Genomic DNA, 576716 nt, shown 5'->3' with positions numbered 1-576716 from the left:
AGAATGGTAGCATAGGATAAATCCATCTAGATGCTTTCCCCTAAAATAGTTTCTCATTTTCAAGATAAAAGAATTTCCCAATCTACATGAGCATCAATATCCACTATGTTAATGCCCAAGACTATGTCAAGATGTGTAACCAAGTGAACTTGAAGGTCCTTGATCATGCCACAAACAATGACTTATCGAGACTCCATGGCATATGTGTACCTCTAAAGTATGGATGGCCTTAATCCCAATTTGTTCATCACCTCAACTGTCATTAAAATCATCGAAGCACTAGATTCGAACATAAAATGGTGTAATATCTAATCTATCACTATTAATGAGATGAATAATGATTGATGTTTTGGATTTTTGACCCCATCTATATTAATATTTTGAAAAATGATGGGAGCATCTTCATTATTGTCAATTCGACTGTCGTATTGTCAATTGCTTCAAATTCCAATGCTTGGCTCAATTGTTTCTTGATTGGAGGGATCTTCGCCAGTTTTTTCATTGGTATTGGAACCTTCAGCTCATTAATCATACTCATTATATTAACCTTTACATCATAAGACGGATTTAATGGAAAATTTCCTTAATTCGTTACCATAGTGGGCCTTGTTTGTTCAACATTCTTTGTTGGAGAAGCTAGAGTGTTTTAAAATCAACTAGTAAAGTATTTCCTTTTCTTCAGTGAAAAGTTATTCCCTTTAATTTTTTTTCTACATTTGATTGTTCTCTTCTTGTGAAGGCATTTTTCCATTTAACTTCATTCCAAGCTCCAAGTCAAATGAATTGACCTATTTTTATGGCTCGTCCATTCTTTCGAATACCAAATTGTAAGCATCTAAGTAACCTTCATTGCTTTCATTATTTGGTTGTTTTCCTCAATTAAGGAATGTGCATGTTCTCTCATCATGAAAAGTTCAAAAGCCTATAAAAATAAGGATTTTGACACTCCACCATATTACTTGGTTCAAGTGTTGTAGGAGGCTTTACTTTAGAAGTGGGCCTCTATACCTATTGCTTGGTCAAAAATTATTTTGTTGTTGGCTCATCTTTAATTGCACTAACTAATTTTGAATTGTATTTGTCACTACTTGCATTTATTCCATTTTATTAAGGATAATCATGAAAGGATCTAAAGGAAGAATTGGAGGAGGATACATTGGCTTCATATCACTCTTGAACCTAGCAAGGGCTAACATGTCTAGTTTGTCTAATTACACCCAACTTTCATCTAACTTCCAATCTTCACTTTAGCTTATGTCAAATTGTTGGGTTTGGCTTCATCGAGGAGATGAAAGTGTCCTTGGAACACATTCATATAATAAATGATGGTGGCATCTATTGGCTTGAAAGTATTAGGGATTTCATGCACAATCTTAACAAACATGTTATTAAATTTCTCAATAGTTTCATTTTCATTTCTTCTTATATCAGATAAGGAACCTAATAGTAATCACACATCTCTCTTTGTTGTCCATTTATTTAGAAAATTATCTCAACAATCATTAAATGTACTTATGTTATTACCAAGCAAACTCAAAAACCATTTACTAACCTCTTTTCTTAATGACAAAACAACTCATTTATATATAAAATCAAGATGACAAACTCTAAATGTTACCATGTGCTCAACAAATGCATCCCCATTGTCTTGGGATGTAATTATATGATCAACCAAGACAGTGGGCATATTTTCCAATGATCTAAGAAGAATGTGTGACTGGCCAACAATGTTAGTAAAATCAAATAGTTTCAAAATATCCTGCAACCATGAGGCACCCATTTGAGAAAAATCTATATCAACAAGTAACCTTATAATATTATGTACATATTAACAACTTAATTGTTCACTTACTTCCATTTCCTTTTCTTATATTTCTTCTATAGAAAAGTTCAAGCTCAAGAACAATAAGAAGTTAACCATGGGATTTTATTCTTTTAAAATACCTCTTTGTTGTTTCCTTTTATGGAGTCTTCATATGAGACAATCAAAATTAGTAATAACAAAGAATATCACTAAGGTAAAATAAAAAAGAAATCATGATACAATGTTATTGAAATGTCAAGCTAATTGACCTTGTCCTCACAACAATGCAAAAAAAATGTTACCGCCCAAATTAGTAGCATCAATAAGGTTTCAATCAAGATGTTGAATGGTACACATAAGAGATGTACCCATTATCAACTCACTACACTCTTCCCACACTTTAGGCCAACTCCTAGAAGCCACAACGAGTATCCCAATGATGTATCTAATAAGAAACCTCAACACACATGGTACGTACATAAAGAGCGTCGGAGGGATTTTCGTGGGGCAGACTAGAGGCGAGAGGCTGAATATCTATCTCCAAGAAGAGGTATTACTGTCGTGTAACAATTTCTGTTTGGTGAGCCAGTTTGGCACCCTAGTTGTACTCAATAAATATGAATAATAATAAAACCTTTAGAATTGTTGCACTGGTTTTACCACATTGGGTTTTTCCGGGGACGTGTTGTCCAAAAATAACAGTGTCCCTTGTGTGTTTGTCTCAATATTTTTTAGTTGCTGATCCGTATATGAGTTAAGGTTGCATTTGTGTTTATTTCGATATTTATATGTATAAATAACTTGTTAATGGAGTAAACAAGTAGGATAAATAAAATCAGATAATGCAATAGGGATTTCTGATGTGTCAGACTTATAAATTTCAATAGATGATACAACACTTCTTGCATGACAAGTTTGTCAGTGGCATAGCTTAGTAAAACATGTGGAGGCTTCTCTCTGCCAGACACTCTAGTGAAGGTGCCAATTGGTGAGGCATACCAATCTGCGATCTGTGTTAGCGCCTCCATTGCTTCTCGTGACATGCAAGGTGGATCTTCTCCAAATATAAGCTTGTAAAGCGGGATGATGAATTTTTCAATTAGTCATGCCATTACTCCTCGATAACTGCACTTCGAAAAAAACTTGCAATAAATGTGCATGACAGTTTCTCATAGTGTACATGTCCATTTCATGCTAGGGAACTTCCATTGTGCGGAGATTTCATCCAGTAAGTATGCAGACAGATAGAACCTTTCTCACTCACCCTTGGGAGGATTCTGAGCCTGTGCTACATGGGTCTTCAATTTTCGAGCCAACAGATCTGACCAATTGAACGACTTCCCACCGTTCACCACTTGGTCTAATAAGATTGTCCACCCTTCAAGAAAGGTTTACGTGCTCTCTTGACCATGGATTATGCAAGTGAAGATAACCAAGACTTGGTAAGCCTTCCTGAGGGACTTTGTCTTGTACACATGGGTGCGTTTATGCTGAAACTTCGATGGCTCTCTCACCCAGCCTTTGACAATGTTTCTTGTGTTCATATAGTTGTGTGTGGCATAAAAGAGTGAGTCCATACATTCTACTGGCTTGGGAAAGTGATAAATTTGTTGAAAGTCTTATGCCTAGAAGGTCGAAAGATTTTCCCATTGGCACTGCTCAATTTCATGGTCTTCTCATCGATGGGTGATACAAACCACCTGATGACATCTGCACACAGGAAATTTGGATACCTGAATGCAACCTTGTATAGCCCTGACTGTCAGATGTTGAGATGAAGTTTTTGGTCCTTTAAGTCTGCCTCAAAGTCCTTTGCAAAAGCATCTTTAATCTGCTGCCATGTTAGTGATGATAAATTTTCTATAAATAGTTGAGTATCCACATACACTGGCAAATCAACTAATGTTTGCTAAATTATTTGCCCAGTACTACTCTCGTTGGTTTCCTTTGAAGAAAATCTCTTGGTTGTCATGGTAATAGTGACTGCTGGAGAGGTGTTCAACAACTGTTGTACCTGTGAGATAGAGAGGACACTCATGGCAAGAAAATGTCAGTTTTAAACAAATCTACTTACAAGACAAGGTCAAGCAATAAATCAGGCATCAAATGGGGAAGATTGTGCATTTCTCACTAGAAAGAGGGACTGGCTGCCTGTGGTAACTACACACTACATAGTCCCAACAACCAAGATGGAAGCTTGGGGCTTGAAACTGTGTAATGTGTAGTTCAGTCTAGGAGAGATTGCGCATTAAGTAGTCTCAGTGGCCAAGAAGACAGGTTGGATCCTGGAGCTGCGCAATGCGCAATTGGAGCCAGCTTGGACTGCACACCGCACAATTCCAGAGGCCAAACTTGTGGCTTGAGCCTCAAGATTGCATAGTGCCAGTAGGCCAAAGTGAAAATCGGCCAAGGGAAACCCAAATTTGTCCTAGGGAAGTGTGGAAAACGAGCATATCTGAGAGATAGGGTGAAGCTGAATATAGATCTTACTAAGTGAAAGTAAATGCATGTGAATCAAGTGCAAAAATCAATCAAATGGAAGGAAAACAAAGTAAGTGAGGAGAGTCACAGCAACGACCACCATTGGTGCAAAAACAAGAAAATTAATGTGACACTTGGGAAAGGAAATCTAAAACTTAAAACAACACTTCGACAAGTTAAAACAAGTCAAAAAACCAACAATCATGAATAGAAACAAGTGAAACAACACTCACACAAGCCAATACTCGAACAATGTAAACTTTGAAATGGGAACTGATATTATTACCAGTTTTGTAGAGATAGCAAAAAAGTGACTCGATTTTGAAAAGGGGTGATGCAGAACACATCTTTTTTAGAGCTGTTGAAAAATAATACTGAGAGGGGGGGTGAATTAGTATTATTAAGTTAAATTATTTTTCAATTTATACAAATATTTGTATACGCTACTTCAGTTAATGAAAACAACGTGTATACACAACTCTGATTAATGAAACTCGTGTATAACTTCCAGACTTATAATTTAATTTATTCTTCAGATGTTGATCATTAATCTGTGTGTCAGAACCATATAACAGTAAGTAGGAACAGAAAAGTAGAGCAAACAGTCACACAAAGGAACACAAGATATATGGTGGAAACCCAATGTGGGTGAAAACCACCTGCTGCAATATGTCTCTATCTTCTTTCATTTAGAAACTTATTTTTACAATGATTCTGTACTGGTGCAGTCTTATACCAGCACGCAGGCTTCAACCTGCAGAAGGCTACAACCTTCTCTCATTCTCCAGCTTCTCCTAGAAGGGAGCTACAACGCCCTTAGCTCTTGTACTAGCTGAGGTACTAGTATGTAGGTGTTGACCTACAAAAGGCTTCAACCTTCTCTCTTTTCTTCCAGGGACCACGTTTCATAAATTTTCAGGTTGGATCCATGAATATCAATCAAACATCAAATAGATCTGCAACAACCAATCTTCTTTGCACAAATACTGAATCAACCAATAACTTCTCAGAATGCTATAACCAGAAAACAGTACCAGTAACCAGACACCAATTCTAAACCCAGAACACTGCAGCAATAAACATAGCTAAAAAATATTTCAAAAGACATATGCTACTTCACCAATATAAACCTATGGACATACGTAGATATGCCAAAACCAACCAGCGTATACGCAGTCTTCACTTACTTAACCTGTGTGTATATGCGCCTCTGCTATGTCGAACCTGCGTACAGATCTATAAAAGATAATTTATTCTTTTACTTAATCAGACATCAGTTATACCCAGATTATCAAATTTATAGACCTAATCATATGCCAAATATAATAGATCAAAATCACACAATGCTACTATTATTCAAGCCTTGAGATCTCGACCCATCAATAGATCTTAACCATCGTGTAATGCTTAGGTTCCTCCTTGATTCAGATCCAGATCCAGCTATATTGCACCAACCAATCACCAGTATTCCAAATCTTGCTCCTCTTAAGATATTCAATACATCAGTCAATACCTTTGCCAAAAGATCTCCTCCCCTTTTTATAGTCTAGGCCTTACTCAAACCATGGTCCAAAACCATAGAGATCCAATAATAGGGACCCAATACGTGGGTTCAATATTTGGAATGCAATATCAAGGACCAAAATCATAGGTTTAATTATGACAGACTAAATACCATGGACCAACCATAAGATTTCCCCCATGTGCGTGCTTTTATTTGCATGAAAGTGCGTGCATACGTATACGCGCATTCTGATCGGTACAACCGCATGCATACACGACTTTGTTACGAGGAACCTGCGTATACCTCATTTTATTTCATTCTGAGAGCCTGAACTGTGATCTTCCATTTGAGTGAGTTTCCATCAAGGACAACACTTATGTCATAGAGCCAAACCTTTTCCAATCCTGTGTCATAATGCCAGCAATCTCCCCCTTTGGACTTGATGGCAACCCCAAGTCACTCAAAAACATTCTCCCCCTTTGACATCAAGGGAAAAGGGTTATTTTCCCCTTGAATACATGTTGAATCCTCTGCTTTGTTGTGTTGTCCAAGCTCCCCCTGACTGTAGGCAAGGTCTGCAAGAATATGATCTACACAAGAAACATGACTTTATACATTATAAAAGACCTTCCTATCACCAAAGACTCATACATACATCCATCTCCCAACCAAGTGGGGATATACCAGGAATGACTCATCCACCCAACCAAGTGGGGATTCATCAGAAGTTTATACGTGACAAATAAGTACATTACATCATTCTTCCCGGGCATAGTGGGGAAACCAAAATAGGTCGTTACATGACCTTGATAAAAGAAATATAAGACATAGAGACAAAATATTTATAGCAAGACTTTGATATTCATCAACAACAAACATCAATAGCATTAGTCAATCATTATTCAGACCAGCACCTATGTTCTCCTTCTGCACCTGTTCCACCTGAAATCAAACCAACAGTGAATTTGAACCAAGATCTTCTAAGATAATGCCAACAATGCATTATTAGAAGAATATATGCTCCCCCTGAATCTGTGCCATATGGTCTCTGTCAAACCCATATCAGACTCTTTTCATCCTGAGCCTGGCCCCACTGCTTTTCTTTAAACCAACATATACGCGACTGTACCTTAATAAACTAGTGTATGTATGCGGATCCTCCTCATTCAACTTGTATACAACCACTTTTCTTTGAAACAGACAAGATTCACCAGCAAGATGATGCGTCAATTACCCCCAACTTCTGTTTGAGGTATTCAAATGTCTCCCTAGGTAGTGGTTTGGTGAGGATATCAGCAACTTGTTCCTTAGAGGGAACATACTCCAATTTGACCTTTTGTTCAAGCACTTGTTCCCGGAGAAAATGATACTTGATCGGTATGTTCTTAGTCTTTGAATGCATGACAGGATTCTTTGAAATACTGATTGCACTTGTATTATCACAAAAAATGGAGATTGGTGGAGTACAAGTGATTTGAAGGTCTTGCAATGTTTGTATCATCCAAAGGAGTTGTGTGCAGCAAGATGCAGCAGCTACATATTCTGCTTCAGCTGTAGATAATGCAATAGAACTTTGTTTCTTGCTTAACCAAGATACTAATCTAGGACCCATGAAGAATGCACCACCACTAGTGCTTTTTCTGTCATCCACGCTTCCTGCCCAATCCGCATCTATATATGCATGAAGTGTGAGATCTGTACCTCTAGGATACCATAAGCCATAGTTTTGAGTTCCTTGAAGATACTTGAAAATTCTCTTAATTGCCTAAAGATGAGTTTCCTTTGGATTTGCCTGAAACCTTCCAACTATTCCTACGGCATGCATAATGTCTAGTTGGGTACCTATTAGATAGAGCAGACTACTAATCATGGATCTATAGGTTGGTTGATGTACTGCTGCTGATTCATCATTTGCGTTGAGGCTGCATCTTGTCACCATAGAGGTACATACTGGTTTCGAATCCTCCATCCCATATTTCTTCAAGATCTGCTTGAGATACTTGGTTTGTGATAAAAAAAAATGTTGTCTTTATTTTGTTGGACTTGTAAACCAAGAAAATATGTGAGCTCACCAAGCATGGACATTTCAAACTCTTTCTGCATCATCAAGGCAAAATTTTGACTCATGTCTCTTCTTCATTACTACCAAAGATGATATCATCAACATACACAACAAGTATTAGCAACTTATCATTGTCAATTTTTATATATAGATTGCTATTAGTTGATCCTTTTATAAAACCTTGTTGATGGAGGTACTTATCCAACCGATAGTACCAAGCTCTTGGAGCCTATTTAAGGCCATAGAGAGCCTTTTTGAGTCTGCATACAAGCTTTGGATCATTTCCAAGAATAAACCCATCTGATTGTTCAATATATACTTCTTCATCCAAGTCTCCATTCAGGAAGGCAGACTTTACGTCCATTTGAAATACTTTGAACTTCTAAAAGCTAGAAAGAGCAAGGAACATTCTTATGGCCTCAAGTCTAGCAACTGGTGCAAAATTTTCTTCGAAGTCTATCCCTTCTTGTTGAGCATACCCTTTGCAAACAAGTTTGGCCTTGTTTCTAATCACATCTCCATTTTCATTCAGCTTATTTTTAAATATCCATTTTGTTCCTATGACATTCTTATCTTTTGGTCTAGGAACCAATTCCCAAGTATTATTCTTTTCAATCTGCTCAAGTTCTTCCTCCATGGCCTTGAACCAGCATTCATCTTTGCATGCCTCTCTTACATTTTTTGGTTCAGTGGAGGAGAGCAATGCTAGATAGCTTGAAGCTTCTGAAATGGTTCTTCTTGTCTGTACACCTGCCTCTTTCTGCCCCAAAATTTGAGATTCTGGATGATTCTTCTGAACGTACCTGGATGGAGTCTTTTCTTCTATCCTTATTTGTTCTTCTAGTGCCTCATGGGTTTCTTCTTCATCATGAATTTGATTAGATGGATAGTCTTCATCATCTTCGAAATCTTTAGATTTTACCTGTCTAGGAGTGTTTCCTTCTTCATCAACCACTACATCAATACTTTCAACAATTTTTCCAAGTCTTTTATTGTAACACTTGTATGCTTTGTTGTGGGGAGAGTAACCAAGGAGAATGCCTTCATCTGCTCTAGGTTCAAACTTGCCAAGATTTTCATCAGTCTTCTTGATGTAGCATTTGCTCCCAAAAATTTTGAAGTATTTTACCGTGGGAGTCTTACCATACCATAGTTCGTGAGGAGTCTGAGTTCTGTTTACTCGGACGTTTTTCTTGTTGAGAATAGTAACTACAGAAAATGTGGCTTCACCCCAGAAAGTTGTGGGAGTTCCAGACTCATCAAGCATAGCACGAGCCATTTGTTGAACCATTATGTTCATCCTTTCCACTACTCCATTTTTCTGAGGAGTCCTTGCAGTAGAGAATTCCCTTCTTATTCCATGTTCTTCACAAAAATCAAAAAACTCATTCAAGGTAAATTCCCCTCCTCGATCAGACCTGAGGCATTTGATTTTTAGATCTGATTCATTTTCCACCAAGGCTTTGAATGATTTGAATTTTTCGAAAGCTTCATCTTTATGCTTCATAAGTCCTATCCAACACATCCTGGAAAAGTCGTCAATTAACAATATAAAGTATTCTTCTCCTCAAGGTGACTTTTTCCTAGATGGACCACATACATCAGTATGAACAAGTTCAAGTGGCCCGCTAGCTAATCCTTCCTTCTTAGGGAAATTAGTTCTAGTTTTCTTACCAAATTGACATGATTTGCATATTGTATTGTCTAGAATTCTGATGCCAGGTAGATCACGAACCGCCTAATATTTGCATGCTTTCCTTATCTATGAGAAGCTTAGATGCCCCAATCTTCTGTGCCATAGCCAGTGTTCATCATTCTTGCTTAGATAGCATTGTTGTTGTCCTCCCTTGAGTATATATAAATTATTTGGAGTTCTTATGCCTTTGATCACTGTTTCTCCTATATCAAGCTCATGAACAATGCATCCATTTGATCGAAATATTACTTCATTTCCTTGATCACGCATTTGACTGACACTTAATAAATTATTCTTTAAGCCATCACCATACATAACATTTCCAGCCTTGACCTTTTCTTTCAAAATAATAGAACCTTTACCTTTTATGAGTGCAAGGGTGTCATTTCCAAATGAAACTTTCTTTTCCTTTTCTAAGGCACTATATGACTGAAGTTTATCTTTATCACCTGTCATATGTTTTGAGCATCCACTATCGATGTACCACTGATTTTCCTGTCCTTCTGCATATAAGGCTATCCCACATATTTCTGGTTGCGATTCTTTCTTTTTCCATGTTTTGGGACTCAATGAAACTTGCTCCTTCTGAGTTGTTTTCCGAAACCTACTCCTGCATTCAAAATCTTCATGACCGAAGTTGTTACAAATAGAACATTCTACTTCATTCTCAAGAGCAGAAAAGTTATTGTAGGTATTTTTCATGATCACAGTCGTACTCCTTTGTTTGTGAGATTCTCTAGTCATGATTGTCTTGTAGGCAACACATTGAGTTGCTTTGTGACCAAAGTTATGACAAGAGAAACATTGGCCATTGAAGAAGCTCCTGCGATTATCAAATCTACCAACCAAATGATTGTAGTTTCTATTGATATCCATTCTTGAGGCAAATTGAGAATGATTTACCTATGGTTGGTTGTAGCTTCTATTCATCCTTGAAGTAGATTGCCCCCGATTTACCTGGTAGTCTTTGTTCATTCTTGAGGTAAATTGTCTCTGATTTACCTAGTGATCTTCATTGGGCCTTTGTTGTCGATTGTCAACCTGCTCACTTCTCCTTGCAGCTTCAAGATAACTTTTAGAGGTAGATGGCATCTGTGCTTGAGATGTTTCTTTGGTATACCCAAGACCTGTCTTGATTAGAGGAGAATGCTGCACTTTGATAATCTCATCTAAAGTTTTAGATCCTTTAGCAAATCTAAGATTAAGAGCTTTCGTTTTCTCAATGTCCTTTCTAAGTCCCACAATTTCACATTCTAACTTTTCATTGTGTTTCTCCATTTCAGCAAGTTGGGATGTCAGAGTATCTATAATCATATTTTTCTCTTCTAAGCAAATTTTGAGTTTAGAAATTTCTTCATAAAGACTTTCTTCATCTATAGCATCCAAGAAATCATCATCTTCAAAAGCCATCAAAAGTCTATAATCATTACCTTGTTCATCTTCATCGCTATTTAAAAGTCCATCATTGTCTTCATGTGTGTAATAGCTCTTCTTACTTACATTCTGTCTTCTGTTCCATCTAACTGGTTCCTTACCTTTGTCAAGCTTATCTTTATAAGGACACTTGGCAGCATAGTGGCCGACTCTTCCACAAGCAAAACATTTGAAAGGAAGCTTACCTCTGAATCTTCCAGAACCCCATTGAAGATTCTTCACAAAGTTTGACTCTTCCTCTTCTTCTGACATATGTCCTGAGTCATAGTAATCTCCTTTTCTTGAGGCCTTGAATGCAGCTTCTCTCCTGTTTGATGGTCCACCTTTTCTCATTTCGTAAGCAGTTAGGATTCCGTGCAGGTGTGACATGGTAAGGCTCTGCAGATTTTGCTTCTCTTCTATGGCAGAAACTTTTGAATCAAACTTAGGAGATAAAGATCTTAGAACCTTTTCAACCAGAACAACTTCTTTTATTTCTTTAGCCAAGTTTTTCATACAATTAACAATCTCATCTATATGAAGGAAATAGTTAGCAAGGCTTTCATCATTGTACATTCTGAGATTTTCATATTGAATTCTGAGAGTTTGAAGTTTTGCTTGTTTTACTTGATCAACTCCTTCATAGCTCAGAACGATCTTGTCCCATATTTCTTTTGTGGTTTTGAGCTGCATAACCTTGACGAACTCTGATTGAGATAGACTCCCTAAAAGGGTATTGACAACCTTTGCATTTGTTTCATACTGCTTCTTACTAGCCGTATCTGTAGGAGTTGCTAACGGAAATGTGTATCCTGTTTCCACAATATCCCAGACTTTTGTACCAAGGGATTGGAGATAGGCAATGATTCTTACTTTCCATTAGATGAAATTGCTCCCATCAAAAATTGGTGGCCTGATTGATGCTTCCTTTTCGTAGTTGCTCATGATGATAGATCTTCCTTCAAGCGATCAAGCTTCTCCTGAAGGACCTGCTCTGATACCAATTGTTGAAAAATAATACTAAGAGGGGGGGTGAATCAGCATTATTAAGTTAAATTCTTTTTCAATTTATACAAATATTTGTATGCGCTACTTCAGTTAATGAAAACAACGTGTATACGCAACTCTGACTAATGAAACTCGCGTATAACTTCCAGACTTATAATTTAATTTATTCTTCAGATGTTGATCATTAATCTGTGTGTCAAAACCATATAACAGTAAGCAGGAATAGAAAAGTAGAGCAGACAGTCACACAAAGGAACACAAGATATAAGGTGGAAACCCAATGTGGATGAAAACCACCTGCTGCAATAAGTCTCTATCTTCTTTTTACAATGATTCTGTACTGGTGCAGTCTTATACCAGCACGCAGGTTTCAACCTGCAAAAGGCTACAACCTTCTCTCGTTCTCCAGCTTCTCCTAGAAGGGAGCTACAACCCCCTTAGCTCTTGTACTAGTTGAGGTACTAGTATGTAGGTGCTGACCTACAGAAGGCTTCAACCTTCTCTCTTTTCTTCCAGGGACCACGTTTCATAAATTTTCAAACTGGATCCATGAATATCAATCAAACATCAAATAGATCTGTAACAACCCATCTTCTTTGCACAAATACTGAATCAACCAATAACTTCTCAGAATGTTGTAACCAGAAAACAGTACCAGTAACCAGACACCAATTCTAAACCCAGAACACTGCAGCAATAAACAGAGGCAACTAAAACATATTTCAAGAGACGCACACTACTTCACCAATATAAACCTGCGGACATACGCAGATATGCCAAAACCAACCAGTGTATACGTAGTCTTCACTTTCTTAACCTGCGTGTATACGCGCCTCTGCTATGTCGAAACTACGTACAGATCTATAAAAGGTAATTTATTCTTTTACTTAATCAGACATCAGTTATCCTCAGATTATCAGATTTATAGACCTAATCATATGCCAAATATAATAGATCAAAATCACACAATGATACTATTATTCAAGCCTTGAGATCTCGACCCATCAATAGATCTTAACCATTGTGTAATGCTCAGGTTCCTCCTTGATTCAGATCCAAATCCAGTTGTATTGCACCAACCAATCACCAGTATTCCAGATCTTGCTCCTCTTAAGATATTCAATACATCAGTTGATACCTTTGCCAAAAGATCTCCAACCCTTTTTATAGTCTAGGCCTTACTCAAACCATGGTCCAAAACCATAGAGATCCAATACTAGGGACCCAATACCTGGGTTCAATACTTGGAATGCAATATCATGGAGCAAAACCATAGGTTTAATTATGACGGACTAAATACCATGGACCAACCATAAGATTTTCCACATGTACGTGCTTTTATTTGCATGAAAGTGCATGCATACGTATACGCGCCTTCTGATTGGTACACCCGCGTGCATACACAACTTTGTTACGAGGAACCTGCATATACCTCATTTTCTCTCATTCTGAGAACCTGAACTGTGATCTTCCATTTGAGTGAGTTGCCATCAAGGACAACACTTATGTCATAGAGCCAAACCTGTTCCAATCCTATGTCATAATGCCAACAAGAGCATAGTTTTTGGCACTTTAAATTTTTTTATGTACATTGCATTTTAGAATGGTAGTGATTTTCATGCTAATTTTAAAAAGTAGTAATTCTACATCAGGCCATTTTTTTAAAAGACCTATTCTTTGACTTTAAATTTTCTAATGTATGAAATGTAAATAATTACTTTCTAAATTTAATAATTTTTGAAGTGGTCTTCTTCTTCATTTTTTTATTTTTTTTGATATAGTGAGGTTTTTATTGTTTTGCATATTTAAAGAAGAAGGTTGATATTTTTAATTTTCGATATTCTATATATTTATACATCGTTAATTAATATTTCAATCCAAATGAAATAATTTTCTCTAAAAAACAATAATTTTTAACAATTTAAAAAAAATAACCATTTTTAACATAAATATAACTAAAAAACTACACGTTTTGATAATTTTTTGTAATTTTTTGCTAGAGATGACATGTCAAAATCACAATTTTTATAGGAAAATTTTAACTAAAAATGGTTAAATAATAGTTGTTTTTAGAATTTCATGTCAAAAAATAATAATAATCACTGTTTTGTTTTCAAAAAATAATTATTAACATAAAAATGAATGTGAAAATCACATAATACAAATATTGAACACATAACAACCTTAATTGAGTGCTTATTCTTTTTATAAAATGTCAAAGTCAAAACATTACAAGTATAACTAATTAATAATTTCCAAAAATGATCTTGATTTCCAAGCATAACTTAAATTTAATCAACAATGTCACGTAATCCAAACCCTTCGTCTCATCATTATCTTCTTCCTCAATATTTTCTGCTTCATTTTGCTCATTTTCCTCCTCTAATGGATCTTTGATGTCTGTGATTTTCCTAATGTATGTCTTTCCAATCATTCTGTGTAATGGTGGTTGGGGTTCCTTTTCCTTTTTCGCCACACGTGATTCACTAAAGTCCCCTTTCTTCAACCCAATTTCTTTCATTGCATTTGGAAGAAATTGAAGAGCATTAATTCTTTGCTAAATAAAATTGCACTGTATTGGATCTTTTTCAATGGCAATGCAATTTCTTCCTTTTTGAAGGCAACATGCTAGTGTTGTACCTAATTATCAAGCACAAAATAAATAATGAATTAAATTAGTACAATGACATATAAATTAATAAATAACATATTGAAATTCAATTCCATATAATAAAACTTAACTGAGCCAGAAAATAAATCCAAAACCCAATCTCTTTCATTTGACTACCGCAAAGACATGGCTCATTCAAGCTCCTAAATAACGTTGGGTTACATTGTTTAAGTGCTCAAACATCTCGATCGAATGCTTAAAAAGGGCTCAATCGAGCAATCATTTTTTCCACCCAAACGTGCCATCTCTTGCCAAAAAGTGTAACCCAGCTCCACGCTATCACCCTTACAGATTATGAATTTCTGACAATCTATATCCTAATTATTATTATTATCCAATTTTAAGGTCATAGCCAAGCCAGACACCAAATTGGTGTATGAGACCCCCTTGTTTGTGGAACAAGAGACCCACCTCCAAGCAACGATTTGATTATTATGTCTACGAAGACATACCTGCTCTAACCCCTTTTGGTTTTTGAACCTATGACCTCTTAGGAGGAAACACATGCTCTTAACCATTAGGCCTATTCATGCTCTAAGAAAGTGGATTTGATTAGCTAAAGATAGTAATCTAGAAACTCACAATTATAACTCATGATCACAATATATAACACACACATAACACATCTGTAAGGTTACAAATTACGATAATATGTTTGAGAATACAAGCATAATTATTTCATTTTATGCATCTCCAATGGGAATGTAATTATGAACTAGAACATTCATGCATGTTTTTTTTTCCCATTAATACATTCATACAAGTTAGTAAATTGGCGGCGACAAAAAAGTTGGATAAAGGACTTTGATTAACTATTATGTAGTCAAAGAAATCATTTTTGGTTAAATCATGATAATTCATTATTTAAAATATAATCTTTAACTATATATAGATTCAACACTTAAAAAAATTCTTAAAACTTTTTAACTAAAAATTTAAAACCTTTTAACTAAAAATTCACAATTGAAATTTGTGATTTTAACAAATTCCTACCAACTTATAAATAAATTCAACCAACAAAATATACTTAAAAAACTCTAAACCATATAACACTAACACAACACAGGAGATAATATGGATAGAAGTTGCTGCAGTGATGTGACCAACGGTGTGTACTATGTAACTGTCACTTGGAAGTTACAAACTTATAAACCATAAAGCCAAATAGTTTGGTTATATAATTAGGTTTTTTGTTTGTAAGTTTTGTTTTTGTGTGTTCTTTTTTAATTAACCCCAAGAAAATAAAGATAAAGATTAAAAAGGTAAAGAAGACCATGAAAAAAAGAGTGTAGCTTTTAAAAGGGTAAGTTTTTTTTACTTTAAGTACGTTAGATCACTTCGAGAAGCGAATTTTGTCCAAAAAAATGAATATAATTACATTTTGGAAAAAAAAAAATATGGTAGATCAAAACAGTTACAATTACATTTTTGAAACGTAAAGAAAGAATAGAAATTGATTACCTCAATTTGACTTGGATTATGATGAAGGAGTTGGCTACAAATTTATAATATTTTTTTGGGAAAGGCTAGTTGGGCATTAGGATGTTTTTTTAAGTAAATGTAAAACCAAAAACTAAATTGTTTTTTAGTCATTTAATTATTTATAAGTGGATTTGGTTAAACATAAATGTTGTTATTCATAAATGGAGTCAGTTATTAGTAAGTGAGAAATTTTCTGCGGAGAATGTAAGAAGTTTGTAAGAAGTGGGCACATGGGGCGATTCTGAGAATCGTCCTAGCCCCGCCACCCTGCAAAAGCATGCAAGTTATGTGATTTGATGTTGCGAGATTAATCATTGTAATCACATAAATTGCATGCTTTTTCAGGGTGGCGGGACGAGGGCGATTATCAGAATCGCCCCATGTGACCACTTCTTACACTCTCCAGAATATTTTAATGCAAACTTCTTACACGCAGAAAATTTGTCACTTACTAATAACTAACTCCATTTATGGATAACAACATTTATGTTTAACCAACTCCACTTATAAATAATTAAATGACTAAAAAACAATTTTTTTTTGGTTTTACATTTACATGAAAACACATCATAATGCCCAACAATTATATTATATATATATATATATATATATATATATATATATATATATATATATATACTTTTACAGTGTTTGGAGAAACATATGAAGAGATGCAATGCGTAAATATATAAAAGGACAAAGCAAACAACATTGTGACATTTGTTTCATATTATTATTATGCAAATTCCCAAAAAAAATGAAAACCAATTAAATTAGTGAAATTTAAAGGGTAAGATTTTTTTTACTTTTTAAAAATAATATATATATCTTTCCTATTAAAAGTAAATGTTGGAAAATTTGAAATCAAGTAAATTGTTATTTATTTTAATTTCACTAATTTAATTGGTTTTCATTTTTTTTTGGAATTTTCATAATAATAATATGAAACAAATGTCCCATGTTGTTTGCTTTTTCCTTTTATATATTTACACATTGTATCTCTTCATATGTTTCTCCAAAGACTGTAAAGTACAAAAATACATCTAATATATATATATATATATATATATAGATATAATGTTTTAATGAATAAAACTATTGAGCATTAGGATGTGTTTTAATGTAAATGTAAAACCAAAAAATAAATTGTTTTTTAGTCATTTAATTATTTATAAGTGTTGTTGGTTAAACATAAATGTTGTTATCTATAAATGGAGTCAGTTATTAGTAAGTGAGAAATTTTCTGCGTGTAAGAAGTTTGCATTAAAATATTCTGGAGAGTGTAAGAAGTGGGCACATGGGGCGATTCTGAGAATCGCCCTCGCCCCGCCACCCCGCAAAAGCATGCAAGTTATGTGATTACAATGATTAATCTCACAGCATCAAATCACATAACTTGCATGCTTTTGCGGGGTGGCGGGGCTAGGGCGATTCTCAAAATCGCCCCATGTGCCCACTTCTTACAAACTTCTTACATTCTCCACAGAAAATTTCTCACTTACTAATAACTGACTCCATTTATGGATAACAACATTTATGTTTAACCAACTCCACTTATAAATAATTAAATGACTAAAAAACAATTTATTTTTTGGTTTTACATTTACATGAAAACACATCCTAATGCCCAACTAGCCTTTCCCAAAAAAATATTATAAATATGTAGCCAACTCCTTCATCGTAATCCAAGTCAAATTGAGGTAATCAATTTCTATTCTTTCTTTACATTTCAAAGATGTAATTGTAACTGTTCTGATCTACCATATTTTTTTTTCTATTTCCAAAATGTAATTGTATTCATTTTTTTGGACAAAATTAGTTTCTTGAAGTGATCTAACATACTTAAAGTAAAAAAAATCTTACCCTTTTAAAAGCTACACTTTTTTTTCCTGGTCTTCTTTACCTTTTTAATATTTATCTTTATTTTCTTGGGGTTAATTAAAAAAGAACACACAAAAACAAAACTTACAAACAAAAAACCTAGTTATATAACCAAACTATTTGGCTTTATGGTTTATAAGTTTGTAACTTCCAAGTGACAGTTACATAGTACACACCCCTAGTCACATCACTGCAACAACTTGTATCCGTGTTATCTCATGTGTTGTGTTAGTGTTATATGGTTTAGAGTTTTTTAAGTATATTTTGTTGGTTGAATTTATTTATAAGTTGGTAGGAATTTGTTAAAATCACAAATTTCAATTGTGAATTTTTAGTTAAAAGGTTTTAAATTTTTAGTTAAAATGTTTTAAGGATTTTTTAAATGTTGAATCTATATATAGTTAAAGATTATATTTTAAATAATGAATGATCATGATTTAACCAAAAATGATTTCTTTGACTACATAATAGTTAACCAAAGTCCTTTATCCAACTTTTTGTTTCCGCCAATTTACTAACTTGCATGAACATCTTAATGGAAAAAAAACATGCATGAATGTTCTAGTTCATAATTACATTCCCATTGGAGATGCATAAAAGGAAATAGTTATGCTTGTATTCTCAAACATATTATCATAATTTGTAATCTTACAGGTGTGTTACATATGTGTTATATATTGTGATCGTGAGTTATAATTGTGAGTTTCAAGATTACTATCTTTAGCTAATCAAATCGACTTTCTTAGAGCATGAATAGGCCTAATGGTTAAGAGCAAGTGTTTCCTCCTAAGAGGTCACACGATCAGAAACCAAAAGGGGTTCGAATAGGTATTCCTTCGTAGACATAATGATCAAATCATTGCGTGGAGGTGGGTCTCTTGTCACACAAACATGGGGGTCTCATACACCAATTTGGTGTCTGGCTTGGCTATGACGATAGAGATTCTAAAAAGGTTGTTACCAGAAGGAACAGTGTTGAGATGGGAGTCTGTTGAAACGAGTCGTAGATCTAGAAGAATTTTGAAACCTCAAATGGTGGGCATGCATGTGGACTCAAATGGGGCACTAGTTGATGAAAGAGAAGAATATGGAACACCTTCATCTGCATCCAGGCATTCATCTGAAGATGTGAATTATGATGGTGTGCAAGAAAATATGAGTGATTTTGAATAGTTGTCTAAGACAATTTATATAAGTGATGTTTGCATCATATCTTGAAATAAAATTTTTGATTTCCATATGGTGTTAAATCAGAAGTTATGAGTCATTTTTATATTGTTTGATTCTATGTCTGAATTATGATAATTTTTATTGTTTAGAATATCTACAATGCAACATTAAATTAGATATATAACGTATGTTTCATTCAATATACAAATAATGACATTTTGATTCATTTAGTCATGTAATTTGTTCATAATGTCATGGTTTTTTAATTTTATCGTTGAAAAAATTTCAATTTCTTTTGTATCTAGCATGTTATGGTTGAAAATATGTTGAATTTATACTTAGGAAAGAAAAATGTTATTCTACCAAAAATATTAGTATGTTTTTTTCCTCATAAAAAACTGTTTTTTTGCACATAAAAAATCAGTTTTACTAGCATTTTTTTTAAATGTTGAAAATTGACCCTAAAAGAAACTCGTCGTTCTAGTATCAACACTTTTTCATTTTCAAAGTTTTTTTTGCACGAAAATTTCATTTCACTGCCATTTTTAAAACATGTTCAAAATTGACCCTAAAAAAAAACCATCGTTCCAGTATACACACTTTTCGTTTTTAGCACTATTTTTTATGTTTTTTCAAGGTTTTTGGCGAGAATTCTCGTTTTGAGTTTATAGTTCCCATTTCAAAGTTTACATTGTTAGAGTTAAAAAATGATAAAACAAGGGCAAAAGATGACAAAAGAAAAAGTCACCAAGAAAAGCGAAGATGATTGCACCAAAGGTTCCTTGATCTCCTCATGAATTCTAGAGCTCCAAAATCAAGTGTGAAAATGAGCTCTATAAGCATCAATTAAATAGATTTAGACAATTTAGGGTTTATGACGCACATGCCTAAAATCAAGGAAAAAGCAATACTTGGCGGAAGTTTCTAAAATAACGCAAATGCCTCCTTCGGGATACTAAAAGTAGATCCTTATTTTTTAGGGATTCTTTTTTGTTTTTTTTTTTTTTTGGGAAACTTGCCATGCACACTACCGAAAAATATTGCACAGTTCTATGGAATTGGAGAACTTTCCGACTCAGTGCACTGCGCAGTTTTTGAGCTCAATTAGGGTTGCACAATTTTTGGTCTTAGTGTTAGGTTGCCTCCCATGACTACATAGTTTCTGAGCTCAAGGCTCAATGGAAGTCAAGCTACACAATTTCCATCATCAAGCTTGTTTTTCCTCAAGGATTGCGTAATTTTTGGAGGCAAGCCCAAAACTTTTGTCAGACCAAGTTGGGAGATCAAGTGACTTAAAAGAATTAGCTAGGTAAACAAACACAAGCTAAATGAAAAGATAAGTCTCAATCGAAGCATGAATACTTGGATCAATGCAAGATGAACTATTGTGGTTAAGAAAGGAGGCTCCAAAATCGAAGTGTAGGAAACATTTTGGAGGGTCATTGTAGCTGCTACAACACTGACGACACACTAGTAGAACTCCAATTCTCTGTATGGATCTTGTCTCATGTAAAATAGGTTTAACTCTTCCAGAAGTATTGTTCAATTCTTTGATTATCATAGCTTCTTTACTTAGCTTGAGTTAAAGATATAATCCCTACCATTCTCTTCAACGACACACATACCAAGTCAAGTCAAATTGAGTTATTTCGATTAGGGCTAAGGAGTATATAGATGCACACGTAAAATAGATTGTTAGAGTCATAATCTCTGGTGTTTCTCTGTTACCAGCAGGCCTAGACAGTACCATAATGGAGTCACTTCAGGAACACAAACATTGCTCTGCTGCCAGTGAGCCTGGACATTACCCTGGTAGAGTTACTTGCTTCACCTCTCTACACAAGAATTTTTCTCTTCTTTCACCCTTTATTTCATTTTTAATTTTTTTCATTTTTACTTGTCCAAATAATTGTGCATAAGAACTTATTTATTTCATGGGGCAAAAGAGGGATCCCGACTTATTGAGAAAAGAAAAGGTTGTCCCTTCAAATAAGGATATTTATATATACCTCTAACATACTTTTTAAGGTTTCCCCCTCTCCTTACTCTACTCAACTTAGTTGACAATGATTAGCCGAAAATGGAAGAGCAATTAGATTAGGTAGTACTAGTTAAAAGTGCAAGCATCTTGATTTCACTATGACACTCTCTGAAAGGAACATATTTTCCATCAGAGTATCATCGATTAGAAGAAATGAAAGATTCACATAAAGAGAGAGAATGGATAGATAACCAAACGTTGATAGCAGTACAACTTCCTTTTGGATTTCACCAAGCTCACTTAGAAGCCAAACACAGTCTCATGCAAAAGCTAACCTACAACTAAAAAGAAAACAAACTAAAGGAAAGGCATGAAGCAAATAAAATAAAGAAAAGTGAAGCAAATTAAAGAAACAACAAAGAAAAACAACACTACTCCTACTCCTAACCTAAACAAAGCATAGGCCAAACTTAAATAAAGTGATACTTCCAATGCAACCATTAACGCATTGGCTCGCCTATGTAGGCGAGGGAATGCATGTCAAGAAAGATACACAAGCATACCAACAAACAAGAAAGTTAAGCCAATACAAACCAGCACATTTGAAGTCTGAATGCACCTGCAAAAAAGTAAAAATTATAAGTGCATGAAAGAAACTATGCAGATGTACCATGATGTCCAAACACATTGTGAGTCAAAGATAAGTAGGCACAAACTTTTGAACTTGAAAAACAAGAAAACATGAAGAAGGAGGAAAATTTCCATTTTGCAAGAGTGCTTGCTACGTATGACTCCTCCAAAGACTGAGCAATAGGATCATGTGATACAGATGGAGGACGTGAAAATTGTAAACTAGATTGATTTTAAATGTGTACAACAGAGTGATGAGGAGCCTAAAAAGATTCAACACATTTTTTATCAGAAGTGTAACTGACCTCAATGCTATGAGAACCTGACATAACCATCAGCTCAAGCTGAAGTGCCTCGATAGCTTGGGGAGGTTCCAATTCATCAAAAGATGGATTATCGAAGATCAGTGGCTTAAAAAGATCGACAGTGGAAAAATCAGAATCATGATCAAATGAATCAATGAAAATACCCCGATAACTATGATCAGAAAGTTCAAGATCACAAACAAAGGCATCCTCATGATCTGATGAATCGTAATGAGTGGATGATAGACAACGAGAAATTTCACCCTCTATGTTCCTAGAAAGATAAGATGAGAGATTGGGAGGATCAGGTAGAAAATATTTTTCCTCTCCACATTCAAATGAAAAACTAGCATTCCACGTGTTCTGAGAATGATCGAAAGTACTAACATCAAAAATTGAATTTTCATAAGATTGAACAGGAATGACAAAATTGTTGAAAATGTTGGGATAATGCGGAAGAGTTGTGAACAGAAGGAGGTCATCCTTCACCGCAGAGTCTTGTTCAGACTCCCACACATACTCATCGAAAATGATATCGCAGGTTGGTTGTTCAACACCAACTCCATCCAAAAATTTATCCTCGTTAACATCAAAAGGGAGATCTGAAACAGGTGAACACAACACATCACAATCTAGAGGATCAGGGGGACCAAAGGATGGAGGACGAGGAGATATGTTGTGGGGAAAAATGCCTATGCAGGACGATCCTATCCACCTAAGGTGTGACAGTACCTTAGCAACAAACAAGGACAACTATTCTGGTTTCTTCCTTTATGAAATGTGAAAGAAGAGAGATAAACAGACTTACCGGTGTCTTCCGTTTGTCCCTCGATCCGGTCTCTCTTCTCTTTGGGAGTTCACAGCTACTTGCCTTCTCACTCGCCCAGCTTCAACAGGTTCAAGCAAGATCACAAGAGAACAGCTACTTGCCTTCTTGCTTGTCCAGCTTCAATGGGTTCCTGCAAGATCACAAGAGAACAACTACTTGCGACAAGAGAAGAACACTACACAAAGACAGATATTCACATTCATAACTAGTTTAGGATTAGAAATAAACCAAATACACTAATGCAATCATACATCAAAGACACATCAGTATATAGGAGAAACCAAGATAGCTTTATTGATGAATAACAAGGTTCAGGAAGAGATACAACCCAGAAGGCTCCAATCCAGCATCTCCTTCCCAGCAAATGGAATTCCTATCTTCACCCCCTTCAAAGCATTAAGCACCCAATGATTCCAATCTCAAACCAACAGCAATTCTTTGCAATAACAAAATTCCAGCCTCTAGATCTCATGGAGGAGAGATCCATATATAGATGTTTGGAGAGAGGATGAGTCAGCTTGAGATCTGACTAGTGTCCTCTCCCTCTGTCAGTTCTTGATTCCACTTGGAGGTTCTTGCTTCCACTTGGAGATTTGGAACCTCTTACTCATCACCAGTTGAATTCCCTGAGGCAAGTGTCATTTTGGAAGCTTCCTGGGTTGTGACACCTTGAGAAATGAGCTTGCCACATGTCCACTCTCGTTCAGCGCAGGTAGCCAGTGTTGGCCTTGACATTTAGCGCAAACAGCTAGTGTAGCCACTGAAATGATCCTGAATTGACTTGTTTTTGAGCAGTTTCTGGTGGAGAACTTCTGTGAATTGCTGTGGTTCGTTAGCCTTGTTCCTCTAGGGGTAGGAACAACATGTTTAGGGACTTTGGATCCCTTAGATTATGGAAATTTCATGCTCAATGCTGTAAGGCACAAAAATGTCTATAACAGTTGCCCCCTAAAGTATGAGGCCGTTTATCGGGTGAAATGCTTTATCAGGGGGATCCGAAGTTCATCCAATGCTGGGAGGAGACCTGTAATAAGATACAATACAATACATTATTTTTCATACGGCTTTCATGATCTAGCTGAGGCAGGCATTCCCATGCTCAGCTTTATAAATTCATTTTTCTGTACATAGAACAGACAATCGTCTGATGGTAGACTGATAATTTTGATGAAATTATCATCTTTTGAGTAGGATGATTATCTGCTGCAATGATGTACATGTCAATGTCTTTATTTTTCCTGAATATATATTGCAGTCCGGATGGATGAAACTAGATCTGGGGTCTTCAAACTCGTTCGATCTTCACTTTAAGTACAAGTCGATCCATGTGAGAAATGTTCTGAAGTCGAACATGGAAAGACATCGCTTGATTACTGGTCAATGATGTAAACCGTTAACAAGCGCGAGAGGAATCACCGATAATGATAATGACCCTCAAGGTACTGCAGTACAATTCACGTGGTGTGAATAAAGGACTTGGCATCGAACACCACGCAAAATCTTTCGGTCGAAGGTCATTGATGTATACCTGTCGCCGGAAGTGAGAAACTTGCCATTGAGGCATGCAAGCTTCAAAGTACTGAAGGGGTTGTTCCTAGATCAACTTCTTGGATAATGAGCTGATGTCGACAAGAAGCGATCCGTCAAAGGAGGGCCTTAATGAATCCCACATCAGTGACACGAAACGGAGCTAATGATTTTAATGGAGGTGAAAACGATCTGTGACATATGATTCAGGGTGGCGGTCATGAAATGATGAAGGATAATGTATGGCAGTGGATGGGACACGGTTGAATTTTCTGAACGACTTCTCTTGAACATATGGCGACACTGATGCGATGGATTGGTAGCATTACCCCAAATATGGATGGTATGGCGAGACCATGGATGTGACCGGTGAATGAAACAACCCAACCCGATTGTGGTACGGAGGAAAAGTGTCATGTTCAAGAGCGACTTGCTACCATCAAAGTTTTCTTGAGTTTCTCCCAATTTTTCCCCAGTCATTGCTGACCAGTACCTCTTTATTTTTGTCAAGCTTGAGGAGGATAACATATGCTTGTTCTATAACCTGCCCTTCGGGCAAGCCCATCGCTATGTTTTAACGAGCCTAGCGATAGTGAAACTCGTTCTCGTCTAAAGACAAGTTTGTCGCTATTTAATGATTTTAACGAGTCTAATGACAAGGATAACTCGGTACTTTTCATTTTTAGAGAGTCTGAAAAGGTACATAAAGTTAACTCCAAAAGTCCTTTTTCGTCATCTAATCCCTTAAGTCCGAAAAAGTATAAAACAATACAGAAGAGATGAGTTTTTGATAGTTTTAACGAGCCGAACAAAACAAGCGCTCGATCTTTTTGTGCAATAATCCCTCAGGTCCAAAAAGATTAAAATCTAGAGGAGGGATAGCTCTTCCTGTCCCTTTAACGAGCTGGAAGGCCAAGGACTCGGCAATCTTTTCATATTTTACGAGTCAGTTGAAAAGAGCTTAAAGAAGACTCGTCTTTTGAGGAACGAGTGATAAACAGGATTAGCAGCTGATTCCAGGTACAGGTTAGAATTTTCCAATCACGGCAGTGTCACAAGGATGGCTAGGTGAAATCACTCTTCGCAGCTGTTCCTCAAAATGGGTAAACAATCATATGGAGGTGAACGATCAGCCAAATGAAAAGTGGAGGTGACGGTGCAAACACAACCAAGGCTTTAATGGCTGATGATATTACATTCACTGTGGTTATTTACCGGGATAGTTCATTTTTTAACGAGCTTAAACACGGGTGGAAACATTTGCTCAATCTTATGTTTATTTTTTAACGAGCATGAACTATGCGCTAAAACTGCTCGGATCTTGCGTTTATTTTTTAACGAGCATGAACTGTGTACTAAAACTGCTCGATATTATATGGTCAAATTTTTTATTTTTACCATGACTAGCTTTGCCCTTTTCAAAGATAGTACTGTATCCTCAATTGCTGCATCAAACTAGTTAGAAATGAATAACATTTGCTTGAAAATGAGATTAGAATCCTAATATTTTGCTTTGAACTACGTAAAAAGCCATTAAAAGGTGTTTTTACCTCTCATTTTACCATTTCATTTGAACTTGGTTTGTTGGAGCTTTGGAGGTGCTTCTTCCCCCTTGATTTTCATCAGCTGATTCCGGGAGATTCTGCGGACGATTTTCGGCGCCGTCTGGACCAGGTAGGAGCTAAACCCTAGCTCCTTCTTTTCATGGTTTCCTTTTTCATTCTGTGCCTGTTTTCCTGTTCCCCTGAGCCCCTGGGGTTTTGCTAGGGCGCTCTGCCATCAGCGCAGGTAGTCCATTCGAAACCTGCGTTGAATGTCAAGCTACATGAAGGCAGTTTGACCTTCAACGCAGGTGGAACACTATCCAGTTGCGTTGGGCATAGAAAAACAGTTCTGTTGCACAGTTTCCGATGAAAATTTTTCCAGTTTCTCATCAAATCCAGGATCTTACTCTTTCTCTTGTTTGTTTTGCAGGGACTTTTGAGCAAAATGACCCTTACATGGCGAGAACAAGAACATGAAGAAGAGGACATGATTGCCCTCCATGACCCTGTCACGGTGAACGCGCTGCGGAACTGTGGCCTGCTGAAGTTCTTCCATATCTCTAGCATGAGAGCACAGATCTCCTTACTGTAGTATATGCTTGATGCTTGGGATCCTATCAACCAAGTATTTCAGATCAGGAGCAAATCCATCCCTTTGACCGTGGTAGACATTTACTTCTTGACTGGTTTGTCGAGGCGAGGTGCCCCCATATCTTTGTCAGGTTCGGCCCGAGGGAATGACTCCGTGAGAGATTATGTCCGTCAGTATTGCAGGGAAGGATCCCAGCCGAGTAGAGACGACAAGGTTGTTATTCGTGAGATTACTGACAGGTCTCTCAGGTCCATTCTGTATACTATCGGTAGGATGGCCGGTAGTGCATCTCTTCATGTTGCCAACAGATCCTATGTGCAGCACGCCTTGGAGTGTCTCCAACCGAAAATATTCAACTGGTGTGATGCAGTACTTCTTCAGATGAAAAGTCAGTTGAACAAGGTAAAGGATGGGAAGCTGAAGAACTTTGGATATGGTTCTATTCTGACTGCCTTTGCCTTGGAGAAAATACCACTGATGCAGCCTCAGTATATCGCACTCGACTTGCCTTCTCCTACCGAGCCACGCATGCAGAGATGGGTTGATCACATGTCTAGGCATGCTGGTCAATCTCAGATTTCTTTCACTGATACCTTCTTTAGGTGGTTCGAGCGTCAGGAGATGGTCTATTCCGAGTATCCATATGTTGGTATGGATTTCCGAGGTGATCCGGAATTGGTACTGCCGGATGGCGAACAGTGGGGCGCTATTGGTAAAATCTTCGACCATATTACTGTTTACTGTTCTTATTTATAATGTCCTTGTGCTTTATTGTATCAAGACTTTAATCAAACTCATGTGTGCATGCAGATGTTGGTCCTGTTCGTCCAGCAGTTCGCCCGAGAGCGCCAGTCGCTGCCCCAGCAGGGGAGACTGCTGGGAGGGTTATTCTTCGTGACCTTGATGTGGCCGAGACCCTTACAGTTGTGCAGGAGCAGGTTGAGAGCCTTACTCTCGGCATTCCCGATGTGAGGATTGACGAGTTACCTTTGCAGTTGCAGCAGCATACTACTGGTGTGCCTAGACGATGGACTCGTCCCTTGCGCATGATTGCACAGGCCGTGACGTGCTATCATGAGCATCACTAGACTAGGGTGCCCCCTAGCATTTTTGAGTTTTTGGGTCATGCGACCGATTTTGTCTTGGTTACAGAACATTATGTATGAACGATAAACAACTTATATATATATTTTGATTTTCGGGGTTTATTCTGGTTGAGTTATATGATCCATATGTACAACATTGATGATGTGTCTCTTTTTATAAATGTCACGAATGTCTATCTAAAACATAGTTTGCTAATGAGTCGGTTAATGTGTTTAAGTTTCTGGAAATATGCTGGTATTGAATTAAATCAAATTGTCTTTCCAAAATCTTAACCCTTAGGAACATGCAATAAATGGCTGGATTGCGAACGGAATATATACCATTAAGTTGTAGTATTACGAGTTGTGAGTCTAGCCTGACGATTAGTCGGCGTATACCATGGGTGATGGCATCAGAGAGTAGTTCTATCAACGCGCTATACTCAGCGATGTTATTCGTTGATTGCCCGATACATACTCCTCTAAAACTTACTAACTCGCCGCTTGGATCAAAAATGGCCCAGGCTGCGGAGGATAAGTTCCGCGAACTACGACTCGCTCTGTCGGCATATCCAACACATGTCTCCAGAGGGTTTGACATCTGCAATAAATGTAAAAAGGTGGATTACTCAACCAAAACAAACACTTTAGCGAAAACAAAATACAACAAAACATACAGGTTACTATTTAAGCATAGTAACGCTTGAAGTACAACCCATTACGGGGTTGCGCCAGTGGAATTCCATCATAATCCATTAACTCGTAGGCTCCTTTTGCTAACACTCGTTTAACAATATAGGGGCCCATCCATAAAGAATTAAATTTACCTGCTCCCAATTTATCGGATTCTTGGTCATAGAGCAAGACCAAGTCACCTTCTGAGAAGACACGAGGTTTGACATTTTTGTCGAACTGCGCCTTGACTCGTTTCTTATGGGCTTCGTTAGCCAAAGCGGCGTCACGATGGGTTTCATCCAATTAGATTAATTCCAAGAAATGAGCCTCTTCTTCCGAAGTTCCGGGGAGGAGATCAATTGCGAGTTTAAGAGACGAAATTTCACACTAGATTGGCAAGACTGCTTCCAGGCCATACACCAGTTGGAAAGGTGTGAACCCGGTCGCATTCCTTACCGATGTTCGGTAAGCCCACAAGGCTGAGTACAGGATTAGGTGCCACCTTCTTTTGTGAACCCCGATCATCCTTTGCAACATACGCTTCAGGACCTTGTTGATTGCTTCAACTTGTCCGTTGGCTTGCGGATAATACGGGGTAGAGCTGTCGTGAGATAGCCCTAGCTTGGAAGCTAATTCAACCATTATGTGATTGCGAAAATGTGACCCATGATCTGTAACTATAGCCTGTGGTACGCCGAACCTGGCGACTACATGATTGAAAAAGAAAAGGGCAGCTGTTTCACCAGTGTTATCTAATGTAGGCATCGCCTCGGCCCATTTGGTAAAATAGTCAACGACGACTATAATATACCCATGCCCCCCGATCGAGGTGGGGTTACATGTCATGAAATCGATGCCCCATTTGGCGAAAGGCCCAACAACAACTATTGGCTGTAAAGGTGTGGGTGGTCTTCTGGTTTTGCTATCAAAAATTTGACAAGCATGGCAACTTCTGACTGCGGTTATGCAATCTTTGAACGTGGTTGGCCAGAAGTATCCTGCTCGTAAGATTTTTTGTGTTGTAGCATATCCAGATTGATGCCCCCCACACGCGCCTGAATGACACTCATTCAGGGCTTTTTCGGCCTCTTCATGGGTGAGGCACCTCCTCAGAATTGTATCGATACCACGACGGTAAAGTGTATCACCGACGATCATGTAGTCTTTCGCTTGGTATCGTATACGTTTCTGTTCTGAGTGAGAGGTGTCAGGCCTGAATTTTTGGGTTTGGAGATAAATTATTATATCTCCATACCACTCATTACTTGTAGATATCAGAAACAAACTTTCGTCCACGATTGACTCTTCTGATGTTTCATCGTTGGACGACGATGGGAGATCGCACAATAATTTTGCGAAAACTAAAGCTTTCTTTGATTTGGATTTGACAAATTCCAGATCAAACTCTTGAAGGATCGCTATCCATTTTGAATACTTGCCCCCCAGCAACTGTCGCGACAATATATAAGTCATGGGGTTGCAATCTGATAGAATGGTAGTTTTCCGAAAGAGGACATAATGTCGAAATCTTTGTATCGCTTGAACAGCAGCGAGTGCTAGCTTTTCAACATAAAAATATTTGCTTTCTGTATCATTCAAGTTTTTACTTAAATAATATATAGGATGTTCAATTCCATCGACTTCTTGAACTAAAACCATCGCAATGGTCGTATCTGCTGCAACCAGATACAGGTTAAAATCTCTTTGATAGTCCGGGGCATACATTAATGATGCTTTTACTAGAGAATCTTTCAGATCATCAAAGGAAGCTTGCGCCACCTGATACCAGACAAAAGGTACATCCTTTTTCAAAAGACGAGTATAACCTTTAGCAAGTTCTACGTAATTTGGAATGAACCTCCTCAGAAAGTTTGCTTTCCCTTGGAGTTTCTGAATCTGAAGCAAATTTGAAGGTGGAGGCAAATTAATGATTGCCTAAACCTTGCAAGGGTCGAGACGAATCCCATCCTTAGAGACTACAAATCCAAGTAAACGACCAGAACCGACGCAAAACACACATTTGTGTGGATTGAGTCTTATCTTGTAGTGTCGGCAACGTAGAAATATCGCTCTTAAATGCTGCGGATGATCAGTCCGCTTTCGCGAATGAGCCGGAAGGTCGTCGAGATAAGGTTGAACAATGTTCTTGATGTCATGGAAGTCATAATTCATTGCCCTCTGAAACGTCGCCCCTGCGTTCTTTAAACCAAAGGGTAATTTTCGATAAGCGAATGTGCCCCACGGACAGATGAATGCAGTCTTTGACTGGTCCTGTGGGCGGATATTTATTTGATTATACCCAGAAAATCCATCCATAAATGAAACGATTTCACATCCGGTGCATTCATCAATTATCTGGTCGATGAAGGGTGTAGGGTAGTTGTCCTTTGGACAAGCTTGGTTTACATCCCTATAATCGACACACACTCTAATTGTCCCTTGTTTCTTCATAACAGGGACAATATTCGATACCCAATCGGTTAGAGGAACCGGGTAGATGAAACCAGCATGGAGGAGCTTTTCAACTTCTACCTTAATGGCAGCAACTTTCTTGGGGTGCACCTGCCGAAGCCGTTGTCTTACCGGTTTGACATCATGATACATTTTAATTTCATGTTCAACGATACTCGAGTCAATGCCTGGCATTTCATCATATGAACAAGCAAAGACATCTCTGAATTCGCGAAAAAGAGCGTTATATATTTCCAGTTCTGAAGCAGAACAACCTTTGCCGACATAAATATTCTCTACAACATTTGTTTTAGTCGAGATATTTATGGCTATAGTCTCTTCAATATTGGATAAGTTTCGCTCGGAATCCACCGTGTTTACAGTGTTTGATAGGAATTCAAAAACTAAAGGGTGATAAAGGTCACGTTGAGTATCTTCTTCATATTCTGGAAGAAGGGAACGATGGTGGCAATCACTCCATGGTGCCCCCTCAGTCAACATTGATTGTAGGATTCCTTCGTCAGTCCCATGTACTTTTGACCAAGGATCTAATGGGGTACCATATTCTCTAGACCTATCTACCCAAACGCTTGATGAGCGTTGATTTGGGTTCGCCTCCCATGCTCGAAACATTGATTGCTACAATATTTCTATAGGGCTTGGGAGCAGAACCATTGCATGATCCATGTCGATATCGTCTTCTGAGATGTTCGTGGAAGATATCATGTTGCAGGCTCTCACCAACGCTACTTCTCCTATATAGATTGGAGGTGGAAGTGCGAAAGTTCCCATTAATGTGGGGTCTTTCAGTAGGCCTACTCCGATGTCTTGAAGCGAATGGTTGCTTCCATGGATCATGGGAATGCTTCCCGTAACTTGTGAACCATTAGGGAGGAAGTCTTGTTGGTCGAAGATCATAATCCCTCCTTGAAAAGGGAATGCGATCTTCCTAAAATAAGTCGACACCACAACTGCCATGGCATATATCCACGGTCTTCCCAGTAGGATGTTGTAGTCAAGATTCCCATCGATGACTTCAACATCTATTTCTACTGTTTTTCCCCCCAGTTCAATCTTCAAGTTATTTAGGATACCGCACGGGGTATAGGTCCTTCCGTCGAATGCTTTCAATGTCATCGAAGATCGCGACAAGGTTGGAGACCCTAAAGTTTTCCAGCAACTCATCGACATAATACATGTAGATGCCCCCTCATCAATGATTGTTCGGTGAACAGTTTTGTTGAGGGCTTTCACTTGAATAAGGAAAGCTAGTTGAGCTGGTAACTGAGGATCGTATCCTTTGTGGTCGAAGGATACAAGATTGGAATCCTTAGGATCAACCCCACCAATAGCCGATAACAAAGCCTGCCTCTGGGATGGACAATTTTGTAGTACTTCAAGAGTCGACATAGCGGATGGCGATTGGGCCAAATCTTCCACTATGTTATAATGTTGCGCCGCTCTGGCGCGAGGATTAAACGTCGACTTGTGTACTACTCCCTTTGGCGGTTTTATTGTTAATTCAGGAATGATGGGCGGTACAACTTCTGTCAAAGTTGTTGTCGAACTACTTGGTTGATCTTTACCTTTGTCATTCGACAGCTGCGGATTCCCGTAATCTTTGTTCCTTGTCGAAATCAAAGCATCATGAAACCGACAACATGAGCACTTGCGACGGGGAAGCATTTCCACTATCAACCAGATTTTGACCTGGATTTGGAAACGAATCAGTTAACACAGCTGAGGTTTGCGAACTCTTAAAGAATCTTTTTATCTCAGCTTTGTACGGACATTCCCCTATCCGATGATCCTCATCACATATCTAACATGGATATTTCCTATTTCCAGGAGGGTTTGAAGAAGTTTTTCCAGGAGATGACTCACCCTGTTTCTTCTTCTTCCCTTTGTTTTGCTTCTTCTTGCTCCCTGGTTGTTTGGTTTCTTTGCCCTTATCTACTGATATGGCATTTACTTCCGAAGCAAGAATTTCTTCTTTTGCATTTTGATCCGAATTCTTACGGGCTTTCTTAGAAGAAGCCTTTGTCGATTTCGCGTTTGTCGTGCCAATCACACCATCGCCGGCATGAGAGTCACTATTTGATTTAGGAGGAGGAGGAATTGAGAATTCCGGTCTAGGGGCGTCAGGTATTTTGTCGTAGAGCGTGCCAGACTGAGTATAGACTAAGTCTAGATATTGTGCATGAGCAATAACTTGCTCCTCCGTTACGACTCCCCCCTTGGCCACATCTTTCGTTATAGCAGGAAGTAACGACTTTATAAACCATTCAGCTAACAGCTGATCGGGAACGTATGTTTTCACCATCCTACAGCGACGACGCCACTCATGTATATGATCGGATATATGAGTGGTCGTTGTCTGCTTGAAGTTGGTTAATATTTTTGTTCCCGTTTCATACCTTATCAGTAATTGAAAATGGGTTAAGAAAGTGGTGGCTAGGGAGCTGAAATTGTCGAACGAGGCTCTAGGTAATTCAATATACCATTTAGCCACTGGACCCATTAACGTCCTCTGAAAAAGGCGAAGCCTTATCGAATCATCGTTCAGGGTGTTTGATGAACACCACAGATGAAAAGTCATCACGTGATTCGATGGGTCTTCACCTGGATTTCCATTAAATTTAGGAATGTCTGATGGAAGTTTGTGAGGAATCACTGGCCACCATGGGGTGTAAGCAATCGGATCGTTTGTTAACCAGTGTAAATCGGGTAACTCTAAAGTTGCCACGAAGGGTAACTGTTGATTCAGGTTAGGTGAAGCATACCCAGGGTACGATGGAATCGCCTGAGCAGTGGGCCTTTGCATACCAGCATAATGCAATTGATGTTGGTATGACTGATACGGTTGGTGGACTTGACCACTGTAAAGCGGTTGGTTTTGACCGTTTTGAATATACGGTTGTCCACTGTTCGCAAAGATCTGCTTCTCAGAACCTTGGTACACTTGCTGGAATTGTGGTTGTTGGTATTGCACCAGCCACGGTTGTGAAGCCATGTTCTGCTGTGCTATACTAACCGTTGGACCAAGGTGTGGGGTAATTGTACCCGTTTGGACCTGTGTCACCCCACCAGTAGGCGATTGTGGTTGAGTCATAGGGTCAAGGGGCTGTTGCATTACAACCTGAGAAATCTGAGGCTGACATACAACAGGCATCGCTTGAACTTGTGACACTGTTACAATAGCTGGTGTGGTCGGGATGTTCGACATAGGTACACACTGTTGCATAGAATATACAACCCTTGGTTGTTGAGGTAGCATAGGTACCCAACCACTTGATGTAATTCCAGTATAACCTGAATACTGTTGTGAACTCCCGTATGGATACCCTCCCAGAGGGGGTAATGAAAGGGCATACTGCCCCCCATACGGTAGCAATCCGGAACTCAAGGGGATTGTTTGTCCTTGGGGACTGGATTTCCCAAATTGACCTCCAAATGGATCAATATGGCGAGTTTCAACATAAGAGTTGTCGGATATTATTCCGGAGGAACAAACTGGAACGGACCACACTGTCGAAATAGTCCCTTGGTGGACTCCTAGCGGTTGCGAGCTAGTCAAGACAGATGGTATGCCGGCAAACATTGTCGGAGTGACGGCAGGGGCTTCTGCTGTCACTGTGTCATTCGACACAGTCCTAGATGTTTACGGTTGTTCAGACATTTTGAGTCTATCCAAGAGATTGCCTAGCGATTCTACAGGAACTTCCACTTGTGGTAGACTAACTTCTGATGAAGGAAATAGAGTGACCCCGACTCCAAAATGTGTTGGAGTACTTGCTTGCGGATCCTCTACAATTTCCTCTATCGCAATCAAACCAGGTGGAAGAGGAAGACTGTCAAGTCCGTAAAATATTTCTGGTGCCGAAGAAGGGGTTGAATCGATAGCGACAGTTGTTTGAGGAGCAAGACTCTCCGAACCGGTCACAGATGGGACTGGTTCAGTAAGGCAAGTATTTGCCCCCAGACTAGGATCAGTGTTACTGTCCCTCTGTGGCTGTTGAACTTCTTCTATAGAGGCAGGGTTTCCAGAAATGTTTGGAGTAACCGGAATCTCAGATGTTGTTGGAACACTTGTTCTAACTTTGATAGGAGATTTTGAACCGGTTAAACGAGTTCGCTTTGTCCGTACTGTTTTCGATTCCGGAGACAAAGACGGTTGACTCGTAAGCCTCCGTGAACGACGGGGTTTCAATTGACTTTCTTCCACGATTGCGGATTACTCGATCAACCAAAATACCAAAGGGGAAACTGTTTCCGAATTAAATGAATTTTTTAGACTCTTTTAGACACAACTTGCTTTTTCACTTTTAAAGAGTCGAGAAAAAGCTAAAGATGATTCTAGTCTCCTTCGATGTTTTAACGAGCCCGAAGTGACAAATGCTCGGATGGACTTTTTCCGTTATAGAGTCTGAAAAAGGCCAAAAGGAACTGCTCTGGAGTTCTAGGCAGAGGGTGTGCTAAACTTTTCGCAAAACCGCAGAATACTTTTTAGGGTACGGGCGGTCGATCTTCCTGAATGCTGTGTTCAGTGCATTGCGATCAGTAGGGCGGCCGACACGGCTTCCTAAGGATAAAGGTTTTATGCCTATAGGGGTCTCCCAATATATACGCGACGGTACGTGGGAGCACAATCCGTACTGGCACTATCGTCCCTCAGGAGGAATCACCCACCATCCACGAGATCGACAGTCACCAGGCTTAACGACGCCGGAACACGTCTCTAGCCTAGACCTCTATGTTGTGCGTTATGTTGCAAATCGTTGTTAAGTTCATTCAATTTATTTTAGGTTGATCTTTTTAGAAGTTTGCCTTTCAAGGTTCACCACGAGATGTATGATACAATTCCTAAATGCAGTCTAAAGATGATAAGCAAGCTTTATATCTTTTCAACTTTGAAAATCCTAGCTACTAAGGGAAAAGAAAGACACCATCTTTTCTCAAAGAGCAATCAGCACACTCTAATGCACTTTTCCTAAATCAATCATGCAAACTATCAAGATGAAAATGCACAATGCAGGTGTTTGTTTTCCGCTTTCTTAGTATTGATGCCTACACAGAAAGCTTTTTGTACAACTTCGAATTTTCTTTTAAATGACAAATACAAAGAAGTTTACTTTTTTGAAATCAGAGAGGGTAGAAGAGATTACAACACTTAACGATTTTCGAAATGAATACTTGTTCCGACACTTAAAAGAGACAAACTCAAACCAATAAGCAAGAGTAAATGTATAATCAATCTGCAAACAACCAATGAACTCTCTTTTAAGATCACAATCAACAGATCTGAATCAAGAGCTACAGGAAGACTATTTCACTCATGCAAAGGAAAACTGTAAATGATGCCACAAACACATAAAAACACTCACAGTCTTTTTGTACAAAAGGAGGCGGAATCTAAGCAGAGAAAAGGAGTTATCATACTGGTACCTATGCTGGTTACAGGCTACAAAAATCAGAGATCAAAACAAGGCAAAACAGAGCAGAGAACCCCAGCTGCACAAGGGCAAACTGGTTCAGCGCAACCTCAACACAGGGGTTTTGACATTCAGCGCAGGTAGCCTTCACGGGACCTGTGTTGAAATGCAGAATCCCTTCACTGGGTCTGCGCTGAAGGAGAAACTCTCGTTTCCCACAGGTTCTGGGTCACAGATTGCTATTTAATTCACTGTTTCAGGCCAAATAAAAGCAACAAGCAAGGTGCAATCAAAGGGATGCTTTGAGGGGGTACTAAGATCTATCACAAAGGATCATCAAATTATTTGTGAGTCCATTGTTCAGATCATAGACAAGTCCAGTGATTGGATCAAAGCAGCAACTGTCTACTTTGCATCCGGGAATAGCAGATGTAGTTCGATTGTTGCTGTCAAGTCTATGAAACAAACAATGATAGAAACACAAATAGAATGACTAAACAAATCTCCCCAGTATGGTCGCCAATTTGTTGTGGGGAAAAATGCCTATGCAGGACAATCCTATCCACCTAAGGTGTGACAGTGCCTTAGCAACAAACAAGGACAGCTATTCTGGTTTCTTCCTTTATGAAATGTGAAAGAAGAGAGATAAATAGACTTACCGGTGTCTTCCGTTTGTCCCTCGATCCGGTCTCTCTTCTCTTTGGGAGTTCACAGCTACTTGCCTTCTCACTCGCCCAGCTTCAACAGGTTCAAGCAAGATCACAAGAGAACAGCTACTTGCCTTCTTGCTTGTCCAGCTTCAACGGGTTCCTGCAAGATCACAAGAGAACAGCTACTTGCGACAAGAGAAGAACACTACACAAAGACAGATATTCACATTCATAACTAGTTTAGGATTAGAAATAAACCAAATACACTAATGCAATCATACATCAAAGACACATTAGTATATAGGAGAAACCAAGATAGCTTTATTGATGAATAACAAGGTTCAGGAAGAGATACAACCCAGAAGGCTCCAATCCAGCATCTCCTTCCCAGCAAATGGAATTCCTATCTTCACCCCCTTCAAAGCATTAAGCACCCAATGATTCCAATCTCAAACCAACAACAATTCTTTGCAATAACAAAATTCCAGCCTCTAGATCTCATGGAGGAGAGATCCATATATAGATGTTTGGAGAGAGGATGAGTCAGCTTGAGATCTGACTAGTGTCCTCTCCCTCTGTCAGTTCTTGATTCCACTTGGAGGTTCTTGCTTCCACTTGGAGATTTGGAACCTCTTACTCATCACCAGTCGAATTCCCTAAGGCAAGTGTCATTTTGGAAGCTTCCTGGGTTGTGACACCTTGAGAAATGAGCTTGCCACATGTCCACTCTCGTTCAGCGCAGGTAGCCAGTGTTCCTTTTGACATTCAACGCAGGTAGCCAGTGTTGGCCTTGACATTCAGCGCAAACAACTAGTGTAGCCACTGAAATGATCCTGAATTGACTTGTTTTTGAGTAGTTTCTGGTGGAGAACTTCTGTGAATTGCTGTGGTTCGTTAGCCTTGTTCCTCTAGGGGAAGGAACAACATGTTTAGGGACTTTGGATCCCTTAGATTATGGACATTTCATGCTCAATGCTGTAAGGCACAAAAATGTCTATAACAAGATAGCACTTCATCACAACCATCGGAGTCACAGTCCAAATATGCGCTGAAATTCTAAGTGGAGTAGGAGAAGAGGTTGGTAGATCAACAGGTGAATTCTCAATTCCTCCCACCTTAACATGCGGAACTCAAGTCATTTGATGAGAAGGAGACGAAGGATCACTTGGAACAACAACCTTGTCTATCGCAGATTTAGAAGCTCTAACACTGAGGTATGTTGGGAGAGGTTCAAAAGATTCTAACTCGTGTGCTTTTTCTAAAATAACATAGTTACCGATCAAACGAGAAAGTGAACTGGTACCCATTTTTTTTAGGTAGCAAAAAATCACCCGATTTTGAAAAGTGGTGATACAAGAATAAACTCCTCCTTTTTTTAACATATTTTTGGCACTTTAAATTTTCTTATGTATCAAGTATGAACATTTTTTTTTTTGATGTTAGTGATTTTCATGCCAATTTTGAAAAGTGTTGATACAACATCAACCCCTTTTTTTAGAGGGTTGATTTTTGACACTTTAATTTTTTATTTTTTTATTTTATTTTATTTTTTTTATGTAGCAAGTATAAACACCTTTTTTAAATGTTAGTGATTTTCACATTGATTTTGAAAGGGTTGATGCAACATCAACCCTTTTTGTTTAGAGGGCTTAGTTTTTACACTTTAAATTTGTATTGTATTAAATGTGCATAATTTTTTAAATGTTTGTGATTTTCATGTTCGTAATAAAACAACAATTTTTTTTTATAAAATATGACCAAAAAACGCAAATAATAAAAAAATATATTAAAAAAAAACTAAAAATACACCCATAAAAATGTAAAAATTAAACAAAATTCAATTGTAAAAATAAAAAATAAATAAAAATATTAAAAACAAATAAGAAAAAGGAAAATACTTCAAAAAAGCATAAATTTAAAGAAAACAACTGAATATTAATAATAATAAAAAATACATCCATAACTATTTTTTTAAGTTACAAAAAGATATACAACCACATAATGATTAAAAAAAAAAACTGAACAAAATGAATAAATAAATATTTAAATTGAAAATAATAATAATAATAATTATTATTATATTAAAAAAAGTTCATAAAATTATAAAATTAAAATAATAATAAAAAATATTAAAAAAAATGAAAAAAAAAATTGAAAAATTAAAAATACAGAAAATTAAAAATAAAATTAAAAGAATAAAAATATTTAAATTAGAATGCAGGAAAAAAACAAATCAAAACATATATATATATATATATATATATATATATATATATATATATAACAAAAACATTAAAAAAAATTAAACAAAAAAAGATTAAAAAAAAGGATAAAATAAATAAATAAATAATTCTAGCCACTCTCGGGGAGGGTTGGCTGCGGGCATAGGTGGGGACTCAGCTGCATGTAGCCTGCCTCCTTTCCCGCACCTACAACCAACCCTGCTTGGGAGGTGACCAACAGATTCCCAGAATCAGCCAGCCACCCTCCGAGCGGGGGTTGGCTATGGGCACGGGTGGGTAGGTGGCTGCGTGCGACCTGCCTCCTCGCCTACTCCAGCCACCAACCCCGCCGGGGGTGAAGGAAATTGTTTATTTATTTATTTGTCTATTAATTTATTTATTTTTAATTTTTTAGTTATTTATTTTGTTAGATCTGAGACTTTTGTGATCCATGACGTTGATATCAGTCTTTTAGATTAATCACATTGCTAAGATTTATTGTTTTATTGTTTTATTTTTATTTTTTTAATGTTTTTTTTTAATTGTTTTTTATTTTAATTTTTAATTGTATTGTTTTGTTATTTTTTTTCTTTTCTAATTGTTATTTTTTTAATTTTGTTTTTTCAATTCAATTTAATTTTTTAGTTATGTATTTTTTTATTTATTTAAAAAAATGTTTTTTTTTTTCTAAATTTAAAAAAATAATTTTTATTTTAAAAAATGTTTTTTATTTAAAAAATGTTTTTTTATTTAAAAAAAAAATGTTTTTTATTTAAAAATAATATTTTTTATTTTAAAAAAATGTTTTTTATTTTAAAAAAAATTGTTTTTATTTTTATTTTGTTAATTTAATTTTTTTTGTTAAATTATGTTTATTTTTGTTTTTTAAATTTATTTTATGATATTTTTATTTTTTTTTCTTTCGTCTAATATTTTATATTTATAAGTTAATTTTATGTTATTTTTTACATTTTTTTAGGGTTTTTTTGTCCTTTTTTTATAGTTGGATTTTTTTTTCATGTTTTAAAGTTTTTTTTATGCTTTATTTCTTGTTATTATTTAAAATATATATATTTTATTGTTTTTTTTTTCCGATTTGAATTTTTGGTGTTTTTGTATTATTTTTTGTGTTTTTTTTTACTATTCTTAATTTTTTATAATATTAAAAAACAAAAACAAAATCTTTTGTCTTATTTTTTGTGTTTTTTTCAATATTTGAATTTTTGTTTTCTTTTTTTATTATTTTTGTGTTTTTTTTATTGTTTTCATTTCAATATTTAAATTTTTCTTTTTTTTTAATTATTTTTTTGTGTTTTTTTCATTGTTTTTTCCTTTTATCAATATTAAAAATATATATATTTTGTATTCTTTTGTGTCTTTTTTTTGTTTTTATTTTTTTCAATATCCAAATTTTTGTTTTCTTTTGTATATTTCATTTTTATTTCTTTATACATTTTTTATTTTTTTTTGGTTTTTATTTTCATTTTTTTCTAGAGGGTCTATGTTGATGCTCGTCTAACAACCTGATCCTATTATGGGCTATTTGATAGTTGATTTTAAAATTTTCGTTATAATGAATCGAGTCTGCCCCCACAATGTAACAATTTCATGGTTCATCTTTAATTTTTCGTTACAACAGGCAAGTTCACCTACACCGTGTGTCAATTTGATGGTTGATTTATAATTTTTTGTTACAATGTATCGAGTTGACTTAGCCTAAGATTTTAAAATCGCTATATATTTTGCATTTAAAAAATAAATTACTCTTGAGTGTTGATTTTTTAAGCTTTTTGTCATAAAAAGTTTTCATAATGTCATGCTTGAAATATTTTGAAAACTTGAGATTTTTTTGTAGTCATAATCTTTGGTTTTAATTGGATGGTTGAAAAATTGTCAAGATTTTAATGTTTTTCTAAGTCATGATATTTTATCTTTAATGCTATGGTCAAAAACAATTACAATTTCAAGGTTTTTTAGAGTCAAGATATTTTATCTTTAACAACATGGATGGAAATAGTTGGAACTATCAGGATTTGAGACATGATATTTTATATGTAACATCATGTCTGAGAATTGTTGGAATTTTATAGTTTTTGAAAGTTCGGATATTTTCTCTTTAACTCCATTGCTAAAAAATTTCCAAATTGTAACTTGATTTTGTTTTAATTCCAAAATAAATAATTTTTTTACAAGGGTGTTTTTTTCATCCATTTTTCAAAAAAAAATGGTTTTTACTTCCATTTAAAAAAAATTGTTGAAAATTTACCCTTAAAAGAAACATCGTTCTGGAATAAACAATTTTCATTTTTGGGTTGTTTTTCATGTTTTTTGCGGTTTTTGAGCTCGACTACCCATTTTGAGGTAATAGTTCTCGTTTCATCTATAACTATGTTAAATGTGAACAAGATATAGAAATCTATGTGCCAAGAAAGTCCAATCAAATTCATCTTTAGGAAATTCAAAGCAGTAATGAATGAAATGATCGTGAAAATCTTGAATGGATTCATCATATGTTTTTTGTAAATTCAAAATTCCTTATTAAGAGCTTTACAATCATAGAAATTGAAAGCATGACATGACTATGGAAAGTTGTTCGAAAGAGTGAATGGAGTCATTAGACAATGTGTTACACCATTCTCGCACGTGCCATTTGAATGTGAGAATGAATAACCTACAACCAACATCCTCATAGTGGATGTTGTGCTTTGTGCAGAAATCAAGAAACTGTGCAGTGTGTTCAAATAACATTGATTCACCCTCACCTTTGAATTTTAGATTGTACAAGTCATCAATAATTCTTGCCGGCACTCTCAGATTTGTGTGTTTAGAAAAACATGTTGGGGTTATGATTGTGGAAGAAGTCATTAATTGAGTGTAGAAATTCAAAACAAACTTCAAGGGGTCAGCTTGTCATCTGGACCTCCTAGCACCAGAAATGTTGACAGTGCTGGACCCGCCAACATTCAGGGGATCTCCTGATATGAAGTCCCAACTAGACCTCACACTGTCTGGAGTAGGAGCCCTAGTAGTGGATGGTAATGTTATGCCTTGACTGTTGAAATGCTAAGAGAAAAGTATGATAACTTTGGGTGAGAGCAAGTGTGTGACCCTGCAGAGAGTCAAGTGTGATGCATGACAGTTCCAACACAGAAAGGGAAAAGAAAGTGCGCCCCTTGGAAGCTTGTAATAGTACACATCTTTAAAGGGACACACTAGCGAAATGACATCACAAGCTAAGATGTGCAATAGTCCTCAAATTAATACAACAACACGCATTCAAAAAGATTCATAAAAATGCAAACGAAATAGTTCATAAGCATAAGCATAAGTTAAATAACATACATTGCAAATACAACAAGAATAGTCCTACTATTTTCACAACATATGCATAAAATCATGTTGGCTCTGATTTTATTATTATAAGTGAAAGTTTCATTCATACATACACCATTGACGACTACTAGCCCTGATAATGAAACATTGCAGTCAAGAACACCTGCTCCTCCAAACAAGTATACTCGCTCTATGCTACAAAGAAACCAAGGCTCTTCACAATACTACCAATCTCTTCCTAAGCCTAAGCCTAGCCAAAAGCTTAGCTCTCAAAATCTCGTTACAATAGTTATGAGGTTCTATTTATAACAAGGGGTGCATGACTCTTCAACTCCCCTTTGTGACCTTTGGACTACCCGCATAACTCTTCAACTTCTTTGAAAAATGACACATTACATTACATGATGACTCTTCATATTCCAATATTAGCACTTGGAATTTCACTTACAACATAATTACAAATAATATTACATTTTACACTTGTACCCATATAAGACAAAATAGGGTAGAGATAACTTAAAAACCTAACAAGACACAACACTATGATGCTTGAGTTTGGGAGAAGTCTAGCTCAAAAAACTCCACTTGTTACTTCTCGGTCACATATTGGTGTCAAGCTTGATACTGTGTGATGATATCCCAAACTACATAATGGTGTCTAGTTGGAAGTAGACTCTAGCCTCCATGTCATTTGGGTACACTATCTTGGAACCTATGTCCAATTCATTCTAAAGCATGAGCAACATTGTTCTAACTTGGACAGGACCGCCAATGAAATTTTGCGTGTTTTATATGTTCAACACCAAGTCTTCCTTGGTGGCATTCTGTCTCAGCTGCTCCAAGTACTCTTTGATCTCCTACGGGAGTTGGTTCTTGGATTTGGCTTTAGTGAGGGAACCAACTGATTAGATCTAGTGTGTTCTCACCAACACATCCAAACTACTTAACAATTGTACATATGAGGCATGAATGTTGCCAATGAATGAGGCAAGATACTTGTTGTTGTGAATCAACATTCGAACCTTCGCTTTCTCCAGCTCTACTTGTGGCTTCATTTTCTTCATTAAGTCAAGAAATGCCCCTATGTATCGCATAGTCCACTCTTACACATAGGCAATGGCAATTTGTATGTTGGATTTCAGAGATCTGTGGTTTGTGCTTTTTGAATTTTTGACCGGAGAATCCACAGTAATAGAATTTTTACACCAACGTTTCGAATCCCAAATGGGATCCATCATCAGGGTTGAGAGAAAGATGATAAAAGAAGAGCCAGATGGAAGAAATAAATACTCATGAGGGAATGAATATTAAAGGAACAACACAGGCCGGCCAAAAAGATTTATAATGAAACCTAAATTTAATTTTAATTTTATAAATTAATATCATTTATTTAATTATCTATAAAACAAAATCTTTAAATAACCTAAAATCTATATTAATATTAATATCTAAAAAACTAATATATATATTAATATTAATATCATAAATCTTTATATAACCTAAAATCAATATTAATATTAATAACTAAAAAACTAATATATATATTAATATTAATATCATAAATCCTAATATCTATATAACATTAATATTTATATAACCTAAGTCTATATAACTTAATATTTATGAAACTTGATCACTATATAACTTAATATTTATATAACCTAAAAAACTTTTTATAACTTAATATAAATAATAGAATTAATATTCATAAAACCTAATATCTATATCAATATCTAAAAAACTAATATATATATAATATTAATATCATAAATCATTATATAACCTAAAATCTATATTAATATTAAAATCTAAAAAAAAATCTAGTATATATATTAATATTAATATCATAGATCCTAATATCTATATAACATTAAAATTTTTATAACCTAATTACTATATAACTTAATATTTATAAAACATGATCACTATATAACTTAATATTTATAAAACCTAAAATCTATATAACTTAATATATATAGTAGAATTAATATCAATAAAACCTAATATCTATATCAAAATCTAAATAAATTAATATTAATATAACCTAAAAAAAAAAATTTAGGTTATATTAATATTAACAAACTCTTTGCTCTGCTGTTGTAATCCATACAAATGAACAACTCCTTTATGTACGGTGACAAAACCCTCATAGAGCTTCCGCATGGTATCTCCAAGTGTTGATACTTCAACGAGTATCACTACTCTCATCTCCTCCAAGTAAACCTGTGAAGAAACTACAATCTGCACTGTTGAGCGGGGTTGTTCTGCCTATTTCCTGGTAGCCTACAAGTTCTGTCCCAATTGCTCATTCTCGGTCATCAAATACTGGATGTTTGATCTTGTTTCTCCTACATAGGCCAAGTTGGCTTCGACAATGGCATTTGGATGCTTCCCAGTGTTTGACATTATCACCCTTTCTCTAACAAATGTAGGTGATGTGTGACCATCCAAAAAGTGCTTTATCTGTGCTTGTACAATCCTCCTTTGGAACTCATCGAATGATAGATTGTACACATCCATTATCAGATGATCGTCAAGGGGAACAACACCCCCTTACTCGCTCGGGCTTGGCTCTGCTGCTGGAGGTAGTGGAGGTTGAGGGATGACCTATGGTGCACTCGGCATCAAATCAACATATTCATTGTGCAGCTCCTGTTCCATCTCCATGTCTATGACTTCAACCAATAGCTCAATTTGTTGAGAAAGCTTCCAATCGTGTATTTGTTCACCTTCCTCCTCATCTACTGGTTGGTCATGTTCCTTCTCTTCAGCCTATATTGGCATTGTTTCCTCTGTCATTGCGCCTTGTCTCTATTCTTCTTCCTACTTTTGCTTCTCTTCTCATTCTCTCCTCCTCAACTCTTGTTCTTCCTTCAACTTTTTCTTTGTCTCCTGCAACTTTAGTTCAACTTCCTACAACCTCTACTTTTCTCTCTTCCTCCGCAATGCTCTCTGTATCCTCTAATTCCTCTTTGCTTTTGTTGCCAAAGATGTTTTCATGAAAATAGAATTTTCTTTCATTTTGCAGCTTTGTTCTCCTTTTGGACAGTCAACAATATTTCTTTTTCCTTTGCCTTGCATGGGATTTTTTCCTTCTACTATTGTTGCTTCCTGAGTTGCTACCGTCTATGGAGCAGCCTATGAATTCCCTACTAAGATGACCGACTCATGGAGTCTGGAGGCATTATAACTGTGCCTCCATAAATCTTCCTTTAGCCAATGGAATTCCCTAGCAATCCACATAAAGTAAACTCTCACACAAGGTCCTTACAAATACTGCGGGAATCATATAGATTGAAGTCCTGAGTGTCGAATTCAAATCTCACTGTCCCCTTTGCCTCGACAATCGTGACTTTTAATTTCTTTATCTCGTATAATCAAATCTGCAGAGGAAGGGTGGGCCATGGTTTATCCGAACTTAAATAGGAATGAAACAACTTACAAATACCATCATAAACACAGTGATGTAGCAGAAAAACACTTTATTTCATTAATAGAAAAATATTGAACTATGCTTACAAACAGAATGGAAATAAGATAGCTCGGGCGATGGTAGCTTATCTATGAGAAGAGATGTGGCAGCTACATGCCTTTGAACTGTGTTACAATGAGGCCCAAGGGCCTATTTATTATTGGAAAATATGAAAACACCCTAAACAACCAAAACCCTAACCCCAGGAAATGTAACACCAAGAGTTTGTGGGCCCTGTTAGGTCAGTTGGGCAGTCAACTTCCTGGGGTTGTAACTTGGTCATATTATCTTTGTTTGCCGCGTACGACACCTTGTTGGAAAGGTCTCACCGAGTAGTTCAGATTTCACCATAGTCCCTTGCCTCTACCTACCAGCTTACCGTGGACCTCAAAAAAATGTCGTCTAGGTGTCAAAACTGCTCTGGAAGTTCAAGACCCGAAAAACTACTAAAATTAGTAAATTTTGAAATGAACAAAGAAACAGATGAAACTGACTAGGGGGTCCAGGTGGAATAAGAGAGTGGCCACCAATATCCACCTGGATCATTCCTCCCCCCTTAGGAAGCAATGGTCCCCATTACGTGCAAAGCCTCCATGAAGTGAGGAAATTTCTGTTGAACTTGATCCCTGGTTAACCACTTGCCCTGGTGAAGGATTTGGCCTACTTTGACAACTCAATATAACTATATCCTCTATTGGCAAGTGTTCTTGATCTGTGTGTCCATGATCTGATCAGTTGTGGCCTCTTCCATGCAGTCCGGGTTGAGCTCTGTTGGTGTGATTTGTTTTGCAATGTCAGATGTGTCCAACAATGGTGGAAAGTATGGTCGAAGGTGATATACATTGAACACTAGGTGCATGCCAAGGAACAATGGGATGTCGAGCTTGAAGACATTGTCAACGACGACCTTCGTGATGGTGTATGATCCATATCGAAGTGGGCATAGCTTGCATTGGGGTCCAGCAAGGCGCTCCTTCTACAAATGTAGCCAAATGTTTTCGCCCAGTTGGAACTTGTGCGACACTTGATGTTGATTATGGTGTTGCTTGTACTTAGCTTTGGCTCTGTCTAATATATCATCGACATGTTGGAAGATGTGTTGAATGCACTCAATGAAGTTGTCAGCCCTTTCAGCTTCAAACTGAACATGAGATGAATCTACCTGAGTGGCCGTAAATGGTATGACCACATCAATGGGGCATAATGGCTAAAATCCCAGCCCTACCTCAAAGGGGCTATGGCTTGTTGAGTTGTCGAGAGCTCTGTTGTAGCTGTGTTGGACATAATGGAGACTTTCATCCCACATGCGTGGATGCTTCGAGTTGTACATGCACAAAATGTGTACAATCTTCATATTGACAACCTTTGTTTGGCCATTAGTTTGGGGATGGAAAGTTGTGGACTTAGTAAGTTTTGTATCTAGCATCGAGCATAGACTTGACCAAAATGCACTCAAGAATCCGTTTTCCCAATCTGAGACAATGGAATGGGGAATCCCAAAGTGTACCCACACTCTCTCAAAGAAGAGCTTAGCAGTGGCCTCTGTTGTGATACTCTTCTTGCAGGCCACCATGATGGCCATCTTAGAGAATCTGTCGATGACCACGAAAACACAATATTTGTCGTGCTTAGTAGAAGGAAGGCCCGACATGTAATCCATGGAGATAGATTCCCAAGGCCGGCTAAGAGTAGGTAGAGGAGTATACAGGCCTTGCTTCTTGATGGTTTGTTTGGCAATGGCATAGGTGGTGCAGGATCTAATGTACTTCCCAACATCCTGACGAAGTGTCGACCAATAAAAATACTTCTGCAATACTGCCATTGTTTTCTCTACTCAGAAATGTCCAGCGACTTGAGTGTAATGCGCCTCCCAAATCATCTTCGCATGCTCACTTGAAGGAACACATATGTGTCCCAACTGGCATAACAATACATCCTGGCGGTGAAAATTTGGAACTTGCTTCCTGTTGTCGCACAGAATGTATAAGCACCACGATAATGACTCAGATTAGGCGCTGCCACCCTGATCCCCAATATCTCCATTTAAGTTGTCTCTCTACAACAGGCTAAGGGGGGTAGACCCTATGGAAAAATGGAATGAAGAAGAACTAGTTGGAAACTAACTAGTACGGAAGACACAGTCAGGTGATCAAGTACTTGATTAAGATTTAGCAATACTTATAGGATTTTATTAGATTTTAAATGATTGATACCAGTGCCTTATGGAGTCAACAATCTTGCTAGGGAAATTAAGACCAAGTAATTGATTAACAACTGCTGCTTAGATGAATGACTATCTTATATGAAATGCAGATCCTAAAGCTAATGTGGGATGCAATAATATTGGTTAATTTTAGTTAAATGCCTACTTAAATGTGAATCCTTCGATCCTTTCTGTGTTGAGCCTGATTTTGTAGTAATTGGCAGAGAGAAAATAAGGTGAAGCACACTAAGGTGTGATTAACGATACCTCTCCTGAAAATATAACATACCCGGTGCCTCCGGCGTTATAGAAAGTTGTGTCTCTGATGGCTGCAAGGTCTCGTTTTAAGTATTATTAAAGGCAAGCTTCTCAAGAAAAGATGAATGGATACCTATCTCTCTATTGACCAATCTTATGCTTGGAAGTAAATTTTATTTATGCAAAGCTATCCTAGATGCAAATGCACTAGATGATGGGATGAAGCTAGATTCGAGGATTAAAAACACTTGTGTCGCAAAAGCCCTCAATTACCAAAATTAAATGTTCGCTTTATGGATGAAGACTTAAAGATAAACTCCTAAAAATATTATGATTAAACCACAAGCTTATTTCAAATATTTCTGACACACTTATAGCTCAAAGAGAACAAAAAATTCTTTGCAATTTGGTATCAATGTCAACAAATGTTCAAAAAAAAAAAATGTGGCTTAGGAAATAAAGATATGCAATCTATTACAATTCCATGACAGAGCACTTTAACAATTACATGAAAATATTCGCAATATATCTAACATGTAACACACATCAAATAATTCAAGCAATGACGATCAGTTTCAATAGATGCAAAATATGTAGCAATTAAATTTCTAAAGATCCAAATACTTTAAAAAACCATGAAATTTAAATGTTAATCAATTCATAATCCTAGAATTAAAATGATTTATGCCTAGTGACCCAAATCTAAGAAAATTTATCACCTTTCTATAGTCAATCCTTAGATGAAAAATTTAAGTATGTTTAACTATAGAGAAATGAAAAATGTTAATAGCACAATATATCTATATATATATATATATATATATATATATATATATATATATATATATATATATATATAGGTTTTTTAGCGATTTTGTTATGATTTTTTAGTTTTAGAGTTTTTTATTTAAAAAAATAAAAAAATGCGAAATCAAAATCATAAAAATTGAAACAATGTAATAAAATCAAATCAAATAAAAGAGAAATAAAATAAAAATCAAAACCAAAATCAAACTTTTTTTCTTTTTTAAATAAAACATAAAAGAACTTAAACAAATTCCGACAAAGGAAAGATTAAAAATATTAAACTAATTGTTAGTCACTCATACACAATACTCAGAAAAATTCGAAAGAATAAAGTCGAAACCAATCCTAACACATCATATGAAATCAAAGTCATTTTTTTTGTTTGTGTTTGCAGGTTCGAACTTGACGGCGGCAGCAAATAGGAGTAAGAATGTGAAGGATAGGAAGAAGAGGTTGGGAGAGTTGAGCGTTGGATGGATAGCAATGTGAGTGCAAAAGTTCGATCCATCTTTTCAGGTCGATGGTGTAAGGGATAAGGAGAACAGCGAGGGGAGAGCACGCGGGAGGAAGACGTAGGAGGGAAGGATGGATTTGAGGAATAACGCCGCGAAATAAAGTTGTGTTTGAGGGAATTGTAGCTCCGGATGGGTGGATGATAATGCACACTAGAGGAAAAGAAAAACACAGCGGATCAGAAAGCGTTTGAGGGATGAGGCAACAGAAGTATGGAAGGAGCTGGAAAGGAATGCATGGAGTAGAAAGGATCCATGGGTTGAAGAGAGCAGTGGATAAGGGAGGCTACAGTAGCATATGGAAGAGAGATAGAACAATTTCGGACAATAAGGGAGAGGAATAAACCCAAGGCAGAAAAACCCAAAAAAAAAAATCGAAAAAAATTGTTGGAAAAACCCAAGGTAGCAAACAAATCTGAAAACCTCAATAAGCAGAGAAACTATATCCCAAACTCAAGATAAACCTAGAAAAATGAATTTCACACTTATGCTTCAGATTTATCAATGAAACCCTCGTAAAATTATTTCCAGATTAAAAAAAAAATTAAAACCCTTGGACTGCAAAAATAATGCCCCTGCAAAATTTGGTTTTGAGGCCAAATCTTACCCTCCAGGACTTAGATCTAGCTTCAAATCAAAATTGAATTTCAAATCTACAACCTGTACCTTAAAACAAAGACACTCAAAACCCAAATATACAAAAATAAATGAAACCCTATAAAAAAAGTCATAAAACCCAAAAAAAAAATTACAGATCTATGTAAAGGAATGACAGATCTATCAGATCTGAGGAGTGTGAATCCAACTCCACTCCCAGATCTGATAATGTAAGGCTCTCAATAGCCAGATTTTTCAACTTTGCACATAAAATAATTAAAATTTTAAAGGAGGTGCTTAGCTCAAAACCCTTCATGCATCACCAATAAAAATCTTATGATAAGTCTGGGATATAATTAAGTTGGGCTCTTCAGAAAACATAGATCGGGAGTTGGCTGGTCCAACTGAAAACTTCCCCTAACGCTCGAGGATCTAAAAAATCAATACTTTCCTACAAAACTCACTTCATCCATCAAAATAGCGTGAAAACAATAATAAAATTCAGAGAAATAGAGATACCTGCTATTACATTCAAAATTTAAATTATTATTTAAACCCCAACGACTGGGTAAGATACCTGTACTCAAATCACTCTTCAGAAGCTATCATTAATGGCTAAAAAAAATTATGCATGAAAAATGATACATCTTATAGTATTTCCATGAAGAGTAACACTAGAGAAGATTAACCCCAAAGTATTTCTTTATTATTCAAAAAAAAAAAAACACAAGATATTTTCGCTTAGCAAACGACTTAAAAATCGGATTGATCAACTGACAAATTGATGAGCCCCAATTTTTGGTACAATTTGGGCTCATATTGGCCTACTTACCTTGTTCAACCATTCATCTTTTATCACTTATGCATTCATTTCTTAGTATATTCGTGTTGTTTGTAGAAAGAAGGGCAGGCATTATATCTATGTGGCTAATACATGATGATTTTAGGTTTTTGGCATTAAAGAGAGCAAAAGACCACGCAAAAGGAGGCAAGGAGACAACAAAGGTGACATTGCGGTTCATAGGGAGGTTGTCCACGGTCTTGGTGACCTTCCTCGTGATTTTCACCTTAACTCCGAGCTCCAACAGCTCTCCCCACCGAGCTTAAAGGCAGCCAACACGTTCTACAGGATCAGCAGTTTTACAGCAGTTTGACTTTCAGTTGGACAGCCAAGCTCCACGAATGGAGGAAGCCAGCTTGATCTTCATTTTGTATAAATATGAAGGCCGTAGCCTTTGTTAGGAGCTTTTTGAACTTTTGGACTGATATTGTAATTTCTGAGCACAGCTCGGTGTTTGTTCTTGTAAGCCAGTTTTGGCATGACATTAGACTTATGATTATGAATAAAGGCAAGCAAATTTGGATCTAATTCTGAGCTTTTAAGGGAGCTATAGGTCTCAGGTTAGGGCCCAACCTGAGAGAAATAGATCTCCTCTTCTTGTAGTGTTATTTGCCTTTCTTTCCAGCACTTTGTTTCCTTGTTTGATGTGCATTGCAAGAACACAGTCTGCTGATTTGATTTCTTTAATGAGAGTGAGTAGGATTAGCTTATGGTTAAATTACTTTCAGTTTCTTAGATTAGGATAGGAGGTTTGTAATTCACTGGAGCTCCAAGAAAAGGTTGTTAGTGCCTCCACTGCCATCTCTATTTAGGGATTGGGGTGCAGTCTATACCAACCACCAAAAAAACGCAGTCTTTTTCCACTTTTATGCAAGCTGCAACACAGTCGTTTTAATCGTGGATCCTTCCATGCATTTTGCTCTTGAGCCATACTTCTTCATTACAATTCCATGCACGCCTTTTCTTCATGATTTACATTGCTGTTCATTGGTTTAATAGCACAGGTAGCACAGGTTAATGGATTCTCGTTTTTGGTGCAAGACATAAGTAATTTTTTTTATTTACACTGCTCAATATCATTCCACTTCCTTCTTCTTCTTCTTAACCACACCTAAATCCACCTACTCGACCTTTGTTCAGCTCGTTCACCTTCCAACTCTTCCATTGCCCACATAGCTCCATCTTTTTGACCTTTCGTTGTTTCCATCCTTCTATTCACCAATCAACTCCGTGCACTCCCTCTCCATCTCATTTCTCTGCCCCTGAGTCATCACAAGCTCCATCTCCACCTTACCTATCCACCCATACCACTCCATCACCTCACCATCACCCAAAATTCCCACGGTAGAACATCCTGTAGAAGTTAGCAGATTTCCTGTAGAATTCCTTAGTTTCCTGTAGGATCCCCTGCAGACATCCTGTAGAAGCCTGCAAACTTGGTTGCCGAGCACCTGAATGTTGTAGACTTCTGTGGACCAATGCTAGGGACCCTCTGGGACCTCTTCTAGCCCTCCTGACCTTTCCCAAGCTTTCTCTCCCTTCGCACCACCTCTGCACAGCCAAACCCTAATAAGAAGCAAATTCATAATCACTCCATCTACTTAAGCAAAAATACAAAAACAATGTTCTTTTTCATGGAAGTAGTTTGAGTTCATGCATTTCACATCATTAGAAGTAATGGCATCATTTTTAGACATTTGCACTCTCACCATTGCACCATAGAGGTTAAACTAGTCATATTAGGGTTTACTAGGGTTTTCATGCTTTGGTTGGCTTTCAGTTCATTTTTGCAAAGTAGATCAATTTCCCTTGAGATAGCCTTCATCCATCATTTAGAAAGCTTCTTCTGAGAGCATATAGAAGTTGGCTTGAGCCCTAGCAGACTTGTGCCAGCTGACCAAGTGACAGCTCCGACAAGAGCTAGTACTTGTGCATACAGCACCGTCGCTTCCAAGTTTGTACGAACTACCGGGTTGATAAAATTAGAGATAGGAAGCCCCAGGAGTTGTAGCATTATTGCTACAATACTGGGGCCCACCATCTTTTTGGCGCCGTTGCCGGGGAAGCATCAAAGTATTAGGAATTGTTGCTTTTCTTCTATTTTTTTACTCTTGCCTTCTGCTAAGTAGTTTATTTCATTTCCATTTTGCAAAAGTAGCATAGACATTTCCTGCTTTCATAGATTAGCATTTCCTGCTTTCATAGATTAGCATTTCCTGCTTTCATAGATTAGCATTTCATTTCTGCAAGCGTAGACTAGTGTTTCAATTCTGCAAGCGTAGACTAGCATTTCCATTCCTGCAATTTCATTTGAGCAAAGTAGATTAGTTCTTTCCTGCTTTCAGTTTAATTCTGCATCTTTATAGATTAGTTGTAGATCAATCTGTTTCAGTTTTGCAGGTACCAAGGAAAAAAGCAAAAACAATCAAAAAGGAAAGTCTTTTCCATTTCATGCCTCGTAGGAACCGAGATAAATCAGGCAAATTCCTACCCAACACCCCCACCACATCACTGAGTCACCCTTCTCTCTTCTTTGGTGACAGTGATCCAGAAGAACCTATAGGTGAACATCCCGAGATATACGAAGATCCTATAGTAGAAGAAGAGTTAGAGACCACTCCATCTGAAGCTATGGCTGACAATAGAAGAGAAGATGAGAGAATAGAAGGTGCCTTCCCCATCCAAGAGACCAATGGAGAGATGAAAATGAAGAACATTAGCCCCTCCGCCTTACCTCACTTCCATGGACTGACTACTGAAGATCCCGATACCTTCCTGTTTGAGTTTGTTGTCCTTTTTAGAACCTATGACTATACTGAAGATGAGCAAAAGCTGAAACTCTTCCCTTCAACTCTTAAGGATGCAGCATTACGCTGGTTCATGGGCTTACCTGGGAATAGTATCACAACTTGGGCTCAGATGCAGCAAGTTTTCAATACCAAGTACAGGGATTACTGTAGGTCTAAGGAAACCAAGGGAGAAATCTTTCGGATGACCATGGGAAATGATGAGTCCTTAGAGGATTATGAGGAGAGGTTCCAACTTAGCTATAAGCGGGCCAGGTGCACACTTGACCCTGAATCCCTCAAGTTGGTCCTGCTCCGGGGAGTCCCTGAAGACCTCTTAGATACCCTTCACATGTTAGCTGGGGGGGACATTTACCAACTGCCTTATGAGGACATCAAGACTGTGTTTAGAAACCACTCCAGGGCAGCTCGGAAACGAGGTAGAGGAAACTTCCTCTCAACTAGTGTCCCTTTCTCCAAACATGAGCTTGCAAATCAATTAGAAGATCTCAAGAGTGAGGTGAGACAGACCATTGCCATGCAGCTGGACACATTCAGGATCCAGCAGAAGAAAGAAGAAGCTGAGAGAGCCTTGGCTGTCTTCTGCCCTAGGTGCACAAGGAGACACCCTAAGAACGAATGCCCATTGCATTCGGTTGAAGTATGTTTTGTTTGTGAGGAGGACCATCCCACAAATCAGTGTCCAACCTTACCTGGGTTTAAAGCCATGTACCAAGGGACAGAAGCTCCCACTGAACCTCTCTATTACCTCAACCAAAGGAGGCCACAAGGATCTAGACCTTATCAGCAGGGAATGCAAGGGGCACCTCAAGCTTATTACAGCCCCAACCAATCGACTCCTATGCCTTCCTGGGGTCCCCCTGCTCATCCTTCCTGGTCCATGCCTCCTCCATGGTCTTATCCACCTCAGTACCCTACTCAACCTACTTCTCATTCATATCATTCACATGCCCAGCCACAGCCTTAGTGGAATGCACCTCAGTCGGGGTGGAGGCCCCAGTACAATACTCCTCCCGCCATTTTGCCTCCACCACCAGTTCAACGTCAGCCATTACCTCCTGCTCCTCCAAGGCAACCTCAAATTCCTACTCAACCGAACCCAAACCCCAACAATAGACAGGCCCAACAGGTATACACTGGGGAAACCTTATGCCCTACCTATGCTGTGGAGATCTAGGAGATCAATCTTCGATCTGGAAAGACTCTACCAGATCGCCAACCTCCTCCCCCAGAGGATGAAGAAGATAAACAGGAAAGTGAACCAAAGGCTATTCCACCCTTTCCTGAGAGACTGACAGCCACCACACAACCCAACCCAGAGGAGGATGAGCTTCTGGGTGAGCTCAAGCAGTTGTGTGTAAAAATACCACTTCTCCAAGCCATCAAGGATGTGCCAATATACAACAAACTGGTTAAGGAAAAGTGTTTCAAACACCCAGGCAGGTGGAAGAAAGATGCTTCAACCATCAATGTCATAGGACAACTGTCTGACCTTATGTTAGGACAAGTCATCTGCCCAAAGTACCTAGATCCTGGAAGTCCTGTAGTAGATTTCCACATCAATGGCACCATCATACCTCACACTTTGATTGATCTGGGGGCTGCCATTAATGTGATGACCAGGGACACCATGCTTAAACTCAATCTGCAGGGTTCCTTGAGGAAGACCTCGACAGTACTGCAATTAGCAAATCGCTCCACTGTGACTCCCGAAGGGATTGTGGAGGATGTCTTGGTCTCTATCGACTCTTGGGAATACCCTGCAGATTTCTTGGTTCTGCAACCCAAGGCAAAGCTTACTAGATATCCTTTCATTTTGGGAAGGCCTTGGTTAGCCACTGCAGATGCTTACATAAGTTGCCGCGCAGGAAATATGACCATCAAAAATGGTCCTATGTCCAAACAGCTAGTCATATACCCTCCTGCCCAACCCTCCTTAGAGCATGACTTACCACTCTGGTTAGAGGAAGGAGAGGAAGACGAGGTGTACTCAACACCTCTGTGCACCTTAGATACCACTAGAAGAGACCCCCCAACCGAGGATGACTTGATCGAAACCTTGATCCAGAATCCACCTTCCAGTGCTCTATCCTTAGAGAAATTGGTGGAGGATGCCCAAGCTGGCGCCTTAGTGGATCTCTGTACAACCAACCCTGTCACTCCCAGAGTCAAGAATGTGGAGTTCGGCCCTGAGAGAACGTTGAAGATCAGCTCCTCCCTATCTCCTTCCCAGGAAAAGGAGCTGTGTAGCCTGTTGGCCAGTCACCTAGATGCTTTTGCTTGGAGCTATAAGGAGATGAAAGGAGTCCATCCTTCGGTCTGTACCCATCACATATACATCAAAGAGGATTGTAAGCCGGTTAGGAAACCCCAGAGGAGAATGAATCCAGCTCTTAAGGACATTGTCAAGGAAGAATTGCAAAAACTGTTAGATGCCGGATTCATCTACCCCATCTTAGATAGTGAATGGGTGTCTCCTCTGGTGTTGGTTCCCAAGAAAAATGGGAAATGGAGAATCTGTGTGGACTACCGAGAACTGAACAAAGCTACCAAGAAATACCATTTCCCTCTACCTTTCATAGACCAAGTGTTGGATGGACTGGCAGGAAAGAAGTTCTTCTCTTTCCTGGATGGGTTTAGCGGGTACAACCAAATCCAAATCAGCCCGGAAGACCAAGATAAGACCACCTTCACTTGTCCTTGGGGCACCTTTGCCTACCGAGTCCTTCCCTTTGGGCTATGCAATGCTCCTGCTACCTTCCAGAGAGCTGTCTTAAGCATCTTCTCGGAGCTGTTCCATGATGCAGTGGAGATCTATATGGATGACTTCACTCCTTATGGGGCCAACTTTCAGGAAGCATTGTCCAATCTGGGAAAAGTCCTAACCAAATGCATTGAGATGAACTTGTCCCTTATTCCTGAAAAATGTGAATTCCTAATGACTGAAGCGACCGTGCTAGGCCATACCATTTCTTGCCAAGGGTTGCAGGTGGATCCTAACAAAATTGCTCTCATCAAGAAGGTTCCACCTCCTCAAAAGGTAAGGGATGTTCGGAGTTTCTTGGGATTAGCAGGATACTACCGGAGATTCATTAAACATTTCAGCAAGCTAGCCTCGCCATTGTTTGGCCTGTTGGCAAAAGATGTGGAGTTTAAATGGACTGACGATTGTCAGAGGGCTTTAAATGAATTGAAGGACAAGTTGGTGTCAGCCCCAATCCTGAGAGGTCCAAACTGGGCCCTACCTTTCCACATCCACACTGATGCCTCGAACAAAGCCATAGGTGCAGCTTTAGGACAAGTTGAGCAAAAACTTCCATATGCCATTTACTTTGTTAGCAAAAACTTGTCCAAAGCTGAGCTGAATTACACTGTAACCGAGAAAGAATTCTTGGCTGTGGTCCATGCACTGAACAAGTTCCGACATTATATTACTGGCTATCAAACCTTTGTACATACAAACCATGCTGCAATTAGATATTTAATGAATAAACCAGATGTGAATGCTCGTATTATTAGATGGTTACTTTTATTGCAGCAGTTTGATTTGACCATTGTTGACAAACCAGGTAGAGAAAATGTTGTTGCTGACTTTTTATCTAGATTGGATTTGTCTGCAGATGAGGATGGAACGGTGGATGACCAGATGCCCGATGAACATCTGTTTGCTATTTCAGTACTCTCTCCATGGTTTGCTGATATAGCAAACTACCTTGTTTCATCATAGTTCCCTCTGCACCTATCTTCAAGAGAGAAGAGCAGAATCATCAGAAAAAGTGCCTCATTTACTTGGATCGGGGGCAATCTGTTCAAGCTTGGCCCCGATCAGATCTTAAGGCGTTGTGTAAGGGAGGAGGAAGTCTTTGATATCCTCCTCACTTGTCATGATGGGCCTTGTGGAGGACATTTTACAGCAAAGAGAACTTCCTTCAAAATCCTGCAGGTAGGCTACTATTGGCCCACACTTCATCAAGATGTCAGAAGATATGTCTGCCAGTGTGACCAATGTCAAAGAATGGGGAAACCGACCCAAAGGGATGAGATGCCTCTCCAACCTCAGGTGACTCTTGAGCCATTTGAGAAGTGGGGTATGGACTTTGTGGGCCCAATCAACCCTCCTTCGAGGCAAAGGTCTTACATCATTGTGTGCACTGACTACCTGACAAAGTGGGCAGAGACCAAAGCAATCAAAGCAGCAACAGAAGAAAAGGTGGCCGAGTTCATAAGAGAAAACATCTTCTATAAGTTTGGCTATCCAAGAGAGCTGGTCACTGATCAAGGGAGCCAGTTCACCTCCAACCTGGTTGAAGATCTACTAGCTCATCACAAGATCAAGCATAGGACTTTCACCCCCTATCACCCTCAAGCAAATGGGCAGTGGAAGTCACCAATAGAGCATTAGAGGGGATCTTGACTAAGGTGGTGAGCAGCAGCAGAAAGGACTGGGCAGATCGCCTGGTTGAAGCCACATGGGCTTACAACACCACTTGGAAGACCACCACCAGCTTCACACCTTATGAGCTGGTCTATGGGAAGAAAGCTTTGCTGTCCATTGAGTTTGAATACAACACTTTGAGGATGGCAGCTCAGCTGGACCTAGATCTCAACCATGCACAACAAGAAAGGTTATTGCAGCTGAATGGACTGGATGAGCACCGAATGCAGGCCCTCCTTCACTCAGAAGTGGTTCAACTTCAGAGAAAGGTGTGGCATGACCAACATCTCCATGACAAGCAATTTCAGCCGGGAGATTGGGCTTTGTTGTATGACTCCAGATACAAAGATTTCAAGGGAAAGCTAAGAACCAGATGGCTAGGGCCATATTCAGTGGAAAAATGTCATGACAATGGATCTGTCCTTATTCGGACCATTGATGAGGAAGCCATCCCCATGCTTGTCAATGGGCATCGATTGAAGATCTACAGGAAGCCTCCCTCAAGACAAGAGTTTATCAAAACTATGGAGAGGGCAGTCTTGGTCATAGAGAAGGGTTCTGCCTCTGCTTTGGGCATACCCTGAAGAATCTAAAAAAAATAATAATAATAATAAAGAAATCATAAAGATCCTTGGGTGAAAACCTTTCTGAGGTGCCCAAGGCAGGTGGTAGGGGTGAAAACCTCATTGAGGCGCCCCTATTGTCTTTTCAAAAAAAAAAAAAAAGATCGGAAAAAGATCCTTGAGTGAAAACCTCTTTGGGGCGCTTAAGGCAGATGGCAAGGGTGAAAACCTCAATGAGGTGCCCCTGTTATCTTTCAAAAAAAAAAAGAGAAAAAATAAATAAAAAAAAAAGAAGGAAAAAAAACACAAGAAAAAACAAGGTCAGCAGATTCATTTTGTAAAATTGCATGCAGGTGTTCTATGGAGGAGAGGAAGCCTCTCAATTCAAAGCCAAGGGTCCTCATCATGCAGTCAGGACACCTCACCAGCACCTCCTCCAAGAATACTCATTTTCTCTAAGGTATGTGCAATTTTATTGCAGCTTGAGTCTTCTACAGGAAGACGCAGATTTTCTACAGGAAAATGCAGAGTTTCTACAAGAAGATGCAGATTTTCTACAGGAAGGTGCAGACTCTCTACAAGAACGCAACCTTTCTACAGGAAGCTTTGTATTTCTACAGGAAACTTCCTGTAGAAGCTCAGAACGGGCCAGAATTCATTTCATGAGGAGATCTAACGGCTAAGGATCGGTTTGGACGCATGCAAGCCACTGTTGTCACCCTTGCACATTGCTGTTATCTTGTTCCACCATCCTTGTCGACATGCAACAAAGTTACCTGCACCAGCAAAGCAGATCGATGAGTCTCGAGAAAAATCAAACTGTAAATGGAAAAAAACGCTAGAGATCTCCCACCATGTGCATCCCAGTCATCCAGAAGCTCCGAGAGCGTGATCGTGAGGCCATCCATCGTCGTGCAGCATGCACCCAAGGAGGAAGAACTGTTCCAAGACATCCCGCGGGAGTCCTGTAACAGTTAAGCCTGCTAGAGTGGATACCATTCACAACGCAGGCCATATGCAATGAAACGTGGGCACATGCAACTAAAGCATCCCATCCATCGTCGGCAGCTCGTGAACATGGACCTCCGGGCCTGTGTAAGTTCGCCAGCAGCAGGTAAATCGACTCATCAGCGTCCAAAAGACCGAAACATCGTGTGCAGCCACGCAGGTAAGTGTCTCAACCCTTCCTTCCATCAGATTGCATGAATGTTACTTTGATTGATTGTTAAGTGTAAAGGTGAATGGGTTGAGCGGCCGTATGGCCATTTGGCCGGCCACGTCGGCCAGTGGCCGGCCAGTTAATGGTCTAGTGGATGTGTGGGTGGCGGCCATGACAAAAAGAATAGCAGCACGCACATGAGAGCAATCCCGTCGAAAAAACGAGTTTAACCGAAGAGGCGGTGGCAGATCTGCGGGAATTGATGCGGCAGCAAGTGAACGCGCAGTTGAATGGTGGGATGACGTCACCCAACGGTCCGGCGGGGACAGCTCACCCCCGTGCCACGGATTCCGCCGAATTCAAAATCTAATCGGCTAGATTGCACTCATGCATTTATCAACCACCGTTTTGAACTCGAGCGGCTATCCTGATCCTTCTGCAGTGTGATACGCCAAGCCTTTGGTTATCAGAACGATCGAGAAGCACACCCAAGGCGCAGAACGACTGCAGTCTCTCCCGAAAATCGTGCGCTCTGTTGGGCCTCCAAATTAACCTTAATTTTCACTCCATTTTCACCTTTTATCCTCATTTTGTCATCTCATTTCACCATATTATCATTACATCACCCTATATTTCCATTACCATATGAGTTTATATTCTCATTTTCCAAAGTTATTAATTTCATGTATTTAGAGTGAATTTATGATTAAAAGTTAGAGAAATAACATGTATTTGCTTATCCCTAAAAGTGGCTTGAGTTTGATGACAAAATGAGGGGCGATTTAGTTGTCCGCTAAATCAATGTCATTTAATTTATCAATCCGAGGAATCTTAAACTTAGAAGCAAACCAATATATATGGGACCTTAGATGAAACCGTTGTAAGAAGTTTGTTTAGAATGGAAATGCATATTACAAATCTAAACTATCAGATCTATTCTATGAAAGCATAAAAATAATGTTTGATCAATGGAATTATTCTACTTTAGAAGATAGAGAAGAGTCTCTTGTTCAAGAGTCCTGGTTGTCCTTCTACCATCTTTCTATAATAACATTGCCAAACACCTAAGAAAGCAGGAAAGAAAGCATGTAAATGAAAGCAAGTAAATATTGTTTTCAGTTCAGTTCTTAATGGAGAAGAGTCTCCTAACTTAGGAGGACTTGATTTCTCTAGATACTGAAAGGGAATCAATATTCATGTAAATGTAATCTAGGAAAGCATAAGAGAAAGTAAATCTTATTTCAATTTAATCTAGCTCATGAAGAAGGGACTCCTAACTTAGGAGTTCCTGGTTTTCCTTCTCACATCAAAACTAGCTATTGAAAGGAGATCAACCTTCACACAACAAAACATGGCCACAACATGAATTCATACTAAAATTATCTACAAGTATTTACAAGAAAGAAATAAGATGAACATCATAACTAAGATTAGTATATTCACAACATTACTTTATAACAAAGTGTACTTATCTCAGTATGGGGATCCTTCCATTCCTCAATGAGCACACATGAACAATTGTCACACCTTAAGAATCAAACAACACTCATAACTCATGATTTGGAGAAAATGGTATTATTCATGTTGAATGAACATAAATCTAATGCTAATGAATAACTGATAATTGTTTTCTCTCCCTCTTCCTCCTTCATTACATGATTTGGAGGATGCTCCTCTTATTTATACATGAATTAGGGATATCTACTCAATAAATGTAGATCCCTTAAATATCTACTAGACCCACACTTGTCTCAACTTATCCCTAAATACTAGATACAAATCCCATGACACATCAAAATCTTCATGATCTTTCTCCTTGGAATATGGTCCACCTCTTGAGTTGAAATTCGAATTTGATCTTGGGAGGCCACATAAGGGTGCCTTGGAAGCTTCCAAATGATCTACACTTGTCATCAAACTCAAGCCACTTTTAGGGATAAGCAAATACATGTTATTTCTCTAACTTTTAATCATAAATTCACTCTAAATACATGAAATTAATAACTTTGGAAAATGAGAATATAAACTCATATGGTAATGGAAATATAGGGTGATGTAATGATAATATGGTGAAATGAGATGACAAAATGAGGATAAAAGGTGAAAATGGAGTGAAAACTAAGGTTAATTTGGAGGCCCAACACAGTGCACGATTTTCGGAAGAGACTGCAGTCGGTCTGCGCCTTGGGTGTGCTTTTCGATCGTTCTGATAACCAAAGGCTTGGCGTATCACACTGCAGAAGGATCAGGATAGCCGCTCGAGTTCAAAACGGTGGTTGATAAATGCATGAGTGCAATCTAGCCGATTAGATTTTGAATTCGGTGGAATCCGTGGCACGGGGGTGAGCTGTCCCCGCCGGACCGTTGGGTGACGTCATCCCACCATTCAACTGCGCGTTCACTTGCTGCCGCATCAATTCCCGCAGATCTGCCGCCGCCTCTTCGGTTAAACTCATTTTTTCGACAGGATTGCTCTCACGTGCGTGCTGCTATTCTTTTTGTCATGGCTGCCACCCACACATCCACTAGACCATTAACTGGCCGACGTGGCCAGCCAAATGGCCATACGGCCGCTCAACCCATTCACCTTTACACTTAGAAATCAATCAAAGTAACATTCATGCAATCTGATGGAAGGAAGGGTTGAGACACTTACCTGCATGGCTGCACACGATGTTTCGGTCTTTTGGACGCTGATGAGTCGATTTACCTGCTGCTGGCGAACTTACACAGGCCCGGAGGTCCATGTTCACGAGCTGCCGACGATGGATGGGATGTTTTAGTTGCATGTGCCCACGTTTCATTGCATATGGCCTGCGCTGTGAATGGTATCCACTCTAGCAGGCTTAACTGTTACAGGACTACCGCGGGATGTCTTGGAACAGTTTTTCCTCCTTGGGTGCATGCTGCACGACGATGGATAGCCTCATGATCACGCTCTCGGAGCTTCTGGATGACTGGGATACACATGGTGGGAGATCTCTAGCGTTTTTTTCCATTTACAATTTGATTTTTCTCGAGACTCATCGATCTGCTTTGCTGGTGCAGGTAACTTTGTTGCATGTCGACAAGGATGGTGGAACAAGATAACAGCAATGTGCAAGGGTGACAACAGTGGCTTGCATGCGTCCAAACCGATCCTTAGCCGTTAGATCTCCTCAAGAAATGAATTCTGGCCCGTTCTGAGCTTCTACAGGAAGTTTCCTGTAAAAATACAGAGCTTCCTGTAGAAAGGTTGCGTTCCTGTAGAGAGTCTGCACCTTCCTGTAGAAAATCTGCATCTTCTTGTAGAAACTCTGCATTTTCCTATAGAAAATCTGCGTCTTCCTGTAGAAGACTCAAGCTGCAATAAAATTGCACATACCTTGGAGAAAATGAGTATTCTTGGAGGAGGTGCTGGTGAGGTGTCCTGACTGCATGATGAGGACCCTTGGCTTTGAAATGAGAGGCTTCCTCTCCTCCATAGAACACCTGCATGCAATTTTACAAAATGAATCTGCTGACCTTGTTTTTTCTTGTGTTTTTTTTCCTTCTTTTTTTTTCTTTTTTTTTTCTCTTTTTTTTTTTTGAAAGATAACAGGGGTGCCTCATTGAGGTTTTCACCCTTGCCATCTGCCTTAAGCACCCCAAAGAGGTTTTCACTCAAGGATCTTTTTCCAATCTTTTTTTTTTTTTTTGAAAAGACAATAGGGGCGCCTCAATGAGGTTTTCACCCCTACCACCTGCCTTGGGCGCCTCAGAAAGGTTTTCACCCAAGGATCTTTATGATTTCTTTATTATTTTTTTTATTTTTTTTAGATTCTTCAGGGTATGCCCAAAGCAGAGGCAGAACCCTTCTCTATGACCAACACTACCTTCTCCATAGTTTTGATGAACTCTTGTCTTGAGGGAGGCTTCCTGTAGATCTTCAATCAATGCCCATTGACAAGCATGGGGATGGCTTCCTCATCAATGGTCCGAATAAGGACAGATCCATTGTCATGACATTTTTCCACTGAATATGGCCCTAGCCATCTGGTTCTCAGCTTTCCCTTGAAATCTTTGTATCTGGAGTCATACAACAAAGCCCAATCTCCCGGCTGAAATTGCTTGTCATGGAGATGTTGGTCATGCCACACCTTTCTCTGAAGTTGAACCACTTCTGAGTGAAGGAGGGCCTGCATTCGGTGCTCATCCAGTCCATTCAGCTGCAATAAATTTGATCTTGGGAGGCCACATAAGGGTGCCTTGGAAGCTTCCAAATGATCTACACTTGTCATCAAACTCAAGCCACTTTTAGGGATAAGCAAATACATGTTATTTCTCTAACTTTTAATCATAAATTCACTCTAAATACATGAAATTAATAACTTTGGAAAATGAGAATATAAACTCATATGGTAATGGAAATATAGGGTGATGTAATGATAATATGGTGAAATGAGATGACAAAATGAGGATAAAAGGTGAAAATGGAGTGAAAATTAAGGTTAATTTGGAGGCCCAACATACTCCCCAACTTAAGTTATTGCATGTCCTCATGCAATCTATTGCATTGATCATGATTTGATCTTTTGAATTGTCTTGCTTTTACATGAACTCTGGCTGATGTCGATTTTTTAACTTCACATATTTTCCTTTTTAACAACTTTGTTCCTTTTTGCAAAGTCTTCTCTCTTAAAAACATTTGCTTGCAACATATTATTTTGGTTGGTTCTTGTGTGACAACCAAAATTTGTTTAGTATTGGTTCTTGTGTAACAATACTTTCATTGTTTTGTGTTGCATTAAAAGACTTTGAAAACTTTTAATCGATTGCAACATATTATTTTGGTTGGTTCTTGTATAACAACCAAAATTTGCTTAGTATTGGTTCTTGTGTAACAATACTTTCATTGTTTTTGTGTTGCATCAAAAGACTTTGAAAAAATTTAATCAACCTTTCTTTCTTTGATCATTATTTGCAAAACATGTAACATTTGAATCATAATGCAATAGTGGTTGGCTGGAAAAGTATGTTGGTTAGGATGATATGTGTAGAAAGGATATATATGACATATGGAAGGTGATCATGGAATATGGATGTGAATATGAACATGGTGAAACATTTTCCAAAAATTATAATTTTAGTATTAAAGGAATTGTATGATAAAAAGCTAGGAAAGAACATACCTTTACTTACCTGAGTGGACAAACTGTGTATATGTAGAAATGTGTAGCTCCTGTTGTTGAATCATGGAATGAAGAATACAAGAATGTGATCTGTGTCTTGGTTGCATATATGATGGATGAAGTCGAGAATGTAGATCCCTTATTACTGCTACTGAAACTGTTCCAAAGTAATCTGCTCCTGAGTCATATAGTCTTCATCTCGTCCCATATCGTGGCACAATTCTTTCCATGTGAATGAATGTCTCGATGTCGAACATGGAAAGAATTCATTGGATTACCGACCATTGATGAATGTCGTTAACCAATGCGAGGCAAACTCACCATTAATGTCAATGAGTGCCAAGGTACCCAAGTACATCTTGCGAAGTGCGAATGAATGAGCTGATGTCGAGCCACTTGCAAGATCCAACAAACAAGGGACATTAATGTATTCCCATTGTTCGTTAGCGATAAGACTTGCCATTAGGGCATGCAAGCCTCAAGGTACTAATAGTGACTCTAGTCTTTATCCCAGATAAGGTGTTGAGGTCGATGGGTCAAGACTTGTTGAAAGGTGGGCCTTAAGGAATCCCACATCAGTCAACGCGAGTTCGTACAAATGATTGGTAGGACTATAGATACAAGATGTTATTTTATGGCAAGGAAAGCAAGGCAACATAGAGATATGGATGGTTTATTCATGAGGGAAAAAGATGAACTGAATGGAGGTAAAAATGTATGCGACTCAGAAAAGTAGACATGTAGGAAGTCATGATGGATAAGGCAATGGATGACTTAACATGGATGAATGATGAGGCTTTGAAGGAGAAGTGTGGGAAACAGATCATGACAACAAAACATTTCTCTGTAGCCACAAATGTCGTGTGGGAAACAGATCATGACAACAAAACATTTCTCTGTAGCCACAAATGTCACGACATTTGTAATTAACTCCTTCAAGCTTCAATAATGAATGTGATTTCGAGAAATCACATCTTCATGGACTTGGATCATTGCGCACCTGTCAAAGCTTGGTTCAAATCTTGCATGAAAATTGTTAGAGCTTTTTGAAGAACATAAAATACAAGTATAAATGCTAGCAACAAAATAAAATGAAATGAATTTTTTACCTGTTGCCTTTGTGCGCTAGTTCCTAACTCCAACAAGACAAGTTAGCGTAAAATGTTTCCAGTTGTTATGATATGTCCATTTTCAATTTTTTATTTTTTATTTTTGAATTTTTTATTTTTTTTTAATTGGTTTTTTTTTTGTGTTTTTGAATTTTTTTTTTAAATATTTTTTTAATGGCTTTGATTTTTTTTTTTTTTTTTTTTTTAAATTAAAAATTTCTTTGGACTTACAACACCACTTGGAAGACCACCACCGGCTTCACACCTTATGAGCTGGTCTATGGGAAGAAAGCTTTGTTGTCCATTGAGTTTGAATACAACACTTTGAGGATGGCAGCTCAGCTGGACCTAGATCTCAGCTATGCACAACAAGAAAGGTTATTGCAGCTGAATGGACTGGATGAGCACCGAATGTAGGCCCTCCTTCACTCAGAAGTGGTTCAACTTCAGAGAAAGGTGTGGCATGACCAGCATCTCCATGACAAGCAATTTCAGCCGGGAGATTGGGCTTTGTTGTATGACTCCAGATACAAAGATTTCAAGGGAAAGCTGAGAACCAGATGGCTAGGGCCATATTCAGTGGAAAAATGTCATGACAATGGATCTGTCCTTATTCGGACCATTGTTGAGGAAGCCATCCCCATGCTTGTCAATGGGCATCGATTGAAGATCTACAGGAAGTCTCCCTCAAGACAAGAGTTCATCAAAACTATGGAGAAGGCAGTGTTGGTCATAGAGAAGGGTTCTGCCTCTGCTTTGGGCATACCCTGAAGAATCTAAAAAAAATAAAAAAAATAATAAATAAATCATAAAGATCCTTGGGTGAAAACCTTTCTGAGGCGCCCAAGGCAGGTGGTAGGGGTGAAAACCTCATTGAGGCGCCCCTATTGTCTTTTCAAAAAAAAAAAAAAAGATTGGAAAAAGATCCTTGAGTGAAAACCTCTTTGGGGCGCTTAAGGCAGATGGCAAGGGTGAAAACTTCAATGAGGTGCCCCTGTTATCTTTCAAAAAAAAAAAAGAGAAAAAAAAAAGAAAAAAAAAGAAGGAAAAAAAACACAAGAAAAAACAAGGTCAGCAGATTCATTTTGTAAAATTGCATGCAGGTGTTCTATGGAGGAGAGGAAGCCTCTCAATTCAAAGCCAAGGGTCCTCATCATGCAGTCAGGACACCTCACCAGCACCTCCTCCAAGAATACTCATTTTCTCTAAGGTATGTGCAATTTTATTGTAGCTTGAGTCTTCTACAGGAAGACGCAGATTTTCTACAGGAAAATGCAGAGTTTCTACAAGAAGATGCAGATTTTCTACAGGAAGGTGCAGACTCTCTACAGGAATGCAACCTTTCTACAGGAAGCTCTGTATTTCTACAGGAAACTTCCTGTAGAAGCTCAGAACGGGCCAGAATTCATTTCATGAGGAGATCTAACGGCTAAGGATCGGTTTGGACGCATGCAAGCCACTGTTGTCACCCTTGCACATTGCTGTTATCTTGTTCCACCATCCTTGTCGACATGCAACAAAGTTACCTGCACCAGCAAAGCAGATCGATGAGTCTCGAGAAAAATCAAATTGTAAATGGGAAAAAACGCTAGAGATCTCCCACCATGTGCATCCCAGTCATCCAGAAGCTCCGAGAGCGTGATCGTGAGGCCATCCATTGTCGTGCAGCATGCACCCAAGGAGGAAGAACTGTTCCAAGACATCCCGCGGGAGTCCTGTAACAGTTAAGCCTGCTAGAGTGGATACCATTCACAACGCAGGCCATATGTAATGAAACGTGGGCACATTCAACTAAAGCATCCCATCCATCGTCGGCAGCTCGTGAACATGGACCTCCGGGCCTGTGTAAGTTCGCTAGCAGCAGGTAAATCGACTCATCAGCGTCCAAAAGACCGAAACATCGTGTGTAGCCACGCAGGTAAGTGTCTCAACCCTTCCTTCCATCAGATTGCATGAATGTTACTTTGATTGATTGCTAAGTGTAAAGGTGAATGGGTTGAGCGGCCGTATGGCCATTTGGCCGGCCACGTCGGCCAGTTAATGGTCTAGTGGATGTGTGGGTGGCGGCCATGACAAAAAGAATAGCAGCACGCACGTGAGAGCAATCCCGTCGAAAAAACGAGTTTAACCGAAGAGGCGGCGGCAGATCTACGGGAATTGATGCGGCAGCAAGTGAACGCGCAGTTGAATGGTGGGATGACATCACCCAACGGTCCGGCGGGGACAGCTCACCCCCGTGCCACGGATTCCGCCGAATTCAAAATCTAATCAGCTAGATTGCACTCATGCATTTATCAACCACCGTTTTGAACTCGAGCGGCTATCCTAATCCTTCTGTAGTGTGATACGCCAAGCCTTTGGTTATCAGAACGATCGAGAAGCACACCCAAGGCGCAGACCGACTGCAGTCTCTCCCGAAAATCGTGCGCTGTGTTGGGCCTCCAAATTAACCTTAATTTTCACTCCATTTTCACCTTTTATCCTCATTTTTTCATCTCATTTCACCATATTATCATTACATCACCCTATATTTCCATTACCATATGAGTTTATATTCTCATTTTCCAAAGTTATTAATTTCATGTATTTAGAGTGAATTTATGATTAAAAGTTAGAGAAATAACATGTATTTGCTTATCCCTAAAAGTGGCTTGAGTTTGATGACAAGTGTAGATCATTTAGAAGCTTCCAAGGCACCCTTATGTGGCCTCCCAAGATCAAATTCGAATTTCAACTCAAGAGGTGGACCATATTCCAAGGAGAAAGATCATGAAGATTTTGATGTGTCATGGGATTTGTATCTAGTATTTAGGGATAAGTTGAGACAAGTGTGGGTCTAGTAGATATTTAAGGGATCTACATTTATTGAGTAGATATCCCTAATTCATGTATAAATAAGAGGAGCATCCTCCAAATCATGTAATGAAGGAGGAGGGAGAGAAAACAATTATCAGTTATTCATTAGCATTAGATTTATGTTCATTCAACATGAATAATACCATTTTCTCCAAATCATGAGTTATGAGTGTTGTTTGATTCTTAAGGTGTGACAATTGTTCATGTGTGCTCATTGAGGAATGGAAGGATCCCCATACTGAGATAAGTACACTTTGTTGTAAAGTAATGTTGTGAATATACTAATCTTAATTATGATGTTCATCTTATTTCTTTCTTGTAAATACTTGTAGATAATTTTAGTATGAATTCATGTTGTGGCCATGTTTTGTTGTGTGAAGGTTGATCTCCTTTCAATAGCTAGTTTTGATGTGAGAAGGAAAACCAGGAACTCCTAAGTTAGGAGTCCCTTCTTCATGAGCTAGATTAAATTGAAATAAGATTTACTTTCTCTTATGCTTTCCTAGATTACATTTACATGAATATTGATTCCCTTTCAGTATCTAGAGAAATCAAGTCCTCCTAAGTTAGGAGACTCTTCTCCATTAAGAACTGAACTGAAAACAATATTTACTTGCTTTCATTTACATGCTTTATTTCCTGCTTTCTTAGGTGTTTGGCAATGTTATTATAGAAAGATGGTAGAAGGACAACCAGGACTCTTGAACAAGAGACTCTTCTCTATCTTCTAAATTAGAATAATTCCATTGATCAAACATTATTTTTATGCTTTCATAGAATAGATCTGATAGTTTAGATTTGTAATATGCATTTCCATTCTAAACAAACTTCTTACAACGGTTTCATCTAAGGTCCCATATATATTGGTTTGCTTCTAAGTTTACGATTCCTCGGATTGATAAATTAAATGACAGTGATTTAGCGGACAACTAAATCGCCCAACACGCTGCATTCTACAGGAACGCTGTCATTCTACAGGAACGCTGTCATCCTACAGGAACGCAGTTTCTACAGGAAAGCAGGTGCCTCACGTAAAAAGGTGGCCAATTAAAAAGGTAACCCTGAACTCTTCATGCACTGGTTATTAAAGGTGGCAGGATTGTCGTCCACAGTCTGGTCATAGAAAAACGGTGAAATTGTTGTCTGTTGTGCCTATACTGTCATTCTACAGGATGTCGAGTAATTAAACTGTGTTAAGTTCCTCAGGGATAAGTTTTGTGGATTATGTGCATGACATTCTACACTCTGTCTCAGTAAACCAAATTTCCTCCACAATCACCACCCCTGGTTAAGGAGGCTGTTTTATCATGCCGGGTGGGTTTATTAGACGAGAACCCACTGATTCAACCAAGTTGAGGGAAAACCAGGAAGTGGTGGAGCTCTTCACACGGGTTCAATGGATATCTTTTTGTGACAAATTGCAGGGTTACGATGATGAAGTGGCAGAAGAATTTTTGCAGGCTCTGAAGCCGAAATCCAAGACACTGGCCACAGTGAACTTCAGGGGTCTAAGCCTCAAGCTCACCCCGCAATATATCAGTCGAATTACTGAACTTCCGATGGGTTTACCATGGGATAAGGAAGAATGGAAGTTGAGCCAGCAGGCCAAGAAAGAATTCTTTCCACCTGAGGAGGAATTCTCGGAGGACAAAAATGGGGTGCGAAGAACCAGCTTGCTGCCACCATGGAATGAAGTCAGCCTGCAAATCATGAAGTATATAACCTGTGAAGGTCGTTTTAGCATCGTGTACGCATATCACTTTCGGTTGCTCACTGAATTGAGGCACCGGATTGATCTTCCTGTAGAACAGAAACTGAGCATTCCTTATTTCCTGCTACAGTCCCTAATTGAGTGTGCCACAAAGTTAAAAGAAGGCATACCAGATCAGGTAGCCCACCATGGGTTGATCAAACTTCTTGTGGAGGATGCGCTTCATTCATATAAGGTTCCCCTCTCATGGGAATCATTCAGGAATTTGACAAGAGATGGAGACATAAAAATGTTGATTGAAGAAACGGGTTCCTCCAGCAGTGAGGAAAAAGAAGCAGTGGCCGAGGGAAAGAAAGAAAAAGGCCAGAAGACCCCGACCACAGTGCAGAAGAAAGAACAAAAGAAGAAGCATGAGGAAAAGTGTTATAGACATTTTTGTGCCTTACAGCATGAAGCATGAAATGTCAATAATCTGAGGGATCCAAAGTCCCTAAACATGTTGTTCCTACCCCTAGAGGAACAAGGTCAGCAAACCACAGCACTGAAAATCAGTTCTCCACCTGAAAACACTCAAAAACAGGCTAATTCTGGATCATGTCAGCTGCTCCACTGAGCATCTGCGCTGAATGTCAACTTCTCCACTCTGTACCTGCGCTGAATGTCAAATCTAATGAAGGCTACCTACGCTGGGCGAGATTGGCCAAGTGGCACAGTCATTCTGCAAGGTGTCAAATGCCCAGGAAGCTTCCAAAATGACACTTGGATCAGGGAATTCGCCTTGTGATGAGTAAGAGGATCTAGATCTCCAAGTGGAAGCAAGAAACTCCAAGTGGACTCAAGAACTGAAGTATAACTGAAGTGGGAGAGGACACTAGTCAGCTTCATGCCAAGCTCAAGCTGACTCATCCTTTCTCCAAAACTCCTATATATAGAGCTCTCTCATGAGGTCTAGGGAGGCTGGAATCTGGTGAATGTAAGGAGGTGCTGTTGGTTTGTGCATAGAACTATTGGGTGATTGCTTTGAAGGAGGTGAAGAGGAGATTTCTTTCTGCTGGGAGGTGTTGCTGGATTGGGCCTCTTATGGTTGTAACACTCTCAGAACTTTACTTCTTCCATTAATAAAGCATTTGAGGTTCTTCTATATGCATGTGTCTCTGTGGCGTATTGATGCTTGTATATTTGATTTATTCTAATCCTTGAATCAATTATGGATGTATGCTTCTTGTAGTTTCCCTTTCTTGTGCTTTTGCAGGATCTTTGTGTAGCTGGGCCAGTGAAAGAGCAAGGAGCTGGGAGCAAGCAGCAAGGAGAGAAGATTGGATCAAACATTAGCGGAAGACAACGGTTAGTGGATCTCTTTCTCCCCTCTCTTACATCTCATAAAGAAGTAATCTTGAATAGCTTTGCATTCGGTTGTTGCTGAGGTACTATCACCCTTAGAGTGGGATAGGGTCATTCCGTATTGGATACTTTTCCCAACAACAAGTTGGCGACTCCGCTGGGGATCGTATCTTGTTGGTTGTTTGTGTTTTTGCTATTCATTTCATAAACAAAGGGAGTACCGAATCGAACTGTATTTGAATCTTTCAAATGCAAAATAGAGGGCAGCTACTCTAGCTCAGTTTCTGGGCAAGTTTATGATTTGAAGAGCTGATCCACAAGGACTCTAATAAGCTCTTAGTGATAGCTTTTCATCCTCCTTGTCATCCCTTAGTGTGTCCTTGACTGATAGCTTCTGATTTGGCCAAAAACTATGAATTTTTGAGCAATCTGTGACCCGGAAACCAAGAGAAACGAAAGTTTCGTTCTTCAGTGCAGGTTGTGTGAAGGCTGTCTGCATTTCAGCGCAGTTCCCGAAGGGGCTACCTGCGCTGAAGGTCAAACTGCCTGTGTTCCACCTGCGCTGGACCGGTCTTGCCTTGAGCTACTGGGGTTTCCTGCTGTTTCTTGCCCTGTTTTCACTCTTGTTTTTGCTGCCTGTTACCAGTAAATGTGCCTATCTGAAACCAACTTTCCTTGCCACTATTCCGCCTCGGTTGTATAAAGAAACTGTGTTTGTTCTTTGTGTATTTCTTGTATCATTTACAGTTTCCCATAACGAAAGTGAACTAGTCTTGCTGTGACCTCTTAGATCTAGACCTGTGATTAAGTGTCGTTTTGATCCTAAGAGTTAGTTTATTTGCTGTTCATAGCTGATTGAGCTTTTGCTTTCGTCATATGGTTTGAGTTTATATATTTCTAGTGTCGAAACAAGTAAATCTTAAGGTGTCTTTTGATTTTGGACAAGCTTGTTTGCTCCCACTTGAAATTGAATTCGAAATTATACAACAGCTTTCTTTTTGTGTCGCACAAACATTAAAGAAAGAGAAAAGAAATACCTGCATTGTGCATGTGCATTATGACAGCTTGCATGTTGATTTAGGAAAAATGCATTACTGTGTGCTCTATGATCTGTGTGAAAAGATGTTATCTTTCTTTTCCCTCAGTAGTTAAGATTTTCAAAGTTGAAAGATTGAAAAGCTTGCTTATCATCTTAGACTGCATTTAGGAGTGTTATCATACATCTCGTGGTGATCCATAAAGGCAAACTGCTAAACAAGATCAACCTTAAAATAAATTGAATTTACATAACAACGCATTGAAACATAACGCAAACACATAGAGGTCTAAGCTAGAGACGTGTTCCAACATCGTTAAACGTGATATCTTAGCGTTGAGTGGTTGGGTGATTCCTCCACGGTGAAGCGATAAGTATCAATACGGACTTGTGCTCCCACGTACCGTCGCGTATATATTGGGAGACCCCTATAGGAACAAAGCCTTTATCCATAGGAAGCCGTGTCGGCCGCCCTACTGATCGCAATGCAGTGAACACAGCATTCACAAAGATCGACCACTCGTACCGTAAAACGTATTCTGTGGTTTTGCGAAAAGTTTGGCACACCCTCTGCCTAGAACTCCAGAGCAGTTTCTTTTGGCCTTTTTCAAACTCTATAACTGAAAAAGTCCATCCGAGCATTTGTCACTTCGGGCTCGTTAAAACATCGAAGGAGACTAGAGTCATCTTTAGCTTTTTCTCGACTCTTAAAAAGTGAAAAAGCAAGTTGTGTCTAAAGCGTCGTTATAAAATTTATTTTAAACAGAACATAATCACCTCCCATTCCCGCGTTGATCTTAGGTTGAGAACATGGAATGCCCCAACCAAGGAATTCCACATGATGGAAATCCTAGTTCATTCTCCTCTTGGGGAGAAGTTGGTGCGCCCCACATGGCCACATTGTCGCTTCTAGGACTGACGATTGGCCTGCCTATTTGGCTATTCTCAACTAATGTAGTTCAGACCACCATGGTTCCTGAACAGTCGAGTCAACAGTTATATGAGTCTAGAGCTACCCACCAGCCTTCTACTTCCTATAACTCTTCCTCTAATCCTTCATCTTCGCAAGGTAGAGCTGGCAAAAGCCAAGCTCCCATGGAGAAGAAGGAGAGGAAGAAGAAGGAGAAGAAGAAGAAGGAGCCTAAGGCGCCTAGGGGCAAGCAAAAGACATCTGACAAAAATCCACACACAGCACAGACCGGGCCTAAATCGCCATGTGTCATATGTAGAGGAGACCACTTCCATAGAGATTGTACTTGTATTCCCCGGATACTAAGGGACTGGTCACCTCGTTTGCACAATTCGGGAGCATCAACCTCTGATAGCCATGTTGAATGCTTACCGTCAACCAGCGAAAGTGAAGGTTCAAGACAAAGAGGGGGAATAAGATCCCCCTGCAAACTGTGTAAAGGTGGTCACGCCATCCACCGTTGTCCCTTCTTAGACGAAGCGAAGAGAGTTTTGGAAGACCGTCCGGTTTCACCGTTGAGACTTCCTCCTGGATACAAAAAACTCGTGCTAAGTCCTTCGTTGGTTGAAAATACAGCCGGCCCGCTCAAGTGGTCAGCTGAAGCGTCAATCATTGAAAATGAACCTACTGAATCCAGACCAGACGAAAGTCTAAAGGTCGATACGGCAGTTGACCCGGTTCTTCCTTCAGAGGTTTCATCCTCAAATGACACCGTCACTGAAGATTCATCTTCAAATGACACCCTCACTGAAGAGAATAAGGATGACACCATCCAGATTCTTTTCATCAACACAGACTCTGATGAGCATCAGGGCAATGCGCCCATTCCTTTATCGCAGGAAGGAACATCGTCAGGGTCATACCCGGCCGTGTATTCGGTCCCACCACCAAGCAACCTGGTTGTGTCCTTTGATTGGAACCAACTAGGCAGACCCCGGTTACCAGCCAGTATACCATTCAGAATCATAGTCCAAATTTATAGAATGGTAATGGCTGGAACTATCATTGATGAAGGGGCATCTGTGAGTATCCTTTCCTCTATTGCTTGGAAAGCACTGGGTTCCCCGGCGCTTTTGCCTGAGATGAGAAATCTCTCAGGTTTTGATAAAGGAACCAGTCGACCGTTAGGGATCCTCCCCAATGTGCCTGTTACATTGAAAGGGAAGACCGTTCAAATGAACGTGATGGTTGTTCAAGGACCCTTGGATTATAACCTACTCCTTGGACGAGACTATATATATTGCATGGGAGCTATAGTCTCCTCACTCTTTAGAGTAATGTGTTTTCCACACGAAGGAAGAATGGTCAAGCTCGTAGACCAACTTTCATTTCCAGGATCACGCATCGCAAATAGTCAAATACCAACCCTCAATGGTCTATTCACCCAAGAAATGTATCCCCCCCCAGTCCTCCTTCCCGATGAGTGCGAGTGATTCGGAAAGATGGGACTGGAACCCAGGGGGCATGCATCCTGGTCTGCTTCGGGCAGAGGAAACCTTGGGTATAAAGTAGAATTTCCGCGAAGTAATATGACTAGTCCGTACCCCGTCCGTGGAAGGAAGAGGGGTTGTTCTAGAACAGGATTCTTTTGATAAGGTTACTTGTTTGACAAAGGTCATTCACCATTGTCTACTTCGGTATACAGTGCCGAGGAAGTGTTTTCATTTGATGGTGTTAACAAGACAATCTTTGGGTAACCAGGAAGAGGCAAGCCTCACCCTTTAAAACAAATGTTTTATCGGATAAGTAGGGGCAGCCTTGAAATTGTACTTTATACCTGGGGGCATGCAAACCTTTTGGAGTGCAAGCTAGGAGCGGTTATTTATCTGTTTTTGGGATTAGCCGTTTCCGAACTTGCATAAAGAAAGGATGAGAGGGAGCATAGCTTATGTGAGGTGCAAGCTCTATAAAAATTGGAATCTTGCAGGAGACATTTCTTATCTTATGACTGGTATATCGAGCAGTTTTACCACGGAATCTATGCTCGTTAAAAAATAGAAAAGCGAGAACCGAGCAGTTTTATACATAGTTCATGCTCGTTAAAAAATAAACATAAGATCGAGCAGTTTTACCGTGGAATTTATGCTCATTAAAAAATAGAAAATCGTGAGCAAGAGTTTCCTCCAGAGTTTAAGCTCATTAAAAAATGAACCTATTCCGGTAAATAACCATTGTGATCGTAAATTTATTAGCCATAAAAAGCCTTGGTCGTGTTTGCACTTGCCACCTCCATTCCATTTGGCCGATCATTCACCCCCATATGATTGTTTACCCATTTTGAGGAACAGCTGCAAAGAGTGATTTCATTTGGCCATCCTTGTGACACTGCCGTGATTGGAAAATTCCAACCTGTACCTGGAATCTGCTGCTATCCCTGTTTATCACTCATTCCTCAAAAGACGAGTCTTCTTTGAGCTCTTTTCTCCTGACTCGTAAAATATGAAAAGTTTGCCGAGTTTTGGCCTTCTAGCTCGTTAAAAGGACCGGAAGAGCTATCCCTCCTCTAGATTTCAATCGTTTTGGACCTGAGGGATTATTACACAAAAAGGTCGAGCGCTTGTTTTATTCGGCTCGTTAAAGTAATCGAAAACTCATCCCTTCTGTATTGTTTTATACTTTTTCGGACTTAAGGGATTAGATGACGAAAAAGGAATTTTGGAGTTAACTTTCTGTACCTTTTCAGACTCTCTAAAAATGAAAAGGACCGAGTTTTCCTTGTCGTTAGACTCGTTAAAATGATTAAATAGCGACAAACTTGTCTTTAGACGAGAACGATGGGCTTGCCCGAAGGGCAGGTTATAGAACAAGCATATGTTATCCTCCTCAAGCTTGACAAAAATAAAGAGGTACTGGTCAGAAATGACTGGGGAAAAATTGGGAGAACCTCAAAGCTTTAATGGTAGCAAGTCGCTCTTGAACATGACACTTTGTCCTCCGTATCACATCGGGTTGGGTTGTTTCATTCACCGGTCTCATCACCATGGTCCTCGCCAAACCATCCACATTTGGGGTAATGCTACCGATCCATCACATCAGTGTCGTTATATGTTCAAGAGATGTGTTCAGAAAGAGTCAACCGTGTCCCATCCACTGCCATACATTATCCTTCATCCACCCATGATCGCCACCCTAAATCATATCTCACAGATTGTTTTCACCTCCACTAAAATCATTAGCTCCATTCCGTGTCATTGATGTGGGATTTATTAAGGCCCTCCTTTGACGGATCGCTTCTTGTCGACTTCAGCTCATTATCCAAGAAGTTGATCTAGGAACAAACCCCCCAGTACTTTGAAGCTTGCATGCCTCAATGGCAAGTTTCTCACTTCCGGCGACAGGTATACATTAATGACCTTCGACCAGAAGATTTTGCGTGGTGTTCGACGCCGAGTCCTTTATTCACACCACGTGAATTGTACTGCAGTACCTTGAGGGTCATTGTCATTATTGGTGATTCCTCTCGCGCTTGTTAACGGTGTACATTATTGACCGGTAATCAAGCGATGTCTTTCCATGTTCGACTTCAGCGCAATTCTCACATGGATCGACTTGTACTTAGAGTGAAGATCAAACGAGTTTGAAGACCCCGGATCTAGTTTCATCCATCTGAGCTGCGATATATATTCAGGATATAAAGACATTTGATATGTACATCATTGCAGCAGATGATCATCCTACTCAAAGGATGATAATTTCAGCAGAGAATTATCAGTCTACCATCAGACGATCGTCTGTTCTATGTACCAAAATGAATTTATAAAGCTGAGCATGGGAATGCCCGCCTCAGCTAGATCATGAAAGCAGAATGAAAAATAATGTATTGTATTGTATTTTATTACAGGGCACCTCTCAGCGATTGAATGAACTTCGGATCCTCCTAATAAAGCATTTCACCCGATAAACGACCTCATACTTTAGGGGGCAACTGTTATAGACATTTTTGTGCCTTACAGCATGAAGCATGAAATGTCAATAATCTGAGGGATCCAAAGTCCCTAAACATGTTGTTCCTACCCCTAGAGGAACAAGGTCAGCAAACCACAGCACTGAAAATCAGTTCTCCACCTGAAAACACTCAAAAACAGGCTAATTCTGGATCATGTCAGCTGCTCCACTGAGCATCTGCGCTGAATGTCAACTGCTCCACTCTGTACCTGCGCTGAATGTCAAATCTAATGAAGGCTACCTGTGCTGGGCGAGATTGGCCAAGTGGCACAGTCATTCTGCAAGGTGTCAAATGCCCAGGAAGCTTCCAAAATGACACTTGGATCAGGGAATTCGCCTTGTTATGAGTAAGAGGATCTAGATCTCCAAGTGGAAGCAAGAAACTCCAAGTGGACTCAAGAACTGAAGTATAACTGAAGTGGGAGAGGACACTAGTCAGCTTCATGCCAAGCTCAAGCTGACTCATCCTTTCTCCAAAACTCCTATATATAGAGCTCTCTCATGAGGTCTAGGGAGGCTGGAATCTGGTGAATGTAAGGAGGTGTTGTTGGTTTGTGCATAGAACTATTGGGTGATTGCTTTGAAGGAGGTGAAGAGGAGATTTCTTTCTGCTGGGAGGTGTTGCTGGATTGGGCCTCTTATGGTTGTAACACTCTCAGAACTTTACTTCTTCCATTAATAAAGCATTTGAGGTTCTTCTATATGCATGTGTCTCTGTGGCGTATTGATGCTTATATATTTGATTTATTCTAATCCTTGAATCAATTATGGATGTATGCTTCTTGTAGTTTCCCTTTCTTGTGCTTTTGCAGGATCTTTGTGTAGCTGGGCCAGTGAAAGAGCAAGGAGCTGGGAGCAAGCAGCAAGGAGAGAAGATTGGATCAAACATTAGTGGAAGACAACGGTTAGTGGATCTCTTTCTCCCCTCTCTTACATCTCATAAAGAAGTAATCTTGAATAGCTTTGCATTCGGTTGTTGCTGAGGTACTATCACCCTTAGAGTGGGATAGGGTCATTCCGTATTGGATACTTTTCCCAACAACAAAAAGGATGACAAAGAAAAAGGTGGCACACCCATCTTGTCAGCAAGAGAAAAGAGGTTGAAGAGCAGAACGGACAAAGCTGAGGTGGTCCACATCAGCCCAAGTACCTCATCAGCACCTACAACCAAACCAAAAAGCAAAACCCATGCAGCAAAGCAAGCAAAGGTGGTGACACCCGTGTCTACAGGAAAGCAGAAACAGGCTTCTACAGGAAGCCCGAAAACAGAGACAGGGGCTTCTACAGGAAGCCCGAAATTGGAAAAAGGGGCTTCTACAGGAAGCCCGAAATTGGCAAAAGGGGCTTCTACAGGAAGCCCGAAAATCATTGAAAAAGAGGCTTCTACAGGAAGCCCGAAAATTACCAAAACAGGGGCTTCTACAGGAAGCCCGAGAGTGGCTAAAACAGGGTCTTCTACAGGAAGCCCAAAATTGGTAAAGAAAGGGTCTTCTACAGAAGGCCCGGAAGTGGGTAAAGCAGGGTCTTCTACAAGAAGCCCGAAATCAGAAAAGAAGGGGCCCTCTACAAGGAGCCCTGAGAAAGAAAAACGCAAGAAAGAGAAGGCTGGCATTCTCGAAAAGGAGGCAGCAGCTGCGCTGGCCGCCCTCAGTACACCTCCAAAGCCGAAGGAGAAGAGAGAGAGGGAGATCCCTCTACCTTTTGAAGCCAGGAGAAGTAAGAGAATAAACACGGGCAAGCCGCAGCCTCCACCCAGCAGCCAAACCATTTTAGGGGGTGTCCCTACTTCACCCAGTGAAAGATCCCCCTCTAAAACATCGGCCACCCCCGAGAGGGGAAGCCCAAAAATAACTTCCTGGACACGAAGGTGTTATAGACATTTTTGTGCCTTACAGCATAGAGCATGAAATGTCAATAATCTGAGGGATCCAAAGTCCCTAAACAAGTTGTTCTTACCCTTAGAGGAACAAGGTCAGCAAACCACAGCACTGCAAAACAGTTCTCCACTGAAAAACACTCAAAAACAGGTCAGTTTTGGATCATTGTAGCTGCTCCACTAGGCATCTGCGCTGCATAGCAGGTACAACAAAGGCTACCTGCGTTGCATAGCAAGTAGAACAAAGGCTACCTACGTTGGGTGTACTTGGACATGTGGAGGAATCTTTTTCTCAAAGTGCCAGTGCCCAGGAAGCTTCTAAAAAGACACTTGATGATAAGATTCGCCTAATGATGAGTTAAGAGCTTCTAAAACTCCAAGTGGAAGACAGAAACTCCGAGTGAAGAACTGAAGAACAACTGGAGTTGAAGAGGACAACAAGTCACACATCAAGCTGACTTATCTTCACTCCAAAACCCTATATAAGGATCTCATCCCATGGGATCTGGGAGGCGGGAATTTAGTGCAAAGAATTGCTGTTGGTTTACAATTGTGAGCATTGGGTGATTGCCTGAGGGAGGTGAAGAAGAGATTTCTCTCCGTCGGGAAGGTGATGCTGGATTGGACCTCTCATGGTTGTATCACCGCCTGAACCTTACTTCCATATATTAATAAAGCATTTGAGGTTCTTCTATTCGCATGTGTTTCAATGATGTATTGTCTTACTCGCGTATTTGATTTATGCTAATCCTTGAATCAGCTATGACTGCATGCCTCTTGTAGTTTCCTTTCTTTGTCTCGTTTGCAGGATCTCGTGTAGCTGGGCCCATGCAAAGACTTGGATCTGGGAGCAAGCGGTAAACAAAGGAGATTGGATCGACCATTTGCGCAAGACATCGGTAAGTGGATCTCTCCCTTTTATCTCTTGCATGTCATAAAGAAGAAACTTTAGATAGCTTTGCTTTCAGCTGTTGCTAAGGAACTGTCACCCTTAGAGTGGGTTAGGGTCATTCCGAGTTGGATACTTTCCCCCATAACAGACTGGCGACTCCGCTGGGGAGCGTGTCTTTTTGGTAGCTTGTGTTTCTTGCTATTCATTTCTTAAACAAAAGAGTACCGAATCGAACTGCATTCGAGTCCTTCGAATGCAAAGTAGAGGGGCAGCTACTCTAGCCCAGTGCTGGGCATGTTTATGATTTGAAGAGCTGATCCACAAGGACTCTTTTTAGCTCTTTGTGATAGTGTTCATCTTCCTTTAATCATCCTCTAGTGTATACTTGACTGATAGCCTCTGATTTGGCCCAAAACCGTTGATTTTTGAGCAAATTGTGACCCAGAATTTGAGAGAGACGAGAGTTGTCTCATCAGTGCAGCTGCAACAAAGGCTACCTGCACTGCATCGCAGGTCCCGAAGGGGCTACCTGCGCTGCATCGCAGATTGACAGTGCAGCACCTGCGCTGATCCAGTTTTGCCTTGTGCAACTGGGATTCCCCACTGTCTGTTGCCCAGTTTTCAGTATTGTTTTTGCAGCCTGTTGTCAACCTGTATACCCAGCTGAAACCACTTCTCTTTGCCTTCATCCCGCCTCAGTTGTATGAAGAAACCGTGGTTGTTCTTATTGTATTTCTTGCTGTCATTCACAGTTTCCCATAGCGAAAGTGAACTAGTCTTGCTATGACCTCTTGAATCTAGACCTGTGAGAAAGTGTCGTTGTCATTCTAAGAGTTAGTTTATTGCTGTTCATAGCTGCTTGAGCATTTGCTTTCGTTATATGGTTCGAATTTCAGTATTTCTTGTGTTGAAACGAGTGAATCTTAAGGTGTTCTTTTGATTGTTGGACAAACACTTGTTGCGTTCGCTTGAAATTGAATTCGAAATTATACAACAGCTTTCTTTCTGTAATACATCAACATTAAGGAAGAAGAAAAGAAATACTTGCATTGTGCATGTGCATTTTGACAGTTTGCATGTCGATTTAGGAAAAGTGCATCAGTGTGTGCTCTATGATCTGTTTGAAAAGATGATGTCTTTCTTTTCCTTCAGTAGTTAAGGTTTTCATAAGTTGAAAGAATTGAAAAAGCTTGCTTATCATTCTTAGACTGCATTTAGGAGTTGTATCATACATCACGTGGTGATCCATAAAGGCAAACTGCTAAGCAAGATCAACCTAAAAAGAACTGAATTTATCTAACAACGCTTTGAAACATAACGAAACACAGTAGAGGTCTAGGTAGAGACGTGAACCGGCGTCGTTAAACATAGTGACTGTCGATCTCTACGAAGGTGGGTGATTCCTCCTGAGGGACGATAGCACTAATACGGACTTGCGCCCCCGCGTACCGTCGGGTATATTGGGGGACCCCTATAGGAACAAAGCCTTTATCCATAGGAAGCCGTGTCGGCCGCCCTACTGATCGCGATGCAGTGAACACAGCATTCACGAAGATCGACCACTCGTACCGTAAAACGTATTCTGTGGTTTCGCGAAAGGTTTGGCACACCCTTGCCTAGAACTCCAGAGTAGTTTCTTTTGGCCTTTTTCAAACTCTATAACTGAAAAAGTCCATCCGAGCATTTGTCACTTCGGGCTCGTTAATACATCGAAGGAGACTAGAGTCATCTTTAGCTTTTTCTCGACTCTTAAAAAGTGAAAAAGCAAGTTGTGTCTAAAGCGTCGTCATATAAAATTCATCTTAAACGGAACATAATCACCCCTATTCCTGCGTTGATCTTCGAAGTTAGTCTTTTGGCATCGTAAGTTCTTGTAGAATCGCTAAGAAATCTTTTGGATAGACTAGATATGTCTGAACAACCGTCGACATCTAGGACTGTGTCGTCTGACACAGCAGCAGCAGAACCTCCTGCTACTACTCCAACGATGTTCGCTGGTATACCATCTGTCCCGGAAAATTGTCAACAACAAGCCGGAGTCCAATCAGGGACGACAATATGGTTAGTTCCTATTTCTTCATCCGGATTATCATCTGGTACTTCTTATGTTGAAACTCAACAAATTGATCCAATGTGTCTTCAAGGGCCAATTTGCCCTTTAAGTACTGGATTTCCACCATGTGGAGGGCAGTATGCTCTTTCATTGTTCCCTCCTAGAGAACAACCATATGAGAGTTTACAACAAGGATCAGGTCAAACTGGAATTACATCCAGCGGTTGGGTACCATTACTGCCTCAACGATCAGGAGTTGCATATTCAGTGCGACCAGTACACCCTGTGTCGAATATTACCCCCACACCTGCTATGGCGAATGCGTCACAAGTACAAGCGCTACCTATTGTAATACAGCAACCTCTTGTCTCAGCGGCTCAATCACAACCTCAGGGTAGTGCCTCCTTATCTGGAGCGACTCAGGCTCAAACAAGTACTGTGACTCCTCATCTTGGTCAATCATCCAGTATTGGTCAACAGCAAATGGTCCAACAACCACAGCTGGTTCAATCTCAACAACCTCCATTCCAGCAATCATATCAAGGACCTGAGCAACAGGTCTTTGTAAGTAATGGGCAACCATGCTATAATGGTTATGCCCATCAACCTTGTCAAAGTTGTCAGCATTATGCTGGTCTGCAAAGACCCATTGCTCAGGCAATACCATCTTATCCCGGATATGCTTTGCCTAACCTAAACCAACAGTTGCCCTTTATAGCAACTCTAGAATTACCAGATCTAAACCGGCTGACTAATGATCCAATTTCTTATGCCTCTTGGTGGCCAGCGATTCCGCATAAACTTCCATCGGACATTCCTAAATTCAATGGAAATCCAGGTGAAGATCCGTCGAATCATGTGATGACATTCCACCTATGGTGTTCATCAAACACCCTGAATGATGATTCGATAAGACTTCGCCTCTTCCAGAGGACATTGACAGGTCCAGCGGCTAAATGGTACATTGAATTGCCAAGAGCCTCTTTCGACAATTTCAGCTCCTTAGCCACGACTTTCTTAACCCATTTTCAATTACCGATAAGGTATGAAACAGGAACAGAACTCCTTACCAACTTCAAACAGACAACAGCCACTCACATATCTGATCATATACATGAGTGGCGACGTCATCGTAGGATGGTGAAAACTTACGTTCCCGATCAGATGTTAGCTGAATGGTTTATAAAGTCGTTACTTCCGGTTATAACGGAAGATGTGGCCAAGGGAGGAGTCGTAACAGAGGAGCAAGTCATTGCTCGTGCTCAATACTTAGACTTAGTATATACTCAGTCGGGCACGCTCTACGACAAAATACCTGACGCCCCTAGACCTGAATTTTCAATTCCTCCCCCTCCTGAATCGAATACTAACTCTCACGCCAGTAATGGCGTGACTGGCAAACGCAAAATTTCTAGTCAAAATGCAAATGAGGAACTTCTTGCCTCAGAAGTAAATGCCATGTCGACCGACAAGGGCAAACAACTGAAGCAACCAGGGGGCAAGAAGATAAAGAAAAGGAAAGGGAGACCCCCGACAGGGTGTCATATATGCGATGAGGATCATTAGACGAAAGATTGTCCACATATACCTGAAGTTAAGAAACTCTTCAAGAGTTCAAAAACCCCAGCAGTATTGACTGATCCGTTCCCTAATCCAAGCCAAAATCTGGTTGCCAATCAAAATGCTTCCCCATCCCAAGTGCTTATGTTGTCCACCTCAAAGCAGCAGAATAATGCTTTGACAAGGAATAAAGATCACAGGAATCCAAAGCAATTGAACAACAAGGCAAATAAACAACCTAGTAGTTCAACAACAACTTTGACCAAAGTTGTGCCACCCATCGTTCCTAAACCAATGATAAAGTCGCCAAAGGGAGTAGTACACAAATCGACATTTAATCCTCGTGAAAAAATAACACAGGATTACAATATAATAGAGGACCTGACCCAATCGTCGTCCGCTATGTCGACACTTGAGGGAGCGCAAAATTGCACCTCCCAAGAGCAAGCTTTATTATCAGCCATAGGTGGGATTGGCCCAATGGATTCCAATCTTGTGGCCATTGATCATAAAGGATATGACCCTAAGTTACCAGCTCAACTAGCTTTCCTTGTTCAAGTGAAAGCCCTCAACAAGACTGTTCATCGAACAATTATTGATGAGGGGGCATCTACATGTCTTATGTCGATGAGTTGCTGGAAAAATTTAGGCTCACCACCCTTTTCGAAATCGTCAACGACATTAAAATCATTTGATGGACGATCATACACTCCATACGGGATTTTAACTAACTTGCAAGTTGAACTAGGGGGAAAAACAGTAGAAGTTGATGTGGAAGTAATCGATGGAAACCTCGATTACAACATCCTACTGGGAAGGCCTTGGATATATGCCATGGCTGCAGTTGTGTCGACCTACTTCAGGAGGATTGTATTTCCTTTTCAAGGAAAAATTACAATCGTCGACCAACAAACATTTCTCCCCAACGGTTCTCAAGTTACGGGAAGCAGCACAATGATCCATGAAAGTAATAATCGCTCCAAAATATTGGAGTAGGTCTCCTAAAAGACCCTGCCTTAATGGGTACTTTTGCCCTACCGCCGGCAGGTAATCTGGCGGAAGTAGCCACAGTGGAAACCTACAATATGAAATCTTCTATATCTAACGGATTCAGAAGATTCCTAAACATTTTGTCAGCATGGATCATCGCCCTAATGGAAATACTGTAAATACAGTGGGCCCCGAGGACGGTTCTTATCTCGTGTCAACCTCGTTAAAAAATGAAACAAGGAGTCATGAGGATAGTTCTTTTTACTATGTCAACCTCATTAAAAAATGAAACAAATCCCCTTTTCAAAATTCAAAGGTAAACCTTCATTCCAACCACCAAGTTGAATGCAATGAAGCTTGGGGGGCACCCTCCTTTGACATGCGTTATTATGATGCTGGGGGCATGCAAAAGAACGAGCAGTTTTGGCAAAGTTCATGCTCATTAAAAAATAAACGCAAGAACCGAGCAGTTTTAGCGCATAGTTCATGCTCGTTAAAAAATAAACATAAGATTGAGCAGTGTTTTGGCGCATTCAAGCTCTTTAAAAAAAATGAACCCAGTACCGGTAAATAAACATCTGAGACCGTAAATTCATCAGCCATAAAAGCCTTGGTCGTGTTTGTGCACCGTCACCTCCACTTTTCATTTGGCCGATCATTCACATCCACTTGATTGTTTACCTATTTTGAGGAACAGCTGCGAAGAGTGATTCCACCTAGCCATCCTTGTAATACTGCCGTGATTGGAAAATTCCAACTTGTACCTGGAATCTGCTGCTATCCCTGTTTATCACTCGTTCCTCAAAAGACGAGTCTTCTTTGAGCTCTTTTCACTGACTCGTAAAATATGAAAAGTTTGCCGAGTTTTGGCCTTCCAGCTCGTTAAAAGGACCGGAAGAGCTATCCCTCCTCTAGATTTTAATCTTTTTGGACCTGAGGGATTATTGCACAAAAAGATCGAGCGCTTGTCTAGTTCGGCTCGATAAAGATATCAAACATTCATCCCTTTTGTATTGTTTTATACTTTTTCGGACTTAAGGGATTAGATGACGAAAAATGACCCCTTGGAGTCTACTTTATGTACACTTTTCAGACTCTCTAAAAATGAAAAGGACCGAGTTGTCTTTGTCGCTGGGCTCGTTAAAAATATTAGATAGCGACAAACTTGTCCTTAGACAAGAGCGAGTTTCCCTATCGCTAGGCTCATTAAAAACATAGCGATGGGCTTGCCCGAAGGGCAGGTTATAGATCAAGCATATGTTATCCTCCTCAAGCTTGTCAAAAAATAAAGAGGTACTGGTCAGAAATGACTGGGGAAAAATTGGGAAGAACCTCAAAGCTTAATGGTAGCAAGTCGCTCTTGAACATGACACTTTTGCCTCCGTAAATATTGGGTTGGGTTATTATCATTCACTGGTCCCTTCACCATGGTCTCGCCATACCATCCATACATGGGGTAATGCTACCGATCCATCACATCAGTGTCGTTATATGTTCAAGAGATGTCATTCAGAATGTGTCAACCGGGTCCCATCCACTACCATACATCATCTTTCATCCTTCCATGACCGCCACCCTGAATCATATTTCACAAATTGTTTTCACCAATCATCACTAGCTCCGTTCCGTGTCACTGATGTGGGATTCATTAGGGCCCTCCTTTGACGGATCACTTCTTGTCGACATCAGCTCATTATCCAAGAAGTTGATCTAGGAACACCCCCTCAGTACTTTGAAGCTTGCATGCCTCAATGGAAAGTTTCTCACTCCCGGCGATAGGTATACATTAATGACCTTCGACCAGGAGACTTTGCGTGGTGTTCGACGTCAGATCCTATATTCACACCACGTGAATTGTGCTGCAGTACCTTGAGGGTCATCATCATTATCGGTGATTCCTCTCGTGCTTGTTAACAGTTTACATTATTGACTGGTAATCAAGCGATGTCTTTCCATGTTCGACTTCAAGAAATTCTCACATGGATCGACTTGTACTAATGTGAAGATCGGACAAGTTTGAAGACCCCGGATCTAGTTTCATCCATCCGGGCTGCGATATATATTCAGGAGATAAAGACATAGACATGTGCAGCAGATGATCATCCTACTAAAAGGATGATAATTAAAAGCAGAGAATTATCCGTCTATTATCAGACGATCGTCTGTTTATGTACAGCAGATGTATTTATAAAGCTGAGCATGGGAAATGCCCGCCTCAGCTAGATCATGAAAAGAAAGTATGAAAAGATAATGTATTGTATTGTATTTTGTTACAGGTCACCTCCCGGCGATTGAATGAACTTCGGATCCTCCTAATAAAGCATTTCACCCGATAAACGACCTCATACTTTAGGGGGCAACTGTTATAGACATTTTTGTGCCTTACAGCATAGAGCATGAAATGTCAATAATCTGAGGGATCCAAAGTCCCTAAACAAGTTGTTCTTACCCTTAGAGGAACAAGGTCAGCAAACCACAGCACTGTAAAACAGTTCTCCACTGAAAAACACTCAAAAACAGGTCAGTTTTGGATCATTGCAGCTGCTCCACTAGGCATCTGCGCTGCATAGCAGGTACAACAAAGGCTACCTGCGTTGCATAGCAAGTAGAACAAAGGCTACCTGCGTTGGGCATACTTGGACATGTGGAGGAATCTTTTTCTCAAAGTGCCAGTGCCCAGGATGCTTCTAAAAAGACACTTGATGATAAGATTCGCCTAATGATGAGTTAAGAGCTTCTAAAACTCCAAGTGGAAGACAGAAACTCCGAGTGAAGAACTGAAGAACAACTGGAGTTGAAGAGGACAACAAGTCACACATCAAGCTGACTTATCTTCACTCCAAAACCCTATATAAGGATCTCATCCCATGGGATCTGGGAGGCGGGAATTTAGTGCAAAGAATTGCTGTTGGTTTACAGTTGTGAGCATTGGGTGATTGCTTGAGGGAGGTGAAGAAGAGATTTCTCTCCGTCGGGAAGGTGATGCTGGATTGGACCTCTCATGGTTGTATCACCGCCTGAACCTTACTTCCATATATTAATAAAGCATTTGAGGTTCTTCTATTCGCATGTGTTTCAATGACGTATTGTCTTACTCGCGTATTTGATTTATGCTAATCCTTGAATCAGTTATGAATGCATGCCTCTTGTAGTTTCCTTTCTTTGTCTCGTTTGCAGGATCTCGTGTAGCTGGGCCCGTGCAAAGACTTGGATCTGGGAGCAAGCGGTAAACAAAGGAGATTGGATCGACCATTTGCGCAAGACATCGGTAAGTGGATCTCTCCCTTTTATCTCTTGCATGTCATAAAGAAGAAACTTTAGATAACTTTTCTTTCAGCTGTTGCTAAGGAACTGTCACCCTTAGAGTGGGTTAGGGTCATTCCGAGTTGGATACTTTCCCCCACAACAGAAGGATAGGCCAATCGGATTCCGAAGCCCGGCTCAAGGAAACAGGAAAGGGGGAGGAGGCACCACCCTCGTCACCGCCAGGGGCAGAAGAGGCACGACCACCAAGAACAGGAAAGGAAGAGCATGCTCCGGGCCCTAGTTCTCGGCCAAGGACAAGGACCTGGAGCAAAGTTGCTCAAGGATGAGCAAATATTTTAGTTGGGGGGTGATGATGAGCCCCAATTTTTGGTACAATTTGGGCTCATATTGGCCTACTTACCTTGTTCAACCATTCATATTTTATCACTTATGCATTCATTTCTTAGTATATTCGTGTTGTTTGTAGGAAGAAGGGCAGGCATTATATCTATGTGGCTAATAAATGATGATTTCAGGTTTTTGGCATTAAAGAGAGCAAAAGACCACGCAAAAGGAGACAAGGAGACAGCAAAGGTGACATTGCAGGTTCATAGGGAGGTTGTCCACGGTCTTGGTGACCTTCCTCGTGATTTTCACCTTAACTCCGAGCTCCAACAGCTCTCCCCACCGAGCTTAAAGGCAGCCAACACGTTCTACAGGATCAGCAGTTTTACAGCAGTTTGACTTTCAGTTGGACAGCCAAGCTCCACGAATGGAGGAAGCCAGCTTGATCTTCATTTTGTATAAATATGAAGGCCGTAGCCTTTGTTAGGAGCTTTTTGAACTTTTGCACTGATATTGTAATTTCTGAGCACAGCTCGGTGTTTGTTCTTGTAAGCCAGTTTTGGCATGACATTAGACTTCTGATTATGAATAAAGGCAAGCAGATTTGGATCTAATTCTGAGCTTTTAAGGGAGCTATAGCTCTCAGGTTAGGGCCCAACCTGAGAGCAATAGATCTCCTCTTCTTGTAGTGTTATTTGCCTTTCTTTCCAACACTTTTTTTCCTTGTTTGATGTGCATTGCAAGAACACAGTCTGCTGATTTGATTTCTTTAATGAGAGTGAGTAGGATTAGCTTATGGTTAAATTACTTTCAGTTGCTTAGATTAGGATAAGAGGTTTGTAATTCACTGGAGCTCCAAGAAAAGGTTGTTAGTGCCTCCACTGCCATCTCTGTTTAGGGATTGGGGTGCAGTCTATACCAACCACCAAAAAAACGCAGTCTTTTTCCACTTTTATGCAAGCTGCAACACAGTCGTTTTAATCGTGGATCCTTCCATGCATTTTTCTCTTGAGCCATACTTCTTCATTACAATTCCATGCACGACTTTTCTTCATGATTTACATTGCTGTTCATTGGTTTAATAGCACAGGTTAATGGATTCTCGTTTTTGGTGCAAGACATAAGTAATTTGTTTTATTTACACTGCTCAATATCATTCCACTTCCTTCTTCTTCTTCTTAACCACACCTAAATCCACCTACTCGACCTCTGTTCAGCTCGTTCACCTTCCAACTCTTCCATTGCCCACGTAGCTCCATCTTTTTGACCTTTCGTTGTTTCCATCCTTCTATTCACCAACCAACTCCGTGCACTCCCTCTCCATCTCATTTCTCTGCCCCTAAGTCATCACAAGCTCCATCTCCACCTTACCTATCCACCCATACCACTCCATCACCTCACCATCACCCAAAACTCCCACGGTAGAACATCCTGTAGAAGTTAGCAGATTTCCTGTAGAATTCCTTAGTTTCCTATAGGATCCCCTGCAGACATCCTGTAGAAGCCTGCAAACTTGGTTGCCGAGCACCTGAATGTTGTAGACTTCTGTGGACCGATGCTAGGGACCTCTCCTAGCCCTCCTGACCTTTCCCAAGATTTCTCTCCCTTCACACCACCTCTGCACAGCCAAACCCTAATAAGAAGCAAATTCATAATCACTCCATCCACTTAAGCAAAAATACAAAAACAATGTTCTTTTTCATGGAAGTAGTTTGAGTTCATGCATTTCACATCATTAGAAGTAATGGCATCATTTTTAGACATTTGCACTCTCACCATTGCACCATAGAGATTAAACTAGTCAGATTAGGGTTTACTAGGGTTTCCATGCTTTGGTTGGATTTCAGTTCATTTTTGCAAAGTAGATCAATTTCCCTTGAGATAGCCTTCGTCCATCATTTAGAAAGATTCTTCTGAGAGCATATAGAAGTTGGCTTGAGCCCTAGCAGACTTGTGCCAACTGACCAAGTGACAGCTGCGACAAGAGCTAGTACTTGTGCATACAGCACCGTCACTTCCAAGTTTGTACGAACTACCGGGTTGATAAAATTAGAGATAGGAAGCCCCAGGAGTTGTAGCATTATTGCTACAATAATGGGGCCCACCACAAATCACCTCCTATTTAAAGATAAATCTTCCAACGACTAGTTTGAGTGATCCTCATCAAATCAATCTCGATCATTGAGGAGAATTAAAATTTCTTTTAATCTCATCCATCGAAATATTAAGTTCTTGAGGAAATTTGATTTTTTCAATTAAATGCATTTTAATTAACTCAAAAATAAAAATTTTGAGTTAATTTCCTCAAAAATTTGACTTTGACTTAACTCCCAGGGACCAAAGGCTTAGAATTTAGCAAAATAATTAATTTACCTTAGTCTCGGGACCTTTTAAAATTTGAATTTTAAGAACTGATGAATTTTGCCTTTGGAGAATTTAAATTTACCTAGGACCAACGAATTTTGCCTTTGGAGAATTTAAATTTATCTAGGACCTAGAATTAATTAAATTTCTGGCTTGGGATTTTAATTAATTTTTTGCAAGGAAATTTAATTAATTAACTTATGAGGAGAAAAAATATTTTTCCAACCCTCGAAACACTTTACATCATAATTTTCATATCTTTTAGATCATAAGGGGGAAAACCCATCTGTAATAGACCCTCAAAGACTACCCATTTCTACGACACAAATATAATCTAGCAAACCAAGTAATTTGTAATAAAATAATCTAACCAAATAGTTAGGATTATTCCCAAATCACTTTTACATAGACTCAATCTATAACACTAAGACACGCCTAAGAACCAATGACAAAATAATTATGGCTTTGGGGTAAGACTGAAGGAAAAAATTTCCGACAGTCCGTGAATAGATCGGTGAGACAAAAAACCTCCCAAAATGTAAGTCGTCACCAGAAAAGTGGGTTTACCTAGGCAATTACATACATGACACGGATCTACTGAGATTATTTACATCATATACATGCAAAATGGGTTTACATTATAACATGATAATCAGACTGATGATGATAGATGAACGGCACAGACACATCGATCAGGCACTATCCTTTTTGTGAAAAAATGGGGTGTACTGCTATGGGTCACTGACACGTAGTGGTTAACATTTGGCTCTACTTGGGAACATGTTGTTGCACCAGAGGAATGTGAGAATCCAAAATTTGAATCCATGCAACACAAAATATAACATAAGTAGCATCCATTAAAAAATCATCATATAACATTAAGCACATGAAAGATATAAGCTCTTCATTTATTAACTATCTAGTAACATGAAAAGTAAATCTAATCCTAAAACATAGATGAAATGATGAAATGACAAGGTGTACGGTTATACATAGAATACAAAGGATGCCCAGTGACATCAGATGTCATCTTTGAAGAATAGATTGAGCATTTGGCCATTTGCAAGTAAGTCAAGTGGTTCACCATCCAATCTGCTCAAGTGGAATGAATTTGGCCCAATAATGGCTCGAATAATGTATGGTCCCAGCCACAAACTGTCAAATTTCTTATGTTTTCCTGGATTTTGATTCTTACGATCCCAAAGGAGTACCATATCTCCAACCTGCAAAGATCTAGATCGAGACGATTTATCAAAGCTTTTCTTAATGTTAGATTGACTTTTACACATATTATCAAAAGTTGTCCTATGAGTTTCATCCAACTCCACAATCTGATCAATTCTATTTTGAGCAACATCTTTATTAGTAGAAAAATGTTAAAGGAGTTGATAAGCTGGCAATTTCATTTGCATAGGTAAAATTACATCCAAGCCATAAACTAATTCAAAGGGACTTTTATTAGTAGCTTTCTTTTTAGTAATCCTATCTACCCATAAAGCATACTTGATTTTACTGTCTCAAGATCACTTACTATCTCCTACTATCTTCTTGATAATGGTTATGAAATTTTTATTACTTGATTCAGAAAGTCCATTACCCTGAGGATAGTAATTAGATGAATGAGATAAGACAATGCCATACTCGAAGAAAAAAAAAAAAGATGAAAATTTTGAAGAACTAACAGCTTTGGCATTATTAGTAGTGATCTTAGCAGGGACACCAAATCTAGTAATGATATTATTTTCAATGAAATCCATAATAACTTTTTGAGTGGAATTCTTAGCAGGGATGGCTTCGACCCATTTAGTGAAATAATCAGTAGTAGTCAAAATCCATGAGTAGCCATTGCTAGAATTTTCATGAAACCTCCCAATGAAGTCTAAACCCCAATGCTGAAAAGGTGCCTCCACAACCACAGGTTGTAAGGGCAGGGAAGCAAGCTTCTGTTTCCCAGTGAATAGTTGGCAGGCTTGACAACTTCTAACAAAATTATGCACATCAGAAGAAATCGAAGGCCAACAATAACCAGCTCTCAGAATTTTGTGGGCAGTAATTTTAGCAACTTAATGACCACCACAAAATCCCAAATGAAACTCATAAATTAACTTCTTGGACTCAATTTCATTAATACACCTAAGTACTATGCCCTCAGGATTTCTCCATCCAAGGTCATCCTTCATGAGGCAATACTTAGTGGCTTTTAATCAAAGAGCCCTTCTCTTATGAGCGACTAAATGGTTAGGACATGTAAAATTTAACAAGTAATAAATAATGTCCTTGTACCACTCATGCTCTCCTAATATTTGCAGCTCAGGTGAAGATGAATCATTAAGACAAATCAAATCAAGAGTTTTCTCATTACCTTCGGTCATCATTTCAGCCAAGCCTTGACCTTTGACTAACTTGGTGGGTCTAATCTCTAAATCATATTCTTGTATTTTAGTAACCCACCTAGCTCAAGTCCCTAAGCAATCAGTTTGAGTTAATATATCTTTAACCACAGAATGTGGGACAAAAGCAATGATTTTGGAATAGCCCACAAAAGTTCTAAATGCTTAAGAGATTTGACTAAGGCATAGGCTTGCTTTTCTATGGTAGTGTAATTTAATTTAGAATTTTGAAGCGCCCTACTCATGAAAGAAACAGGTTGCTCGTGACCATCCTTATTTTTCTGCAATAGGACACCAACAATGGTATCTTCAGAAGCGAAAGAGAAAATAATGAAATCCTTTGAGTAATCATGACTAACTAAAATAGGAGCTTTTGCAATAGCACCTTTGATTTCCTAAAAATCATTTTTTTCCATCTTCTTTCCATAAAAAATATGTATCCTTTTTCAAAAGACTTTGAATAGGGTTAATTACTTCTATGTAATTTGGAATAAATATTCTAAGAAAATTTGTTTTTCCAAGAAAAGACAAAAGAGATTTAAGATTATGGGGGAGAGGAATCTTTTGTATTTTCTCAACTCTTTCAGGATCAATCTTGATTCTATCTTTAGAAATGATGTGACCAAGTAATTTCCCTTTACTTACTCCAAAAACAAACTTAGTCGGATTTAAGGAAATCCCATACTCTCTACATTTATCAAAAACTTGCCTAAGATGACTTATATGACTAATACCATCCTTAGAAAAAACAGTAAGATCATCCTGATAAATTTTGATAATCTTCCAAATTAAACCCTTGAAGGCATAATCCATAGCACTTTGAAACGTAGCCCTAGCATTGGTTAACCCAAATGGCATTCAAATATATTCGAAAATACCCCATGGTGTGTTGAATGTAGTTTTGTGACCATCCTCCTTAACCCATACTTGATTATATCCAGAAAAACCATCTAGCAATGACATCATTCCAGAACCAGTTACTCTTTGCAACATAGTCTCCATGTTTGGCAAAGGGTAATTTATCTTTCTTACATTCTAGATTAAAGTTTCAAAAATCGACACAAAGTCTAATTCTACCATTCTTTTTTCTAACAATCACCAAGTTGGAGCACCATGTTGAATGCCTTGTTTGAGCAATAATTCCTATTGCAAGATCTTTGAAAGCTCCTTTTGTACCAAAGGGGCTAACTTAGGATTTATTTTCCTAAGCTTTTGACAAAAGGGTTTGGCATTTTCATATTTCAAGGGGATAGTATGCTCCATGACATCTTCCCTTTAACCTTTTAATTCATCATAAGAAAATGCTAAAACATCCCGATATTCCCGAAGAAATTAATTAACTTTTTCATTTCTTCATCATTAGTACCCTTACCAATTTTGATAATATTGGGATCACAAGAGGTACCAATGTTTACCTCGATGAATTCGCTTGGATCCATTTTATTTTCTTCTTTCATCTTTGTGGAATCATGCTAATCAAAGTGTTGTTCTAAAGAAACAACATTCCTAGGAGTGGGATTTATAATATCTTCATAATCATTAGATCCATCCTCCTTAGAATCTATTCGAAAATTTTCAAACTCATCCAACTTATCAAGAAAATGAATCACTTGTTTGTCATCATCAAAAACTTGCCAATGCTCTGAGTTATCTGGAATAGAAGGCCTAAATATAACTTCCATTTTTATATTATCCTTGATCAACCCATCACATAACTACAAAGTAGAAGAAGCTATGGCAAGCTCATCTACAAAATTATTCTGTTTTCTTGGGATGGCTTCAAGGTCAAGGGCATCAAAGTATTCCATAGTATCCCATACAACAATTCGATAATTCCTTAACCTTTGATTTTTACATGTAAATTTATTTTTTATTTTCCTGATAACTAAGTTAGAATCCCCCTTGATGCTAAGCAAATTAACTCTTAAATCCTTTGCCAACTCAAGACCCAACAATAAAGCTTCGTATTTAGCAACGTTGTTGGTTGGTTCAAATTCCAATCGATAGGAAAACTTGAAAATATGACCAAGGGGAGATTTTAATACTATTCTTGCACCTTTACCATGCGTAGACGATGCACCATCAAAATACATGTACCAAACTTTATCCTTGAGATCCCCAATCTTTTTATCAACCTTATCATCGGGAAGAACTATGGAATTAGACAGAATAAGCATAATTCCCAATGTCAGATTGCTCTTTAATTATCTCATTATCAGGTCTCTTAGGATCTTCAACATGAAATCTTCTCTCAGGCTCTCTATTAAGTCTTACAAACCCATCACCTCTAGGAGAAGAAATCATAGCATATGACCAATTCATTTGAATACTCCCTCCTAGATCAGAGATCCATTTTCTAGATAAAAGCATACCCTAAGAATCAGGCACATTAATAACAACAATGTCCATAACAATCATAATGTCAGGGTAAACCAATAAATGAACTTGTAAATCCTTGATTAACCCATGAACTTCAATCTTCTTAGAATCCATGGCACATATATTGTAGTAAGGCCTAGAAACTCTTAATTAAGTTGTTCCATGACCCTCTTGGTCATGAAACAAGCTGATGCACCAGAATCTAGCATACAATTATTTAATTTATATCTACTAACCATCAAAGTAATAAAGAATGGCTGATGATCCTTGTTATCTAAATCCAAACTTTCCAAATATATAGGATCATCCTGATAATCAGCTTCAGGTGCCTTCTGTTAAGAAACATTCACTTGAGGAGCTTCAATAGCTTTTAGTAACTTAGCCCTTTGGGAAGGAATCTTCGCAATCTGGGGAACAGGAACCCCGATTTTTACATTACTAAACCAACTTTCCAAATCAATATCTAATCCAGAGTTTGAACCCGGGTTAAAACTTCGAGGAGGAATTTGATTCCCACTTTGATATTTGTCCCTTCTTTGATAAGTTAAACCCTTACCTTTAGAAATTTCCATGACTTGCTCTGGAGAAGGACTTCCACCAAATAATTTAACCATCATATCATTTTCATGCTCAAAATTATTTACACTAAAATTTGATGTGGAAGGCCTAACATCTTGACTGTTTTCCTTAACTTCCATCCAAGCTTCCATAGACAAAGAAAACTCTTTACCCACTACATTTATTTTATTACTTTCCCCAAACATTCCATTATCCAAAATCTTTTTAACCATGGGGCAAGTAGCCTCCTCATGAAGAGCATCACAAGCCTGACAATAAGGTGGAGCTTCATCAACCAACTTAGTAGATTCAAGCAAATTAGGTGGTCTCTGCTTACTAGATTGACCTTTCTTCTGCCAATTATTATTTTGATTATTATTATTATTATTATTCTGACCCCTAGGTTGATGCATTTGAGCTCGTTCCATTTGAATCAACCTACTATGTAATGCAATTATCTCCTTAGCATGATCAGCAATCATCCTAGCTTGATTTAACTCCATATTTTCTAACTTCTTAAGAAATTTTTGTGTGGATTCTTCTTCAAATTCCTTTTCTTTTCCTTTAGGTTCTTTTATTTTAACAAAATATCTATCAGACCCAGGAACTTTATATTTTACATAATCCTTCTTATCTTTTTCCAACTCTTCAGCTGTGATTTGACAAGCCTTATAATCCCCAGGGTTAGACCTTCTCAGTTCATAAGAAATGTCAGGATTGAAAGCATCGAGATAGTGTTCAAGAAGAATTTTCTCAGTTGGTTTGTATCAGTAGATATTTCTTTAAGCATACTATTAAACCTTATATTAAATTCTTCATGTGTCTCATTTTCCTTCTTTTTAATGACATTAATGGCTTTTGCTAGAAATCGATCTTCTTTCTTATCACCAAATTTCTCTTTAAAAGCATTAAGGAGGGAATCATATGAATCAATGCTATGATCAGGCCTATCCCTAAACCAATCCATAGCATCCTGCTCAAGGGTTAAGATTAATCATTTCATTTGCACATCCTCATAATTTTTAGCCAGAGCAAATTTATCCCACCAATTTGAGAAGCATATAAATGATTTTTAACAGTGATCACATTATTTACTTGGAAGGCTGGTAGCTTGTCTAGACCATCATTATGAAGGTTATGGGGATAACCCTAGATGTTAGTAAAGTTAAGAGTCTAATAGATATCCATGATTTCTGGAACGAGAGGATTCAAAAAGAGTGAATGGATATTAGAGAGAGCTTCCTGGTCGAGATTCTCAAGGAGTGTACGAGAAGAGAGCTTGTGTAATCTAGCTCTGAGAACCCTTTCAGGATCCGGAGCAGGATTAGCCAAGCTACTTGGATTCCTCCTAGTACATGCCCATGTAGAAGATGATGGAAGCAGAGTTGCCACCCATACAGAAATCTAACTTAGACACAGAAGATGATATGATGAAAATGAGATGAAAATAAATGAGTGAAGATGAAAAGATTAGATGATTAAAAGAATGTCGTGAGGACCAATGACAGGAAATAATTTATCCCCGACAACGGTGCCAAAATTGTTGTCGCACAGAATGTCTAGGCACCACGACAATGGCTCAGATCGGGGGCTGTCAACCTGATCCCCAATCTCTCCGTTTAAGTTTTCTCCCTACAACAAGCTAAGGGGGGTAGACCCTATGGGAAAATGGAATGAAGAAGAACTAGTTGGGAACCAACCAATACGAGAGACACAATGAAGCAATCAAGTACTTGATTAAGATTTAGCAAGACTTATAGGATTTGATTAGATTTTAAATGATTGATACTAATGCCTTATAGAATCAACGATATTGCTAGGGAAATTAAGACCAAGTAATCGATTAACAATTGCTTCTTAAATGAATGACTATCCTATATGAAATGCAGATCCTAAAGCTAATGTGTGATTCAAGAATCTTGGTTAATTTTAGTTAAATGCCTACTTAAATGTGAATCCTTCAATCCTTTCTGTGTTGAGCCTGATTTCGTAGTAATTGGTAGACAAAAAATAAGGTGAAACACACTAAGGTGTGATTAACAATACCTCTCCTGAAAATCTAACATACCCGATACCTCCGGCACTGCAAAGAGCTGTGGCTCTAATGACTACTAGGTCACTGTTTTAAGTATTATTAAGGCAAGCTTCTCAAGCAAAGGTGGATGGATACCTATCTCTCTATCGACCAAACTTATGCTTGGAAGTAAATTTTATTTATGCAAATCTATCCTATATGCAAATGCACCAGATGATGGGATGAAGCTAGACTTGAGGATTAGAAACACTTGTGTTGCAAAAGCTCTCAATTACCAAAATGAAACGTTCTCTTTATGGATGAAGAATTAAAGATAAACTCCTGAAAATATTACAATCAAACAACAAGCTTATTTCAAATCTTTCTGATACACTTATAGCTCAAAGAGAACAAGAACTTCTTTGCAATTTAATATCAATGTCAATAGATTTTAAAAAAATAAAAATAAATAAATAAATACTTGCCTTAGGAAACAAAGATATGTAATCTATTACAATTCAACGACAGAGCATTTTAACAATTACTTGAAAATATTCGCAATATATCTAACATGTAACACACATAAAATAATTCAAGCAATGACGATCAATTTCAATAGATGAAAAATATTTTAGCAATTAAATTTCTAAAGATCCAAAAACTTTAACAAACCATGAAATTTAAATTGATACAAAGGTTCGATGCGTCTTTGCAGGTAGATGGTGTAAGGGAGAAGGAGAACAGCGAGGGGAGAGCACGCGGGAGGAAGACGTAGGAGGTAAGGATGGATTTGAGGAATAACACAACGAAAGAAAGTTGCATTTGAGGTAACTATAGATGCGAATGGGTGGAGGAGAATGCACGTTGGAGGAAAAGAAAAATGTAGTGGATCAGGTAACATTTTATGGATGAGGCAACAGAAGTATGGAAGGAGCTGGAAAGGAATGCGTGGAGAAGAAAGGATCTGTGGGTTGAAGAGAGTAGTGGATAAGGGAGGCTACAACAACGTATGGCAGAGAAATAGAACAATTTCGGGCAGCAAGGGAGAGGAATAAACCCAAGGCAACAAAACCCCAAAAAAAAAGAAAAATTCTTGTTGGAAAAACCCTAAGCAGCAAACAAATATGAAAACCTCAAGAAGCAGAGAAACTATAGCCCAAACTCCAGATAAACCCAGAAAAACGAATTTCACACTTATGATTCAGATTTATCAATAAAACTCTCGTAAAATTATTTCCAGATTAAAAAAAAATAAAATCCTTGCACTGCAAAAATAATGCCCCTGTAAAATTTGGTTTTGAGGCCAAATCTTACCCTCCATGGCCTAGATCTTTTCAAATCAAATTTGACTTTCAAATCTGCAACCTGTAACTGAAAACAAAAACACCCAGAACCCGGATATACAAAAGGAAATGAAACCCGAGAAACCCAAGTCAGAAAACCCAAACAACTTTACAGATCTATGCACAGGAATGGCAGATCTATCTGCTCTAAGGAATGTGAGTCCAACTCTGCTCCTAGATCTGATAATCTAAGCCTCTCAACAGCTAGATTTTTCAACTTCGCACATAGAGAAATAAAAAATAAAAATAAAAAAAAAAAAAAAAAAAAAAAAATTTTAAAGAAGGTGCTTAGCTCAAAACCCTTCATGCATCACCAATAAAAATATTGTGATAAGCCCGAGATCAAATTAATTTGGCTCTTCAGAAAACATGGATCGAGAGTTGGCTTGTTCAACTAAAACTTCCTCTAATGCCCAATGATCTAAAAGTTAAGACTTTCTTGCAAAACTCAATTCAACCATCAAAATAGAGCGAGAAAACAATAATAAAATTCAGATAAATAGAGATATCTGCTATTACATTCAAAATTTAAATTATAATATAAACCCCATCAACTGGACAAGATACCTGTACTCAAATCACTCTTTAGAAGCTATCATCAATGGCTAAAAAAAATTATGCATGAAAAACGACACATCTTACAGTATTTCCAGGAAGAGTAACACTGGCAAAGATTAACCCCAAAGTCTTTCTTTATTATTCAAAAAAAAGATTACACGAGAGATTTTCGCTTAGCACACGACTCAAATATCAGATGGATCAACTGACAAATGACCTCCTATTTAAAGATAAATCTTCCAACAGCTAGTTTGAGTGATCCTTGTCAAAGCAATCTCAATTGTTGATGAGGATTAGAATTTCTTTTAATCTCATCCGTCGAAATATTAAATTCTTGAGGAAATTCAAAATTTTCAATTAAATGCATTTTAATTAACCTGAAAATAAAAATTTATGAGTTCATTTCCTCAAAAAATTGACTTTCACTTAACCCCTAGGGACCAAAGGCCTAAAATTTAGCAAAATAATTAATTTGTCTTAGTCCCGAAACCTTTTAAAATTTGAATTTTAAGGACTGATGAATTTTGTCTTTGGAGAATTTAAATTTACCTAGGACCTAGAATTAATTATATTTATGGCTTAGGATTTTAATTAATTTTTTGCCATAAAATTTAATTAATTAACCTATGAGGAGATAAATTATTTTTCCAACCCCCAAGACATTTTACATCATAATTTTCATATGTTTTATATCATAAGGGAGAAAACCCACTTGTAATAGACCCTCACAGACTACCCATTTCTGCGACACAAATATAATCCAGCAAACCAAGCAATTTATAATAAAATAACCTAACCAAATAGTTAGGATTATTCTCAAATCACTTTTACATAGACTCGATCTATAACACTAGGACTCGCCTAAGATCCCAGTGACAAAATACATTCTAGATTTGGGGTAAGACTGAAGGAAAACTCTGCCGACCATTTGAGAAGGGATTGGTGAGACAAAAAAACTCCCAGAATGTAGGTCGTCACCAGAAAAGTAGGTTTACCTAGGCAATTACATACATGAAACGAATCTGTTGAGGTTATTTACATCATATACATGCAGAATGGGTTTACATTATAACATGATAATCGAGCTGATGATGATAGTTGAATGACATGGACACATCGATCAGGAGCTATCCTTTTTGCGAAAAAATTGGGTCTACTTCTATGGGTCATTGAAACGTAGTGGTCAACACTTCCCTTCCAGGAGTGTCTGGTATATGTTGTTGAATTCTGAATCATTCTTGTAAATATGCGGCCACCCCGATGTCTCGTGCCCGCAGGAGTTGAGCACAGTGATCAGCGCAATGACCGGTGGTCAGCTGAGGCAATCAATGACGTTATTGGTGTTGCCCTTCTTATACTTAATGTTCAAATGGAATTGTTGCAGATAGGTGGACCATTTTTTATGGTGATGGTTCTACAACTTCCCTTGTGTCGGTATGAACTGTAGAGGTTGGTGATCTGTGTGGATGACCGTTTCCTTCCCCAGAATGTAATGCTTCCATTGACGGAAAGTATGCACAACAGAATACATTTCTTTGTCGTATGTGGGGTACTTTCAGACTGTCTGAAAGTGTCTAATTGTTGTAAGCCATTGGATGCCCATGTTGAGTAAGAACTACACGAATAGCATAGTCGGAGGCATCTGTCTCAATCTCAAATGGTTGTTGCAGGTCTGGTAATGTGAGCAATGGTGTAGAACAGAGGCAATTCTTCAACTCACAGAACGTCTTTTTGTTGGTTTTCCAAAGCAAACTTTTCTTTCGCTCTGCACTTGGTGACTTGCCTTAAAAGCCAAGTGATATGAGAGAATTCCAGCACGAACCTACGGTAGAAATTGGAAAAACCCAAAAGTTGCAGAGCTCTATTAGAGTGGTTGGGGCTGGCCAATCGCGAATGACTTGTATCTTAGATGGGTCCACATGTACACCCCACTCATCAATGATCTATCCCAGATATTGAACCTAGGTCAGGCCAAAGATGCATTTCTCCAACTTAGCACATAGCTTGTGGTGTCGCAGGATTTGAAGGACCTGTTGAATATGGTGGAGGTGCTCCTCCCAACTCTAGTTGAAGATCAAGATGTCATATAAATACACGACCACGAATGCATTGGTGAAGGGCTGCAAGATGTCATCCATCAATCTCATGAAGGTTGTCGAGGCATTCATCAATCCGAACAGCATGACCAATCGTTCAAAAAGGCCCTCCTTGGATTTGAAGGCAATCTTCCACACATCAAAGGGTTCGATAGGCACTTAGTGATAACCTAACTTCAACTCAATCTTTTTGAAATATTTGGTGCCTTTGAGCTAGTCCAAAAGGTCATCAATCCGCGGGATTGGGTACCTATTCTAGACAGTGATCTCATTCACAGCTCGATAGTCAATACAGAGCCTCCAAGTCCCATCTTGCTTGTGTACCAATACAATTGATCTCCCAAAATGTGATGAGTTTGGCCTGATGTTCCCTTTATACAATAGCTCCTGAATTTTCCTCTTGATCTCATCATTCTCCATAATAGAGCGTCGATAGATCGATTCATTGGGCTACTACACGACCAGGGTTAGATTGATGGAGTGATTAACCTGATAGTGCAAAGGTACCCCTGTGGGTGAGGCGAAAATATCCCTGTATTCCTCCATGGCCTTACCCATTTGTTGTTGTTGTGCAGAGGAGCCCTGCCTAGAAGTCGTGGCGCAGTGATTAAAGAGATGGCGGTTGGTGGGGCTACCTCTGATATCCTGTACAACTTATTAGCCAAAGTAATAATCACAGAGCAAGGTCTAAACTCATATACATCATGTTGCTTCCACAAGTATCGTTTTCTTAAAAATACATCAAAAACTTCAAGAGGAGAAACGTCACATAGTACCTCATCTTTGAAGGGCTTTATGTTTTAGGGAAGATGAAATTGATGGTTGTTGCGAAGATATCATCCTTGGTGAAGCCACCCAATGGTGTACGATTGTGGATGTGTTGTAGTCTTTAGGCCCAACCGCTTCATAATGTCTGCTGAAATGAGGTTCTTTTGGCTCTCGCTATCAACAATGAACTGTGGCAGAGAATCCTTCACCCACATCTATGAGTGGAAGAGGTGTTCCCCCTCCTCTAGATCTTCAAGCTCAATCTTATGGATCTTAGTGGTGGCCACAGTGGCACTGGGCTCCACATCAATGATCTACATCCCTTTTCAGTTCCCTTATCGGGTTTTGATTTAGAGTTGGAACCTACGTCTGATTCGGAAGCCTTTAGCTCGGCCACTAATGACTGCTTGGCTCGACACTCACTTGTATTGTGAGTGGAGCTCTTATGGAACTCACACTATTTTCCCATGTCCTTTTTCGTCTTCGTGGTGTCTTTCTTTGCTTGCGGCTTCAACAGGTTGTCCTGGGTACCCCAACCTTGGCTTGGTCCTTTGTTTTGTGGTTTGGGGACGTCTTTTCTTTTCTTTGAATGTGTAGATCGAAATTCACGCTTCTTCTATTTAAACTTATGCTTAATCTTGACAACGTTCCAATACGTCGTGTCGAGCGAGGAAATGTCTAGGAACTCCATCTTGCCTTGGATGCACTTGTATGGACAGTCGCGGTACATGAGCACCAAATCTCACTTAGTATCCTTGATACCCAACTTCATGCAAAGGGTATGGAAAATATTTGTGAACTTTGGCACATATTGGTCCCTTCCCTACTGTAGGGTGGTCCACTTTATGAATTTGTTTTCATAGCTTCCGACAAGGTAATATTGTTCCTCGATGTCATCTCAGAAAATATTCCAAGTGGATGCGGCTGAAAACAACGAGGGTTCACTTTCATATTTTTGTTCGCAGTAGGTTTCCCACCATTCCTTAATGTGTGGGGAAAGTTTGAGAAGTGCAAAAGTAATATTTTCCCGATTGGAAAAGTCATTAACTAAAAAAGATCCTTCCAATATATTTAACCATTTATCTACAGCATCTGCATCTATTAGGACTTTGAATATGGGAATATCGAAGTTAACTTGTACCTTAAAAGGAGTAGCGCCTCTATCAGATGCATCACCTGTGGGTAGTCGTCAAAGGATCTAGGAAAAGTTATCCATCATCGCGCTCCTCTGTTGCTCGAGGGCTTCCTCGAGCAACATTTAGAAAGGATCTCCTACAGCCTCATATTTTCTTTCTTCTGCCATGAGAGGTCATCAGGTTTTGTGAGGTTGATTTTGCAATGGTTCAACCAAATCAAGCCCTACCTCCTTATACCCCGACCTCATTGGAGACATGCAAAGAAAAACAAAGAAAAAACAGACCGCTCTGATACCACTGATATGAACTTAAACAGGAATGGAACAACTTAGAGATATAGTCATAAACACAGAGATGCAACAAAAAAACACTTCATTTCATTAATAGAAAAATATTGAACTATGCTTACAAATAGAATGGAAATAAGATATCTCAGGTGATGGTAGCTTATCTCTAAGAAGAGATGTGGTGGCTACATGCCTCTGAACTGTGTTACAATGAGGCTTAAGGGCATATTTGTTATTGGAAAACATGAGAAAACCCTAAACAACCAAAACCCTAACCCCAGGAGATGTAACACCAAGAGTTTGTGGGCCCCGTTGGGGTCAGTTGGGCAACCAACTTCTTGGGGTTGTAACTTGGTCATATTACCTTTGTTTGGCACGTCCGATACCTTGTTGGAAAGGTCTCGTTATTATCTTTGTTTGGCACATACGATACCTTTTTGGAAAGGTCTCGTTGTGTACTACAGGTTTTGCCACATGCCCCTACCGATGGCTATGGGTCTACCTCAAACCCCAAAAAAAGCCATTTAGGGGGTCAAAACTACTTCAGTAGTTCAAGACCCGAAAAACTGCTAAAAATAGTAAATGCTTAAATGAACAAGGAAACAGATGAAACTGACTGGGTGGTCTAGGTGGAATAGGTGGTGGCCACTAATATCCACCTGGATCAATGGTGATTTATTCTTCTTGTGCAACACTTCTGATAACCCTGTGGTGAGATGATACAACACTTCTTGCATGACAAGTTTTTCATTGGTATACCTTGGTAAAACATGTAGACGCTTCTCTTCATCGAACAATCTAATGAAGTTGTCACCTAGTGGGGCATACTGATTTGCAATCTCTGTTATTGCCTCCATTACTTCTCGTGACATGCAAGGTGGATCTTCTTCAAAGATAAGCTTGTAAAGCTGGATGATGAAGTAGCCAATTAGTTGTGATATTAATACTCGATAACTGCACTCCAAAAGAAACTTGCAATAGATGTGCACAACAATTTCTCGTGATGTCCATGTCCATTGCATGCCAAGAAACCAATGTGCGCAGATTTCATCCAGTAAGTATGCAGACATGTAGAATCTTGCTTGCTCACCCTCGCGTGGATTCCAATTTTGTGCCACATGGGCCTTCACTTGTCGAGCCAATAGATCTGACCAGTTGAACGGCTTCCCATTGCTCACCACTTGGTCCAATAAGACTACCTGCCCTTCAGGAAAGGTTTTCGTGCTCTCTTGACCATGGATTTTGCAAGCGAAGATAACCAAGAGTTGGTAAGCCTTCCTAAGGGACTTTGTCTTGTACACATGGGTGGGTGTATGTTGATACTTTGATGGCTCGTTCACCCAACCTGTTAGTGTTAGTGAATTTTTCCTTCCACCAGTGATTAAATGTTCTCTTTCAGAATGTCCATTAGGATTTAAGGTCAAGTTTTTGTCATTTCACTAGGTCTTTCATTAAAAATTTTGGTCACTGGTTAGTGTGTCTAGGGTTATTTCCACTCCTTCAAGATTTCCATGTCCAACCACTGCCATCACTTAGTTGGATGTGCCAGCATTGAACAAATCATCATCATCTCAGCCACGTCACCATGGTCTTCGTTCAGCTCAGTGTCTCCATTAGGTCATTAGGGTTTCAAAGTCATTAAAGCTCTCATTTCATGCATAAAATACGGCAAACGAGGAGTGGTAATAAGAAATTCTCTCTAATAAATTTGATATCAAGTGTAATTTTATGTTTTCATATGTAATAACTACTTCAAAGTTCCAAGATCCAAAGGTTGTAGTTCAGAGTTCCAAAGTGACCCAATGTCTCCAAAAAGCCATAAAGTTACCAAGTTTCAAATGTCAAAGGTCATAAAGTGTCAAGGGTCCAAATTTAAGTTTAAAAGGGTAAGATTATTTGTTGTTTAACTCATTTTCACTTTCAAAGTTCCAAGCATCTCTCAGTTATTATTGTGTAGGAAGAAAACTTTGTGAAAATTGAGGGTTTTGATGTATTCTAAGAGAAATGCGGCCCTTTTGAGTAAAATGTGACCCTTCTGAAGTGAAATACCACCCTTCTGAGTGGAGCGCGACCTTTCTGTGGAAGAGTGCGACCCTTCTGAGTGGAGCACGACCTTTCTATGGAAGAAGTGCGACCTTTATGTGGCAAAAGTGCGACCCTTTTAAAAGAAGTGCGACCTTTCTGAGCAAGAGCGACCCACAATGCTACTCTTTGGGAAATTCACATTATCGGGATTTCTTCTTGTTTTTAAGGGGATTTTCGATTTCTTCCAACTTCAAAGATCATTCAAGGACTCTTAAAGCTTCTGCCAACAGTGAGTGACCATCTATACCATCATTTCAAAGAATTTTCTCAATGTGAGTTGATTGTTTCTCAAGGTTTTCTCCAGCAAATTTTTGGTGAATGAAACCTAACTTCTATTGATTTATCAATGTCGCCTATCATCCATGAAACCCTAAATTTAAAATCTCCTATCATTCCACCACTCATTTGCCATTGATTTCATCAAACCCTAGCCTTCCACTATGTTTTCACCTTTGAGAAAAATCCCACTTCAATTTTATCAACATCATCTGGCTAGTGTCTTACCCTTCAACAAATTTAATGGAGAGTGAACTAGAGAGAAAAGAAAGTGCACAAGGGAGGGCATCATTCAAGGTTTGAGCCATCCAACCTGAGAGAAATCAATGCTTCCCCATTTGCCCAAAAATGTTTCAGAAATGTTGGTTGTATGAAGTTTTGTGCGCAGGTCACAAAGTTTGGTTCTCATGTCCCTTTGAAAAGCACCTTTGCCCAAAATTTCAACATAGATAAAGTTGTCATAGCAGGGATTGAGTTCAGTGTCTCAGCAGGTATTATTTCTTCAGCCACAGGTATTCCAAATCATCGTGGCAGTTGGTTCAAATCCATGGAATTGTCCCTTGGTGATTATAAGACGTTCCTAAAACCTAATGTCAGAGAGACTTTTGAACATGTTTTTACTTTTAGACATCTGCTTAACAAGTATGCCCCTCTAATGAAGCTTATTATGAAGTATTTTACATGTGAAGGTAGATTCTCCAGATTATACAGGTATCATATTAGGTTACTTATGCACTTCACCTCTATCAGAACACTTAATTTGCGCAACTTTATGTCTAAGAGTGTGGTGAAGATGACTGAAAAATTCACACGGGGGGATAGCGTCATATCACAAGTTTGCTTCAACATAACTTGATAAAGATTGTGGTTATGCATCAGCTCTCAGTCAAGCAAATCACTTGGGAAACCTTTTTGGATAAATTAAAAATCGCTCCTGTCATTAGCCCCATTGTTTCTCCTAGCAAAACAACACCATCAGGGTCAAGGCTCACAAGGTCAATGAAGCATGGTTCAACAAGCAAACAGGCAAAAGTTTCAGAGGCACCTAGACCTAAGGTAACCAAGACATATCAAAGAGGAAACAGGCTTGTGTTTTCTCCACAGATTGTGGAAGGGATCAAGCCTTCTACATCAGCACAACAGGGATCACATTTGCAAGATGAGGAGGTTATCCATCATGACATACACATAGTGGAATTGGAGTCCCAAGATGATCATCAAACCCTGAAACTAGTTATCAAAGAGAAGGATTCTCATATCATGGAGCTTTTGGACAATGTGGCAAGAGCCAAATTCGTAATTTCCTTCCTTGAGCAATAAAATGAGCAGTTGAAGGCAAAACAATTGCTTTTAGAAAAAGATTTGTTTAAAACTAGTATGCAAGAGTCCAAAGGTAAAGCAGTGTTGTGGCATGATGAGCATGATGAACAAGAAAAGTAGGTTGGAAGGAAGAGGCCTAGGACAAAGGGTCTCAAAGAAAAATTGCAAAAGGAAAAAGGCAAAAACCTACTAAATGAGGGTTTGAGTCTTGAAGACAGAGTTGCTATGGAAATCAATGAGGACAAACAATATTGGCTAGGCAAAGTCAATGGCCATATTGAGAAGATTCTTGACAAAGCTAACAGGGACAATCAGATGTTGAGGTACATGGCCCATCACTATCAAACAAGGAACCAGATTGTACAAATCAGAATCAAGAAAATGAAAGCAAAATTGAAAGAGGTCCAAGACAAGCAAATGGAATCAAGGAAAGGGGTAAAAGGATAAAATTGGTGACTAAAACATCCAAGAATGTTTAGCTTATCATCCATAATAGCAATGAACAATTTTTGAAATTTTTGGACCAATTTGGATTTTTTTTTTTAATTTTGCAAGAAAAGGCACACAGAAGCACTGCGCTGAGGCGCGAAACTTTTCCCTGGACATACAAATGAGGTCTTTTCTACATGGATGGATGAATTATGATGAGTAAATGGAAAATCTAATCCTAGTTTTGCATCAAAGATTCCCATTTTGATCAGAAACTCAAAAAACCTCACCTTTTTCATGTCTCTGCCACTAAATTTGAACTGGTGTGGCACTTCTGAGTAAGGTTGGCAGAATGAGTTTTTGGAGGTCTTCCCATGGGTCATTTTCCCAAATTCAAGATGTTATGGAAACTAGATAGAAAAAGCTAGTTTACCGTTATTTTAGATTGAAATTTTGACTTCAAGAAGATACCTAAAATTGGCTTCAAACAGGCGTGACCCTTCTTCAAAAATTCCCTGTTTTGGTGCATGTTGGTGCGACCCTTTTGTTGACTGCCGCAACCCTTTTGGTTCTGGCACGACCCATCTAGTCTGGTAACTTATTGAGTACTAAATGATGGAAAACTCGAGATATTATGATTTATTAATGTTACTTTAGGTTTCTTAGTTGGTTTTTTCCTCACTTTATGAGGAAAATTGTAATTAATGAGGAGATATTCTCTCCTAAACTTTAGCCTAAATTGTGGAAATTGTCTCAACTATCCCAGTTTTAGGTGAGGACTCATCAAATACAGTTATGATGAGCCTTGAATAGAATTTTCAACTTGATGAGATGTCATATATTGCATTTTCCTATATAAGATAGAAGCGAATCATTTTCCAGGGGTTGGACATTTGAGGAGAGAACCATTGTAGCCTGTATTTGACATTTTTGGAAATCGAAAGACAGAGTTTACAGCTATTGTAGTGGGATTCTTGTGGTATGTGCTTTAACAATGTTTTTCCTTCTTATCATAAGTTTGAATATATTGTATCTTTCATTTCCATTTCCATGTTTCATGTGCTTGTTTCGTAAGATAATAAATTGAATTCATTAATGTAATGCTCTGTTTTGGAGAAGCTTTCACATTATTGTTCATTTTTATTCTGATATAAACGAATTCATGAGATTCATGCTCGTTTAGAATCCCTACCTATCTCCCATACACACAGCAACAACCCTAAATTGCTAAAGTGTGTGCCTACCTTGCCCCATTACATCTCTGCAAATCTGATTCTCAAAGCCTAGACCTAGCTCCCTCTGACCTAGCTACCTATTTTTTCTCCCTTATCCAGCAAAAAAACCCTAAATTTTCCAAAACCTACCCGAGCTTAGCTATGTAGCCTAAAATCCTTTATCATGCAGTCATCTCTTGGCTGGATTCCATAGGGAGAGCCCTCTCTGGTTTAGTAGGGCTAGCTACCAAACTGAAAGCTTAGTCTGTGGTTACCTCCATCAATTTCCTTATCAGCTTGGGACATTGTGGGGGATGAAATTTTGGCGTCGTTATCGGGGAAACAATTGTCATATCATTCCTAGGGTTAGTTCCATTAGTTCTTTCAAGACTGGTTCTGGGTGACAAATTCCAGTATCCAAAGGAAGGTTGATTTAAGTAATCTCATCAAGTTCAAGGTGTAAAAACTTTGGCTCCCAAAAGATACACGAGGTCAAATCCTGACCCAAATCCACCTACTATTGTCGATGATCCAGAGAAGTTACTTAAAAAACCCAAAACTCCCATTCCTAAAAGTGAACCTGGAAAACTAGTAAAACCTACATCTCTACATGATCAAGTACTGCATGTTGAATATATTTGTTTTGATATTCAGTTCGAGCAATCTTTGTTTCGATCTAAATCTGACTCTTCCCTTTTGGAAGTGGTTTTTGACCCTATTAGGCTTGATTCCTACATTCCTTCTTCTAAATCACTCTTTTCCAAAACTGACCACGAGCTGTGGTTAAATTTTGATAAACTTCAAAGCTTAGCAGACCAACTTCAAATCACTACTAACAAAGCTTACATTCAATATTAGCTTGAAAACCTGGCTACTATTTCATCTTCTACTTCGTCTCCAAGCACATCAGCTATATCGTCTGTCATTGTCAGTTTACCACTATCTCCGCTAGTGTCATCATCTTCATCAACCCAGCCTATTGTAATACCTACACAACCCATCGTAGTACATCTTCTTCCTCCATTATTCATGGCACGGTTTGCTCCTTTACTATTACCTGGTCAACTTCTTGCCCTACCTCAAAACTATGGTCAAAGACTCCCTCTGTTTGATGGAACATCAGAGATTACTGCTCAACAACATGTTGAAAAACTAATAGATTTTATTAACCTTGAAGAGTTTGATGAGGAGGAAGCAAAGATGAGAATCATAGCTCTAAGTTTTTCAGGAGATGTGAAGAAAAGGTTTCATAGTTTGGCAGCCAATTCCATCCATAATTCCCAGCTGTTGATAGAGTTATTCTTGGCCTGGTGGCAGGAGAAGAAAAATCCATTACAGATTTTGGCTAAGTACAATTCTATGTAAAGAAATCCAAACGAGCCAGTGCAGGAGTTTACAACACGGTTCAATCTGGTTTATAATTCCATTCCTAATGACATCAAACCTCCCCTTGGTTTAGCCTCCTCCACTATCCTGATGCCTTCGATCCAGACATGGCATATCAGCTTAAGGAGAGAGATCCGACAACTTTGGAAGAAATGTAGTGCGATGTTGTAAGTGTAGAAGCCAATTTGCTTATCAAAGAGTCCAAAATCAAATCGGAGAAACCTGAGAAGAAAGTCACCATTAAGGAGGAGTCATCTTCTTCTTCCTAGGTAAACCTTGACACTCTTATTAAAACAATGGAAAAGATGATGGACAGAATGAATATTGTTGATAGACAAGCAGAGCCTTCGATAAGGAATCCGAACTATAGGGGCCAACAATAATCACAGTTCCGAAATAAGCAGAAAGAATAGAAAAATCAGGATCCTCAAGGACAGATCAAAACACCATTTCAGCAAAACTACACACAAGGCCCAGAAGATGATGAAGAAGAAATTGTCGAGGCTAATCATTTCTTTGAAGAAGATGAATCACTTACCTTTTTTACTGAGGAAGATCAGTTTTCTCAGGAATTAATAACACCAAGTGATCAACAGCTTGTCCTTGCCAATGATGATTCATGGGCAATGCAAACTGGAGAGTATCAAAGGGGATATCATAATGCCCTCAATCATTTGCAGAAACAATACAACTTGAGGAGAAGAAATGTCCTTGTCACATTACATCAGAAAAGGAAGAATGTTCAAAAAGATACATCGGATAAAGAAGCAGCTCTTGCAGATCAAAATAGAGAAAAAGAAATTGTCATTCTGAGTTGGGATAAAAATAATGAAGCTTCTACCAGCAATGTGAGGAAGGACAAGGAGGTTCAAACTGAAAGTCAGAAAAAGGAATCTCAAGCCAAAGGACAGCCTAAAAGGAAAGACACTGCAGCAAAAGAGGTAGACAAACAATCCAATCTGTTTATCTTAGAGAATGAAATTGCCAAATTGAAGGTTTCAATTCCTCTAACTAAACTAGTTCATAATGAAAAGTACAAATTCCAGATTGCTAAGATGTTGAAAGTAGATCAAATGTCAGATACTGTCAATGTTGCCGATGATGAGCCTGCAATTTTATTTGGTCCAGCTATAGAGGGAAGTCTTGAGGATAATGAAGTTCCTCCTTTCTATCTTAGTTTGAAACTCCATGAGTTTATACTCCATAATGCCATGTTAGATTCTGGTGCCTCACATAACCTGATGCCAAAAGCTATTATGGACAAACTAGGATTAGATATTACTCGACCTTACCATGATTTGTATTCCTTTGATTCGGGGAGAGTCAAATTCCTTGGCCTTATCAAAGATCTAGTAGTGTCCCTCGACCAAATCCCAGCCAAAAATGTATTGATGGATGTAGTGGTCACTGATATACCTCCACAGTTTGGCATGTTTCTTTCACGATCTTGGGGGGAAAAGCTGAAAGGAACCTTGCAACTTGATTTTTCATATGCTACTATATTGATATTTAGACAACTCAGAAAACTATCCCAGGAGAAGAAGATGAAATTCATGATTAGTAGCAAAGAAAGACAAAATAATCACCCTATCCATGTTGTACATACCGATCTAGAGTCTTTCATTTTGTATAGTGATTTGAATTCAGTTGATGATGATAGTCAAATGTTCATATTTCAGAAGTTTCAGATGTCATAGGTAGTGTACAGGAAGATTTAATTGCAGAAAAAGAGGAAAATGATACTAAAAGTTTGCAGCCGGAAATTTCATCCGAAGAGATTGTTGAATCAGTGGTGAAAACTCGGATTTTTGAGAGAGTAAGTCATCCTTTAGAAAATCAGAAAAATCAGTCATCTAAAAATTTGGTTTCCTGATGAGGAAGAAGGTCTTTGGACCATGGAGTTTGATGGTGCATTGGGGAAGGAAGGCGTTGGAATCGACATGTGGATTCATCGCCCCTTGCATCAAAATGTAAGATTAAGTTCTTATAAATTGGCTTTTGATTGCTCAAATATGAGGCGAAGTACGAAGCACTGATTGTTGCCCTTAAAATTTTGAAAAAAATGGGAGCAAAGAGAATTTCAGTTTATGGCAACTCCGAGTTAATAATTAAACCGGTAAAAGGGGAGTACCAGGTCAAGCATCCAAGGATGCGAGCTTATAGAAATGTTGTCCTTGACATTCTTAAGACTTTTTTCAGATTATACTTTATTTTTTATCCCTAGAACTCAAAATATGATGGCTGATTCTCTTGCTACTACAAGTATGGTTAGAATTCCTACTCATTCAGGTAAAAAGTATTCAATTCATGTCAAACACCGCCCAGCTACCCCTGACAATCTGATATATTGGCAAGTGTTTTGGGACGACAAACAGATCAATAACTTTTTGCAGATGGAGGATGAATTTCTAAATTCCCATATTGATGATACATGTGATGAAGATGATCAGGAAATTGAAGCAACAGAGGTTGAAATTTCGGAGTTGAAAGACAATAACATTCCACGAGGTCTTGTACCTTTGGAAGAGTTATTTGACCATAATGATGTTGCTAGAAATCCCACCATGGTCCCTACAAAAACAAGTGTTGAGGCTGTAAACTTTGGCACGGCGGATAAGCCCGAGATGGTCAAATTATCAAACTCTCTCTCCTAAGATAAAGAGTAAGCATATTGCTTTGTTGACAAAATTTTCTAATGTATTTGCTTGGGACTATTCAAATTTGAAGGAGTATGATAAAAACATCATTCAACACACTATACCGATCAAACCTGATCAAAAGCCATTTCACCAGAAGCTGAGGAGGATTAATCCTAAGTTGTTGCAATCCATCGAAAATGAGGTAAATAGGCTTTACAAATCTGGTATTATAGTACCTATTCGATTTTCTAAATGGATGTTGAATCTCGTGTTGGTGAGAAAGAAGACCGAGGAGATTCACCTTTGTAGCAATTTCCGAAATCTGAACAAAGTGTCCTTAAAGGACAACTATCCCCTGCCAAAGATGGACCACATCCTGCAAAGGGTAGTTGGATCTTCCAAAATGTTATTGCTTGATGGATATTCAGGCTACAATCAGATTTTAGTGCACAAGGATGATCAGTTGAAAATATCCTTCACAACACCATGGGGTACATTTATGTACGCCAAAATGTCGTTTGGATTAGAGAATGCAGGAGAAAATTTCCAACGAGCTATGGACATTGCTTTCGCCAACGAAAAGAATGTTTTTCTAGTCATTTACTTAGATATTCTCACATTTTTTTCTAGATCTGATGACAAACATTTACATCATCTAAGAATTGTCTTTTAGAAATGCAGAAAATTTTGTATTTTGTTGAATCCTAAAAAGAGTATTTTCACCATGGAGGAAGGTAAGATGCTGGGCCACATCATTTCCAAGGATGGCATCTGGATTGACCTTGCAAGAGTTGAAGCTATTCAGCAGTTAGATTTTTCAAGGAACAAAAAAGAAATTCAGCCATTCAATGGGAAAATTAACTTTCTAGGGAGATTCATCCCCAACCTCACTAAGCATTTGAGAGAGATGACAGACATGCTGAAAAAAGACAGCGAGGTAAGATGGTTTGAAAATGCCAAAAAGTCTTTCAATGCAGTCAAATTTTCATTATATATTGCTCCTACTTTAATCATTCCCAACTATACTTTATATTTTATCATATTTTCATTCGCCTCAGAACATACTTTAGCGGCAGTCTTGATGCAGAAGAAGGATCAGAAAAATGAACTACCCATAGAATTTTTCAGTCGGACAATAAGGGATGCAACACTAAAATACAACATTATTGAGAAGTACGCTTTGGCTTGGGTAAAAGCGCTTAAAGACTTCTGAGTACATATTTAGCATTCTCACACTATATGGTGGTCTCGTTGCAGGTGTAAGGGATAATCGTTCAAATACAAAAACGATTTCCTCAAGCGCAGGTGGAAGTTGTTCTTCAATTTCCTTTTCAGTTTCAGTCAGCTGCCTCCAAAATTAGATATTCTACTAAACCAACATAATTGCTAAAATTACCCGAAAACTAGCAGAACTTCACTTACCCCGGAACTAAAAGGAAAACAACACTCTTGTCCATAAACTTCTCGCATCCGCCTTTCTCCGAACCTTTATCACTTTAATTCTCCACCGTCGATCCTCTTTCTTCAATCTGACGGTTGACACTATCCCCGCTCGCAAACTAGCCGGGTGATCCTCCACCATTGATCAAGCCTGGTTGACCCCAAGGTTGACTCTTAATATTGCAGGGAATTCTTTTCAATGTTTATCAAGCCAAGAGCACGCGAGAAAAGCAATTTCTTCGTGCTAAGTGTCAACTTCTAAATGGAATCGCGTGACTATCCCAAAATACCGCTTACCTCCTTGAGCCCATGCGAAAACAGCTTTCGACTATGAAGACTGCTTTACTCCTTTGTTTAACTCTGGCGCTTGTTTGCAAGCGACTATCTTACGTAGATCTAACGGTTTTTTCAATTGGACGGTTCTAGGCTTCTTCGGGTTCCCTCGTGAATTTATCAAACTTTTCTCCTTCCGCTACGATTTTAGCGCTTCCGCTAGGTTTAGCTCTTCTGTATGGAATTCGAAGCTTAGCTAACTAAAGCTCTGTGGTTCGAAACACATTCGATTTAACTTAATACACAGTGAATGAGGAATTAAACGTGATAACACCAGATCATACAGAACTCTAATTTTACAGACCAAACTAGAATTCAACAATACACAGAGATATTTCGAAGGAATTCAACCTCTGGGATTTAACCATTCATGCATAGGATACACAAAGATATAGAGATATTTCAATTCTTTTACAATCTAATTCTCCATAGCCAAATCCAGCCAAATCCTCTTACAATAGTTCAAAGCTTACATAAATACTTTACATCCAACAATCCAATCCTCAATCAATGGATTGAATCTATCTAGTCCTAGATAAATACCTGAACTGTATGATATTCTCTTCAAGAATCTCAACTAAGTCTGAACTACTTGGATTAATTACAAAATCAATCAAATACCTATATTCTAGCTCAAATCCTATCTAGAAAACTTTGTAAATTGACAGCTAAACGATCACACTTCTTTGCTTGTAAACTTTTTTTTGGATTTTTGGAATAAAATGAAGCCTTTTGTCTTCAAGCCTCATGCTTCTGCATCAGACTCCTGACGATAAAATTCTTCATGGGCTCGTATCCATGAGCTCTTCTACAGAACTGTCCAACTTCTGTAGCATGGTATCTGTCACCCAAGTAGCATCAGCGATTGGTTGATCTTTGCACTTGACCAAGTACTAAAAATACCCCTATCCCCTTGTCCTTTTTAACACTCTCTTATCCAATATCTTCTCTGGTTGCAATGCCTTTGTTGTAAGTAACTGTTTTACCCAATCCACCTCTTGTTCCTCCTTGTCTTCTATTGTGTCATCTGCCTGTCCCTTTTCATACCTATACAAATCAGCAACATTGAAAATTGGAGATATTCCAATACTAGGGGGTAATTCAATTTCATATGCATTTGCGGAAAATTTCCTTAAGGCTGTGCATGGTCCAATCTTCATGAATTTTAACTTGTTATACTCCATTTTTGGAAATTTGTCCTTCCTTAGGTGTGCCAAAACCAAATCTCCAACTTCAAATTTTACTTTTCTCTTCTTCAAATCTTCTTTGTTCTTGTACTTTGTGTTGTTATCCTGTAAGTGTTATTTTACCTGTTCATGTACTGCTTGAATCTCTGAAGCAAAATCTTCTCCTTGAGCACTCCTCATTTCAGCTTTACCCAAATCTCTCAATTCAGACACTCCTCTTGGGTGCATTCCATAAACTATATGAAATGGACTCTGCCATGTACTCCTATTAGGAAAATCATTATAATCATATTCAGCATGTGCCAATACTTGATCCCGCTGTTTTGGATGTTCACCTGCAAGACTTCTTAGAAGATTATCTAAGCTTATGTTTACAACTTCAGTATACCCATCAGTCTGAGGATGATAAGCAAAACTGAAACTCAATTTAGTACCAAGTTTCTTCCACAAGGTCCTCCAGAAATGACCAACAAATCTGGTATCTCTGTCTGAAACAATGCTCTTAGGTAACCCATGTAACTTTACAATTTCCTTAAAAAACAAGTTAGCAACATGAGTAGCATCACTGGTTTTATAACATGGAATAAAATGTGCCATTTTTTAAAATCTGTCAACTACTATATAAATTGAATCATTGCCTCTCTGAGTTTTTGGTAAACCCAAAACAAAGTTCATACTTACCATATCCCAAGGTCTGTCTGGAATAGGTAATGGAACGTACAAACCTATGTTTTGGCTCTTCCCTTTGCATACTGACAAAATTTACAATTCTTCACATGATTTTCTACTTCAGATCTCATCTTCGGCTAGAAATAAAACCAGTTCAACTGCTCATAAGTCTTGTCTGCACCAAAATGTCCTCCAAGTCCACCACTATGTTTCTCCTTGATCAAATTTTCTCTCATAAAACAATTTGGTATGCACAACTAATTTCTTTTAAACAACAGTCCTTCTTGCAAGAAATAATCCAGCCACTTATTTCTATCTAACCAAACAGGATTTCTACAAGCTTCAAGTGCCTCTTTAAAATCTAAATCTTTCTCATATAATTCCTTAAGAAAATCAAAACCCAACACTTGAATTTGACTTTATTGAACTAAAATGTTTTTTTCTACTTAAGACATTTGCTACTTTGTTTGATTGACTAGTTATATGTTTCAACATAAAATTAAAACTTTGAAGACATTCTACTCACTTTGCATGCTTCTGGTTAAGCTTTGGTTGTTGCATAATGTACTGCAATGCATGGTTATCTGAATAAAGTATGAACTCCTTAGGCATCAAGTAATGTCTCCACTTTTTCAAAGACTGCACCACTGCATAAAACTCCTTGTCATAAGACGAATATTTCTTCTTTGACCCATTCAGTTTTTCACTAAAATAAGCTACAGGTCTGTCCTCTTGACTTAAAACAGCTCCAATGGCTTCTCCACTGGCATCACACTTCACTTGAAAAGGTTTATTAAAATCAAGAAAAATCAAAATAGGTTTCTCAGTAATCTTCCTCTTCAACAGCTAGAAGTTCTTTTCTGCTTCAGTAGTCTATTTAGATGGTTGTCTATCCTTCTTTATAGTGTCAATAATAGAAGCATTGATCTTACTAAAATTCCTTATGAATTTTCTATAAAAACTAGCAAGACTGTGAAAACGTATTACCTCAAAGACACTTTTTGGTGAAGGCCACTCCATGATTGCCTTGATCTTCTTTGGATCCATCTTTAACCCATCAGCAGAAACAACAAAACCCAAATATACCAACTCTTCCTTCACGAATGAACATCTCTTTAAATTTAACAGTAACTTCTCTTGTTCTAGCCTCTATAAGACATAATTCAGATGTCTCACATGTTCCTCCTTAGATCCGTTGTAAACTAATATATCATCCAGATATACTATTACAAATTTACCAATAAATTCTTTCAAAACTTCATTCATGAGCCTCATAAATGTACTAGGAGCATTTGATAACCCAAAAGGCATTACCATCCATTCATACAATCCTTCATTTGTCTTAAAAGTAGTTTTCCACTCATCCCCTTCTCTAATTCTGATTTGATGATAACCACTTTTTAAATCTAACTTTGTAAAATATTTTGCTCCACTCAAACAATCCATCAAATCTTCAATTCTAGGTAAAGGAAATTTGTACCTGATTGTTATCTTATTGATTTCTCTTGAATCAATGCACATTCTCCAGCTTCCATCTTTCCTTGGGCTCAACACTGTTGACATTGCACAAGGACTCAAACTCTCTTTAATTAGTCCCTTATCTAACAGTTCCTAAACCTATTTCCTGATTTCTTCATTCTCTGTGGGAGTCATCCTATAAGATGCTTTATTGGGTAGACTTGCTCCTAGAATCAAATCTATATGATCACTGATTTTTCTAATGGTTGGTAAGTCATCAGGAAAATCATCTACAATGATATCACAATAACTGTCCAACATCTCTTGAATTTCAATTGGCAAATCAGAAATTTTTGTGGAAGTAATTATTACCTTGGGTTTGCAAATCAATGCAAAATTTACCTCATCCTCTTCAATCTGCTGCAAGTACTCCTTTCCACTCAACAATAGGGTCTTTGGATCAGGTTTCCTTGATGCATCCTCTTCTTCCATAGGCAGCAATGTATGATTGACACCATCTTTACTAAATTTGTATGTGTTCCTCTTTCCATCATGCATAGCTCCTCTATCATACTACCAAGGTCTTCCCAACAATATGTGACACACATCCATAGGCATCACATCACACAAAATTTTGTCTTTGTATTTGCCCAACTGCAACTCCACTTCACACTACTCATTCACTATCAACTGATATCCCTTTTGAAGCCATGACACCTTGTAAGGTGTTGGTTGTTTCTTTGTCTTCAATTTCAACTTCTCCACCACTTCTGTGGAGACCAAATTATCTGTACTACCACTATTAATTATCATCTAACAACATTTCCCTTGAACCTTGCACACAGTCTTAAACAAGGTCTTTCTCTACGCTCATTCAACAATTTCCTTAGCTGGCTTTAACAAAAATTTGTTACCTACCAAATATTCCCCATTCTCTGGTACATTTTCTTCTTCTATTACCTTTGTTGCTTCCTCTTCAGTCTTAGCAACAATTGCATTCCTCTTATTTATTCCTATGTTTTATGGGCAGTCATAGGCTCTATGTCCCAGCTTACTACATCTGACTTCTTTTCCTCTGCCTATACCTCCTCTTCCTTTGGAAAAACTCCCTTTGCCACTTGCATCACCTCTTGCGGGTGCACGCTGACTTGAGTTGCCGCTAGCTCCATCTCTAGGTGTTGTAGACCTTCCTCTACCACTTTGACTTCCCCTTCCTCGGAAAGTACCTCTATTTCTGGCAAATTGCTTCCTCATGCGTTTTTTTTAGCCTTCAACACCATCTAATAAGCCTCGTCTACTATTTTAGGAGACAATACACTTATCTCATCTTGAATCTCTCTTTTTGAGACCATTTACATATCTTGCAACCTTCTCACCCATATCTTCGATTTGTCCTACTCATATGCTCACTTCATAGAATTCCTTTGTGTATTCCTTTACTATCATAGACCTCTGTCTAAGATTCTACATATGTCTAATTAATGTCTACTAATAATCACTTGGCAAAAACTTACCTTTCAACTTTGCCACCATCCTGTTCCAATTTTTAATTGGTTGTTTACCAAGTCTTCATCTTTTTGCCTGCACTCTATCCCACCAAAGTGTTGCATGTCCTTTCAATTTTGTGACAACAAACTTCACTTTCTTTCCTTCTTCTGTTTTTTCATAATCAAAGTATTTCTCCATGTCATTAATCCAGTCTATCAATTCCTCAGGGCTTAAACTTCCTATATAAATTGAAACTTCAAGTCTGGGTTTAGATGTGGATCTCAATACTGACTTAAACAATCTCATTTTACGAGTTACATCTACAGGGGTCTCTTCTTCTGCAGCTCCAACTTCAGGCTCACTGACATCTCCAACATATGCATCTCTTCCTATTTCTATTACTTTTAATCTAGCTTGCATATGTTGCATAGCTTCCAACACTTCAGCATTTGTAATTGGTCTTCCTCTCCTTCGACCACCACCTCTTCCTCCAACTCTGAAAGCCATGTTGGATTTCTTTTTCTGATCCTTGAGATCATGTTCAGTGTCAGTAGGCTTCTCTGATACCACTAATGGTGGTCTAGTTGCAGGTGTAAGGGATAATCGTTCAAATCCAGAAACGATTTCCTCAAGCACAAGTGGAAGTTCTTCTTCAATTTCCTTTTCAGTTTCAGTCATCCGCCTCCAAACTTAGATATTCTACTAAAACAACAGAATTGCTAAAATTACCCGAAAATTAGCAGAACTTCACTTACCCCAGAATCGAAAGGAAAACAACATTGTTGTTCATAAACTTCTCGCATCTGCCTTTCTCCCAACCTTTATCGCGTTAATTTTCCACCATCGATCCTCTTTCTTCAATTCGACAGTTGGCGCTTTCCCTGCTCGCAAACTAGCCGAGTGATCCTCCACTGTTGATCTAGCTCGCTTGATCCAACAGTTGATGCTTAATATCGCGTGGAATTCTTGCTGATGTTTATCAAGCCGAGAGCACGCGAGAAAAACAGTTTCTTTGTGCTACATTTTGGTTGCTAAATGGAATCGCGTGACTATCCCAAAATACCGCTTACCTCTTTGAGCTCGCGCGAAAATAGTTTTCGACTATGAAGATCGCTTTACTCTGTTTAACTTTAGCACTTGTTTGCACGCAACTACCATAGATCTAATGGTTATGTCGATCGGACGGTTCTAGGCTTCTTCGGGTTCCCTCACGAATTTATCAGACTTTTCTCCTTCCACTATGATTTTAGCACTTCCACCAGGTTTAGCTCTTCTCTATGGAATTCAAAGCTTAGCTAACTAAAGCTCTGTGGTTCAAAACACATTCGATTTAACTTAATACACACTGAATGATGAATTAAACGCGATAACACGAGATCATACAGAACTCTACTTTTACAAACCAAACTGGAATTCAACAATACACAAAGATATTTCGAAGGAATTCAACCTCCGGGATTTAACCATTCATGCGCAGGATACACGGAGATACAAAGATATTTCAATTCTTTTATAGTCTAATTTTCCATAGCCAAATCCAGCCAAATCCTCTTAAAATAGTTCAAAACTTACATAAATACTTTACATCCAACAATCTGATCCTCAATCAATGGATCAAATCTATCTAATCCTAGATAAATACTTAAATTGCATGATATTCTCCTCAAGAATCCCAACTAAGTATGAACTACTTGGATTAATTACAAAATCATTCAAATACCTATATTCTAGCTCAAATCCTATCTAGAAAACTTTGTAAATTGATAACTAAAGGATCCCACTTGAAGCAGAGAATTTTAAGATACTCAGGATTTTATATATATATATATATATATATATATTATTAATAAGAAGATGAATATAGATGATGATATTACAATTGCGGATGCCTGGCTTATATACCGCCATGGACACCCTTTGGGAAAGGGCATGATCTTATGATCGTGCCCTTTCGTCTAATTAAAATTAAAATTAAATAATAAACCTAAGTTAACTAATTTTTTACATAACATTGCCTTCCTCTCAAAAGAATGCTTTGTCCTCAAAGCATAAGTAACGACGGATGTTGTTGAAGAATGATTCATTCTCCCAGAAAGCGTCTTCTTCGGGTAAGTCCTTCCACTTGATCAGATATTCTAAGATGATCAAGGTCGCACACTCTAAAAGGTCTTGGATTAATCTCTCAAGTTCTGTTTTTTGGTGATGTGGATATCGGTATGGCTTGATGTTGATAGGGTCTGACCCTGCCTTGACTTCTATTGTATGCTCAATTTCCCTATTAGGTGGCATCTTAAGAGGTAGGTCTTGAAATACTTTTTCATGTTTCCTAATTAGATCTTGTATCTCTGGTGACTCCTCACTGGTCATATTTGCAGATAACATTTCTAATTGGTGACATTGTACTACATAAGTAGGTGCTCCATTTCGACTCAGCTTCATCATCTGAGATGATGATGTAACTTGACTTTCTGGTGCTTGGAATCCGTGTAGCTTGTACTTCTGACCTCCCCATTTGAATTTTATAAATTGTACTTGATGGTTGGCGGCATAAGTACCTAAAGTTCGTAACCATTGGATACCTAAGACTACATCTACTCCTCCTAACGGTACTGTGAAAAATGGAGACTCTAGATTAAAGTCTTGAATCTGCAAATTGACCTTATGGCATTTCCCTACCTTTTCAATCTTCTTACCATTAGCTACCATCACTTTCATGTTTGGTAAGGGAAATGAAAAGATATTGAGTCTCTTTGCCACGGTTGCATCTAAAAAATTGTGTGTGCTTCCAGAGTCGACGAGAACCACTACGTTGTTCTTCTTTATGTGTCCTTTTAACTTTAAAGTCTGAGGTTGTGATATACCTGTCATCGCTGATAATGATACTTGTGGAATACATCCATCATCTAGTTTTGGTGAGAATTCTAGGGCATCTTCAGTGTCTTCTATGTCATAATCTTCACTGTTTGAATCATTGGTTGCTTCACAATTATATAGGTTCTTTGGTTCTTTTCCTTTAGCACATCTATGTTTGGGGTCCCACTTCTCACCACAGCATTTACATTTACCCTCTTTTATCCTTTGCATTTCCACATTAGATTTTTCATCTTCACGACGATGTGGTGGAACATATCTTGTATTATTTGAGTCCACATACTGGGGTATCCTTCGTCTTGCATAAGCTTTTTCCGCTGTTGACCAAAATATTGGTTCGGATTTCTTTTCGGCTATTTTTTCTTTTCGTCTTGCTACTTCTATAGATGTAATGTCATGCATCTCAAGTTCAGCTTGTAAATGGGTTTTGAGTCTCGAGATGTATGACTGAATTAGACGAGACTCTGATAACCTAGATACTCGTGTTACTAAGGTCTCCCATTCTTGAGTGTATTCGTCCACACTTCCTTTTTGTCGCAACTTGATGAGTTTTGAAAAGAACTCTTCTTCTATTACACCTTGGAATCTTTTGAAGAATGCATCTTTAAATTTTCTCCAACTAATGACGTGTGGTGTCTTTTTCCACCACATATACTAGTTATATGCTTCTCCTTCCATTTTCATGGATGCATGCTTGAGCTTTTCGTCATCGTCATTGATGTCATATATCTCAAGGTATTCTTCTGCTTTATTTATCCATGCAACATTGTTTTTTTCGTTTCCATCGAATTTAGGCATCTCGACTTTTGCCCTTCGCTGGTATGTTGCTACTGGTTGAGCGAAAAAAGGGTGTTGATTGGTAAAGTTATCCCACAGTTGCTTGTTTGTAAAGGCCGTGTTACTCGCTTCTTGGTGGGGTGTCGCTGATTTTTTTGAGGATTCAACTTTGTCATGAGAGTCTATGGACTTAGTTGAATCTGACGAGATGTGTTCTTGATTCTCTTCACCTTCTTTTAGTAGTTGTTCAGGTGTACAATTCGACCTTTTACACAGAGTTTTCAACATTGTTAAGACCTCTCTGATCCCTACTTCTGTCTGGACATGGTAATTTTCCATCTTTATTTCTATTCGATTTGTCGTATCGTGAAGATTTTTGATTTCATCAGCTTGCTCCCCAAGCTTGATCTAGAATTCATTTAATCTTTTATTGACCTCATCGTGGTTGCTATTTATCTTATGCTCTGCATCCAATAAATTTTTTTGAAAATCCGCCATTGTCATTGTCGACATTGAGCGGGTTTGCGGGGGCGTGTATTTATTTGCCAGCTAAAATATTTTTCCTCTTTTTTTATTTTTATTTTTTTTATTAGCTAAAATAAATTTTATACATATAAATTTTAATTAATTAAAATAAATTTAATTAATTAAATTAACATATATATATATATATATATATATATATATATATATATATAAATAAATAACTTTTTAATTAATTAAAATAATTTTTATTAATTAAATTAACTTTATATATATATATAAAACTTATAACTAAGTATTATATATAACATATATATATATAATTATATTATATATATATATATATATATATATATATATATATTTGATGGTATATATAAAAAAACGTTATATATTTGACGTTATAAATATATTGTATTCTATTTATTGTGGACCGTCACGTTAATTGAAAGTTTGATTTTTTTTTGTGACGGATTACCGCAGACGTGATCGGACGGCAGTAAAAACTGGACAACGGCAATTACAGGTACGGCGGAATGAACCGAGGGTTTGACCTATCACAAAAACACCTTCGAGCAGATACACGGTTACACCGTCGACTCACCGCAGATGTTATTCCACGTAGCCGGTACGTCTGGACAGCAGCAGGTTGTCGTATTGTGGCTGCTACACGATGAGCAGATGAGTGGGTGCTGGATGACTGGAGTGCCCAGACACGGCCGTGAAGCGGCAAGCCCACCGGAGCCGGGAGGCGGCACTTAATACGATGCAGGGAAAGAGGTTTGGGCAGCGGATACTAGGTTCTGTCCAGCGTCTTGCCAGAGAACCGAACAGGCTCTGATACCAGATGAAGCAGAGAATTTTAAAATACTCAAGATTATATATATATATATATATATATATATATTTTATTAATAAGAAGATGAATACAGATGATGATATTACAATTGCGGATGCCTGGCTTATATACCGCCATGGACACCCTTTGGGAAAGGGCATGATCTTATGATCGTGCCCTTCGTCTAATTAAAATTAAAATTAAATAATAAACCTAAGTTAACTAATTTTTTACATAACACCACTCCATTGGCTGTAAACTTTTTTTTGGATTTTTGGAATAAAATGAAGCCTTTTGTCTTCAAGCCTCATGCTCCTGCATCACTATAGCTTATGTTCCAATAGCAGTAGTAAAGGAAATCCTTACGCAAATTGATCCAGAAGGTTGGAGAGGAAAATGGATAGTAGCAATGTTAGAATATGATCTAGAAATAAAGCCAACAAAACTCATAAAGGGGCAGGGTTTGGCCAAACTCATGGCTGAATCTAATTTGCATGTGTTAGATATCAATTTGATCGCTGCCCTTTCCGAAGAAGAAAAACAAGATTCATAGGTATAGGTGTCAGATATGTTCACTTCATTTCCATGGTACTCCGACATGGTTTATGTATTGCAGCATTTAAATCCTCTGCCGAAAGTGCCCAAAGGTAAAAGTAGATCATTAAAACGGAAAGCTTCAAAATATTGTGTTCTTGACGGTGTTTTGTTTTGGAAAGATCCGAGTGGTGTATTGTTGAACAGTGTAGTTGAAAATGAAGCTAAGGGTGTGATGATTGATTTCCACAAAGGAGATTGTAGTGGCCACCTCTTTTGGAAAACCACAGCCAACAAAATCTTGAGGGTTGGGTTTTATTGGCCTACTCTTTTTGCAGATGTGTACAAAACAATAATGCTCTGCCATGAGTGTTAGATTTTTGAATGGAAAAGAAAACTTTTTCCATTGCCTTTGCAACCAATATCGGTCTCAGCTCCATTTCAGCAGTGGGGTTTTGATTTTGTTGGAGAAATACATCCTTCGTTGTCTGCACAACACAAGTGGATCCTTATAGCCACAGTGGATCCTGACAGCCACAGACTACTTAGCGAAATGGATTGAAGAAATTCTAACCAAGCAAGCTACTGATTTTGTTGTCATTCAGTTTATTGAAACTAATATGTTGTCTAGATTTGGCTGCCTGCAAAAAATAATAATTGATAATGTTGTTTCTTTCAAGTCCAAGAAGATGGTGGAGTTTTGTGACAGGTACCATATTACGTTGGGGCATTATACCACTTATTACCTGCAAGGGAATGGGCTGGCCGAATCCTCTAACAAATCTCTGATCAACATCATTAAGAAAGTTCTGGAGGTCAATAAAAAGAACTGGCACAAAAATCTCATTAATGCTTTACGAGCGAAGACAGTCAGTACAAAAAAATCCATAGGCATGTCTCCTTTTCAATTGGTGTACGGGGTTGATACTATTTTTCCTTCATCCCTTGTTGTTCCCGTCATGAAACTTCTACAGGAAGTGAGCAGCGAACCGAATGATGTGCAGCAGAGGATAAGTCAAATGATCCATTTACAGCAAACTAGGGAAGAAGTATTTCAAAATACTTCCAAGCTTCAGGAAAGGATTAAAAAGATTTATGACCGCAAGACCAAAGAAGACAACTTCAACATGGGTGATGTGGTTCTTCGTTGGGATGCACAGAACAAAGAGAAGGGAAAACACAACAAGTTTGAAAACCTATGGAAGGGACCGTATAGAATCTCAGCCTTCATGGGGGAGAATGCTTATGTGTTGGAAGAAATGAATGGCCAAAGTTATTCGGGAGGAGCAATCACTGATAAGCTTCTCAAGCACTACATCATCTGAAGAAATTTTTGGAAATTTTCATGATCATTGTATATATCAGTTTACATTTCATGTCAGAGTCTGCAATGGCTATCTTAGGAGTTTGAAGCCTGAGGAGAAGGCCATAAGACTTCTTGGTCAATTGTTGGTTTAAAGTTTCTATTTGCTTTGTTTATTGTTCGTAAAAGTTAGTTAGTTAGTTTTCAGATTCAAGTTAGTTTTTGCATCTTGACTCCATGCCCAACGAATAAGGCTACTAAGTCTACGGTGTTCTTGACACCTCCTATGGAGCTCCCATCCCCAGTTGGAGCCGATGTTAGTATCAATCAGTTTTTCCTTCCACCAGTGATCAAATGTTCTCTTTCAGAATGTCCATTAGGGTTTAAGATCAAGTTTTTGTCATTTCACTAGGTCTTTCATTCAAAAACTTTGGTCACTGGTTAGTGTGTCTAGGGTTATTTCCACTCCTTCAAGATTACCATGTTTGGTCACTACCATCACCCAATTGGATGTGTCAACATTGAACAAATCATCATCATCATCATCTCAGCCACGTCACCATGGTCTTCATTCAGCTCAGTGTCTCCATTAGGTCATTAGGGTTTCGAAGTCACTAAAACTCTCATTTCATGCACAAAATCCGACAAAGGAGGAGTGGTAATAAGAAAGTCTCTTTAATAAACTTGATATAAAGTGTAATTTTATGTTTTCATATGTAATAACTACTTCAAAGTTCCAAGTTCCAAAGGCTGCAGTTCAGAGTTCCAAAGAGACCCAATGTCTCCAGAAAGAAATAAAGTTAACAAGTTTCAAATATCTAAGGTCATAAAGTGTTAAGGGTCCAAATTTAAGCTTAAAAGGGTAAGACGAATTGTTGTTTAAACAATTTGAACTTTCAAAATTCCAAGTATCTCTCAATTATTATCGTGCAGGGAGAAAATTTTGTGGAAATTGAGGGTTTCACTATATTCTAAGAGAAATGAGACCCTTTTGAGTAAAATGCAACCCTTCTGAAGTGAAATGCGACCCTTCTGAGTGGAGCGCGACCCTTTTGAAAGAAATGTGACCCTTCTGAGTGGAGCACGACCTTTCTATGGAAGAAGCGCAACCTTTATGTGGTAGAAGTGCGACCCTTTTAAAAGAAGTGCAACCTTTCTGAGCAAGAGCGACCCACAACACTACTCTTTGGGAAATTCACATTATAGTGATTTCTTCTTGTTTTTAAGGGGATTTTCGGTTTCTTTCAACTTCCGAAGATCATTCAAGGACTCTTAAAGCTTCTGCAAACAGTAAGTGACCATCTACACCATCATTTCAAAGATTTTTCTCAATGTGAGTTGATTGTTTCTCAAAGTTTTCTCTAGCAGATTTTTGGTAAACAAAACCTAGCTTTCACTGATTTACCATTGTCATCTATCATCCATGAAACCCTAAATCTAAAATCTCCTATCATTCCACCACTTATTTTCCATTGATTTCATCAAACCCTAGCCTTCCACTACGTTTTCACCTTTGAGAAAACTCCCACTTCAGTTTTATCAACATCATCTGGCTAGTGTCTTGCCCTTCAACAAATTTAATGGAGAGTGAACCAGAGAGTGAAAAGAAACTGCACAAGGGAGAACATCATTCAAGGTTTGAGCCATCCAACCTGAGAGAAATCAACGCTTCCCCATTTTCCCAAAAATGTTTCAGAAATGTTGGTTGTATGAAGTTTTGTGAGCAGGTAAAAGAGTTTGGTTCTCATGTCCCTTTGAAAGCATCTTTGCCCAGAATTTCAACATAGATAAAGTTTTCATAGCAAGTATTGAGTTCAGTGTCTCAGCAAGTATTATTTCTTCAGCCATAGGTATTCCAAATCATGGTGGCACTTGGTTCAAAGCCATGGAATTGTCCCTTGATGATTATAAGATGTTCCTAAAACCTAATGTCAAAAAGACTTTTGAACATGTTTTTACTTTTAGACATTTGCTTAACAAGTATGCCCCTCTAATGAAGCTTATTATGAAGTATTTTACATGTGAAGGCAGATTCTCCAGATTATACAAGTATCATGTTAGGTTACTTATGCACTTCACCTCTACAAGAACACTTAATTTGTGCAATTTTCTATCTAGGAGTGTGGTGAAGATGACTGAAAAAATCCACATGAGGGGATAGCGCCATATCACAAATTTGCTTCACCATAGCGTGATCAAGATTGTGGTTATGCATCAGCGCTCAGTCAAGCAAATCACTTGGGAAACCTTTTCGGATAAATTAAAAATTTCTCCTGTCATTAGCCCCACTGTTTCTCCTAGCAAAACAACACCATCAGGGTCAAGGCTCACACGATCAATGAAGCATGGTTCAACAAGCAAACTGACAAAAGTTTCATAGGCACCTAGACCTAAGGTAACCAAGACATATCAAAGAGGGAACATGTTTGTGTTTGCTCCATAGATTGTGGAAGGGGCCAAGCCTTCTACATCAGCACAACAAGGATCATATTTGCCGGATGATGAGGCTATCCATCATGACATACACATAGTGGACCTGGAGTCCCAAGATGATCATCAAACACTGAAACTAGTTATCAGAGAGAATGATTCTCAAATAGTGGAGCTTCTGGACAATGTGGCAAGAGCCAAATTCGTCATTTCCTTCTTTGAGCAAGAAAATGAGCAATTGAAGGCAAAGCAGCTGCTTTTAGAAAAAGATTTGTTTAAAACTAGTATGCAAGAGTCCAAAGGTAAAGCAATGTTGGGACATGCTGAGCATGATGAACAAGAAATGTGGATTGGAAGGAAAGGCCTAGGACAAAGGGTCTCAGAGGAAAATTGCATAAGGAAAAAGACCAAAACCTACTAAATGAGGGTTTGAGTCTTGAAGACAAAATTGCTATGGAAATCAATGAGGACAGCCAATATTGGCTAGGCAAAGTCAATGGCCATCTGGAGAAGCTTCTTGACAAAGCTAACAGGGATAATCAGATGTTGAGGCACATGGCCCATCACTATCAAACAAGGAACCAGATTGCACAAATCAGAATCAAGAAATTGAAAGCAAAACTGAAAGAGGTCTAGGACAAGCAAAGGGAATCAAGCAAAAGGGGTAAAAGGATAAAATTGGTGACTAAAACATCCAAGAATGTTTAGCCTATCATCCATAATAGCTAAGGAACAAATTTGGAAATTTTTGGAGCAATGTGGAATTTTTTTGAAATTTTGCAGGAAAAGGCACATAGAAGAGTCACGCTGAGGCATGAACCTTTTTCTCTAGACATCCAAATGAAGTTTCTTCTACATGGATGGATGAATTATGATGAGTGCATGCCAAATCTAATCCTAGTTTTGCATGAAAGATTCTCTTTTTGATCAAAAACTCAAAAAACCTCACCTTTTTCATGTCTCTGCCACTAAATCTAGACTGGCGCGGCGCTTTTGAGTAAGGTTGGGAGAATGAGTTTTTGGAGGCCTTCCCATGGGTCATTTTCCAAAATTCACGATGTTCTGAAAACTAGATAGAAAAAACTAGTTTACCATTCTTTCATATTACAATTTTGACTTCGGGAAGATACCTAAAAATGGCTTCAAACAAGCGCGACCCTTCTGCAAAAATTTCTTCTTTTGGTGCATGCAAGTGTGACCTTTTTGCTGATTGGCGCGACCCTTTTGGTTTTGGCGCAACCCATCTAGTCTGGTAACTTCTTGAGTACTGAATGATGGCAAATTCGAGATATTGTAATTTATTAATGTTACTTTAGGTTTCTTAATTGGTTTTTGCCTCACTTTATGAGGAAAATTGTAATTAATGAGGAGATATGCTCTCCTAAACTTTAGCCTAAATTGTGGAAACTATCGCAACTACCCTAGTTTTAGATGAGGACTCATCAAAGCTAGTTATGATGAGCCTCCAATAGAATTTTTGACCTGATGAGATGTCATATGTTGTATTTTCCTATATAATATAGAAGGGAATCATTTTCCAGGGGTTGGACATTTGAGGAGAGAACCATTGTAGCCTTTATTTGACATTTTTGGAAATCAAAAGACAGAGTTTGCAACTATTGTAGTGGGATTCTTGTGGTATGTGTTTTACCATTGTTTTTCCTTCTATGATCATAAGTTTGAATGTATTATATCTTTCATTTCCATGTCCATGTTTCATGTGCTGGTTTCCTAAGATAATAAATAGAATTCATTCATGTAATGCTTTGTTTTGGAGAAGCTTTCACATTATTGTTCATTTTTCCTTTAATATAAACGCATTCATGAGATTCATGCTCATTTAGAAACCCTACCTATCTCCCATATACACAATGACAACTCTAAAGTGCTAAAGTGTGTGCCTACCTTGCCCCATTACATCTCTGCAAATCTGATTCTCAAAGCCTAGACCTAGCTCCCTCTGACCTAGCTACCTGGTTTTTCTCCCTTATCCAGCAACAAAACCCTAAATTTTCCAAAACCTACCTGAGCTTAGCTATCTAGCCTAAAATATTTATCATCCAGTCATCTCTTGGTTATGATTCCATAGAGAGAGCCCTCTTTGGTTTGGTAGGGCTAGCTACCAAACTGAAAGCTTGGTTTGTGGTTACCTCCATCGGTTTCCTCATTAGCCTGAGACATTGTGGGGGATAACACAACCTTTGACAATGTTTCTTGTGTTCACATAGTTGTGGATGGCATAGAAGAGTGAGTCCATGTGTTATATTGGCTCAGGCAAGTGATACATTTCCTGAAAGTATTTTATCTGAAAGGTGGCAAGCTTCTACTCGCTAGCACTACTCAATGTCATGGCCTTCTGATCAATGTGTGAGACAACCCACCTGATGACTTTTGCACATGGAAAAGTTGGATGCTTGCATGCAACCTTGTATAGACCTAACTGTTGGATGTTCCGATGAACCTGTCAGTCCTTTGCAAAAGCATCTTTAATCTACTGGCATGTCAGTGATGATCACTTTTCTATAAACCGTTGAGTATCTGCATACACTAGCAAGTCAATTGATGTTGGCTCAACTGCTTCCCCAGTACTGCTCTCAGTGGTTTCCTTTGAAACAACTCTCTTAGGTGCCTTGGGAACAATGATAGATGGAGATGTGCTTAACAATTGTTGTACATGTGTGACAGAAAGGACATTCATGGGAAGCAAATGTCAATCTTAAGAAAATCTACTTATAAGGAAAATTCAAGCAGCAAATCGAGCATCATATAGGGAGGATTGCACAATTCTCACTGGCAAGCATGATTGGCTACCTGTGGTAACCGCACATGCGCAGTTCTAGTAGCCAAGGTGGAAGCTTGGGGCTTGAAACTGCATAATGTGCAGTTCAACATGGGCAGAGACATGTGAGAGATTGCACATTGTGCAGTCTTAGTGGCCAAGAAGACAGGCTGGCTCCTGCAACTACGAAATGCGCAGTTGGAGCCAGCTTGGACTGCGCACTATGCAATTCCAAAGGCCAAGCTTGTGGCTTGAGCCTCGGGATTGCACAGTTCCAGCTAGGCAAAGTTAAAATCGAAAGGGAAACCTAGATATGTCCAAGGGAAGTGTGGAAAACAAGCATAACTAAGAGATAGTGTGAAGTTCAGTGTAGAACTAACTAAGTGAAAGTAAATGCATGTGAATCAAGTGCAACAATTAATCAAATGAAAGGAAAACAAAGTAAGTGAGAAGAGTTGTCGCAACGACCATTGGTGCAAAAACAAGAAAACTAATGCAACACTTGGGAAAAGCAATCTAAAACTTAAAACAACACTTCTACAAGTCAAAACACCAACAACCATGAGGAGAAACAAGTGAAACAACACTCGCACAAGCGAAACAACAAAAGGCGACAGAAAACACAAGACAACAAAAACAAAACTCACTCGGAAAAAAGACGACGATCGCACCGAAGGTTCCTTGATCTCCTCGAGAATGCTAGAGCTCCAAGGTTGAGTATGCAAATGAGCTCTAAAAGCATCGATTAAATAGATTTGGACAATTTAGGGTTTATGACACATGCATAAAATCAAGGAAAAAGCGGCACTTGGCAAAAGTTTCTAAAATAGTGCAAGAGCTTCCTTTGGGATACTAAAAATAGATCCCTATTTTCTAGGGACATTTTTTTCTTTTTTGCCTTTTTTTTTTTCAAGGAAACTTTCCATGCACACTCTTGAGAAAGACTGTGCAGTTCTGGGGAACTAGGCAACTTTTCGGCTCAGTGCGTTGCGCAGCGTATGAGCTCAGTGAGGGTTGCACAATTTCTAGGCTCAATGTTGGACTTCCTCCCATGGTTGCTTAGTTTCTAAGCTCAACGCTCATTGGCAATCATGACTGCGCAATTCACATCATCAAGGTTGCTTGCCCTCAAGGATTGCACAGTTTTTGGAGGCAACCTAGAACTATTGTGAGACCAAGTTGGAGAATCAAATTGTGACTTGGAAGAATCAGCTAAGTAAACAAACACAAGCAAAATGAAAAGACAAGTCTCAGTCGAAGCATGAATACCTGGATCAGTGTGAGATGAGTTGTTGTGTTTAAGAAGGGAGGCTTCAAAATCGAAGCATAGGCAAAAATTGGAGGGTGGTTGTAGCCGCTACAACACAACAATACGAATTTCACCCAATCACTTAAATAACAATGAAAACTATTATTTCTTATTTACCACTTAACAATAGGCCTGAAATAGGACAAACTTCTTGTTGTCTTACAATTCTAGAACTAACAAATGAATAAAAATGCAGAAAATTCCAGATTTAGATTAAGTTGAAAGCCACCTGAAAGCGTGAAAGCACACTAGGACCTAATGGACATTGGGTGCTATAGGCAAGAGAGTAAAACCTGAGTAAAATAATAGCCTAACAATAAAAAACAACAAGCAAGATAAGATGTAATAGTCCATCATAGCTCTACTTGCAAAAATAAGGGCCAATCCGCATAGGGTTTTTGCCCAAAAATTCTTTGAATTGATAAGAAACAATTTACAGCAATTTAGGAGATTAAATTCACTTCTAAATAAGTAAAATATGCAATATAAATACTTTAAAAATCAATCAAGAGATACGGTAAATTAGATCACCTTTTTCCTTCAAACCTGCACTTTGGGGTTTCACCAAACATTAGAATAACTTGCTGTAAGTAATTTCCTGGATTGCTGAAAACCTTTAATCAACATCCTCAAGAACACATTAGTAATAACTTTAAAACACAAATAAGAGGGTTGTTTTCCCCTTAGGGTCTCCAGATGAAAACTTTAAGTACAAACCCTTGGGCATCTAGGATTGAAATGCAAATTGAAGCATGAACTTAGACAATGAAATATATTTTGGATTTTTCTCTTTTATGATTTTTTATATTTTTATTTTTATATAACAATAAAGAAAAAGTTTAAACTTTTGAATAATTTAGTTGGTTTTTGGGATTAGGGCTTAAGTGCCTTATCTCTACTAGGGCAATTTGAGTCAAGATGAATGTCCCTCTTAAGATTAGTTAGTCAATGCTTGTGGATTAGGGCAACAAATAAGAACCTAGATGCAAAATAGTATATTGTCTAATAAAGAAGTTATGAAACCAAAGCCCTACTAGAAAGGCCAATACAATACAAATATATCATCATATAAACACACTTTGGTCTTAATATGGCATTGACACCCAGTGAAAAAATGTAGGGTACACTAAAGAGCATCAAAGGTGTAACAAGTTGCATTTATGGTAATTTCTATAGTGTGTATATATTTTCTAAGGTGTCATTTGGAGATTATATTTTGTAGGGATCATGAATGGAAAAGGTAATAATAGAATCACCAAGGAGCACCATGCTCTATTGGAGGAGATCATAGTGGTAAGGTAATATTATCACTATAGTCTTTGGTCATGTAGCTTTAAGATCACAACATTACACACTCCACATCAATTTATTAGGAATGTCCATCGACAATCTAGGGTTAGGGACAATCGTGTTGTTGCTTTGAGTTGTGGATCTAGGTAGGCTCCCTTCTTCATAGCCTTGTAAAAGTTAATCACCAAACCTAAGGGTACAAAAACAATGATTCACATCACTTGATTGTTTGTCAACCATAAGTCAATTGTTGAATTAGTAAAGGAGTGTCACATGCATCATATAGTTGCTTACAACCCTTGATTTTCTCTCTTGAGATTGCTTAAATAGCTCCATAGCTCAAATAGATAAAGCACTAGACTCCCTTTAACTCATCACACCTAACCCATTTACCCTCTTTCATTATTTGTTTTATTGCTACTAGGTTCTCCTTACTTCCACTCATTACTACATGAAGTTAGCCTAGTAACCAATAGTGAAACCCAACTGGACTAGGAACTTTTTCCTTAGTCTAAAATACATTGGAGTGTTGGTGAGATGACAATGGCCAACACAAAGTGCCTTATTTTGGGGACTTTAAATTAAAGTTGTTGGTTTGTGTGATAACCACTAGAAAATACAAGTCATCTAAAAAAAATATAGAAGGTAAATGATAACTTATTATTATCACATTTGGCAGCTAAGAAGATTATTAGAGCAATGCATAATCACAAAAATAGTTGTTAAAAGAATCAGCTTTAGCATCGGCGGAGGCCCATTACTTCAATCATTACAAACAACAAGAAGCCATGGTACTAAAAGGTTTCCTTCATGTTGCTTCATGACTTCATGAAGTAGCGGAACAAACACATTCTTAAAGGCTTGTGACATTCTTTGGTCTTCATTGAGGCATGGAAAGCGCTACAATTAAGCACAGGCGATGGTACCACAGTAATCAGACATACAAAATCAATGTCCAAAAATATATATAACAAAGCATACATACCTACAGTGTTGGACATGATATATTTTTTGTTTTACTCGCGTTACAGACCATTTTCAAGTAGCCATACTATTACGAATAAAATCCTTTTGGAAGAAAATATTCATGATTGGTGGGTACCACGACTGCTTTCAACGACTTTAAGAGCCACTACTGCAAGTTGTACATAAATGCAGTATTACATGTTGGTGATTATTATCAATATTTACCATACTGTGCCAGCAACACATGCACATGCTTACTTAATACAGGACAACATCTGAGTAGATTTTCTACCATTTTAGGACAGATGTTGAGCAGCTATGGATTAGAAAAGGTCAAGGCATCCTTTACAGCTAATAATTGAAGGGAAAAAAAAACTACAAACTAATACATCAGCAACCAGCTACGTCACATAGGCCTTCCTGGTGCAAATCTACGCTGCAGGTCCTTTAATACGCGAGTCACTTGAGATAGCCGAGGATCATTTTCAGGGATATCCCTTTCCTGCAATGATGCAATATACATAATATCAGAATACCGATTACAAAATGTACCAATCCTATCTTTCAATAGGCAATGCAAATTAGGGTTACCTTTAAGCCTTTATAATATGCTTCCACAGCACTTAATGTCGGAACAAATCCACGAGACTGCAATATGTCCCATATGTAATTTGCTGTTGTAAATCCTCCAAACTGCACATTAAAATAATTTCTTCTAAACTCTCATAAAACATGCAGGAATCCCTACATTATAAGATCTAACTGTTGTATTGAGGCTTTTGTGATCCATATCAAGTTTATGAGAGATTTTTCGGCGTAAATCACATGATAATTCATATGTCAACGCGTTTCGAACCAACCAGTGTGGTTCATCGTCAGGACAAGTTGAATGAAAAGATCAGGCATAGCAAGTTAAATAGATAGAGCAGACCTCCAATGGCTATATTCAGGTAACCGCTAAACTAACAATGGCTAATCAAATGAAATATCATGTGATTTACACCGAAAAATCTCTCATAAAGATTTAACTGAACAGTCATGTTAAAAATGCTCATGACCATGTAGTAGAACTTAGAAGGATGATATGTGGAACCACATTTATATTTATAATGATACGTTAGAAATTCAATAGCTTACTCACAAGAGCAAGCTTTCCACTTACAGTTTCCCCTGATGCAGCTGTTAGGAGTTCACTCCCTATTCTCCCAATGGGGAACCACCCCCTTGCAGTCATTTTTTGCTGCCATATATCATACACTAGTTATGTACAAAATGATATTCAAATTAGGAATTTTAGCATTATAGTAATTTTCTGTTTTTTTTTTTTTTTACCAATGTATCTTGTGCTGTCTCCATTCCATCGGGAGTGTATCCAATCATAGCTCCCTGTACCAGTGTCTGCAATACACAAAGTAGCAAAAATTTAAAGATTGGCCTCAATAATCTGAGAACAGAAACCTGTTAGTTGCTTGATTGGAAACAGTATCATTTTCTAAAGACGCACGTGTGAATTCACTTTAGAAAGGAGTCTCTGTTACTTCAGCGACAGAGACAATAAAATCATCAGCATCAACCAAATAATTTCTATTCGTAGAATATGCTAGCTATTGTAAACGGCAGAAGGCACGACTATTCTAGACTATGATGTAACATAGAGAACATAAATCATGATATGGAAAATTAGCTGTCACTGCAAAGAGGTGCTGACAGTCACATTCTATGTTACTTGCAACTGCCAAGGAAGTCATAAGAAGCCCAATAAAAGTTAAAAGTTGAGAATCATTTAATGTACACGATAATTCCATTGACATTGACGGTTGGAAATACCGAGAGGGGTTGAATTGGTATTTCTTTCAATTGTTATATTATGCTAGTAAATATTTTTATCACAAGTTAAAACAGAACACAAGAAGTAGAACAAAAGATAATTTTATTAATGAGAATAGTAAGGACTCCCACTCTGTGTTCCTAAAGAAGACGCATACTGAGCAGTATCTTCATGCTGATTCCCATCATTTCCCTACTCAGAAGTTGGGTGTTCTTAACACCCTCGCTACTCGTGCCCTTAGGATCTCTTATTGTGAGAGCTTTGATAAGGAGAGATCTCATCTCCTTAATGTCTTTGTGGAGAATGGATATAGTAGGCGCCTAGGTCAGAAGGCTTTCTGTAAAGCCTCTAAAAATGCGTTAATTAAGAAAGAGCCAAAAGAGCGCCGTCTAGGTGTCCATCTTCCCTATGTCCAAGGAACCACGGACAAGATTGCTCGGATCCTTAAAAGGTATGATATTCCCTCAACCTTTAGGCCCTTCAACACCATTCGCAATTCCCTCCGATCGGTGAAGGATCTTGTTAACCCTAAGGACATGAAGGGTGTCTACTTGATCCCTTGTTCATGTGGGACCCCCTATATTGGGGAAACAGGACGCTCCATCCATCAAAGGATCTGCGAACATGCGGCCGACCTAAGACATGGGAGATCCAAGTCATCAGCATTGGCAGAGCATGTGGAAAAGACCAAGCATCAGGTGTGTATTGAGGAGGCCAAGGGTGTTGCCAAAGTTGCTCAGTTCCATCATCGTAAATTTAGGGAAGCTATTGAGATTGAAAAGAGGCCGAGCAATCTCAATAGAGATGATGGCTAGAAAATCAGTAGGCGCTGGATTCCAGCGCTCTCTTCTTAGTCGGTTTTTCTGCCTCCTCCTTGTTTTTGAACTCTTATTTTATATATATATATATATATATAATTTTTATTTATTTTTTTTTTTTTTTTCAAGACTAATTTCAATTAATATATATAATATATTACTAATATTATTAATATAATAATATCAAGACTATATTATTAATATATAATAATAAATAATTTAATTTAATTAAATAAATTACCTTTTCTAACTAACCATTTAAATTATTTTATTTATTTATATATTTTTAACCCTTACTTTATGATTTTAATTTATATATATATATATATATATATATGAGAGATTATTAGTAAATAAATTAATAAATTACTTTTGTTCTCGTCCCTAACAACCTATTATTATAATTTTAATTAATATATATATATATATATAAAACAATAATTATTAAACAATTTAAATAAATAAGTAAATTATCTTTTTAAACTAACCACTAAAAGTATTTTATTTATTATTTTTTAATCCTAACTTTTATCTTAATAACCTAATATTATAACTTTAATATATATATATATATATATATATATATATATATATATATATATATATATATATATAAAACTAACCATTAAAAATATTTTATGTATTAATATTAAAAATAATAATAATATTAAATTAATGAAGAATAATTTGACCTGGGTCCTAAGGTCAAAATTAGTCGTTGGTCGATTTAGCCGTTGGAGTCTCTGCTCAGACTATTTAACATGCTAAGCTAGATCTGTTTCTTCAACTTGTCCTGACAATGAACCACACTTGTTGGTTCGAAACGCGTCGACAAATTCCTGTCTACATGTAATTTACGCCGAAGTTATTCTTTCGACTCCAATCCTCTTACAAAAATTCAGGCTCCAACCTGTACAACAAAATCTCTAACTTCTTCAAGGCTCCAACCTTGAATGAGGACTTCAATCCTCACAACAAATCCAAGCACCAACTTTGTCAAAATGAGGACTCCAATCCTCTCAACAAATCTCAGCACCAACTTGGTAAAAAATGAGGACTCCAATCCTCCTAGGCTCCAACCTTTCCAAATACTTCAAATAAACTTCATCAAGATGTATTCAAAAAAAGGCTTTCCAAAGTCAGTTCCAAATACACTTCAATGCTGCTCAATAAGGTCTTCAAAATCTTCTTCAAGGCTGCTTCAAGTAGTCTCCAAGATATTCCAAGGGGTTCTTCAAAGTCTGGTCCAAATCTGTTCAAAAAAATCTGCTCCAAAGAATGGCATTAATAATGCTTCAAAAGTCCTCAAGAATGCTCAAGAGGGATGCTCCAAATTCTGCTGCAAAGGGCATTAGGCTTACTCTAACAAGCTGGTCTGAAGTCTGCTTCAAGATAGTTCTCTGAGGTTATTCCAAAAGCTGTTCGATAGTTTTCTCCAAGACACTCCTCAAAGCTTACTTCAATGAGCCCTCAAGTCTGTTTCAAGAAAACTCCAAGTCTGTCTCAAAAGCAATGCCAGTATAGAATCAAATTTGCTTCTTAAAGTTCTGTTTAGAAGGGCTGAGTCATATCACAAATGAAGACCAAATTGCATAGACCGAAATCTTCCAGTCTGAACTTGCTCCTTTCCATAGTCCGAATTTACATAGAAGGTTGAGTTCTGGGATGCTTTTAATCAATGAATGAAATTGAATTGATTTACAATGAGCAGTGAAGCTCAATAAATAATACAACTGATCCAGGTGGATGTTGGTGGCCACCCACCTATCCCATTTGGACCCCCACAACTGTCTCTTTCAGCTTTTTCAGTTTCCTAAATTGTAGCACAGTTTACTATTTTTAGCAGTTTTTCCGGGTCCTGAACTTCCGGAGCCGTTTTGAGGCCCTAAACGACGTTTTTTTGGGAATCTGGGGCAACATGAGTCCATGGACCGATGTTGCCTCCCAAAGTGGTAGTACTCGGATAGATCTTTCTAACGAGCTATCGTACACGTCAAACGGAGATCATATGCCAAAGTTACGACCCCAGGAAATTGGTGTACCAATTTACCCAAATGGGGCCCACAATTTGGCGTTTCATCTTCTAGGGTTAGGTTTCGGGATGTGAAGGGTTTTCCATTGTTTCTCAACAATAAATAGGCCTTCGAGCCTCATTGTAACACAGTTCGGAACAGTTCAGAGGCATGTAGCCGCACATCTCTTCTCAGAGATAAGCTACCATCGCCCTAGCTGGTTTATTTCCATTTCTGGTTGTAAGCATATTTCAGTATTTTCCATTAATGAAATGAAACATTATTTCCGCTACATCTCTGTGTTTATGGTTATTGCATCTCTGTATTTATGGTTATCTTTGTAATCTATTGCGTTCCTGTCTAAATCCGGATCAGTGGTATCAGAGCAGTCTGCTTTTTCTCTGTTTTTCTTTGCATGTCCCCAACGAGGTCGGGATATAAGGAGTTAGGGCTTGAACTGGTCGAACCTTTGCAAGACCAGCCTCGCAAATCCCGACGGCCTCCCATGGCGGATGAGAAGAAAGACGAGGGGGCAGGAGATCCTATCAAAATCTTGCTCGAAGAAGCGCTCGAGCGGCAAAGGAACGCGATGATGGATAGCTTTGCGCAGATCCTTCAGCGGCTACCCAGAGGCGACGCATCGGCTTCCAACAGCAACTCTGGAAACGCCACACCGTTTAAGGTACAAGTTAATTTTGAAATACCCATCTTCGAGGGTCAAATAGACGCAGATGCCGTAGATAAATGGTTAAATCTGCTAGATGGGTATTTTTCTGTTCACGAATTTTCAAGTCGGGAAAAGATTGTTTTTGCTCTTCTCAAAGCAGCCCCCCACGTCAAGGACTGGTGGGAAACCTACTGCAAGCAGAAGGATGAAAGTACAGGCTCACTATTTTCAGCCGCACCCACTTGGAATGACTTCCGGGATGCCATCAAAGAGCAGTACTACCCTGTCGGAAGCTATGAGGACAAATACATCAAATGGACCACATTGCGGCAGGGACGAGACCAAGATGTGCCGGAGTTCACAAACATTTTTCATACCCTTCACACACAGTTGGGTATCAAAGATTCTGAGCTGCATCTAGTACTCAAATACCGTGGCTGCCTGCACAGATACATCCAGGAAGAGATGGTGTTCTTGAACATTCCCTCACTCGGCACAGCATACCGATACGCTGTCAAAATCGAGCAAAAGTTCAAACAGAAGAAGCGAGACTTTGGATCTGCAAATCCGAAGCCCAAAGGACAAAGCCAAGGCGGGGTGACCCAAGACAACCCGTCGAAGCCGCAAGAAAATAACAACACCATGAAGCCGAAGAAGGACACAGGGAAGTGGTGTGAGTTCCACAAGAGTCCCACTCATAACACAAGTGAGTGTCGGACCAAGCAGTCGCTGGTGGCTGAGTTGAAGGCTTCCGAATCAAATGCATGTTCTGATCCTGAGCCAGAACCCGACAAGGGGAATGGCAAAGGGAAGCAGATCATTGATGCGGATCCCAGCGCCACTGTTGCCACTGCCAAGATCCAGAAAGATGAGCCCGAAAATCCAGAGGAAGGGGAGCGTCTTTTCCACTCACAGATGTGGGTGAAGGGTTCGCCGCTACAATTCATTGTCGACAGTGGCAGCCAAAAGAACCTTGTTTCAGCAGAGGTCGTGAAGCGGTTGGGCCTACCGACTACACCGCACCCGCAGCCGTACAGTATCGGGTGGCTTCATGAAGGACGAGATCTCAAAGTTCGCCAACAGTGCCACCTTCCCTACAGCATCAAACCCTTCACAGACGAGGTATTGTGTGATGTTACACCTCTGGATGTTTGTGATGTATTATTAGGCCAGCCATACTTGTGGAGGCGACATGCTGTGTATGAGTCAAGGCCTCGTGCTGTCATTATTTCTTTGAATAATTCATTATACAGGATACCAGAGGTAGCCCCACCTACCGCCCCATCTTTGATCACTACCAAGAAAGGCAGCAAACTCATATCACAGACCAGGAAATTCATCTGTCTGGTTCACTCCCAAAATAAGGGGAAGATCGTTGCTACATCCATGACCCCTGCAAAGGGTTCCTCCATGCAGCAGCAGCAGCAAAGGGATATGGTCATGACGGAACACAGGAACAACTTCTCCTCACCCACAAGGGTACCACACAAGTTTCAGGTGGGCAACAAAGTTTGGTTACATCTACAGAAAGAACGCCTTACAAGAGCCCATCAGAAGCTTCGACCACTCCGACATGGTCCTTACACCAGTACCAAGGCTACGGGAAACAATGCTTTGAAGCACAGCATTCCTCCATTCCTCCGCTTGCACCGAGTGCTCAATGTGGACCATCGCCAACCATGCTTCCCACCATCACTGGACACATCAGAGATTGCAGGACAAGTTCAGCAGATGGAGGAACTCAACGCAATGGGGACCATTGCTTCCTAAGGGGGGAGGAATGATCCAGGTGGATGTTGGTGGCCACCCACCTATCCCATTTGGACCCCCACAACTGTCTCTTTCAGCTTTTTCAGTTTCCTAAATTGTAGCACAGTTTACTATTTTTAGCAGTTTTTCCGGGTCTTGAACTTCCGGAGCCGTTTTGAGGCCCTAAACGACGTTTTTTGGGGAATCTGGGGCAACATGGGTCCATGGACCGATGTTGCCTCCCAAAGTGGTAGTACTCGGATAGATCTTTCTAACGAGCTATCGTACACGTCAAACGGAGATCATATGCCAAAGTTACGACCCCAGGGAATTGGTGTACCAATTTACCCAAATGGGGCCCACAATTTGGCGTTTCATCTTCTAGGGTTAGGTTTCGGGATGTGAAGGGTTTTCCATTGTTTCTCAACAATAAATAGGCCTTCGAGCCTCATTGTAACACAGTTCGGAACAGTTCAGAGACATGTAGCCGCACATCTCTTCTCAGAGATAAGCTACCATCGCCCTAGCTGGTTTATTTCCATTTCTGGTTGTAAGCATATTTCAGTATTTTCCATTAATGAAATGAAACATTATTTCCACTACATCTCTGTGTTTATGGTTATTGCATCTCTGTATTTATGGTTATCTCTGTAATCTATTGCGTTCCTGTCTAAATCCGGATCAACAACTGTATTTACAGAAATAACAAGTTTCTACCAAGAAAATAAAAACAGCAAGTATCTACTAAAGTCTAAGAAACTGCTAATTAAGATCACAGATGAGCATTAAACACTAAAATAGCATTATTCTAATACCCTCCCTTAATGCTCAAACTATTTACAACACCTATAGACCCTCTGAATTTTACAAACTTATCAGGACCAAGAGGCTTGGTGAAGATCTCTGTTGCCTGCTCTGTTGTGGGAACATACAGCAACTGAATGGATCCGTCTTCAACAAGCTGTTAAATGTAGTGACAATGGGTTTCCACATGCTTTGTTTGTTCATGGAAGATTGGATTTGTGGCGAGTTTGAGCACTCCCTGATTATCACAGATCAAAGGAGTAGGACCTGAGTGGGAAACATGCATATCCGCAAGCATACATCGAAGCCAAACTGCCTCACAAGATGCCTTAACTGCTCCCCGATACTCTGCTTCTATTGAGGAGAGAGCCACTGCCTGTTGCTTCTTACTAGTCCATGTGACAGCGCCAGATCCCAGACTAAACACATGCCCAGCTGTAGATTTACGGTCATCAACCGAACCGGCCCAGTCTGAATCTGTGTAACCACTGAGTGTAGGATCTGAACTCTGAGTGTACAGAATTCCATAATCAAGAGCACCACTCACATAATGCAACACACACTTTGCTGCTATCCAATGATCAGCCTTAGGCGCTGACATGAAGCATAAAATGTAGCTCACTGCAAAACTGATATTAGGTCTAGTGGCAGTAAGGTAGATAAGGCTGCCCACTAATTGCCTGAATAAAGTTTCATCCACAAGTGGTGAGGATCACTGAGCTGAAAGTTTGAGCCCTGGTTCCATAGGAGTCGTGGCAAGTTTACAATCTTGCATTCTGAACCTGTCCACATGATTTCTGGCATACTTGGACTGAGAGAGAAAAATGTTGTTCTTAGTCTGCCAGACTTCAACCCCCAAACAGTAATGAAGAAGTCCCAAATCTATCATATCAAAAGTGTTGCACAAATCCTGTTTGATCCCATGGATCAAATGTGTTGAACTGCTAGTAATGATAAGATCATCCACATAGACAACCACAAACAGAGTATCATCACCAGTATGTTTGATATACAGGTTTGCATCAGATGGACTCCGCTGAAAGCCATGATCTGTTAGGTACTTATCAATTTTCATGTACCAAGCTCGAGGGGCTTATTTCAAACCATAGAGTGCTTTGACTAATCTACAGACTTTCTGTTCTTGACCAGCAACCTTGAATCCTGGAGGCTGTGTCATGTAGACTTCTTCCTGTAGGTCACCATTCAAGAAAGTACTCTTTACATCCATCTGATGGACTTTCCAATTGAACTAAGCTACTAAGGCAAGGACAAGCCGTATGGTACTCATCTTGGCTGCAGGAGTAAAGGTCTCCTCATAGTCTATGCCTTCCTTCTGTGAGAACCCTCGAGCAACAAGGCGAGCCTTATACTTGTCTAGGGTTCCGTTAGCTTTGTATTTTACTTTATACACCCATTTGCAGCTAATGGGCTTCTTCCCTGCAAGAAGAACAGAAAGGGTCCAAGTGTGATTCTTCTAAAGACTCTGGAATTTAGCTTCCATAGCCTGTTCCCACTCAGGTGTACCCTTAGCCTCTGAATAGGTTTGAGGCTCAAAAACATTGTGTAAGTTAGCCATAAGAGAAAAAATTACTGTAGGCTACTGTTTGCTCTTATTTCTAGAAGTTCTACCTTCAAGGAGCTCATTATCCCAGAGATCACCAACAGTTTTAGCCCATCATTTAGGTCGGAGAGTAGAAGAACCAATATCTGGAGTAGGTGGAGGAGGCTTAGGAACAATAGGAGCAGCAGGAGGAGGATTATTTTCCGGAGGGAACTCAGGTAGTGCATCATCAAACACTGATGCTGCATCATCCCTCCCATCAGGTGGACCTAACGGAAGAACACTGGGATGCTGATCCTCAGAACACTGCTCAGAAGGAGGGGACTGAAAGAACCCTTTGTCTTCATCAAATACTACGTCTTGACTGAAGATAAGATGATCAGTGTCTAAATCTATCAGCCTATAGGCCTTGTGGTGATCACTGTACGTTGTCATCATGAGTTTCTAGCTTTTGGAATCCAACTTAGAGCGCTTAGCAGCTGGAATCCAAACATATGCAACCGAGCCAAACACTTTGAGGTGACTGATCTTAGGCTTATGCCCAGACCAAACCTCTTCTGGAGTCTTCCCCTTAATAGCCTGAGTAGGTGATCGGTTAAGAAGATACACAGCAGTAAACACTGCTTCAACCCAAAATTTGTTCGAAACACTCCTGTGTTGTAACATGGAACGAGCCATTTCCACAACCATATGGTTGCGACGTTCGACAACACTATTTTGTTGAAGAGTGTAGGGTGTAGTTAACTGGCGTTTGATGCCATGGGTATCACAGAAGTTAGAGAAAGCAGAAGAACAAAATTCCCCCCCGTTATCTGTCCTAAGAGTTGTGATATTACAGCCAGACTCTTTTTCAACTAAAGACTTAAACTTCTGAAAGATACTAAATACATCAGATTTATGTTTTAGAAATTACACTCACATCTTTCTACTGAAATCATCTACAATAAGAAAAAAATATTTGAAACCAGTAACTGAAGATGTATTCATAGGACCACAAATATCAGCATGAATTAAATGGAGTACCTTAGATGCGCGCCAAGATTCTCCATCCTTGAATGAAGACTGATGTTGCTTGCCAGCTTGACAGGCGCCACACACTCCCAACTGTTGAGTCTGAATATCAGGTAACCTTGACACAAGTCCCTCCCGAGATAGCTGAGAGAGATACTGAATGTATAGATGCCCATATCTCTGATGCCACAGAGTGTTGATATGAGAAACATGAGCTGCTAGAGCCACTTCTGGAGAATCACCAGTGTCAAGAAGCCTGTATAGACCATGATCCTTTAGGTCAACAGCAACCGTAAGACGAGTTTCCCTATCAATAATGGAACACTTGTGTGCACTGAACACTACATAAAGCTGAGGAGAGTTCCTCATAATGTGGCTGACAGACAACAGATTAATTTCCATACCAGGAACATACTACACATTCAGGAAGATGAGTTTGCGCCCATCAGACTGGATCTGAACTGTACCTCTACCAACCACTGTGTACTCTTCACCTCCGCCAAATACCATGGAATCACTAGAAGATGAGAAGTCAGTAAACTAGTCACGCCTGTGAGAGAAATGACATGATGCACCAGAGTCAATGTACCAGGCAAAAGACAGGGCATGATCTAAGGACCTCTTAGCCATAAAGGTGTAAAAGGCAGATTCCTTCTGCTTGGAATGTTCTGCAACATTCACTTGCTGATGAGACCCTCCCTACTTCTTCTATTCAGAAGCGATTCTCTGTCGGCAATCTTTCTTCATGTGGCCGAACTTGTCACAATAATTACACTGAACATTTTTCTTCTTCGCAGGATCAGAAGGCTGAGAAGAACCTTTCTGCTGAAAGGACTGAGAAGACGGATATTTGGCAGCAAAAGCATTTTCTGAAGAGGCTGATGAAGCACCACTACCAAACTGTTGTTTCGAAAGATCTTGTTGCAGGAGTTTGGTGCATAACTCCGGAAACTTCAGATCAACATTAGTGGAAGTAATGTTGAGTGTTTCTATGAAGTGCTCATAAGGTTTTGGTAGACTTTTCAGAGTGATGACTACCATATCTTCTTCCTCCATGGTCCGACCAATGGCTTCGAGTTGATCTCGAATGTCTTTAATCTTGTTATGATGTTCCTATAACGACATATGTTCGTCCATCATGATGGAGAACAACTGATACTTTAGAAAGAAAGCTCTGCTCTTGTCGGATGTCTCGTACAATTCCTCCAACTGTTGTCAGATTTCGGTAGCTGTCTTGCCGAAAGGAATCTGTGGTAACTAATCATCAGTCGCAGAGAGTTTGAAAAGCATAACAGCCTCTCGATTTTGATCATCAAACTTATCTTGATCTAAACCAGGTGTACCAGGACTGAGCTCTTTGCCCAAAACAAGCTGGTCAAGATGCCTATATTAAAAAATGGTCAACATTCTCTGTTTCCAAGTGTTATAATTGGTGCCAGTAAAGCGCTGACTGCCTTCCAACATCAGGATGGTTAGCGAGGCCATCTGCACATTTTCCAAGACACAAGAAACAACAAAAGAGTTTGGCACGGATTTCAATGCAGATACCGGCTGATCCGAACAAAATCTGATTGGTGCTAGACAAGAAAAGACCCTTAGAGACACACTCTCACACAAAAGAAACCAAACAATACACCGAAATAACCACAAGCTTCCCACGGAACAGAACCCTCATACCCAGAAGCGAGACAGCCTTGGGACACGTACAACAAGTCAACCTTTCTGACCTGGAATAATAGATGGGACAGAGACCTGCCCCAAAGCCATTGAAGGAGGTTGACTCCGAATAACGATGCAGTAACCTAGCAATTTCTCGCCAGTTCCTTTCGCACTGCTCTGCTTAACACCGAGACCAGGAACAAAGCTCTTGCCCAAAAAAACACAGCGGACTAGAACTCACCCAAACGCCAGAAGCATGGAACTAAAAAAAATTGGCAGGTGAACTGATGTTGCAGGCAGCACTACAAAGGTCATACAAACTGTGTGTTGTGGTTGTACAGGCTGCAGATTGGTCACACGTGCACCAGCATAAAATTACATGCAGCATGTGCCACAGGAAAGGGTGCTACAGGCTGCAGAATCTTTTAGCATGGAACTAAAAAAAAACACCCCCGAGCACCAAATTAGGTCACGGAAATACCTCGTCCGTGAGCTTTTCTTGTGGCAGCTTCGGGTGTTCGAGAATAAATGTGTGGATTACGAGCAAGTGAGTTTCGTTTCGTTCATGGGGTGAGACCAGACTTCCTTCTATCCGCTTTGTTTGCTCGTCACAATTTTCAATAATCCCTCGGCGTTCCCTGATGTTGACAGTAGCTTTTTGTGAGTCTGCGGGGCTTATGGCATCTGCTCCAATTGTCAGTGCAGTTGCGTCGCCGCCTTTTTCAGTTCTGATTCGGCTTCCACCCGCTGCTTCTTGTCACAGGAACACTACAGAGAAAATCTGAGATCGATTTGGATCCCAAATAAAATTCCGAAGACTGATCCAACCAACAGATTACGTAAATCCTCAGCTTGAAGACAACAAAGAAAATGTCGCTCGTAGCAAACGAAGAATTTCAGCACATTCTCCTTGTTCTCAACATCAATGTTGATGGACGTTACAAGATAATGTTTGCATTGACATCCATTAAGGGTATCGGTCGTCGTTTCACTAATCTCGTCTGAGGGAAAGCAGACGTCGATATGAACAAAAGAGCCGAAAAACCTGATGACAATAGTGAGCAGTTCAAGATTCCAGACAGACACAAGGATAACCAGATCCGGAGCACCAGAAACCCACTTAAGAATGGCGTGGAAGGGTTTCCATACGATCTGGGAACTGAGAATTCGCAAAAGTCTTAGATCAAAACCCTTTTATAAACAAATCCAAAGATCACAGAGATCATCGCTGGAAAGAATTAAAACCAAAAAACTGCGGCTTAGAAATTGTGACGCCCAGTTAAAAAAAAAATCAGACTCCTAGAGAGCAATTTCGAAATGAAGCACGAAATTTTTCAAACAATGAAAAGTTATTTCGAAAAAAATACCAAAGCTCTGATACCATAATCAATGAAAGAAATTGAATTGAGTTACAATGAGTAGTGAAGCTCAATAAATAGTACAACTGTATTTACAGAAACAACAAGTTTCTACTAAGAAAATAGAAACAGCAAGTTTCTACTAAGAAAATAGAAACAACAAGTTTCTAATAAGAAACTGCTAATTAAGATCACAGATGAGCATTAAACACTAAAATAACATTATTCTAATAGCTTTAATGCAGGGCTGAGATCTGTTCTAAGAGGGCTGAGGTCTGTTCTTGCCACAAAGGTAGGCTGACATCAAAACTTAAGGCCAAGATCTTCGCTAGAAAGAAAGACTGAATATGTAGCTCCAAGAATTCTCATAGAAACAGATCAAACAATCGTCAAGAATCCTTTAATCATGCACAGAAATGATCTACAAGTATTGCTCCTTCTAAAGCACACAATTTTAGCTATTTACAGCCATGATAAAATATTTTATTAATAATTGAATATATGATGATTACATTTTGTGAGAGGCTCTGGCTATATACCACCTTAGGTGTCTCTTGGTGAACGGACATGATCTTTGATCATGCCCTTTGCCTAATAAACTATAACTAACTAATTTTTTACATAACATTGCCTTTTCCTCAAAAGAATGCTTTGTCCTCAAACCATAAGTAACGACGGATGTTGCCGACGAAACGCTTCAGTCTCCCAAGACGCTGCTTCTTCTAGTAAGTTCTTCCACTTGATCAAGTATTCCTTGATTGTACGAGATCGAAGCTTCCTTTCTCTAGTAGATAAGATACCTTCTAGTTCTAGAATGACCCACCCTTCATCATCTAGGGATGGAAGCGTTGTTTGCACTGATTGATGGTCGCCCAGTGCCCTTTTAAGGCAGGAGACATGGAAGACGTTGTGAACACGACTTTTCTCTAGAAGGCTTAAACTATATGCAACTTGACTGATCTTTTTATTGATTTAATATGGTCCATAAAACTTCGGTGCCAATTTATTTTTTCCTTTTTGTTTCAAGGACAATTGTTTGTATGGCTGGAGCTTGACAAATACCCATTCTTCGACTCCAAATTCTCTTTCGGTTCTATTTCGGTCTGCTTGTTGCTTCATACGGTTCCTTACATTATTCAAGTTTTCTTTTAGGGTTTGAACGATTTTTTGGGTTTCTTCTAGTTGGTTTTTAACAGCGGGTAGATTTGTCTGGACGGTAGCTAGATCCTTCCATTTTGGGGGTTCATATCCATACAAAGCTTGGAATGGCGTCATTTTTGCTAACGTGTGATAAGTAGAATCATACCACCACTCAGCGAGATGCAACCATTGAGCCCACTTATTTTGTTTTTCTGTAGCGTTGCAACGTAGGTAGGCTTCCAAACATTTATTGACAACCTCTGTTTGTCCCTCTGTTTGAGGGTGATAAGCAGAACTCATATTTAGGTAGGTTCCTATGTGGTTGAACAATTCCTTACAGAAATTACCCTTGAATTTGGCATCTCTATCACTCACAATGACCTTCGGAAAACCATGTAATTTATATATATTTTTGCAAAATATCTCAGCGATTTCTTTAGCTGAGTATGATTTCTTTATTGCCATAAAGTGAGCATATTTGGTCAACCTGTCGACCACTATGAAAATCTTGTCCTTGCCTTCATATACAAGTAATCCCTCAATAAAGTCCATTGATATTTCTTCCCATTTCTGACTCGGAATGTTTAAGGGGTGAAGTAATCCAAGTGTCATAATATTTTCACTTTTTTTTATTTGACATGTGTCACATTCTACTACATACCTCTAAATATCGCAACTCATTCCCTTCCAAAAAAATGATTGACGTGCATTGTAGTAAGTTTTAAAGAATCCTACGTGTCCGGCTGACAATGAATCATGTGATTCCTTGAGTATCTTGGATTTAAACTTGGAGTTTGCATTCAGATAGATTCTTCCTTTGTACTAGAGAATATCATTCTTCCATTCAAATTTTAAGTTGCCTAGAAGGTTATTTATTATCGCAATTATTTCTGGATCCTTAGCATACTCACTTCAAATCTCATTAAGCCATTCAGGAACAACAACCGAGACTGCAAGTAATGTTGGTTCTTCGTCCTTCCTAGATAGGGAATCTGCTACTACATTGTCTTTTCCCCTTTTCTGTAGTATATCCATGTCAAAGGCGGCAATTTTTTCAATCCATTTTTGTTGTTCTTTGGAAAGTGTTTTTTGTTGAAGGAGGTGCTGGAGACTGTTATGGTTTGTTCGAATGGAGAACTTCCCAAAACATATTGTCTCCACTTAGCCACTGTGTGCATAATAGCGAGCATTTCCTTCTTGTATGTGGACTTGAGACGTTTTCTTTTATTGAGCTTCTTGCTTTCAAAAGCTATTGGATGTCCTCCTTGCATTAACACTGCACCTATACTGAATCTGAAAGCATCACATTCGTTGATAAATGGTTTAGATAAATCTGGAGTTGCCAATACCGAGGCATTAGACATATCTTCCTTCAGTTCTTCAAAACACCTTCCTGCGTCCTCATCCCATTGAAATGAATTCTTCTTTAAAAGGTTTGTCAGAGGTGCAGTTATATGTGCATAGTTTTTAATAAATCTTCAGTAATATCCAGTCAATCCTAAGAACCCTCTTAGCTTGGATACATTAATCGGTTTGCTCCATTCCTTTATAGATTTGATTTTATTAGGGTCCAATTATACGCCTTCATGGGATATAATGTGTCCGAGATATTCTACTTCTTTCTTTCCAAATGTGCATTTGGATTTTTTTACGTACAACTGATGCTCTTTTAGTAGTGTAAGAACTTTATCCAGATGTTGTAAGTGCTCCTTCCAAGTTTTATTGTAAATTAAAATATCATCAAAGAACACTAATACAAACTTCCTAAGATATGGATGAAACAATTCGTTCATAGTGGCTTGGAATGTTGCTGATGCATTGGTTAACCCAAATGGCATTACTTTAAATTCATAGTGACCTTCGTGTGTTCGAAATGTCGTTTTTGGTATATCTTCCAACCTGATTCTGATTTGGTAATACCTTGACCTTAAGTCCAATTTTGAGAAGTATTTTGCGCCATGTAGCTCATCCAACATTTCGTCGATAAAGGGGATTGGGAATTTGTTTTTAATCGTTATTTTGTTTAATCCTCTATAGTCAATGCATAGCCTGAATGAACCATCCTTCTTCCTTACCAATACCACTGGAGCAGCATATGGACTTTTACTTTTCGAGATGATCCCACACTTTAAAAGGTATTGCATTAGTCTCTCAATTTCCATCTTTTGGTGATGTGGATATCGATACAGCTTGATGTTGACGGGGTCTGACCCTGCTTTGACTTCTATTGTATGCTCAATTTCCCTATTAGGAGGCATTTTCATAGGCAGGTCTTGAAATACCTTTTCATGCTTCTGAATTAGATCTTGTACCTCTGGTGACTCTTCACTGATCATATTTGCAGATAACATTTCTAATTGGTGACATTGTACTACATAAGCGGGTGCTCCTTTTCGAATCATCTTCATCATCTGAGATGACGATACAATTTGATTCTCTGGTGCTTGGAATCTGTGTAATTTGTACCCCTACCCTCCCCCGTTAAATCTTATGAACTGTACTTGATGTTGGCAGCATAAGTGCCTAGAGTTCGTAGCCATGGGATGCCTACGACCACATCTACTCCACCTAATGGTATAGTGAAGAACGGAGATTCTAAATTAAAGTCTTGAATCTGCAATTTGACCTTATGGCATTTCCCTACCTTTTCAATCTTCTTACCGTCAGCTACCATCACCTTCATGTTTGGTAAGGGAAATGAGAAAATGTGAAGTCTCTTTGCCACAGTTGCATCTAAAAAATTGTGGGTGCTCCAGAGTCTATGAGAAACACTACGTTGTTCCTCTATATATGCCCTTTCAATTTTAGAGTCTGAGGTTGTGATATACCTATCATAGCTAATAGTGACACTTGTGGAATACTTCCGTCATCTAATTCTGGAGAAAATTTGGGGCATCTTTTGTTTCTTCTATGTCTCAATCCTCACTATTTGAATCATTAGTTGCTTCACAGTTATATAGGTTCTTTGATTCTTTTCCTTTAGCACACCTATGTTTAGTGTCCCACTTCTCGCCACAGTGTTTGCATTTGCCTTATTTTATCCTTTGTATTTCCACATTAGATTTTTCACCTTCACGACGATGTGGTGGAACATATCTTGTATTATTTGAATCCACAGACTGGGGCATTATTCATCTCGAATATACTTTTTCCGTTTTTTACCACAGTATCTGTTCAAATTTCTTTTCAACAGTTTTTGCTTTTCGTCTTGCTACTTCTATTGACGTAATGTCATGAAGCTCAAGTTCTACTTGTAGATGAGTTTTAAGTCCGAAGATGTATGATTGAATTAGACGAGATTCTGATAACCCAGGTACTCGTGTTACTAAGGTCTCCCATTCTCGAGTGTACTCATCCACACTTCCTTTTTGTCAAAATTTGATGTGTTGAAAATAACTCTCCTTCCCTTACACCTTGGAATCTTTTAAAGAATGCATCTTTAAATTTTCTCCAACTCATGGCGATTGTCATCTTCTTCCACCACATATACCAATTATATGCTTCCCATTCCATTTTCATGCAAGCGTGCCTAATCTTTTCGTCATCATTCTCGATGTCGTAAATCTCAAAGTATTCTTCTGCTTTATTCAACCACGCAACATTGCATTTTTCATTCCCATCGAATTTAGGCATCTCGACTTTTGCCTGTTGCTGATATGTTGCTAACGGTGGAGCAAAAAGAGGGTGTTGACTGGTGAATGTATCCCAAAGTTGCTTATTTGAAAAAGCCGCATTACTATTTCCTTGATGGCATGTGGCTGATTTTTTTTGGAGATTCTGCTTTTTCGTGAGAATCTGCTGACTTTGTTGAATCTGATGAATTGTGCTCTTGATTACCTCCATCATCTTGGAATAGTTGTTCAGGTGTAATCTTTGTCCTTCCACACATGGTGTTCAGCAATGCTAATGTCTGATTATGATTCATTTCGGATTGGATCTGGTTCTACCGAAGCTGTAGTTCTATCCGATTTGTCATATCTTGAAGCTTCTTGATATCATCGGAATGCTCGATAAATTTACTCTCAAGATCGACTAATTTTTTGTTCAAATCATCGGAGTGGCTGGTAATCCTATTCTCCAAGTCAATCAATTTTTACTGAAATCGGCCATTGACATCGAAGACATTGAACGAGTTTGTGGGGGTGTATATTTGTCCGCCAGCTTAAATATATATATATATATATATATCTATATATATATATCTATTTTAAATAATTAAATTAATTTAATTAAATTATATAACATATAGTTTTTTTAATTATATAATATATAGTTTTAAACTATATAACATGTATATATATAAATAAATTATATATCGTATATAATATATGTTATGATATATTAACTCCCGTGGTTTATTTTAAATAATATGCCGTGCAAAAAAAAGACACAGCTAAGGAAACAACCTTAGCATGTAATGACGACACGGCTCAACAACGTGAGGGAAGTCAATGGAAGGGTGGCGGGAAGAGTGGACAAACGGCAACAGTGTGAGGGAATTGGCGGCAGTGGTAGTGAGACGTCAGACAAAGAAAATGGCAGCAGTGGTGGTGAGACGGTGGAGAACAATCAGATGGCAGAGAAGACGAGGCACAATACCAGATAAGCAGGGATTTGATGCATGTCTTCTGTAGTCAGCGGTGTGGAGGGCAGCATAGCATGGGACGGCAACGAAGGCAGTGACCTTACTTGCTTTGATACTAGATGAAGCACACAATTTTAGCTATTGACATCCATGATAAAATATTTTATTAATAATAGAATATATGATGATTACATTTTGTGAGAGGCTCTGGCTATATACTGCCTTAGGTGCCTCTTGGTGAACAAGCATGATCTTTGATCATGCCCTTTGCCTAATAAACTATAACTAACTAATTTTTTACATAACACTTTCAAAACAACTCCTAGGTTCATGAGATATGAACCTTTTCACTTCTCTAGGTTTGAATTCCTCTTCTTGTCTTCACCACGCTAATTTGGCTAAATTGGGAAGAGCATGGCCTTAATTTATACTAATTCAAACATACATTGAACCAATATGTCTATTGGGGAGAAGGCCAACTTGTTCTTAAGTATGCCGACTAGACAAAGGTAAAAAACAAATGGTATTTAATTTTAAAAAAAAATTATCCTCAATGGAGAGGAGTTGGGAGGCATATTATAGCTCTTTAAAAAAGGCTTAGAGTGCTCTTTAAGTCTTTGACATTCTTATCTTCATCAAGCCATGCTTTGACATCAATAACAAATTATTCTTTCAACAATTTCCCCTTGCTATTGATGGCAAGAATTTCCTCATATGCTACTCCCCCTGTCATGATGTTGCTCTCCCTATCATATTCTCCCCCTTTGTTAGAAAATCAGAAAGGTAGAAGAATTTTCTCATCTTGATAATTACTTGTGATATATTTAAATTCTTATTAGCTTCTTTTATTTCTTCTTTTACCTTTTTATCATCAAGCAACTATCACAACCCAAAGCATGAAAATCAAAACAAGTGACTTAGTAGGAAAAACCTAAAAAAATTATTCTTTTCTTTAAGAACCAAATCAAATGAGACAGCCAAGACCACTAGACCAACAACAAGACCTCCTCCATCCACCAAGTCAGCTTTCCAACCATTCTTCCTTCATCAAGACAAATATGCACTAGTCAACAAGCCTTTGACCATCCAAAGTCAACTTAAATCTCCTCCAAGCAATGTCTTAGCCTTCCTTCTTATCTCTGCAACTACGATCTGTACCTTCGTCCCTGCCATCTGTTCCTATGCTTCAAATTTTCTCGCACTGAGTCAAAATAATAGGTTCTTCAAGACTTGATAAGATAGCTTTCTTTTCCTTGAGTTTTTCCTTCTCTTTATTAGTCTTTCTCGCACTTCTTTTTCCACATGAGTTGCAGATCGAATTCCTTAATTGGATTGTATCACAATAGATCGAAGTCACCATATATTTATAGTCTCCAAGAGGGACAAAATTCCTTCATGAGGCCAATTTTGATAGATGAAGAAGCTTACTTGCTAGAGGGACAAAAATAATTTTTGACACAAAAGTATTTTTGTTTCCTTACATAAAGAACTGAGAAAGGATCTAATACATGATGACATGGACTAACTTATGAGACAAACATAAAAGCACTCAATGGGTGCTTTGACCTATAACAAAATAAATAAAACATGAAACCCATGCTTATAAATAATTTTTCTTTATAATAATTTATTTTCTTCTCTTTATAAGAATTACATTATGTCAAGAGCTAAATAGCAATTATGAACACAGATACTAGTTACACTTTCAACACCCTTTGACATCAATAGCAAAGGGATGCTCTAATGGGATGCAAGAGAGATGACTCTCATCTTTCGACAAAGCGATTCAAATGCTTCTCGAGGTAGGAGTTTTGTGAAGACATCTGCAACCTGTTCCTTAGTGTTGACATATTCCATTTTGATGTTCTTCTCTACAACTTTTTTCTCGGGGAAAGTGGTACTTGATTGGAATATGTTTTGTCCTTGAATGCTTGATGGGATATTGTTATGAATAAATATATAGGAAATAATGTAAATGATAATAATTAATAATGATTAGTTAATTAGTAATTAGGTTGAAGAGTCATGTCTAAATAAGACATGACTCTCCATGAAGAGGCACCTACATAGTATATAAGCAGAACTCTCGCTTTCATTTGTATCATCATCTTATTCACACATTTAATATATAATATTTGTATCCTCATGGATATCTTTATATTCCAAGTCTTCTGGAGTAATTAATCTGAAGAAGGAACTTTGTTCGCTTCATTTGGTATCAAAGCAATCAATCCTTTGGCCGTTCAACTGCTGCTCAGAGCCATGTTCTCTGATCAAGGTCCTTGTCCATACAAATCGTCAACTTTGTTGTCGTCGTGGCTGAAGCATTTGTTATAACAAGCTTGGAGTTTATCCATCATTGATTTCGTTAGAGGTCTTTGGCCATCATATATATATATATATATATATATATATATATATATATAAAAAGAAAAATAAATAAATAAAATATATATATATATATATTTAAGAAAAAGAGTCAAAAAAATATATATATTATATATAATAAAAACAAATAAATAAATAAATAATATATATATATATATATAAAGAGTAATAGCGTTAAAAAATAAAAAAATGAGGTTGCTCCAGTGAAAAATCAAATTCAACATCATTCAACTGAAAAGATATTAAGTGAGACATTTCTAGATCATGGGCTTTGTTAGCACGCAACAACGAATGGGAGCAAGTATTCCGCCTAGACGTGAGTAGACACTATAGACCACAATGCATTACCACAAAGGTTACAGAAACCCACTTGGAAATTGCCGCCAGGGTTACAAGGCGGTGTCTGTTGTCATTATAATATTTGGTTAACATGATCATCATTGTATTCACTTAAACCGAGAGTAAGGGTTGCTTCAAGGAAGGACATGACAGAAAATTGGGACACGATTGTCCAAACATTACGTCTCATCAATTATTTGCTTGGATAAAATAATTATTAAAAAGTTACCAAAGTTATTATAAAAATTACATAAATCAACTAGATCGAAGACACCGTTAGTTAAAAATAAGAGTCGTAGGGGAAACGCCACAGATTGAGAATTTGAAAGAGACCTTGTTGTGTCATTTGTTTTGGTCGAGGAAAGCCTGTTGTTCGTTGAAAAAGAAAAAAATCCATTGTCTTCCTAAACCATAACTGCCTCGTTTGTTGTAATAAAGAGGGTCACCAAGCCTAGTGCCATATGACACAATTAATTCTGAACAACAATCATTAAACGTCACTAATTCTCTATATAGTTGCATCTGTACGCCCTTGATATTAATCCACACAATTAAACATTTAAATTTAGATTCAACGTATTATATTTAAGTCAATCGGGGAAAAGGTAAAGGAATATTTGAAGTATTGTGATGCATAATGCTTGGAAATCGGCATTAATTAAAAAAAATAGTGTCAAGTTTAAGTGATCAAGTCATGACCATTGCAAAATATCTACAAAGGGCAATGTTTGAGGAAGAATAAAACTAAAGTTAAAACTCATTAAAATAGGGAGTGAATATTTTGTTCACGTGGCGAAATAGTCTAAAAGGCAATTTGACATACACTTTATAAGCTTAAAAGTATAAATTTGAGTTAGTCAAATTAAAAAAGATGTCGAGCATTAAACATTAAAAGTAAAAGTGGTACAAACTCTTAGGTAATTTTTTTTGTGAAAAAAAATATAAAAAATATAAAAACAAAAAGTCATTGAAGCAAAAGAAGTGAATAAAAATAAATAAATAATTCGATTCAAGACGAGAGAGGCATTATTATAAAACCCTAAAAGTAAGGCAATTGGACCCAACTAGTGAAGAGAAAAAAAATGGAGCCTAATAAGGGAATGAAGGCTAGAAGATTATTAGAAACCTTACCCAACTACGCTAAAGCGCTATTAAACACTAAGAAAACTCTCACAGGAAAAGATGTTATTATTTCTATCTCTCCCGCAGAAGATAAAAATTATATAACACCTAAAATCACAAACCAATTAGTGATCCTGGAGTCAAATATAACCAAAAAATTAGACTTTTTTGGCAATAAAAAATATGACATAGCCAATTAACAGTTAAACATTGAAGATTTTGCATTTGTATCACAATTCTCAGTTCAAACCCTATGGAACAAACAAGGTGACATTATTTTGGGATCACCCTGGATGGAAACGGTAGGATTCGTCATCTTAAATACAAAGAAAAAGTTTTTAACATTTTCTTACAAGAAGAAGAAAATAACACTCCAAGATGTTACACTGAAGCCAAATTCAGTAACGCCAGAAGATATATCAGATATTTCAAAAGTAATTTCTTAAGAAAGTAAAAAAGTATTACAAAATATGCAAAATGAAATTGACAAAATCACAGCTGATAGAAATGAAGAAGTCTTGCGACTTAAGGATCATAGTGAAAAATTGTTAACACAAATTTAAAAGCTTGAAAAGGACAAAAAGTCATTAACAGAGAAATTAAAGCAGCTTACTTAAGAAGTATCGAAGTCTCCAGACGTAACAGTCTAGGTTGAAGATAAAGGAACTAATACCAAACCAGTCAATAGCAGAACTCAAGAAGAGGATCAATCAGTTGAAGGAAAAACACACTCACATGTTACAATCCAGATGATAAAAATTCCAAACGAAGATTGTTAGGTCCCTATATTACTAGTGTAACCCATTATTGTTATTAGTACAACCCCCTTATTATATTCTTGTGTCCATGTAGTCCCAGTATTGTTATTATTGTGCCCCATAGAAGCCCACTATTGTTATTATTGTGCCTTTACATTATTATTGTTATGTTGGCTCTGATTATATTATGACCCCTTAGACTCCTATATATAGAAAGGAGGTCTTGTCAATTGTATCATCCAAGAATTGTTCATTTGTGTAATGTAAAGGAGGTTGCCCCCTCGAAGAGGCTTATTTCTAAGGCATTTATCTATCTTTCCTATCTTTTTGTGAGCTGGTTTCATAACATTTGGTATTAGAGCTTTCGATTCTAGGGTTTTGCTACTCCAAACAGGTCATCGTGGAATTTTCGCTATAACTTTTTTGCTATGAAGTTTCAGAAGCTAAAAAAAAACCATTTGAGAAGAAACCGGTCTAAACCTTGGGTTCGAATTTCAGATCTTTTCCCGCTATATTTTCGCAGTGTTCCACACCCCCCCCCCCAAGGGTCTAGTTTCCTCACTCCCCCGTGCTCCGGGGACTTGGGGACGAGTAGGGGACGTTTCCCCACGCTCCCAAAAATGAGGAAACTCAGGGGGGCGTGCCAGGGAGTCGTTTCCCTTTCCTGAGGGGGGGCGTTTCCGAAAAGGGGGACGTGGGGGGGCGAGGGGGGACGAGGGGGGACGTGGCACACGTTTATGCAAAAAATGATTTTAATTAACTTAACGTTGAAACTAATCTTTAACTAACAGTTAATTAATGCGTAGGGTTTTGGAATTTAGCTGTTTCATGTTATAAAAACGGCAGCGTGAACACAGAACAGCACACTCCCAACCTTCGCTGAGCGCTCCACTCACAGCCTTCGATTTCACTGTTCAAATTCCAGAACTCCTCCCTCCCTCCCGTCGAGCATCCTACGAGCAGCAGCTCTCGTCGAGCATCGTGTGAGCAGCACCTCCCTTCAAGCATCGTGCGAGCAGCGCTGCATGCGAGAAGTGGACTGCTACAGCGTAACAGGTAAGTAACAGTTCATTTCATGAGCATTTGTGACTACGTAACTGTGTTTAGAGTGCATCTACAGAATGCGTTTGGATATGTTTGTGTATATGAATTGTTGTTCATTGAAGACGTGTTCACTGTTTCCAAACCCAAATTCTTTTTGTAGTTTATTTTACAAAAGTTTATTGCTTAAAATGTGTTATTCTGATTCTGAACTAAAGGTAACTATGCCATGCTGGAAACATTTGGAAGCTTTTAATTGAGAGACAATCTGGGTTACTATTAAGCTTGCTGCTCAGTTTATTGTTCTCATTTTCTCTTAGGCTTGCCCTTCAAAATGAGTTTTTAACATATGCAAGCAATCAGTGGTATTTTAGGAAACCGGTTCCATCCTTTGACATCCACATGAGTAATTTACTGTAGATCACATCTCAACATTTACTCATCTTTCATTTTGCATTAACCTTCTATGCACTATGCCTACCAGAACATTAGAAAGAAACTCATAATTCCTTATGTTGCACACCAGACATAACATGTACAAAGCTTTTCCCTTGGCAGTTGCAACATAAATCTTAGAGGTATGCATGGCTATCTACTAACTGTTTGTAGAAAGTTATTGGAGAAATATTTACCGCAACCTACCTGAAATTTGTTAACTGAATTTAAGTATTTATATGTCAAGAACTGATCTGTGGGTTACGTGATCCTCCTTTCTGAAAGAAAATTCATAAAGGCCAATAAGGGGATCATGCTGAAGCTTTTGGAGCCTAATCTGAGCATTCAATTGTCAAGAATTTGGCATCTATACCTGGCACATCTCAGGCACATCTCTGTAGCATTTTGGACAATTATCTTATGTGAAAATATTTGCAGCCTCCCTGACTAGTAAAGCCTATTTAAAGGAGGTTGAAGGTCTGGATATTTTGGGCATATCACTTACATCTTTAGGATCTGATCTTCAATACAAAACTGTGCAAGAGGAAGTTTGTAATGGTCGAGGTCTTTTAGAATCTAAACCAGTGTTGCACACATCGCGATAAAATCGCGATAAAATCGGAAAATCGCGATTTTTTAAATTTGCCGATTCAAAGCGCGATTTTTATCGAAAAAATCGCCCATTTTTTTTATAGCGATTTTTATCGAAAAAATCGCGATTTTTTCGATAAAATCGCGATTTTTTCGGTTAAAATCGCGGGGGGCGCGGGCAGCGGGGTTTTATATGGAAAAAACGATTTTTTTTTTATTCATTCAGCAGTCCGCCGCGGAGGAGAAGGAGAAGAAGGGAGGGAGAGGGTTGCCGTCGGTTGTGGGAGCGAATCGAAGCGATTTTAGGAGGAATCCAAGCCAAGATCGCCAATTTGTCCATAAACCAGGTATGTAGATTAATTTTTTTTTGTTTTGGTTCAATAAAAACTTTGTTTTTCATTGTTTTTAAAGAATTTTTGGAAATTTTTCATTGATTTGGGATGGGTTATTTGTTATGACTATGAGAACCAATTTTTGATTTTTATTTTCTCATTTTCTTTAAACATTGTTTATTTTTTTTTATTTTTCATTGTTTTTTGGCATTTGGTTGGGTGACTTGGGTTTAGAAATTGGGATTTTGGAAATAATTAGCTTGTAATTTTGCAAATGCTAAATTGTAATTTGTATTTACTATTATCATTTATGTAATCCTAAATTCCTATTTCCTAATCCTTATTTTTCCATAGGTTTGCAAATTCAAAATTCAAAAACAAACATGCCAAGGAAATTGGATCCTTTCTGGGAATATGGTGACCCTAAAACTCCGAATGATAGACAAAACTTGTATTGCAAGTTGTGTGGAAAGGAAATATTCGGGGGGGTGTACAGGTTGAAGTTCCACCTTGCACAAATCCCTGGACGTGATGTGGGGCCCTGTCTAAAGACAAATGCTGAAATTATCCAAAAAGCCATGAGAGCATTGGGAGAATTAGAGCACACTAGAGACGCCAAAGAAGAACTCAAAAGGCAACTAAAAAGGTCAGTTGAAGGAAGTGGGCCAAGTGGCACAGGTTCTACTGCAGCGTCAGTCAATCCGTTTGCTGCATCATCATATTTTGTTCCTCGAACCACACCTGGTTCACAACCAACTATCGGTTCAATGATGAAAAGAACTGAAAAAGAAAAAGCTGACAAGTTGATGACAAAATTTCTCCTCTGGAGTGATATTCCTTTCAGCATTATAAGGAATAATCCATTTTTCCAACCTACTCTTGATGCTGTTGCCAGTGTTGGCCCGGGGTACAAACTCCCTTCTCTTCATGATTTCAGAGGCCGGCTTCTTCAAGATGAAAAGCGTGACTGCACCCAAAGATTGGAGGATTTTAGGGCATCATGGGCACAAACAGGATGCACTGTTATGTCAGATGGTTGGACTGACCAAAAGGGGAGAACCCTTATAAACTTCTTGGTTAGTTGTCCCTTGGGGACTATGTTTATCAAATCTGTTGATGCAACTCATCAAATCAAAGATGCAAAAAATTTATGTGATTTCCTGGATGTGTTTATTTTGGAGGTGGGTGCAGAAAATGTTGTCCAAGTCATAACGGACAACGCTGCAAATTATGTTGCTGCTGGTAGAATGCTTATGGACAGGCATCCTACTTTATTTTGGACACCTTGTGCTGCCCATTGTATTGATTTGATGTTAGAGGACATAGGGAAAATTCCCTTTGTCAAAGAGGCTGTTGACTCATCAAAAACCATCACAAAATTTATTTACAATCACACATCTGTGCTTAGCTTGATGAGAAAATGCACCAACAACAAAGAGTTGGTGCGCCCCGCCATTACACGGTTTGCGACGAGTTTCATATCTCTTCAATCCCTCTTGAATTCTATGTGGGATTTGAAGAGAATGTTTGTTTCAGAGGAGTGGCGTTCTTCGCCAATGAGCCGCAAACCAGAAGGAGAGGCCGTCTGCAGACTTGTTTCATACCAAGAAGACTTCTGGGCGGGAGTGCAGGAGGTGTGCGCTGTCACTGAACCTTTGGTAAAGGTTCTTCGGTTGGTAGATGGTGAGAAGCCCGCAATGGGCTATTTGTATGAAGCCATGGACAGGGCCAAAGAAGCCATTCGGTCCTACTATGATGACAAGGGAGATGATGGGTTCCAGAGACAACTCCTTCTATGGAAGGTCATTGATGAGCGATGGAACAACACACTCCATCGTCCCATTCATGCTGCTGGGCTTTTCCTGAACCCTGCATTTTCTTATGCATGTGGGTTTAATTTTGATGTTGAGGTCGTGGAAGGATTATTAACCTGTGTCCAGAAGATGGTGAGATCTTCAGAAGAACGTATGGAGATCTCTAGACAAATTGAGCAATATAAGTTGTCAGGTGGCTTATTTGGCTTTGATATGGCTGTCATTGATAGGACGGTTAAAATGCCAGGTATTTTTTAGTTTGTAGTATGTACTTTGTAACTTTGTTTCAAATTTCATTGTTTCTTCAAATTCCATTTTTTTCTTATGTTTATTTAAAATTTTATTTGTAATTTTGTTGTAGACGCATGGTGGAAGATGTATGGTGGCAGAGTACCCCTTTTGCAAAATCTTGCCATACGCATCCTCAGCCAAACATGCAGCTCCTCGGGATGTGAGCGCAATTGGAGTGTATTTGAAAAAATACACAACAAGAAGCGCAATAGGTTAACACTTAAACATTTAAAATATTGCAAATTTCCAAATAAATTTTTGAATTCATTAAAGTTTTAAACAATATTTTTTTTATAATATTAATTATTAATTATTAATTTATTATTTCATGAACTTTGTACAGGTTGGAGTCCCATAGACTTAATGACATGGTCTATGTCTACTACAATCTTCGATTGTGGGTGAAACAACTAGAGAAGACACCTGATACGGAAGCCATCTCATTGGATGGGATTGACACCACTGCTGAATGGAGGGTTGAGACCGAGAGGCCTCTCATGGATCCCACTGAGGATTGGTTAGTGCAGGATGAGGGGGAGGAGGAGGGGGAGGAGGAGGAGGAGGAGGAGCAGGAGCAGGAGCAGGAGCAGGAGCAGGAGGAGGAGGAGTTGGAGGAGCAGGAGGAGGAGGTGACACCGCCTACCCGGGCTACCCGGGCTACCACTACCACCAGTAGAGGACGTGGTCTCCGTCCACCTCAGCCTCCTATAGCTGCTACTACTAGTTCTTCAGCTTCTAGAGCACGTCAGACTCCACTGCCATTTCCACCACCACAGGCACCAGCTTCTACATCTAGAGGGAAAGAGAAAGTTGTGCCATTTTCTCGCAAGAGGGGCAGAGGAAATCAATAGGATTAGACTTTCATTTTATTGTATATGACATTATGACATGATGAGATACATTATCATATTTTTTGTTGATATTTTGAGGCTGAGTTGGACTTGGGACTCAGGACTTACTATTCAGGACATGATTCAATGTTATGTGTGATTTTAGCGCTAGAAATGATATTAAACATCTTATATATTAGTTTTTTTATCATATTTATGTGTCAATGTATTTATTTTATGTTGTAGATGGTTTAGATATTAAAAAAATTGAAAAAAATTGAAAAAAAATGAATATTTTTGTGCCAAACGATTTTTTCCCGCTTTTTTCCGATTTTTTCCCGATTTTAACGATTTTTTCCGCTTTTTTCCCGGCGCCGATTAAATCCCGATCGCGATGTGTGCAACACTGATCTATACATCTGAATTCACTTGCTATCAATAGAACTGGTCATGATTCTCGGTCTCCCTTTTAGAGAAAAATAGTGGCATCTTCAGAGATCTGGAGCAAAGTTTGTAACTAATTCAGGGCACGTTAACAGAGATTTATGTGCAGACTACAGAACAATTGAGCATAGGTTTAAATTATATCCTTTTCTTTCCTAAACGCAGAAGGTATTAGACTATTAGTTGAGTGACTAGAAACAGTTTTAACTTTTCATTGTTCAGTATGTAGCCTTAATGCCACCGAAAATTAGAGTGATCCACCAATAATACGAAACTTAAGCCCTGATTTGGTGCTTCAGTAGAGAACAGAGAAATTCACTTCTTATTTTTGGAATTCGAGCTAACAAAAATTGAGCCCTAACTTCAGAGTTCAACGTCGAAAGCTTGGGACAGACCTTCCTTCATCGTTCAAATGCTATTTTGGTAGACCTATAATCAACCAAACAACAAGAATGAAGCCCTAACCCTTCAAAAATTCCTTCATTTTGCTTCTGTAGGGTGATCAAACAATTCAAATGATAATTCGTTAATATCTTCACATCTTTTTATATTTTCATCAAGATACATCACATCTCAATTTATATTCTAATTTCTAAGTAGGAGCAAAGGATTTTTTTTCATTTCTTTTTTTATCATTATGTTTTGAGTGTTCACTGTTCACTGTGTTTTAAAAAAAAATTGAAACTGTTTTTGTAAAAAAAAAAAATTGAAACAGTTTTTGTTTATAATTTTTTACTGTATTAAAATTTAATTTCTATTTTAATTTTTTTCTTGTAAATTAAAAAAAAATCAGTGTTCAAAACTTGAAAACTTCAATGTGTGTGGCATGTGTTGTAGCTATAATGTTTCTAAATTTTTTTTATTTTCATTTCAGGTTGCAACCTACAGGCTGCAACTTACATTTTGACTTGTCATTCAACTTACAACTTACAAAGTTACAACTATGAGTCAGAGTCAAACTTCTTCTGGGAACAGTGAGAACAGTGACAGTAGCTACCACTGTAGTGAGCCACATGATGCACAAGAAGAAGTTGAAAGCGGTCACAGGGGGGCAAGATACCAGAATAGGCATGGTGTAGATTCTGGAGGCCCACCAAGAGAGATGTAAAGATTTGCAAAGGGGACATTTAATCCTCTAAAACCACTTTTAATCTATGCAACTAGACTGCCGAAAAAGAATCCAAAAGTTGGTGGTGGCTCACGTGATTGGGTCTGCAATATTTGTGGGCATCACTTTGTTAGCAGTTATACCAGGGTGAAGCAACACATTTTGGCTATTACAGGCAGAGTTGCGGGGGAGCGCCCCCCCCTCCATCCCCCTCGAACCCGCTCCCAATCCGCGCTGCGGGCGGGAGCGGGTCGGGAGCGCGCTCCCGATAAAAAATTTGCACTCCCTACCAAAACAGGGAGCGACCTCAAGGGTGTTGCTCCCAAAACGAAAATTAAAGCCCGGGAGCAATTGCTCCCGAGCTTTTAATTTTCGCTTCGGGGGTGACGCGCACGCCGCCGGGAGCGAACAGCGCGAAAAAAGTCGTGGACGCCACAAAAAATTAATTTTAATTTTTTTTTTTGTTTTAAAAGGGCTTGGGGGGCATTTTTTATTTCATTATGACTTGAATGAGTTGAGGAGAGCCAAGAAGATTGTGCAAAGGAGCGAGGAGAAGCGAGGAGCGAGCACTGAGGAGCAAGGAGCAAGCTTGCAAAGAGGTAAGTAACTTAGTAACTTAGTAGTTTAAACATTAGTTACTTAGTAATTTAGTAATTTAGTTTAGTTTAGTTAGTAATTTAGTAAATATATAACTTATTTAGTAAATGAATCTTGAATCTAAATAAATTAAATTAATTAATCTAAATAAATTAAATTAATTTTCTCATTCCCATTCCCATTAAATTTTGCAGATTCAAAAGCCTACAAATATCAAACATCATGGACTTGGTTATATTTCTTGGCATTTCCTTCTTCTTGGTCTCTTTTCTGGTTATTATGGTGTTGGAGAGTAGGAAACGGAGGGGCCAAAATGAAGAGGGGGATGAAGAAGCTAGAGAAAGTGGATTTGATGAAAACCCCGATGAGGAGCTGGAGGAGGGTGAACATGACTCAAAAAATTAAACAAGACCAAACCGCATTGTAGAAATATGTTAACAGGCCTGAAGCAGGGAGAGGGGGTGGAACCACTAAATTTCATTGCCCCCATTGCAACAATAATTGCACAGGTTCATACGCCCGTGCCAGAAAACACCTCTGCGGGAAAAGGCCATGGGATGCAGATAAACAAATAGGAATCAAAACTTGTGTAGCTGTGTCAACAGCAGATAGAGCAAAATACATAAGGGAAGAGGAGGAAGCCCAATACAAATCTAAAAAATCAAGGGGTTTCTTTAAACCAAGCTCACAATGACCAGCATAAAGAACTCCTTCAACATCCTCCCAAAGCAGTGGATATGGAGGCATAGGGTCACCAGCTTTAAGGCGTAGAACCATATCAGATTTCCTTGATGAGGGGTGTAGGAATGATGTGGATTCAAAAGTTTACAAGTTTCTCTATGCATGTGGGATACCATTCAATGTTCTTCGCTCACCTTATTGGCACGAAATGGTTTCTGCCATAAATGATGCCCCTAAAGGATACAAGAGCCCTGGGTATGACAAGGCAAGAACTGTTGGACTTGATCATGAAAAAGCAAAAATATCACATTCTTTGAATAGAATGACAAGTTTTTGGACTGAACATGGGGTGCCCATTGTATCTGATTGATGGAAAAATGTAAAAGGCAAGCCATTGATAAGTGTTATTGATGTGTTTATTAGTGGTGCCATTTTTCTAAATGCATATGATTACTCAGACAAGTTAAAGACCGCCATCAACATTGCAAAAGCATTACTTGAAACAATTGACCATATTGGGCCGTACAATGTCATCCAAGTCATCACTGATAATGCTCCTAATTGTAAGGCAGCGGGAGCAATTATTGAGGATAAATACCCCAACATATTTTGGTCTGGGTGTTTGGTTCACACATTGAACCTTTTGATGCATGATGTTGTTCAGAACAAAAATGAACAATACAAATGGATTGGTGATTTGTACAAGAAAGGCAAACAAACGATAAAATTACTTACAAATCATAGCAATACCCATGGCCTTTTCCGCAGTCACTCAAGATTGGAGTTGTTGAAGATTGCGAAGACTAGATTTGATAGCTATTACCTCACCTTCAAATGCCTTTTGAAGGTAAGAGAGTCATTAGCTAGCATGGTATCAAGTCCACACTGGCAGCTATTAAAGGAAAGGGCTACAAATGCCGCTGACAGGCGAGGTTTTGAACTAGTGGAGGAAGTCGCTCTTGATGGTATGCTTTGGTCAAGTGTGAGGCAAGTATTGGATTTCACCAAGCCCATTTATCACATGATTCGGTTTGCAGATACAGATAAACCAGTGATTGGCGAGGTGTATGAGCAGATGGATACCATGTTGGGGCAAATAAAAGATATTGTTCATAACAAAGATCCCGACTTGTACAAACTAATTCACGATTGTGTGTGTGTATGGTGGAATAAACTTAATATTCCACTACATTGCTTGGTGTATGTCCTTATGCCAAAATACTACTCTACATCTTGGTTGGGCCAACTTGCACCAGGGGGTGGGATTAGGACCAAACCCCATTTAGATGTAGAGGTAACTAGAGGATATTTGGATGCATTAGAAAAGTTGATACCTGACAGGGAGGAATGTGCAGCTGTGCGCCATGAAATAGGCAGATACTTTAGTGGCACTGGTTTGTTTGATACCTTCCATGCAATGGAAGACAGAGACAGATTTGATTCTCTCACATGGTGGGAAACATATGGCGGCCAAGGACTTTTGCCAAAATTGGCAAAAAAAGTTCTATCACAGGTTGTAAATACTTCTTCTGCAGGGAGGTGTTGGAGCACCTACAGCTTCATACATAATGTGAAAAGAAACAGACTCAATGAAAACCGGGCAGAAAGCTTGGTTTATGTGCTCTACAACTTCAGGTTGTTGAGTCATTACTATGATCAGGGTTATGAGGATCCCACATATAAAATTTGGGACAACCACCCAGAGGATGACAATTTGGAGGATGGCACTATACATCTTGAAGAACTGGAAGAGGAACTTATAAGGGATGAAGATGAAGCATCTGTAGCAGCCATGCCACCTCCACCATCTAGTAGCAGTGCTCAAGTTCCGAGTCTTGTTCCTTTGTTGTCGCCACCTCCATCTACACCCTCATGTGGACGGCATGTGCCTTCTAGTTTTGGTCGTCGGTCTGTGCAGGAGATTCCTAGAATACCACCACGACCTGCTCATACAGGAGACTCTTGTGGCAAGGGCCACATGTAGATTTACAGTTTACTTGTCTTTTCTAGTTTCTATTAGTTTTCATAACTGTTGAGTCTTGAGTCCTTGACTCTTGACTCTTTCATATCATAATGATATTTTTTGTAAACAATATATCACTGTGACAATGAAAGTTTGAAGTTTGAATTTGGCAATTATAGCTCATTGGTAATGATTGTGAATTATGAATATGATGCTTCATGAAAGACTAAAGTTGTTTCATTTCACTTCATTATTCATAATTCATTTTATAACATTTCATTTCATGTTAACAGTTAGAACTTAGAAATATCTAAGATATTATTTCTTGTAATGGTTAAACTTAGCTTACAAGTACAACTTTGGTGATCAATGATGATAACTGTTATATATTGAATTTTCAATTTTGAAAGCTTGAAGTTGAAACTTTAAGATTGAATTTGATGAATCATGATTTACAAGACTCAATATGTTGCAGTTGTAATATGTATGTTACTAACTTGTGGACATGGTTGATGAAGATTATAACTTGTAGATGATTGATGTGATATGGTTCAATGATCAATCTATGTTTTTTTATGTTTTTTTATATATAATTCATCATTCTACATGTTTTTGTTGACATATATGTATCAAAAATAAAAAAATAAAAAAAAAAGATATATATTTTTAAAAAATCACTCTGGGATTCGCTCCCAAACCAGGAGCTTCTGAAAATGTCGCTCCCGCTCCCGTTTTCGCTCCCACTACCCGCTTTCGCTCCCGCTCCCAAGTAACACTAATTACAAGTAAAGGAGTGAATATGTGTCCCCCAAAGAACCTGGATTCAGCTCAAAGAGAGCAACTTTGGAGGCTAGAAAGGGCAGCGACTAGAAAAGGATTGTTCTCTAGTAGACATGTTGATCCATCCACAAATATTCCTCCATCCAGTGCTTCATCAAAAAAGACAAAGGTTTCCACTGGTGCATCTTGTTCTTCTGCAGTGGGTGGTACTGGTACAGTGTTTGGGATGTACAACATTCTAGATCGAGATGACACAGATGATGCAATTGGTAAATTTCTTTTTGCCAACGGGATTCCCTTCCATGTTGTTCGTTCTCCTTATTACAAGGAAATGGTCCAAGCAATTACAAAAATAGGACCTTCATATGTACCACCCGGAGAACATAAACTACGAACAACAATTTTGGATAGACAAGTGTCCAAAATTAATGTGCAAAAAGAGAAAATGAGACAAACATGGTTGAGGTTTGGTTGCTCTATTGTTATGGATGGATGGACTGACATCCAAAAACGCCCACTAATCAACATCATAGTGACATCTTCAGAAGGTCCATTCTTTCTTAAAGCTGTTGACTGTTCTGGAAAGCACAAGGATGCATCTTTCCAATTTGAGATTCTTCGAGAAGCTATAGAGAATGTTGGGCCTGATAGTGTGGTGCAGGTTGTGATAGATGCAGCAGCAGTTTGTAGATCAGTTGGGTTATTGATTCAGAACAAGTATCAACAAATTTTTTGGACTCCTTGTTGTATGCATGCACTCAATAATGCACTGAAGGACATTGGCAAGATTCAGTGGATATCAGACTTGGTGTCAGTGGCAAGAGATGTGCAGATGTTTATCTGCAACCACCACACCCTCCTTGGCTATGTACAGGGCTCACACGAGGAAGGAATTCCTCAAGCCCATTGATACTATATATGTTAGCTATTTTCTCTTATTGGAGAGGATGATAGAGGTACACGCGCCTCTACAATCCTTGGTTGTGAGTTCAGAGTGGGGAAGGTGGTCAGAATCAAAGACAGAAACTGGGAAGAAGGTCAGGCTTCAGGTGTTGGACAATGATTGGTGGGCAGATTGTTCTTATTTGGTGTCATTCTTGGGCCCTATTGTGGAGGTCATTCGTTACACTGATTCAGATGCTCCTAGTCTTGGAGAAATCTATGAGACTTTTGATAGCATGTTGGGTCGTGTGAAGGTAGCCATTCAGCAGAGGGAGCCCTCATTAGAGTTCTATACTTCCCAGATTCGACCCATCATTCAGCGTAGGTGGGATCGCATGAACACACCTTTGCACATGGCAGCATATGCATTAAACCCAAAATGGTATGTTGAGAGACCTGGGAGGGTGCCTCCTATTGATGATCCAGAGGTAAAGAAAGGCTTCCTAGATGCAATTGCAAAGATGTACAGTGAGGAGGAGGGGTCAAAATTTCGAAGACAGTTTGTTCAGTTTGCATCTCTTAGTGGCCCCTTCAACACACGTGGTGCTCGGGCAGATCGCATAGATCTAGCCCAAGATGACCCGATTGGTTGGTGGAGGATGCATGGGGATGGTGCTCCAGAGCTCAAAGATCTAGCCATGCGTTTGTTGTCTCAGATTGCTAGTTCTTCTGCAGCAAAGGTCCACATATAGCTTCATCCACTCTATCAAGAGGAACAAGCTTACCTCTAGAAGAGCGGAGAAGTTAGTTGTTATGCACAGTGCCCTACGTCTTGAGCATAGGAAGACACCTGAGTATTTGAAGGGACCAGCAACACGATGGGATGTTGATCCAAAGGATGATGCACAGGTAGATATGGAGGAGAGACTTGATGAGAGATAGATGGGGTTGGTTGGTGTGCCACTTAGCATGTTTGAGAATGCTAATGATTCAGATTCAGATGGTGATATGGTTGATCCTGATTTATTCATGCAGCAGCTAGATGCAGAGACTAGCGGGGCATTACCTTGAGGCTTGAGCATTACCTTGGGGCATTACCTTGAGGCATATTTTGCATTATGCTCGTTTATCTTTTGATATGTTGATGTTCTTATCGTTTGTGCTATCAGTTATTCAGATTCTCACTCTATAAAATTTTGACTCTTGATGTATCAAACTTGACTTTAATCTTTTATAATTCTATAAAATTTGGACTCTTGATGTATGATGTATCAGACTTTACTTTTATAATTTTATGTCAATATTGAATATTCACTGTTCAATATTCAATGTTCATAGTAGGAAGTGGAACATCAATATGGTTTAAACTTTAAACTTTAATCATAATGTATGATTATAAAATAGAATTTTAAATTTATTATTTTATATGATATTAGAAATTTAGATAATGATATTCATATCAATGATCATGCTTTCCAGCTTTTCAATTCAAACCAAATTGTCATAGTGGACTAAATTAATAAATTATATTTTATATTTATAAGTTTTTAAGACCCTAACGCTCCCCCACGTTTCCTAAAAAATGGTGGGGAGCTTTTGCATCGACCGCTCCCGCGCCCCCTCGCTCCCTTGTCCCGGAACCTTGGTGGAACATTGTATTTTCGGAGATATGATCTGAGGAAGTTAGGGTTTTTTCAAGCTTCATAATTTCATCTCAAACAGGTCATCGTGGAATTTTAGCTATAATTTTGTTTCTACGAAGGTTCAGACTCTACAATTAAAACCCATTTGAGCTGAAATCGTGGTGAAGCTCTAGTCTGAATTTCAAATCTTGTCTCGCTATATTGCCAGAGATATAATCTGAGGAAGTTAGGGTTTTTGCAAACTCCCGAATTACATTCTAAACAGGGGACTTAGGGAAAAGTGTCATAACTTTCTCTCTGAGCATCAGATTGAAATTTCGTAAGAAGCTACAGAAGTAGGACGGACTGTACTTTTCTGTGTACCGGTTTCAGGTCCGAATGTCGAAATAGTGACACGTGGCACATCGTACAAGTTCACTCTACTGAAACATTATATAATCAGGTCATCTTAGGAGATTGGGCATAACTCTTTCTTGGAGAATCAAATTTTGATCAAACTTGCGGGGTTAGAAAGAGGACTCAGAGGACTGCTGCAGGCGAAAATTTCAGAACTTGGAGATCTGAAAATACAGAGTTACAGTTGTTTCAAGATCGAGCTCCTAAAATGAAGAAAAGGCGATATAAGGAAATTTGATGGAAAGGATCCAGTAAATTGGATACTACAGATAGAGCAATATTTTGATCTACATGAAGTGCAACTGTTACGAAAGGTACGTATTGCATCTTCATATTTAGAACTAGATCAATTTTTATGGTATAAAGAGCTTTTTTTTCGTAAACCACTTGTTACGTGGTCAATTTTCACCGAGGAAATGATAGCACATTATGAGGATACAAAGAGAAACACCTTCTTTAGCCAATTGATAAATCTCAAACAAAAGTGTTCAATGGAAGAGCACATTGAGGATTTTCAAAAATTGTATATAAGGGAAAATGATATTCCAGAGAAGCAGAGGATTGATGTCTGCATAGGGACTTTAAAAGATAATATTCAACATGAGGTTCGTCTTTGAGAACCTGATTCATTGGAGAATGCACAGGTTGGCAAGAAAAGTGGAAAGAAAAATTATGGCAACAAGGAAGTCTACTCCTCACAACTATAAAGATGGAAGTGTTGTTTCTCCTAGCCTTCCAGAACCTACAAGATTGACACCACAACAATTGGAAGAAAAACGAGAAAAAAGGTTTTGGTACAATTGTGATAACAAATATATTAAAGGTCATAAGTGTGCTGAGAAGAAATTATTTTACATTGATTGTGAAGAGAAGGAAGAAAATGATCAAAAAACATCAAAAGAAGAGGATATACACCAGGAATCAACCCCAGAGAAAGAAGAAATGAATTCGACCATATCTTGTAAAGCATTGGCAAGAATTACCACTCCTCAAACTCACAAGATAGAAGGAAATATCAAGAAGAAAAAGGTTCAAGAAGTGAAAGATCACATCGAGAAAGAAGAAATGAATCCGACCATATCTTGTAATGCATTGGCCAGAATTACCACTCCTCAAACTATCAAGATAGAAGGACATATCAAGAAGAAAAATGTTCAAGAAGTGAAAGATCACATCAAGCATCAAGAAATGAATCCAACCATATCTTGTAATGCATTGGAAGAAATTATGACTCAAACTCTCAAGATAGAAGGACTTATCAAGAAGAAAAAGATTCAAGCAGTGAAAAATCACATCGAGCATCAACAACAAGTTCTCCAACTTTTAAATGATAACACCACTTTGGTGTAGAATCGAATGAAACAACAAGCAGATCAACATCACAGTGAAAGAAGTTTTGATGTAGGCGATTGGGTATTTTTACGGCTACATCTCGAGCAAGCTATTTATGAGAAGGAAATGTTGGCAATACTAAATGCACTTAAGAAATGGCAACCTTACCTAATGGGAAGACACTTAAAGGTAAAAATGGATCATGATCGTCTTAAATACTTTTTAGAACAAAGATTATCTTTAGAAGAACAGAAAAAATGGGTCACAAATATGTTGGTTTATGAATTTGAAATCATCTACAAAAAATGGAAGAAAAATGTTGTTGCAGATGCACTTTCAAGAAAGGATGAGGATGTGAAAGCATGGCTTTGTGTTATTTCTATTATCCAACCAAATTGGATAAACGAAGCAAGGGATGAATGGAAGAATGACGAAGAAGTGTGGCCACTCATTCAAAAGTTGCAGAAGATCCCAGTTTAAATAATATTGCCAGAACTTGACGAGGAAGGAAAAATCGTATTGGAGCGTGGAGCAGTCACAGAAACAAGAACCCAAGAGCTACGAAATCGATCAATTTCAGAGTATCTTATCAAGTGGAAGAACTTATCCGCTGAAAATTCCACATGGGAAGACAAGAATTTTATACAGAAGCATCAAGAACTACTCAAGCGTTGAGGACAACACTTTTTTAAGGAGAGGAGCATGTTAGGTCCCTATACTACTAATGTAACCCATTATTGTTATTAGTACAACCCCCTTATTATATTGTTGTGCCCATGTAGTCCCAGTATTGTAATTATTGTACCCCATAGAAGCCCAATATTGTTATTATTGTGCCCTTACATTATTACTGTTATGTCGGCTTTGATTATATTATGACCCTTTAGACTCCTATATATAGAAAGGAGGTCTTGTCAATTGTATCATCCAAGAATTGTTCATTTGTGTAATGTAAAGGAAATTGCCCCCTCGAAGAGGCTTATTTCTAAGGCATTTATCCATCTTTTCTATCTTTTTGTGAGTCGGTTTCACAACAAAGATTATGTACCTAAGTAAATAATCGTAGTACTAGAAGGAAATCAAAAAATTTCCACGCACCTAATAAGGGAAAGTCAAACCAAAAAAATTCCCTATCGACATCCGAATCATGAGAGTAGACAACTCAGCCAAGCTACGTATTGAGACCATTCAGAACGAAAACAACAAACTGATGTTTCAAAGAATATTGATGTAACCTCAATCTAGTCCTATGATGACGATTCGTTACAAAATTCCAGTAATCAGAATATTCCATAGAAGATTAATCTAGGATGGTCTGATCCCTTTTCAGTGCGATAGTTTTGTTTATCACTTAGAGGATCATATTGTCTTGCTTCGACGAAGATGACAATTCCGAGACAAGAAGACATCCGAAACAGAAAAAAGAGATCAAACCTTTCATTAGTAAGCTTTGAGGGCAAAGCTTTTTGAGGAGGAAGGCAATGTTATGAATAAATATTTAGGAAATAATGTAAATGATAATAGTTAATAATGATTAGTTAATTAGTAATTAGGTGGAAGGGTCATGTCTAAATGAGACATGACTCTCCATGAAGAGGCACCTGCATAGTATATAAGCAAACCTCTCGCTCTCATTTGTATCATCATCTTATTCACACATTTAATATATAATATTTGTATCCTCATGGATATCTTTATATTCCAAGTCTTTTGGTGTTGTCAAAGTAGATGGTGATGGGCTTATTAGTTTCTATTTTGACATCCTCCAATGCTTCTTTCATCCATAGGATTTGTGTACAAAAATTTTGTTGCTGGTATATAATCGGCTTCAGTTGTGGAGAGAGATATAGATGATTGTTTCTTGCTTAGCCAAGATACAAGATAGTCTCCTAAGAACAATCCATTTCCACTAGTGGTCTTTCTATCATCAATGCTCATTGCTTCCTTCCCAATCTACATCAATATATGTTGTCAAAGTAAGATTTGTGCTCCTAGAGTACCATAGTCCAAAGTCAAGAGTCCCCTTCAGATATCTGAATATTCTTTTCACAGCTTGCATGTGTGCTTCCTTAGGGACTAATTGAGTTGATTTTTAAGTGCAATAGAGAAAAGCACTAATTTCCGAGACACTAATAACTACTTCAAATGATATAGATCTTCTTTTAGCAATTCCAGTTTATCATTAAGCAATTACACTTCGGAAATTCAACCATAAAACCAACGTTGTGAACATCGTGATTTCTGTTGAAATACTAAGAGGGGGGCTAATCATTATTTCTCTTTTCTTTTCAATTGGTTTGTTCATTTAGCATTCAGAGTATTAATGACAGAATATAAACAAACATCACATGAACCTGTGCTCAAGATTTGGCTTTGTGTATGAATGTACATACAACAATTTACCAGGTAGGCCCAGAAGGAACTACAATATTCCCCAAGGTTTTTCTAGCAAGCTAGAAGGAAGCAAAGATCCTTGAAATTTGGGCTCCTGTACCAGGGATAATGGGGCAGGGATCAATTCACCCACATGTTTCTCCCTCTAAATAAGGTGAAAATGATGTCTTGGGTGAAACCCAAGCTCCCACAAGAAAAACTAAGCCTTTTTATTAGATTGTTACAAAGATGAGAAACCTTCCAAAGGATCTCAACTAAAACTTCAAGAGGAGTCTTTGACAACATATGAGGTTTTTCAAGTACTAGATTTTTTTCTTGAAAGTCAAAATTAGAAAGTAAGGTAAGTACAATAAGAATGCTCTCAATATTGAAGATGTTAGGTGTCTCTTGGTATTCAAAAGATTATCCTCCAATGGGGAATGAAATTTTGCAAGAGAGATGAGCTACTCTTTTATGCCCATGACTTCGCTAAATGGGAAATCCTCCTCAAATACCCACAGCCTCCTAGGAGATGAACTTTGAAGGTTTGAGAGGTCCTACAAGAAAATGGTTAGAGTTTGAGTGATCTTTTTTCAATGCTCTTGTCACCACCACTCCAACTACGAGGTGCAAAATCAGGAAGAAATTAGTGTAGACAGAACATGTAAAACAAATAAATATCATACAAATAATCTACAAGAAATCAGTCCAAGTGATTGGAGTGAACTCCATCACTTGCTTTAGTTTAGAAAATGCTCTGAAGTAGCTAATATAAAATCAATGAAGCACTATTTGAAAAGATTTAAAATATGAAATGTTTGCTTGTATACAAGCTATGTCCAAATGAATCCCTACAAGAACACTTCTCGATAAGATGAACTATAAAAATCCAAATAACAAATGAGAGTTCTTTTGGAGATGTTTCAAGAGTGGGCTGATCTCCCAAAGACTTCCCCTCACGCTTGATCCAACAAAAATAATTCTTCTACAATACTCTGATCACACATTAGTCCATATAGATTTAGAGAAGCAAATAATGAATTAAAACTTCTAGAAATTTATTTGAAAATAAAATAGAACTTCCAACATCTAGAGTCTACTTCCAAATCAAATGTTAATGCAAGATAGCTTTGCATTAGCAAGTCTACAAGAGTATATGGAAAATGAAATAACTCAAAGCATAAATAGAAGAAATTATACCAATAGCTCACACTGCACCATGCTCCAAAAGAAGAACACCCATGAATAGACCCCCAAAGTCTTTTTATTGCAAATCTTGAAAAGTGTACAAAGTAGTAGCGCTTCTGCGAACACAATAGCTAGTAAACAAATGATACCAAATAAGAGCTTAAAGCTCTACTATATAGAGAGATGGGAGCAAATCCCAATGTAGCATCCAAGTGACAAATGGCCATGGTGAAGATCCCAAAAAATCAAATTCTACGTGGAGAAATGAAGTAGCCACCAATGCAAATCTAATTCCATATGTGGCACATGGATATCCTCAAGCAAAATTGAATCCTCCAAGTGTGAAAATGAGCAAATCCAAGTGTGAACCAATCAAGGAGCTAACTCAAGGAAAATTCCAAGACCAAACCATGTGATGACACCTCATGTAGATGTTTCCAATGAGCCTAATGGAATCTCCTTGGGAAATGTGTGGTCCCTCATTGAGCCAAATTCGATATGGAGATGATGTGCCAAGTGTGAAGAAGAGGAAACATAAGTGGAGACAAACTCTCAAGCATATCTCAATTAGTATCCTCCAAATATCTCACATGTTTATTAACTCCTCAAATAAATTGATTTTCCAAGTCACCATCTCCTACATTAATGCCATGAAATTCAATTTCCATGAGTGGGTCATGTATTTATGATGCAAGGTGCCAAATCATTTTCCACTTGCCCTTTGACTCATTCCTTTGACTTGAGATAATTTCGATGTCATTTTGTCACATGAAGCTATTTATTTCTCTTTATTAAATTTATTTCTGGTTTAATTTATTGCCAAATTTCCCACTAAACTTAGGAAACGTGGGCTTTGAAGATGTAAGACACATTTTTTACCCCTCAAAGTGTGTCATAGTTGAAAGTTGAGGGCAAGAGATGTAATTTTGAACACACAAACCCCATACTTCTCTAGACATCACTTATTAGATATTACATTCAGATTTTATCCAAATTTCCACCCTGTGCGAAATTTTAAAAATTAGAAAAAAAAAAAAAAAAAAAAAAAAAAAAAAAAAAAAAAAAAAAAAACCTAGGCCTAACCAAATTCCACGAAATTTTACGAGTGGTCTAGTATGGTAATATATAATGACTCTAGACACTAGGACTCACCCAAGGTCTCGCCTTCAAGTCGTACTCCGGATTTGGGGTTATGCCTGGAGGAAAAAACTCAATTAATTATTAAGTCTTTGTAAGGAGATAATAATTAACCAAGGGAAAAAAACCTCCCACAGTAAACTCACTTGATGACAAGGTCTCAAGTTACCAAGGCTTATTACATGATTAAAACTCATCATAATCTGAGTACAATAAAATAATATGAGAAGAAGTAGAGCTGGAAAACTCTGGTGATATGATGATCTCTGATGGTACAAGCAACCTTTGGTACATCCTTGACCATGGAGTCTTCAAAAAATCTTCTGGTGCCACTCTAGTGGTCAACACTACCAAAACTTGAGGATCACCAGGGGAGACACGAAGGTAGAATTTTATCTAAACAGAATCCAAAAATAACTCCTCCCTAAAATTTCGCACCAAGCCCTAGAAACCCTCCTTATCGTTAAAGGGATGGGATTTAGATCAGCCTCAAAAGAAAGTTTCCAAGCAGTGAATTTGTCGGATAGAGGCTTCCGGTGAGCAAATCAACAATTTCGTTGAGTAGATTTGGGTGCGTTTGGTTTGCAGCAGTAGATCAGCGTCAAGTGAAAGAGAAAACCACACTAAAGAGGAATTTCCAGATCTTAGAGGGTTTCAAGATCCAATTTCCAAGAGGAGATCCAAGATTTCCAATTGCAGAAGGCCATAACAGTTTTGTCAGTCAATCAGTGTTAGCTTCAGGAGCAACAGATCGTGGGTCAAATTCTGGAAAAGGACTTCTAGAAGGTTGAGCGAGTTGCCCAGTCAAAGTAGCAAGTAGTGCGAGTACCAAAGAAGGGTATTCAGAGGCAAGCGGTAGCAGATTTGTGCATTTCTTGAAGAAGTGTGAGTAGCAGAAGCAGGGCCGCAAGGAGATTCCAGTTTATTTCCCAGTTTTGAGTTTTCGTAGGAATGGCCACAGCAGATCTCAGAGATGAAGATAGACTTGGCAGAGCCTCAATTTTTGGCGTTTGGAAGGCCATAAAACAATTTATGTTAGATTACCATGGTCTAAAGGATTTTATGACTAATGTCATAGCAAAACTAGCAGATCCACAATAGTTGGCTAGCTCCAGATAAGAGATGCCCAAGACAAAAAGGATGCTCTTGGATGGAGTCTAGGATCATTGCATCCTGCATATTGCAAAGAAGGAAAAAGCAAAGGGCGTGTGGGATGCCATTGTGAAGCTATATCAGGATCCATCAGAGAATTGTAAAATGATTCTCAAGGAGAAGATGAGGACCATAAATATGTTTAAGGGTGAAGGCGTGACTCCTTATCTCAGTAGAATTCGGGATGTCCATGATGAGCTAGCAACAATAGGTGAGACACCAGAGGACAGTGAACTTGCGCAAATAACACTAAATGGGTTTACTGGAGAGTGGGAAGCATTCATTCAGGGAATCACTAGACGAGACAAAATGCCTAATTGGGAATGCCTATAGAGTGATTTCACACAAGAGGAGTTAAGGCTCAGTCTTGTCCAAGGTACTACCAACAAAAATACCAAAGGATTGAAGGTTGAGAAAGATGAGGAGAACATAGCCCTTGCATCTAAAGGTAAGGCAAAGAAAGGTCCTAGTTGTCGACAAGGCTCAAAGGGAGGTGAGAAGAAGAAGAAGGATTTGTCGAAGATCAAATGCTTCAGGTGCGGTGAGTTTAGTCACTACATCACACAATGTCCCAAGAAGAAGGACAAGAAGGGGGAAAATCAAACAACAGCTTCGGAAGAGTTTGCATTGAAAGCAGCTATACCTCCAGATAGATGAGGAGCGTGATAAATTCAAAGTTCTAGTTCGGGCAGGGTCCATGGAAGAGCAGCAATAGTTGCAATCTAAGAAACCAAATTCGTCCTCCCCCCCCCCTCGTGTCACGAATTCAATGTGTCAGACACGATTCCCGAGGGACACGCGTCTACTTCGTGGCTTGAGTGTGTCCGAACACGTGGGATTCGCGTTTCCAACCATCTCCCGATTTCAAGACACGTGGCCCTCTAGAAAAGTGTGTCGCGAGCCTTCTTAAGCCTAATTTGGGTCACTTTCTCCTGATTCTTGTGTATCTCTTGTTGTGGGTGTGTGGGAGCGAGTACCAAAGGGTTTAGGGGCGTTTTGGAGGTGATTCAAGCAACTGGTAGGTACATTTTGTTTCCATTTTTTTCCATTTTTGCTACAGCAGTTTGCCTAACAATTTTGTTTACATGCTAGTGCATTTTTTCTTTATTTTTTTTACAGCATTCATGGCCTAATCAAGTGCAGCAGGGAAGAGGCAAAAGAAGGGGAAGAATGTCCCCATTGGTGATGCCCCTCCTATTCCAATTTCATTAGGGTTTGCAAGTGTTCCCTATGTTGGAAGTGGGGCTGCAACCATAGTTTTAAAACTCCGACTGCGACTCCGACTCAGCCGAGGATCGACTCCGACTCTGACTCCGAAACGGTAATGACTCGGCCGGCTCGATTTCAATGACTTGGTCGTTGTAAAAAATATATTAAATATTTATTTATTTTATTAAAAAACGTAATTTTAAAGATTTTCATTCATGTTTCCAAACACACAGCATTATAATATAGACGGAAGACAACATATGATCAAAGTAGGCTCATGAGCCAATCCATTATAGCCAATCCATTATATCAAAATGGTACCCAATGGCAATACATAGTCAACTGTCATACATGATCAAAGACTTAAAACAAAAAACACATAACCAAGGAGGCTAGAAATGGCCTCTACAACAAAAGTAAACTGTGACCAGACTCCAGTACTAGTACTACAGCTACTGGCTAGTAGCTACTGCCAGAGGAGCCAAGATCATGTCGATCAATCACTGGATCATCATCAGAGTCAGACAGGGGGCCCCATGGCTCCTCATCATCATCATCTTCTCCAACTGCAGTTGTATAAGTGGTACCACTAGCAGGCTGTGCAACTGCAGCAGATGCAAGCTGAGATAGAGTATATATACGGCTGCGCTTCTGTCGTGGCTGAGCAGAGGAAGCACCTACAACTGGAGTCCTTGCTGGCTGTGAGACTGAGGCTGGTGGATTGGGATCTGCGTTCAACTGAACAGCATGTTCAAGTTCAACTGATGTCTCGATATCTAAATCTAAATCAAGATCCTCATCAGGATCAAACTCTGCTAGACGACTCTCCACTACCCAATCTGATGTTGGATCAATGTCTTCCAACACAATGGGATCTGAATCAGGTCTTTTGTTCAGCATATGGTTTCGTCTGAGCCAGAGGTTGTATTGGACATAAACTAGATCATTTAACCATTTTTGATCCAAAGGGTTTCTCTTCTTTGTGTTACTTGGGAGCAGGAGCGAAAACGGGAGCGAGAGCGACATTTTTAGAAGCTCCTGCTTTGGGAGCGAATCCCAGAGGAGTTCGACAACCAATGTCACTAACATCAAGGTACATAGAGGGATTGGTGCTCTTGATTAAATACGAGTTCCATACCCTAATACATGACAAAATTCAATGGAAACATTGCAATCCTCCAATCCTGAAATCCTGAAAAACTGATAAGTCTGCTGGATTTTGAAAGAAATCTAAAATTCTACTTTCTCCATATGAAATCCAATGAGGCCGAAACCACTCTCAAACATCCTGAGTCATTTCATGGTAATGTTAAAAATTTAAGTAAAAGACTGAAAATGAAGATTAAGGAGAATGTCACTTTTACTTTAAGAATTTAACATTACCATGAAATTTGAATAGCATATCAATAGTAGAGAGCATTTGAGTGTGTTAAATAGGGTTTGGAGGGGGAATGGACCCCAAATAACATTTAGCTAATTCATAAAACACCTTGAATTCCAAACCAATCAGCAAACCCCTTAAAATTTCATTAAAATAATGTTAAATCGTTGTTTTAGTGGGTTACGGGCCACTGTTTGTGACTCAGCCGAGTCAGTACGGGAAACAGCCAAGTTGGCCGAGTCAGCCATGATTCGGCCGAGTCATTCAATGACTCAGCCGAGTCATGGCTGACTCGGCCAACCGAGCCGTTTTTTGTACCGAGTCACTCCGAAGGGCAATGGAACGGACCAACTCGGCCGTTTCCGTTTCGAAACGGCCGTTTTTTAAAACTATGGCTGCAACCATAGCTTTAAATGTTGAGGGAAGAATAAAATTAGAAAGGCAGTAAGCTCAAGAAAGTAAATATCCCTTATGGAAGAATGTCATAATAGATGACTTCATGAGAAAACTGCAATTTCTTGTCTTTCCCCTATTGGATCATTGATGAATGTGTCACGGTTGTATTTGTAATATGTATGCATAATGTTACAACAACAAATTTACAATGTAGAATCTAGATCTATGTATGAATTTGTATCGTGAATGAGAATTTGTTTAATATTAAATCATTAAAATATCTATCTAGTATTAATTATATATGTATATATATATATAACGTGTCCTTTATGTCCTATTTCGAGGGATCTATGTGCCCCGTGTCGGACAATCGAATTTGCGTGTCTCATGTCCCCTTGTCAGGTGATTAGGTTGCAACATACTCTTCATATGGATCATTACCTTTGCTACAGGGGCCAATAGTTTTCAGTAGCAGGAGGATCAGTGTCAATAGGTGCAGTAAGATCTTGAGAGACAGTGCAGAGCTAGTTGTAGTCAGTTACTTGAGGGGTGCAGAAACGGATAAGTGAAGATAGTTATTCATTAGACAGTGCAGAGAATAGTTGTAGTAGTTGCACAGTAGCAGCAGCATGAGATCAGTATAAGTGCAGGCAGGGTTTGCAGCACTGCAGAGAGGCATAGAATAGTGTCAGCAGCAACTCAGATGCGAGGTGGTTCAACTACAGGGTTAGTAGATGAATCAAAGTATGCGCAGTGTTGATGGACAGTGAGAGCTAGTTGTATCACAATTGTCAGACAACAACAATGTGAGGTGGTCCAGTGACAGACTTCAAGATATTCATTAGCTTGATGAGTATATTAGTGGAGTGGAGAAGGTAGAACACCTTCCTCACTAGAAGGGAGTGTTAGTTTTTGGTAGCATTGGACAGGTGTTATAATCTCGACTTGTGTCAGAGAGGCTAAAAAACACAAGATCTCCAAAACCTAGAAAAGGTTATGGGAGAAAACACCTACAGACCACTCATTTAAGTTAATTGATCACTAATTAAAAAATGTCTAACTTAGGAAAATTGATTAATTAACAGCGATTAAGTGAGAGGGATTGAGAAAGCTCTACAGACTCACACGGAGCGAGTCTAAGATGATCTAAGCCATTGTAACGATTTAATCATGGTTGTTGAAGCTCCAGCGAGAGATTATAAGAGCAACTCGATGGGAAGGAGTGTGATACATCGAGACACAGAGGGAGCGAGTTCCTTGGCAGATTGAGCTATCCAGTTACAATGATTCAGCAGGAACATGAGTTTGAGCCAGAGAAGGAGAGCATCAATGATTGAGGGAGCAGCAACAGAGATTTCAAGTGGAGTTTCTAATGTTGGTAAGTCAACAGAAGGGAGGTCGTTAGTCCTCAGAGAGGCTTCGAAAAGACTTCGGAGGGCCAGTTCGACTCAGCCAGAGAGGAAGTCGATTCAGTTGTTGGTGGTCGAGATTTTCATTAGAAAGGCCAAGTGAGTCATTTCCTCGAGCAGAGTTAGGTACAGAAACAGATTCCAGGTAGTTCTAGAGGCAGTGTGCGTAAGCAATGCGTAGAGGCTACACAAGGGTATTTCGTGTAGCCCAAGCTGTGCCAGATTTGGAACTGAATCAGTTGCGAAGTGAGACAATTTGTCTCACAACTATTTTGGCCAGATTGTTTGTTAAGGATAGGCAGTTGGGCATCCAAATTATTGTACTTAGATTTTTACTTGATCTGATAATGAGATCTAAAACAACTAATAAGGTATTACAGACTTGTGTGCATGGATTTGTCTATGTTATTTTATGCAATGGATCGATAAGATTGCGAAATACACAGACAATGAGGCAGTAAACAAAAACATAATAGGCAACACATAACACAGCAAATTTAATGAGTTCACCCAATACTCCTGGGCTACATCTCCTGGTCCAACCTTCAGTGGTGGCGTCTCTATTATGTCTTCCAACAGAGTTTTTACAATAGTATGAGCTCAATTTGAGACTCAATACACAACAGATAAAACAATAAGAGTTTGCTTGAACCTCTCAAGCTTTCTCTGAGTACACAGACTCTCTGAATCACTCTATGTCTTTGTCTTAGCTCTGTCTCAGCATTACTTCTATTTTCTATGGCTTTAAAGCCAAAACTGCGCTGCCTGTTCATTTCAGCTTCTCGGCTTTCAGTCTCCTTGTCCTCTGTCCGCTCAGACCCCTTTCTAAGCATTAGCAATCATTGCTAAACGCTTCTAAGGATGGTGGCCACATTTACTGTAACAGAATGGTTATCGGACCTCTAAAATCCTTTGGAATGCCCAAAAACAATCGTTTTTTGTTTTACACAGAGAAACGCAGCAACACTGTGAAATTCTGCCAAAACACTGCTTATTTCAAACTTCAAAAGTCCTTAAATCTGGTCTATTCCTCTATCGGGTTCATCCTCATTGTTGTTGCAAGTCGCTTCAGCCTTGCTCGTGTATTTTCAAAAATATGTTAAAATCGTGAAAATAACGTAAAAATGGCTTTCCTCCAGACTTGAAACAATATACATTTCCCTTCATGAACCCTTTCGGGTTCGGGTCTTATTACAACGGCGTTGTTTCTTTGTATTTCGTTAAATAATGAATATGTTAAAATAAATTAAAAAACGCCTTTCGGCAGATCTCAAAATCTATGCAATAATGTTTATATCGCCATCGGATCCGATTCATCGAATTACATATATGTATGTGTATGGGCCCCGTTCCATAATATTTCTCCGATTGCGATATCACGATGCGATTAATCGCAATCGCATATCACTCATGCCTTCGGCCATTGTAAGCGCTCTGTTGTGATTACCGATTGCGATGTAACATGGGCCGTCGATCTCCGTGCTTGATCGACGATCCTCGTTGACTCTGCTAATCGCCATCGCTACACATATATGTTAAGCGCCAATATCCGTTGTTTGCCTATGCCAATTGCGATTGCCGATCCGATCATCAAATTTGGGCCATTGATCGGCCAGATCTGACGGCTACTGTGCATTCATTGTTCACGCCTCTAATACTCTGTTTTTTCACGTTTTTCTCTTGTTTTTGCCTCCCGATAGTGTTTTTCCGCCATTTTGAAAGGTTTTCTCATGTGATTTTTTTTGGTCTTTTAAACGATTTTAAGAGTTTTCAAGACTTAGAGAGTGTTCTTAGATCCATTTGGATCACGCCTTCCCACTGAAAAAGGCTTTTGGACCACCAAAAGTTGGTTTTCAAGCATTGCTCAAGTGAGGATACAGTTGCCTCACTTTCCTGTAGCTCATTGAGATATTCAGGCAACGGATCATCAATGGAAGGCAATTGACTTTTCTCTTCGAGATCTTCAATTAATGAAGGTTCAAACAGTCTTATGTTTTCTGCATTTACCACTGAATAGATGTGCATGTAAGTTAGCAAATCAAGGCGGAAAGCATTCTCACCAGTTTTCTCAAGTACCTTAAAAGGCCCATACCTTATTGGCTTCAGCTTTTTTCCTTCACCTTGCATTCTATCCTTGCTGATATACAGCCAAACTTGATCACCAACTTGGAAGCTGTGCTCCACCCGATGTTTATCATGCCTTGCCTTGTACTTGGCTTGGCTCTTTTCTAGTTGTTCATGCACCGCCTAGTGAATTTCTTGGATTTGTTCAATGAACCCGGTTGCTTTGTCCACATCATTGTGTCTAGCAACTACTACGTCTTTTTCAAAGACAAAATCCAAGGGAGACCTTGGTATAAAACCAAAACAGGTCTCAACAGATCTTTGTGTAGAAGAATGTTTAGCACGGTTGTAAGCATGTTGCACATAACATAAATGTTCATCCCAAAGATTGGGATGCTTGCTGCAATAACCCCTGAGCAACTGGATCATTGTCTTGTTGACTACTTTTGTTTGGCCATTTGTTTGTGGATGAAAGGTTGTGCTCTTTTTCAATCTAATGTCCATTAATTCCCACAGACTTGAGTCTTGACAAAAACTTCCCAACAATTCGGGAATCTCGATCAGATACTATGGAAGTGGGTAACCCAAAATGCACCCAAACATGCTGAAAGAACAACTTCATTGTTTTTTCAGCTGTAATCTGCTTGTTACAAGGTATTAAAATACACATTTTGCTGAACTAGTCCACAATAACATACAAATAGTCATGACCTTTTCTAGATTTTGGCAATCCCCCAACAAAATCCATGGAAACACTTTCCCAAAGACGAGAAAGAACTGGAAGTGGAGTGTACAAGCCTAGTTTTCTATTGTTGGGCTTGCTTTTAGCACACATGGTACACCCTCTTACATATCTAGAAACTGTTTCATGCATTTATGGCCAATAGCAGTATCTTTGCAGTTGTGCAACTGTTTTACCTACCCCAAAATGACCTAATATCAGAGAAGTATGTGCTTCCCTAATTATGTTGACTCTTTCAGTTTGTGGAATGCATAGCTTTCCCAAATGATACAAGAGTTGGTCCTTAACATAGTAGTCTAATTCTTCTACCTTTTTGCCATTACTTAAAGCTGCATATACATATTTAAAGTCTATATCTTGAACATATTGTTCAATGTAGCTTTCATGCATTACTGGGTTATGCTTAAGTATAGTAGATGCATTTACGATTGGTCTGGACAACATATCTGCAACTTTATTGTGTATGCCCTTTTTATATCTGATGACTAAATGAAACTGTTGTAGGAAACCCATCCACCTATAGTGTCTTGATTGTTGCAATTTAGTTTGTGAGTGCAAGAACTGAAGTGGCTGATGGTCAGTATGTATAATTGTTTCTTTGCCCATTAAGTAATGTTTCCACTTCTTCACACTATGGACTAATGCATACAATTCTTTATCATATGAAGGATAATTAACTACTGCAGAATTAAAAGTCTCAGAATGGTAGCATATGGGTTTACCATGTTGCATCAACACTGCTCCCATGGCATAGTCACTGCCACTGGCATCTGTTTCGATCTCAAATAGTTGTTAAAGATTTAGCAATGCTAGTACTGGTGTTGTACTAATTTTTCCTTTCAAGGTGTCAAAGGCTTTCTTCTGTTTGCCTCCCCACTGAAATACCTTGTTCAATCCTGTCAAAGCATGTAAGGGAGCTACAATTAAGGAAAAGTTATCAGTAAACTTTCTCCAATATTGTGCTACCCCTAGGAAGCTTTTAACTTCTGTAGCAGACTTGGGTTTAGGACAGTTTACAATGACTGCAACCTTAGAGGGATCTATCTTCAATTCACCACCCCCTACAATATGACCCAAATAATTCAAAGATGTTTTACCAAATTCACATTTTGATAACTTAACATAGAGATTTTCTTTCTTCAAAACATCTAGAGTCTGCTTTACATGCTTCAAATATTCTTCCCATGTTTTACTGAAAACAAGAATGTCATCCAAATATACAATTACAAAATCATCAATAAAAGCCCTGAGTACATCATTCATAACTCTCATGAAAGTGGCAGGAGCATTAGTCAAGCCAAAAGGCATAACTAGCCATTCATACAACCCTTGCATTGTTTTGAAAGTAGTCTTCCATGCATCTTGTTTTGCTACTCTGACCTGATGGTAACCACTACGCAAGTCCAACTTGGAAAAGTAAACAGCTTCTTTCAACTGATCCAATAGATCATCAATGCGAGGAAGGGGATAACGATTCTTGATCGTTATTTGATTCAGTGCTCGGTAATCAATGCACATCCTCCACTAACCATCTTTCTTCCTCACCAACACGATTGGAGATTCGCATGGTGATGTGTTTGGTCTTATGAACCATTTCTCAAGCAGCTTTTGTACCTGCTTCTTGATTTCTGCATTCTCTAAAGCGGATAACCTGCACATTCCGATGTTAGGCAATGTAGCATCTTGCTGCAAATGAATATCATGTACAATTTCCCTTTTGGGTGGCAGACCTTTAGGTTCTTGAAATAGGATATCATATTCTGAAACAACTTTTTCTAAATAAGCTTGTTGTTTAGCATCATAGCCTTCAAATACATTGGTTTTATCAAGTTTCTTTTCCTTTACAACCATCAGTAAGAATTGCTTGCATGAATTTATAATTCTTTTCATCTGCCCTGAGTTTATGAGAGTATAATTATTCTTGAGTTTATGAGCTCTTACAATATATTCGATTCCATCTTTATAGAGTTGATACTTATTTTCAGCTCTATAGAAAATGGCTTTTCTATCATACAAGTAAGGACTTCCTAAAACAATTCCGCATATATCCAAGGGAACGATATCTAACTCAACCTCATCTACAAATGCTGACCCAAAAGAAAACCTAAGTTTACATTGTCTAGTCACTTGTAACTTTGCTTTATCACATACCCAGCCTAATGGATATGGTTTCTTGTGAGGTGTGGTTAGTAGTCCCAATTTCTTTACAATTGCTTTAGAAATTAAGTTTACTTGTGAGCCACTATCAAATAAAGTATCAATCTTTTGATGCTTGGAAATAACTCTAATATGAAAAAGCTCATGTCTTTTCCTCTCATTTTCTTCACTATCAATATTTTGTGCAGAATTACTAGTAGATGCTTCAAAATTTTTACCTTTTATACCTGTGGTTGCGATTGTTGTTTCATCACCTGAGTCTGACCCCAAATCTTTCTGTATAGTAGCAGCAGTCTTCTTCTTCTTGCCATCAAACTTCTTGGGTTTCAGCTCCGGATGCAAAGACCAGCAATGTTCATCATCATGTCCATCCTTCTTGCAATTAGTGCATGAAGGTTTGGTCTTTTGTATAGCATTTTCCTTCCTCTCTTTCCATTTCTGTTTCCTCTTTTCCTTGTTCTTGCTTGCAGTGGGTTTTGATGATCCCCCAATCTCTGGGTTTACATTCTTGCCTCTAGCCTCTAGATGGGTAGCCTGAACAGATACCTCATCTATGCTAGTAGGGTTAAACATGAGAATGGTGTGCCTCAAATACCTATGTAGACCACCTATATACTTCAACAAAGTTTCCGGTGAGTCTAAAGAAATGCCTAGAATCAAAGCTCTTTTTCTAAATTCTTGGGTGTAGCTTTGTACACTTTCCCCTTTTAATTGGCGAAGAGTTTGCCAACTCATCAGATCTTGTTGCATATAAGCTAGTGGATAGAATTGTTTTTTAATTGCAGAAACAAATTCACTCCAAATAGAAAGAATTTTACCATGCTTCTTCAAGTCAACTTGGGTCTTGCCTTCCCACCATACCAAGGCAGTTCCTCCAAGGCGTAGGCTGGCCAGCTGAATTTTCCTCCTGTCTGAATCAATGCTCTGCACCCCGCAATACACATCAATCTGTCTAATCCATTTATCTAGCTTCTCTACATTTAATTCTCCATCATATATTGGCAAATCAAATTTAACATCTAATTTAATCAAAGATGTTTTCTTCTTTTTATTTTCAGGGCTATCAGGAGGTGTGGATAGAGGAGCCTCTTTTCCTTTCCCTTTGCCTTCAAAATGGCCATCTAGAAGAGATTCTTCTGTTCCTTTGTCTTGCTTGGAGGTTGAAGAATCTTCACTTCGACCTTTCTTAAATTCTCGATACATTTCTTCTACCATGGATCTCATGGTCATGAAACTATCCATGAACTGAGAGTCTGATTCCAAGGGATTTTCTTCTGCCATTTTCCTCCTAGGATAGACTCTACCAATTTCTGGGTTAGTTTCAACCAGTTCTCCTTCTCCTACTTTGAGCTTTGACCTAGTTATCATTCACCAATCCAGCACAAGCTTGTCTAACCTTAGTAAACCTAAAGCTCTGATACCACTTGATTTGATAATGAGATCTAAGACAATTAATAAGGTATTACAGACTTACGTGCATGGATTTGTCTATGTTATTTTATGCAATGGATCGATAAGATTGCGAAATACACAGACAATGAGGCAGTAAACAAAAACATAATAGGCAACACATAACACAACAAATTTAATGAGGATTTCACCCAATACTCCTGGGCTACATCTCCTGGTCCAGCCATCAGTGGTGGCCTCTCTATTATGTCTTCAAGCAGAGTTTTTACAATAGTATGAGCTCAATTTAAGACTCAATACACAACAGATAAAACAATAAGAATTTGCTTGAACCTCTCAAGCTTTCTCTGAGTACACAGACTCTTTGAATCACTCTATGTCTCTGTCTTAGCTCTGTCTCGGCACTGCCCAATCCTAAGGTACTCTGCTGTGTACGTTAGGATTGGGCAGTGCCGAGACAGAGCTAAGACACCCTCATCTATTGCACTAGCTTTCCCTTTGGGGTTTTTTGGGGACGTTAATCCAAAAGTAGTGGTGTCGATTTTATTGTGTGTGTGCATCTATTTTCTTGGTTCCAACATTTTATTTAGCTTCTGAATAATTTATTTGTGAAGAATTGCAGTGTGATTTGTTCGCTATTAATTGGAAAATTAATAAACTACTAACCAGTTAGAAGAGTAAATTCCGATTATTGCAATTTGAGGAAATTTCACAATTCATACATTCTGAAGAAAATGAACTATTTTGTTGGCTTTGGTATACATCTCGTTGAATGAGCGTTGTTACCTGCTTTTATGATCATTGTTATCGTGTGAACTACTTTGCAATTTAATTAAGGACTCTTCATATCCTTGTGTGTGTCTTTATTAGGATAGTACTATTACTCTCCTTCCAAAGACTCACTTTCTCTCTTCCCGTCTGCGAAAGTACCTTGTATACATTGTAATTGTATGCTTCACAGTGTCTACTTGCTTGTTTCAAAGGTTGCTGGCATACTCTCTTATGTTGTTTATTGCAGTGAAGGAAAACCTTTAAGTTATGGTGGTCGGGCCTATTATCTGGCTGAGGCTCCTATCGCAAACGGTGTGATGTCTAGTTGGGACTTCATACCGAGGAGACCCCCTACTGTTGGTGGCATCCAACATCGTCAACACATACCAAGCTCTTGGAGCTTGTTTTAATCCATACAAGGCCTTCTTCAATTTGCAAACAAAGTCTTTATTTTCTGACAAGTCAAACCCTTCTGGTTGTTCCATGTATACTTCTTCTTTCAAATCTCCATTTAGAAAGGTTGACTTCACATCCATCTGATAGACTTTGAAGCCTTTTGAACAAGCAAATGCTAAAAACATCCTTATAGCCTCTAATTTGGCAATAGGAGCAAAAGTCTCTTCAAAGTCAATTCCTTCAATTTGAGTGTATCCCTTGCACACCAATCTTGCCTTGTTTCTGATGACTTGTCCATCTTCATTCATTTTGTTCTTATACACCCACTTGGTTCCTATGACATTCTTATCCTTTGGACGAGGTACTAGTTCCCATGTTCCATTCTTTTCAATTTGGTTCATCTCTTCTTCCATTGCCTTTATCCAATGTGGATCCTTACTTGAGTGAAATCCTTTGGTTCAACTAGGGATAGTAAGGCGATATCACTCATTTTTGGTGTGTTTGTCATCTTTCTTCGAGTTTGTATTCCTCTATCCACATCTCCAATGATTTGGTCTTTTGGATGATGTTTTTGTACAAACTTTAATATTGTCTTTGATGGTGTTTGAGATGGTTCCTCCTTTTGATTTTTCAGCTCCTTCTCTTCTTTTGTAACACCTTCCTCTAGATCAAAGATAGCGTCTTCTTCATCGTGTTGAACAACTTCTTTTTCAGGAAGAGCCTCATTTATCTTTACATCAATGCTTTCAACTATCTTCTACAAATGATTGTTATAGAATTTGTAAGCCTTGCTTCTTAAAGAGTACCCAAGAAAAACTCCTTCATCAACACGAGCATCAAACTTACCTAGTTAATTGTCATTAATCCTCATAAAGCATTTGTTTCCAATATTCTGAAGTGTTTTACTGAAGCAGGCCTTCCTTTCCATAGTTCATATGGAGTTTCGTCACTATTTATGCGCGTTGTGCCCCATTCATGATGTACTACTGCTCCAACTGCCTCCCACCGAAATTTATCCTGTAAGTCAACTTCCAATAACATTGTTATTGCAGTCTCTTGCACAGATCTATTCTTTCTTTCTACCACTCCATTTTGTTGTGGAGTCCTAGCAACAAAAAGTTGCCTCTTGATTCCATGTTTTTCACAGAATTCGTTGAATTCTCCTAAGGTAAATTCGCCACCAAAATTTGTTCTTAAAACAATCTAGTTCTTCTAACTTATATCTTATGAAAAACACCCACATCCTTCTAGTATAATCATCGATAAATAATAAAAAATAACTTTCTGCTTGTAGAGTTGGAGTTCTAGTTGGACCGCGCAAATCTGCATGAATGATTTCTAGAGGCATCAATGTCGAACATTCCCATGATTTAAAGCTTCTCCTTGTTTGCTTTCCATGTTGACATGTTACACAAATAGCATTTGTTGGTTTTGAGATTCTAGGGATATCTCTTATTGCTTAATCTTCACCAAGTTATCAAAGCTTAGATGTCCCAAACATCTCTGCCATAGCCAGCATTCATTTGATTGACTCATGTAACAATTTTCTTCTTTCATTGAGGATGTATACATTATCTTCTATTCTTACTCCTCTTACTACTAGTTTCCTTGTAGATGATCTCCTTATCTCAATGTCCCTGGAACGAAAGATGAGATCATGTCCTTGATTGCATATTTGGCTGACACTTAGAAGATTATGCTTGATCCCTTCAACATATAGTGCATTTTGTGCCTTCCCCTTGTGATTGATGAGTCTCACTATGCCTTTTCCAGCAATTTTAGCAGATCCATTATCTCCAAAGCTCACATTTCCATCATTTTCCTTGCTTAATGAGATGAAATGTTTCTAGTCACCTACCATGTGCCTAGAACATCCACTATCCACATACCATATATTATGCTTTTACTAAGCATACAAGGCTAGGCCACACTTCTCAGAGCTAGATTCGGCAGTCTTCTTTCTCCATATTGTTTCTGAAGTGTAAAACTTCCGGATAACAGAAATATATATAAAAATACTTTATTAATAAATGAATAAACAGATGATGATTGATTACAATGGGGTTCCTGGCTTATATACCGCCACGGACACCCTTTGGGAAAGGGCATGATCTTATGATCGTGCCCTTTCATCTAACTAAACCTAAAATTAAACAATAACCTAAAATAAACTATTTTTTTACATAACATTGCCTTCCTCTCGAAAGAATGCTTTGTCCTCAAAGCATAACTAACGACGGATGTTGTTGAAGAATGATTCATTCTCCCAAAAAGCGTCTTCTTCGGGTAAGTCCTTCCACTTGATCAGATATTCTAAGATGATCAAGGTCGCACATTTTAAAAGGTCTTGGATTAATCTCTCAAGTTTCGTTTTTTGGTGATGTGGATATCGGTATGGCTTGATGTTAACAGGGTCTGGTCTTGCCTTGACTTCTATTGTATGCTCAATTTCCCTATTAGGCGGCATCTTCATAGGTAGGTCTTGAAATACTTTTTCATGCTTCCGAATCAAATCTTGTATCTCCGGTGATTCTTCTCTGGTCATATTTGCAGATAGCATTTCTAATTGATGACATTGTACTACATAAGTAGGTGCTTTTTTTCGACTCAGCTTCATCATCTGGGATGATGATGTAACTTGATTTTCTGGTGGTTGGAATCCGTGTAGCTTGTACTTCTGACCTCCCCATTTGAATTTTATAAATTGTACTTGATGGTTGGCGGCATAAGTACCCAAAGTTCATAGCCATTGGATACCTAAGACTACATCTACTCCTCCTAACGGTACTGTGAAAAACGGAGACTCTAAACTGAAGTCTTGAATTTGCAATTTAACCTTATGGCATTTTCCCACCTTTTCAATCTTTTTACCGTTACCTATCATCACTTTCATGTTTGGTAAGGGAAATGAAAATATATTGAGTCTCTTTGCCACGATTGCATCTAAAAAATTGTGTGTGCTTCCAGAGTCGACGAGAACCACTACGTTGTTCTTCTTTATGTGTCCTTTTAACTTTAAAGTCTGAGGTTGTGATATACCTGTCATAGCTGATAATGATACTTGTGGAATACTTCCATCATCTACTTCTGGTGAAAATTCTGGAGCGTCTTCTATGTCTTCTATGTCATAATCTTCACTGTTTGAATCATTGGTTGCTTCACAATTATATAGGTTCTTTGGTTCTTTTCCTTTAACACATCTATGTTTGGGGTCCCACTTCTCACCACAGCGTTTACATTTACCCTCTTTTATCCTTTGCATTTCCACATTAGATTTTTCATCTTCACGACGATGTGGTGGAACATATCTTGTATTATTTGAGTCCACATACTGGGGTATCCTTCGTCTTGCATAAGCTTTTTCCGCTGTTGACCAAAATATTGGTTCGGATTTCTTTTCGGCTGTTTTTGCTTTTCGTCTTGCTTCTTCTATAGATGTAATATCATGCATCTCAAGTTCTTCTTGTAAATGGGTTTTGAGTCCCGAGATGTATGACTGAATTAGACGACATTCTGATAACCCAGGTACTCGTGTTACTAAGGTCTCCCATTCTTGAGTGTATTCATCGACACTTCCTTTTTGTCGTAGTTTGATGAGTTTTGAAAAGAACTCTTCTTCCTTTACACCTTGGAATCTTTTGAAGAATGCATCTTTAAATTTCCTCCAGCTAATGACATGTGTTGTCTTTTTCCACCACATATACCAGTTATATGCTTCTCCCTCCATTTTAATGGATGCATGTCTGAGCTTTTCGTCATCGTCAGTGATGTCATATATCTCAAAGTATTCTTCTGCTTTATTTATCCATGCAACATTGTTTTTTTCGTTTCCATCGAATTTAGGCATCTCGACTTTTGCCCTTCGCTGGTATGTTGCCACTGGTTGAGCGAAAAAAGGGTGTTGATTGGTAAAGTTATCCCAGAGTTGCTTGTTTGTAAAGACTGTGTTACTTGCTTCTTGGTGGGGTGTCGCTGATTTTTTTGGGGATTCAACCTTGTCATGAGAGTCTGTGGACTTAGTTGAATCCGACAAGACGTGTTCTTGATTCTCTTCACCTTCTTTCAGTAGTTGTTCGGGCGTACAATTCGACCTTTTACACAGAACTTTTAGCATTATTAAGACCTCTTTGAAGTTTACTTCTGTTTGGACATGTTGACTTTCCATTTTTATCTCTATTCGATTTGTCGTATCTTCAAGATTTTTGATTTTGTCTGCTTGCTCCCCAAGCTTGCTCTCGACTTCATTTAATCTTTTACTGACCTCGTCGTGGTTGTTATTTATCTTTTGCTCTGCATCCAACAACCTTTTTTGGAAATCCGCCATTGTCATTGTCGACATTGAGCGAGTTTGCGGGGGCGTATATTTATTTGCCAGCTAAAATATTTTTCCTCCCTCCTTTTTATTTTAGCTAAAATAAATTTTAACTAATTAAAATAAATTTAATTAATTAAATTAAATTTTATATATATATAACTTTTAAAATTAATTTAATTAATTAAATTAACTTTTTATATATATAAAACTTTTAATTAATTAAAATAAATTTAATTAATTAAATTATATATAATATAATTATATATATATGTGTTATATATATTATATATAAATAAATAAATAAATTTAATTAATTAAATTATATATAATATATAATATAATTATATATATGTTATATATATTATATATATTATATATAAATAAACGTTATATATACACGTTATATATATTTTATATCATATATATTTCACGTTATATATATACAAATAAATGTTATACGCAGTGTATATATTGATAGTTCCGTTGACCGTCACGTTTGCTGGTGGGGGGTCACCTCCGTTGACCATTCAAAGGAGAAAACAAACTTTTCTCAACCGTATATCACCGCAGAGATTACACGGCACTGTGGACGTTTGCACAGGAATTCCAAGTCCAAACTTGACCGAACCGTATATCACCGCAGAGATTACCGGGCACTGTGGACGTTTGCACAGGAATTCGGTGGCGTGAGTTCGGCCTGCTACAGTAATCGGTGATCCTAACGAAAACGATTGTGGCTGCTGTGGAATGCGGTGTGGACAGGGGACGCAAATGGCAGCGGAACAAGGCAGTGAGGAGTATATGAAGCAAATTCAGATGAAGGAAATAATGACAGGACCGTGTATGAGGAGTTGTGTAGCAGGAGAAGCGCTCCGAGAATCAACTCGCTCTGATACCAATGAAGTGTAAAACTTCCGGATAACAGAAATATATATAAAAATACTTTATTAATAAATGAATAGACAGATGATGATTGATTACAATGGGGTTCCTGGCTTATATACCGCCACGGACACCCTTTGGGAAAGGGCATGATCTTATGATCGTGCCCTTTCATCTAACTAAACCTAAAATTAAACAATAACCTAAAATAAACTAATTTTTTACATAACAGTTTCATTTAGCTTTAATGGGAAATTGTGCTTCATGTCCTGAAGTGTTGCATTTACTACATTACTATACTTTAAAAGAGGGGAAAAAGAATTATAAGTCTTGACTTCATTTTTCCTCTTGATATCAACAATATTGTTTTGATGATTAGCCCTATATGCCTTGCAATGTTTTTCCTGATGACCAAAATTTTTGCAATAGAAGTAGTTGTCGAGAAAAATAGTTTGATACCTATTGGTGTAGTCTTGCCTTGATGGGATATTCCTTTCGCGGAGGGACTGCTTCTCATTTCTTGAATGAACTTTGTTTTCTGAATAACTATTAAGATGATGTCTTTTAAGTTTTAACAACATCAACAATACTTTTGGACTTTTCTTCATGATGACCATTGGTGCCTCTTTGAGAATTGGAGGACTCTCATGTATAGCCAAGTCCAGATTTATCGCGTGGTGGCCATTGGAAGCTAAGTATGTTGTCCAAGTTTTGGGATCTCTTCAAATTTTTGTTGGCCTTGTCCAACTCTCTTTTTAAAGACACCACTTCTGCCTCCAATTTTCCACAAATCTCTTCATTTTCCTTAAGTTTATTTCTCAACACCTTTTCTATTCTTTTGGCTTCTTCCTTCTCGCATTTGAGGGAGATAACTTCCTGAGATAGCTTTCCATTCCTTTTCCTGAGTCTATCATTTTCTTCTAAGGCACTGATCAAGAGTTCATCCATGCTTCTTCTTCTTCTTCTGGTTTTTATGTTTCATCAAGGACGGGAGCAATTCTGATTCAAAAAATCCTTCTTCCAGCTGTTACGTTGATCTTGAACAAGTTGGCTCTGAAACCAATTGTTGGAAACACTGACAGGGAGCCGAATCAGTATTTCTTTCAATTATTATATTATGCCAGTTAAGATTTTTATCACAAGAAAAACCAGAACACAAGAAGTAGAACAAAAGATGTCTTAAAAAAAGGCTTTCCAAAGTCGGTTTCAAATACACTTTCAATGCTGCTCAATAATGTCTTGAAGATCTTCTTCAAGGCTGCTACAAATGATCTCCAAGATATTCCAAGGGGTTCCTCAAAGTCTGGTTCAAATCTGCTCCAAACAAGGCTTTAATAATGCTACAAAGTTGCTTCAAAAGTCTTCAAGAATGCTCAAGAGGGCTGCTCCAAATTCTGCTAGAAAGAGCATCAGGATTACTCCAATACGTTGGTCTAAAGTCTGCTTGAAGATGGTTCTCCAAGGTTATTCCAAAAGCTGCTCAATAGTTTGCTCCAAGGAGCTCCTCAAAGACTACTTCAAGGAGCCCTCAAGTCTGTTTCAAGAAAATGCTAAGTCTGCCTCAAAAGCAATGCCAGTATATAATCAAATTTGCTTCTTGAAGTTCTGGTCAGAAGGGCTGAGTCATATCACAGATGAGGGCCGAATTGCATAGACCAAAATCTTCCACAGTCCGAACCTGCTCCTTTCCACTCTCCAGATTTACACAGAAGGCGTAGTTCTGGGATGCTTTAGCGCAGGGCCGAGGTCCGTGCTTGCCACAGAGGTAGGCTGACATCAAAACTTAAGGCCGAGATCTTGGCTAGAAAGAATGGCGGAATCTGTAGCTCCAAGAGTTCTCCAAGAAACAGATCAAGCAATCCTCAGAAGTCCTTTAACCATGCACAGAAATGATCTACAAGTATTGCTCTTTCTAAACAGCTCCTAGGTTCATAAGATATGAACCTTTTTACTTCTCCTCTAGGTCCGAATTCCTCTTATTGTCTTCACCAAGCTGATCTGGCCAAATTGGGAAGAGCATAGCCTTAATTTATAGTATCTACTAACTCAATCATACACTGAACCAACATGTCCGTTGGGAGAGAGCCCACTTGTTCTTGAGTAGGCCAACTTGACGGAGGTCAAAAGCAGGTGGTTTTTAACTTTAAAAAATAATTTCTCATCAATGGGGAGGAGTTAGAAGGCATGCTATAGCTCATTGGAAAGGGCTTAAAGTACTCTTTAAGTCTATGACATTCTTATCTTCATCAAGCCATCCTTTGACATCAATAACAAATTGTTCTTTAAACACTGACAACATCACTCTTGCCACAGATCACATCACTACAGTTTTAACAAGTGCTGGGTAAAGAATGAGAAGACACTTTGTAGGATATCCGATGGATATTGGCAATAACATTCTATCTTATGCAAGGATAATACCTGACTACATAACCTATTGAACGATGACATTTGTGACTGATGAAAGAGCCTGAATTCTGAGAAATGAAGGGACTTTGCAATGACTGGCACCCTATGGTGCTTTGATTTGATTTTAAAAAGCAGATTGTAAAAATCTCCAACTGCCAAGAAGGAAGAAGGTGCCAGATTATTTTCAATCATGCTGTCTGTATTGAGTAAAATTGGTCCCATGTCAATAGTAATACCATCTAGTTAGTTGCATTGGGTTTGGGATTGAATCAATCTTGGAAGTAGAAATTTTGAATAAACATCAGAAACCAATAAACAAATCTCGATCAGAAAGAAATATCAGTACAACAAGATCTCCCCTAATGTCTTTCCACCAAAGTAACATCTATTATTTTGCTACAAACTGTAGTTTGATTTGATGCATTCCGAAAGGGAGAAAAAAGAGATTGGTTAGCCTCTGTTCCTTGCTTCTGAATGTTCTTTGCTTCACCCTGGACAACTAAATATATGGTAAATCAGATCTTGAAGGCGATATGATCTTGTTTGCAGCAAAGACATGATTAATTTATAACAAGAATTTTGGAATTGATAACTTCTATGTTGGCATCAGTGTCATCCCTCTTGGCACTCACAGCACAAACTAAGCAAGAAAATGTCAAATATGAACATGTAATGGCGCTTTCATACACAAAGACATGCCAACACTTTGTCTCTTCCATTAGGCCCAAAATACAACAGATATTCTCATCACCTGATCCTGAAAAGAGTTAAGGCAGTTCATAGAGACAGTTTTATGTTGGCGTCAGTGTCAGCCCTCTTGGCACTCACAACACAAACTAAGCAAGAAAAGGTCAAATATGAACATGTAATGGCGTTTTCATAGAAAAGGACATGCCAATACTTTGTCTCTTCCATTAGGCCCAAAATACAACAGATATTCTCCTCACCTGATCCTGAAAAGAGTTAAGGCAGTTCATGGAGACAGATAGCACTGTACCCGCATAATCTCAAGCTCTGAGTAGTGTTTATTTAGTTGATTTATAGAAGCAGGTTTCACATAAAAGGTGCGCTACAGAACTGGACAAGATTGGGTTGACTCACAGTATAGAATTCCAATGCAAGAGGCTTCCCAGAGCTGATGTAGTCATCAAATATCTGTTTAGCTCCTTTAATATCCCTGCAACGTAGGTAACACCTGCTCACAAAGAAGCAATTCAGAAAAAGCAAATAAAGATAAAATGAATCACATGATAGCATTGCAGTAACAAGTCCAATTGCATTCAACTCCCACAAAATTCTTTTGCATGTACAAAGGATTGGCTTAAGCAGCAGCTGGAAATAATACTGGCAGAAGTATTCACAAAAAAATAGCATTGTCATAAATACGGAATGCTGAAAAGAAAAATGTTGTAAATTGTATGAATAGGTTACAGTCTGTTCTGCTTGAGGTAATTGGGTTGCACAGTTTTTATCAATGTTGTAACTTTGGCTTGCCCGTGGTTGTGAAGCAAGTTCAAAATTTACACATCCAAAATATATATATATATATATATATATATTGTGTCAACCAAATAGACCAATAAAGTCTATTTGGATACCATATCTTGTAATGTGTATTTAGTCCTGGGATAAAGTGATAAAGTGAAGTTGTAGAGTTAAAATTATCATGCCATGTTATAATGTTAGGACACATGCTTATTAAAGATAAAACATCCAATCCAAATAGCGGAGGGGAATGAAATCTATATAGGATAAATATAATATACCATAATATGAATAATATGAATAATGATTTACAAGACCTTTTATGACACTATAAATTCAATTCACTAGTCACGAGATTGAAAAGTTATGATCTTTGGTCATTAGTTATTATTACTTTTACTATTTTCATTATTATTATTACATCTGTACAGAATGTATATCTATGTGCATCATATGTCATCCCACATAAAAATTGCTTTGTCCTCGAAGCATAGTTAAAAGAAGGGTACAATTGTCCCAGCTTCAACTTCTTCACTGATGGCATCCTGATTAAGGAAACAAGAAGGTAAGATATTCGAAGTTTTGAATGAAATTGCAACATTGGAAAGGGATCAATCCATCCTATGTTGATTCTTCTTCAGCATTGAATTGTACGACGATAGAATAGGGCTTCTTCGACTGCAGCTTTTAGTATGCCTTAGGAAACAAGTTGAATTGATGGTGACAGGTCACAATTTTTAGACGATTCTATCGAATCCCTTCATCAAAAGGGGTTCTTTAGTAGAAGCTTAATGCTCCAAAGATGTCCAGACTCCAGTGTACTTCTTTGGCTTGCTTTTATTAATAAGGTATTAACTTGGTAAATGTTACAGAAAAGGAACAAACAGTGTCTAAGCATATACATGCTTTGTGGAAAAGACACTGAAACAACTGTTTGTCATTTTATCAGTGTTGCGAACATCTCGTTAACATCCCGATTTATCTCAAAATCACAATTTTTTGGCCTAACCGATGTTTGCCGATTTTTACTGATATTTTGATGGTATCTTGATTTTGCCGATTTTTACCGATGTTTTCCCGATTTTTACAATTTTTTGGATTTCCAGACCCTTGTCGATTTTATCCCTTTGCCAATGTTCGCAACATTGCATTTTATTCATTGCTCAATTTCCAAAAATTTCTGGAAGTTAAAAGGATTAAAAGTGTGGAAAATGACTAGCAAGCCAATCCAGTTGAAGAATGCTAGCAACTCCTGTTTCAGAAAAGGGAATTAAAATATTATGGATCCATGCTTGTGATGTGGGGCATTTCACTGGCCCAAAACTCTATTATGTTTTCGCGAAGCTTCATTCCATCATTTCAGGTTATGCTGAGATTTGTACTTTGGCTTAGAAGTGTATCACGCAAGAATCAAGATACAAAGATCATTTCTAGACAACTCACTGAGGTTGCAATAGACATGACTATGGTCTGGGGTTTCTTTGATTGGGCTTTTCAAAGCTGACAAAATTTTAGTGCTGTTGGAGTCCTGTGCTTCTCAGATGAGCATTATACTCAAATTTAAAGCAGGTCTAATCATTGGATCAAATAACTCTACTTAGTGCATGGTTTTAAAGTTGTTGAAATGTGCCTCGGACAACAATATGTCAAGCATTCTTATATTTGGAGGTTCTGCATTTGTAATTAGCTAGATGAATGGCACATCACAATTGCATAACATAATGCTTTAGGCCATTGGGAGATAGTTTAAAGAAAGTCTTAAGCGTTGGATCAAAAAACTCTACTAAGTGCAGGTTTTTAAGGTAGTTGCTGACATGTGCCTCGGACAACAATATATCAAGCATCTGATATTTGGTGAAGCGAACAAACTTCCAAAGTTCCTTCTTCAGATTAATTACTCCAAAAGACTTGGAATATACATATTAAAGATAACCATGAGGATACAAATATTATATATTAAATGTGTGAATAAGAATGACACAATGAGAGTGAAAGGCTTGCTTATATACCAAGCAGGTGTCTCTTCATCGTGAGTCATGTATCATTTAGACATGACTCTTCAACCTAATTACTAATTAACTAATAATTATTTATGGTTATTATCATTTACATTATTTTACATTATTTCCTATATATTTATTCATAACATTGCCTTCCTCCTCAAAAATCTTTGTCCTCAAAGCTTGTCGATGAAAAAGGCTTGATCTCTTTTTCAGTTTCAAATGTCTTTTCATCTTTGAACAGTAATCTTCGTTGATACAAGTTGATATGATCTTCTAAGTGACAAACAAAATTGTCGCACTGAGAAGGGATCAAACCATCCTAGATTAATCTTTTGTGGAATATTTTGATCACTGGAATTTTGAAACGACTTGTCATCATAGGACTAGATTGAGGTTAGATCACTATTCTTTGGAACATCAGTTTGTTGTTTCTGTTCTGAATCGTCCCACTACGTTGCTTGGTTGAGTTGTCTACTCTCATGATTCAGATGTCGATAGGGAACTTTTTGGGTTTGACTTTCCCTTATTAGGTGTGAGGAATTTTTTTGATTTTCTTCTTGTGAGGATGTTGTTGAGTTCGTTACCAAACCTTCACTTGGGATGTTCATCGTCTAAACTACAATATCTAAGTGTGTATTTTCTTCAACTTGCTTGTCTTCTTCTTGAGTTGTGACATTCACTAGATTGGCACCTACTCCCTTATCTTCAACTTGGACTACTACGAGGGGAGACTTTGATACTTCTTGAGCAAGTTGTTCTAACTTGTCTGTTAATGACTTTTTGTCATTTTTAAGCTTCTTGATTTGTGTTAATAATTTTTCACTATGGTTTTTTAACCAAGAGACTTCTTCACTTTTGTCAATGGTGATTTTGTCAACTTCCTTATGCATTTTTTATATCATTTTTTTACTTTCTTGAAGAATTACTTTTTATATTTCTTGTGTGTCTTCTGGCGTCACTAAATCTGGCTTCAAAGTAACTTCTTGTAGTGTTATTTTTTTCTTTTTGTGGGAAAAGGTAAAAAACTTCTTTTTCAAATTTAGAATAAAGGACCCTAGAGTTTCCATCCAAGGGTGAGCCCAAAACAATGTGACTACCAGCAAAAAATAAAGTTTTCACGGTGAATTGCGAGGTAAAGTATAATCCCCAATACTTAAACGTAGATTGTTTATGTCGTATTGTTTGTTACTTGTGCCAACAATTTTTTTTCGATTATAGTCGATTCAGCGATTACTAGTTGGTTAGCACATTTAGTACTAACATAATTACTATCTTCAGATTAATTATTCCAGAAGACTTGGAACATAAAGATATCCATGAGGATACAAATATTATATATTAAATGTCTGAATAAGAATGATACAATGAGAGTGAAAGGCTTGCTTATATACCAAGTAGGTGTCTCTTCATGGAGAGTCATGTCTCATTTAGACATGACTCTTCAACCTAATTACTAATTAACTAATAGTTACTTATTGTTATTATCATTTACATTATTTTACATTATTTCCTATATATTTATTTATAACATTTGGAGATTCTGCATTGATAATTAACTAGATGAATGGAACATCATAATTGCATAACATATTTTTTTGGCCATTGGGAGATAGTTTAAAAGAGATTAGTTCACAACTTGTGTCTATCCAATTTACTCATGTCTATAGAAAATTAAATGTAGTGGCACATTTTCTGTCAAAAGGAGGACAAAGATTGGTGGAAGGCCATATGGTTTTTAAGGAGATCCGATATCGAGTAACAAAAGATTTTGTCCAACTTTTCTGACTCTCTTTTATATTACTTAGGTGCATTTTTTTGTCTCTTTCTCCTGTATTACATAATACATTACCAGCCTAGATCCACTTTAACTATGGATCTACCAAGCGCAGAGAGGGATCAAATCTCTTTTTACTCTAAAAGAGGTTTGCATCTCAAGAGATTTGATCTCTCTCGGTGCTTGGTAAAACTGGAGTTAAGATGGATCTAGGCTGGTTTAATTTCCCCCTTTAAATATGCTATATTTCACATGAATACCATGCATCAATACCATGGGTTCTCATAAATCTGGAGCTCAAAAACCACCGGTAACTTGACCAAGTCAACTTTACTTTAACTAGCCAACAAAAATAATAAAAATAATAAAATAATAATACGTAGAATTTTTATTTTTATTATTTTAGTTTAAAGTTATTTTTTTTAATATAAGGTTATTTTTACTTTTATTTTATTTTGACCAAGTCAAAATGTTTATAGGACATTACATTACATTTCTACCATATTCAGCTAGAGAAAGCCTCTCGACATAATAAGAAATGGGGTAGCTCCTAAAGCCCCCCCCCCCCCCTCCCCATATTTTCTAATTGTAATATCTTGGGACAGGAGTGAAGAGAGAGGAATTACATTTCCCTTAAAACTTATTTAACTTTTTGGGACTGTTAAGCCAGACCCAAACTTGATCAATTCCATTAATGTGAATTAGCTTTATACAATGAAGTGAACCTTCGTTTCATTTTCAAAGGGTCACTCCATCTTTTCCTTATCCTATTTTATGTATTTACAATTATATTTACAAGACAAAAATCCACAAGCATGATGTCCCACATTGCTCCCTTAAGCCGAAGGGGTGTTTGTAATCCCAATCATCATTCTGAATTTTCAAACTTTTCTCTTCTGAGTACTTTGGTGAAAATGTTTGCAATTTTCTCATTAGTCAAACAATCTCTTAAATGAATAATCTTGGCCTCTATATGATATTGAATCAAATGATACTTTGCGTTTATGTGTTTGGTTCAATTATGGAATCTAGGATCCTTGGCCAACTTAATTGCAAAACTATTGTCAATGAGAGTAGAATTCACTTGTTTTGCCTACATATCTTCAGGTATTTTCTTGAGCCACACAATCCCCTTTCTTGCTTCTGTAGCTGCCACATATTATGCCTTTGTCATGGAATCAGCTAGAACTAACTATTCTCATGACCTCCAAGAGACAATTGCTGATCCAAGACTCGTGAGATTAAGTCTAAGTTAGAATATCCAATCAAACTGAATACATCCACTTGTGAAGATTTGAGTCCAAATTCTTGACTTCCTTTCAAGTAATTCAAAACTCTTTTTTGCAGCAGACCAATGTCCTTCACAATGCTTTTGCATAAATTTATAAAAAACTTCCAACAACAAATGAAATATTTGGTTTGATAGCAGTGAAGTAGATTAGAAATCCCACAAGCTGTCAGTACTTGGTTGCATCCTCAAATGCATTCCCTTATTTTGATGTGAGCTTCAAGTTTTGTTTCATTAGAGTAGATAGAGGGTTGCATTCAGCCATGCCAAACCTATTCTACAATTCTCCAATGTACTTATTTTGGGAGAGGAATATATAAATTGGATCTTGAGTCACTTCAATGCCCAAGTAGTAGTGAAGTTGTCCCAACTCTGCCATCTCAAAGCCCTTAATCAACTCTTTCTTTATGGATGCAATATACTTTTCATTGTTCTTTGTTATCAAAAAATCATCTACATATCATAATTTTAAAAACTGGGAACGAGCTTTGAACTTGGCCACCTATCTAACTAGGATTTGAACCAGAACTGGACAAAATGAATCAAACTTGAAAGAAATACATAAAATAATTTATTTTAGTGAAAAAATATTTTTAAAATTTCAAATTATGATTCCAAAGCATATGAAACAAAATATGCAAGTTTGCTCATTTATATACCATGTAAGGGTGAACATCTCAGAATTGCACTAAGTGCAATATATAACATGTTGACATAGCAACAACCACCCCTTAAAAAAATCAAATTTTAGCCTCCCCCCTCCCCCCTTTTTCTAAATTTTAAATTCTTATTAGCTAAGTATAAATTTCACCCACTTTCATTTGTTTCCAAGATCCTTGAATTATAAATATTAAAAAACTTAGATATATAATAAAGCCTCAAAAAATTTGATAAAATCCTAAAATTTGAAGAATACTTTCATTTTCCAATACCATATTGGACCCTCCTCCAAAGGCTTATTTTATCTTTAGCCTGATATCCACATTCTTTGCTTCAATTCCTTACCTCAATTCTTATATTTCATTTAACCCTTATCACTCGTGTGCATCCCTCCTAGCACAAATGTCGAGCACTCCCCATATCTGAATCTCGTTCATGGGTTGTTCTTCAAACGACTTGTTGATTTTCCAACCCACTCACCGAAGATTTGTATCCATCAATTGACAAGCACCTAAATGGAAGTTCATGTTAGTTTTTCCCCATCATCACTTATCGGGTACAAGGGATCTTAATCTATGGTTTAGTTCTCCCGATACACCGAGAGTAAGTTATTCCGATATCCTTTACATGCTTTTGTATATTATCAGGTACCAGTGATTTTTCTTGATACACTAAAAGTTCTGATTTCCCGGTTCCCCAATCCAATATGAAACATCACCCGCCAATTCAAATCACCACATCGACATCCTACAACTAACCAAACCTTACCACATGGCACTTTGATGATGGACCTCAAACATGTGTCACTTACTTTTACACATCAATAGGTCAAATGTTAACTTTCCACCTACCACGTGTTTTCCTACAGGAAATGCCACATCACCAACGATGGCATCACACTGAGGTAACTTGAGCATCAACATCCCGGGCATCGAGTCATCGAGTTATTCTTTAGCAAAAAACACGAATACATCGCCCAAGATCCCAATATCTAATATCACTAATCTCAACATAATCACAATTAGTTAATCGTTACACCCACGTTAAAATGTGTTTAATAATGATTCAGAAGGTATTAATGCAATTCTTCATACAATTCAAATATCAAGCCTAGTTTTTAATGACCATTCAAATGCATATCATGATTTTGAAGTATATTAGAGTTTACAACAAGAATGCCAGTGGTTTCTCACTTAGGTATTAACAGAAGCTTTAGTGTCATTTATGACACTCTAATTTTCACCTCGACCTCCATTCCTCCAACGATTTTTCACAATCTAAACTAGTCTCCTGCCATCCCCAACGCTATCCAACCTCAATTATCAATCTCTTAGCCACTTAAGCTTAGCCTCCTCCAATCAATACTCCTGTAATTGCTACATGGCCAAGTAAGATATACCACTACAAAAATTATTTATTGCAATTATGTATGATGACTTTTAAAATTATAGCTAATAACAAACCCTTGTTGTGGGTATCAAAATGTCTCCTAAGCAGCACAATAGCCTCCCAACTTGGTCAACCCTCCCAATGATCAAGATGAAAATCCAAATTCAACTCTCTTCTTAGACACCTCATACAAAATCGGACGCAGCAGTGGAAGTTACACTGAAATGTTCAATTATATTGAGCACAGAGACTTCTCATATGAATTGTTGGAGTATTCAAACGGTTTTGTTGATGCCAAAAGATCAACTCTCCACAAAGCAGTTGCAAGATCGACACTCATCGAATATACTAATATGGTATGTTGGTCTCTATCACATGTACATATAAAGTCTCATACCATCCTCAATCAAAAGAGGTAAATGGTAGGCTCTTTCTGCTCGAAAGAACTAGAAAAAATGTATGGGTTGCCCAAACCAAAATTGAATTTTGGTAGACTTTGTTAGAGCTTTCACAAGCCAAGAGAATATCAAAGACAACCTACAAACTGTTGTCCTAATTAAAGATTCATGAATTGGCGAGGATGGATTTAAAACCAGAGGAGAAGAATGTTATGTTTGGGTAAAGAGTTTATGCCAGAAAGACTAACACAACAACCTCAACCAATACCTATGTAGATAGATTCTCCTCTCGTGACTCAAAAATTAGGTGAAACATCAGCTCATGTGGAGGTTGTACTAGAAGAACAGAGTCATCCTTATCAATAGCAACTCTCACAGGTCCCTAGCCAATCAATCTTATCCATACAATCTAAGCTAGTGAGGGGAGAATAAATTCAATCTAAGGAACTTTCCATATAGAAAAAGCAAGTATAAGACTTGCAAATGCAAGTGATTGAAAATATTTCCTAGCCTCAAGAAGCACAAGTTATATAACCTCAACATGAGCCTGAGATATTGCCAGAAATTTAGTTTCAACCACCTATAGAGTCACAATTAGAAGCCATTACTCCTATCTCCAAGAAACTTCAAAAGGATGAACACAAAGAAATTGTAGGGCAACTAACACAAGTTGCAATCCGTAAAACTCCATTAACAGTTCACCTAGGTATAACTCCATTCACAATTATCCATGTGGATGATCTTCAACCTATTGAATATGAAGAATTTCCCTTAAGTAAGTATTTCTTTAGCAACAACAAAAGGTTATTGTCAAAGGAAGAGAAAAGAAGAGAAATGTGGGTCAAATTGAAGAGTCCCTTGTCAAATAGGAAATTATATGGAATGCCTCCACGCTCAATAATGAAGACTTTGCAGATGAGGTTGCAAACTCCATTAGCACATTTGCACATGCAATGCAAATAAATGATCAGTCAAGAATCTAAGAGAGACTATCAAACAACAAAAAGAAAAAATCGATAATCTTGAGGCCTCTCTTCAACATAAGAAATCTAGAAGTGAGAAGGAGAATCAATCACCAATAGACCATTTAAACATCAACATCAAGAACAACTACAAACTCTTCACGAGCAGTTCAAGGAAGAACATACCCAATTACAAGTATAAACCAAGACTGCAATTGAGGAAATGAAAATATTATTAAACAATTGTCTTCTAAAATGAAATCTACAAGCCAGTAGTTCAATTCAAATATGCTCTAGAAAAAGGCGGTGAAGCTTAATCAACTACTGGGGAAAGCTTAGGAAGAATTCTATCAACAATTGTGCCAATTTCAAGAATTTCATAAAATCCTCACTCAATTTTCAAAGGATGTTGATTCTAAATTCATTGAGATGATGCAATCACAACATAATTTCAAGAGAGTAAAGAGTTTGCAAGTTAAATATCCATTAACCCATATTACCCACTACCAATCAGTGACCTGATAGCCACTAGTGTAGCCAATATTGTGTCAATTGATCTCTACTCCCTGAGCCAATCATGTGTCCACTTGCCCATTTGTCTAGAGTGTATTTTTGAAGGTGGGCCATCCAATCCTAATGGTATGTCTTTCATTGTGCAATTGGGTGCTTATGCTTGTTTTACCTTGGGCACACTTGGGTATGGATTATTGGGTGACTTGGAAGAAGGAAGGGTTTTGATCGTAGTCTTGTTCCCTCACCTTAAATGGGGGATTAATCCTCAACCCTAATCCCATGGGATCTCCCCTACATAAGGCTTCATGATGGGCACTACTTGGGAAACCCCGATTTTGGTAGCACAGTCCCATTTTCCCATTCCACACTTTTCACTCTCCTCTACATATTACATGCTCTATTTCATCATCTTCCCTCTCTGGGTCCACAAGACTCTGGTACTCCCCCTACCCTTGTCCACATGTTTGTGTCAGGCCTGGAACATTGCCTCGGAGGTTGATGCAACTAAAAAAAAGACCAAAACATACCATGGCGACATACAAAAGGAAATAATACCACAAAATGCAAAAGATGGTAGAGACAGTAAAAGATTAGCACATAGGCAAAATCCAAACATAAGCTCCACCCCTTATCATTATGGTCGTCACCCTAGTTCTTAGGACCCCCTTGAGTGCCCCATGGATCATTAAGGACCCCATGCATGTCAGACCCCTAGTGGGTGATGAACTGCGCCACCTTATAGGGGTAATCACTGTTGAAACATGTAACTAGGTTCAGTCTTCATAATGACATGTAATTGTGACTTTTGTAATTCCTTCACACAAGTGGAGAGAGGTAGCCCAAAAACAATCAAATATCTCATCCTTTCCTTCTTCCTTTGCCCTTCCTTTTCTTCGCACCTTTCTCTCTCTTGTAATCGAACTTTTGCGAGTGTCCAAAGTGAGGTCGGAGCAATGATGCACGAATCGGGGACGTTTTTTGAAAGCGGGGACGCCGAAGCGTCGTTTTCCAAAAATCTAGGAAGCGAAGCGTCTGGGGAAGCGTCTGCTATATATATATATATATATATATATATATATATATATATATATATCTATATATATATATTGCATTTATACTCAAAACAAACATCCCAAATACCAAATTAGTTGTAGAAGACATGAAAACATGCATATTTTTGCATAAATCAGGATAGATATCACATCCATTGTACATTAATGATTAATTATTCGAGCATCAACCATTTAGATGCATCAACCATCTAGAATCTAGATTCTTCTCCTCTTGTCTAGCCTTTGCCTCTACCTCGATTGTCTAAGGATATTAGTCAACATTGCCCAATTTTGATCAAACTACCTAATTCAAGACTTAAAATATGGTAGAAAAAGCTTAACATGCTTGATCGATGATTTTGACTTGATTGAAAGGTAATTTTTTGCTAAGGGCGTGCCGCGTGACAAAGGAGTTCAACAATTAACAGCACCAACACTAGGGTACATATAGGGCGTGGTGCTCTTGATTAAATGCTAATCGCATACCTTCATACTTGATATAATCTAATGAAATTCCACAATCCCATTGATCCTGAATTCCAGAAAACTGTTAAGTCTGCTAAATTTTGAATAGGATATGAAATTCTATTTTCTCCATATGAAGTCCAATGAGACTGGAACCACTCTCAAACATCATGAGTCATTTCATGGTAATGTTAAAAATTTAAGTAAAAGGATGAAAATGAAAAATAAAGGAGAATGTCACTTTTACTTTAAGAATTTAACATTACCATGAGGGAGCATCTGCTATATTTATATTTTTTTATATTTTTTTTTGCCTTCATTCCTCACCCTAACCCAAGGTGGACCCACCCCAACAAGCAAACTCACCTAAAATAAGTAAAATAAATAAAAATAAAAAAATAAAAATAAAATAAAAAAATAAAAAAAATAAAAAAATAAAAAATTGAAAAAAAATAAACCGATTTTCTAAACGCTTTCCGGAAGCGTACGCTTCGTCCTCTGAAGCACCACGCTTCGTACTGCCGAAGCACCGTACGAAGCGTGCTTCGAAGATTCGGGATCGCGCTTCCCAGCCACGCTTCGGAAAATTCCAGGAAGCGGCAAAATCAGGTGGAAACGCACTTCCGCCGAAGCTTCCTAGACGCTTCCGCACGGGATGCGCTTCCGAGCTTGGAACGGGGGGGGGGGGGGGTGCTTCATGCAACATTGGGTCGAAGTCTCTCTTATATATAGGCTTTCTGCTAGGTCGAATTACACCCTTTAGGCCAACCTATCCACTTGAGTAGGCCGACTTGATCTTTGCATCATGACGAGGACTTGGAGGGTCTTTTGACTCGAATAATTTTCTTCACAGTATGTACCATGCCCAATACGGGTCCTTCATACATGCCAATGACTCAATTGACTTGTAGACTAAACAACAAGCCCTAGAAGCACTCAATGGGAGCTTGACCTATAAAATAAATTTCTCTTAAGCATAAAACCCATGCCTCAAGGACAACAATAATAAATTTATTTTTCTCTTTACATTAAATACATAAAATCATGATTACATATGTCATCATGAAGACCGAACCTAGTTACATATTTCAACACTCTCTCTTAACTAGGGAGGTATTCATAATCCATACAAGGTACTTGGACATTCTCAATTTGAAGAATTCTCCGAAGAAGAATCGGATTGGTGAGCCATCTGTTTAGCATCATATCAACCAACATTGTCGCATAGCAAGGCCTTGACTAACAACTCTATCTCTCCACAAGATCAAAGCACAATGTTGGCGAGACCAATGAATGATAAACACCATCATCATTGTCTCTCAAGGCACATACCCCATCTGGGTGTTCACAGGGTATGTACTTCCAAGACTATTCTTATCTTGGGCTCCCAATCCTCAAAGAATATTGGTCGTTTTCAACTACTCTTGTCTTGAATGCCCTACCGCATCCTCAAAGAGTATCGGATGCCAGATGCTTACCCAATCCTCCATTCTTTCTTCACAATATGAAGACAAGAATGATGTGTCTATCTCTCCCTCTTAACTAGGGAAGATATACCCATTCCTATAAAGGAATGTACCCAAGTTCCCTCTTATCCAGGGACTTGTCCAAGCTCCCTCTTGACTAGGGACTTGTTTTCAACAACTCACATGTTCTTAGGTGGAGATCATGGTACCATCAGCTTCTTGAAGAGTTCCTCCTTTCGATGTCATGAATTTCATTGTTATCATTATGGAGCCTTCATCTTTTGGGACTCCTTTGTAGGGCATCGGCCATCCATCACTTTCCTTCAGAAATCATGTCAGTCATGTCATCCTTTTCTTCATTGTAAAGTGATCTTCTAATCCGTATCTGGCCTTTCTTCATACATCCACCTCTTTCAAGTCTTGTTTCCTTTAGGATCTTCCATCCAACCACATGAGTGCTAGTTGTAGGTGACATCTACAACTTTCCTTTGGTAGCCATGCATCAACCCTTCTAGATGTTATTCAAAAATAAACATTAAATCATAGTTACCTTTTCTGATGGCCTTTCATCATGACATCTGCTTCTTGCAACATCAACATCCTACATACATATTGACACATCTCCATAATATTCAATGTCAAGGGTCTCCTTCCTTTCCAAACTTCATCAGAGTCTTCGTTTTCATGGAGATGTCTTGATCAATTCTTCTAGCTATCAGATGTTCATTTCCTTTTTCATAGTTGCTTCTTTTATGATCTCTTCTTTCTTTCTTCACATATTGCTTCCGAGGAACTTCTGTTCAAAGTTCCTTCGTCTTTGTCAACTACCTCATATTCCATATGAGGACATATTATGTTGATTTCATCATGTCAATATGCGAACCATCCCTTCATGCATCTTTTGAAAGGGAGAGATCTCTTTTCTTTGATCATGCTTATGAGGTAGAGCATTTATCCATCCTATCAACAACTATATGATAACATGTCTTAATTTATCAAATATATACATACCTATTTTCTCCTTTTGGTTATCTAGACTTCCTTCAGCGGTTTCCTTTCTTTGATTGAGAGTACTTCAATCATCTTGACATGTTACACTCTTCTGTCACCATACCATCATCGCTTTTAAATCATGAATCCCATACATGATTTTATTCTGTTAGGTCCCTATAATACTAGTAATTCCCCCATTACTATTGTCATTGTAGCCCTTATTGTTATTATCGTGCCCCCATTGTCCCCATATTGTTATTAGTGAGCCCCATAGAAACCCACTATTGTTATTGTTGTGCCCTTATATTATTACTGTTATGTCGGCTTTGATTATATTGTGACCCCTTAGACTCCTATATATAGAAAGGAGGTTTAGTCATTTGTATCATTCAAGAATTGTTCATTTGTGTAATGTAAAAGAGGTTGCCCCCTCAAAGAGGTAGATTTTGAAGGCGTTCATCTATCTTTTCTTCTATTTTGTGAGCTAGTTGCATAACATTTGGTATCAAAGCTTTGGATTCTAGGGTTTCGCTGCTCCAAACATGTCATCGTGACATTTTCACTATCACTTTTTTTATGCGACGTTTCAAACGCTACAAAAAAAAACCTATTTGAGCCGAAACCGCTCTGAACCTCGGGTCCAAATTTTAGATATCTTCTCGCTATACTTTCGAGGACATGATCCAAGGAAGTTAGGGTTTTTGCAGGATCCCGAATTATATCTCAAACGGGTGATCTGGGGAAAATCGTCATAACTTTTGTTCTGAGCATCAGATTGAAATTTCGTTAGAAGTTTCAAAAAGATGATGGATTGTACTTTTTGTATATCAGTTTCAGGTACTAAGGTCGAAACAGTGACATGTGGCACTTTGTACAAGTTTGCTTTATTGAACCAGTATATAATCAAGACACCATGGGAGATTTGGCATAACTCTTCCTTGGAGAATCCAATCTTGATCAGACTTGTAGGGTTTGAAAGAGGACTCAGAGGGTTACTGTAGGATGCAATTTCAGATCTTGGAGATTCGCAATTACAGAGATATAGCAAATTCCATATCGAGCTCTTACAAAGTGAAAAAAGGTGTGTAGTTTTTTTTAAATTTTGCATAAGATTGATTTGAAAAATTAGTTTGAAGGAATTCAAAAGGCATAGTGAAGCATTATTAGCATTAATTTATGCCCCGAAGAAAGAAAATGGAAACACCTAGTAAGCAACCTAGAAGTTCTAGCATGACTCATGAACAAGAGGAAGAAATGCAACATGATATATCAAAATTATGAGACCAAGTGCAACAAAATTCACTCACAAAAAGTAATAGAAGCTAAGATGGATGGTTTAAGGAAAGGCGTAGAAAATAAAATGGATAGTTTAAAAAAAGGCATGGAAGCTAAGATGAATGTCGTGGAAGCTAAGATGGATGGTTTGGAAGCTAAGATGGAAGGCAAAATGGACGATTTGAAAACAGATGTGACAAAGTTGCTACAAAAAATGTTTACGAACAGAGAAAAGGTAGTAAAGGAAACTCATGATGAGAACAAAATAAATGTTAATCATGATTTCATAGACTCTAACGTTGGATTGAAGACCCACCATATTCCAAAGATTGATATGAGGAAGTTTGATGGCAAGGATCCCGGAACATGGATACTACAAATGGAGCAATTTTTCGATCTTTATAATGTGCAAAACACACAAAAGGCACGTATTGCAATTTGATATTTGGAACCAAATCAGTTTGTATGGTATCAATGGCTTTGCTCTCGCAAACAAATTGTCACTTGGGCAATTTTTACGGAAGAAATGATCGCACAATATGAAGATACAAAAAGCAACACCTTTTTTTAGCCAATTGATAAATCTCAAACAAAAGGGTTCAATGATGGAGCACATTAAGGACTTCCAAAAATTGAACATAAGGGTAAAAGATATTCCAGAGGAGCATAGGATTGATGTGCTCATAGGGACTTTAAAGGATAACATCCAACATGAGGTTCGCCTTTAGGAACTTGATCCATTGGAGAAGGCATTCAGGTTAGCAAGAAAAATGGAAAGCAATATTATGGCAACTAGGAAGCCTACCACTCACAACTATAAGGATGAAAGTGTTGTTTCCCCTAGCTTTCCATAGCCTACAAGGTTGACACCACAACAATTGGAAGAAAAAAAAAGCAAAAGGGATTTGTTAAAGTTGTGATAGCAAATACACTAAAGGTCATAAGTGTGCTGAGAAGAAATTATTCTACATAGATTGTGAAGAGGAGGAAGAAAGGGAACAAGAAACGTTAAAAGAAGAGGATATACACCAGGAACAAACCCTAGAAAATGAAGAAATGAATCCGACCGTATCTTGTAATGCATGGGCTGGAATTACAACTCAAACTATCAAGATAGATGGACATATCAAGAGAAAAAGGTAATAGTGTTGCTTGATTCGGGGAGTACCCATAATTTTATTCATTGTAAGAGAGCCAAGGAATTGAATTTCTTCCTATATCCATCACCAGAGTGTCAAGTGATGGTTGCAAGTGGAGGAACCATAAATTGCTCTCGCAAGTGCCATAATATCAAGCTATTCATAGGAGAATATGTATTGAATAGCCCAATGCTTCCATTCCAATGGGTGGTGTTGATGTTGTACTAGGAATCCAATGTCTACAATGCTTGGGTACAATAGCTTTTAATTTTCAAGAACTTTTCATGAAATTTGTGCGGAAGGAAAGGAAGTTGAATTAAGGGGTATTACAGGGAAACCGGGAAAGACAATAAGCTCTAACGCTATGACAAAGCTTCTAAAGAAGGAACAACGAGGCATAATTGCACAATTATGTTCGCTAGAGGTTCCCACATTGAAATCATCTATTTCTCCAGATCTCCAAAAAGTCTTGGACAATCATTCCAAGGTATTTGAGACTCCCAAAGGCCTCCCACCTATTCGTGATCATGATCATACTATTCATTTGATTCCAAGAAGTGTTCCTCCAAACATCAGGTCGTACAGATATCCCTATGCCCAAAAGAGTGAAATTGAACATATCGTTGCAGAAATGCTAAAGGCTGATATAATTCAACATAGTCAAAGTTCTTTCTCTGCTCCAGTTGTATTGGTGCACAAGAAGGATGGACCAATACCATGGTGCATGTGTCCGGATTATAGGGAGCTCAACAAGCTCACTATTAAAGATAAATTTCTCATTCCTATCATTGATGAATTATTAGATGAATTGCATGGATCAATTTACTTCACCAAGTTGGATCTTCATTCAAGATATCATCAAATCAGAATGAAGACTAAAGACATTCCGAAAAGAGCATCTAGAACTCATGAGGGTCATTATCAATTTTTGGTCATGCCTTTTGGCCTTACTAATGCACCTTCTACGTTTCAAGGTTTGATGAATTCCATTTTCAAACCCTTCCTTAGAAAATTTGTATTAGTATTTTTTTATGATATACTAATCTACAACAAGTCTTGGAAGGATCATGTTCAACATGTTGACAGGGTGCTCAAACTATTGGAGGAGAAGCAATTATATGCAAAAAACTCCAAATGTTTCTTTGGAGTACAAGAGGTGGAATACCTGGGTCATATTGTATCTCATGAAAGTGTTAAGGTAGAACCTAGCAAAATTAAATCCATTAAGGAATAGAAATCCCCACTTCCATAAAGCATCTGCGAGGATTTCTCGAGTTGATAGGGTATTATTGCAAGTTTGTTAAGAATTATGGGAGAATAGCAGCACCTCTAACAACATTACTGAAGAAAGATGCATTTTAATGGACTCTAGAAGCAACAAAGGCCTTCGAACATCTTAAATAGGGAATGTGCCAAGCACCGGTCATAGCTACGCTGGACTTCACAAAAACCTTTATTGTGGAGTGTGATGCTTCAGGAAATGGAATTGGTGTTGTTTTAATGTAAAAGAATGTTGAATGAATTAATTCGGAATGAGCAAACAACTCAATGATAATACAGAGATATTTACAATAATAGAAACATCAGGTTTCTATGTAGAATATGGAAACACTCAGTTTCATCTAAGAAACTGCTAAAAGAATACAAATAGCAACAGCTAAAAGGAATGAGCATTAAATACTAAATAGGAATATTCTAATACCCTCCCTTAATGCTCAATCTATTTACAACACCAATAGATCCTCTGAATTTTACAAATTTATCTGGACCAAGAGGCTTGGTGAAAATGTCGGCGGGCTGCTCTGTTGTGGAAACATATTGCAACTGAACTGAGCTGTCTTCAACAAGTTGGCGAATGTAGTGGCAATGAGTTTCCACATGCTTTGTTCGTTCATGAAAGACTGGATTCTTGGCAAGTTTGAGCACTCCCTGATTATCACAAAACAAAGAAGTAGGCCCTGTCTGGGAAACATGCATATCTGCAAGCATACGTCGAAGCCAAACTGCCTCACAGGATGCCTTAACTGCTCCCCGATACTCTGCTTCTGTTGAGGAGAGAGCCACTGCCTGTTGCTTCTTACTAGTCCAAGTAACAGCACCGGATCCTAGATTAAACACATACCTAGCTGTAGATTTACGGTCATCAACCGAACCGGCCCAGTCAGAATCAGTGTAACCACAGAGTATAGGTTTGGAACTTCGAGTGTATAGGAGACCATAATCAGAAGTGCCATGCACCTATCGTAGCACACGCTTTGCTGCTTGCCAATGATTAGCTTTAGGAGCTGACATGAAGCGGGAAATGTAGCTTACTGCAAAACTGATGTCAGGTCTGGTAGCAGTAAGGTAGATGAGACTGCCCACTAATTGCCTGAATAAAGTTTCATCCACAAGGGGAGAGGATGACTGTGCTGAAAGTTTGAGCCCTGGTTCCATAGGAGTCGTGGCCGGTTTGCAATCCTGCATTCTGAACCTGTCCACAAGATTTTTGGCATACTTGGACTGAGAGAGAAAGATCTGATTTTCAGTCTGCCAAACTTCAACCCCCAGACAGTAATGAAGAAGTCCCAAGTCAGTCATCTCAAAAGTGCTGCATAAATCTTGTTTGATCCCATGGATCAAATGTGCAGAGCTGCCAGTAATGATAAGGTCATCCACATAGACAACCACAAACAAGATATCATCACCAGTATACTTGATATACAGGTTTGCATCAGATGGACTCCGCTGAAAACCCTGATCTGTCAGGTACTGATCAATTTTCATGTACCAAGCCCGAGGAGCTTGTTTCAATCCATAGATTGCTTTAGCTAACCGACACACTTTCTGTTCTTGACCAGCAACCTTGAATCCTGGAGGCTGCGTCATGTAGACTTCTTCTTGGAGATCACCATTTAGGAAAGCACTCTTTACATCCATCTGATGAACTTTCCAATTGAACTGAGCTGCTAGGGCAAGCATAAGCCTTATGGTACTCATCTTGGCTGTAGGAGCAAAAGTCTCCTCATAGTCAATGCCTTCCTTCTGTGAGAACCCTCGAGCCACAAGACGAGCTTTATACTTGTCTATGGTTCCATCAGCTTTGTATTTCACTTTATACACCCATTTGCAACCTATGGGTTTTTTTTCTGCAGGAAGATCAGAAAGTGTCCATGTGTGATTCTTCTAAAGGCTCTGGAATTCGGCTTCCATAGCCTGTTCCCACTCAGATGTACCCTTAGCCTCTGAATAGGTTTGAGGCTCAAAAGTACTGTGTAGGTTAGCCATAAGAGCAAAATTGACTGTAGACTGTTGTCTGTTCTTATGTCTAGAAGTTCTACCTTCAAGGAGCTCATCATCCCGGAGATCACCAATGGTTTTAGCCCACCATTTAGGCCGAAGAGTAGAAGAAGCAATATCAGGAGTAGAGGAACCAATATCAGGAGGAGGTGGAGAAGACTCAAGAGCAATAGGGGCCGCAAGAGGAGGGTTATTTTCTGGAGGAAGCTCAGATAGAGTATTATCGCTACATCATCCCTCCCATCAGGTGGACCGACCGGAAGAAGAACACTGTGAGGTTGATCCTCAGAACACTGCTCAGAAGAAGAAGACTGAAAGAATCCTCTGTCTTCATCAAATACTACATCCCGACTGAAGCTAAGACGACCAGTGGCTATATCTATCAGCCTATAGGCCTTGTGATGATCACTGTACCCTGTCATCATGAGTTTCTGGCTTTTGGAATCCAACTTAGAGCGCTTAGCAGCTGGAATCCAAACATATGCAACTGAGCCAAATACTTTGAGATGACTGATCTTAGGCTTACGGCTAGACCAAACCTCTTCAGGGGTCTTCCCTGTAACAGCCTGAGTGGGTGATCTGTTAAGAAGATAAACAACAGTAAATACTGCTTCAGCCCAGAATTTGTTTGGAACACTCCTGTGTTGTAGCATGGAACGAGCCATTTCAACAACCGTGCGATTGCAACGCTCGACAACACTGTTTTGCTGAGGAGTGTAAGGAGTGGTTAATTGACGTTTGATGCCATGAATATCACAGAAGTTGGCAAACGCTGAAGAACAAAATTCCCCCCATTGTCGGTCCTAAGGGTCATGATGTTACAGCCAGATTCTTTTTCCACTAAGGTTTTAAACTTCTGAAAGGTACTAAGAGCATCAGATTTATTTTTTAAAAAATATACCCACATCTTTCTACTGAAATCATCTACAATAAGTAAAAAATATTTGCAAGCAGTGATAGAAGTTGTATTCATAGGACCGCAAATATCAGCATGAAGTAACTGAAGTACCTTAGATGCGTGCCAAGATTCTCCATGTTTGAATGAAGACCGATGTTGCTTTCCCGCTTGACAGGCGCTGCATACCCCCAACTGCTGAGTCTGAATATCAGGTAATCCAGACACAAGTCCCTCCCGAGAGAGCTGAGAGAGATACTGCATATTGAGATGCCCATATCGCTGATGCCATAGAGTGCTGATAGGAGAGATACGTGCTGCTAGAGCCACTTCTGGAGAGTCACCGGTGTCAAGTAGCCTGTATAGACCATGGTCCTCTAGGCCAACAGCAACTGTTAAACTAGTCTCCCTGTCAATAATGGAGCACTTGTGGGCACTGAACACTACATCAAGTTGAGGAGAATTCCTCATAATCTCGCTGACAGATAGCAGATTAATTTCCATACCAGGAACATAGTATACATTCAGAAATATAAGTGTGCGCCCACCAGACTGAATTTGAACTGTACCTCTACCAGCTATTGTGTACTTTTCACCTCCGCCAAATACCACGGAATCACTGGAAGGTGAGAAGTCAATAAACCAGTCACGCCTGTGAGAGAAATGACGTGATGCGCCAGAATCAATGTACCATGCAGAGGAAGGAACAGGATCTGAAGACCTTTTAGCCATAAAGGCGTAAAAGGCAGACTCTGTCTGCTCGGAATGTTCTGCAACATTTGTTGTCTGATGTGGCCCTCCCTGTTTCCTCTGTTCAGAAGCAATCCTCTGTCGGCAATCTTTCTTCATGTGACCGAACCTGTGACAGTAATTACACTGCACACTTTTCTTCCTAGCAGGATCAAAAGGCTGAGAGGAGCCTTTCTGCTGAAAAGACTGAGAGGACTGATATTTTGCAGAAAATGCATTTTCCGAGGACACTGATGAAGCACTACTACCAAACTGCTGTTTCCACTGATCCTGCTACAGAAGTTTGGTACATAAATCTGGAAACTTCAGATCAACATTTGTGGTGGTAATGTTGAGTGTTTCTATGAAGTGTTCATAAGATTTCGGTAGACTTTTCAAAGTAATGACTACCATATCTTCTTCCTCCATGGTCCGACCAATGGCTTCGAGCTGATCTCGAATGTCTTTAATTTTGTTGAGATGTTCCTGTAAAGACATATGTTTGTCCATCATGATGGAGAACAACTGATTTTTGAGAAAAAAGGCTCTGCTTTTGTCAGATGTCTCGTGCAGTTCTTTCAACTGTTGCCAGATTTCGACAGCTGTCTTGCCAGAAGGAATCTGAGGTAACTGATCATCAGCGACAGAGAGCTTGAGAAGCATAACAGCCTCTCGATTTCGATCATCAAATTTATCTTGATCGGTACCGGCTGTACCGGGACGAAGCTCTTTGCCCAAAATGAGCTGATCAAGACGCCTGTATTCAAAAATGGTCAACATTCTTTGTTTCCAAATGTTATAGTTGTTGCCATTAAAGCGTTGATTTCCTTCTAACATCAGATTGGTGAGCGTGGCCATTTTCCAAAAGACAATACAGAAGTCAAAAAAAAAAAAATATATATATATATATATATATATATCTCCACAGTCTAGAAAAGGTAGCAATAGAGCAGGTTCCACTGCTGTAGCTGTACCCTTATACTGCTGTAGCAATAGAGTAGGTTTCACTGACTATACAGTCCTAAATTTTCAAAAAAAACGCTGTCTCAGGCTGAATTTTTTTTTTTTCACACTCTGTTCTAGAAAAGAATATGTGCAAGTGTCAACACCATGCTTCAGATCTATATCAGTCCACAGATATGTCGGCTTCAGCTATTATAAGTCGGCACATTTCTCAACACATACATATAAAGCTTGGACTGATACGTAGACTGAAAAATACGTAGTCTGAAAATACGTACACTGGGTTCTGGTCCCACCGCTTCCGCTGCCAAAATACGTGAGCAAAAAAAATATCGGGCGTGCCAAAATACGTGAGCCGTCGTTTTTTAAAAAAACCAGATGCCGTCAAAGTTTCACGTTGAGCAAAAAATTACCGGGCTTTAATTTCAAGGCGATTTCAAGAATTGCAAGATTGCATGTATCCGTAGATTGCATGTATCAGTGGATAGAGCTTCCGTTTCCTAAGCAGAAAGTCGTAGGTTCAGAAAAAAATAGTGCAGATACGATTCAAGGAGGGCAGGATTCTGCGCATTCTGTTCGGCTTCAACGTTTGTCATGCACTGATTTTGGTCGCGTCGGGAATTGAGTACCCCAGCGCTGAATGTAGTCGGGTTCCTATATTAGAAATTACACACAAAACTGCCTTCGCTCTGTTCGGGAGCTCAAGAACGAGCTTAGGAGACTCGCCAATTTGATTGCGGAGGAGGAAGATGATTTCTGTGAGATTGAGGTCTTCGATCGCCTTTCCAGCACCGTCAGCGCTCTCAGGCGCCTCAAATTTGATCTCGAAGAGAAGAATTCGAAGAAATCATCGAAGCCGAAGAGGCCTTTGTCGGAGATGGCGTGTATGACGAGAAATCACAAATCGACTTTACCCAGATGAAAAAGCACAGCAGAATTGCTAACTTGTAAACCCAATGCCGAAACAGTCCATAGAGGAATCGGAGACGAGATGAGTGCAAATTGGCCAGCCAGAAAACGAATCCCGCTCCTACGAAACGGTCACCGCCACAAGATTAATTCCTCAAAAAAATGATAAAGCAGGAGAAGAATCCATTTCTGTATCGAGATGGACGACTGTAAGATTTTATCACAGTGAGCAAAGCCGAGGCTAAGACTCAGTGAAGGCTACCTGGCTTACAGAGGGCTCGACCTTAGAAAGGACTCAAGAGATTAGGATGCAGAGAGAATAATTGTTCAAGAAATCTCTTAACCTCGCTCTGATACCATAAAAGAATGTTGAATGAATTAATTCGGAATGAGCAAACAGATCAATGATAATACAAAGATATTTACAATAATAGAAACATCAGGTTTCTATGTAGAATATGGAAACACTCAGTTTCATCTAAGAAACTGCTAAAAGAATACAAATAGCAACAGCTAAAAGGAATGAGCATTAAATACTAAATAGGAATAATCTAATAAAATGCAAGATGAAAGACCCATTGCTTTCGAAAGTGGTCCAATCAAAGGAAAGTATTTACACAAAGCTATTTATGAGAAGGAAATGTTGGCAATACTACATGCACTTAAGAAATGGCGACCCTACCTAATGGGAAGACACTTCGAGGTAAAAACGGATCATGATAGCCTTAAATACTTTTTAGAACAAAGATTATCCTCTGAAGAGCAGCAAAAATGGGTCACAAAGATGTTGGGTTATGACTTTGAAATCATCTACAAAAAAGGAAAGCAAAATGTGGCAGATGCACTCTTAAGAAAGGATGAGGATGTGGAAGCATTGTTGTGCGCCATTTCTATTATCCAACCAGATTGGCTAAACGAAGCAAGGGATGGATGGCAGAATGACGAAGAAGTGTGGGCACTCATTCAAAATTTACAACAAGATCTCAGTACATCTAATACATTTAGCTGGAAAAATGATTCATTATGGTACAAAGATCGCTTATACCTATGTAAGAATTCCCAACCAAAACAAAAGATTCCTATGGATTTGCACACTTCTCCCTTAGGAGGGCACTCAAGATTTTTAAAAACTTACCACAGGGTTAAGAAGGAATTTTTTGGGTGGCCTTAAATTGGATATTCAAAAGTTTGTGGTGGAATGTTTGGTTTGCCAACAAAATAAAGTTGAAACAATTAAGACCTCAGGTCTATTACAACCTTTATCCATTCCAAGCCAACATTGGGAGAAGGTTTCAATGGATTTTATCACAGGTTTACCCGAGTCCGAAAAAAAGAGTGTCATCATGGTGGTAGTTGAAAGACTTACCAAGTATGCACACTTTTGTGCATTATCGCATCCATTTAAAGTCAATACAATTTCTACTACATTTATGGAAACAATTCAAAAGCGACATGCAAACCCAAAGATTATTGTAAGCGACAGAGATCCCATTTTCACTGGAAATTTTTGGACTGAATTATTTTCTTGTCTCGGTACTCAATTAGCTCATAGCTCATCTTATCATCCTCAATCTGATGGGCAAACTAAGATAGTAAACAAATGTTTGGAAGGATATCTTCACAATGGGTCAAATGGTTGCCTCTGGTTGAATGGTGGTATAACACTTCCTTCCATATTGCAGCAAAAATGACCCCACTTATGGCATTTTATTGATATCATCCACCATCCATCACATCATATTTAAGATAAAATTCTAAGGTTCAAGCAATGGAACATCACATCGAGCATTAACAACAAGTTCTCCAACTCTTAAAGGATAACCTCACGTTGGCGCAGAATAGAATGAAACAACTGTTGGCATTATGATTCAGGTGTTGTCCTTGATGGCAAACTCATTCAGGTGGTAAATCAAGAAGGACGCAGGAAATATGTTCAGCAAGTGCGTCCCCGCAGGTATACCATACAGAACCCGCGTCCAGGGACGCAGGCCAGCCGTTCAGGAGGTGCGTCCGCCCAGTGCACACATTTCAAGGCAGAGAAAAGCACGTGGGGGTTTCTTGTGTGGTATCTAGCCGACGGTTTTTGTGTTTCTATGGTGTCGGCTCGTGGTATTGTTCCACGCTTTGGGGAGAAGCTTGCCTATATAAAGCAAAGGAGTTCATTTGGATTAAGCATCATCTTGGTTGAATATCTCTTGGTGAGATCTAGTCCAAATCTATAAGGGCGAATCTTCTAATGGACTACGATCTATATGGCGCATGATCAGATCTGTGGATCTGAGTGTTTGGGTTGGTTCTGAAGTCCTCTTATCTTCTATATCTGAAGGGACGCAGATTCAGTGAAGGGAAAGTGCGCCGGGACGCAGTACAGTAAAGGCTCAGGTGCGTCTCTGAGGCAAAGGGCGCGGCGCGACTGTGGTATTGGGTGCGTCTCTGAAGCGAAAGACGCGGCGCGATAGTGTTTCTGTGTGCGTCGGTCGCAAAAAAGCAAAGAGGAACAGTGCGTCTGCACGCAGAACAGCATAAGGTACACTGCGTCCAGTCGCAGGCCACAGAAAGAAAATATGCGTCCCTGTCTTAAGATGATCTGTTGACTGTATATTTCTGTTCATAAGGTGTTCTAGGTTGTTTCTGTAATTACTGATCTGATATCTGTCGTAGACTGTATCTGTTGTATACTTGTTGATCATTTGATTCTTCATAAGAAGTAGGGGGTTGTAGCTCCCTCCCAGGAGAGTCTGGAAAACGAGAGAGAGTTGTAGCTCTCTGCAGGTTGCAGCCTGCGTGCTGGTAAAGGACTGCACCAGTACAAAATCATTGTAAAAAGAATTTCTTGAAAGAAGATAGAGACATATTGCAGCAGGTGGTTTTTCTCCCGCATTGGGTTTCCACCTTACATCTTGTGTTCTTTGGTGTGACTGTCTATTTTCTTTATTCATGCTCATTGTTTTATGGTACTGATATACAAGAATATTTCTAAAGAATCAAATAAGGAAGATTTGGTAAATTGCTAGATAATACTGATTCACCCCCCCTCTCAGTATTATTTCCAACAATTGGTATCAGAGCAGGTCCTTCTGAAAAGCTTGATCGCTTGAAGGTAGATCGTTCATCATGAGCAACTACGAGAGAGAAGCATCAATCAGGCCACCCGTCTTCGATGGGACAAACTTCAATTATTGGAAGGTAAGAGTTACTGCATATCTTCAATCTCTTGGTACAGAAGTTTGGAACATTGTAGAATCAGGCTATGCCTTTCCTTCAGCTACTCCTACAGATCCAGCTGAGAAAAAGCAGTATGAAACAAATGCAAAAGCAGTCAGTACTCTATTAGGAAGTATATCCCAAACAGAGTTCATGAAGGTCATGCACTTCAAATCAGCAAAAGAGATATGGGACAAAATGATCACTAGCTATGAAGGAGATGAACAGGTAAAAGAAGCTAAACTTCAAACTCTCAGGATTCAATATGAGACTCTCAAGATGTATAATGATGAAAGTGTGGCTAATTATTTTCTTCGGGTAGATGAGATTGTTAATTGTATGAAAAATTTGGGTGAAGAAATAAAAGAGACTATAGTAGTTCAAAAGATTCTAAGATCTTTATCCCCCAAGTTTGAATCTAAAGTATCTGCAGTAGAGGAAAAGGAAAATCTCCGTGTTCTCACTATGTCTCAGCTACATGGAATTCTAACTGCTTATGAAATGAGAAAGGGAGGTCCATCAGACAGAAGGGAAGCTGCTTTTAAAGCATCAGGCAAAGAAGATCACTATGAAGCAAGTCATGTTCCAGAAGAAGAGGAAGAAGAATCAAATTTTGTCAGAAATCTTCAAAGGGGTTCTGGAAGGTTCAGAGGTAAGCTACCTTTCAAATGCTTTTCTTGTGGAAGAGTAGGTCATTATGCTGCAAAATGCTCTTATAAGGATAAAGGAAAGGAACCAGTTAGATGGAACAAGAAACAGAGTGCAAATAAGAAAAGCTACTACACCCACGAAGATAGTGATGGCTTATCAAACAGTGATGAAGATGAACAAGGTAACAAATACAGATTGTTAATGGCATTTGAAGATGATGATTATGAGGATGCTGTAGATGTAGATAACCTTTATGATGAAATTACTAGACTCAAGAGATGTATAGAAGAAAAGAACATGATTATTGATACTCTACAATTTCAAATTGATGAAAAGGAAAAACATCTTGAAAAATTAGAAGGTGAAATTGTTGGTCTTAGAAAAGAAATTGAGAAAACAAAAACTATCAATCTCAAGTTTGTCAAAGGATCTGAAACTTTGAATGAGATTATCAGTGTGCAGCGGTCTCCACTAAATAAGACAGGTCTGGGCTATAATGGAGAAACTTCTCAAGCATCCACTTCAAAAAGCTATCTTGATGCAGCAAGAAGAAATGAGCAAGAGCACAAGGAAGATCATCAGGTAAAGCAGGGACAAACGTCAAACAGAAACTATCAGGGGCAATCCAGCTTAAGGGTGAACAAAAGCCACAACCAGCCACAGGTAAAATCTTCCCAATTTGGTTCAAGAATAGATGAAAATAGAAATTACAATCAGTTGGCTGGTAGATTCAATAATCGCAGAAGCTTCTTCAATGGACAATGCTTTTCTTGCCATAACTTTGGTCACAAAGCAGCTCAATGTGTTGCGTATAAAACAATCATGACTAGGGAAGCTCAAAAACAAAGAAGTATGACAGGGATTACAAAAAGGACCTATAACAACTTTTCAGCTCTTGAAAATGAAGTTGAATGCTCTATTTGCAATAATTTTGGACATGAAGACTTTGAATGCAGAAGCAGGTTTCCGGAAAGAAAGGTACAAGAACAAAAAAAAGAACAAGCCTCAGGCACCAAAACATGGAAAATAAAGGAACCTCAAACAGAAAGATGTGGGATAGCATTCTATGCAGAAGGACAAGAAAATCTATGGTACATTGACAGTGGATGTTCAAAGCATATGACAGGTGATAAAGAAAAACTTGAATCTTATTCTAATTTAGAAAAGGGAAAGAAAGTCTCTTTTGGAAATGATACTCCTGCAACTATAAAAGGAAAAGGTATTGCTCCTTTAAAAGAAGATGTTAAGGCTGGAAATGTTTTGTTTGTTGATGGACTAAAGCATAATCTTCTAAGTGTAAGCCAAATGTGTGATCAAAGAACCGAGGTTATATTCAGATCAAATGGATGTCTTGTTCGTGATCTTGATACAGGTAAAACAGTTCTCAAAGGAAAAAGAACTCCAAATAATCTATACATATTTGATGAAGGACAACAACAATGCTATCTAAGCAAGGATGAAGAGCACTGGTTATGGCATCGAAGGTTGGGACATCTAAGCTTCTCACAAATAAGGAAAGCTTGCAAATATCAGGCAGTTCGCGATCTTCCAGATATCAAAATTCCTGACAACACCATATGCAGATCATGTCAGTTTGGAAAACAAACCAGAACTAACTTTCCAGAGAAAGAAGGATCAGCCAGCATGCCTCTTGAGCTAGTACATACAGATGTATGTGGACCATTCAGAAAAAGAACACCTAGAGGAGAGGAATACTTGATATTATTTATTGACGATTTCTCCAGGTTTGTTTGGTTAGGACTTATGAAGCACAAAGATGAAGCCTTCGAAAAATTCAAATCCTTCAAAGCTTTGGTTGAAAATGAATCAGGTCACAAAATTAAGTGCCTCAGATCCGACAGAGGTGGAGAATTTACTTCAAATGAATTTTTCGATTTCTGTGATGAACATGGGATAAGGAGAGAATTTTCTACAGCTAGAACTCCTCAGCAAAATGGAGTAGTGGAAAGAATGAACAGAACAATTCAGCAAATGGCTCGTGCTATGCTTGATGAATCAGGAACTCCGGAAACCTTCTGGGGTGAAGCTGCACATGCGGCAGTTATTATTCTCAACAAGACAAATGTCCGAGTGAACAGCACTCAAACTCCTCATGAGCTCTGGAGTGGTAAAACTCCTTCGGTAAAGCACTTCAAAATCTTTGGGAGCAAATGCTATATCAAGAATACTGAGGAGCAGCTTGGCAAACTTGATCCTAGAGCAGATGAAGGAATTCTTCTTGGCTACTCTCCACATAGCAAAGCATACAAATGCTACAATAAAAGACTTGGCAGAATTGTTGACAGCATTGATGTAGTGGTTGATGAGAAAGGATACATTCCTAGGCAAATACATCGTGAAGACATTGAAGAAGATGAAAGCTACCCTCAAAGACAGAATGATGAAGAAGAAGAACCGCAAGAACAATCTCAAGACGAACCTCACGAAGAAGCAGAAGAAAGAACAAGAATAGAAGAAAAGACTCCATCCAGATATGTTCAAAAGAACCATCCAGAATCTCAGATCATGGGACAAAAAGAAGCAGGTATACAAACTAGAAGAACAGTTGCAGAAGCTTCAAGTTATTTGGCATTACTCTCCTCTACTGAACCACAAAATGTGAAAGAGGCTTGCAAAGATGAATGTTGGGTGAAAGCAATGGATGAAGAACTTGAGCAAATCGAAAAGAACAACACTTGGGAGCTGGTTCCTAGACCAAAGGATAAGAATGTTATCGGAACAAAATGGGTTTTCAAAAATAAATTGAATGAAAATGGAGAAGTAATTAGAAACAAAGCCAGACTTGTTTGTAAAGGGTATGCACAGCAAGAAGGAATAGACTTTGAAGAAACTTTTGCTCCTGTTGCAAGACTTGAGGCCATTCGAATGTTTCTTGCTCTCTCAAGTTGTCAGAACTTCAAAGTATTTCAAATGGATGTGAAATCAGCCTTTCTGAATGGAGACTTGGATGAAGAAGTGTACATTGAACAGCCAGATGGTTTCATTCTTGGAAACGATCCAAATCTTGTATGCCGATTAAAAAAGGCTCTCTATGGTCTCAAACAAGCTCCAAGGGCTTGGTACTACCGGTTGGACAAATATCTTCATCAACAAGGTTTTTCAAAAGGTTCAGCAGATAGCAATCTTTATATAAAAGTTGAAAATGACAAATTACTAATACTTGTTGTGTATGTAGATGACATTATTTTTGGCAGTAATGAAGAAGCTATGAGTCAAAGCTTTGCCTCGGTCATGCAGAAAGAATTTGAGATGTCCTTGCTAGGAGAACTGACATACTTCCTTGGTTTGCAAATCCAACAAAAGAAAGGAGGAATCCTTTTATCTCAAACCAAATATCTCAAGCAGATTTTGAAGAAATATGGCATGGAAGATGCAAAACCAGTATGTACACCCATGGTCACAGGATGTAGTCTCAGTGCAAATGATGAATCTGCAGCAGTACATCAACCAACCTACAGATCTATGATTGGAAGTCTACTATATTTGACAGGTACCCGACCAGACATCATGCATGCAGTTGGAATAGTTGGAAGATTTCAGGCAAATCCAAAGGAGACTCATCTTCAAGCAGTGAAGAGAATCTTCAAATATCTTCAAGGGACTCAAAATTATGGCCTATGGTATCCTAGAGATACAGATCTCACTCTTCATGCTTATACAGATGCAGATTGGGCCGGAAGCGTGGATGACAGGAAAAGCACAAGTGGTGGTGCATTCTTTATGGGTTCCAGACTGGTATCTTGGTTCAGCAAGAAACAGAGTTCAATTGCCTTGTCTACAGCTGAAGCGGAATATGTTGCTGCCGCATCTTGTTGCACCCAACTTCTTTGGATGATGCAGACTTTGCAGGATTATCAAATCACTTGTACACCTCCTATTCCTATCTTATGTGACAACACAAGTGCAATCAGCATCTCAAAGAATCCGGTTATGCATTCAAAAACCAAGCACATACCAATCAAGTACCATTTTCTCCGGGAACAAGTACTTGAACAGAAGGTCAAGTTGGAGTATGTTCCTTCTAAGGAACAAGTTGCTGATATTTTCACCAAACCGTTGCCCAGGGACACTTTTGAATACCTCAGGCAAAAGCTGGGGGTTGTTGATGCATCATCTCACTGTTGATCATCTTCCTATTGATGGTATAGGCTCAGGGGGAGCACATAATGCATTGTTGGCATTATGGAGAAGGAGATCTTGGAAATAGCTGCAATATGTCTCTGTCTCCTTCATGATGGATTTCTGGTTACAGATCTGGAGAAGCATGAGCATAGGGGGAGCATACCCTTTGCCCTTGATGTCAAAGGGGGAGAATGATGACGCTGAAGATTATGTGGTTGCCATCAAGTCCAAAGGGGGAGTTTGTTGGCATTATGATTCAGGTGTTGTCCTTGATGGCAAACTCATTCAGGTGGTAAATCAAGAAGGACGCAGGAAATATGTTCAGCAAGTGCGTCCCCGCAGGTATACCATACAGAACCCGCGTCCAGGGACGCAGGCCAGCCGTTCAGGAGGTGCGTCCGCCCAGTGCACACATTTCAAGGCAGAGAAAAGCACGTGGGGGTTTCTTGTGTGGTATCTAGCCGACGGTTTTTGTGTTTCTATGGTGTCGGCTCGTGGTATTGTTCCACGCTTTGGGGAGAAGCTTGCCTATATAAAGCAAAGGAGTTCATTTGGATTAAGCATCATCTTGGTTGAATATCTCTTGGTGAGATCTAGTCCAAATCTATAAGGGCGAATCTTCTAATGGACTACGATCTATATGGCGCATGATCAGATCTGTGGATCTGAGTGTTTGGGTTGGTTCTGAAGTCCTCTTATCTTCTATATCTGAAGGGACGCAGATTCAGTGAAGGGAAAGTGCGCCGGGACGCAGTACAGTAAAGGCTCAGGTGCGTCTCTGAGGCAAAGGGCGCGGCGCGACTGTGGTATTGGGTGCGTCTCTGAAGCGAAAGACGCGGCGCGATAGTGTTTCTGTGTGCGTCGGTCGCAGAAAAGCAAAGAGGAACAGTGCGTCTGCACGCAGAACAGCATAAGGTACACTGCGTCCAGTCGCAGGCCACAGAAAGAAAATATGCGTCCCTGTCTTAAGATGATCTGTTGACTGTATATTTCTGTTCATAAGGTGTTCTGGGTTGTTTCTGTAATTACTGATCTGATATCTGTCGTAGACTGTATCTGTTGTATACTTGTTGATCATTTGATTCTTCATAAGAAGTAGGGGGTTGTAGCTCCCTCCCAGGAGAGTCTGGAAAACGAGAGAGAGTTGTAGCTCTCTGCAGGTTGCAGCCTGCGTGCTGGTAAAGGACTGCACCAGTACAAAATCATTGTAAAAAGAATTTCTTGAAAGAAGATAGAGACATATTGCAGCAGGTGGTTTTTCTCCCGCATTGGGTTTCCACCTTACATCTTGTGTTCTTTGGTGTGACTGTCTATTTTCTTTATTCATGCTCATTGTTTTATGGTACTGATATACAAGAATATTTCTAAAGAATCAAATAAGGAAGATTTGGTAAATTGCTAGATAATACTGATTCACCCCCCCTCTCAGTATTATTTCCAACAACAACAAGCATATCAACATCGCAGCGAAAGAAGTTTTGATATAGGTGGCTGGGTATTCCTATAGCTACAACCATATAAACAAATGTCCCTCAAGCAAGCTAAAAAGGATAATAAATTATCACCAAAGTATTATGGTCCGCACATGTTGATTTGGGGTAGCATCGGATGTGCTCTAGCCACAAAAATTGGTGGAGAGGCTAAAGCACATGAGATCTCCAACACCCAGAAATGGTTTGAGTAGATTCTAAATAGTTTGGGAGGTATTAAAATAATTAATATTTTTAATGGAGTCCCTAAGTCTAAACTTAGGGAAAATAAAATATTAATGTGAATTAATATAAAACTGAGTTAGAATGGTCCAAAAGTCATGGATCAAGCCAGATCTAATCTTAACCATTGATTAGGGACTTAATCTCGGCCATTGAATTGTCAACGAGAGAAGTATAAGAGGAGACTTGAGGGTCACTTGGAGAACACTGCAAGTTGATCCAGATTTCGATTTTCTGGGGCAGGGTTTGCTGAGGAAGTCGAAAGAGTGATCAGAGTTGCAACTGAGGGGCAGTGAATATAGAAGCAAAGAGGCAGAGATAGTACCAGGAGGATCAGCACAGAAGTCGAGAGAGAGAAATGCAGAGCCAGCCAGGGCTCACGCAGAGGCAACCATGAGTTGCGCAGTGCCTCAGAGAGCCAACGTGGGTGACACAGAGGCTCTAACGGCTGACGCAGTGCCTCCAGAGGCTGATGTAGGGCGAGCTAGGGTGACGTTGGGCAGATGCTGGGCCAAAAAGGGTTGACGTAGTCCCTAGAGGATGACGTTGGGGTTTTCGTGGGGTAGATTGGAGTTGGGAGTTGTCGGAGTGTTTATCCGGGGTTTCAGCCAGAACATTTGTCTCCGACTGAGGGGTACTACTGCCGAGATTATTCTCTGTTGCGTGAGCCGGTTTTGGGACCCAGGTTGTAGTCTGAAACTGCTTAATAATTAAAACCCTCAGATAGTTGCATTGGTTTTCCCGCATTGGTTTTTTTCGGGGAAATTGGTCCAAAAACAACGGTGTCACTTGTGTTCTTGTTTTGTTTCCTTCAGTTGATGATCTGTAATGTGTTGAGCATGTACTTGTATTTATTTCCAATATTTACATGGTAAAAAACTTGTTAATTAACAGAACAAGTAGGCAAGAATAAATCAGTAAATTCCAACATGGTATCAGAGGGAGGTTGCAGATCACAAGAGAACTGAGGACATCAGCCGAGCAGAGCAGCAGCGGCAGAAAACCGCTGTCCCGAGTGATAGAAGCTATTCCTAGCAGAGAAGCAGCAAGGAAGGGTTGACGCAATGCCTGCATCATCAAGTTTGAGCCGGGAAGAGGATCATCACAGTGGCAAAGGGGAGCAAACTCGACCTATGCAGTGCTCGATCATCTTTCTTAGTCAGGAAGGATTGACGCCCATGGCCAGGAGGTGCGGATTTTGCTGGTGCTGGGATTGCGCAGAGCTTAGAAGCTCTAATCTTCAGTTTGTTGGAGCTTAGGAGGTTGTGGGTAAGTTGTAGAGTGAAGCTGGTGGGGTATTGTAGTTAGAACAGTACTTAACAGGGCAAGACCAAGGAGGAGGGAGTTGTAAAAGAGGATTTCTAGCCAAGAACTCTGGATCAGTGGTGCAGCTGCACTAACAATCAAGATGGGGGCATCTCGACATTGGCAGAAGGGTTTCCAGGAGGGAAATCGAGGCTCAGAGGGAGTCACACCAAGAACTTCGACGAGGGGAGTAGAGGAGCAGTGAGATGGCAGTGAACAGGGTAAGAGACCAGGACAGACTAGACAGAGACTCAAACTTCGTAGTCTGGAAGGCCATAATCTTATTCATTCTAGACAGGAACCGTCTCAAGCAATTCGCCTTGACGACAATAGGGTCCCAGTTGACCCGGTTGATAACGATAGGTATGAGGATGCAATGGCGAGGGCCAAGAACATCATCCTTGACGGGGTCAAGGACCATGTAGTACCACATATTGCCAAGAAGAATACAGCAAATGAGACGTGGGAGACCCTAACAAAGTTGTATCAACATACTTTCGTGCAGAGGAAGATGCTACTAGAAAATCAATTGTGGTCATCCCAAATGCAGAAGGGAGAACAAATCGACACCTTCCTCGATCGATTGAAGGACATCGGAGATCAGCTGACTTCCATAGGGGCCACGTCGGATCAAGAATTGATGGTGAGAACAGCCCTGAATGCAGTCTCTGAAGACTGGGAGGTGTTTGTCCAGAGCATACTAGGCAGGGCAGCCCTTCCAGATTGGGAGGAAATGTGAGCAGCTCTTCGCCAAGAAGACATCAGGAGGCTGACCAAGGCAGGAAGCAGTAGCAAGGGGGTCAGAATCAAGAAGAAGGAGGTGGATGCTGCCCTAGCATCTGAGAGAAAGTAGGAGAAATGGAAGAAGAAGGACCTCTCCAAGGTCAAATGCTTCCACTGTGGGGAACTAGGTCACTATGCGAGCCAGTGTCCGAGGAAGAAGAGCAAGGGAGAGGCTTCCGAGACCAAGGTTATGCCAGCAAGGGTGGAGAAGGAATTGGAGACGGATGATGACTGTACCATGAGTGCTCACATCCCACTTGAGCGGAAGTGGGGAGACATCAAGTTGTAGTCAGACGGACTACAAGCAATGAGGGGCATGATCCTTGAGGTACCCAATCTCTTGGATTATACCTTGCTACGGGAGCCCCGAAGAGTAGTAGTAGGATTGGCGGATGTTAGTAGAGACAGATGCGGATGGAGTGACAGAGGGAGCTACAGTGCAAGATTCCCAGGACAACGCGAGGCTAGCAGGCTACAACAGTGCAAGAGGCACGAGAGTGTTGCGCTAGTGTAGGATGGCACAAAAAGGTGTGCAACGATGCAAGATGCACAGAGTTGTTGCAACAGCTCAGAGGTCTGAGAGGGAGCACTTGTCAGTGACAGAGGGAGCTTCAGCATCAGGAGTGTTTCTAGCCTGACGGAGATGTCAGAGTTGGGAGATCAGTTACTTACTTCTCAGTAATTGAGTTGCAGTGCAGCAGTTAGCAGTGGCAGTGCTATGGGCAGAATTATGCAGCATGATGAGAGGGGTTACAATGCAGATGCATCAGTGGCAATGGCAAGGCGATGGGCAGTGGCAGGGCAATGGGCAGCAGCACAGATGCAGAGGAAGTTGCCATACAGATGCAGCAGTGGCAGTGGCAGGGCCATGGGTAGCAGTACATGATGCAGCAGTGCAGAGGATGTTGGGCAGCAGGCCTAGAATCAGCACAGGGACCAATGTCTGATGATCAGGGTGATGCTCAGTGTGGAGTATTACTAGAACATAGTCCTCGCTAAAAGGGAGTGTTGATTTGGGGTAGCATCGGATGTGCTCTAGCCACAAAAATTGGTGGAGAGGCTAAAGCACATGAGATCTCCAATACCCATAAACGGTTTCGACAAATGGAGCTACAGTGCAGGATTCCCAGGACAGCACGAAGCTAGCAGGCTGCAACAATGCGAGAGGCACGAGAGTGTTGCACCAATGCAGGATGGCACAGAAAGGTGTGCAACGATGCAAGATGCACAGAGTTGTTGCACCAGCGCTGAGGTCAGAGAGGGAGGACTTGTCAGTGAAAGAGGGAGCTTCAGCATCAAGAGTGTTTCTAGCCTGACGAAGATGTCAGAGTTGGGAGAGCAGTTACTTACTTCTCAGTAACTGAGTTGCAGTGCAGTAGTTAGCAGTGGCAGTGCTATGGGCAGCACGATGCAGCATGATGAGAGGGGTTGTAGTGCAGATGCAGCGATGGCAGTGGCAAGGCGATGGGCAGTAGCACGGATGCAGAGGAAGTTGCCATACAGATGCGAGAGATATTAAAATAATTAATATTTTTAATGGAGTCTAAACTTACGGAAAATAAAATATTAATGTGAATTAATATAAAACTTAGTTAGAATGGTCCAAAAGTCATGGATCAAGCAAGATCTAATCTTATTTGTTGATTAGGGACTTAATCTCGGTTGTTGAATTATCAACAAGAAAAGTATAACAGGAGGCTTGAGGGTCACTTGGAGAACACACCGAGTTGATCAAGATTTCGATTTCTTGGGGCAGGGTTTGCTGAGGAAGTCGAAAGAGTGATCAGAGTTGCAGCTGAGGTGCAGTGAATATAGAAGCAAAGAGGCAGAGATAGTACCAAGAGGATCAGCGCAGAAGTCGAGAGAGAGGGACGCAGAGCTAGCCAGGGCTCATGCAGAGGCAGCTAGGAGTTGTGCAATGCCTCAGAGAGCCAATGTGGGTGACACAGAGGCTCTAAGGGCTGACGCAGTGCCTCCAGAGGCTGACGCAGGGCGAGCTAGGGTGACACTGGGTAGACACTGGGCCAGAAAGGGCTGACGCAGTCCCTAGAGGCTAACGTTGGGGTTTTTGTGGGGCAGATTGGAGCTGGGAGTTGTCGGAGTGTTTATCCGGGGTTTTAGCCAGAACATCTATCTCCAATTGAGAGGTACTACTGTCGAGATAATTCTCTGTTGGGTGAGCCAGTTTTGGCACCCAGATTGGATTCTAAAACTGCTTAATAATTAAAACCCTCAGATAGCTGCACCAGTTTTCCCGCATTGGGTTTTTCCAGGGACATTGGTCCAAAACAACAATGTCACTTGTGTGCTTGTTTTGTTTCCTTCAATTGATGATCTGTAATGTGTTGAGCATGTACTTGTATTTATTTCTAATATTTACATGGTAAATAACTTGTTAATTAACAGAACAAGTAGGCGGGAATAAATCAGTAAAGTACATGAAGTGTTTTTGACAGTTAGGCTTAAAAATTCCAACAGTACAAGGTGCTGCAAAAGATTGGTACTATGGCATACAAATTGGAGCTTCCTGCAGCTTCCCGAGTGCACCCAGTTTTCCATGTTTCATGTTTAAAGAAGGTTATAGGTGACAAGCTCCCAGTTCAAAAAATATTGCCAAAACTTGACGAGGAAGGAAAAATCATATTGGAACCTGAAGCAGCCACAGAAACAAGAACTAGACAGCTACGAAATCGATCAATTTCAGAGTATCTCATCAAGTGGAAGAACTTATCCGCTGAAGATTCCACATGGGAGGATGATAATTTTATATAGAAGCATCCAGAACTACTCAAGCGTTGAGGACAACGCTTTTCTGAAGGAGAGGGGCATGTTAGGTCCCTACAATACTAGTGATTCCCCATTACTATTGTCATTGTAGCCCTTATTGTTATTATTGTGCCCCTATTGTACCCATATTGTTATTAGCGTGCCCCATAGAAACCCACTATTGTTATTGTTGTGCCCTTATGTTATTACTGTTATGTCGACTTTGATTATATTGTGACCCCTTAGACTCCTATATATAGAAAGGAGGTTTAGTCATTTGTATCATCCAAGAATTGTTCATTTGTGTAATGTAAAGGAGGTTGCCCCCTCGAAGAGGCTGATTTTGAAGGCATTCATCTATCTTTTCTTCTATTTTGTGAGTTGGTTGCATAACAAATTCTTAGCGAGTCTCTTGGTTTTCTCGAAAGAGGTGAACCTTCTAATGAAGATTCCAACGGAGGATCTTGATTATCCTCATCTTGCAAATGCTCCTTCCTAATTATGATGATGTATGATGAACTATATGCTAGATGACTTTCTTCTATCCACAAGTAGTACTTATGCTTTCAATGAGGTTATCAAGAGCACCTTCCTCCCTATGATGACTTGCTATAGACTACTACTTCATCTATCTTTCAAGCTTATTATAATGATGTCATGGAATCTTGCTTCAATGGTATACTATAGTGATATCATACCCTAAAATGATGCATCCTATCATTCTTATAATGTTTCCTACCATGATAGCTATATTTTACAAAAACTGAAAAGAACTGGGTGGAGGAGATTATCTCAATCATAGTAGAGATATTTTACTTCCTCCTTTTCTTTCTTCTTTTCAACTTCTTCCACTTCTTCGGTGACATAGGCTTCTTCACTTCCTCTTTTGTTGTTGTCCTTCTTGAGTTTAGGACAATTTCTCCTGTAGTTCCCATATTCATGACAGCCCATAGCATTGGATTTTCAACATATCCTTCTTGCAACAAATGCTTGAACTTGGTCATTTGATCCTACATCACTTTTTGCCTTCAGCCTAGTTTCTTCAATCTTACATAATGACCAAAGTTCATTGAATGGGGTAGGTTCCTTCTTTCCATAGAGACTTGATGTAAAGTTGCCCCATTCCTATGGTAGTGCATTGAGCACTATGGTGATCATTTCTTTATCAGACATTATTTCTCCCAACTCTTGTAGTTGGTCTCTTATTTCTAATACCCTCATAAAGTGGCTATTCCATCTTCCTTTGAGATTTTCATTTTGTATAGCTCGTTCTCAAGGATATTACTTCTCCAGCGGTACTAATGAAGAACAATTCTTCTATTTGCTCATATATTTCTTTTGTGTCTCCAATTTTGATACATATGGTATGAGGGGTTCCTTGATAGATTCTATAAGAATCCTTTGAGCCCTTACTTCCCATTTCATATATTTTGCTAAGGCTTGAGATTCAGTTTTAGTGATTGAACCCTTAACATGATCAACGACTTCATTTTCTATGAGGATCAAATCCATCCTCTTCTTCTATACAAGAAGGTTTGATGACCCAACCAATTTGTTGCTTTCTTGGCAAAATGAATTCATTTTGATAGCAAATTCAGCCATAAATATAAGAGTACTTACTTGACAAGTGAAGATGCTTCTTGATGACAATATCTTCAACTTGATGCCTTCTTTATTTTGATGATGATGTCAATAGAAGTTGTCTTCTTTAATGAAGATGTCTTCCTTCAAAAGTGATCCTTAAAGAGAAGGAGATCAGCTTGATTCCTTGATGATGATTACAACACTCCTTCTTGCTCTCCTTGGACTTCAAGATGCTTCAATGAGTAGTCCTTTAAGTGGAGGTAGGATCTTGTAGATCTTTTCTTTGTCACGATGATGTGAACTTCTCAAGAATGGTTGAAGTGAATAATTCTTACTTGGATGAGCTAGGGTTTTGAGGCGTTCTTTCTTTGAGATGTGATGATCCTTGAGATGAGTGGTCCTTCTTGAAGATTAATGCTCTTGAGGATTTTCTTGTGCTTCGAATTTGAGTGTCCTTCTTTGAGTTAACCTTCTTTTCCTTGTAACCTCGCTTTGAAACCATGTTGAGAAATCTAGGGGCAGCTAGATGAGGAGATTTCTCTTCACTTGATAACTGCTTGTGATATATTTTTACTTAACTTGATTTGATTCTTCTTTCACTTGTTTATTATTAGTGTTCTTTTCATCAAATAGCCACCAAACCATAGTAATACAAGAGGACACACAATATAGGCGATCAACCAGGGCCAAAACCTTTCCAATGATATGCTTGACCTAATTAAGGAGGGGAAAGGGATCAAGGAATGGATTTTCAATGAAAGGCAATGCAAGGATCCCAGTGAGGTTTCTAGCCTAAGGGAAACCAAGGGCAAGAATTGGTCTATGAGATAGGGCTTGTGATATCTCAAGATGCCACTGTCGGAATCTCATGAAATTTGGAGGACTTCTTGAGGACACGTCAGCGCAGTCGTGGACCAAAAATTAAAGTATTTGGAAGGCTAGATCATGAGATAATTGATGCCCTAGGTGACCTAGAGAAGAGGAAAGGGGAGAAGGTGATCATATTTGGGTGGACCAGTGCTTGATCCTTTGGGGAGATTGGAGTTAGGTAGAATTATGACTATCAACCTTTGAATTTTCTAGGTCAACAAGGCCACAAAGACAACTTCGCTTGGCACTAGGGCAGCAACAAAAGCAACTTCAAAGACCTTATACTTTGTTTTGCAATGTAAATCGCTTCTCAAGATGAATTTCAATAATGAAACATCCCTAGGAACATTCATTCATTATACATGGCCCATACATGAAGCAATCACTATCCAGAAACAAAATTTCCACAACTTCGCATAAGAGATGCAACAAATAAGCCTAGTATAGCAAAATCCTAGAAAAAATGTATGTGACAAAATTAGAAAGAAAGAATAGCATTAAAATGTACTTACATAAGTGTTTTAAAATTTGGACAGACCAAATCGGATTCGGCCGAGCTGACCGAGCCGAACCCCTGGCCAGGCCGGCTCAGTAGAAAAACCGGTTTGGTGGTCGGTTTGTTACCGAACAGGCCGAGCCGTCCAAACTGAGCAAGCCGAGCCAGACCCTTGGCTAGTTTGTTAAGATGTAGCGGTTGGTGGATGGAGAAATATTGGCTATGCGCTTCATTTATGAGGCTATGGATCAAGCAAAGGAGCAAATAAAGGCAACATACAAGGATAGAGTGGCTAAGTATGGGCCCATTTGGGAAATCATTGATCAAAGATGGAACAATTAACTCCATCGCCTTATACATGCAGCTGGGTTTTTTTTTAACCCAAGGTATCATTATAAAGCTCAGGAGGCAGAAGATTCACTGGGGAGGTTAGCAGTGGCCAGTAATACTAGTGCCTAGTGATGTTTTACAGTTTACTTTTGTTGGAGAGGCCATTTAGAACCTCCTTGGTTATGTGTTTTTGTTAAAATTGGCAACTAGGGCCAAACTCCATGTGGGTCATCTTATTTATGGCAACTGATATTTTTCTTAGATCCCTCTCATCGAGAGATGTAGGATTAATCTAAATATCATCTGATTCTGATAAGTATTCATGGAGATATGAATTTATTTGTGTTATGGGACAATTCGTCAAAGTCGGCCAGCAGCCAAATAACTCCCACATGTGCTCAACGTCTTAGTATAAAAGGAGGTGGCTTAGTAGTCATTTGGACACACACTTCTCTCTTGATTTCTCTCCACTTGTTTTGGGTTTTAGTGGTAAGACAAATCTAAGAGGAGGAAGCCCTAGACGCAGGCCTAGAAGGAGACCCTATACGCAGCAAAATAAGGATGCTCTAACCGTTGTTATAATGAAGCCTAGCGGTAGTCCAAGCAAGGAGATCTAGCACGGTGAAGGAGACCTAACAGCTAACCCTAACGCAGTCTTATCATGCCCTAGCCGCAGGTCATATCATGCCCTAGCTAAACACATTCATGCCCTAATCTATACGTTGTTTTGGAAGGGTTTGAGACAACCCTTAGACACAGCAAAAGGGATGCCCTAGCTGCAGTAAAGAGGCTTCTATACTTAGCCTAAGGAGGCTCCTATACGCTTCCCTTACCTAATCCTATACGTTGCCCATACCTGCTCCTATACGTTGCCCATACCTACTCCTATATCTATACGCAACAAGGCAGCCCTAATGCAAACTTGAGGAGGCCTTAAAGGAGCCCTAGCCACAGATCTAGTAGACCTAGCCGCAGCAAGAGAAGAGACTTGCTGTAGCAGAAGAGACCCTATGACAGTGTGAAGAATGAATGTGTTTGGGTGTTGACATGTGCTGTTAGTTAGGCATTTGGATGCCACATCTGTGTTAAGGAGATAGGAAAAAGCGTTGGGCTTGAAACTACCTCAAAGGGTCAGCATGGAGGGCAGTGTCTCTGTGGAGGAAAACAGTGGTCATTAAGAGCAATGCTGGGCCAGTTTTGATGGGCTGTTAGGGACTGTGCTTAGTACCTTAACCAGTGCCAGAATTGTAGCGGTACAACAGTTCAAGTGTTGACATTTCTATAGATTAAATGTTGCATCTTTAATGATGATTGTACATCTAGGATATTTTTTCTACGAGGGATGCTATGTGCTAGGCCGCAAGCCATAGCACCATAGCGAGGACTACTAAGGGCAGTCAAGGGTGTGCAGCACAAGGAGATGCAGCATGATGGACACAATAGGGTACAGTTTGAAGATGCAACACATGGAGGTGCAACATGTTGAAGTGGAGCAGCAGTATGATATGTGCAGCATGATGATGAAGAGCAGCATGTTGGGTACAGCATGATGAGGTACAGCCCAACAGTGGTGCAGCTTGGTGCAGCTCAGTGATGATGGACATGGTATGATGGTGCAGCACTATGATAAGTATAGCAAGGTGATGGAATCACCTAAGTCCATATTAGTTACCTCATGAGACTTATTCTTAGAGAAGATCTATGCTCTTATCTTGTCAAGTCAAAGTGTTGACTTCTATTGTATATGGACTCTCTCTCTCTCTCTCTGTTGAACTATTAAAGAAACATATAAGAAGAATTGATCAAGGGTTTCCCAACAATGGGGTTTGTCCCTGGCAAGCACCACATCTTGAGTCCTCTTGTCTTGGCTTGTCTTCCGCGATTTATGTTTATGTTCCATCTGCAATTTACTATTATGGATTTAAGAGATCTGTGGTTTGTATCTTTTGAATCAGAGACCGGAGAATCCACAGTATGAACATTTTTACACCAACGTTTCAAATCCCAAGTGGGATCCATCATCAGGGTTGAAGAATGATAATAAAAGAAGAGTAGATAAGGGAAATAAATACTAATGAGGAAGGATTTTTCAAGGAGGAACACACTGTCGGCTAGACTCTTTTAATTTTTATTTTATAAAATTTTATTTAATCTAATAAACTGCTTATATTTATTTTTCTTAATATTATTAAAAAAAATTATTTAAGAGAAAGAAACTTAGTTCATAACCTAATAATAAAACTAGGGACAAAAAGAAATAAAATAATAAATTAAACTAATTTAATATATTTAAATCATATTAATAATTATAAATAATTAATATTTATAATTAATTAATATAATAATTCATAAATTAATTAATATAAAATTAGTCATTATAAAATAATTAATTAACTATTATTATAATAATAATTAATTAATTATAATAATTAATATATTAATTAATATAATGATTATTATATAAATTAAAATTAATATATATAAAAATTTTATTAATTAATAAAATTAATTAATATTAAATTAATCATTATAATTTTTTTATTTTTTTTATTTTTTATTTTTTTTTTATAAAAAATTTCTCTTCATTATAAATTTTTTTTTATTTAATATAAAATTAATTAATTAATTATATAAAATTAATCATTATATAAAAATTAATCATTATACAAAATTAATTAATATAAAATTAATCATTATAAAATAATTAATTAACTGTTATTATAATAATAATTAGTTATTATAATAATAATTAATTAATATAATAATTAATATATTAATTAATATAATGATTATTATAAACTAAATTAATATATATAAAACATATTAATATTAATAATTAATATTTATAGAATTTATATAATAATTAATATAATATAATAATTATTATATAAATTAAATTAATATATATAACTCATGTTAATATTAATAATCATAAATAATTAATATTTATAGTAATTAATATAATAATTAATATATTAAATAATAGCTATATATATAAATCAATATATTATAGTATATTAATGATATAAAACTGGACCAAAAAATGGAAAAGGAGAGGGGAGATAACTTACCTGAGGGGTGCATTACCTGGGGACGGGATGGCGACTTTTAATTTTCTTGATCAAGGGAAGCCAGCTTCCGCTAATTTCCATACCATTGTCTCTGTTCAGATTCTGAGGATGCTTAATAATTTCAAGTGCTTCTCTGATCTTTCGTCTTTGATGCTGCTCTTCTCTAGTGATAATTGATGCGTCTTCCAGGCAGATATGGTGCTTAGTCTTCAAGGAGTGTTCTGCCAATGCTGAGGTACGAGATCTTCCATTCCTAATATCAGCGCCATGTTCTTTGAGCCTTGTCTGGAGGGAGCGACCTGTTTCACCTATGTAGCTTTTTCCACAAGAACAGTCTATTTTATAGACTCCTTTAAGCTGAAGATTGTCAATATCATCTTTAACAGACTTCAAACCTTGTCTGATAGTACCAGAAGCTGAGAAATGAGTGATAATGTTTTTCTTTCTTAGGATTTTAGCGATTTTATCTGTAACACCATGGATATAAGGTAGAAAAATCTTACTACATTGAGGTTGGTCTTGCGCCTTATGCTCATGAGATGACAACCTTCTTTCAGCTTTCTCTATGGATTTTTTAATCTCATGCTCTTTGTAGCCTATATTCTTAAAAGTTAAAACCAGATGCCTCTTTTCTTCATTTAGATGATCTGAGTCGGAAATTCGAAGGGCTCTAATGGCAAGGGTGTTTAGAACCCCAAACTTAGTTTAATTTATTATTTTATTTCTTTTTGTCCCTAGTTTTATTATTAGGTTATGAACTAAGTTTCTTTCTCTTAAATAAAAAATTTTAATAATATTAAAATAAATATAAGCAGTTTATTAGATTAAATAAAATTTTATAAAATAAAAATTAAAAGAGTCTAGCCGATAGTGTGTTCCTCCTTGAAAAATCCTTCCTCATTAGTATTTATTTCCCTTATCTACTCTTCTTTTATTATCATTCTTCAACCCTAATGATGGATCCCACTTGGGATTTGAAACGTTGGTGTAAAAATGTTCATACAGTGGATTCTTCGGTCTCTGATTCAAAAAATTTACTATTATGCTGATGTGATTGCTAATTTGGAAAAGGTATTGAGCTAACAGTGAAAATTGAAATAGATTGCTCTAAGCATTGAACATACCTAAAATTAACATGGTAGCAAAGTTGAGGTGAAGACAAAGCCCAAGCAAGAGTGAAAGAGAAATCACCTAAGACAGTTGGGAAAGGACAGAAAGATCAATGGATTCCTCATCCCTCTTCAAATTCACCAAGGGTGAAGATGAATCAAAGAATATTATCCGAGTGGTGCAGCGGAACCATCTGATGGCATTCCTAAAGATCACTTCAATGGGAAGTTCGGATCTAAGGGTGGAAGGAAAGGCAGATGGCTTGCTTACAATAAGTTGGGCCATTATGCGGAGTGTTCAAATGGTTGGGACACATCACTTGATGATAACAATCATTCCAGGGACATCTTCAATGATCGGAGGAATGACAGGTAATGTAGGACATCAAGGGAATGGTTGACTCTTCAAAGAAAGCAAGGAACCCCAGGTATGAAGAATCAAATGTCGTTATATTGGCCCTTTCCTCCAGACTATTTGGGAATCTATAGTGCTTCAAGGCACTTCATCGAATAGAAGGGTGCTCTCTCAAATTTGGTAGAGATGGAAACAATCTTGGGATCATACTTGGAGTCAATGCCACCTATCCCGGAAAGGGTGTAGGGAATGTTACCCCTCAATTGAGTGAGGGTAACTCGATTCGTTTAAAAGAATCTCTTTATGTACCTGATCGCAAGAAGAACCTAGTGTCCATTTCGGCAATGGAAGCCAAAGGCTTCAAGGTGGCATTCATCGATGGTGAAAATGAAATTTTCAAAGATGCTTTTACTCATAGGTTCAGGGTTGGCAATTTGTATCAAGTTGCAGGGAGTCCATTGGGGACCATATCAGTTGACACATCGCACCTATAGCACCGGAGGTCTGCTTATTATGGGGCCCTACCCGACTGAGTCAGATGGTGACAAGGATGCCTAAATTCAAGAAGAGCATGAAGGTACATGTCCGAGATGTACCGACGGAAAATCTTACAAGGGGACCATTCTCCTCATGTATCAGGTCCACAGGATTGGAACAACCCGAGGGGTTTGAGATTCATGACCGGGAATCTCATGTATGCAAGTGGAAGAAAGCCCTCTATGGCTTGAAGCAAAACACCCCGAGCTTGATATGAGAGGATTCATAGCTGTCTAATGAAGCTGAGATACACTAGGAGTGAAGTCGATTCAAACCATTGCTTGACGGTTGTGGATAGACCTCTCATACTAGCACCTTATGAGGACGACATCATTCTGATAGGTGCAGACCCTCTCATTTGCAAAAGTAAGAGGGAGACGGATTCTGGATTTGGAATGGTGAACTACAAGCTCGTGACTACCTCAATGGATCTTAACTTTCACAAGTTATGTGGTAGGGATGATGGACCTAATTTGGGAAATGCATCTGAGTTTCATAAACTCATTCTAGCATTGATGTTCTTGGTGAACTCTCGTCCGGATATATGTTTTGTAGTTAGCATGTTGAGCTCATATATGGTTGAGCCTCATTGGATTAGTGCTAAGAATCTTCTGAGATATCTTCGGGGCACAATCTCTCATGGATTGAGATACACTGCCGGAAATGTAAAGCTGCATGATTATTCGAACATTGACTCAACAGGCAGGGTGGAGGATCGCAAGAGCACTTTAGAGTGTTGGTTCTCTTTGGGTTCTGCTTCGATATCCTGGATGAGCAAGAAGCAGAAGTCAGTTGCTTTAAGCACCGCTGAGACCGAATACATAGCTACAAGTATGACCTCGTGTGAAGCTGCCTAGTTGAGGAAGCTCTTCAGTGAGTTGTTTGACACATGATGGATACCACCGTGATCTTTTGTGACAACCAGAGGGGGATTCAATTGTTGAGGAATCTCGTGTTTATGATCGCTCCAAGCATATAGACATCAGGTACCACTTTATCTAGGATATGGTACATCAATGAGAAAGAAGGCTCCATCGCATTGGGACTGATGTGCAGGTCGCCGACATTCTATCGAAGCCCCAAGGAATGGTCAAATTTGTGACTTTCCGAGAACAACTAGGAGTTGTGGAGAGACTCTCTCTTAAGTGTCTTGTATGATATGGACATTGAGCTCTGGGAGCTCCAAGGGGATTGGGGGTACATCATGGAGCGATGAGCAACCATAGGTTAAGCGGTTCAGCCTTCCCCTAGTGGTTTGCTATGTAGGTAGGATGAGTGGTTCATCCTTCTCCTGCCAAGACACAACCATAGGGTGAGTATTTCAGCCTTCCCCTAGTGATTTGTGGTGTACAAGGTGAGTGGTTCAGCCTTCCCCTGGGATACCCCTTGCGACATGTAGGCAGGATGAGTGGCTTATCTTTCTCTTGTTGAGACATCCTACCCATGCAGTCTGGGACTCATGGGAAGTACCTCTCATCTGGCCAATGAGCATAGGGACCATAGTAGTACCAATGGACACATCGTGTTATTACCGTACCCCCTATGCTACGATGATATTGATCTGGGATCAATCAAACTAACTTAGGGTCAGTATGAGTGGTTTGAGACACTCTCTTTTGATATTGATCTGGGATCAATCAAGCTGACTTCGGGTCAGTATGAGTGGTTTGAGACACTCTCTTGTGATATTGATCTAGGATAATGAAACTGACTTCGGGTCAGTAAGAGTGATATAACTCACTCTCTTTTGGAACTGACCTGGGATCAGTAAGAGTGGTATGACACACTCTCTTCATATGGCACTGAATTCGGGTCAGTAGAGAATGGTATGAGACATTCTTGATCAATTATTCTTCTTCATAGCTCAGCTCAGCAGAGCAGAGCAAAGCAAAGTAGAGAAGTGCAGGGCACTGATGGAAAATATAGTACAATCCGACAAATGGATCAACGGATGGAGTTTTCCCTAATTGAGAGGGAGTGTTAAAATTGGCAACTAAGGCCAAACTCCATGTGGGTCATCTTATTTATCGCAGCTGATATTTTTCTTGGATCCCTCTCATCGAGAGATGTAGGATTGATCTAAAGATCATCCGATTCCAATAAGTATTCATGGAGATATGAATTTATTTGTGTTATGGGACAATTCATCAAGGTCGGCCAGCAACCAAATAACCCCCACGTGTGCTCAACGTTTTAGTATAAAAGAAGGTGGCTTGATAGTCATTTGGACACACACTTCTCTCTTGATTTCTCTCCACTTGTTTTGGGTTTTAGTGGTAAGAGAAATCTAAGAGGAGGAAGCCCTAAACACAGGCCTAAAAGGAGACCCTATAAGCAACAAAAGAAGGATGCCCTAGCCGTTGTTATAATGAAGCCTAGTTGTAGTCCAAGCGGGGAGATCTAGCACAGTGAATGAGACCTAACAGCGAACCCTAACACAGTCCTATCATGCCCTAGCCACAAATCATATCATGCCCTAGCTAAACGTAGTCATGCCCTAATCTATATGTTGTTTTGGAAGGGTGTGCAACAACCCTTAGACGCAATAAAAGGGATGCCCTGGCCACAGTAAAGAGGCTTCTATTCTCAGCTTAAGGAGGCTCCTATACGCTGCCCTTACCTGCTCCTGTACGTTGCCCATACCTACTCCTATACGTTGCCCATACCTGCTCCTATACCTATACGCAGCAAGGCAACCCTAATGCATACTTGAGGAGGCCTTAAAGGAGCCCTAGCCATAGATCTAGTAGACCTAGCCGCAGCAAGAGAAGAGCCCTAGCCACAGTAGAAGGGACCCTATGACAACGTGAAGAATGAATGTGTTTGGGTGTTGACATGTGCTGTTAGTTAGGCATTTGGATGCCGCAGCTGTGTTAAGGAGATAGGTAAAAGTTGTGGGCTTGAAACTACCTCAAAGGGTCAAGAGCAATTCAGGCCTTGAGAGAACCCTACTCCACATTATGGCTAGGCCATATCACACTCTAAGGGTTGGCTTGTAACCCAATTTTACTTTATTTATACTCAAAATTAAACTTGTTTTACGGGCTTTTAGTGGATTATTAGAGGTGACAAACTTCATATAAAAAGTGTTGAAATGTGTAACTAGGTTCAGTCTTCATAATGATATATCTAATTGTGATTTTATGTATTTAATGAAAAGAGGAAAATAAATTTATTATTTGTGTTCTTGAGGCATGGGTTTCCTGCTCAAGGGAAATTTAATTTTAGGTCAGCACCCATTGAGTGCTTCTAGGTTTGTCATATAGTCAATTGAGTCATTGTCATGTATTGAAGGCCCATTTGGGCATCTTACATAGTGTAAAGAAAATTATTGAGTCAAAATAGAGTCAAAAGACCCTCCAAGACCTCGTCATGGCACAAAGATCAAGTCAGCCTACGTGAAGGGACAAATCGGCTCAAGATAGCAATTCGTACCACTCACAAGCCTATAAATAAGAGGTAATTCGACCTCATTTGGACACTCACTCAAGCAAGTTCAATCTCCACAAGATAGAAGATGGAAAAGGGCGAAGAAGGAGAAGAAGAAGAAGAAGAAGAAGAAGTTGTGGGCCTCTACCTACCTCTCTTTTGTTAAGGTTTCTACAGTTACTGGGCAAGACAAAACTTTGAAGCTGCATCGAAGTTGTGAACTTGCATCAAAGTTGTGAAGTTGCATTAAAGGTGGGAAGTTGCAGCAAAGCTATGAAGCTGCCTCTAGGTCGAAGCTGTGAAGCTGCATTGAAGTTGTTGAAGCTGCATCAAGATCAAAGTTACAAAAATTGTTGTTGGAGTCGAAGTTGTTGGCAAAGTTGTTGGAAGGTCGAAGTTTGTTGCTAGAAGCCATCCAAGAAGGAAAAAATTGACTTGGTCTTGGAGGGTCTTGGTTAAGGGTTACAGGGCTTGGAATTCATGAATTGAAATTCTATAAGATGAGAAGAATTCTGATGGGTTTTCCTCTTAGTTGGAGAGGTTTTGGCCCTAGCTGATTACTTGCATCTTGTGTCCTATTGTCTCACTGTTCTTTATCATTTGGTAGTTGTTTGATGATAGAGAACTCTAATAATAATAAAGGAAAGAAGAAGCTAATCAAGTAAAGTAAAAATACATCACACACAGTTATCAAAGTAAGAGAAATTGCCAAATCTAGTTGCCCTAAGAGAAATTGCCAAATCTAGTTGCCCTAGATTTCTCAACAAAAAGAGGATCACCTCTTTCCATTTTTCATCATCCCATTTGTGGATTTTCGCCTTTCTACAAGAGACTTGACTTGCTTGTCGTACTTCGCTACTTGTGGACATGTGATCTTATGTGGATTTTAGCTACTGGACACCAGTTGTTGTTGTGGAAACGTTATTTTGGGATTGATAGAAGGTATGTTCTTGGATATATTGTGAGTATTTTGTTGAATATCTTTGATGGTTTTGCATGTAATGGAATATTTCTAGCGTTTCTATATTGTTGGAAAATGCAATATGGCAGTTATTAATTTAGATTTTCCTTAACTTTAATAATTGCTTGTGAACTTTATTTATCTTTTTGTTTTTTTAATTAGATCTTCTTCATCAAACAATTATCAAGAACAAAAACAGTAAAGGCACTGGACAAAAATTAGGCCCCAAGCTAGAGAGAAACCCCGCCATGGGGAAAACCCGACAAATCTCTTCTCTTCTTATAGAATATGCTTCAAATGAGACAATCAAGACCCAAACCCTAGACCAAGTCCTCCTCCAAGTACCAAGTCAGCGCTCCAAGAAGTCCTTCGAAATCGATCAGATCGACAAGGCTCAATCTTGCTCCAACGAGCTTCTAGCGTCAACTTCGTCCCCAGCTTCAACCCTCCAACATTGACTTGCAACTTCAACCTACAACTTTGGCCTCGTAGCTACTACAAAAACCCTAATTCAGCTCTTCAAGAGATCCTCCTTTGAGCAAGACAGATCCTGACAAGGTCAACAAGGTCAAAACAGAGTATTTTCTCTTCCAGCAACTTCATATTGCAACTTGATCTCTTGCAATTTGGACCTACGGTTTCAGCCTTCCTTGGAGATGCAAAAACCCTAATTTTTTGCACATGTGAGAGAGATACGGCCCAAAAACAAACTTTTCTTCTTCTGTTTGGATTCTCCTTTCCTTCTAGACCTTTGCACTGCTTTTCTGCCTCTTCTAGCTTTAGATCAAACTTCTTCTTGAGAGATCAAACTTGTGAGTGAGTGAATGCCAAATGAGGTTGAACCTGCCTCTTTATATAGCCTTTCCAAGGGGTCGAATTCCCTTCTTTAGGATGACTTGTAGCTGACAACGCTGACTTGAACTTTGGAGGTTTCCAGGACCTTCTAAACTCAAAATAAATACTTTTACAAGTTACATCTTGCCCAAAATGGTCTTATAAATAGGATGTTGAATCTCTTGACTCATGACAATATATCCTATGACCTAACAAACCCTACAAGCATGAAGAACATGCTTTTACCTAGAAGACCATCAATAATGAGCATGAAACCCATGCTTTATAATAACAAATTTGTATTTTATTCTTTTGTTTGTTACATAAGATACATATTGAAATGAGTACAACAACAATTACGAAGACTGAAACTAGTTACCTTTCCAACATATTTTCTTGTCAATGCATACATTTATATGAAATTCTTGGAAATTATTGCATGCTTAATCTTTATTTTTGAACTCACTAGAAAACCTCCTACAGAGCCCTTTTCTAGTGAATTTCTCCATCCATAAAATGATAGCTAAGATTAGGAAGTGAAAACTAGGCTTTCCCCCTTAGTCCCTTCAAAGATTTGATGTTTCCATGGTTAAAGTTTCTAAGACTCCATCACCCACACTGGGAAAAGGTACTAGTATCCCTCTTGATGATCAAAACCCATAAACAAATATCTATTACCTATATTTTTTTTCTTTTCAGCCCTTCAAGGCAAGCCACTAGGGCTAGGGCAAGGGCCGAATTAAACTAGGGCTTGCCCTAAGTCAACGTTGGAGCTAATTTAGCTGATTTTCACCTTTCTTGACCTTGCTAACTCAAAATCTAGTGTCTCCCTTGGTGGAAATTGCCTAATTAGGGCTGACATCATCAACCCTAGGTAATTTAGGTCTTTTGATACCCTAGTTCAGCCTAAAGGCTTCAACTTAGGGTTATTTGAAGGTATGCCTCTCCATTTGTTGATCATATCTTTCAATCCAAACCTTTTCTATATGCTTGTAGGCCTAGATGTACCATTGTTGAATTACATCTTGAAAAGCTAGCCTCCAAGTGCTATTCCTAGGCTTCTTCATAGGTATGTTGTTCCTTCATACAAAGAATCGTGCCTGGTTCCAAGTGAGAAGTACCTTGATCAAGCCTCTTAAACATCACCTCGATTCTATCAATGTAAAATACCTTTAAGTAATCTATATTGGGAAGCCTCCCATGTGGTGAAATTCCACTAAAGAGTGGGAAGGGGAGTGCTAAGCTAATAGTGGCACCCACCTAATTGTTGCATTAGTGTCTAGCCCTTGCCTTGTGAGTCCTCTCAGAAGACCTGATAGATTTTGAGGCAATAGGGACCTTTAAAAGGTGGATGCACATTAATAGCAAAAGAAAGTGTGTCAGATAACCTCCAAAGTGAAATGGTTCCTGGAGGAAATAAAAGTAACAACCTCCTCAACAACCTTTTTCCCAAAATAGCTATAAGTGGTTTTTGTTGATAATGTTCACATAGATGTCAAATGATCATGTTAAGGTCATTAATTGCAATTGAACGTGTTAATAATAATTGCAATTGAATGCCATTGTTACAAGGTTGATTGGAGCAAAGGCTAAAAGTGATGTGAAGTGTAAAGGCTACAATAATTAAAGTGAAGGTTGAACACTCTTAAACATATATGTTGATTGGTTATTTTAATGAAAAAATGGGACATGACACATTGAGACACAAGTTGGAAAAGCATATTTTCATTAAACAGAAAAATGTATGGTACAAGCTTGGAAAATATGGTTAAAACTTAATACAAATATGATTCGTCTCTTGTAATAATTATTGTTGAGTTGTTTTATTTCAGCCCTATTTTATATTACAAATTCTATTTTTCAAATCTGAAAATGAAGAAACAGGTTTATGAACAGTTTTAGAAGACCAAGAGACAATGTCTCATTTCATATTCCTGAAGAGAATACAAACAGCCAATAAGACTTGCTTATAAAATATACATTGTTGAATGGAAATAGGACTTTTGATGTTAAGCAGTTTGTATGAGAGCAGCAGAAGAGGAACAGAATTGAAGAGGAGAAGTTGAGAAGATGTGCAGTAGACTTGATAGCAGAAATTTATATCAGGTATTGTGATTGAGAAATTGCAGTCTCTTTTCAAGTTGTAGCTTGACAAATAACAGGTTGTAGCCTCTTGTGGGTTGTAACCCACAAAAATTTTTGGGAGTTGGAGCTTCCTTTGAGGTAGGAGCCAATTGTAGGTTGGAGCCTACAAAAATCTGATGTAATGAGGAAGTAGGAGCTTGCCTTCACATCACTTTCAGCCAAAAAATTATGGTTTTCTCTCTTATGGGTTTCCACTTATATCAGGTGTCTTCATGTGTTGTTTCTTGAGTATTGTGTGAATGCTCTTGAATTCTGAATAAGTATATCTGCAAATGTCTCTCTCTAGTAACTGCAAAGGAAATCATTAATAATTGAGTATATACATAAATCATGAGCTGCATAAGAAGAAATTTAAGTTGAAAAAAAAAATAATAAGTTTTAAAATTATTGATTCACCCCCCCTCAGTAATTTCCAAACATAAATATCAATTGGTATCAGAGCCTAGTTCCTTCAGTAGCAGTCTAACAACTGGAAGGAGGTCCTAAGTCTAAAGAAGAGGCTACAAAAGGCACAAACTAAATTAAACATGAATATTCAACAGATAAAAGGTTCTGAAACACTGGATGTGATATTAAATAATCAGAGGTGTCCACTCATAAAGATTGGGTTCGGCTATGAAGGAGAATCTAGTGAATCCAACGTAGAGGATAAAAGGACAATCATTTTTGTAAAAGTTGTCAGGAGAGACAGTGATAGTTCACATCAATCTAAGAACAAAAATTGGAACAACACTTCAACATCAAATGAACAACGACAAAGAAATATTGCCACAAAAGTATAGAAGACAAAAGGAATGGACAATCAAACAACAAACTATCAGAGACCATACTTCTTCATGAGATGGAATTATTAAATGTCAAGATAGTTATATCCTCAAACGACATCCACAACCAAGTACAAATAAATTTTCTATGGATATTGTTATGGATGTAAAAATTTTGGACATAAAACCATAAATTGTAGAGCTTATGTCAGAAGAATTGATTTGGGAAATTCTAAGAGAAGTAAGGATAACAATGGATTCACAAACATTAAAACAAACATGAATCTAGACAAAAATGCATTTGCTCCTCTCCTTGATATTACTGAATGTTTCTATTGTCACAACTTTGGGCACAAGTCACATGAATGTCATCTTAACGACAATAGATTATCATCTCAGGATATTAAAAAACAAATGGATCTATACAATGGAGAAAGAAGAAGGAATAAAAGAAACCTGATAAGTGTGACCTAGTTCTCTATGCTCAAGATCAAAACAATAAACGGTACGTGGAAAGTGGTTGCTCTTGACATATGACAGGAGACAAAAGCAAGCTTGTATCCCTAGATGAAAATAAAACTGGAAATGTGACATTCGGCAATGATGAAAAAGGAAGAATCAGAGCAAAGAGTACAGTTTGTCTGAATAATGGAAGACGAAAGGCTCATGATGTATTGTTTGTCGATGGTCTAAAACATAATTTGTTGAGTGTAAGTCAGATGTGTGACAAAGGTTGTGATTTTCTCTTCAAAGCTCAAGACTATGAAATCAAGTCAACAACTACTGGGAAGATTATGGCTAAAGGAGTTCGAACAAAGAATAATGTATATATCTTGAAGGAAGAGAGTGAAGAATGCTAAATCAGCAAACGAGATGAATCGTGGCTATGTCATAGGATATTAGGGCATCTCAATTTTGATCACATCATCAAGCATAGTAAGAAGATCTACCAATAATAAAGGAGCCTCAAAACACTATCTGCAAATCATGTCAAATGGGCAAACAAGCACGAACATCATTCAAAGTCAAAGATAAACTATCAAGTAGTAAGCCTCTGTAGCTAGTTCATATGGATTTGTGTGGGCCTTCCAAAACAGAAGCACCAGGAGGAGAAAAGTATTGTATATTGATAATTGATGACTATTCGAGATTGACATGGGTGGAATTTCTCAAAAATAATTCAAAAGCATTTGAGAAGTTCAAAATATTCAAGGTATTGGTAGAAAACCAAACAGGGTGCAAGATAAAGTCCATAAGGTCAGACAGAGGAGGTGAATTTACTTCAGATGAGTTTGCAGACCTATGTGTTAAACTTGGCGTAAAACAACAATATACTATTGCAGACACAACTCAACAAAATGGAGTTGCAGAGAGACAAAATAGATCTAGTCAGCAAATGGCCAGAGCCATGATGTAAGAAAGAAACATTCCTCAAACCTATTTGGCAGAATCAGTACATACAACAGTACATATTCTCAATAAGGCACATCTCAGACCAAAATGTGATAAGACACCTTATGAATTGTGGCACGGTAAGTCAACTTCAATCAAACATTTTAAAGTATTTGGGAGTAAATTTTATATCAAAAATAATGATGAAAAGCTAGGAAAGTTTGAATTCAATCAGAAGAGGGAATATTTTTGGGATATTCATCAAATAGTAAGGGATACAGATGTTATAATAAAAGACTGCTTAAGATTGTCGAATGCATAGATGTAAAGTTTGATGAAGAGCTACCTAATAAGAATAAGAGCACAGCTTTTATCAATCCTCCAAATCATCATCATCATGACAGTAAAGAAAATGAAGTATAAGATGAAGAATTAGAAAATACATTCATTCAAAAGGTCCTTCAAGACACACACAAAAGAATCATCCTGAAAGTCAAATCATTGGAGATAAAAGTGGAGTGTAAACAAGGAGGCAACTTGCAGAAAAATCATACCAAAATCATATTGTTGTGTTGACATAGATTGAACCAAAGAACTATGATGAAGCAAGTAAAGACAAAAATTGGATAGATGTTATGAACGAGGAGTTACACCAAATCGAAAAGTATAAGACTTGGGATCTAAGACCAAGACCAATTGAAAAGAATGTCATTGGCACAAAATGGGTATTCAAAGACGATGAATGAACAGGGTCAAATTGTTAGAAACAAATCCAGACTAGTGTGCAAGGGGTACTCACAAGTAGAAGGTCTCGACTATGAAGAAACCTTTGTGGCAGTTGCGAGATTGGAGGCAATTAGGATGTTTTTGGATTTTTCTTATTACAAAGATTTCAAAGTATACCAAATGGTCGTAAAGTCTTCTTTTCTAAATGAGAACTTGAGGAAAAGGTCTATATGGAACAACCTGAAGGGTTTTTATTATCTAGATAAGCCTAACTACGTTTGCAGGTTAAAGAAGGCATTGTATGGTCTTAAACAAGCACCATGGGCATGGTACTCTAGACTGGACAAGTACCTTCAAAAACAGGGTTTCAAGAGAGGAGGAGTTGATAGTAATCTGTACATAAAGGTTGATGGAGATGAATTACTAATTGTGGTTGTGTATGTGGATGATATTATGTTTGGCAACAATAAAGATCATCTAGTAAAGTGGTTCACTAAAGAGATTAAGTCTGAATTCAAGATGTCAATGATTGGAGAACTTATCTTCTATCTAGGGCTAAGTTGCAAGAAACGCAAGTACAGGGTCCGTTTCCGTACGGAAACGAAACGGAAACGCGTTTCCGCGTACCGTATGGCCTGGAAACGCGTTTCCGGCCGTATGGGCCCCGTTTCCTCCAAAAAATCACTTGTTTTTTAAATTTTTTTTTTTTCTAATTAGTTTGTAAATTTTTTTAGGGTTTCTAAGCTGTTCTAGAAACCATTTCTAAAGTTATAAAAGAGCAGTGCCTCTCATTCTCTCATCACACTATTCAGCAAGGAGTTTCTCTTGGAGATTGGCAGTTGTTTCAGTAGCTGGTGTTTTGAGCAGTGAGCAAAGTAGATTTCAGCAGCGGGAGAAAGAGATTTCAGCAGCAAGAGAAGGAGATTTCAGCAGGAGATTTCTGTAGCAGCAGATTTGGCTCAGCTACAGCCATATTTCTCTTCTCTTTTCTGGCATTTCCGGGTAGTTTCAACCACAGAAAATTAATTTGGGTAAGCCACATTCATTTTGTTAGTTTTTTCTTACTATTTCTTCAATTTTTCTAGGGTTTATGCAGCTAAATTGCTGAAAAACGTTTTTTATTTATAGATTTGTTTTTTATTTATTTTTGCAGCAGATTTGGCTCAGCTACAGCCATATTTCTCCTCTTTTCTGGCATTTTAGGGTAGATTCAGCCACAGAAAATTAATTTGGGTAAGCCACATTCATTTCTTAGTTTTTTTCTTACTATTTCTTTAATTTTTCTAGGGTTTATACAGCCAAAAATATGAAAAACGTTTTTATTATTTACACTGTTGCAGATTTGTTTTTTTAATTTATTTTTGCAGCAATGGCTTCCAGCCAAAGTGCAGCTGCAACTTCAAACCCTAGGGCCAACCCAAGGGCTGAATATTATCCTCTTTGGAGGCATGTGACGAAGCTTCAAAAATGTGGAGGTGGTGGCTCATGGGAATGGCGATGCACTCTTTGCAATAATACGTACAAGGGCTCCTACCCAAGAGTGAAGGCGCATCTATTGCATGGAGGAGGACAGGGGATTCTGGGTTGCACAAAAACATCAGATCCGTTGGTAAGGAGGGCATATCAAAGAGAGCAAGATGAGGCGGATGGTACTAAGAGAAGGCATGATGAGCATACTCAGGCTACATCTAACATTGAGCCAAGGATTGTAGCTGAAGCAAGAAAGAGGAGAGCTGGTCACACTCAAGAACATGAACAAGCAGCACCCAAACATACCAGAGGCTTAGGGCCATCCCCATCAGTTCAGGATAGCAGAATTGCTAGATTGGTGAATGTGCAAGCAAGAGAAGAAGATGATTCCAGAGTGGCCAGGTGCATTTATGCATGTGGTATCCCATTCAATGTTGTTCGCTCTCCTTACTGGCAAGATATGATAAGGGCAGTTAACAAAGCTCCTCAAGGGTACAAGGGGCCCAACTATGAGAAAGTCAGAACCCAGCTTCTCAAAAATGAGAAGGAACTTGTGGAGGACGTTTTAGCTCCAATTCGTTCTTCCTGGAGTAGCTCTGGGGTTACCATAGTCTCAGATGATTGGACAGATATGAGGCGCAGACCATTCATAAATATCATTGCCACTTCCCCCAAAGGAGCAATGTTTATCAAGGCAGAAGACTGCTCAGGAGAGGTGAAAGATGCACAGTTCATTGCTGATGTTATTATAAAAGCTATTGAACAAATAGGGCCTAACAGGGTGGTGCAAGTTATCACGGATAATGCACCAGTTTGCAAAGCTGCAGGTTTAATTATTGAGGGGAGGTATGACCACATCTTTTGGACACCATGCATTGTCCATAATCTGAATCTGATCTTAGAGGAGATCGACAACAAAGTTTCCTGGATAAAGGAAGTCACAGGGGAAGCAAGGGAGATTATCAAATTCATCACCAACCACCACCAGTCTCAGGCCATATTTCGAGAGTACTCCAAATTGGAGTTGTTAAAAGTTGTTGAGACAAGATATGCCTCAAACTTCGTGATGTTGCGCCGCCTTGTTGAGGTTAAGCATGCATTAGTTTCTATGGTGGTGAGTCAACTTTGGGTTGAGTGGAGACAAGCAGATTCAGAGCGGGGATCTATGGTGCGTAGATTGTGCCTTGATGAGGATTGGTGGAGCAAGGTAGATTTCTTGCTAAAGTTCACAACCCCTGCATTTGAGCTTCTCCGGAGTGCTGACACTGACCAACCTTTCTTGGGAGAGGTATATGATGGCATGGATTCCATGGTTGAGAAAACTATGGAAATCATTTCGCAGGAGTCTCCACAACTTCTGTTTGTTGATGATCATTTTGCTGGTTTGATCAAGAAAATTATTGTTGACAGGTGGAACAATTTCAATACACCATTGCACACTTTAGCACATGCTTTGAACCCCAAATTTTATGATGAGGAGCTTATTGCTAAAAGCAATGGGAAGAGGAAGGCACCCCATAAGGATAGAGAGGTGGCTACTGGGGTGAAAAAAGCACTAATGAGAATGTTTCCTTCTCATCTACATAGGGAGGTAAAGGAGGAATTTGCCAGTTTTGTTGCAGGAATAGATGATTATGCAGATATATCAGCTTTGGAGGAGAGAAGCACCATGAATCCAGTTAGGTGGTGGATTTGTCATGGAGCAAATGGTGTACATTTGCAAAGCCTTGCCATTCGTATTCTTTCACAAGTGGCAAGCTCTTCATCAGCAGAAAGGAATTGGAGCACTTATGGTTTTATTCATTCTGTGAAGCGCAATAGGTTGGGCTCACAGAAAGCAGAGGATCTTGTTTATGTGTACTCCAACCTTCGCCTTGCATCTCGTAGGGGTCCAGAATACAACAGTGGTCCTTCTAAAGAATGGGATGTGGATGCAGAAAATCCTGATTTGGATCTCTCTCTTGCTGCCCTAAATATTGAGGACGATTCTGGAAGTGGAATTGGTGCATCATCTTCTTCAGCACCACCATCCACTGTTGAGCATTCTGCTGCTTCTATTTTTGATGAGGATTGTTATGATGAGGATTAGTCTTTTGTGACTTGTCTCTATAGTTCTTGCAGCCTTATAGTCTTTATTGTACTTGCAGCGTCATATACTAATATAAATAAAGGCTGATTTTGGATTTTCCAGTTCCTATATTTTTATTTTCATTATGTGATGACTCATGAGTAAATGTGATGTAAATTTAATCTTAATGTTACAGTTAAAATGTTTAAGTAAATGTATCATTAATGCTTTATGATTGCACATATATATATTAATAATTTTTAAATGTTTTTAATATATCTATATATATATATATATATATATATATATATATATATATATATATATATATATTCGTGTTTCCCCGTTTCCAAAATTTGGGGAGGTCGCGTTTCGTTTCGCTTCCCCGTTTCGTTTCACTTTCGCGTTTCCCCGTTTCGTGCAACTTAGATCTAGGGCTACAAATCCTACAAAAGTCTGGAGGTATATTCATTTCTCAAGAGAAATACCTAAGAGATATGTTGAAAATGTTCCAAAAGGAAGACTGCAAACATGTCTCAACCCCCATGGCAACTGGATGCAAGCTATGTGCAATGATGAATCACCTGATGTGGATCGAAATCTTTACAGATCTATGATAGGAAGTCTGCTATACCTAACAGCTTCTAGACCAGATATAATGCTGGTAGTGGGATTAGTGGCAAGATATCAATCAGCACCTAAGCAAAGCCATCTATTAGCAACAAAGAAGACATTCAGATATTTGAAAGAGACTACAGATTATGGACTATCATAGCCAAAAGGTAAGAACTTCACATTGATAGCATACACAGACGCAGATTGGGCCAGTTGTGTGGATTGTTAGCACTCCGTAAATTTCCCTAGGGTGAGGAGAGAAATTCGAGAGGTAACCAGAAAAGCACTTGTAAGCTAGAATCTAGCCCTTCTAGCTTTAGAGAGGGCTCTCTCTGTCAAGATGTTCAGCTACTCTGATGTTAGGCTAGGTATAATGCTCAATAGGGTATGATTTTCAAAGGTTTGATGGTAAGAAAGGAGACAGATCCATTGGGCATGGAGTCATGTCAAATTTATTATTTGTCCAGTGATAGGATGAAAAAAGAGGAGTCTTCTACAAAGGCAAGGTAGGCAGTCTTGGTGATGGAATTAATTCGTTGTAGGAGGGTGAGTGTGAGAAAATATGGAAACAACACAAAGAGTATCGAACTATAGATAAATTTTGAATGTTGTTTTAAGAAGAAAACATATATCACTTGGTAAAACTAAGTCAAAGCACCCTTTAGATGAATTTTGAGCTAAACTTCTAGTTCATCCAAGCATGAAGACATACATTCAAGAGATGAAAATAACATAAGACAAACTTACAACATGAAAGAAGCACAACACCATCAAGATTTGACACAGGAATCCCTGCAAATCACCTTTTGTCTTTCATTCACTAGCGAAAATTTCAAAAAAGATATCACATACACAAGTCCCTTTCTCTCCAATCTGACCAACCTTTTGCTTCATTGCAATTACATCATAAAATAGACTCAAATGAATATGTTTCCACCTCCACAAACCAAATTCCATAATTTTTCCCAGAAAGAAAATTGTTCGCTAAGCTAAGCAGCGAATCTAGAATTGTTTACTAAAAACCATGAAGCAGTTTTGACCAATGTCACATGGTTCGGGTTCGAGTTCTGGTTCGACAATGATTGGGTTCGGTTTGAGTACAAATTTTTTGATGAGGTTCGCTATTAGGTTCGTCTATATATATAAACATATATTAATTTAAAATGAATTATAGGATAAAATAGTAACAAATCAACATCAATAAACATAAAATATGCTATCACAAACTTGGAAATTACAAGGCTAAAATACAAGCTTGAGTTGTGACATGAAGTTATGAGTTTTGATCTATGGACTTGGTCATTGGCTATGAGGTTCGATGAGGTTCGTCGAACCTCAAAACATTTTTGAGGTTCGCCAAAATTCGAACCTCAAGGTTAAAGTTCGACGAACCTTGTGACATAGGTTTTGACTAGTATTAATTACATGAAAGTTTTAGACATAATAGATTAAATCCTCCACAAAGATGAGCCTTGAATCCCAAAAATGTTGGATGGCACTTGGCATAACTGAAATTTTTATCAAGAAAATTGAAATGAAACTTGATTTGACTGTCTGATTGTGCAACAAGTCTGTCTGGAAACACAGTGCCTGGCGATCTGCAACCTCTTAAATTTCCAGAAATGTAGAAATGCAGCGCTTGATGGTTGTGATGCCTCTAATCTTCTCCTGAGTTGATTGATGCCTCCAACACATGTAAACAAGCCTGCATATAGATACTTTCCCCTTTGGAATTATTTACTTATTATACAACTCAAACTTCAACAAACTCTTATGTGATTGAAAACACAACGATCGCACAATTAGGTATCTAGCACTCTTTCGATGTTATTTCTCAGCCCGTGCACGTAATTTTGAACTATTAAAAAGCAAGAAACTGAAACAAACTTGAATTTGCGCCTGTGAGAGAGATTCGATCATTGGGTTAGGAGAAATGCAGCACTATGTGAAAACGCAGCGCCATCCTTTTCATAGTTTGAGTGGTCAGTGATGTTTTTATACAAGCTTCACACTTGGATGATGATGTTGACACTACAATGATCATATCACATACCTCCTTCAAGCCTTTCTTCATAAAAAATACCAAACATTCATCTCCACACCCAAAAACGCAGTAGAGAAGGACAGTGACTGATATTTTTTTAATATCTCCTAAACATTAAGCTGGATTGAGTTGTTTTTTTGACAATAGGTTGATATCATCATAACCCTTCTTTACAAAAAATTTGATCCAAATCCAACTCACGGATTTCGAGAAAATGCAAAAATGGTTGTAGATGACGGTGGCTTGTTTCTCAAAAACCGTGAAGCATTTTGACCTGAAATTAAGTGGGCATATTCATTTCACCCCCATGCATCTACTGAAATAATTTCATGGAAAACGAGTACATGGTGTAAGAGATATGGTGAAAATATGGTGATTATGTGAAAGCGTAGTTCTCCAAGCTTATACTATCTTCGACCATCATCTGACATGCTAAGGGTACTGGGATGGCATGGAATGACCCATTCAACGTTTTAAACTTGTGAGAATGCTCCTAGGCCAAATGCAAACCTTCAAACCCCAAACCTTCTTCTTGGAGCAAAAGCGCGGCGCCTCCCCTGCCTCCTTTGTGCAGCGAACAAGAATGACCACACATCGAGCTTCTGATGAGAATGATAAAGAGCTGAGAGATCTTGGATGAAGGTAATCATGCAAATAACCTCCCACGATGATCAAGAGTGGAGTTGATGGCGATAATCACGATTTTGAATTTGGAAAACAAAAGCACAACACTTTGGCAAAAACGCAGCTCATGTACTCCTGACCATTGTACCCTTGCTGATGTCATGACCAATCATGATTTGACACACGAACTGACACAAAACACCTATAATTATGTACCCAAGATGACAAAGCATGGCATCACAATCTTTCTCATAACTACCTTCATGCAACTTGACCACTATACCTATTTAACTTGACCCCTTATGATTACCCTTTTAATGATGATCCCTCATGACATTACACTTTGAATTATGACAAATAGACCCCTCTAGACCATATCACTCATGAAACCAAGACTGATATTTACAAAAATGACCTCAAATGAATAGTAAGACAGAAATGACTAAGATTCCTATAATATAGGACCCTAACATGGATGACAGAAAAAGTACAACTGGTGGTGCATTCTACTTAAGAGAGTCTCTCATTGCATGGTTAAGCAAGAAACAGTCATCAGTTCCTCTATCTCCAACAGAAGATGAATACATAGTAGTCGTCTCTTGTTGCACACAAGTGTTGTGGATGAAACAAACACTACAGGATATGAAGGTAAATTTCAGTGAACCTATATCTATCAAGTGCGACAATACAAGTGCAACAAGCATTTCGAAAAATCCTGCACTGCATTTAAAGACCAAACGTATTCCCATAAAGTACCACTTCCTCATAAAACAAGTAGTTGAGTAAGATTCCTATAATATAGGACCCTAAAATGGATAACAGAAAAAGTACAACTGGTGGTGTATTCTACTTAGGAGAGTCTCTCGTTGCATGGTTAAGCAAGAAATAGTCATCAGTTTATCTGTCTACAACAGAAGTTGAATACATAGTAGTTGTCACTTGTTGCACACAAGTGTTGTGGATGAAACAAACACTACAGGATATGAAGGTCAATTTTAGTGAACCTATATCTCTCAAGTGCAACAATACAAGTGCAATAAGCATTTCGAAAAATCCCACGCTGCATTTAAAGACCAAACATATTCCTATAAAGTGCCACTTCCTCATATAACAAGTAGTTGAGTAAACAATGAAGATGGAGTACATACCCACAAAAGAAAAAATAGAAGATATATTTACAAAGCCTCTTGCTAGAATGCCTTTTGAATATCTAAGAAACAAATTAGGGATAACTCCTGCAAATTCTTCTCGTTAATATGACTTCAAAAGAAGAATCAAAATCATTATAGAAATATGGGATTGAGTGCACTATCTAAGGGGGAGATTGTTGGGTCCCTATAATACTAATGATTACCCCATTACTATTATAGTTATACGCCTTATTTATATTGTTGTGCCCCTATTACCCCCTTATTGTTATTTCTGTGCCCCATAGAATCCCTCTATTGTTATTTTTGTGGCTTTATATTATTATTGTTAGGTCGGTTGGATTATATTGTGACTCCTTAGACTCTTATATATAGAAAAGAGGTTTTGTCATTTGAATCACCCAAGAATTGTTCATTTATGTAATGTAAAGGAGGTTGCCCCCTCGAAGAGGCTGAATTCTAAGGCGTTGATCTATCTTTTCTATCTTTTCTTGAGCTGGTTTCATAACATTTGGTATCAGAGCTTTGGATTCTAGGGTTTCGTTGCTCCAAACAGGTCATCGTAGCATTTTCGCTATAACTTTTTTTCTGTGACGTTTCAGAAGTCGCAAAAAAAACCCATTTGAGAAGAAACCACGCTGAACCTTGGGTCCGAATTTCAGAGCTTTTCGCGCGATATTTTCGGAGATATGATCTGAAGAAGTTGATCTTTTTGCAGACTCCTGAATTACATTCAAAACAGGTGACCTGGGGAAAATTGTCATAACTTTCACTCTGGGAATCAGATTGAAATTTCGTAAGAAGGTACAGAAAGAGGACGGACTGCAGTTTCTTGTATATCTTTTTCAGAATCAAATATCGAAAATTGTACACGTGGCACTTCATACAACTTCGCTCTTCTGGAAAGGCCTATAATCAGGTCATCTTGGGAGATTATGCATAACTCTTTCTTGGAGAATCCAATTTGGATCAGACTGGTGGCATTGGAAAGAGGACACAGAGAGCTACTACAGGTCACAAATTCAGAACTAGATGATTGGAAAGTACAGAGATACATCAGAGGCAATATCGAGCTCCTACAAAGTGAAAAAAGATGTGTAGATTTTTTTAAATTTTTGCTTAAGCTTGGTTTGAAAATTTATTTCGAAGAAATTCAAAGGGCATAGTAGAGCATTATTATCGGTAACTGATGCCCCGAGGAAAGAAAATGCAAACACCTAGTAAAGAACCTGAAAGCTCTAGCATGACTCATGAAGAAGAGGAAGAAATGCTACATGATATATCAAAATTACAAGAACAAGTGCAACAAATGTCACGCTCACAAAAGTTAACAGATGCTAAGATAAATGGCGTGGAAGCTAAGATGAATGGCATGGAAGCTAAGATGGACAATTTGAAGATAGATTTGAACACAAATTTGAAGACAGGCATGGCAGATTTGAAGACAGATTTGACAAATTTTCTACAAGAAATACTTACTAATGGTGAAAAGGTAGTAAAGGAAACTCATGATGAGAACAAAAGAAATGTTAATCATGATTCCATAGACGCTAATGTTGGATCGAAGAATCACCATATTCCAAAAATCGATATGAGGAAGTTTGATGGCAAGGATCCCGCCACATGGATATTACAGATGGAGCAATTCTTTGATCTCAATAATGTGCAAAACACACAAAAGGTACGTATGGCAACTGTATATTTGGAACCAAATCAGTTTGTATGGTATCAATGGCTTTTTTCTCGTAAACAATTTATCACTTGGGCAATTTTTACGGAAGAATTGATAGCACATTATGAGGATACAAAAAGCAACACTTTTTTTAGCCAATTGATAAGTCTCAAACAAAAGGGTTCAATAATGGAGCACATTGAGGAGTTCCAAAAATTGAACATAAGGGTAAAAGATATTCCAGAGGAGCATAGGATTGATGTGTTCATAGGGTCTTTAAAGGATAATATCCAACATGATGTTCGCCTTTGGAAACCTGATTCATTAGAGAAGGCATTTAGGTTAGCAAAAAAAATGGAAAGCAAAATTATGGCAACTAGGAAGCATACCACTCACAACTATAAAGACAGAAGTGTTGTTGCCCCTAGTCTTCCACAACCTACAAGGTTGACACCACAACAATTGGAAGAAAAAAGAGCAAAAGGGCTTTGTTACAATTGTGATAGCAAATACACAAAAGGTCATAAGTGTGCTGAGAAGAAATTATTCTACATAGATTGTGAAGAGGAAGAAGAAAAGGAGCAAGAAAGGTCAAAAGAAAAGGATATATTCCAGGAACAAAGCCTAGATGAAGAACAAATAAATCCGACCATATCTTGTAATGCATTGGCGGGAATTACCACTCCTCAAACCATCAAGATAGAAGGACAAATCAAGAAGAAAAAGGTAATAGTGTTGATTGATTCAGGAAGCACCCACAATTTTATTCATTGTAGGGTAGCAAAAGAATTGAATTGCTTCCTATATCCAGCACCAGAGTGTCAAGTGATGATTGCAAATGGAGGAACAATAAATTGCTCTGGAAAGTGCCATAATATCAAGCTATCCATGGGAGAATATGTATTGACTAGCCCAATGCTTTCCATTCCAATGGGAAGTGTCGATGTTGTACTAGGAGTCCAATGGCTACAATCCTTGGGTACAATAGCTTTTAATTTTCAAGAACTTTTCATGAAATTTTCTGTGGAAGGAAAGGAAGTTGAATTAAGGGGTATTGCAGGGAAACCAAGAAAGATAATCAGCTCTAATGGCATGACAAAGCTTCTAAAAAAGGAGCAAAGAGGTGTAATTGCACAATTATGTTCGCTAGATGTTTCCACATTGGAATCATCTATTTCTCCAGATCTCCAAAAAGTCCTGGACAATCATTCCAAGGTATTTGAGACTCCCAAAGGTCTCCCACCTATGCGTGATCATGATCATGCTATTCATCTGATTCCAGGAAGTGTTCCTCCAAACATCAGGCCGTACAGATATCCCTATGTCCAAAAAAGTGAAATTGAACGTATGGTTGCAGAAATGCTAGAGGCTGGTATAATTCAACCGAGTCAAAGTTCTTTCTCGGCTCCAGTAGTATTGGTGCACAAGAAGGATGGATCATGGCGCATGTGTCCGGATTATAGGGAGCTCAACAAGCTCACTATTAAAGATAAGTTCCCCATTCCTGTCATTGATGAATTACTGGATGAATTGCATGGATCAATTTACTTCACCAAGTTGGATCTTCGTTCGGGATATCATCAAATCAGAATGAAGATTGAAGACATTCCAAAAACGGCATTTAGAACTCATGAGGGTCATTATGAATTTTTGGTCATGCCTTTTGGCCTTACCAATGCACCTTCAACATTTCAAGGTTTGATGAATTCAATTTTCAAACCATTCCTTAGAAAATTTGTGTTAGTATTTTTTGATGATATACTAATCTACAGCAAGTCTTGGAAGGATCATGTTGAACATGTTGACAGGGTGCTACAACTATTGGAGGAGAAACAATTATATGCAAAAAGATCCAAATGTTTCTTTGGAGTCCAGGAGGTGGAATATTTGGGTCATATTGTATCTCATGAAGGAGTTAAGGTAGACCCTAGCAAAATTAAAGCCATTAAGGAATGGAAAATCCCCACATCCATAAAGCATCTGCGAGGATTTCTTGGGTTGACAGGGTATTATCGCAAGTTTGTTAAGAATTATGGGAGAATAGCAGCACCTCTAACAACATTATTGAAGAAAGATTCATTTTCATGGACTCCGGAAGCAACAAAGGCCTTTGAACATCTTAAAGAGGCAATGTGCCAAGCACCGGTCTTAGCTACACCGGACTTCACAAAAACCTTTATTGTGGAATGTGATGCTTCAGGAAATGGAATTGGTGCTGTTCTAATGCAAGATGAAAGACCCATTGCTTTTGAAAGTCGTCCAATCAAGGGAAAGTTTTTAAGCAAAGCTATTTATGAGAAGGAAATGTTGGCAATACTCCATGCACTTAAGAAATGGCGACCCTACCTAATGGGAAGACACTTCAAGGTAAAAACAGATCATGATAGCCTTAAATACTTTTTAGAACAAAGATTATCCTCTGAAGAGCAACAAAAGTGGGTCACAAAGATGTTGGGTTATGACTTTGAAATCATCTACAAAAAAGGGAAGCAAAATGTGGTGGCAGATGCACTCTCAAGAAAGGATGAGGATGTGGAAGCATTGTTGTGTGCCATTTCTATTATCCAACCAGATTGGATAAACGAAGCAAGGGAGGAATGGAAGAATGATGAAGAAGTGTGGGCACTTATTCGAAAGCTACAACAAGATTTCAGTACTTCTGATACATTTAGCTGGCAAAATGATTCATTATGGTACAAAGATCGCTTATACCTCTGTAAGAATTCCCAGCTAAAACAAAAGATTCTTATGGAATTGCACACTTCTCCCTTAGGAGGGCACTCAGGATTTTTAAAAACTTACCACAGGGTTAAGAAGGAATTTTTTTGGGATGGCCTTAAATCAGATATTCAAAAGTTTGTGGCGGAATGTTTGGTTTGCCAACAAAATAAAGTTGAAACAATTAAGACACCGGGTCTATTACAACCTTTATCCATTCCAAGCCAACGTTGGGAGGAGGTTTCAATGGATTTTATCACAGGTTTACCCAAGTCTGAGGGAAAGAGTGTCATCATGGTGGTAGTTGACAGACTTACCAAGTATGCACACTTTTGTGCATTATCACATCCATTTAAAGCCAGTACAGTTTCTACTGCATTTATGGAAACAGTTCAAAAGCTACATGGAAACCCAAAGATTATTGTAAGTGACAGAGATCCCATTTTCACTGGAAATTTTTGGACAGAATTATTTTCTTGTCTTGGTACTCAGTTAGCTCATAGCTCATCTTATCATCCTCAATCTGATGGGCAAACTGAGATAGTAAACAAATGTTTGGAAGGATATCTTCGTTGCTTTGTATCTGATAAACAGACACAATGGGTCAAATGGTTGCCTCTGGCTGAATGGTGGTATAACACTTCCTTCCATACAGCAACAAAAATGACCCCATTTATGGCACTTTATGGGTATCAACCACCATCCATCACATCATATTTAAGAGAAAATTCTAAGGTTCAGGCAGTGGAACATCACATCGAACATCAACAACAAGTCCTCCAACTCTTAAAGGATAACCTCGTGTTGGCACAAAATAGAATGAAACAACAGGCATATCAACATCGCAGTGAAAGAAGTTTTGATGTAGGTGATTGGGTATTCCTACGGCTACAACCATATAAGCAAATGTCCCTAAAGCAAGCTAAGAAGGATAATAAATTATCACCAAAGTATTATGGTCCGTACAAGGTGTTGCAAAAGATTGGTACTATGGCATACAAATTGGAGCTTCCTGCAGCTTCTCGATTGCACCCAGTTTTCCATGTTTCATGTTTAAAGAAGGTTATAGGCAACAAGCTCCCAAATCAAACAATATTGCCAGAACTTGACGAGGAAGGAAAAATTATATTGGAACCGGAAGCAGTCACAGAAACAAGAACTCGACAGCTACGAAATCGATCAATTTCAGAGTATCTTATCAAGTGGAAGAACTTATCCGCTGAAGATTCCACATGGGAGGATGAGAATTTTATGCAAAAGTATCCAGAATTACTCAAGCGTTGAGGACAACACTTTTTTGAAGGAGAGGAGCATGTTGGGTCCCTATAATACTAGTGATTACCCCATTACTATTATAGTTATACCCCTTATTTATATTGTTGTGCCCCTATTACCCCCTTATTGTTATTTTTGTGCCCCATAGAATCCCTCTATTGTTATTTTTGTGGCTTTATATTATTATTGTTAGGTCGGCTGGATTATATTGTGACTCCTTAGACTCCTATATATAGAAAGGAGGTTTTGTCATTTGAATCATCCAAGAATTGTTCATTTATGTAATGTAAAGGAGGTTGCCCCCTCGAAGAGGCTGAATTCTAAGGCGTTGATCTATCTTTTCTATCTTTTCTTGAGCTGGTTTCATAACAGAGACTACAAGAACAAGAAGCATATGATTGTGTGTGGAATTTGAAGCAGTCAAGAAGCAACAAGAGCAAAGGACTATCATCAAATTGATCAAGAAATCTTCTTTATAAACTAGCAACATCAATCAGTTTCTTCATTCAGAGACCCATTCTTGATTCAAGAATATTTTTTTTAATTGTATATACTTGTATATTTTGTATATAAGCATGGAAATAGACATTCTCAAATGTACATAGTCAAGTTAGACATTTGAATATCTAGACAAACCATGTTGAAAGATGAGTCTAGCTCATTGTATATTGGCATCATTAATATTTCCTCAAAATTCTTTAGCTTTTGTTGAATTTAAATATGTCTATGGAATGCATCAATGCATAAATCATGTATTCAAGTTAATCTTATTCAATTCAAATATATATGCATGTAAGCAAAATCAAATGTATGGCCATCAAGCAGAGCATCAAATTCTATACATTTTTTTTATAGAAGCTTTCATCATGATCTACATCCATGTGAAGATAGCTATTGAAATGAAAAAGGCTCTGCAATCAAAAAGCCAACAAGTAATTAAACTACAATGCTACATTCCATAGCATCACAAGGTCTTCTCTAAATATTTCAATTGCGTATCATGAAAGCAAATATTCGTATGCTATGCTATATTAGAATGCAGGAATCTGAATGGATACAAAAGATGAATGTTGGAGGTATTGGAAAAGAAATTCCTTGAATTGCTTTTGCAACATGTGGTATTCTTAGTTATCCCTGACACAATGTGTTTAGTAGATTTTTAAAAGAAAAAGAAGAAGAGAGAAAATAGAGATCTAAATGAAAATGATAGTTCATGAGCTATTGCAGGAATCTAAAGCTTACCATGAAGCAGAATATTGCAAGGACATTTCACTAGCAAACTAGAATGTATGAAGAAAAAAAATAAAAGAGGAGAGAACAAATTTTACCAGTGCATGCCATTAAAAAGGGACATCACTAGCATTGATACATTCAACAATTGAATAATTGTGTACATTCAAAAGCTACAAAAGAAAAATGAAGCAAATGGACAATCATTCAAGGTTGCAGAACATATTCTCTACAATCACTTCTCTTCGCTAGTGAATGCCATTGAAAAAGGCATCACCAAGATTGAATAACTAAAACCAAACTCTAAAAGATCAAGCAAGCATCTCAAAGAAAGAAATGGAAGCCCAAACAGAATTGAGCGCTCAAGGTAATTCTCATTTGTAATGGAAAGAATGAATTGTTGAAGGAAAAGTAATGCAAGGAAAAAGTAATGACTATGTGGTCAGGAATATGATGATGATAGGCACAGAATGACAGGAGACAAAATGAGAGCGGGATGGGAGGAGACAGAAGGATAATAAGTATGGATTAATCAATGAATGAATTGAATTGATTTACATGAGCAAATGAAGCTCAATAAGTGGTACAGAGATATTTACAGAAATAGAAACATCAAGTTTCTATTAGGAAATAGAAACAACCAGTTTCTTCTAAGAAACTGCTAAAAAGATAAAAATAGAAACAGCTAATAAGAATGAGCATTAAACACTAAATAGCATTATCCTAACACCCTCCCTTAATGCTCAATCTATTTACAACACCGATAGACCCTCTGAATTTTACAAACTTATCAGGACCAAGAGGTTTAGTGAAGATGTCGGTGGGTTGCTCCGTTGTGGCAACATATCACAACTGAACGGATCCGTCTTCAACAAGCTGGCGAATGTAGTGACAATAGGTTTCTGCATGCTTTGTTCGTTCATGAAATATTGGATTCTTGGCAAGTTTGAGCACTCCTTGATTATCACAGAACAAGGGAGTAGGACCTGTCTGAAAAACATGCATATCCGCAAGCATACGTCAAAGCCAAACAACCTCACAAGATGCCTTAACTGCTCCCCGATACTCTGCTTCTGTTGAGGAGAGAGCCACTACCTGTTGCTTCTTACTAGTCCAGGTGACAGCACCGGATCCTATAGATTAAACACATAGCTAGTTGTAGATTTACGGTCATCAACCGAACCGGCCCAATCTGAATCTATGTAACCACTGAGTATAGGATCGAAACTTCAAGTGTACAGAAGTCCATAATCAGGAGTGCCACGCACATAACGCAGCACACGCTTCGTTGCTATCCAATGATCAGCGTTAGGAGCTGACATGAAGCAGGAAATGTAGTTCACTGCAAAACTGATGTCAGGTCTAGTGGCAGTAAGGCAGATGAGGCTGCCCACTAATTGCTTGAATAAAGTTTCATCCACAAGGGGGGAGGATGACTAAGCTGAAAGTTTGAGCCCTGGTTCCATAGCAATCGTGGCAGGTTCGCAATCCTGCATCCTAAATCTGTCCAAAAGATTTCTGGCATACTTGGACTGAGAGAGAAAGATGTTGTTCTCAGTCTGCCAGACTTCAACCCCCAAACAGTAATGAAGAAGTCTAAATCTGTCATATCAAAAGCGCTGCACAAATCCTGTTTGATCCCATGGATCAAATGTGTTGAGCTGCCAGTAATGATAAGGTCATCCACATAGACAACCACAAACAAAATATCATGACCAGTATGCTTGATATACAGGTTTGCATCAGATGGACTCCACTGAAAACCATGATCTGTGAGGTACTGATCAATTTTCATGTACCAAGCCCGAGGAGCTTGTTTCAGACCATAGAGTGCTTTGACTAATCTATAGACTTTCTGTTCTTGACCAGCAACCTTGAATTCTGGAGACTGCGTCATGTAGACTTCTTCCTTTAAGTCACCATTCAGAAAAGCACTCTTTACATCCATCTGATGGACTTTCCAATTGAACTAAGCTGCTAAGGCAAGGACAAGCCGTATGGTACTCATCTTGGCTGTAGGAGCAAAGGTCTCCTCATAGTCAATGCCTTCCTTCTGTGAGAACCCTCAAGCAACAAGGCAAGCTTTATACTTGTCTAGGGTTCCATCTGCTTTGTATTTCACTTTATACACCCATTTGCAGCTAATGGGCTTTTTCCCTACATGAAGATCAGAAAGGGTCCAAGTATGATTCTTCTGAAGACTCTGGAATTCAGCTTCCATAGCCTGTTCCCACTCAGGTGTACCCTTAGCCTCTGAATAGGTTTGAGGCTCAAAAATACTATGCAGGTTAGCCATAAGAGAAAAAATTATTGTAGACTGTTGTTTGCCCTTATGTCTAGAAGTTCTACCTTCAAGGAGCTCATTATCCCGGAGATCACCAATGGTTTTAGCCCACCATTTAGGCCGGAGAGTAGAGGAACCAATATCAGGAGGAGATGGAGAAGGCTCAGGAACAATAGGAGTAGCAAGACGAGGGTTATTTTCCGGAGGAAGCTCAGGTAGTGCATCATCAAATACTGATGCTGCATCATCCCTCCCATCAGGTGGACTTACCGGAAGAAGAACATTGTGAGGTTGATCCTCAAAACACTGCTCAAAAGGAGGAGACTGAAAGAATCCTCTGTCTTCATCAAATACTACATCACGACTGAAGCTAAGACGACCAATGGCTACATCTATCAACCTATAGGCCTTGTGATGATCACTGTACCTTGTCATCGTGAGTTTCTGGCTTTTGGAATCCAACTTAGAGCGCTTAGCAGCTGGAATCCAAACATATGCAACTGAAACAAATACTTTGAGGTGACTGATCTTAGGCTTACGGCCAAACCGAACCTCTTTAGGAGTCTTCCCCTTAATAGCCTGAGTAGGTGATCGGTTAAGAAGATAGACAACAGTAAATACTGCTTCAGCTCAGAATTTGTTCGGAACATTCCTGTGTTGTAACATGGAACGAGCCATTTCAACAACCGTACAGTTGCGGCGTTCGACAACACTGTTCTGCTGAGAAGTGTAGGGTGTAGCTAACTGATGTTTGATGCCATGAGTATCACAGAAATTGGAGAAAGCAAAAGAACAAAATTCCCCCCCCCCCCCCGCCCCCCCCGTTATCTGTCCTAAGAGTTATGATATTACAGCCAGACTCTTTTTCAACTAAGGATTTAAACTTTTGAAAGATACTAAATACATCATATTTATATTTTAGAAAATACACCCACATCTTTCTACTGAAATCATCTACAATAAGCAAAAAATATTTGCAACCAGTAATAGAAGATGTATGCATAGGACCACAAATATCAGCATGAATTAACTGGAGTACCTTAGATGCGCGCCAAGATTCTCCATTCGTGAATGAAGACCGATGTTGCTTGCCAGCTAGACAGGCGCCGCATACTCCCAACTGCCGAGTCTGAATATCAGGTAACCCTGACACAAGTCCCTCCCGAGAGAGCTGAGAGAGATGCTACATGTTTAGATGCCCATATCGCTGATGCCATAGAGTGTTGATGAGAGAAACACGAGCTGCTAGAGCTACTTCTGGAGAATCTCTAGTGTCAAGAAGCCTGTATAGACCATGATCCTCTAGGCCAACAGCAACCGTAAGACTAGTGTCCCTGTCAATAATGGAGCACTTGTGCGCACTGAACACTACATCAAGCTGAGGAGAGTTCCTCATAATCTGGCTGACAGACAACAAATTAATTTCCATACCAGGAACATAGTACACATTCAGGAAGATGAGTGTGCACCCACCAGACTGGATCTGAAGTGCACCTTTGCCAACCACTGTGTACTCTTCACTTCCGTTGAATACTACTGAATCACTGAAAGGTGAGAAGTCAGTAAACCAGTCACGCCTATGAGAGAAATAGCGTGATGCACCAAAGTCAATGTACTAGGCCGAAGACGGGACATGATCTAAAGACCTTTTAGCCATAAAGGCGTAAAAAGCAGATTTTGTCTGCTCAGAATGTTCTGCAACATTCGCTGTCTAATGAGGCCCTCCCTGTTTCTTCTGTTCAGAAGCAATCCTCTGTCGGCAATCTTTCTTCATGTGGTCGAATCTGTGACAGTAATTACACTGCACATTTTTCTTCCTATCAGGATCAAAAAACTGAGAAGAACCTTTCTGCTGAAAGGACTGAGAGGACTGATATTTGGCAGCAAAAGCATTTTCTGAAGTGGCTAATGAAGCACCACTACCAAACTATTGTTTCCAACGATCCTGCTGCATGAGTTTGGTGCATAACTCAGGAAACTTCAGATCAACACTAGTGGAGGTAATGTTGAGTGTTTCTATGAAGTGCTCATAAGATTTTGGTAGACTTTTCAGAGTGATGTCCATATCTTCTTCCTCCATGGTTCGACCAATGGCTTCGAGCTAATCTTGAATGTCTTTAATCTTGTTAAGATGTCCCTGTAAAGACATATGTTCATCCATCATGATGGAGAATCACTGATTCTTGAGAAAGAAAGCTCTTCTCTTGTCGGATGTTTCGTACAGTTCCTTCAAATGTTGCTAGATCTCGGTAGCTGTCTTGCCAGAAGGAATCTGTGGTAACTGATCATCAGTCACAGAGAGCTTGACAAGCATAACGTCCTCTCTATTTCAATCATCAAACTTATCTTGATCGGTGCCAGCTATACCAGGATGGAGCTCTTTGTTCAAGACGAGCTAGTCAAGATGCCTATATTCAAAAATGGTCAACATTCTTTGTTTCCAGATGTTATAGTTGGTGCCATTAAAGCACTGACTGCCTTCTAACATCAGATTGGTTAGCGAGGTCATCTACACGTTTCCCAAGACATAGAAAACAAGAAAGGAGTCTGGCATAGATTTCAAATGCAGATGTCGGCTAATCCTTAAAAGTTGCCCAGAAATAGCTTGTGAAGATTTCGAGATTCCTCGAACCCTCGCAGACAAAAATTTGTCAGAATGCTGCACTCGAAAACTATACTCACAAAATATTTCCCTATCCTGTAGTTGCTGTTAAACCAGAATTCAAGCCAATTTTTGTTTTCGCACAGTCTAAAAATTTGTATTAAAAAAATTGGAGGAATCACCGTTTATGCAGGAATCACCGTGTACGCACAGTCTACAGGAATCACCGTGTACGCACAGTCTACGCAGGAATCAAAGTCACCAAAGAAGATTCTATTGCAGTGTGTACTCGACTTCTGTATTTGACACTCCTCCGATCATTGCGCAGTCCGGATGGCCCCTCGACGCTTGATCAGCACCCGTCATTGTTTCTTCTAAGTGATGTTACAACATCTCTCCGTTTTGGTGAGCAATAACAATGCAAAAAGGAAACAGCGCCCAAAATGATGCATACGAAAATGCCCACGCGGTTAAGTGGCCGAGAATTACATTTCATCCGGAGTTGAACCCGCATGGTTTTTAGCTACAAGCATTGCAAATATTGTAGTGTCGGCTTATCTTTGCATTGGACGGCCACTCGAATTCAACACCCACTGCCATTCACCTCGAGCATGCAAACAATGACCTCCACGTCATTAATTATTACACAGCCACCATGGCCATTAGATTCAATGAAGTCGATGCATCTCCAACCATCGAATCCTCTGAAGTGAACAAGAAGATCAACTTTCGGTCTGAGTCGTCTAGTGCATTGCTATAACAAATTTATTAAACGCTCGTATTGAAGCTTTCTACATCAAGTAAAGGTTCTTGATATGGGCGAGTAAAGTGCTTGCGGTCATCTAGATTGCTAGTATAATACATCATTTCATTGAATTAGCCAATGGAATGAGCCAAATGGGCATTGATGCTACAACCAGAAGGATCTGGTGCAATCTGCAGGATACCGACCTCCAATGCCTGCTCAGGTGCCCATGGCAAAGCAAGTTCTCCATATGACAAAGTTTCCAGTTACATTTCTGGACATCACAGGATTGTTAGAGTTTCGCAAGGATGGTCACCCTTCAGTTTAAAATACTGACTTCAAGGGAGGTCAGAGAAAGGATCCGAATCAATTCAAAGATTGTAGTCATTGGTGTTTATCAGGCGTGTCTGATACATGGAATGAGTTGTTGTATGCGTCCTTGTTTTTCAAGGGCTTTGGGGTTTGATAACTCTTTGTACCCTTTTTGCATCGATTGTTTAGATATGCACTTGTACTTCTTTTGACTTCAATAGATCAATTTACTATCCTAAAAAAAAATACCTAAGCTCTAATACCATAATCAATGAATGAATTGAATTGATTTACATGAGCAAATGAAGCTCAATAAGTAATACAGAGATATTTACAGAAATAGAAACATCAAGTTTCTATTAGGAAATAGAAAGAACCAGTTTCTTCTAAGAAACTGCTAAAAAGATAAAAATAGAAACAGCTAATAAGAATGAGCATTAAACACTAAATAGCATTATTCTAATATGGATAGCCCCAGCAAAAATATATTATTGATTGTGCATTGGAATTGACTGTACGTTAGCTCTACATATGTGCATTGACCATATTATTTATCATTACCCCATTGATTATCTCATTTAATAATTTTATTTATTATCATACTTCAGCGTGCAATAGCATATTACAACTGGCACAACATTATTGTTTCAATGTTTGGCATAGGTCTTGGCAGATTCATTATTATTTTTCTGGAGCCTCATTATTATTTGTCTGGCACAACCTCTAGCACAACATTATTTCATGAGCATTATTGTGCAACTGATGTTAGAGCGTTCCATATGGGTTGAAGCAATTATACCACTATTCATTTTCAAATGTGTTGGAGCAATTGTTATTAATGGGGTGATTATAATTTGATATGCATTGAATTTTCGAGATGTGTTGAGAGTGGCTTCATCATTAATATGTTTTGGCATGCATTAATATATTTACTGTGCCCCAATAATATTTCTTGCAATGATTTTGTCGAATGTTTGGCTTTTCTCAACCAAGGAATATGCAGACCCAGTCCTATTGATTTCCTTATCTGAAAATGCTCTTGGAAGCATTGATACCGTGTACCAGTCTAGTTCAATTTTCCTACCATGTGCCTGAGAGAAACATCACTTCACAGCACAATTCTTTGGGAGACGCGTTTTGTTTGAGAGTGGACTCTTAATGCTTGCAATCATGAGTTTCAAGTTCCATCTTTTAATTCTATTAGGGTTTTATGCCCTAATCTAAGCAACATTGTATATTAAAATACTTCGTTTAAATGCACTATGTTGAATGGACTATCTGTATTGAATGTTGTGTTTCAATGGACTGAGTTTGAATGGACCGCACTGAATGTCGGTGGAATCGTCCAGTACCCCTGTGGTTTATTACCTCCATTCGTCCTGGATAAATATGGGGTGTGATGAGAAGTGCAATATGGATGAATGTAGTAAGTTCATCCATCAACCTCGCAACAACAGGAACCACGATTCATATTTGCATATGTAAGATACAATGGTTCTTGCCCATCTTGGGTCCAGAAGGCGTTGTCCGACTTAGGTTGGTCTAACTAACGAGCTTGTGACTTATTTTGTCCCTCTAACCAACTCTCACTCTGTCATCGCTTTGTTATTATGTGCTCCTAAGGTGAAGCCTCTTGGTTTTCTCACAACTGTTAGGTGTGCTTTCAGTGTCTCTCAATCGATGCTCCTGATTTATACGTGTCTGGATGGTGCTTAGCATTACATTAATATATTTAATATTGCACTAACCAAAGCAAGTGCAATGTTCATTGGATCATATGCGATGAGTGGACATGAATGGAGCAATTGAAGATGGGAAGCTTGGTGAATGGGAGTTTTTCGATTGAATATAGTTGTCAACAGGCAGGATAGTGGTAAAGATGGTGGTTGTTGACAGGTACCACGGAGTAAAAACATATTGGTAGCTAGCAGTGCAAAGGCATATAAAGAGACCATAACTAATTTAGGACATAAGACCTCTTCAAAGCGGCATTGTAGATAGTCAGGGATTCGGTTAGAAGATCGAGTTGATGGACTCTTGATTGAGTGAATCAGGAGTTTGTAGAGAAGGAGAAGTAGATAGATGTAAGGGAAGGATTCTACCTCCATTTCCACGAGTGCCAAGCATTGGAATTGTAGCCCTGTGAACAAAAATTATAGAGCAAGTGTTGAATTGCGGTAGTAATATTTTGTTGGCCATGCATACTCAATTTTCATTGATCTTGGAGATTATCACAGGGTTCTATAGTAAAAATATTAATGCATTGATGTGATTAGTGTATATCATATTATTTCATTACAATAATGCGTTAATATTGCATCACAGTGGTATATGGGTTTATATTTGTATGTCAACAATTCACGGTCTTGGATCTTTGGCTTGGGGTGTGCGTTGAAATTAATTTAAGTCAACTTTACTACATATATGAAATATTTAAAGCCTTTCCATCCACATAGTTGTTGTCTTGGAATATACAATGCAACCATATTGTCAGTACTAGTATCATCTACAGAATATATCTTGCAGTTGGTGCTAGAAGGAATCACTTAGGAGTAGTTTAATAAATTAGGGTTTTGTGCTCTGGTATCCACATACAAAGACAGGTTTTGTGAGTGTTTTTTATTGAATAGTTTTTGGAGCAATTACGAGTACAAAATACTATATTGTCCAACATTGATAGTGCATTAATACCTTGTCATGGTAGAGCTAAACCGCTTGTCGTTGATGTCAAAGGGGGACGTAAGTAGAGGCATGGAGACAAAATGAAGGTAGAAGAAGAGGTGATGGTGTCCAAGAAAATCAAGAGAAGGGATTGTGGTGTTTTCATCAATGCCAAAGGGGGAGAATGTTGATAATGTTTGCATTGATGTCAAATGATCATGTTAAGATCATTAATTGCAGTTGAATGCCATCGTTCCAAGGTTGATTGGAGCAAAGGCTAAAAGGGATGTGAAGTTCAAAGGCTACAATAATTAATGTGAAGGTTGAACACTCTTAAACAAACATGTTGATTGGTTATTTTGATGAAAAAATGGGACAGGACATATTGAGACACAAAGCTGGAAAGCATATATTTTCATTAAATAGAAAAATGTATGGTACAAGCTAGGAAAATATAGTTAATACAAATATGATTCGTCTCTTGTAATAATTATTGTTGAGTTGTTTTATTTCAACCCTATTTTATATTACAAATTATGTTTTTCAAGTCTGAAAATGAGGAGACAGGCTTGCGAACAGTTTTAGAAGACCAGGAGACATTGTCTCAATTCATATTCCTGCAGAGAATACAAACAGCCAATAAGACCTGCTTATAAAATATACATTGTTGAATGGAAATAGGACTTTTGATGTTAAGCGGTTTGTGAGGGCAACAGAAGAGGAACAGAATTGAAGAGAAGTTGAGAAGATGTGCAGTAGACTTGACTGCAGAAATTTATATCAAGTAACCAGAACTCTTGACTTAGTATTGTGATTGAGAGATTGTAATCTCTTTTCAAGTTGTAGCTTGATAAAGAATAGGTTGTAGCATGTTGAGGTAGAAGCCTCCTATAGGTTGTAGCCTATAGAAATTTGTGGGAGTTGGAGTTTCTTTTGAGGTAAGAGCATCTTGTAGGTTGGAGCCTACAAAAATCTGATGTAATGAGGAAGTAGGAGCTTGCCTTCACATCACTTTCAGCCAAAAATTCGTGGTTTTCTCCCTTATGGCTTTCCACTTATATCTGGTGTCTTCATGTGTTGTTTATTGAATATTGTGTGAATACTCTTGAATTCTGAATAAGTATATCTGCAAATGTCTCTCTCCAGTAACTGTAAAAGGAAATCATTAATAATTGAGTATATACATAAATCATGAGCTGCATAAGAAGAAAGTTAAGTTTAAAAAACAAAACAAAAAATTAAGTTTTAAAATAACTGATTCAACCCCCCTCTCAGTAATTTCCAAACATAAATATCAGTTTTATAACAATATAATAAAAGGACATCCTAACATCCTCTTTAGACAAATCAAACAATAATAAACCAAAATAAGTGGTTATAGTATACGTTTCTTCCAAAGTGGATGCTTCCTCCTTCAATTGTGGCTTGGACCAAGTCAGTCCAAGTTCCAACACAGTACAATGTACTGAGTCCATCCTGAGAATGCTGCCTTGAGCCTCCTTGCTGTCTAACCTCTCAAATGGAGTTTGCTGATTTTCTTCCTTTAAAGCATAAACTGTTGTCATGTTAAGCTTCCTTGGCTGGTACTTCAATCAACCATTCCTCTCTTCATTTCCAGCTGGTACAAGAGGCAAACTTTTGCCAAAAATTGGGCTTATGGTTACTGTACTCTTGTGCTTCTGCCAGTCAATAGAGGACTGGTTGGATGTTTTCATTAGCAGAACAAACTTAAGGCTCAGACATGTCCTCTGTCCACTGGCAATGCCTCATCTGTTGGCCAAGGGATATACAGGCTTAAGAAAATGTTATACATAGTAGAAGTAATGCACCCTAATACATTATCCCAATCTGGGAATGCCCTCTCATAGACATATGCTTTCATTTCTAGTTTAAGGGGCTGCAACGATGCGACCTTGCTCTGGATAACAAAAATAATGTCCCAAACTCGTATATAAATACTTGTCAGCACAAATCTCAACATGGGTCGGCCATATAATTTTGTATATATATACTCAGGTCGCTCCATCAAACCTTTATTATCTGCTTGACTTGCTTAGGTAGAATGGTAGAGTTCTGGGAAGTTAACCCCCTTTGCCCAAACACGGAACACAGACTACTACCAAAGAAAAATCTCCAAAAGAACTTCCCAAGCATTTTGCCCCATTCACAACTGCTGCTTGATGATGGAACAGAATTCGTCAATCTACAAAATGCGCTTTGTTCAGTGAAATGTCCCCTTTCACATGATGGATGCTCTCCTAAAAAATTGCTGTTCGACCTTTCATCTTGGAACTAACCTAAAATAATGATAAAATAGGCTTCAAATGTGGATCCCCTTTAATTATTCCTTCTCCCCATTGTAACTGAACTTCACGTCCTAGTATTACAGCTGCCATGCAAGCATTCTGGAGTGTTCTATTCATAATAACCCCCCCCCCAACCTTTGAGAGGGGTTTCTGGATTCCCCTCATGTCATCAAATTATGTAGGGTGTTCATCCTTTCTATCTTTCCTATCAGGACAGTCATGCTAATTTAAAAGGATGCTTCAGATCCGCAACTATTACAGTGAATATTCCACACACATTATATATTTTTAAGGACTCGTTTCAGAATTGATGGTCCATGGAATGAGTCCCAAAGCAAGCCAATGACTGCTAATACATCAACGCAATCACTACTGATAGATATGCCATCACACATACAAGCTGTTAGATCCCCCCTGGTGACTCCCATCTGCGTTTAATGACTTCCAAATTGCCAAATGCTGTATTTTCCTTACCCAGAACCTAAATAAGGACTGCAACAATGGAAAACAGCAAATAAAGCAAGAGCCACAACAGTCCTACCCCTTCAGATGATTCTCCAGACTTGGATATTGCACAAAAATGATATGCCAGTCCTGCTATCAGCTGACATTGAGTCCTGAGCATGCACAGGTGAAACCACTGGAAAAGGCACACATACAGAGGTAAATGGCCCATAGGAGTAACGCCCTCTTCTGAGGCATCCCTCCAAGGCATTTGATTTGTAGCCCTAGACAGTTCATGTATCACTCTACTTTTTTCCAGCAATATTGTCTTCCTTCTCTATTAGATTTTAGATCTTAAATTAGATCTGCTTTCAGTCTTTTACATAGGAGTGGCCCTTTGTGCTCCCACACTGTATTGACACTATTGTATTTCACAGTGGCAATGACCTATTTGTGGTCCACTGTTTGACACTAATAAAATTACCTTGTATCTTATCACAAGATGAGATTTCTATCTCATAGAGTTGTACAATTTCTATTCTTTAATGGCATTCTTGATCTCCTATTTGGATCTCAATCCCCTTCATAGTATCAGATTCCAATCCAAGATGACCTCTGACATCACAAGCCCTGGACCTCTTTTTCTTTTCATACCATGTTGGGCAAACTTGCAAAGAGATCAAAGCATATGCGCACTGCAAGATGATTCTTTTATCAAGAAGGACGACTTTAGCAAAATAATTATTTACTCAAGGAAGTCAACTTTATGTACATTGATTTACACATAACCAAATAGCTTTCAAAATCTCAAGATCAAGTGTTAAATTTTAATCCCTTCTCAAATGTGCTTCATTAGCTAATCCAACATCGCATTCACTTTATAGCTAGGTCTATCGCACAGTCTATTTATAAACTTGGGTTAACATTGCTTATTATTCTACAAGAAAAATGATATATACAACATTAAAAGGGGATAAATACATGTTGTCCTTTTGCTCTTTCACCACCATGTTTATGATAACGCGCAATATCTTCAATTTAAGAGAACACTATCAGTAATCAGAATTTTCTAAAATAATATAAGTTCTGTGTTGTTGTATTGATCCAATAAAAGCAAGCATTATACAAAAAATAGGTCATTTTACCAGAAAACCAATCGTTTCCAATAATGGAACCTTCTCACCATCTGCAACTATTGCCTAGTGACAAATGAAAGTAACACTGTAAACCTTACAACAAAATTATCAAATCACATCAAAATTATGTAACAGAACCAACAATTTTTTGGTATGATATGTGAACACTATACACACTCCAGGAACATCATACAAGAACCTGAAATTACAGCTAGAAACAAACCAACACGGGGTACCCTCTCAAAATAAGCTGCATATCACCATGTCATATTTCACCTAGCAAGATTGAAGGTTAGATCACAAGAACAGAACCATATTGGAAGAAAATTTAGAGATTAACCTGAAGTTGCATATCACTAGTCTTTCATCAATAACACAATATCATAAGCATGTGTGTTTCCCAAAAATATTAAGGCAATTCATATCCCACCTTTCAAGGAGTGACATTATGTGAAATTTCAATAGAGAATCAGATGACTCACCTCATTACTTGTGTCACACAAAAGAGATCAGGTGCATAACCATCTTGCTTCAGCATCTCCGAAATTGTTTCTACCGCCTATAACATTTATACAATCACTAAATAATGTCAAATATTTATGTACTCCATTACCATATTTGACCCACTAGTGTGGGAACCATATACCATGAAGTAGGCCTGGAAGAGATTATATGCATATTGTTTACACCAAATGGAAAAGGAATTATAAAATTATAAAATATTTGTATTCTCATTGACTTGGAGAAATTAACTGTGCAAGTCAAATCATCCACTGTAATAAATGAATATAGAATGTATATAGAATGATAAATGATTTATGTTATGAATGAATGACGATTACAATGAGCCTCATGATGCTCTACTTACATGCAATAATTGGTCACGAGGCAAAAGGGTATGTGCCCTTTGATTTTTCATTAAACTAATTATATTATTATGATTAAATATTTACTATATTTTTATTATTATGTTTACAACATTACCACCCTCTTAACAAATGCTTTGTCCTCAAGGCATAGTAAATAGGATTCTCTCTAGTTGAGCACATTTATGTGGTGAAATGAAGTTTACTTGTTCTTAGGACTGCCTTTGTTCATGCCTTGAGTCTTGGATAGGTTCCTTTGTATTGTTTACATCAATGTTGCAAACATCGGCATTGGGATATGTTGACAGTGCTGGAAATCCATCAACCAAGGGGTTTGTTGAGAAATTTAGGGCATTCAAAGTTAAAATATTTCTCTACTTGATAATTGCTTGTGATATACTTTTACTTCTTAGCTTATGATCTTTCCTTCGTTATGTTATTTTTGTGTTCTTTTCATCAAGATAATTACCAATAATAAAAGACAAGTGACACAATATGTAGGCTTCTCAACCAAGACCAAAACCTCTCACCTCTTGAGAGGAAAACCCGATCAAAATTCTTCTTCTGGGTCTTCAATTGATGAGTACCAAGACCATGACACAGACCATTGACTCTAGTATCCTCCCAAGAACCTTGTCACTAACCTTGATGCTCTGCCTCTTCCCTTCGACTTCCTTCTTGATCTGGAACTACTCCCCTCGGCTCCTTAAAGAAACTATGTCTCTATCCTTCACACTGCTTCTTCACGGCTTCCCTAGATAATCTCAGTCTCTAGGCTTTCACTGGTCTCCTCTAGAGAAACTCGATCTCTACATCTTGGTCACCCAGAAGAATCCTTCTCTTGCTACCCCAGAAGAAACCCTCCTTTGCTTGCCCAGAAGAAACCTTTCCTTCGTTGCCCCAAAAGAAACTTCCTTCGTTGCCATAGAAGAAACCTTTCCTTTGCACTGCCCAAAAGAAAATCTTTCTTCGCTGATCCAAAAGAATCTCTCTTCACTATGCCTAGAAGAAACCTTCTTGTCCTTCCTTCGCACTTCTCTTTGCAGCCCCTTCTTCGCACTCCTTCTTCACCCTTCCTTCGCACTTCTGCTTGACCGAAATCTTGTCGAGTTGCTTGCCTTCAATGGAGGTCGAGTGTGGCTATATATACACCTCCACATATGTCCTTTAGGCTAACATGATCACTAGAGGTTAGGTTGGCCTCTTCTAGCATGTTCTTCCATCGTTTGTAGGCCGACTTGAAGAGGATAAGTGACAAGTTCTTGGAGGATACTTTACATAGAAAATATTGACCTTTTACAAAGTGTAACATGACTTCATTACATGAAAATGACTCTATCATTTTATGACTATATGACACATAAATCCTAAAGACTCTCAATGGGAGTCTTGACTTCAAAAACAAAATCTCTTGCTCATGAAACCCATGTAGCAAGTCAATACAGTAATTTTATTTTTCTTCTTTACATCTCATTACATAAAATCATAATTACATGTCATTATGAAGAGTCAAGACCAAACCTAGTTACACTTTTCAACACTCCCTCTTAACTAGGGAGGTGTTCATAATGGTACTTGGACTTTCTCAATCTGAAGAATTTCTCATAAGAAGAATTCGGATTGGTAACTCATTTGTATAGCATCATATCAACCAGCATTGTTACATAGAGCCTTGACTAACAGCTCCTTATCTCCCAAGATCTGAGCTCAATGCTGGCGAGACCAATGATTTATAGACACCCTCATCATTGTCTCTCTCAGAACATACCCCACCCAGGTTCTCTCAGAGTATGTTCCATGAGGACTATTCTTATCTTGGACTCCCCGACCCTCAAAGAATATCGGTTCTCCACGACTACTCTTTCATTGGATGCCCTACCTCATCCCCGAAGAGTATCGGATGCCAAGTAATTACCCAATCCTCCATTCTGTCTTCCCAGGTGAAGACCAGAATGTCATGTCTGTCTCTCCCTCTCAAATAAGGACGCCATATTCCACTAAGGAATGTACTCATTCCTACCAAAAACAAATGTACCTAAGCTTCCTCTTTGCTTAGTAATTTCCAAGTTTCTTCCAAGTAAGAAACTTCTTTTGAGGCTCCCTCTTAACTAGGGACCTACAACAGCCCCTGATGTGGAACAACAGGCTACCTAACGAACTCCTTTCTTCTTCAATGCCATTAATTTCTTTTGTCATGGAGTCTTCATCTTTTGGGTCACCTTCACAGGGCACAGACCATCCATCACTTTCATCCATGAGTTAGTCATGTCCTCATCTCATCAGCAAGTGATCCATCAGATTTTCTTCCTGGCCTTCGCTTTATGTTATTTTGCCTACATGCCATATTTTCCAGAAGGATCTTATATCCTTCAATATGGTCTTCTTGGAAGTCATCCACAAATCTCCCCTTTGGCAGTCCTACATAAGCCCATCCAGTTATTAGTTCAAAAATAAGAAATGAACACTTAAACCAAATTACCATTGTGATGGTCTTTCATCATGACATCTTCCTATGGGAATCAGCATACTGCATGCAGATTGACACATTTCCCAAAGATATCCTTTGTCAAGGGTCTCCATCTTTTTTCGACTCCTATCACAGCCTTCATATCTTTCTAGGAGATATTCTAGTCAACTCCTCTTAAACTCGGATGTTGAATGCCTTTTACCTTTGTTGCATATTGTCACGATCTCTTCCTTTCTTTTGCACACTTCATAGGAGCTTCCAATTATAGTCGCTCAATTGTAATCAGCTTCCTCAAGATTCATATGAGAACATATTATGTTGATTTCATCTAGTGTGACTTATGCCTTACTACAATCTTTTGGAGGAGGAGATCCCTTCTTCTCATGATCATATTTCCCAAGACAGAAATAGTGATCCATATTATCTGCAACCATATGACATGACTTTCATAATAATCTCATCTTTGCATACATACCTCATCTTTCCTTTCAATCATCCAAACTTCTTGTAGTAGCTTCATTTGAGCGAAAGAACTATATCCTTTAGACCTACTTTCCTGATATGTCATCATACCATCATCTCTTGAATCCCATGAGTTGGAATTCCTGATGAAACTCTTGCTTCCTTCCTAAATCGGTGAATCCTTTGATAAGGGTTCCATCAGAGAAACTTGAGGATCTTTCATATCCTCACCTGGTAGATGTTTCTTTCTAATGTATGATGATCCTAGTCTACGATGACCTCTACTTATTTCTATAAGTATCACTTGAGGTTTCCAAGAGCTCTCATTCTTTGTAAACAATAGAATTGATTCAACACATTATTTTTTCTTCCCATGTCACGAGCTCTTACTTCTAATGCTTCTAACACAATGCTATTTTCTAATCTGATGCATCCTATCTTATATACATTGCTTCCTATCTATAATTTACAAGTGAAAAGTAACTCCTAGTGAAGAAGATCATCTTAGTCATAGTAGAGATCTTTTTGCTTCTTCCTTCTTAAGCTTCTTTGTCTCAGGTTCTTTCACTTCCTTAACATGGGCTTCTTCGATGTCCCCCTTGCGTTTAGGACAATCTCTTCTATAATGCCCAAGTTTCTGACAACCATAGCATCTTTCCTTAGCCAAGTTCTTCTTTTTCTTTGGACGATCAAACTTTCCAAATTTCCCTTTTCTTCTTGTTACTGATTGATCCCTTCTATCTGAGCTTTTACTTTCTTTCTTCAGCCTGTCTTCTTCTGCCTTGCAGAGAGACCATAATTTGATGAATGGGATAGCTTCCTCTTCACTAGTAGATATGAAGTTACCTTGCTCATTAGTCAAAGCATTTAGAATAATGGCGATTATTCCGTTGTCAGATACCACCTCTCCAAGATCCTGCAGTTGCCCTTTTATTTGAGATGCTTTTGAAAGACATGACAATACCCCTTCATCCTTTGACACCTTCAATTTATATAGATCACATCTAAGTGATATGATATTTTCTATCGTGCTCTTAGAGAAAAGTTCTATCATCTTATCATATATTTCTTTAGATGTCTCCAGCTCAGCTACATAGGAAATGAGAGGATCTTCGATAGACTCCTTAAGAATCTTTTGAGCCTTGAGATCCCTTTCCATGTATTCGGATAATGTGTTATGAACTTAAAGTCATAACAATTAAATAAATATTTAAATATTATTTAAATAAATAAATTATTAATTATAATCAATTAATTAGCAAATAATTAGTTAAATGAAGAGACATCAGTCCCCAAGGGACATGTCTCTCTGATTAGGCATGGCCAGTCAACTCCTATTTAAGGAGCACCGCCTCAACCTTGTAAACATCATTTAATTTATATATATATATATATATATATATATATATATATAGATATATGACATTCGGAATTTATCTGGTGTTTTATTATAAGTCTACAACAATTTAGAATTTAAATTCTAACAGTGGTATCAAAGCCAAAAACCGTCTAGTGACACCCAAGACGTTTCGTTGGCCGTCAGGCCCTACAGGCCTCCCATCCTTGGCCTGATCTACGGTTGTGCTGTTGCAATAATTATCGAAGGAGTAGAGTCCACGTGATGTGCGGCATGGAAGGAGAGCAGTGTGGGGAGGAACCTTCTCTGCGATCGACTAAGCACACATAAGATCTGACCGCAGGTGCTCTCTGCAGATCCACGGGCATGACGGGGGCAGGACCGACGTACAACCCTGTGACAGTTGTCGTGCTGACGTTTACACCGCGGTGATACACAGTCGGGCGTCTGCAGTTTTAACAATGGCCACTATGGAAAACACTGCATCGTGTTCGTTGGTCAACACTACAATCGGACAGGAAGGGCCACAATATTAAACGGGGTGAAGTTATGGGGTCATGTATGGGGTAAACGGACGTGACCTGAGCCGTGACGCCTATCCACTTAAAAAAATAAATCGATTATATATATATATATATATATATATATATATATATATATATATATATATATATCATATAAGCACTAAAGTTTAATTAATTAATTAAAAAAGTATATTATTAATATTAAAAAAAAAAAAATTGGGTCTTCAAGAAAAAAACAAAATAAAATGGTAGTCAACAACAATGACAATATGAAAAAGTTTCAAGAGGACATCAGCAAGCTGAATAAACGCCTGGATAATATCGAGAAGTCAGTTAATAAGCAGGAACAGATGGCCAACAATATCTTACTTTAAAATCTTGATGGGTCGGCGCTTCGGAGAGACCGATCCACCTTCAGCTACACAAAGTCCCAAGACTCCAGAAGGGGAGACTTCTCTAGAGCATGACTTCCTGAGACGTGAGAAGCAACAAATACCCCAAATTCACTTCAAAGGAAGCCAATATTATACTCAATATTCCGAAAGGAACCATCTTAAAATCAAAAATGAATTACCGAAGTATGATGGTAAGAACTTTAAAGGCTTTGTCGTATGGGTAAATAAGATGGATGCAATTTATTTAGCAAACCCTCCACTCAGCGAACAGGAAAAAGTCGTGACTGCGTCCAACTACTTAGAAGCAGAAGCGTGTGATTGGTTTTTGTGGTGGTTGTCTAAATGCACGGGTTGCTCGTTCAATTGGCAAAACCTTAAAAACACTCTATTAAAAAGGTTTCATGACAAGGAGGAGGATGATGTCTACGAGAGATTTGTTCACCTGAAGCAAAAAGGATCAGTGAGTGAATACACTCACGAATGGGAAGTATTAGCAGTAAGGCAGAGAGGGTTTTCAGATGAGGAGCTGCTAAAAATGTATCATTGTGGCCTTAAAGATTACATTCGCGAAGAATTAAAATTGCATAAACCCAAAACTATTGAGGAGGCCAAACATGCAACCATAATTATCGAGCGAAAATATAAACTTCACAAAGCACCATATGCCAGTAACGACAGGACTAACAGTTATTCCAAGGGAAAGGCAGGTAAACCCTCGTCAAAAAATACTAGTAAGTATGTTCCACCACCATTACGAAGTGAAGGAAATCAACAATCTAATGTCGAAAGAAAAAAGGATGGCAAATGTTGGAAGTGTAGAGACAAGTATTATGCAGGACGCAAATGCGCAACAGAAAAATTGTACAACTGTGAAGCTGAACAAGAAGAAGAATCCTCAAAAGACAGCTCTAATGAAGAGGAAAATGAAGAAAATGCAAACCCTAGTCCAAAATCAAAAGACGATATGCCACGAATTTCCATAGCAGCCATCACAAGAATAGCTCAACCACAAACACTGAAGCTTAAAGGTCACATCAAGAAGCAAAGCGTTATTGTTCTATTGGACTCAAGAAGTACGCACAACTTTGTAGATGTCAATGTTGCAAAAAGACTGAACATCTTTGCGTACCCAGTAGCAGACTTAAAAGTTATGGTAGCAACTGGAAAGCGTATAGATGGAGTGGGCAAGTGCCATAAAGTTAAGTTGCAATTAAACGACTATGCAATGGAGTCCAATTTTTATACGATTCCCCTAGAAGGAGTAGATGTTGTTTTGGGAGTACAATGGTTAAGAACACTAGGCACATATTCAGCAAATCACATAAAACAGTTCATTAGATTCAAATGGGATGGAAGGAAATATCAGTTATTAGAGTTTCAAGCACCACCAACACAAGTCATCTTCGCTCAACAAATGAAGAAGCTTATTCGCAAGGGGGCACCAGCATTTGTTGCACAATGTCAACACTTGGAATTATTATCGATAGAAGGGACTCATCAACCATCAGAGATTTCATCCTTGATCCAGAGATACGAGAAGGTTTTCCAAGATCTACCAATGAAGTTACCCCCGAAAAGGCAAATTGAACACATTATCGAAGTCAAACCAGACTCAAATCCAATTAATGTTAAGCCATATCGTTATCCCCATCACCACAAGACAGAAATAGAACGCTTAATACAAGACCTGCTAAAGCATGGAATCATTACGAAGAGTAGAAGTCCATATGTTGCACCTGCAGTATTGGTCAAAAAGAAAGATGAATCCTTCTGATTATGTATAGATTACAAAGGCTTAAACAAAATCACTATTAAACATAAGTTTCTGATTCCGTTCATTGATGAAATGCTAGATGAATTACACGGTGCAAAATATTTTTCCAAGTTAGATCTAAGATCAGGCTACTACCAAATATGAGTAAGGTTAGAAGACATCGAAAAGACAGCATTCAGGACTCATGAAGGGCATTACGAGTTCAAGGTCATGCCATTTGGATTAACAAATGCACCAGCCACCTTCCAAGCAACCATGAATGAGCTCTTTCACCCTTATCTTTGGAAGTTTGTATTAGTTTTCTTCGATGATATTCTAGTCTACAGTAAGACGTGGAAAGAACATCTCAAACATCTAGAAGAAGTGTTGTCTGTTTTGGAAAAGAACCAGTTTTACGCCAAGCTATCAAAATGTACGTTTGGGCAGAAGGAAGTTGAATACCTAGGACATATTATATCAAGGGAAGGAGTCCAAGTGGATCCCAACAAAATCAAGGCAATCAAAGAATGGCCCAAACCCAAGAACATATCTAAGTTGAGGGGATTTTTAGGTTTAACAGGGTATTACAGAAGATTTATAAAAAACTACGCACATCTGATAGCACCCCTGACGAATTTGTTAAAGAAAAATGCTTTTAAGTGGGATGACCAAGCAAACAAGTGTTTTGAGAAATTAAAGGAAGTGATGTCAACCACACCAGTACTAGCAACTCTTGACTTCTCCAAACCGTTCGTAGTTGAATGTGATGCTTCTGGGTTCGGAATCGAAGCTGTATTAATGCAAGACAACCACCCTATAGCATTTGAGAGCAGGAAACTTAATAAACGAGAAGGCTTAAAATCAACATACCAAAAGGAGATGCTCGCCATCATACACGCTTTGACGAAATGGCGCCAATATTTGCTTGGAAGTAAATTTTCAATTCGAACCGACCACAACAGTCTTCAATTCTTACTTCAGCAAAAGACATTATCAATAGAACAACAAAAGTGGATGGAGAAGTTTTCAGCTTTTGATTTAGAAATATTACACAAGAAGGGAAAGGAGAATGTTGTAGCTGATGCACTCTCACGTAAAGATGACGATCACACAACATGTGCTGCCATGATAGTTGTTCTGGAATGGTTGGACGAAATACAAGCCGAATATGCCAAGGATAAGGATTATGACTCCATGATTAACAATATTAGTCAGTATACCAACTTTGAGTGGAAAAATGACATCTTATGGTACAAGGGTAGAAATTTAGAATTTAACTAACACCCGCATCCAAATTTAAGGTAAAAATACTAAAGGAGTCTCACAATTCGCCAACAGTCGGACATGTCAGATTCTACAAGACTTACTACAACATCTGACAGTCATTCTATTGGAAGGGTATGAGCAAGGAAATTCATAAATATGTTGCAGAATGTGATATTTGTCAAAGAAGCAAGAGCGAAAATGTTCCAACTCTAGGATTGCTACATCCACTACACATTCCAAATCAGAAGTGGGAGGATATTTCGATGGATTTTATTGAAGGACTACCTACATCTAACAAAAAGGATAAAATATTTGTAGTAGTCGACAAGCTCACAAAATATGCCCACTTTATGGCTATTAAAAAGACTGACACAACTAAACAAATCGCTGATGTGTTTTGTAAAAATATTTACAAACTACACGAGTTTCCTAAGGTCATAGCCAGTGATAGAGATGTAAGGTTTAAAGGAAACTTTTGGAAGGAATTCTGCCATCAAGCAGGAATATCCCTCAATATGAGTTCGGCCTATCACCCCCAAACAGATGGGAAAACCAAAATCGTTAATAAATGCTTGGAAACATATCTTCGTTGTTTCGTTACAGACAAACAAAACAGATGGACACATTGGCTACACCTAACAGAATGGTGGTATAATACTACATACCACACGTCAACCAAGATGACACCCTTCCAAGCCTTATATGGTTACGAGCCACCCAGGTGGAAGGACTTTGCACTCCTTGATTCTAGGGTACCAGCAGTTAAAGACCACTTAGGAGAAAGTCAAAGGATCATCAACTTACTAAAAGAAAATCTAACCATGGCTCGTAATAGAATGAAACAACAAGCTAACCAACATTGCTCTGAGAGAGAGTTCGAGGAGGGAGATTGGGTCTTTGTTAGACTCCAACCTTATAAGCAATTATCACTAAACCAGCAAGGGAAGAATAAATTGCCACCTAAATATTATGAACCGTATCAGATAATCAAAAAGATAAGTAGTGTAGCTTATGGGTTAAAGTTACCAGACAACTATCGAATCCATAATACCTTTCACGTATCAAGTCTCAAAAGAGTATTAGGGAAAAACCAAATAGCACAAACAGAAATACTAGAGACCGATGAAGAAGGAAGAATAGTCCTTGAACCTGAAGGTATACTCGCTACCCGAGAAAAGGTTTTATGATCTAAGACAATAAAGGAATACCTCATCAAATGGAAGAGGTTACCAGAGGAAGATTCGTCTTGGGAATCAGAATGTTTTGTGCATCAACACCCAGGCCGACCTATGCTTTGAGGACAAAGCATCTTAAGGGGAAGGCAATGTTATGAACTTAAAGTAATACCAACTAAATAAATATTAAAACATTAAAATATTATTTAAATAAATAAATTATTAATTATAATCAATTAATTAGCAAATAATTAGTTAAATGAAGAGACATCAGTCCCCAAGGGACATGTCTCTCTGATTAGGCATGGCTAGTCAACTCCTATTTAAGGAGCACCACCTCAACCTTGTAAACATCATTCCATATATATATATATATATATATATATATATATATATATATATATATATTACATTCAGAATTTATCTGGTCTTTTATTATAAGTCTACAGCAATTTAGAATTTAAATTCTAATATAATGCTTGTTCTTTGGATGGCTTGGAGACCTTTCCATGGACATGATCAATGACTTTATTTACTTTGGGGACTATATCTATCCTTCTTTTCCATACAAGGAATGTTGATATCCCAACCAGCGTTTGGTTCTCCTTGAAACATGAAGTCATTTTTACTAGATTAGCTTATAATAAAAGGTACTTGTGAAGATAGAATCTTCAACTTGATCACGAACTTGTTGCTTCAGATATTCCCTTTCAAGTGAGATCATTGCTTTAACAGAGAGAAGATTGCCTTTCCATCTAACCTTACTTAGATGTGAAGAGCTTCAACTTCTTTGGTGATGTATGATTTCTAGAGTGCTTCTAGGGTTTCGGTCTTTCTACCTGCTTCCTTCTTGTAGAAGATTTCAAGACTCTTGTTGGTGTAGATTTCTTCGATCTAAGGTTTGCCCTTGGTAGCCCTTGGATTTTCTACGATCCTTCTTTGAAGCTTGATTCTCCTGTGTTTACTTGCTTGAATGCCCCTTCTTGACTTCAGCACCTAAGCTCTGATACCATGTTTAGAAATCTAGGGCATTCAGAGTTAAAAGATTTCTCTACTTGATAATTGCTTGTGATATACTTTTAATTCTTAGCTTATGATCTTTTCTTTGTTATGTTATTATTGTGTTATTTTCATCAAGACAATTACCAATAATAAAAGACAAGTGACATAGTATGTAGGCTTCTCAGCCAGGGCCAAAACATCTCACCTCTTGAGAGGAAAACCGGATCAAAATTCTTCTTTTATATCTTCAATTGATGAGTACCAAGACCATGACACATACCCTTGACTCTAGTATCCTCCCAAGAACCTTGATGCTCTGCCTCTTCCCTCTGACTTCCTTCTTGATTTGGAATTGCACTCCTCGACTCCTTAGAGAAACTCGGTCTCTATCCTTCACACTGTTTCTTCACGGCTTCCCTAGAGAATCTTGCTCTCTAGGCTTTCACTGGTCTCCTCTAAAGAAACTCAGTCTCTAGATCTCGATCACCCAAAAGAAACCTTTCTTTCGTTGCCCAGAAGAAACTTCCTTCATTGCCCCAAAAGAAACCTTTCCTTCACACTGCCCAGAAGAAACCCTCTTGTCCTTCCTTCGCACTTCTCTTTGCAGCCTCTTCTTCACACTCCTCCTTCACCTTTCCTTCGCACTTTTGCTTCACTGAAAGCTTGTCGAGTTGCTTGCCTTCAATGGAGGTCAAGTGTGGCTATATATACATGTAACGACCAAAAGTCGTATACGCAACGAAAATATTAAAATACTTCGTAAACAAAGACATCCATCGTAGGACAGTAATTCTAAATTGTATATTGTATAAAAGAATTGATGTAGGATGATACAAATAAGAATGAGGGTCATGTGTATATATCCAGGTAAGTACCCTTTCACTAACGGGTATGTCCTTATGGACATACCTTTTCATTAAATGCTAACTAATTAATCACTTATCTTATTTGTTGTCTTTTACATTATTTGTGTTTATTTTTATATAAATTTAGTTTGTTACATTGCCTTCCCCTTCAAAAAGCTTTGTCCTCAAAGCTTACTGATGAAGGATCGGTTCTCTTCTGTTGAACGGCATATCTTCTTATTTCTAAGCTTTCATCTTTGTTGATACAAGACGATATGATGTTCTGAGCAATAGAAAGATTTGTCGTACTGAAAATGGATTAGACCATCCTAGTTTAATCTTCTTGGAAATCTTTCGATCCTTGGAGCTGTAAGGTGAATAGTTATCATATGACTGAATTGAGCTCACTTCAGTGTTCTTCGAAACATAAGTTTTTTGTTTATGTTCTGCGTGATATAGATTTGTAGATTTATTAAGGCACCTACTCTTGTGATTCGGATGTAGATAAGGAATTTTTCTTGTTTGAACTTAAATGTTTTTATGGCAGTTTCCCTATTTCCATCAAGCATTTTTGTTGTTGACTTAACTATTGAATCCTTATTTGGGGTGTCCTCTGTCTGAATGACAACCTCTGAGTACTTTTTTACTTCAATAGGGTTTGGATTTGCCTGAACTACGAGATTAGTGGTATTGATGTTTGCTTCTTCTGTTTGCACTACTACATCTGGAGATTTTGATGCTTCCTTTGCGACAAGTTCTTTGAACCTATTCGTCAATGATTTATTTTCGTCCTCAAGTTTTTTAATCTGTTTGAGCAGATTTTGATTTTGATTATAAGCATTCCTCATTCTGTGAGTCAATTTTATTTTGGCCTTCACACTTCTCATCTTTTAGACACTTGATTTTTTCTACTAATGTTTGGTTAAGGCTCTTTAAATGTAAATTTTCTTCTTCTTGTTCTAATAAACACTCCTTGAGTTCCTTTTTTGATGCTTTAGTTTTCTTGACTTGTTCGAGTAGCTTTTCTTGGTGATCTCTGGGGCGCGAAATTTATTTGTCTTTGCTGCAAATGATTTCTTCAAGGTCTTTTTGCTTCTTTGACATAGTTTTTTCGTTATCTTGAAACTTCAAGCATGAGATATCCTTAAGGTCTTCTAATGAAGATTTTATTGATTTCGATTTACTTGTTATGTCTCGAAATGTGACCATCTTCCCTTTATAAGGAAACGTCAAAACTTGTTTCTATATGTTTAACATGAATGTACCCAAATCCTTAAACCTGGGTTGACCGAGTATGATGTCAGTGTTTTTATCCATTCTTACAACATGAAATTGAGATATGTAGTCATAATGACCTATTGTCACTTGTAGATCACTAATTTTATACTTGTTTTGGTCAAAAATATTTTTCTTTACGCCAATGCTTGGCTCTGGAATTAATAGTTGATTTTCCAAGTTGATGCCGATATAATTTTTATCATTGCTTGGGCTGATGGCGACATTAACTTATCTTCCTTGGATACTTCCTTTTAATGTAATTACTCTGTGGTCTGTAACTAAAATACCATTATAGGAAAACCTTTCTTCCTTCATCATTTTAGAATTGAAATCCATCATTTTTTTTCAATGATTGACCCCATTTGCTTTGTCGAGATGACTTAAGGTATTATATTTAAAGTTCCTTTGGACTTTGTACTTCAAACCTCCTTTAAAAATGTCTTTTTATATATATATATATATATATATATATATAATTCTTCAAAACTCTTTTAATCCTATTTCATATTATCCTTAATATTTCAAAACTCCTTTTTATTCTTTTTATATAATTCTACTTACCATTTTTTTCCTTTTGTAGTTTAAAAAGAATATTTAAATATTGTTTCAATTGGCTTCTTTTAAGTATCTTATTGTCCTTTGTATTTATTTTTTAAATTTCATATAACTCTTTAAACTTTAATTCAACTTCACTTTAACGTAAACTCTTAACTGATATTTTCTCCTTATGTAACCTTTTATAATAATACCCACTTTGTACTTATATATTTTCAATAATTTTATAACTTTAACTTTTCTTTAAATACCCCTTATAATATAATACTTCTTTTTATATATCTTTTATTTATAATTTTTTTTTCTTTTTGAAAAGTTACAACCCTAGTGAAACATGGCTATTCGCATCTTTGGGGTATAGTATAAAATATATGTCCACTTATGTGGTTTTGACTATGTTAATTTTCTCCACATAAAAAGTAAAACTTGCCATTCACATAAAGAGATTTTGTATTCCTTTTGTTTTTCTTTTACCTTGAAAATACCATGGGTTGCTAACACCACGAGCTTGTAAACCAATTAATGAAGAATCAAGATAATATTATCTACTCTTCCTTCTCTTACGTATAGCTTTAAAGATATTTGGTAACATTCTCTTTTAATTTTATCATGCACTTTTTATCAATAATGTAGAACCTTTTTATATATATGAATGTTCTCCTTCAAAATTTACACCAAACTATATATATCTTTTTTTTAATAGTATATTTTTATATGATATTTTTCTTAAATTTTTTTATTTTAATCTTTGTATGTATTTTTTTTCCTTTTCTCTTTTTTTTCTTTGACTATCTTTTTTATCTTTGTTTTTATACATAATTTTTATTTTTATTTTTTTATAATGGCCAAAGGCTTGATGGCGAATCTAATGGAATGGAGAATATCCAAGACTGGTGTAGCAAAACGCTTAAATCATGACGACAACAAGGTTGACGATAGGTTGATGGCCAAAGGCCGAATCAGACGTAGCTATAATACCAATGTAACGACCAAAAGTCATATACGCAGCAGAAATATTAAAATACTTTGTAGACAAAGACATCCATCGTAGGACAGTAATTGTAAATTGTATATTGTATAAAAGAATTGATGTAGGATGATACAAATGAGAATAAGGGTCATGTATATATATCCAGGTAAGCACCTTTTCACTAACAAGTATGTCCTTAGGGACATACCTTTTCATTAATTGCCAACTAATTAATCATTAATCTTATTTGTTGTCTTTTACATTATTTGTGTTTATTTTTATATAAATTTAGTTTGTTACATTGCCTTCCCCTTCAAAAAGATTTGTCCTCAAAGCTTCGTGATAACACTGGTTTGCATTGTTATCCCTCTATCAATGGGTGTACATAGATTTTTTTAAGAAGATCATTCACCACCATTGTAAGCCCAAGGTCACAAATCAAAGCCTTGAAAAAAACCATGTGAGGCCATGTATTAGACATTCCAAACCTGGTGTCTTGACTTTTGAGTTTCTATTCATTATGATTGGTCGGACCATGCATCATCCCTTGAGAACTTCATCTTGGCAATCTCAGCCCTAACCAGATTGGAGGACCTTGGGAGGTTTTTCATGAGACTCATGGTTCTATGGGAGCCTTGTCCTTGTAGGGTTGATCATCAGTGTATGGACCAATCTGGCTTGTCTTAAGTTGCACCTATGTCATTCAATACAGTTTTGTGTCTATAGAGTTTGTAGGTTACCTTGGCCTTCATGCAGTATTTCCCATTACAACTCTCACAACATAGCAGTCTCACTTCTCAACTTTCACGTTTTCCATGGCAGTTCCTGTTTCCCAATGCAAAATGGTCCATGTGGTCAAAATATCAACCCAGGCTCAAATTGTAGAGCATGACTAGAGGATTCCATGGCACATAAAATTTTCTCAATCAAAGCATTTGATGGCTAGTTACATTCTGATCAAACTTGGTCAACAGTACAATAAATGTTTCCAATGGATTTTTGGGCAGAGCATTGGGTAAAATCATACATGTATTATGTCAAAATTGATCAACTCGACAAGATGAGCAAAACCCGGGTGCTAGAACTTTGAGATCAACAGTGGTGTTGGATATCACGCACAAAGGAAGTATGACATGGAAGTCAAGGTGGTGATGTGGCAATGTCCTAGCAAATATGAGAGAAGAGAGATAGACCCAGTACAAATCAAGACATGCTAAGCAAAACCCAGCTTCCAACCTCTCCATGAAGACTAAGGCATTGGAGATATACCACTCTGGGCCCAAGTCGACTTGTTAAGAAAATATTTGATTCCATGTCAAAGTTAAAAATGGTTATGGGGTTAAATCTAGCCGTTGGAGAAAAATCTACTAGCCATTGTAACCAAATTGGATAGAAAAGTTAGAACGCGAACCTATCTACTAGCCATTACAACTATTTTTTTTCTAAAGGGGCAAAATTGTTTTCTTTTGGTCAATTCACGCTCTTTTATGTGGACAAATTGACTCACTCATGGACCAAAAATGCTAGACATTGTGGGGATCTTGGTACTACTTCACTTTTTTACCATTGAAGACCATTTTCAAAGGGAAATCGTGAATTATTTTCAGCTATATGGGAAAATTCGACACTCTTGGGGAAATTCATGCCATTTTGTAATATTTAAGAAAATTAAAAATTTGTTGTGTCTCGGATTGTGGAAGACTAGCAATATTTTGATGAGGAGAAGTCAACTAATCAATAACTAACTGTTAGAAATTCTTCTATGAAAGGTTGGACTCACCACCATTGTAATCGTTGTTGATCATTTCAGACAAGTGCTACCAAAAATAAAGAGCTCATTTTTGCAAACACTTGTAATTATATATAATTGTCGGATGGTTTTCATCTTTGTACTTTTTCTTGTTATCATTATGGTTATTGGGAATAATTTGTAAAAAATCTAACTTATTTTCGCATATAAGAGAATCTATCCAATGACTAATAATCTTTACCATTGAGGAGTTAATATGTTGTTAGTTTTGCAGCTTGGGAGGTACTTTTCCATTGGCAATGCTTTGCATGCAGAAGCGACCGAGCATATTTCACTCTCTAGCCACTTTACTTTATAAAGTGATTTTATAATGTTAGAAAATTACTTCTTATATTTAATAACTAATGTAATGTTCATTTTTTTAGTGTTCCTTGTGACATGGTTAGGATGGACTTTCAGAGTTGGGGGCAAATAGGCCACAAGTGCAGGTTGGTGTCATCAGCGGGCCCAAGGGCATTTGGAGGGGTTTTGAGGCGCTTTTATGAGAACTGTAGGCATCCACTTGGTATATTCCATCATCCACACAATTTTCCTTTCGTTTGGGTGCATTCCGACAACTTTCAAAAAACGAAGTTATTATTGGGTCTGACTCAATTAATTACGCTTAAAGTGGCATTCTAGGAGGAATACTTGACAAAACGCCTTAGTGTAATAGCTCGTTGGCACTAGAATGAGAAGATCTATAGGATGGGATGGTTAGATGTGAGTTTCAGTGACCTAAGGAGACATGGTGGCCACTTTACCCTTTTCCCGCATTTAAAAAACATATTTTAATTGAAATAAAAGAGGGAAAAGCGCTCCATGATTAAAATAATAATAAAATAGGAGTCCATCAAATCTATAAAAGAGGAGGAGGAGGCCATTGGAGCACATCTTGGATTCGATATTACTTCTTGTATGAGAGGTTGAGAACCCGGTGTTGAAGAATGTGTAACTAGGTTTGACCTTCATAAGTATGAAATGTATTCTTGTAAATAATAAAATGAAAAGAAATTATTATTGGAGCATGGCTTTCATGCTCACGTTCTTTTATTTTATAGGTCAAGCACCCATTGAATGCTTCTAGGGTTTGTCCTAGGTTAAAGAGTCATTGTCATATATTGAAGACACTATGGGCAACATTGTATCTTGTAAAGATAATTTTATTTTGCCTTTAAAGTGTCGAAATACCTCCAAGATCAATCGGCCTAATGAGCTCTCAAGTTGGCCTACATGAAGAGCCACGTCTCCCCCTTGGAAGAGCCTATCTATAGAGAGGAACTCATCCTTCATTCTACACATTCACTCCTCTCATTCTATGCGAAGAAGAGGAAGAGAAGAAGTCAAAGAAGAGGGTATGAACAAGAGGAAGTTAAAGAAGTCAAAGTGCTTGAGCTAGATCTCTCTCTCTCTTGAGAAGATCGAAATTAGGTTTTCTACGTTGGGACTGTCTCTAGTTCGATCTTTGAAGAGGAAGAGGAAGAGAAAGAATGGCCAGCGAAGGTCTCTTAGGGTGTCTTATTAGCCCTAAGACTCAAGGAAAGGCAAGCGAAGGGAGGAGAAGGATATTCGAGGGAGATCGAAGTCTCCAAGAGAAATAGCAACAGTTGTCGTGAGCCAAAATTTTGGATCTACAGTGGGAGGTCGAAGTCACCACAGCTGGAGGCCGAGTTGATCTTGATCTTGCAGGGTATTTGTCTGAGTCACTAGGTAATGGTATTCGTCAATTGAAGAATTTATAAGAAGAGAAGAGATTTACGGGTTTTCCCCTCAAGAGGGGTTTTGGCCTTGGCTTGCATCCTATATACTATGTCATTGTTTTTATTGTTTTGGTAGTTGTTTGATGTATCGCACATTGTCATAATAAGGAAAAAAGCTAATAAGGAAAAAAGCTAATAAGTAAAAAGGTAACACAAACAGTTATCAAGTTAAGAGAATAAACCTACTTACTGCCCTATTGGATTCTCAACATGGTATCGGAGTTAAGGTTATCTAAGGGCATCATGAAGATCTCCTCTACAGTGAAGAAGTTCATCAAGAAGGTTGCAAGCCATCTCAAGAAAGGTAATAACGAAGCATGGAATTTCTTATTCTCTACAAAGGAGGTATCAATCAAAGGAAGGGATGAAGGTCTCTTCTCGGCTCTCTCTGGCACATTTCAAGATGAAGGCATTTGCGTAATTGACAGTGGTGCATCAAGGCACATCACTGGTCACTCCAATACATTGAAGACCTTATCAAAAGGAAAGTTTGTTTATTGAGTGGAACTTCGAGACAACAAGAGCTATCACGTAAAAGGTATTGGATCAACCTCCATAAGGTTGGGAGACAGAAGCAACATCCACCTCAACAACATTCTCTTTGTTCCAAGTTTGCACAAGAATTTACTTTCTATTTAAAGTCTAGAAGATAAGGGTGATAGAATAGACTTCATTGATGGAAAGTTCGTTGTATGGGGAAAAGGCTCAAGTATAGATCAACGTAGAGTTATAGGCATTCGAGAAGGAAGACTCTACAGATTAATGTCTCTTGTGGCTCAAGCCCTAGTTCACATTGAAATTAGCCCATGTGAACTTTGGCATCGAAGATTTGGTCATCTACATTTCAAAATCCTTCCAACCCTAAGTTCCATAGTAGATGGAATTCTTAATCTGAAAGATGATCATGAAGGTGTCTGTAAAGGATGTGCATTGGGTAAGAAATTTGGAAGCAATGCTTCACGATCAAAAGAAATCTTGGATCTCATTCACTATGATTTATGTGGTCCTACAACTTCTAAATCACTTGGAGGTCATCTATAGTATGTCAGATTTATAGATGATCATTCAAGAAAGACCTGGGTTTACTTAATGAAAACCAAGGATGAATTATTTACAAAATTTCAAGAATTCAAAGTTGAAATGGAGAACCTTACAGAAAGAAGAATCAAGATACTAAGATCTGATAATGGAGGAGAATATACATCACAAGAGATTATAGCACTCTTTAAGGAGTCTGGGATTAAGAGGGAGTTGATAGTCCACTTATAATCCTAAACAAAATGGAGTTGCAGAAAGAAAGAATAGATCCATTGAAGAAAGTGTAAAAGCAAAGCTACACAATCAGGATCTACCTAAGTTTCTGTGGGGAGAAACCACGAAGACAGTTGTCTACATTCAGAATTGAAGTCCCCACAAATCCCTAGACAACAAAACTCTAGAAGAAGTATTCACTGGAAAGAAGCCATTTGTAGATCATCTTCAGATCTTTGGGTGTCCTGTATATGTCCATATACCAAAAGACAAAAGAAAGAAGCTAGATCCTTCAGGCATGAAGGGAATATTTGTTGGGTATAGCAACTCATCAAAGGCTTATAGGATCGACATGATAGATGGACATCACATAGAAGTCATTCATGATGTCATATTTGATGAGAGCATAGCATTCAGGAGATCAAAGGAACTTTCCATAGATTCCGATGATGGAGAACTTCCGATATTTGAGGAGGAAGTTGACCAAGGAAAAGAAGAATCAAACCATGAAGAAGAAGGTCCCTGTGACCCTGTTCAACCTATGGTCATCCTTGAGTCAAGAAAAAGACCAAATTGGTTGAAATCTACACTACTTGATACAGAAGGTCATGCAGCAGTGATAGGCTCATTTAGAGAAAGCAAGAAACCGAAGAGATATTCTGGATATGTTGCATGCATGACAAAAACGATAGAAGCATAACCATCCTCCCTTGAAGAGGTTGTAAATAATCGGGAATGGAAGGATGCCATGAATGAAAAGTATCAATCTATAATGAAGAACGGAGTCTGGGAGATCATGCCTATAATGTCCCTTACTAAATTAATTTGGAACAGAATTAATCACTACATTTTGGGGCTAATTTTGGAGGTGATGGGGCCCATTCGATTTTATTAGGAGGCTTAGACTTTAGTAGAAGTTATTTTGGTGCGGTTAGGTTAAACGTGGGGGCACCCACACTATGAGAATACGCACTCCCTCGTTCAAATAGCATGAGGGGAAGTCAATGGTTAAGTGAGGGGCCCATGATGGAGGGAAAATTGAGGGAAAACCGCACCACGAAATCTATAAAAGGAAGGCAGCTCTCCTCATTTCATCATATTTGGCATATCGAATTTCTCTTTGGTTGCTCGAGCTGCTTACCCGAGTCACTTATTGTTTACCAAGATTCTTCAAGAGGAGAGCTCACCCTTTCTTCGAGGGACTTCGAGTGCCACCCTAGAGAGATTCATCTACATTCTTTCGGAGGAGGATTTCATTGTGATTTCGAGCAATTACATTCATCATCTCTAAGTGGTGCGTATTTTTGGAGGACACGGTGAAGGGAGGTCGAGTTGTGATTGTGATGTCTTCCAGAGGAGACTTGCCTGGGAGAAATTTCGGAAAGGAGGCATAGTTGTTTGGCTTCCATTTTGGTGAGTTTTGGAACTGGAGGAGAGAGCTTCTATTCAGTGTGACATTCGCACTTCTTGGGTCAGCGCAAAGGCAGCATATTGTGCAAATGTGGGAGGTGGAGTCTCGACTCTCAGCTATTGAGGCTAATCTTTGCCAGGAGAGTTAAGGGAAGAACTCGTGGAGGAGATTGCTACTTTTCTGGAGCAATGGAAGAGGATTTTGTTGGTATCTTTGCAAGTTGTGTTCTTGAGCAGTCTTAGAGAGCGTACGGCCTCTTGGATGTTGATTTTGGGAGGTTGGATTCAGACCAAACCCTTTTTGGCTTTTTGTGGGTTTTGGTCTTGGAGCTTGAGGTTAATTTTGCAGCATTTTCTAAGCACTGAAGGTGGGGTTTCTAGCAGTTCCATTCCAACCAGCAGTGTAGTTTTCTGGGCAACGCAGAGCATTAGAGGAGCAGTCATTATCATCATTTGATATAATTGTCTTATCACCTCGGTTCTATCACGCTTTCCATTGAGGCAAGCCCAGGTGCATTTCTCCATACTATTGTACTTGCTCCATTGGATTAATAAAATAGCTCAGTCTCCCGGATGTGGGTGTACATCGGAATTGAACTGCTGGCAGGGGAATGGGACGGCAAGTGGCTTTGCCACATGGCCATCCGTAAACCCCCACACAAAGCCATAAAACTAATTTACAGCAGCAGTAAATGGCATTTCAGTTGGCACTCTAATCAACTCGCCCGCATCTACCAACCTCGGCTTTGCACAATGGTGCCCTCAGTTAATTTACATTCCACCTCCTCTGTCTCTAATCCTATGCCTCTGAACTGCCATTGTCCCCTGGCCGCAATGGAACCAAGTTCACGCACTGATACGGGCAAGCGCTGCAGCATTCTATGCTGCATTGAATTTGGTTCGGGTAATCATTATTCGCAGAGTTTTATCTGCAACCTTATTCTCCATTCTGAGCCTGTTGAACATTCCACCTCTAAGCCGACCTCTGAACCTGCTGAGCCCTCTCAATTCTCAATGCCGACTTCTCGCAAAAATTCTCTTCATCCCCGCGTCATCATGCCCCGGCTTCGCCATAGAATGTGAAGCAGAAGAGGGAGTAGCAGAGGCAGACTGCCTAGCTCTCCACCATCACCAGCCTCAAATTCCTCCTCCCCCTCGGCTCATTATGTCTCAGACCGCTATCCAAACACTCGCAATGGCAGAGGCCTCTCACAGCAACCCTTTCACTCGACCCAGTTCATCTATCACTGCTCCCTGAACCAACCACTCATAAAAGCCACCATATCAATTACCTTCCAGGAGGAGCCAGCCAACGAAGATGGACGCCCACCCTGCGAGGAGCCAGCCAGCGACGATGGACGCCCACATTGCACAAAGGAGAAGAGGGATAATCCTCAGGACAAGACTACTGTGGAGGAGAAGAATAGCGATCCTTAGGCGAAGGGCGACACGGGTGCGTTGCAACAGGAAGAGGATGACATGGATGCATACAGGACTTTCATCATTGAAGAACACCCATCAGCACCGCATGACACATGACTCGCCAACACAGCATGACACATGACTCACCAAGCGTCTTAGGGTTTCAGGGTTTTGAAAATCACGTCAATAGGATTATTTTGTGCATTTTTGAAAATTATGCTAGCTACTTTTTTCATTTGCTGGTTTCCCCTGCGCGGGCATCAAGTTCATTTTTGCAAATTCATTTTTTGGATTGGAATGGTTTCCCATCTCTGGGCAGTCTCAATCTTGTTTTGATGATTTATGCCTTGAACCTTGGCACTGACCTCAGTCGGTTCTTACTTCTTGAGTTTTTATGAGTATTTGTTGAATGTTTAAAACTTGTGTGTTGTAAATCGATTTTGCTTTATATATCACTACTATTTATCCAAGTTTGGAACATTACAGTGGTATCATAGATCAATTCCTAGCTCAACCATGGGGATTTTCCTATCAGTGAGGAGGACCGAAAGAATATTACTTATAGGAGGCAAAGGTACCAGAGCAGGAGAGGGAGTTGGACATCACTCCAGACATAGAGGACCGTGGGAAGGCAATGGTAACAGAAGACATGGAGGAGCCCAAGAGTAGAGAAGAGATTGCCTTTGACGGTCTCTTTAAGGCTCTGAGCGATTTGGCAAAGGGCTAGAAGGAGATGTTGGATGAGATCAAAATGCAGAACCGAGAGAAGCACTCACTGGGAGTTTCCATTTGGAGAGATTTCGGGGGCCTCTCAACAGCTTGATCATCTTTCACCCATTGTGCAGCCTCCATCATCAAGTGGGCCAACTCGAGCCACTCTACTGTCTTTCTTACCTTTGGCACAAGGTGAACTGGGTGGAGTTGAGGATCAATCACCTATGGGGGAGCATTTCATGGAGTGGCAATCCATGGAAGCAGAATTCAGGGAGGCACTATCTTTCAAAGACTTTTGCTAACTCAAATAGAATGAGAAGGGGAAGGGCTATGGAGCCCATGGTATGCATAACTATGAGTTGCAGTGCACCATTGCGAAGATGTACTTTCCCACCTACAATGGCACTACCAAGTGCACAGCACGTGCTTGGGTGGAGAAGTTGGACACATATTTCCAGCTCAACACAATGACGAAGGTAAAGGCCATGAAGCATAAAAACTGATAGCTTGAAGACTTGAATGTAAAAATACACAAAAGGTATTTGTAAATAATAATTTATTAATATATAAAATGTATAAGTGATGAATGTTACAATGAGGACCCGCATTTATATACCTAAGCAGGTGTCCTTTCATGAATGGGCATGTCTTTTAGACATGCCTTTTCACTTAACTTAATGACTATTTAACCTAATTAATATTTGATTATTTAATATTTATATTTATTTTATTTATTTACTTGTTATGAATTATATTCATAACATAGCCCCTTCCTTCAGAAGCTTTGTCCTCAAAGCTATATTGTTGGCAATTGTCTTTGTTGTTGTCGTCTCGGCATATGGAAGGTGGAAGGTCTCCGTCACTGGTGACTCGCTAGTAACTCTATTTTGAGTCCAAGGTTGTCTTTCCTTTTTTTAAATAATAATTTAACTAATTAAATTATAATTATAATATATTAATTACAAATATAAATTTATATAATAAATATATATATATATATATATATATTTACGAAAAAAAACTTTACGGAAAATATATATATATATATATATATATATATATTTTCCGTAAAGTTTTTTTTCGTATATATATATATATATATATATATATATATAACCACGTATTGTTTGACCCAACCGTCACCTCTTTTGGACTGTGCAGAATATATGCATCAGAAATCATCGGCCTGCAAGAGAAACGTGGAGCGGAAAATGGTGGCCAGCGGGGACTGAGGACAGGGCAGCGAGGACACACCAGCATGTTGTGATCTCTAGTGGTCGAAAACAGGAGCAGCGGTTACATGTGCGGAAAGGCCTGCAGAGTCGTCAATCAGGCTGGTTGATCGTTGACCGTGGCTAGACGTCTCAGTCTTCGACGACTCTTGCAACGTAACCCACGCATCCAACACCGTGCCTGCGATTGTCTTCGTGCTAAGAAGACCCGCGACGCTGCTAACTAGTGCAGATGTGGGGGAGTTGTAGGCACTGCTATAGGTTCCTGCAAAAACATAAAAAGAAAAATACTTCTGCAGATGTAGAAGGTTCGCCTTAAGGAGGGCATGTGCTGCATATTTCCATACTCATAGTCTTCATCATTTGTTGTTGTTTGTAATAATTTATCTTTCGTTGCCCGCAGCAAAGCGTTGACAATATTCTTTCCAATATTTTCAGCAGCAAAATCTGCAGCTTTGCGACTGCCATGACCATCAAATACACCAAGAAAGGGGACATCCTATACCTCATCCTCAAACTCCACTTTCGAATCATCCAAACTGTCATTATCAGTCGGATGAAGAACATTGAGAGTCAATGTCATGACCTTGTGGGTGTCTTCAATAATCGATTTTCCTTTTCCTTTCCACTTTCCCTTTCTACAAGCAACTGCATAATAAGAGCCTTCAACATCATTGCTTTCCTTTTTCGGAGTCTCTGGTTCCTTCGACTCTGACTCCCACACCAAAGCAGGCGATGGAGGTATAGTCAGTGTCGATAGGTCGTACCCTGTATTTTCTTGTGGAAGAGAAACGTTAAAAGTAATAGTACGAACCTTGGAAAGAACCATAGGAGTTCCTGTAGCATTTGGAGTTGGAGTTGTGTTCCTGGAGGAGGGAGTGTGATGCGTTATTTCTTCATCATATTTGTAATCACCATCGACGTTGACGTGCGGTAAGGAGGAGGAGGTGAATGGAGTTGAAGGAGAAGAGGAGGATAATGGGGTTAAAGAAAGAGGAAAGGGTTTTATCAACCGGGCTCCCGATGGGGTGGAAGGAGAATACAATATGGAAGGAGACCTCAAAGGAGTTGGAGTTGGAAGAGAAAGTGATAGCGAAGAAGTGGAGGTGGATGGAGTTGAAGGACGCAGTAAGATTGAAGGTGACGTTGATGGAGTGGATAATAGTACTGAATTAGAAGACTTCACTGGAGTTGAGGACAACGTTAACTTTTCAAGTTTATACGTCACTTCATCCCTGGGCGATGTAGGAGGTGAAGACATTGTGACTGTAATTAACTGAGACTTATTGAAATTCTGATAGTGAGAGGGGCACAGCACTTCTCTAATTTCTACAGAGATGGAATCAAATTTTACTGGTTTCCCATCTTTTTTACTCTATTTTTTCTCTGACTTGGCTACATGCGGATTGAAGATACCTTCTCCATCATATAGCTTATCATTTTGATTGTGAGCCTTTTGAGATTTAATTGCCACAATTTCACCCATTGCATTAGGGGCATCATCAGCTTCTTCCGTAGCATCTTCATCAGACTCTGCAAGTTGGGTATCCATATAAACTTCTTTTTCTGCTTCACCTTGTTTCGTTTCTTCACAATTGCTATCGTCTTCCTTTGCACAACTTTTCTTTAGACATGCTGTAAATTCCGCACATGATTTTTCTAGTCACTAAAATGCTTCTTGAATTTTACTAAATTGTTCAACGCATTCAAGATGTGAACATAATGGCACATTGTGCGGCGAACAACGTTCAAAGACCTGCATGATTATATTGTGCGCCATAGCTCTAATACCACTAAAGCATAAAAACTGATAGCTTGTAGACTTGAATGTAAAAATACACAAAAGGTATTTGTAAATAATAATTTATTAATATATAAAATGTATAAATGATGAATGTTACAATGAGGACCCGCAGTTATATACCTAAGCAGGTGTCCTTTCATGAATGGGCATGTCTTTTAAACATGCCTTTTCACTTAACTTAATGACTAATTAACCTAATTAATATTTGATTATTTAATATTTATATTTGTTTTATTTATTTACTTGTTATGAATTATATTCATAATAGGCCATTAAAATGGCCACATTGCATTTGGAGGGGGAGGCACACGACTGGTGGTTTCATGGCTTGTCCACTCTAGGGTATGCCAATGTGACCTCTTATGAGGACTTCACACGAAGAGTAGACGAGCATTTTGATCAGTGGGATCCAGAGGCTCACTTCAGGGTGTTGACCCAACTTTGGCAGACAAGACATCCAGAGCATTATATTTCAGAATTCCTGATGGTCTTAGTCATGGTGCCAAATTTGTCAGATGCTAGGAGAGTATACACATTTGTGGAGGGGTTGACAAAGCCATTGCGGGGACTGGTGAAGTCATGCAGACCATCTACTCTTCTGGAGGGGGTGACTTGTATGAGAGCTTTGTAGGGGGGGCATCCCCAAGACCCGGGTACCCTTTCCTCCATGCACTCCCTACACTTAAAAGGGAAGTGACACTAGAGCACCCACAATGCAAAGAGCAGCCCAAGGGCAGGGACAGTTGGATGATGAGACCAGGAGAGACCTCAGGAGTAGGAAGTTGTGTTTTACATGGCGAGAGCCTTGGGCACCAAGCCATCGGTGCACAGCAAGCAAGGCTCATTACATCGAGGTCTTCTCGGATACGAACGAGAGGATGAGGTGGAGTTGGAGCTTGATGGGGGAGAGAGCAAGGATCTAGCAGAGAGGGGACCACCACCACCACCACCACATGGGGGAGCATCCTTTGCACCAGTTGGGGGAGTCCTAGCTTCTTTGTCCAGGATTCCCAATTTTTTGACCATGAGGATCAGAGGTACAGTGCAAGGGCAGCATGTCTCAATTTTAGTAGACAATGGGGCCACCCACAATTTTCTTGATGCTCAGATGATCCAGAGGAGGGGCATCATCACTACGGAGTTTGAGGGGTTTTCAATTCTAGTACCAGGAGACAGGGCTATGCAGTGCACTCGATATGTTCCCGCTCTGACAGTGACCATGGGGATCTATTCGATGACAGACCACTTCTTCGTGGTGGATGTACCAGACACCAATGTCGTGATGAGTGTCCAATGGTTGTATTCCCTTGGCCGAGTTACCACTGATTGGAAGCAACTAGTGATGGAGTTTACTAGGCCAGACAGTAAGTAGGTGGTTCTTCGGGGCATGCATTCATATCCTCCACAGACAGTTTCGGCCCACAAGATGGAGGATGATTTGAGGCATGGAGACATAGCATGGGCAGTAGAGCTGAGGATTTCAAAGGCTGGGGGAAAGGCCAAGCCACCACATCTAGACATACAGCCAATACTATATAGATATCCGGTAGTTTTTGGTGTGCAGGCAGTCATTACTACACCCTATTGGCATCTCAAAGCCTATAAGGATGAGATCGAGAGGGCCATCAGGTTGCTATTAACATTGGGCCAGATCAGACCGAGTTCTAGTCCATTCGCTTCTTCAATTGTGCTAGTGAAAAAGAAGGATGGGACTTTCTGCATGTGCATTAACTACAGGGCCCTCAACAAGAAGACACTACTGAACCAGTATCCCATTCCGCGTATCGATGAGTTGATGGATGAACTTAGAGGAGCCAAGTACTTCTCTAGGATAGTTTTGCGGTCTGGGTATCATCAGATTCGGGTGAGGGAGCAGGATATTCCGAAGACAACCTTTAGGTGTCATTATGGGCATTTCGAGTTCTTGGTCATGCCTTTTGGGTTGACTAACGTACCTGCTACCTTTCAATCATGCATGAACCATGTGTTTAGAGGTCAGCTGAGGACATTTGTACTAGTGTTGTTTGATGACATCTTGATCTACAGCAGGGCATGGGAGGAGCACCTGCAGCATCTAGAGACAGTGTTGCGTATCCTGAAGGAGCAGCAGTTCTATGCCAAGATGTCCAAGTACGAGTTTGCGCTGACAAAAATGCTCTACTTGGGACACATCATAGGCGTAGATAGGGTCAAGGTGCACGAGGAGAAGATCAGGGTCATTCGAGATTGGACAGAGCCTAGAGATGTGATAGCGCTGAGAGGATTCTTGGGCATTTGTACTTATTATCGGAAGTACATTAAGGGCTTCTCACAGTTGGCGGCACCCCTTACTGATCTGACTAAGAAGGGGAATTTCGCATCGACAAATGGGGCTCAAGCAACATTCAACCACCTCAAGGAGGTGATGAGTTGTTTCCCAATATTAGCACTCTCGGATTTCACAAAGCCTTTCACATTGGAGTGCAATGCATCAGGTGAGGGGATTAGGGTAGTCTTGTCCCAAGGAAGGCACCCCATTGCTTTTGAGAACCGAAAGCTCCTACCACATGAGAGGTTGTATTCCATATATGACAAGGAGATGTTGGCCATAATGCATGTATTGGCCAAGTTTAAACAGTACTTGGTGGGCAACCGGTTTCGCGTAAAGACGGATCAGAACAGTGTTCACCATTTCTTGGGGCAACAGGGCCTCAATGATAGACAGCAAAAATGGTTCAGCAAGGTGCAGGAGTATGATTTCGATATTGAGTATGTGCGAGGAAAGCACAACGTGGTGGCAGATGCACTATCCAGGAGACCCGCAGGACTTTCACTCATGATCATTTTCCATGATTGGAAGGCACAACTATTAGTAGAATACTCCAAGGATCGTCAAGCATGTGAGATCTTGGAGGGTAGCTATGCAAATGAGCGCTATAGGGTGATGGATGAGTTTATATACTACAAAGGGCGCATATTCTTGGTTTCGAGGTCCCAATTGAGGGAGCGCATCCATCATGCAAATCATGACTCTCCTTTGTGTCAACACCAGGGGTTCAGATAGACCTACATGGCAGTGAGAGAGTGATTCACCTGGAAGGGCCTCAAAGGGGACATCTTGAGGAATGTGCAGGAGTGTGAGGCTTGTCAGAGGAACAAAGGGGAGTTGACCCATCCAGCAAAGGCTATTGCAGCCTCTTCCCACCCTGAGGGGAAATGGGAGAGTCTCTCTATAGACTTCATCACCGAACTTCCCTCGATACAAGGGAAGATAGTATATTTGTGGTGGTCGACCGGTTGACCAAGTTTGCACATTTCTTTGCCATCTTGACACGATAGTTAGCTTCACAGGTGACAGAGTTGTTCTTTAGGGAGGTCTTTCGCCTACACGGACTCCCTAACACTATAGTCAGTGACCGAGATAACCGATTCATGGGGGGATTTTGGCAGGAACTTTTCGCACTAGTCGGCAAGGAGCTCACCCCGAACACCAGATATCATCCACAGACCGACAGCTAGACAGAGAGGGTGAACCAAGGGTTAGAGGGCTATCTCAGGAACTATGTGACAGGGAAGCAGAGGGCTTGGATTCGATGGCTGCATTTCGGAGAGTATTGTTACAACACGACACATCATATGTCCATTGGTATAACTCCCTTTTGTGCTTTATATGGTTATGATGCTTTGTCTTTTGCTAACATTGTGTTTGGAGAAACTCGGGCCCCAAAGGCCAAAGATTGGATCCTAGAAAGGCAAGATATCCCCAAGGATCTTAAGAATAACTTGCAGACAGCTCAAAATCAATAGAAGATGTATCTTGATAGGCATCAAGTGGAAACTTGAAAGGCATTTCAAGGAAGGGGGCTTGGTGTACCTTCCATTGCAACCATACCGACAGTGCACTTTTAAGCAAAAGGGGGCCGAAAAGCTGCAAACGAGATATTTTGTGCTGCAACCGAGATTTTTTGTGCCTTACAGGGTGATCAAGAGGGTTGGAGAGGTGGCTTACGAGTTGGAGCTACCAACAAAAAGCACGATCCACAATATTTTCCATGTTTCATGCCTCAAGAGGGTGTTGGGGCAACAGGTTACAGCAGCAGTGGAGTTGCCTCCACTTGATGATGAGGGGCACCTAGTTTTAAAACTGTTAAAATTTGGGTACCAGAGGACAAGTGGTTCCCTAAGGCTTTGATCTTTGGCCTAAGGAAAAGTGTCCAAATTTATTTTTTACTTTTCTCCTAAAGTGACTTTATAAGTGGTAAAGTCAGTTTAATTTAAAAGCGACTTTATAAGTGGTAAAGTTACATTCTAATTTAAAAGTGACTTTATAAGTGGTAAAGTTACATTCTAATTTAAAGGTGACTTTATTAAAGTCAATGAAGAATTAGAAAGTGACAAAGTGACTATGGAAATAAAAGGCTAAGTGGGTCTTTATTTAAGTGGGTGAGTTAAAAAAATAGAAAATGAGAATTAAATGCACATTTATTCTCATCCCTAGATCTAAATGAATCTCAGCCATTAGATCTTAGGGTAACCCAAAAGGTCATTTAGAGAATAAAAGGAGAAAAGAAGAGGAAAAGATCAATTCATTCTTTCATGAGCATTTGAGAGAAAGAGAAGAGAGAGAAAGGAGAATTTTTGAGCAGTGAGGAAGTGAAGGAGAGCAGCAAGAAGACATTTCAGCAAATCTGGGTAGCAGCATTCATTGGCACGCATCCCAAGGAAAAACCGTACAGCAAGAGAAAGGTGCAGATATCGAGGAAGAGGAATAGCACAGAATTCAAGGAAGAGGGACAGCAAAAGGGCATGAATTTCAAGGCAAATTTGGGCATGAATTTCGAGGCAACCATACAGCCGAAATCCATACAATCCGTACAAGAAGTTCTAGGCATGTTTTTCAAGGCTGGCCATACAACATTTAATGTTGTTTTATTGCTAGAAAATTTATGTTTTGGCTATTTGCTGATTGGCATGATTTTCGAGGCAGAGTTCAAGCACGAAAATCAAGATAAGTTGTAATTTGTGGTTGCTGTAATTTTTATTGTGTATTTCAGTTTCTCTGTAAAAGCATTTTCAGAAATAAAAAAGAGCTCTCAAACTGGTTTTCCCCAAGAGTTGTAGGGGTTTTTTCCAGGGTCATATTGACCAAAAATCACTATGTTATTTCCTGTGTGTGGCTGTCATAATTTTGTTGTGTTTTATTTCTGCAATTTCAGTAGTTGTGAAATCTCTAAATTTGTGTTTTCAGAAAATTATTGTTATTTCTAGATTTTAGAATTTTTATCATGTTTGAATTTAAAACTAAATTCATGGAGTGATAAGGAAATCTGATAACCGGAGTGAGGGTTGAAATTTTTTCATGGTATTAGAGTTTGGTTGGCTGAAAAGCGCAGTTTGGAACAGCAAATTGAAAATTACAGCAAGCTTATTTTTACACAAAAAACAGAAACATTTACTACAAATTTGAAAATTTTAGCTTGGTAGGACAATGAAACATGTCTTTGGGTTTAAGAGTTGAAGACAGGTTGGATGGGCAGAACAACTACAGTGCATGAAAGGAGAGAATCCAGAGCATCTTTGAAGAAACAAAAGTCTGGGGCATTATGGTAAATACCACATAGAACCCAATAGTAGTACCTGTTGATCCTATAAAGTTGGCAGAGTTTAACAAAAAGAATGCTAAGGCAAAAAGATTGATTCTGAAAGGAATCAAAGACCATGTCATGCCTCATGTGAAAAGAAAGACCTATGCACATGAGATGTGGACAGCCTTGACCAGTGTTTACTAGAGCTCAAATGAAAATAGAAAAATCGTCCTAAAGGAGAAACTGAAGGCCATTAAAATGGCTAAGGCTGACAGTGCTACAACATACCTCACAAAGATCACTTCAGTGAGAGATGAGATGGCAGCCTTAGGTGAGATCATTGCACCTACTGAGTTGGTGAGGATTGCTTTGAATGGTCTTCCCAAGACTTGGGAGAATTTTGTGGATGGCATTGTTGCATGGGAAAACCTTCCCAATTGGGAGAGGTTGTGGGATGATTACATTCAAAATGAGATCAGAAAGAACCATCTTGGGGCAGCCAAACAGGTGGACGAGGATGACAATGTGGCATTGTTAGCAAGAGGCAAGAAGGGCAGAGCAAAGAAGCAGGCTTCAAACAGTGGAGGCAAAGGAAAAGGTAAAGGCAAGCAATAGAATAAGGAGAAGGACTATTCCAAAGTCAAATGTTGGAATTGTCAAAAGTTGGGACACTATGTTGTTGTGTACCCAGAGAAGAAGAACAAAAAAGGGAAAGACAAACCCATGGCAGCGTCTGCAGAGATAGAGAGCTTCTCAGAGAGCTTTGGTCGAGAGTTTTGATTCATATCTTGTGAGGCCACTAGTGCAGGATCACCTGCCATACAAGTTCAGAGGGAGTGTGCATTCCCCACTACTAGCAAATCATCTTCTAGTATTTGGTATGTTGACAGTGGCGCTTCCTGCCACATGATAGGAGTCAAAGAGTACTTCTCAGAGCTTTCAGAGGGTGATACTGATATGGAGGTAGTATTTGGTGATAACAGCATTGTTAGAGCAGTCAGTGTGGGGACATTGACATTTGATAGGGGACCCAAACCTCTCTTGAAAGTGTCAGATGTTCTATATGTGCCTGGAATGAAGAAGAACCTAATATCCGTCTCAGTACTTGAGGAAGAGGGTATGATTTGTTGTTCAGGAGAGGGCAGGTGCTTATATATCCTAGGGGAACTCCAACTTCTTTAGCTAGAGAGATTGGTGTGCGCCATGCCAAGGTGTACAAGTTCTCATTCTAGCCCCTGATGGCATTGAGTAGCAGCACCCGAGACAGAATCGACAGCAGTCTAGCAGTTCAGATTTGTGTGAGATTTAGCACTGCAGGATGGGGCACATGTATCATGGGGCCTTGAATACATTGCGGGAGATCACCACTGGTGTGCCAGATTTCAGTTTTGATCACCTAGATGTATGCAGAGGATGTGCTATGGGGAAGTTTGCCAGATCCCCTTTTCCGAATAGTGACAGCAAAGCGACTAGGATCCTTGACTTGATACATACCGATGTGAGTGGTCGGATGTCTCATGTATTATTGAGTGGCTATGAGTACTATGTTTTGTTCAATGATGACCACTCCAGGAAGACCTGGATTTATTTCTTGAAGACCAAGAGTGAGGTCTTCAAGTGGTTTCAAGAGTTCAAAGCTCTTGTGGACACCTAGACAGGTAGGAAGATCAAGGTCCTTAGGTCGAACAATGGAGGGGAGTATACCCTTGGTGAGTTTGTTGATTTTTGTGCTGAGGTAGACATTAGAAGGGAGTTCATAGTTCCTTACAACCCCCAACAGAATGGGGTTGCAAAGAGAAAGAACAGATCCATTGCAGGGGCTACCAAAGCCATGCTTCATGATCAAGGGTTACCTTTATTTTGTGGGCAGAGCCCTACAACACTGTTGTGTACTTGTAGAATACGAGTCCACATCGTGCCTTCGCGAATGTGACTCCGAAGGAGGCTTTTTCTTGGAAGAAGCCTAATGTTGGGCACTTTCATATCTTTGGGTGCCTTACATATTCCTATGTCCCCAAGGGGAACAGGACCAAGCAAGAGCCCACTGCAGACAAGGGCATATTTGTGGCTTATAGCAAGACCTCGAAACCTTTTCAGATTTATATTCCTGCGCAAAGGAAAGTGGTTGTCAGGCGGGACGTGAAGTTCAAGGAGGAGAGAGCTTTCAGGAGGTCACGGAAGTTAGAGTATACAGAGTCACCAGACCCTCAAGAGCAGTTGAGTTAGTCACAGAGATCCAGTGGTCAGGGATCAGGAGGTACATCGATTACAGTGTCAGGTCCATCAGTGAGCAGTCAGGTCCATCAGTGAGCAGTGGCTCTCAGAGTCAAGTGGGTAGTTCTTCGGGCAGCATGAAGGGCAGTCCACAAAGTAGTTCACAGTGTAGTCCACTAATGGACAGTCCGCACGGTACTTCAACATCTACAGGCACATATTCAGGCATGACGTCAGTTGGCAGGCTTCAGGAGTTTAGGCTTCTGATGATGATGAGGATTCTTTCACTCCAGTGGGAGAAGTTTGCTCAAGGAAGAGTAAGCCCAAGTGGCTTCAAGATACCTTGCGCGAGGCCACATCAGTTGTTAGGCCAAAGAGATAGGTTAGAGAGAGTAAACCACTTGAGTAGTTATGTAGTTACATGGCATTGGTAACAAGCATTGTTGACTCCGAGTCTTCTAGTTATGAGGAGGCAGCTAGACTACAGGCCTGGAGAGAGGCCATGATGGAGGAGTATTCTTCTATTATGAAGAACGATGTTTGGGAGGTAGTGCCGACACCTGAAGGTAAATCAGTTGTTACTTCCAGATGGCTCTACAAGATAAAGCATGCTGAAGATGGCAGCATCGAGAAGTTCAAGGCTCGATTTGTGGCGAGAGGGTTCTCACAGGTAGAGGGAGTTGACTATGAGGAGACCTTCGCTCCCGTAGCTCGGTATACATCTATTCGCTCCATTATATCGATTGCAGCAGAGTTCAGTTGGAAGATCCACCAGATGCATGTGAAGACCGCATTTCTCAATGGCTTCATTCAGGAGGAGGTTTATATTGAGCAACCATAGGGCTTTGAGGTGCATGGGAAGGAGTCCCATGTATGCAGATTGAAAAAGGCACTCTATGGCTTGAAGCAAGCTCATAAAGCATGGTACTCTAAGATTGATACATACTTGCAACAGTTGGGTTTCACAAAGAGTGAGGTTGATCCGAAGCCATCTTCATTGTGGTGGGTGAGGAGCCTCTCATTCTGGTGTTGTATCACTAGTACAAAGAGACTCATTGAGCGTTGCAAGAGAGATCTTGCTTTAGAATTTGAGATAAAGGATATCGGCTTGATGCATTATTTTCTGGGATTAGAGGTGTGGCAGGAGGAGGGGCATTTTTTCCTGGGACAAGGGAAGTACATTGTGGATATTCTTAGAAAATTTCACATGGAGAACTGCGAGCTCATGTCTACACCTATGATCACTAACTGGAAGAAGCTTCACGCTTCTGATTCCGAGTTGGTGGATCCTACTCTATACAGACAGTTGATTGGTTGTTTGATGTATTTGGTCAACACTCGACTAGATATATGTTTTGCAGTTAACACTATGAGTCAGTTCATGTGTGAGCCTGGGAGAGTGCACTGGGTGGCTACAAAACACATTCTTCGTTACTTGCAGGGGACTGTGAATATTGGTCTGGATTATAGACAAGGTGATGGAGTGAGACTGGTAGGGTACACAGATTCAGATTGGGCAAGTTGTGCTTCAGATAGGAAGAGTACTTTCGGGTGTTGTTTTGGGTTGGGTTCGACAGTTGTGTCGTGGATCAGCGGGAAACAACAGTCAGTTGCATTGAGCTCAGCGAAGGCAGAGCATATGGCTGCTAGTTTGGCTAGTTGTGAGGCCATATGGCTTTGCAAGATGTTGTTTGGTCTATTTGGTCAGGCATTGAGACCTTCAATAATTTACTGTGCTAATTAGAGTTGCATAAAACTCACGGAGAATCCAGTTTTTCATGATAGGTCAAAGCATATTGAGATCAAGTATCACTTCGTTAGAGACTATGTCCAAAAGATAGTTGTCAAGCTTGAGTACATTTCCACAAATGAGCAAGTAGCAGGCATTTTCACCAAAGTCTTACCACGGGGCAAGCATGTATACTTCAAAGACAAGATGGGAGTGGTGAGGAACACTTTCCTCGGTAAGAGGGAGTGTTAAAATTTGGGTACCAGAGGACAAGTTCCCTAAGGCTTTGATCTTTGGCCTAGGGAAAAGTGTCCAAATTTATTTTTTACTTTTGTCCTAAAGTGACTTTATAAGTGGTAAAGTCAATTTAATTTAAAAGTGACTTTATAAGTGGTAAAGCTACATTCTAATTTAAAAGTGACTTTATAAGTGGTAAAGTTACATTCTAATTTAAAGGTGACTTTATTAAAGTCAATGAAGAATTAGAAAGTGAAAAAGTGACTATGGAAATAAAAGGTTAAGTGGGTGAGTTAAAAAATAGAAAGTGAGAATTAAATGCACATTTATTCTCATCCCTAGATCTAAATGAATCTCAGCCATTAGATCTTAGGGTAACACAAAAGGTCATTTAGAGAATAAAAGGAGAAGAGGAGAGAAAAATATAATTCATTCTTTCATGAGCATTTGAGAGAAAGAGAAGAGAGAGCAAAGAGAAAATTTCTTAGTAGTGAAGAAGTGAAGGAGAGCAGCAAGAAGACATTTCAACAAATTCGGGCAACAGCGTTTATTGGCATGCATCCCAAGGCAAAACTGTACAACAAGAGAAAGGCACAGATATCGAGGAAGAGGGACAGCACAAAAATCAAGGAAGAGGGACAGCAACAAGGGCACGAATTTCGAAGCAGTCGTACTGCTAAAATCTCTACAGTCCGTACAACAAGTTCTGGGCATGTTTTTCAAGGCTAACCATACAACATTTAATGTTGTTTTATTGCTGGAAAATTTCTGTTTTGGCTATTTGTTAATTGGGATGATTTTTGAGGCGGAGTTCAAGCATGAAAATCGAGATAAGTTGTAATTTGTGGTTGCTGGAATTTTTACTGTGTATTTCAGTTTCTCTATAAAAGCATTTTCAGAAATAAAGAAGAGCTCTCAAACTGGTTTTCCCCAAGACTTGTAAGGGGTTTTTTCCAGGGTCACATTGACCAAAAATCACTATTTTATTTTTTGTGTAGCTGTCATAATTTTGTTGTGTTTTATTTCGGCAATTTCAACAGTTGTAAAATCTCTAAATTTGTGTTTTCAGAAAATTATTGTCATTTCCAGATTTTAGAATTTTTATCATGCTTGGATTTAAAACTAAATGCATGGAGTGATAAGGAAAACTAATAACCAAAGTGGGGGTTGAAATTTCTTCAAAAAACCAGAGGACATCTTCGAGACCAAGGAAAGGAAACTCAGAAGCAGGATAATCAGAGAATACTTGGTGCGTTGGAAAAGCTCACCAAATGAAGATGCTACTTGGGAGGGTGAGCACATACTTGAGCATCCAGCATTGAAGTTGCTTGGGGAAAAACCACATATGCGAGGGTAGGACTGTAATGTCCCTTCCTAAATTAATTTGGAACAGAACAAATCACTACATTTTGGGGCCAATTTTGGAGGTGATCAGGCCCATTCAATTTTATTAGGAGGCTTAGACTTTACTAGAAGTTATTTTGGTGTGGATAAGTTATACGTGGGGGCCACACACACTAGGAGAATACGTACTCCCTAGTTCGAATTGCATGAGAGGGGAAGTCAATGGTTAAGTGAAGAGCCCATGATGGAGGGAAAAGTGCTCCACGAGATATACAAAAGGAAGGCAGCTCTCCTCATTTCATTATCTTTGGCATATCGAATTTTTTTGTGGTTGCTCGAGCTCCTTAGCCGAGTCACTTGTTGTTTAGAAAGAGTTCTTCAAGCGAAGAGCTCAACCTTTCTTCGGGGGACTTCGAGTGCCACCCTAGAGACGTTCATCTTCACTCTTTCGGAGGAGGATTTCATTGTGATTTTCAGCAATCGCATTCATCATCTCCAAGTGGTGCATATTTCTAGAGGATGTAGTGAAGGGAGGCCGAGTTGTGATTGTGACATATTCCAGAGGAGCTCTCGCATGGACAAATTCCGGAAAGGAGGCATAGGTGTTTGGCTGCCATTTTGGTGAGTTTTGGAGATGGAGGAGAGAGCTCCTATTCAGTGTGACTTTCACACTTCTTGGGTCAGCACAGAGGCAGCATATTTTGCACACGTGGGAGGTGGAGTCTTAGCTATTGAGGTTGATCTTTGTCAGAAGAGTTAAGGGAAGCACTCGTGGAGGAGATTGCTACTTTTCCAAAGCCTTGGAAGAGGATTTTGTTGGTATCTTTGCAGGTCGTGTTCTTGAGCAGTCTTTGAGGGCTTAGAGCCTCTTAGAGATCGATTTTGGGAGGTTGGATTCAGACCAAACCCTTTCTGGCTTTTTGTGGACTTTGGTCAAGGAGCTTGGGGTTAATTTTGCAACATTTTCTGAGCAACGGAGGTGGGGTTTCTAGTAGTTCCTTTCCAGCCAACACTGTAGTTTTATGGGCAGTACGGAGCATTAGAGGAGTAGTCATAGTTAGCATTTGATATCATTGTCTTATCACCTGGGTTTTGTCACACTTTCCATTGACACAAGCCCAAGTGCATTTCTCCATACTATTGTACTTGCTCCATTGGATTAATAAAATGGCTCAATTGGTTCTTACTTCTTGATTTTTTATGAGTATTTGCTGAATGTTTAAAATTTTTGTGTTGTAAATCGATTTTTCTTTATATATCATTGTTTACCCAAGTTTGGAACATTAACGTGGTATCAAAGCTCAGATCCTAGCTCAGTCGTGGGGATTTTCCGATGAGTGAGGAGGACCAACAAAATATTACTTACAAATGGCAAAGGTATCAGAGTAGGGAGAGGGAGTTGGAGATCACTCCAGACACAGAGGACTGTGGGAAGACATTGGTAACAGAAGACATGGGGGAGCCCAAGAGCAAAGAAGAGATTGTCCTTGATAGTCACTTAAAGGCTCTGAGCGATTTGGAAAAGTGGCAGAAGGAGATGTTGGATGAGATCAAAATGAAAAACTGGGAGTGAAGCACTCATCGGGAGTTTCTATTTGGAGAGACTTCGGGGGCCTCTCAACAGCTTGATCATCTTTCACCCATTGTGCAGCCTCCATCATCGAGTGGACCAACTCGAGCCACTCTACCATCTTTCTTACCTTTGGCACAAGGTGAACCGAGTAGAGTTGAGGATCAATCACCTGTGGGGAAGCATTTCAGAGAGTGGCAGTCCATGGGAGCATACTTCAAGGAGTCACTATCTTTTAGAGACTTTTGCTAGCTCATATAGAATGAGAAGGGGAAGGGCTACGAAACCCATGACATGTAAAACTATGAGTTGCAGTGCGCCATTGGAAGGATGTGCTTTCCCACCTACGATGGCACTACCAAGTGCACAATACGTGCTTGGGTGGATAAGCTAGACACATATTTTCAGCTCAACGGGATGATGGAGGTAGAGGCCATTAAAATGGCCACATTACTTTTGGAGGGGGAGGCACACAACTGGTGGTTTCATGGCTTGTCCACTCTGGGGCATGCCAACGCGACCTATGAGGACTTCGCACGGAGAGTAGTTGAGCGTTTAGATCGGAGGGATCCAAAGGCTCACTTCAGGGAGTTGAGCCAACTCAAGCAAACAGGATATCCCCAGCGTTATATTTCAGAATTCCTGAGGGTCTCAATCATGGTGCCAGATTTGTTAGATACTAGGACAGTATACACATTTGTGGAAGAGTTGACAGAGCCACTGCGGGGACTGGTGAAGTCACGAAAACCATCTACTCTTCTAGAGGCAGTGACTTGTCTGAGAGATTTGCAAGGGGCCATCCCCAAGACCCGGACACCCTTTCCTCCACGCACTCCCTACCCTTAGAAGGGAAGTGACCCTAGGGCAACCACAACACAGAGAGAAGCCCAAGGGCAAGGACAGTTGGATGAGACCAGGGGAGACCTCAGGAGCAGGAAGTTGTGTTTTACATGTCGAGAGCCTTGGGCACCAGGCCATCAGTGCACAGCAAGCAAAGCTCATTACATTTAGGTCTTCTCGGATAGCGATGAGGAGAATGAGGTGGAGCTGGAGCTTTGTGGAGGAGACAGCGAGGATCCAATAGAGAGGGGACCACCACCACATGGGGGAGCATCTTTTGCACCAGTTGGGGGAGTCCTAGCTTCTTTGTACAAGATTCCCAAATTTTTTACCATGAGGATCAAAGATACAGTGCAGAGGCAACGTGTCTCAGTTTTAGTAAACAGTGGAGCTACCCACAATTTTATTGATGCTCAGATGGTCCAGTTGAGGGGCATCACCACTACAGAGTTTGAAGGGTTTTTAGTTCTAGTACCAGGAGACAGAGTTATGCAATGCACTCCCTATGTTCCCTCTCTGATAGTGACAATGGGGAACTATTCGATGATGGACCACTTCTTCGTGGTGGTAGTATTGAACACCAATGTGGTGATGGGTGTCCAATGGTTGTATTCCCTTGGCCAAGTTACCACCGATTAGAAGCAGCTAGTGATGGAGTTTACTAGGTCGGATGGTAAGCAGGTGGTTCTTTGGGGCATGCATTTGTATCCTCCACAGACAATTTCGGCCCACAGGGTGGAGGTTGATTTGAGGCATGGGGACATAGCATGGGCAGTAGAGCTGAGGATTTCAAACACTGGGGAGAAGGCCAAGCCACCACATCCAGACATACATGCGATACTTGATAGATATCCAATAGTTTTTGGAGACATACCACAGCGACAACCACTTGACAAGGGTGTTCGAGCACACTATAGAGTTGGAGCCTGGTGTGTAGGCAGTTATTACTACACCCTATAGGCATCCCAAAGCCTATAAGGATGAGATCGAGAGGGCCCTCGGGGAGCTATTGGAATTGGGCCACATCAGACCGAGTTCTAGTCTGTTCGCTTCTTCAGTTGTGCTAGTGAAAAGGAAGGATGGGACTCTCCGCATGTGCATTGACTACAGGGCCCTCAACAAGAACACACTGAAGAACCAATATCGCATTCCGCGTATTGATGAGTTGATGGACGAACTTAGAGGAGCCAAGTACTTCTCTAAGATGGATGCATACCATCAAAGGATAGACTTCACAAAAAGCTCTGTTGATTCCAACCTTTACATTAAGGTTGTAGATAATCAACCTGTAATCATTCTTTGGTATGTAGATGATCTTCTCTTGACAAGTGTAGAAGGTCGAATTGAAGAATGTAAGAAGCAACTAGCAACAGAATTTTACATGAAGGATCTTGGGCTGATGCATTACTATTTGGACTAGAAGTTTGGCTAGGACCTAATGAAGTTTATTTGAGACAAGGAAAGTACCTGATCAAGTTACTGAAAAGGTTTGACATGATGGACTACAAACCTAGACTACTCCGATGATTACAAACTTGAAGAGACTGAGGAGTTCTGAATCTAGCCCTGTGGATCCTTCCAAGTATAGGCAACTCATTGGTTCATTGATGTACTTGGTGAATACTCGACCAGACATGTCCTTTACAGTAAATGTACCCAGCCAAATCCAAGTGGAGACGACGCATGATCATTGGGTAGCAGCAAAACATATTTTGAGATATCCACAAGGAACCATCCACTACTGTCTAGAGTATGATAGAAGGAATGATGTCCAATTAGTTGTATATATAGATTCTGACTGGGGAGGCAATGAGCAAGATGGAAGAAGCACTACAGGAGGATGTTTTAGTCTGGAATGCTCCATGGTCTCATGGATGAGCAGAACGCAAGACTCAATCGCTTTGAGTAGTGCTGAAGTTGAATATGTTGCAGCCTATGAAGTAATCAGAGAAGCAGTATGGTTGAGGAAGTTTCTATCCGATCTGTTTGAAGAACTGATGAACCCTACAATGATATGTTGTGATAATACCAGTTGTATGCGTTTTGGAGGGGTTTTGAGGAGTTTTTATGAGGTCTGACGACATCCGCTTGGTATATTCCATCATCCACACAGTTTTCCTTTTGTTCTAGTGCATTCCAACAACTTTCAAAAAACAGAGTTATTATTGGGTCTGACTCAATTAATTACGCTTAAGGTGGCATTGTGGGAGGAATACTAGACAGAACGCCATAGTGTAATAGCTCGTTGGAACTGGAACGAGAAGATCTATAGCATGGGATGGTTAGATGTGAGTTTCAGTGACCTAAGGAGACATGGTGGCCACTTTACCCTTTTCCCGCATTAAAAAACATATTTTAATTGAAATAAAAGAGGGAAAAGTGCTCCATGTTAAAATAATAATAAAATAGGAGTCCATCAAATCTATAAAAGAGGAGGTGGAGGCCATTGGAGCACAACTTGGATTTGATATTACTTATTGTATGAGGTTGAGAACCCGGTGTTGAAGAATGTGTAACTAGGTTCAGTCTTCATAAGTATGAAATGTATTCTTGTAAATAATAAAATGAAAAGAAATTATTATTGGAGCATGGGTTTCATGCTCAAGTTCTTTTATTTTATAGTTCAAGCACCCACTGAGTGCTTCTAGGGTTTGTCCTAGGTTAAAGAGTTATTGTAATATATTGAAGACCTTATGGGCACATTGTATCTTGTAAAGAAAAATTCATTTTGTCTTTAAAGTGTCGAAATACCTCCAAGATCAAGTCGATCTAATGAGTTGTCAAGTCGGCCTACATGAAGAGCCACATCTCCCCCTTGGAAGAGCCTATATATAGAAAGGAACTCGTCCTCCATTCTACACATTCACTCATATCATTCTATGCGAAGAAGAGGAAGAGAAGAAGTCAAAGAAGAGGGTACGAACAAGAGGAAGTCAAAGAAGTTGAAGTGCTTGGGCTAGATCTCTCTCCCTTGAGAAGATTGAAATTAGGGTTTCTACGTTGGGACTATCTCTAGTTCGATCTTGGAAGAGGAAGAGGAAGAGAAAGAATGGCAAGCGAAGGTCTCTTAAGGTGTCTTATTAGCCCTAAGACTCAAGGAAAGGCAAGCGAAGGGAGGAGAAGGATATTCAAGGGAGATCAAAGTCTCCAAGAGAAGCAATAGCAGTTGCAGCAGTTGTCGTGAGCCAAAATTTCGGATCTACAATGGGAGGTCAAAGTCACCACAGCTGGAGGCTGAGTTGATCTTGATCTTGGAGGGTATTTGTTTGAGTCACTAGGTAATGGTATTCGTCAATTGAAGAATCTATAAGAAGAGAAGAGATTTACGGGTTTTCCCTTCAATACGAGGGGTACTGGCCTTGGCTTCCAGCGTATATACTATGTCACTGTTCTTATTGTTTTGGTAGTTTTTTGATGTATCGCACATTGTAATAATAAGGAAAAAAGCTAATAAGTAAAAAAGGTAACACAAATAGTTATCAAGTTAAGAGAATTAACCTACTTACTACCCTATTGGATTCTCAACACCTGGTTCTCTACTTCATTGGTAGCCCCAGGACAAAAACCCTTGGGTGTGTTAGTGGGTGTTAGACGAAAACCCAACACTCTTGAGGAGATTTCACTCAGAAATCTTAAGGTGCTTCAATGGAGTTTGTAGAGAGCAGTTTTGCCATAGATGATTTGCAGCGGTCTTCTCACTGAGCCATCTACATCATTCCCAGAACCATTCATCAGTTGGGTCAGAGATCTTTTTCTGGGTTTTGCTCTGCTTGCTTGGCACACTCAGGTTCCATTATTCCTTCATGTCGATGTACTCTTTCAATGGTTCAATAAAATGGCTTAGTGATTTTATCGGCATCTATTTGTGTATTATTTGTTGGTTGGCGAAGCGGGCGAATCAAAAGATGAAAGATTTCGTAAAAAAAACTTAGCTGCATGGCGTTTCAAGTTCCAAAAGTCTATATGGCCTCCTCTGGGTCGCTAAATTGCTTGTTTCATTAGGCAAGTCAATGAATGAGAGCATTTCAGGTAGGATCTTTGTGACTATTTACGTCTATTTTGTTGTTCAAGTTTATTCCTGGTGTGTATTGTTCAAATTCCCATTTGGGACATTACAGTGGTATTAGAGCCTTGGACTTGGCTCAACCAGTGGGTTTTCCAGTTTCCAATTGCAATGATTATTGTTGGGGGGGTGTTGCCGAAGAATTCAAAAGCCCGGTTCTAGCAGCAAAATGAAAATTTATTAAAGGGTTCAACAAATTTTCTTATTGAATGAGCAACAAATTGTTCTAGGCGTTCAACAAATTAGAGCATCTAAATTTATAATTTTGTAAGGGTCGTGGATCAAATTTTTTCTTAAGATGGGAGCATTATATTTTGGTCAAATCATTTGGCCCAATATAATTTAATTATAGAAAGTATCGATTATTCATGGAGTCGGCGAACATTATGAAGTTGAGGCTTATCTTAAAATAGGGTGGAAAGGCCGTATATAAGCTCAAATTTTCTGAGAGCCTAAAATCTTTGAGGGGGCTCATGTAGAAATTTCTACAAATCTAGCTTTGATACCATGTAGAGATTCTTTGTAGATTCAAACTGCTAATTCTAATTTACTAAAACAAAAGAATTGAATCTACTCTACTCATCATTAGCAGAAACAATTAAACGATTGCGAAATCACGAAGCATACAAGAGAAAGAATTCAATCAAAACATTACACAATGATTTCTAAAAACCCTTTCTATCTATATAGTGCATTAGATAGAAAATACGGGAAGATTACAATGCTTTGCTCAAGCCCGAGCAATCTCTGCACTATCTCTATCTATCTCACTGCTTCCTAGACAAGCCTTGGATGAATACAATATGATCTGCTCAACCTTGAGCTCAACCTGCACAAGTATTTTCTATCTGCTTGACTAACTGCCTTTGGCCAATACTTAGACAAATTTCCAAGCCTCCAAGCTCCTATCTCCTTGCCCTCACAAGCTCCACACACAAACTTGTGCTTCCTATTGCTTGGTCTCACCAACTCGTGCTCACCAAAGCAATGATTAAGCTTTTGCCTTCATTCATGTTTTTAAAGGCAATTCAAATGGTTAAAATTAGTGAGTTTTCTAATTAAGAAATGATTTAATTTAGGCCTTCTTTTGACTGCATGCACCATCAGTTTAATTTAGGTTATTTTACAATTGATAATACACTGTCCCTAAACTCCAATCTCAACTAGGTCTTTCTCTGATCAGATAAGCATGAGTCAATTATGAGCGAATCTTCTGTTTATTGGTTGATCACTGCAAGCAGCACCACACTCCACTACATGCAGCACCACACTACACTTCAGGCAACACCACACTCGACTGCAGGCAGCACCACACTACATGACTCTAGTTAGATCTTCAACTTGAATTAACTAAGCCAACTAAGTCAAATTAACTTAGTTAACTATTACAAGTTGTTATGAGACGTGGACTTACAATTTTATTCCTAATTTAATTCAAGGACAAATTAAATCAAGTTCTTTCTTCATGTTATTTTTAACATTTCTTGTTGCTCTTTCACAAACTCATACTAGATTTTATTAATCTGGGGGTCGGGTGTCTCATTTCAAAGAGCATATGATTTTTTCTTTTAAAGTGGGGTTGTGGAATTTTTGTGAAAGGAGCCGACTCCTTGTCTTTGTGAAGCCATATTAAATCATGAAGGTCGAATATTAGAACTAAATACATAAAAGTGCCATATATTAAATTATCAAGCCAAGTCTATATTTGATTTAAGCCCAAATTTCATTCCCATGAGAATTCTATAAGGAGCTGTGAACGAATTTAGAGGCTTGTGTTGCACATTTTGAAGTAGTAGGGTTTATTTCAAGATTGAAGCAAAGTCGAACTACATTCAAGGAACCGACTCCATTTTGTAAAGGTCGCTTTCCTCTGAAATCAAAGGACTGAATAAATTTGGTGGCATAGTCGAATTGTTCAATCTCAAAGCCTAATTGCATTGTTCAATCTCAAAGTCGAATTGCATTGTTTTATGAGGGCTGACTTAATAATCGGATCAAACTATAATCAAAGATTTCATCCAAGGTTTGAGATCATTCAGAGGTCCACCCGAATTGTTTGCAAGCCAAATTTATTTCCCATTACAGAGCGAATCCTTTTCTCCTGGGAAAGAAAGCAATTCTGAACTGACTGGTCAGCGACGCATCCAGACTCGCTGAGGCTGAATTCATTTGCATCGAGTTACCATCTAGCTGAGGGCATAACCGGGACAACAACTAATCCAAAATCATAAACGATAAGTGGAGATCACCGTGATTGTGCTGGGCTCGAGTTGACTTTAGTGGGCCAACTGGAATTTTACAGATATTGTGTAACAATTGCTGGCGCATTTCTCCATACCTGGGCGCATATTTATGAGTCTGGGTACTCATTCCTCACTTGGGCACATTCTGTCCGGCATGATTCTCCCATATAACTGGGATTGAATCTATGTTATAAGATCACAGATCAACATGCAGTAGTTTTCTCATTGAAAAGAAATCGATCTATAGTGTTTCCAATGGTTTGGTCTTTTTTCTCGTCTGGAAGAAGGGGACGACTTTCTATGTATACTTACTAATGGGTTAGAGCATTGAATGGAACCAGACCTCTGTTCTTAAAGCCATATGAGATTCTCATTTATTTGGACGAATTTTCTCTTGGCCAAAGTTAATCCCATTGCTAGACGTAAAACCTCTTTCATTTGGCCCATCTTGTACAAAGTGATAGCGCCATTCTAATTGAGGTCGAGCTCAAGGAATTCATGCAGAGGAAGCATTTCTCATAAACCTATTGGATCAATTGAACTGCTAGATGGTGGGGTTGTCACCTATATGTCATGTAATACACCAGAGTTGAAAACTGCTTACATTTTCAGAGGGTGGTTATCTCTTGCTATGCAGCGTATTCACCAAGTCATCTATTCATCTGTGCATAGGAATAGTGTCTCTCCTTATTAAATTTGAGCACCTGAGATATACACAGAGGTGACCTTGTTTATCAGATCAGGGTAACATTCTGGAGGGTCATTCCAAGCTTGAGGAAGACTGAGTTTACAAACTAGCCGAATACCATCCTTCTCTTAGACCATGTTTCCCTGGACAAGATTGCAGTGGATGGAGGTTGAAATCCCTGGTAGCTAAGCAAACCAAGAGTTGGATTTAATGGCCTATAGTTGTTGTGCGTATATGTTGATTTGTAAGAAGCTGTGATAGGACGTCGAGTGTTCAGCCTTTAAGCCTAAAGATTACACTGTGGGATCAGTGCCTGAATGTTGAAGTCTGCATACTAAACTCATGCCAAGTTCTTCTGCTCCAAAATATTTACTAAATGCTACTGTGTCTAGTCCATGAAATATTTGTTTCGTTCAAGTCTTTCGATATGCAGACTTATGTCATTATTGTATGAATTTTGGGCATGAACCATTATCAACTGTCATTTATAGCATTGCCTTGTAGGACAATTGTTTATTGGTTGAGTCAATGGTATTCAGTTGGGTAGAGAATGTGTTGTCTTGACATATAGCAATGTTTCACCAAGACTCCGGTGCAGGGAGACGCGGGTGCGGGGAGACGCACAGGGGGGACGTGTGGGAGTACCCTCAAATTTAAGGGAAATTTCAGGGGTGCGGGGAGTCGTCAAGGTGTATACATATATATATATATATATATATATATATATATATTATAATTCAAGTTCATATTCATTGTCCACTGTTCAATAATGAAAGCATAAAAATATTAAATAGACAATTGAAATTTGAATCATTGATCCATCCTCATCATTCATTTTGATACATACATCATTCATATGACATACTCAAGTGACAAGTCTCAATATTGAATTAATTATTATTCATACATACCATGAGATTCAAAAAACAAAAATAAAAATCAGTAATAAAATATTCAAATACATTGATCGATATCATTCATCATTCAATGGTTCATCATTCTACAACAATGACTCGGCTCACCGTCCCTCAGCTTAGCGTCTCAATGTTCAGGCAAACAGCGGGCTGGAGCAATGCAAGGCGACGGGCTTAGAGTCTTGGCTCATCAACGGCGGCAGGGAGGTTGGCTGGGCGTGTTCACTGTTCACGCTTTCAACTGTGCGTGGAAATGGTATTTCAGCGCTGTCTGGGAATGCCTCTGGGTGGAAATGGAAATGACTTTGGATTGAAATGAAATGAGCTTTTAACTTTAAGTTTTGCCTTTCATGACTTTTAGGTTTAGGCTTTTAAGTTTTAGTTATTTAGTTTTAATTTTAATTTTTTTTAGACTTTTAAGTTTTAGTTATTTAGTTTTAATTTTAGTTTAAAAAAAAAAATTAATGGTTTTGATTTTTGAATTTTTGATTTTTAATTTTTAATTTTTATGTCTTATTAGACAAATTTAAAGGGGGACGCCCAGGCGCACCCTTTTTGGGGAGTCTAGACTCCCACACTGAAGGGGGACGCCCAGAAGCACCCTTTTTGGGGAGTCTTGGGGAGTCTAGACTCCCACACTGGGGAAACGCACCCCCTTGTGTCTCCCCGAGACTCCCCAAAAAGGGTGCGTGGGAAAACGCATCCCCAAGAGACTCCCCGTCCCGGGTGTGTGGGGTGCGAGGGGTGCGCACACCCGACCCTGGGGGACGCGTCCCTGTGGAACACTGACATTTAGTTGGTCATATGTTTGAGTCTAAGTATGATTCAAATATAGGGATTATGTGTTTTGAATTACCAGTGTCAACTATATGTTGATGCCTATGATTTGAGCGAAGTTGTTGTCTATGACAAAATTAAATTGTTGTTGTTTGGTCATAACCATCGTATTGTTGGGCATGTATTAGGCATTCCCCATGGGGAGTTATCAGTCCTAGTTGAGTGTATCTAAGCTTGATGTGCTTGTCATTCTTCAGCTTAATCATGGATCAAACCTTCATAAACTCCCTTAGCAAACTAGGGACAACAATCAACAAATCCTTTTCCAGGGAGATACTCACTTTGCTACGGCAGGGGCAGCCACAAGAAGAGCATGAGTTGGGGCACAAGATTTTTAAACTTGGGATAGATTTGAAACACAAGAAGGTCACGGTGAGAGCTCTTTCCAAACTAGAAGAACTGGATGCACTCCTTTCTGAAGTGAACCAGTTAGAGGGGAAGAAACTAATTTGAGCTCTAAAACCAGTTATGCTTGCTCTCATACAACACAAGTTCTTGGAGGAACCTTGTGAAGGGGTTAGACTTCCCGTTGCATCATGTCTAAGTAACATTATGAGGTTGACCACACCCATACCAGTGTCAACTATATGTTGATGCCTATGATTTGAGCGAAGTTGTTGTCTATGACAAAATTAAATTGTTTTTGTTTGGTCATAACCATCATATTGTTGGGCATGTATTAGTCATTCCCCATGGGGAGTTATCAGTCCTAGTTGAGTGTATCTATGCTTGATGTGCTTGTCATTCTTCAGCTTAATCATAAACTCCCTTAACAAACTAGGGACAACAATCAACAAATCCTCTTCCACAGAGATACTCACTTAGCTACGGCGGGGGCAGCCACAAGAAGAGCATGAGTTGGGGCACAAGATCTTTAAACTTGGGACAGTTTTGAATTACCAGTGTCAACTATATGTTGATGCCTATGATTTGAGCGAAGTTGTTGTCTATGACAAAATTAAATTGTTGTTGTTTGGTCATAACCATTGTATTGTTGGGCATGTATTAGTCATTCCCCATGGGGAGTTATCAACCCTAGTTGAGTGTATCTAAGCTTGATGTGCTTGTCATTCTTCAGCTTAATCATGGATCAATCATCAAACCTTCATAAACTCCCTTAGCAAACTAGGGACAACAATCAACAAATCCTTTTCCAGGGAGATACTCACTTTGCTATGGCTGGGGCAGCCACAAGAAGAGCATGAGTTGGGGCACAAGATCTTTAAACTTGGGATAGATTTGAAACACAAGAAGGTCACGGTGAGAGCTCTTTCCAAACTAGAAAAACTGGATGCACTCCTTTCTGAAGTGAACCAGTTAGAGGGGAAGAAACTAATTTGGGCTCTAAAACCAGTTATGCTTAGTCTCATACAACACAATTTCTTGGAGGAAAGTTGTGAAGGGGTCAAACTTCCTATTGCATCATGTCTCAGTAACATTATGAGGTTGACCACACCCATACCTCCTTAAAATGATGATGTTACAAGAAGACTTTTCAGATTGATAGTAGAGACCTTTCGAGATTTAGATAATAGTGAGGGTCCTACTTTTGGGAAGAAGCTTGAGATTCTAAAATCCATGGCCCTTGTTAGATCTTATGACATCATGCTTGATTTGGGGTGTGATGACTTGATCCATTAGATGTTCCAATGTTTCTTTAGCATTAAGAAACATTGTTGAGAAATCCATAGAGTGGCAATTAAACGATTTCTCTTATTATGACATTAACTTGCGTTGTCTTTCATAATTATTATTAGATGCTTTGAATTATATTTTCTTATCATCAAGATTAATGCCAACCAACAAATAGAAGAGAACACAAGATGTAGGCACATTGCCAAGGCAAAAGCCCAGTCAAAATTCTTCCTTCAGTAGATTCAAGATGAGACAACCAAGAACTTTACAATCAAGACCCAAGACATCCTCCATCAAGTCATCCTTGTAACTGTGAGACCACCGAGTCCTTATCACTGTGGCATTATCAAAACCATCTTCACTGCATCTAGACTTTGTCACTGTGGCAGCACCGAAACCATCTTCACTGTGATAGGATTTAGATCTTGTCACTGCACCGAAATCATCTTGTCTCACAGTAATAACACAGAAACCTTTTTCTCTAAAATCCGAACATGTCTCTCTGAAATCCGAACTTGTCTCACTGAAATCCGAACTTGTCTTCTCTGTGATCGCCGAAAAACTCTCACCGAAATTTTGTCTGAGATTACCGAAATACATCTTTGAAATCCAAGTTCCATTCCGTAATTTATGTGAAGTACTTATGTCGGTATATATAGTGGTTCGTCCATCATAAATAAGCCAACATGATATTATGAAGAGATGTGTCTTCGTTGTAGGCTGACATGAGTTCCTTTGATGATTATTCCTTTGAGGCTGACTTGAAGGAGACTTTGAGGAGGTTGACTTGATGATGATCAAGGAGACTTTGATGGAGGAGTCTTTGACCAATAAACAAATTGACTTTGAGAATAACCTAAAGCCTAGAATGGAGGCTTGACCTAAGACAAATGACCCAAGCATGAAGCCCATGCTTTAATAAGTCAATTTCAATAATAATAATAAAAATTCTTTTTGCTTTTCTTTTGACAAGTATATTACATTTTGACTTCAAGTACAATTACAAAAACCGAACCTAGTTACATTCTTCAACACTCCCTCTTAACTAGGGAGGCATTCATATTTACATATAATCACAGACGTACATGGAAGATCTCAAAACACATCATCTACAATGAAGTTTAGGCACGACAATGCCATGGACTAGATTCCGGACTAAGGAAATCTATCCATTGGTCTCTCAACAATTTAGGCACCGCAATGCCACGGACTAGATTCCTGACCAGGGCAATCTATCCGAGTGGGACTAAGATGGACTCAACCTTTCAGCCTCTCTAGGTAACGTCAGGCTTAATTGCTAACCATCAACCCAGAGATCCAGCTGCGTGTCAGAGCTCAATGACCAATGCCACCTTTCCAACTTCGGCACCTAGACATCAACACAAAGTGTCCGCCAAATGTCCCCCCAAGCAATGCTTCACTCACAAAGCCTCAACACCCCTTGATCTGGTAGATCAAGGACAACAAATCTCTCTCGATTAGACTGATCGGTAACAAGCATGCTATCAAAACCTTTGAGAGATTTACTTGGACATACACAACCCCAATCAATAATATACTTTCACAAATACAAACCTTCAGGGTCGTTATAGATGTTGCTTCTCAACTCGATAGGACTATCAACCGAACCTTTGACAAAAGATTCCTCAATCATATACTTTCCTTTCCTAATTCACATGCAGCAACATATTCTTCAATCGGATCCAACTTTCCTTCTTTCAATAACACTCCAAAATGCATTCTCCAATTTCTTTCTCTCACTCATGGCCTTCACTAAAACTTACGGTTGTAGTCCTAGTCTAATGCATGACACATGAAGTAGATAACCATATCTGTCACTCCCTCTTAATCAGAGAGAATCTAATCATTTATGTACATCCTCTTATCCTAGGGAGATTCTTTTCATTTAAGCTCCCTCTTAATCTAGGGAGATTTCATCCACACTCCTTCTTAACTTAGGGAAGAAAAGTTCTACTTCTTCTTTACGACATCGAAGAATCTTTCATGGCTTTCATTCATCTCATCAGAGTTATTATCATGCTTATCACATCAACTTTACTTACGATCATCTTCACCATCTTGAAAATGATGTACCTGCGCAACTTATATAACAAGTACAACCAAAATTATAGAAGCATGAAGTTAGCCATATCAAAATCTTATAATAACGAAAGCATTAGACTTTTCAGACGTAATCAGCAAGAAACCATACTTCAACTTCTTGCCCAGGTTTTGTTACAAACCCTAAATCACATCCAAAGCTCAAAATATTATATTCATCTAGGGTTTCAATATTCTTTCAACGAGATGACAAGTTCTTTCATATAGCAAACCCTAGAAATAAACAAGTAATGTGTCTAACAATTATCAAAATTCATATGTTAGATTCCTCACCAAGATTTCATACACATCCTAGATTTCATACATGAGCTTCAATAATCAAAACCAATCATAGCTTAATCAACATCATGACTAGCATCTACTAGGGTTTAATGTAAAACCTAGATTTCCATCTATAAATTCTCAGCAATCACTATATAGATTCATAAATTCCATATGGTTATACATAGAGAATTTAACTACTACTAGGGTTTTGTTGCTAAACCTTAGATTTTCCAAACAACATCATCCTAGACCATTAAACTTTGACTAGGGCTTGTTTCCAAATCCTAGGACTCATGACCATTAACACTTAGGTCAACACATATATATAGGAATTCACTAGCATATCATAAGCACATCATATGTCACGCAATATTAATATGTTAGACATATACCGACCTAGAACAGGCTAGGGTTTCAACCAAATGGACACATACCTAGGGTTTCATTCCTAGGACTCTAAATACATAACAAGGGTTTTGCTTACATACCTAACCAAACCCTAACAATCTAGGGTTTCATAACATAGCAAAGAAAACCCTACTATATCAAAATTTCAAAGGTGCGGAATTCCAAACAACATCATTCAACCCTAACAAGTTAGGGTTTTCATGATCATACCAAAACCCCAAACATGACATCATCAATATTTCAAACATAATAGTAATTTCTTTAGACTCTATCAATAACCCTAAGTAGAATAGGGTTGCATTCATTTTCAACATACCCTTAGGGTTTCCCAAAGAACCTGTCTAGCGTTCTATAAGAGCAATCAAGGATGTACGGAGGGTAGAATTATCAAATGATGAATCACCCAAAACAATAATATTTATGATTCAAGGTAGCTAGAAATAGCAATGTTAGCAATGTAATGCAAACTTCAAAAAATAAGATCATCATACTTTTAAGAGAGTCTTGTAAGGAGTATAGTTTGAGACATACCTATAGATGTTCCTTGGAAAACCTGGTAAGGATTCCTTGAAGTGTTCTCTTTGTATTAAGCCATCATTTTTTATACCTATAGTACATACTTACAAGCACAACATGTGATACCAAGGACATAATTTAATTTCTCAAGTTAGATCTTCTACAAAATCATGGAGGATGGAATCCTCTTATAGGTTGTTCATTCTTTAAATCATCGACAGGACTTACAAGCACAACATGTGATACCAAGGACATATTTAATTTCTCAAGTTAGATCTTCTACATAATCATGGGGGATGGAATCCTATGATAGGTTGTTCATTCTTTAAATCATCGGTAGGACCTTTTATTTGACATCCCAGATTACATGTAAACTCTAGAAGATAAGGATGCATGTTATCTAGGGATTAAAATATTTACACTAGACTAGCTATAAGCACGAACCATTTATTATTAGATATATTGCAAATCTAAAAACTTATGAACATCTTATTAGACTTGTTGTACTAACAATACTTACTTGGTTCCTTGCACTCAGATCCTCACAGAGTCCTTTCTTCAAGCTGGTTCCTTGGACTATCAATTTCATTTTCCATAGGACAAACTTTGGATTCTTTATGTGACGACACAGCTCATTAAGGTGCCTTATACTTTGGTTCTGTATGGGTCATGGGCACATAGGAATAATGTCCATAAACTTGTAGTATCATCCTAATATTTGTTATTGTAGAAGGACTGACACAATTCTTTAATGATGACATTGTAGAATGGTACTGTGGATATAGCCCAAACAATGATTTTCCATACTCACAAACCTTCGGTCCTGTGATGACTGAGTTTTCTTCACTGTAATAAACCGAAATTTCTCACTGTTTCAATCTTATATATGTCATAGCAATGCTTCAGCCCTTTTTAACCATGGATCACTAACTCTAAAATCATGATTGTGATTTATATTGAACTTCACAAATTTATCATTGAAGTGGATTCGAGTTTGTCTTCTTGTAGTCTGTCACTTGATTTTTGAGGTTGCACTAAATTTGTATAATTGATATTTGCTAAAAATTGGCAACTAGGGCCAAATTCCACCTTAGGATATCTCATATGATGGAGATGGTTATTGCATTGGATTCCTCTTTTCAGATCATCTCATTCTGACAAGCAAAAATTGAATTTTGAATTTATTCTTTCTCATGCACAATTGTCAAGGTTGGGCTAAGTCAAATGTAGGCTCATGAAGCCCAATGGATGTGTTTCCTCACCCTCAACAAAGTGTATAAATAGGAGTGACCTCTATCTCATTTGGACATCATCTCAACACATCGCATCATCTCTCTCCTCTCTTGATTGGTTCGTACAGCTGAATGGAAACCTCTCTTCTTTGCACGTGTGAAAGGAGGCCGAATTTCTGCACTGTTTTGGAGGCCGAAAATTTCAAGGAACAAGGCAGCGTTGACCAACATTGACTTGGACTATTTGACCATGCCTTGACTTCGATCTAGAGGGCAAAATTCCGATTTCTGAAGGCCATAATGACTAGCATGTTTTTCAAGGTGTTCGGGACAGTTTGACCGAGTTGACTTCAGTGTTGACTTTCTGATTCACTTGCAGAATTTATAGGAGGGTTTTATCTCTCCTTTGACTAGTTTGACCAATCTATTTTGGGTTGACTTTGACTCTCTTGGAAGGCTAAATTCTTCTGTTGTTGATCGAGCTACCTGGAGGCCATTTTGGGGCTACTTTGACCACTGTTGACTTTCGGGTTAGGGTTGCAGTTGACTATTGATTTGTCAACACTGTTTTGGGCAAGTTAATTTGATATTTGTACTCTCTCTACTGAACTATTGAAGAATAATAAGAATATTTGATCAAGGGTTTCCCCACATTGGGGTTTGTCCCCGGCATCTGCCATATCTTGTGTCCTCTTGTCTTGGCTTGTCTTTTGCACTTATTTAATGTTCTATCTGCATGTACTATCAATGTCCTTAAGTTAATGTGATTGATACTGGATATAATTGGAAATTGTCATTTGTCTACTAAAGGAACATTGAAGTAAATTGCGCTAAAGCATAGAACATACCATTGTTATTTAAAATTAACAATATTGCACCGATCTTTATTATGCAATAGCTCCGAACTTCAATAGCATATAACTTTTATATTGTGATGACACAAGACTACAATGAACTCCTGTGATGACACCTAACTGTAATCTGCATCATCGTTCTGAAACTGATCTGAACTTGTATCTCTGAAATGAACGAACTGTCTTATTATGATTTGAACCTTTTGAAATTAGTCCTACAAGATGGCTTTGAATCCTTCTTGACTTGATCTTCAATACTCAACAAATGTACCCAACTGATCTTCAATATAAATGCACCCAAGTGATCTTCAAACTACCTTCGATCATGACCATAGCTCTGATACCATGTTGAGAAATCCATAGAGTGGTAGTTAAACGATTTCTCTTATTATGACATTAACTTGTGATGTTTTTCATAATTATTATTAGATCCTTTTAATTATTTTTTCTTATCATCAATACTAATGCCAAGCAACAAATAGAAGAGAACACAAGATGTAGGAACACAGTCAGGGCAAAACCCCACTCTTGGGGAAAACCCAATCAAAATTCTTCCTTCAGTAGATTCACGATGAGACGACCAAGACCCTTACAATCGAGACCCAAGACATCCTCCATCAAGTCATCCTTGTAACTGTGAGACCACCGAGTCCTTATCACTGTGGCAACATCAAAACCATCTTCACTGCATCTAGACCTTGTCACTGTGGCAGCACCGAAACCATCTTCACTGTGATAGCATTTAGATCTTGTCACTGCACCAAAATCATCTTGTTTCACAATAATAGCAGATAAACATTTTTCTCTAAAATCCAAACATATCTCTCTGAAATCCGAACTTGTCTCACTGAAATCCGAACTTGTCTTCTCTGTTATCACCAAAATTTTGTCTGAGATTACCGAAATACATCTCTGAAATCCAAGTTCCTTTCTGTGATTTATGCGAAGTACTTATGTTGGTATATATAGTGGTTCGTCCATCATAAATGCGCCAACATGATGTTATGAAGAGATGTGTCTTTGTTGTAGGCCGACATGAGTTCATTTCATGACTATTCCTTTGACGCTGACTCAAGGAGACTTTGAGGAGGTTGACTTGATGATGATCAAGGAGACTTTGATGGAGGAGTCTTTAACCAATAAACAAATTGACGTTGACAATAACCTAACGCCTACAATGGAGGCTTGACCTAAGACAAATGACCCAAGCATGAAACCCATGCCTTAATAAGTCAATTTCAATAATAATAAAATTCTTTTTGCTTTTCGTTTGACAAGTATATTACATTTTGACTTCAAGTACAATTATGAAAACCGAACCTAGTTACATTCTTCAACAAACATCACCCTGACACGGTCAAAGCAAACATGTTGTCCATTTTGTCTTCAGTTATGGGAGATCGTGATGCCATTTGCAGGAAGTTGCGGGCTAGATTATTGACCATTTTGAGGAGAGAACAGTTGGTTTCACCTATTGTTTATGAACTGGTCGATAGGTTGGTTGAGCAAAACATTGGGTTGTTCAAGAAACAGTTGACTAGGGAGGAGTTGCTCAGGTTTAGTGGATCACACAGCAAGAATGAGCTGAGGAGGAAGGGTCTCTGCTTCATTTACAAGGGACCTTGGGGACCTAATCACTCATGCTTGAGTGACACTGAGGAGATGATAGAGGTAGAACAAGAGGAGATTCCTTTTGATTCTGTTATGTAAAAATTAGTTAGTTTAGGTTTATTATTTAATTTTTAGTTAAATTAGACGAAAGGGCACGATCATAAGATCATGCCCTTTCCCCAAAGGGTGTCCATGGCAGTATATAAGCTAGGAACCCCATTTGTAATCGACATCATCTATCTATTCATCTTTTTAATAAATATTTCTATATAAATTTCTGTGTATCTTAAGTTTTCTGCTCCATTGGTATCAGAGCCTGTTCGGTTCTCCGGCAAGACGCTGCACAGAACCTATCATCCGCTACCCAAACCTCTCTTCCTGCGTCGTATTAACTGCCGCCTCCCGTCTCCGATGGGCTTGCCGCTTCACGGCCCTCTCTGGGCGCTCCAGTCAACCGCACTGCGTCCCTGTCGTCCGCTGACCATACACTGTGTTTCCCCGCGTCTGCTGTCCACTCTACGCCTGTCCGACTGTTGTTCCCATCCGCCCTATCCACAAGCCCACACCATCCGTTGTCCGCCGTCCGACTCATCCCTTAACCTTCTGCCACGTCTGCCATCAAACATCGTGGCCATTGACTCTCGGACGCACCGTTTCATTCCAATTGAACATTCTAAATTCGATATTTCCTTCAGAAAATAAATTCGATTTTTTCATTATATAGTTATAATATATATAACTAAACTATATTAAATAGTTATATATTATATAACATATATATATAATATATATAACATGACATATAATATATATAACATATATATAGTTATATTATATATTATATATAATACAGATAATTTAATTAATTTATTTTAATTAATAAAAAATTATATATATATATATAAAAAGTTAATTTAATTAATTAAATTTATTTTAATTAATTAAATATATATATATATATATGTTAATTTAATTAATTAAATTTATTTTAATTAATTAGAATTTATATGTATAAAATTTATTTTAGCTAAAAAAAAAGAGGGAGGAAAAATATTTTAGCTGGCAAATAAATACACGCCCCCGCAAACTCACTCAATGTCGACAATGACAATGGCGGATTTTCAAAAAAAATTGTTGGATGCAAAGCATAAGATAATAGCAACCACGATGAGGTCAATAAAAGATTAAATGAATTCCAGATCAAGCTTGGGGAGCAAGCTGATGAAATCAAAAATCTTCACGATACGACAAATCGAATAGAAATAAAGATGGAAAATTACCATGTTCAGACAGAAGCAGGCATCAGAGAGGTTTTAACAATGCTGAAAATTCTGTGTAAAAGGTCGAATTGTACACCCAAACAACTACTAAAAGAAGGTGAAGAGAATCAAGAACACATCTTATCAGATTCAACAAAGTCAACGGACTCATGAAAAATTTGAATCCCCAAAAAAATAGCGACACCCCACCAAGAAGCGAGTAACACGGCCTTTACAAACAAGCAACTCTGGGATAACTTTACCAATCAACACCCTTTTTTCGCTCAACCAGTAGCAACATACCAGCGAAGGGCAAAAGTCGAGATGCCTAAATTCGATGGAAACGAAAAAAACAATGTTGCATGGATAAATAAAGCAGAAGAATACTTTAACATATATGACATCAATGACGATGACGAAAAGCTGAGGCATGCATCCATGAAAATGGAAGGAGAAGCATATAACTGGTATATGTGGTGGAAAAAAAACAACACATGTCATTAGCTGGAGAAAATTTAAAGATGCATGCTTTAAAAGATTCCAAGGTGTAAGAGAAGAAGAGTTCTTTTCAAAACTCATCAAGTTACGACAAAAAGGAAGTGTGGACGAATACACTCAAGAATGGGAGACCTTAGTAACACGAGTACCTGGGTTATCAGAATCTCGTATAATTCAGTCATACATCTCGGGACTCAAAACCCATTTACAAGCAAAACCTGAGATGCATGACATTACATCTATAGAAGTAGCAAGACGAAAAGCAAAAACAGCCGAAAAGAAATCCGAACCAATATTTTGGTCAAAAACAGAAAAAACTATGCAAGACGAAGGATACCCCAGTATGTGGACTCAAATAATACAAGATATGTTCCACCACATCGTCGTGAAGATGAAAAATCTAATGTGGAAATGCAAAGGATAAAAGAGGGTAAATGTAAACGTTGTGGTGAGAAATGGGACCCCAAACATAGATGTGCTAAAGGAAAAGAACCAAAGAACCTATATAATTGTGAAGCAACCAATGATTCAAACAGTGAAGATTATGACATAGAAGACACAGAAGACACCCCAGAATTCTCACCAGAATTAGATGACGGAAGTATTCCGCAAGTGTCATTATCAGCTATGACAGGTATATCACAACCTCAGACTTTAAAGCTAAAAGGACACATAAAGAAGAACAACGTAGTGGTTCTCATTGACTCGGGTAGCACACACAATTTTTTAGATGCAACTGGCAAGGAGACTCAATATTTTTTCATTTCCCCTACCAATCATGAAAGTGATGGTAGCTAATGGTAAGAAGATTGAAAAGGTAGGGAAATGCCATAAGGTCAATTTGCAGATTCAAGACTTTAATCTAGAGTCTCCATTCTTCACGGTACCGTTAGGAGGAGTAGATGTAGTCTTAGGTATCCAATGGCTACGAACTTTAGGTACTTATGCTGCCAACCATCAAGTACAATTTATAAAATTCAAATGGGGAGGTCAGAAGTACAAACTACACGGATTCCAAGCACCCGAAAATCAAGTTGTATCATCATCTCAGATGATGAAGCTGAGTCGAAGAAGAGCACCTGCTTATGCAATACAATGTCACCAGTTAGAAATGTTATCTGCAAATATGACCAGAGAAGAGTCACCAGAGATACAAGATATGATTCGGAAGCATGAAAAAGTATTTCAAGACCTACCTATGAAGATGCCGCCTAATAAGGAAATTGAGCATACAATAGAAGTCAAGGTAAGATCAGACCCCATCAACATCAAGCCATACCGATATCCACATCTCCGAAAAATGGAAATTGAGAGATTAATCCAAGACCTTTTAAAGTGTGGGACCTTGATCATCTTGGAATATATAATCAAGTGGAAGGACTTGCCGAAGAAGACGTTTCTTGGGAGAATGAATCATTTTTCAACAACATCCATCGTACTTATGCTTTGAGGACAAAGCATTCTTTCGAGAGGAAGGCAATGTTATGTAAAAATTAGTTAGTTTAGGTTTATTATTTAATTTTTAGTTAAATTAGACGAAAGGGCAAGATCATAAGATCATGCCCTTTCCCCAAAGGGTGTCCATGGCAGTATATAAGCCAGGAACCCCATTTGTAATCGACATCATCTGTCTATCCATCTTTTTAATAAAATATTTATATATATATTTCTGCGTATCTTAAGTTTTCTGCTCCAGATTCTCAGGGTGAGGATTCTTCTTTGGACGAGTCCATGGATTCATTCGAGGATTCCTTTGAGGAGCATGAGTCATGTGGAGTTGTTGACAACAGGCCAGATATATATTCAGGTGTGTATGGTGAGCAATCAGTGGACCCTATGGGACACATTCAAGATGATGAGCCACCAGTGATGATTCAGCATGAGCAGCATATGGTGGAGCATGAATCGGTCGAGGAGGATGATGTGCACAGTATCCCTGATGAGCCTTTTGGGGCAAGCCAGTGGGAGGTTCATATTGAGCGTGTGATGGAGAAGGATGAGCAGCCACGCTTAGGGTCAGCCATTGATGAGGAGTAGATAGATATATAGACACCTAGTAGGGTGGCAGTATTTTCAAACACTTGTCCTTTGGAGGTGTTGGAGGCTAACAGGGTAGTTTTGCAGGACGCTAGCAGAGAGCAGGAGCGTAGAGTTTCCGATTAGAAGGAGGATTTTTTGCAGATGGTGGTGCATCCATCTTTGGGCCTACACATTGATGCGGTGCAAATAGGTGCAGTGGCAGCCAGTAGAGTTGTAGTATTTCCAAGACGCAACCCTCACCAGGAGTACATGGACAGGGCTTGTAACACATCTACCCCACTTTTGCCTATTATAGTGAGAGGGGAAGGTTTCTGTAGACAGATTTGGTTGATTGACCAAATAGAGCATCGTCAGTTGAGCAAGGACCCATATCAACCTAGTAGACTAGTTCCTTACACAGGTGTCCATGCATTGGATTGGCGAGGGATCATGAGTTGGTATCCTTTTTATGGAGTATCAACCTTACTCCAGGGCAGAGTACAGGAGGGGTGCTTAGATGAGAGGGTTACTACGTGTTTCAATGGGCAGTGGGATGTGGACCAACAATTCATCAGTATTTCAGTAGCACTAACCCAGCATCAATAGAGTGGGATTGACCTCGACCTATGCCAGAGATGGGATTAGAGAGAGTTGATGAGTTGGTATTCGCTTTATGAAGCAGCAGCGATATCTGGAGACAGAGCACAGTCTGAGCCATGAGACTTGGGTGATGATTGGCCATGGTGGCATTGGTATCCAGGAGGATTGGTTTATGACTTGTACAGTCAAAGATCAGTTTGGGATCTGGGCATTGACACAGAGGTAGAGCATCACCCAGTGGTTCGTATGGGATCCGAGCATTGTCTCTCAGTTGCATTTGGCCACCAGATTGGTCCACGAGTTTGGATTACTTGAGCGCAATCAATCTTGGGGCAGGAGGATTTGTAATGTTACTTCTTTTGGGGTTCCTTATGACATGGTTAGGATGAATTTTCAGAGTTGGGGGCAGACAGGTCACAGGTTCGATGGCATCCACTTGGGATATTCCATCATTCGTACAATTTTCCTTTCGTTCCGATGCATTCTGGCAACTTTCAAAAAATAGAGTTATTATTGGGCCTGACTCAACTAATTACGCTTAAGGTGGCATTCTGGGAGGAATACTTGCCAAAATGCCTTAGTGTAATAGCTCATTGGAACTGAAACGAGAATATCTATAGGATGGGATGGTTAGATGTGAGTTTCAGCGATTTGAGAAGACATGGTGGCCATTATACTATTTTTCCGCATTAAAAAGAATATTTTAATTGAAATAAAAGAGGGCAATGTGCTCCATGATTAAAATAATAATAAAATAAGAGTCCATCAAATCTATAAAAGAAGAGGCGGCAATTGGAGGACATCTTTGATTTGATATTAATTCTTATATGAGAGGTTGAGAACCCAGTTCTCTACTTCATTGGTAGCCCCACAACGGAAACCCTCAAGGGTGCTAGTGGGTGTTGGACGAAAACCCAGCACTCTCGAGGAGATTTCACTCAGAAAATTCGCAATGCTTCAATGGAGTTTGGAGAGAGCAGTTTTGTCATAGCAAATTTGCAACAGTCTTCTCTTCAAGCAATCTACATCATTGACAGAGTCATTCATCAGTTGGGTTAGAGATCTTTTTCTCGGTTTTGCTCCGCTTGCTTGGCATCTTTTTGTTGATGTACTCTTTCAGTCGATTAATAAAATGGCTTAGTGATTTTATCACCATCTATTTGTGTATTATTTGTTGGATGTGTGTCTATTTACGTTTATTTTGATGTTCAAGTTTATTTCTCATGTCTACTGTTCAAATTCTCATTTGGGACATTACAACTAAAAAGTGACTTTTTATAAAGTGAGTAAAACTTTATAAAGTTGGATCACTTAAGTGATTTAAGTGGGCCCAATATGACATTAAGTCATGACCTGATCTTGAAATGGTGAGATTTAATCTCAGCCATTGATATATAGGGTTAGGGATTTTGGTCATTAAAGAGAAATAAAAGAAGGGGCAGTGAAGAGGCACACTTTTTGAGAAGAGAGGAAGAGGAGTTGAGGAGAAAAATAGGGTAGTTATTGCAAGGGGAAGAATGTCACGGATCCCAAGGAGAGAAGTCTCCAGATTGGGCATGCATTTCTAGGAAAAGTTTTCATCCATTAAGCAAGTCTTATAGCTAAGTATGGACATGACTTTCTAGCCAAAGAACAACATAGAAATCAATGCATTTATAGTTGTCCCATATAGGTTATCTCTACACAAAAATCAAGGCAACAATGGCACGACTTTCTAGGCTACATTTGGGCACGATTTTCGAGTGAAGTAACAAAAATATTTGGCATGAAATTTGAGGCAAGTACAACATGAATTTCAAGGTTTGTTCAGCTACATTTATAGCAAGTCATACAACAGCAAATCTAGGCCATAGAGCACAAGAATCGAGGTATGTTCAGCAATGGAAAATTCAAGCACTGTTTGGCATGATTTACGAGATAAGTACAACTTTGTATTGCTGGAAATTTCACCTGTTGTAAACTCAGAAATTTTCTGTGAGCTCAATAATAAATTCCTCTTCTCACTGGTTTTCCCTTCGGGGTTTTTCCAGGGGCATTGCCCAAAATTTCTATGTCAAATGTGTGGTTGCCTACTATTATTTTCCGTTGCCTCAATTCAGATTCTAGTCATTTGTATTTCTATACATAAAAATCATATTGCATGTGTCTAAGTTTAAATGCATTATTTTGGAAACTTTTATTGGAGACAGGGCTCAAAGTTTGGCTAAGTGTTTGACAAAAGTCCTACAAGGGAAAATCAGCTTGTAGGTGGTTTTACAACATATGCTACATGGAGACAAGTGATTAAGGTTCCTTCTACTTGTTTGATCTTACTTGTAGGTGGATCAATCCAAGGGTTTTGGACTTCTTCGAAGGAAGGCTTCATTATGTTGTAAAGTGTAATTAGGTTCGGTCTTCATAATGACATGTAAATAGGATTTTATGTAAGAGATGTAAAGAAGAAAAAAAAAATTATTGTAATGCTTGCATCATGGGTTTTGTGAGCAAGAAATTTTATTTTTAGTATAGGCTACCATTGAGAGATCTTAGGACTTTTTTCATCTAAGTCATAAAAGTATAAAGAGTCATTGTCATGTAATGAAGACATGTTACACATTGTAAAGAGTCACACTTGTCTATGTAAAGTCATCCTCCAAGACCTTGTCACTAGCCCTCATGAAATCGGCCTACAACGAAGGAAGAATCAAGAAGATGAAGTTGGCTTCTCTCCAAGGTAAAGTCGGCCTATTCCTGAGATCATGTCGGCCTAAAGGACATGGGCAAACATGTATATATACAAGTACTCGGCCTCACTTGAAAGCATGTCATTCGGTCAAGCAAGTCTACAAGGAAGTGTGAAAAACATATGACAAGAAGCCTCTATCTTAGCAAGACAAAAAGGAAGAGAAGCGAAGTTAATTTGTGAATTGTTCTGGGTATTACATCCTCCCATATGCGAAGGCAGAAGATACAAAGGCACCAAAAGTAGGTCGAAGTGTTTGCAGCTGCATCAAAGTGATCATAAGTCGAGAAGAGGACCTTGCTAGAAAGGGCCAAGAAGAAGTACATTAGGTCTCTCTCTTGAGACCTCAAGGAAACCGAGATTCTCAAGGAGACCGAGATCCTCAAGGTAGTTGAGAAGAGGAAGACCGAGATTCTAAAGGAAGTTGAGAAGAGCACGAAGAAGAAGGGCAAGTGTTGGAGGCTAGTGACTTGGTCTTGGGAGGACTCTAGTGTCAAGGGTCATTGTCATGGTCTTGGTGTTCATCAATTGAAGATCTGGAAGAAGAGTTTCGTCTGGGTTTTCCTCTCAAAGAGTGAGAGGTTTTGGCCCTAGCTAACAAGCCTATATATTGTGTCTCATCTCTCTATTGTGTTCACGAAATGGTAATTGTCTTGATGAAAATAACACAATAATAAGTACAAGAAAGGAGAAGATTTCTAATTAAGATTCAAAAGACTATCACAAGCAGTTATCATAAGCAGAGAAATCACTTAACCATTGATGCCCTAGATTTCTCAACATGGTATCGAAGCTAAGGTGCTAAAGTATCAAGAAGACACAAAGATCGAGTTGCAAGGAAGGATCAATGTTATGATATGGGGTTTACTTTACGAGTAGAGTCATAGTCTTATGCTAGGTTATATCGACCTATTTTTCCATGAGCACCTTTGTAGAGGGCATGCCTAGCAATGCCTAAGTTACCTTCCATGCCTTTGTTTTTCCAAGCCTCCATATTTTCTTTTACTTTTCTTTAGATAGGTTGATCATTAGAGGAAATTTCATCCTAAAAGTGCCCATGAGATTTTCACGTAATTTCCATGTCATAATATGTCAAACAATCAAAATCCTTTAAATTTAAAATAGGTACATGTCTTAAATAGTTTTAAACTATTTAATTTATTAATTTGGGTACCCTTGAAATATTTTATTATTAATTTGGGTATCAGTGAAATATTTTATTATTAGTTTGGGTACCCTTGAAATATTTTATTATTAATTTGGGTATCGGTGAAATATTTTATTATTAATTTGAGTATCCGTAAAATATTTTATTAATATTATTTACCTACCTTACCCACATGAATTAGAATGTCAAAAAAGTTATTAATGCAACGTAAATATTGATATTAGTGAAAAAATATAAATTAAAAATGCAAGCCCATTTGACATTCATAACCACACCCCAAAAAAAAACCAAAAAACTAGAAATAGTTAAATATAAAATATTTAAATAGCTAAAATAAAATATAATTAAGTTAAATATAAAATAGTTAAAAAAAAATAAAATAAACACAAAAAATAGCTAAATATAAAATAGTTAAATAGTTAAAAAAATGTATTCCAGAAAAGAGAAATTATTGGATTCTAGCCAAAAATATAAAATATATAGTTAAATAGTTAAATATAGTTAAATATAAAATACTTAAATAGTTAAAAAACGTATTCCAGAAAGGACAAATTACCAGATTCCCATCAAAAATATAAAATATATAGTTAAATATAAAATAGTTCAAATAGGTAAAAAATGTATTCCATAAACGACAAATTACAAGATTCCAGCCAAAAAATATATTTTGGGCAAAATCGTGGCCTCAGTAGACAATATCATAAAAAATCACCAAAAAAATAGTAAAATATAAAATATATAGACAGTAAAATATAAAAATATAAATAAAGACAATTAAATTTAAATATAAAATATATATATACATTTATTTTAATAAAAGTGCCATATATCGAGGGAATTCTATAAAAATAAAAAATAGTATATTAAAAAAAAATTAATAATCGGATGCTAATAAATATTGTGGAACATAGATAAAATTAAAATAATTTTAAAAAAATGTCTACATGGTATTTTTTATTAATTTCTTGATTTTTCCTTAGGAGGCCACTTTTAGGCTGAAATTTCCTTTAATGTGATTACCATATAATAATGGAATAACCTCCTTCTCTTCTAATGGACAGTATATCACTTCCTACGTCACAAAGTTCCCCGAACTTCAACATTGAGGTTCAAAATTCGGAGAACCTAAAAGAAATTTTGAGGTTTGGCAAATGTCATCAAACTTCATGGCCATTGACCAAGTCCAAAGTTCAAGCTCATGTCACAACTCAAGTTTGTAATTTATACTTGTAGTTTCCAAACCCATGATAACATTTTTTTATGTTTATTGATGTTGATTTCCTACTATTCTACGCTATATATCATTTTAAATTTCATTGTATAATATATATATAGAAAATGTATATAGACAAACCTAATGGCAAACTTCATCCGAACCTCATCGAAAAATTCAGAATTAAACTGAACCTAATCATTGCCACACCCAAACTCGAACCTAAGTTGTGTAATTTAGATCGCTTCATTAGGGTTTGAAAGTCCATAGATAGATCCTTTTACTTTGATAGATATGATATGCATGGATACTCTCAGGACAACTGCCAATATAAGAGGGGGTAGAGCACAAGCTATACTTGCCTTATGCCCCTTGCCATCCTTTTGCATCTTAGCATTTGGCTCATATTCTCACTTTCTCTCTACAACTCCATCAACCTCAGGTATATACAACCCCTTCTTCTCATAGGACAAGGTCAACAATGGTCCAGCACCATTGTTTTACAAACCGACCGTTTCGAAACCGAAACGGCCGAGTCGAACCGAGTTGAAGCCTTGAGGAGTGACCCGGTAGGAAAACCAGTCCGGGAGGCCGAGTCATGACTGACTCGGCCGAGTTATTGCATGACTCGGCCGAGTCAGTCATGACTCGGTCAACCCGGCCGTTTTGCACATCTACTCGGCCGAGTCATTAAATTCAGCCAGTCACCCAAAGAAACAACGATTTTTCTATTTTTTTTTTATTTTTTAACATTTGGCTGATTGTTGGGGACTCCAAGGTGTTTTCTAAATTGGTTAAGTGCTATTTGGGGTCCATTCCCCTCTCCTAGTATTGATATGATGTTCAAATTTCATGGTAATGTTAAATTCTTAAAGTAAAAGTGACATTCTCCTTAATCTTCATTTTCATCCTTTTACTTAAATTTTTAACATTACCATGAAATGACTCAGGATGTTTAAGAGTGGTTCCAGCCTCATTGGATTTCATATGGAGAAAGTAGAATTTTAGATTTCATTCAAAATCCAGCAGACTTATCATTTTTTCAGGGTTTTAGGATTGGAGGATTGCAATGTTTCCATTGAATTTTGTCATGTATTAGGGTATGGAACTCGTATTTAATCAAGAGCACCAATCCCTCTGTGTACCTTGATGTTAGTGACATTGGTTGTTGAACTCCTCTGGGATTCGCTCTCAAACCTGGAGCTTCTGAAAATGTCGCTTCTGCTCCCGTTTTCGCTCTCGCTCCCCACTTCCGTCCTGCTCCCAAGTAACACTGAGCTAGATGATGTTGGCAACTCTAGCAGTAGCCAGTACTGGTCATTGATGGGGCCCCTTGTCTGACTCTGATGATGATGATCCAGAGATTGGTCGAGATGATCTTGGCTCCTCTGGCAGTAGCTACTAGCCTCCTTGGTTATTTGTATTTTGTTTTGACTCTTGAGTCTTTGATCATGTATGACAGACTACAGTTGACTATGTATTTACTATTGCCATTGGGTACCACCGTACCATTTTGATATAATGGATTGGTTCATGAGCCTACTTTGATCATATGTTGTCTTCCATGTATATTATAATGTTGTGTATTTGGAAACTTGAATGAAAATCTTTAAAATTATGTTTAAAATATTTAAAATTATGTTTTTTTATAAAAAAAATAAATATTTAATGTATTTTTTACAACGACCGAGTCATTGAAATCGAGCCAGCCGAGTCATTACCGAGTCGGAGTCCGAGTCGGAGTCGATCCTCGGCCGAGTCCGAGTCCGAGTCCGAGTTGTAAAACATTGTCCAGCACAAGCAACTAACAAAAACCAATCAAAAGATAAGACAACGAAAACAAGGAATAATGAAACATGTTAAGTATGGATATCATGGAATGCTACCATCATCAAAGCCCCCTATTTGTGCCCCTCCTAGGAAATGAAAAAAAGGCCTCATGGAAGGTCACATTGAACTAGGGGCAAGTGATAACCACCACAAAGAAGCAAGGGAACACGTGTACAACCAATAGCAGTCTATCATCCAATTCAACCTGTGATCCATACATGCCATTAAACATTAAACAAAAGAACTTGAATACGAAAATGGTTAATGTACCTCACAATAGATGACACACCATCATCGGATGAGAAGGCTAGATGAAAGAAAGCAATAACCGGAGACTGGATGTGAGGCATCTGAGGTCGGCCATCTGTGGATTGTCATGAAGCTGGTAGCTAGTAAACTATGACATAGGAGAAAAAAATTCTCCCAAGGATCATACATAAGGGTGTGTAACAAGGCCACTTCCCATGCTATGGCTTCAAGCCTTCCCGCAATAATATTTTAATGAATAGATGTGCCAACATGATGAACAACCTCAATAAATTATAACTTTATAAAATGAATATACCCCAGAATAGCTGGATGGCTCCCTAATTTCAGTTCAATCATCCTTATAATGGTTCTAATATGCCACAAGTCCTCATTAGATGAGGAGAATTCCATTAAACAGCCATGCCAGATTGCCAACATTCCAAATAATGCCTCCAAATATGTAGAACTTGTCTCAAGAGATGTGAAAGGTGCCCATGAAGATGATCATGCCTCCAAATATGCAAATAGCTCTTGGAGAATGTGAACATGCATCACAAGTCACCATAATGAAGGATACGCATCAATGTGTCACAATGCTCCATTATCTTCAAACGTTTGCATGATCTAGTAGTATCAGGTCCCAATTATATGATATTTTTAGCCCACAATGTGGCTGCATAAAAGTTCTATCATGTACGTAGAATTTGCACCAAATTTTATTGCAAGCAAGGCATAGAATACCTCGGAATTATGTGTTACTCATCTTTTATTTTGTGTGTCACATATTCTAAATATTCTATTCTCCGTGGGCATTTTATCAGAATGTCAATTGTATAAGTTGGTTACATTCCACACTAGCCTAGTACCAAAATGGATGGCATTTAATCAAGACACTTCATATATTTGTCTCAACAACTCCCCCCACCACATAAACATTCTAGGAAAAAGATGGCATACCTCTTTACTTCCCAGATCAGCACAAGCATGAAGAGCAGTATGATAAACAGTTAATTGTCTATTAAAGTAATTTCGCCGTACAATCTCAGCAGTAGGAATGTTGTAGAGTTCTTCCTCGGTCACACCAAACATTCCAGAATCTCCGCTGCCACTGGACGCCTCCACAGATGACCAACCTTTTGACTGCTTCACTAGTTCAATAATCTTACCAAATGCATTGACAAATATAAAAGTTAGAAGGGTGTATAAAAAATCATTTTGATAAAACAACCTACGAAGGAAAAGTGCCTTATCTCTCAACATCCAAGGAAATAGGATCACCTTAGATGTGGTCTCTTCTGTTACAGGTTCCCTGTTCTTGAATGCAGTTATTAGACCAGCATAACAGTACTTATTCAAACCAAGACCGGCAGCAGTCATATCACGGACAATTGCATACCTGTAACAAATTCACACGTAAGATGATTATGAGAATCTTCGCTTATATTGGACTCCATAGAACATTTACTTTCATTGAATAAATTTGTTCATTAATCTGATCATCTTATTGCATAATGATAAGGAGATATTCACTCAGCTAGAGTTCCCAAGAACTTGTAGTAATATTAAAGGCCAAACAGAATAAACATCCAAACGGATTTTTCCAGCTCACAAGGACACTAACTAAACTACACTACAATCAATGTCGAAGCTCTGCTCCAAAGAATCAAAATGGTTAGACTCAGTTACATATCTATTAAGATTTATGTTCCATTGTCCTGGCGCATGCAACTATAAGCATGCAGTGAGGTTGCAGATGAGGCAAAACTCGTAAAATCACCTCTGTATATAAGTGTTCATGGAAACTACAGAAATACCTTTACTGGAATCAATCTCAAAAAAGTTGTGAGCGAATTGGTCCCAGTCATACAGGTAATTTTAACATCTACAGCTTGAACAGAAAATCTCTAAATTTGTTTCAGTATGTAGTAGACTCATCCGAAGGAAAACTTCAGATATGCCCACTCTCCATTGTTGATGGGTTGAGTTCCTTCATTACATTTTTGAGGCTGGACAAAAGACCTATTTGCATGCAATTCTCTAAATCCCTGTATGTGGACATTCATCATTTCTTAACAATAAACTGGCACTCCTCAAAACCCTATCCAGTCTCTAATTGAAAAGATGTACAGAAACCTTTCCTTGTACAGGCAAACAGAATTTCCATGGTTTCTGATTCATTATTGAAGCGATAACATTATTGAATCACAAAAATGCTTGTAAATTATGCTGACCTTCAAAAGTAGTTGTCTAACTGTATTCACGTAACAAAACATTGAATACCAGGGCATAGAGATTTATGCCACTATCCAGTGTGTCCATTGAGGGAGATGACAGTGTTGAACATGTGGTTTAGCTTCCCTAGATATACCGCAGTAGTTGGCAGCTGAACCAAAAGAGGACATATACAGTCTATCAGGACCTTTCCTTCAGCCATGCTGACCCTTATTGCTTGGCAAAGAACGCAGTAGAACTTTACAAGAATAGTTTGGCTCAATTTAACAAGGCTAGAATGGTCAAGTGGCTGCAATTTACATGCTACTATATATAGCATTAATGTCAAGAACATGTTTCAGGGAAAATGAGACTGATCCATTAAAATATCATCTTGGTCAGATAAATTATAAAAAGGGGGTTCCCAAGAAAGAACAGCAGATGGAAAGGTGTTCCTTAGTTGACCTTTTATGTCAATACCGTGGGGTTGAAGTTGAAGGTTCTCCATTTACAAATCTACATAAAAATGTTGGTCTCCTTTCCAAGCAGTTTGTCACAACTCCTATATTCAATACAAATGACCAAACCATGTGGTTTTGCAAGACACATCAGGTAGAATTGTGGTATTTACTGATGATAGTTCCACCCTGATCAAAATTAGAAAAAAAATTCTACTTTCAAATGATACAAAAAGGTGTGTTGGAGACTTTGCTCATCTTTGCTCCATTTTAAATGATGCTTGGTTATCTTAGGAGGAACTGAAATTTACTTTTCGTCTGAACGACACAAATACAAAGACTTTTATGGTAGTTTCTTAAACTGTTAACTGTTGGTGCTCTCAAGTTCAAGGTTTGAGTTATGGAAAAATAAATGGGATCAGATTGGCTGTACTAACAGGATTAATATGTTGTAGCAAACCATCTGCTATATCTCTAATCTCCCCATTTATAAACTAGTGTATGTAGGTAAGCTAGTTACTAAACTACTTTTGGGGAGAATTGATGGGCACAGCATTTTCGATGGATAGGTTTAACATTACTATCTTGGGAAGAAGTGAATTTCATTTTTCATCTAAATAGCATATATAAATGGTAGTCTAACTTTTAATTTTTCATGCTCAATACAAGGATTGCATTTTCCAAGAGATTTTCGGAATCATTTTGCTACAATTTCACCCTTAAGAATAAATTAACGATAACTAACAATTAGTCACAGTCTGTGGTCACTCTTCGTGATAACTAATTACTAGATCATTAGTAATCAAGCCAAAGCCAGCCAGCCTCAGCTGGTTATCATGGCTTTAAGTGTATTTATGGATCGCCATTTTTTCATTTTCCCTTGATATTTCTTTCTCCTGATGATGGACTCAGCTTCATAGTCCAAAACGTTTGTTGAGTACAGAAATTCAGCTGGGATTCTATATAAATCTCTGCAGATATATCATATTGTGTGTCATAATAATTTAATCCATTGCAATCTGTCTCTTCCATCTCTGATCTTCTGGTTAATAAACTAATGGATGTGGAGAGTAAACAACTTATTGGGGAATTTTAACTGGTACAGAGTTTGGAGGGATAGGCTTAAGAAAAATTATGCCAACTATTTAGGGCAAAAAAATTTATTCTCCTTTCTTTTGATGGTCAATATTTTTGAACAAGTTCAAAACTAGTCAAGAAATTTTGGGGTATAATACCAGAAAGTTATACTGTGGGTTTGATCACAAAGTAGGAAGTTTCAGGCACCTCTTCTTCAATTGCATGCTTGCTAATAATTTCTAAGACACTTTGAATGGTTGAAAGACTTTTGATGCAAAAAGTATTGACTAGCAGGATATTTGCACCGGTCAATTGACTGGCTTAAATCTCCCCTTTACATTTTTAACTTCGACTTCACCCTTGGTGTATTTGATCTTTGGAGTGGCCGGTGCATTTGATGGAGGCTCAGGGATTTTACCCTTCATGTAATCCACCACTTCTTGCTCTTCCAATTCAGCCGGGAAGTGGGATGAGGAACCCATTGAGCCTTTGACCTTGTCCAACTGTCTTCGGTGATTGCTCTTTCACTCTTGCTTGGGCTTTGTCTTCACCTCAGCTCTAATTCCATGTTAAATTTTGGTATGTTCTATGCTTAGAGCAATTTCCTTCAATTTTTTTCATATTAGCTCAACATCAATCTCAGATTAGCAATCACATCAACATGATAGTAAAGTGCACATAGAACATAAACATAAACAGCAGAAGACAAGCCAAGACAAGAGGACACAAGATGTGGCTCCAGCCAGGGACAAACCCCAATGTGGGGAAACTCTTGATCAATTCTTCTTATATTCTTTAATAGTTCAGCAGAGAGAGAGATAGTACAAATACACAAATCTGAGATTTTATGACAGCAGTAGAAAGTACATCATTATGACAGTCTTCAATCATGAAGAGTACTGCAGCATGTCCTGGTGCAACATTACTCCAATTGCTAGCTGCTCCAGCAATTCTGGTTAGGGCACAATATGCAGCCCTAAACTCCCATGACTGTGAGAAGTTGCAGATGTGATGAAGACACCTGAGGCAGACCTAAACTTCCTCCAAACAGTCCAACAGAGCAGCTCTAAGAAACCCCTTTGCTATGATGCTATGGCCTATGGCCTAGCACATAGCAACTCTGAAGCAAACGTCCTTAAAACAGTTACATAATCATCATTAACGCAGCAACACAAAGGAGTAGACTTCAATGCATTCCTTCAATGCATAACAGTGACTTATCAATTTAGCAGACAGTCCTTAAGGCATGCTCATACCAGCTTCCTTTACCTACAGCAAACACGCTTGTTTATACATGCATTTCAACGCTCTGATAAGTCACTTTCTTGCTGCGTTTAAGGGCTATCTTGCTGGCTGTAGGTGGAGACCCTAACATGCTTTTCTTGCTTCGGTTTAGGCCTGCATATGATGCCTCCTTGACTGCGGCCTAGACTAGGCTTTATAACAACTGCTAAGGCTCTCCTTCTTGCTGTGTTAAGTGTCTTCTTGCTGCTGAGGAAGGGCTTCATAAACAGTGACTAGGGCATCAGTGTATAAGGCCTTTCCTGCCACCGTATAGGAGTCTTCCTTTCTGCTTCTTAAACCCTTCTCTGTACAGTGCTAGGGTCTACATTCAACTGCATCTAGGGCACACTTGAACAGCAGCTAGGACACTTGTTTGGACTGCGTCTAGGGCCTTCTAAGATATCGGATAAGCCTCCTCTATACAGCGCATAAGGATCCTCCTTCAACTGTGTCTATAGGGCTGCATATGAGGGCTTCTCCTTCAGCTGAGAATAGGCCTCCTTCACTGCAGTTAGGGCTAGATAGAAGCCTCTTGAGACTGCGGCTTTAGGCCTTCATTTGCTGCTGATTAGGGCCTCTCCAACTGCGGCTATGACTCTTCCTTACTGCGGCTAGGGTAAGGCTAGATCCCTCCGTTTTAGGACTGCGGCTAGGGTAAGGCTAGATCCCTCCCTTTTAAGACTGCGGCTAGGGCTCTTTTAGAGCTTCTTTTCACTGTGAATAGAAGCTCCCTTGGACAGCGTATTGAAGCCTCTCCTTACTGCATAGAAGAGCATCCTTTAGGACAGCATATAAGACTCCTCCATGACTGTGGCTAGGGCACTCCCTCTAGATCTCTCTTTCACCAAAACCCAAACAAATGAATAGAGATCACAAGAGATGTGTGTGTGCAAAATGACTTGAAGTCCTCTTCTATTTATAATAAAACGTTGAGGATAGGTTGGGGTAATTTAATTGCTGGCCAACTTTGACGAATTGTCACATAGCACAAATAAATTCATATCTCCATGAAAACATATCGAATTGAATGATCTTTAGATCAATCCTACACCTCTCGACAAGAGGAATCCAAGAAAAATATCAGCTGCCATAAATAAGAAGACCCACATGGAGTTTGGCCCTAGTTTCCAATTTTAATAGCTAACTGCAATGTGAACCAAAGCTTGAACGAGGGGAGTTAACAATCCGTAAAGTCTTCCTTCACGGATCCCAATCATCCTTGCATCTTCTATGCTTGATTTTTTACCCCATACTACAACCTTTCCATCTGTGAAAACAATTCTATAACCCTTATCTTCAAGACATGAAATGATAAGTAAATTCTTGTGCAAACCTTGAACAAACAGGATATTGTTGGAGATGAATATTTCCTTCATTCTCCAACTCAAGTGAAGTTAATCCAATTACTCTCACAGGGTAGCTTTTATTGTCACCAAGCTCTACGAAGTAAGAGAATTTTTATTTTGATAATGTCTTTAGTTGCTTGTGTTCACCCGTCATATGCCTTGATGCTCCACTGTCGATTACCCAGATATTTTCATCTTGGAATGTGCCAGTGAGTGCTGAGAATAGTCCTTCATCCTTTGTAGATGTCTTGGTCACTTCCTTCTTAGGAGAAAATAAGAGATCCCCTTGATGTCCTTCTTGAGATGACTTGCTACCTTTGTACATTTCTTTCAGAACTTCTTCAATGTAGTAGAGATCTTCATTATGCCCTTAGCCAACTTGGCTCTCATACCATGTTGAGAAATCTAAAGGGTAGTAGTTAGGATGATTTCTCTTTCTATGATAATTGTTTATGATATCTTTATAATTTTTCTTACTTATTAGCTTCTTCTCTTATTGTTATGTTCGTTTATCATCAAACAACTACCAAAAACATGAAGAAAAATGGTACACAGGATATAGGCTGCAATCCAAGGCCAAAACCTCTCCACTTGAGAGGAAAACCCGTAAATCTCTTCTCTTCTTATAGATTACTCAATTGACGAATTCCAAGGCCTCTAGACTAAGAACAATACCCTTCCAAGACCAAGTCCGACCTCTCTTGATGATGTGCTTCCTTTGTCGAATTCAAACCCAATCAAATCTTTTCCAGCATCACAACTTCGATCCCCAACTTCGGAATTTTGACATCTACTACAAGTCTGAAATTTTTGGCTTCCTGCAACTGCTACTACATCCACACGTGTGAGCAAAATTAGCCTTCCAAGGCCTCCCAGCAACTTTGCTTGCCTTGTTTCTTTGTCTAAGGCTAGTACGTGACCTAATTGACCTTTCTTCTAACAACTTTGATCCTTTTCCAACAGATAGAGAATTTCAACTTTGAAGCAGAAAACCCTAACTTCACTTCTTCGCACATGTAAGAGAGAATTAGCATAAAAACTTCTTCCTTCGTCCTCTTCCTTCTTCGCTACCCCTTTTCTGCTCCTCCTTTGCTTAAATGAGATGAGTGAGTAAATGTGTCTCAAGGAGGTCGAGTTCCCTCCTTTATATAGGCTTCTCAAGGTGGACGTGGCTCCTCAAAATCGCTCAACTTCTTAGCTGTCAGGCCAACTTGGTCTTGAAGGGTATTTTGACATTTTTAATTACAAAAATAATTTTCTTTACAAGTTACAATGTGCCCGATGGGTTCTTAAACTTATGACAATGACTCTTTTGACTTCTTGCTCTTCCAATTCAGCTAGGAAGTGGGATGAGGAACCCATTGAGCCTTTGACCTTGTCCAACTGTCTTCGGTGATTGCTCTTTCACTCTTGCTTGGGCTTTGTCTTCACCTCAGCTCTGATTCCATGTTAAATTTTGGTATGTTCTATGCTTAGAGCAATTTACTTCAATTTTTTCATATTAGCTCAATATCAATTCCAGATTAGCAATCACATCAACATGATAGTAAAGTGCACATAGAACATAAACATAAACAGCAGAAGACAAGCCAAGACAACAGGACACAAGATGTGGCACCAGCCAGGTACAAACCCCAATGTGGGGAAACTCTTGATCAATTCTTCTTATATTCTTCAATAGTTCAGCGAAGAGAGAGATAGTACAAATACACACATCTGATATCTTATGTAACGAATAAAATATATAAATAATATAAATATAATGTAAAAGATAATAATCATAAATAATAGTTAAGTTAAGATAATAATTAGGTTGAAGAGGCATGTCTAATAGGACATGACTCTTCATGAAGAGATGCTTGCGTGATATATAAGCAAGCCTCTTGTTCTCATTTGGAGTAATTAATCTGTAGAAGGAACTTTGTTCGCTTCATTTGGTATCAGAGCCACGTTTGGTTGATCACCAAGCCTTTGGCTATCAACCTATCATCAACCTTGTTGCTGTCATAATTGAAGCGTTTTGCTATATATTGGGAGATTCTCCATTTTTTAGGCCTTTGGCCATTGAAAAAATTTAACCAAAAAAAAATATAAGTAAATAAATTAAAAATAAATAAATAAAAAGTAAAAAAAACAAAAAACAAAACGGATACAAAATCTCATACCAAGTATATTTAAAGCTTTTTACGTGGAGAAGCCCGTGTTTTTAAAAACAACCCATGGTAATTGCCCATGGTATTTTAAAAAGTTAAAGGAAAAAAAACAAAAACAAAAAACAAAAGGAATACGTTTTACTTTTTACGTGGAGAACATTTTAACGGAGGTTTCAAAAACAACCCATGGTAATAGCCCATGGTATTTTAAAAGTTAAAGAAACAAGAATACGAAAGCTCTTACGTGAAAGGTAAATATTACTTTTTACAGGAGGTTTTAAAAACAACCCAATGTCCCATGGTATTTTAAAAGTTAAAGAAACAAGAATACGAAAGCTCTTACGTGAAACGTAAATATTACTTTTTACAGGAGGTTTTAAAAACAACCCAATGTCCCATGGTATTTTAAAAGTAAAAGATATTTTGATAACATTGAAGAAAAAAGGTGTGATCTAAATAATTTAAATCGTTCAAATCTAAAGATTGTGACTGTACCAAGAGTCACGTCTTGGTACACGTCTCATCCAAATTAGTCACGACTCATCCAAATTTTGGAAAAAAGAAAATATTATTATAATTATAAAAAAAATACTATATAAGCCTTATATAGTTACATATAAAAGGAAAAGTGGGTCTCAAAAAAGTATGTATGGTTTTATATAATTATAATTTTATAATATATATAAATTAAAATTATATAATACATATAATTTATAATTATATATATTAAAAAAAAACTATTGTTATATAAAATTTTATTAATAGAGTGAACAAAAAAAGAAGAAGAAGAAGAGGAGAATATTTGAAATATATATATATTAGATTTTTATAAGAGAGAAGTGGAAATATATTTTATATATTAAAAGAATATATACCAATGTTACCAGACTCGGAATCGGCAATAAATCGGCGAGGCAAAAGAGCTAAGAGTTTTAATCGGATCAGGAAAAAATCGGGAAAAAATCGGCAAATTCATTAAATAAAAATATACACATATATTGAATTAAAAAAACCATTTTTCATTAATATTGGGTAAAGGTATGTCCAAACAATGCATAATATCAATAGATGTCCAAAATATCATGAATAAATAAGTATCTCATATATGTTATGAGTCCACACATGATCCAAAGCACTGAGTCTTGAGTCCTTAGAAGCATATGCTTCTAAAAGTTTACAAAAAACTAAAAGTTAAAAACTGCATACTAATCAGAAAAAAATCAGCAACTAAGAGTCTAAGACTCTTAAGAGTGAGAACTAGAAGCGATTCCTCCCACTCCTTCGCTTGCTTGACTCTCAAAGTTCTCCAAGTCATGAAGGCTGAAAAGAGGAGGCTCATCTAATTGAACCCATTCTGCCGCATTTGTAGCTTGCAAATCTAACTCTTCAAGGTCGATTGGTGAATGATCAATACCTGTCATTATCATGAGACATTGAAATGTGAATTAAAATTTCACTTTGAAGTTTGAACTTTAAACTTTTAAAGTACGAACTAGATTATGAAACCTTCAAATTCAAGCTCTCGAATCTCACCTTGTATTTGTTTGTTGCGAAGTCGTAGATTGTAATGGACAAATACAAGGTCATTCAAGCGCTTTTGTGTCAATCGGTTGCGCTTCTTAGAATGTATTTTCTCAAACATGCTCCAGTTGCGTTCACAACCTGAAGCACTGCATGCTTGGTTTAAGATTCGAATGGAAAATCTCTTCAAATCTGGCGTATCACTACCAAAGTTTTGCCACCAAAGACCTAGCAAGTGGTAAGGGTTTGTGAGTAGAAGACTAGAAGTACCAAATTAGTAAATAGTAAAAACTTAAAAAGAAAAGAAAATTTAATAAAACATTTAACATACAAAATAAAGTTTAAACAAATTTAATGAATTGATGAAGCCTTCAAGCTGGGTACCTGGCAACATCTTTGACCTTTGTCTTATAGCACTGGTATAGGCAAACAATTTAGATGGTGTCCTATAATCTTGTAGTTGGGAAAAGACACGACTTTGTTGTTCTGGATCAGGGAAGCACCTTTCCAAGCATGTCATAAGTCCTCTGCCAACCTCCCCATCCTCATTAAATTTGCTCTTATCATAAAAATATTGTGGGTTTAAGAAGTACCCAGCAGCATGTAAGGGGGAATGCAATTGCCTATCCCAACGTGCATCTATAATGTCCCAAAGAGGCATATACTTTGTCTCATCATCCCCATATCTTCTTTTGATGGCCTCCTTTGTGAGATCCATCGCCTCATAAATGTAACCCATAGCGGGTTTGTCACCATCAACCATCCTGAAAGTTCAAGCATTCAAATTTAAAGAAATATGAAACATTGTAAATAAAAAGAAGCTTGAAATGAAATTTAAAAAATGAAAAAGTTAAAAGACTAAAAGTACCTGAGAACTCTAACAAGGGACTCCGTCACAGCAATAATCTCTTCAGCATCTTTCCAGAAGCCATCATTAAACACAAGTGCAGCAATTTCGATGCCTTCAGTGGTCTTGGAATGTTTAGATCCCATCCACTCAGGTCCCAAGAACATCCTCTTCAGATTTATCTTTTGCTCAACCACAGATTGCAAAGATATGAAATTTGTTGCAAATCTAGTCACTGCAGGACGAACAATTTCTTTACCTTCAGTGTATATTCTCATAGCGTTTAGGACAATAGTGTGGTTGTATAGGTATTTGGTTATGGATTTTGCCTTCTCCACAACCTCATGTATCCAATGAAGCTTACCAATGTCCTCAAGCATTAAATCTATGCAATGGGCAGCACAAGAGGTCCAAAAAATAGTGGGGTGCCTCATCTCAAAAAGTCTACCAGCAGCCATATAATTCGCTGCATTATCGGTGACAATTTGTACAACATGTTCTTCTCCCACTTCTTGAACGACTTCCTCCATCATTTCACAGATAAGTTGGGCAGTCTTAACCTTGTCTGAAGCATCCACTGATTTGAGAAACATTGTGCCTGCGGGACAAGATACAAGGAAATTTATTAAAGTTCTATTCCTCTGATCTGTCCATCCATCACTCATGATCGTGCACCCTGTTTCTACCCATGATGAACGAAACTCAGCTAGCACAAGCATGACATCTTCAACACTCTCTAACAACATATCTGTCCTAAGGCTCTCTGATGTGGGGGCTTTGAACCCTGGACCTGCAGCAGCAATTGCATCAATCATAGCTTGCCAATAAGGACTTCTGGCACAATGGAAAGGTATGTCAGAATAGTACCAAAAGTTAGCAATGGCCTTCCTTGCCTGACTATAGATATTTTTTTTCCAACCAGTGCCATCCAAGGTAGGTTGGGAACCGGGTTTTGTGCGGGGAGCAAAAAAGGTGTTTATGTTTCCACCTCCAGTGTTGAAGGAAGGAGTTGAAGGACTCGCATGGCTTTGAGTTTGACTTGGCATGTGTGGAAAACTTGGAAATGGCATTGAGGATTCAATAGATTGAGGTGACATGGGGCTAGTGGCAGAAAAATTATCAACTCCAACAATTCCTATTTCAGCATTTTGCTTTGCTTTCTTGGCATTATGTTGCTCTAACATCTCAAGGGCCAAGGCTGCTTGGTGTTTGACATTGTCGTCAACCTTGCTGCAAATACCTATATCATGGCCAGGTATTTGTGCAAGGTGGAACTTGAATCTATAAATGCCTCCACTACATTTTGCTTTGCAAAATTTACAAAGGAGCCTGGGGTCTCCGGGAATCCTGTCACAATAAGCCCAAGCAAAGTCCTTCTCTCTCGGCATTGTTGTTGCTTTGAACTTGTGTTTAATTTGTGGCTTCTGTTAAGATTTGGACTCTGGAGTCTGGCTTCTATTTTATTTGTGGCTCCTGTGAAAGACAACAAAAAATCAAATTTAAAAATTATCCAAAAATTTAAAATATGCTAGAAATTTAAAAAATTAAATGAAGACAGAACCCCTCTTTTTCCTTTCTGCTGGACCAATGCCATCAATTTGGTCTGCCCCCAAAAGAAAACACAGGGATTTATGCTGCCAGTTCCTGCCATCAGGTAACGTCCAAAGAAAGTCATGAAAGAAGCCTTGTAGGCTTGTACAGTATTCAAATTTCAGGTTTTGCTGGTAGAAATATGGTCTCTGTTGAATCAGCAGTGTATGGATCTGGTGTTAGGGAGGCCCATTAACATGTTGTCTTGCAGGAACTAGGGAGACCATTGAAACAAGCAGCGAAAAGTTGCTTAAACCTTATACACAGGGCACATTCATGAAGAGGATATGAACTGTTTTGATTAGCTAAAGAAGGCTTAAGCAGATCAAGACATCAAGATTCAAGACATCAATGCTGTCAAGACTCAAGACATCAACAGCAACAAAGTCTGTCAAGAATCAAGATTGTGGAAATAACTTAATAAGCAAATCTATAAGAACTTAGAAGCACTTTGAGTGCTGTTACAAATAAACAGATATATCTATTATCTGCAAATTTATATATAAAATGAGTGAACAACAACTTTTAACTACCCCTTTGACTGAACAACTCCAATTGCAAAGACCTGCAATTTATAAAAACTCCATCTCAAAGATGTTTCGGGAGTTTGAGGCTTTAGCCATTTCAAAGAAGTGGATTTTGCTTTTAAACATGACTTCATGGCTTGGCCCCAATTAATACACATGGAATTGATAAGATTGGGTGTTCATCAGTTTCAAAACTGAGCAAGGCATGATAAAGTTCAATTTCACAATTTAATCAAGTGGTTAGAAATCGTAACCACATTGGTTATGCCATGCAAGCTTAAGTCTGGAGTTCCATGTATCAGTTTTTAAAGCATACGATGATCTTGACTCTTGAGCAGCAAAATATGACTGTGATACCATATATAAGTGCTCTATTTACCTTTTTGACTGGAAAACTCCAATTGTAAAGACCTGAAACTTACAAGACTCCTATTTCAAACAGATGTTTCATGTCAACAAGAGATGATCTACATTGATGCTAGACTGGTAGTTGTGGGCAGGGTTAAGGTATTTTGATTCTTGAAGTAATTGGTGACTCTGCATTAATTATCAATTTGATGTTAAGACTCAAGAGTCTCATTTCCGAGTGATGGCCATTGGCAAGCTTACTAGAACTATCAGAGAATAAGAATGTAAACTGCCACGTTATTTTCTCAAGTGCTATGTAGTGTTGTCAGTGCATGGAGGGAAGCCATAACTCGAGTGATACCGTGAACATTAATCTTTCACATATCTTGCCTCTGCCTTTAAAATTTACGTCGAATATCAAATATCAATATGATTTGAGAACTCAGAAAACCGGGAACCCGAGCTACCTCTTGAGTCTTTGTTACGTGACCGTCAAGCCTGGCCGCTGAAGGCTCACGCGTGACGCAGGCTCTGCGGCTTCCAAGTTCGAATGCTGCAGCCTGCTCTGTGGTGCCCGTGCTGCGGTGGATGCTGCTCTGTGGTGCCCGTGCTGCGGTGGATGCTGCTCTGTGGTGCCCGTGCTGCGGTCGAATGCTGTGCTTATTGTGCTCACTCTGCGGCTCTGCCTCTGGAGTCTGCGCTATCCAAGATTCCAAACCAATGTATCACCAACGCGCTATCAACCAATGTATCACGGTCACCGTTAAACAATCGACGCATTTTATAAACGCAAAACCGGAACCGAACGGCGAAAACCCTATTTGAAATTGGCGGGACTCGCTAACAAATCGCAGAGTCGGGAAAATCGGAGGAATCGCGAGTCAAACTCGCGTTGACCACGAGTGAAACTCGGTCAACGCGAGTTGACACGCAGAGTTTCGAATCGAGTCTTTCTGCCGCCGAGCCGATCCAAAGTCGCGATTAATCGCAGGAATCGGCGATTCCTGTTTCACTGATATATACCAAAAAAAAAAGAAGAAATTATATAAAAAGAAAGGGAAAAAAAAAGGAGAGAGAATATATCATAATAAAAAATAAATAATAGAAAAAAATAAATAAATAAATTCTTGAAAAAAAATTATTAAAAAAAAAATAATTTAAAAAAAAAATATTTAATATTCAAGAAGCAAAAATAGAGTCTAATACAAAAATGAAGGCCATAAGATTCCCAGAAACCGCACCCAGAGATGGTAAAGCGTTATTTAACATTAAAGGAACTCTCGCAGGAAAAGATGTTATTATTTCTATTTCTCCGGCAGAAGATGCAAATTATATAACACCTAAAATCGCAAACCAACTAGTGATTCCAGAGTCAAATATAACTGAAAAATTAGAATTAGACCTTTTTCGCAATAAAATATATGACATAGCCAATTTACCGTTAAACATTGAAGATTATACATTTGTATCACAATTCTCAGTTCAGACCCTATGGAACAATCAAGGGGACATTATTTTGGGTTTACCTTGGATGGAAACTTTAGGTTCCTTTATTCTAAATACTAAGAAAAAGTTTTTAACATTTTCTTACAAGAAGAAGAAAATAACGCTCCAAGATTTTACACTAAAACCAAATTCAGTAACACTAGAAGATATCTTAGATATTTCAAAAGTAATGTCTCAAGAAGGTAAAAAGGTATTACAAAATATGCAAAAAGAAATTGACAAAATCAATGTTGACAAAAATGAAGAAGTTTCTCGATTTAAAAACCATAGTGAAAAATTGCTGACACAAATTAAGAAACTTAAGAAGGATAAGAAGTCATTAGAAAGCCAGGTCCAACAACTTATCAAGAAGGAAGCATCAAATGTAGGAATTCAAGTAGATGACAAAACAACAAATATCGATTCAGTGAATGTCACAACTCAGGAAGAAGATGAGCAAGTTGAAGAAAACACGCGCTTGGATGTTGCAGTTCAAACAATGAACATCCCCAGTGAACGTTTCATAACCAACTCAACAACATCTTCGCTAGAAGAAAATATAAAAATTGGCACATGCCCAGTAAGGAAAAATCAAACAAAAAAGGTTCCATATCAGCATCGAAATCATGAGAACAGACAAATCAACTATGCTACATATTTGAACCAATCAGAACCGAAACAAAAAACTAATGTTCCAAAAAAGAGTAATGTAACCTCAACCCAGTGCTACGAGGACAAGTCATTACAAAGTTTTAGTGATCAGAATGCTATACAGAAGATTAATCTAGGATGGTCTGATCTATTCTCGGTGCGACAATTTTGTTTGTCACTAAGAAGATCATATCAACTTGTATCGACGAGGATGACTTCCAAAACAGAAAGACTTTCAAAGCCGAAAAAGAGATCAAGTTTTTTTTTCATCGACAAGCTTTGAGGACAAAGCTTTTTGAGGAAGGAGGCAATGTAACGAATAAAATATATAAATAATATAAATATAATGTAAAAGATAATAATCATAAATAATAGTTAAGTTAAAATAATAGTTAGGTTGAAGAGGCATGTCTAATAGGACATGACTCTTCATGAAGAAACGCTTGCGTGATATATAAGCAAGCCTCTTGTTCTCATTGTAAATCATTATCATTCTTATTCTTATTCATTTTATTTAATATATAATATTTGTATCCTCATGGATATCTTGACATTCCAAGTCTTTTGGAGTAATTAATCTGTAGAAGGAACTTTGTTCGCTTCATCTTATGACAGCAGTAGAAAGAACATCATTATGACAGTCTTCAATCATGAGGAGTACAGCAACATGTCCTAGAGCAACATTACTCCAATTGCTGGCTGCTCCAGCAATTCTGGTTAGAGCACACTATGCAGCCCTAAACTCCCATGACAGTGAGAAGTTGCAGATCTGATGAAGGCACCTGAGGCAGACCCAAACATCCTCCAACCAGTCCAACAGAGCAGCTCTAAAAAACCCCTTTGCTATGATGCTATGGCCTATGGCCTAGGACATAGCAACTCTGAGGCAAATGCCCTTAAGACAGTTACATAATCATCATTAACGCAACAACACAAAGGAGTAGACTTCAATGCATAACAGTGACTTATCAATTTAGCAGACAGTCCTTAAAGCATGCTCATACCAACTTCCTTTACCTACAGCAAACACGCTTGATTATACATGCATTTCAACGCTCTGATAAGTCACTTTCTTGCTGCATTTAAGGGCTATCTTGCTGGTTGTAGGTAGAGACCCTAACATCCTTTTCTTGCTGTGGTTTAGGCCTGCATATGATGCCTCCTTGACTGCGGCCTAGATTAGGTTTTATAACAGTTGCTAAGACTCTCCTTCTTGCTGTGTTTAAGTGTCTTCTTGTTGCTGAAAAAGGGCTTCAAAAACAGTAACTAGGGCATCAGTGTACAAGGCCTTTCCTGCCAGTGTATAGGAGTCTTCCTTTCTGCTGCTTAAACCCTTCTCTGCACAGTGCTAGGGTCTCCATTCAACTGCATCTAGGGCACACTTGAACAGCAGCTAGGACACTTGTTTGGACTGTGTCTAGGGCCTTTTAAGATATTGGATAAGCCTCCTCTATACAGCGTATAAGGATCCTCTTTCAACTGCGTATGTAGGGCTGCATATGAGGGCTTCTCCTTCAGCTGAGAATAGGCCTCCTTCACTACGGTTAGGGCTAGATAGAAGCCTCTTGAGACTACGGCTTTAGGCCTTCATTTGCTGCTGCTTAGGGCCTCTCCAACTGCGGCTATGACTCTTCCTTGCTGCGGCTAGGGTATGGCTAGATCCCTCCCTTTTAGGACTGCGGCTAGCTGTGAATAGAACCCTTCCTCTTGACTGCGGCTAGGGCTCTTTTAGAGCTTCCTTTCACTGTGAATAGCCTTGGACAGCGTATTGAAGCCTCTCCTTGCTGCATAGAAGAGCATCCTTTAGGACAGCATATAAGACTCCTCCATGACTGTGGCTAGGGCACTCCCTCTAGATCTCTCTTTCACCAAAACCCAAACAAATGAAGAGAGATCACAAGAGATGTGTGTGTGCAAAATGACTTGAATTCCTCTTCTATTTATAATAAAACGTTGAGGATAGGTTGGGGTAATTTGGTTGCTGGCCAACCTTGACAAATTGTCACATAACACAAATAAATTCATATCTCCATGAAAACATGTTGGAATCGGATGATCTTTAGATCCTACACCTCTCAACGAGAGGAATCCAAGAAAAATATCAACTGCCATAAATAAGAAGACCCACATGGAGTTTGGCCCTAGTTTCCAATTTTAACAGCTAACTTCAATGTGAACCAAAGCTTCAACGAGGGGAGTTAACAATCTGTAAAGTCTTCCTTCACGAATCCCAATCATCCTTGCATCTTTTATGCTTGATTTTTTACCCCATACTACAACCTTTCCATCTGTGAAAGTAATTCTATAACCCTTATCTTCAAGACATGCAATGGAAAGTAAATTCTTGTGCAAACCTTGAACAAATAGGATATTGTTGAGATGAATATTTCCTCCATTCTCCAGCTCAAGTGAAGTTAATCCAATTACTCTCATAGGGTAGCTTTTTGAAGCAAACAAAGTTCCTTCTACAAATTAATTACTCCAGAAGACTTGGAATATGAAGTTATCCATTGAGGATACACGAATATATTAAATATATAAATAAGAATAAGAATGTATTTACAATGAGAACTAGAGGTTGGCTTATATACCAAGCAATTGTCTCTTCATGGAGAGTCATGTCTCATTTACACACGACTCTTCAGCCTAATTACTAATTAACTAATAATTATTACAATTATCCACATTACTTATATTTATATTATTTATATATATTTTTTTCGTAACACTTTTATTGTCACCAAGCTCTATGGAGTAAGAGGATTTTTATTTTGATAATGTCTTTAGTTGCTTGTGTTCACCCGTCATATGCCTTGATGCTCCACTGTCGATTACCCAGATATTTTCATCTTGGAATGTGCCAGTGAGTGCTAAGAATAATCCTTCATCCTTTGTAGATGTCTTGGTCACTTCCTTCTTAGGAGAAAATAAGAGATCCCCTTGATGTCCTTCTTGAGATGACTTGCTACCTTTGTACATTTCTTTCAGAGTTTCTTCAATGTAGTAGAGATCTTCATTATGCCCTTAGCCAACTTGGCTCTGATACCATGTTGAGAAATCTAAAGGGTAGTAGTTAGGATGATTTCTCTTTCTATGATAATTGTTTATGATATCTTTATAATTTTTCTTACTTATTAGCTTCTTCTCTTATTGTTATGTTCGTTTATCATCAAACAACTACCAAAAACATGAAGAACAATGGTAGGCTGCAAGCCAGGGCCAAAACCTATCCACTTGAGAGGAAAACCCATAAATTTCTTCTCTTCTTATAGATTACTCAATTGACGAATTCCAAGACCTCTAGACCAAGAACAATACCCTTCCAAGACCAAGTCCGACCTCTCCTGATGATGTGCTTCCTTTGTCAAAGTCAAACCCAATCAAATCTTTTCTAGCATCACAACTTCGATCCCCAACTTCAGACCTCTACTACAAGTCTGAAATTTTTGGCTTCCTGCAACTGCTACTACATCCACACTTGTGAGCAAAATTAGCCTTCCAAGGCCTCCCAACAGCTTTGCTTGCCTTGTTTCTTTGTCTAAGGCTAGTACGTGACCTAATTGACCTTTCTTCTAACAACTTTGATCCTCTTCCAACAGATAGAGAATTTCAACTTTGAAGCAGCAAACCCTAACTTCACTTCTTCGCACATGTAAGAGAGAATTAGCACAAAAACTTCTTCCTTCGTCCTCTTCCTTCTTCGCTACCCCTTTTCTGCTCCTCCTTTGCTTAAATGAGATGAGTGAGTAAATGTGTCTCAAGGAGGTCGAGTTCCCTCCTTTATATAGGCTTCTCAAGGTGGATGTGGCTCCTCAAAATAGCTCAACTTCTTAGCTGTCAGGCCATCTTGGTCTTATAGGGTATTTTTACATTTTTAATTACAAAAATAATTTTCTTTACAAGTTACAATGTGCCCGATGGGTTCTTAAACTTATGACAATGACTATTTTGACTTCTTGACCTAGGACAAACCCTAGAAGCACTCAATGGGTGCTTGACCTCTAAAATAAAAGACCTTGAGCATAAAACCCATGCTCCAAAAATAATAACAATAATTTTTTTTCATTTTACAAAATACAAGAATCAAAAGTACATTTCATATTTATGAAGATCGAACCTAGTTACACATATTTCAACAAGTCCCTTGTTAAAAGGGAGCTTTGAAATATTCCTTTTATGGAATGTCTAGATCCTCCCTAGTTGAGAGGGAGAGATAGACATATCATTCTTGTCTTCATGTTATGAAGAAAGAATGGAAGATTAGGTAAGCATCAGAATTTCGATACTCTTTGAGGATGTGGTAGGGCATCCAATAGGTAAGAGTAATCGAAGAGGAAATTCCTTGAGGATGTGTTAATCCAAGACAGGAATGGTCCTAGAAAGACATACATTGTGAACATTCGGATGGGATATGTGCCTTGAGAGACAATGATGTAGGTGTCTATTAGTCATTGTCTCCCCAGCATTGTGCTCTAATCTTGTGGAGAGATAGAGTTGTTAGTCAAGGCCTTGCTATTTGACAATGTTGGTTGATATGCTGACAAGCATTGATATAAGTTGAGAAGATAGCTTATGAGATGGCTTACTAATCCGACTCTTCTTATGAGAATTCTTCAGTATGAGAATGTCCAAGTACCTTGTATGGATTATAAAAACCTCCCTCGTTAAGAGGGAGTTCTGAAATGTGTAACTAGGTTCGGTCTTCATAATGTCTTATGTATCTTTGAAATTAAACCGTGACTCATAATGATTGGAAAACCTTTTTCGAAATAATCACATATCATTTATTCCAAAAGAGGTTTTCCAAATGTCTTATGTAATCAAGTTTTATGTATTTGATGAAAGAAATTTATTATTGTCATTCTTAACGCATGGGTTTCACGCTCAAGATAAATTTATTTATAGGTCAAGCAACCATTGAGTGCTTCTAGGAATTTATCATGAAGTCATGAAGTCAAAAGAGTCATTGTCTGAAGCGAACAATGTTCCTTCTACAAATTAATTACTCCAGAAGACTTGGAATATGAAGTTATCCATTGAGGATACACGAATATATTAAATATATGAATAAGAATAAGAATGTGTTTACAGTGAGAACGAGAGGTTGGCTTATATACCAAGCAAGTGTCTCTTCATGGAGAGTCATGTCTCATTTAGATATGACTCTTCAGCCTAATTACTAATTAACTAATAATTATTACAATTATCCTAATTACTTATATTTATATTATTTATATATATTTTTATCCTCATTACTTACATTTATATTATTTATATATATTTTATTCGTAACATTGCCTTCTTCCTCAAAAAGCTTTGCCCTCAAAGCTTGTCAATGAAAAAGGTTTGACCTCCTTTTCGGCTTCAAATGACTTTCTCTCTCAGAACAATCATCTTCGTTGATACAAGCTTATATGATTTTTTAAGTGACAAACAAAATTGTCGCACTGAGAAGGGATCAGACCAACCTAGATTAATCTTCTGTGTAGTATTCTGATCACTGGAATTTTGTAAATTTTTCAGCATAAGATGAAATTGATATTATGTCTTTATTCTCTAGAACATCAGTTTGTTGTTTTAGTTCTGAAAGGTACATATACGTAGCTTGATTGAGTTGTCTATGCCGATAGGGTACTTTTTTGGTTTGACTTTCCCTTATTGGGCATGTGGCAATTTTTATATTTTCTTCTGGCGAAGATGTTGTTCAATTGGTTATGGAACATTCGCTTGGGAAGTTCATTGTCTGAACTACAACATCTAAGTGTGTCATTTCTTCGACTAACTTGTCTTCTTGAGTTGTCATATTCATTGGATCGGTATTCGTTCCCTTATTTTCAACTTGAACTGTTGCGACTGGAGATTTGGATACTTCTTGAGTGAATTGTTCCAACTTGTCTTTTAATGCTTTCTTATGATCCTTAAGTTTCTTAATTTGAGTGAGTAGACTTTGATTATGGTTTCTCAGACGTAAAAGTTCTTTGATTTCTAATTTATCAACCTTATTTTCAGTGTTTTGAATTTTACGATTTTCATCTTTTAGATCTCTGATTTGTTCTAATAAATTTTTATAAAGGCTCTTTAAACGCAAAGTTTCCCCTTCTTGTTTTGATAAGTGCTTCTCAAGTTCTTTTTTTGTGACCTTAGTCTTCTTCACTTCCGCCAGTAATTTTTCGGCGTGGTCCTTGAGACAAGAAATTTCTTCGTCATTTTCCATTATTTCTTTGTAATGCATATCCACAAGATCTTTATGTTCGTGTTCTAACACTTTCTTGTTTTGTTGACTTTTGGCTATTTTGCCATTCTCTTGATCTTTTAGCTGCACTTTCTCGGTACACCGAATTACATCATTCTGTGGGAGTGATGATGGATGTTCAACTTGGAATAGGGATTCCATTCTCTTTTTCTCCTCAGCATGTTGTCGCTTAAGTATTGTGATTACTTGTTCTACATCTCTTTGGAATTGTTTTTGTTCATTACTTAGAGATTCCATATTTTTTTCACTTCTTTTATCTCCCTTTTATATTATATATATATATATATATATATATATATATATATATATTTCAAATATTCTCCCTTTTTTTAATATTTTTTTTAATAAAAAAATTTTCTCAATATTTTTTTTTATTGTTATTCCTTTTTCTTTTTCTTTTTTTTTTAAATATAATTTTTTTTAATATAAAACCCTTTTTCTTTTCTCTCTTTTTTTTAATAAAAAAAAATTTCTTAATTTTTATTTATATAATAATATTTTTTTTTTATACAAAACCCTTCGAAATGGTTCAAGAAGGGTCACGACTCACAATCCTTTCAAATGGCTACTATCCCCTTCCAAGACAGTTGATAAAATGCACGAACATTGGATAGGCCATATGGATGGCTATGGAATTATATAACTTAACAAATATGTACAGACATATCTATTCAAACACGTCTTTTTTTTAACATAGATACCGATTACATCTTGGTCAACTCGGTTGTTGGTCGTGGCTTTACAAAAGTTTATCGTTGATCAATTACAGCTATGCGATGTTATAAAAGTTTTGTTGGTCGATGGTCGTTGGTTCTATTTGGAAACATATCGTTAGTAGCGACAAACAGTGTAGAGAAAAAATACAGTGGTTGTTGGTGGCATTGAACCGCGGTTGAATGGGATTGAGATCGGTTCAATGAGAGACTATTGTGGCCGACAGCAATCAAGAGTGTTTCAAAGGACAAAGCCACAAATTGGGCTACAAAGTTTGAATGCCAACGGTTGCGGCTATCAATCCTAGTCGATGTGTCACAGTGCTTCGTGTGTCTGCCCGAAAACACGTTATTCGGTAGCGTGGGCGGCCATAGGTTTTGTTTTTTTGTTTTTATATATATTGTTTTAATATTTTTGTTTAAAAAAAAATCTCTTTTTTTTTAATATTTTTTTTTATGCATATCGATATAGTCTCTTCTTTTTTCTTTTCCTGATTTTTTTTCCTAATATCCTCTGACGAACGATGGAGAAACTCCCAAATTGCAGCAAAACGCTTGAATTATGACAGCAACAAAGTTGATGACGATTGATGGCCAAAGGCCAGTGACCGAAGAACGAGCTCTGTGCAGCAGTGAAGCGGCCAAAAGATCGACTGCTCTGATACCAACGAAGCGAACAAAGTTCCTTCTACAAATTAATTACTCCAAAAGACTTGGAATATGAAGTTATCCATTGAGGATACACAAATATATTAAATATACGAATAAGAATAAGAATGTATTTACAATGAGAACAAGAGGCTGGCTTATATACCAAGCGTGTCTTCATGGAGAGTCATTTAGACATGACTCTTCAGCCTAATGACTAATTAGCTAATAATTATTACAATTATCCTCATTACTTATATTTATATTATTTATATATTTTTTTATCCTCATTACTAATATTTATATTATTTATATATATTTTATTCATAACATTGTCATACATGCAAGACCCCTTTGGGCACATTATATCATGTCAAAGAAAATTTATGTAAACTCAAAAGTGTCATATTGACCCTCCAAGACCTTGTCAACATGCAAAGAACAAGTTGACCTACAAGAAGTGACAAGTCCACCTCATGGACAGCTATTCAACCACCACAAGGAGACTTTATCTAAGAGCTCGACCTCATTTGAAAAAGGACTAATTAAGTTCGACCAAGGACAAGAAGAAGACTAGAAGGGAGAGAGAAGGAGGAGATTAGAAAGAAGAAGAAACCAAAATTCTTTAGGACTATTTGGGCTAAATCCTCTTACACGTACGAAGTAAATTAGGGCATCTATTTACTGCAGGAAGACCAAATTGCATAGCCATCAATAAGTTACATTTCGTGCCAAGAAGACTTATTTTGGAAGACGAATTATCAAGAAATAAAGTACTCTCCAAGCGAAAAAAAAGAAGACAAATTTCTCCATCTTTTCCAACACGTGCCCATCTAGGGTTTCTGCAGAAGACGCAGAAAGTTGTAAGTCAAGGAGGCCAAAAATTGTAGTCAAAGTTGCAGGTCCGATATCTTGGTTGAAGGAGAAGTTGCAACTGCTATAAGGCAAGTTTTGACTTGGGTTGACTTTGTGAGAAACAAGTTCATCAAGAATAAATTTGACTTGGTCTTGGAGGGGTCTTTGACAAGGGTCGTAGGTCTTGGAATTTGTCATTTGAAGTTCTATAAGAAGAGAAGAGTTCTTGTGGGTTTTCTCACAAGAGGAGAGGTTTTGGCCCTCGCTTATAGCCTACATCTTGTGTTCTCTTATCTCATTGATCTTCAATGTTTGATAATTGTTTGATGATAAGAACACTAATAATAATCAAGTGAAACAAGATAATAAAGTTAAGTAAAAATACATCACAAGCAATCATCAAAGAAAGAGAAATCACCTAATCTAGTTTCCCCTTGATTTCTCAATAATTTTATATGCAACATTTTTTTAAATCCGATAAATTCCCATTTTTTTTAATTTGGGACATTACACCAAGTTACCTCCAACCAAGTCAAAGTCAAAAAAGTCAATGTTGGTCAAACTTCTCTGAAATCTGGTTAAACTTCTGAAAATTTTGGGCCTACAGTGTGTTGAAAAAACAATGCTAGTAGAAATTAGGGTTAAATTTCTTGTTCTAGATAATTACTTGTGAATTATGTTGGCTTCTTTTACTTATTTATTATATTATCTTTCATTAAGAAATTACCAAATTATGTGTGCATGAAGATCACAAAAACGCAAGACACGAGATGTAGGCACTCTGCCAGGGCAAAACCCCTATCTAGGGGAAAACCCAGTCAAAATCTCTTCCTTCAATAGTTTTCCTTGAGACTCTTCAACCTAGACATAGGCCTCTTCCACACCAAGCCAACCTCTCCTTCTTCAATCCAACCTTCGACCTAGTAGCAGTAGCATTTTGACCCTAGCAACTTCAACTTGGCAACTTCCAGCATCAACATCAACTTCGACTTTGACAGGGAGACTTCAATCTCCTAAACTAGCCCACACGAGAGAGAGAAAGAGAGAGGAAGAGAGATACCAAAAATTTGATTTTGTCCTTCCCTCCCTCCTTGACCAAACTCGCACTCCTTTTAGCCCCCTTCTTCACCTTCGCGCTTTTCCCAGCTTCCAACTTCAGATATCGAACTATGTGTGAGAGAGTGAGATGCTCCAAATGAAATCAAACTGCCTTGTATATATAGCCTTCCAATGAGGTCGAATTACCTTTCTTGAGGCCGACTTGGTGTGGAGGTTACATAATTCATCTTTGATTCAAAAATAATTCTTTTAACATCATTTGAAATCCCAAGAAGGGTCTCATAAAACATACAATGACTCTAATGGTTATTTATTAATCCTAGGAATCCACAATGGGGACTTTGACTAATAAAATGATGACCCAAGTATGAAACTTATGCTTTAATAAGTCATTGTAACAATAATAAAAATTCTTTTAACAAATACATTTTATGAAGACCGAACCTAGTTACAATTTTCAACACAGTGATGGTCGAATTTTGGCCCTGCAATAGCCATAGATATTGCAGGAATTTCAATGTGTGCATGAAGATCACAAAAACGCAAGACACGAGATGTAGGCACTCTGCCAGGGCAAAACCTCTATCTAGGGGAAAACCCAGTCAAAATCTCTTCCTTCAATAGTTTTCCTTGAGACTCTTCAACCTAGACATAGGCCTCTTCCACACCAAGCCAACCTCTCCTTCTTCAATCCAACCTTCGACCTAGTAGCAGCAGCATTTTGACCCTAGCAACTTCAACTTGGCAACTTCCAGCATCAACATCAACTTCGACTTTGACAGGGAGACTTCAATCTCCTAAACTAGCCCACACGAGAGAGAGAAAGAGAGAGGAAGAGAGATACCAAAAATTTGATTTTGTCCTTCCCTCCCTTCTTGACCAAACTCGCACTCCTTTTAGCCCCCTTCTTCACCTTCGCGCTTTTCCCAGCTTCCAGCTTCAGATATCGAACTATGTGTGAGAGAGTGAGATGCTCCAAATGAAATCGAACTGCCTTGTATATATAGCCTTCCAATGAGGTCGAATTACCTTTCTTGAGGCCGACTTGGTGTGGAGGTTACATAATTCATCTTTGATTCAAAAATAATTCTTTTAACATCATTTGAAATCCCAAGAAGGGTCTCATAAAACATACAATGACTCTAATGGTTATTTATTAATCCTAGGAATCCACAATGGGGACTTTGACTAATAAAATGATGACCCAAGTATGAAACTTATGCTTTAATAAGTCATTGTAACAATAATAAAAATTCTTTTAACAAATACATTTTATGAAGACCGAACCTAGTTACAATTTTCAACACAGTGATGGTCGAATTTTGGCCCTGCAATAGCCATAGATATTGCAGGAATTTCACACGTGTGAACAAAAACAAGCGCAAAAAACAAGAATCTCTCTCTCCTTTGACTTTCATTAATTTCCTATTCGATTGCACAAAAATCAAAGTGATGGATGAGTGAGTGAATGAGGTTGAATTTCCTTGTAATTATACATGTTCAAGAGGTCGAATATCTGCCCCTTTAGGCCGACTTGTCCAGGGAGGGCCAACTTGGTCTGTGGATGACATTTTGATACTTTGACTCGAGATTAGAAAAAAATCTTACAAGAAGTCCAAATGGAACTTTGTTAATTTTTGAGTTAACATGTTCTTTGCTTAGGTCAGTTACTTCATTAATCCATTAGCCCATTATTAATTCAATTAATCCATTAGCAATCATATTAACCATTATCATTTGACAGTAATTGATGAAAGAACAACAAACATAAATGCAGAAGACAAGCCAAGACAAGAGACACCAGTTTTGGCGAATGCTAGGGAAAAACCCCAAGATGGGGAAAGCCCTTTGAACAATTCTTCTTATTATTATATCAAACTGTTCAGCAAAGAGAGAGAGAGAGTACAAGAGTCAAAATTGACTTGCCAAATCGAAGTCAAAACAGCCCCGTCAAATCTGCAATCAAAATATGGCCTAACTAGAAAGTCAACAGCAGGTTAAAGTAGTAGCAAATTGTCCTCAATGCAACTCAATCAAACTCTGCCTTCAAAGGTGGTCAAAGACAGCCCAAAACAGTCGTGAAAATAGTGGTCAAATTTGGTCAAAACTGCAGTGAACTCTATAGTGAGGTCTGTGATCAACCCTGTGATTGATCTACGATCAAAGTCAACAAAACGCCTCGATTACTGTGCCAATAGATGCGGCCTGCCAAAAACGAAACTCTAGCACAAAAACCACAATAAAAGGAGGTCAAACCTGTTGAAGAATGTAACTAGTTTCGGTCTTCATAATTGTACTTATCAAAAAGAAATTTTATTATTAATGTAATTGACTTATTAAAGCATGGGTTTCATGCTTGGGTCAATGTTTTCTAGGTCAAATCCTCCAATGAAGGCTTCTAGGGTTTGTCTTGAGTCATTAGAGTAATTGTCATTTTTATTAGACCCTTCTTGGGCTTTTGTATCATGTAAAAAGAATTATTTTTGAGTTAAAAAGGTAATTTGTCACCTCCACACCAAGTCAGCCCTGCCCTCAACATGTCGGCCTGGATTAGGCAATTCAACCTAACAAGAAACCTATATATTAAGCAACTCAACTTCATTTGGAGAGCATCATCAACAAGTTCGATCTCTATGAAGCAGTAGCTAGAAAAGAGTGCGAAGTCGCTGGAGAAGGAGGAGAGAAGCTCGGAAGAAGAAAATCGAGTTTTTGGGGCTTACCTTTCTCTCACAAATGCGAATGGGCTAAAGCTGGGGCCGAATTTTGTTTTTGTTGCAAGGTCAAAGTTCTGAAGCTGGGGGCGGAAAATTTGTTGCTAGGGCCGAAATTCTGATTTGAAGTTGCACGTTCAAGAGTTGACACTTGGAAGGCTGAGCAAAGAACATCCACAAGGAGGAAGGGCTGACTTGGTGGTTGGGGGAGGTCTTCGTCTAGGTATAAGAAGTTTGGAAGTGTCTCATATTGATTTGAATCTACTGAAGGAAGAGTTTGTGACTGGGTTTTCCCCTTATAAGGGTTTTGCCCTGGCTGAGCGCCTACATCTTGTGTCTCTTGTTCTTGTGATCTTCATACACATATAATTTGGTAATTGCTTGATGAAAGATAAACTAATTAAGAAGTAAAAGAAGCCAACATAATTCACAAGTAATTATCAAGAAAGAGGAATCAAACCTTATATATTACTAGCATTGGTTTCTCAACATGGTATCAGAGCTAAGGTCGAAGAAGATTGGAGATCACTTTGTTGGCTTGGAAGAAAAGGCTACTCTCTCTATGACAAGGTACTTGAAGATGGGATTCAATATCATAAGAATTGCAAGAAGATGGATGGGAAGGATCATCTACAACCTATCTAGGAAAGTCAAAAGCAAAGGATTCTTGGCTACACTTACAGATACTCTTGACAATGACACATGGATCATTGATAGTGGAGCATCAAGACACATCACTGGAGAAAGTGGACAACTTCATAATCTATCAAAGGAACCTTCATCTCATGCAGTGGAGCTAGGAGACAACAACAGTTATGCATTCAAGGGCCTTGGATCTACTACATTGAAGCTCGAAAATGGAGCAAAGCTACACCTCAACAATATACTCTATGTTCTAGGTTTGAAAAAGAACTTATTTTCAATTTCTTGTTTAGAAGATAAAGGAGATAGGGTTGCCTTTGTAGATGGTAAAGTACTGGTTTGGGGAAAAGAATCAAGCATTGATAAGGCAAAAGTTATTGGAGTTCGTGAAGGAAGGCTCTATAGAGTTATAACACCATCTCCTCGAGCCTTGGTTCACATGGAGATCAATCCTATCTAACTATTACTACACGATCATTCCCTCTCTTAATCAAATGGTAAATGGAATCCCTAACATCAAAGAAGATCGTGAAGGAGTATGTAAGGGATGTGCTTTGGGAGAGAATACAAGGAAACCTTTTACATGTATTGACACAAGGTCTAAAGAAATATTAGACCTTATTCATTCCGATGTGTGTGGCCAATGTCTAACAAATCTCATGGAGGCCATATTTATTATGTGACCTTCATTAATGATCATTCTAGAAAGACATGGCCCTACCTTCTCAAGAGAAAGGACGAAGTATTCGAAAAGTTTGAGTTTAGATCTGAAGTGGAAACCTTAACCGAAAGAAAGATAAAGACTTTGAAATCTGACAATGGTGGGGAATACACTTCAAAAGAACTTATTGCATACTGTAAAGAAGCAAGTATTTACTATTAAGAGGGAGCTCATTGTTCTGTACAAACCCAAGTAGAATGGAGTTGCAGAAAGAAAAAATAGAACAATTGAAGAATGTATACGAACAATGATATTCGATCAAGATCTACAAAAGTTTATATGGAGAGAAGAAGCAATGGCAGTAGTATATATACAAAATAGAAGTCCACATAATCCTTGAGATATGACACCTGAAGAAGTATTCACAGGGAAGAAGCCATATCTTTGGATGTCCCGCATACATCCATGTTCCAAAGAACAAGCAAAAGAAATTAGATTCTACAAGCATTAAAAGGATCTTTGTTGGCTACAGTCTTTCTTCAAAGGCATATAGAATCTACATCAAAGATGGAAGACAAATTGAAGTGAGCAGGGATGTTACATACGATGAGAATCATGCCTACAAAAGATCCAAGGATATTCAAATCGATTCTGATGACGAAGATACCCCACTATTTGAATAAGAAGAGCATCATGATAAGACAACAACAAACCAAGAACAAGAAGTAGAAGGACCAAGTGAGCCTATTCAACCTGTGATCATTCCCAAAACAAGGAAGAGGCCAAATTGGTTAAAAGCTACACTTGAAGATGCCGAAGAACATGGATCTACTAAAGGAACCTTTAGAGAAAGCAAAAGAGCAAAGAGATATTCAGGATATGCAACATATATGACAAAATTGATAGAAGTTGAACCAACTACATTTGAAGAAGTTGCTCATCAAGAAGAATGGAAGAAGGCAATGCAAGAAGAATATCAATCCATCGTGAAGAATGGGGTTTGGGAAATTGTTCCTAGACCAACTGACAAATCAGTTGTCACTTCGGAATGGATTTACAAAATTAAACATGTGATTGATGGAAGCATAGACAAATACAAAGTGAGATTTGTAGCAAGGGATTTCTCACAAAAGGAAGGCATAGACTATGAAGAACCCTTTGCTCCTACTGCCAAGTATACTACTATAAGATCTTTGGTTTCACTAGCTGCTACTATGGGATGGAATATCCATCAAATGGATGTCAAGACTCAAAACAAAATTTCTAAATGGAACCATTAATGAAGAAGTGTACATTGAACAAACAGAAGGTTTCGAAGTATATAGCAGGGATACACATGTTTACAGACTCAAGAAAACCCTATATGGCTTGAAACAAGCTCCTAGGGCATGGTATGCAAGAATGGATGCATATCTCTCAAGAATTGGGTTCGTCAAAAGTTCTGCAAATACAAATCTCTACATCAAGGTGGTGAAGAATGAACCAGTCATTATACTACTATATGTGGATGATTTGTTTATTATAGATGTGGAGTGCAGAATACAAGAATGCAAGAAGATGCAGCCGAATTCAAAATGAAAGATTTGGGACTTATGCACTATTACTTGGGTTAGTTGACATTATAGATTTGGTTGATAAGGAGAGAAGAAGCATCTAATGGTGTATGCTTTGGAGGACATCTAGTCGGCCTGTGTGTTTGATGTCTAGATCCTATAGAGCGAGGGTGGCATTGGTCAAGGAGCTCCGACCTTGGATACGAACCTAGATCCTTGGGTTGATGGTTAGCTAGTAATGTTGATGGTACCTAGAGTGGCTGAAAGCTTGAGTCCATCTTAATCCCATCCAGATAAATTACCCTGGTCAAGTATCTAGTCCGAAGCACCGAGTGTGCTAGAACTTTTCGTAGTTGTGATATCCCCACTTAGAGAATATTCCTAAGTGAAAATACATTTTTGCTCAATTTTACTCAATTTTTATATTTTGGGTTGTTAACTTTGGAAAAGTGGGTTGGAGGAACCCACTTTCAATTTTGGCTAAGGAAGGGGCCCAACATAGGTGAAATATGGCAAATCGAATACTAAGTGGGTGGTGGGGGCCACCTAAAGAGGAAATACACTCCATTGGACAAACTCGCACTTTTGGAGGGAGAGGCTCAAGAGGTTCGATGCATGGGACCCACATGGAGAGAAGGTAGCTCAAGGATAAATAGGAGACGCATACATCATTTAGGGGCTTTTGAACCTTTGTTGATCAAACCTACCTGGCAAGCTTTAGCTGTTGAGCCAAGTCTGCACGTGTTGTTCAGCACACGAGATTCTCAAGCAAGTTTCTCACCCCTTTCCTTCAGTCAACTTCAAGTGCCAACACAAGGAGGGAGATCAATACCATTTGTAAGCCAATTCCAGCATTGCATCAGGCATTTTGTGGGGGTTTTATTCAACAGTCTGGGTGTGGGAGAGGAACGCGCATTTCCTGGTGGAGATAGTGGGGGAGAAACAAACTTATTGAGCCTTCCAGGGGAGCATTGGGCCTCTTATTGTTGAAGGTTCAGTGTGATAGCTCGGCCAAATTTTGGCGAGCCTTTGCTATAGCATAGAGACCACTCCAAGGACTGCATGGGCCTGCGCAGGAGTTACTTCTGGGCTGCACGTGGGAGCTGAGTGAGGGAACATTTAGGGCGGGCTCGAGTCGGGGTTAAGGGTGCCTTCTAGACGGAAAGTTCACCAGCATTTAGCATCATTTTGGAGGCGTTGAATAGTGCCATTTCCAGGAGGGCCGAATTACCCATCCAATGGAGGAGCACGTGGAAATTGGGGTCAATTTCAGGGGTCAGAACTAGGCCAAACCCTTTCTAGGTTTTGGTGGGTTACTAGAGGGGAGACCGAGATTAATTTCTCGAAATTTTTTGAGCACTTGAAAAGGGTCAAACAGCAGTTTCATATCAGCCAGCAGTGCAGTTCATCCAAGGCAACAAAGGGCATAGATGAGGGAGCACATTCCAACATTCGGGCATCTCATTTTATCACTTGGGATTTGTCTAGTTTTCCATTGGCAAGCTTAGGTGCATTCACGCCATATTCTCATTGTACTCCCTTTGCATTATAATAAAATGGCTGAGCTTGGTGCAATTTTTGGAGAAATTTTGGGTGTTTACTTATGTGTTTAAATTTTGTGTGTGCATGCACTATATTTTCTTGTTATCACTGTAAATTTTCCATTAGGAATATTTCAGTGGTATCAGAGCATTAGTCTTGGTTCAGTCGTGGGTTATACCTCTTATGACCACAGAAGAGAAACAGAATATCACCTTCCGAAGGCATAGGTCCAGAAGCAGAGAAAGGGAATTGGAAATCACACTCGCCTAGTCCAGGTGAGCAAGCGGGACTGGATGATCAGATGCCCATGGAAGAATATTTCTAGGAGTGGCAATCCATGGGAGAAGATTTCAAGGTTGCACTATCTTTTTGGGATTTTTGCCAACTCAAGCAAAATGAGAAGGGCAAGAGTGCAGGGGGTTCAGGCACTCAGAACTCGCAGTTATAGCGCACCATCAGGAGGATGTAACTCCCCGCATTTGATGGATCTTCCAAGTGTACCGCTAGGACTTGGGTGGAGAAGCTCAACACATATTTCCAACTTAGCCGGATGACAGAGGTGGAAGCCATCAAAATGGCTACTTTGCACTTGGAGGGGGAGACCCACGATTGGTGGTTCCATGGGTTTACCATGCTGGGACATGAAGGTGTGACCTCCTATGAGGACTTCACACAGGAGGGACCTAGAGGCGTAATTTACAAAGCTTACTCAGTTCAAGCAGACTGGCAGTCCCGTACATTATATATCAGAGATTTTGAGGGTGTCAGTAATGGTACCGGACCTATCTGATGCCAAGAGGGTCTACACTTTTGTGGAGAGTTTGCAGGAGCCCTTGTGTGGGCTAGTGACATCTTGCAAACCAACTACGTTGCAGGAGGCGGTGACTTGTGCCTGGGATCTACGAGACGCAATCCCTAAGGCGAGGGCACCAATCCCACCATGAGCTCCTTTTCCACCAAGGGGTTGTGATGCTCGACCCCCACTACAAAGAGCTATCTAGGGGCATGGGCAGTTGGATCAGTAGACTAGGAGAGACCTCCGGAGGAGGAAGTTGTGCTTCACCTTCCAGGAGCCTTGGGCACCGGGCCACAGATGCACCACGGGCAAGGCCCATTATATTGAGGTCTTCTCAGATAGTGACTAGCAGGACGATGTGGAGCAGGAGGTAAATGGGGTTGACAGCGAGTCGTGTGCAGTAGGGGAACCACCTTCGCCACCACCGCCTGGAGGAGCAACTTTCGCACCCACTAGGGGAGTGCTTGCTTAATTACATGGGGTTCCTAGATACTTGACCTTGAGGATCAGAGGCACTGTGCAAGGGTAGTGTGTCTCAGTTTTGTTAGACAGTGGGGCCACCCACAACTTCATCGATGCCTAGATGGTACAGAGGAGGGGATCCATATAGAGACTTTTGAGGGGTTTTCAGTTCTCATGCCAAGGGACAGGACTATGTAGTGCACCAGATACGTTCCCTCGTTCACTGTGACCATGGGTAACTACTCGGTAACTGACCACTTCTTTGTGGCCGAGGTTCCAGACACCAATGTGGTGATGGGCATCTAATGCTTGTAGTCTTTGGGAAGGGTCACCAGAGATTGGCTGAAACTGGAGATGGAGTTTATGGGGCCAAATGGGAAGCTAGCTATGTTAAGGAGAATGCATTCGTACCCTCCCCAAACAGTCTCAGCACATAGGATGAAGGCCAACTTAAGACATGGGGACATTGAGTCGGTCGTAGAACTGAGGGTTTCAGGGGCAAGAGACCAACCGCAACCACCACATCCACAAATTCAAGCTATACTAATCAGGTACCTGACGGTTTTTGGGGAGATTCCACCGGGACGACCGCCTGATAGGGGATTCGAGTATACCATCGAGCTAGACTCGGGGATACAGGCAGTCATCACCACCCCCTACCGACATCCCGAGGCCTATCGAGATAAGATTGAGCAAGCCATCCAAGAATTGTTGGCATTGGGGCGCATCAGGCCCAGCTCCAATGCCTTCGCTTCATGAGTCGTTCTGGTGAAGAAGAAGGATGGCACATTGTGGATGTGCATTGACTATCGGGCATTGAACATGAAGACATTGAAGAAGTGGTACCCCATACCCTGGATTGACGAGTTGATTGATGAACTTAGAGGAGCCAAGTACTTCTCTAAGATAGACCTGCGTTCGGGTTACCACCATATGCGTGAGCAAGACATTCCCAAGATGGCCTTTCGCTGCCACTATGGGAATTTCGAGTTTTTGTTGATGCGGCCACATTCCAGTCCTGCATGAACCATGTGTTCTGTGGGCAGTTGAGGCGTTATGTCCGTGTCTTCTTTGACGACATATTGATCTATAGCAGGACATGGGAGGAGAACTTGCAGCATCTAGAGGAGGTGTTCAATATCTTGGAGCGGCAACAGTTCTATGCGAAGTTGTCCAAGTGTGAGTTTGGGCTAATAGAGATCCTCTACTTGGGGCATATCATTGGAGGAGACGGGTGTGGATGCACCAGGAGAAGATCAGGGCCATTTTGGACTAGCCTACACCCTGGAGTGTGAAGAGCTGCAAGGACTCTTGGACATTTGCACCTATTACAGGAAGTTTGTGAAGGGGTTATCGCTGTTGGCAGCACCCCTCACCGATCTAACCAATAAGGGTGCATTTGAGTGGATATACGTGGCGTAGGAGGCCTTTGAGTGCCTCAAACAGGTGATGAGCAGCTGCCCGTGTTGGCACTTCCAGATTTCACACAGCCATTCATGCTTGAGTGTGATGCCTCTAGGGAGGGCATAGGGGCGGTATTAATGCAAGGGGGCACCTGATTACTTTCAAGAGCCGGAAGCTACTTCCCCATGAGCGGTTGTATTCCATTTTCGACAAAGAGATGATGGCCATCATGCATGTGTTGGCCAAGTTTAGACAGTACCTGGTGGGCAACAGGTTCAAGGTGAAGACAAATCACAACAGCCTCAAATTTTTCCTAGAGCAGAAATAGTTGCAGGAGAGGCAGCAAAAATGGGTAAGCAAGATCCAGGCGTATGATTTTGACATTGAGTATGTCAAGGGCCGACAGAACGTGGTGGCAGATGCATTGTCTAGGAGGTTAGCTACCATGTCACTTATGAGCATTACCTCAGATTGGAGGGCACAATTGCTAGTGGAGTACTCCAAGGATCGTCATGCATGCGAGGTCCTTGATGGCACAGTCCCGGATGACCGATATAGGGTGATGAGCGAGGTGATCTACTACAAGGACCAGATCTATTTGGTGCCCAACTCCCAACTGAGGGAGAAGATTATGCAGGTCGCCCATGACTCACCATTGGCTGGACACCAGGGGTTCACCAAGACATACAGGGCTATCAGGGAGCGCTTCTCATGGAAGGGCCTCAAGGATGATGTTTTGAGGCACGTCCAGGAGTGTGACACATGCCAGAGGAACAAGGGTGAACAAACACACCCTACTGGACTATTGCAGCCTCTTCCAATCCCTGAGGGGAAGTGGGAGAGTATTTCAATGAATTTCATCACGAGGTTGCTTGCAGTACAGGGAAAAGATTGCATCTATGCGGTGGTCAACAAATTGACCAAGTTTACCCACTTCTTTTCCATTCCCGCTTGGTCCTCAGCCTCACAGTTAGCCGAGCTATTCTTCAAAGAGGTGTTCCAACTACATGGCCTCCCAAAGACCATTGTCAATGACTGAGATAGCAAATGTTGGTCAAAGTTGTCATTGATGTCAATATGGCATTGTTGGAGATGGCAAATATTCTTGTGATACAAGAATAACCCTTGTTGCCCTAACCTCATGCAATCAGTAGGAGAAAACCCTAAGCATGAGATGATGCAAATTCCCTAGCTATATACCCCTATCTATATCATGACAATTCCTTAATCTAATGATGCATGATCTAATGATGAATGAAGGAGCCTTTTCCATGAAACCCTCCTAGGCACATTTCTTAGCTACATGAAACCTTAGATGGTTTGTCCTAGAATGATGCATGCATAAATCAATGAAGCCCTAAAATCCTTAGCATGAATGAATGCAGCCCAACTGCGACATGCCCATGATGCCTTTGAAGATGCCCTAATCCTAATGAAGAACACAAGTAAAGAAGCCCTAAACACTGTCCAAAACATAAAATCCTAAAGGCTGCCATAAATGAAATAATGATGACAGTTTCACAAATATAATTTTCTTGATGGGAAAATGACCTCATTGAAGGATGAAATTGACACCATCTTGTAGAGGACAATTTTCCCTTTCTAACAAGCTATCACTCACCCTCTAACTCCTAGATTGCGAGAAAATGATTTTCTAAGTTAAAATATAATAATTTTTTATGCTGTGGCCAACATGAACTCACATGTCTTCCTCCAAGGGACGTGTCTATTCATTAAAGGGAAAAACCAGTATAAATATAAGTCCGTACACCTCATTTTAACCATCACATTTCGGTGATCAATCCAGAGAAGTCTGAAGAACCACAGAAGGAGATAAAAAGCCGAGGAGGACAGAAAAGGTATAGAAGCTGTAAAGAGGGCAAAGGAGAATAAAAGGGAGAGATCAAGGGTAAACAGAGGAGTATTTTTCTAACTTTTGTAAGCAGAACGAGATCTCTAATTAAGGAAGTCTTCTGGGCATATTTTTTGTGATATCTAGAGTCAAATTTGCAGAGAAACAAGGGCCTGTATTGAGGCCCTATCCAAAACTGACAGAGGCCTGATTTGCCTTCTTGTGGCCCCCATCTAAAGACAATTCGCAGTCTATTTGAAGCCCATCTAAGTGAATTTCATGAGCAGTCAAGTGTGAAAATCTGACTGTATTGACCGCAGACCTGAAACATTTAATCCCTGGAACAGACCTGGTCCTGAGGCTTCTATTCGGCCTCTCTGAAGCAGACCTGCGAGCCTCTGAGGCAGATCATCCAAGATATCCACGAGACAGAGGCATCCAAATCTGTGAAAATCCAAGTCTGAAGGAGGGGTAGTGTGAGACAGAATTCAAGACAGACTTAGGCCACATCTTGAAGTTGCTCAACCTGTGTTAAGGTAGTATTTCTAAGATTGTAAGTGTATTTTTCCTTGTGCTTTCCAAAGTCAATTTGAAGGAGAAACTATTAGCTATCCAAGACAAATTGAACCCTGTTCTGCGCCTGTTCAAGCAGCCATTGAAAGGGAAATTGGAAGGTGTGTGAGGGAGATTAAATCACATTTTTTGAGCAGAATCAAAGGGAGGATTAAGGACATCTTTTTAGGACACCAGTGAGTACGAGGCACTCTGAAATTAATGATTTAAGCTGTTTGTGGTAGCTCGGAGTAGCGCAGCTACCTGTGGAGAAAACCCCGGACCAGTAAACAAACCTAGTTGGAATATCGGTTAGTAACTGTACCTGTGGACTTGACCTTCTTTCAGAACCTAAAAGAGCTCAGATATTGCAGATCTGTAGCAAATAGACCTCGAACTACTGAACAGTGCTTGAGCATATAAGCAGTCACCTGTTGGAGGCTTATTAAGGCTCGGACTTAGCATAAAAGGTTCAGACCTGTGCAGAAAATAACAACTCAGAACAGTGGGCAGTGACAGTTGGACAAGGATAAGTCTCGATCTAGTCCTGGATCTGTGGAAAGGTGCAGAAGCTCGTACCCTTGATAACTCGGATTGTTTAATTGCAGAACTCTAGTGGTGGACCTTGGGCTTAGCATTGAAAGTTTAGAGCTGTTGCAGTCATTGTGGAAAGGAGGTTAATTCCTTTTGAAGACTAAACTTGGACAGGACTTTGGAGTAGACTTGTTTTCAAAGTAGACATTGAAGACTTCTTGGGGCAGCCTATTGAAGACACCTTGAAGGATACTTGAAGATATTTGGAAGACTTGTAGAAGCTGGTCTTGGAGATATTACTGGAGACCATAATGATGCCCTCATGAGGTAACCTTGGAGAATTTTGTTTGGGTACCATGAAGAGCTGCGGTGACACGTTCTGAAAGGACAAAGTTGTCATTGATGAGCTGACTGCCTTGGAGATCATTTGAGGGCAGCACTGAGAGTGAAGATATTCTCAAGGCCCATTGCAGAAGATATTGGGAGCCGTGAAGAATCACTAAACGTATCTTGACGAATTGAAGTTGTGGGTTGGAGCCCTAGAGGATAGGAGCCCTCAACAAGATCAGGTTGGAGCCCTAGAGGTTGGGGCCTCGTGAAGTCCAAGTTGGTGCTTGGCACAGTACAGGTTGAAGCCTGGTGGATTGAAGATTGGTGTCTTCATCTTTAGTTGGAGCCTTAATTATTATTGTACTCAATTTATTGTAAAGAGGATTGGAGTCCTTGTCATTGATTAATAAAATTATTATTCGATCATTGTTCATTTTGTGTTCTAATTATAAGTGATCTTAACCAGTAAAAATAACAATTGAAAAGAAATATTGATTCACCCCCCTCTCAGTATTTCCAAAATCAGATTTATGGGAGGGTTTTGGCAGGAGTTGTTCCGGCTTGTGGGTACTGAGCTTACTCTGAGCACTAGCTATCACCCCCAGAGCGACGAACAGACAGAGATTGTGCACAAGTGGCTAGAGGGCTATTTATGCAACCATGTGACGGGCCAGCAGCGTGCATGGATACGATGGTTGCATTGGGCAAGTATTGCTACAACACGACTTACCACATGTCCATAGGTATGTCTCCATTTCGAGCCTTGTACAGTTACGATGCATTGACTTTCGTTGACATGGTTTCTGGAGATAGCAGGGCCCCTAGGGCCAAGGATTGGATACAGGAGAGTCAGGACATCCTCTGGGCTCTCAATGATAACTTGTAGACTACACAGAACTAGCAAAAGTTGTACGTCGATAGGGATCGAGTAGAGAGGTAGTTCGAGGTCGGAGATTTGGTTTTTTTGAGACTCCATCAGTACTAATAATCCACGCTCACCATATCGGGTCACTAGGCGGGTTGGAGAGGTAGTGTATGAGTTGGAGCTACCTCCAAGAAGCAAGGTCCATAACATATTCCATGTATCTTGCCTGAAAAAGGCATTGGGTTAGCAGGTGACAGCGGCTTTAGAGTTGCCACCCCTGGATGATGAGGGGCACTTGTCTTGGAGCCTGAAGCTATTCTGGACAACAAGAAAAGTCGGTTGCAGAACAGGGTCATCAAAGGATTTTTGGTCAGATGCAGGAATTTGCCCACTGCCACTTGGGAAGGTGAGCAGGTACTCCAACAACCATCTTTGCAGTTGCTTGGCAGTAACATTTAGGCGGGGAGGACTTTGATATCCCCACTTATCGAATATTGCTAACTGAAAGTACAATTTTGCTCAATTTTGATATTTTGAGTTGTTAACTTTGGAAAAGTGGGTTGGAGGACCCCATTTTCAATTTTGGCTAAGGAAGGGCCCAACATAGGGGAAATAAGGAAAATCAAATACTAAGTGGATGGTGGGGGCCACCCAAAGAGGAAATACGCTCCCTTGGACAAACTCGCACTTTTGGAGGGAGAGGCTCAAGAGGGTCGATGCACGGGAACCCACTTGGACAGGAGGGAGCTCAAGGATAAATAGGAGAGGCATACACCATTTGGAGGCTTTTGAACCCTTTTTTATCAAACCTACCCGACACGCTTGAATTGTTGAGCCAAATCTGCACGTGTCGTTTAGCACACGAGATTCTCAAGCAAGTTTCTCACAAATTTCCTTTGGTGGGCTTCGAGTGCCAACCCAAGGAGGGAGATCGATACCATTTGTGAGTCAATTCCAGCGTTGCATCAAGCATTTCGTGGGGGTTTTCTTCAGCAGTCTAGACGTGGGAGAGGAACACACATTTCCTGGGGGAGCTAGTGGGGGAGAAGCAAACTTATTAAGCCTTCCAGAGGAGCATTGGGCCTCTTATTGTTGAAGATTCAGTGTGATAGCTTGGCAAAATTTTGTGGAGCCTTTGTTGTAGCATAGAGATCACTCCAAGAACTGTGTGGGCCTATGCAAGAGTTACTTTTGCGCTGCACGTGGGAGTTGAGTGAGGGGACATTTAGTGTTGGATTGAGTCGAGATTAGTGGAGCCTTCTGCAGGGAAAGTTCACCAACATTTAGCATCATTTTGGAGGCAATGAGCAATGCCATTTCCAGGAGGGTAGAATTACCCAGCCAATGGAGGAGCACGTGGAAATTGGGATCAATTTCAGGGGCCACAACTAGGCCAAAACCTTTTTGGGTTTTGGTAGGTTATTTGAGGGGAGACTGAGATTAATTTCTCAGAAATTTTCTGAGCACTTGAATAGGGTCAAACAGCAGTTTCATATCATCCAACAGTGAAGTTCTTCCACAATAGCGCAAGGCATGGAAGAGGGAGCACATTCCATCATCCGAGCATCTCATTTTATCACCTGGGATTTGTCTAGTTTGCCATTGGCAAGCCCAGGTGCATTCACACCATATTCTCATTGTACTCCCTTTGCATTATAATAAAATGGCTCAGCTTGGTGCAATTTTTGGAGAAAATTTGGGTGTTTACTTATGTGTTTCAATTTTGTGTGTGCATGCGCTATATTTGCTTGTTATCACTGTAAATTTTCCATTATGAATATTTCAATAGTTCATTTCATTTTGAAAATATTCCATTACTCTTATATGTATGTAATTATGAATACCTCCCTAATTAAGAGGGAGTGTTGAAGAATGTAACTAGTTTTGGTCTTCATAATTGTACTTATCAAAAATAAATTTTATTATTAATGTAATTGACTTATTAAAGCATGGGTTTCATGATTGGGTCAATTTTTTCTAGGTCAAATCATCCATTGAAGGCTTCTATGTTTTGTCTTGACTCATTAGAGTCATTGTCATTTCTATTAGACCCTTCTTGGGCTTTTGTATTTTGAGTCAAAAAGGTAATTTGTCACCTCCACAACAAGTCGGCCCTGCCCTCAACAAGTCAGCTTGGATTAGGGCAATTCGACCTCACAAGAAGCCTATCTATTAAGCAACTCGACTTCATTTGGAGAGCATCATCAACAAGTTCAATCTCTAAGAAGCAGTAGTTGGAAAAGGGTGCGAAGTTGCTAAAGGAGGAGGAGAGAAGCTGGGAAGAAGAAAATTGAGTTTTTTGGGCTACCTTTCTCTCGCACGTGCGAAGATACTGGATTGAAGTTGGAGTCAAAATTCTCTTTATGTTGCAAGGTTGAAGTTTTGAAGCTAGGTGCCAAAAATTCATTTCTGGGGCCAAAATTATGATTTGGCGTTGCACCTTGAAGAGCTGACACTTGGAAGGTTGAGCAAAGGACATCTACAAGGAGGAAGGGTTGACTTGGTGGTTGGAGGAGATCTTTGTCTAGGTCTAAGAAGTCTGGAAGTGTCTCATCTTGATTTGAATCTACTAAAGGAAGAGTTTGTGACTGGGTTTTCCCCTTATAGGCATTTTGCCCTGGCTAAGTGCCTACATCTTGTGTCTCTTTTTCTTGTGACCTTCACACACATATAATTTGGTAATTTCTTGATGAAAGATAAATTAATTAAGAAGTAAAAGAAGCCAACATAATTCACAAGTCATTGTCAAGAAAGAGGAATCAAACCCTATATACTCCTAGCATTGATTTCTCAACAAAACCACCCCTGGTCAACGCTAGTCAAACTTGCAACAGTCTCTGCAATTTTGGCCCTGTAATTCGTCTTGCAATTTGTCCTTTTGTTGCCACGTGTGTGAGGAAAAGATACGCCCAATAAGTTGTACAAACCAATCAGAGAATGAAAGAGATAATTGTGTGAGTGAGTGAGTGAGTGCCAAATGAGGTTGGAGCTCTCTCATTTATACAAATCGTTGAGGGTGAAGTGACATGTCTCTTGGGCTTCATGAGCCTACATGATGATGTGGCCGACCTTGACAATTTTCACATGTGAGGGAATAAATTCAAAAACACATTTCTGCTTCTCCAAATTTGATGATCTTTAGGTCGATTTGGTCTTCTCGAAAAGAGGAATTCAATGCAATAATCAGCTCCATCAAATGAGTTGTCCAAATTGGAATTTTCCCCTAGTTGCCAATTTTAACACTCCCTCTCAACTAGGGAGAATTACACCTTCCAATCCATCATGCCATCCTGTCATCATGAACCATCTCTACATCTCATCTCAAATCTGCTGAACAATGATGTAATAATGAAGAAGAATTGATCGAGAGTGAGTCACAAGACCTTGCCACTCTCCACTAATAAAAGTCAGTCCAAGGGTAGAACCCCAATCAAACTTGGTCCCAAATCAAGTTGTTGAACACCATGCATCCTAGACATAGGGAGTACGTCAGTACACGATGCGTCCATTTGTAGTGTTATGGTCCCTATCCACTTTTCCAAAATCATTGGCCAAATGAGAGGTACTTCCCATGTATCTTGGTCTACATGGGTAGGATGATGCTGGGGCAACAGCCGGGAAAGAATAAATCATATCCTCCTCAGAACCACAAGTAGGGAAAGGATAAACCACATCCTACAGTCACATGTCACAACCATCATAGGGAAAGGATGAACCACGTCTTACATGCATGCTAACCAACAATCTTAGGAAAGATCCTACATATGGGGAAAGGAAGAACCACGTCCCACCGACATGTCAACCATCGATCGTAGGGAACGAGCAACCTACAAGTGGGGAAGGGATGAACCACGTCCGACCGAAATGTCCACATGTGACAACTGACAGATGCCTATATGCATCGCTCACTGGGTATCCGCAAGAGAAGGTGAACCACTCATCCTGCTTATATGCCATAGGAGAAGGTGAACCACTCATCCTATGCATATATCATCAGCTATAGGGGAAGGTGAACCACTCACCCTATGCTCTCATATATCATCATGGAGTATCACAAGGGAAGGTGAATCACTCACCCTGTACACAGTGTACCTATAGGGGAAGGTGAACCACTCACCCTATGGTCGCACATAGCTCCAAGAAGTACCCCAAGCCCCCAGGAGCTCCCAGAGCTCAATATTGAACCGGGACCCTCATAATAGGGTCTATCCACGACTCCCAGCCTCTCTTTGAACAAAGATAATCTTGTCCATACCAAGAGGCTATGTAAGGATGACACTAATTTGCTTATCTAACCAACAATGATGGAGCTTGGTAGCTCTACACTGTACCATTCCAAAATAAAATGGTACCCAATACTCTAAGCTGTCGTGGAACACGGATTCTTTGAAAAATGAATCGCACTCAAGAATATCGCAATATACAACGGTGGTTACCAGCACGTGCTCAAATGGCTCACTGAAGAGCTTCCTCAACCAACTGGCTTCATAATAAGCCATGCTGCTATATACATTCGGCCTCAATAGTGCTTCCAAAGCAACCAAATCAAAAGATATAGCACTAGATGTGCTCTTTCCATCCATCACACTGCCAACTGTGCCAGCATCACAATATTCATGGAATCTTAGATTCCAATAATGTACCTCAGATTATAGATAATAAAATCATAGAGATTAGAGATATCTCAATAAGCAGTTATCCAATATATGAGGCTCATCCATAGGTCGACTCAGACTCTTTATAGCGAGGCATATCATTGATAGGGTGTTTATCAAGAACACCAGGGATCCCGCGAGATATACATATGCAGACCAACAACATCCCCATCTCATCCGACCTTTAAGTGCATGAAATAGTGCATTAGGGCTAGGTCTTCCATCTGACTTTAAAAGTCAACTCCCTCTTACATTGATAAATGAGAGGGTCACCAATTAGACATCATCAATAGCTGCATCTTTATAATCCAATCAACATGGCTTGTCCATAACTCCCTCTAAATATAGAGAAAGTGACCTTGCCAAAACATAATCATCGAGCCACCTGTAACTTGTCCCTTTTCCTGCTATAGACCCTTAGGTCCATGTGCCAAAGTCATCAATCATAATCATGCAGCTTCCATGCAGCCTCTCAAGTAACAGGGATATATCAAGGCATCATCAGAGTCATCATAATCATAATCAGCTGCCATGACTTGCCTTCATCAATAAGCATCGGGCAAGAAAAGTCATCAGGTCATATTGCCAGGTATTCTATAGCTCCCTCTGAAACCGCGCTTCACGTGATCATATAGATTTCAATCATGAGCTTCCCATGCAAGGGATGAGACTTAACAACAAACTTCTAGGAAGCTTGATTCAAACCAAAGAGTAAACTTTGAAGAATTATCATGGTCCTTCAACCAGAGTGAAGATATCCTCCCATGAGATTGTCCCAAAACATCTGCATTATCCTTCATTACTAGATGACTGCAACCAACGCATTGAATTACCCAATCCATGATTTCGCATTCAGGCATCAAGATCATTTTTCGAAAATGCCAAAAACAGGGTCTTTTGCTTATCGTGCTTGTTAAGATATGCACTTTCTTCAAGGCACCTCTGTCTTCTTGCTCATAAGTGTTGTAAAAAGGAACTGCTTCAAAGCATCATCCACTTCTTCTCCCAATTGTCAGACTTCCAAGGGTACCCAAAGGTGACAACATGAACTTCCATTGCTTCAGCTGCTATATAAGGATATAAATGACTGTTACTAATCTTTTCAACAAGGTTTCATCAGTTGCTAGGCATCTTCACACAGTCCTCTTTGAAGAGAGTTCTTTTAACTGTTTTTGACCTTTGATTAGGGCTTCAAACTTTAATCTATAGAAAGCTCAGAGTAGAGTTGTAAACTTCACTAGGAAAACACTGAAATCCTTTCCAAAGGAAACACCAACAAATATCATTTACATTCAACATTAACACATATTATATCTCAGTTACGACACTTCAAGAGATCCAGACTTATTGGAAACAAAACCAATGAAGATGAGGCAAAGTTCAAAACAATAACTAATTTAGGATTGGTGGTTGCTACTAGGTTTATCATTGTGCCATTGGGATTTAAGACACTACAAAATTCAATGACATTTCTCAACGCTGAAGTTAGAGGAGCTTTAGCATTCAAGACTTCAAGACCATCATAGAGCACCCTCAAGTTTGTTCCTTTACTCCAGAAGATTTACACCTCTTCATTGGTTGGCAAGCACCTTATGCATATGCATCTGACCTTTCCAGCACTAGCTAGTGCTAGTGAGTAGTATGGCTACAAGGATCACTGCGTTCTTTAACTCCTTAAGGCAGTATTTCTTTAACTCCTGAGAATTTATGACTTTAGGTGTTTAAGAATAGCATTTGTATTAACAAGAAGAGGTCGCACCAGACTTGGATCTGTTCTGAGTATGATTAAAACAGCATATGTACAACCATGATGCCCTATAAAAGAATTTATATAAAATGCTCAGAAGTGCCTTACGGATTGACCTCAAATTGGGCAAGTTCATTCATGCTGGACTTAAACCACCTCCAGGCTATAGGCTTCGTTTAGAATATAGATTATGTTGTAGATTCATGCATAGGTACACAATGATCCTCCTCTCGCTATGATAATCCACTCGTTCACAGCTTATACTTTCATGCAAACCATAATATGGAAGCAGATCAACACCAGATTTGTCCCAAACCTTTCTACACAAGAGTTCTACTTGTAATATGTAATATTCCTAGGGAATTTTTACAGTAAATAACAAAGCAAACGTAGACATTAAACCACGAAAATCAAACACGAGTCAGAGCATGAAATTTCACCAAAATCTGCATTGTTGAGCCATTTTATTATAATAACAAGAGGGTACAATGAGCTGCTTGAAAGAGTGCCCAAATGAACAATAAGAAATCCCTCTCAAATATGCTACGGCTCTCTCCTGGCTTTGCGCTGAAACTACCCAAAAAATATGTTGTTGGCTGCAAAGAATTGCTATTAGGGCCTCCTCTAGTGCTCAGAAAATTCCAGGAATTTAACCCCAGGATCTCCACCAATAACCCACAAAAACCCACAAAGGAATTGGCCAAATGTTGACCTTGGAATTGGCCAAATGTTTCCCCCAGCCCCCCTAGTTGTTGGTTGAGTTGGGACTCGTGTTTGACTGCTCAAATCTGCCCAAAAAATTATGCCAAATTAATATTGGCCTCTCCTCAATAAACCCAAAAAACCTCAGAACGGATTTGTCCTAGTTTTGACGCTCCAAAATTGACCACCAAATGTTGTGTTTGCTACTCAACCAAAATGTTGGAAAAGCTCCCACAACACTTCCCCGAACCCCACTTCAAGTTTCAGCCCCTAACTCCCTTCACTCCACAACCTCCAAGCGTGCCTTCTCCAAGAGTTGCGCAGTCCCTGTATTGTTGCTGCCAATTCTCTCCACAAACTCACACTCCCTACTGCTGGTACGAATTGGTATAGGTAGGACTCCCTCCTTGGGCTGGCACTCAAAGTCCACCAAAGTAAAGGTTGAGATCTCTGCATGGAGACACTCATGCGCTAAACAACACTATAGACTTGGCTTTAGCCCAAGCGTGCTATGTTAAAGATAAAATTTCTGAATAGATGAATGAATGACCAAAATGAGTGCCTCTTGCTCTATTTATCAAAGAGACTCCAAGATGCCCATGTGGGCCCAGCTCGACTTTCCCCAACAACTTTGCTCCAATGAGAGTGTCTTCCACATGTAGGTCGTAATTATCCATGGGGTAGCCCCCACGCTCCACTAGAACCACAATATTTCCCTTCCTTCCTAATGTTTGGGCCCCCATTTAATCCCAAAATTCATGTGGGACCTATGAACCCACATTTCCAAAGTGCAAACATGAAATAATACAAAATTGAGCAAGATTGATATTTCCCTTACCAATATTGCTAAGTGGGAATATCATAGTCCTCCCTGCCAAAACATTACTTGTCCTCAAGCAACTACCCAACAAAACTCTCTCTAGTTGTTGCTCTCCATTGTCACTGCAAAAAAGTGCTAGGGTCCAGATGCGCCACTGATTCATCCCTGACCTCTGCATTGTCCTAACATGAAAGAATCCCTCAATACCAGGATCCCAAGCCATCATGTCCCACGTGAAGCTCCCCTTGCTCCACCCATTATCCTGCCCGGTATAAGTACCAGAAGTAACCTACATACCATCAACGAGTAGGGGATCATGATAATGTGGCACTATGCCCAACTCCTCGTGAAGTTATCCTACCACGTAGGCCATCCCATGCACTACAAGTGTATACTCTCAAAGATACCACTCAATCCTTGCAGAGATAGTGTCTTGCTCACGTGAGCTTTTCCTGATATCATCCTGTTGACCCACCTTCTATGTTAATGAAGTCCCCCATGCCATCAGCAAGTCACCAAAGCCCAATGGAAGATCTGAATGATCTTCCCCTGTAGAAATCAGCTCATCCCCAAGGGTAGTCGTACTGCCAAGTCCTATGATGCTCAGATCCCATGCTAGTCTAAAAAGGGTGCCACTATGCTGTCATTGCGCAACTTTGATCATGGTAGTGTTGGAATTTCTAAGTCTAACCCGTTAGAAATTCTTCCTACACTATCTGGTTTATTTCACCTACTTATTTAATTACTTAACAAGTTATTTAACCATATAAATACTTAAAATAAACACAAGTGCAGTCTCAACCATCTACATATCAACAACTGAAAGAAATAGACAAGAAACAAGGGACACCATTATTTTTGGATAATCGTCCCTGGAAAAACCCAACTTGGGAAAACCAATGCAACATTTATGAGGGTTTTATTATTAAGCATCTTTTCTTGAGTACAACTAGGTGCCAAACTGGCTCACCCAATAGAGAAATCAATCTGGCAATAATACCTCTCTTCGGAGCATATATTCGGGAAGTCTGCTCCACGAAAGTCTCTCCAATGCCTCTCTGAGGCTCTATGTCAGCCCTCCTGGCCTCTGTGTCAGCCTAGAACCCCCTGCGTCAGCCTACAGATGCTTTGTGTTGGCTCCCTGGCCCTCTACGCCACCCACGTAGGCCCTTTGTCCCTCTCCGCAACCACTCTAGCCCTCTGCGTGGCTCCTGCAGGCTCTGCGTCTGCCTCTCTACCTCTACGCTTGTCTTTTGCACTATCTATGCCTTTCTATTATGCACTCACTGCCCCTCGCTGCAACTCTGATCACTGGTTCGATTTCTCTCAACAAACCCCGCTCTAGAAAATCAAACTAACTAATCAACTTGGTGTATCTCCAGCTGACCCTCAAGCCTCCTCTTATACTTTTTTTGTTAAGTCTTCAACGGCCGAGATTACATCTCTAATCAACGGCTAAGATTAGATTTGGCTTGATCCATGTCATTTAGAACCTTCTCACCCAGTTTTATATTAATACCCATTAATATTTTTATTTTCATAAGTTTAGACTTAGGAACCCATTAAAAATATTAATTATTTTAATATCTCCTTAACTAGGTGGAATTTCACCAAACGATTTTTGGGTCTTGGAAATCTCATGTGCTTTAGCTTCTCCACCAATTTTCATGGCTAGAGCACATCCGATGCTAACCCAAATCAACAGTTAGTCTGCCCCCCATGCTCAAGTTGTATCCACCCCTCTTGGGACCTAACGGAAAAACATCTATGGAGTCCCAACACATCCAGACCAAGCACCTCCATGATGTCACCTCCTACCATCCAACACTCACCCTGATCTGTAGCAATAACAAGGAAAACCAACCTTACCTTGTGATCAAGGCCTCAACGCTCCCCCACATGTCAAACCAAGGGTGAGCTAGGTCATCCCCTATCCTAATCCCCCTCACCACGAAGCAGAGAGTCTAATCAACCAACCAAACCCCTGAGTGTGCCAAACCCAGTGGTGTGCCTAATGCCTTTGTTAGGATATCTCTCTGGCGACAATACTCTAACAACCTGTTGTGCATCATCTTGCTCGGTTACACACAAGTACGTACCCCTACAGACCTTTGCATTGCACTGAACTCCGTGGCATAACTCCATGCACCCTTGGTTACCAACGCTCAATGCCATGCCCCCATGTACCATAGGGAATACCATATGTGCCCATGCAACCACCATGCTCTAAGTATACCTGCCACGAAGTGATCTACACCTCCTCATCTGCGCTAGTAAACCTGAGCGGCCTAACACCACACTTGCTGGAGGGGATATCTTTGTTGTGTCGAACCTCGGTGACTCTTGTTCCCAATACCCCAATGGGAGAACATCATCTCCATACAATGCCCGGTCTGGTGGCCTACCCATGCCACCTCCTCCTATCAGCTCCTGCTAGAGACTACTAATCATCTTGTGACCCCATGCACAACCACCATGCCAATACAATCCATGGAGCTTGCTCACAAACCACTTGTCCGCTAATACCAACTGGAATTCCCCTAGGGAATGTATGTGCTCCATCACTGGGTCGAGTACCTCATCAATGCCATAGCCATCCCGCATGTTTGATATCAGATAGGGAGCTCCACCTGAATCCCAATGCCAACCTGTTCCTTTAGTGCCCTCGGTGTTGAAGAGCTCCCACTGAGCTTTACTCTAGACTATGACCATCTCCATGAGTCCAATCCACTCCACCAGGTACCAACTCAAAATCTCTCGCCATCCAACCCCAAGAGAGGGATCGAATGCATGAACTCCTGCACATAAACCAACCCCGACATGCGATGATGTACCTTGTGCAACTCCGATCGTCTTATCCCGCTATCCAGGTTAACACATGAGATCTGACTAGGTAGGTCTGTCTCCCTCTCTCCAATGGGCAAAGGTGACCCAACAATGTTGCTAACCTAGTCATCCCCTCCAGTGTGTCTAGACAACCCTGCCTCCCTCAACCCAATGCATAAGGGTGGGTTAATAACGTTGTAGATCCCATCAGTGTGCCTTTGAAGCGAACTGTGTTGAAATCCCATTGTGTGGTCTCTATGCTGCCCCTCATGAATGGCTAGCCCAAAGGATGGTTATACATCCTCCTCCATCATGGACTCAACACGAGCCACTGACTACTCCTTCATAGACAACCCAACATGCAAGACATGCTCACCAGTCAGTTGTACGTGACTGTCATCCGACAACTCTATCATAGATCTAGATGCTTCTATACCTATTGGCTCCTCATCAACAACGGAGATGTCTCTCGACACCTCATAAACTTGTGGTGCGCTACTATCACCTGAGAACTCAGTCACAACTCGGGATACCTCAACAACGGATGGCATCTCATCAACGAGTGTATGCTCAACTGTCTCACTGCCAACCATGGCCCCTTGAACTAATCTCTCGTCCTCTTCCTTAATCATCCTCATCATCCCAGCATAATTCCACTGAATCTCCATTGGTTTGTGCATGCCTCTCAGTTCACAAAACTCCCAAAAAGAAAGGGATGCCTGAATGCCATGACCCAATGATTGGCATGCCCTCCAATTTGCTTCCAATAACTCCACATCAATTGCAATCATGTCTTCTCATCTTGATGCATTACCCATAATTTTGGGCATAGTGGATTTGTTGCATAATTGAGAATGGTCCTGATTCCCACTTGCAGAATTAATCAACTTTTCCCCCACATCAATCATCATTTGTTGCATCCTAATCACCTCATTCAAGGTTACTGCCATGTTGTTTGATTCTAATCTTTCTTTAAATCCCATGATTTCTTAGCTTTTTATTATGGTCTTGTCATAAAACAAAGGGTTTCCCACAGGCTGAAGCAAGATTATGGCTATGATACAATTGTAATATTTCTAAGGAATTTTTACAGTAATAACAAAGCAAACATAGACATTAAACCACGAAAATCAAACACAAGTTAAACCATAAAATTTCACCAAAATTTTCACTACTAAGCCATTTTATTATAATAAGGAGAGGGTACAATGAGGTGTTGGAAAGAGTGCACTTGGGCTTGCTCAAGGCAAGCTAGCTAAAGCCCAAATGAACAATAAGAAATCCCTCTCAAATCTGCTACTGCTCTCTCCTGGCTCTGCACTGAAACTACCCAGAAAATACGTTGTTGGCTACAAAGAATTGCTACTAGGGCCTCATGAGGTGCTCAGAAATTTCCGGGAAATTAACCCCGGGATCTCCACTAGTAACCCGCGAAGGAATTGGCCAAATGCTGACCTTGGAATTTTGGCCCAATTTTCCCCTAGCTCCTCCAGCTGTTGGTTGAGTTGGGACCTCTATCTAACCCCTCAAATTTGCCAAATTAATCTTGGCCTCTCCTTGACGTTCCAAAATTGACCCCCCAATGCTTGGCCCTCCTCCACAAGAAAAAGATGCAACCTGTAGCAAACGTTGTGTTTGTTGCTCCACCAAAATGTTGGAAAAGTCCCCACACACTTCCCTAGACTCCACCTCAACTTTCAGCCCCTAACTCCCTTCACTCCACAACCTCCAAGCATGCCTCCTCCAAGAGCTGCGCAGTCCCTGTATTGTTGTTGCCAATTCTCTCCACAAGCTTGCACTCCCTACTGCTGGTACGAATTGGTATAGGTAGGGCCCCCTCCTTGGGCTAGCACTCGAAGTCCACCGAAGTAAGGGTTGAGATCTCTGCAGGGAGACACTCGTGTTCTAAACAACACTGCAGACTTGGTTTCAGCTCAAGCATGCTATGTCAAAGACAATTTCTGTATAGATGAACGAAGACCAAAAAGAGTGCCTCTTGCTCTATTTATCATATAGCCTCCAAGATGCCCATGTGTGCCCAGCTTGACTTTCCCCACCAACTTTGCTCCAATGAGAGTGTCTTTCACATGGATCGTAATTCTCCATGGGGTGGCCCCCACGCTCCACTAGAGCCACAATATTTCCCTTCCTTCCTAATGTTTGGGCCCCCACTTAATCCCAAAATTCATGTGGGACCTCTGAACCCACATTTCCTAAGTGAAAACATGAAATAAGACAAAATTGGGCAAGATTGATATTTTCCTTAGCAATATTGCTAAGTGGGAATATCACATAATAGGGTTGCATCAATCATCCAACTTTGAAACCAACTTCGAACTGCAGATATCACGCCTTCAAGGATTAGTCATTAAGGCCGCAAGTATAATGAGCCAGTCAATGTCTCTGTAGCAATCAAATTCCAGCGAACTTCATAAATGTGACCAAGCTTACAAAGAACAAAGACTGCGGAGAATGCTTTGCAGATGAAATCTGGGTGTGGCACTGTCCAGCGATGTTCTTCCTTGAATGCAAATTCACTTTTCATTCACAACTTTGCTTGGATCACAACAAATGGATGAATCACTCAAGTTATATCTTATCGCAGAGCATATGAAAGGATTCATGTATTGATGAAAGGTATCTGCAACAATAAATCAACACAAGTGAACCCTTAACCAATAATTCAGAACCTTGCCACCACATCTGATTTGTGCATGCCCAGAGATCCGAGATTTATTTCAGAGAGATCGGATCCATTTTGATAAAAATGGAGGGCTCAAAACAGCCTTACTCCTGTAGGATGAAACAACAAATGCCAAGTCAATATCAAAATCCTAAACAAAGAAAAGACAACATAAATCCTCAATTTGTTGCTCCATAAGGCCGTAGACTGCTTCTAAGATAACTCATGCAAATAATTTCAGAGTCTTTGTGCGATAGCTGCAAAGAGACCAAATGACTTTTCCAATAATAAATATGAACCATTGTTTTAAAAAATAGCGGAGTCGGAGTCAAACCGGGCCAATGCCTGGCCAGGGTCAATTCGGTAACAACTCGGCAGACTCGGTAATGACTCGGCGGGCTCGGTAACAACTTGGCCCACTCAGCTCTTTGACAAAAATCCTAAAGCACATTTGTCAAAAGTTGTTCCGCCTCCTACGTATCAATGGTTGGGTTGTTGTTTATTACATATTTATAGCCCTAAAGTAATCTATCACTATGAGAGTTTTAAAAATTTCAAGACCGAAGTATGGTTATCCTAGTGGCATGAATTAGAAAATTGAAGCAATGCATTGAGCCATACAATGTTTTTAAAAAGGCAAACGTTCTAGCAATGGACTAATAAATACATATTTACCTCTTATTGTTCTGGAGCTTGACCAGAATTAAACCAAGGGTTTTGATACTTCATTAGGGGCAGAGAATTGGTATTATTTTTGTTGTAGTCTAGTGATTGTCCTTAGGCTGAGGCAGAAAAGAATCCTGGCATTGGTGGCTAAGTATGAACTTTGTATTGGACAGTGCACTAGGTGCCATTTTGATATAATGGATATATTCATGAGCCTACTTTGATCATATGTTGTCTTCTCTCTATATTCTAAAGCTTTGTGTTTGGAAACATGAATGAAAATCTATAAAATTATGTTTTTTATAAAAAAATAAATACTTAATGTATTGTTTACAACAACCGAGTCATTGAAATCAAACCGACCGAGTCGACACTGAATCGAAGTCGGATTCAACCCTCGGCCATTTCCGAACCGGAGTCGGAGTTTTAAAACATTGATATGAACCCAACCGAGACCCCGAAAAGAACCCTTCGATCTCACTCAACTAGTCATGGTCGCAAAAATAAAATTTCGCAAGAGAATTTTGCACATCCACCTACTCTTCAAATTTCAGCTTAGACACAGTGATTCTGCCCAGAATTTGACAAAGAGCTCGGTCTCTGAAGCCTTGAATTGTGGTGATCTTCTTTCCTTGCTAGGACTAGCAACATAGATCAATACTTTGAGATGTCTGATCTTTGAAGTGGAAGAAGGCCATAGAGAATTGTCAACAAACCTTCTAGTGATTGCTTTAACTATTGTTTGCGCTTGTCCTCACCTGAACGTTGATACCATGTTAATGTTTAGCCCATTATTAATTCCATTAGTCCATTAGCAATCACATTAACCATTATTGTATGACAGTTACTAATGAAAAAACATCAAACATAAATGCGAAAGACAAGCCAAGACAAGAGGACATCAGTTTTGGCGAATGCTAAGGAAAAACCCCAAGATGGGGAAAACCCGTTGATCAATTCTTCTTATTATTATATCAAAATGCTTAGCAGAGAGAGAGAGAGAGAGTACAAAAGTCAAAATTGACTTGCCAAATCGAAGTCAAAACAGCCTTGTCAAAACTACAATCAACAGCAGTCAAAATCTGCCCTAACCAGAAATTCAACAACATGTTAAAGTAGTAGTAAACTATCCTCAATGCAGCTTGGTCATACCTAGTCAAACTCATCCTTCAAAGGTGGTCAAAGGCAGCCCAAAACAGTCATGAAAATAGTGGTCAAACTCTGCAGTCAACTCTACAGTCAAGTCTATGGTCAACCCTGCAATTGGTCTGTGATCAAAGTCAACAAAATGCCTCGGTTCCTGTACCAACAGATGCGGCCTGCCAATAACGAAATTCTGGCACAAAAACCGCAGTCAAAGGAGATCAAACCACCCTTGGTCAACGTTGATCAAACCTGCAACAATGTCTGAAATTTCGACCCCATAATTGGTCTTGCAATTTGTCCCACTGCCACTGCAATTTGTCCCAATAAGTTATATGAAACAATCAGAGAAGGAGAGAGATGATTGTGTGAGTGAGTGAAGTGCCAAATGAAGTTGGAGGTCTCTCTTATTTATACAAATCATTGAGGGTGAAGTGACATGTCTCTTGGGCTTATAAGCCTACATGATGATGTGGCCGACCTTGACAATTTGCACATGTGAGGACATAAATTCAAAAACACATTTCTACTTATCCAAATTTGATGATCTTTAGGTCGATTTTGGTTTTCTCGAAAAGAGAAATTCAATGCAAGAATCATTTCCATCAAATGAGTTGTCCCAAAGAGGAATTTGGCCCTAGTTGCCAATTTTAATAGATTTTGACTCAATAAATTTTCGTTTTGACTCAATAAATAAGCATGAGGAACATGATTTGACTAGAAATAAAATAATAATAATAATTAATATAATTAATACATCAATAGTACATTTGAATTACATTATGAAGGCTGACACTAGTTACATTTCCAACAATTATTATATCACCTGAAAAATATATTTGGGATATTCTAAAGAAGTTCAATATGATGAATGGCAAGCCACTCACAACTCCACTGAAAATTGAGTTCGAGTTAAACAAGAACGATAACTCCAATCCAATTGATAATACTTTATATCATCAATTGGTTGGAAATTTGATCTACCTAACTATAGATCAACTAGACATAGCTTTTGTCGTCAGCATCGTCTCAAGATTTATGTCAAATCCTGGAGAGATATGTTAGAAAATAACTAAGGGAGATACATTTTAAGGTATCTACATCATACAATTGGTTGTGGTTTGGTATACAGATCGACAAAGGATTTTGCCTTGACTAGCTCCATAGATTCAAATGGGGCAAGTTGTATGGATGACAAAAATCCCATTCAACACAGGTTGAACAACAATTGCTTCAAGTACTAAAAGGCAACCTATAGTTTCACTTTACTTGGAAAAAGTGAGTATAAAGCCGCAACTACAACAACATGTGAAGCAATTTGGTTAAGAAGAATTCTGCAAGATCTACATGAGTAGCAAGAACAATCGACACAGTTGATTTGTGATAATCGAGGTGCTAATAAGATGGCTAAGAATCTAGTGTTCTACAACAAAACTAAGCACATAGTTATGCAGTGTCATTTTGTTTGAAATTTGGTTCAAGAAGGTGTGCTTGAGATAATGTACATCAGTACAGAAAAGCAAGTTGAAAATATTTTCACCGAGACACTACAAAAGAACAAGTTCTACAAATTTAGAAATGATCTTGCAATCTTCCCAAATGATTCATTTGTATTATCATTAGTCTAAATTAGAGGGTTTGTTGAAATTGCTAGTGTGCTCATATCTTGTAGGGATAATTAAATTTTGAGATAATCATTTGTGAGTGAATTTTAGGTATGTTTGTTGAATCATTATAGGGGCTAGTTGTTTCACAAGGAGCTTGTTTTTTATGTATAACTATGTGTTTTGATATTGAATAAGACTTGGCTCATGTGCATTATTATTAAATTCTTGTCTTGCTCCAATATTGTTGTGTAAATTCTTCATTTTAGGGCTTGAACTTAGGAACCAAGACTTCCTGAGAAGTAACCCATTCCAAGACTCCTCTAGCTGAAATGCCTTTAACTATGGAGATTTCCCTACAATCAAACCTGTTGACCACTGGAGTGGCACCTGATGATTATGTGAAGACTCCATGCCCAAGGATGATCCAGAGGACACTTGTACCATCAGATATCATCAGTCAACAGAGTTTTTTAACTCTACTTCTATCTTCTCATCATCTTTCTTGTACCCAGATTCCACACCCTACGGGGAATTGTAATAAGTGATACTAGTTATGATGAGTTTTGAATTTGTAACAGGCCTAGGATGTTGGGACTCGATCAGCAAACGAGTACACCTTGGAGTGTTTTTTTTTATCCGGTTAATTATCCCTTCTTTTTCAGAGGCGGATAATTTTCTGGATTTTTTCACTCATGTTTTACCCCAAAGCCGGGGTGACGGTTTGAAGATTGAGCCCCTGACACATCTTGGTGTCTAGAGTCGATGTATATTACCATACTAGATCACACAAAATGTTTCGTGGAATTTGGCTAGGTCTAAGTAGGATTTTTTAATAATTAAAAATTTCCCGCAAAACGAGATTTTTTAATTATTTTCTATGTAATGGTGTAAATAAGTGGCCTTAGGAAATGTCTGGGGTGTATGACTACTCGAAATTCATCTTCAGAGGCCCAGCATTATCCTAAGACCCACTTTGGGGGGTCAAAGAATGACTTAGAGCCCCTCAAAAGTCGATTTTTCAAATGACAGTGGCAAAAATGAGGAAAAAAATCAAAAAATTGAATAATTGGAAAAATTTAGAAATTTTCCATAGTCAAAATAAATCAAATTTTGACATGGAAAGTTAAAGGAATATCAAAGGTGATGCAGTAGCAATGTGGGGCCCACCACATGGAGGAAAATCAGTCAAAGTTCCAAGTGGCAAGTCAAATGGTCCAACGATAAGTTAAAGAGGCAACGTTGAAATATTACATATGGCTAAAGTTCAAATAATTTTATTTATTTCAATATGTTGCTGCCAGCCAAAAAGGATGATACGCAGCAGTCTACTCCAGCCTATAGGCAGCCAGATTTAACACGTGTTTATCACCGTTTCATATGTTTGAGTTAACAGCTAGTTGAGTGGGATATTTTTCCTACTTACTCCCACTAAGTTTCATGATTTTCTAATCAAAGTAATGCGTATATCAGTTAAGGGGATACACTGGCAGCTTAAAGAAATTTTTGATGGAGATCTACAGCAGTTCATTGGCAGCCTACAGCCAGTCAGCTTGCCACTTGTGATTTGATTTTCTACATTGGGATTGTCAATCCATCTCCACTTGTCATTGGAATTTTCCTTGGGATCATCTCCCATTTTCTTATTTATATGAGTCTTGAGCTCTCATTTGGATGGATAGAATGAGCTGTTGGGCTTGCGGAGACTCTGCTGGATTTTGTACTCAACTTTTATATAAATAAATCAAAGTCTTTGGGGTTACTAGCTTCTCTTGTGGTGCATTCTTTGGTTGATGAGGTATACCTGTGTCATTTGATGTTATTATTCATTCGATTATACATTGCTATCTAGTTGTTTTTTGTGCATTTGCCTGAAGGCATTATTGTCTAGGGAGGAGAGATTTGCAGCTATCTCAAATCTCCTTTGGGCTTGGTATATTTTGTACTCTTGTTGTAGCTTGTCATTTTCGGTTGAATGACAAGCTCAACTTGGTCTCTATATGCCAAGTCTCTTTTGCGCTAACAATTGGTTTGCAGGCATTTTTGTGTTCAAAGGATAGGTTGCCAACTCTATTGGAGTGTGAGGACTTCTTCGGTTGGAATAGTCACCTCCAAGGATATCAAAGGTCCCATAAGTTGTTCAAGCCAACAATCTCATAAGACATCAAAAGATTTATTTAAGAGGGAGTTTCCTGAGCCCTTTGCTTATTTTCTATCTTGAAAAATTATCCCATATTTTCTTCTTTCATTTGTGTGTATATTGGTTTTATCTAGCATTGGAGGCTGTATTTTTTATTTTATTTTTTTTTGCACGCTAACTCTTTTGCTTGCTTTCCTACAGGTGTTCCTGGAAGCAATTCAAGTTTAAAGAAGAAAGCTAAAGCATAAGCTAAGTAACCCTTTTCCGCTGGGAAACCCAAGTCCAAGGTTATTTGGTCTTTCATTTGAAAGCGTTTGACTTCATTCTAAGCAAAAATAAAATAAAAATTTTCATTTCTTAAAGAGCAATACTTATAAGGCACTGGTTGTTTATGTATCTCATGCTTATCTTATGTGTTTATGGTTATTGCTCATATCAGGCTTGCTTATAAATCTTAAATAAATAATCTATTTAGTTCTAACAATTCTCCTAGAAACTCACATCCTTGTTTTTTTTTTTAACTTAACTTTCCATTAGGGACCACCCCCCTTAGCTAACTTAGGAGATAGCTCAAACGGAGAGAGTTGGGATTAGTGTGACAGCCCCTTCTCTGAGTTCCCTGCCACCAACCACACCTTGTGGGGTTGAAGGCTTTTCTCACTGACCTGTAGGTAGGTGTAGGCGGCAGGGTCAACAAAACCCACTTAGCTTGTTACCCAATTTGCAAAACCTTAGCAAGGATTGCACCTTAAGCACTTGAGCCTAAGGAGGCTTGGAGTGGGTGACCTTTCAAGAAGTCCTAGTTACCAAGTACAAGCCTCAAAGGTGATGATTGATGTTATAAAATTTGTTTCACTAGTTTCAATCACACTTCATCACCCATGTGAGCATCAATCGATGCAATGAATGCTATGTGGAACTCGAAGGTGATGATCAATGTTATAAAATTCATTTCATTAGTTTCAATCCCACTTCTTCAGCCTTGTGAGCATCAATCGATGCAATGACTACTAACTGGACCTCAAAGGTGATGATTGATGTTATAAAATCTGTTTCACTAGTTTCAATCCCACTTCTTCAACTCTGTGAGCATCAATCAATGCAATGACTGCTAAGTGGACTATTCAAAATAATGAGAAATTCGTCAATTGTTATTAATACTCATGGATACAGGTCATAGATTAATGACTTACTCTATGCAGAAAATCCCAAAAATGATATCTCATAATAGAATTAGTCTCTAACCAAAGCGTCAACAGTAAAACAAGAAACAATCCAACTCAAGAATGCCAAGAGCCAAAGATAAGGTTTGGGTATACTTGATACCCGATTATTCAATAAGCACAAGATCACTTAACTAAAGCAAGCCTTACAATATCATCTTACCATGATGCTTGCCTTACATCTTGATTGAAATGACGCTAAAGCCTCTCATATATAGGTTTAGGTTCAAATACCAAAACCCCAAGAGTGCTCCCACAAGCCACTCAATGTCCACATAACTCAGCCTAACAACTCAATAAGTCAATGTTACACATGCTTCAAGTGGACCCAATCAACACAATGGTGCTTGAGCATAACGGATTAGTGCACTGGCCACCATCACACTAGTCACTAAGCAGCACTAATCACACCATATGCCTGCATCTGATTCAATTTGGGTTTACACACAATGTCCCAGCAAACAACAATCGCAAAACAAATGTATCATTTCTTGCAAGTAGGCTTTCTGTCGAAACATCATTTGACAAAGGTTCACAGCCTTGGACATGTTTGAATATGTTTTTTCTGCTAAGACTGGCATTTGATTCCATTTCCTATTTCTTTATGTAATCAGAATATCATTTAGAGTAATTGTGAACCTCTCTTATTCCTTTAAAGGGTATTTTAGGTCTCAATTTGATATTCTTCACTCTTTCAAACTAGGCATATTTCACATGATTAAGGCCCCATGTAACATCTGAAATTCTAAATCCCTCAAAAAGTAAAGATAGAATAAAGTGATTGTCTACAGGGTGCAGACATAAGTTTGTTACATCATAAAAGACATCATCAGCTTTATGTGATCCCTGATTAAGAATATATAATCAAAGTTACCAACAAGGCCTTTATCAATCTATAAATAATTCGATCTTTTAACATTGTAATTGCTTAGCATAGGTAGATATTACATAGACACATCACTGAGAAGACAAGAGATCTCCATAATAGTAAATACAATCAAGCTTAGCATTTCAATTTAAGATACTCATTTGGTTCTAGAAAACATGAAATCCATATTTACACCCTAAATGGTTACCATTCTTCTAATGAGCTAGATATTCACTCTATGGTAATTTTATAAGCAACAGCGTCACATCAAGGCAAATAGTTAGAGAACTTCGAAATTTTTGTTTAGATCATGGTCCTTCATGCATAAAATCAAGAACCCAGTAGACAAATATATACTAAAGATATATTTAAATGCATGTATCCATGTAGATTGGCTGAACCACATACGCTCGATCAACTCGCCCACAAGATGCACAAGCACATAAAAGTGCTATATATGTTTGTCCCCTTGGCCTTACTCCACACCGCTTCATTTCCTCCAAAACCTTCATTTTGAATTTTGTATCAGAAAGCAAAATCTTATATACCCAAAAATAAAAGTATTTGTCAAAGATATAATATAGTGAAAACCAATAAACATGGTAAACTACTATCCTCATTCCCAAGTATGTTTAGGCCTCAATTCCTCAATCTAGGTAATTCCACCAATGATTAAGGCCCCTACGTAGTAGTGTGTGTGGCATTCTAACTAGTTAGAATGAAAGTGAATATTAATTGCTAAGAAAATAAATTATCCAACAAAATGCAGATGCATGCTGTGGTAAATTTAAGATAGATAATATTTCATATTTTTATGTTCATTATCTAATCCTGAAAGAATATAGTGAGGGAAGATCTACATTTCAAATAAATATACAATAGATAAAGTCTCTAATATCTAATGATCTGTCATTGCATTCACTGTATATACAATGACCTGAATAGCACAGTCCGAATTCTTGCTCTTCCCACATGTTGATATAATGAAGTTATATATTGTGGTCTGCAAAAGAAAATGGTAAGTGTTAATCCATCAGACACCAACTCTCATAAGCATTAGTGGGCAGCATTATTTATGAAAAAGCATTTAGACACCAACTCTCATAAGCATTAGTGGGCAGCATTATATATGAAAAAGCATTTAGGCAAGTCCAATATTTCTTTCATCAAGCTAATTGAACGACAATGCATAGACCATCCATAATAAACTTTAAAATGGTTACAATTTACTTGCATCATTCACTTCTCATCTAAAACAAAGAAACATGAATGCAGCCCACAGCTCCTGCTGTTCTGGGAAAGCAATGTGGCTACTAATAGGACATCAGAGCATTGCCACAAAACCAAAACTTCAGTCTTTATTTTATTTTGCTATCAGTATTATCAAATACATACATCCACATACGCAAAATTATTGCAGATAGAGATGACATATTCAATATTATTATCAATGTCTAAATCAAATTGGAGTCAATTTTGGCTGATACTTTCACCCTGCATAACTGATGAGACTTAGTCTAGTGAACAAATCTCTGCTATTTCTTACCCCGAGCCCTCATGCCTCTAATAGACTAATATCATACACAACCATTGGTTTTTCCAAAGGGCCAGAGGCAAAACCATAGCATGTAGAATGATGAATTAGATATAAAACACATAAAAACATGGATTGAACCATATAGCATCAAGCATCTAGAAGTTATAATCTTCATCAACCACGTCCACAAGTTAGTAACATACAACATATCGAGTCTCGTGATTCATCAACCTTAAAGTTTCAAGCTTTCAAAATTCAATATATAAAATTTATCATCATTGATCACTAAAGTTGTACTTGTAACCATTACCATTACCATTACCAAGTAACCAAACTATAACAAAGAATATCTAACATGAAATGAATGTTTCAACTTTGAACTTTCACGAAGAATCATATTCATAATTCATTACCAATGAGTTATAATTGCCAACTTCAAACTTCAAACTTAATTATCACATATTGTTTACTAAAAATATCATAATAAATATGAAGGAGTCAAAAGTTATAAAAACTACTAGAAACTAGAAAAGACAAGTAAATCTATTATCTACTTCTTCTTGTGGCCCTTGCCATGAGAAATGTCTAATTTCTGAGAAACTCGTGGTAGTCTACTAGGAGTCTCCTCCAGCATAGTCGGACGACCATGTCCAGAACCAAAACCAGAAGGCACATGACCGCCATGTGAGGATATAGATGTCGAAGGAGGTGGCGGCAACAAAGGCAAAGATTGTGGAACTCAAGCACAGGTGATGGATGATGGGGGTGGCATGGTTGTTGTTGTTGCTTCATCATCATCTTTCAAAAGTTCCCTTTCCAATTCTTATATAACAGACAAATATGATCTTGATTCACCCTTCTCATTTATTGCCCCTTCCTTGTATATATATATATATATATATATTAGAGAAGTAGAGGGTTGTAAAACCCTACAATCCTTATCCCCGATCTGATAAACAGAAGCATATCCCTTTCCAATTCTTCTAGATGCAGAGCTTCATCCTCCAAATTATCTTCCTCTGGGTTGTCGTCCTAATATAGATTTGATGTATCATCACAAGCCCGGTCACAATAATGTGTCAACAACCTCACGTTGTAGTGCACATAAACGAAGCTTTCTGCCCAGTTTTTATTGAGGTTGTTTCTTCTCACGTTATGGATGAAGCTATAGGTGCTCCAACACCTCTCAGCAGAAGAAGTATTTACACCCTGTGAAAGCACTTTCTTTGCCAATTTTGCCAAAAGTCCCTATACACCATACATGTCCCACCATGTGACAGCGTCAAATGTGTCCCTATCTTCCATTGCATGCAAAGAACCAAACGCTCCAACGCTAGTGAAGTATTTGCCTAGTTCAAGACGCAATCTAGCAGACTCCTCCCTATCAGGGACTAGCTTGTCTAATGTTGTCATATACCCAATTTTTACCTATGGATTTGTATGGGGTTTGGTACTAACCCTAACCCCAAGTGCAGGTTTTCCCAACCAAGATGGAGAGTAGTATTTTGGCGTAAGGACGTACGCCAAGACATGTAGTGGAACACTAAGTTTATGCCAACGTGCACACACAAAATTGTGAATAATATCATACAAGTTGGGATTTTTTTACTGAACAATATCTTCTATTTGCCCCAACATGTTATCCATCTACTCATACACCTCTCCAAACATTGATGCGTATGTATCTGCAAAATGAATCACGTTATAAATGGGCTTGGTGTATTGTAAAACATCCCTCACACATGCCCAAAACAAACCATCAAGAGCGGTCTCCTCCACCTCTTCAAAACCTTTCCTGTCAGGTGTGGTTGAAGCCTTGTCCTTTAATACCTATCAATGTTAACTTGATACCATGCTAGCCAATGACTCTCTTACATTCAAAAGAAGCCTAAAGGTGAGGTAATAGCTAGCAAATCTAGTCTTTGCAATCTTCAACAGCTCCCACCTTGAGTGACTACGAAAAAGCCCATTGGTATTGCTATGATTTCTAATAAATTGTATCCCTCTCTTACCTCATTTTTACAAATCACCAATCCATCTGTATTGAGGTTGTTGTTCTTTATAATATCATGCATCAAAACGTTCATTGTGTGAACGAAACACCCAAACCAAAATATGTTTGGGTATTTATCCTCAATGATTACTTTCGCTGCCTTACAATTAGAAGCATTATCAGTGATGACTTGGATGACATTGTATGGCCCAAAACTTTCAATTGTTTGAAGTAATGATTCTGCAATGTTGATGGTGGTCTTGAACTTTTTTTAATAATCATATGTTGAAAGGAAGATCGCACCACTAGCAGACACGCCACGAACACTTATCAATGGCTTGCCTTTTACATTTGTCCAACCATCAGATACAATGGATACACCATAGCCATTCCAAGAATTTGTCATTTTACCCAAAGCATCTGCAATTTTGGCTTTTTCATGATCAAGTCCCATGGTTCTAGCCTTGTCATACCCAGTGCTCTTGTATCCTTTCAGGTCATTGTTGAAGAATCTAGGGTATTCAAGATAATTGATTCTTCTTCTCGATGATAACTATTTGTGAGGCAATTTTTACTTTTTCTTATTAGCACAATCTTCTCTTTGTTATTATTAGAGTGTGTGTTTCTTATTTCATCAAATAGCTACCAAAACAAAAGAGACAAGAACACAAGATGTTGGCTTTCTGCCAAGGCCAAAACCTCTCACTCTTTGAGAGGAAAACCCGCACAAAATTCTTCTTATAGAGATTCCAATTGACGAATACCAAGACCATGACCCTTAACCTATTTAGCCACTCCAAGACCAAGACACCAATCCTCTTCTTCATCATTGCTGAGATAACACTAAGGCCATCACTACTGCACCACTAAGATCTTCATTACTGTTGCAACACCATTGTTGCACCTTCACTGAGGTCTTCACCATACCAATGAGATCTCCATATATATGGATGAGATCTTCACCTAAATCCACCGAGATCATGATTGTTTCACCATAGTTGCACCTTCACTGAGATCATAACCTTGTGATTGTGTCTCCATTAAGATTGAGACCATATCTATGCTAAGATCATGATTGCACCTTGAAGTATGTCGAGACAGAGTGTGTTACTATGAGACCTTCTCATCATAATTATGTCGAGATTGTGTGTGCTACTGTGGGATCCTGAAATCACCTTCAACACTAAGACTATGACTGTATTTTCTTCACCAAGACTGTGACTGTGTTCCCCTTGCATCGAGATCTTCCCTGCCACAACTATGCCGAGATTGTATCACTGAGATCCTTTAACTAAGTCGAGACTGGGACTGCATCTTAGTATGCTGAGACAGTGCTTATAGGAGGCCAAGACATCACCGAAAAACACAGAAATCCTTCTCCATCCACAACACTAAACTACTATACTCATCCGAGATTTCTGAGCCACTATACTTGTCTAAGATTTCAGAGGATCCGAGTTCCTGTTCTCCACTTTTGTGCAGACCCTGGCTGGGTATATATAGTAGTTTTCCCTCCATATTTAGCCATTTTGAACCAACGAAGAGATGTGTCACTTCAAGTGAGCCGACATGAGTGTATTCAATTCATTTTGCAGGCCGACATCAAGAGGATTGTTCTTGTCTTTTAGGAGGGTTTTTCTAGACAATAGGTTAACTCATATACATTTTACAAATGCTCAAGAAGAGCTCTCCATACATAACATTGATTCTTTGACTCAATAATAAATCATAAGGCTCTCAATGGGAGCCATTAACAAATAAACCTCTTTCTCATGAAACCCATGCAGCAAAGCATACAAAAATAATTTTATTTCTTTCATTTCATTGTTACAAAGATCATGTCATTATGAAGACCGAACCTAGTTAAACTGTCTTCAACACTCCCTCTTAACCAGGGAGGTATTCATAATGGTACTTGGTCCTTCTCAATCTGAAGAATTTCTCATAAGAAGAATTGGATTGGGAACCCATCTATATAGCATCATAGTAACCAAAATTGTTTCCACAGCAAGGCCTTGGCTGACAGCTCTATCTCTCATTAGATCAGAGCAAAATGTTGGCGAGACCAATGACTATAGACACTTTCATCATTGTCTCTCAAGGTACACACCCACACGGGTGTTCACGGAGTATGACCTTCTAGGACTATTCTTACCTTGGGTTCCTAGCCCTCAAAGAATATCGGTCCTCTTGCCTACTCTTATCTCAGATGCCCTACACATCCTCAAAGAGCATCAGATGCCAGATGATTACCGAGTCTTCCATTCTTTCTTCACAAGTGAAGACAAGAATGTTGTGTCTATCTCTCCCTCTCAATTAGGGAAGATATGCCCATTCTCGTAAAGGAATGTACCCAAGTTCCTTCTGACCAGGAACTTGCCCAAGCACCCTCTCAATTAGGGACTTGTCAGAGCTCACTCTTAACTAGGGACTCTCCCTTTCATCAGCGGCTTCTTCTTCATGGGTGCTTCAGCTGGTTGATCAACTTCTTTCCTTGATGTCATGAAATTCAGTTGAGTTTCTTCTTTGTAGGGCATTAGCCATCCATCACTTTCCTTCTTGGTTCGTCATGTCATTCCTTTCTTCATGGAAAGTGGCCTTCTTGATACATATTTGGAACCTTCATCATATGGCTACTTCTTCCTCATTATGTTTCTTTCAGGAATTTCCATCCACCACATGAATGTTAGTCGTACTTGAACTTACAACTCTTGTTCCAGTAGCCCTGCATGAACTCGTCCAGATATTATTCAAGTAATCAAAACATAACATTAAATCAAATTGCACCTTACTAGATGGCTCTTTATCATGACATCTTCCTGTGGGTATTAGCATCCGTCATACATGTTGACACATCTCCCAAAGATATTCATTGTCAAGGGTCTCCATTTTTATTTTTGGTACTTCTCGGACTTCCATCAAAGTCTTCATATCTTTCTGGGAGATTTCCTAGTCAAATCTTCTTGGTCTTTTGCATGTTGATCGCCTTCATCCTGGTTGCATATCTCACGATCTCTTCCTTACTCACACATTCCATTCCCAGGAGCTTTCAATCAGAGTTCCTTAATTGTAGTCAACCACCTCATACTTCATATGAAAACATATTATGTTGATTTCATCTAATGTGACTTATGCCTTCCTACATCTTTTCAAAGGAGGAGATCCCTTTCCTTTGATCATGCTTCTCAAGATAGAAGTAGTGATCCATGTTACCTACAACCATACAACATGAATTTATAATATCAAATACAAGCATACATACCTCATTTTACCTTTAGGTCATCTCGGCTTCTTCTAGTAGCTTCCTCGATTGAAAAGATCTTCAACCCCTTGATTTGCTTCATCTCTCATGTCATCATATCATCATCCCATAAACTCCACAAGTTGGAGTTTTTGATGAAACACTTGCTTCCTCTCTAGATTAGTGAACCCTCCGATGAGGATTCCATTAGAGAATCTTGAGGATCTTGTATATCCCCATCTGGAAAGTGTTTCCTTTTTGCCTTGATGTATGATGAGCCTTGTCCTAGATTACTTCATCCTTTCCTTCAATGTTCAATGAGGTTCCCAAGAGCTATATCCTTCATGTTTGACTGCCATGGATTTTGTCCTTCATGATTCCCATGGTGATGTCACGAGCTCTTCTTTCTAATGCTTCCATGATGTCACAATGCATCTTTTTGTTATGGCCATATCAAAAGATTGAGGAGCTTATGATAAGACCCTTTTGTGAGGGATACCATCTCAATCATAGTAGAGATCTGTTACTCCCTCTTTCCTTGGCCCTTTTCTTCAGCTTCCTCCATCTTTCCGGCGATATGAGTTTTTTTTCATAATCTTTCTATAGCATTGAAGCTTAGCTATATTGTATTGTCTTGTTTTGATGACCAAACTTCCCTTTCCTTTCCCAGATCTCCGAATTGAGATCTCATGAGGATATACCTTCATTCTTTGATACCTTCAATTTTGTGTAGATCAGGTCTAAGCGATATGATCTTCTTTACTACATTTTCAGAGAATATATCTTCTAGTATTTCATATATCTCTTTTATGTCTCCTCTCCTGCTACATAGGGATGAGAGGACCTTCGATTGATTTCATAAGAACCCTATGAGTCCCTCGATGCATTCAAACAATGTTTGACCTTCAGAGACCTTTCCATAGACATCAATGACTTCTCTTCCGGGGAGTATATCTATCCTCCTTTCTTATGCGAGCAATTTCGATGACCCAGCCGATTTATAGATCTCCTTGCACACACTAAGTCATTTAACCAAACTGTATTATAAAATGAAAGATACTTACCTAACAAGTGAAGATGAACTCTTCCACTTGATCACTTTGATGATTAGAGATTCCTCTTGGATGATCTTTCAGATGAAAAAGCCTTTCTTCAATAGAAAAGGTTGCTCCTTATGATGAGGATGATTTGTTGCTTCTTTGGATCTCTTCTGGGGTAAGGAGATTGTTAATTTTAGGTATGTTCTATGCTAGAGCAATTTATTTCAATTTTCACAGTTAGATCATTATCTTTTCCAGATTAGCAATCACATCAGCGTTAAAGTAAACTGCAGATAGAACATATATATAAATCGCAGAAGACAAGCCAAGACAAGAGGACAGAAGATGTAGTGCTAGCCAAGGACAAACCCCACAATGTGGGGAAACCCTTGATCAATTCTTCTTTTATGTTCTTCAAAGTTCGGCAGAGAAAGAGAGAGAGAGAGAGATAGTAGATTTACAACAGAAGTCAACACTTTGACTTATCTGGATCTAGCATAGATCATTTCGTATAACGATGAGATCAGTTGAAGACATTCTACTTCAACTGATTTTCAAGGTGACTCCTTCACCTATCATCATGCTGCATTTGGTCCTCTAGCTGCACCACTGCATATTGCATCATGCTGCACTAATCATGATAATCATCATGCTGCCCATATCCATGATCTTATCATGCTGCCCTTCATGTTCATGATCTTATCATGCTGCCCATATTAATATGCATCATCATCATGTTGTTGTCCTTACAGATGTGTAATCATTATGTTGCTGCCCTTGCAGATGTGCATCATCATCATGCTGCTGCCCATCATGTCCATGTTCTCATTCAACTTCATGTTGCCCATGTCAATGATCTTATCATGCTGCCCTTCATGTTCATGATCTTATCATGCTGCCTATGCTAATATGCATCATCATCATGCTGCTGTCCTTACAGATGTGTATTATCATTATGTTGTTGCCCTTGCAGATGTGCATCATCATCATGCTGTTGTCCGTCATGTCCATGTTCTCATTCAACTTCATGTTGCCCATGTCCATGATCTTATCCATCATCATGTTGTCCTTCATGTCCATGATCTCATTTATCATGATGTTGTCCATGCTCCATGTCATCATGCATCATTATACATCATGCAGTCCATTCATACATCATGCTGCCAGCAGACCTAATTTGTCATGCTGTTACCTACAACAATCCTTCCTCTGCCTGCGTATAAGGTGTTACTATTTACAGCAGAATAGGTGACTATATATATCAGCGTATATGTCTCTATTTACATTGGAATATCCTTATGATGAACAGCGTATATTTTCTCTTCATGAACTATATATAGGTCTCCATGATTAGCATAAGAATATTCCATAATGAACAGCATATAAGTGTCTTCAAGAACAGCGTGTAAGATAGCTTCATTGACTGCATTGAGATGCCTTCATGACTGCGGCTACTATACTCGGAGGCCAAGTGTTACATGTTTCCTTTGACTGTGTTTTACTTCTGGACAGCGTAGTGTATAAGGCTTCTTGACAGCGTGTTAGGGAGGCTTCTTGACAGCGTGTTAGGGCCTGTTCTTGACAGCAATAATTCTTTTCTTAGCTGCGTTATAGAGGCTTCCTAGACAGCGTAGATTAGGCCTCACTTTAACCACATAGGAGCTCCCTTGACTGCGGCTAGGGCATGGCTAGGTGTCTCTGTTTGCTGCATAGATCAACCTGCAGCTAGGGCATCAACATAAGGCCAGCGCATTACCCTTGGTTTCTCACTCCTCCAAAAACCCAAGAGGTGGAGAGGAGGAGATCACTCAAGAATGTGTGTTCAAATGACATCAAATCCTCATCTATTTATACCAAAAACGTATAGATTGAATAGACATGACGTTTGGGCTTCTAGAGACTACATAAGAGCTGGTCAGCTTGACAATAATTACATAATCAAAATAAATTCATATCTCCATAAATACTTATCAGAATTGGATAATCTTAGGATCAATCCTACACCTCTCGACGAGAGGGATCCAATAAAAATATCAATTGCCATAAATAAGCTGACCCACATGGAGTTTGGCCCTAGTTGCCAATTTTAACACTCCCTCTCAACGAGGGAGAACTCCATCCGCTAATCCATATGTCTGACTGTACTATCTTTGCCATCAGTGCCCTGCACTGCTCTGCCTAGCTCTGCTCAGCTTTGTTGGCTCTGCTCTGCTCTGCTCAGCTCTGCTAACTCTGGTGGCTCTACTCTGCTCTGCTTAGCTCTGTTGGCTCTACTAGCTCTGCTGGCTCTGCTTTGCTCAGCTCTGCTCTGCTCAGCTATGCTAGCTCTGCTCTGCTCAGCTATGCTAGCTCTGCTGAACTATGAAGAAGAAGAATTGATCGAGAATGTCTCATACCATTCTCCACTGACCCGAAGTCAGTCTCAGAGTGCGTACCAGTGGTCCCAGACCAATATCAACCGACCCAAAGTCAACGTCATAGTGGGTACCACTCCTCCCACTGGTCCCAGACCAATCCTCCACTGACCCAAAGTCAGTCTCAAAGTATGTAGCACTAGTCCCAGACTAGTCTCAACCGACCCGAAGTCAACATCATAGTAGGTACAACTCCTACCACTGGTCCCAGACCAGTATCATTGATCCCATATCAATGAAGGTCATCCTAGCATAGGAAGTACGGTAGATACAGCGATGCGTCCATCGGTACTACTATGGTCCCTATCCTCATTTCCCTGCTCATTGATCAGATGAGAGGTACTTCCCATGAGTCCCAGACTGCATGGGTAGGATGCCTTGACAGGAGAACTTAATCAATCCTGCCCTCACAGGAGAACTAATCATCCTGCTACACAATCGCCATGGAGAACACATCATCCAGGCCTCACAGGAGAACTAATCATCCTGCTACACAGGAGAGCGAATCATCCTGTCCCACAAGAGAGCAAATCATCTTGTCCCACAAGAGAGCGAATCATCTTGTTCATAGGAGAGAGAATCATCTTGTCCACAGGAGAGTGAATCATCCTGTCCCACAAGAGAGCGAATCATCTTGTTCCACAAGAGAGCGAATCATCTTGTTCCAATGCACACCACTAGGGGAGGGTGAGTCACCCTGTGGTCGTATGTTGCTCCAATAAGAACCGCAAGCCCCCAGAGCTCAATGTATGCAACATGCAGGACCCTTGTACAAGGATCTCTTGACGACTCTAAGTCATTCAGGAAAATCACAGATTTGATCTTTCCCCCGGGGCTTTAGCGACCTGTACATCATCTCAGTGCAATGGAGCCTCCTTGCTCATCGACTTACCATATCCCAGATAAGGTAGTATCTGATGTCTATCTGCTGGAGCAATCGTCGAATACGGGATTCCTCAATAATCGAATCCCACCTCTGGTTGTCACAGAGAATCATAGTGGTATTCATCATGTGTACTCACTGAAGAGTTTCCACAACCAAGCAACTTCATACGAGGTCATGCTCATAGTTATGTATCCGGTCTCGGCGGTACTTATAACAATCAACTTCTGCTTCCTGCTCATCCTTGATATCAAAGCAGAATCCAAAGAGAACTAGCACAGAAAAGTGCTCTAGTGATCCTCCACACTGCCTGCCCAGTCAGCATTAGAATAATCATGCAGTTTTCATATTTTCAGCAATGTATCTCAATCCATGAGAGATTGTGCCTCGAAGATATCTTAGAAGATTCTTGGCACCAATCCAGTGAGGCTCAACCAAATATGAGCTCACCATGCTAACTGCAAAACATATGTCTGGAATCCAACTCCCTCTTACTTCTGCAAATGAGAGGGTTTGCACCTGACAGAAATAGTTCGTCCGCATAAGGTGCTGGTATGAGAGGTCTATCATCCACAACCTTCGGGTAATGGTTTGGATTGGTTTCACTCCTAGTGAATCTCAGCTTCATCAAACAGCTATCAATTCTCTCATACTACGCCCGGGGTGTTTTGCTTCAAGCCATAGAGGGCTTTCTTCCACCTGTGTACATAAGATTCCCGTTCATGACTCTCAAACTCCACAGGTTGTTCCAAACCTGTGGACCTACTACATGAGGGGAATGGTCCCCTTGTAAGATTTTCCTTCAGTACATCTCAGACATGTACCTTCATTCTCTTTTTGAATTCAGGCATCTCTGTCGCCATCTGACTCACAGATCTTCAGTGTTGTGTCAATGGACATGGTCCCCAGTGGACTTCCTGCAACTTGATACAACCCTGAACTCAAAAGCATCTTTCAAAAATCTATTTTCAAACACGTATCTTTCCATCGATGAGTGCCACCCTGAAACCTTTGACTTCCATTTCCGAGATGGACACCAGGTTCTTCTTGCTATCAAGTACATCAAAGAGATTCTGGGGTTCCTTGCTTTCTTTGAAGAGTCGACCATTTCCTTGTTGACTTGCATTACCAGTCATTCCTTTGATTATAGAAGATGTCCCTCGAATGATTGTTATCTTCATCAAGAGATGTGTCTCTGCCATTCGGACACTCCTTCGTAAGATGGTCGACCTGACTGCAACCAAGGCATCTACCTTTTCTTCCATCCTTAGATCCAAACTTCCCAATGAAGTGATCTTTAGATGGGCCATCAGAGACTTCTACTATGCCATTCTGATAATATGCTAAGCTTCGGCTTCATCCTTTGTGAACTTTAGAAAAGAGATGTGGAACCCATTGATCCTTTTGTCTTGTCCCTATTGTCTTTGGTGATTGCTCTTTCACTCTTGCTTGGGCATTGTCTTCGCCTCAGCTCTGATACCATGTTAATTTTAGGTATGTTCAATGCTAGAGCAATTTGTTTCAATTTTCACAGTTAGATCATCATCTTTTCCAGATTAGCAATCACATCAGCATTAAAGTAAACTGCAGATAGAACATAAATATAAATCGCAGAAGACAAGCCAAGACAAGAGGACACAGGATGTGGCACTAGCCAAGGACAAACCCCACAATGTGGGGAAACCCTTGATCAATTCTTCTTTTATGTTCTTCAAACTTCGGCAGAGAAAGAGAGAGAGAGAGAGATAGTAGATTTACAACAGAAATCAACACTTTGACTTATCTAGATCTAGCATAGATCATTTCGTATAATGATGAGATCAGTTAAAGACATTCTGCTTCAACTGATTCTCAAGGTGACTACTCTTATCACCCTAAGAAACTCTCTTAGGTTGTACCTCGGAGATGCTCGGGAACATTACAAATTCAACTTATTGTTGCAAATGGATGAATGGAAGGAATGATGCTTGTTCAAACCAGATAACCACTTCTACTGTGCTTAACTCCAAACATGCGTGAACACCCCCAGACTACAAGGCTTTAGACCACCAATTACTCACAGTTCAGAGATTGTGTGAATATGGAGAATACTGATCACACCAGCAGATGCACAAGACCTTGTGATGGCCGGCTGTAACCAGTAAAGAGGTCCGCAAATCTAATTCCCTAATGTACAGATAGGATGACAGCTCTCTGTCACTAGGTGAAAAGAAACCCGAATAACACATTCACTGATACATGCAAGATTTTAACACAGAGGTAGGATGACAGCTCCTGTAATGCTAAAACATCAAGAGTTCAGGGAAACTGCATATCGGGCACAGCCTAGAATAGAATAAAAATGGAAAGTGAGCAATTAACGGCAAAAAAAAACTTATATTAGCTAAAAATGAAGACGAGACGCTGCAAGTATCAAAATAGTTACAGTTTCTAGAAGTTGAACCTCACATCCAAACAACAACCATCAACCCTGATTACATCTTGTTCCTGGGTATATATAGAGTTTGAGTACAAAGGCACTCAGCCATTCTAAGTATGGAGGGGTCATAATTGACCACCAACCGCTTTAACTGACTGATGGAGTCTCTGGTGCGATTGCTTGCTGTAGTAGGTGAATCCGATCCTTTCAGATGCTCTGCTGTCTTTCTCGGGCAGGTGGAGTGCCGTGTAGAACGAAATTCCATAACTTTTAAATGCATCCCCCTACTCGGGCGCTGTCCTTTTCCTCCTTGGCCATAATGTTTGTTGAATGCGGTCGTTGAGGAACAAATGCACTAGGTACTAATAAACGGTTGTCTTCGTCCATCGGGTGCATGGAATGGTCAGGATAAGTGGATTGCATGGAGAGTGTATGAGCAGGACGGAGAAGGAAAATCGGCCGTCGGATCGAGCGGATGGACGGTGTGGATCTCTTGGCGGAGGGTATCAGGAGGAAGCAGGAGCAAGATGATCGTGAGCCGTTGGATCTTGGGTGGACAAATCCAATGATCATCAGGCGGAGGAGACACACGGGAGCTAACGGGCGAGAATAGCAGTTTCGACGGCAGGCGGTATTGCTCGCACCAGCGTTGGGGGTTGGGCGATAAACGTACAATGGTGTGCGATACCACTCGAAGTGCGACGCGTGGCGACAAGGAAAGGAAGAAACCACTTTTCATCGCGTGTTATCGTCCTAGCGATTCGAAGGCACGAGGAGAGCGATTGCCGTCCGATCACGGCGGAGATGATCGAACGGTGGGGAAACGATCGCGCAAGTTACTGCGACAGGAGCTGTTAGATCGGGGTGACGGAGATCAACGACTGGGGCTACGGTGAAGATTTTATGGAGGTGCGTGGTCGTATGGGCGCGGGTGTTATAGGGTTTTGCGTGTTTAATGGTCGGGACCTGAAAAGGGGCTTTTATATGATTTTCGACGAAAAACACAGGGAATAGAGACAAAAGAGGGGTGAGAGAGGTAGAGGAGAAGGTGAGGGCACCCACCATAGGCTTTTCTTCGAGCACGACCAAGGACCAAGTTGGCCTCCAGCTTTACAAAATCCAGATTATATAGCAGAGCTAACACTGGCTCCTTCTGGGGATGAGATCCTCCCTGTGAGGTCCCAAGAACTTGCAAACCAATGCCTTTCCTGTCAAAACCAAATGAGAAAAATTCCCTAGTGTTCCACTGGGCATGGAGTCTAACTGAACCTACACTAAAATTGATAAAATAACATATTTACAAATTTACGGCTAAAGGCCTTAAATAACATAAATTTTCAGAAAGAAAACAAAAAAAAAAACCCATTAACTGGGCCATCAAAAACTGTCTCCCCTTCCATACTTTTCAGTATGAAAGTATTGTTCCCTTGGACCTGAGAAATGATAAAAGGCCCTGTCCATAAAGCATCAAACTTCCCATGGTTGCCTTTCTTCTCTTTCAAAGCATCCCACTTTAGAACCAAGTCTCCAATCTGAAAATTATTTGTTTTTGTCCTCCTGTCAAAGGTTTCTTTGATTTTCTTCTGATGTGTCGCAGACCTTTCAACCAACTGTTCTCTGATTTGATGTACCTCTGCTAAATCAGTGATCCTTTTTGCCATGTCCTCTTCCTCATTCCGCTTTTCTTGCAAGAACTTTGCCACAAGGAGGGTCAACTGTATTGGGAATACAGCTTCAGTGCCATATACTAGCTTGAATGGAGAATTCCCTGTGGATTTCTCGGTGGTCACTCTGTCAGCCCACAGAGCTTAGAATCCCAATCCTTCTTGTTGTCTTCCAATAGCTTCTTAGTTATGCTTATCAGACTCTTGTTGGAAGATTCTGCTAGACCATTGCCTTGAGGGTAATATGAGGTGGAATGAACCAGCTTAATGCCCATTGAGTCACACATGTCCACCAATTCTTTTGCCCTGAAGGTTGTTGCATTGTCTGTGATCAATTTATGTGGACAACCAAATCTGGTGAAGATATTCTCTGTCAAGAACCTCATGACCACATTATGATCAGCCTTTCTGGTAGGGATTGCTTCAATCCATTTAGTGAAGTAATCTGTGGCTACTAAGATCCACCTGTGCTGGCCACTGGAATGTGGATTGAATGGGTTTTAAGGGCAGGGACTTCAACTGTTGCTTTCCTTCAAATCTTTGGCACCTGTCACAGGATTTAACAAATAAGAAGACATCAGAAAATAAGGTGGGCCAATAGTATCCAGCTCTGAGAATCTTGTGGGCTGTAGTTTTCCAATAATGATGCCCTCCACACATGTTAGAATGAAACTGTTGCATGACTTCAATGGATTATTCTTTGTCCAAACACCTTAGCAAAATTCCAGAGGGATCCCTCCAGTAAAGCAGATTTTCATGAATGCAATATTTGGCTGCCCTGAGTTTAACAGTTCTAGCTTGGCTTGAACTAAGGCCTGGAGGAATTTCTAGCTTCAGCAAAAATTGAGCTATTGCAGAGTACCAATCACAAGAAGCTAAATTTTCTACCAATGACTGATTTTTCCCTGGTTCAGCTGTTTCTTCTTCTGTCTGACCATTCTCTGAAACGTGCTCATGAGATTTATGTCCAGCGTTCTGCAATTTTCTTCTGCCATCAATATGGCAAGGCCCTGACCTTTGACAAGCTTGGTGGGCTTCAGTTCTATATTGAATTCAATAAGCTTTGCAATCCATTTAGCCCTTTTTCCATCAGCATCACGTAGCGTTAAGACATCCTTTATTGAAGCAGAGGGTACACATGCAATTATCTTGGAGTGCAGAATGTAAATTCTGAAAGCTTTCAAAGATTTGATAAGAGCATATGCTTGTTTTTCAATGATATCATACTTTAGCTCAGCATCCCTTAAAGTTTCGCTGAAAAATGCTACTGGATGCTTTGAACCTTCTTCATCTACTTGCAATAAAACCGCTGCAAGGGTGTCATCAGAGGCAAAAGAAAATATATGGAACTTCTTGCTGTAATCTAGACTTCTTAAAGTGGGAGCTTCCATAATAGCTTTCTTAATGGACTCAAAGGATCTTCTTGCTGCATCAGTCCATTTGATCTCCGACCCCTTTCTCAACATGGAGGTAATATGCTTTACAAGTTCTGGAAAATTTGGGATAAACCTCCTTACAAAAATTATCTTGCCCAGAAAGGACTGGATATCTTTCTTTGATCTTGGGACAGGCAAGGTCTGTATTGCTCTTACTCTTTCTAGGTCAATTCGGACACCTGCAGCAGAAACAACATGTCCTATCAACTTACCTCCTTCTAAAGCAAACTATGACTTTTCAGGATTGACTAAAATCCCAAACCTTCTGCACTTCAAGAACACCCTTTTCAAATGTTGCAAATGGTCATGATGGCTACTGGAGTACACTATTATATCGTCTAGGTAGATAAGGACAAACTTATCCTTCTCTCCTACAAATGCTATATCCATAGCCCTTTGAAAGGTGGCTCCAGCATTCATCAACCCAAAAGGCATCTTGGAATACATAAAAGTGCCCCAAGGAGTGGTGAATGCAGTCTTTTCTTGGTCATATGGATGTACAGCAACCTGATTATACCCTGAAAATCCATCCAGGAAAGACATTACTTTGGCCCCTGAGACCTTCTGCAGCAAATGCTCCATCTTGGGTAGAGGATAATTGTCTTTCTTAGAACATTTGTTTAAATTTCTGAAATCAACGCAGAGCCTAATTTCTCCACTTTTCTACCTCACCACTACACCAAATTGGCTACCCATTTTGAATATCTGGGAGGGACTATGATTTTGGCAGCCAATAACTTCTTGATTTCTTTTTCAATTAGAGGAAGGAGCAACGGATTTATTGGTCTCAGCTTCTGCTTGAAAGGGATGGTATCTTTCTCTAAAGTAATTTTATGCTGGATGATCTCTTTGTCATATGTTTTCAGGTCACTATATTCCCAGGCAAAGACATCAGCAAATTGCTTCATTAAATTACAGTATTCAGCACTTTGAGTAGCACATAGATGGGTGGACATAGATTTATGTATCTTGGATGATCTAGACTCCCTATGTTATTCTTACAGACTGCGGATTGGTCTTCTTTTTGGGCAGCCTTATAAGGCACATCATTTTGGTCAAACAGCTTTTCTAATGAGACTAGGCCTTTCGGTATATGATTGTTGGGCAGGTGGACAATGTTATCTTTACCAATTCTATTTCTAAGCTGGGATTGGGGATTTTCTTCCAAGGCTTCATTCTCTTGGTCAATTTGCATTTCGGAAAATTCATCAATGACTTGCATAAACCTATTCACTTCGTCATCATCTTCAAAAAAATTCCAATGCTGGACATTATCAGGCAAGGATGGTCTGTATTTCATCTGAATTTCATAAACTAGTCTGGGAGGCATGGGAGGAATAAACATGCTAGCAGACACAGCAAGTGAATCGGCAAGCTGATTTTTTACTCTAGGGATATATGAGATACAAAAATTATCAAAAGAATCTTTGAGTCTCCATACCTCATCTCTGTATGCTTTCAGCCTTGGGTGCATTGCTTGAAATGTTTTGTTTACTTGCGGAATGATAAGATCAACATCTCCGAACATCTTTATGTTCCTGATTCCTCTGTCTTTAGCTGCATTAAGGCCGAGTATCAAAGCCTCATACTCTGCTATATTGTCGGTGACTTGGAAAGCTAGCCTAAAAGATAGATGTGTGCTTTCTTGTTCTGGAGATATCAGCACCACCCCTGCTCCTGTAGTTTCCATAGAACATGCTCCATCAAAGAACATTTCCCAAACCTGACTTCGTGTCTCTCTCTTGGCCTGGTTCACTGGTTTCTTGATCTGCATTGAGGCCGTCTGAGATTCTTCAATTTGGAGAATACAAGCTCCAAAATCAGTGTCCACAGCATATATGGGATGATTAAAAGGGTTCCTCTCATCACTGATGATGTAAGGCAGATGTGCTTCTCTGTACAATCTCCTGCTTTCCCCTCCAAAAACTAGGACAGTGGCATAAGATAAATCATTTTGCAGTGTCCCACCTAGTCTCTTAATCCACCCTCTGGACAGCAGCATACCAAACATGGGAGGGACATCTGCTACCACAATGTCCATCACCATGCTCTTCATGGGCAGCTGAGTTAGGGTAATGGCTAGGTCTTTGATTAATCCTAGGCATTTTACCTTTCTTGAATCAAATGAGAATAAGTCATGATATGGTCTAGTGACATCAAGGCCTAACTCTTCCATGACAGCTTTAGGCATCAAATTGTGGCTGGCCCCTGTGTCTAGCAGGCAGTTATGGAGGGTCTTATCATGAATGGTCAAGGAGGCATAGAATGATGGGGAATTATCATCAGCAGGTTCAGTCATTGGGCTAAGCACAATTGCAGGCTTATCATTTTGCAAATTGACATAGTTGGTGGAAGTTTGTGAAACCTTTAGCTCAAGAGCATCAAGGATTGGCTTTCTAAAAACTTCACTCTTTGCAAGTTTTATCAGAGGCACAGATATTTTTAACTTCTGGACTTCTGATTCAAAGTTGAAAGAGGAAAGGGACTTGTCAGGACCTCTTACCTCTTGAGGTGGTGCTTTGAGGATGACCGAATCAGTTGTTAGTTTCTTTTGTCTGATATTCTGTTGCTCTGTGGGGACAGTAGCTCTTTGGACAGGATTCTCCTTGACATTGTTTTCTTTTGACCTCAGATTGTATCTCTGTTGTTCGCCAGTCTACAGAACAGCCTCTCTGTCCCATTCTTCACTAGTTTGGTCTTGTAGTAATGATTCTTCATATGCGGCCAATGTCAAAAAGGCAGCATTGCCTTTGTCTTCCATACAATGAATTTCATCCTCATCTTCAAACTGCTCCTCCTCCATGACTATGTTTTGGAAAGGAGCTTTAACCTTTTGTTCTTCATTTGTCTCTTTACCCCTCTGACTGATCTTCAATTGCTCATTTGCTCTTCTGAATGGATTTGGATTTCTTGGAGCAAATGTGTTTTGAAACCTTGCCTTCCCTGAATTTTGCTCAACCTTTAGCTTAGATATCTCAGCAGCCAATGACTATCATTTTAGTCATTTTGTCGAATTTAGGTTCTGAAGATGAAGCAGAGGAAGAAGAAGCCTCGCCTCTCTACCTCCTCCTATCAGCATGACTCTTGAGCTTTTCTGCAGCCATAATGTTAGACTCCACCTCTAGGGCTGCATCTTGCATTTCAGCTAGAGTGGCACATCTTCTTTCTCTCAACAACAAGCAGAAGTCAGAGTCAAAAGCATTGGCATAGGTGAATTTGGCAGAGGTGGGGGTTGGCTTTACTTCAGCTGGTATCTTACTATACATACAATTGAATCTTTTATTAAAATCAGGCAATGATTCCCCATTTTCCCTCTTCAAGTTTCCAAACTCAGTGTGGTAATATAGCAAGTCTTTTTTATCTCCCCAATGTTTCAGAAATACATCATCTAATGCTTCAATGTCTGTTATAGACCTAGGTGCTAGTTCTCTGAACCACTTCCTAACCTCTCCATCAAGGCTCTGAACAAATACTCTCATCCACACATCATCTTCACTGATATCTAGATTATCAGCATAACTGTAGAAAGACTCAAGGTGTTCTTCAGCTGTTACTCCTTCTGTACCAGTGAATTTTGGCATGTATTTCTGATATTCTCCTGCAGGCATGGCATTCAAAGGAACAGGCAAGACCAAGGGTCCATACCTAGCAGCTATGATTCTTTCCATCTTTGTGGGAGCTTGCTGACCTGCCATGACTGGGGTAGGTGGAAGGATACTGGCAGATTAGATGGTGGGGAGTAACGAAATAGATGATAGGGACAAAGGAATATGATGGACTGTATGGGAGACTTTCTATGGACTGAAATTCAAAGGGGAACTAAATGAACAAGGAGCTTTATGAATCTCTAAAGGTGTTTCTTCACTAACAATGCTAGGCTCTATATCTTCAAACGGTATATTCTCAGCTACAGGACCCTCTTACAGAGATACATAAGATTTTTTAGGCTTACTTGATCCTGATGCTCCTTTCTGCGATGTTTTCCTTTGCTTAACAATCTTCTTAGGGTCATGCACTGGGTCAGCTGGTGATTTCTGAGGATTTCTTCGAGTATGCCTAACACACTGAGCCAGAACTGCAAAGTGAAGTAACCACTAGGTTGATCCTCCAGTAGAGTCGCCAGATAGATGATTACAACCAGAAATGTGTCCAGACTTTGTCTATAATCAAAGTTGGAACTGTGTCGTTTTCCCAGGGAAGTCGAGCTTCAATCTTCGAGTCCCTAGCAACGGCGCCAATTAATGTTATCACCCCAAGAAACTCTCCTAGGTTGTAGCTCGGAGATGCTCGAGAACATTACAAATTCAACTTATTGTTGCAAATGGATGAATGAAAGGAATGATGCTTGTTCAAGCCAGATAACCACTTCTACTGTGCTTAACTCCAGACATGCATGAACACCCCCAGACTACAAGGATTTAGACCACCAATTACTCACAATTCAGAGATTGAGTGAATATGAAGAATATTGATCACACCAGCAGATGCACAAGACCTTGTGATGGCCGGCTGTAACCAGTAAAGAGGTCCGCAAATCTAATTCCCTAATGTACAGACAGGATGACAGCTCTCTGTCACTAGGTGAAAAGAAACCCGAATAACACATTCACTGATACATACAAGATTTTAACACGAGGTAGGATGACAGCTCCTCTAATGCTAAAACATCAAGAGTTCAAGAAAACTGCATATCAAGCACAGCCTAGAACAGAATAGAAATGGAAAGTGAGCAATTAACGTCAAAAGAAACTTGTATTAGCTGAAAATGAAGACGAGACGCTGCAAGTATCAAAGTAGTTACAGTCTCCAGAAGTTGAACCTCACATCCAAACAACAACCATCAACCTTGATTACATCTTGTTTCTAGGTATATATAGAGTTTGAGTACAAAGGCACTCGGCCATTCTAAGTATGGAGGGGTCATAATTGACCACCAACCACTTTAACTGACTAATGGAGTCTTTGGTGCAATTGCTTGCTGTAGTGGGTGAACCCGGTCCTTTCAGGTGCTCCGTTGTCCTTCTCGGGCAGGTGGAGTAACGTGTAGAACGAAATTCCATAACTTTTAAATGCATCCCCCTACTCGGGCGTTGTCCTTTTCCTCCTTGGCCATACTGTTTGTTGAATGCGGTCATTGAGGAACAAATGCACCGGGTACTAATAAACAGTTGTCTTTGTCCACCGGGTGCACGGAATGGTCAGGGTAAGTGGACTGCATGGAGAGTGTACGAGCAGGACAGAGAAGGAAAATTGGCTGTCAGATCAAGCGGATGGACGGTGGGGATCGCTCGGCGGAGGGTATCGGGAGGAAGCGGTAGCAAGATGATCGTGAGCCGTTGGATCTCAGGTGGACAGATCCAACGGTCATCGGGTGGAGGAGACGCACGGGAGCTAACGGGAGGGAATAGCAGTTTCGGCGGTAGGCAGTATTACTCGCACTGACGTTGGGGGTTGGGCGGTAAACGTACAATGTCGTGCGATACCACTCAGAGTGTGACGCGTGGCGACAGGGAAAGAACGAAACCACTTTTCATCGCGCGTTATCGTCCTAGCAGTTCGAAGGCGCAGGGAGAGCGATTGTCGTCCGATCGCAGCGGAGATGATCAGACGGCGGGGAAACGGTCGCACAAGTTACTGCAACGGGAGCCGTTAGGTCGGGTGACGAAGATTAACGATTGGGACTACGGTGAAGATTTTATGGAGGCGCGTGGTCGTATGGGCGCGGGTTTTATAGGGTTTTGCGTGTTTAACGGCCGGGACCTGAAAAGGGGCTTTTATATGATTTTCGACGAAAAACATGGAGAATGGAGACAAAAGAGGGGTGAGAGAGGTAGAGGAGAAGGTGAGGGCAACCACCATAGGCTTTTCTTCGAGCACGACCAAGGACCAAGTTGGCCTCCAGCTTTAGAAAATCCAAATTATATAGCAGAGCTAACAACTCCTTCACCTATCATCGTGCTGCAACTGGTCCTCTAGCTGCACCACTGCATACTGCACCATGCTGCGTTAATCATGATAATCATCATGTTGCCCATGTCCATGATCTTATCATGTTGCCCTTCATGTTCATGATCTTATCATGCTGCCCATACTAATATGCATCATCATCATGCTGCTGTCCTTACAGATGTGTATTATCATTATGTTGTTGCCCTTGCAGATGTGCATCATCATCATGTTGCTGCCCATCATGTCCATGTTCTCATTCAACTTCATGCTGCCCATGTCCATGATCTTATCATGCTGCCCTTCATGTTCATGATCTTATCATGCTGCCTATACTAATATGCGTCATCATCATGCTGTTGTCCTTACAGATGTGTATTATCATTATGTTGTTGCCCTTGCAGATGTGCATCATCATCATGCTATTGTCTGTCATGTCCATGTTCTCATTCAACTTCATGCTGTCCATGTCCATGATCTTATCCATCATCATGCTGTCCTTCATGTCCATGATCTCATTTATCATGATGTTGTCCATGCTCCATGTCATCATGCATCATTATACATCATGCAGTCCATTCATACATCATGCTGCCAGCAGACCTGATTTGTCATGTTGTTACCTACAACAATCCTTCCTCTGCCTGCGTATAAGGTGTTACTATTTACAGCAGAATAGGTGACTATATATATCAGCGTATATGTCTCTATTTACATTGGAATATCCTTATGATGAACAGCGTATATTTTCTCTTCATGAACTATATATAGGTCTCCATGTTTAGCATAAGAATATTCCATAATGAACAGCATATAAGTGTCTTCAAGAACAGCGTGTAAGATAGCTTCATTGACTGCATTGAGATGCCTTTATGACTGCGGCTACTATACTCGGAGGCCAAGTGTTACATGTTTCCTTTGACTGTGTTTTACTTCTGCACAGCGTAGTGTATAAGGCTTCTTGACAGCGTGTTAGGGAGGCTTCTTGACAGCATGTTAGGGCCTGTTCTTGACCGCAATAATTCTTTTCTTAGTTGTGTTATAGAGGCTTCCTAGACAGCGTAGATTAGGCCTCACTTTAACCACATAGGAGCTCCCTTGATTGTGGCTAGGTGTCTCTTTTTGCTGCGTAGATCAACCTGCGGCTAGGGCATCACCATAAAGCCAACATATTAGTCTTGGTGTCTTACTCCTTCTCCAAAAACCCAATACGTGGAGAGGAGGAGATTACTCAAGAATGTGTCTTCAAATGACATCAAATCCTCATCTATTTATACCAAAAACGTATAGGTTGAATAGACATGACGTTTGGACTTCTAGAGCCTACATAAGAGCTGGTCGGCTTGATAATAATTACATAATCAAAATAAATTCATATCTACATAAATACTTATCGGAATCGGATGATCTTAGGATCAATCCTACACCTCTCGACGAGAGGGATCCAATGAAAATATCAGCTGCCATAATAAGCTGACCCACATGGAGTTTGGCCCTAGTTGCCAATTTTAACAGAGATGATCCTTGCTTGTGAAGATGACATTGCCTTTTCTTGTAGTGTAGATTAGGACTGCTTCTAGGGATTCAACTTGAAGAGAGCCTTGGTGGCCTTTTAATGATGACTATGGAGACAAAAGTTCTTTCTGTTGTAGACTGCTTCTTTGATCTAGGGTTTGATCAAAATCAAGGTTTGATTATTCAATGTACATCTCGACCCTTTTCTTTGATGACCTTCAACTTGCTTTGATGCCCTTCTTGAAACTTGATCCTTGAATGTCTATTTTTGTTGCCCTTCCTTTGACTTCAGCACCTTAGCTCTGATACTATTTTGAAGAATCTAGGGCATTCAAGTTAATTGATTCTTCTTCTCGATGATAACTATTTGTGAGGCACTTTTTACATTTTCTTATTAGCACAATCTTCTCTTTGTTATTATTAGAGTGTGTATTTCGAATTTTACATTTAAAGATTCTATAAGAAGAGAAGAATTCTTGTGGGTTTTCCTCTGTAGTAGAGGTTTTGGCCTTGGCTAGCAGCCTACATCTTGTGTTCATTTGTGTCCATTGCTAGTTGTTTGCTGATTAGAAAATTATAATAACACTAGAAGAAGAAGCTAATAATCATAAGAACCACAAGTTGAAGTAAAATAATATCACAAGTAGTTATCAAAGTTAAGAGAAATATCCCCTAATCTAGCTGCCCTAGATTTCTCAACATCCCTCCTAAAAGCTTAGTAACATATTTCCACATGGGGGTTTGGTCTACTTAGGTTTTTTTTCCCTCATCATCTGTTGAGAAATCTAGGGCATTCAAAGTTAACAATTTCTCTGCTTGATAATTGCTTATGATGCACTTTTACTTATAGTCTTTTGTTTGTTATCTTATTAATGTGTTTTCTTCATCAAGACAATTACCAATATGCACAATAAAAGACAAGTGACACAGTGTGTAGGCTTCTCAGCCAGGGCCAAAACCTCTGACCTCTTGAGAGGAAAACCCGATCAAAAATTCTTCTTCTAGATCTTCAATTGATAAGCACCAAGACCATGACATAGACCCTTGACTCTAGTATCCTCCAAGAACCTTATCACTAACCTTGATGCTCTGCCTTTGCCTCTTCCCTTCTTCTCTTCTTTGCACTTCTATTAGCCCTTCTCTTTCACACTTCTTCTTGTCTAAATGCAAGTCGAGTGGCTTGTCCTCAAATGGAGCACGAGCGTGAGTCTATATACACCTCATCACATTTCCTTTAGGCCGACATGTCTGTTGGAGGTAAGTTGACTTGTTCTAGAGAGTCCCTTCATTGTTGTAGGCTGACTTGAAGAGGATAGATGACAAGTTCTTGGAGGATACTTTACATAGACAATATTGACCTTTTATAAAGTGTAACATGACTTCATTACATGACAATGACTCTAACATTTTATGACTAGATGACAAATAAATCCTAAAGACTCTCAATGGGAGTCTTGACTCAAATACAAAATCCCTTGCTCATGAAACCCATGAAGCAAGTCAATAAAACAATTTTATTTTTCTTATTTACATCTCATTACATAAAATCATAATTACATGTCATTATGAAGATCAAAGCTAGTTACACTTTTCAACACTCCCTCTTAACTAGGGAGGTATTCATAATAGTACTTGGACTTTCTCAATCTAAAGAATCTCTCATAAGAAGAATTCAAATTTGTAACTCATTTGTATAGCATCATATCAACCAGCATTGTTATATAGCAAGGCCTTGACTAACAGCTCTATTTCTCCACAAGATCAAAGCACAATGTCGGCGAGACCAATGATTTATAGACACACTCATCATTGTCTCTCCATGAGGACTATTCTTTTCTTGGACTCCCTAGTCTCACAAGGAATATCGGTCATCCACGTTTACTCTTACATGGGACACCCTATCTCATCCTCTAAGAATATCGGATGCCAAATGATTACACAATCCTCCATTTTGTCTTCTCCTGTGAAGACTAGAACAACATGTCTATCTCTCCTTTTCAAACCAGGAGGACATATTCCATTAAAGGAATGTACTCATTCCTATCGCAAAGGAATGTACCTAAGCTCCCTGCTTAGGAATTTTCCAGGTTTCTTCCAAGTAAGAAACTTCTTTTCAAGCTCCCTCTTAAGCAGGGACCTATCCCAACTCCTCATTTTGAGATCCTGAAACAACTAGTTGCTTGAAGAGCTCCTTCCTTCGATGTCATGAATTCCTTCTTTGTTAAGGAGGCTTCTTCTTTGGGAACTTCTACATAGGGCATAGATCATCCATCACTTTTATCCATGAGTTAGTCATGTCCTTAACTCATCAAAAAGTGATCCATCAGATTTTCCATCTGGCTTTGCTTCATGTCATTCTGCTTTCCTGCCATATTTTTCAGAAGGACATTACAACCTTCTATAAGGTCTTCTTGGAAGTCATCCACAGATTTCCCTTTGGCGTTCCAACATAAGCCCATCCAGATATTAGTTCAAAAATAATCAATGAACACTTCAAATCAAAATTACCTTTGTGATGATCTTTCACCATGACATCTTCCTGTAAGTATCAGCATCTCGCACGCAAATTGACACATCTCCCACTGATATCCATTGTCAAGGGTCTCTATCTTTTTCTGACATCCATCAGAATCTTCACATTCTTCCGGGAGATCTTCTAGTCAAATCTTCTTGGACTTTGGATGTTGAATACCTTCTACCTTTGTTTCATATTATCACGACCTCTTCCTATCTTTTCACACTTCATTCCCAGGAGCTTCCAATCATAGTTCCTTGATTGTAGTCAGCGTCCTTATGATTCATATGAGAACATATTATGTTGATTTCATCTAGTGTGACTTATTCTTTACTGCAATCCTTCGGAGGAGATCCATTCTTCTCTTGATCATATTTCCCATGATGGAAATAGTGATCCATATTATCTGTAACCATATGACATGACTTTCATAATTATCTATGTAAGCATACATACATCATTTTTTTCCTTCGGTCATCCAGATTTCCTGTAGCAGCTTCATTCGAGAGGACTTTATCCTGCTTTCCTGTTATGTCATCATTCCATCAACTTTTGAGTCCGCGAGTTGGAATTCCTGATGAAAACCTTGCTTTCCTTTCTACATCAGTGAATCCTTTGAATAGGATTCCATCAGAGAAACTCGAAGATGTTTCATATTCTCACTTGGCAAATGTTTTCTTTATTGACTATGATGATCCAGTCGATGATGACCTCTGCTTCTTTCTATACGTATTTGATGAGGTTTCCAAGAGCTCGCGTTCTTTGTAATCAGTAGAATTTATACTAGACATATTTTTTGCTTCCCATGTCACAAGCTCTTACTTCTAATGCTACTATCACGGTGCTATTTCTAATTTGCTGCATTCTATCTTATTCGTACTGCATCATATCTATAACTTTACAAGTGAAAGGTACCTCCTAGCAGTGTTATCAGGACCAAACAGAAACTGGTGGAACCGGCTGGTCCAGTCGTTTTTGGCCCAAAACCAGTCTGAATCAGGCCTCCAAAACAAGATAGGTCGTTTCGGTTTTGTAACGGAACCGGCCGATTCGGTACCAAACTGGCCGGTTTTGTAACGTAACCAGTTCGTTCGGTACCGAACCAACCGGTTCAGGACCGGTTTCATGTACCTACGCAGGCCAGCATAAGAAATTGCCTTTGTTTTTAATTTTTTAATTTTTTTAGTTGTTTGGCCCACTTCTAATTCTCCCCTAAGCTAGCCTAGTATTCAAGCCTATGGCCCTCAACCTAATCATCAAACCTACGGTCCTGGTATTGCTATGCAATTCATGGTAATGTTAAATTCTTAAAGTAAAAGTGACATTCTCCTTTATCTTTCATTTTCATCCTTTTACTTAAATTTTTAACATTACCATGAAATGACTTAGGATGTTTGAGAGTGGTTCCAACCTCATTGGATTTCATATGGAGAAAGTAGAATTTTAGATTTCACTCAAAATCCAACAGACTTAACAGTTTTTCAAGATTTCAGGATTTCGGGGATTGCAACGTTTCATTCGGATTTAATCATGTATGAGGGTAAGGAACTAGTATTCAATAAAGAGAACCAAGCCCTCCATGTACTTTGATGTTAGTAGCATTGGACGCCAAACTCCTCTATCATGACTCGTAAAATGTACCCATCACTCAAACAAAATCTTAACATGACATGTTACGTTTTCTTCTATCTTATTTTAATGCCTAAATGATTATATTGATGATGAAGACCCCAATATAGACAGTGATTTTGATTATGTGTAGGTGTTTGTTTTAGCATGATCTCTTTTGGATGCTAGAGTCCATCTAGAGCCTATTTGTTGATCTATTTTTGGTTTAGAGATGGATTGCACTCGATGCTATTTTGGTTATGTGCACCCTTACATGCTATGTAAATGAGAACTACATATGTGTGTATAAGTGGTTTGGATTCATATGGATGCACATGAATATATATGTTCTTCTTTAAAATATGAATATTTTATGTGTTTTTGGTAAACCGGTTTTTTACCAGTTCCAGTCTGGTTCTGACCGGTTCCTGGTCCACAAGGCTTTTCAATTCGATCACCAGTTTGGTTCTGATAACATTGCCTCCTAGTGAAGAAGATCATCTCAGTCATAGTAGAGATCGTTTTGTTTCTTCCTTCTTAAGCTTCTTTGACTCATGTTCTTTCACTTCCTTAGTCGTATAGTCTTCTTCCCTGTCCCTCTTACGTTTAGGACAGTGTCTTCTATAGTGCCCAAGATTTTGAGAACCATTGCATCTTTCCTTAGCCATGTTCTTTCTTTTCTTCCTTGTAATACTAAACTTTCCAAATTTTCCTTTATGTCTTGTCACTAATTGTTCCCTTCTATCTGATATTTCGTCACTTTCATTCTTCATATTGTCTTCCTCTGCCTTGCAAAGAGACCATAATCTGATGAATGGGATAGCTTCCTCTTCCCTAGTAGAAATGAGGTTACCTTATTCATCAGTTAATCCATTTAGAATAGCGGAGATTATTTCATTATCAAATACCATCTCTCCTAGATCCTTCAATTGACCTTTTATTTGAGATGCCTTAGAGAGACATGACGATATCCCTTCATCCTTCGACACCTTCAATTTATGAAGATTGGATCTAAGTGATAAGATCTTTTCTATCGTGCTTCTAGAGAAAAGTTCTCCCAACTCATCATATATTCCTTTAGATGTCTCCAGCTTGGCTACATAGTAAAAGAGTGGATCTTTGATAAACTCCTTAAGAATCTTTTAAGCCTTGAGATCCCTTTCCATATATAAAATAATGCTTGTTCTTCGAATGGCTTGGAGACCTTCCCATGGACATGATCAATGACTTCATTTACTTCACGTACAATATCTATCCTTCTTTTCCATACAAGGAAGTTTGATATCCCAACCAGCTTTTGGTCTTCCTTGAAACATGAAGTCTTTTTTACGAGATTGTATTATAATAAAAGTTACTTGTGAAGATCAAATCTTCAACTTGATGATGAACTTGTTACTTCTTACTTCAAATCTTTCAGTGAGGGAGGATTGCCTTCTATCATATCTTTTTTTCAATAGAGAAAGAATTGTCTTTTGATCTAATCTTCCTTAGATTTGAAGAGCTTCCACTTCCTTGGTGATGTAAGATTTTTGGAGTGCTTCTAAGATTTTGGTCTTTCTTCCTGCTTTCTTTGACCTAGGTTTTCTTTGATGTAGATCTCGATCTTTCTTGATAAGCTTCGACTTGCTTTGATGCCTTTCTTTGAAGATTGATTCTCGTTTGTCAGCTTGCTTTGACTGCCCCTTATTGTCTTCAGCACCTAAGCTCTAATACCATGTTGAGAAATCTAGGGCATTCAAAGTTAACAAATTCTCTGCTTGATAATTGGTTGTGATGCAATTTTACTTATAGTCTTTTGTTTGTTAGCTTATTAATGTGTTTTCTTCATCAAGACAGTTACCAATACGCACAATAAAATACAATTGACACAGTATGTAGGCTTCCCAGCCAGGGCCAAAACATCTCACCTCTTGAGAGGAAAACCCGATCAAATACTCTTCTTCTAGATCTTCAATTGATAATTACCAAGACCATGACACAGACCCTTGACTCTAGTATCCCCCCAAGAACCTTGTCATTAACATTGATGCTCTGCCTCTTCCCTTCTTCGTCTTTCTTCTTGATCTAGAACTGCTTTCCTCAACTCCTTCTAGAGAAACTCGGTCTCTATTCTTCACACTGCTCTTTCTCAACTTCCTCTAGAGAATCTCGGTCTCTAGGCCTTCACTGGTCTCTTCTAGAGAAACTCAGTCTCTAGATTTCTATCTCGACCTCTGAGAAGAATCCTTCTCCTTCACTTGCCCAGAAGAAACCTATCTTCGTACTGCCCAGAAAAAACTTAACTTCGCACTGCCCAGAAGAAAGTCCTTTTTGTTGATCAAGAAGAAACCCTAACTTCACATTACCGAGAAGAATCCTCTTTCTCCCTTTTTCGCACTTATGTTTTCCTCCTTCTTCGCACTTCTGCTTCTTCTCTTCTTCACACTTCTATTGGCCCTTCTCTTTCGCACTTCTTCTTGTCCAAATGCAAGTCGAGTTGCTTGTCCTCAAATGGAGCACGAGCGTGAGTATATATACACCTCATCACATTTCCTTTAGCCCGACATGTCTGCTGGAGGTAAGCTGACTTGTTCTAGAGAGTTCCTTCATTGTTGTAGGCCGACTTGAAGAGGATAGATGACAAGTTCTTGGAGGATACTTTACATAGACAATATTGACCTTTTATAAATTGTAACATGACTTCATTACATGACAATGACTCTAACATTTTATGACTAGATGACAAATAAATCCTAAAGACTCTCAATGGGAGTCTTGACTCAAATACAAAATCCCTTGCTCATGAAACCCATGAAGCAAGTCAATAAAATATTTTATTTTTCTTATTTACATCTCATTACATAAAATCATAATTACATGTAATTATGATGACTGGACCTAGTTACACTTTTCAACGGAATCTCCACTCTCATTATCCTCCTCCTCTTCCTCTTGGTAGTCCTCCTCTCCAAGGTTTTCAAATCCACCACTACCCACTTCTTCACCCCCTTCATCAATCCTTCGTCTTCTACTTCCCAACACCGTCATAACAGAAAAAGGAACCAACATCAAGAGAATGCTAACCCATATAGCCATGATGTTTGAAGTTTTGAAATTTGGTGGAGCTATTTACTTAGTTTCTTGAATGTTGTCTGCAATAAAAAAGAGGAATGGGAATGGGAATGAGATAAGAAAAGATTTTTCATTTAACAGTGAACATATAAAAGAACACAAATGCTACATAGAAAGATAAAAAGAATGGGATTAGAGTCTAGACCCTACCTCTTTGGCTCTCCAATGGTGCCTTCAATCCCAAGCTCCAATCTCCCTTTCAAACTCCTCAAGCTCCTCAAGCTCCCAAATTACTCCTTTCAATCTTACCCTCAGGGCCTCTCTTGCTCTTTCTTGCTCTCAACACAAAGAAATGGAGCATTTGTGGCAGGGGAGGAGCAATTTTATTTCTTTTGGCCCCTCCTCCCCTCCCTCCAATAAAATTTATGGCCACGGTTCGCGCCCACAGGAAGCAATTTTTTTAATTTGGGAGTGATCGCTCCCTAACCACTCCCAACTTAATAAAAATCGCTCTGAAAGTGAACGGGAGCATTTAGGGAGTGACCGCTCCCCGGCCGCTCTGATGATCGCTCCCAAAAAACCAAGGAGCGATTTTTTTTAAGGGAGCACGCTCCCAGAATTCTCTCCCAAAAAACTAGGGAGCAGATTTTTTTTAAGGGAGCGCGCTCCTAAGGTCACTTTGGATCCGCTCCCGAGCTGAATGTGCTTCAGGAGCGGATTCGAGAGGGATGCTCTGCCACAACCTTGGCTCCATCCTTTCCACAACCTCCTTCCGCATGTCAGCAGCCTCCCGTGTCCGTGAGCCCTTCTGGACAAGTATACTCTTTGAACCCTTGCATCTCTACTCACCATGAGCCCTCATGTCTCTATTCGTCACGAACCCACATGTCTTTGCTACTGCTCATTTTTAACCCTCGTGTCTCTACTATTACTCACCTTGAACCCTCACTTCTCTTGTGGTCGCACCAATCCGTGCTCTCGCCTCAATCCCTTGCATTGACTAAACCAACGCCCATATTGCAACTCTTAACAAAATTAACTCTTCGACGAGGGTTTGCACATGATGTAGTGCATCACTTGGGTCACCACTCCAACCCATCTTGATGACCTAGACTATTCAGCCTTCTACTTTGTTTGGAAGCATAGGTTCCTTCTCATCTACAACCAGTCCACGGAAAGGGATAGCAGATTCTTCTGTTGGGGAAACCACAAGCATTAACGTAATCACAAGTCCACAAGATTATTAAGACTGGCTAGCAACAACTAGCCCTTCAGCTTGATCTTTGTCTTGGTACATCAAAGTCTCGAACTCTCAGTGCTCTGGTTGGTATTATGATGGACCAACTTCCTAATTCAGATACTCCTTGTGTGTGTGCTTGGCCATCTATTATCAACCAAACAGAAGTTGAATAAATTCTATAGGTCACTTGGATAAACCCTCAAGGTAAGTTACATTTGAAGATGGTTTTCTATGCTAAGCACTTCATGGTGATGAGTGATGGACTCATTGTTCGACCCATTTCACACTATATCATTGGATGCATGCCCTTTGAATTCCATTGGGACAGTTCAAGCGTTCATTGATTATTTTTTAACTAATATCTGGATAGGCTTATCTAGGACTGCCAAAGGGAAATCTGTGGATCACTTCCAAGTGAAACATATAGAAGGATGTAATATCCCTCCGAAAAATATGGCTTGAAAGCAGAATGACATTAGGCAAAGCCAGATGGAAAATCTGTTGGATCACTTTCTAATGAGTTGAGGACATGACTAACTCATGGATAAAAGTGATGGATGATTTGTGCCCTATGAAGAAAGTTCCCAAAAATGAAGACTCCTTGACAAAGAAGAAATTCATGACATCGAAGGAAGGAGCTCTTCAAGCAGATGATTGTTCCAAGATCTCCACATGAGGAGTTACGGTAGGTCCCTAGCTAAGAGGGAGCCTGAAAGAAGTTTCTTACTTGGAAAAAATTTGGAAATTCATAAGCAGAGAGCTTAGGTACATTCCTTTGTGATAGGAATGAGTACATTCCTTCAATGGAATATGTCCTCCTAGTTTGTAAAAGGAGAGATAGACTTGTCATTCTAGTCTTCACCTGGGAAGACAGAATGGAGGATTGTGTAATCATTTGGCATCTGATACTCTTAAGGGATGAGATAGGGCATCCCGTGAAAGAGTAGTCATGGAGGACTGATATTCTTTGTGGTACTTGGGAGTCCAATAAAATAATAGTCCTCATGGAGCATATCCTGAGAGAACGAGTGGGGTATGTTTCGAGAGAGACAATGATGTGTATGTCCATAAATCATTAATCTCACCAACATTGTGCCCTGATCTTGTGGAGAGATAGAGTTGTTAGTCAAGACCTTGCTATATAACAATGTTGGTTGATATGATGCTATACAAATGAGTTACAAATCTGAATTCTTCTTATGAGAGATTCTTCAGATTGAGAAAGTCCAAGTAACATTATGAATACCTCCCTAGTTAAGAGGGAGTGTTGAAAATTGTAACTAGGTCTGGTCTTCATAATGAAATGAAATTATGATTTTAAGTAATGAGATGTAAATAAGAAAAATAAAATTATTACATTGACTTGCTTCATGGGTTGCATATTTTGTTTTTGAGTCAAGACTCCCACTGAGAGTCTTTAGGATTTATTTGTCATCTAATGATAAAATGTTAAGAGTCATTGTCATGTAAATGAAGTCATGTTACACTCTAAAAAAGGTCATCTTGTCTATGTAAAGTATCCTCCAAGAACTTGTCACCTAACCTCTTCAAGTCGACCTACAAACGATGAAGGAACTCTCTAGATGAAGTCAACCTAACTCCAGCTGTCAAGTTGGCCTAAAGATCATGTGAAGTGGTGTATAAATAGCCTAACTCAACCTCCATTCTAAGCAAGTAACTCGATCTGAATTCGGTCTAGAAAGAAGTGCGAAGAAAGGGTGGAAAGGAGTGCAAAGGAGTTGTGAAGAAAAGTACGAAGTTTCTTTTGGGAGACTATCTTCTGGGTATAGTGAAGTTTCTTCTCGGCAATACTTAGTTAGGGCAGCAAAGTTTCTTCTGGGCAGTGCGAAGTTAGGGCAGCGAAGTTTCTTTTGGGAAGCAAAGTTTCTTTTGGGCAAGTAAAAGAAGAGGTTTCTTCTGGGGCAGCAAGAGAAGGATTCTTTTGAGAGGTCAAAGTAAAGATCTAGAGACCGAGTTTCTCTAGAGGAAACCAATGAAGACCTAGAGACCAAGATTCTCTAGGGAAAGCTGAGAAGGAGCAGTAAGAAGGATAGAGACCGAGTTTCTCTAGAAGGAGCCGAGGAGAGCAGTTTTAGATCAAGAAGAAAGGCGAAGGAAGGAAGAGGCAGAGCATCAAGGTTAATGACAAGATTCTTGGGAGGATACTAGAGTCAAGGGTCTGTGTCATGGTCTTGGTACTTATCAATTGAAGATCTAGAAGAAGAATTTTGATTGGGTTTTCCTCTCAAAAGGTGAGAGGTTTTGGCCTTGGCTGGAGAAGCCTACACACTGTGTCACTTGTCTTTTATTATGCATATTGGTAATTGCCTTGATGAAATAACACATTAATATGCTAACAAACAAAAGACTACAAGTAAAAGTGCATCACAAGCAATTATCAAGCAAAGAAATTGTTAACTTTGATTGCCCTAGATTTCTCAACACAAACTTGGTACATAAAGGACATTGTTGAGATGAATGTTATTACCAGATTCTAGCTCTATGGATGCCTTCCCAATTCCTTTGACCGCATAGTTGTTGTTGTCTCCCAATTCGACCCTTTGAGACAACTTCTTTTTTGTCATGCTTGAAATACTCCTACGTTGTCTGATCATGTGTCTTGATGATCCATTATCTACCAACCACATATCACCATCATCTGCAAAGGAACTTGTCCAAGCAGAGGAAAGTAGAAGAAATCTTTGACACCCTTGGATCTCTTTTCTTTTTCATCTTCTTCAACTTCTGCTGCGGAAGTATCTTGCTTCCCTTTTCTTTTCTTGTTAGTTGTATTAGGACAATCTTTCTTGTTACTCTTTGGTTATTACCAAATTCCAGCTCTATGGATGCCTTCCCAATTCCTTTGACCGCATAGTTGTTGTTGTCTACCAATTCGACCCTTTGAGACAACTTCTTTTTTGTCATTCTTGAAATACGCCTATGCTCTCCGTTCATGTGTCTTGATGGTCCACTATCTACCAACCACATGTCACCATCATCTGCAAAGGAACTTGTCCAAGCAAGAAAGTAGAAGAAATCTTTGTCACCCTTGGATCTCTTTGGTTTTTCATCTTCTTCAGCGTCTGCTGCGGAAGTATGTTGCTTCCCTTTTCTTTTCTTGTTAGTCTTATTGGGACAATCTCTCTTGAAATGTCTATACTCTTGACTCTTTGGTTTTTCATCTTCTTCAGCATCTACTGCGGAAGTATGTTGCTTCCCTTTTCTTTTCTTGTTAGTCTTATTGGGACAATCTCTCTTGATATGTCTATACTCTTGACTGCCATAACATTGTATCTTAGATAAGTCTTTCTTCTTCTTAGGGTAAGAAGACTCTTTTCCAGACTTCTTGTGTTGAGGTCAAAACTTCTTCTTTCCCTTGTTCTTGAAGCGAGCTGCAAGCGCTTGAACTTCTTCATTTTAACGATCTCTAGACATCAATCTTGCATTTTCTTGAGCACATGATGTCCATAATTCCTCAAATGATGGAGCTTCTTTCCAATTGCTTATGCTTGTTGCGAATGCATCCCATGATCTAGGGAGACCATTGAGTGCAGTAGTCACACGTTCTTAATCATAGATGGTTTCTCCAATAGCTTAAATTTGATCTTTGATTTGTGAAATCCTTTTGAAGTATGAAGCCACGGTTTCATCATTAGTCATCCTTGTATTTCGGAGCTCATTCTTCCAACTCATGGACTGACCAACATTATTGATAGTGTAGAGATTTATTAGGGCATCATACATCTTTTTGGAGGTATCATGCTTTGCAATGTAGGTAATGAAATGATCGCTAATGTAGTCCACAATTAGACTCATGGCAGTAATATCATCCTCCTTGAACTTCTCTTTTCGAGCTGCATCATTTGGTTCAATAGTATTTCCTGTCACAGTATCCAACACTTTGTTTTTGGCAACAATAAAATCTATCCCAACTTTCCAAGCTTTGAAGTTTGATGCTCCCTCTAGCTTCTTTTCAGATTTCAAGGAGGAATCCATACGAGCCAATATACAAGGACTTTAATAAGATGCCCTCTCTAGGGTTTCTGCAAAAGTGATCTCAATATACCTTCCTTTTGTCACCAATGCTTTGATACCATGTTGATTTTTCTAGTGCAATTAAGGTTAGCACAATATTTTCGAAATTCTGATAATTGCTTTTGATGTAGATCTTCTTTTATCTTATTTCAATACATCATTCAGAAATTATACTTTAGAAATTCAATAACAGAACAGTAGAGATCATAATGCACAAAAGAAAGACAAGATTTACCCTAGGAAAACCCACTACAAGGAAAAACCCAACAACCTTTTCAATAGAGAAATTATTTATGTTCAATAAAAGACACACCTAGACCTATGGTCAAATCTATTCTTCTCCTCCAAGTCAAGTCACCCAAATTGATCCTACACTTTGTTCTACTTGCCTGATCCAAAAATTTCAACCTCCCATCAACTGTCTAGTAGCCCAGAATTTCAACCCCCAAAAACTGCCTAGTAACCTAGAAAATTTTTGCCCCCCTGCAACAGAATGCCCAGAAACCAGAGTTGCGGGGGAGCACCCCCCCCCTCCGAACCCGCTCCCGAAGCGCGCTCCAGGTGGGAGTGGCTCGAGAGCGGGTCGGGAGCGCGCTCCCAATAAAAAAATTTACGCTCCCTACCATTTTCGGGAGCGTTGTAGGGAGCGATCGCTCCCGGAGCGAAATTTTAAGCCCGGGAGCGATCGCTCCCGAGCATAAAAAAATCGCTCTGGGAGCGTTTCGGGCGGCGCCGAGAGCAATCCGACGGAAAAAAATTCTACGGACCCAAAAAAGAAAAAAAATGTTTTAAAAGCCCAATGGGCCTAAAAAAAATTCATTATCACTTCATTGAATTGAGTTTCTAGGAGAGCAAGAGCAAAGGAGCAAGGAGAAGCGAGGAGCAAGCCTGCAAAGAGGTAAGTAACTTAGTAATTTAGTTAGTTTAATTTAGTTAGGTAGTAATTTAGTTAATTTAATTAAGTTTATTTAGTTTATTTAGTTTAAAAATCATGAATTTAAATTAAATTAATTAATCCCAATAAATTAAATTAATTTGCAGATTCAAAACCCTACAAACATCAAACACCATGGACCTGGCTATATTTCTTGGCATTTTCCTCTTCTTAGTCCCTTTTATGGTTATTATAGTGGTGGAGAGTAGGAAACGGAGGGGCCAAACTGAAGAGGGGGATGAAGAAGCTGGAGAAAGTCGAATTGATGAAAACCCTGGTGAGGAAGAGCTAGAGGAGGGTGAACATGACCCTCAAAAAACTAAACAAGACCAAACCCCATTGTGGAAATATGTTAACAGGGCTGAAACAGGGAGAGGGGGTGGAACCACTAAATTTCATTGCCCCCATTGCAACAATGATTACACAGGTTCATACACCCGTGCTAGAAGACACCTCTGTGGGAAAAGGCCATGGGATGGAGACAAACAAATAGGAATCAAAACTTGTCCAGCGGTGTCAGCAGCGGATAGAGCCAAATACATAAGGGAAGAGGAGGAAGCCCAATACAAATCAAAAAAATCAAGGGGTTTCTTTGAACCAAGCTCACAATCACAAAGAACTCCTTCAGCATCCTCCCAAGGCAGTGGATATGGAGGCACAGGGTCATCAGCTTTAAGGCGTAGAACCATATCAGATTTCCTTGATGAGGGGTGTAGGAATGATGTGGATTCAAAGGTTTACAGGTTTCTCTATGCATGTGGGATACCATTCAATGTTCTTCGCTCACCTTATTGGCACGAAATGGTTTCTGCCATAAATGATGCCCCTAAAGGATACAAGAGCCCTGGGTATGACAAGGCAAGAACCGTTGGCCTTGATCATGAAAAAGCAAAAATATCACATTCTTTGAATAGAATGACAAGTTCTTGGACTGACCATGGGGTGTCCATTGTATCTGATGGATGGACAAATGTAAAAGGCAAGCCATTGATAAGTGTTCTTGCTGTGTCTGTTAGTGGTCCACGTGATTACCATTGTATCTTTCTAACTGCACATGATTACTCAAACAAGTTCAGGACCGCCATCAACATTGCAGAAGCATTACTTGAAACAATTGACCGTATTGGGCCATACAATGTCATCCAAGTCATCACTGATAATGCTCCTAATTGTAAGGCAGCGGGAGCAATTATTGAGGATAAATACCCCAACATATTTTGGTCTGCATGTTTGGTTCACACATTGAACCTTCTGATGCATGATGTTGTCAAAAACAAAAATGCACAATACCAATGGATTGGTGATTTGTATAAGAAAGGCAAACAAATGATAAAATTTATTACAAATCATAGCAATACCCATGGCCTTTTCCGCAGTCACTCGAGCCACTCACCTCACCTTCATGCGCCTTTTGAAGGTAAGAGAGTCATTGGCTAGCATGGTATCAAGTCCAAATTGGCAGGTATTAAAGGAAAGGGCTACAAATGCAGCTGACAGGCGAGGTTTTGAACTGGTGGAGAAGGCCGCTCTTGATGGTCAGTTTTGGACAAGTGTGCGACAAGTATTGGATTTCACCAAGCCCATTTATCACATGATTCGGTTTGCAGATACAGACAAACCAGTGATTGGCGAGGTGTCTGAGCAGATGGATACCATGTTGGGGGAAATAAAAGATATTGTTCATAACAGAGATCCCGACTTGTACAATTTGATTCATGATTGTGTCTGTGAACGGTGGAATAGACTTAATCTTCCACTACATTGCTTGGCGTATATCCTTACGCCAAAATACTACTCTACATCTTGGTTGGGCTAACCTACACCAGGGGGTGGGGTTAGGACCAAACCCTATTTAGATGCAGAGGTAACTAGAGGATATTTGGAAGCATTAGAAAAGTTGGTACCTGACAGGGAGGAATGTGCAGTTGTGCGCCTTGAAATAGGCAGATACTTCAGTGGCACTGGTTTGTATGGTAACTTCCATGCAATGGACGACAGAGATAGATTTGATACTCTCACATGGTGGGAAACATATGGCAGCCAGGGACTTTTGCCAAAATTGGCAAAAAAAGTTCTTTCACAGGTTGTAAATACTTCTTCTACAGAGAGGTGTTGGAGCACCTACAGCTACATACATAATGTGAAAAGAAACAGACTCAATGAAAACTGAGTAGAAAGCTTGGTTTATGCGCACTACAACTTGAGATTGTTGAGTCATTACTGTGATCGGGCTTATGAGGATCCCACATATAAAATTTGGGAAAATCACCTAGAGGATGACAATTTGGAGGATGGCATTGTACATCTTGAAGAACTGGAAGAGGAACTTGTAAGGGATGAAGATGAAGCAGCTGCAGCAGCCATGCCACCTCCACCTCCACCATCCAGTAGCAATGCTCGAGGTCCGAGTCTTGTTCCTTTGCTGTCACCACCTCCATCTACACCCTCACGTGGAGGTTCTAGTTCTGGTCGTCGGTTTGTGCGGGAGACTCCTAGAAGACCACCACGACCTGCTCATACTCCTGGAGACTCTCGTGGCAAGGGCCACATGTAGATTTACAGTTTACTTGTCTTTTTTAGTTTCTATTGGACTTTAGTTTTCATAACTGTTGAGTTTTGAGTCCTTGACTCTTGACTCTTGACTCTTTCATATCATAATGATATTTTTTGTAAACAATATATCACTGTGACAATGAAAATTTGAAGTTTGAAGTTGGGCCTTGGCAATTATAACTCATTGGTAATGATTGTGAATTATGAATATGATGCTTCGTGAAAGACTAAAGTTGTTTCATTTCATTTCATTATTCATGTTTCATTTTATAAATTTATAACATTTCATATCATGTTAACAGTTAGAAGTTAGGACTTAGAAATATCTAAGATATTACTTCTTGTAATGGTTAAACTTAGTTACTTAGCGTACAAATACAACTTTGGTGATCAATGATGATAAATGTTATTGAATTTTCAATTTTGAAAGCTTGAAGTTGAAACTTTAAGATTGAATTTGATGAATCATGATTCACGAGACTCAATATGTTGCAGTTGTAATATGTATTTTACTAACTTGTGGACATGGTTGATGACGATTATAATTTCTAGATGATTGATGTGATATGGTTCAACGATCAATCTATGTTTTTTTATGTTTTTTATGTCTAATTCATCATTCTACATGTTTTTGTTGACATATATGTATCAAAAATTAAAAAATATAAAAAATATATATATTTTTAAAAAATCACTCCCAGATTCGCTCCCAAACCGGGAGCTTCTGAAAATGGTCGCTCCCGCTCCTGTTTTCGCTCCCGCTCCCGCTCCCAAGCAACATTGCCAGAAACAATGCGAATCACAAAGACAGACTTTTATCCACACATGCGAGTTGATGAGAGAGGAGAGTGAGATACTCGGCCTTCTTTCTTTGTCCTTCTTCATCCTTCTTGAGCTCCTTCGCTTGCCCAGAAGTTGTATTGAGTGAGAAATGTGAATTGCCCAAATGAGGACTCGAGTTGCCTTTATATAGTGGTCTTTCTAGGGTGAATAAACGTGTATCTTGGTTAGGGCCGACTTAACTTGGAGGGAAGCCGACTTGTCAATTTTTGGAGCCAAAAACTACATGTTAAAAATTCAAATTTACATCTTTTAAAAGTCGCAATGGGACTTTGACTCGATAATTTTTATTTGACTCAAGCATTTATAAATATGCTTTACAATGATAAATATAATTACATCAAGCGACCAAAAATACATTATGGAGACTGACAATAGTTACAAATTCAACATATATGAATCACAGAAAAGGCCACATATGATTCCATAGGAAACGCTGCAATAGAACAAAAATATTTTATGTATTCAAGCTTCTATGATCCATAATGAATTAAGCAAAATCTTTCGGTAGAAATCACATAAGAGAAAATTTTGGCGGACGAGTTTCGAACCAACAAGTGTCGATCTACATGAATTCCACTAAAATAGGCCGCATTTGAACACGGATAGACCGCAACGATAATTTTTATTTGACTCAAGCATTTATAAATATGCTTTACAAGTTTACAATGATAAATATAATTACATCAAGTGACCAAAAGTACATTATGGAGACCGACAAGAGTTACAAATTCAACATATATGAACCACAGAAAAGGTTGCATATGATTCCATAGGAAAGGCTGCAATAGAACAGAAATAGTCTGCATGAATTCCACTAAAATAGGCCGCATTTGAACAGGGATAGACCGCAGAGATCCATGGAGAATAGGCAGCATATGTCTCCAAAGAAACCACAGTAGATACACGCTAAGATAAACCTCCTTCGCATGCTTAAATAGAGCTTCCCTTTGTCGCCAAAATCTCAAATCAAAGGATGTGTGATAAGTGTGTCATTGTTGTGAGGTCACAAAATCTCTTATTTATATTAGGCATTAGTGGAGCCAAAGGGTGCTTGTGTGCCAACATGACCCTTTACTTAGTGAGGTCGAATTGAGGAAAAACCTCTTTCAATTTGCTCTTAATAATAGTTAAATATATTTCACCACATGCCTTAATGATTGCTTGCCCAAACAAATTTGTCACATCAAATAATAATGAGAGGAGTGCAGACAAACAATAATTTCCCTTTAATCAAATTTAAATTCTCTTAGGGCAAGATGGCTTCTACTTGGGGTAGTTGGGTTTCTTTTGGGGTAACTGGATTTCTCTTGGGGAAATTCGTCCCAAAGCTGCCCCAAATTTCAACACTTTAGTATCATTTTGCATCTCCCATTTGCTATAAGGGAGTTTTAAGAGACTCATTGTAATTTTGGTTTTTTCTAACACTTGCAATTTCCTCTTTAAAAGGTGATCCCCTGTAGCATTCGCTTTGTAATTATTTTATACCTTATAACATTTGGAAAAGAGCAACATTCCCCTTTTGAGGGACTCATTTATAAGCTTTTTCCAACAAGACTCTTTATCCCTCACCTTATGTAAGAGGATCTAATCTAATAAAGGAAAAAATTTGTTTAGGGAGTTACGGGGTTTTACCCCTAGCATCGCCTTCCCATTTGGTGTGTTCCCTGAGTGGTTCTAATTTTGTGTCATCTATCAACTAAAGTAGAGTAGATTAAACACTAAGAGCATCTAATTCTTCACTTGCAAGATATTCCATTTACTTCATGCAATTTTGTTTAATTTGCTTCTCTTTACTTATGCCATCTTTCCATTTCATGTTAATATCTATTCAGCGTAATCATTTACTTTAGTTGCAAATTCACTTTACATTCAAATATTTCAACTTCCTAGACTAAATATTTATTTTTCATTTCATTCTTAGAGCAATAATCTACCTCCAGCTTAACTGGTTGAAGTAGTAATTAGGGACCTTCCATCCCCTATTGTCTCCTTACTCTAAGATCTAGGCTCAGCGAGGTTAAGGTCTAGGGAAGGGAGTTACTTTGAAACTTATTCAAACAATCTTTCAACCTTATTCACTTAACTCCGAGTGATAACCTAACTAAATTTAAAACTTACTAAGAACATCTCACTACATTACATAATCAATGAATGAATTGAATTTATTTACATGAACAAAATGAAGCTCAATAAGTAATACAGAGATATTTACAGAAATAGAAACATCAAGTTTCTATTACGAAAAAGAAACAACCAGTTTCTTCTAAGAAACTGCTAAAAAGATAAAAATAGAAACAGCTAATAAGAATGAGCATTAATCACTAAATAGCATTATTCTAATACCCTCCCTTAATGCTCAATCTATTTACAGCATCGATAGACACTCTGAATTTTACAAACTTATCAGGACCAAGAGGCTTAGTGAAGATGTCGGCAGGCTGCTCCGTTGTGGGAACATATCGCAACTGAATGGATCCGTCTTCAACAAGCTGGTGAATGCAGTGACAATGGGTTTCTACATGCTTTGTTCGTTCATGAAAGACTGGATTCTTGGCAAGTTTGAGCACTCCATGATTATCACAGAACAAGGGAGTAGGACCTGTCTGGAAAACATGCATATCCGCAAGCATACGTCGAAGCCAAACTGCCTCACAAGATGCCTTAACTGCTCCCTGATACTCTGCTTCTGTTGAGGAAAGAGCCACTGCCTGCTGCTTCTTACTAGTCCAGGTGATAGCACCGAATCCTAGACTAAACACATACCCATCAACCGAACCGGCCCAGTCAAAATCTGTGTAACCACTGAGTATAGGATCGGAACTTCGAGTGTACAAAAGTCCATAATCAGGAGTGCCACACACATAACGCAGCACACGCTTCGCTGCTATCCAATGATCAGCCTTAGGAGCTAACATGAAGCGGCAAATGTAGCTCACTGCAAAACTGATGTCAGGTCTAGTGGCAGTAAGGTAGATGAGGCTGCCCACTAATTGCCTGAATAAAGTTTCATCCACAAGGGGTGAGGATGACTGAACTGAAAGTTTGAGCCCTGATTCCATAGGAGTCATGGCAGGTATGCAATCCTGCATACTAAATCTCTCCACAAGATTTCTGGCATACTTGGACTGAGAGAGAAAGATGTTGTTCTCAATCTGCTAGACTTCAACCCCCAAACAGTAATGAAGAAGTCCTAAATCTGTCATATCAAAAGTGTTGCACAAGTCCTGTTTGATCCCATGGATCAAATGTGTTGAGCTGCCAGTAATGATAAGGTCATCCACATAGACAACCACAAACAGAATATCATCACTAATATGCTTGATATACAGGTTTGCATCAGATGGACTCCGCTGAAAACCATGATCTGTGAGGTACTAATCAATTTTCATGTACCAAGCCCGAGGAGCTTGTTTTAGACCATAGAGTGCTTTGACTAATCTACAGACTTTCTGTTCTTGACCAGCAACCTTGAATCTTGGAGGCTGCGTCATGTAGAATTCTTCCTGTAAGTCACCATTCAGAAAGCACTCTCTACATCCATCTGATGGACTTTCCAATTGAACTGAGCTGCTAAGGCAAGGACAAGCCGTATGGTACTCATCTTGGCTGTAGGAGCAAAGGTCTCCTCGTAGTCAATGCCTTCCTTCTGTGAGAACCCTCAAGCAACAAGGCAAGCTTTATACTTGTCTAGGGTTCCGTCTGCTTTGTATTTCACTTTATACACCCATTTGCAGCTAATGGGCTTTTTCCCTGCAGGAAGATCAAAAAGGGTCCAAGTGTGATTCTTCTGAAGACTCTGGAATTCAGCTTCCATAGCTTTTTCCCACTCAGGCGTACCCTTAGCCTCTGAATAGGTTTGAGGCTCAAAAATACTATGCAGGTTAGCCATAAGAGCAAAATTTACTGTAGACTGATGTTTGCTCTTATGTCTAGAAGTTCTACCTTCAAGGAGCTCATTATCCCAGAGATCACCAATGGTTTTAGCCCACCATTTAGGCCGGAGAGTAGAGGAACCAATATCAGGAGGAGATAGAGAAGGCTCAGGAACAATAGAAGCAGCAAGAGGATGGTTATTTTCCAAAGGAAGGTCAAGTAGTGCATCATCAAATACTGATGTTGTATCATCCCTCCCATCAGGTGGACCTACCAGAAGAAAAACACTATGAGGTTGATCCTCAGAACACTGCTCAAAAGGAGGAGACTAAAAGAATCCTTTGTCTTCATCAAATACTACATCTGAAGCTAAGACGACCAGTGGCTATATCTATCAACCTATAGGCCTTGTGATGATCACTGTACCCTGTCATCATGAGTTTCTGGCTTTTGGAATCCAACTTAGAGCGCTTAGTAGCTGGAATCCAAACATATGCAACTGAGCCAAATACTTTGAGGTGACTGATCTTAGGCTTACGGCCAGACCAAACCTCTTCGAGAGTCTTCCCCTTAACAACCTGAGTATGTGATCAGTTAGGAAGATAGACAGCAGTAAATACTGCTTCAGCCCATAATTTGTTCGAAACATTCCTGTGTTATAACATGGAACGAGCCATTTCAACAACCGTACGGTTGCGGCGTTCGACAACAATGTTCTGCTGAGGGGTTAGGGTGTAGTTAACTGAAGGTTGATGCCATGAGTATCACAAAAGTTGGAGAAAGCAGAAGAACAAAATTCCCCCCCGGTATCTGTCCTAAGAGTTATGATATTACAACCAGACTCTTTTTCAACTAAGGATTTAAACTTCTGAAAGATACTAAATACACCAGATTTATATTTTAGAAAATACACCCACATCTTTCTACTGAAGTCATCTACAATAAGCAAAAAATATTTGCAACCAGTAATAGAAGATGTATGCATAGGACCACAAATATTAGCATGAATTAACTGGAGTACCTTAGATGCGTGCCAAGATTCTCCATCCTTGAATGAAGACCGATGTTGCTTGCCAGCTTGACAGGTGCTGCATACTCCCAACTACTAAGTCTGAATATCATGTAACCCTGACACAAGTCCCTCCCAAGAGAGCTGAGAGAGATACTGCATGTTTAGATGCCCATATCGTTGATGCCATAGAGTGCTAATGGGGGAAACACGAGCTGCTAGAGCTACTTATGGGGAATCTCCAGTGTCAAGAAGCCTGTATAGACCATGATCTTCTAGGCCAACTGCAACCGTAAGACTAGTGTCCCTATCGATAATGGAGCACTTGTGCGCACTGAACACTACATCAAGCTAAGGAGAGTTCCTCATAATCTGGCTGACAGACAGCAGAGTAATTTCCATACCAGGAACAAAGTACACATTCAGGAAGATGAGTGTGCGCCCACCAGACTGGATCTGAATTGTACCTTTGCCAACCACTGTGTACTCTTCTCCTCCGTCGAATACTGTTGAATCACTAAAAGGTAAGAAGTCAATAAACCAGTCACACCTGTGAGAGAAACGGCGTGATGCACCAGAGTCAATGTACCAGGCCGAAGACGGAACATGATCTGAAGACCTTTTAGCCATAAAGGCATAAAAGGCAGATTCTATCTGCTCGAAATATTCCGCAACATTCGTTGTCTGATGGGGCCCTCCCTGTTTCTTCTGTTCAAAAGCAATCCTCCATCGGCAATCTTTCTTCATGTGGCCGAATTTGTGACAGTGATTACACTGCTCATTTTTCTCCTAGCAGGATAAAAAAACCGAGAAGAACCTTTCTACTGAAAGGACTGAGAGGACTGATATTTGGCAGCAAAAGCATTTTCTGAGGAGGCTGATGAAGCACCACTACCAAACTGTTGTTTCCAACGATCCTGCTGCATGAGTTTGGTGCATAACTCCGGAAACTTCAGAGCAACATTAGTGGAGGTAATGTTGAGTGTTTCTATGAAGTGCTCATAAGATTTTGGTAGGCTTTTCAGAGTGATCACTACCATATCTTCTTCCTCCATGGTCCGACCAATGGCTTCGCGTTGATCTCGAATGTCTTTAATCCGGTTAAGATGTCCCTATAAAGACATATGTTTGTCCATCATGATGGAGAACAACTGATTCTTGAGAAAGAAAGCTCTGCTCTTGTCAGATGTCTCATGCAATTCCTTCAAATGTTGCTAGATTTCGGCAGTTGTCCTGCCGGAAGGAATCTGTGGTAACTGATCATCAGTCACAAAGAGTTTGAGAAGCATAACAGCCTCTCGATTTCGATCATCAAACTTATCTTGATCAGTACCAGCTATACCAGGTCTGAGCTCTTTGCCCAAAACAAGCTGGTCAAGACGCCTATATTCAAAAATGGTCAACATTCTCTGTTTCCAGATGTTATAATTGGTGCCATTAAAGCGTTGACCGCCTTCCAACATCAGATTTGTTAATGAGGACATCTGCACGTTTCCCAAGACACAGAAAAAACAACAAAGAAGGTTGACCCAAATTTTAATGCAGATGTGCTGAGAGCACCTGTAGATGAGAACGCTCTTGCCGTATTTCTTCACGGCAGTCTCTTTATGGCAGCAACATCTTTCTCTGCTGCTCAATATGTTTGTATGTGCTGACAGCCGATTTAAAAAAAAAAATGGCTGCGTTTGACTGGATTCCTCCAATGGCAGCGACAGCAACTTAGATAGACAACGACAGTGACAGCAGCGTATTGAACGAGGTAGCATATTGGATACGTGCCGTTGTCCAAGTTATTTCCCACTTTGATTAGCTACGGGTTGTCTGTGTCTTTGTTTCGATTGCTGACAAATGGACGCAAGTCGTAGTCGAGGTACGAGGAATATGAGAGTGGGAGCCCATCTATAATCTTCCGCACCTGGATCGAACCCCTGGATATTCCATCGAAGTGTTCTCGAGCTGCCTCACAACTACGATTACGAATGTGGGTCCGAGCCTATCGCCGGTACAGGTGAGTCGCCCAAGGAAAACGACAACCACTGGTGAAAGATTAAAATTGCATACAGATTTTCGAAATGATGGAGAAGTCAGCAAGGGGCGACTGTCGAAGGGATCAACAGACGGTGGCGAACTAAAGACTGGTTGGAACGCTGATTTCAGAAATTTGGCAGATGCGAAGACTATCACAGGAAAGACCGATCACTCTCGATGCAACGATACCATTGATAATATAAAATCAACAGCTATCCCGTAAGCTATCCCTCCATATCAACAGAGATTAATATTTGCGAGGAGACAACTAGAAGAAGGGCGCACTCTTGTGGGAAAAAAATCGAGATTTGATATTGAACCCAATGATACAATTGAGCGAATTAAGCAGCGAGTTGAGGGAAAAAGAAGGAATACCGCCTATACAGCAAACAATGAAACTCCCAGGTTCGATCCCCACGACTTATCCTTCAGGCACTGGAGATAGGAGCGGAAAAAACCTTCGATTACTGCGCTAATCAGAACGAAACCTCTTGCAGCGTAGAAATTATGACGCCCAAAAAAAAATCCAGATTCCTAGAGAGCTATTTCGAAATGAAGCAAAATTTTTCAGATAATGAAAAATTATTTCGAAAAATACCTAAGCTCTGATACCATAATCAATGAATGAATTGAATTGATTTACATGAGCAAAATGAAGCTCAATAAGTAATACAGAGATATTTACAGAAATAGAAACATCAAGTTTCTATTAGGAAATAGAAACAACTAGTTTCTTCTAAGAAACTGCTAAAAAGATAAAAATAGAAACACCTAATAAGAATGAGCATTAATCACTAAATAGCATTATTCTAATATTACAAAGCAGGGTTAGTACTTGGCTTTATGTTTTATTTGCTCGCTTATTTGGCAAATATTATCTATTTTGAACAATTGTTATTATTTCAAGTATCAAATTGTTGAGCATCCTATTGCATTTTCAAGTATTGTCAATTTATCGTGCTTGCTAGTATCTTATTGGCCGCTTTTACTATTAAAGGCATTAATCTTTTGGAGCATCTTTATTTCAAGCATTTTTTCCAAGCATTGCTTTTCAAAATTATTATCTTTATTTGAATCATTTGTTCAACAAACACTTATAATTTGGCACTAGTCTCTTTGTCTCGTCTTGCAACTTCTATACTTGTCTATGTATATGCTCATAAAACCCACGAATATGCTTTGATTCTCTTATTGATTTATATAGTGAAATTTATCTTTGTCATCTTTCACTAACTCCTAGAACTTAATTAGTTAAGCCTTAGTTTTTCTTGTAGGGTCCAACCCTCTTGGCTTCGACTAGGAGTGAGCCTAGACGGAGGAGTTGAGAATTCAATGACAACCTCAACTCAAGACTTGCCCCCAAAGCCACACGAAGTGGAGTTAGAAATTTTCTCCACGATAATCCCAGATGTGGATTAAGGTGGCAACATGCCCCATCACAAGGATTACTATATTTTGTGGAAACAATGATAATGGGTGGAACTTCTAAGTTGCCCTCAATTTGCATCTTTTTTGGACTTTAATACTTTACAAGAGCAGGTCTGAAGGTAACAGGGAAGAAGACCCTTTCCTTGCAAGGATCCTCACCTCTGCAGCATTGACCTCGCAGAGCTCGTTATTCTGTGAAACTACCTTGCAATGCATTGCTCCTACAAGGCTTCACAACATTTTGAATCACAACTTTCTTGACATGCAACTTTTGCATTCTGCAACTCATGGCTTTGTTCACTTCCAACAGTCTTTGCAAACTCATGATCTCTAACTTGCCTAGATCAAGTTTTTCCATCACTACAATGAAAGAAGTAGAACATGATATTAGAGTAGATTATTGAACTCTTCCTCAAGAACCCACACTAGATTTTCACCCACTATGGAGAAAGAGAAGCCCATGGCTTCAATATAAACTCTAAATCACATCCTGCAAGTGTCTTGGGAGATTATATGATAGCAGGTAAGGATGACTATATTTATTAATAGAGAAGAGTTCTACCCAAAATGGCTGTGCATTAGTCTTCAGATTTACAATTGGTTTGAATTTCATAGAAGTACACTGTAGATACTAGACACACTGCATTGATGAATTTTTCAATTTTGTTGACTACTTTTGATCAATCACAAGCCTTCATGTATTTTCTTTTATTCTTCTTGCACACAAAGAAATCAACTTTGCCCTCAAGCAATAAGTCAAAGCTTATCCCATTGATGATCATGTTTGAATGAGAAAAGTAAAGTTGCAAAGCGATAAAGACCACTACCTAGGCTTTCAAATGATTCCATATCACCTGGCAGTTAAAATTTGCTTTTAGTTCATCTTCTTGTATTGAATGAGTTCAGGTTAAATTTGACTCCCAAATAAATCAGGAGTTTTTGTTCTAAGCTATAATAACCTGACTTTTGTCTCACAAAACTCAAACAATGGTAGTTTCTGCATTTTCTTATAACTAAAACCTTTAAATTTCGCCTAACTTGTGCAACCTTGATTCTTGAATCACAAGCTGTTAGATTAAATCAAACCGCATATAATTAATCAACTTAAATACAAACACGAAATGAAACATTTCTCTTATCGACATTGATACCATTGGCTCCAGAAATAACTTACATCTGGCATTAGGCCCATGGATTTCATCTCATCCATGAAGTAAAGAGCATCTTGGAGTCTAGCTCCTTTCATTGCACCTACAATCAAAGCGTGAAAAGTGTCCCGAATTGGCTGGACTCCATCCAATAACATGTCATCATACACATCCCGCAGCAAGAAATTTCTGAACCATTTCCACACCAATAAATCCTCAGATAAAAAACTATTGAAGATCTTCATCTAACATACTATGATTACAAAACAAAAAGAAAGGTACATCCTGATAATATAATTTTCATCATACTGAAACCAATGGCAAAGCTTAATGCAGCCTATACCTTCTCTGTGCAGTAAGAGATCCAAGAACTGTGTTGTATTCTGAAATATTGTTAGCATAGTTTCTCTTCGCATATTCCTCAGGTGCAACAGCTGAGAAGGTAGCAGTAAACACCAGCAGTGCACCTTCACATGTTAAAGGAAATGAATTCTGTTGAGGCAATACTGATGCCGATACCAAACTCTTACCTGCAAACAAAAGAAAGCTGTTTTATATTTATAGAGATAGTTAATTTTCCGAAAATAGAACAAACTGTACATATCCATATGTTAGAATGCTATTTTCCCGAGAAAGTGAATCAGCAACCAATCTTCTTACTTGTTTTATCCATTTAAAGTGTAAAACTTGACTGAATGAAAATTATCAAAGAGCAGATTGAACGCAAGAAGAAAATGATTGCAAAACAAAACCTTTGCTAACTAACAGGAGATTGATATGATGATCGTTGTAAGAAAGATTTAAATTCCAAAACTTAGTAAGCCATACTTTAGTGAAAACATACATGCCAGGCATTCGTCTGGCCATGTCTAACCTCTAATCTAATGAGAGGAGTTGAAGATAAAATATAGATCTCCATACCATTAAAAATGGATGGATAGAATAGCATAGCAAGTTGGATGAATGTGTTCATTTAGTATGCATAACATGGCAACTTTTAATCTAATGAGAGGAGTTGAAGATAAAGTATGGATCTCCATACCATTAAAAATGGATGGATATAATAGCGTAGCAAGTTGGATGAATGTGTTCATATAGTATGTTACTATGTACGACATGACCACAAGGTACAACAGATACAGGGAATAAATTACTAGAGAATAATAATTAACCACATTTTAGAAAGATAAGATAAGATCATTTTATTAACGTCCAACAAGTGACCATAAATAGGTCAATGAAGCATAAAACTTCTGATACGCAGAAATATATATATAAATTATTTATTAAAAAAATGAATTTACAGATGATGAATGATTACAATGGGGTTCCTGGCTTATATACCGCCATGGGCACCCTTTGGGGAAGGGCAGGATCTTATGATCGTGCCCTTTCGTCTAGCTAAACCTAAAATTAACTAATTTTTTGCATAACATTGCCTTCCTCTCAAAAGAATGCTTTGTCCTCAAAGCATACATAACGACGGATGTTGTTGACCAAATGCTTCATTCTCCCAAGAAACGTCTTCTTCGGGAAGTCCTTCCACTTGATCAGATATCCCAAGATGATCAAGGTTCCACACTTTAAAAGGTCTTGAATTAATCTCTCAATTTCCGTTTTTTGGTGATGTGGATATCGGTATGGCTTTCTCATAGGTCGGTCTTGAAATATTTTTTCATGCTTCCGAATTAGATCTTGTATCTCTGGTGACTCTTCACTGGTCATATTTGCAGATAACATTTCTAATTGCTGACATTGTACTACATAAGTAGGTACTCCTTTTCGACTCAGCTTCATCATCTGAGATGATGATACAACTTGATCTTCTGGTGCTTGGAATCCGTGTAGTTTGTACTTCTGACCTCCCCATTTGAATTTTATAAACTGTACTTGATGGTTGGCAGCATAAGTACCTAAAGTTCGTAGCCATTGGATACCTAAGACTACATCTACTCCTCCTAACGGCACCGTGAAGAACGGAGACTCTAGATTAAAGTCTTGAATCTGCAAATTGACCTTATGGCATTTCCCCACCTTTTCAATCTTCTTACTGTTAGCTACCATCACTTTCATGTTTGGTAAGGGAAATGAAAAGATATTGAGTCTCTTTGCCACGGTTGCATCTAAAAAATTGTGTGTGCTTCCAGAGTCGATGAGAACCACTACGTTGTTCTTCTTTATGTGTCCCTTTAACTTTGAAGTCTGAGGTTGTGATATACCTGTCATGGCTGATAATGACACTTGCGGAATACTTCCGTCATCTAATTCTGGCGAGAATTCTGGGGCATCTTCTGTTTCTTCTATGTCATAATCTTCACTGTTTGAATCATTGGTTGCTTCACAATTATATAGGTTCTTTGGTTCTTTTCCTTTAGCACATCTATGTTTGGGGTCCCACTTCTCACCACAGCGTTTACATTTACCCTCTTTTATCCTTTGCATTTCCACATTAAATTTTTCATCTTCACGACAATGTGGTGGAACATATCTTGTATTATTTGAGTCCATATACTGGGGTATCCTTCGTCTTGAATATGTTTTTTCCGCTTTTGACCAAAATATTGGTTCGGATTTCTTTTCGGCTGTTTTTTCTTTTCGTCTTGCTACTTCTATTGATGTAATGTCATGCATCTCAAGTTCTGCTTGTAAATGGGATTTGAGTCCCGAGATGTATGACTAAATTAGATGAGATTCTGATAACCCAGGTACTCGTGTTACTAAGGCCCATTCTTGAGTGTATTCGTCCACACTTCCTTTTTGTCGTAATTTGATGAGTTTTGAAAAAAACTCTTCTTCCTTTACACCTTGGAATCTTTTAAAGAATGCATCTTTAAATTTCCTCCAGCTAATGACGTGTGTTGTCTTTTTCCACCACATATACTAGTTATATGCTTCTCCTTCCATTTTCATGGATGCATGCCTGAACTTTTCGTCATCGTCATTGATGTCATATATCTCAAAGTATTCTTCTGCTTTATTTATCCATGCAACATTGTTTTTTTTTCATTTCCATCGAATTTAGGCATCTCGACTTTTGCCCTTCGCTGGTATGTTGCTAATGGTTGAGCGAAAAAAGGGTGTTGATTGGTAAAATTATCCCATAGTTGCTTGTTTGTAAAGGCTGTGTTACTCACTTCTTGGTGGGGTGTCGCTGATTTTTTTGGGGATTCAATTTTTTCATGAGAGTTTGTTGACTTTGTTGAATCTAATGAGATGTGTTCTTGATTCTCTTCACTTTCTTTTAGTAGTTGTTCGGGTGTACAATTTGACCTTTTACACAGAATTTTCAGCATTGTTAAGACCTCTCTGATGTTTACTTTTGTTTGGACATGTTGATTTTCCATCTTTATTTCTATTCGATTTGTCGTATCGTGAAGATTTTTGATTTCGTTAGCTTTGCTCCCCAAGCTTGAACTGGAATTCATTTAATTTTTTACTGACCTCATCGTGGTTGCTATTTATCTTATACTCCGAGTCCAACAATTTTTTTTGAAAATCCGCCATTGTCATTGTCAACATCGAGCGGGTTTGCGGGGGCGTGTATTTATTTGCCAGCTAAAGTATTTTTCCTCCTTTTTTTTTAATTAGCTAAAATAAATTTTATACATATAAATTTTAATTAATTAAAATAAATTTAATTAATTAAATTAACTTATATATATAACTTATAACTAAATTAAAGTTATATATCATATAACTTATAATTAAATTATAATATATATTATATATAACTTATATATATATATATATAGTTATATTATATTATATTATATATATATATATATATATATCGCATGAATAGTTAAGTCTTTTGGTAGGCACCCTTCGTTTGACCTTCAAAAGTAAAACCCACACGCTAATAAACAATTATTCAGACTAATCGCAGAGCTTGCCGCGGGAAAACGATGTCGGTCACCTGCAGCGATTATTCACAAGAACCGCAGGTTACGCAGAACTACCGTCAATTCGATTTTAATGACGGCAGCAAAGAAAAACCACTGGCGGAAGGGCGAATGTGGACGGAATAAGCCTAGATAGTGCGGAAGATGGGGACGATATGCAGTAGACTGCGGCACGTGCAGAGGACTAGGGTTTGTCGTGGATTGAAGGGTGATTCGTACAGTGAAGTGTGGCAGCGGACCGAACAGCGATAGTTTGACTGTGTATATGGACGTGGACAAGGCAGAATGAAGCTGGCAGTGAGCACAGACAACGAACTGTACGAGGAGCGAACAAGAGTTGCAGCAGCGGCTGGCTCTAATACCGAATGAAGCATAAAACTTCTGATACGCAGAAATATATATATAAATAATTTATTAAAAAGATGAATTTACAGATGATGAATGATTACAATGGGGTCCCTGGCTTATATACCGCCATGGGCACCCTTTGAGAAAGGGCATGATCTTATGATCGTGCCCTTTCGTCTAGCTAAACCTAAAATTAAATAATAGACCTAAAATTAACTAATTTTTTACATAACAGTCAAAGGCATCACTAGGTACATCAAATATAATACATAGTGGGTGTGCAAGTGCAGCTCCTATAAAAGCACATCTATCCTCTAAAGTTAAAGACGTAGAATCTAAAATATATCCTCAAAAAAACACAAGATACAAAGCTGGGAGTCCCAAGAAAAGAGGAACCCTCTCAAAAACATGAAAAGAAATCTCTCAACTAGTGACACCTGGGGGATGTGCTTAAGCCCTAGAGGAGCCGCCACCTGATCATGAGGAGAAGGGGGCACTAGCAATCTCCAAATTTGTACAGATAGTTGCTAAATCTCTCCTATCATTCGAGATTGAAATGAAGAAACCCTCGATGGTGTTGACAATTTGGTAGCTTGGGAGGTACTTCTACAAGCCTTGGATGCTAGGTTTGTAAGGAGAAAACCCACAAAATGGAGTGTTTGTGGGCAAAGTACCCACGTTTGGAGTTTTGGACCCAAAGTTGTGGGCTTGGAACCCAAGAAAACTAATATTATATTCTAATTTGTTGTTGAGTGGTGAAGTGAGGATTTCTTGAAGGACAAAGAAGACCCCCAAGCCACTCACAAGAGATATAAATATAGGCCAAAGGAGAGGCCTAGTCACAAGTGTGAAGAAGAGCAAGCCCTAGAAGAGAGCCACAACCTAGAAGAAGAGGACGAACTGAGGAAGTCTGTTTGGAAGAGGGCTTAGTGGACTGTCTAGAGAAGAAGAGGAAGCCGCAGCCAGTCTGGAAGGCTGAGAGGTGTTCCGTGTCATCTAGACAGCCAAAGGAAAGAGATCTGAGCCCTAGAAGAAGGCTGGACTAGGCTGCAGGAGGGAACAGACCTACCGCAGGACTAAATGAAGGCAACCGAGGGCATGGTGAGTTGACCACAGAGCTGTTAAGGTAGGCCAAGGGCAGAGAAGTGAGTTGTTGGAGAAAGGGCAAGGCCACAGACATATGAGACAAGCCCGAGCCCTAGTTTAGGGCTGGACTATGGCTGTAAGTAGGCTGAGCCCTACATAGATTTAGTAAAGGTTCGACAGAACCTAAAGGAAGTAGGCTGATAGCAAGGACAGCAAGCAAGGGATTGTGTATTAAGGGCTAATCAGTGGTTGTTATGATCAGTGGACTAAAGGAGTAGTTTGCTGAAAGCCTGAAAGGTTACAGAATATGGACAGAGGTTTAAAGGAGCTGATTTATGTGGATAAAGAGGTCTGAAAGGGCTGATTACAAAGGACTGCCAACAGCAAGTAAGTTGAGTTCTTTTGTCTTTGTTTTTATGGGCAGATGAAGGCCTGGAGGATAAGGCCTCAGCCCTAGTTGTAACAGTCAAAGGACAGACTTGTATTTTATTGTGTATTAACATTCGTATCAAGGATTCTATAGGGCCATGATCCCTGGTATGGGAGCCCTATGAATTTCTTATTGATGGACTGATAAGAACATGTTTTGGGCCATATATCTTGTGTACTAATGTTGATATCACTGCTGTTAGTTTCCATTGTGAAAAGTTGTTTATTGTTGGTCATTGCTAGTGTGTTTGTGTGCTTTGCTAAATCATAGACCAGACCTAGGGTACAAGGGAATGTCAACATGGTAACAGGGCTACTTTGAAGAGCAGTTGGATCAGAGTGTGCACAAGGATCAGTTTAACAGGGACTTGCGTTGACTTGTTGTTGAAGGACAAACAGCTTGTCAAAGATGTTGACTGGCTTGAGGTATGAGGACCAGTTGGATGGGCTGTCCAACTACTATCCGTGAAAGGAAAGAATCAAGCTAGTGTTGCTGGTTAATTATCTATGGGAGTTTCCTAACAAGCAGATTGCCAAGCCAACAGATGTGGCTGAGTTGGCAACATATCAGAAGTAGGATGCGAAGTCCAAGTTGATCATTGTTGATGCAGTCAAGGATTACTTGATACCTCATCTCGCCGAGAAGAACACCGCATGGGATATGTGGAAGGCTCTAGAAGACTTGTTTCAGAACAACAACGAGAACTGGAAGATGGTATTGAGAGGGAATCTCATGGAAATCAGGATGACAAATGAAGAGAACATAACTTCGTATCTTACAAGGTTTCAGCAAGTCCATAACGAGCTTAGTTCCATTAGTGATAACTGATAATGTTCCAAAACCTGAGTTGGTGAGGACTGTCTTGAAGGGCTTCTTCGAGCAATGGAAGCCATTTATCAAAGGAATAGTCTCACAAGAGAAGTTACCAGATTGGAACAAGTTATGGGATGATTTTATCTAGGAGGAACTTCAAGACGAGGATCTTCAAAAGAAGAATTCTGATGAAGAGAATATGGCTCTTGCTAGTAAGTTGAAGAAGGGCAAAGGGAAGTTCGACAATGGCAAGAAGAAGAAAGACTTGAGTAAAGTGAAATGCTTTACATGTGGCGAGTTTGGTCATTATGCGAGTAAGTGTCCGCAAAGGAAGAAAGGAGAGAATGAGAAGAAGCAGGAGATGGCAACAATACCTTCAACTACGAACGAATAGGATGATTTCGTGAGAAAATTCGAGGAGGAGTTTTCTTTGATCTGTCATTTCTCAAGGAACACCATTCGTGAGGGTGCTTGGTTCACAGATAGCAAAGCGTCGAAGCATATGACAAGATCACGAGAGGTATTTGAGAGCCTGACCAAATCGGAGTATGATCTTCACATTAAGATTGGTGATAAGGGTCAGATGACAGTCAAAGGAGGAGGAACTGTACCATTCTAGATGGAGCCAAGAGAGCTTCTATGAGTCCAGGATGTACTTTGGGTACCCGAGCTCAGGTGCAGCGTCTTATCTATCTCAGTGATTGAGGCTAAGGGGTTTGAAGTAATGCTCCGGGATGGAAAGGTGATTCTCAAGCCCAGTTGCCCTAACTCTAGTTCAGGAACGGTTCAGGGAATTAGGGAGAATGGTTTGTACAGGATGAAGGGAAAGCCTATTGACCAAGGAAATAAGAAGGATTTTGAGACACAAGGGGAGTCGAATTCGAGAGGGAGTTTGTGAATTCAAAGGCAGAGTTTGTAACCCGAGAAGAGCATCGTTAGAGGGAAGAAAAGAGACTTCCACAGCTGACAAGGAGGAACCATGGAATTGCATAAAGGAATATTAAGATAAGAAGAAGCAGGAGACTTCTAGATCATTTAACCGTTTTTTATCCAAACGGTTTCTCTTCTTCGTGTGAAATTTGAATCCTCTCAAAGACAAACAAATTGCGCTCACACCAAGTAGCATTGCAAGTTTGACTCAAAATACGAATTGCAAACTTCTGCTATTCAGGACAATGGCTACCAAAAGCCTCCCACCATTGTGTTGCAAAAAACATAGGAGTGTAATGAGTTAGCTCAACAAATTTACAAATTATATCCAACTTTCAAATTATAAACGATTTAACAAAATAAGTATTAAGAATTTGAAAATTGAAATTTTTGTTTACCTAGCTCATCTGCTTCCCTTGCAATCATTGCTAGGTTCTTCCCAATGGTACCTGTGGCTTTGCTGAAGGTTGTGACCTGTCGGTGTATCTCCAGCTGATCACACTCCAATGGGATCATGGGATCAATGTAGTCAATCAATCAATCTCTAAGCTCCCCCTTCAAAGCTCCTGCCGTCAGAGCTTTATAATGATATCGTGGGTTCAAAAAATACCCAGCTGCATGTATAGGGCAATGGAGTTGATTGTTCCATATTTCATCAATGATTGCCCAAATGGGCCCATACCTAGCCACTTTATCCTTGTATGCCATCTTTATTTGCTCCTTTGCTTGATCCATAGCCTCATAAATGAAGCCCATAGCCAATCTTTCCCCATCCACCAACCGCAACACCTTAACCAGTGGCTCAGCAACCTTCACAATCTTTGTTGCCTTTCTCCAAAATATTTCTTCATTAACTTTCTTTTTCAATTCTTTGCCATCCTGTTTGTGAGACCACTGGCTTTGATTCCATTCATCATTGGAAAAGATCTTTTGCAAGTTTCTATGTTGTGAAAGCATAGATTCCAATGTCAAAAAATGAGTAGCAAATCTAGTGATGGCAGGCCTAATAATATCCCTACCCCCTGTGTGTTTCCTCATCATATCCCTACCCCCTGTGTGTTTCCTCATCAGGCTCAAAATCCATGAATGATTGTAGATAGATTTTGTTATGCTTTTGGCATGATCTATAGTGTTTTTGACCCAATCTAATTTGCCAATATCCTCAAGCATGAGGTCTATGCAATGTGCAGCACATGGGGTCCAAAAGAGGGTTTTGTATTTTTCCTCTAACAGTTTACGAGCAAGAACATAGTTAGAGGCATTATCTGTAATGACTTGAACAACGTTAGTCACCTCCACATCCTCAACAACCTCATCCAATAGCTGAAACAACAATTGTCCATCTTTCACCTTATCAGATGCATCAACTGATTTTAGAAACATGGTTTCCTGTGGGTAGAAGATAAGAAAGTTTATAATGGTACGGTTCCTTTGATCAGTCCATCCATCTGACATGACGGTACAACCTATTCTTTCCCATGAGTCCTTGAAATCTTTCAAATACTCATTAATGGAGGCAACTTCTTTCTGCAAACGATACCCCCTTATCTCATGCATAGTAGGGCCTTTGAAGCCTTTTCCAACAGCATGTATGGCATCAAACATACGCTCATAATATGGTGAACGAGAAGCATTGAAGGGGATATCAGCATCATACCACCATCTACATATGTAATCACAAGTAGTCTCCCTCAATTCTTTCTTCCAATGGTCATCTAAAGTGGGTTGCAAAGTTCTACTAGCTTGAGGACCATGTGCATTTGATAGAGAGGAGGGTGTGACAGTGAAATAACTTTTGATATTCATATCACCCTTCTTTTTCATTTTACCCTTACCCTTTTCTTGGATAGACTCCAAAGAGGGAGGAACATATCGAAAGGGGTTGGATGCATCAGTACAAGGGATAGAAGAAGAACCCTCAAAATCAAAATGGGGGTTGGTAGGCATCTTTTTTTGTATACTCCTCTTCCTCCCAATTTTAGCCTCTAATTTTTTTTTGCCTAACCTTTTCTTCTTTAAACTTCTTAAAGTTGGCTAACAAATTCTTTCTAATCTCCCCAATTTCTGGTGATTCACATGGAGTAATTTGGCCTCTAAGCCCTTCCAAGTGTTGTTTCAACCTATTAATGCCCCCAGGACCTTCCTTAATTTTTCTATGGCAAAATTTGCAATGCATTTGACTATCAACCATTTCAGCATATGCCCGCAACATCTTTCACTCTAAGTGCCATTTTTTCACTTGGAAATCAAAGGAAAAAATCTGAAAATAAAAACAAAAAAAATAGCATTGCTTCAATGTTCATTTCTTTCCCAAAAAACACTCTTTTCAATTTCCAGATTTGCACAAAAAAATAAATAAGCAAAAACATATTTTTGCAAGTGAAAAAAAATATCTCTAGGCACAAACTACCTCCTCAAGGTTGCTCCAACAAACCAACTCCTCAATGTTGCTCCAATGGCTGCCCAAGAAGCTCCTCACTCCTGCTACAATGCTTGCCCAAGACTCCTCACTGCTGCTCCAAAAACATACTCCACAACTCCTCACAAACTCTCACTCAAATGCAATGAGATGGTTGTGAGGAAATGAGAGGGGTTCGGTGGGTTTTATAGGGTTTAGGAGAGGGGAATGGAGCCCAAAGAACCCAAAGGCATATTACATTAGGCTTTGGGGTCCCTAAAAAGCAAATTTAAAAAAAAAAATTGTGTTGAAGTGCTTTGACTGGTTGCTGTTACCGATCCAGCCAAGTTGGCTCGGACTCGACCGAGCCGACTGGGTTGTTGCCGAGCTAGCCGAGTCGTTAGCCAGCTCGGCTGGCTTGGTAACAACTCGGTCGGTCGATCCGATTCAAAGGCCGAGTCGACCCGGTAGCCCAAGAATTCGGACCAACACGGCCGAGTCGGTTTCGAAACGGCTGATTATAAAAACAATGGTTCTATGTCATCTAAACAGCCAAAGGAAAGAGATTTGAACCCTAGAAGAGGGCTAGACTAGGTCGCAGGAAGGAACAAGCCTACCGTAGGCCTAATGGAGGGCAACTGAGGACATGTTGAGTTGACTGCAGAGCTGTTATGGAAGGTCGATGGCAGAGAAGTATTTGTCGTTGGAGAAAGGGCAAGGCCACAGGCATATGAGACGGATTTGAGCCCTAGTTAAGGGTTGGACTGTGGTTGCAAGTAGGCCAAGCCCTACATAGATTTAGTAAAGGCAAGACATAACCTAAAGGGAGTAGGCTGATAGCAACGACAGCAAGCAAAGGGTTGTGTATTAAGGGTTAATCAATGGATGTTATGATCAGCGGACTGAAGGAGTAGTTTGATGAAGGTTATAGCATATGAATAGAGGTCTAAAGGAGCTCATTTTTGTGGACAAAAAGCACTGAAAGGGTTGATTGCAAAGAACTGCCAATAGCAAGTAAGTTGAGTTGTTTTGTTCTTTTTTTATGAGAAGATGAGGGCCTAAAGGATTAGGCCTTAGCCCTAGTTGTAACAGTCAAAGAACAAACTTGTATTTTATTGTATATTAGAATTTGTGTCAAGGATTCTGAAGGGCCATGATCCTTGGTGCGAAATCCCTATGAATTTCTTATTGATGGATTGATAAGAACATGTTTTGGGCCATACATCTTGTGTACAATTGTTGACTACACTATTCCTATATTTCGTCATGCAAAGTTGTTTATTGTTGGGCACTACTAGTGTGTTTATGTGCTTTGCTAAGTCACAGACCAGACCTAGGGTGTAAGGGAATTTCAACAGATGGAACACTATATTGATGGTCTAAAAAATCTAGAAGTGCTAGATGATATAGATACGACATGCTACCTGGAACATGGAAGGGCCACTCTTAGCTACGATCTAAATGAGAGTGAAGGAGGGTGTCAAAGTGCTATCTTGAGTGCAAATTTAACACTATCATATAAGGTATGGGTTTCCACGAGGTTGTTTGAAAATAGGAGGTTTAACAATTAGATTAGATTTTCCTTTTCTATGATAATTGCTTGTGAAATTTATTGGCTTCTCATTAATTTATTTATATTCTTCCTCATTAGACAGTTATCAAATGTAAAACATGAAGATCACAGTACACAAGTTATATGCTCCAAGCCAGGGGAAAGCCCAAAAAATTCTCTTCTTATAGAATCAAATCAAAGAAAAATATTTGAGATCCATGACAATAGAAAACTTCACCCTCTAGATGCAGTGTTAGACCCTCCTTTAGCATAGTAAATCCATCATCAAGAGATCAACAACAAGAGATGTATCAAGGCAGAACTTCCACAAACTTTAAGATCAAGAAGAAACTCCTCTCATACTTCGGCCCTCGTCTTCATCTCTGCCCTATCTACAATATTTCAGACCAAAAACATCCAAGTATGTGTCTCCAAATGAGCTCCATATTCCCTCTATTTGTACTGTCCAAAGGGGTGCGAATAGACATGTCCATTGGCGCAGGGTCGACTTGACAGGTAGGTCGACTTGGCACCTAGAGGGATTTTTGACAATTCTTTTTCCTTTTTCTTTTCAAAGTCCAAATGGGACTTGACTCTTTGACTCATGACAAATATTCTTTTGACTTTGACAAACCCTAGAAGCATGAAGAACATGCTTGACCTAAATGACCAATTGACTTGAGCATGAAACCCATGCTTGGAAAATAATATTTCTTTTTCTTCTTTTGCATTTTACATAAAATATACACTGACATAAGTACAATAACAATTATGAAGACCGAACCTAGTTACATTTTCCAAAAGAGGCCTCGTGGCTTTAGAAATTGAGGTGGTGGAATTGCTCTCTACCTACCTCTTAGTGCTTTTGTATCTAAATATTGGGAAAAGGTGACAATCCTAGTAGTGTCAAGTGGTGTGGGTGGTCTAAGCATGAACAACCTAAACTTGAGAACCTACCTCATCTATAAATCAAAGCACCATTGATCCAATATGAAGAAGACAGAGAGGGAGTTCTACAACTCCCTAAAAAGGTAGTGGAATCAACACAAGATCTCATAAGACATGGGGAAATGAAAAATACAATTCTCCTCTAACTCAATCTCTTGTAGGTGGAAAAGGTAACAAGTCCTATCCACTCATGGAATATGATGATTGGTTTCCAGCCAAAGTCAATGAGAACCAAGTCAAAATTGGATGAGAGGGATCCTAAGGGCATGTATGCAGTTGTGAAGAGTATAGGATGGTTTAATAATGAATCCATCTCTCATCTCCATGAAATGCTTTGCATAGAAGGCCATCTTGGGCTTGAGTCCATGGGGTGAATCTACCAAGTGACCTAATTGGACTTGTTATCGATTAGTTTGTTTACAAGAAGGAATAGGTGATAGTGTTCTATTCCCTAGTATGTATGTCCCTTGTGAAGAGATGAAAAAAGGATCCGAGCCAAGCATAGGACGTTTTGACGGATATGCATGAGGGGATGGCTTGAATTTGATTGGAACTTTGGGCAAACTTCAAGTGTTCCTTGCATTATGATCAAAGAGCAACATCAAATGGGGGATTCATCTATTTTGTAAAAACTTCAAATATCACATGAAGACCTTAGTTGAACTTTTGCCTCTTTAAGTAAAACTATCCATCCCTCTCCAACTTCTCCAAAAAGCAATATTTTGGTTTCTAAAGTAGCAAGATGAGGAAGCTAGTAATGACAAAGTTAGTATAAAAGAGTAGTAGACTGTTGCACATATTGGTTGGGTCGTGTTGGAAGAATTAATACAAATATAGCAAGGACAACATTGGTTTGGAGCTCATTTTCACTATTCCTTTGGAACACAAGACCATAGTTCAACTCCACTTACATGTAGCCCTTCCCATATGATGCTTTTGGACATTGGGGCCTTGTTAACCCACTTTGGAATGATCAATAAAGGATTGGTTGGAAGAATGTATATTGTTGAGTGGCATTTAGGGCTAGATCTTGTGCATTGACGCCCCCTTTTTCCGCATTTGTGGAGATGTCCCTCTCTTTGGAGACTTTTTGATGTAGATTAATATGCATGTGGTGTGAACAATCCACATTACTTGTATTTTAGATTAATTAATTAGAGAAAAGAGTGTTGTGCCCCTCTATAGGCTAGATTAGGGGATTTTACTTAAAAAAATATTATGTTAATGTAAAGGAAGTTGAGCATCTCCTATAGATAGAGATGTACTTCCTCAATACCTTTTGATGGTTGAATTGGGGGAAAAATCCCTTAGCAAGTTTTGAATTTTTTTATATTTTGTTGGAGTTCTTTTGTCTTGAATTTGGTGCTATGGATGGAAGGCTAATGCACCTCATTAAGCAAATAAGTTGTGGATGAATTTTGAAACTCCTTTAATGTTCATACCTAGGGTTTATGGATGTTACAAGATTTCTTAAGTGGTCTCTCTAAGTCTTGTTGGATATATTTATTAAATTATTATTGGTGCAAATGTGCTTGTCTAGTGGAGAGGATGCATTCTCTTGTTCCTGTTCTTGGATAGATTCTTTTTTTAAAGCCTTGGTAGAATTATAGTGGAGAAATCTTCTCGTGAGTTTATCTTGACGCTTGTGAAATACTAGGTGGATCTACTAGGGTTAGTAATAGACAACCCTAGTTATCAGCCTAGATCCATTCATACCTTCTCAATAGACAACTAGTTGACCCCATGTGCCCAATAGAAAGACAATAGTTTCCAGTCGTTCAACTTGTATACCCTAAATCTATTCCTCAACCATGTTGTTGGATTTACTCTTCATATCACCATGAAACTCAATGCATTGGATCCCAACAATCTTAACCTAGGGAAGCCCCCCTTAAGCCGAAGGAGAACTAGTTTGAAGTGCAGAAGAGCGTCAGTGAGGTGACAATGACCCCCTTTTAGTTTCACTCCACTAGCACTTGAGCTTTTGGACTTTATCTTAAGAAGTGTGAGTTTGTGTGTCTGTGTGATAACAAGGTTGTCTATAAATGTCCCCCCTAATGATCCTATTCAGCACCTAATTACTTCAAGGTGTAACAACTCTAGTTTCGACCAAACTTGCAAGGTTTTCAAAATGACCTAAAATTTGACCCCTCGTTGTTCATCATAAAGGTCCCCTCAAAAAGATGCCCAAATCTCAAAACCCAATTTTGACCAAACTTTCAGATTCTTTGATCATCATCAAATTCAATACCCAATATCCACTTGATAATGAGTATTGAAAACTACAATTATTTTGAAAAATGCAAAAATCCTCAAGATTGCTTGGTCAACAAATTATCTTTGATCAAAAATTTTCCTTCTCCAATTTCCAACAAATTTGAATTATAAGCACATATCCATAAAGGATACTCAAATATGTGATCAAATTCCAAGAAAGATAATTTTTTAGGAAACTAAATATTTCCAAAACAGTCCTTTTGGAAACCCCAGTGGAACTATTAATCCTAACCTCATATTAGTAGAGAGGTTAGTAGCCAAATGATATATTCCAAACTATAGAGACAAGCTCTCAATCTAGCTCCTCTTCCAATTATTCTTCCAAACACAGCACTCAATCTAGCTCCTCTTCCAATTATTCTTCCAAACAAACATCTAACTAAAGCTCTATCCATTTGGCCTTGCATGTTAGGAGAGATGATTCCAGTGGACTATCGTATGCTTGTACCATTGGTATCATCAACTCAATATCCACTAACCGTGTACATCTCTCTCCCAGATCATCTCTCAATCTTCAAATTTGACTTTCCAAGGTTTAGGTTAGACTCCTATTTTACTTTCTACATCTTACTTCTATATAGGAGTTGCTTTAGCAATCCTACTTTGTATTGGCATTGTTACCTCCCAAATTGTACCTAATGTTAAAATCCTTAATCCACAAGGTACAACCCTAGAGGGAACTATTAGGATGATCACCACTATCAACAATGTAACCTATCCTCTTCACTTTAGGTCAGTTCTCCTATAACTCAAGGGAATTATCCCTAGTACGATTACAAAAACCAAGCAATAAGGCACAAGGCTGAAATGAGAGTTGCTTTAGTAAAACAATCTTTTCATATTTTAAGAATATAAAATAAGTGATGAGAGAAAATAGAGATAAGTGCCAAATCCAACAAGGGCAAAGGAATCAAGGTGAATCTAAGGGAGCTTATGGGGTCAAGCAAAAATGCTTCTTCAAAATGGCCTATTTTCCTTGTGGATTTGGGTAAGGAGACTAGGGATAATGACTCAAAGTCCACTATCTAATCAAGATTTAAATGAAGTCTAAGACCCTACAACGAATGGGTCCTAAAGGAAGCACCTTCACTAGCAAACATGAATATAGCTTAATAATAGTAATTTATACCCTTACTAGGGTTCCTAAATTATAAACAAATCAATGAATTAAATATTTACCAAACTACCAAAGGATATAGGAAAGGAGTTACCCAAAAACAATTTCCTTTAAAGTGATAGACTTTACCTTTCAATGGATCGATTTTACTACCTTAGTAGAAGACTTGAAAATCCATAATCAATCTTTATGCACTAAATAGCAATCAAGTGAGAAGAGTTTCAAGAATTGACACCAAAGAGTTATGCATCCCATAAAAAAACAACCTTGATGTTAGTTTTTGTAACATCAGACAGGTGTTCTAGTCTCGATTTGTGTCTAAGAGAATAAGGAACACAAGATCTCCAAAACCCAGAAAACATTTCGAGAGAAAGCACCTAGAGACCACTCAATTAAATTAATTGATCGATAATTAAAAATGCCTAATTCTAACTTAGGGAAATCATTTAATTAAAGGGAATTAATTGAGGATGATCAAGAATGCTCTAGAGACTTACATGGATAGAGTCTAAGATGATCTTAGCCATTGATAAGGATTTAATCATGGTCGTTGAAGCTCCAACGAGAGATTATAAAAGCAGATCAATGGAAGAGGAGAAGACACAAGTGAAGGAGCAGGCATCCATGCAATGCGAATTTCCCAGTGCACAGTGATTCAGTGAAGGAAGAATTCAAGCCAGTGGAAGAGAATTAGAGATTGAGCAAGCAGTAGAAGAGTGTTATGTAAAAATTAGTTAGTTGTAGTTTATTAGGCAAAAGGGCATGATTAAAGATCATGCTCGTTCACCAAGAGGCACCTAAGGCTGTATATAGTCGGGCCTCTCACAAAAATGTAATCATCATTCAATTGTTATTAAAATATTTACATAATTCTGTTTATTACTAAAGTTTTATACTTCATCTGGTATCAGAGCAAGTAAGAACATGGCCTTCACTGTCGTCCCGTGCTACACTGCCTCAGTTGTTGTTGCAGCATCCAGCATCTGCGTACCCGTCGTTGTCACAGATCTGTTGCCCCATCGTCGCCATCATTCCTGTTCCTTCGAAGCCTTCCGCATCCCCGTCATCCGCTGCCCAGTCAGCTTTTCTGACCCTCCACACCGATGTCTACAGAAGACGTGCATCGGACCCCTGTGTATCTGGTATTGTATTTGGTATTATGCCCCCATCTTATCTGTCATCCGACTGTTCACTACCGCCACCATTTTTTCTGTCTGTCGTCTCACCACCTTCCATCAACGTCCCTCACGTTGTTGACCTGTGCCATCGTTACACGCTAAGGGTGTTTCCTTAGCTGTGTCGTCGTTTTTTTCCACGACATATCATTTAAAATAACTCACGGAGGTTAATATATTATAACATATATTAGATACGATATATAATTTATTTATATATATATACACATATTATATAGTTTAAAAACTATATGTTATATAATTTAATTAATTAAAAAAAAAATTAAGCTAGCAGACAAATATACACCCCCACAAACTCGTTCAATGTCAATGTCAATGGCCGATTTCAATAAAAGATTGATTGAATTGGAGAAGAGGATTACTAGCCACTCCGATGATTTCAATAAAAAATTAGTCGATTTTGAGAATAAGTTTATCGAGCATTCTGACGATATCAAGAGGCTTCAAGATACAACAAATTGAATAGAACTACAGCTAGGGCAGAACCAGATCCAATCCGAAATGAATCATAACCAGACCTTAGCATTGCTGAACCACTTGTGTGGAAAGCAGAATATTACACTCGAACAACTACTCCAAGAAGATGGAGGAAATCAAGAGCACAATTCATCAGACTCAACAAAATCAACAGATTCTCAAGAAAAAGTTGAATCTCCACAAAGATCAACAACGCCCCACCGAGGAAATCGTAACGCGATTTTTTCAAATAAGCAACTCTGGGATACATTTATCAATCAACACCCTTTTTTCGCTCAACCATTAGCGACATATCAGCGAAGGGCAAAAGTCGAGATGCCTAAATTTGATGGAAACGAAAAATACAGTGTTGCATGGATGAATAAAGCAGAAGAATACTTCGAGATTTATGACATCAACGATGATGACGAAAAGCTTAGGCACGCATCCATGAAAATGGAAGGAGAAGCATATAATTGGTATATGTGGTGGAAGAAGACGACAATCGCCATCAGTTGGAGGAAATTTAAAGATGCATTCTTTAAAAGATTCCAAGGTGTAAGGGAAGAAGAGTTTTTTCAACACTCATCAAATTACGACAAAAAGGAAGTGTGGATGAGTACACTCAAGAATGGGAGACCTTAGTAACACGAGTACCTGGGTTGTCAGAGTCTCGTCTAGTTCAATCATACATCTTCGGACTTAAAACTCATTTACAAGTAGAACTTGACCTTCATGACATTACGTCAATAGAAGTAGCAAGACAAAAAGCAAAAACTTATGAAAAGAAATTTAAACAAATACTGTGGTCAAAACCGGAAAAAGTATATTCAAGACGAAGAATGCCCTAGTATGTGGATTCAAATAATACAAGATATGTTCCACCACATCGTCGTGAAAGTGAAAAATCTAATGTGGAAATACAAAGGATAAAAGAGGGCAAATGCAAACGTTGTGGTGAGAAGTGGGACCCCAAACATAGGTGTGCTAAAGGAAAAGAATCAAAGAACCTAGATAATTGTGAAGCAACTAATGATTCAAACAGTGAGGATTCTGACATAGAAGAAACAGAAGATGCCCCAGAATTCTCACCAGAATTAGATGACGGAAGTACTCCGCAAGTGTCACTATCAACTATGACAGGTATCAGACTTTAAAATTGGAAGGACATATAAAGAAGAACAACGTAGTGGTTCTCATCGACTCTGGTAGCACACACAATTTTTTAGATGCAACATTGACAAAGAGACTCAATATTTTTTCATTTCCCTTACCAAACATGATGGTGATGGTAGCTGACGGTAAGAAGATTGAAAAGGTAGGGAAATGCCATAAGGTCAAATTGCAGATTCAAGACTTTAATTTAGAATCTTCGTTCTTCACTGTACCATTAGGTGGAGTAGATGAAGTCTTAGGTATCCAATGGCTACGAACTCTAGGCACTTATGCTGCCAACCATCAAGTACAATTCATAAGATCTAAATGGGGAGGTCAAAGGTACAAATTACAGGGATTCCAAGCACCAGAGAATCAAATTGTATCATCATCTCAGATGATGAAGATGATTCAAAAAGGTGCACCCGCTTATGTAGAACAATGTCACCAATTAGAAATGTTATCTGCAAATATGATCAGTGAAGAGTCACCAGAGATACAAGATCTAATTCAAAAGCATGAAAAAGTATTTCAAGACCTGCCTATGAAAATGCCTCCTAACAAGGAAATTGAGCATACAATAGAAGTCAAAGCTGGGTCAGACCCCGTCAACATCAAGCCGTACCAAAATCCACATCACCAAAAGACGGAAATTGAGAGATTAATTCAAGACCTTTTAAAGTATGGGATCATCTCGAAAAGTAAAAGTCTGTATGCTGCTCCAGTGGTATTGGTAAGGAAGAAGGATGGTTCATTCAGGCTATGCATTGATTATAGACGATTAAACAAAATAACAATTAAAAACAAGTTCCCAATTCCCCTTTATTGACGAAATGTTGGATGAGCTACATGGCACAAAATACTTCTCAAAATTGGACTTAAGGTCAGGCTATTATCAAATCATAATCAAGTTGGAAGACATACCGAAACGGCATTCCGAACACACGAAGGTCACTAGGAATTTAAAGTAATGCCGTTTGGGTTAACCAATGCACCAGCAACGTTTCAAGCCACTATGAACGAATTATTTCATCCACGTCTTAGGAAGTTTGTATTAGTATTTTTGACGATATTTTAATTTACAGTAAAACTTGGAAGGAGCACTTACAACATCTGGATAAAGTTCTTACACTACTAAAAGAGCATCAGTTTTACGCAAAAAAAATCCAAATGCACCTTCGGAAAGGAAGAAGTAGAATACCTTGGACACATTACATCCCATGAAGGCGTAAAAGTGAACCCTAATAAAATCAAAGCTATAAAGGAAAGGACCAAACCAGTTAATGTATCCAAGCTAAGAGGGTTCTTAGGTTTGACTTGGTATTATCGAAGGTTTATTAAAAACTATGCACATATAATTGCGCCTCTGACAAACCTTTAAAAGAAGAATTCATTTCTATGGGATGAGGAAGCAGGATGGTGTTTTGAAAACATAAAGGAAGTTATGTCTAATGCCCCGGTATTGACAACACCAGATTTTTCTAAACCATTTATCATCGAGTGTGATGCTTCCGGATTCGGTATAGGTGCATTGTTAATGCAAGAAGGGCATCCAATAGCTTTTGAAAACAGGAAACTCAATAAAAGAGAACGCCTCAAGTCCACATACAACAAAGAAATGCTCGCTATTATGCACGCACTAGCTAAGTGGAGGCAATATCTCTTGGGAAGTAAGTTCTCCATTTGAACAGACCATAACAGTCTCCAGCACCTCCTTCAACAAAAAACACTTTCCGAAAAACAACAAAAATGGATTGAAAAAATTGTCGCCTTTGACATGGAAATATTACATAAAAGGGGAAAAGACAATGTAGTAGCAGATTCCCTGTCCAGGAAAGACGAAGAACCAACACTACTTGCAATCTTGGTTGTTGTTCCTGAATGGCTTAATGAGATTCGAAGTGAGTATGCCAAGGATCCAGAAATAACGGCAATAATCAATAACCTTCCCAACAACTCAAAATTTGAATGGAAGAATGATATTCTATGGTACAAGGGAAGAATTTATCTAAATGCAAATTCCAAGTTTAAATTTAAGATACTCAAGGAGTCACATGATTCATCGTCAGCAGAACATGTAGGATTCTTTAAGACTTACTACAATGCACGTCAATCATTTTTTTGGAAAGGGATGAGTCGCGATATTCAGAAATATGTAGCAGAGTGTGACACATGTCAAAGGAATAAAAGTGAAAATATTATGACACCTGGATTACTTCACCCTTTAAACATTCTGAATCAGAAATGGGAAGAAATTTCGATGGACTTTATTGAGGGATTACTCGTATCTGATGACAAGGACAAGATTTTTGTAGTGGTCGACAGACTCACCAAATATGCTCACTTTATGGCAATAAAGAAATCATACTCAGCTAAACAAATTGCTGAAATATTTTGCAAAAATATATATAAATTACACGGTTTTCCGAAAGTCATTGTGAGTGATAGAGATGCCAAATTCAAGGGTAATTTCTAGAAGGAGTTGTTCAACCACATAGGAACCTACCTAAATATGAGTTCCGCTTATGACCCTCAAATTGATGGACAAACAGAGGTTGTCAATAAATGTTTGGAGGCCTACCTACGTTGTTACGCTACAGAAAAACAAAATAAGTGGGCTCAATGGTTGCATCTCGCTGAGTGGTGGTATAATTCTACTTATCATACGTCAGCAAAAATGACGCCATTTCAAGCCTTGTATGGATATGAGCCCCCAAAATGGAAGGATCTAGTTATTGTCCAGACAAATCTACCTGTTGTATAAAATCAACTAGAAGAAACCCAAAAAATCGTCCAAATACTGAAAGAAAACTTGAATAATGCAAGGAATCGTATGGAGCAACAAGCAGACTGAAACAGAACCAAAAGAGAATTTGAAATCCGAGAATGAGTGTTTGTCAAGCTCCAACCATACAAACAATTGTCCTTCAAACAGAAAGGAAAAAATAAATTGGAACCAAAGTTCTATGGACCTTATCAAATCAATAAAAAGATCATCCAAGTTGCATATGGTTTAAGCCTTCCAGAGAAAAGTCATGTTCACAACATCTTCCATGTCCCCTGCCTTAAAAGGGCACTAGGCGACCATCAATCAGCGCAAACAATGCTTCCCTCCCGGGATGATGAACGAAGGGTCATTCTAGAACCAGAAGGTATTTTATCTACTAGGGAAAGAAAGCCTCGACGTCGTACAATCAAGGAATACTTGATTAAGTGAAACAACTTACCAGAAGAAGAAGCTTCTTGGGAGACTGAAGCATTTTGTCAACAACATCCGTCGTTACGTAAGCTTTGAGGACAAAGCATTCTTTCGAGAGGAAGGCAATGTCATGTAAAAATTAGTTAGTTGTAGTTTATTAGGCAAAAGGGCATGATTAAAGATCATGCTCGTTCACCAAGAGGCACCTAAGGCAGTATATAGTCGGGCCTCTCACAAAAATGTAATCATCATTCAATTGTTAATAAAATATTTACATAATTATGTTTATTACTGAAGTTTTATACTTCAAAGAGTGATATGGATATTTTTCCAGTGTCTCTCCAGTGCCAGTTTCGCTGGAGAGAGGAGGCCAAAATTTCTACAAAGAGGGCCACATAACTAGTGTGAGTGACCCAGAATCCAAGTGCGAGTGCCGAAAAGGGAGTCGATTCAGTTGCTGAAGATCGGGAGATCACCTGAAAAGCAGAGAGAGCCATTTCGAGAGGCAGAGGGAGGCTGGATGGCTCAGTTTAAGCTGAGTAGCAAGCCATATGAATTTCCAGGCCAGTAGTGTGAGTTTCAGGCAAGTCGTGTTGTCAGGAAGAGAAAATGAGCAAGCCAAAGGGAGGTTGAATTATTGTAGAAGGGAGATAATTTCTCCAAATAATTTTTGCCAATATATTTTTCAAAGGATTGCCAATTGGGCATTCAAAATTTTGTACTCAAATTTTTACTGTTGCATAATAATAAAATAAACACTCATCTGCTGCACCAACTATCCCTTCGGGGTTTTTCCAGGGACATTAATCCCAAATAATTGTGTTAATTGTGTGCATGAATTTCTTAGTTCCAGTTTAATTTTCAACAACACATGTATTTTGTTGTGAAGATTGCAGTAGTGAGCTATTCGTTATTTGTCATTAAATTAATTAACTGAAGACAAATAAACTACATCAGCGAGAAGAATAGTTTCCAATTATTGCAATCAAGGAATATTCACATGGTATCAGAGCGTGTTTGATCAGATATGAAGCTTAGAGGCAAGACTGAGTAACATCGTGTAGTTCCAATGGCAAATCTGAAGCCCTTTCTCGAAATCTACGCAGGCCGGCCAGGGAATGCGTATAGCAAAGGCAAAGTTCAATTTCTAGATCCAGATTGGTGGACAAGTGCAAATTGCCTCAGATCTATAGCAGTTGACAATGGATTTGCTGAAAAGAGGGTTTTAGTGGGCAGATCAGTTTTGCAAAGCAAATCTATGAGATTTAAGTGCAGGGATTTGTAGCAGTTGTAGATCTGCGTAGGGTAGGAAGAGAAAAGCACACGGAGTAGAAGAGGATTTCCATATTTCCAGTTGCAGGAGGTCGTAGCAGACTTGCCAACTAGTGCAAGTTTCCTAGTTAAGGAATTACGTGCAGTGAGAGTGTCTGAGAGGGATTTATGGAGGTAAGGTAAGGCAGATCTGTGCATTATAGTGAGGGGTGCAAGTAGCAGAAGGAAGGAGAAGTTTTAGTCTCCAGATTACTTGAGTTTCGCAAAGATGGCCACAGCAAGACTCAGGGATCAAGACAGACTAGAGAGAGCCTCCAACTTTGGCGTATGGAAGGCTAGAATGGCGTTCCTGTTAGATGAGCATGGTCTGAAGGAGTATGCAGAGAACGTTGTTGCCATACCTATAGATGCTCAGCAACAGGCAATGTACAAGAAAGAAATGGCCAAGGCTAAGAGGATGATCCTAGATGGGGTTCGGGATCATATCGTTCTGCATGTTGCTTCACTAAACACAGCAAAGGAAATGTGGGATGTCGTAGTAAAGTTGTATGAGAATCCATCAGAGAATCGGAAGATGATTCTCAAGGAGAAGTTGAGGACCACCAGAATGCAGAAGGGAGAAGGCGTCACACCCTACCTCACCAAGATTCAGAATGTCAGTGATGAACTTGCAGCCGTTGGAGAAAAAACATCAGATAGTGAGCTAGTCGGAATGGCTCTCAATGGTTTCACCAAGGAGTGGCATACCTTCGTCCAAGTTATTTTTGGGCGAGATACGCTACCTGGATGGGATCATAAGTGGAGTGACTTCACTCAAGAGGAGATGAGACTCGGCCTTGCGAATGATTCTACCAACAGCAACTGCAAGGGACTAAAGGAGGAGGATGAGGAAAATGTTGCCCTTGTAGGTAAGGGAAAGGCAACGAAACGTCCCAGTTAGGGACAAGGCTCAAGAGGAAGTGAGAGAAAGAAGAAGGATCTATCGAAGATCATGTGCTTCGAGTATGGTGAGTGGCCACTATGTCACCCAGTGTCCTCAAAGGAAGAAGGACAAGAAGGGGCAGCAGGAGTAAGCAGCTGCTTCGGCAGAGATTGATGAACTAACCACCAGATTGGAGTTTGCATTGATAGCAGTAGTACCTCTAGGTGGAGGAGAAGCTTGATACTTATGCATATTAAGTTGGGTAGGGTCCAGCACAAATGCAACAAGGAGATCAAACGGATCAATTCCAAATTGTTGTAGCATATCCATCACCTTTACTACAGGGGCCCACAATATTCCATAGCAGGATTCAGTGCTAGCAGGGCTAGCTGCAGTCAAATGCTCAATAAATAGTTGCAGTAACATAGTGTCAGCAAATAGCAATCAAATAAACAGTAGTAGAGCTCGTTGCAGTCAGATGAGCGAGAGACAATTGCAGTGACATAGGCAATGTGAATTGCCCAGTTGTAGCACGCAAATGTAGTTCCAACCAAAATATTCACAGCGCAAAACTACGCAGTCCAGTTTCCAGTGCGGGAGGACATTGCAAGTTGCCAGGAGGGAGAAGAGAGATTTCCTGTAGGGAGATCTAGACTCAAAGGGAGTCTTTTTTCAAAGGGAGCAGTCCTATGGAAGCTAGCGCTTCAGGAATTGGGGAGATCAAACTCAATAGTTGCAACGGCAGTGTAGAGATAGCAATAGAGTAGTCGCAGCAGCAGTATGAGTAGATGAGAGTTTACGCAATAGCATGATGGACAGTATTCTCTTCGCAGTGATTTCCAGTGACAAGGAGATTGGTCAGCTTGGAGAAGTAGAGAAGGTCAGTCATACATTATCATCGCAAGACTATCCGTGTGCAGGAGACTAATATTGGTGCAGAGAACACCTTCCTCGCTAAGAGGGAGTGTTAGTTTTTGTAGCATTAGGTAGGTGTTCTAATCTCGATTTGTGTCTAAGAGACTAAGGAACACAAGATCTCTGAAACCCAAAAAAGATTTCGAGAGAAAACACCTAGAGACCACTCAATTAAATTAATTTATCGATAATAACAATGCCCAAGTCTAACTTAGGGAAATCGATTAATTAAAGGGAATTAATTGAGGATGATCGAGAATGTTCTAGAAACTCACATGGATAGAGTCTGAGATGAACTTAGCCATTGATGAAGATTTAATCATGGTCGTTGAAGCTCCAACGAGAGATTATAAGAGCAGATCGATGGGATGAGGAAAAGACACAAGTGAGGGAGAAAGCATCTAGGTAGGGTGAATTTCCCAATGCACAATGATTCAATGAGGGAAGAATTAGAGCCAATGGATGAGCATCAGTGATTTAGGGAGCAGCAACAATGTGATCCAAAGATTTTTCAATGTCTCTCCAATTCCAGTTTGGCTGGAGAGAGAACATAGAAATTTCTGCAGAGAGGGCCGCATAGCCAATGCAAGTGAGCCAGAATCTCAGTGCGAGTGTCGAAAAGGGAGTCAATTCAATTGCTAGATGTCGAGGGATCACCCAGAAAGCAAAGCAAGCCATTTCTAGAGGCAGAGGAATGTTGGAAACCTCAGTTTGAGCTGAGTAGCTGGATGTATGAATTTCTAGGCTAGTAGTGAAATTTTCAGGCAAGTCGTGTCGCTGGGAAGAGAAAACGAGCAGGCCAGAGGTAGGCCAAATTATTGCAGAAGGGAAAAACATGTCCCTGGTACATCCTTCAATTAATAGGTGGCATGTGAATAATGATGAAATGGATGAGGGAAAAGGTATCTCAAGGCCAAATTCCATCGGTACAAGGATGGCAATGATGAGGAAGTCCACATATTGAGTGTACAGATGTGCGAAGGGAGCAATTGTGGTTACATGAGTTACCCCAACCTTTGCTTTCCACCCCTCTTTATTTGTCTTTTGCTTTTTCTTGTTTTTCTTTGCATTATTGCTCGAAGCTCTAGGAAAGGAGAGCATGTTGAGAACGATGTACAGTAGTTATTACCCCCTTAAAGGTGGGGCAGTTCATTGCGCACCAGGGGTTGGGACGTGCATGGATTCCTTTAATGATGTGAAGGGCACCCATGGGCCCTAAGAACCAGGGTGATGGCCACAATGATAAGGGGTAGAGCCCATGTTTGGCTTTTTCCCACATGCTATATTAAATGTCTCGGCCATCTCTTGCATTTTATGATTTTCTTTTGTCTTGTTTCTTGCTTGTGGCCATGATATGCTTTTAACTTTCTTTTAGCTACATCAACCTCCGAGGCAACGTTTCCAGGCCCAACCCAAATATGTGGACAAGGGGATGGGGTGTGACAGTGCCCTGTGGACCCAATAATCATGTGCATCCAGAGAAGGGAAATGGTGGAAGGGGGCTTGTAATTTGTGGAGGAGAATGAAAAATGTGGAACAGGAAAACGAGACCACGCCACCAAAATCAAGGTTTCACAAGTAGTGCCCTTCCTGAAGCCATAGGCTAATAAGGGAGATCACACGAGACTAAGATTGAAGATTAACCCCGCATTTAAGGTGAGGGAACAAAATCACGTCAAAGCCCTTCCTTCTTCCAGGGCACCGAATAATCCATGGCCCAAAAAGCCCAAATGAAAAACAAGCATAAGCACCCAAATAAGCATAAGGACTTGGATTAGTGCCTTATCCTTCGGGCATATGGAGTCTTAGGAGGCTCAAGATGAGCTAAAACGTCTCTGGGGCCTAAAATTGATGCCCTAGGTACCAATTCCCAACATTTACCCACTTCAAAAGATAATGGAGTATGATGGAGATTTTATGGATTCCTCCACTAGGAAAATTCATTATATGTCATACAATGAATAACATATGCAGTACTCAATTAGAAAGCTCTTCAAAAATTGATTTTCAACAATTAGGGCACAATTTAGCATATTCTAGAAGCAACAATTCCATACATTAGACAATTCAAAGAAAATTTCATCAACATTAAGCACTTACAAGACAACATGTAATATATCCATCCATGATCCAAGAAGTAGCTACAAAGACAAGATCAAATTAGTTCCAAGCATCGAAATTTGTACAAGAGGTCGAATTATCCAAGATGATGATGAGAGACTCAAATGAGGTCTCTTCAATATATACATGTCTAATGAATGTTAATTTAGCCTAAAAGCCCCTCTTAGTTGTCAAATGATAGGAAAAAACTAATTGGGGTTGCAAGCCAACCAGATAGCCAATGTTAAAACATAGGATAACAACCACAAGGGGGTCGAAATGATGATGTCATCCATGCGTGAGCCTCTTGGAGGCATGTGTTGAGCTCTCTAGGTACCAAGCTGAGTGAAGAGGGCTCCAAAAATCATCCTCTAGGGGTTGTCCCCCAGATCTCCATGCAATTCATCGTGTGGGCCCCAATTTTGTGTTTGGAGCCATGGTATTCAAAACCGGCCCAACTAACTGGTTATCGATCTAACCGGCCGGTTAGCAGGCCCACCAGTTGAAACCAATCAAAAAACCTAGCCAGACACCCTCCTTCGCCGAAAAAAGCAGTTGGTCCTAACCGGCCGGTTTAGGACGGAACCAACCGGTTTGTATCAAACCGACCGGTTAGGAAGCAAGCCCACTGTGAGCCCAGCCAACGACTTTTTGAGTGTGTTTTAGGGATTTTGGAGGGAAACTAAGGGTGCTTTCCCTCCAAAAACACCCTCTCCAAGCCTTTAAGAGGCCCCTCTCACTCTCAGTTGTCTCACACATCTGATTTGGAGTGTTTGTGAGTGTTTGTGAGTTTGTTTGTGAGCTTGGAGAGTGTTAAGTTTTTGTTGGAGTAGTCATCTTGGAGTTGGAGTTGGAGCTATTTTGGAGATAGTTTGTAGCTATCAATGGAGTTTCCATCTTCAAGAAGAGGCTAAGGAAGCTAGTTTGCATTTCCAGGTAAGGATTTTCACTTGAAAATTCCTCATTTGACTGTTGTCCATGAATTAAATTTTTTTATGTGTTATAAATTTATAAACTTCTCAATTCTATCATCTATGCTATCAACTCTCTAGCTCTATGCTATCAAATTTTGTAGCTTGCATGTGCATTTGTTTTCCTACATTTAGCTTTGGTTTTCCATGTTGCTTAGCTGCATTTTTTTTTAAATGGCAGATTTCTTTGCAAACTGTTATTATTTCAAGCAAACATGGCTCCAAAAGGAAAGGACAGTGCATGGGCTCATTGTGATGTAATTGATGGAAAAATGATATGCAAATTTTGCCATAAATCTATTGGAGGTGGGGGTATTCTTAGGTTGAAAGAATACTTGGCTGGGATAAGAGGCCGAGTAAAGCCATGTGATGCACCAAATGCAATGTTAGGTCCTATTAGGGCAGAATACATTTCCAAGCTTGAAAAGTTTTATGAGGATAAGGCTAGGGAGAAGGCCATCCAAGATGACATTGCAAGGAAGAGGGAATTATTAGAAGCCATGAAAGAGAGTGGGTATGATGATTATGAGATTCAAGACTCCTCTTCTATCCCTTCCACCAATGACCCCTTTCACTATGTTCATCCTTCTTTTGGCCAACCATCAAAAGGAACAAAGAGAACAAACATCCAAAGTTTTTTCTCATCTTCTACCAACATTGCCTCTTCTAATCCCACTTCCTACCAGCCAAGTTCTCAACCCACTTTGGATCAACATTGGAAAAGACAATGCAAAGAAACTTCTCATCAATACATTGCTAGATGGTGGTATGATTCAGATATCCCATTTAATGTTGCTCGCTCACCTTATTACCAAGCTATGTGGGACTCTGTTATAGCTGCAGGAAAAGGCATCAAAGGCCCAAGTCTGCATGACTTGAGGGGAGCTCTTTTGCAAAAAGAGATATCTTCCATTGATGAGTATTTGGTTGAGTTCAAAGATTCATGGCTCAAAACAGGTTGTTCCATCACGTCAGATGGATGGACCGATGGAAAGAACCGCACTATCATTAATTTCCTTGTTTCTTGCCCTCAAGGAACCATGTTTTTGAAATCAGTTGATGCATCTGATAAGGTGAAGGATGCAGCCCTTCTATTTGAGCTTTTGGATAACATTATTCAGGATGTTGGGGAGCAGCATGTTGCGCAGGTCATCACCAATAATGCCTCAAACTATGTTCTTGCTGGAAAGATGCTTGAGACCAAATATAAGACCATATTTTGGACTCCATGTGCTGCACATTGCATAGACCTCATGCTTGAGGATATAGGCAAAGTGGAGTGGGTAAAAAACACTGTAGAGCATGCCAAGTGCATTACAAAATACATTTACAACCACTTATGGGTATTGAAATTTGAGCCTAATGAGGAAAAACACTTGGGGCAAAGAGCTTGTTACGCTTGCAATTACGAGATTTGCAACTCACTTTCTCACGTTGCAATGTCTCAATGGTCAACATAAAAACTTGCAAAAAATGATTTCCTCTGACGAATGGTCTGAATCTCAGTAGGCTCGTAGACCAGATGGAAAAGACACCAAAAAGAAAGTGTTAGACACTTATTTTTGGAAAAGGTCTGTAGAGCTTGTGAAAATTATTGAGCCCCTTGTTAAGGTGCTATTGATGGTGGATGGGGAAAAATTGGCCATGGGCTACATTTATGAGGCTATGGATCAGGCAAAGGAGCAGATACGGGCAGCTTACAAGGACAGGTTAGCTAAATATGGCCGTATATGGGAGATCATTGATAATAGATGGAACAATCAACTCCATCGTCCTATACATGCAGCTGGGTATTTTTGAACCCAAAGTATCATTATAAAAATCGGCTAGGAGATCTGCATGATGGGGAGGTCAGAGCTGGATTGATTGATTGCTTGGAGCGCATGGTCCCTAGCCATGCAGACTAGTTGGAAATACATAGACAACTTACTGTTTTCATTATGGCAGGTGGTACTTTTGGCAAAAACTTGGCAAAGATGGCAAGAGATGTGGACCAACTAGGTAAGCAATTCCAATTTCCAATTTGTTTTTCTTTTCAAGTTAAAATTGTTTACGTTCTTTACAATTCAAATTATAAACTAAGTTACTAATTAATGTCTTTTTCTTTGCAGCACATTGGTGGGAGTCATTTGGTGGCCAGTGTCCTCAATTGCAAAGGTTTGCAATTAGAGTCCTTAGTCAAACTTGCAGTGCTTCAGGTTGTGAGCACAATTGGTCTGTTTTTTAGCACATACACACGAAGAAGAGAAACCGTTTGGAACAAAAACAGATAAATGATCTTGTTTTCGTGCAATACAACCTTCGACTGAGGAGGAACCAAATGATGAGAAAAACACCTGATCTAGATCCCATTGTGTTGGACGATATTGATCCAACATCAGAATGGGCAGAGAAGACTAAAGATCCTTTGTTTGAGGCTGATTTTGGTATCGACATGGCTTTAGCAGGGGATGAAGCAGATTATGTGGCGGCATCAGAACCAGGATCAGCAGTGGCATCAAGGAAATGCAAAGAACCAATGGAAGGCACTAGTCGTACAGGTCGACAAACTCGTGCTTCCATCTGAATCAGATGATGTCTATGTAGCTCCTGATGATTATCCTGTGGCTAGTAGTGGTGATGAACTTGATGATTGATCATGTGTACACTATAGACTTGTAGTAGGCCAATGGCCTCATAGCTTGCAACATTGTTTTTGGACTTTATAGGCCATTTAGAGCCTCATTGCTTATGTATTTTGTTATTTTGTCGATGATATGTATTGCACTCGGTGCCATTTTGATATATTCACCTTTACATGGTATATAAATGAGCAAACTTTGCATATTTTGTCTCTATTGCCTTGGAATCATGGTTTTATATCTTAAAAATAATTTTGTTTCATTAAAAATTAATTATTTAATGTATTTTTTTAAAACCGGTTCGTTTAGACCAAACTAGTCCCGGTTAGACCGGTTCCGGTCGTTAAACCAATTCATTAGGTGGACCGGTCCAGTCACCAGTTCTGATTTTAAAAACACTGTTTGGAGCACAAAATGAGTCTCATGGGTCTCCTCGTGATAGAATAAGTTGGTTCTGCTCCAATGTTGAGGGCTCAAAGAATGGTGCTAGCCTTCCCATCTCTCAAAGGGTGAGACAAACCTCATCTGGGCCTCAAATCAGCTATGAAACCATGTGTAAACTACTAAGCCAATTGGGGCATGTTGGTCCAAGTGCATCATCTCGTAAATAATATGTGGGAAAGCACAGACGATTGAGTTGTTGTAGGTTCCCATGGAATGGAATGATGGTCTGCGAGTGATAGTTGTCCCATGGCTCTCAACGCTTCACCTACAGGGTGTCATATGCTCCTCTAGTGGACTCAAGTTGTAGTTGAGTTGCCCAGACCATGATGAAAGACACCTGCAAATCACACATAATGTTCAGTGCTACATCTTCAAAATTAGGTATAATTAATCATTAGTGCATCCAAGTGAACCAAGCTTGTTAGTCACGAACAAATTAAGACTTCATATGGGGCCTCTCTTCCCAATTTGGGGTTTTGATCACTAGAAGTGCTACCTCCCTAGGTAGGAGTGGCTAATAAACAATCCTATATGGTGTTCCTAGCCCCTAAGGGGAAAAACATGTCCCTGGTACATCCTCCAATTAAGAGGCGGCATGTGAATAAGGATGAAGGATGCAGCCCTTCTATTAGTTTTTATGGTATGATCTATGCTTTCAACAATTACTTCAATGTCTTATTAGCCTAATAACAATTCCACTTCAGATTCCAATAGCAATCACAGTAAACATCAATAGCAATCAATTAGCATTCATTTTAGATAACCATTGATAGTAATTGTAGATAGAACATCATCAACAATGCACAAGAAGACAAGCCAAGACAATGAACACAGAGATTTAGGCTAATGCTAGGGCAAAACCCGACAAGGGGGAAAACCCAACCGATTCTTCTTATTGATAAATATCAAATATTCAACAGAGAGAGAAAATCCAATTTAGTACAATAGTCAAAGTCAAAGTATTGCCTAATCCAATAAAGTTGACCAACCAATGATATGAAGCTCAATTTGATCCAATATAATCCTAGTGAACAGTCTACAATAGACAACAATCAATGTGCCCTAACCAATCCAGTCAACGGTAGTCAAACAGCAAACAAACAACCTCCAATTAATTCAGCCAATGTAGCAAGGAACTCGACCTTAATAGCATATCAAAGTCAACCCAAAATAGAGATGAAAAACCAATCAAATTGGTCAACGTTCTGTGATCAATGTCTGTAATTCTACCTACAGTCAATGCCAGTCAAACAGCCTTAATTACCTCAGTTTTTGTGCCCAAAAATGCGGCCTCACCAAGCAGAGATAGGCCCTAAAGATCGAAGTCAAAATCTCTCAGAAAGTCAAAGTCAACACTAGTCAAAATTGCAGACGGTTTAGATTTTTTGCCGCCTATAATTTCGACCTTCTTCTTCCTTGCACATGTGAAGAAACTCTTGTAATTTTCAGAGCTATCGAACCCAAGAATATAAAAGTGTGATGATTGGATGCCAAAATGAGTAGGCCTTATGGTGTATTTATAGTGATCAATGAGGGATCAAGGGTCATGACATTTCAACAATGGGGCTAACTTGTAGATGAAGATGAGGCCGACTTGAAGAAAGGGTATTTGTATGTATGCAAAAATTCCAATTTTTGAGGTGAAGAAGAATGGCATCAAGGGTATTCTAATACAGTGATGAGCCATCAAAAGAGGGGCTTCTAGGAAGGGGAATTAGCCCCTAGTTGCACTCTTTAACACTGCATCTTAACTAGGGAGGAATTCCACCTGTCAACATTCATCAACTGTTATGTCATCATGTCCATCATGTACCATCTCTGCAACTTGTCTTGTCTCTGTTGAATATTGATATCATAGACCAATAAGAAAGGATCTAAAGAGGATGGGTCACAACACCCTGCCACCCTTGCCAAAATGACAGAGGCAAGTTCTCGTGTCCAAGGGGTAGAAACCCTACCAGGATTGATCCTTAGTGATCAAGTTGTTGAACATCATGCATCCTAGTCATAGGGAATATAGTAGTACCTGGAGCATTTGTCGATAGTACTAATTAACCCTAACCACTTTTACCAACTCATTGGCCAAATAAGAGGTACTTCCTAAGAGCCCCAAACTACAAAGGTAGGATGTATGCTAGGGTAGAATTTCTGGAAGTCTCTTGTAGAAAAATAGTAGTAATTTTATGTTATTTTTTAGCACATGGCAACGAGCCTATTTCGAGTTGATTCCACCTAGATTAAGTCCTAAAAACATTCAAGTTAATAACAAAATTTACCTCATAGCATTTGCACTTGAATTTCTGGTTTTTAGAATAGTCATTTTCTACTATTTTTTAGCACATGTTAACCGGGGTATTTTTGAGTGATTCCACTTGGAATGGAGTCCTAGATCATCCTACTTAAAAACAAAATCCGTCCCATCTCATTGGCATTTGATTTGCTTGGGCATTTGACAAGTTATCTCGAGGAGTAGCAGTCCTGTAGCACATGTAAACTTGACCAGATTTGATCCAAAAGCTTGGTTTTTGTTTTAGGCTTGAACCATGACCCCTGGGCTCTGAATCCATGATTGAGTAAGAACAAAGACTTCTTAAGCCTTGCCTCTTCTCCATTGCAATTCACCTCTACAATTTGTGTTAGTGGACAAATTTATGAATTGGATAGCACAATAATGATTTTCTTGATTGCCACATCTATTGAACTCTATCAATGGATCTAAACTCTTTGGAATGCAATGATTGATTACATGTTATTTCCTTCATGCAAGTAAGATTAGTTTGCTTTCTTCATTCTTAAGCTATGGCTTCTATTTCAAGCATTGTTATTTCCATTCCATATACTAGGTTTCCTTTCAATGCAACATTTACAGTTTGCTAGCTTAATGTTTACATTTTTGCAAGTAGTATAGCCTTTAAAATTCTACAATTAGGATTAACATTTACATTTGAGCGAGCAACATTTCTATTTCTTGCAAATAGGTTAACATTTCCATTTTTGCAATTAGTTTAGGCTTGATTTCATGATATACACTTCATTGCATCAGATGAACGAAAGAAGCACACATTGTATGTTGCACATAAAGTGTCAATACCTCTTAAGTTTGTACAAACCTTGGGTTGATAATTTAAGTCGATAGCCTTGGGAGTTGCAGCATTCTTGTTTCAATATTGGGGCTCATCACTTCTTGGCGTTGTTGTAGGGGAGGTGTCAAAGCATGCATTGTTTTCTTCCCTAGTTGATTCATTTCTTTTACTTTGTACAAAAACACAAAAACTTGCAATAGGCATCTTTCATTTCAAAAACAAAAAATTGCATTGCATTAGTATTTTTATTCAAAAAAATTATGAAAACAAAACAAACAAACAAAAAAAAATTCAATACCACAACCCCCCCACTTGATCACATGGTGCAGTAAAAGCCACATCACCATCTACTTTTGCAGGTAAAAGAAGAAGAGGTGGCAGAGAAAGTGGAAGAAATGGATGGAGATGATGACAATGAGGAAAATCCTCTTGGATTTTCCATTCAAGATAGTGATATTAGTGTTCATATGAAGAGCATCCCTCCATCTTTCCTTCCCAACTTCCATGGTATGAGGTCAGAGGATCTAGAAACCTTTCTCTTTGAATTTGAAAACCTTTGTAGATCTTACGATTACCTAACAACACTCAAAAATTGAGATTATTTGTGCAACATTGAAGGATAGAGCTTTTAAATGGTTCATGAGTTTAGGGACTAATTCAATAAGATCATGGAATGATATGCAAAAGATATTTCTAGAAGAATATGAAGATCACGATCTTAAAGAATAAATCTTTAGAATAAACCAAAAATAAGATGAGAGCCTTGGGGATCTAATAGAGAGATTCATGTATAATGTTAAGACAAAATTATATCATTTAGGATTTGACACACTAAAAAAACAATTAGGGATGAGTGGATTGATCTCTTTGATCTCATGAGTAGAGGTGATGTATACATATTATCATTTGAAGTAATTTGGGAAATATGCAAGCGCATATCAAAAGGAAGGGCAAGAGTAAATAAATCAGCATCAAGATCAGTAAGTCAAGCTGAACTTGGAAATTTGCTTGATAACTTTAAAACATAAATTCTTAGCAATCTAAGTGAACAAGTAGAAATGTTAAGAATGCAAAATGAGCAAAAAGAAGATGTTGATATTTGTGTTATCCATGCAGAATCACATGCTACTAAATATTGCCCATCATTACCAAGGTTGAAGGAATTTTACCAAGAAGACAATGGAGCAAGTCAATCACCAAAGCAGTTATGTTATGTAGCTCCAAGAAGACCATGGCAGCCTAGTCAACCTGATATGATACAAGCACCTAATTCACAATTTCAAGGTTATGTGAATCCATCTCAAAGTAATTGGAATACACCCTTTCCTTGGCAACCTTGGTCATCTCAACCTCAAAACCAACCTTGGTAACAAGGTTAGCAAGTATCTTATGGGAGAGATCCACAATATCCTCAATATTTTCCTCAATATCCTCAATATTTTCCTCAATATCCTCCATACCCAACTCCATGCTATCCCTACCATCCACCTCCACCACAACCACAGCCCCAACCACATCCATCTCAAAGATCCACTCCCACTCAACTACCTATACCACCATTTTTGAATCCAACCAACGAAGTAACTCAACCCACTTAAAATGTTGAAGTACAATACTTCCAAACAACTCCTCTTGATGTGAATGGTATTCACCTTAGATCGGGAAGTATATTGCAACAAAGAGATTATCTTGATGCCATTGAAGAACAACATCCAAAAGAAGAAGATCCAGAGAAGACCAAGGAATCATGGACCACATTTAATGGAGAGCAGCCATTGGAGCCTAAGAATGAAAAATTTATGTCATGTTAATCATCGAATTCTTTATGTTCAAAAGGCTAATCGGCAAAAAGAATAAGATTTGAATGTCATGGTAGAAGAGGACACAGAAAGTGATCCAAATGTGCAAGTGAACCAAGGGCATCACAACTATATTGAAATTTGGTTCCAGACAATCATTAAGTTGCAGCAACACACTCTTCTTCAACAATTCTTGACATCATCAAAGAAATTGGTCTCTCACATTCAGGTACATGTCAAAGCATATATTTCGAGCCTACACATGAGTTTATCTGTCATCTTGATATGCACATGGCTGCATTGGAAGTATTCCTATACTTGAAAGAGATTTTGTTTTTTTCAAGTAGAGTAGGATAGAAAAAAGAAATAAAAAATGGAAAAAGAAAAAATAAGAAGAAAATAATAAAATCTCAAGTGAAAACCTCTTTTGAGGCACTTGAGATTGGCTCACTGATTGAAAACCTCCTTGAGGTGGTCAGTGGGTTGGAAAGAAAAAGAAAAAAAAATAAAAAGATCCTAGGTGAAAACCTGCTTTGAAGCGCCTAGGCAGACCTACTAGTCGAAAACCTCATTGAGGCAGCTAGTAGGCCTAAGAAAAAAAGAAATAGGAAAAGGAAAAAATTATTTGCTCCATGTATCTCTCTCTGATGAATGCAGGTGATCTCCAACCTTTGCAAGCAACAAGAACAATTTAGCACCAAAAGAAGAAGAGTTGATTGAAAACCTAGTCAAAGGAAGTCAAACTTGGATTTTCTCCCCCTTTACCCAAAGGCTCCAATGGGACCAAGGCTATGTCAATTCATCGCCCACATCCAGTTCCATGACATTTCCCATCATTCACAAGCCTTTCCCACTCATTTTACTTGTTGTCTTGAAGTGCTACAAGAAAGTTTTGTTTTGCTACAGAACTGTCAAAATACACACGGCATAAATCGTTTTTACCATATCTCAAAAACCATGCATCCATTGGTCGAGCTATTTTATGTGGAGATGCATAAGGATGATGGTAACATGCTCAAGAAATTTCAGCAAATTCCAGTGCACAATTTTCAAGACATTGGCCACCATCACCTACAGCCATTTTTTTATTTTTCTTGAGATTCGTGCATTCCATTGGCCTAGATTTTTTACGCGGAGCTGCATACGGATGGTGACAACATGCTCAAAAAATTTCAGGAGAATCCAATCTAATGATTGAATTATATGAATTAAACAAATTTGCTACGAACTATCCTGTATTGTTACAAGACTATGCAAAATTGCTACAAGATTGTGATCGGCATAGGGAGGGGTCAGATCCTATGTTTTCCTTTGGGAAATGAAAAATAAGTCTACCACACCTCCATCATCCATCCTCCACACCATTTAGTCACTTTTCCATCCAAATATTCATCTATGTTTATGAAAAAAAACCATTTTCACCCCTTCTTCACAAGCTTTCACCACCATCAAAGCTCTTGTTCTTGTCGCTAGGATCACCATGATTCATCCAAGTCAATGAATGCATTTCATGAAGCAACAAAAGGTTTGAATGAGGATTTGAAAGGAACTATGTGACTGCTACAGGAGAGAGATCGGTGTTGTAGCAACTTGCACAAATCCAATAAAACCAGGAGCAGAGGACTGTTGCAGCTTCATAGTGAAGACCTAACCATCCCTGAGCATTAACAAGGCCATCCTTGAGTTTTGATGAAGCCACACCATCCTTGAAGAGGCAACCAATCCACTCCAACAGAGGTAAATCGAGCACTGGAGGGACCTACATGAAAAAGGAAATTATATCAGTCAAATACCTATCAGAGAGCATCATCAAGTTTTCTCAAATAAAGACCTATGCATGAGGAAAGAATGAGGAAGAGCACCTTCAGGGAATAGTTGATCGACCACTGGTTCAGCAGCAGCATGCATGCATCTATAGCAGCTCGACATCAGGTAGGCACAAGTATGCATTATTCTTCACCTCTCCTGTTGAGCATATTATGGTTAAAAAAATAGTTTTCAATGCACACAAGAGAAGGTTTTATAGGTTGAAGGTGGCCAATAAACTTGGCCACCCTCGACTAGTAAGACTGCAGTTTACTCAAACACCCATGCAACGTGGAAAAGTCAAAGTGGGGAAGTGATGATGATAAGGAATCAGGGCCAGCTCACCCAGCACACTATACCCACTACCACAAGAAAAATAAAAGGACAAGTCTGAATCTCATTTGTGATGAGAATTTCATTCCTAAAATAGTAAGAGAGGCCCACTAAGACATCGAGAGTCAAGCTAGCAATGACTAGGGGTCCCCTAGGCTGCTACAGAAGAGCTACAAGCTTAGTTTGCAGGTGCTACAGAACTAGACACCATTGCTACAAGAATACCTGAATTGCTACAGGAACGTAGAGGAGGTGCTACAAGATTGAACTAAGAGGAGAAAAGGAGTCCAAACCACCAAGAATTTTCCTCAAACCCCCATGAACATAAAGAGTCATCCTGAGAAGGGTAAGTGGCATTCTCCCTCCTCACTTTCCATATAATTGCATAGAGAATTTTGCTTGCTACAGGCATCTTGTAGCAAACCCCTGTAAAGTAAATTCCTTTGAAAATTTTATTTTCTCACATAAGAAAGGCAAGGCAAGAGCAAAGTAAGTTTTTCACTAAGGTAGGGGGTACCATTCATCTCCCTCTCTAACAAAAAAGCATCAACCACCCTCTACACCCTAGACTAGTCAAAGAAAAATCTTGGAAATTCCCTTCAAATAATTTAAGGAAGGAGCGGTAGGAGCCAAGGGGGAGGTTTCAATCGAAGAGAACCCACAGACACCAAAAGAATCCATTAGCATTCCCCTGTTAGAGACATTTTTCTAAGACATCAGTGGATGGGGTTCTTTGAGCAATTGAACGGTTATGATGATGAGGTAACCAATGAGTTTGCCATGGCCCTCAATTCTCAAGGAGAAGATAGGGGACTTGCCATCCATCTAAACACAGAGCTCATCAGCAGAGTGACCACCATACCCTTAGGAGTTCTATGGGGCAAAGAGGATAGGACAATAAATGTCACAGCCAAGAAAAACTTCTTTCTCCCTGAAGAGGAGCCTATTGAAGACAAAAATGGGGTGAGAAGAGAGAGCCTCCCTTACCCTTGGGATGAAGTAGCCTATAACATCCTCAAGTACATATCTTGTGAGGGGAGGTTGAGTATTATGTATGCCTATCAATTTAGGTTGCTCTATGAGTTAAGGTTCCAGACAAAGTTACCAATTCCAAGCAGGCTCAATGTTCCACATTTCCTCTTTCAATCCATCATTGAAATGAACCAGAGAGTGAGGGAAGGGAGGCACCAGCACATTTCCCATCATGGCCTCATCAAGCTCATTGTCATGAATGCCTTAAGCCATCTCAGAAGTCCTATGTTGTGAGATGACTTTGTGGACATGGGTCGGGAGGGGTCGGGAGGCCTTCATTGAGACACAAGCCCGCACCTCAACACAACAAGAAGAGACACAAAAATCTAGTGTTGGAGGTAGGAAAGAAAGCGAAGAGGAGGAAGAAGAGAAAAAGGGAGGAGAAAAGACAAAACAAGAGAAAAAGGAAGGAAAAAAGACAGAGGAAGAAGGAGGAGGAGAACGGAAAGAAAAAGAAGAGACCCCTAAGGAGCCCTCTAAGACAGAAAACAGGGGAAAGAAATAAGCCTCTCACGAGGGAATACAGAACAAGAGGTGGTTAATACCTTGGCCACACTTAGTACACCGATTAAGCCCAAGCAAGGCCCCTTGTACTTTAAGAGGAAAAATAACACTAGGATCAAGCAAGGGAAGCCTCAACCTCCTTCAACAGTCCCAATCAAAATTGAAGAATCAGCTAGCCACCGGGGAATGGATTTGGGACAGGGTGAAAGGAAAATTGAAGAAGTCACCTCCCTTAAAGCAAAGGAGAAGCAAACTTTGACACCCATGAGAAGGCCCACCACTGGAGCAATCACAGCCAAGCAGTTGAAGGCACAAATTGCCCTGCTACAGGAGAAACAAAGCTGCTACAGGCGAAAATAGAGATGCTACAGGAAGGCAGAAAGTTGCTACAGGAAAGTGTTGGACAACTACAAGATAGATCAGGGAGGCCTCCAGGGCCATGAATGAGGCAGAGATAGATCATTAAGTTGCTCAAAGGATGAGCAACACTTTGAGTAGGGGGTATGATGGGCCTCCAAATTAGACATAAATTAAGGACCATCTGACCATCATTCAACACATTAAACCTCTCTTTTTGCATTAGATGACATATTTTTAGTTTTAATATGTTCAATAGGAAGGTTTAGAGACAACTGCACGTTTGTGCCTAATATTATTTATTTCTGCAAAATATTGAGTAAATTCTAAATGAGATAATATAGAGACTTGCTCCCTACTACAAGATGGACCAAGGTTGGATAATAAATGAACAAAATATCATGAAATTATTGACAAATTCTTGAGCTCCACTGATTGAAAAAATCTAGGAATGTGTTCCCTGTCATTAAATGAAGATTCCTAGTGTTGGGAACTAGATCCACTTTTTGAGGGATTTTCGAGGGAAAAGTTGCCTCATTTCAAGGAGGATGCTTCCCCATCCATTTGTATAAGTACCAATTCGAATTTGCCTCTAGAGGCATGTATTTCTTAGTCTTCTTGTAGAGAAAACTTGTTATTTAGCAACTCCACTTTCATTTCTAGCAGGGATGTACTTGAATTGATTCAAATAATGAAGTTTGGTGCCATTTTTAGCTTCTAAAGCTTGGTTTCCTTCATAGGACTTTGAGTATCATTGGGCTTGGCCATCCCAGGAGCCTCAGAGCCCTCTTGTACAATTTCTTTATTTCCCTTAAATGTCTTTTCCACATGCATCTCTTATTTTTATATTTACTATTCATGCTTCTTTTGTTGTAGGTTATAATAGTTAAATGGTTGAAGTGAGTTGTTTTGCAAGTTATTTACAAAGTCACAAGCATGATGCAACTTTAGAACAACTTTGAAATGTCATATTCATCATTGAGCTACTCGGATTGGTTTACTAGTTCGCAAATCTAGAATTTCTAGAAGTCTTTTGTAGCAAAATAGTAGTAATTTTCTGTTATTTTTTAGCACATGTTAACGAGCCTATTTTGAGTTGATTCCACTTGGATTAAGTCGTAAAAACATTCAAGTTAATAACAAAATTTACCCCATAGCATTTGCACTTGATTAGGTTAGGCATTTGGTAGGTTAACTAGATCACTAATTCTTGAATTTCCAGTTTTTAGAGTAGTAATTTTCTACTATTTTTAGCACATGTTAACAGGGGTATTTTTGAGTGATTCCACTTGAAATGGGGGTCTAGGTCATCCTACTTAATAATAAAATTTGTCTCATCTCATTTGCATTTGATTTGCTTGGGCATTCGGCAAGTTATCTCAAGGAGTAGCAGTCCTGTAGCACGTGTAAACTTGACCAGATTTGCTCCAAAAGCTTGGTTTTTGTCTCTTCGGCTTGAATCATCACCCCTAAGCTCTAAATCCATGATTGAGTAAGACCAAAGACTTCTTAAGGCTTGCCTCTTCTCCATTGCAATTTACCTCTACAATTTGGGTTAATGGACATTTATGAATTGGATAGCACAATAATGATTTTCTTGATTGCCACATTTAATGAGCGTTGTCAATGGATCTAAACTCTTTGGAATGCAGTGATTGATTACATGCTCTTTCCTTCATGCAAGTTAGATTAGTTTTCTTTCTTTATTCTTAAGCTATGGCTTCTATTTCAAGCATTGTTATTTCCATTCCATATACTAGGTTTCCTTTCAATGCAACATTTACATTTTGCTAGCTTAATGTTTACATTTTTGCAAGTAGTATAGTGTTTACATTTCTGCAATTAGGATTAACATTTACATTTGAGCAAGCGACATTTCTATTTCTTGCAAATAGGGTAACATTTCCATTTTTGCAATTAGTTTAGGCTTGATTTCATGATATTCACTTCATTGCATCAGATCAATTAAAGGACACATTGTATGTTGCACATATAGTGTCGACACCTCTTAAGTTTGTATGAACCCCAGGTTGATAATTTAAGTCAATAGCCTTGGGAGTTGCAACAATCTTGTTGCAATATTGCAGCTCGTCGTCTCTCATACCAAGCCCGACAGGCTTGCTTTAACCCATAGTGGGATTTCTTCAACCTGCATACATGTGCCCTTCTATCCTGCTCTTCAAACCCCTGAGGTTGTTCCAAGTAGACTTCTTCCTTAAGTGAACCATGTAAGAATGTGGTCCTGACATCCATTTGATGCAGACTCCATCCTTGATTTGCAATGAGAGCAATTGTGGATCATATAGTGGTATATCGGGCAACTGGTGCAAATATTTCATCATAGTCAACTCCTTCCTTTTGAGAAAAGCCATGAGCCATGAACCTTGCCTTGGATTTCTCTACACTTCCATCAACTCCATGTCTAATCTTGTAGATCCATTTTGAAGTGGCCATGGACTTGTTCTTGGGTCTAGGCACCACTTCCAGACATTGTTCTTCATGATTTACTCATATTCCTTAGCCATAGAATCTTTCCATACTTAGTGATTCAAAGCTTCTTTGAAAAAGCAAGGTTCACTTTGAATGATAATACTCATGGCAGCCAAGTATCCTTGATACTTGGTGAGCTTCTTACTTTCTCGAAATGTTCCTCTCGAAGTAAAAAAAAAAATTAGCGTCTTGAAGTGTATCCCGGAGCCATAGAGGTCTTTTCTTTGAGGTATAGGGATCACAAGGAGGTGGATCAAGTGGATCCATTGGGCCATCAACATTGGACATGGGTTCATCCATCAGAGGTTCTTCTTGACTTTTAGCAGTATCATCATCCTTCCTTGTGATAAGGAGATCCCTTGCATTTTTTAGGGCAGTGTCTTCATCAAAGGTAACATCTCTACTTACTTCCACATCTATTCGAGCAGGTACATAAATTCGAGATGCCTTTGAATCTTCATTATATCCAACAAATACACCTTTCTTCCCAGAGGCTTCCAACTTGTTCCTTTTCTCCTTTGGTACATGAAAATGTACAGGACAACCAAAGATTCTAAAATGAGCAACATCAGGTTTCTTACCAGAGAAGACTTCTTCATGTGTCTTAAAAACCAAGCTTTGATAAGGACTCTTATTTTGAACGTACACAATAGTGTTTGCAGCTTCTCCCCATAAAAACTTCAATAGGCCTTGTTCATGAATCATGGCACGGGTGGCTTCCATAATAATTCAATTCTTTCTCTCGGCAACTCCATTTTGTTGTTGATTATATGGAACAATTGTCTCCCGCTTAATACCTGCCTCTCTGCAAAAGTCGTTGAATTCATTAGATTCATACTCGGTTCTATTATCAGTTCTTAATGTCTTGATCTTCTTTCATGTATGATTCTCCACCAAAGCTTTGAAAGAATGGAACCATCTAAATACTTCATCCTTCTTCTTTAGGAAATAAATCCAAGTCTTGCAAGAGAAGTCACCCACAAATATCACATGGTATAAGTATCCTCCCAATGAAGTCATGGGCAAAGGGCCAACCATGTCAGAATGGACAAACTCAAGAATATCAGATGTCTTGCTCTCACTAGAAGGGAATGATCCCTTTATATGTTTTCTAGCTGCACAACCTTGACAAACTCTTTCATGATTCATATGAAACTCGAGCATCCTTGTAACTATTTTCCTTATGCCAAGTAAGGCTTTGTAATGTAAATCAGCAAATCTTCTGTACCACAGCTCACATTGAATAGGGGTGTTATTTGCCAAAACTCCCAAAGGACTTCCACCAACTTGATAAAGACCATCAATCATGAACCCAAGAGTAAAAGCATCTTTAAAGTTCTTATTCCATACACGTACCTTTCCATCAATGAAAGCTACCTTAAAGCCTATCTTCCATCGCAGAAAGAGACCAGATTCTTCTTCAAATCAGGCACATACAAAACAGCCTGAAGATGAATGGTTTGACCATAGTTCAAGTGAAGAGTAACAGTTCCTATCCCTTTACGGAGTAGGTGGCATTATTTCCAAGAATAATATTTAGATTAGTCTTCTTCTCCACTAAATTTGAGAAAACCTCCATATATCCGGTGAAATGTCCTGAGGCTCTACTATCAATTAACCAATGATCCAAGGTGCCCGGAGGAGAGGCAGTAGACAAAGCAGAAATGAGATCATATTCATCTTGTTTTTCAACAACATTATTTTCATCATAGCTGGCATTTCTTGTCCTCTTAGGATGTCGATTATTTCCTTCTCAAGTAGCAGGAGCATTCCTTTTTCCTTTGTTGTTAGACCAGATGTTTCTTTGATTGTTGTTGTTGTCCCTTGGAGGATTTTGCTTGTTAGGAGATTCTCTAGCATAGTGTCCAAACTTGTTGCACTTGTAGCATCTTCCTTTGCCTTTTCCTTTGAATCCCTTCTTAGATCCTTGACCCTGCTTTCTTGAATTAGATGAACCAGGATCATTCCTCCTTCTAGCATGTGCAAAGAAAGTAGTAGGTTCACTTCCATTGAAAGACTTATCTCTCTCCATCACCCTTATTTCCTCTTGAGTGCATCAAGCCAATAGTTCATCAAAACTAGGTATCTTGTCATTGTTGAGAATGGCGGTGACAAATGTTTCCCACAACCTTGAAAGACACCAAATGCAATGAGGGTGAACTCCCTGTCAGCAGTAACTTCTCCAATAGATAGCAAATCATTCTTTCCATGAGTTATTCTCATGAAGTAAGCTTGTATAGACAACCCTTTGTCCATTTTGATATCCCTCAACCTGTTTTTGAGAAAGAGAATTTGATTTGCATTGTTGACCTTAAACATCCCCATCAACTTATCATACATTTCCTTGGAAGTTCCCAAATCAGAAATATAAGAGATTAAATGCTTTTGAATGGAGTCAACTAGGATTTTCTTAGCTTTGACCTCACCTTTTCTATACTTCGTTCTAGCAGCAGCAGGTGCATTTGAAGGAGACTCCAATACTTTCCCTTGCACATAATCCAACACTTCATGTTCCTCCAAGGTCAAATCAAGTGTCATCTTCCGATCATGATAATCTGATATGTCATTTAATCTTATCCTCAGTCTTGAAATAAGAGGTAGCAGCCATGGAGACTTATCCCAACAGTCCTTGTCCAACAGCAGCAAGTATGCCAACAGTGATTGCTTACTTCTTCCTTGGGCTTGTCTTCACCTTACCTCTGAATCCATGTTAAGTTTTATGGTATGTTCTATGCTTGCAACAATTACTCCAATGTCTTATTAGCCCAATAATAATTCCAATTGCAATCATAGTAAGCTTCAGTAGCAATCTATTAGCATTCATTTTAGATAACCATTGACAGTTATTGTAGATAGAACATCATAAATAATGCACAAGAAGACAAGCCAAGACAATGAACACAGAGATTTAAGCTAATGCCAGGGCAAAACGCCACAAGGGGGAAAACCTAATCGATCCTTCTTATTGATAAGTATCAAATGTTCAACAGAGAGAAAATCCAATTTAGAACAACAGTCAAAGCCAAAGTATTGACTTATCCAATAAAGTTGACCAACCTATGATATGAAGCTCAATCTGATCCAATATAATCCTCATCAACAGTCTGCAATAGACAGTAGTCAATGTGCCCTAACCAGTGTAGTCAACGGTAGTCAAAAAGTAGACAAGTAACCTCCAATTAATTCGGTCAATGCAGCAAGGAACTTGACCTTAGTAGCAGATAAAAGTCAACCCAAAACAGTGATGAAAAACCAGTCAAACTTAGTCAACGTTCTTCAGTCAATGTCTATAATTCTGCCTACGGTCAATGCTAGTCAAATAGCCCAAATTACCTTGGTTTTTGTGCATAGAAATGCGGCCTCACCAGACAAAGATATGCCCAAAAGATCAAAGTCAAAATCTGCTCGGAAAGTTAAAGTCAATGCTGGTCAAAGTTGCAGACAGTTCAAATTTTTGGCCACCTGTAATTTCGACCTCCTTCTTCCTTGCATGTGCAAAGAAACTCTTGTAATTTTCAGAGCTATTGAACCCAAGAAGATAAGAGAAAAGTGTGATGATTGGATGCCAAAATGAGGAGGCCTTATGGTGTAAATATTGTGATCAACGAGGGGTCAAGGGTCATGACCTTTCACCAATGGGGTCGACTTGTAGATGAAGATGAGGCCGACTTGAAGAAAGGGTATTTGTATGTATGCAAAAATTCTAATTTTTGAGGTGAAGAAGAGTGCCATCAAGGGTAGTCTAATGGAGTGATGAGCCATCAAAGGAGGGGATTTTGGTAAGGGGAACTGGCCCTTAGTTGAACCTTTTAACACCCCCCCGCCGTCAAACCCCTCCCCTCTCTCCCTCGTCTCTTTCATAGCCTCAACCCCCCCAACTCACACCCAAACTCTGCCTCCCCTTGCATACATCTCTAATCTGATAGCCATTCACCTATAGTCAAGGGAAACCTCTCTCCCAAATTGCACGTTTGCCCTTTCCTTCAATTTGGATTTCGATGGGGTAGCCACCCAACAGCAATTTAACAAAGAGGATGGCCCAACACTTAAGAAAACAACAAAACAATAACCTACGGAATGAAAAAACAATAGAACAATTAATAGGGGAAAACTTCGATTCTGATAGCATGGTAATTCTCTCAACAAATCTGATTTATTAGCAACCCAGGTGCACAATTTGGTTGATCTTTCTCTAAGCCAAATCTCTGAGCCTGAGTCAAAAAATCTATCCCTCAAGAAATTGTTGAATGGAAACAAGGTGTAAGAAGCCCTCCAACCCCTTAATGATTCCTTGCATGTAGAAATTTTATACATTCAAAACAAGAAGGAAGATAGAAAAACCTAGCAAGACACCTTTAAACAAGAAACTAAAACACACATCAACTTATGGGCACAAGTGATTTGAGGGAAGGACAAAGCTAATACCTGATAGGTTTGGACTAGATCTGACTCCACTCTTTTTATCTAGTTCAAGTCTACGGTTAATAGGCTTCAAGCTTTTAAAGCTAGGTGGAAGTTGTTCTCTCTTCCCACCATGATCTTCTTGCATGAGGAACTCGCTAGATCACAAGTTACAATGTTCAAATGTTTCAATGAGTTAGTTATGGCAATAAGATCTGTAGGAAAGTGGGCAACCATTAGAAATCTCAAGGTTGTCAATTAAGGCACCCTAGGTGATAACCTTAGCCTACGTTTCCGAGATGATGAGCCTGATAGGAGAGCCAACAAGGCTCCAGCATTTAAGTGGGTTACTAGAATAGTAATGGGTTGTTTTGGTCCTCGCTAGTCATGATTGATGATGACCTTGGATCATTAGACATCCTCCTCATCACTAAGACCCATGTTAGACCTGTTCAAACGCACCCGAACATTGTTGGTTACCACTTGCGTTTGGTTTGCAAATAGGAGAATAGGTGCTTAGGTAGGGTCAAAGGCTCTAATGGAATAGCTTGTTTGATAAGGGACTACTTTCAGAGCAAGGTCTCTATGGTAGCCTCGAACAGGTTGTAATGTCCCCTTCTAAATGATCGGTAGAGGGACGACTCATTAGCTCATTCTCAACTTCCATGGGCTAGAATCGTGAGGGAGACATTAATAAAGGGGGTCAATTAGAAAATAATCGTCATGGGGTCATGATGACTTCAGAAACTGACATTATAAAGTGACAATAATAAAAGTGATGGGAAACATTAGAAAAGCAAATAAAAATTAAAAGAGGAGGGAAATAAATTCACACTAGAGAAAAGGAAAGAAATTGGAAAAAGGGGAATTAAAAGAGAGGAAATTGATTCTCCTCTCATTATTATGCATTTGTTTTTTTGAAGATTGGAATGGAGAGCGTAGCATCTCATCTCTTCCTCCAAGGAAAACCCTTGGAAGAAAAACTAGTTTTGGTAGACGATCATCCACCCTAGCTGGTTCGGAGGACGGATCATACAAATCTTTCATTGGGGAAGAATTTCTCTCTCATCCAAGGAGTTATTCATATGATTTAGACTACAAGACTAGTGGTTCTAGTTGATTATGGTAGAGGCAACTTGTGTTGGTAAGATGCACATCCACCCATTGCGAGTTAGGTAACACAAGTGAAGGGTCGGGTTGTTAGCCGCAGTCACACCTCCGCTCAAGAGAAGGTTGATATCCACGCCAACATTCAAGGAGGGACATGATATGCTTATCTCAAGCTACATGAGTGCACGGGAGGGGTCTGCGCTGCTAATCCAAGGGTTGTGACCACACAAGGGATAGATTTGGGCTACTGCTCGAGCGTGGGAAGAGCTGAGTGTTGCCTGTGACCACTTAAGACCAGATAAGACCCACAAGACTGAAGGGGAGACAAAGAGGTTCATCTGAGTTGCAACCAATGCTGCCCACGTACTCATGCAACTCATTTTCTCTAAGGAAGAGGCATTGGACCTGTGGGTTGACTCGTGGGTGGGCTGAGAACAATAGAGTGGGACTCACCTTATATAAGTGCACCAAGGGTCTATGCATGAGGAGGGAAAGGAGATCCAGATTTCTAAGGGGCAGACTATAGCCCAAACTAGAGATACACTTGAGATACAGCCCACCCAGCACAACCGGATCTAGTGATAGCATCCATGCTTGTAGTTAGGAGTGAGGCGTTGAGTTTTAAGGAGGATAGTAGACAGGTCCTGAACCAGGGTGTTTTAGAAGCGTTGCAACAACTATAAATAAGGAGCAATATTGAGGATCATAGCACCCAAAGATTACATCAAAGATACATTAGGTCAAATTTGTTGAGGAGACGCTCTCCAGTCACTAAATGAAGTTGACAATGTTGTAGATACACATCTACAAGCAGACTCAGCCATCCTAGATATCTGAGGGCGTTAATCAAACTAGCAGGGATCCTGGGAGGGGTTTCTATAGAGCAACTACTAGGTCAAGTGGCAACAATGGAGAAATAGCCCATTGTCACTTTAGACAAAGCTCCCTAAGAACCAAGGTGATGGCCATAACGATAAGGGTAGAGCTCATGTATAGCTTTTGCCCACGTGCTAAATTTGTATGTCCCAACCATCTTTTGCATTTTATGGTACATTTCCTATTGAGAGCAGCCAAATTATGATCTTTTCTTTTCTTTTAGCTACATCAACCTTTGGGCATCGTTCCAGGCCCGACCCAAAGTGTGGACAAGGGGAGGGGGAGGCTAACTCCTTGTAGAGCCAATGGGCAAATGTTGAACGGGATGGGAAATATGTGGAAAGAGGCTATATTGAGCATAGGGGATTGATTTATATGGTGTCGGGAAGCGGGACCACGCAACCAAAATCGGGGTTTCCCATGTAGTGCCACCGCTCAAGCTAATAGCCAATAAAGGAGATCCCACTGGACTAGGATACAAAGTTAACCATCAAATTGGACAAAGAAGACAAGAGTACAAACCAAGCCCACTCTTTTCGACAAATCCCCCCACTAATCCATGCCCAAAAATATCCATGATAAGTATACAAAAATACCCAATTACATAATGAAAATCCATACCTTCAAGGTTGGAAGACGCACCTTCAAACATATGATCATAACAGACGGACGAGGGAGCATATGGCTAGCTCAGGTGGCGGAGATAGTGGCACATCGATCTATCTGGTAGCTGCAAGCGGTTGTTGGTTGCCGATTGAGGACCATCTAGGAGAAAACTATTCTCCTATGGTTATCACCCACAGGTGGTGGGCAACATCTGGCTCCAACAGGAACATGATCTCTCAGACATAATTTTAAAACTCCGACTCCGACTCCGACTCGGCCAAGGGTCGACCCCGACTCCGATTCTGACTCGGTATCGACTCGGCCGGCTCGATTTCAATGACTCGGTCGTTGTAAAAATACATTAAATATTTATTTTTTATAAAAACACATAATTTTAAAGATTTTCATTCATGTTTCCAAACACACAGCATTAGAATATAGATAGAACACAACATATGATCAAAGTAGGCTCATGAATATATCCATTATATCAAAATGGCACCCAGTGCATTGTCCAATACATAACGATGATGATATAGAGATCAAAACAAAAACACATAACCAAGGAGGCTATAAATGGCCTCTACAACAAAAGTCTGTGACCAGTACTACTGGCTACTGCTAAAGTTGCCAACATCATCTGGCTCAGTGTTACTTGGGAGCGAGAGCGAAAACGGGAGCGGGAGCGACATTTTCAGAAGCTCCTGGTTTGGGAGCAAATCCCAGAGGAGTTCGACAAACAATGTCACTAACATCAAGGTACATAGAGGGATTGGTGCTCTTGATTAAATACGAGTTCCATACCCTAATACATGACAACATTCAATGGAAACATTGCAATCCTCCAATCCTGAAATCCTGAAAAACTGATAAGTCTGCTGGATTTTGAATGAAAACTAAAATTCTACTTTCTCCATATGAAATCCAGTGAGGCCGAAACCACTCTCAAACATCCTGAGTCATTTCATGGTAATGTTAAAAATTTAAGTAAAAGGATGAAAATGAAGATTAAGGAGAATGTCACTTTTACTTTAAGAATTTAACATTACCATGAAATTTGAATAGCACATCAATAGTAGAGAGCATTTGAGTGTGTTAAATAGGGTTTGGGAGGGGAAATGGACCCCAAATAACATTTAACTAATTCATAAAACACATTGGAGTCCAAACCAATCAGCAAACACCTTAAAAAATCATTAAAAAATTGTTAAATCGTTGTTTTACTGGGGTTACAGGCCGCTGTTTGTGACTCGGCCGAGTCAGTATGGAAATGGTCGAGTTGGCCGAGTCAGCCATGACTCGGCCGAGTCATTCAATGACTCGGCCAAACGAGCCGTTTCTTCTACCGAGTCACTCCTGAGGGCAACAAAATGGATCAACTCGGTCGTTTCGGTTTCGAAACGGCCGAATTTTAAAACTATGAGTACAGCACTTGTACTAGCACTGCCAGATCTACAAAGACCATTTGAGATCCAAACTGATGCCAGTGACTATGCCATGGGAGTAGTGTTGACACAACACGGTAAACCCATATGTTATCATTCTTGGACTTTTAATCATGCAGTAGTTAACTATCCTACATATGATAAAGAATTGTATGCATTAGTTTAGAGTGTGAAAAAATGGAAACATTACTTAATGGGCAAAGAGACAGTAATACATACTGATCATCAACCACTTCAATATCTACACTCCCAAACTAAGTTGCAGCAATCAAGACATTACAGATGGATGGGTTTTCTACAACAGTTTCATTCAGTCATCAGATATAAGAAGGGCATACATAACAAGGTTGCAGACATGTTATCTAGACCCATTATAAATGCATCAACCATACTTAAGCATAATTCTGTGCTACATGAAAGCTACATTGAACAATATGCTCAGTATATGGACTTTAAAGATGTATATGCAACTTTGAGTCGAGGCAAAAGAGTAAAAGAATTGGACTATCATGTGAAGGACCGACTCTTATATCATTGTGGGAAACTCTGCATTCCACAAACTGAGAGAGTAAAGATAATTAGGAAAGCACACACTTCTCTGATATCAGGTCACTTTGGGGTAAGTAAAACAGTTGCACAGCTGCAAAGGTTCTACTATTGGCCGAAAATGAATGAGATAGTTTCTAGATATGTAAGAGGATGCACTATGTGTGCTAAAAGCAAGCCCAGCAACAAAAAACTAGGCTTGTACACTCCATTGCCAGTTCCTTCTCACCCTTGGGAAAGTGTTTCCTTGGATTTTGTTGGAGGACTGCCCAAATCTAGGAAAGGTCATGATTATCTATATTTGTTGTGGATAGGTTCAGCAAAATGTATATTTTGATACCTTGTAATAAACAAGTTACAGCTGAACAAACTGCAAAATTATTCTTTGAACATGTATGGGTTCATTTTGGATTACCCACTTCCATTGTATCTAATCGAGACACCCGATTTCTGGGGAAGTTTTGGTCGAGTCTGTGGGCACTGATGGACACTAAACTAAAGAAAAGCACAGTGTTTCATCCACAAACAGATGGCCAGATAGAAGTAGTTAACAGGACAGTGATCCAGTTACTGAGAGGATATTGCAGTAAACATCCTAAGCTTTGGGATGAACACTTGTGTTATGTGCAGCATGCTTACAACAGAGCAAACACTCTTCTACACAGAGATTTCCTTATGAGACCTGTTTTGGTTTCACACCAAGATCTCCTTTGGATTTTGTCTTTGGTAAAGATACCATGGTTGATGGACACAGTGATGTGGACAAGGCAACTAGGTTCATTGAACAGATCCAGGAGATCCACCAGGCAGTACAGGAACAGCTAGAAAAGAGCCAAGCCAAGTACAAGGCTATGCATGATAAGCATCGGATGGAGCATAGTTTTCCAGTTGGAGACCAAGTATGGCTGTATATCAGCAACGACAGGCTGCAAGGTGAAGGCAAAAAGCTTAAGCCTATCAGGTATGGACCCTTTAGGATACTTGAGAAGATTGGTGAAAATGCTTTTCGCCTTGATCTACCAACGTACATGCACATCTACTCAGTCGTAAATGCAGATTGCTTGAGATTGTTTGAACCTTAAATGATTGAGGACCCTGAAGAGCAAAGTCAATTGCCTTCTATTGATGACCTGCTACCTGAATATCTTAAAGAATTGCAGAAAGACACAGTGCTAGACAAGAAGGTAAGGACAACGCGCAGGGGAGATGTTGAGTACCTCAAGATTGGGCTCAAAGGTTCAAAGCCGAGCAGTGCAAAGTGGATTGAGATTGGACAAGTGAGAAAGCAATACCCTCACTTAGTCGATGCTTGAAATCCAACTTTTGGTGGTCCAAAAGCCTTTTCAGTGGGAAGGCTGTGATCCGAATTGGATCCATAAAGAACTGTCAAAGAACCATGACTGTATCAGGTCGGGACAAACATCAAGAACTTCCAAAACAGCGATCAAAAATACCCTGAACCAGTGGCAATGGCAGCCAGTGTGGAACGATAAGAACCTCGGTCAAAGCGCGCTGACCGAGGCCCATGGAGATTGAGCGGGAGGTCAAAGTAGCCCCTGGGAGCCCCGGGTCGGGAAAAGGAGGTGATTTTTGATGCACGATTAGCGCGCTAGGCGAAAAGGGCTGAAATGGAGAAGCCCTGAGCACTCAGATGCATGGGGAGCCGGAGAACCGCAGGCGAAAAGGCGAAAAGCACTAAATGGACAAAGGCAGGACCCGTGCCCTGGAAACCGGTGGTATTGATGAGGGCACCCTCAAACGGTAAGCGGTTTTGGAGAAATTGGAGCGATCCCATTCAACAATCGACGCATGGCAGGCGGAGGAGAGAGAAAACCGCCATTGATCGCACGCTATCAGTCGAGCAAGTCAACTGCGCGAAACGTGCGTATGACATTGGATCTGGGGGACCCAAATCGAACGACTGAGATCACGCCCGATGGGGGAAGCGGAATCGACGAAGGAATGCGCCGCGATTTAGAAGGATTTGAAGTCCGTTTGACCGCCACGATGGAGAAAGACTTCATCCACGATGTAACCGAAGAAATCAACCGACAAAGCAGGCTGGCGCGAGTTAAAGGAGGACATGTGGCCACTCCCTGCAAGCTGATGATGACCCCAAGCCAGGGAACTCCAAGCGCAGCTGCAGAAGGTGATTCGACGGAGGCGGAAGAGGAACCGAACAGACATGGGTTCGGATGGGCTAAAAGCCAAGAACAGAGATAAAATACACAGTTAGTCAGTCTGAGAGACGAAGAGAGGGACAGAGAACCCCGAAGACAGAGAGACCAGAATCCCGAGAGGAGGATAGAACACAGAGAAAGAAGACAGTGAACCAAAAGCAGAAGAAGACAGAGGGTCGAGCTGACCAAAGGCAGCATCGAGCACTAGAGAGCTTGAAAGATTCAACCCATCCCATAGAGGATCTGTCCGGACTGAGCGCCACATTGGGCTCTTTCCATTGTAGACCAGAAGGTCATCGAGCTGGTAGGCAAATAGAGTCTGTGCACTCCAGTGGCTTGGGGAATCCAAGAACTACCCTGCCAAGCCAACCTGCTTCAGGAAAACTCACACTGAGTCCCTGCATTGTAATTCTCTGCTTAAAGACACAATAAAACAAAGCCACCACTGAAAGTTGGACCGGAGATGTAGCCCTAGAGAATAGGGTGAACTCCTTATTAATTGCTTGTGTTTTTGTATTGCTTACTGTATTTCTCTGCTGTCTTTCCATTTAATTGTCTGTGTATTGGCAATCTGATCGATCCGTTGCTTAAATAACACAGAACACACACCAGCACATGAGTCTGTAATACCTTTATTCAATAAATCTTTAACTGATGTCACTCATAGGGTGATTATCAGATCAGTTGTGAATGGAGTTCTTATGGAACTCACACCACTTTCCCGTGTCCTTCTTCGGCTTCGCGGCGTTGCTCTTTGCTTGCAGCTTTGGCGGGTTGTCCTGGACTACCCCGCCTTGGCTTTGTCCTTTGTTCTGCGGTTTGGGGGCACCTTTCCCTTGCTTCAAATTCGCAAATCCAAAGTCTCGCTTCTTCTGTTTAAACTTTTGCTCGATCTTGACCGCATATCGGTATGCCGTGCCGAGCGAGGAGATGTCCAGGAATTCCATCTCGTCTTGGATGTACCTGTGCAAGCAGCCGAGGTACTTGAGAACCAAATGCTTCTCAGAATCCTTGATACCCAACTTCGTGCGAAGGGTATGAAAAACATTGGTAAACTCCGGCACATCTTGGTCCCTTCCCTGTCGCAGCGTTGTCCACTTTATGTATTTATCCTCATAGCTCCAACAGGGTAGTACTGCTCCTTGATGGCATCCCAGAACAAGTTCCAAGTGGGTGCGACTGAAAACAGTGAGTTCATACTTTCATCCATCGGCTCACAATAGGTTTCCCACCAGTCTTTGACGTGGGGGGCTGCTTTGAGAAGTGCAAAGGTGATCTTTTCCTGGTTGGAAAAATCATGAACGGAAAAATATCCTTCTAGCAGATTTAACCATTTATCTACAACGTCTGCATCTATCTGACCCTCAAATATGGGAATGTCAAAGTTAACTTGTACCTTAAAGGGTGTGGCGCTTCCAGAGTAGTTTTTGGAAGTAGATGTGTCGCCCCTGGGTAGCTGCTAAAGGATCTGGGCAAAGTTGTCCATCATCGCGTTCCTTTGTTGCTCGAGAGCTTCCTCGAGCAGGATTTTGATAAGATCTCTTGCCCCCTCATCTTTCTTTTCATCCGTCATGGGAGGCTGTCGGGATTTGCGAGGCTAGTATTGCAAAGGTTCGACCAGTTCAAGCCCTAACTCCTTGTATCCCGACCTTGTTGGGGACATGCAAAGAAAAACAGAGAAAAAGCAGACCGCTCTGATACCACTGATCCGGATTTAAACAAGAACGCAACAAATTACAGATATCACCATAAATACAAAGATGCAGTAGAAATAACACTTCATTTCATTAATATCAAATACTGAAATATGCTTACGGAATGGAAATAATACTAGCTCTGGCGACGGTAGCTTATCTCTGAGAAAAGATGTGGCGGCTACATGCCTCAGAACTACGCTACAATAAAGCTCAAGGGCCTTTTTATTATTGAACAATAAGAGAAAACCCTAAACAACCAAAACCCTAACCTGAGGAGATGTAACACCAAGAGTTTATGGGCCCCGTTGGGGTGAGTTGGACAGCCAACTTCCCGGGGTCGCGACTTGGTCATATTATCTCCGTTTGACACGCATGATAACCTGTTGGAAATATCTCTCCAAGGACTACGACGGAAAAGACGATTTTAGATCGTTTAGGGCCTCAAAACGGCTCTGGAAGTTTAGGACCCGAAAAACTGCTAAAAATAGTAAACTGTGCTACAATTAAGGAAACTGAAAAACTGAAAGAAACAATGGTGGGGGTCCAAGTTGAATTGGCGAGTGGCCACCAATATCCACTTGGATCAATCCTAACTTATAACAACCCTATAATTGGTCTAGGAATAGAGTACCTGGACTTTGGTAAAGAGTACATAGGCCTTCTAGGCTTCGTTGATCTATTTCCCAATCTTTAGACCTTATTCAATCACCTTGAGCCATTCTTATTGAATTCCTATCGGTGATGTTTTAGGGAAACCTCCCTTGTGGTTGAATACTACTAAACAATTAAATAAAGGTTGCTAAGGTGATAGTGGCAATCGATCTGTTGTTGCCCTCGAGTCTAGATCCACCTAATTAGGCTTTGCACTAGTCCTACTAGATTTTGTGGCAACCGGGCCCATTACGACTTATGGTAGGCACTTCTTACAGCTTAGGGAATCTCACATGTCGTTGATATTGAATAGCCTCTCCTACTTCTCAGATTATCATTACTTCACATGCTTCCCACATGGCAGAGGACCTAGTGTAGAGGATTATGTAATGTCCAACCAAGTCCTACTCCCCTTTGTAGACCAAATATCAATAACCCCCATCCCCTTAGCCAACCATACTCTTTTCTCTTTCTCCCTCTCAGTCAACCCCCTTCCCACACAACTCCCACACCTCTAGGCACACTTTGAGACCACTATCCTTTTTGACATGGGAGACCCAAATACCTTTTCATCTCACCTCTACGAAATTCTTCCTTCTTCTCATCCCTTGGTTCAACATCCACCAAATAGAAATGTCTCTCATCCACCATTTAATAAGTAACCCTAAAGTCTTATCCCCACATCACCTAGACCATTCCCCATTCTCCGACACCGAGATCATGCCCCATGAACCAATTGTATGATGTAGACTACCTGTGACTAATTTCAACATGCTTTTTCTCATTATCCTTACTCTTATCCTAACCTAAAAGCCTCCTACCATTGCCCCCTTCACCATAAGAAATATCTTTTCATCTTGTAGAGGAGATATGACTTGCACACATCTCTCATCCACTTTGCCACACCATCTTCCCCAATCATTTCCTCCTTTTGCATAATCTAGATCTTTCTTCCATGTTTTCCCATACCTTAGGTCCTCCACTCTATATGATGTCCCTAGACATCCCCTAATTCATCTTACTTCCCCCTACCCCCCACCTTTCTAGTTATTCTCATATTGAGACACCTAGGAGGCAATATGGGTAATGAATGCAAACAAAGCTACTAATGAGGAATGGTTCTAGGTAGACTTCTTCAAGCATGGTCTTGACTCTTCACTCGTTGGATAATCACTTGGACAACCTATTTAACCATGTTTTCCATACAATTGTTTCATAGATTTGGTTGCACCACATTATTCACTCAAGCTATAAACCGAGTCCCACCTCAAATCCAAACAACTACAAAACGATCATGTAGGCCATACATCTTCAAATCTCTATGTTATGATCCTCCACATGAAGTTTTATAGGGAGCTTGAGTGGAGACACATTAGAGATAAGGGGTAGGTTATATTATGACCTGCACATCAAACCACTAATCACATACTTGCACTCCAAACCATTATTGAGGAGGCGTGACATCATTCTTCCAAAGTTTATTGTTGCGTTGTAGACTTTTGGAAAGCATTTTCCCCTATCCCCTATGAGGCCCTATTCCAAAGGCTCGGAGAAATTGGAATTTTTTAGACATTCATGACCACCATCATTCATTTGTATGAGTCAATCCTTGGTCATCTCCACACTGCTCAAGGGGTATCTAACTTTATCAAGTATGCCATTGCGGTCAAAAAGGGGTGTCGCCTTCTCCCCCACCTTATTTGGTATCTACATCGATAAGTTAGAGTCCTTTTTGCATGATCAAATCTAGGACACTGACGGGTACCTCCTCATCAAGTCTTAATATCTTTCCTCCTCTTTGCCAACAATATGATCCTCTTAGTCTCCTCACCTCAAGGTTTGTAGAGATAGTTAGAGCTTTGGCACTTCCATAAAATCTTAATAGTAGACAATCAACCTAGGTAAAACCAAGGTCATGCATCAAGGAAGGTACTTTTGAAACACCATTTATTTTATAAAAGGGAGGAGATTGCTATCACTAGCACCTATACATACCTTGGGGGTGCAATTCTCTACGCCTCACTTTAGTCCGAGACATGCTTTTTAGCCTGGGGTAACAAAGGGTACAAATCTTTAGCTATTCTTGAAAGAAAACACCTCCTGAGATCATTTTTTAGGATATACCATCTAAGATGTCCCTCATGGATACCCCTGTCCAACCCAAAATACTTTATGGTTCAAAGAGTTTGGGAGCTGGGTTTGCTAGAGTCTAATTGGGCTATGGCCAGCAAAGTGGCCCTTCCCCTTTAATGCATAATTAGATGCAAACAGACACTACCTCATCCCATCATCCTAAAGAGTTCAATGCCAAACCCTTTTAACTCAAGACCATGTTCAACCTTATTCGACTTTTGCATCACATTTGGAGTTTTTCCAATTCAACAAAGGGACAAGATTGGTACCCATACTCAATATATCAATCAATGGAGTCAATGTTGAACGAAACGCCCCACCCCAAGGATCCAAACCAGGAATTGTGTCTCGTACGAATCCGTGGGGGATCCATCATTGGATCTGCAGTTCAGAAATTCGGAACCGCAAATCGGGTCAACGAAACCAGTTCCTGAAAATTTGGAACTGTGTCGACCCAATCCGCAATTCCAAATTTCCGAACCGCGGATTCGACGACGAATCCTCCCCGGATCCGTAGCGGATTGGGCACGGATCCAAAGGGAGACGGGCAGTTCCACAAGGTTCTAACAACAAAAAAAAACTTTGACTTAAGTTGGGTTGGGGCTTCTCAAACACTCCCACCACAGATCGGGTTGGCGAAGACGGTTCCTAAAAATTTGGAACTGTGTCAGCCCAATCCGCAATTCTAGATTTCTGGACCGCGGATTCAACGACGAATACTTCCCGGATCCGCGGCGAATTGGGCATGGATCCGAAGGGAGACGGGAAGTTCCACAAGGTTCTTAAAATAAAATAAATAAAAATAAAATATTCTTTGACTTAAGTTGGGTTGGGGCTTCTCGGACACTCCCAAGGTGCTCCTTAGATGCTTCCCAGATGCTCCCTCATGGTAATATTAAATTCTTAAAATAAAAGTGACATTCTCCTTTATTTTTTCATTTTCATCCTTTTACTTAAATTTTTAACATTATCATGAAATGACTCAGGATGTTTGAGAGTGGTTCCAGCCTCGTCAGACTTCATATGGAGAAAATAGAATTTCATATCCTATTCAAAATTTAGTAGACTTAACAATTTTCAGAAATTCAAGCTCAATGGGATTGTGGCATTTCATTAGATTATATCATGTATGATAGTATGTGATTAGCATTTAATCAATAGCACCAAGCCCTATATGTACCCTAGTGTTGGTGGTGTTAATTGTTGAACTCCTTTGTCATGCCCTTAGCAAAAAATTACCTTTCAATCGAGTCAAAATCATCGATCAAGCATGTTAAGCTTTTTCTACCATATTTTAACGCTTGGATTAGGTAGTTTGATCAGAATTGGGCAATGTTGACTAATATCCCTAGACAATCGAAGTAGAGGCAAAGGCTAGACAAGAGGAGAAGAATCTAGATTCTAGATGGTTGGCGCATCTAAATGGTTGATGCTCGAATAATTAATCATTATGTACAATGGATGTCATATCTATCTTGACTTATGTACAACTATGCAATCGAGGTAGAGGCAAAGGCTAGACAAGAGGAGAAGAATCTAGATTCTAGATGGTTGATGCATCTAAATGGTTGATGCTCAAATAATTAATCATTAATGTGCACTGGATGCCATATTTAACTTGATTTATGTACAAATATGCATGCTTCCATATCTTCTACAACTAATTTGGTATTTTGGATGTTTTTTTAATATAAATGCAAAAAAATATAAAATATATATAGTAGACGCTTCACTTCCTAGATTTTTGGGAAATGACACTTCGGCGTCCCCGCTTCGTGCAACATTGAATGGATTCCACTACTTCAACTATCCCTTCTAGCCATGCCCAGTGTTGGTTTGCACATCCCCGAGATCTCTTGGAGTTGATAGGCATTTCAGGGGACCATCTCCCTTTATTCAGATACTCCATGGACACACCTGGCCACCTCCTACATACTAGGTAGGAGATGAATAGGATCATCCAAGATAACATTTACAAGCAGTAAGTACTAATCATTTGAACTAAACCCCAAGGTGGGTTACATCCAAAGATTGCCTTCTATATTGAGCACTTCATGGAGATGAGGGATGGACTCATTATCCGGCCCCTGTGTACATCCCATCATTGGGTGCACACACCTCATATTCACCTAGTCTAGTTTTATGTGGGTTCACACACACTTTAGGTTGAGACAAGCCACCAAATTGATTTGTCAAATAGGATTTGCCACTTGTGCCATCTTGGCAAGTTCGAGACGGAGTAGCACTTATTTTCTGCTATCCCATCTACTATGAGATTTGTGGGTGGTTCCATCATTTGTTTAGAGACATATAGACCCCTATCTAGTTTCTTCGAGTACTCCAACCATAGATAGGTGACCTTATACATGTAGGAGGCCCTCAAGCTCCATTCTCAATGCCAAAGGCCCTCAGGATTCCATACAATTTAAGTTTTAACATTTCTGAGGTAGTGCTATTTTTAGCAATGATATTTCTAGCAGGGAGATTGGACCTTTGGATACCCTATATGACATACAACATTATTGTTAGATTTATAGTGATTTTGAACACTTCAAAATTTCATAGGTTAGTTGCATTTGGCATGGTCAAGAAGGTACTTGGTGGGCACTCATTTAATTTACTTTCTATTTTGGAATGTATCAGCCCTGAGAGGTTCTCGTGATCTTAGAGGGTGAAGCCTCCATAAGCTTCCTTGCATCTTCCTTGAGCCTTGTTCATTGCTATTCCCAGCATAAAATCATACTTGCCCCCTCTTGGGAAGCTACTTACTAATTTTTGAGCTTGATATGATTAGCATGTGAGGCGATTACTAATTGTGATATGGTGGACCTTAATTGCTATTTCTAAGTGTTTCCTTCTTAAAATTACCCTAACGCACCATACTACTTTTATCCTCATTTATTCCATGATTTAATTTTATGGAATTCTATACTTTTGGAATTTGTAGGGCCTATCTTAGGCATGAAAAAAGTGCATTAAAGGAAGATATTATCCATATACAAGTAAATCAATGAATTTAGTAAATTGTTTCTTCTTTTTTAATGCTATAATTACATTTATTATATACTTTAATAACTCCCTACAAATATATATATATATAGAAGAAGGTTGTGAAGGGCATCAAAGCAATAAGCACTTCTACATGACAGATTGCAACCAATTAGGGCAGCTTGGAAGCCATGACTAACCAAGTTGTGAAAAGAAGCAAAAATGAGGGAGCTCTTACCACATACTTTAAGATGTAACTTTTTGAGCTAAGGTTCATAGTGATAGAACAATCATAGTGGCTACATCCATGGCAATAGGGAGTAGCTCGTGTAGGGTTTCAAGAATCTCTAGCCTTTGTCTAATAGTAGCAAACATTTTTTTATGATTTTTGGCTTAGAGTAAACGAGCCTAAAACACCTATTCTCTTGAAGGGGTGATCCTCTATTAAAGACGATGCCTCTAAGCAACAATTTGATATTTTAAGACTTTTTTTATGTAATATTTTTTGAGGTAGTGACAATAGCACCTCCACCTCCCTCCCAATCACATGAACATCCATTGAACCTCAAAAGCCTCTCAAATATATTGTTGCACCAATAAGTTCTAGTGAACCCTCCCACTCTATGTCTAACAATGATTTTCTTATGGAGAAAGTAGCTTCAACCCTATAATCTCCATCAATTAGGAGGCCATTAACCAAGTAGAATTCTACCAAGATCATGGTATGCAAGTTCAATATACCTTGGCCTTGGCTCTTGAACCAATATCAATGGATGTCTGAAACCGAGAAGCCACTGCTAAAAGAAGAAGCTTATAGCCATCCATATGCTTGTTGTTACTTTACTGCGTGATTTGTTTCAACAAAGGATAAGGGGTGTCTCTTTCAATTTGGTCCCTAGTTCTTTGGATGTGTTGGTTATGCATGAAACCCTTGTTTCCTTCTTTCAACCTCTCAATGAATTCGCTCTCTTCAACTCCAATGGGTTGAGCTTCCCAATTTTCCGCTACAATTTTGTCGGCCCAATTCCATGGATGCCACTAGAAATGCCATGGTGAGGTTTTATTTTGTTGTAACTACAAAAAACAACAAACAATATATGGAAGGTTGCCTATCATAATAGACCTCGCCAAATATCGTCTTAAGGAAATCCTATCAAAGGTGATCAATTCTACATGGCAACAAAAATTGGACCATGAACAAGTAACTTCTAAATACAAGTCATGCTTTCCCTATGAGCACTATGTAGCATCTTGTCTAAGTCATAATGTGGACACAACTTTCTGTTGATTTGTGTAGCTTGGGAGGTACTCCAAGCCCTAGGGTTCAGGGTTTGGAGGGCAAAGCGCCACAAGGGTTACTTGTGGGCTTAGAACCCAAGTATGAGGTTTTGCACCCAATCGTGTTTTGAGCAATTCTGGAGACACATTTCTACATGTGATGGCATGAGACGATGGAGGGCAAAAAGAAGAATCCAACGCTTCGAGAATCGTCAAATTTTGAATTGTAGAAGTGAAGAAATGAATTTTTGAAGTTGACAAATTAATTATTGGTTTTCAAGTCATGTAGGTTTGATGTAAAATATTACAATAGATGGGTCTCTTCAATAATTCATTGGAGCCCCTCTTTAGGTTATAAAAAGAGGGTGAATGAGATTCATTTGAGACATCCATCTTGTGCAACACATATACATCAAAGAGGAATATGTGAGGAGGATAATTCTAAGCCCTAGCCGTAGCAAAGAGGGAGGCAAAGATGCAAAGTGGAGGATTGTCTTTGGGTCTGAAATTTCTCTAGTGAAGGCCGAAGGTGTTGGAGGCTAGGCCGAGTTGAAGAAGCCTCCTCACAAGTCTATTTTGGAGCAACTCTTGGGGACAGAACTACCTACATTGTTGGTCGTTAGCTATAATAGCACCACAGCAGAGTGTGTAGTTTCAATGGGTTGGTTCAAGCCTATAACAGCAGCGTGGTAGAGGAGGGTTCTTCCAAGGGCATGCCGCAGTTAATGAAGGTTGTTTGAGAGTTGTTCAGGGGTCGGTTAGTTGTTGTTGCAGCCTACAAAGTATGCCCTAACCAATGACAGTCAAGGGCATCATGAGGACAATAGACTTGGAGCAAAAGTTGATGTGTGTTGGGCCAAAGGTGTTGACCAGTTTGGATCGTGATTGTAGCAGCCTGTTGGTGCCATGTGGAGGATATTCTAAGGAGGTGAAGAGTCTTCCTGGCAGCAGAATCGATAGTGAAGTATTGGGTGCCACTGATCTGATTGGAGGGCAACGTGTTGGCTACTTAAAGTAGCCCTAGAGCAACAGACAAGAAGGACGGTGTTGAAGCGTGATTGGGTGAAGGATTGCAGCCTTATGAGTAGCTCTTTGATGGACAAAAGAGGCTACTAGAAGGCAGATTGGAGCTCAGGAATTGGCTAGCCTAGAGAGCAGTTTGATGAGCCTGTGTACTTGCAGCAGAAGTGACTTGCAACATTGTTAGAGGGAAGCCCTCCTGGAGTCCCGATGTGTAGATGCATTGATGGACTAAAACACTACTAGTGAGCACCGCAGGTGCGAAGGATAGACAAGACAAGATACGACAGAGAAGAGTTGCAGCCAAGATTGTCATTGTATCTTGTATACCATAGACTATTGTATTATTCAGATTTGGTTTAATATAACAAAGATTGGTGATTGTACATTATTGTACAATTTAGTTTAAAACTGTGTATATTGTGCATATGTGATTTATTGCTTTATACTTCCGTTTTGCAAAGTAGTTTATGGTTGAGATTCTTGGTTTGGTAGCGTCAGTGATTTTAAGACTCTAACCTACCCAAGGTCATGAAAATTCAACATGGTATCAGAGCTTGTCTGAGCTACTTTGGAAGTAAGTAAATCAGAGTTGTGCACAGCGAAGTACAGCGTCAAAGGGAGTTGGTCACATTGTAAGTGAAGGGCTCACTACAATGTCAAAGTTGCAGGCAAGTCTCCGGTATGAGGACAAGTTGGAGGGGTTGTCCAATTATAGTCCTTGGAAGGAAAGGATCAAGTTCGTCATACAAGTCAATAGGTTCTGGGAGTTCGCCAAGAAAGAGATCAAGAAGCCACCGACCCTAAGGAGATGGAAATATATGAAGATTTGGATGTGAGGGTGAGATTGATAATCCTAAATGGTGTGAAGGATGCCTTAATACCTCATTTGTCCAGAAAGAACAATGCCCATGAGATGTGGATGGCTCTCCAGAATTTTTTCGAGAATAAGAACAAGAACTAGGTACTGTGTTAAAATTGGCAACTAGGGCCAAACTCCATATGGGTCACCTCATTTATGGCCGCTAATATTTTTCCTAGATTCCTCTTGTCGAGAGGTGTAGGATTGATCGAAAGATCATTCAATTCCGACAAGTATTTATGGAGATATGAATTTATTTGTATTTACTTGACAAATTGTCAAGGTCAGCCAACAGTTAAATGTGTGGCACACATGCCCAGTGAATCATATAAATACAAGAGAGGTTGATTCATTTTCTCATCATCTCATCTCACTCATTCTTCTCTCTCTCTCTCTCTTCTTAGCTTTGGGTTATACAAGGAGCAGCTCACATGTGGGAAGAAGGAGGACGCATTAGGGCAAGGAGGACGCAGAAGCTACTGAAGGTCTCTTTGACTTGCGTTAACCAAGCGTTGACTCATAAAGGGTGTGGTTTTGGTGTGGCTGCCTCTCCTAGGCAGGCCGCAGATTTTGGCACAAACATCAAGGCAATCCGTCCACAGGTTTGACCAACATTGACTACCCTAGTTTTGGGCAGCAGGTTGACTTTAGTCAACAACAGTTTGACTGTGTGTTTTGGGGTTGTTCAAGGGCTGTTTCTTCAGGGTGTTCGAGGGCTAGTTGACCGGAAATTGACAAAGCATATTGGAGGTCAATTTCAACTCGTTTGACCTAGTTTGACTTTGTTGATCTAGGGTTTGCTGCTGCTGATATTAAATTACAGAATTCTGATTTTGTACTATTTCTCTTTGCTGAACTATTGAAGATAAAAGAATATTTGATCAAAGGGTTCCCCACATTGGGGTTTGTCCCTGGCTAGTCGCACATCTTGTGTCTCTTGTCTTGGCTTGTTTTCTGTTGATTGTTTAATGTTTTATCTGCACTTTACTTAATGTATATGTGATTGCTAATCTGTGGCTAATAAGAAGAAAAGAAGTAAACTGCTCTAAGCATAGAACATACCATAATTTAACATACTGGTATTGGAGGATAAGTTGAAGTCCACCAAGATGATAAAGGGTAAAGGCGTGACCTCGTATCTGAGGAGATTGTCTCGGGTCAAAGATTTGTTTCAACAAAGGATAAGGTGTGCATCTTTCACTTTGGTTTTGGATGTGTTGGTTTATGCATGAAACCCTTGTTTCCTTCTTTCAATCTCTCAATGAATTCGCTCTCTTCAACTCCACTATGGGTTGAGCTTCCCAATTTTCCACTACAATTTTGTCGCCCCAATTCCATGGATGCCATAGAAATGCTATGGTGAAGTTTTATTTTGTTGTTGAGAAACTAAAAAAACCAATAAACAATCTATGGAAGATTGTCTATCATAATAAACCTCACCGAATATCTTCCTAAGGAAATCCTATCAAAGGTGATCAATTCTACATGGTAGCAAAAATTGGACCAGGAACAAGTAACTTCTAAATACAAGTCATGCTTTCCCTATGATCACTTTGTAGCATCTTGTCTAAGTCATAATGTGGACACAGCTTTGGAATCCAAAAAATCCACTGAGGTGAACAGCAAGATGTGAAGTTACCAAAGACCTACTTGATGGGAGGGCATTACCCTACTTGAACCCTCCCACTCTATGTTTAACAGTGATTTTCTTATGGAGAAAGTAGCTTCAACCCTATAATATCCCTAAATTAGGAGGCCATTAACCAAGTAGAATTCTACCAAGATCATGGCTTAACATGCAAGTTCAATGGACCTTAGCCTCAGCTCCTAAACCAATATCAATGGATGTCTAAAACCGAGAAGCCACTCCTAAAAGAAGAAGCTTATAGCCATCCATATGCTTGTTGTTATTTTATTGTGTGATTTTTTATAACAAAGGATAAGGGGTGCATCTTTCACTTTGGTCCCTAGTTCTTTGGATGTGTTGAATTATGCATGAAACCCTTGTTTCCTTCTTTCAATCTCTCAATGAATTCGCTCTCTTCAACTCCACTATGGGTTGAGCTTCCCAATTTTCCCCTACAATTTTGCCGACCCATTTCCATGGATGCCACTAGAAATGCTATGGTGAAGTTTTATTTTGTTGTGGAGATACTACCAAAAGCAACAAACAATCTATGGAAGGTTTTCTATCATGATTCGTAATAGACCTCACCAAATATCTTCCTAAGGAAATCCTATCAAAGGTGATCAATTCTACATGGCAGCAAAAATTGGACCATGAACAAGTAGCTTTCAGATACAAGTCATGCTTTCCCTATGAGCACTTTGCAGCATCTTGTCTAAGTCATAATGTGGATACAACTCTGGAATCCCAAAAATCTATCGAGGTGGACAGCAAGATGCGAAGTTACCAAAGACCTACTTGATGGGAGGCAATTGAGGAACACCACCATTTGATTTGCATACCCAGCAGGCAGACAAGAAAACAATCCCTAAAAAGGAAATGACTGAATTCTAAATGAAATCCGTCCAAATGAAACACGAAGAAAGAAACGAAATGTTGAGCAATAATGTCTTAGATGAAGATGAGCAAGAGGTGTCGGTATCCTTGCCTCCAAAGTTGGATTTGTAGTAAACATCGTCGGTCCAAAGAAGAAATAGAAGGGAATTAAACCTTTCTGAAGTCATGAATAATGACAGTCAATCAGACCCAAAACCATTTCAGTCAGATGAGAAGGATTGCATTGATGTAATCAGGAAAAAGGAAAGAAAGGCAACAAGAATGCTCATGTGAATCAATAACCAATCAACTGTAAGGGTTAAGAGTAGTGATTGTTTTAGCCATATCAATGTATGGAAATGCAAAAAGGTCTGGACCATATAGAATTGATTTGCTGCTTTCACAGTAGTCAGAATAGGATCAGGCCTTCTACCAGCGCAGGTGAACTTTGATCAATATAACGCTTTTTTAGCTAAAAATAGAAAAAAGGAGAAGTTTCCTACATGCTTGACTGGAAAGTTCGGGAATGCATTTAGCTCCCTGGGCTGAATATTTATGCAATGAAAACTAAGTATGATTTGGTTATCGTGGGGACAATTTTAACAACACGTGAATCTCATCTTCAGTGACTTGTTTGTCACATAGGAGACATTTCCTTTTTCCTTTTCCATTCATTTTCATCTTCCTGTTTCAATTGACAAGTTATATAAACTCGTCCTTATCATACATATCAAGCATCTGCGATGGACTGACGTTGACTCCTGACAGTATTTGTGCTCCTCATAAGTGACCATGTGATTTATAGTCTTACAAATTAGTTCATCTTTTCCATAGGGATTTGCCTAGTAATCTCTAACGGCTATTAAGTTTTCTGGTAAACCCTTCACATCAATTTCTCATTTTCTAATCCAATTTGCACCTGCCTTATACCAGTGTTGCACCTTTGTTGCCATCATAGCCTGATATGGGAGATGGTTTAGTACATTATGTTAACTTTTTCCTATGGATGAAATAGAGTGACAAACTGCTCATATTTCTAAAGGGAGGTACCTATTTCTTCCAAAAGGATTGGATACTATCCATGCAATCTCACCCCAATACTTATATAGGAGAACACTTTTGGATAGAATCAACTTTCTTCCAGCCATCATGGGAAAGTCCAGACCCCCAAAGTAAGCCTTCATGTAGAATTACCAAATCAATCTTCCTCATTTCCAAGCCCATAAATGCATCTTCTTACTCTTGTTTTGAAGAGAAAATAGGCTTTCCATCCCACCTAACTTCTTTTTTCAATACATCCATTCCATTATAATTAGTCGAAACTTCCCATCCCAGATACTTGAGAGGAGACTTTTACTTTCTGTCCCTCAAAAATGATTTCCTTGTTTCCACCTCTAGTACGAGTTATCATTACCTTTGTTGTGATGATATTTACCTGTAGCTATGAGTGGTCACAGAAATATCCCAAAGAGTCAAGATGCCCCTGGGGCCTGTATATTTTGTTTGTCTCTGGCTATCAAAACCACATCATCTACAAACTAGATGTGTGCTACAGCTCCATCTTTCGATCCAATCCTAACATTCCAGTTGGTCAACAAATATTCCAAACAATGTTGGGGACAAAGGGCGGACTTGTCTACCAAAGTAGTAGAATACCATGGTCATATGCATTTACAATTTGGGATACAGACGCCTGCCATACTGTAGATGTCTTTCTCACTGCAATGGCATGCATGATATGTAAATTATGCTGAAAGAGTTCCAGGAGCTCCAGCATCCACGATAGAACTGAAAAGCAAACACAACATTTGCCAAGCTACAATGGTACATCTGTAACTGTCAACTACCGAGTACTCCAAAACCAACCTTCCAAAAAAATCATGAAACTGAAATGGAACTACAAAGCTTACAAGCTAGTAGGTAAGTGCTGAAACTTACAATACCTAGTACAAATAACGCAGAAGATTACCTCTACTTTATTGGCAAAACACATTCACTTGCGTTATTTGCTGTCAGCGGGGCAGACATACATTAATATACCTTTTAATCCCCTTAAAACTATGGTTGCTTTGGATTGACAGAAAATAAAATGGGGTAGACAATACCCATGCATTCACCGAATAACCTTCACTGTGCATATATATATATATATATATATATATATATATCCTTTGGATTTATCCACTTCACTTGAATGAGAGTTTATTTGTGATCAAACGCAATACCACATACATGTATTTCCATTTGCAGGCAAAATGAGGCCGTGAGGCGACCTGCTTGCCTGACCAAAAGCCACCACGCCATGTATCTTCACCTGCTCTTCCTCCCTTGGAGACTCTCTCCTGCCTCCCTCCTATCCGCACTGGTGTATCAAATCAGTGAACTCCTTCCGCGTAAGAAATAAAAAAAGGGTTTAGTGGACCTATTCAGGGTTTTACAAGGCATCAGTCATATTTAATTCCATTCCCAATTTTAATATGCTTAATCATTCATTTATAATAGGTGTGTATGTGTCAGTGATAGGGAGATTTATAAAATGTGTCTCATTACATATATATATATATATATAATTTATTTTATTTTTTTTAATGTATGTTTGAGGATGAGAAAGATGTATAATTTTGGGCCTGGAGTATCCCCTACAACTGTTTCTGCTTGGCTAAGAGTTTGTCTTCCTTGAAAGTAAGGAAACAGGTTAATGGCCCAAGACCCAAAGGCATCTGGCATGAGTGAAAGCTTGCCCCTTTACGGACCACCAGCAGGTAATTCCAGGTGGCATGGTTTTCCTTGAATAACAGTGATGAGTCAGCCTACATTGGCGAATAGCAACCCATGATGGTTGTACTCACTATTAGTTTGACAATTGAATTATGATTGGTTTTCCCAGTGTATCAAAGAGAAAGATGTATAATCTTACCCATAAGTGATAGTGTTCTTCTTCTCTTTAAAGGATATAAATAAAAGTTTAGTAAAAAAGAAAATGGCAAGACTTGTAGGTTTTGTGTTAGTTATCTTCACATAAAGAACGCCTTAATATGGGCAAGATTTAGTAAACTATGAGAGAGGTAATCATCTTCCTTATTTTCATTTACAATATTAATATGTTTAATTGTTTATTTCTTTCACATACATTAGTGTGTATTAGCGTGGGTGAGATGTATAACCCTTGTTACTATGCTTTACTGTTCAATTAATTTGCTATGTGTGCATGACTCATGAGTATGAGTGAGATGTACAATCTCACTTATCAATCGAAATGCTTCCCTCCGCTTAAAAAATAGAAATAGGGGTTTAGTAGACTTTCAAGGAATTGATGAGGGAGATAGCCATCTTCTTTATCTTTGTTTCCAGTGTTGATATGCTTAATCATTTATTTCTTTCCCATGCATTAGTGTGCATTGGCATCGATGAGATCTAACCCTAGTGAATATGCTTTATCATTAATTTCTTTTTTGTGTGTGCGTGAGTATGAGCAAGATGTGTAATCCCTCTTCGATTATTTTAGGAAAAAATTCAAATTGTGTATGTGCGCGCACGCTTGCATGCCCCGACAGTGGGTGTCAAATCATGATGTTAACAGGTACCATAATGAAGAGTAGCCACTAACAAAATCGTGGATTAATGACCCACACACATGCCAGACAGATCAAGGCATGATTCATGTAGATAAATTCACAATAATTGTAACTCTGAAACTTTTCCAAAGAGGCAATTCAGTGACCTCCTCCACTATCAAGCATTGTCATTGTGCAAGCTACAGCAATGTTGGCATGCATGGCAATCATGGCGAGGGATATGGATAATGTCTAGGAAGATGTTAATTCTAAGAAGGTATTAACGAGAGAATATAAATTAGTTTGGCATTATTGCCCCTTTCCTACTTGGCACTCCTGGATTTTCTGGTTTCTGGTCTACTTAGGTGTTGAGAAAGTGGACTTTTTCCTGAATATTCTAAGGTTTGGCTCTATAAATGTCCTTGTTTCACGGCTATGATTCTTTTGAGGAGTGTTACTCTTAAGTTGTTCTTAAAGATTTGGTTCCTACACAGGTTTTTGCATTGATTCTGATATTCCTCTAGTGCATGCTTGCAGCCTCCTCTTTAGTGGGAAGGGCCTCCTTCATTTCTTTTTCTCTCCTCGCTCTAGGAGGTCTCTATGTCTCTGTGTAGGTATTGGATTTTAGATCTTCAATTATGTACTCATGGTTCATCCTTCTGGAATTTAATTGAATTCTTTCCTTCTGGAATTTGTAGGGCCTATCTTAGGCATGAAAAAAGTGCATTAAAGGAAAAAGTTATCCATATACAAGTAAATCAATGAATTTAGTAAATTTTTTGTTCTTTTTTAATTCTAGAATTAAGTTTATTATATACTTTAATAACTCCCTGAGAATATATATATATATATATATAAGAGGCTTGTGAAGGGCATGAGAACAACAAGCGCTCCTGCATGACAGATTGCAACCAATTAGGGCAGCTTGGAAGCCATGACTAACCAAGTTGCGAAAAGAAGCAAAATTGAGGGAGCTCATACTACATATTTTAAGATATAACTTTTTGAGCTAAGGTTCACAACTTCACAGTGATAGAACAATCATAGTGGTTACTTCCACGGCAGTAGGTACTAGGGAGTAGCTCATGCAGGGTTTCAAGAATCTCTAGCCTCTGTGTAATAGTAGCAAACAATTTTTTATGGTTTTTGGTTTAGGGTAAACAAGCCTAAAACACCTATTCTCTTGAAGGGGTGATACTATATTAAAGACGATGCCTCTAAGCAAAGATTTGATATTTAAACTTTAAAGACTTTTTTATGTAAGAATTTTTAAGTTAGTGACAATGGCACTTCTACCTCCCTCCCAAGCAGACGAAACTCCATTGAACCTCAAAAACATCTCAAAAATAAGTTCTAGTGAACACTCCCACTCTATGTCTAACAGTGATTTTCTGATGGAGAAAGTAGCTTCAGCCCTATAATCTCCCTCAATTAGGAGGCCATTAACCAAGTAGAATTCTACGAACATCATGGCTTAATATGCAAGTTCAATGGACCTTGGGCTCAGCTCTTGAACTAATATCAATGAATGTCTCAAACTAAGAGGCCACCGCTAAAAGAAGAAGCTTATAGCCATCCATATGCTTGTTGTTATTTTACTACATGATTTGTTTCAACAAAGGATAAGGGGTGCATCTTTCACTTTGGTCCCTAGTTCTTTGGATGTGCTGGTTTATGCATAAAACCATTGGTTCCTTCTTTCCATCCCTCAATGAATTCGCTCTCTTCAACTCCACTATGGGTTGAGCTTCCCAATTTTCCCCTACAATTTTGCCGATGCAATTCCATGGATGCCACTAGAAATGCTATGGTGATGTTTTATTTTGTTGTGGAGAAACTACAAAAAACAACAAACAATCTATGGAAGGTTGTCTATCATGATTCATAATAGACCTCACCAAATATCTTCCTAAGGAAATCCAATTGAAGGTGATCAATTCTACATGGCAGTGAAATTGGACCATGAACAAAGTAGCTTTTAGATACAAGTCATGCTTTCCCTATGAGCACTTTGTACTTGTAGCATCTTGTCTAAGTTATGATGTGGATACAACGTTGGAATCCCAAAAATCTATCAAGGTGAACAGCAAGATGTGAAGTTACCAAAGACCTACTTGATGGAAGGGCATTGAGGAACACGACCATTTGATTTGCAATCCAATAGGCAGACAAGTAAACAATCCCTAAAAAAAAAATGTCCAAATTCTACACGAAATCTGTCCAAGTGAAACATGAAGAAAGAAATGAAATGTCAAGCAATAATGTCATAGATGAAGATGAGATAGAGGTGTTGGTATCCTTGCCTCCAAAGTTGGATTTGTAGTACACATCGTCAGTCCAAAGAAGAAATAGAAGGGAGTTAAAACTTTCGTAAGTCATTAATATGACAGTCAACCAGACCCAAAACCATTTCAGTTAGATGAGAAGGATTGCACTGAAGTAGAGAGGAAAAAGGAAAAGAAAGGCAACAAGAATGCCCATGTGAATCAATAACCAATAAACTTAAGGGTTAAGAGTAGTGACTATTTTAGCCATATCAATGTATGGAAATGCAAAAAGGTCTGGACCATGTATAATTGAGTTGCATCTTTCACAGTAGTCAGAATAGGATCAAGCCTTCTACCAGCGCTGGTCAACTTTGATCAATATAATGCTTTTTTAGCTAAACCCAGAAAAAAGAAGGAGAAGTTTCCTACATGCTTGACTGGAAAGTTCAAGAATGCATTTAGCTCCCCAAGCTGAAGTTTTGTGCAATGAAAACTAAGTGTGACTTGGTCATCTCGGGGATAATTTTAACAAACGTGAATCTCATCTTCAGTGACTTGTTTGTCACATAGGAGACATTTGCTTTTGCCTTTTCCATTCATTTTCATCTTCATGTTTCAATTGACGACTTATGTGAACCAATGCTTTAAGATTTGGCCGGCTCAGAACCGACTTGGCCAAGTTGGTCCGAGTCAAGGCCACCGAGTCGACTCGGCCAATGAACTGGTTTGGTCGGCCGAGTTATTACCAAGCCAGCTGAGTTGTCTAACAACTCGACCGGCTCGGTAATAACCCGAACGAATTAGCCGAGTTCGAGCCTACTCGGCCAGGTTGGATGACAACGGCCCGTAACCTCATAAACCACGATTTTATTTTTATTTTTTTGCTTTTGGGGGACCCCAAACAAGTTTGTAATTTGCCTATAGTTTATTTGGGGTTCATTCCCCTCTCCTAAACCCTATAAAACCCACCCAACCCCTCTCATTTCCTCACAGGCGTCTCATTGCATTTGAGTGAGAATTTGAGTGAGAATTTGTCAAGAGTTGTGGGGCTTGTTTTTGGAGCAGCAGTGAGGAGTCTTGGGCAAGCATTGTAGCAAAAGTGAAGAGCTTCTTGGGCAGCCAATTGGAGCAACATTGAGGAGTTGGTTTGTTGGAGGCTTGGAGCAACCTTGAGGAGGCAATTTGTGCCTGGAGGTATTTTTTTTCACTTGAAAATCTGTTTTTGCTTATTAATTTTTATGTGGAAATCTGGAAATTGAAAAGAGTGTTTTTTGTGAAAGAAATGAACATTGAAGCAATGCTATTTTTTTTGTTTTCATTTTCAGATTTTTTGCTTTCATTTCCAAGTCAAAAAATAGAGGCAGGGATTAGAGGCCAAATAACTCCATGTGAATCAGATGAAATTGGGGAGATTAAGAAGGAATTGTTAGCCAACTTTGAGAAGTTTAAAGAAGAAAAGGCTAGGCAAAAAGAGTTATAGGTTGAAATTGGGAGGAAGAGGAATATACAAAAAATGCTGGCTACCAACCCCCATTTTGATTTTGAGGGTTCTTCCTCTATCCTTTGTACTAATGCATCCAACCGCTTCCGATATGTTCCTCCCTCTTTGGAGTCTATTCAAGAAAAGGGTAAGGGTAAAATGAAAAAGAAGGGTGATATGAATATCAAAAGTTATTTCACTGTCACACCCATGCACATGGTCCTCAAGCTAGTAAAACTTTGCAGCCCATTTTAGATGACCATTGGAAGAAAGAATTGAGGGAGATTGCTTGTGATTACATATGTAGATGGTGGTATGATGTTGATATCCCCTTCAATGCTTCCCATTCACCATATTATGAGCCTATGTTTGATGCCATACATGTTGTTGGAAAAGGCTTCAAAGGCCCTACTATGCATGAAATAAGGGGGTATCGTTTGCAGAAGGAAATTGCCTCCATTAATGAGTATTTGGAAGATTTCAAAAACTCATGGGCAAGAACAGGATGTACCATCATGTCAAATGGATGGACTGATCAAAGAAACTGTACCATCATAAACTTTCTTATCTTCTGCGCACAGGGAACCATAATTCTAAAATTAGTTGATGCATCTGATAAGGTAAAAGATGGACAATTGTTGTTTCAGCTATTGGATGAGGTTATTGAGGAGGTGGGGGTGGCTAATGTTGTTCAAGTCATCACAGATAATGCCTCTAACTATGTTCTTGCTGGTAAACTATTAGAGGAAAAACACAAAACCATCTTTTGGACCCCATGTGCTGCACATTGCATAGACCTCATGCTTGAGGATATTGGCAAATTAGATTGGGTCAAAAACACTATAGATCATGCCAAAAGCATAACAAAATTTATCTACAATCATTCATGGATTTTGAGCCTGATGAGGAAACACACAGGGGGCAGGGATATTATTAGGCCTGCCATTGCTAGATTTGCTACTTATTTTTTGACATTGCAATCTATGCTTTCACAACATAGAAACTTGCAAAAGATATTTTCCAGTGAAGAATGGAATCAAAGCCAGTGGTCTCACAAACAGGAAGACAAAGAATTGAAAAAGAAAGTTAATGAAGAAATATTTTGGAGAAAGGCAGCAGAGATTGTGAAGCTTGCTGAGCCACTGGTTAAGGTGTTGCGACTTATTTTTTGACACTGCAATCTATGCTTTCACAACATAGAAACTTGCAAAAGATATTTTCCAGTGAAGAATGGAATCAAAGCCAGTGGTCTCACAAACAGGAAGACAAAGAATTGAAAAAGAAAGTTAATGAAGAAATATTTTGGAGAAAGGCAGCAGAGATTGTGAAGCTTGCTGAGCCACTGGTTAAGGTGTTGCGGTTGGTGGATGGGGAATGATTGGCTATGGGCTTCATTTATGAAGTTATGGATCAAGCAAAGGAGCAAATAAAGAGGGCATACAAGGATAAAGTGGCTAAGTATGGGCCCATTTGGGCAATCATTGATGAAAGATGGAACAATCAACTCCATTGCCCTATACATGCAATTGGGTATTGTTTGAACCCATGGTATCATTATAAAGCTAAGGAGACAGTAGCTTTGAAGGGGGAGGTTAGAAATGGATTGATTGACTGCATTGATCGCATGATCCCATTGGAGTGTGATCAGTTGGAGATACACCGACAGGCCACAACCTTCAGCAATGCCTCAAGTACCTTTGGGAAGAACCTAGCAAAGGTTGCAAGGGAAGCAGATGAGCCAGGTAAACAAAAATTTTAATTTTCAAATTCTTAATACTTATTTTGTTAAATCGTTTATAATTTGAAAGTTGGATATAATTTGTAATTTTGTTGAGCTAACTCATTACACTCCTATGTTTTTTGCAACACAATGGTCGGAGGCTTTTGGTAGCCATTGTCCTGAATTGCAGAAGTTTGCAATTCGTATTTTGAGTCAAACTTGCAGTGCTACTAGGCGTGTGCGCAATTGGTCTGTCTTTGAGAGGATTCACGCGAAGAAGAGAAACTGTTGGGATTAAAAACGGTTAAATGATCTAGTCTATGTCCAATACAACCTCTGGCTCAGACGCAACCAATTGCTGAACAAAAGACCTAATTCAGATCCCATTGTGTTGGAAGACATTGATCCAACATCAGATTGGGTAGTGGAGAGGCATCCAACAGAGTTTGCTTCTGATGAGGATATTGATTATGATTTACAGACGATAGCATCACTCGAACATAATGTTCAATTGAATGCAGATCCTGATCCACTTGTACCAGCCTCAGCCTCAAAGCCAACAAGGCCTCCAGTTGCAGGCGCTTCCTCTACTCAGCCACGACAAAAGCACATTTCTCGTCTATCTCAGCTTGCAACTGTTGCACAACCTGCTAGTGCTACCACTTCTACAGTTGCAGTTGGAGATTATGATGAGGAGGAGCCATGGGCCCCCTATCTGACTCTGATCCAGAGGTTGATCCAGATGATCTTGGTTCCTCTAGCAGTAGCCAGTAGTATTGGTCACAGTTTACTTTTGTTGTAGAGGCCATTTCTAGCCTCCTTGGTTATGTGTTTTTGTTTTGATCTCTATATCAACATCATGTATGTACTGGATAGTGCACTGGATGCCATTTTGATATAATGGATATATTCATGAGCCTACTTTGATCATATGTTGTCTTCTATCTATATTCTAATGTTGTATGTTTGGAAACATGAATGAAAATCTTTAAGATTATGTTTTTTATAAAAAAAAAAAAATATATATATATATATATATATATATATATATTTAATGTATTTTTTACAACGACCGAGTCATTGAAATCGAGTCGATACCGAGTCAGAGTCGGAGCCGGAGTTTTAAAACATTGATGTGAACTCATCCTTATCATACATATCAAGCATCTGACATTGACTCCTACCAGTATTGTGCTCCTCATAAGTGACCATGTGATTTATAATCTTACAATATTAGTTCATCTTTTCCATAGGGATTTGTCTAGCAATCTCTAACGGCTATTAAGTTTTCTGGTAACTCCTTCACATCAATTTCTCATTTTCTAATCCAATTTGTACCTGTCTTATACCAGTGTTTCACCTTTGTTGCCATCATAGCCTGATATGGGAGATGGTTTAGTGCACTTTGTTAAATTTTTCCTATGGATGAAATAGAGTGACAAAATGTTCATATTTCTAAAGGGAGATACCTATTTCTTCCGAAAGGATTGGATACTGTCCATGCAATCTCACCCCAATACTTATATAGGAGAACACTTTCGGATAGAATCAACTTTCTTCCAGCCATCTTGGGAAAGTCCAGACCCCCAAAGTAAGCCTTCAGGTAGAATTACCGAATCAATCTTCCTCATTTCCAAACCCATAAATGCATCTTCTTACTCTTGTTTTGAAGAGAATATAGGGCTTCCATCCCACCTAAATTATTTTTTCAATACACCCATTCCGTTTATAATTAGTCGAAACTTCCCATCCCAGATACTAAAAGAGGAGACTTTTATTTTCTGGTCCTCAAAAATGATTTCCTCGTTTTCACCTCTAGTACGTGTTATCGTTACCTTTGTTGTGATGATATTTACCTGTGCCCATGAGTGGTTACAGAAATCTCCCAAACAGTCGAGATGCCCCTCTATATTTTGTTTGTCTCTAGCGATCAAAACCACATCATCTACATCGATTAAAAGCGACATCTTATATCCTACTAGATGTGTGCCACAGCTCCATCTTTCAATCGATCCAACATTTCAGTTGGTCAATAAATATTCCAAACAGTGTTGGGGGCAAAGGGCAGACTTGTCTACCCCAGTAGTACCCTTTTATTATCCCATTTTCATTTCTCTTTATACGAAAAGCTAATTCACCCGACACCTTTTCATAATGCTTGTGTGCAAATTCCCTCTCCATCCTAAAGGTATACCGAAGCCAGTAACGTTGAAGATTTGAAGGTGTAGAAATTGTAGGGTGAACCAAAACACAAGTTTAGCCAAATACCTTTTACAAGCGATGGAAGAAAAGAAATAAAAAAATTCATATAGCAAAAGATCAACACTCAAAACCACATACGCCTGAAAACCATGGTCATATGCATTTACAATTTGGGACGCAAACGCCTGCCATACTGTAGATGTCTTTCTCACTGCGATGGCATGCATGATATGCAAATTATGCTGAAAGAGTTGCAGGAGCTCCAGCATCCACGATAGATCGAAAAGCAACCATAACATTTGGCAAGCTACAATGCAGGTACGTACAGTCTGACTAAAGAGTTTGAAATTTGAGGTGACACAATCAATCATATCATTGAGAGTCCAGATAGGCAAATTTATGGCCGTATATGTCCGATGGTGGAAGGAAGGCGATAATGACTACTCGGAGATGAAACTCATGACACAGAGTTTATTAGAGATGAAACACCTATCGACCATGCTGATGCGATAATGTCTTTAATAGTTTTACAGCTTTAACTGTCAACTACCGAGTACTCCAAAACCAACCTTCAAAAAAAATCATAGAACTGAAATGGAACTACAAAGCTTACAAGCTAGTAGGTGCTGTGCAAGTGCTGAAACTTACAATAGCTAGTACAAATCACGCAAAAGATTACCTTTACTTTATTGGCAAAACACATTCACTTGCGTTATTCGCTGTCAGCGGGGTAGACGCACATTAAAAACTTTTTAATCCCCTTAAAACCATGGTTGCTTTGGATTGACAGAAAATAAAATGGAGTAGACAATACCTATGCATTCACCCAATAACCTTTGACTTCACTGTGCTTATATATATACATATATATATACTTTGGATTGGATTTATCCACTTCACTTGAATGAAAGTAATTTTTGTGATCGAACGCAATACCACATACATGTATTTGCATTTGCAGGCAAAAATGAGGCCGTGAGGCGACCTGCTGGCCTGACCAAAAGCCGCCACGCCATGTATGGATCGATCTTCTCCTGCTCCTCCTCCCTTCGAGACTCTCTCCTGTCTCCCTCCTATCCGCACTGGTATATTAAACCCGTGAACTCCGTCATCCGCTTAAGAAAAAAATAGGGGTTTAGTACACCTTTTCAGGGTTTTACGAGTGAGGCATCGGCCATCTTTAATTCCATTCAATGTTAATATGTTTAATCATTCATTTATAATATGTGTGTGTGAGAGTTAGGGAGATGTATAAGTTCATGATTTATATATATATATATATATAAAATGTGTGTATGAATATCATAAAGATATATAATTTTGGATTTCGGGTATGTTTTATAGTTATTTTAATTTTGGATTTCGAGTATGTTTTAGAGTTATTTTTGTTTGGCTAAAAGTTTGTCTTTTTTGAATGTTAACATGAGCGAAACCTTGCCCCTTTACGGATCACTAGCAAGTAATTCTAGGTGTTGTGGTTTTCCTTGAATAATGGTGATGAGTTAGCATACATTGATGGATAGCAATCTATGATGGTTGTTCTTAGTGTTGATTTGACAACTGAGTTATAGTATGTTTTCCTATCGTATAAAAGAAAAAAAATATATAATCTTACTCATAAGTGATAGTGTTCGTCTTCACTTTAAAGATATAAATAAAAATTTGTATATAGAAAATTGTGATAACTCACCCCAAATGCTAAGGTGGGTGCCTTCGTGGCAACTGGCCCACGTGATCCCTTCCTGCGCTCGTATGCAATTGGGGTTTTTGGTGAGGTTTTAATGGAGCATTAACTCCACCACCTTTTCGAGGTTGTCTTGGTCACCGTGTTATGGTTCTATGGCACGGGTTTTGGTTGTAACTTGGGTTATTATTGTTGTTGGTTTCGCTCTGCTCCTCTGTGCCCTTCCCTGGTTCCTTCCGCTCGACTTCCCTAGCGACAATTCGGCTCTAACATAAGGTAACCTCTCTGCTCCGATTTCAGGCTCCCTCTTTGCTTTTCTTCTGCTAACAATTCCGCTCCTTGTGGGCAACTGGGGTTTCGTGGCTTTGCGGCCATGGCTTGAATGTTGTTGGTCTTGGTGGTGGTTGGCCCTTTGGCCGTGGGTTACGTTCTCTTGTGACCAACCCTCGTTGTTGGTCCTCTGGTCGTGGGTTGCAGTTTCTGGTGGTTCGGTTCACCTTAAGGGCCATCGTTGTTTGGTGTGCTATTGGTCTTGGGTTCGACTATGGAACCTGCTCTCCACTTCAGGTAACCTTCAGGGTACTCAACTTTACCCTTCTTTCGGTTTATTCTCCATATAATTGGTTTTCCTCTCTCTAATCGTTGTCTCTTGACTGTGCAGGGAATTCGCTCCTTTGTGGTGGTGGCAAGGGTTTAGTCCTTGACGGTTACTATTTCTTCGCTCTTTCGTTCCGATCTCTACTTGAACTGAGTAGGGTCCTTCCTGTTTATCTTATACAGTCCTGTAGGTTGATTTTGTAGAGATGAAGTCTCGTTTTTGTTGGGCCTCAGTTCTATCTGTTCATCAAAAGTTCTGGGTCGTTAGTTGGTTGTTGGTGACCGTGGCTCTGTTGAGATTTTGGTTGTGAATTTGAACGCAATTTTTGTACAGTTCGGCTCTGGTTGTTGAGTGTGGTCCCGTCTCTGTTTGTTTAGTTGGTCCTGGGTCACAGGAACCCTTCTTGGTCTGTAATGAAAATATCTGAGGACTGTTTGGCAATTGTAATTTTTTTTTCTGGAAGGCACTATGCCTTATGCTCTGAACCTGTGTTGGGTTACAGGATGTTGTCTCTAAACTATAACAAATATTTATGCAATGTATGTATATATATTTATAGAAATGATAAATCTTCTACTTGTAAGAATTTCAATGATTTGCTTTCATGAAGTACCTGAATGAATTCTCTTGCAGTGTTTAGTTGCTTTGATGTGATGCACAGTCTCGTTAACAGTCCCTCAATCATGTAGTTAATTTCGTGCACAGTACCAGATTATAGTCATTCATAATAACAATTGTTTGATACCTGAAATGCTTCTCTTTACTGTTTTAAAATATTTTGTCAGAGTTTACATTCTCTAGTTTCTATTCTCCTTTGTTGGCAGCAACCCTTTGTTCATCTTTTGATTGTGTATTTAAGCTGCTGGTAGCCTCATTCAGTTGAGGAACTACCTACAATTGCAATTTGCAGTTACATTCCCTTTTGTTGTTATTCAAGTATTAATTTATTTAAGACTATTCCCTAATCTATTTACTTTCAAAAAATAAAAAGTAACGACATTGGCTGTGACAGCCTTCTTGAAAAGAAATAACAATAAAAGTAAACTGAAAAGTAAATTTAAAAAAAAAAAAAAAAAAATCTTAAAACAGCATGTCCAGCTATCGCCTCCCTAATTGGATGCTCCTGCATCAGGCTCCCGGGGTGAATGAAACTCATGGCTCCTATCCATGAGCTCTTCAATCGAATACCCGGCGCGTTGAATCTGTCCGGCATCCAACCAGGAACTGTCCTCAATTGGACGGTCCTTCCACTTAACCAAGTACTGCAAGTACTCCTTTCGGCGTGTCCGCCTAGCTACCTGAGTATCCAGTATTTGGTCAATCTCCAAAGGCTTGGCTGGGGGCATCTGTCTGATCCATGTCTGTCTCTTCGTCTCCCTGGGTGTCCCGTGTGTGTCCTGTTGAACTGTCCTCTGTATTAGCGGAAATATTAGGGTATAGGTCTGCTACATTGAAAATGGGCGAGATCCCAATACCTGGGGTAATTGCAGTTCATATGCGTTAGCAGAGAATTTCTGCAGTATTCGACAAGGCCCTATCTTTTTCAATTTGAGCTTGTTATATTCTCCTCTAGGAAACCTCTCCTTTCGTAGGTGTGCTAGTACCAGGTCTCCTACATTAAATTGCACTTCCCGTTGTTTTAAATCTGCCTTTTGCTTATATCTTTGGTTGTTGTTCTGCAATTTAGCTTTCATTTGTTTGTGAAGATAATCATTTTGGCGAAATCTTCTCCGTCAGCACTTCTCCATTCCAACCGACCCAAATCCCGTAACTCGTGCACTCCACGGGGGTGCATGCCATATAGGATCTGGAAAGGGCTTCTGCCTGTACTCCTGTTGGGTGAATCGTTATAAGCGAACTCCACTTGTGCGAGTACATAATCCCACTGTCGTGAATTCTCTCCAACTAGACTACGTAGCAGATTTCCCAGACTTCGGTTTACTACCTCAGTTTGCCCGTCGGTCTGTGGATGATAAGCTGAGCTGAAGTTCAGTTTAGTATCTAATTTCTTCCACAAAGTCCGCCAGAAATGGCCTGTAAACTTCATGTCCCTATCTGAAATAATAGACTTTGGTAAGCCATGCAGTCTGACAATTTCTGTGAAGAATAAATGGGCTACATGCGTGGCATCGCTGGTCTTTTTACAAGGAATAAAATGTGCCATCTTAGTAAAGCGATCCACTACTACCATGATTGAATCGTATCCTTTCTATGTCCTTGGCAAACCCAAGACAAAGTCTAAACTGACTGAGTCCCATGGCCTGTCCGGAACAAGTAGGTGCGTATACAGTTCCGTATTTTGATTATGTCCCTTTACCAACTGACACATCTTACATCTAGCCACATATCGTTGTACATCTCACCACATCTTTGGTCTATAATAGAAATGACTTACCTGGTCCAAAGTCTTGTCTATGCCAAAATGTCCAGCTAGACCACCACTATGTTTCTCCTGAATTAAGTTCTCCCTCATTGAACATTCTGGAATACACAATTGTCCTCCCTTGAACAACAATCCTTCCTGTATGTTATAATCTAACCACAAACTGTTGTCTCTCAACAGCGGATTCTGGCAAGCTTCATATGCTTCCCGAAAATCTGCATCTATCTCATATAGATCTTTGAGATGTTAAAAGCCCAACACCTGCACTTTGCTTTCCTGTAAAATCAAACTTATTTTGCTTAACGCATCTACCACTTTGTTGGCTTGTCCACTGATGTGTTTCAACACAAACGTGAAACTCTGGAGATATTCCACCCACTTCACATGTTTATGATTCAGCTTATGCTGTTGCATGACATATTGCAAAGCAGAATTGTTTGAAAACATAACAAATTCATTTCCCAGCAAGTAGTGTCTCCAATGTTTCAGCGCTTGCACCACTACATAGAATTCCTTGTCATAGGATGTATATTTCTATCTACTCTCATTTAATTTCTCGCTAAAATAGGCCATCGGTTTATCCTCTTTACTCAGTACCGCTCCAATGGCTGTCCCACTGGCATCGCAACGAACTTGAAAAAGTTTGTTGAAATCTGGTAACCTCAAAATGGGTCTTTCAGTGATCTTCTTTTTCAGTAGCCGAAAGCTCTTTTCAGTCGACTCAGTCCAATGAAAAGGTTGATTTGCTTTTTTGACGGTGTCCACCATGGGTGCACAAATCCCACTAATTTTTTTTATAAACTTCCGGTAAAAACTTGCTAGCCCATGAAAACTCTGTACTTCAAATAAACTTTTTGGGGATGGCCAGCCAATTATGGCTGCAACCTTTTCCAGATCCATCTTTAACTCATTCTCTAAAATCACAAATCCCAAATGAACCAACTCCTTCTTAAAAAACGTACATTTCTTCAAATTTAACAGCAATTTATTCTGTTGTAATTTTTCCAAGACACACCTGACGTGTCGGAAATGTTCTTCCCTAGTCTTACTGAAAATAAGGATATCATCCAAATACACAATAACGAACTTCCCGATATATTCTTTCAGCATCTCGTTCATTAAGCGCATGAATGTGCTGGGTGCATTGCTCAATCCAAATGGCATGACCAGCCATTCATATAGGCCCTCATTGGTTTTGAAAGCAGTCTTCCACTCGTCTCCTTCTCAAATTCGTATCTAATGATAACCACTTTTTAAATCAATCTTTGAAAAATACGCTGCTCCACTCAAGCAGTCCATCATATCATCCATTCGTGGTAAAGGGAACCTGTATCTAATGGTAATCTTATTGATTGCTCGAGAGTCGGTACACATCCGCCACTCTCCTCCTTTCTTGGGAGCTAAGACTGTTGGAACTGCACACGGACTTAAACTTTCCCAAATCAACCCTTTGTCCAACAACTCCTGTACCTGTTTCCTAATCTCCTCATTGTCCTTTGGACTCATTCGGTAAGCAGCTTTGTTGGGTAAACTAGCTCCTGGGATGAAATCAATATGGTGGCTGATACTTTGTTTTGGGGGTAACTTATCTGGCAAATCATCTACTACTATATCACTGAATTCCTGTAACATATCTTGAATTTCCTCCGGAAAATCCTTAATTTCAGTATGAATTAACACTGTCCTTGGCCTCCGCACAATTGCAAACTTTATTTCATCATCTCCAATCTGTTGTAGGAACTCTTTTCCCCCTAATAATAATGTCTTTGTCCCACTGCTCTCTATTGTGTCCTCTTCCTTCATGGGTACCAACGTATGCTTGATCCCATCTTTTGCAAACTTATAACAGTTTGTCTTCCCATTGTGCACTAACTTCCTGTCATACTTCCATGGTCTACCTAGCAGTATATGGCACACATCCATCGGCATAATGTCACATGTCACCTTATCCTTATACCTGCCAATATGAAATTCTACTTCACACTACTCATCAACAAGCAGTTGATTCCCTTTTTGTAACCAAGACACCCGTTATGGGGTTGGGTGTTTCAGTCTTTTTAAACCCAGTTTCTCTACCATCTTTGTGGCTACCAGGTTATCAGTGCTTCCACTATCAATTATTAGTTTACAACACTTCCCATGTGACTTACACATAATTCAGAACAGGGCTTTCCGCTGTGTCTCATCAGCTAACTCTTTAGCTGGCTTTAACAAGACTTTGTTCAGCACGAAGGCCTCTCCTGTTTCAGGCACGTTCTCCACTTCTTGAAGTGGGGCCTCAGCTTCCTCTGGTTTAGCAACATATGCTCCTCTTTGTCTTGCTTGATCACTTTCAGGACATTCAAAAGACCGGTGTCCCCATTTGTGACACTTGTAACACTGATAGGCATTCCCTCTGCCTCTGCTGTTGCCTCTCCCTCGCTAGTAAGGCCTTCCCCCTCTAGTGTTACCTTCTTTATCAGTTGACCCTGCAGTTTTTGAACTGTTACCTTCCTCACTGCTGCTGGCAGTTCTACCTCTGCTAAAGGACTGTCCCCTTTCTCGGCCGAATCCACGTCCTCTCCTGGCATTTTATTTCCTGGTGAACTTCTCCTCTGATTTTAAAGCACTTTGATATGCTTCTTCTATAGATTTGGGAGAGAGAATAATGATCTCATCCAGTATCTCCATCCATAATCCGTTCACGAACCTTGCTGTCTTTTCTGGGGTATCTTCGACATAACCCGCTCACAGATTCACTCTATAAGATTCTTCTGTATATTCTTTCACAGTCATTTCTCTTTGTTTCAGGTTCTATACCTGTCTATATAGAGCAATCTGATAGTCTTTAGGTAAAAACTTACCTTTCATCTTAGCGATCATTCTGGTCCACTTTTTAATTGGTGGCTTATTTGATCTCCTTCGCTCTGCCTGCACACTGTCCCACCACAGTGCTGCATGCCCCTTCAGTTTTGTAGCTGCAAATCTGACCCTCCTATCCTCACTGATTTCCTCACATTCGAAGTACTTATCCAACTCGCTAATCCAGTCCAATAATACTTCAGTGGATAAATTGCCATCATAGTTTGACAGTTCAGGCTTCGATTGCTGCTTGCTAACAGAACAGACTTCAAAAATTTTATCTCTGGCCCTTCCGCATCGGACCCATCTTTCATAGTTGTAGCTTCTTCTTCACTATCGTCACCACCTTTTGGATCCCTGCGCCTACCTCCTACTGTTTCTAATCTGGCACTTAGGATCCTGATTTCCTCGCGCAATCCTTTGTCAGCTACCCTCTGAATAGCTCTACCTCTACCCCTTCTTCCTACCTCCATAATTTTTTTTCTTCCCTAAGGAAAGAACTGCTCTGATACCAAAATTTGATGACTCACCCCAAAAGCTGAGGTGAGTGCCTTCATGGCAACTAGCCCACGTGATCCCTTCTCGCGCTCCTATGCAACTGTGGTTTTTGGTGAGGTTTTAATGGAGCATTAACTCTGCCACCTTTTCGAGGTTGTCTTGGTCACTGTGTTATGGTTCTATGGCACGGGTTTTGGTTGTAACTTGGGTTATTGTTGCTGCTAGTTTTGCTTTGCTCCTCTATGCCCTTACCTGGTTCCTTCTGCCCGACTTCCTTGGTGATAGTTCGGCTCTAACACAAGGTAACCTCTCTGCTTCAATTTCAGGCTTCCTCTTTGCTTTTCTTCTGCTAACAATTCCGCTCCTTGTGAGCAGCTGGGGTTTCGTGGCTCTGCGGCCGTGGCTCGAACATTGTTGGTCTTGGTGGTGGTTGGCCCTCTGGCCGTGGATTACGTTCTCTTGTGACCAACCCTCGTTGCTGGTCCTCTGGTTGTGGGTTGCAGTTTCTGGTGGTTCGGCTCACCTTAAGGGTTGTCGCTGTTTGGTGTGCTGTTGGTCCTGGGTTCAACTATGGAACCTGCTCTCCACTTCAGGTAACCTTTAGGGAACTCAAATTTACCCTTCTCTCAGTTTATTCTCCATATAACTGATTATGCTGCCTCTCTAATCGTTGTCTCTTGACTGTGCAGGTAATTGGCTGCTCTGTGGTGGTGGCAAGGGTTTGGTCCTGACGGTTACTGTTTCTTCGCTCTTCCGTTCCGGTCTCCACTTGAACCGGGTAGGGTCCTTCCTATTTATCTTATACAGTCCTGTAGGTTGTTTTGTAGAGACGAAGTCTCGTTTTTGTTGGTCCTCAGTTCTGTCTGTCCGTCGAAAGTTATGGGTCATTAGTTGGTCATTGGTGACCGTGGCTCTGATGAGATTTTGGTAGTGAATTTGAACGCAATTTTTGTAGAGTTTGGCTCTGGTTGTTGAGCGTGGTCCCGTCTCTGTTTGTTTAGTTGGTCCTAGGTCACAAGAACCCTTCTTGGTCTTTAATGAAAATATCTGAGGACTGTTTGGCAATTGTATAATTTTTTTTTGGAAGGCACTATGCCTTATGCTCTGAACCTGTGTTGGGTTACAGGATGTTGTGTCTAAACTATAACAAATATTTATGCAAGGTATGTATATATATTTATAGAAATGATAAATGTTCTATTGTGGTAGCCTTTGCGAAAAACACTCCAATTGAGATTTGTCAAGAAATCAATAATGTAGAGTGAGAAGAAAGGGTGGAATGAAAATTTCATTGGGACGTTGAAGTAGAGAAAAATATTAGCAACTAAATACCTAAAACAAGGAATCTTCACACTAGACAGATGTAACACCCTCCTCCCACATTTACCCAAGCTAACCGGTCCACTAGGGTAAACTTGTGACGAAGAGTTACTACGATATGATTCAACTCCCCAAGTACAGTTAAGGAAGTGGAATCGACAAACCAAAACCAAACTGACCTTCCCCAGGAGCTGCAGAACCTTTAGGAGCCAACCACCCCCTCCAGGTGTCCAACCCCTAAGAGAACTTGCTTCTTGACTAAACTAGACCCCCAGTCACTCCCATGACAAAGCCTCCATGCTTATGAGACCCTCTAGTCGCTCCCACAACAAGGCCTCCATGTGACTATGGCCTTTTTCAGGCAATTTTGTGCCAATGACCCTAGATTTTGAGCCATTTTTTTAGGGCTAAGACTCAAGCCTCTGCCCAGAACTTCATGAAACTTCCAAAAATGATAAATAAACTAATACAAAAACTTGAACAAGGACTTGACTTGACCACTACCAGCCATGACGGGAATTTCGTCAAACACATCATGAACATGTAATCTACAATTCACAACAACATATCTAAACATAGGGGTCTTATACTTATCTGAAATTCGCCAAGAAGGACTGATGTCCTCTCAAAATAGATGCATTATCATCTATTAGGTCATACATTCATTAACATTTCATTTATTAATCAAAACATGAAAAGAGCCATAACTCAAGTCTATCATAAACCATGCTTATAACTAGCATATAACAAATAGAATATCAATGATAGAACAACCATTAAAATCACATATTAACAAGCACATTTACACGTAAAACACAGGAGGAAAGAGCTCTTATTAACATATGCAAAAACCAATCAAATTAGGGACTTCCATGTACCACCTGACCATAGATTGGGTTGAACAAAATCTTTCTTTCAGTCAATCACCCCCATGCCATATTACAAGCATGAATGTGGGACTTACAACAAAACAACCAAGGCTTCCTCAGGCTTACCGCAATCCACTAAGGGATTCCTAGGCCCAAGCCCTCATCTATACAACCAGACTTTACCGCAATCCCACCAAGGGATTCCTACGCCCAAACAAGAAACATACATTGACAGGGTTTACCGCAATCCACCATACATCGGTCCAGCGATCACTAAGCCTATACAAGCATGGATTCCTCCATATCTCTCCAGCTAAACCGTGATGAATTTGTTTGTCTCCACCTCTAGGCTTTATTGTATATCCCGCCATTCACCGTTCGAGGATTCCTAGGCCTTGTTACCGCTCAAAGTAGTAGGGGGTCCTAGAGGAAGCTAAAGCCCACTTTCACCACAACTAAAGCTTCCTACAATTTATGAACTTCATCGATGGGAGGAGACCCAATATATAGAGAATCACTTATGAAGGATGATCAACTAAAATGGGTGTGAAGTAATCTCAGGGACCCTTTCCTAGGGGAGGCTCAAGAATGGGACTTGCTTGCTTCTTAAGCAAGGTACAAGTCTTTCTAGGAGAAGGGGATGATGATTTAAGGGCTAGGTTTAAGGAATGTGAATTATAAAGGAGCTTCCGAACCCTGAAATCCTTGTTGAACTTGGTTTCCCAAGTGGTTTTTGAAGAGTTGACTTTGACAATGTACGGGACCACATGGGACCAAGTGGACCCTAGTTAGGTCGAGAGGAAGGAGTTTAGCAACAAATGCTAGATTTGACCTAAACAAGGATGGGAAGGGGATCAAAGAAGTGATTTTCACTCGAAGGTGCAAAATGATCCCTATGAAGAACTAGCTTAGGGAAACTTAGGGCAAAAACCAATCTCGAGGCTAGGGCTTGGGATATTTCACAACCACATTGTAAGAATTTCCTCAAATTTGGAGGCCTAGGAGAGACACTAGCATAGTAGAGGCCAAGAGATTGATGTTTTTCTATGGGTGTTTTGTGGGGAAAATGATGCCCTCGGAGCCCTAATGTGGATAGACCTAGAATAAAGAAGGAGAGGTGAGAAAAATGGCTCTTTAAGTGATCACCTTATGGTAGACCAGTGCCTAATCCTTTGGGGAGATTGGAATCAAGAAGAAAATGAAGATGGACTTCGTTTCTAGGTCAAGGAGGCTTCAAGGACAACTTCACTTGTCATTAGGGCAAAGGAGAGTGACCTTAAAGCTTTTACACTTCGTTTTGCAAGGTAAGATGGGTTGTCAAGATAAATTTGTTAGGTCCTTATACTACTAGTGTAACCCCTTATTGTTATTAGTGAAACCCCCTTATTATATTGTTGTGCCCGTGTAGTCCCCATATTGTTGTTATTGTGACCCATAGAAGCCCACTATTGTTATTGTTGTGCCCTTACATTATTATTGTTATGTCGGCTTTGATTACATTATGAACCCTTAAACTCCTATATATAGAAAGGAGGCCTTGTCATTTGTATCATCCAAGAATTGTTCATTTGTGTAATGTAAAGGAGGTTTCCCCTTCGAAGAGGTTTATTTCTAAGGCGTTCATCTATCTTTTACACTTTTTTGTGAGTTGGTTTCATAACATTTGGTATCAGAGCTTTGGATTCTAGGGTTTCACTGCTTCAAATAGGCCTTCGTGGCATTCTCAATATAACTATTTTTCTACAACGTTTCAAAAGATAAAAAAAAAACCCAATTTGAGACAAAATCATTCTGAACCTTGGGTTTGAAATTTAGATCTTGTCTCGCTATCTTTTCAGAGATATGATCTGAGGAAGTTAGGGTTTTTGCAAGCTCTAGAATTCCATCTCAAACAGGTCATTGTGGCATTTTCGCTATAATTTGTTTTCTACAAAGTTTTAGATTATGAAATTAAAACCCATTTGAGCTGAAATCTTGGTGAATCTTAGGCCCGAATTTCATATTTTTCTTTGCTATATTTTCGGAGATACGGTCCAAGACATTTAGGGTTTCTGCAGGCCCCCGAATTACATCCCAAACAAGTGACCTTGGGAAAATCGTCATAACTCTCTCTCGGAGCATCTGATTCAAATTTTGTAAAAAGTGACAAAAATAAGACGGATTGTAGTTTGTTGGGTATCAGTTTCAGAACCTAAGGTCGAAACAGTGACACGTGGTACATCGTACAAGTTCACTCTACTGAACTAGTCTATAATTAGGTCATCGCGAGAGATTGGGCATAACTCTTTCTTCGGGAATCCAGTTGCGATCAGACTTGCGGGCTTAGAAAGAGGATTCAAAGGGATATCACAGGCCAATAGTTTAGAACTTAAGCATTTGAAATTACAGAGTTATAGTCGTTTAAAGATCGAGCTCCTAAAATCAAGAAAAAACGATATGAGGAAGTTTGATGGCAAAGATTAGGTAAATTGGATACTATAGATGGAGAAATATTTTGATATACATGAGGTGAAATTGTTAAAAAAGTTATGTATTTCATATTTATATTTAGAACCGAATCAATTTTTATGGTATAAAGGGCTTTGTTCTCGTAAACCACTTATCACATGGTCAATTTTCATGTAGGAAATGATAGCACATTATGAGGATACAAAGAGCAACACCTTATTTAGCCAATTGATAAATCTCAAACAAAAGGGTTCAATGGCAGAGCACATTGAGGAATTTCAAAAATTGATGTCTTCATAGGGACTTTAAAAGATAACATCCAACATGAGGTTTGCCTTTGGGAACCTGATTCATTGGAGAAGGCATACAAGTTGGCAAGAAAAGTGGAAAGCAAAATTATGGCAACAAGGAAGTCTACCCCTCACAATTATTAAGATGGAAGTGTTGTTTCTCCTAGCCTTCCACGACTTACAAGGTTGACACACAACAATTGGAAGGAAAAAGAGCAAAGGGCTTTGTTACAATTGCGATAACAAATACATTAAATGTCATAAGTGTGTCGAGAAGAGATTATTTTACATAGATTTTGAAGTGGACGAAGAAAAGGATCAAGAAACGTGAAAGAAGAGGATATACACCGATAACCAACCTTAGATAAAGAACAAATGAATCCCACCATATCTTGTATTGCATTTGCAGGAATTACCACTCCTCAAACTCTCAAGATAGAAGGACATATCAAGAAGAAGAAGGCTCAAGCAGTGAAATATCAGGAAGAAAAGGATCAAGAAACGTCAAAAGAAAAGGATACTCACCAGGAACCAACCCCAGAGAAAGAAAAAATGAATCCGACCATATCTTGTAATGCATTGGCCGGAATTACCACTCCTCAAGCTATAAAGATAGGAGGACATATCAAGAGCAAAAAGGTAATAGTGTTGATTGATTCGGGTAGTACCCATAATTTTATTCATTATAAGAAAGCCAAGGAATTGAATTTCTTCCTATATCCAGCACCAGAGTGTCAAGTGACAGTTGCAAGTGGAGGAACCAGAAATTGCTCTGGAAAGTGCCATAATATCAAGCTATCCATGGGAGAATATGTTTTGAATAGTCCAATGCTTTCCATTCCAATGGGTGGTGCTCATGTTGTACTAGGAGTCCAATGGTTGCAATCTTTGGGGAAACCAAGACATATAATTATCTCTAATGGCATGACAAAGCTTCTAAAGGAAGAACAACGTGGCCTAATTGCGTAATTATGTTCGCTAGAGGTTCCCACGTCGAAATCATCTATTTCTCCAGATCTCCAAAAGGTCTTGGACAATCATTCCAAGGTATTTGAGACTCCCAAAGGCCTCCCACCTATTTGTGATCATGATCATTCTATTCATTTTCTAGGAAGTGTTCCTCCAAACATCAGGCCTTGTAGATATCCCTTTGCACAAAAGAATGAAATTGAACGTATGGTTGTAGAAATACTAGAGGCTGGTCTAATTCAACCTAGTCAAAGTTCTTTCTCTGCTTCAGTAGTATTGGTGCACAAGAAGGATGGATCATGGTGCATGTGTCTAGATTATAGAAAGCTCAGCAAGCTCACTATTAAAGATAAATTTCCCATTCCTCTCATTGATAAATTATTAGATAAATTGCATGGATAAATTTACTTCAACAAGTTGGACCTTCATGCAGGATATCATCAAATCAGAATGAAGACTAAAGACATTCTGAAAACAACATTTAGAACTCATGAGGGTCATTATGAATTTTTGGTCATGTCTTTTGGCCTTACCAATGCACCTTCTACATTCCAAGGTTTGATGAATTCCATTTTCAAACCCTTCCTTAGAAAATTTGTGTTAGTATTTTTTGATGATATACTAATCTATAGTAAGTCTTGGAAGCATCATGTTCAACATGTTGATAGAGTGCCTAGACTATTGAACGAGAAACAAGTATATGGAGAAACCTCCAAATGTTTCTTTGGAGTACAAGAGGTGGAATACTTGGGTTATATTGTATCTCATGAAGGTGTTAAGGTAGACCCTCAACAACAACAAGTTCTCCAACTCTTAAAGGATAACCGTACTTTGGCACAAAATCGAATGAAACAACAGGCAGATCAACATCGCAACGAAAGAAGTTTTGATATAGACGACTGGGTATTTCTACGAATACAACCATATAAACAAATGTCCCTTAAGCAAGATAAGAAGGATAATAATTTATCACCAAATTACTATGGTCCTTACAAGGCACTACAAAAGATTGATACTATGGCATACAAGTTGGAGCTTCTTGAATCTTCCCGAGTGCCCCCAGTTTTCCATGTTTCATGCTTAAAGAAGTTTATAAGTGACAAGCTCCTAGTTCAAACAATATTGTCAGAACTTGACGAGGAAGGAAAAATCATATTGGAACCTGAAGCAGTCACGGAAACAAGAAACCGACAGCTATGAAATCGATCAATTTCAGAGTATCTCACCAAGTGGAAGAACTTACCCGCCGAAGATTCCACATGGGAGGATGAGAATTTTATACAGAAGCATCCAGAACTACTCAAGAGTTGAGGACAACATTTTTTGAAGGAGAGGGGCATGTTAGGTCCCTATACAACTAGTGTGACCCCTTATTGTTATTAGTGAAACCCCCTTATTATATTGTTGTGCCCATGTAGTCCCCATATTGTTATTATTGTGCCCCATAAAAGCCCACTATTGTTATTGTTGTGCCCTTACATTATTATTGTTATGTCGGCTCTGATTACATTATGACCCCTTATACTCCTATATATAGAAAGGAGGTCTTGTCATTTGTATCATCCGAGAATTGTTCATTTGTGTAATGTAAAGGAGGTTGACCCCTCAAAGAGGCTTATTTCTAAGGCATTCATCTATATTTTCTATATTTTTGTGAGCTGGTTTCATAACAAAATTCAACGAATAGAATTATCCATAGGAGAATTTGTTCAACATACATGGCACATACATAGAGATATGCTATATAGAAACATAATTCCACAATTTCTTACTAAATGCATGCAACAACTAGCCCTAGTATAGCGAAGTTTTCATGATCAATGTATGTGACAAAGTAAAAGAATAAATAACATTAAATTTGTACTTACATGTAAGAGAATATATCCAACCACCAATTTCCAATCAAGAAGCTCCAAGATAAGAAAAGACAACCCATACATAGAAATTCATCCATGCCCCAAAATTTCGTCCACCAAGAAGGAATAGCGAAAATATTAAGAGAGATACAAGTCCAAACCAAGTGATGCTGAGAAATGAACTCTCATCATTTGTGTTTATACGCTTCTAATGAATTCAATTTAGCTATTTGAGCCTACATTAGCCCCTAAAATAAAAATAATGTGCAAATAGCTAACTTTTGGTGACAAGCCCACCAAACTAGCTCATAAACAAAATAACAGGCCTCTCAAGAGGTCGAATGTTCAATAATACATATCGTTGGGTTCTCTAAGAAGCCTGATGAAGTACATAAGTGCCATAATGATGAATATCACTTCCAAAAGTAATGGTCAAGGGGTTGGCCCCTTCTTCTCCATATAATAAACATGTGGTGCTCCCAATGCATGTGAGGGCACACAAGTGACCTCATGGGTCTCCAAGTAAGTCGAAGATGCTTGTAGACCATCTATAAGGGCTCATATGATGGTGCAAGTGATGCCACATCAACATAAAAGTGTTGGGTCATCTACCAAGTGCATGGTACAATTGTGGGGTTGGCTAGGCAAAGGTGAACCAGGTGCATACTCCTCCTCCAATAGGTGAATCTTGAGCAATCTCTAAACTTATATGGGGATCCATGGAGTGTTTTCTACTGTTGTGGAGGCCCATGGCTCTCAACACACACCCTACATGTTCCAATGTAGCCCTCTGGAGGCTTAAGACCCCGTATAGGGAGACCAAACCCAAGATGGATACCACCTGCAATCCTGCATAAGATCCAATGCATCCCCTAGCCTTCTTGTACAACAAGTCATCAAGGAAATCGAGTAAAAGAGATTACAAAACATGGAAAACATGTGGGGACTTCATAATGGCATGCCCTTCCATAGTGGGCTTTGGCATTTTGCTAATGTCTCCAAACTCTGAATGGGGTTAACCAAGTATCATATTAGGTGGTTTATACTTCTAAAGGGGATAATATGTCCAAGGTACACCCTTTAAAAGGTGGTGGCATGTGATAAAAAGATGAATGGATTAGGGAATGAAAAGGGATAGCCAGGGGTCACATGTTGTGGTACAAGGGTAGCTAATACAAAGGGGAGCCCACACTTGGGTATATAATGTAGGAGGGAAAAATCATAGTACATGAGGAACTTCAACCTTGATTTTTCCACCCTTCTTTATATGTCTTTTGCCTTTTATGATTTTTCTTTAATTGATTGTTCGGGGCTCAAGGGGTAAGAGCATCATGTGTGAGATATAACAGTGGATACCCCCTATAAGGTAGGGCGGTTCATTGCCCACCATGGGTTGGGACAATCATGGGTTCTTGAATGATAAAGGAGGCTCATCTAGGGCCTGTAGGAACTAGGGTGAGGGCCATGATGATGGGGTAGAGCTCATGTATTGGCTTTTTCCCAAGCAATAAATGTGTTTGTCCTAGCCATCTTTCGCATTTTGTGATACATTTTCCTGTTGAATGTGGCCAATTATGCTTTTACTTTTCTTTTTAGTTGCATCAACCTTCGGGGCATCATTCCAGGCCCAACCCAATGTGTGGGTAAGGGGAAGGGGAAGGCTAACCCTATTTGGACCCAATGGAGGAATGTGGACCCAGGTGGGATAAATGATGAATGGTTTTATAATGAGTGGAATGGGAGTAATATATATGGATGAGGGAGCGGGACAATGCAACAAAATCGGGGTTTCCCATGTAGTACAATACCTAAATCCTAAGGGTCAATAAAGGAGATCCCGCGGGACTAGGGTCCAAGGTTAAGATCCAAAAGGGGTCTAGGGACAAGAGCACAGACCTAACTCACTCTTTCCACCGAATCCCCCCATTAATACATGCCCATAATTGTCCATGTTAAGAAAACTACAATACTCAATTGCCAAATGACAAGGCATACCTTTAGGTTCGGGAGGCCCACCTTCAAACATACAATCATGGTAGATGGGTGAGGGACACATGGCTAACTCAAGTGGCAAAGAAATGGCACAATGAGTTAGTTAGCGACTGTAATGGGCTATTGGCCGTCATCTAAGGACCATCTTGGAGAAAAAAATTCTCCTAGGGATATCACCCACAAAAAGGTGGGTAACGGACCCAACGAGGCTCCACCCTCTGGGCTTTACCGTATATCCTACCATTCACTGGTCAAGGATTCCTAGGCCTAACAAGGGCATACATAATCAAGCTTTACCGCAATCCCACCTTCATCGGTCTAGGGATTCTTAAGCTTTATTTATCCTTTTGAGACCACCCCACTCAATTTTGAAACCATCTGGATATCCAGCTCAACCAAGTAAGAGAAACCCCATCACACCATGGCTATTCGAAAATGGCAAGGCAAGGTTGAAAACCATTGCCACACCTGGAAAAAACCATGCCAATGATAACAAGAGAACTAGAAACACACATGCATGCCAAAACTAACAAGGAAATCATACATGCAACTCAATACCCGTAAGCAGTCCCACTTTAGCCACTTGATCCCGCTCTTCCTTGCTTGATCTTTGCTTCCCTTTGCTTTCTTGCTCTAAATCCCAAGTATGCCACACTCCTCCAAGAGTGCTTCAAGGAAACTCTAAGTGTCCACGAGTATGAGAGAGAGAGAGCTCCAAAATTGAACTGACAAAAGGTTAAATTGACAAAAAAGGTTAAACTGACAAAAAGTTATGAATTGATCCTCATAAGCCTTTTTATCAATGAGGCCTCTATTTTCTTTATTTTCCATTATTTTCCTTCATTTTCCTCCTCACATGCAACCTGTGACCTTTCACCTTCCTTTTCTCCTAATTTCCTTTATTTTCATAAATAAAATGCCAATTATTGCCTCTTGCCTTTTCAAAGTCTTTGCCATTGCCTTTGCCAATTTCATTTATCCATAATAAACAAAATGAACACCCACACTAGCATGTTTTCCCCAACATTCAACTTGGAATAAGTGTCTCATGACCTTGGTCTTATTTGCCTTTATTACATGGATTTTTAACTCGAGGTTGTTACAGACCCCTCCCCCTTAGGGGAACACCATCCTCGATGTTCAATGACACCTGTAGCCAACAAGGCCATTGAAAATCAAAACATAATGCCCATGGAGCTTTATAACTTAGCTCGATCCATTATTTATAATGATCAACCTGTTGAAAAGAAAACCAACATGACACCCATACTGCTTATTGGAGCCTTATGACACGACTCATGGCAGCATTTACTTCCATATACATATATACATATACCAAAACACCATGCCATAACATATACCATAACTACTTTGCCTCAACCAGCAAACAAGGAAGGATACATAGCCCGCATTTAATCAACCATCTTCCATGTAGCTTCATCGGGCCCAAAGTGCTTCCACTGCACTTTAACCTGCTCGATTGCTCTATTTTGGAGCATTAGCATATTTCTCTACAAAATACAGTGAGGTTTCAGCTGGAATTATCCTTCTAGTTCCACCTACAATACAGACCAATCAATAACATGATCAACATCCTTTACACATCTTTTAAGCAATGAAACATGGAAAACATCATGGACTTTCACTACCGGAGGTAGTGTAAGTCTGTAGGCCACTAGTTCAATCCTCTCAAGGATCTCAAAAGGCCCACAATACCCGAGGTGATAACTTCGCACATGACCCAATCCTCAAAGAGATCTTCTTGAGCTTGATGCGCAAGTACACATGTTCCCCAACCTAAAACTCCTTAAACAACCTATGTTGATTTGCATAATTGTTCTTCCTGTCCTACGCTACCTCTAGATTCTTCTTGATAACCTACATTTCTTGTTCCATCTCTGCCAACATGTTTGGTCCTATCAACATCCTGTTTCCTGGATCACTCCAACTGATGGGAGTATTACAACTCCACTCGTAAAGTGTCTCAAACGAACTCATCCTCAATGACTCCCGATACCCATTGTTGTAAGAAAACTCAACCAGTGGAAGATACTCTTCCCATTTTCGTTGTTGATGCATCTCATACATCCTCAACATGTCCTTTATAATCCTGTTGGCCCTCTCTATCTGTCCATGTGTCTGCAGATGATAAGTTGTGTTGAAGGCCAACTCTATACCAAACCTGCAAATAATTATTTCCAAAATCTAGAAGTGAACTTAGCATTTTTGTTTGACACAATCTTCTTCAGAACACCATGCAATCTCGCTATATCTTTAATGAAGACCTATGTTATCTCACTAGCTAAATACGTAGACTCCACTAGAATGAAGTGTGCTACCTTTGTCCACCTATCCACTACAACCATGATGGAATCATGATGTCTAGATGCCTTCGGTAAACCTGTAATGAAATCCATGTAAATGACCTCCAATTTCCACTCTGGAACCAGAATTGGTTGTAGTAATCCACCTGGATGCTTACACTCTCCTTTTACTTATTGACAATCCAAGCATCTCGCCACAAACTCTGCTACTTGCTTCTTCAAATTCAGCCAATAATATAAATTCTTCACTGCTTTCAGTGCCTTCTAGTATCCTAGGTGACCTAAATACGACTTGCATGAAATTCCCTCAAGATAAGCTTCTTGAACTCATTGTTGTCTGACACATATATCATGTCCCTAAATATGATCAAACCATATGTCGTAAGATGATAGTCCACATCCTATTCACTTGTACCCTATTGTAACCTGTGCATAAGCTCCATGTACTGTCATCCTATTGTCTTGCCTGTAAGATATTTCTAGTAAGAACTCATAGTCGTTATATGATTCACCTATACTCTTCTACTAAGAGCATCTACAACCCTGTTCTCCTTACCCTTAATGTACCTAATCTTGAAATCAAACTCATTGATCGTGGCCAACCGTCTAGCTTGCTTGGCATTCAAATTTGGTTGGTCAAATATATATCTCAATCCATTGTGATCACTCATTAATACAAACCTCCTACCAAGAAGATAATGCCTCCACATCTTCAAAGCATGAATGATCGCTGCCAACTCAAGATCATACGTAACATAATTCTACTCATGCTCATTCAGTTTCCTTGATTCATAACATATCACCTATCCCACCTGCATCAAGACTCCACCAAGTCCTCTCTTGCAGGCATATGTACACACCACAAACTCTTTATCTGGATCCGCGATCTTTAAAACTGGATCATTTGTCAAGAACTACTTCAACTACTCAAAACTTGTTGCACATTCCTCTGTTCATTCAAATTTCTTTCCTTTTCTCTGCAATGATTTGGTAGGATACACAATCCGCGAGAAGTTCCTGATGAACCTCCAGCAGTGACCTGCTAACCCCATGAATGACCTTACTTCATCCACCTTCCTAGGAGTTTCCCACTCCATGATAACCCTTATATTTTATGGATCCATTGCTATGCCTTCCTTGGAAACAACATGTCCCAAATAATGTACCTTTGTCTAAAAGAAACTGCATTTACTAAGCTTGGCATACAACGGATGCTCTCTTAGTTATCTCAACACTGTTGCTAAATGTTTGGCATATTCTTCCTCATTCTTAGAATATATCAATATATCATCAATGAACACATTAAAAAATTATCCATATAAGGAAGCAACAAACTATTCATCAAGCACATAAAAGTAGTTGGAGCATTAGTCAAACCAAATGGAACTACAACAAACTTATAATGCCCATACTTGTTCTGAAAAGCAACCTTGTAGATATCATCTTCTTTAATGCGTACCTGATGATATCTTGATCTCAGATCAATCTTCAAGAACATTGTCACTCCCTTCAACTGATCAAACAAATCGTCAATCATTGGCAATTAATACCTATTCTAGATGGCTACCTTGTTCAGATGCCTGTAGTCAATGCATAGGCTGAGAGTACCATCCCTCTTCTTCACAAACAATACTGATGCACCCCAAGGTGACACACTTGGCCTATGTATCCCTTGTCAAGCATTTCATTCAACTACAACTTCAACTCTACTAACTTTGGTGTGCTCATCTTGTATGGTTCCTTTGATGCTGGTGCTACCCCTGGTACCAACTCAATGGAAAAGTCCACTTCTCCGTGAGGTGGTAACTCTAAATTTTTTGCGGGAAATACATCCTGAAATTGCTGTAAAATCAGGTACCTGCTCAGTACCTTTACATCCTCAACATCCTTACCTTTGTCACTAGAAATATGCACTGCGAACAACACCACTATTCTGTGACTGCGCTTTGCTTGCATAAATGTCACCATTCTAACTGATGTTGCATTCTTCTTACCGTGCAAGATTCTTTGTTCTCCATTGTCATCCAATCATTCAATAGCCTTACCATAACAATCTACCTTGGTCTTTGAATATATAACCAATCCATACCCAAAAGAATACTATATGATCCCAATGGAAGTACATTTAGATGCGCTGATGTAGGCATATCATTCAACTCAAATGTACAAGCTCTTACCCAATGATGAACTCTTTTCTTTGTACCTGTAGCCAACTGCACTAACCAAGGCTCTGCTTGCACTTCTTTATTCAAATCACACTTATCCACTAGGTCAGGATTAACATAACTATAATTAGATCTAGGGTCAATCAAAATAGAAACAACTTAATCACAAAGCTTACCATTCATCTCAATTATAGATGCTTGGTGATTCGCTTGCCTATTATCCAATGCTACATAAATCTGAGGAATACTTTGTCCAACATCCCCCATATCTGTGCCTCCTATGCACTGTAGATCTAAGGTCTACCACCTTGATTCTGTAGACAATATCTCTTGAGATACTCCTTACCACATGTCCAACACTACAATTGTCCCTTACCATCACCTTTATTCTGTTGTTCTCGAGGTTGAGGTCGATTAAACTCCTTGTAAGGTACAACATTCTCTTTCTCACCTACATCCTAGGGTCTTTTTCACTTCGACTACCATTTACCTTTAGTATTGTCTTTCCCTTTCCAACCTTGCTGGGATTATGTCTTACACTTTGATTGCTCATAACAATGCTTCAACTTACCAATAACTTCTTCAAGTGATCGAGGCTCATTATACTCATTCTGATCTCTAAATGCTAATGGTAATCCATTGACAAATCTATGAACTTTAGCCTTCTCATCCTTAAGATACGATATATACCTCAACAATTCCAAGAACATAGTGTCCTCATTCATCATTGATCCCATCTTTAGCTCATAGAACTCCTTAGCTTTACTATCATAGTACGTCTTTGACAAATATTTCTTCCTGAAAAGTCTCTTGAATTCATTCCAACTCAACTCTTTTGTCTTGATGTATCTAACCTGCTTCACATTTTCCCACCAGATGTTTTCTTTCCCTTTGAGGCTAAAGGTAGCTATTTTGGCCTTCATGTTTTCTATGTAACCATGCAAGTCAAAGAATTTCTTCATCCCAAGTAACCATGCATCTGCATCTTTCGACTTCTTCAAATCTCCGTCAAATGTTGGTGGCTTGGATTTCTTAAACTCATCTGGAAAATATCCCATGTCATTCATCCTGTAAGGATGATAATGATGATGACCATAACCATGGTACCTATCAGAACTAGAACTAGAATAGAACCTACGTCCATTACCTTGCCTATCCTGCGTATCCAAGAACCTACCATCTCTAATCATGTCATCCCTATCCGACCTGTGCCCACCATGAGACTTGCTACCACATGCCCTGTTATTCCTATCCTCATATCCATGACTAATCCTAAGAAGTCCCTGTCTCTGCAAATATGAAAAACTCTGAAGAATAACTGCATTAACCTCTGCTTGTTTCCCCTGTGCCTGAATGATTATGTCATTATCTGCTTTGCAACTTCTTATTTCTACCTTCAAACTTCTCAATGTGTTTACTATGTCAGGAGAGTGCCCATTACCATGTTGCTAATCTAATATATACGTAGAATCTCTTGAACTGTAGTCTACCATCTTGCTCATCATCTTTGGTTTTCTTCCCGCAAGTATACCATGTCAGCGAAACCAAAATATAAACATAATCAAAATACGTCAGTATAGTTCCGGGGAGGATATCTCGTCTACAAGCTCAGCCAGATTAGCACAATACATGTATAAACATAATCCTATCAGTATGTAAACATAATTTCAACCATTATCTAGTTACCATGCATGACTATACCATAACCATGACAATGCATGCATAACGACAGATAGACACTGACATGCATAACAAATGCATAATCAACATGCAGTCATGACTACCACCTCCAACAACAACACCATCAACTTTTGCATAACAACACAACTGCAACAATGACCATCACCATGCATACACATCAAGCACATACACAACCTACATGCATGCATGACAACCATATTCCTCCCATCCAATCCAAGGGGTGAGCCATGCTCTGATACCACTCTATAACACCCTCCTCCCACATTTACGCAAATTAACCGGTCCACTGGGGTAAACATGTGACAAAGGGTTACTATGATATGATTCAAATCCTCAAGTGTAGTTAAGGAAGTGGAATCGACAAACCAAAACCAAACTGACCTTCCTTAGGAGCTACAGAACCTTCAAGAGCCAACCAACCCCTACAGGTGTCCAACCCCTGAGAGAACTTGCTCCTTGACTAAATTATACCCCTAGTCACTCCCATGACAAGGCTTCCATGCGACTGAGACCCTCCAGTCGCTCCCACAGCAAGGCCTCCATGTGATTGTGGCCTTTTTCAGGCAATTTTGTGCTAGCGACCCTAAATTATGAGCCACTTTTTCAGGGCTAGGACTCAGGCCTCCGCCCAGAACTTCATGAAACTTCCAAAAATGATAAACAACATTGAAACAAGGTTACTAATGCAAAAATTTGAACAAGGAATTGACCTGACCACTACCAGCCATGATAGGCATTCTGTCAAACACATAATGAACATGTAATGTACAGGTCATAACAAGATATCTGAACATAGGTGTCTCATACTTATCTGAGATTCGCCATGAAGGACTATGTCCTTGCAAATTAGTTGCATTATCATCTATTAGGTCATATGTTCATTAACATTTCATTTACTAATCAAAACATGATTAGATCCATAACTCAAGTCTGTCATAAACTATGCTTATAACCAACATATATAACCAACAACATATCAATGATAGAACAACCATTAAAATCAAATATTAAGAAGGACATCTACACATAAAACACAAGAGGAAAGAGCTCTTATTAACATATGCAAAAGCCAACCAAGCCAGGGACTTTCACATACCTCCTGAACGTAGATTGGGTTGAACCAAATCTTTCTTTCAACCAATCACCCCGGTGCCATATTCCAAGCATGAATGTGGGATTTACAACAAAACAACCAGGGCTTCCTCAGGCATTAACATAATCCACCAAGGGATTCCTAGGCCCAAGCCCTAATCTATACAACTAGACTTTACCGCAATCCTGCCAATGGATTCCTAGGCCCAAACAAGAAACTTACACTGCTAGGCTTTACTGCAATCCCACCATATACCGGTCCAGGGATCGCTAGGCATATACAAGCATGGATGCCTCCTAATATCTCCACCTAAATCGCGAGGAATTTGTTTGTCTCCACCTTTAGGCTTTAACATATATCCCGCCATTCACCGGCCGAGGATTCCTAGGTCCAATGAGGCTCCACCCTCTAGGATTTACCTTATATCCCACCATTCACTGGTTGAGGATTCCTAGGCCTAATGAGGGTATACACAATCAGGATTTACCACAATCCCACCTTCATTGGTCCAAGGATTCTTAGGGCTTGTGTCTCCCCTTGAGACCACCCCACTTAGTTTTGAAACCATCCGACAATCCAACTCAACCAAGTAAGAGAAACCCCATCACGCCATGGTTATCCAGAAATGGAAAGGCCAGGTTGAAAACCATTGTCACACCTGGAAAAACCCATGCCAATTATAGCAAGAGAACCAAAAACACACATGCATGTACCATGCATGCCAAAACTAGCAAGGAAATCATACATGCAACTTGATAGCTACAAGAAATCTTGTTGTAGTCACTATATCCTGCTCTTTTCTTGATATTTGCTTCCCTTTTCTTTCTTGCTCCAAATCCCAACTATGCCACACTCCTCCAAGGGTGCTCCAATAAAACTCTAAGTGTCAAAGAGTATGAGAGAGAGAGAGCTCCAAAACTGAACTGACAAAAGCTTAAACTATAAAAAAATGTTAAACTCACAAAAAGTTATGAACTAATCCTTAGAGGCCTTTTTATCAATGAGGCCTTTATTTTCTTCATTTTCCATTATTTTCCTCCTCACATGAAACCTATGACCTTTCACCTTCCTTTTCTCCTAATTTCCTTTATTTCATAAATAAAATGCCAGTTAATGCCTCTTGCCTTTTCAAAGCCTTTGCCATTGCCTTTGCCAATTTCCTTTAGCCATAATAAACCAAATGAACACCCACACTAAGATGTTTTTCCCAACATTCAACTTGGAATAAGTGTCACATGACCTTGGTCTTATTTTCCTTTATTAACTTTTATTACATGGATATTTAATCTGAGGCTATTATAATAGACCAAATACATTCAGTCTATAGACATGTTTTCCATTATAAAAGCCATCATCAATAAGGTGCTTATGGAATTGTCGAAAGCTCAATGAAAATCTTCCTTAGTATTGATGATGTGTAGTTGTAACTGAGAAAAGTTAATGACAAAGTCTCCATGTTGGGAAAGAATGTAGTTGACTTAAAAAATTTCAACGTTGAGGATATAGAGGTATTTGATACCATTCAAGTGGGTTATCCATTTAGTTAAAAATTTACTCTTTGAATTTTTGCCTTCTATATTAGGACTAACAAGGGTGCCAACTATAGAAATTATAGGTTTCAATCTTACAATAAATTTCCTGACTTTATCACTCTTTTGTGGATATGATTGTGTAACATTATATGCACCATTTCCATGGCCAAAAGAAACCCTTATGTGCTACCAGTTTTGTTTCCTTTATGGTGGATCAATAATAAAAAAGGAATACTTTGTATTTTTGTTATTTATTAATATAAATCTCTACCTTGAATTACACACATACACATAAATGTATTGAAGTATAGTACTGCAAGGGCACTCATATTTTAATAGAGTGTATCAAATGTTTGGTATAACCCAAGTAAGACTTCTCTATATAATGATGAAACTCATTGATGTAGATGTTGGTCTCCTCTTGGAAATTATCTCTGGGCATAATTGCACAAGGTTTCAAGAACTAGTTACTATGGAAGGTCAAATTAGAATAATATTCAAAGAACAATTCCTAATGTCATGTTAAATTCTAAATATCTCTTTTCAATTCAACCTCGCCTCCAAGCCCTTAATAAAAATGAAAACATCATCTTGACATCATTGAGAATTTATATTCAAGAGTGCACTTCTCCTAACAATCAATTAAAGGATGTTATTTGGGCTCATGCTCTTTGGGAAAGGATGGGAAAAAATTATATTTTATAAGTAATCCAAGAATGGTTGGGATTGGTGGGATCCTCTTAACACTTTAGTTCAAGATCGAATGGACTATCAACAAGTTCATGGGTACTACATTAAATAACAAAGAAAAAAACATACCCATAAGTAGTGCATTGACATGGCGAAAAGATTAGTGTCTACCAACATCATTTTAAAGGAGACTTAAAGATTATAATAGATTCAATCAATGGAGAAACTAATTATTGATCAAGATTATGCTATATTAACTCAATGGAAAAGTTGAAAAATGATCATGGGAAATTGCATCAATTATTTATTAGATCAAAGATAAGACTTGGTGTTTTGTTCATTGACATTCAAATCTTCATTGGGTATCCAATAGAGAGGTAGACTAGATCACCAATGAAGTAATACAATATCAACGATATGCTCTTTCAATCTAGCACTTACATATACAAACTCTTAAGTATTCACCTTTGAAATAGATTATGCATGGCACCATTCATTATAAGGTTACGTCCACACATGTGATTACCTCAAGTGGCAACATCCTTGTTGAGGTCCCTTAGTCTTGGCATATATATAATCAAATTTATTTACGGATAATTGAAAGGACGGTCACGACTCGTAGACCAAACCTATTTGGCAAGCAAAAGGGCAAGGGACATCCCCATCTATATCTAAATCATTTCGCTTGAATCAAGATCAATCCTCCACCTACAATTGAGCACAACTATCAAAAGTGCACTTAACCTATACTTATCCCCATTAACATTCTAAAGTGGCTCAAGCTATTGAACATGCATCCAACAAATGAAGTTATAAGATCCCAACCACTATAATTATCTAACAACCCTAGTTAAAAATCCATGTAATAAAGTTAATAAGACTTTGGTCATGGGATACGCATTCCAAGCTAAATGTTGGGCAAAAACATATTGATGGGGAACACGTGTGATTAATTTATCGCTATAGAAATTGGAAATGGTAATGGCTAAGGCTTTGGAAAGGCAAAGTGGCATTTATTTATGAAAATAATGGAAAACAGGAGAAAAGGAAGGTGAAAGGTCAGAGATTTCTTGTGAGTAGGAAACTGAAGGAAAATAATGGAAAATGAAGAAAAAAGAGGCCTCATTAACAAAAAGGCTTATGAGGATCAGTTCACAGACTTTTTTCAATTTAGTTTGGATCTCTCTCTATTCTCTCTCTCTTATACTCTTGGACACTTAGAATTTTCTTGGAGCACTATTGGAGGAGTGTGGCATACTTTGGATTTGGAGCAAGAAGGTTAAGGAAAATCAGGAAAGCACACAAGGACATCGGGATGAACAACTACAATGGGTTTTGCTTACAGGTACCAAGTTGCATGTATGATTTCCTTGCTAGTTTTGGCACGCATGGCATATGCATGTGGTTATTTGGTTACGTTCTATCATTAGCATGGAGGCTTGCTTGGATTGACAATGGTTTTACCTAGCCTTGCCATTTCCTAGATAGCCATAGTGTTGTGGGTTTTACTTTTGTTTTCTAGTTGGTTCTCATATTCCTTTGGCTATGGGTTGAGTTATTAGTTCTTGGAGCCTTGGTTGGACAAACGCTCTGGAAGCCTTGTAACAACTTGAGTTGAATTACTAGTCCTGGACCCTTGGTTGGAAAAACACGTTAGAGCCCTTGGCGGGTTGAGTTATTAGTCCTAGAGCCTTGGTTGGAAAAACACTATGGAGCCTGACAACAATTGTGGGTTGAGTTACTAATCCTAGAAGCCTTAGTTGGAACAAATGCTCTAGAGCCCTGGACAACTTAGGTAGAGACCGATTTGGTGATGGTTAGTGATGTCCGACCATGAGGTGGAATCATTGTTTGAGGGTTCAGGTTGGATTGCCCTTTGGAAGCCCTGGTTTGGTTTTGGATGGTTAATTTCATGAGATCCCACATTCATGCTTGGAATATGGCACGAGGGTGATTGGTTGAAGTGAGTTTTAGCTTAGCCCAATCTATGGTCGGGTGGTACGTGGAAGTCCCGAACCTGGTTGGTAATTCTATATGATAATAAGAGTGATGTTCCCTATTTTACTGATTATCACGTTCACGTTCTAGTTGATTTGCCATGGTTTCTACTCTAATTATTTGTTGGTTATATGTTTGGCTATGTGAGGTACCTTATCTATGGGTCTCACTCCTGATTTAATAAGTAAATTGAATAGTTAATGCATACATGGGCTAATGAATTGTTGTTGCATCTAATTAGTGAGGGTTCAGAACCTTCGTTGTAACCCTTAAATGAAAAGTATCAGCTTATAGTCAGATAAAACTATTAACTCATGATGGTGCGGCCAGAGGGTTTGTCGTTCTAAATTGTAGGTCGTAAGGTCACAAAATCGTAATTTAGATAGGTCACAAGGTCACGGGGTCGCGAGGTCGCAAGCTTGTGAGGTTGTGAAGTTGCGATTTCGGGAGCTTGTGAAGTGGTGAAGTTGTAAGGTGACAAGGTCGTGAGGTCGTGAGCTTGTGAGTTTGTGAAGTCACAAGGTCACACACTTGGAGTGTTCAAATAATTTCTACCTGCAACCTTGAGAGAAGGTCAAGTTTGGAAGTTGTCTGGTGAAAGAGTAGCATAAGCAGAGCAAGTTAAACTCCATTTCCATAAGGTCACCTAGGAGGTTGAATCATATCATAGTAACACTTGGTCACATGTTTATCTCATTGGGTTGGTTTCTTAGGTAAATGTGGGAGGAGGGTGTTACAAAGTGGTATTAGAGCATGGTTCACCCCTCAGACTGGTAGGGCAGTGTGTTGGTCATGCATACATGTCAGAATGCATATGTGTTCTTGTGCTTGTGGTCTATATATTTGTTGTGAATGCATGTTGGTTGTGCATTGGACATGCGTGTCAGTGTTTATATGTTGTTATGCATCCATTGACTGGATAATGGCTAAAATGATGCTTATATGTTGACTTGATTATATTTATATATGTATTTTGCTAATCTGGTCAGTTTTGCAAATGAGATATCCTCCCCGAACTATACTAAGGTATGCTGGTTAGTTTATGATTTGGTTTACCTGGCTTAATATACCTTGCTGTAAGAAGAGGTCAAAGATTACTAGTAATATGGTAGACTACTATTCACGAGACTCTCCCTATGGATCAAATGAGCAACGTGGTGTTGGGAACTCTTCTGACTTAGCATACACATTGAGAATCTTGAAGGAAGAAATAAGGAGTTTCAAAGAAGATTAGGACATAATCATGAAGACACAGGAGAAACAAGTAGAAGTCAATGCAGTAGTCCTACATAGTTTGTGTGAATTGCAGAGATAGGGACCACTTCAGATCAGCGATGAGTAAGAGGATAGGACTAATGGGGAATATGGCAATAGATCTCATAGTGGGCACATGTTAGATAGAGATGACGCAACCAAAGATGGTAGGTTCTTGGATACTTCGGATAGGAGAGAGAATGGACACAAGTTTTATTCTAGTTCTGGTTCTGATGGGTATCATGGTCATCATTGTTATCAACCTTATAGGAGGAGTGACAGGGGATATTTTTTGGATGAATTCAAGAAAGCAAAGCCACCTACATTCAATGGGTAAATGAAGAAATCATAGGATACAAAAGCATGGTTTCTTGGGATGAATAAGTTATTTAGGTTGCATGATTACTTAGAGAGCATGAAGGCCACTACATTCAGTTTTAAAGGTAAAGCAGACATTTGGTAAGAAGATGTAAAGAATGTCATAGATATTCATGAAGAGGAGTTAACTTGGAGTGAGTTTGAGATACTATTTGGGAAGAAGTATATATCAGAGAGATACTATGATGACAGGGCAAAAGAATTATATGAGCTGAAGATGGGATCTATGACCAATGAGGAGTACACTAGTAGATTTATGGAGTATTTCAAGGAGGAGAAGGCCAAGATTCAAAGATTCATCAGTGGATTATTGATAACATTCAAGGACATGATCGAGTTCGTTGAGCCTAGATCATTGAATGAGGTCATCTGGAAGCTAAAACATTGTTATGAGCAATCAAAGCGAAGATCTGAGACTAAGCAAGATTGGAAAGGTAATGATAATAATGAAGGGAAATGGGATAAGAAGCAAACAAGGCCTCAGGATACAAGTAACAAAAGAATGCAACACCACATAAGAAGTTCAATGCATCTGACAGAGGGCAGGGATTTCAGTTTAAGGAGCAGAACAAGGGTGATGGTTGGAAACCTTTACAATGTTGGACTTGTGGCAAGGATCATCGTAGGAGAGATTGTCTACAACATCAGGGTGGTAGACCGCAAAACTATAGTCCTCAAGAGGCACAAATAGTGGGGGGTATTGGACAAAGTGTTCCTCAGATTTATGCAGCGCTGTATAACAGGCAGGCAGAACACTGGGCATCTATTATCGAGATGGATGGTAAGCTTTGTGATCAAGTTGTTTCTATTTTTATTGACCCTAGATCTATTTATAGGTATGTTAATCCTAACCTAGTGGATAAGTGTGGTTTTACAAAAGAAGTTCATACAAAATCTTGGTTAGTGCAGTTGGCTACAGGTATAAAGAAGAGAGTTCGTCATTGGGTAAGGGCTTATGCATTCGAGTTGAATGGTATGTCTACATCAACACATTTGAACGTATTGTCGTTGGGATTGTATAATATGCTTTTGGGTATGGATTGGCTATATCTTCACAGGACTAAGGTGGACTGTTATGAAAAAGATATTGATTGTTTGGATGATAATGGGGAACACAGAGTCTTGCAGGGTAAGAAGAAGGCAACATCAGTTAGAATGGTGACAGTTATGTAGGCAAGGCGTAGTCGTAGGAAAGGATGTGTGTTATTCGCAGTACATATTTCTAGTGACAAAGGTAGGGAAGTCTAGGATGTGGATGTTTTGAGCAGGTGCCCGGTTTTGCAGCAGTTTCAGGACGTATTTCCCATAGATATTTCAGAGTTACCACCTCACAATGAAGTGAAATTTTCTATTGAGTTGTACCAGGGGCAACACCAACATCGAAGGCACCGGATAGGATGAGCACACTGGAGTTGGTAGAGTTGAAGTTGTAGTTGAAGGAATGCTTGACAAGGGATACATTAGGCCAAGTGTATCGCCTTGGGGTGCACTAGTATTGTTTGTAAAGAAGAAGGATGATACTCTCAAGTTATGCATCAATTACAGACAATTGGATAAAGTGACCATCAAGAATAGGTATTCGTTATCGAGGATTGATGACTTGTTCGATCAGTTAAAGGGAGCAACAATGTTCTCGAAGATTGACCTAAGATCAGGATATCATCAGGTACACATTAAAGAAGAGGACATTCACACGACTGCTTTCCGGACTAGGTATGGACATTATGAGTTTGTTGTAGTTCCTTTTGGTTTGACTAATGCTCCAACTCATTATATATGCTTGATGAATAGTGTGTTGCAACCTTATTTGGATAAGTTTGTTATTGTGTTCATTGATGATATATTAGTATATTATAAAAATGAGGAAGAACGTGCCGAACATTTAGCAACGATGTTGAGATTGCTGAGAGAGCATCAATTGTATGTGAAGCTTAGCTAATGCAATTTATTTTAGACAAATGTACATTACTTGGGGCATGTAGTTTCCAAGGAAGGCATAACAATGGATCCAAAGAAGATAAGGGCTATCATGGAATGGGCAATTCCTAAAAAGGTGGATGACATAAGATCATTCATGGGGTTAGTAGGTTATTACAGGAGGTTCATTAGGAACTTCTCTCACATTGCTTATCTGATTACATCGTTGCAAAGGAAAGGTAAGAAACTTGAATCGACAGAAGAATGTGCAACAATTTTTGAACAATTGAAGAAGTTGTTGATGATGCTCTAGTGCTAAATATCGTATATCTAAACAAAGAGTTTGTGGTATGCCCAAACTTTTGCAAGAGAGGAATTGGTGGAGTTCTTATGCAGGAAGGACACGTGGTATGATATGAATCAAGGAAATTGAATAAGCACGAGCAAAATTATTCGACACATGATCGTGAGTTGGCAACGATCATCCATGCATTGAAGATGTGGAGGCACTATCTTCTGGGAAGGAGGTTTGTATTGATGATTGATCACAATGGATTGAGGTATCTATTTGACCAACTGAATCTGAATGCCAAACAAGCTAGATGGTTGGCCATGATCAATGAGTTCGACTTTGAGATCATGTACATTAAAGGTAAAGAGAACAAGGTTGCATATGCTCTTAGCAAGAAGATACAAGTAAATCACGTAGCGGCTATGAGTTTTTATGGGACATATTTACAAGATTGGATCTTATAGGCTGGTTAGCAGGATGACAGTTACATGGAGCTTATGTACAAGTTACAACAGGGTATAGGTGATCAAAATGTGGAATATCATCTCACAGTAGATGGTTTGGGCAGATTTAGGGACATGATATATGTACCGAACAATAGTGAGTTCAAGAAGCTTATCTTGAGAGAATTTCATGCTAAGCCATATTCAGGTCACCCAGGATACCAAAAGATGTTGACAACATTTAAGAAGTTTTATTATTGGCCGAATATGAAGAGAGAAGTGGAAGAGTTTGTGGCTAGATGTTTGGACTATCAGCAGATGAAAGCAAGGTGTAAGCATCCAGGCAGATTACTACGGCCGATTTTGATTCCAGAGTGGGAATGGGAGTTCATTTCCATGGATTTCATTATAGGTTTGCCAAGCACATCTAGACAACATGATTCGATCACGATTGTGGTTGACAGGTTGAAAAAGGTAGCACACTTCATTCCAGTAAAGTCTACATATTCAACTAATGATGTTGCACAAGTATTCATCAGGGACGTTGTGAGGTTGCATGGTGTACCGAAGAAAATGGTGTCAAACAAGGATGCCAAGTTCACTTCGAGATTCTGGAAAGAATTATTTGCAGGTTTGGGTACAAAGTTTTCCTTCAGTAAAACTTATCATCCACAGACAGGTGGAAAGACAAATAGGGTCAACAGGATATTGGAAGACATGTTGAGGATGTATGTTATGCATCAACAATGAAAGTGGGAAGAGTATCTTCCACTAGTAGAGTTTGCTTACAAAAATGGGTATCATGATTCTTTAAGGATGATTCTGTTCAAGGCACTGTATGGACGAAATTGTAATACTCCCATAAGTTGGAGTGATCCAGTTATCAAGGTATTGATAGGACTGGATATGTTGGCAGAGATGGAATAGGAAATGCAGGTAATCAGGAAGAATTTGAAGACAACATGATAGACCAAAAATTTATGCAGATCAGAATAGGTTGTTTAAGGAGTTTCAAGTTGGGGAACAGGTGTACTTGTGCA

The 576716-nt window shown here is 39.1% G+C and overlaps 3 protein-coding genes across 3 annotated transcripts; 1 reads left to right on the top strand and 2 right to left on the bottom strand.

Moving 5' to 3' along the window:
* Positions 1 to 136534: 136534 nt before the first annotated feature.
* Positions 136535 to 543327, bottom strand: LOC149238768 (Pentatricopeptide repeat (PPR) superfamily protein). Its single transcript, XM_089373188.1, has 13 exons — positions 543085 to 543327; positions 464510 to 464696; positions 464193 to 464355; positions 414751 to 414816; positions 414222 to 414319; positions 355085 to 355202; positions 354764 to 354967; positions 285550 to 285626; positions 202011 to 202104; positions 137892 to 137957; positions 137722 to 137799; positions 137151 to 137252; positions 136535 to 137061 (listed from the first exon to the last, which is right to left on the bottom strand). Exons 1-13 carry the CDS (start codon positions 543155 to 543157, stop codon positions 136966 to 136968), a joined length of 1422 nt encoding a protein of 473 aa, XP_089229314.1. The 5' UTR covers positions 543158 to 543327; the 3' UTR covers positions 136535 to 136965.
* Positions 162575 to 165994, top strand: LOC149238770 (uncharacterized). The gene is made up of 2 exons (XM_089367035.1): positions 162575 to 165074; positions 165206 to 165994. Exon 1 carries the CDS (start codon positions 163141 to 163143, stop codon positions 164827 to 164829), a length of 1689 nt encoding a protein of 562 aa, XP_089223161.1. The 5' UTR covers positions 162575 to 163140; the 3' UTR covers positions 164830 to 165074; positions 165206 to 165994.
* Positions 363486 to 365548, bottom strand: LOC149238769 (uncharacterized). Its single transcript, XM_089367034.1, has 2 exons — positions 363869 to 365548; positions 363486 to 363749 (listed from the first exon to the last, which is right to left on the bottom strand). The coding sequence occupies exon 1, from the start codon at positions 365516 to 365518 to the stop codon at positions 364715 to 364717; it is 804 nt and encodes a 267-aa protein (XP_089223160.1). The 5' UTR covers positions 365519 to 365548; the 3' UTR covers positions 363486 to 363749; positions 363869 to 364714.
* Positions 543328 to 576716: the final 33389 nt, after the last annotated feature.

This window comes from Pinus tabuliformis, chromosome 8 (genome assembly GCF_031772625.1).
Source record: "Pinus tabuliformis cultivar Carrire ecotype Pingquan chromosome 8, CPIR1, whole genome shotgun sequence".
In the NCBI taxonomy this organism is placed as follows: domain Eukaryota; kingdom Viridiplantae; phylum Streptophyta; class Pinopsida; order Pinales; family Pinaceae; genus Pinus; species Pinus tabuliformis.
This window is presented reverse-complemented; position numbering and strand designations above follow the sequence as displayed.

Excerpts from the sequence above, each read along its gene's own strand:
- LOC149238770 (XM_089367035.1), top strand. The coding sequence starts at position 163,141 with ATGCCAAGGAAATTGGATCCTTTCTGGGAATATGGTGACCCTAAAACT.
- LOC149238769 (XM_089367034.1), bottom strand. The coding sequence starts at position 365,518 with ATGATTGATGCAATTGCTGCTGCAGGTCCAGGGTTCAAAGCCCCCACA.
- LOC149238768 (XM_089373188.1), bottom strand. The coding sequence starts at position 543,157 with ATGGCGTGGCGGCTTTTGGTCAGGCCAGCAGGTCGCCTCACGGCCTCA. Across the intron at positions 464,697-543,084 it reads GCCTGCAAATGCAAATACAT|GTAAGAGTTTGGTATCGGCA; the intron begins GTATGTGGTATT and ends TTTTGTTTGCAG. Across the intron at positions 414,320-414,750 it reads ATTCGGACTGTGCTATTCAG|GTTTTGGAGGAAATGAAGCG; the intron begins GTCATTGTATAT and ends TTCAAAATGAAG.